The sequence below is a fragment of the Saccopteryx leptura genome, chromosome 5, assembly GCF_036850995.1.
Source record: "Saccopteryx leptura isolate mSacLep1 chromosome 5, mSacLep1_pri_phased_curated, whole genome shotgun sequence".
In the NCBI taxonomy this organism is placed as follows: Eukaryota; Metazoa; Chordata; class Mammalia; order Chiroptera; family Emballonuridae; genus Saccopteryx; species Saccopteryx leptura.
Genome location: NC_089507.1, coordinates 160169667 through 160746382, shown reverse-complemented (window position 1 = coordinate 160746382; position 576716 = coordinate 160169667). Strand labels below are relative to the sequence as shown.

Here is a 576716-nt window from a genome sequence, read left to right as displayed (position 1 = left end):
ATGACCTCTATAAACATTGTTCTTGGCTTTCAGGTTACTTACTATATTCCCCCTCACCCCACCCTCTGCCAAATAATACTGTGCCATCAAAATAAAGTAATTGAGAGTGTACCCATAACATGAGATATAAAGATTTAAATAAAAAGCAGCGTCATCTCTTCCAAAGGAAAATTTAGGGGGTAAACTCAAAAGCTTTTGAAACATTCAGAACCATAGTGTTTGATCCAAGAAAACTGGGTTATGTCAAGGAAATACAAATTTTTCAAAAGTATCTCATATGATTTTGATTCAGCCATCCCAAAACAGGTGTTCAGGAGCATATGTGTGTGTGTGTGTTTTGGGGTATGGGATGGCAGTATTTCTCCCAATACCAATTCCTCTCATCTTTTCCAAGGTAAGCAGTGTTAATAATTTTGCATAAGTACCTCCATACATTACACCATGCTTGCACAAATATAGATATACTTGTTTGGAGTTATTTTTAATATAATGGAATATTATAAATTAGTCTGTAACTTTTTATTACTGTTTTCACAGGGATTCACCTTCAGTACACACACACACACACACACACACACACACACACACACACACTTTCCTCAACTTCAGTATTGTTGATATTTGGGGCCAGGTTATTATTTGTTTAGGGTGGCTGTTCAGTAAGCTATAAGATGTTTAGTGAAATTCCTGGCCTCTACCACTGGATGCCAGTGGCCTGCAGCCCTCAGCTGTGACAATCAAAAATACCTCCAGATATTGCCAAATATCTCTTGGGATGCATAATCACTTCTGGTTGAGAAGCAGTGATATAATTTATTCAACCAATTCCTGTTAATGGGGATTCAAGACATTTTCTGGTGTTTTTTTTTTTGTCCCACTCTGAAGTAAAAATATCCATACATGTATCTTTAAACAACATTGCTTCTGTTTCTATAGGACAGGTTCACACTCGTAAGGTTGCTAGGAAGTTGCTAGGCATTGACAGGTTACTTTCCCAAGAGCTTGCAGCAATTCACATTCCCACAGTGTCTGAAAGTGGCCCTCTACTCTCACCATCACTGGATAGTAACCACCCCCTTTATTTCCTATTTGCTAGTTGGATGCATTAAAAAAGTTGTGTCCCAATGTTGTTTTGATCTTTAATTTTCCTGACCATTTGTGAGAATATCAGCACTTATTTATTGGTCATTTGCTTTCCACGTTCTGTGAAACATTTCATGTTCTTTGCCTATTTATTATCTGTATTTTTTATTTTCACCAATTTGTAAGAGCTGTTTGTTAGATAATCTTTTTTTTTTATAAGTATTGCAAATAATCTGAGTGTTGGGTTTTGTTTTGTTTTTGCAGTCAATCATTTATCTTTTGAATTTGTGTTTTGATGCTATAATTTTTCTCCCATTTTATGAGGTTAATCTGTGGGATTGTGTTTCCTTCTTAATATAGGAAAGTGCAAGGGGGAGTGACTTGCTCAAAGCTGTACTTCAGTTAAGGGTAGAGTAGAGACAGGACATAGATTCACACTAGGCATCTCCTTCACAATGCTGCATTCAGGAGCTGTTCTTCCTACTCTGCCCTTGCCCTGATACACTCACTCTGTGCACATTTGCAACTAGGAGAATGGGTTTGAAAATGCAGGACAGCAAAGTATAATAAAATATTATAACACCGTAACAGCTCACGTGCCTTGAGCACATAATAATTATTTTTATGTTGCCCCTTTGTCATCTGAACATCTAAGCAGTATTTGGGGAGAAATTTCCATACTCCTGGTTCATAAGGCTGGGTACCAGGGAGAGAGTAGATGGCTGTGGGCATTCCTGGCTGGGAATTCTGCCAGCAAACATTCAGTAAGGAGGTGCATGGAGAGTCTGGGTGAAACAGCCAAGAGGCTAATATGCTCAAATCACATAATGCCTTTACACAAATAGCAGAGCTGTTTATCTACAGCAGAAGGAAGTCAGGCTTTAGAAGTTCTGCCTAATACCTTAAGCATCATATTCCACTGGAAATCCCTTTTCTGTAAAAGAACAAATGTATTAGAAAAACATTCCCTGAAACACTATCACATGTGCTAAAATTGTGTAATTTTGAAAACAAAATAAACATCCAAATCTTTATTCTCTGTATTGAGGCACTGAGCCCATTAATTTCTCTATGCACAATTTGCCATACTGTTCAATACTTACCTGCAACTGGATACCCAAAGAAAGGCAATGTCATGACCAAGAGCTCAAGTGTTCAATAGCACACTGAGAAAAATGAAAGTCAGATGGCCCATCCTTGCTGCATCAGTCCATTAGGCTTCTGTATGGCTCTGGGGAAGCTAATAAAAGTATTAATGCTTGTTCATGCCTGACCATTTCAAACGTGTGTGGATACAAAATAAACAATAAACATCGGGAAATTTTAGCTTACATGAGAAGTCCTTTCCAGAAGTTTGACTGTATGATTAAAGCAGTGATTTTCAACCAGGATGGTGGGATGTGGGTGTAGAAGGAATTTTAAAACTACACACTTCACCCAGTGTTCTGGTACATCCTTTTATAAGGTATCCCAACCACCCTCACCCAAGGTACAATTAGGGAAGCCCATGAGACTATGACAGTTATAAATGATGATGACATCAGGTGATTGGGGCATGGAAAAAGAGTTAGAAGTCCTGATCTAAATATTTAAAGAAATTTCTTTCAGTAGAAATCAGCCTGGCAAATTCTAGTCTCTCTCTCTCTCTCTCTCTCTCTCTCTCACACACACACACACACACACACACACTCCTATACTACTAAAAGGAAGCTGTAGGTGGCACTGTGCTAGGTGCAGTGAAGAGTACAAATGAAAAAAATATTATGTTACTTTTATCCAACTTCCAGTCAAACCTGGCACTATACTATTCATAATACAAATAATTATTGAAGGTCTATTAGGTAGAAAACTGTGGGCTAAAATGTCTGAGATATGATCCCTTACAGCCTAGTTGATGCACTTAGGCCAGAACAGAGAGAGAGCAATGAGACAAAGCATCCACTTCTGCTGTATCCTCCCAGCAAAAATACACAGCAATCCTGGCTAATGTTACAATAGTCTTTTAAACACAGTGGAATCCAAAATAAATAAAGAGAAATCTCTGGTGAACAAGTAAAGAAAGACCCTAAAGCTGGGGGGCAGAATTTTGGACCTGGACAAATGCCCTGACATCTGGGGCTGGGGTGAGGACAGGGATTAACAGGTTCATGGGTACAAAAGAGTGAACTTGGGCCCGCTTTAGTATAAAACTAGAGTCAACACCACTTTCAGAAAGCTAGGACCTTGGATAGTATCTCCCTCAATGATGAAAAAGAAAAAAAAATCTGTTCACCAACTCAGAGAAAAGATAAGTGTTTTCTTTATTAGGGCTTTTGGAGGAGAAATGGGGTTTTATGAGAAATCAAAACATCAGTCTGTACCACTAAAAACAAACAAATAAAGAAAGAAGCGAAATCTAGCTCTAGATAGGTAAAACCTTCTGTAGCACTCCGCAGAATCATATCAAAGCAAAAATTACTAAGTGGAAATTTTTTCATAACTGAGAGCAAATTAGAATCATAAAAGAAAAGGGGAAAACAACAAAAAGTGGACCCCTAAACCCAAATTACAAACCACACAAAGGAATGACCCATCATAAATGAGACCCAGCAGAAACAAGAGATCCAGGCAGCAAGCTGGTGGCAATCACAGGGCTCATTACATTGTTTTTGTCTACCAAGATCACTCTCCTTCAGTGCCTAATGTTCACAGCTTGAAAACTGTTCTTTCATGTATTTTGATTGGAGTTTCTTTTTTGTTGTCGTTGTTGTTTCTGATGAAAGGGTAAATCCAATTCCTGTTGTGTTATTTTGGCTAGAAGTGAAAGTCCATAATATTTTTTAAGGATGGTATTTGTTTATTAAACATTATCTGGACTGTTGGCTAATTAAGCAATGTAGAGATAAACCAAAAATAATTGGCAATATGCCTTTATTTATAAAGTCATGTTGGTAGAGTAACCATGGCATGTTACTGGGGCCTTTTTACAACACAAATGAAAGTTCCTTCTGCTGTTCACATTGCAAATCAAGATAAGTTTAGCTCTAGCATCTAATGATCAAGGTCCACGTAGTCATGGTTCAGTCCTACTTCTAAACATACATGTGCATTTTTCAGACAATAAATTGTAGGATATGGGCATCTGAAAAGGTTCTAGGTGATTCCAATGATGGACCTGTCTGAATGAATTGATATAGTGCAAATCAGGGTTTCTCAACCCCAGTACGATTGACATTTTAGGGTAGGTCATTTTTTATTCAGCTGGGGAGAAAATTGTCCTGTGCATTTTTGGATGGATAGCAGCTCTTGGCCTCTACTCACTAGCTGCCACCCCTACTCCCAGTTGTGACAACCAAAAATGTTTCCAGAAACTATCAAATGTCCCCTGGGGGACAATGTTGCCTCCAACTGAGAAAATGATTAAATGTAGATTTTATTTATTTATTTATTTTTTATAATAAATTTTTATTAATGGTAATGGGATGACATTAATAAATCAGGGTACATATATTCAAAGAAAACATGTCTAGGTTATTTTGTCATCAAATTATGTTGCAAACCCCTCGCCCAAAGTCAGATTGTCCTCCGTCACCCTCTATCTAGTTCTCTGTGCCCCTCCCCCTCCCCCTAACTCTCTCCCTCCCTCCCTCCCATGTCCTCCCTGCCCCCACCCTTGGTAACCACCACACTCTTGTCCATGTATCTTAGTCTCCTTTTTATGTTCCACCAATGTATGGAATCATGTAGTTCTTGTTTTTTCCTGATTTACTTATTTCACTCCTTATAATGTTATCAAGATCCCACCATTTTTCTGTAAATGATCTGATGTCATCATTTCTTATGGCTGAGTAGTATTCCATAGTGTATATGTGCCACATCTTCTTTATCCAGTCTTCTATTGAAGGGCTTTTTGGTTGTTTCCATGTCTTGGCCACTGTGAACAGTGCTGCAATGAACATGGGGCTACATGTGTCTTCACGTATCAATGTTTCTGAGGTTTTGGGGTATATACCCAGTAGAGGGATTGCTGGGTCATAAGGTAGTTCTATTTGCAGTTTTTTGAGGAACCACCATACTTTCCTCCATAATGGTTGTACTACTTTACAGTCCCACCAACAGTGAATGAGGGTTCCTTTTTCTCCACAGCCTCTCCAACATTTGCTATTACCCGTCTTGTTGATAATGGCTAATCTAACAGGGGTGAGGTGGTATCTCATTGTAGTTTTGATTTGCATTTCCCTAATAACTAATGAAGCTGAGCATCTTTTCATATATCTGTTGGCCATTTGTATCTCTTCCTGGGAGAAGTGTCTATTCATGTCCTCTTCCCATTTTTTTATTGGATTGTTTGTTTGTTTGTTGTTGAGTTTTATGAGTTCTTTGTAAATTTTGGATATTAGGCCCTTATCTGAGCTGTTGTTTGAAAATATCATTTCCCATTTAGTTGGCTGTCTGTTTATTTATATATCAGTTTCTCTTGCTGAGCAAAAACTTTTTATTCTGATGTAGTCCCATTCATTTATCTTTGCCTTCACTTCTCTTGCCATTGGAGTCAAGTTCATAAAATGTTCTTTAAAACCTAGGTCCATGATTTTAGTACCTATGTCTTCTTCTATGTACTTTATTGTTTCAGGTCTTATATTTAGGTCTTTGATCCATTTTGAATTAATTTTAGTACACGGGGACAGGCTGTAGTCGAGTTTCATTCTTTTGCATGTGGCTTTCCAGTTTTCCCAACACCATTTGTTGAAGAGGCTTTCTTTTCTCCATTGTGTGTTGTTGGGCCCTTTATCAAAGATTATTTGACCATATATATGTGGTTTTATTTCTGGGCTTTCTATTCTGTTCCATTGGTCTGAGTGTCTATTTTTCTGCCAATACCATGCTGTTTTGATTATCGTGGCCCTATAATATAGTTTAAAGTCAGGTATTGTAATGCCCCCAGCTTCATTCTTTTTCCTTAGGATTGTTTTGGCTATTCGGGGTTTTTTATAGTTCCATATAAATCTGATGATTTTTTGTTCCATTTCTTTAAAAAATCTCATAGGGATTTTGATGGGAATTTCATTAAGTTTGTATATTGCTTTGGGTAATATAGCCATTTTGATTATATTTATTCTTCCTATCCAAGAACAAGGAATATTTTTCCATCTCATTGTATCTTTTTTGATTTCTCTTAACAATGCTTTGTAATTTTCATTATATAGGTCCTTTACGTTCTTTGTTATGTTTATTCCTAGGTATTTTATTTTTTTTTGTTGCAATCGTGAAGGGAATTGTTTTTTTGAGTTCGTTTTCTAATATTTCATTGTTGGCATATAGAAAGGCTATGGACTTTTGTATGTTAATTTTGTATCCTGCGACCTTACTGTATTGGTTTATTGTTTCTAATAATCTTTTTGTGGAGTCCTTCGGGTTTTCGATGTATAGGATCATATCATCAGCAAAAAGTGATACCTTTACTTCTTCTTTTCCGATATGGATGCCTTTTATTTCTTTGTCTTGTCTGATTGCTCTGGCCAGAACTTCTAGCACCACATTAAATAAGAGTGGAGAGAGTGGACAACCCTGTCTTGTTCCTGATTTAAGGTAGAAAGTCCTCAGTTTTATGCCGTTTAATAGGATGTTGGCTGATGGTTTATCATATATGGCCTTTATCATGTTGAGATATTTTCCTTCTATACCCATTTTGTTGAGAGTCTTAAACATAAAATTGTGTTGTATTTTATCAAAAGCCTTTTCTGCATCTATTGATAAGATCATGTGGTTTTTGTTCTTTGTTTTGTTGATATGGTGTATTACGTTAACCGTTTTGCGTATGTTGAACCATCCTTGAGATTCTGGGATGAATCCCACTTGATCATGATGTATTATTTTTTTAATATGTTGTTGTATTCGGTTTGCCAGTATTTTGTTTAGTATTTTAGCATCTGTATTCATTAGAGATATTGGTCTGTAGTTTTCTTTCTTTGTGCCATCCTTGCCAGGTTTTGGTATGAGGGTTATGTTGGCCTCATAAAATGTGTTTGGAAGTATTGCTTCTTCTTCAATTTTTTGGAAGACTTTGAGTAGAATAGGAACCAAGTCGTCTTTGAATGTTTGATAGAATTCACTAGTATAACCGTCTGGGCCTAAACTTTTATTTTTGGGGAGGTTTTTAATAGTTTTTTCTATTTCCTCCCTGCTGATTGGTCTGTTTAGGCTTTCTGCTTCTTCATGACTCAGTCTAGGAAGGTTGTATTGTTCTAGGAATTTATCCATTTCTTCTAGATTGTTGTATTTGGTGGCATATAATTTTTCATAGTATTCTACAATAATTCTTTGTATATCTATGATGTCTGTGGTGATCTCTCCTCTTTCATTTTGGATTTTATTTATTTGAGTCCTGTGACTTTTTCCTTGGTGAGTCTTGCCAAGGGTTTGTCAATTTTGTTTATCTTTTCAAAGAACCAGCTCCTTGTTTTATTGATTTTTTCTATAGTTTTTCTGTTCTCTATTTCATTTCTTTCTGCTCTGATTTTTATTATCTCCTTTCTTCGGCTGGTTTTGGGTTGTCTTTGTTCTTCTTTTTCTAGTTCCTTAAGGTGTGAAGTTAAGTGGTTTACTTCGGCTCTCTCTTGTTTGTTCATATAGGCCTGAAGTGATATGAACTTTCCTCTTATTACTGCTTTTCCTGCATCCCAGAGATTCTGATATGTCGTATTTTCATTTTCATTTGTCTGTATATATCTTTTGATCTCTGCGCTTATTTCTTCTTTGACCCATTCATTTTTTAGAAGTATGTTGTTTAGTTTCCACATTTTTGTGGGTTTTTCCCCCTCTTTTTTGCAGTTGAATTCTAGTTTCAAGGCTTTATGATCAGAAAATATGCTTGGTACAATTTCAATTTTTCTAAATTTGCTGATATTGTCTTTGTGGCCCAACATATGGTCAATTCTTGAGAATGTTCCATGTACACTAGAGAAAAATGTATACTCTGTCGCTTTGGGATGAAGTGTCCTGTAGATGTCTATCATACCCGGGTGTTCTAGTATTTCGTTTAAGGCCACTATGTCTTTGTTGATTCTCTGTTTGGATGACCAATCTAGAGCCGTCAGCGGTGTATTGAGGTCTCCAAGTATGATTGTATTTTTGTTAGTTTTTGTTTTAAGGTCAATAAGTAGCTGTCTTATATATTTTGGTGCTCCTTGGTTTGATGCATATATATTAAGGATTGTTATGTCTTCTTGATTCAACTTCCCCTTAATCATTATGAAATGACCATTTTTGTCTCTGAGTACTTTTTCTGTCTTGTAGTCAGCATTATTAGATATGAGTATTGCTACACCTGTTTTTTTTTGGGTGTTGTTTGCTTGGAGTATTGTTTTCCAGCCTTTCACTTGGAATTTGTTTTTATCCTTGTTGCTTAGATGTGTTTCTTGTAGGCAGCATATAGTTGGATTTTCTTTTTTAATCCATTCTGCTACTCTGTGTCTTTTTATTGGTAAGTTTAATCCATTTACATTTAGTGTAATTATTGACACTTGTGGGTTCCCTACTGCCATTTTATAAATTGCTTTCTGTTAGTTTTGTATCTAGTTTGATTCTTCTCTTTTGTTTTTCTATCATTTGTTTTTGTTTGTTTGTGTTCCATACTTCTTTCCTCTGTTGCTACCTTTTTTAAGTCAAGTGTTTTTGTGGTGGTTTTTTCAAGGGTGGTTACCATTAAGTAATGAAAAGGGTACCTACCATATTCATTGTAGTACCCTATCTTATAAGTATTTCTGCAGTTCATCGTCCTTTGCTACTGTTAATCTCCATCCTCTCCCCCCTTTTTTTTCTTTGTTGTCACAGTTTAAGTTTGGTTTTATTGTGTTCTTGGTGGAGCTGTTACTTGTGGTGTTGTTTTCTTTTGTTCTTTGAATCTGGTTGGAAAACCCCCTTTAGTATTTCCTGGAGTGGGGGCTTTCTGTTGATAAATTCTCTCATCTTTTCTGAATTTGTGAATGTTTTTATATCTCCTTCATACTTGAAGGATAGCTTTGATGGGTATAGTATTCTTGGCTGAAAGTTCCTCTCTTTCAGGGCTTTAAATATTGGGGTCCACTCTCTTCTAGCTTGTAGAGTTTCTGCTGAGAAATCTGATGATAATCTAATAGGCCTTCCTTTATATGTTGTACTCTTCTTTTCCCTGGCTGCCTTGAGAATTTTTTATTTGTCATTGGTTTGTGTCATCTTTATTATGATGTGCCTTGGAGTGGGTTTGTTGGGGTTAAGAAAACTCGGTGGTCTGTTTGCTTCTTGAATTTGAGGCTTTAGTTCTTTCCACAGGCTTGGGAAGTTCTCGTCTATTATTTGTTTGAGTATATTCTCCATTCCATTTTCTTTCTCTTCTGCCTCTGATATACCTATTATTCTTATGTTATTCTTTCTGATGGAGTCAGACAATTCCTGTAGGGCTTTCTCGTTTTTTATTATTTTTGAGTCTCTTTCTTCTTCTCTCTGTTGTGCCTCAAGTTGTTTGTCTTCTGTTTCACTAATCCTATCTTCAATCTGGGCTGTTCTGCTAGCTAAGCTTGTTACCTCGTTTTTCAGCTCGTGAATTGAGTTTTTCATTTCTGTTTGATTTGTTTTTATAGTTTCAATTTCCTTGGTAATATATTCTTTGTGTTCATTGAGTTGTTTTCTGATCTCCCTATATTGCCTTTCTGTGTTTTCTTGTATATCTCTGAGTATTTTTAAGATTTCTATTTTAAATTCTCTGTCATTTAGCTCCAAGGCTTCCAATATGTTAAGTCTTTTCTCCATAGATTTTTCCACATCTATTTGTGTTACCTCTCTTTCTTTTGTATCCATAATATTCGATTTCCTCTTTCTTATCGGCATCTGAGGGTGGTCTTGTTGATAGCACTAATTAGAATTAATAAAGAGTAAAAAGTAAAAAAAAAAAAAAAAAAAAAAAGGTAAAACACCCCACAAAAAAAAAAACAGTAATAATTTATTATTTCCCCCTTTTTTCTTTCTTCTCTTTCCCTCCTCTCCCCTCCTCAGGGAAATATCGTGCCTATAATGGATGGCCTGGTTTGGGGTGAAGAGTTCAAGGGGCAAAAAAAGGGAGTAGGGACCTACTAAATGCAAAAAAAAAAAAAAAAAAAAAAAAAAAGGAAGAAAATCTTAGACAAGCATAAGATAATTTGCTTGTAAGTGATGGTCAACTAAGAGATATAATGAGAGGGATAAGAGGGAAGCAGAAAAAAGGACCAAAAAAGAATAATACAGAAGAAAAAAAATAAAAATAATAAGTAAAAATGTTGTATTAAGTGGAGCGAAGACTAAATACAATGGAGACCTTGGGTTGGGAGGACCCAAAATGCCACAAAAATAAACAAATAAGAAAAAAAATAAAAACAAATCAAAAAAGAAAAATAAAGCCAAAAAAAAGCCTTGAGTCCCAAATTAACTAATTTGTTCGTGATTGAGGATTGAATGGGAGGAAAGTAAAATGAGAAAAGAAAAAACGAATAGAATGGAAAAAATAAGAAAAAGAGAAAAACAAAGGAAGAAATAAAATTGGAAGAGAAAAAAAACAAAATAAAGCAAGACAAAAAAAAAACAAAAGAGGAGAGAGTGAGAGTTAAGTGTTTTGGAGTATAACCTTAAAGGAGGGTGAGGATGAAGAAGAGAAATAAAATGTAACACTCATGGGTAGTGTAGTTCAAGAAAAGGGAAGCATAAGATGGGCAGAGAATAGAAGGACCGAGGTGGAGGAAATAAAGGCAATAAGATAGAAGAAACAAACAACAACAACAACAAAAGAATTAGTGGAACAAGTTGTAAAGTCTGTGGATTTTTCTTGATTTTGAGAGGTTAACTTCTTCCTTTTTCTTTTCTCTCCCTCTTCCTGGTCGGTGACTCTGTACCCCAGGCTCTGCCCCTGTGTCACACTTAGGTAGGGATTTGCAGTTGATGGTATTCTATGGCAATGTCATATAATTGGCTTTAGTCTTGCTGGTAGTCAAGGCTTGTTGGCGTTTGCAGGGTCCAACGATGAGAGAGTTTGCTTTCCTGGATTCTCTCTCCTAGTCCCCCCTTTCTGAATTAGCAGCCTGATGATCCAGCTATAAGGCTGCAACTGCTTCTGCCTGGGGAGTAAGAGGCTCAAAGAGCTGGGAAATCCCCACTCTATCCCCACTCAGTGCAAGGCTTTGGGAGAGGCTCTGGCAGTCAGGGCCTCCAGTGTAATCAGGCGGGGGTGGGAGTCAATTGTTGTCAAGGTGACTGTTCAGCGCCTAGCATTCAGTTGGACCTCTCAACCCAGGCTTTCCACACTTTGTAGCCTGTTTTTGCTGGGAAGAAGAGGCACTAGTCTCTGCTTGCGACTAGTGTAGTATAGATCTTATTATCTGCCAAGTCCTTCTTGTTAGCGTTTATCCCTGAATATGGAGGCTCTATCCATCAGAAGTTGCCCCCGCCCCTTTAGCGAGAGGCACTGAAAAATATCACGCCTCTTGTCTTGGATCGCTGAACTGAGAGAGATCTTATCAATTAGAACCGAGGGTGCGCAGATTTCATGGGTTAAGCTAATTTCAGTGATTGGGTCGCAGCTGTGCTCCCGAAGGTATTTTAGGCTGCCTGCGCGCGCCCCTCCCCCAACGCTTGATTGTTAGCTTGAATGGCTGGGTGAGGTGCCCCGCCCACGGAGAGAATCTCCCAAGTAGGGAATACCGCCCTGGGGCCTCTCCCGCTCGCCCTGCCGCTGGCGGCTGGATCGCACCAGGCGCAGGATAATGGAGCACCCTGGGTGTGCGGGCCAGTAGGGCGCTCTGGACGCGTGGAATGCCCAGGGCACGCGCGCGAATGGGGTGCTCCGGGCACCGGTGGCTGGCAACTCTCACTCGCAGTGCGCGGGCCGCTGGGAACATAAGCGGTGCTAGCTCCGCGACCGGACCGGGCGCGCGCGCGGCTGCTCGCGGCTGCTCGCGGCTCCCGAGTGTGGGCTGACTCACCACAGGCGCACTTCCTCGCGGCTTGAATGAACGTCCCTGCGGTAGCTTCCTCCACACCCTCGTCTCTCAGATTCAAGTGATAACAGTCCTTTCGCTATCAGTTTGTGTGGAATTCCGGAATGCTCCGAGGATAAATTTTTCTGTTTCTAGTTGATAAAATTGTTGTGATTTAGGGGAGAGCTGTCAGACGCGCTGCTCACGGCGCCATTTCCGTGATGTCACTCCTAAATGTAGATTTTAATCATATTTCCAGCTCTCAGGAGAATGCACTCAATAAATGACTGTGGAATTAACAAATGAATGTGTGAATGAATGAATAAATAAATGAGATAAATGAATGTCATCAGTTCTTGTCTTATAGAATAAGTATTCACAGATCTCACTGCTCTTAATAATAATTACTGTTGAAATTCAGAATCTACAACCCCAACCCAAGAGAGTCATTTAATAGATATGAGGAGGGGCACTGGAATTTGCATTTTAACAAGCATTGTGGTGATTTCCCAACCAGAGTCTGAGAAAGCCCTAAGTCCAACTACAATGCTGAGAAAAATATGTGCACCAATTATGAAGACTCTAGCCACTTTTATCCACCCTATTCAGTAAGTATATGCAATGTCAGAGACAAATAAATGAATATTTGGCTCCTATACAGGTCCAGAAAAAATTTGCTTTAAAAAAATATTAAGCTTAACCTACAACTGTCCATTACAATGCCAGTTATCCTGTGATGTTTTCTTTGGGATAAATATCAGAATGTCATCTTAGAATTCAATCTGGCATCTTTTAACTAGAGCTCTGAGTAGAACCATCAACCAGAGTCTATAATCAGAACAAGTTCTTGAAGTGTTTTCAGTCTCTGTCTCAGCAGCTTCTTTCAGGGAAATAATTTTAAATGAAAGATTTTATTGACGACCTACTTTTTAAAAAAAATTCCAGTAAATTCTGAGTAAAAAGAGCTTTATTTCTCAATATTTTCAACTGTCAAAAGACTCTAGATAGGAAAGAATATTTACTTATCTTTGCTTTGGTTTAATGATTTTTCTGTAAAACAGATTGCTTAGGTCAGAGACTTGCTTTCTTATTTTTGGAAAAGTTTCCATCCTATTTGTCTAAGTAGTAGGAATTATGTGCCCACCCACCCAAGAGCTTTTGGAAAAAGAGTGGGCTTTGGAGCCCATCAAAGACACACTGGCCATAGAGCATTCTAGCAGTGATGGATCAAAGATTTCATAGTAAAGGATCGAGAATTCAATAATGAAGGGGAGCCCTAGGTATAAGTACTGCTGATTTGCTCTAACAATGATGTAACATGCGTTAAGAAAGGATGTGTTCTTGATACGTACATGGTGCAGAGCTATTGCTCTGCACATTTCTAGGAGGCACACTGCGTGTGGTTGGCAGTACTATTCTGATTGGCTCCATCAGAGCAGTCTAGCTTAGAAATGTGCCTCCTTGGAGTGGAGATAGCCACTGGACCTTCTGCTAGCTCCCATCTGGGATCTACCATGGGTGAAATTCAAAATACTTCACAATACTTCACAATCAGCATGGTATTATAAATTAACATATAAATCAAACATTTAAATTTTTTTCCATTTTCTAAGTCAACTAAACGAGATAGCATCCACTTGCTCACCAATCACTATAAGTTGTGAAAAATATTCATTAAATCATTCCAATATTTTTGAAATGATTTGTTGAATTTTAAAAATTGCAGGTGCGGCCATTTGTCTAACCTACTGTCACAGGCTAAATGATGCTCCTGTTTGAGCTACCATTTGGTGAAGGGATTGCACCAAACTCTTCTCATACCTTCCCCATTAAATCAATCATCTTTTGATCCTTGCCTCCTGGGCTCTCTTGCAGTTGCTGGGCATATTGTCTATTCATCCCAGCTAGGTACACACATGATGTCAATGCTTTTCACACAAACAGACCCTGCCAATAATGGCACCCCATTTTCCCTGTCACAACCCCTTTGACTTATGCCACCCAGCAATGCTGGCTATTTCTAGAGCAGCCACCTTGCACTCTCCTCTATTGCCATTGTCCCCTTGATCCCCCCTGTGTCTTTCAGGGGCTACTCAAGGACCCAGTGATCTGACTGAAGTTGGGTAGCACCATTGGGCTCTTACTTGTAGTTTCAGTAAGACAATAAAGAAAATTGCACTTCTCTTTCAAGGTGTTGAATGCTCTCCAAGCATCAGCTGATCAAATAATAATTGCATGCCAAAATTGTCTAACCTATAAAAGACTGCCTGAGCTGTTAAATATTCAATATCTCTATTATTTCCTAAATCACACTATGATAAAAGACCCGTTTGTTAATGGTCAGGGTGACATTCTGTAATAATCAGCTTGAATTAATGAGTTGACATTAGAAATTACATTATTAATTGCACCTATTTCTCAGTTTAGCTACTGTTATACTCTTTTTTTTAATAGTTTTATTTAGACAATTAATTATAATAGGGTGACATTGGTCAACTAGAGCACATAGATTTAGAGAAAACATCTCCAGATCATTTTGACATTCGATTATGTTGTATACCCATCACCCAAAGTCAAATCATCCTCCATCACCCTTCATTTGGTTTTCTTTATGCCTCTCCCCTCCCACCACTCCTCCCTCTACTCTCTTTCCCTCTCCCTGGTAAACACTGTACTCCTATCTATGTCCAGCAGTCTAACTTTTCTGTCCCACCTATGTATGGAATCATACAGTTCTTATAATTTACTTATTTACTTATAGTTTCTTCTGATTTACTTATTTCGCTCAGTATAATGTTATAAAGGTACATCCATGTTTTTGTAAATGATACTATGTCATCATTTCTTATAGCTGAGTAGTATTCCATAGTATATATGAACCACATATTCTTTATCCAATCATCTATTGAAGGGCTTTTTGGTTGTTTCAATGTCTTGGCCACTGTGAACCATGCTGCAATGAACATGCGGCTGCATGTGTCTTTATGTACCAGTGTGTTTGAGTTTTGGGGGTATATACCCAGTAGAAAAATTGCTGGGTCATATGGTAGTTCTATTTTTAATTTTTTGAGGATCCACCATACTTTCTTCCATAATGGCTGTATTACTTTACATTCCCACCAACAGTGAATGAGAATTCCTTTTCTCCACAGCCTCTCCAACACTTGTTGTTACCTGTCTTGTTGATAATAGCTAATCTGACAGGTGTGAAGTAATATCTCATTGTAGTTTTGATTTGCATTTCTCTAATAACTAATAAAGATGAGCATCTTTTCATATGTCTATTGGCCATTTGTATTTCTTCTTGAGAGAAGTGTCTGTTCATGTCCTCTTTTCATTTTTTTATTGGATTGTTTGCTTCTTTGTTGTTGAGTTTTGTGAGTTCTTTGTATATTTTGGGTATTAGGCCCTTATCTGAGCTGTTTTTTGAAAATATCATCTCCCATTTGGTTGGCTGTCTATTTGTTCTGTTGTCAGTTTCTTTTGCTTGTAAAACTTCTTAGTCTGATGTAGTCCCATTCATTTATCTTTGCCTCACTTCCCTTGCCTTTGGGGTAAAATTCATAAAATATTCTCTATGGCTAAGGTCCATGAGTTTAGTACCTATGTTTAATTCTATGTATTTTATTGTTTCAGATTTTATACTTAGGTCTTTAATCCATTTAGAATTAATTTTGTACAAAAAGACAAACCATAGTCGAGTTTCATTCTTTTGCATGAGACTTTGAAGAGGCTTTCTTTTCTCCATTGTGTGTTTTTGGCTTCTTTATCAAAGATGACTTGCCCATATATGTGTGGTTTTATTTCTGGGCTCTCTATTCTGTTCCATTGGTCTGAGTGTCTATTTTTCTGCCAATACCATGCTGTTTTGGTTATTGTGGCTCTGTAGTATAATTTGAAGTCAAGTATTGTAATGCCATGAGCTTCATTTTTTTTTCCTTAGGATTACTTTGGCTATTTGGGATTTTTTATGGTTCCATATAAACTTAATGATTTTTTGTTCCATTTCTTTAAAAAATGACATTGGAATTTTGATTGGAATTGCATTAGATTTGTATATTGCTTTGGGTAATATGGTCATTTTACTATATTTATTCTTCCTATCCAAGAACAAGAAATATTTTTGCATTTCATTGTCTTTTTCAATTTCCTTTAACAATACTTTGTAGTTTTTATTGTATAGATACTTTACATTATTTGTTATGTTTATTCCTAGGTATTTTATTTATTTATTTATTTTTGTTGCAACTCTAAAAGGGATTATTATTTTTTAGTTTATTTTCTGAAGTTTCATTGTTAGCATATAGGAAAGCAATTGACTTCTGCATGTTAATTTTGTATTCTGAGACCTTAATGTATTGGTTTATTGTTTCTAATAGTCTCTCTGGGAGTCATTGGGGTTTTCTATATACAGGATTATATCATCTGCAAAAAGTGAAACCTTTACTTCTTCTTCCCCAATATGAATGCCTTTTATTTCTTTCTCTTGTAGTATGTTTTGAGGTGGGTCTCTTGTAGACAGTATATGTACGAGACTTGTTTTCTTATCCACACAGCTCCCCTATGACTTTTGATTGAAGCATTTAATCCATTTACATTTAAGGTTATTATTGATATGTAGTTGTTTATTGCCATTTTATTCTTTATATCTACATTCCTCTTTTTCTAAATTTTTTTATTTGCTCTGTTTAAAACAGGCTCCTTAACATTTCTTGCAGAATTGGTTTGGTTGTAATGAATTCCTTGAGTTTTTTTGTTTTGTTTTTGTCTTGGAACAAAAACAAAGCTTTTTATTTCTCCTTCAATTTTAAATGATAGCCTTCTTGGATAAAGAAGTCTTGGTTGTACGTTCTTGTTTTTCATTTCTCTGAATATTCCTTGCCAATCCCTTCTGTCCTCAAGTGTTTCTGTTAAGAAATCAGATGTGATTCTTATGGGGGCTCCTCTGTATGTAATTAACTGTTTTTCTATTGCAGTTTTTAGTACTCCTCCTTTGTCTCTTTAACTTTGGTAATTTAATTATGATCTATCTTGGTGTAGGCCTCCTTGGGTTCTTCTTTAATGGGACTCTCTGTTCTTCTGAAACTTGTGTGATTTTTTTTCTTTATCAATTTATGAAAGTTTTCAGCTATAATTTTTTCCAAATAGGTTCTCTATCTCTTTTCTATTTTTTCTCCTCAGGAACCCCTATGATGTGGATGTGGTTTCTCCTTATGTTGTCACAGAACTCTCTTAGAGTTTCCTCCAACTTTTTGAGACTCTTTTCATTTTGCTGCCCTCCCTCTGTGCTTTCGCTTATCTTTTTCTCTACGTCTCTGATTTGGTCCTCTGCTTCATCCAGTCTGCTGTTAATTCCTCCTAGTGCAGTCTTCATTTATGATAATTGTATTGGTCATTTCTAATTGATTTTTTATTATGATTTCAATGTTTGTTTGTTTGTTTTGATGCTTACTATCTCTTTATTTAGTTGCTCATTATGTCATTCATTGTTGCTCTAAGATCCTTGAGCATCCTGAAAATCATTGATTAAACTTTGCATCTGGTGGTTTGGTTACTTCCATCTCATTCAGTTTTTTTTTTTCTGGGGATTTCTCTTGTTGACTCATTTTGATTGTATTTCTTTGTCTTCCCATTTTGTCTTTGTATAGACTTTTCCTATGGGTGTGTTTTTGTGTAGCTAGCTGAGTCTAGATTTGGTGTTTTCTGCCTTTAGTTTCTAGTTGTGTTGTTTCTAGATCTTCTTGAGTTGGCATCAGCTGTTGTTTGTAATCCACTGTGAGCTACTTGTCTACAGCTACTGTTTTTTTGCTGTTTGTGTCGGCATTTTCTGTGCCTTAGCTGGGTCAGGTGTGAGGAGCTCTTTCCTAAGATTCCACCCTAACAAGGGTTGTTAAGTCCTGAACTAATGCTCTCTGCATATGACTGCTGGATATTCCTGCCTTGGACCTCCCTTGCAGGAACCTGGTGCAGACCAGTGAGGGTCACTGCCTGTGACTGACCCTTAGCAACCTTCTTGGGAGACACAAGTGTTCCAGAGTTTATGGCTTCCTCTTCTGGGCCCAGGTGCCATTATAAATATCAGCTGCAGTCCTACGCTGGCTTTTATCTACTCTTGGCCTAGGGGAAGCTACTTAAAAGTTGAAGTTCCCCCAAGTCCTGTTTTCTGTCACCTCTTATTGCTGGCTGCTTGTTGGGCTCAGCACAGTAATTCAGGGTTTAGAAAAGGTATTGGGTGTGGCTTGCCCCTTGGTCTCAGGTATCATTCTATCTAGACTTTTTATTTCAGCCCTCAGTAGGGTGTGGCCACAGGAGTCCAGTGGGTGTGGCCTCAGATTCAGAGGTGTGGTCTGCCGACAGGCATGCTGCTGCATTGCCAGTGGCCCTGCCCACCCTCCAGCGAGTACTCAGCACACTGGGGGGCAATTTAGCTCAGACTTCGGCACCCAAAACCTGTGTCCCTGATGCACCCTCTGCTTCTGAGTGACCCTTTACCCTGACTGGAGCAGGTTAGACTCTGTAGGTGGGGTAATTGCTTCCCTTTGCTGGTGCCACTGAAAGGTGTTGCTTCTCCCCGGAAAAATGGCCACTTTAGAATTGGGGAATGACGCAGCATAGGGGTGGCCTTTCCCCACAGTGCCTCTCCCTCGGCCTCCAAGTTTATATTCTCCTCTTGCAACTCCAGTCCTTTCAGCTCTCCCCATCACTGGAGCCTGGGGTAAGTGGCTGTGAAAGAGGTTTTATGTGTAGGCTCTTTAAGACAGAGATTTAGTCTAAGTGTTCTGTCTCTTTCTCACAAACAATAACCTGGGCTCTTTTCTCAGCTAAATACTGTCTGGGCACCTTTTCTAGGCTCTTCGGCTATAGGCTGGGACTCCAGTCCTGGGGCTGAGGACTCACCACTCTCAGGGCAACCCACTCCACCATGAGAGTCTCTGTGGGCTGCCTCTTGCTCCTGGGAGTGGGGCACCTCTTTCCACATCTCCACCCTTCCTACCAGTCTCTGTGTGGCTTCTTCAGTGATCCTTGGTTATACATTCCTCTTAGTTTAGTCCAAAGTTGGTTTTTCAAGATGATTGTTCCTAAATTAAGTTGTAATCCAATTTGTTCCTGGGTGGTAGCAGTTGGAACGTCTGCCTACTCCATTGCCATCTTCTGGATCCCCTCTGCTCTACTTTTTATTTCTTTGCTTCTTCTGGTTTTGATTTGCCTTTGTTCTTTTTCTAGTTACTTAAGATGTGATGTTAAGTTGTTTGCTTGGGCTCTTTCTTGTTTGTTCATATAAGCCTCTAATGATATAAACTTCCCTCTTATTACTGCTTTTGCTGCATCCCAGAGATTGTGATGTGTCGTGATGTTATTTTTGTTTGTCTGTATATATCTTCTGATTTCTGGTTTTATTTCTTCTTTGATCTAGTTGTTTTTTAGAAGCATGTTGTTTAATTTCTACATTTTTGTTGGTTTGTTTACTTCTTTTTTGAAGTTGAATTCTAGTTTCAAAAATTTATGGTCAGAAAATATGCTTGCTATAATTTCAATCTTTCTGAATTTGTTGATGTTAGTTTTGTGTCTCACTATATGGTCAATTCTTGAGAATGTACCATGTACACTGGAGAAAAATGTATATTCTCATGTTTGGGGATGAAATGAAATGTCTTGTAGATGTCTATCATATCCAATTTTTCTAGTGTTTCATTTAAGGCAAATATTTCTTTATTAATTTTCTGTTTGGATGAATGACCTAGAGCCATCAGTGGTGTATTGAGGTCTCCAAGTATGATTGTATTGTTATTGGTTTTTATTTTTAGATAAGTTAGTAGATATCTTATACATTTTGGTGCTTCTTGGTTTGGTGAATATACATATGTGTGTGTGTGTGTGTGTGTGTGTGTTATGTCTTCTTGATTCAATGTCCCTTTTATCATTATGAAATTACCATCTTTGTCTCTGATTACCTCTGTTGTCTTGTAGTCAGCATTGTTAGATATGAGTATAGCTGCATCTGCTTTTCTTTGGATATTATTTGCTGGTAGAATCATTTTCCAGCCTTTCACTTTGAGTCTGTTTTTATCCTTGTAGCTTAGATGTGTTTCTTGAAGGCGGAATGCAGTTGGATTTTATTTTTTGATCTACTCTGTATCTTTTTATTGGTGAGTTCAATCCATTTTATTTAATGTAATTATTGACACTTGAGGATTTCCTATTGCCATTTTCTATAATGCTTTCTAATAGCTGTATTTTTTGTTTGGTTCTTTTCTTTTGTTTTTCTGTCATTTGGTTTTTTGGTTGTATTCCATACTACTTTCCATACATCTTTCCTCTGTTTCTTATTTTTTAAGCCATGTGTTTCAGTAGTGGTATTTTCAGGGGTGGTTATCATTAGGTAATTAAAAGAATATATATTATATTCATTGTAGTTCATTATCTCATGAGTGCTTCTGCACTCCATCCTCCTTTGTTACTGCTAATTTTTGTACTCTCCCCTTTTTTGTTTTTGTTGTCACTGATTATACTTGTTTTTATTGTGCTCTTCTTGGAATTTTTTGTTGTTGTTCTTTATATCTTGTTGGATAACACCCTCAAGTATTTCCTGAAATGGGGGTTTTCTGGTGATAAATTTCCTCATTTCTTCTATATCTGTGAATGTTTTTATTTCTCCTTCATATTTGAAGAAAAGCTTTGATGGATATAGTATTATTTCCTGTAAGTTCCTCTCTTTCAGTACTTTAAATATTAGGGTCCACTATCTTCTGGATTGCAGAGTTTCTGCTGAGAAATCTGAAGATAACCTAATGAGTCTTCCTTTATATGTTGTAGTCTTCTTTTCCATGGCTGTCTTGAGAATTTTTTCTTTGTCATTTATTTTTGATAATTTTATTATGATGTGCTTTGAAGTACATCTGTTTGGGTTCAGGTAACTCAGTGTTCTGTTTGCCTCTTGGATTCAAGGCTCTAATTCTTTGCACAGGCTTGGGAAAATCTCATGAATTATTTGTTTGAATATTTTCTCCATTCTTTTTTCTCTCTCTTCTTCTGATATACCCATTATTCTTATATTGCTCTTTCTGATGGAGTCAGACAATTCTTGTAGGGCTTTCTCATTTTTTAAAACTTATGAGTCTGTCTCTTCTTCTTTCTGTCTCTTCTATCTTTGTAGTATAATTGCCTGTCTTCTATGTCAATAATTATCTCTTCTATCTGGCTTATCTATTAGCTAAGTTTTTCACCTCATTTTCAGTTCATGTATTGAGCTTTTCTTTTCTGTTTGGTTCCTTTTTATAGTTTCAATTTCCTTGATAAAGTAGTCTTTTAGTTAATAAATTGTTTTTTGAGCTCACTAAATTGCCTTTTAGAGCTTTCTTGTGTTTCACTGAGTATTTTTAGTACTTCAATTTTGAATTCAATTCATTTAACTTTAAGTTTTCCATGTAATTGAATTTTTTTTCTAGAGATTTTCATCATCAATCTAAGCTACGTTTCTGTCTTTTGTATCCGTGATATTTGATTTTTGTTTTCTCAATAGCATTTTAAAGTGGTATTGTTAATAACACTAATAACAGTGAAAAAATGAAAATTCTATAATGATAAATGGAACAAAAACAACAGAGAACAGGGAGCAGGAACTGAGGAGATATGACAAAATAGAGAAACAATGAAGTAAAAAACAAGCAAAATGCCACAAATAAAAATATGAGTCCAAAATATAATAATTTGATGACAATCAGATGAGAGCAAAAAAGAAAGAAGAAGAATAAAGAAAGATAAAGGAGAAGAAAGGATAAGGAAGAATAAGAGAAAGAAAGAACAAAAAACAAAATAGAAAACAAAGAGAAAGAAAGAAAAAAGAAAAAAACAGAAGTAAAGGTTTCTGAAATGAAACCCTCACAAAAGACAACAATGAAATATGTAACAACTATGTATAATGTTGTTTAAAAGATTAACAATAAAAAAGAAAGAAGAAAAAGGAAAGAAGTAAAAATGACAAACGGTGTTAAAAAATGTAATTTTTTTCTGTTTTGGGGAAGTAGCTTCTTTGTTTTCAGCAGGTGGTGCTGTACTATGAGTTTTGCCTCTGTGGGACTCTTGGGAAGAGGTCTGCTGGTGTGTCTCTGTGGCAATGACATAGGCTGGGCCTCAGTCCCATTGGGAGGTGGGGTATGTTAGGGCTTTGCTATTATATGGCTCTAGTAATGGCTATCTCACTTTTCCAGGCTCCTGTCCATATGTCCCTCCCACTGGATCTAGAAGCCTGGAGACTAAGCTGTGGGCTCCATCTCAGCTTATTGTCCTGCAGCAAAGGAATCTATGCACAGCCAGGTCTCCCCTCCAGCGCCGCTCAAAGCACAGTTCTGGGGAATGCAGTGGGAACCAGAGCAGACAGCATGAGCAAGCAGGGCAGGGCACAAACCAAGGGCCAAGTTCCTTTCTGTTACACACAGGCAAAATTCTGTGGGCTGGCAGGCATATCTGGCATGCCTCAGTGTGCCATGGTTTTAATCTCTATGGGTTTTCCCACTTGCTCTGCTTGGTAGCCCGTGACAGGCCACGTGTGTGTCCAGCTCACACAACTCCTGTAATGCACACAGACAGTTGCAGCTGCCATTCAGGTGCCCAGCACAGGCATTCTCAGGCAAAGGGTCTTGGCCCATGCATGTGCCCAGCGCTGGAGATCATGGAGCCAAGAATGCCCAAAGATGCTGGTGCCTTTGCAGGTGCCCAGCACTGACAATCTCGAGCTAAACACCCCAGTCCCTGTGTGCATGCTGTGCTGAGGATCATGGAGCTGGGAGTGCCCAAAAGCGCTGGTGCTCACGCAGGTGCCCAACATTGTTAATCTTGAGCTAAGCACTTCGGCCTGCATGCACACCCACTTGCTCCCCATGTGATGCTAGGTGGAGCTGCTAGCACTGCACCTGTGATCATGGAGCTGGGAATGCACAAAGATGCTGGTGCCAGCCCACACAGGCACCCTGTGCTGGTAGTTTTAGGTGGATCCCACTGCCTGTGTACACACACAGTGTCCGCAATCTCAGGCAGAGCAGGTGTTTTCTTTTCTTTGTTTGGGTGCCTACTGTAACTCAGCTCCTTCCCCACTAGCTCAGTCTCTCCTCTTCACCTGGCTCCAAACAAAAGTGTCCCTACCTCAGATCGCACAGAAAGCGAAATGCGCCGTCCTCCATCTTATGTATGCAGCCACTTTTTCACCCAATCATATCTTTGTTTGGTGTGTGTAAATTTTGGGTGCTCCTAAGGTTTGTTTTCTCTGTGTTTAGTTGTTGAATTTGCTGAAATTTCAATGGGAGAGATTGGGAGTATCTCTCATGCCGTGATTTCTTTCCCAATTTCTGTTATATTCTTCACAGCAGGTATAGAAGTTTTTCAAGAGTTTAGCAATTTACTCAGGGCCTTTCCAAAATATGTAATTTTCATCCTCCCAAAAGCTGATTGTCCAGAATTTTCCAAGGTGATCTATGTCCCAATCCTTATAACCCAGCCTGAGAAAAGTAAAAGGTAGTTTGGTCATCAGCTTACAAGACCCAAACCAAATGTAGTGAAATAGGAAGTCTCTTCTAGATATATGCTTCTGTTTTAGAAAGGAATCTTCTAAAATCTTTCCTTTGGAATGAGATTAAATAAAATATATATTATTAAGCAATATAATTAATTGTGAATATTCAAATAGCACAGCTATTTTATTATTATTGATTAACTGATGCATGGAAGAAAATAATGTGACTTTTGTAGAGGCAGGGACCATATCTTATAATTTATTCCTCTTCTCACACTGTGTATAGGACCCAGTACACTAAATGTGCAAACTAAATGCTTGAATTAATAAATGAATGAATGGCTCTTTTTAAAGCTGGAGGTGGAGAATTGAGGTTTGGGGAGAAGTGCTCTAGAGTGGAAAGCTAGATTTTGGAGCCAGGCAGGTTTTGGCCACACCTGTAGCACTTACCTGTGATGTAGCCTTGGGCTTGTCACTTAATTTCTATGAACCTCAGTTTCAAAATCTGGAAAAATGAGAATTGTGTGGTAGTAATAATATTTATACTGCAGAGTTGTCATATAAATTATAAATAAGGCAATAAAGCTCCAGGTAGATAGTAAGTGATAAAAACATGAAAACTTTATTACATTAATGGTCACTCACATCATCTACTGAAAATATTCATCCTAAAGAGCAATCAAACCTATCTTAGTATACATAGAAAGGAAACTTATTATCAATACACTCTGATCTGATAGCAGCAAAAAGTAAAATGGAAATTAAACCCACTTATATTTTGCATAATTTTTTAATAGCTTGTAAAATATCTCTGAGCAAATTAATGCTCTCTGCAAGGATGCTCAGACTACATCTATCATCACCCTTGCGTATGAGTGAAGAAATCTGTAAGAGTTCAGAAATATTGCATAATCAAATCAGTATGTAGCTGTACTTTGTAAATGCTCAGATAAGCACATGAGAAACTTCAATTAGGTCTCCTTTTCTTCCAGGAGAAACAGCAGCACGGTGTGTTATACTATACAAAGCCCCATTCCTCAAGAGCTCATTCCTCATCTTAGTGTCTCAAAGTTGATAGTGACCTTCTTTTTAGCAACTGCTTTCCATAAGCCTAGCCATTCAGGTCACCAGAAGCAATGGACACACCCTGGAGAAAGAAATGGGACTAATGAGACCCCCAGTCTACTACACAGGCATGATCATCACAGCTTCCTGCCCTACCCCTTACTTCTTGATTAACCTTCAACAATGGTGACTGGTTGGTGCCTGTGACACAGCTCAGTTCTGGAGGTCGCTGTTTCAAAGCTGGAGATGTAGCTTGTGTCTCCTTCCGGGAAAGGTGAATCTCCTGGACCATAGCAGATGACCTAGCAGGAAAACAGAGGTCATCTAATTTGCATGCAGTTTATTACCTTTAGTTGGTTAAGTTTCAGTACACGAAATAGAAAATATTAAAATGAGAAAATATTTTAACAAGTCCAACATCCTTATGTCAGTGGTAAGAAGTACAACCAGTACCACTGCCATGTCACATGGATGTCTGTCCACTTGTCTATAGACTGTGATGGACTCTGAAAAAGAAAAAATGGGTATCACTGTTCAGTTCATCACTACCAACATGTAAACTAAATATTCCCATAAGTTAATAATGGAATATATGCATAAGTACATCCTTAATAGGTATGCATGTACTTATAAATTTATTTACTTATAGTAAGCTGTATACATATGCCTGCTTCTAAAAAAAGAATGAACTCTTTTGACTTTAACTTTTAACCATAAAACATAGAACACATATACACTATGATAGTTAAAAATAAAGGTGAAACAAGTGAGACTAAGGAACACAAGAGGTAACTGAATAATTATTATAATAATTTAACTCTGAGACTCTTAGCAGTCAATGCAGAGGAAAAATAATGGATTGAAAAGTTAACTGTTATCTGTCTAAAGGAATCGCTCTAGTTCTTCCAGTCAAACAGTTTCCTGACACTGAATTATAAGACAAATTTATTGCATGAAATTTTATTCAAAGGATACTGAGTAATGCAACAGAAAATGCCTCTAATAGCATCAAATAGAAGATGCAGAAATGGTCTTCATGTGCCAAATTCACTTGAATAGAAGTACAATATTAAGTTCTATGAAGACTTTTTGAATTACATTTGCAGGCTGGTATAAGGGTATTGACACAAAGAAAGTAACCTGGGAGATAACATTTCAAATCCTGGATACTTCTTTCAAAGTGAATGGGTTAAATATGCACACTGGCACACACTGAGTGCAGAAGCCAGGTCTCCCTCAACCTCTGGTAAATGCTCTAGGAGTGTGTGGGGAGAATAGCTGAGCCCTCACAGCTGTCGCCCTGTATTGCTGCTACTTTGAGTGGTCACGGATTTTGAATGCTCCCCTTCTTGACATGCTTTCAAACTGAGAAACTAGGGATACAGCACAGTTGAACCCCATTTGCTTCAGGAACAGGGGAAGGCGTGGCAGCACATCTCAGTGAAATAGGCAAAAAACCGTTTATCTCCAGGCACATGGTAAAGTCTGGGGAATGGAGTTCAGGGTCCTATGAGTTGAGCTGGCTAGGAAGAGCAGAGGAGAGAGAGCATGTCTAATAAATAGCCTCTCCAGCTTGAGCCAGGTTCAGGATTCACAGGCCCATTACTGCCGCATTTAGGCAAGAATGCAAATAGCAGTCTATGCTCTGTACATCTAAATAGTTCAAGTTATAGATAAACTAACTAATGCTAAAAAAAAAAAAAAGTACTCCATCCTCCTATCTTCATAAATATGCTTTCAGAATGAACTGGAAAGCTATATTTAAATTTAGAACCTCATATTTTGTGAGTTCTGCCCCAGTCCTCAGTCAGACTCCTTCTCTTCCCACCTCCAGATTTCTTCCTCATGTCAAAGGGTCTTGTGAACATATGTATAGACATGCTGACCTACATATTCAAGCTCCTTTTATACCCCCTTATCTGGCTACACAGCCATTCCCTGAGCCACCCATCAGCCCTAGAGGTGTGCAGAGCAGTGGCAGAGTTCACTGTAAGGAAGAAGGAGGTCTGTGGAAACCCTGGAAACAAGCTCGGAACATCTAGGCAAGGAATTATGGATTTCCAAGTATTTAGAGATGGAAAATGGGTTCCATGTAGGCATCCCCTCTGTCTGACTAGCCCCTCATCTCATGAAGAGGGATGCAACCAGAGAAGGGCCATAGTAGAGCCCTCTAGCTTTGGTCTAAGGGTGGGGATGATTGATTAAACACTGATTATAAGCGCAATCTGAATGCAATATTTGTAACCAACTCTTGCCTCCTGACTGCCATTGGACACCAGAGTTGATTTAGCTGATGGATCTTGTCATTACCACAAGTTATTTCTAAAGCTGCACCATTAATCAAAGAAGACAACATTCACAGATGGAGAAGGTTCTAGGGCTTTCCTCTACAAGAACACCCCCCAAATCTAGATGACTTCCCCTGCTTTGTTGTCTCAGCTAGGACAACTTGTCTGGTTATGTCTTCCAGCTCTCTCTGCCCATATTTACATAGGCTTCCCTGTTCCAACTTGTAACCTTGGGTAGGCTGCACACCCAGTGCAATTTACAGCCCATCCATTCACAGCAGCTCCTGGCTCTGTCCAGGGTGCTGCTCATGTGGTCTGGTTACCCTGGATTACTTAATCAGCCCCTTGGGTCCATGTGGTTCAGGTACTTCTTTTTTTTTTTTTTTTTATATAATTTTATTTTTTTAATGGGGTGACATCAATAAATCAGGATACATATATTCAAAGATAACAAGTCCAGGTTATCTTGTCATTCAATTATGTTGCATACCCATCACCCAAAGTCAGATTGTCGTCTGTCACCTTCTATCTAGTTTTCTTTGTGCCCCTCCCACTCCCCCTTTCCCTCTCCCATTCCCCCCTCCCTCCTGTAACCACCACACTCTTATCAATGTCTCTTAGTTTCACTTTTATGTCCCACCTACGTATGGAATAATGCAGTTCCTAGTTTTTTCTGATTTACATATTTGACTTGGTATCATGTTATCAAGATCCCACCATTTTGCTGTAAATGTTCCGATGTCATCATTTCTTCCCATCCAAGTACTAACCAGGCCCGACCCTGCTTAGCTTCCGAGATCAAACGAGATCGGGCGCGTTCAGGGTGGTATGGCCGTAGACCGATGTCATCATTTCTTATGGCTGAGTAGTATTCCATAGTGTATATGTGCCACATCTTCTTTATCCAGTCATCTATTGATGGGATTTTTGGTTGTTTCCATGTCCTGGCCACTGTGAACAATGCTGCAATAAACCTGGAGCTGCATGTGTCTTTACGTATCAATGTTTCTGAGGTTTTGCGGTATATACCCAGTAGAGGGATTACTGGGTCATAAGGTAGTTCTGTTTTCAGTTCTTTGAGGAACCACCATACTTTCTTCCATAATGGTTGTACTACTTTACATTCCCACCAACAGTGGATGAGGGTTCCTTTTTCTCCACAGCCTCTCCAACATTTGCTAGTACCTGTCTTGCTAATAATAGCTAATCGAACAGGTGTGAGGTGGTATCTCATTGCAGTTTTGATTTGCATTTCTCTAATAGCTAAAGAAGATGAGCATCTTTTCATATATCTGTTGGCCATTTGTATTTCTTCCTGGGAGAAGTGTCTGTTCATATCCTCTTCCCATTTTTTTATTGGATTGTTTGTTTGTTTGTTGTTGAGTTTTATGAGTTCTTTGTATATTTTGGATATTAGGCCCTTATCTGAGCTGTTGTTTGAAAATATCATTTCCCATTTAGTTGGCTTTCTGTTTATTTTGTTATCAGTTTCTCTTGCTGAGCAAAAACTTCTTAGTCTGATGTAGTCCCATTCATTAATTTTTGCCTTCACTTCTCTTACCTGTGGAGTCAAATTCATAAAATGCTCTTTAAAACCCAGGTCCATGAGTTTAGTACCTATGTCTTCTTCGATGTACTTAATTGTTTCAGGTCTTATGTTTAGATCTTTGATCCATTTTGAGTTAATTTTAGTACAGGGGGACAAACTGTAGTCCAGTTTCATTCTTTTACATGTGGCTTTCCAGTTTTCCCAGCACGATTTATTGAAGAGGCTTTCTTTTCTCCATTGTGTGTTGTTGGCCCCTTAATAAAAATTATTTGACTATATATATGTGGTTTTATTTCTGGACTTTCTATTCTGTTCCATTGGTTCTGAGTGTCTATTTTTTCTGCCAATACCATGCCGTTTTGATTGTCGTGGCCCTATAATATAGTTTGAAATCAGGTATTGTAATGCCCCCAGCTTCATTCTTTTTCTTTAGGATTGCTTTGACTATTTGGGTTTTTTTATAGTTCCATATAAATCTGATGATTTTTTGCTCTATTACTTTAAAAAATGTCATTGGAAGTTTGATGGGAATTGCATTAAATTTGTATATTGCTTTGGGTAATATAGCCATCTTGATTATATTTATTCTTCCTAGCCAAGAACAAGGTATATTCTTCCATCTCATTATATCTTTTTCGATTTCCCTTAACAATGGTTTATACTTTTCATTATATAAGTCCTTTACATTCTTTGTTATGTTTATTCCTAAGTATTTTATTTTTTTTTTTGTTGCAATCATGAAGGGGATTATTCTTTTGAGTTCATTCTCAGTTGTTTCATTGTTGGCATATAGAAAGGCTATTGACTTCTGTATGTTAATTTTGTATCCTGCGACCTTACTGTATTGGCTTATTGTTTCTAGTAGTCTTTTTGTGGATTCTTTGGGGTTTTCGATGTATAGGATCATATCATCTGCAAAAAGTGATACCTTTACTTCTTCTTTTCCGATATGGATGCCTTTTATATCTTTGTCTTGTCTGATTGCTCTGGCTAGAACCTCTAGTACCACATTAAATAAGAGTGGAGAGAGTGGACAACCCTGTCTTGTTCCTGATTTAAGGGGGAAAGCCTTCAGTTTAGTGCCATTTAATATGATGTTAGCTGATGGTTTATCATATATGGCCTTTATCATGTTGAGATATTTTCCTTCTATACCCATTTTGTTGAGAGTCTTAAACAAAAAATTGTGTTGTATTTTATCGAAAGCCTTTTCTGCGTCTATTGATAAGATCATGTGGTTTTTGTTCTTTGTTTTGTTGATATGGTGTATTATGTTAACCGTTTTATGTATGTTGAACCATCCTTGAGATACTAGGATGAATCCCACTTGATCATGATGTATTATTTTTTTAATATGTTGTTGTATTCGATTTGCTAGTATTTTGTTTAGTATTTTAGCATCTGTATTCATTAGAGATATTGGTCCGTAGTTTTCTTTTTTTGTGCCATCCTTGCCTGGTTTTGGTATGAGGGTTACGTTGGCCTCATAAAATGTGTTTGCAAGTATTGCTTCTTCTTCAATTTTTTTGAAGACGTTGAGTAGAATAGGAACCAAGTCTTCTTTGAATGTTTGATAAAATTCGCTGGTATAGCCGTCAGGGCCTGGACTTTTATTTTGGGGGAGGTTTTTAATGGTTTTTTCTATTTCTTCTCTACTAATAGGTCTGTTTAGGCTTTCTGCTTCTTCTTGACTCAGTCTAGGAAGGTTGTATTGTTCTAGGAATTTATCCATTTCTTCTAGGTTGTTGAATTTAGTGGCATAAAGTTTTCATAGTATTCTACAATAATTCTTTGTATATCTATGGTGTCCGTGGTGATTTCTCCTCTTTCATTTTGGATTTTGTTTATATGAGTTCTTTCGCTTTTTTCCTTGGCAAGTCTTGCCAAGGGTTTGTCAATTTTGTTGATCTTTTCAAAGAACCAGCTCCTTGTTCTATTAATTTTTTCTATAGTTTTTCTGTTCTCTAATTCATTTATTTCTGCTCTGATTTTATTATCTGCTTTCTTTGGCTCGTTTTGGGTTTTCTTTGTTCTTCTTTTTCTAGTTCCTTAAGGTGTGAAGTTAAGTGGTTCACTTGGGCTCTCTCTTGTTTGTTCATATATGCCTGAAGTGATATGAACTTCCCTCTTATCACTGCTTTTGCTGCATCCCATAGATTCTGATATGTCGTATTGTCATTTTCTTTAGTCTGTATATATCTTTTGATCTCTGCACTTATTTCTTCTTTGACCCAATCATTTTTTAAAAGTATGTTGTTTAGTTTCCACATTTTTGTGGTATTTTTTTCCTCTTTTTTGCAGTTGAATTCTAGTTTCAAGGCTTTATGATCAGAAAATATGCTTGGTACAACTTCGATTTTTCTGAATTTGCTGATGTTGTTTTTGTGGCCCAACATATGGTCAATTCTTGAGAATGATCCATGTACACTGGAGAAAAATGTATACTCAGTCACTTTGGGATGAAATGTCCTGTAGATGTCTATCATATCCAGGTGCTCTAGTGTTTTGTTTAAGGCCACTATGTCTTTGTTGATTCTATGTTTGGATGACCGATCTAGAGCCGTCAGCGGTGTATTGAGGTCCAAGTATGATTGTATTTTTGTCAGTTTTTGTTTTAAGATCAATAAGTAGCTGTCTTAAATATTTTGGTGCTCCTTGGTATGGTGCATATATATTAAGAATTGTTATGTCTTCTTGATTCAGAGTCCCCTTAGCCATTATGAAATGGCCATTTTTGTCTCTGAGTACTTTTGCTGTCTTGTATTCAGCATTATTAGATATAAGTATTGCTACACCTGCTTTTTTTTTGGATGTTATTTGCTTGGAGTATTGTTTTCCAGCCTTTCACTTTGAATTTGTTTTTATCCTTGTTACTTAGATGAGTTTCCTGTAGGCAGAATACAGTTGGATTTTCTTTTTTAATCCATTCTGCTACTGTGTGCCTTTTTATTGGTGAGTTTAATCCGTTTACATTTAGTGTAATTATTGATACTTGTGAGTTCCCTATTGCCATTTTATATCTTGCTTTCTGTTAGTTTTGTGTCTTCTTTGATCCTTCTCTTTCGTTTTTCTATCTTTCATTTTTATTTGGTTGTATTCCATACATCTTTCCTCTGTTGCTATCTTTATCTTTATGAGATAAATCATGTGCTTCTGTGGTGGTTTTTTCAATGGTGGTTACCTTTGAGTAATGAAAAGGGTCCCTACCCTGTTCATTGTAGCGAACTATTTTGTGAGTACTTTTGCACTCCATCGTCCTTTGCTACTGTTAATCTCCATCTTCTCCCCCCCCCCCTTTCTTTTTGTTGTTGTCACAGTTTAAATTTGGTTTTATTGTGTTCTTCTTGGAGCTTTTACTTGTGGCTCTGTTTTTTTTTTGTTCTTTGTATCTGATTGGAGAACCCCCTTTAGTAATTCCTGGAGTGGGGGTTTTCTGATGATAAATTCCCTCATCTTTTCTGTATCTGTGAATGTTTTTATTTCTCCTTCATATTTGAAGGATAGCTTTGATGGGTATAGTATTCGTGGCTGAAAGTTCCTCTCTTTCAGGACTTTAAATATTGGGGTCCACTCTCTTCTAGCTTGTAGAGTTTCTGCTGAGAAATCTGATGATAATCTAATGGGCCTTCCTTTATATGTTGTATTCTTCTTTTCCCTGGCTGCCTTGAGAATTTTTTCTTTGCTGTTGGTTTGTGTCAATTTCATTATGATGTGCCTTGGAGTAGGTTTGTTGGGGTTAAGAAAACTCGGAGTTCTGTTTGCTTCTTGAACTTGAGGCTTTAGTTCTTTCCACAGGCTTGGGAAGTTCTCATCTATTATTTGTTTGAGTATGTTCTCCATTCCATTTTCTCTCTCTTCTCCCTCTGATATACCTATAATTCTTATGTTAGTCTTTTTGATGGAGTCAGATAATTCTTGTAGGGCTATCTCATTTTGTTTAATTTTTGAGTCTCTTTCTTCTTCTCTTCGTTGTGCCTCAAGTTGCTTGTCTTCTATTTCACTAATCCTCTCTTCTATCTGACCTGTTCTATTAGCTAAGCTTGTTACTTCGTTTTTCAGCTCGTGAATTGAGTTTTTCATTTCTGTTTGATTTGTTTTTATAGTTTCAATTTCCTTGGACATATATTCTTTGTGTTCATTGAGTTGTTTTCTGAGCTCCCTAAATTGCCTTTCTGTGTTTTCTTGTATATCTCGGAGGATTTTTAGAATTTCTATCTTAAATTCTCTGTCATTTAGCTTAAAGGTTCCCAATATATTAAATTTTTTCTCCATAGATTTTTCCTCATCTAGCTGTGTTACCTCTCTTTCTTTTGTATCCATGATATTCAATTTTCTCTTCCTTAATGGCATCTGAGGGTGGTTTTGTTGATAGTATTAATGAGATTTAATAAAGAATAAAAAGTAATAAAAATAAAAAAATCAAAAAGAGTTGTTTTTTAAAAAAATTAATAATGAAATAAATAAAAATAAAATAAAATAAAAATTTTTTAAAGAAGGAAATTATTACCCCCCTCCTTTTTTCCTCTCCTCTCCTCTCCCCTCTTTCTTGAGAAAATCTTGTGGTGAACTGTGAATTATAACAAACAATGCGTGTAATGGAGGGCCTGAATTGGGGAAAAGTAATAAAGGGGCCAAAAAAAAAGAAAAAAAAAGAAAAAAGAAGGGGGTATGGACCCACAAAAAGCAAATAAGGAAAAAATTTGGGTCAAGAATAAAATGATTTGCTTTTAGGTGTTGGTTGACTAAGAGTTATGATGAGAGGAATAAGAGGAAAACAGAAAAATGGGGGGACAAATTAAAAAATTACTATTGTATTTAGTGGAAAAAGAACTCGATAAAATGGAGAGCCAGGGATGGGAGCACTGCTAGTGAGTTAAAAAGGTGAAGTAAAAACCCCCCAAAATGCCACAAACATAAGTTTGAGTCCCAGATAAGATAATTTGTTTGTTATTGAGGTTTGAATGAGAGGAGATGTAAAGGAGAAAGGAAGAAACTAATATAGAGGGAGAAAAGAAAGAGAGAGAGAGAAAAAGAGGGAACCACTAAATGAAGAAAAAAGAAAAAAGAGGAGAGAGAGAGAGAGAGAGAAAGTTAAGGGTTTTGGAGTGCAACCCTCATAGAGAGAAAGGAAGAGGAGAGAAAAGATAATGGGAGATGTAACACTTATGGGTAGTGTAGTTTAAGGAGAGGAGAGAGTAAGACCAGCAGAGAGTTAGTTGGCCAAATTGGAGTAGGAAAAAAAATATCAAGAATGAAGATAAGAGAAACAAATGAACAAATATAATAAAATGGGATAGGTTATAAAGTCTGCAGATTATTCTTGATTTTGAGAGGTTATCTTCTTGCTTTTTCTTTTCTCTCCCTCTTCCCGGTCGGTGACTCTGTACCCTGGGTTCTGCCCCTTTGGCATGCTCAGGTAGAGGTTTGCAGTTGATAAGTCTCTATGGCGATGTCATGTATTGTGCTTTAGTCTCGTTGCCAGTCGAGGCTCATTAGCATTTATAGGCTCCGACAATGAGAGAGTCTGTGTTCCTGGAGCCTTTCTCCTAGTCTTTCCTTCCTCAATTAGTAGCCTGATAATCCAGCTATGGGGTTGCTGCTCCCTCTGCCTGGATAGTAAGAGGCTCAAAGAGCTGGAAACTCCCCATTCTATTTCCACTCAGCACAGGGCTGTGGGTAAGGCTCAGTCAGTCAGAGCTGCTAGCATAATCAGGTGGGGTTTCCGCCCACTCAAAGACCTCTGGCTCTGCCACTCTGTCCGGTAACACAGGCAGGCGCCCACTTCCGGGGCGCTTGGAGGAAACTCTCGCTCACTATCTGCGCGCGCAGACCAGGATATCCGGCCAGCAGTCTCACGCTCTGAGTGAAACCCCCAACCGCATGGAAAAGTTGCAGCATTGGAATTGGCTCTCGCTCCATCCCTGTGCGCGGCTTTTGCAAGGCGCTGGGGCGGCCCGAGATTCTGCTTTGGCCCACACAAAGGCCCCTGACTCTGCCCCTCTGTGCGATAACACGGGCGTGCACTGCCGAGGCACTCGGAGGAATCTCTCGCTCACTATCTGCGCGCGCAGACCAGGATATGAGGCCGGCCACGTTTCCCTCTAAGTGAATCCCCTACCAGTACGTAAAAGTTCCACCGTTGGAATTAGTTCTCACTCCCTCCCGTGCGCGGCTTTCCCAGAGCACTGGGGCTGCCCAGAGATTCTGCTTTCAGCCCACAGAAAGGCCTCTGACTCTGCCTCTCTGTGGGGTAATACGGGCACCCACTTCCGGGGCTTAGGAAGAAATCTCTCGCCCACTAACTGCGCACTGACCAGGAGATCGGGTAAAATGGCTGCCCCGCTTGTCTTTCTTTGTTTGGGTTTGGCACTAGTGTTAGCTTGTATTGCCCAGGTTGCCACAGGATCAGTTTTTCCTTGGCTTGGATCTCCATGTCACAGCCTGGTTCGGCCGTTTGTGCCGCGGCCTGGATCTATTCACCCCCTTTGCCCGCCTCAGTTTCTATATTCACGGATCCCAGAGAAAGCCGCCCCGTTCAGGTTAGTGAGGAAGGCAGAGTATTTCTTACTCCCTATTTCCTTCGGGGTTTGGTTATATATTTAGCCAATTTTTCGCTCGACCATACCTTCGGGTGTATTGCGAAACATTTGGAGGCTCCAAGGATAGGTTTTTCTGTTTCTGGTTGAAGATCTTGTTGAGTTTTGGGGGAGATTTATCGGTTTCGCTTCCTACCCCGCCATTACTCTGACGTCATCCTGATTTACTTCTTTTGCTCAGTATAATGTTATCAAGGCCCATCCATGTTGTTGTAAAAGATCCTATGTCATCATTTCTTATGGCTGAGTAGTATTCCATAGTATATATATGCCAAAGCTTTTTAATCCACTTATCCTCTGCCGGACACTTGGGCTGTTTCCAGATCTTTGCTATTGTGAATAATGTTGCCATAGACATGGGGGTGCATTTCTTCTCTTCAAACAGTGCTATGGTGTTCTTGGGGTATATTCCTAACAGTGGTATAGCTGGGTCAAAAGGCTGTTCGATTTTTAATTTCTTGAGGAATCTCCATACTGTTTTCCACAGTGGCTGCACCAGTCTACATTCCCACCAGCAGTGCAGGAGGGTTCCCTTTTCTCCACATCCTCGCCGGCACTTATTCTGTGTTGTTTTATTGATGAGTGCCATTCTGACTGGTGTGAGGTGATATCTCATTGTAGTTTTAATTTGCATTTCTCTAATCATTAGTGATGTTGAACATTGTTTCATATGCCTATTGGCCATCTGTGTGTCCTCTTTGGAGAAGTGTCTATTCATTTCTTTTGCCCATTTTGGATTGGATTGTTTGTCTTCCTGGTATTAAGTTTTACAAGTTCTTTATAAATTTTGGTTATTAACCCCTTATCAGACGCAATGTCAAATATGTTCTCCCATTGTGTAGTTTGTCTTTTTATTCTGTTCTTATTGTCTTTAGCTGTGCCGAAGCGTTTTAGTTTGATAAAGTCCCATTTGTTTATCCTGTCTTTTATTTCACTTGCCTGTGGAGACAAATCAGCAAAAATATTGCTGCGAGAGATGTCAGAGAGCTTACTGCCTATGTTTTCTTCTAAGATGCTTATGGTTTCATGACTTACATTTAAGTCTTTTATCCATTTTGAGTTTATTTTTGTGAGTGGTGTAAGTTGGTGGTCTAGTTTCATTTTTTTGCAGGTAGCTGTCCAATTTTCCCAACACCATTTGTTGAAGAGGCTGTCTTTACTCCATTGTATTTCCTTACCTCCCTTGTCAAATATTAGTTGTCCATAGAACTGTGGGTTTGTTTCTGGGTTCTCTGTTCTATTCCATTGATCTATGTGCCTGTTCTTATGCCAGTACCATGCTGTTTTGAGTACAATGGCCTTATAATATAACTTGATATCCGGAAGTGTGATACCTCCCACTTTATTCCTCCTTTTCAAGATTGCTGAGGCTATTCGTGTTCTCTTTTGGTTCCATATAAATTTTTGGAATATGTGTTCTATATCTTTGAAGTAAGTCATTGGTATTTTAATCGGTATTGCATTGAATTTATAAATTGCTTTGGGTAATATAGACATTTTAATGATGTTTATTCTTCCTAACCATGAGCACGGTATATGCCTCCACTTATTCGTGTCTTCCCTGATTTCTTTTATCAATGTTTTATAATTTTCTGAGTACAAGTCTTTAATCTCCTTGGTTAGATTTATTCCTAGGTACTTTATTTTTTTGGTTGCAATGGTAAAGGGGATTGATTCCTTGATTTCTCTTTCTGACAGTTCATTATTAGTGTATAAAAATGCCTCTGATTTCTGACTATTGATTTTATATCCGAATTCATTTATCAGGTCTAGTAGTTTTTTGACTGAGACTTTAGGGTTTTCTATATACAATATCATATCATCTGCAAATAATGGTAGTTTTACTTCTTCTTTTCCAATTCGGATGCCTTTTATTTCTTTTTCTTGTCTGATTGCTGTGGCTAGGACTTCCAGAACTATGTTGAATAAGAGTGGTGAAAGGGGGCACCTCTGCCTTGTTCCTGATCTTAAGGGGATTGCTTTTAATTTTTGCCCATTGAGTATGATGTTGGCTGTGGGTTTGGCCTTTATCATGTTGAGTTTTTTCCCTGTATTCCCACTTTGCTGAGAGTTTTGATCATGAATGGGTGCTGGATTTTATCAAATGCTTTTTCTGCATCTATTGAAATTATCATGTGGTTTTTCTCCTTCCTTTTGTTTATGTGATGAATCACATTGATTGATTTGCGAATATTGTACCAGCCTTGCCTCCCAAGAATAAATCCCACTTGATCATGGTGTATGATTTCTTTCATATATTGCTGGATCCGGTTTGCTAATATTTTGTTGAGGATTTTTGCATCTAAGTTCATCAGGGATATTGGCGTATAATTTTCTTTTTTTGCATTCTCTTTGCCTGGTATTGGAATCAGAATTATACTCACCTCATAAAAGGAGTTTGGAAGTCTTCCTTCCTCTTGAATTTTTTGAAATAGCTTGAGAAGTATAGGAATTAGTTCTTCTTTGAATATTTGGTAGAATTCACTTGTGAAGCCATCAGGCCCAGGACTTTTCTTTTTTGGGAGTGTTTTGATAGCTGTTTCTATCTCATTTGTTGTAATTTGTCTGTTTAGGTTTTCTGATTCTTCCAGATTGATTTTTGGAAGATTATATGATTCAAGGAATTTGTCCATTTCATCTAGGTTGTCTAGTTTTTTGGCATACAGTTCTTCATAGTATTTTCTTACAATATTTTGTATTTCTGTTGTGTCAGTTGTTATTTCTCTACTCTTGTTTCTAATTTTATTTATTTGAGTCCTCTCTCTTTTTTTCTTGGTGAGTCTTGTTAAAGGTTCATCGATCTTGTTTACCTTTTCAAAGAACCAGCTCCTGGTTTCATTGATCCTCTGTATTGTTTCTTTAGCCTCTATTTAATTTATTTCTGCTCTGATCTTTATTATTTTCTTCCTTCTACTAGCTCTGGGCTTTACTTGCTGTTCTTTTTCTAGTTCTTTTAGATGCAGGGTTAGGTTGTTTATTTGAGCTTTTTCTAGCTTCTTGAGATATGCCTGTAATGCTATAAACTTCCCTCTCAGGACTGCTTTTGCTGTCCCATAAATTTTGAGTTGATTCATGCTCATTATCATTTGTTTCTAGGAATTTTTTAATTTCTTCTTTGATCTCAATGTTAACCCATTCGTTATTTAATAACATGCTATTTAGTTTCCAAGTGTTTGAATGTTTTTCAATTTTTCTATTGTGGTTGATTTCTAGTTTAAGCCATTGTGATTAGAGAAAGTGCTCGATATGATTTCAATCTTCTTAAATTTGTTGAGACCGCTTTTGTGCCCTAACATGTGGTCTATTCTAGAGAATGTACCATGAGCACTTGAAAAGAATGTATATTCTGCTGTTTTAGGGTGAAAGGTTCTGAAGATATCTATTAAATCAAGTTGATCTAATATGCCCTTTAAGTCTGCTGTTTTCTTGTTAATATTCTTTCTTGAGGATCTATCTAATGATGTTAATGGGGTATTGAAATCCCCTACTATTATAGTATTGCTGTTGATCTCACCCTTTAAGTCCATAAAATTCTGCTTTATATATTTAGGTGCTGCTATATTAGGTGCATAGATATTTATAATGGTTATATCTTCCTTTTGGATTGCTCCCTTTATCATTATGTAGTGACCTTCTTTATCTCTAACTATGGTCTTGGTTTTAAAGTCCATTTTGTCTGATATAAGTATTGCTACCCCAGCTTTTTTTTCATTTCCATTTGCATGAAATATTTTTTCCATCCTTTTATCTTCAGTCTGTGTGCATCTTTTGATTTAAGGTGTGTCTCTTGTAGACAGAATATGTATGGGTCCTGTTTTCTTATCCACGCAGCTACCCTATGTCTCTTGATCAATCATTTAATCCATTAATGTTTAAGGTTATTACTGATATGTAATTGTTTATTGCCATTTTTTTCTTTAAAACTGTATTTCTCTTTTGCTATATTCTTTTTTTCCTTTGATCTGTTTATAACAGGTCCCTTAGCATTTCTTGCAGCCTTGGTTTGGTTGCAGTGAATTCCTTGAGTTTTTTTGTTTTTTGTTTTTTTTTTGTCTGTAAAGCTTTTCATTTCTCCTTCAATTTTAAATGATAGCCTTGCTGGATAAAGTAGTCTTGGTTGTAGGTTCTTGTTCTGCATTATTTTGAATATTTCTTGCCATTCCCTTCTGGCCTCAAGTGTTTCTGTTGAGAAGTCAGAAGTCATCCTTATGGCGGCTCCTTTGTAGGTGATAGTCTTTTTTTCTCTAGCAGCTTTTAATATTTTCTCTTTATCATTTAGCTTTGGTATTTTAATTATGATGTGTCTTGGTGTTGGTTTCTTTGTGTTTCTTTTTAATGGAGTTCTCTGTGCTTCCTGAACATGTGAAATGTTTTCCTGCCTTAATTGGGGGAAGTTTTCTGCTATGATATGTTTGAAGAAAGTCTCTATCCCTTGTTCTTTCTCTTCTTCTTCAGGAACCCCTATGATGCAGATGTTATTTCTCTTCATGTTGTCACAGAGCTCTCTTAGAGTTTCCTCAGACTTTTTGCGTCTCTTTTCTTTTTTCTGCTCTGCTTCCGTGCCTTTATTTATCATGTCCTCTATCTCGCTGATTCGATTCTCTGCTTCATCCATCCTGCTTTTAATTCCTTCCATTGTATTCTTTATTTCAGATATTGTATTTGTCATTTCTGACTGATTCTTTTTTTATTATTTCAATGTCCTTTTTATATTTGTTATCTCTTTATTTAGGTTTTGGTAATGGCCATCTATGGTTGTTCTAATATCTTTGAGCATCCTACCATTTGTTATTTTAAACTCTGCATCTGGTAATTTGGTTATATCTGATTCACTTAGGTCCTTTTCTGGGGATTTCTCTTGGTTTATTTGTGTTGTATTTCTCTGCCTCTGCATTTTCTCTTCATGGGAGTGGCTGTGATCATGCACTCAGGTGCACAAGCGTTGGTGGCCTTGGCCTTTGCCCTGCCCCCATGTGTGACGTTATGCTCGGTCCTGAGGGCACTGGCGAGCACCTTTGCTCAGCTGCGGGTCTCTGCCTGTTTCTGGGCTTTTGCCCTGCCCTTGTAGGAGGAGCCCGCTCGAGGAACTGCTGCTAGCCTTGGCTCTACCGCCGGGCAGGACTGCATGCCCAAGCTCAGCTCAGTAGCGGAACTCCGCCTCTTCTGGGCTTTTGGCTCCACCCCTGCGGGAGGTGCCAGCTCCCAAGTCAGACCGCAAGCCTGGGTTGCACGGGGGGGGGGGCAAGGCTGTGCTCCTGTGCCCTTGGTCAGGGGCTGGTCTCCACCCTTTCCGGGTTCCTGCCCTTCTCCCGCAGGCTGGATTACAGGCTGCCAGCAGCTGAGCTTGACCGCTTTTGCATGCCCCCTTCTCCCAAGCCGGGCAAGATTGGGCTCACACCTGAGCCCAGTGGTGGCCAGCTGGCTTCCGCCCCTGCCAGCAGAACCGCGCTTTTGTCTCCTGCTGCTACCCACCCTCCGGCGAGCCCTCTGCCCAGTGGGTGGGGGCGTTGCAGCTCGGACCCTAAGACTCACTACGGTAGACCCAAAAGCTCCCTCCTTCTATGTGACTCTTCTCTGAGTGCCGCGGGGGAGCTTGTTTGGCTGCTCTCCTGCTTCCCTTTGCTGGTATTTCTGTTTCCGGGGAAAATATTCACTTCAGCTTTGGGGAGTGACTCATCCCAGCGGTTAGGGTGTCTATCTCTCAAAATGTTTCTCCCTGTGCCTCCTAGATTACACTCTGTTCCTGTTACTCTGGTCCTCTCCTCTCTCCCCATCCCCAGGAGCCCTGGGTGAGTGGTTGTGAGAGAGATATTCTGCGCAGTCCCTTTAAGAAGGATCCTGGGTCTGAGAAATCAGACTGTTTCTCACAAACAGTATCCTGACTTGTTTCCAGCTAAATACTATCCTTATGCCTCTTCTAGGCTCTGGGGCTGTAGGCTGGGTCTTTGTTCCTGGGGCTCAGGACCCTTCCCCCTCTGCTAAACTCAGTTCCTGCCACGCGAGTCTCTCCCTGCTGCTGTTTGCTCTAGGGAGCTGGGCAGCCCTCTCCGCATTTCTGCTTTTCCTACCAGTCTTGGTGTGGCTTCTTCAGTGTTCCTTGGTTGAAGAGTCGTCTTAGTTTAGTCCAAAGTTGGTTTTTCCAGATGATAGTTCTTAAAATTAGTTTGTAATCCACTTTGGTTCTGGGAGGTAGATGTTGGTACGTCCGCCTACTCCAGCACCATCTTGTCTCTCATACCACTGCTTTTTAATTCACTCATCTACTGATGGACATTTGGATTATTTTCAGATCTTGGCTATTGCAAACAATGCTGCAATAAACTTTTTTTTTGTATTTTTTCAAAGTTAGAAGCAGGGAGGCAGTCAGACAGACTCCTGCATGCACCCGGCCAGGATCCACCCATCATGCCCACAGGGGGGCGATGCTCTGCCCATCTGAGATGTTGCTCTGTGTGGCTGGAGCCATTTCTTGTGCCTGATGTGGAGGCCATGGAGCCATCCTTAGTGCCCGGGCCAACTTTGCTCCAAAGGAGCCTTGGCTGTCTCAGAAGAAGAGAGAGATAGAGAGGAAGGAGAGAGGGAAGGGTGTAGAAGCAGATTGGCACTTCTCCTGTGTGCCCTGAATGGGAATCGAACCTGGGACTTACACACACTAGGCCAATGCTCTACCACTGAGCTAACCAGCCAGAGCCAAATTTTGGTTATTAACCCCTTATCAGATGAATTGGCAAATATTTTCTTCCATTGTGTGGGTTGTCTTTTTATTTTGTTCATGGTGTCTTTTGCTGTGAAAAATCTTTTTAGTTTGATATAGTTCCATTTGTTTACTTTGTTTTTTATTCCACTTCCCCGTGGAGATAAATTGGCAAAAATATTGCTACAAGAGATATCAGAGAGCTTGCTGCCTATGTTTTCTTCTAAGATGCTTATGGTTTTATGGCTTACATTTAAGTCTTTTATCCATTTTGAGTTTGTTTTTGTGAATGCTATAAGTTGATGGTTTACTTTTATATTTTTGCATATACCTGTCTAATTTTCCCAACACCATTTATTAAAGAGATTGTCTTTACTTCACTGTATGCTCTTACCTCCTTTGTCAAATATCAATTGTCTATATAGGTGGGGGTTTATTTCTGGGTTCTCTATTCTTTTCCATTGATCTATATGCCTGTTCTTATGCCAGTACCAAGCTGTTTTGATTACAATGACCTTGTAGTATAATTTGTTATCAGGAAATGTGATACCTCCCACTTTATTCTTCATTTTCAAGATTGCTAAAGCTATTTTTGTTCTTTTTGGTTCCATATAAATTTTTGGAATATTTGTTCTATATCTTTGAGGTATGCCATTAGTATTTTAATAGGAAATGCATTGAATTTATAAATTGCTTTGTGTAATATAGTGTTTTAATGATGTTTCTTCTTTCTATCCATGATCACCGTATATGCTTTCACTTGTTTGTATCTTTCTTGATTTCTTTTTCAATGTTTTATAATTTTCTGAGTACAAATCTTTTACCTCATTGTTTAAATTTACTCCTAGGTACTTTATTTTTGTTGTTGTTGCAATAGTGAAGGGATTCTTTCCTTATTTTCTCTTTCTGACAGTTCATTTTTGGTGTATAAAAATAACACTGATTTCTGAATATAAATTTTATATTCTGCCACATTGCCAAATTCATTTGTCAGGTATAGTAGTTTTTTGACTGAGACTTTAGGGTTTTCTATTACAGTATCATATCATCAGCAAGTAATGATAGTTTTACTTCTTCTTTTCCCATTTGGATGCCTTTTATTTCTTCTTCTTGTCTAATTGCTGTGGCTAGGACTTCCAGAACTATGTTGAATAGATTTGGTGAAAAAGGGCACCCCTTCCTTGTTTCTTATATTAAGGGGATTTGTCACGAACCAGCATGCCTAGTACTTTTACATCTTTTTGGTGGGAACAGTGGAGGATTAGAAAATAAACATAAAAAGGAAAAGGATAGAATCAGGAAGTCTTCTGGTGACTGATGACCTACTAAAAGCTCCTGCACTCCCAAAAGCTTTATTTTTTTAGTGTAAAGCAAAGTCATTTTTAAAACAAAGAGAGCTCTGATACAAAGTCACATTTCTGAGGCAAAGCAAGAAATGATGCAGAAAACCCCCACCATGCATAACATCTTATCTTCACAAAAGAAAGGGTAAAAAGAAAACTGCCTCCAGTCTCCTCCAGGGACATGGGGGATGGGATGAGTAGAAACCATCAGCATCATATTTAATATGGAGATGTGGGGAAGGTCATGTAAATTGTATTTACCAACTTAATCAAATAATCAGAGGTTGTGGGTAAGAGGCTTAGCCAATTAATCAAGCAAGTGAGGTGTTGGGATGGGCTGCAAGGACTCTGTCAGCTTACTGCCAGTCCCCCACACCTCTGTTGCCCAGAAATATAAACTGCAAGGACTCTGTCAGCTTGCAGTCTCCTACAAGATTGCTTTTAATTTTTGCCCATTGAGTATGATGTTGGTTGTCAGTTTGTCATAGATGGCCTTTATTATGCTTAGGTATGTTTTCTGTATTTCCACTTTGCTGAGAGTTTTGATAATACATAGGTGCTGAATTTTATAAAATGCTTTTTTATTTTTGCATCTACTGATATCATCACATGATTTTAATACTTTTGTTTATATAATGAATCAGATTTATTGATTTGTAAATATTGTACCAGCCTTGCCTCCCTGGAATAAATCCCACTTGATCATGATGTATGATTTTTTAAATGTGTTGCTGGATCCAGTTTGCTAATATTTTGTTGAAAATTTTAGCATCTATGCTCATCAGGGATACTGTCCTATAGTTTTCTTTCTTTGTAGTGTTTTTACCTTGTTTTGGAATAAGGATAATACTTGCATCATAAAAAAAGCTTGGAAGTCTTTCCCCCTTTTGAATTTTTTGAAATACCTTCAGAAGGATTTGTGTTAGTTCTTCTTTGAATATTTGGTAAAATTCGCCTGGGAAGCCATCGGGTCCAAGACTTTGTTTGCTTGGAGTTTTTTGATAACTGTTTCAATTTCATTTGTTGTAAATAGTTTGGTTAGGTTTTATGATTCTTCCAGATTAAGTTTTGGAAGATTGTATGTTTCTAGAATTTATCCACTTCATATAGGTTGTCCAATATTTTGGCATATAGATCTTTATACTATATATTTTTTACAATCCTTTGTATTTCTGCAATGTCAGCTGTTACTTCTCCACTCTCATTTTTAATTTTACTTATTTAAGTTCTCTTTTTTTCATGATGAGTCTGGTTAAAGGTTCATCAATCTTGTTTACCTTTTCAAAGAACCAGTTCTTGGTTTTATTGATCTTTTTTATTTATTTTTTATCTTCTATGTCATTTATTTCCTCTCTGATCTCTATTATTTTCTTCCTTCTACTTCCTTTGGGCTTTACTTGTTATTTTTCTAGTTCTTTTAAGTGCAGGGTCAAGTTGTTTATTTGAGCTTTTTCTAATTTTTAAGGTATGCCTATAGTGCTATGAACTTCCCTTTCAGGAATGCTTTTGCTGTGTCTCTTAAATCTTGAGTTTTTGTATGCTCATTATCATTCATTTCTAGTAATTTTTAAAATTTTTCTTTGATCTCATTGTTAACCCATTCATTGTTCAATAACATGCTATTTAGTTTCCAGGTGTTTGAGTATTTTTCAGTTTTTCTGTTGTCGTTGATTTCTAGTTTCATGCCATTGTGATCAGAGAAGATGCTTGCTATAATTTTAATCTTCTTAAATTTATTGAGACTTGTTTATTTTCTTAACTTGTGGTCTATCCTAGAGAATGAACCATAAGGACTTAAAAAGAATGTATATTCTGCTGCTTTGGGGTGAAAGGTTCTGAAGATATCTATTAAATTCAGTTGATCTAGTGTGTCATTTAAGGGTGCTATTTCTTTGTTAATTTTCTGTCTGGAGGATCTATCCATTGGGGTATTAAAATCCCCTACTATTAGTATTGCATTTGATCTCACCCTTTATGTTTATCATAATCTGCTTTACATATTTACGTGCTCCTATATTAGGTGCATAAATATTTACAGTGGTTATATCCTCCTGTTAAATTGCTCCCTTTATCTTTATGTAGTGACCTTTTTATCCTTTATTTTAAAGGCTATTTTGTCAGCTATAAGTATTGCAACATCACCTTTTTATTCTCTTCATTTCCATTTGTGTGAAATTTTTTTTTCCATCCCTTCACTTTTAGTCTATGTGTATCTTTTGTTCTGAGGTGAGTCTCTTGTAGACAGCATATGTACAGGTCCTATTTTATGATACAGCTACCTATATCTTTTTTTTGTGTGTATTTTTCTGAAGCTAGAAACCAGGAGAGACAGTCAGACAGACTCCCGCATGCGCCCGACCGGGATCCACCTGGCACGCCTACCAGGGGGTGACGCTCTGCCCACCAGGGGGCGATGCTCTTGCCCCTCCAGGGCGTCGCTCTGCCGTGACCAGAGCCACTCTAGCGCCTGGGGCAGAGGCCAAGGAGCCATCCTCAGTGCCCAGGTCATCTTTGCTCCAGTGGAGCCTCGGCTGTGGGAGGGGAAGAGAGAGACAGAGAGGAAAGAGAGGGGGAGGGGTGAAGAAGCAAATGGGCGCTTCTCCTATGTGCCCTGGCTGGGAATCGAACCCGGGACTTCCACACGCCAGGCTGACGCTCTACCACTGAGCCAACAGGCCAAGGCCCAGCTACCTATATCTTTTGATTGGAGCATTTAATTCATTTACATTTAAGGTTATTACTGACATGTATTTATGCATTGCCATTATATCCTTTAAATCTAAATCATCTTTTCTAGATTTTTTTTTCCTTTGCTCTTTTTAGAGCAGGCCCCGTAACATTTCTTGCTGTACTGGTTTGGTTGTAATGAATTCCTTGAGGTTTTTTGTTTTTGTTTTTTGTCTTGAAAGCTCCTTTAATTTTAAATGATAGCCTTGCTAAATAAAAAGTCTTGGTTGTAGGTTCTTGTTTTGCCTCACTTTAAATATTTCTTGTCAATCCCTTCTGGCCTCAAGTGTTTCTCTTGAGGAATTGAATGTCATCCTTATGAGGGCTCCTCTGCAGGTAATTAACTGCTCTTCTTTTGCAGCTTTTAGTATTCTTTCTTTGTCTCTTAACTTTGGTTCTTTAATTATGATGTGTCTTGAAGTAGGCCTCCTTGAGTTTCTCTTTAATGCAACTCTCTTTGGGTTTCTCTTTAGTGCAACTCTCTATGCTTCTTGAACTTGTGTGACTTTTTTCTTCAGCAATTTAGGAAAAATTTGATCTATAATTTTTTCAAACACATTCTCTATCCCTTGTTTGTTCTTTTTTTCCTTCAGGAACCCCTTTGATGTGAATATTGTTTCTCTTCATGTTGTCACAGAGCTCTCTTAGAGTTTCTTCAGCCGTTTTGCAACTCTTTTCTTTTTGTTGCTCTGCTTTTGTGGTTCTACTTATCTTGTGTTCTCAATTGCTGTTTTGATCTTCTGCTTCATCCATCCTGTTATTGATTCTTTCTAGTGCAGCCTTCATTTCTGATCTTGTATTTGTCATTTCTGACTGGTTCCTTTTTATGATTTTAATGACCTTTTTGATGCTTGCTATCTCTTTATTTAGCTGCTCATTATGTCAATCCATTGTTGCTCTAAGATCCTTAAGCATCCTAAAAATGCTTATTTTAAACTCTGCATCTAGTAATTTGGTTACTTCTATTTTATTTAGTTCTTTTTCTGAGGATTTCTCTTGTCAATTCATTTGGGTCACATTTCTTTCTCTGCCCATTTTTTCCCTGTGTACTGTATTAGGTAGTGCAGTCTGACTTTCAGATATTTGTGGTTCTTTATGAAGAAGATGAGCTCAGTGGTAACAACTTCCAGGTCACATCTTTTGCTTGTTCTAAAAATCCTTCTTGAGGGTACTATTTCTCCTCCTGTTATATGTGAATATTGAATGCAGCTAGTCTTTTTGTAGGTACAATTATACCTTCAGGCTTCTTGGTTTTAAGAGTCAACCTTGATCATGTGTATTACACACTGTGCAATGTCTGTCCTGTTGGGCATATTTATTCTCCACAGTGTCTGGTTCCTGCTAAACTTCTCCTTTGGACATTCCACTTGTGTAGATAGCTGAATCTAGGGTAGATGCTGTCTGTCACTCACTACCAGTTGTGTTGGTTCTAGATCATCTTGGGTTGGCATCAGTTGTTTGTAACCTGGTGTTGGTTATTTGTCTGTAGCTACTGCTTTTTTTGCTTTTTGTACCTGAATTTTCTTTGCCTGGGTTGTGTGGGAGGGGCCAATTTGTGTATAAGGATCAGCTTTCTCCTGCTTAGAGATGACAGCAGCTCCATAAAAGCCCCAGGAAAAGCCCCATAAAAGCTCTGTAAGATTTGCCTCCACTTTTCAGCTGCTCTTCTTGCAGCTGCCTGGTCTTCCCACAGTCTTCTGTAAGAAGACTGTAGTATGAGCTCAGATTTCCTTCACCCAACCAACCCCTCTACAGGTTGCAAGTTTGTTGGGTTAAGGCAGCTGAGCTTGGGAATACAATGTTAGTGGAACCTCCTACTTCAGGGGTCTCTTGGTCATGAGCTTTGTACAGGGAATGTGGACCCTACTCCAGAGCCTAATCCCTCAGCCTTTGCTGGGCACTTATATTTTATTTCTCCCCAACAAGGTGATCAGCAGATTCAGATTTAGTGGGACCAACAGTCTCCTCTGCAGCAGTTTTTTATAGCTGATGAGACCCTGGTCTCATTGAGGAAGACTGAGACAGTCCTCTCCTGGGGCTGACTGTGCCCCCCTCAGAAGGTGGCTTAGCCCCTCAACCAGCTCCAACAATAAGCTCACAAGGACCCACACTTTAAATGTCTAGGCTTCAAGCTTCTCTCCCTTCTCCTTATGGAATCTAGCTCAGCAGGGCAGAATATTTAGCACCCAGGCCAGCTTCTTGAGGGTACTATTCCACCCTATCCAATGCACATTAACCCTTATTTCAGTGTTGATCACAGAGACCAGAAATTGCCTAAGTTGGGCCAGGTGTGAGGAGCCTTTCCTTGGGATACCACTCTAACAGGTTGTTAGGTCCTGAAACAATGCTTTCAGCAGCTGGCCACTGTATGTGCCAGCCCTGAAATTCCTTGGCAGGAACCCAGCACAGACCAGTGGGAGACATTCCTGTGACTTGCTCTCAGCAAACTTCTTGGAGTTACAAGCAATCCAGAATTGGGACTGCCTCTGCTGGGCCCAGGTGCACATGGAAATACAAAGTTGCACACCTAGACTGGCTTTTAGCCATACTGGGCCTGGGGAAAGTCTGCTTAAAAGGTCATGGTTCCCTGAGTTCTGCCTCCTAAAGCCTCTGTCTGCTGGCTGTTTATTGGGCTCAACCACTGGAAAAGCCTCTGCTAGAGTCTAGAGCTTAAGGTAATTTAGTGTTTAAAAAAGGTGGTGTGTGTGACTCTGCCCCTCAGCCTATGTGGCCACAGGCATCTGGTGAGTGTGACTTCTGAGACCCAGAGGTGTGGTCTTCCTGCACTCTGAACAGTTTCTACTGAGTCTACCATTAGGTGAAATTATCAGTCTCAGACTCAGGAGCGTGTTGGGGAAAGCTCTTGCCTCAATGCTAGAAAAATTGAGCAAGTGATGTGACCCCTGCTTCCTGGCTTCTCAGCACAACCCAGTTGCCATGACTGGAGCAGGAAAGACTCCTGAAGGCTGAACAGTTGCTTGTCCCAAGCTGATGCAGCTCAGAGGGGACTGTTCTGCACAAGAAAAATAGTGACTGCAGTATTAGAGAATGACTCAGCATAGGGTTTCCGGTGACTGTTTCCCACAGTGTCTTTCCCTGGGCCTTCAACTTTACAATCTCTTCATGCAACTCTAGTCCTCTCAGTTCTCCTTCCACCAGAGCCCCAGGTGAATGGCTATGAATGAGATTTTCTGTGCAGGCCCTTTACAACAGAGCCTGCATCTCCAAGAGCTCTGTCTCTTTCTCACTGACAGAAACCTGATTCTTTTCACCTCTAAATGCTGTGTGGGCATCTCTTCTAGGCTCTGGGGCTCTAGACTGGGGCTTTGGGCCTGAGAATGATGACCCACACCTCTCAGGGTGACCCTCTCTGCAGGGAGAGTCTCTCTGGACCCTCAGCCACTGTTTGCTCCTGGGAGTGGCACAGTCCTTTGTGCATCTCCACCCTTCCTACCAGTCTTGTTGTGGCTTCGTCTGTGATCCTTGGTTATATACACCTCTTCATTTAGTCCAAAGTTGGTTTTTCAAGATGATTGTTCTTAAATTAAGTTGTAATCCAATTTGGTCCTAGGAGGTGGCAATTGGAACATCCACTTACTCTTTTGCCATCTTGGAATCCCCTTAATTTCAGTTTTAGTTCTCCCAGAAGTGAAATCCTAAACCATTCAGTCAGGAATTTCCTTGTAGAGAGCCACAGCATCTGATGGCATCCAGCCTATACGTAACTGAGAGCAGAAGAAGGGCCCTCCTTGGTCTTGAGTGACCAAGGCAAGGTAACTCTCTGAAACAACTTCAAGGCTATTCATGGTATTGATGCTAAAAGCAGGGCCTGCAGTGACACAATGGATTGAGTGTTGGACTGGGATAACAAAGAACTTAGGTTTGAAACCCCAAGAGATCTCAAGCCTGAAAACAGGATTGGAGTCATTGTGTCTATCAGAGCACAATGTGCCACCTGGCCCAAACTTGATCTATGTCTCTGTGTTTTCCTCCATCCTTTGTTGCCCCCACTCAAGTCTTCACCTCCCCATGCTGGTCATGGCATTGCCTGCTCAGAATTTTCAGGTTTTTTTGATAGGCTCCTGCCATCCCCTAAAAGAAAGTAACTTTGCAATAACTCATCTGCCTTTTGCCTGGTATAAGGTCTTTGTCCTGATTCTTTCTGTCTACATAAGTCTCATTTTGTACAGCTCCTTGGGAATCCTTTCTATCTGCTAGATTGGATGCTGACTAATATGAATCCATTTTTATTCAAATAAACTTTCATACACTTTAATATGCTTAAGCTTGTCTTTTAACACCACCTTCAGCAGCAATTTTACTAACAAGTGAGCTTATATCAATGCAGACGTTCTATCAAGGGCTGATGATGGTTGGCAGGACTATTGTAAAAGGAATTACTGTAGTGGTTGGGAGGCAGGTATAACTAGACAAGCCCAATTCTTAGTTACTAAGATTTTATATAACAGTTTGTAACCACACAAGTACAACAGTCCCCTTCTTATTCACATTTTTACATTCTTTGGTTTTAATTATCTGCAGTTGATTGATCTGAAACATTAAATGGAAAATTCCAGAAATAAACAATATATGTTTTAAATTGCAAGGTGTTCTGAGTAGCATGATGAAATCCACACTGTCTTGCTCTGTCCTGATTTGTCCTGCTTGGAATATGACTCATCCCTGTGTCTAGTGTATTCATTCTGTCTGTGCTCCCTTCCTGTTAGTTACTCAAGAGCCATCACAGTTATCAGACAGCAGTGTTTGTGTTCAAGTACACTTCGCTTTACTTATAATAGCCTCAAAGCCATTCACATAACTTCTATTAGATTGTATTGTTATAAGTGTTTTATTATTGTTGTTAACCTCTTACTGTGCCTAGTTTATAAACTAATCTTTATCATAGGTATGTAATACCTATAGTACATATAGAGTTTAGTACTATCCATGGTGTCAGGCATCTGCTGGGGGATTTGAAGTGTATCTCTCATGGATAAGGGGGACAACTGTAATGTCATAAATACAAAGAGCAGAAATTTGGGAGCCAGCCAGTGCAAGTTGATTCTTGCTGTGTTCATCATTTTTTAACTGCATAACTTTGGACCATTTATCCAACTTTGTTCCTCACCTGCAAAATTTGGCTGATAATGGTACATACAGTCATCCCTCACCATATCATGGTTCACTTTTTGCAGTTTCACTGTATTGCAATTTTTAAAATTGTGTATATCTAATTTTGTATCGCGAATGTTTCACTATATCATGGGATTTTGCAGTATATTTATATATTTATTATTTTAATTATTTTTGTGGTAAAATAAGCAAAATAACTGTGGGAAAGGTTAATAACAGTGTGGGAAAGGTTTATAAGACTGTGAGGAGTGTTTATAATGCCTTAAAATATAAATAAATAATAAAACAAATATAACATTGCTACTTCAGATTTTCGCCTATCGCAGGGGGTTCTGGAACCTAACCCCAGTAATAGATGAGGGACCTCTGTACCTCATAAAGTCATTGTAGAGATTAATATATGTAAGGCACTTAAAATAATGCCTGTCATAGCAAGTGCATGATTAATATTTGCTCTTGTTGTAAGTATGTCACCCATAATATAAATGTTGGTTAAGTACTGCTCAACTTATTCAATTAAAATTTATAAAAATGTTTAAGGTTGAAGAGATGCTCTAAGTGGTTTAGTGGTTTATTTACCTGGTTTCAACACAGGACATGTAGCATAAAGTTCCTTTTCTTCTATGACTAAACTTCTGTCACTTTGAAATATTCTAATAATATTTATCTTTAAAGTTAGAGAGGTTAGAAATGAAAAATATGCAAATAAAATAGGAAGCCATCACTAGCAAGCAGGAGACAGAATATACAGAAAAACTCTAAAGTATCTTGTAGCAAAATCCAGGGATCCTGAATTGATGACTCAGGTAATAATGGAGTTTGCCCACAGGGGTTGGAGAACACTGACATTTGCATTGCAAAGGGAATCTGCTTTCATTCATTTGTTCATTAACCATTCATCCATTCCTTTTTTCCTCATTTTATTCCATGTAAAAAATTTACCACTTCAGTATTCCTTCCCCAATTCCTGATCAAAATCCTCCAGAGCATTTAAAACAATAGCATTTAAATCTGTTCCCAACCCCTTGTTATCATACATGGCTTTTTATCTGTATTCACTAGAGTAAAGCATCAAAAGATAGTGTTCTGTGCCTTGAATCCAAGAAGCAAACAGAACACCAAGTTACCTTAATCCAAACAAACCTACTCCAAGGCACATCATAATAAAATTATCACAAACCAATGACAAAAAAAAAAATCCTCAAGGCAGCCAGAAAAATAATAGAACATATAAAGAAAGGTCCATTAAGCTTTCATCATATTTCTCAACAGAAACACTACAAGCCAGAAAAGAGTGGACCCCAATATTTAAATTACTGAAAGAGAGTAACTTCCAGCAAAGAATACTATATCCATCAAAACTATCTTTCAAATATGAACAGGAAATAAAAAACATTCACAGATATTAAAAAGCTGAGGAAATTTATCACCAGAAAATCTCCACTTCAGGAAATTTTAAAGGGGGTTATCAGACAAGATACAAAGAACAACAAAAAAAAATTACAAGTAAAAGTCCAACAAGATCACAATAAAAACAAGAATAATCTGTGACAACAAAAACAAAAAAAGGAAAAAGGACAAATATTAACAGTAGCAAAGGGGGAGGGAGTACAGAAGCATTCATGAGATAATGTACTACAATGAATACAATATATATCCTTTTTATTACCTAATGATAACCACCCCTGAAAATACTACTACAGAAACACATGGCTTAAAAAAGAAGAAACAGAAGAAAAAAGTATGAAATACATACACACACACACACACACACACACAAAATGACAGAAAAACAAATAAGAAGAACCAAACAAGAAATAAAACTATTAGAAAGCATTATATAAAATGGCAATAGGAAATCCTCAAGTGTCAATAATTACACTAAATGTAAATGGATTGAACTCACCAATAAAAAGACACAGAGAAGTACAATGGATCAAAAAAGAAAATCTAACTGTATGCTGCCTTAAGAAACACATCCAAGCTACAAGAATAAAAACAAATTCAAAGTTTTTAATATATATGCACCAAACCAAGGAGCATCAAAGTGTATAAGATATCTACTTACTAATCTAAAAACAAAAACCGACTAAAATACAATCATACTTGGAGACCTCAATATACCACTGATGGCTCTAGATTGTTCATCCAAACAGAAAATCAATAAAGAAATATGAACCTTAAACAAAACACAAGAACAATTGGATATGATAGACATCTACAGGACATTTCATCCCAAACACCAGAGTATACATTTTTCTCCAGTGTACATGGAACATTCTCAAGAATTGAACATATGTGGGACACAAAACTAATATCAACAAATTCAGAGATATTAAAATTATACCAAGCATATGCTCTGATCATAAAGCTTTGAAACTAGAATTTAACTGCAAAAAAGAAAGTAAACAAACCCACAAAAACGTGGAAATTAAACAATGCACTTCTAAAAAATGAGTGGGTCAAAGAAGAAATAAAAGCAGAGATCAAAAGATATATACAGACAAATGAATATGACAATACAAAATATCAGAATCTCTGGGATGCAGCAAAAGAAGGAAGTTTATTTTACTACAGGCTTATATGAACAAACGAGAGAGCCCAAGTAAACAACTTAGCATCATGATGTCAGGAGCCGATCAACAACTGCTGGCTGACAAGGTCACAGCAGAAGATCAAAAACTGCTGATTGACAAAGTCACAGCAGAGAAGACCAATGGCTGTGGGTTGACAAAGTCACCCAAAGGAGAGACACAACGATACTTCCTCCTTTTGACTTTTTGAATTAATATGGCCTTATATCCCCCCTTTTCTGGGTGTGTGCTATTATTTATGGGATAATAGTACCGTGCTTTCCCTGTAGATTCGTAGTGATTTCTTTAGAAATGAGACAGAGGGTGTGAGTTCCACAGAAAAGCCTGTGGGCCCCTTGAGCTGGGCTCATAGACATAAGAGGCTGGCTATGATATCCCTCGTAAAGGGTTAAGTCTGTAGGAGAATTCCTTCTTAATCATGTTAGAAAGAATAGATTGTGACTTGTGAATGGGTAGGAGGCAGTGGCTGTGCACAGAGCGCCTTTCAGCCTTCACTTAATTCAACATTTTTCATCCCTAGCCTTTTCATGTAATAGAGTAAAGAAACATTCCTTTCTTCTTGCTTATTTGATCTGCAGATAGTGGTACACTCTGAGAAGAATAGAGTCAGAACTTAACTAGTGTTTAAATATAATAAATAAGTAATATTTGACTAGACAATAGTATCTTAGGTAAGGTATAGTAGAATGGCCCATTGTGTGGCCTAGGATGAGAGCGCAGTCAGCAAGAAAAGAATGTTTTACTAAGAGAATTGTTTTTTGACTAAAGGCAGTTACTGGGCTTTCTCAATGAGATGTTCTCATGAGATTTATATACTTTCCAAGATTTTTTGATAATGAGAGGAATGTAGGGGAATCCATAGAAGTAATAACAGTTAATGTCTTCTGAAATTATGTTGCTACTAGGCGATCTTGCAAGTGCACTCTGTATAACTTTGGGTGAAAGCTACTCTTAATGTTATATCAATTTCTTTATAGGCAAGCCTTTTAGAATCTTGTGAGAAAAAGTAGGACACTGCATAAACTCAAAGCCATTTACCTGAGCAAGCGGTGGTCCATTGTTAGTCCTTAATGATTTCGTCTGCTAATCTCTCTCTGCCCCTTGACTCACAACAGCAGTAAAGTTAGTTAACTATTACTACTAATACCTTAAAAGCTTTTACCAATGTTGTTATCGCTATTCAAGTTATTTTGTACTTTGAATGACTTGCTACCTGGTTTGTGATTTATAGATATAAATTAACTGTTATCCGGAAACATGTAAACATAGTGAAACAGAAGCAATGATTAATACCATGTAATTGTAACTCAGTGTGTGTGTATAAAAAGGGAGCTATACTAGCATTTGGCAGAGATGCCTGGCAGTAAATGCTAACCAGAGAATAAAGAGAAAGAAAAGAATTCGGCTCTCTCACTCGATTTTGCCGATGCTGTCTCTTCCTGTGGGACCCCTGGATTCCCCCCGGGGCTGGATCCCGGCATCATATATTAAGGAACTAGAAAAGAACAAAGGCAACTCAAAACCAGCAGAAGAAAAAAAATAATAAAAATCAGAGCTGAAATTAAAAAATAGAGAACAGAAAAATTATAGAAAAAATCAATAAAACAAGGAGCTGGTTCTTTGAAAAGATCAAAAAAATTGACAAACCCTTGGCTAGACTCACTAGGGAAAAAAAAGAAAGGACTCATATAAACAATATCCAAAATGAAAGAGGAGAAACCACCACAGATATCATAGATATACAAAGAATTATTGTAGAATACTATGGAAAATTATATGCTACCAAATTTAACAATCTAAAAGAAACGGATAAATTTCTAGAACAATACAATCTTTCTAAGCCGAATCATGAAGAATTAGATAGCCTAAACAGACCCATAAGCAGGGATGAAATAGAAACAACTATCAAAAACCTCCCAAAAAATAAAAGTCCAGGGCTAGATGGCTATACTAGTGAATTCAAAAAGACTTGGTTTCTATTTTACTCAAAGTCTTCCAAAAAAATTGAAGAAGAAGCAATACTTCCAAACACATTTTATGAGGCCAACATAACCCTCATACCAAAACATGACAAGGACAACACAAAGAAAGAAAACTACAGACCAATATCTATAATAAATACAGATGTTAAAATCCTAAACAATATAATAGCAAATAGAACCCACAACACATTAAAAAAATAATTCATTATGACTAAGTAGGATTCATCCCAGAATCCCAAGGATGGTTCAATGTACATAAAACAGTTAACATAATACATCATATCAACAAAACAAAAAACAGAAACCGGATAATCTTATCAATAAATGCATAAAAGGCATTTGATAAAATACATCATTTTATGTTTAAAACACTCAACAAAATGGGTATAGAAGGAAAATATCTCAACATAATAAAGGCCATTCATGACAAACCATCAGCTAATATCATATTAAATGACAAAAAATTGAAAACTTTTTCTCTAAAATCAGGAACAAGACAAAGTTGCCCAATCTTTCTACTCTTTTTCAACGTAGTTCTGGAAGTTCTAGCCAGAGCAATCAAACAAGAGAAAGAAATAAAAGGCATTTATATTGGGAAAGAATAAGTAAAGGTTTCACTTCTCACAGATGATATGATTCTGTACATCGAAAACCGGAAAGACTCCACAAAAAGACTATTAAAAATAATAAACCAATACAGTAAGGTCACAGGATACAAAATTAATGTACAGAAGCCTATTGCCTTCCTATATGCCAACAATAAAACATCAGAAAATGAACTAAAAATAATAATCTTTTTTACAGTTGCAACAAAATAAAATAAAATACCTAGGAATAAACATAACAAGGAACATAAAGGACCTATATAATAAAAACTACAAAACATTGTTAAGAAAAATCAAAAAAGATACACTGAAATGGAAAAATATTCTTCAGATAGGAAGAATAAATATACTCAAAATGACCATATTATCCAAAGTAATATAACAATTTAATGCAGTTTCTATCAAAATTTTAATGACAATTTTTAAATAAATGGAAAAAAATAATCAGGTTTATATGGAACTATAAAAAACCCTAAATAACCAAAGTAATCCTAAGGAAAAAGAACAAAGCTGGGGACATTGCAATACCTGACTTCAAATTATATTATAGAGCCACAATAATCAAAACAGCATGGTATTGGCAGAAAAATAGGCACTTGGACCAATGGAACAAAGTAGAGAACCTAGAAATAAAACTTAATATATATGGTCAAATAATCTTTGATAATAAAGCCAAAAACACACAATGGAGGGGAAAAAAAGCCTCTTTAATAAATGGTGCTAAAAAAAACTGAAGAGTCACATGCAAAAAAATGAAACTCGACTGCAGTTTGTCCCCTTGCACCAAAATTAATTCTAAATGGATTAAAGACCTTAATATAAAATATAAAAATAAATTCCTTAGAGAAAAGATAAGTACTAAACTCATGGGCCTTGGCCATAAACAACATTTTATAAATTTGACTCCAAAAGCAAGGGAAGTAAAGGCAAAGATAAATGGATGGGAATACATCAGATTAAGAAGCTTTTGCAAAGCAAGAGAAACTGACAACAAAATAGAAAGCCAACTAAATGGGAGATGATATTTTCAAAAAACAGCACAGATAATGGCCTAATATCCAAAATATACAAAGTACTCATAAAACTCAGCAACAAACAAGCAAACAATCCAATTCAAAAATGGGATAAAGACATGAATAGACACTTCTCCCAGGAAGAAATACAAATGGCCAACAGATATATGAAAAGATGCTCATCTTCACTAGCTACTAGAGAAATGCAAATCAAAACTACAACGAGATACCACCTCACACCTGTTAGATTAGCTATTATCAATAAGACAGGTAATAACAAGTGTTGGAGAGGCTGTGGAGAAAAAGGAACCCTCATTCACTGTTGGTAGGAATGTAAAGTAGTACAACCATTATGGAAGAAAGTATGGTGGTTCCTCAATAAATTAAAAATAAAACTACCATATGACCCAGCAGTCCCTCTACTGGGTATACCCCCAAAACTCAAAAACACTGGTATGTAAAGACACATGCAGCCCCATGTTCATTGCAGCATTGTTCACAGTAGCCAAGACATGAAAACAGCTAAAAAAAAAGCCCTTCAATAGCCTGACCAGGCAGTGGCACAGTGGATAGAGCATTGGATTGGGATGCAGAGGACCCAGATTCGAGACCCCGAGGTCGCCAGCTTGAGTGCGGGCTCATCTGGTGTGAGCAAAGCTCACCAGCTTGGACCCAAGGTCGCTGGCTCGAGCAAGGGGTTACACAGTCTGCTGAAGGCCCGCGGTCAAGGCACATATGAGAAAGCAATCAATGAACAATTAAGGTGTTGCAATGAAAAACTAATGATTGATGCTTCTCATCTCTCTCCTTTCCTGTCTGTCTGTCCCTATCTATCCCCCTCTCTGACTCTCTCTGTCTCTATAAAAAAAAAAGCCCTTCAATAGATGATTGGATAAAGAAGATGTGGTACATATATACTATGGAATACTATTCAGCCATAAGAAATGATGACATAGTATCATTTACAACAACATGGATGGACCTTGATAACATTATACTGAGTGAAATAAGTAAATCAGAAAAAACTAAGAACTTTATGATTTCATACATAGGTGGGACACAAACTTGAGACTCATAAACATGGAGAAGAGTGTGGTGGTTACCAGAGAGGGAAAGGGGGGAGAGGGAGGGGATTGATGGAGGGGAGGTGTATAAAGAAAACCAAATATGAGGTGGTGGAAGACAATTTTCTTTGGGTGATGGGTATACAACATATCAAATGTCAAAGTGATTTGGAGATGTTTTCTCTGAATCTATATACTATAATTGATCAATGTTAAAATTAATTGTCCAAACAAAAAAAAAAGATAGTGCTCTGCAACAATTCAGAATTGTACCAAGTAATAGCGTAAAATAAGGATGAATCATACAGTTGGAAATATATGATTTTCTTTCTGCTCATAAAATTTAGATATGTTACTTCTCTAAGAGAAAGTCACAAGAAGAAAGCATTTCAATGTCCCTGTTACTTGCCTAGATAAGAAGAAGAAGAGAAAGAGGAAGAGGAAGAAGAAGAAGAAGAAGAAAAAGAAGAAGAAGAAGAAGAAGAAGAAGAAGAAGAAGAAGAAAAGGAAGAAAGGAAGGAGGGAAGGAAGGAAGGAAGGAAGGAAGGAAGGAAGGAAGGAAGGAAGGAAGGAAGGAAGAAGAAAAGAAAGAAGGAAGGAATAGGAGGAGGAGGAGAAATAGGAGGATGAGGAGAAGCAACAAGCCAGTTTAGAAAGTAAAGCATAACTACATTGACTACGTGAAAATTTAAAATGTTTGTAATTTTCAAATTAAAATCATAATTAACACAAAGGTAAACAATGGAGATTTCTGACAAATGTAACAAAAAAATAATCTTATGACATCAGAGAAATGGCGCCGTAAGGAGTGATATCGATAAAACTCCTCCAAAATTCAACAAGATCTACAACCAGAGACAGAAAAATCTATCCTTGGAGCCTCCAGAAGTTCCACACGAAACGCGAAGGCAGAGGCAGCAGCAACCACATAGCTGGAAAATCAGGCTATTAATTCAGGAAGGAAAGACTAGGAGAGAGGCTCCGGAAATACGGACTCTCTCATTGGTGGAGCCTGCAAATGATAATGAGCCTCGACTGCCAACAAGACTGAAGCCCAATATATGACATTGCCATAGAATCTTATCAACTGCAAACCTCTACTAAGGGTCCACAGGGGCAGAACCCAGGGTACAAAGTCACCAACCAGGAAGAGGGAGAGAAAAGAAAAAGCAAGAAGATAACCTCTCAAAATCAAAAATAATCCACAGGCCCTGGCCGGTTGGCTCAGTGGTAGAGCGTTGGCCTGGCGTGCGGGGGACCTGGGTTCGATTCCCAGCCAGGGCACATAGGAGAAGCGCCCATTTGCTTCTCCACCCCCCTCCTTCCTCTCTGTCTCTCTCTTCCCCTCCCGCAGCGAGGTTCCATTGGAGCAAAGATGGCCCAGGCACTGGGGATGGCTCCTTGGCCTCTGCCCCAGGCGCTAGAGTGGCTCTGGTCACGGTAGAGTGACGCCCCAGAGGGGCAGAGCATCGCCCCCTGGTGGGCAGAGCGTCGCCCCTGGTGGGCGTGCCGGGTGGATCCCGGTCGGGCGCATGCGGGAGTCTGTCTGAATGTCTCTCCCGGTTTCCAGCTTCAGAAAAATACAAAAATAATAATAATAATAATAATACACAGACTTTATAACCTATCCCATTTTACCATATTTGTTCAATTGTTTCTCTTATCTTCTTGTTTTGATTATTTTCTTCCTCTTCCAATTTTGGTCGTTTAATTCTCTGCTGGTCTTACTCTCTCCTCTCCTTGAACTACACTACCCATAGTGTTACATCTCCCATTATCTTTTCTTTTTTCTTCCTTTCTCTCTATGAGGGTTGCACTTCAAAACCCTTAGTTCTCTCTCTCTCTCTCTCTCTCCTTTTATTCTTTTTTCTTCTTTTTGTGTTTTCCTCTTTCTTTTTTTTCTCCCTCTATATTAGTTTCTACCTTTCCTCTCATTCAATCCTCAATCGTGAACAAATTACTTTATCTGGGACTCAAATTTTTCTTTGTGGCACTTTGGGTTTTTTTTACTTTGCTTTTTTAACTCACTAAGCAGTACTCACAACCTTGGTTCTCCATTTTATCTAGTTCTTGCTTCACTAAATACAATAGTAATTTTTTAATTTTTTCCCCTTTTTCCTGTTTCCCTCTTATTCCTCTTATCATCTCTTAGTCAACCATCACCTTGCTCCATTAAATACAATAGTAATTTTTTAATTTTTTCCCCTTTTTGCTGTTTCCCTCTTATTCCTCTTATCATATCTCTTAGTCAACCATCACCTAAAATCATTTTATTCTTGACCCAAATTTTTTTCTTTTTGCACTTTGTGGGTCCATACCTCCTTTTTTTGCCCCTTTATCAATTCTCCCCAACTCAGGCCCTCCATTATAGGTAGTTTATGTTCTATTTAGCACAATATAATTAACAGTTCACCACAAGATTTTATCAAGAAGGAGGGAAGAGGAGAGCAGAGGAAAAAAAAGGGGGGGGAAATAATAATTTTTTTTTATTCTTTTTTGTTTTTTTAACTTTTTATTCTTTATTAATTTTCATCAATATATCAACAAAACCACCCTCAGATGCCATTCAGAAAAAAAGAAATTGAATATCATGAATACAAAAGACAGAGAGGTAGCACAGATAGATGAAGAAAAATCTATGGAGAAAAAATTTAATATATTGAAAACCTTGGAGCTAAATGACAGAGAATTTAAAATAGAAGACCTAAAAATACTCAGAGGTATACTAGAAAACACAGAAAGGCAATTTAGGGAGCACAGAAAACAACTCAATGAACACAAAGAATATATTACCAAGGAAATTGAAACTATAAAAACAAATCAAACAGAGATGAAAATCTCAATTTACGAGCTGAAAAACAAGGTACAAGCTTAGCTAATAGAGCAGGCCAGATAGAAGGTAGGATTAGTGAAATAGAAGACAAGCAAATTGAGGCACAACAGAGGGAAGAAGAAAGAGACTCAAAAATTTAAAAAAATGAGAAAGCCCTACAGGAATTGTCTGACTCCATCAAAAAGAATAACATAAGAATTATAGGTATATCAGAGAAAGAAGAGAGAGAAAATAAAATGGAAAACATATTCAAACAAATAATAGATGAGAACTTGCCAAGCCTGTGGAAAGAACTAAAGCCTCAAATTCAAGAAGCAAACAACACTGAGTTTTCTTAACCTCAACAAACCTACTGCAAGGCACATCATAATGAAATTGGCACAAACCAACAACAAAGAAAAAATTCTCAAGGCAGCCAGGGAGAAGAAGAATACAACATATAAATGAAGGCTGATTAGATTATCATCAGATTTCTCAACAGTAACTCTACAAGCTAGAAGGAAATGGACCCCAATATTTAAAGTCCTGAAAGAGAGGAACTTTTAGCCAAGAATACTATACCCATCAAAGCTATCCTTCAAATATGAAGGAGAAATAAAAACATTTACAGATACTGAAAAGATGAGGGAATTTATCATCAGAAAACCACCACTCCAGGAATTACTAAAGGGGGTTTTCCAAACAGATACAAAAAACAAAACAAATCCACAACTAAAAGCATCACCAAGAACACAATAAAACCAAATTTAAACTGTGACAACAACAACAAAAAAGGGGGGGAGAGGACGGAGATTAACAGTAGCAAAGGACAATGAAGTGCAAAAGTACCCACAAGATAGTGCACTACAATGAACAGGGTAGGAACTATTTTCATTACTCAATGGTAACCACAATTGAAAAAAACACCAGAGAAGCACATGATTTAAAAAAGATAGCAACAGAGGAAAGACGTATGGAATACAACCAAACAAAAACAAAAGATAGAAAAATGAAAAAGAAGGATCAAACAAGACACAAAACTAACAAAAAGCAAAGTAAAAAATGGCAATAGGGAACTCACAAGTGTCAATAATTACACTAAATGTAAATGGATTAAACTCACCAATAAAAAGGCACAGAGTAGCAGAATGGATTAGAAAAGAAAATCCAACTGTATGCTGTCTACAAGAAACTCATCTAAGTAACAAGGATAAAAACAAATTCAAAGTGAAAGGCTGGAAAACAATACTCCAAGCAAATAACATCCAAAAAAAGCAGGCGTAGCAATACTCATATCTGATAATGCTGACTACAAGACAGCAAAAGTACTCAGAGACAAAAATGGTCATTTCATAATGATTAAGGGGATGCTGAATCAAGAAGACATAACAATTCTTAATATATATGCACCAAACCAAGGAGCACCAAAATATATAAGACAGCTACTTATTGACCTTAAAACAAAAACTGACAAAAATACAATCATACTTGGACCTTAATATACTGCTCTCTGACGGCTCTAGATCGGTCATGCAAATAGAGAATCAATAAAGATATATTGGCCTTAAACAAAACACTAGAGCACCTGGATATGATGGACATCTACAGGACATTTCATCCCAATGTGAGGGTATACATTATTCTCCAGTGTACATAGATCATTCTCAAGAATTGACCATATGTTGAGCCACAAAAAACATCAGCAAATTCAGAAAAATCGAAGTTGTACCAAGCATATTTTCTGATCATAAACCCTTCAAACTAGAATTCAACTGCAAAAAAGAGGGAAAAAACCCCACAAACATGTGGAAACTAAACAACATACTTTTAAAAAATGAACGGGTTGCCTGACCTGTGGTGGCGCAGTGGATAAAGCGTCGACCTGGAATGCTGAGGTCGCCAGTTCAAAACCCTGGGATTACCTGGTCAAGGCACATATGGGAGTTGATGCTTCCTGCTCCTCCCTTCTTCTCTCTCTCTCTCTCTCTTTCTCTCCTCCTTCTCTCCTCTCTAAAATGAATAAAGTCTTTAAAAAAATAAATAAATAAATAATATATTAAAAAAAAAATAAAAAATGAACGGGTCAAAAAAGAAATAAGCGCAGAGATCAAAAGATATATATACACAGGCCCTGGCCAGTTGGGTCAGTGGTAGAGCATCGGCCTGGCATGTGGAAGTCCTGGGTTTGATTCCCGGCCAGGGCACACAGGAGAAGCACCCATCAGCTTCACCACCCCTTCCCCTCTCCTTCCTCTCTGTCTCTCTCTTCCCCTCCCGCAGCGAGGTTCCATTGAAGCAAAGATGGCCCAGGCACTGGGGATGGCTTCTTGGCCTCTGCCCCAGGCGCTAGAATTGCTCTGGTCGTGACAGAGCGATGCCCCGGAGGGGCAGAGCATCGCCCCCTGGTGGGCAGAGCATCGCCCCTGGTGGGCGTGCTGGGTGGATCCCGGTAGGGCGCATGTGGGAGTCTGTCTGACTGTCTCTCCCGGTTTCCAGCTTCAGAAAAATACAAAAAAAAAAAAAGATATATACAGACAAATGAAAATGGACATATAAGAATCTATGGGATGCAGCAAAAGCAGTGATAAGAGGAAAGTTCATGTCACTTTAGGCCTATATGAACAAACAAGAGAGAGCCCAAGTGAACCACTTAACTTCACAAATTAAGGAACTGGAAAAAGAAGAACAAAGACAACCCAAAACCAGCCAAGGAAAGGAGATAATAAAAATCAAAGCAGAAATAAATGAAATAGAGAACAGAAAAATTATAGGAAAAATTAATAGATTAAGGAGCTGATTCTTTGAAAAGATCAACAAAATTGACAAACCATTGGCAAGACTTACCAAGAAAAAAAGAGAAAGAACTCATATAAACAAAATCCAAAATGAAAGAGGTGAAATCACCACGGACATCATAAATATACAAATAATTTTTGTAGAATACTATGAAAAACTTTATGCCACTAAATTCAGCAATCTAGAAGAAATGGATAAATTCTTAGAACAATACAACCTTCCTAGACTGAGTCAAGAAGAAGCTGAAAGCCTAAACAGACCCATAAGCAGGGAGGAAATAGAAACAACTATTAAAAACGTCCCCAAAAATAAAAGTCCAGGCCCAGACAGTTATACTATCGAATCCTATCATACATTCAAAGAAGACTTGGTTCCTATTCTACTCAAAGTCTTCAAAAAAATTGAAGAAGAAGCAATACTTCCAAACACATTTTATGAGGCCAACATAACCCTCATACCAAAACCTGGCAAGGATGGCACAAAGAAAGAAAACTACAGACCAATATCTCTAATGAATACAGATGCTAAAATACTAGCAAATCGAATACAACAACATATTAAAAAAATAATACATCATGATCAAGTGGGATTCATCCCAGAATCTCAAGGATGGTGCAACATATGTAAAACTGTTCACGTAATACACCATATCAACAAAACAAAGAACAAAAACCACATGATTTTATCAATAAATGCAGAAAAGGCATTCGATAAAATACAACACAATTTTATGTTTAAGACTCTCAACAAAATGGGTATAGAAGAAAAATATCTCAACATGATAATGGCCATATATGATAAACCATCAGCTAACATCATATTAAATGGCACAAAACTGAAGGCTTTCCCCCTTAAATCAGGAACAAGACAGGGTTGTCCACTTTCTCCACTCTTATTTAATGTGATGCTAGAGATTCTAGCCAGAGCAATCAGAAAAGACAAAGAAATTAAAGGCATCCATATCGGAAAAGAAGAAGTAAAGGTATCACTTTTTGCAGATGATATGATCCTATACATCGAAAACCCCAAAGAATCTACAAAAAGACTACTAGAAACAATAAGCCAATACAGTAAGGTTGCAGGATACAAAATTAACATACAAAAGTCAATAGCCTTTCTATATGCCAACAATAAAACATTTGAGAACAAACTCAAAAAATTAATCCCCTTCACAATTGCAAAAAAAATAAAATAAAATACCTAGGAATAAACATAATAAAGAATGTAAAGGACTTATATAATGAAAACTACAAACCATTGTTAAGGGAAATCGAAAAAGATACAGTGAGATGGAAGAATATTCCTTGTTCTTGGATAGGAAGAATAAATATGATCAAGATGGCCATATTACTCAAAGCAATATACAAATTTAATGCAATTCCCATCAAAATTCCAATGACATTTTTTAAAGAAATGGAACAAAAAATCATCAGATTTATATGGAACTATAAAAAACCCCGAATAGCCAAAGCAATCCTAAACAAAAAGAATGAAGCTGGTTCATTACAATACCTGACTTCAAACTATATTATAGAGCCACGACAATCAAGACAGCATGGTATTGGCAGAAAAATAGACAGACCAATGGAACAGAATAGAAATTCCAGAAATAAAACCACATATATATGGTCAAATGATTTTTGATAAAGTGGCCAACAACACAAAATGGAGAAGAGAAAGTCTCTTCAACAAATGGTGCTTGGAAAACTGGAAAGCCACATGCAAAAGAATGAAACTCAACTACAGCTTTTCCCCTTGTACTAAAATTAATTTAAAATGGATCAAAGACCTAAATATAAGACCTGAAACAATAAAGTACATAGAAGAAGACATAGGTACTAAACTCATGGACCTTGGTTTTAAAGAGCATTTTATGAATTTGACTCCAAAGGCAAGGGAAGTGAAGGCAAAAATAAATGAATGGGACTACATCAGACTAAGAACTTTTTGCTCAGCATGAGAAACTGACAACAAAATAAACAGACAACCAACTAAATGGGAAATGATATTTTCAAACAATAGCTCAGATAAGGGCCTAATATCCAAAATATACAAAGAACTCATAAAACTCAACAACAAACAAACAATCCAATAAAAAAATGGGAAGAGGGCATGAACAGACACTTCTCTCAGGAAGAAATACAAATGGCCAACAGATATTTGAAAAGATGTTCATCTTCATTAGTTATTAGAGAAATGCAAATCAAAACTGCAATGAGATACCACCTCACACCTGTTAGGTTAGCTATTATTAACAAGACAGGTACTAGCAAATGTTGGAGAGGCTGTGGAGAAAAAGGAACCCTCATTCACTGTTGGTGGGAATGTAAAGTAGTACAACCATTATGGAAGAAAGTATGGTGGTTCCTCAAAAAACTAAAAATAGAACTACCTTATGACCCAGCAATCCCTCTACTGGGTATATACCCCCAAAACTCAGAAACATTGATACGTAAAGACACATGCAGCCCCATGTTCATTGTAGCATTGTTCACAGTGGCCAAGACATGGAAACAACCAAAAAGCCCGTCAATAGAAGACTGGATTAAGAAGATGTGGTACATATACAGTATGGAATACTACTACTCAGCCATAAGAAATGATGACATCAGATCATTTACAACAAAATGGTGGGATCTTGCTAACATTATACAAAGTGAAATAAGTAAATCAGAAAAAACCAAGAACTGTATTATTCTATACGTAGGTGGAACATAAAAACGAGACTAAGAGACATTGATAGGAGTGTGGTGGTTAGGGGGGAGGAAAGGGGGAGGGGGAGGGGCACAAAGAAAACTAGATAGAAGGTGATGGAGGACAATCTGACTTTGGGTGATGAGTATGCAACATAATTAATTGACAAAATAACCTGGACATGTTTTTTTTGAACATATATACCCTGATTTATTGATGTCACCCTAGTAAAATTAATAAAAAAAAAAGAAGGCAAAAGATCAGATGCAAAAGAATATATACTGTATAATTTAGTTTATATGAAATGTCCAGAAAAGACAAAAGTCCAGATGCAGAAAGTATATTACTGGTTACCTAGCAGTGAGGGTGGGGACAGAAACTAATTATAAATGGGCACAAGGGACCTTTTGCGGATGAAAGAAATGTTTGAAAACTGAATTGTGATCAGTGTTATAGAACTTGTAAATTTACTAAAAATCATTGAATTACTTAAAATGGGTAAATTCTGTGGTGATATAAATGTTACTTGTATAAAACTGGTTTAAAAAAATTATAATCTTTATAAAATATTCCCACACATCATTAAGAAAACATGTAGACTTTAATACTCTATATGAGTAAGCAATTCACAGAAGACGTCATATAACTGCTTAGCTAATATACCCCAAAAATGTTCAACCACACTAGCTATAAAGAAATGCCAATAAAACAGTTCTCTATCAAATCATCCAATATTAAATGATAATCCACAGAGCTATTGAAGATGGAGGTAGTCAAGTTGTCAGTGGGAGACCAAAAATACCTTAATTTCTAATTTTTTAATATGGGCCAAAAAAAAAAAAAAAAGAGTGGAACACTCAAGAATTCGAATAACAACTCTGTATTCTAAAACCTATAACAAGCATCTATGCCTGAAGAAAGCTTCCCTTTTTGTCTCAGGTGTCATTTGTCTTTTAAGCTTAACATTTCAGGTCATAACTCTGTCACATTGCTCAAGTAAAGTTGACGATTGATGCAAACTCTGTGATACATTGCTAGTCTCTGTAATTGAAATGAGAAATATATTTTTAGTCTAGGTGTACCAGCCATCAGATCCAATAGCAGATATTTTGACTCTTAGTTCAGAGGTGACATATCATTCAGCTTTTAGTCATGGACTAGAAGAATGCTGATCTGTCTTATCTGAACTAAACTAGTCAAAGGTCAAGTGTGACATTTTCATTGTTTGATATTTTTTACTGGAAATAATTTTACAATGGCTTTGTCTTTTATGATCTAAGAAAAGTGGTTTCTACCACTTATTCTGGTCTGAAAATATCCTTTTGTCTAATATCCACAGTATTTTCTGTTTAGTGGTTTGGTTTTAAGGCAATTCGCTTGTGCTTTTTTAATATCCATTCTCTGTTTGTTTTGAGATATGCCTCAAAGAGGCAGCATGTGTTATGAAAAAAATTAATGGACTGTGGGTCCAGCTTTGTGACTCTGACAAGTCAAAACTTCTGAGGTTCAATTTCCCTTGTCTATGAAAATAAAATCTCACAACCTGCCATAAAATCTCATAGGGTATAGTAAAAATTAAACATAATATTACATGTCAAGGTACTATATATGGAATACTGTACTATAGATGAAACATGCTAATAACCATTAATGAGAAGCAAAATGGTTAAAGGTATTTTTATATAAAATTGTTTTTCTAGTATAACCAGAGTTACAGTTCCTTACTCATATGCTAAATGCAGTAGGTTTGAATTTAGATTCTGCTGCTAACTAGATATGTGTGCTTGGACAAACTAATCTTTCAAACTCAATTTCTTTACCTGTAATGCATATCAGTACATATTACTTAGAGGTTTTTGAGTATTAGGGACTATAATTTATGTAAAAGTATAGGTCAATGAGACTGGTTGCAATTATATTATTATAATAATTATTATTATTATTTTGGTTTAAGTTCTCACCAATTGATATGATACTTTTGGCCATTCTGGAAAATCATGGCAAACAAAAAAATTTGTTTTTAAAGCAGAGCTAATGTTTATGAGTAATTTGAATTATACAGTAATATTTCTGCTGTATCTTTTATTTGTCTTGAAAAGTGCTCTATATGAATTATTTAATGTTCACATCTTTATTTTAGAGGGAACATTTTTTAGGTATGATTAAAATTTGTTCCACATAGAGGTGCCATTATGATGTGTTTAATTTCTCCTCCTATTTACATTTTTTTTATAACTCTAGTAGGAGTCAGAGATTCCATCTAAATTAATTCCAGGGGTGCAGGTGCAGACATTAAATTGGCTAAGGTGGAGAAAAGGTACCAAGGAGAGTCCTGAAACTCTCTCTGTGCCTGAGCTCAATTGACATGACCATGAATAACTCAGCCATGGTTTGGGTATAATGTGAGAATTATGCCATGTTCCAAGAAAAGCCATTTTTAGCTCTTTGATCTAGCCTAGGGTGCATCAAATCCCCCCTATTATCCCCTACCTTGTTTCAACACTTGGATGTTCTAGCCAAAACAACCAAACCTAATCATCTATTCAATCCTGACTTACTAATGTGAAGAAACCAGCCCAGAACAAAATCAGCTTTATTTGTTCCAACTGTCATGACTGATTAAATTCTCATTTCTGTAGAGCAACAGCTGAAAGTGAAGAGAAATAAATGTTGGCAAAGACATACTTTTAAGTGCTTTTTAGAATATGGACACAGACTTGGAACTTCCTATGAGCTGAAAAATATTCCAGCAAGTGCTGAACATTCTATTTTTTCATTACTACAAAATTTAGAACAAAGTACATTGGAGTATAACTAAAAGTTGAAATTAGAAATTAGTATTACAAAGCAAATCTAATCATTATTTAAAATATAAATAAGAATATTTCAAAATCATTTCAGAATAGTAAATAAATACATGTAGATTTTTTTTTTTTAAATAAATTTTTATTAATGGTAATGGGATGACATTAATAAATCAGGGTACATATATTCAAAGAAAACATGTCCAGGTTATCTTGTCATTAAACTATGTTGCATACCCCTCGCCCAAAGTCAGATTGTCCTTCGCCACCCTCCATCTAGTTCTCTGTGCCCCTCCCCCTCCCCCCAACCCTCCCCCTGTCCCCCCTCCCCCCACCCCTGGTAACCACCACACTCTTGTCCATGTCTCTTAGTCTCATTTTTATGTTCCACCAATGTATGGAATCATGTAGTTCTTGTTTTTTTCTGATTTACTTATTTCACTCCTTATAATGTTGTCAAGATCCCACCATTTTGCTGTAAATGATCTGATGTCATCGTTTCTTATGGCTGAGTAGTATTCCATAGTGTATATGTGCCACATCTTCTTTATCCAGTCTTCTATTGAAGGGCTTTTTGGTTGTTTCCATGTCTTGGCCACTGTGAACAGTGCTGCAATGAACATGGGGCTACATGTGTCTTCACGTATCAATGTTTCTGAGGTTTTGGGGTATATACCCAGTAGAGGGATTGCTGGGTCATAAGGTAGTTCTATTTGCAGTTTTTTGAGGAACCACCATACTTTCCTCCATAATGGTTGTACTACTTTACAGTCCCACCAACAGTGAATGAGGGTTCCTTTTTCTCCACAGCCTCTCCAACATTTGCTATTACCCGTCTTGTTGATCATAGCTAATCTAACAGGGGTGAGGTGGTATCTCATTGTAGTTTTGATTTGCATTTCCCTAATAACTAATGAAGCTGAGCATTTTTTCATATATCTGTTGGCCATTTGTATCTCTTCCTGGGAGAAGTGTCTATTCAAAATACATGTAGATTTTATACAACTCTATTTTAATACTCTTTTATAATATTTTACCATGATCTTAGACATCTATTCAAATTTTTCATGCCTTTCAAATTTCCATAGTTCTGTAAGAGATCACAAATATTCTGACATGATAAAGAATGGAGAATTAGGTTATTTTTTATAATATCAAAAACAAATAGCTATAATTGTTTTCTCATATTATTTTTAATAATTTCTTAAAGACTAGACTTGCCATCTGTATTATATCAAGGGACCTAATTTGGTACAGGAGATAGCCATGTAAGAAAAAATGAAATGAAATTCAGCTCTCCCTCCCACTACAAATTGTATTCTGAGTAGGTGTTATATCTAACTGTGTAAAAGAACAGAACACATCTTCTCCTCTCTATACTCTTATTTTTAGGATAGAGACTCACATATCATTTTTTACCAGCTAATATGTGTTGAGGCCCTGTTGCATGAAGGATTATAAAGAAAACAGAGAGGCATAAAAACCTGCCTCCTAAATTTTATACTACTCTGTTTATTTACTAGAAACTTTCTAAAATGGACATTTTGAGATAAACATACAGAAAAAGAATTGTGCAAAGGGATCAAGTAATCTACAAAATAATATTTGTGTCAAATGCAAACAAAAAATATTTTCTTTATAGGGAGTTGTATAGAGTTTTGTTCATTTGTTATCTTTTTAGTATAAAAAAAAAACAATGAATGTTGAACTGAAATAGTTCAAATATTCCTGAATTTCCTTTATCCCTGAGGTTAGTAGCTTAGTGGCTTCTAAAATATTTATAAAACTGCATCATCTTTTCTAATAAAAACCAGGTATGTTTTTTTATTTCATGCAGTTTTGAGGGTATGGGAAGAGGACAATTAGGGAGAAGTCTGATAGATAATTATGTGAATTTGGGTATCAGGGTTTTATTGTACCTGAAAAAAAAGCACTAGTAATTTTCCTATGTTCAATTTCTATTAGTGCTTTATAGTTCTCTACTTTGGTGGGAAAAAGTTCTGAGAAGAAAGAAAGGCTCTTAATTGAGGACCATACCATATGCTTGGATCAATTTAAAGATGAAAGTACCAAAAGTAATATCACATTGCTTACCATGGCAGTCAGCCAACTCACTCCAGTGCTTTTAATTAAACCAAAATAAGCTGTTAAAAATATACAAAGAACAAAGCAGTATGTATTTTGAATCACATTTAGAAAGGAGAAATGAGAAGAATGCAGGAGGAGGGCCTGCAATGTCTGTGATCTTATACCCAAGTCAGTGACCTCGGCATTATGGACTGAGGGAGGAAGGGCTGGCAAGGAAAGTTTGAAAAGTAACAAATCACAGCTATGGTTCATGTTATCAGTTCTCTGAAATAAACTTGCAGCACCAGCAAGAAGAATAAATAATATGAATATTCAAGGACAAACAGTTCAAACCTCCTCTCATTTGTGAAATTTTCTTGTTTTTTTACTTCATATTTTTTCTATTTTGTCATCTCTCCTCAGTTTCTACTCCTTGTTCTCTGTAGATTTTGTTCCAATTATCATTATAGAATTTTCATTTTTTCACTGTATTTTTTCAACTTTCATTTTACTTTCTTAATTACTACTTATTAGTGTTATTAACAATACCACTCTCAAATGCCATTAAAGAAAACAGAAATCAAATATCACATATACAAAAGACAAAGACATAGCTCAGATAAATCATAAAAGATCTCTAGAAAAATAATTCAATTATATGGAAACCTTGGAGTTCAATGACTTGGAATTCAAAATTGAAGTCCTAAAAATACTCAGTGAAATACAAGAAAGCTCTAAAAGGCATTTTAGTAATCTCAAAAAACAATTTAATGAACAAAAAGAATACTTCATCAAGGAAATTGAAACTATAAAAAGGAACCAAACAGAGATGGAAATCTCAATACATGAACTGAAAAATGAGGTGACAAGCTTAGCTAATAGAACAGGCCAGATAGAGGAGAGGATTAGTGACATAGAAGACAGGCAACTAGAGATACTACAGAAAGAAGAAGAGAGATTCATGAATTTTAAAAAATGAGAAACCTCTACAAGAATTGTCTGACTTCATCAGGAAGAGCAATATAAGAATAATGGGATAATAAGAAGGAGAAGAGAGAGGAAAAAAATGGAGAACATAGTCAAACAAATAATTGATAAGAATTTTCCAAGCCTGTGGAAAGAATTAGAACCTCGAATTTAAGAAGCAAACTTAACACCAAGTTATCTTAACCCAAAAAGACCTACTCCAAGGCACTTTGTAATGAAACTATCACAAATCAATGATAAAGAAAAAATTCTTAAGGCATCCAGGGAAAAGAAGACTACAATATATAAAGAAAAGCCCATTAAGTTATCATCAGATTTCTCAGCAAAAAATCTGCAAACCAAAAGAGAGTGGACCCCAATATTTAAAGTACTGAAAGAGAGGAACTTCTAGCAAAGAATACTATATGCATCAAAGCTTTCCTTCAAAAACAAAGAGAAAATAAAAACATTCACAGATATAAAAAAGATGAGAAATTTTATTACCAAAAAACTCCCACTTCAGGGAATACTAAAGAGGGTTATCCAACCAGATACAAAGAATAAAACAAAACAAAATCAAGAGTAAAAGCTCCAACAAGAACACAATAAAAACAAAAATAATCTGTGACAATAAAAACAAAAATGGGGAGAAGACAAAAATTAGCAGTAACAAAGGAGGATAAAGTGCAGAGACACTCATAAGATAATAACCTACAATGAATATGATATATATTCTTTTAATTACCTAATGGTTACCACCCCTGAAAATACCACTACTAAAACACATGGCTTAAAAAAAAAAGAAACAGAGGAAAAAAGTATGCAATACAACCAAATAAAAACAAGTACAGAAAAACAAAAGAGAAGAACAAAACAAAAAATACAGCTATTAGAAAGCATTATATAAAATGGCAATAGGACCTGAAGATGGCAGCAGAGTAGGCAGACGCACAGACTCCCAGCTCACACCACCAAACTGGATTATAAACTAATTTATAAATAATCAGCATAAAAAACCAAATCTGGACTACAAGAACAGCTCTCAAGAACCAAGGAGCAAAGATGAAGCCACAATAAACCTGGTAGGGAGTACCTGAATCTCCCCTGTGTATATGACCGGGGGGGGGGTGAGGCTGGGCTCTCACTCCAAGGAAAAGAGCAGTAAATACTGCACACAGCCACTTGCCTGGTGACCAGGAAATGAGGTGTGTTGAAAGGGCCTGCTTTTTTTCCAAAAAGAATGGAGAGAGAGAGAGATGGATGGTGAGGGGGAGAGGAATGCAGGTGATGACCTGAAGGGCTGACTCATTAAGTGCTGAAGCAACCATAACTGGGGGAGGGGCTGATCCTTCCACAAAGCAAAATACAAAAGCACTTCCAGGTCACAGAGATACAGACATCTATCCAGCTCCAATCAGCGCAACAAGACAGCTGAAAACAAGAAGTGGGGAGGAGGGGCAGTAAATCAGTTCTCCATGGAAATATGAGATACACCTCCCCCTACTGAAGCTGAGAAAGCAACCCACCCCCAGAGAGATTAACTGGCAGAAGAGGAATTCAGAGCCTCAGGTCACACCCACTGCATTCCTGAATACAGTTTCAAATAAGCCCCCTGCTGAGATCAGCAAACAAGAAAATCACCTGTTAAGAAAACAAACAAACTAAGACTTCAAAGTGGCCCAAATTCAAAAGTGATTACAAATAATAGCTGATGGCAACTCAAGAAGACCTAGAAATAACACCATTGAAAACTGGAGGCAGACAACACCAAGCCTAGACTCAACCAGCTCTACAAACAAAACACCCAAATACACAGATACAATGAGAAGACAGAGAAGTGCAATCCAAATAAAACCACAAGAGAAACAACCAGAAAATGAACAGAGTGAAAAGGAAATAACCAAACTGCTGGATGCAGAGTACAAAATAATGATGTAAGGATGCTTAGGGATCTTAGAACAACAATGGGTGGTCATTATGAACACCTAAATAAAGAAATAGAAAGTATAAAAAAAGGATATTGAAATATTAAAAAAGAATCACTTGGAGATGACAAATACAATAACAGAAATGAAGACCACAATGAAAGGCATTAAAAACAGGATGAATAGAGCTGAGGATCAAATCAGCAAGTTGGAGAAAAACTGGAATGAAGACATGAAAGCAGAGAAGAAGAAAAAAAAGACTCAAAAAGTCTGAGGAAACTCTTAGAGAGCTCTGTGACAACATGAAGAGAAATAACATCCGCATTATAGGGGTTCCTGAAGAAGAAGAGAAAGAACAAGGAATAAAGACTTTGTTCAAACATATCATAGCTGAAAACTTCCCTAACTTAATGCAGGAGTAACTCTCACAAGTTTAAGAAGCACAGAGAACTCCATTAAAGAGAAACCCAAAGAAACCTACACCAAGGGACATCATAATTAAAATACCAAAGCTAACCCATAGACAGAAAATATTAAATGCTGCTAGAGAAAAAGAGTCTATCACATACAAAGGAGCCCCCATAAGGATGACATTAGACTTCTCAACAGAAACACTTGAGGCCAGAATGGAATGGCAAGAAATATTCAAAGTAATGTAGAACAAGAACCTACAACCAAGACTACTTTATCCAGCAAGGCTATCATTTAAAATTGAAGGAGAAATAAAAAGTTTTCCAGACCAAAAAAAAACTCAAGAAATTCATTACAACCAAATTAATGCTGCAGGAAACGTTAAAGGGCATGGTGTAAACAGATCAAAGTGGGAAAAGAATATTGCAAAAAAGGAATAGAGCTTTAAAGAATAAAATGGCAATAAACAACTACATATCAATAATAACCTAAAATGTAAATGGTTTAAATGATCCAATCAAAAGACATAGGGTACCTGCATGGATAAAAAAAATAGGACCCGTATATATGCTGTCTACAAGAGACACACCTTAAAACAAAAGATGCACATAGGCTGAAGGTAAAAGGATGGAAAAAAATATTTTATGCAAATAGAAATGAAAAAAGCTGGGGTAGCAATACATATATCAGAAAAATGGACTTTAAAACAAAGAATATAGTAAGAGATAAAGAAGGCCACTACATAATGATAAAGGGAGCAGTCCAACAGGAAGATATAACTATTATAAATATCTACACACCTAATATAGGAGCACCTAAATATATAAAGCAGACCTTGATGCATATAAAGAGTGAGAACAACAGTAGTACTATAATAGTGGGGGATTTTAATACCCCACTAACATCACTAGGTAGATCCTCAAGAAAGAAAATTAACAAAGAAACAGCAAACTTAAAGGACACACTAGATCAACTGGATTTATAATAATAGATATCTTCAGAACCTTTCACCCTAAAGCAGCAGAATATACATTCTTTTCAAGTGCTCATGGTACATTCTCTAGGATAGACCACATGTTAGGGCACAAAAGTGGTCTCAACAAATTTAAGAAGATTGAAATCATATCAAGTACTTTCTCTGATCACAATGGCATGAAACTAGAAATCAACCACAACAGAAAAACTCAAAAATTCTCAAATACATGGAAACTAAATAGCAGGTTGTTAAATAACGAATGAATTAAGAATGAGATCAAAGCAGAAATGAAAAAATTCCTAGAAACAAATGATAATGAGCATACAACAACTCAAAATTTATGGTACACAGCGAAAGCAGTACGTAGAGGGAAGGTCATAGAACTACAGGCACACTTTAAGAACCTAGATAAAGCTCAAATAAACAACTTAATCCTGCATCTAAAAGAACTAGAAAAAGAACAGCAAGTAAAGCCAAATCTAGTAGAAGAAAGGAAATAGTAAAGATCAGTGCAGAAATAAATGACATAGAGACTAAAGAAACTATACAGAGGATCAATGAATCTAGGAGCTGGTTCTTTGAAAAGGTAAACAAGATTGATGAACCTTTAGACTCACTGAGAGAGAGGACTCAAATAAATAAAATTAGTAATGAGAGGGGAGAAATAGCAACTGACACAACAGAAATACAAAGGATTGTAAGAAAATACTATGAAAAACTGTATGCCAAAAAACTAGACAACCTAGATGAAATGTACAAATTCCTTGAAACATAAAATCTTCCAAATATCAATCTGGAAGAATCAGAAAACCTAAACAGACCGATTACAGCAAATGAGATCAAAACAGTTATAAAAAACTCTCAACAAAGAAAATTCCTGGTCCAGATGGCTTCACAAGTGAATTCTACCAAATATTCAAAGAATAAGTAACTCCTATCCTTCTCAAGCTATTTCGAAAAATTCAAAAGAAAGGAAGACTTCCAAGCGCCTTTTATGAGGTGAGCATAATTCTGATTCCAAAACCAGGCAAAGTCAACACAAAGAAAGGAAATTATAGGCCAATATCCCTGATGAATATAGGTGCTAAAATCCTCAACAAAATAGTAGCAAACTGGATCCAACAATATATGGGAAAAATCATACAGCATGATCAAGTGGGATTTATTCTTGGCAGGCAAGGTTGGTACAATATTCACAAATTAATCAATGTGATTCATCACATAAACAAAAGGAGGGAGAAAAACTACATGATAATTTTATTAGATGCAGAAAAAGCATTTCATAAAATCCAGCACCCATTCATGATCAAAACTCTCAAAAAAGTGGAGATACAGGGAACATACCTCAACATGGTAAAAGCTATCTTTGACAAACCCACAGCCAACATCATAGTCAATGGACAAAAATTAAAAGAAATCCCCTTAAGATCAAGAACAAGGCAGGGGTGCCCCCTTTCACCACTCTTATTCAACATAGTCCTGGAAGTCCTAGCCACAGCAATCAGACAAGAAGAAGAAATAAAAGCACTAAAGTTGGGAAAGAAGAAGTAAAACTATCATTATTTGCAGATGATATGATATTGTATATAGAAAACCCTAAAGTCTCAGTCAAAAAACTACTGGACCTGATAAATGAACTCAGCAAAGTGGCAGGATGTAAAATTAATACTCAGAAATCAGAAGTATTTTTAAACACCAACAATTAACAGTCAGAAAGAGAAATTAAGAAAACAATCCCATTCACTATTACAACCAAAAAAATAAAGTATCTAGGAGTACATTTAACCAAGGAGACTAAAGACTTGTACTCAGAAAATTATAAAATATTTATAAAAGAAATCAAGGAAGATACAAACAACTGGAAGCATATACCATGCTCATGGTTAGGAAGAATAAACATCATTAAAATGTATATATTACCCAAAGCAATTTATAAATTCAATGCAATACCAATTAAAATACCAATGACATACTTTAAAGATATAGATCACATATTGCAAAAATTTATATGGAACCAAAAGAGAACATGAATAGCCTCAGCAATCTTAAAAAAGAAGTACAAAGGGGGAGGTATCACACTTCCTGATATCAAGCTATACTACAAGGCCATTGTTCTTAAAACAGTGTGGTACTTGCATAAAAACAGGCACATAGATCAATGGAACAGAATGGAGAACCCAGAAATAAACACACAACTCAATGGACAACTGATATTTGACAAAGGAGGTAAGGAAATACAATGGAGTAAAGACAGCCTCTTCAACAAATGGTGTTGGGAAAATTGGACAACAACCTGCAAAAAAATGAAACTAGACCATCAACTTACACCATTCACAAAAATAAACTCAAAATGGATAAAAGACTTAAATGTAAGCCATGAAACCATAGCATCTTAAAAGATAACATAGGCAGTAAGCTCTTCGACATCTCTTGAGAAATATATTTGCAGATATATCTTCATGGGCAAGTTAAATAAAAGACAGGATAAACAAATGGGACTATATCAAACTAAAAAGCTTTTGCACAGCCAAAGACAATAAGAACAGAATAAAAAGACAAACTACACAATGTTAGAACATATTTGATAGTACGTCTGATAAGGGGTTAATAACCAAAATTTATAAAGAACTTGTAAATCTCAACACCAGAAAGACAAACAGTCCAATCAAAAAATGGGCAAAAGAGATGAATAGACATTTCTCCAAAGAGGACATACAGATGGCCAATAGGCATATAAAAAAATGCTGAACACCAATTATTAGAGAAATGAAAATTAAAACCACAATGAGCTATCATCTCTCACAGATCAGAATGGCGCTTATCAACAAAACAACACAGAATAAGTGCTGGCAAGGATGTGGAGAAAAGGGAACCCTCCTGCACTGCTGGTGGGAATGCAGACCAGTGCAGCGTCTGTGGAAAACAGTATGGGGATTCCTCAAAAAATTGAAAATCGAACTGCCTTTTGACCCAGCCATCCCACTTTTAGGAATATGCCCCAAGGACACCACAGAACGATTCCAGAAGGAGAAATGCACCCCCATGTTTATAGCAGCATTGTTCAGAATAGCGAAGATCTGGAAACAGCCCAAGTGTCCATCAGAGGATGAGTGGATTAAAAAGCTTTGGTACATATATACTATGGAATACTACTCAGCCATAAGAAATGATGACATCAGATTATTTACAATAGCACAGATGGACCTTTATAACATTATATGGAGTGAAGTAAGTGAATCAGAAAAACTAAGAACTATATGAACCCATACATAGATGGTACATAAAAATGAGACTCAGAGACATGGACAAGAATGTGGTGGTAAAAGAAGGTGGGGTGGATGGGTGGGGAGGGGTCAAGGAAGGAGAGGGAGGGGGTAGGGGGAGGGGAAGGGCACAAAGAAAACCAGATAGAAGGTAACAGAAGACAATTTGACTTTGGGTGAGGGGTATGCAGCATAATCAAATGTCAAAATAATCTGGAGATGTTTTCTCAGAACATATGTACCCTGATTTATCAATGTTACTGCATTAAAATTAATGAAAATAAGATTAAAAATGGCAATAAAAACCCTAAAGTGTCATTAATTATATTAAATGTAAATGGATTAAACTTACCAATATAAAGACAAAGAGTAGAAGAATGGATCAAAAAATAAAATCCAAGTGCATTCAGCCTTCAAGAAACACATTTAAGCTACAAAAATAAATATAGACTTAAAGTGAAAGCCTGGAAAACAATTTTTCATGCAAATAATATATAAAGAAAATTAGGTGTAGCCATACTCATATCTAACAATGCTGACTACAAGACAACAAAGGTAATCAGAGACAAAGATGATCATTTCATAATGATAAAAGGAACATTGAATCAAGAAGATATAACACTTCTTAATATATATGCACCAAAGCAAGGAGCACCAAAGTATATAAGACATCTACTTACTGATGTAAAAATAAATACTAATAAAAATACAATCATACTTGGAGACCTCAATACACCACTGATGGCTCTAGATAGTTCATCCAAACAGAAACCTAATAAAGAAATATTGGCCTTAAAGGAAACACTAGAACAATTATATATGATAGACATCTATAGCACAGTTCATCCCAAAACATGAGAGTATACATTTTTCTGCAGTGTACATTAAACATTCTCAAGAATTGACCATATATTAGAACACAAAACTAACAACAACAAATTTAGAAAGATGGAAATTATACCAAGCATATTCTCTGACCATAAAGTTTTAAAATTAGAATTCAACATCAAAAAAAAAGTAAACAAACCCACAAAAAATGTGAAAATAAAACAACATACTTCTAAATAATGAGTGGGTCAAAGAGGAAATAAAAGCAAGGATCAGGCCCTGGCCGGTTTGCTCAGTGGTAGAGTGTCGGCCTGGCATGCAGAAGTCCCAGGTTTGATTCCCGGCCAGGGCACACAGGAGAAGCGTCCATCTACTTCTCCTCCCCTTCTCCTTCCTCTCTGTCTCTCTCTTCCCCTCCCGCAGAGAGGCTCCATTGGAGCAAAGATGGCCTGGATGCTGGGGATGGCTCCTTGGCCTCTGCCCCAGGCGCTAGAGTGGCTCTGGTTGCAACAGAGTGACGCCCCAGAGGGGCAGAGCATCGCCTCCTGGTGGGCAGAGCATTGCCCCCTGGTGGGCGTGCCAGGTGGATCCCGGTCGGGTGCATGCGGGAGTCTGTCTGACTGTCTCTCCCCATTTCCAGCTTCAGAAAAACACAAAAAAAAAGAAAGAAAGAAAGAAAGAAAGAAAGAAAGAAAGAAAGAAAGAAAGGATCAAAAGATATATACAGACAAACGAAAATGACATGATATATCAGAATATCTGGGATGCAGCAAAAGCAGTAATAAAAGGAAAGTCCATAACATTATAGGATTATATAAACAAACAAGAGAGAGCCCAAGTAAACAACTTAACATCACATGATAATGAACTAGAAAAAGAACAAAGGCGATCCAAAACCAGCAAAAGAAAGGAAATAATAAAAATCGAAGCAGAAATACATAAAATAGAGAACAGAAAAAGTATACAAAAGATCAATAAAACAAGGAGCTGGTTCTTTGAAAGGATCAACAAAATTGACAAACCTTTGTCAAGACTCACTAGGAAAAAAGAGAAAGGACTCATATAAACAAAATTCAAAATGAAAGAGGAGAAATCACCACAGATATCATAGATAGAAAAAGGATTATTGTAGAATACTATACAAAACTCTATTCCACCAAATTAACTATCTAGAAAAAAATGGATAATTTCCTAGAAAAATATAATCTCCCTAGACTGAATCATGAGAAAGTAGAAAACCTAAACAGACCAATAAGCAGGGAGGAAATAGAAACAACTATCAAAAACCTCCCAAAAAATAAAAGTCCAGGGCCAGACAGCTATACTAGCAAATTATATTAAACATTCAAAGAAAATTTGGCTCCTATCCTATTCAAAGTCTTCCAAAAAAATTAAAGAAGATGTAATACTTTCAAACACATATTATGAAGCCAACATAGCCCTCATTCCAAAACCTGGTAAGGACAACATAAATAAAAAAAACTACAGATCAATATCTCCAATGAATACAGATGCAAAAATACTTAACAAAATACTAGCAAATTGAATACAACAATACATTAAAAAATTAATTCACTGTGATCAAGTGGGATTCATCCCAGAATCACAATGATGGTTCAACACACATAAAACGGTTAACATAATACACCATATCAACAAAACAAAGAGCAAAAAGCATATGGTCCTATCAATAGATGCAGAAAAGGCATTTGATAAAATACAATGTCTTTTTATGTTAAAACATTCAACTAAATGGATATAGAAGGAAAATATCTCAACATAATAAAGGCCATTTATGAGAAACCATCAGCTAACATCATATTAAACGGCAAAAAACTGAAAAGTTTTTCCTAAAATCAGGAATAATACAAGGCTGCCCATTCTCTCCACGCTTATTCAACATAGTGCTGGAAGTTCTAGCCAGAGCAATCAGACAGGAGAAAAAAATAAAAGGCATTCTTATTGGAAAAGAATAAGTAAAGGTTTCACTTTTTGCAGATGATATGATCCTATACATCGAAAATCCCAAAGGCTCCACAAAAAGAATATTAGAAACAATAAACCAATACGGTAAGGTCGCAGGATACAAAATTAACATATAAAAGTCAATTGCTTTCTTATATGCCAAAAATGAAACTTCAGAAAATGAACTAAAAAATATAATCCTTTTTACTGTTGCAACAACAAAAAAATACCTAAGAATAAACATAACAAGAATGGAAAGGACCTATATAATGAGAACAAAAAGCATTGTTAAAGGAAATAAAAAAAGACACAATGAAATGGAAAAATATTTTATGTTCTTAGATAGGCAGAATAACTATAGTTAAAATGACCATTTTCCCAAAGCAATAATACAAATTTAATGTAATTGCCATCAATATTCCAATGTCATTTTTTAAAGAAATGGAACAGAGAGATGACGTCAGAGTGATGGTGCAGTAGGAAGCGATACCGATAAATCTCCCCCAGAATGCAACAAGATCTTCAACCAGAAACAAAAAAACCTATCCTTGGAGCCTCCAAGATGTTTCGCAATACACCCGAAGGTATGGTCGAGCGAAAAATTGGCTAAATATATAATCAAACCCCGAAGGAAATAGAGAGTAAAAAATGCTCCGCCTTCCTCACTAACCTAAACAGGGCGGCTTTCACTGGGAACTGAGAATATAGAAACTAAGGCGGGCAAAGGGGGTGAATAGATTCAGGCCGTGGCACAAACGGCCGAACCAGGCTGTGGCACGGAGATCCAAGTCGAGGAAAAACTGTTCCTGTGGCAACCCGGGCAATACAAGCTAACACTCGTGCCAAACACAGACAAAGAAAGACAAGAGGGGCAGCCATTTTCCCCAATCTCCTGGTTGGTGCACGCAGATAGTGGGCGAGAGATTCCTTCCAAAGCCCCGGGAGTTGGCACCGTGTTGTCCCACAGAGAGGCAGAGTCAGAGGCCTTTGTGTGGGCCAAAGGCAGAATCTCCAGACCGCCCCAGTGCCCTGGGAAAGCCACGCACGGGGAGGGAGAACTAATTCCAATGCTGGAACTTTTCTGTGCGGGTGGGGGTTTCACTCAGAGTGTGAGGCGGCCGGCCTGATATCCTGGACTGTGCGCAGATAGTGAGCGAGAGATTCCTCCGAGTGCCTCAGCAGTGTGTGCCTGTGTTATCCCACAGAGGGGCAGAGTCAGGGGCCTTTGTGTGGGCCAAAAGTGGAATCTTGGGCCGCCCCAGTTCCTTGAAAAAGTCACGCACGGGGAAGGAGCGAGAGCCGATTCCAACGCTGGAACTTTTCTGTGCGGGTGGGGGTTTCACTCAGAAGGTGAGACTGCTGGCCTGATATCCTGGTCTGTGCACAGATAGTGAGTGAGAGTTTCCTCCAACCACCTGTGTTACCAGACAGAGTGGCAGAGCCAGAGGTCTTTGAGTGTGCAGAAGCCCCGCCTGATTATGCTAGCAGCTCCGACTGACTGAGCCTTACCCAGAGCCATGTGCTGAGTGGGAATAGAGTGGGGAGTTGCCAGCTCTTTGAGCCTCTTACTATCCAGGCAGAAGCAGCAGCAACCCCATAGCTGGATTATCAGGCTACTAATTGAGGAAGGAAAGACTAGGAGAAAGGCTCAAGGAACATGGACTCTCTCACTGGTGGAGCCTATAAATGCTAATGAGCCTCGACTGTCAACGAGACTAAAGCACAATGCATGACATCGCCATAGAGACTTATCAACTGCAAACCTCTACCTGAGCATGCCAAAGGGGCAGAACCCAGGGTACAGAGTCACTGACCAGGAAGAGGGAGAGAAAAGTAAAAGCAAGAAGATAACCTCTCAAGATCAAGAATAATACGCACACTTTATAACCTATCCCATTTTACTATATTTGTTCGTTTGTTTCTTTTATCTTCATTCTTGATATATTTTTTTTCCTCCTCCAATTTGGTCGTTTAACTCTCTGCTGGTCTTACTCCCTCATCTCCTTGAACTACACTACCCATAAGTGTTACATCTCCCATTATCTTTTCTTTCCTCTTCCTTTCTCTCTATGAGGGTTGCACTCCAAAACCCTTAACTCTCCCTCTCTCTCTCCTCTTTTTTCTTTGTTTAGTGGTTCCCTCTTATTTTCTCTCTCTCTCTCTTTCTTTTCTCCCTCTATATTAATTACTTCCTTTTTCCTTTACGTCTCTTCTCGTTCAAACCTCAATAACGAACAATATCTTATCTGGGACTCAAACTTATGTTTGTGGCATTTTGGGTTTTTTTTTACTTCACCTTTTTAACACACTAGCAGTGCTCCCATCCCTGGCTCTCCATTTTATCTAGTTCTTGTTCCACTAAATACAATAGTAATTTTTTAATTTGTCCCCCCATTTTTCTATTTCCCTCTTATTCCTCTCATCATAACTCTTAGTCAACCAACACCTAAAAGTAAATCATTTTATTCTTGACCCAAATTTTTTTCTTATTTGCTTTTTGTGGGTCCATAACCCCTTTTTTTCCCTCTTTATTACTTCTCCCAAATTCAGGAACTCCATTACAAGCATTGTTTGTTCTATTTAGTACAATATAATTCACAGTTCACCACAAGATTTTCTCAAGAGAGAGGGGAGAGGAGAAAAGAGAAAAAGGAGGGGGAGAATAATTTCCTTTTTTAAAATTTTTATTTAATTTTATTTTTCTTTATTTCATTATTAATTTTTTTTTAAAAAAACAACTCTTTTCAATTTTTAATTTCTTTTATCTTTTTATTCTTTATTAAATCTCATTAATACTATCAACAAAACCACCCTCAGATGCCATTAAGGAAGAGAAAATCAAATATCATGGATACAAAAGAAAGAGAGATAACACAGCTAGATCAGGAAAAATCTATGAAGAAAAAATTTAATATATTGGAAACCTTGGAGCTAAATGACAGAGAATTTAAGATAGATATCCTAAAAATCCTCCGAGATATACAAGAAAACACAGAAAGGCAATTTAGGGAGCTCAGAAAACAACACAATGAACACAAAGAATATATTTCCAAGGAAATTGAAACTATAAAAACAAATCATACAGAGATGAAAAACTCAATTCACGAGCTGAAAAACGAGGTAACAAGCTGAGCTAATAGAACAGGCCAAGTAGAAGAGAGGATTAGTGAAATAGAAGACAAGCAACTTGAGGCACAACAGAGAGAAGAAGAAAGAGACTCAAAAATTTAAAAAAATGATATAGCTCTACAAGAATTATCTGACTCCATCAAAAAGACTAACATAAGAATAATAGGTATATCAGAGGGAGAAGAGAGAGAAAATGGAATGGAGAACATAGTCAAACAAATAAGAGATGAGAACTTCCCAAGCCTGAGGAAAGAACTAAAGCCTCAAATTCAAGAAGCAAACAGAATTCCGAGTTTTCTTAACCCCAACAAACCTACTCCAAGGCAGATCATAATGAAATTGGCACAAACCAATGGTAAAGAAAAAATTCTCAAGGCAGCCAGGGAAAAGAAGAATATAACATATAAAAGAAAGCCCATTAGATCATCATCAGATTTCTCAGCAGAAACTCTACAAGCTAGAAGAGAGTGGACCCCAATATTTAAAGTCCTGAAAGAGAGGAACTTTCAGCCACGAATACTATACCCATCAAAGCTATCCTTCAAATATGAAGGAGAAATAAAAACATTCACAGATACAGAAAAGATGAGGGAATTTTTCATCAGAAAACCCCCACTCCAGGAACTACTAAAGGGGGTTCTCCAATCATATACAAAGAACAAAAAAAAACAAAGCCACAAGTAAAAGCTCCAAGAAGAACACAATAAAACCAAATTTAAACTGTGACAACAACAAAAAGAAAGGGGGGGAGAGGATGGAGATTAACAGTAGCAAAGGACGATGGAGTGCAAAAGTACTCACAAAATAGTTCACTACAATGAACATGGTAGGAACCCTTTTCATTACTTAAAGGTAACCACCATTGAAAAAACCACCACAGAAGCATATGAGATAAAAAAGATAGCAACAGAGGAAAGATGTATGGATTACAACCAAATAAAAACAAAAGATAGAAAAACGAAAGAGAAGGATCAAACCAGACACAAAATTAACAGAAAGCAATGTATAAAATGGCAATAGGGAACTCACAAGTGTCAATAATTACACTAAATGTAAACAGATTAAACTCACCAATAAAAAGGCACAGAGTAGCAGAATGGATTACAAAAGAAAATCCAACTGTATGCTGCCTACAGGAAACTCATTTAAGTAACAAGGATAAAAACAAATTCAAAGTGAAAGGCTGGAAAACAATACTCCAAGCAAATAACATCCAAAAAAAGCAGGCGTAGCAATACTCATATCTGATAATGCTGACTACAAGACAGCAAAAGTACTCAGAGACAAAAATGGCCATTTCATAATGGCTAAGGGGACACTGAATCAAGAAGACATAACAAGTCTTAATATATATGCACCAAACCAAGGAGCACCAAAATATTTAAGACAGCTACTTATTGACCTTAAAACAAAAACTGACAAAAATACAATCATACTTGGAGACCTCAATACACTGCTGACGGCTCTAGATCGGTCATCCAAACAGAGAATCAACAAAGATATAGTGGCCTTAAACAAAACACTAGAGCACCTGGATATGATGGACATCTACAGGACATTTCATCCCAAAGTGACTGAGTATACATTTTTCTCCAGTGTACATGGATCATTCTCAAGAATTGACCATATGTTGGGCCACAAAAACAACATCAGCAAATTCAGAAAAATTGAAGTTGTACCAAGCATATTTTCTGATCATAAAGCCTTGAAACTAGAATTCAACTGCAAAAAAGAGGGAAAAAATCCCACAAAAATGTGGAAACTAAACAACATACTTTTAAAAAATAAATGGGTCAAAGAAGAAATAAGTGCAGAGATCAAAGATATATACAGACTAATGAAAATGACAATACGACATATCAGAATCTATGGGATGCAGCAAAAGCAGTGATAAGAGGAAAGTTCATATCACTTCAGGCATATATGAACAAACAAGAGAGAGCCCAAGTAAACCACTTAACTTCACACCTTAAGGAACCAGAAAAAGAAGAACAAAGACAACCCAAAACCAGCCAAAGAAAGGAGATAATAAAAATCAGAGCAGAAATAAATGATATAGAGAACAGAAAAACTATAGAAAAAATTAATAGAACAAGGAGCTGGTTCTTTGAAAAGATCAACAAAATTGACAAACCCTTGGCAAGACTTGCCAAGGAAAAAAGTGAAAGAACTCATATAAACAAAATTCAAAATGAAAGAGGGGAAATCACCATGGACACCGTAGATAAACAAAGAATTATTGTAGAATACTATGAAAACTTTATGCCACTAAATTCAACAACCTAAAAGAAATGGATAAATTTCTAGAACAATACAACCTTCCTAGACTGAGTCAAGAAGAAGCAGAAAGCCTAAACAGACCTATTAGTAGAGAAGAAATAGAAAAAAAGCATTAAAAACCTCCCCAAAAATAAAAGTCCAGGCCCTGATTGCTATACCAGCGAATTTTATCAAACATTCAAAGAAGAGTTGGTTCCTATTCTACTGAAAGTCTTCCAAAAAATTGAAGAAGAAGCAATATTTGCAAACACATTTTATGAGGCCAACATAACCCTCATACCAAAACCAGGCAAGGATGGCACAAAAAAAGAAAACTACAGACCAATATCTCTAATGAATACAGATGCTAAAATACTAAACAAAATACTAGCAAATCGAATACAACAACATATTAAAAAAAATAATACATCATGATCAAGTGGGATTCATCCCAGAATCTCAAGGATGGTTCAACATACGTAAAACGGTTAATGTAATACACCATATCAACAAAACAAAGAACAATAACCACATGATCTTATCAATAGACGCAGAAAAGGCTTTCGATAAAATACAACACAATTTTATGTTTAAGACTCTCAACAAAATGGGTATAGAAGGAAAATATCTCAACATGATAAAGGCCATATATGATAAACCATCAGCTAACATCATATTAAATGGCACAAAACTGAAGGCTTTCCCCCTTAAATCAGGAACAAGACAGGGTTGTCCACTCTCTCCACTCTTATTTAATGTGGTACTAGAGGTTCTAGCCAGAGCAATCAGACAAGACAAAGAAATAAATGCATCCATATTGGAAAAGAAGAAGTAAAGGCATCACTTTTTGCAGATGATATGATCCTATACATCAAAAACCCCAAAGAATCCACAAAAAGACTACTAGAAACAATAAGCCAATACAGTAAGGTCGCAGGATACAAAATTAACATACAGAAGTCAATAGCCTTTCTATATGCCAATAATGAAACATATGAGAATGAACTCAAAAAAATAATCCCCTTCATGATTGTAACAAAAAAAAAAATAAAATACTTAGGAATAAACATAACAAAGAATGTAAAGGATTTATATAAAAAAACAACAAACCATTGTTAAGGGAAATCGAAAAAGATATAATGAGATGGAAGAATATACCTTGTTCTTGATTAGGAAGAATAAATATAATCAAGATGGCCATATTACCCAAAGCAATATACAAATTTAATGCAATTCCCATCAAAATTCCAATGACATTTTTTAAAGAAATAAAGCAAAAAAGCATCAGATTTATATAGAACTATACAAAACCCCAAATAGCCAAAGCAATCCTAAAGAAAAAGAATGAAGCTGGTTCATTACAATACCTGACTTCAAACTATATTATAGGGCCACGACAATCAAAACAGCATGGTATTGGCAGAAAAATAGACACTCAGACCAATGGAACAGAATAGAAATTCCAGAAATAAAACCACATATATATAGTCAAATAATTTTTGATAAAGGGGCCAACAACACACAATGGAGAAAAGAAAGCCTCTTCAATAAATGGTGCTGGGAAAACTGGGAAGCCACATGCAAAAGAATGAAACTGGACTATAGTTTGTCCCCCTGTACTAAAATTAACTCAAAATGGATCAAAGATCTAAACATAAGACCTGAAACAATTAAGTACATAGAAGAAGACATAGGTACTAACTCATGGACCTGGGTTTTAAAGAGCATTTTATGAATTTGACTCCAAAGGCAAGAGAAGTGAAAGTAAAAATTAATGAATGGGACTACATCAGACTAAAAAGTTTTTGCTCAGCAAGAGAAACTGATAACAAAATAAACAGACAGCCAACTAAATGGGAAATAATATTTTTAAACAACAGCTCAGATAAGGGCCTAATATCCAAAATATACAAAGAACTCATAAAACTCAACAACAAACAAACAAACAATTCAATAAAAAATGGGAAGAGGACATGAAAAGACACTTCTCCCAGGAAGAAATACAAATGGCCAACAGATATATGAAAAGATACTCATCTTCTTTAGTTATTAGAGAAATGCAAATCAAAACTGCAATGAGATACCACCTCACACCTGTTAGATTAGCTATTATTAACAAGACAGGTAATAGCAAATGTTGGAGAGGCTGTGGAGAAAAAGGAACCCTCATACACTGTTGGTGGTAATGTAAAGTAGTACAACCATTATGGAAGAATGTATGGTGGTTCCTCAAAAAACTGAATATAGAACTACCTTATGACCCAGCAATCCCTCTACTGAGTATATACCCCCAAAACTCAGAAACATGCAGCCCCATGTTCATTGCAGTATTTTCACAGTGGCCAGGACATGGAAACAACCAAAAAGCCCATCAATAGATGACTGGATAAAGAAGATGTGGCACATATACACTATGGAATACTACTCAGCCATAAGAAATGATGACATCAGATCATTTAAAGCCAAATGGTGGGATCTTGATAACATTATACGAAGTGAAATAAGTAATTCAGAAAAAACCAGGAACTGCATTATTCCATACGTAGGTGGGACATAAAAGTGAAACTAAGAGACATTGATAAGAGTGTGGTGGTTACGGGGAGAGGGAGGAGAGGCAGAGGGAAATGAGGAGGGGGAGGGGCACAAAGAAAACTAGATAGAAGGTGACAGAGGACAATCTGACTTTGGGTGATGGGTATGCAACACAAGTGAATGACAAGATAACCTGGACTTGTTATCCTTGAATATATGTATCCTGATTTATTGATGTCACCCCATTAAAAAAATAAAATTATTTAAAATTAAAAAAATAAATAAAGAAAGAAATGGAACAAAAAATCATCTGGTTTATATAGAATCATAAAAAATTCCAAATAGCCAAAGTAATCCTAAGGAAAAAAAAATCAAGCTGGGAGATTTACAATACCTGATTTCAAATTATACTACCGAGCCACAATAATCAAAACAACATGGTATTGGCAGAAAAATAGACACTGAGACCAATGAAACAGAATAGAGAGCCCAGAAATAAAACCACATATATATGGGCAAATCATCTTTGATAATGTTGCCAAAAACACACAATGATGAAAAGAAAGCCCCTTCAACAAATGGTGCTGGGAAAACTGGAGAGCCACGTGCAAAAGAATAATACTTGACTACAGTTTTTCCCCTTGTACCAAGATTAATTCCAAATTGATCAAAGACCTAAATATAAGACCTGAAACAATAAATAACATAGAAGAAAACATAGGTGCTAAACTCATGGACCTTGGCCATAGAGAACATTTTATGCATTTGACTCGAAAGGCAAGGGAAGTGAAGGCAAAGATAAATGAATGGAACTACATCAGACTAAGAAGCTTTTGCACAGCAAAAAAAACACAAAACTGTCAACAAAACAGACAAACAGCCAACTTATTGTGAGGTGATATTTTTTAACAACAGCTCAGATAAGGGGCTAATATCTAAAATATATTAAGAACTCACAAACCTCAACAACAAACAAGCAAACAATCCAATAAAAAAATTGGGAAGAGGACATGAACAGACACTTCTCCCAGGAAGAAATACAAATGGCCAACAGATATATGAAAAGATGCTCATCTTCACTAGCTACTAGAGAAATGCTAATCAAAACTACAATGAGTTACCACCTTACACCTGTTAGATTAGCTATTATCAACAGGACAGGTAATAACAACTGTTGGAGAGGCTGTAGAGAAAAAGGAACCCTCATTCACTGTTGTTGAGAATGTAAAGTAGTGCAGTCGTTATGGAAGAAAGTGTTGGGGACCAAAAATCAACAGTGTTTTTAGAATTATTTCTGGTGCACAGAGGTGTGGGGAACTGGCTGCTGCCAAACCCCCTGCCCCCATCATGCTTGCAAAAAACTAAGGCTTTTCCCACACCTCCATGTTAGCTGTGATGCTTGTCCTTCCCCCTATGTTCCTAGGAAGGAAAGACTGACTTATTTTTGTATGTTTATGTAATGGTGGGTGTTTTTCTGCACTCGGTGGAATTCTTGAGTGTCCTTAGAAACTGTAATCAGAAAAGTTATTGAGTGCTAATGGCCCACTTTGCCCTATAATAAAGTAGGATGCCTTTTCTGGTGGCAGCCATATTTTTCTCTTTGTTAGGGCTGTATTTCTGCTAGCAGTAATTGCAAAGCCCTCCAGAACCCATCCTGTATATTTTTTAATTCTTTAAGTCTATTTTCTTAATTCTGTACCATTCCCACTTGGGACCTGAATATACTCATCACAGCCGGCCCACGACAGAAGAAAGTATGGTGGTTCCTCAAAAAATTAAGAATAAGACTCCCTTATGATCTAGCAATCCCTCTACTGGGTATATACCCCCAAAACTCAAAGTCATTGGTATGTAAAGACACATGCAGCCTCATGTTCATTGCAGCATTGTTCACGGTGGCCAAGATATGGAGACAGCTAAAAAGCCCTTCAATAGAAGATTAGATAAAGAAGATGTGGTACATATATACTATGGACTACTAGTCAGCCATAAGAAATGATGACATAGTATTATTTACGACAATGTAGATGGTACTTGATAACATTATAATGAGTGAAATAAGTAAATCATAAAAAACTAAGAACTGTATGATTCCATACATAGGTGGGACACAAAATTGAGACTCATGAACATAGATGGAGTGCAGTGGTTACCAGGGAAGGGAGGAGAGGCCAGGGGTGGTGGAAGGGGAGGAGCATAAAGAAAACCAAATGAAGGGTGATAGAGGATGATTTGACTTTGGGTGATGGGTATATAACATAATCAAATGTCAAAATGACTGAAGATGTTTTCTCTAAATCTGTGTTCTAGTTGACCAATGTCACCACGTTAAAATTAATTGTCTCAATAAAACTATTTAAAAAACAAACAAAAAAAACCTCCTCTCATACTCTTCCCCTCCAGAGACAGAAAAGTAATGTAGGTTTGCAAACAAATTAGTCAAAGAAATCAGGTATTTGTCATGTGAAAGCTAAAGCTGTAAAGGTATATGAGATATAAGAAATATAACCTCAGGGAACTTGTGTTTTTGGTGCTACTAGGTCCACGTACTCCTCTGACTACTGATAAATCTTTCTTCCTCCTTTTCTCGGTGTCCATTATTCTCAGTTTGTGGCTAATTTCTGAAACAGCATGGGCTTTTCTGACCATGAAGCAAGCAAGCATTTAGATTTGTACGCTCTGGAGAAACATGGGGGTTATTCCACTTACCCACCATGTTGCCCTGCCTTCTGGTATGGTAAGCACTTCCTGCATACTAGATAGTTACTTAACTCTCTGAACACCCTCCCCAGCCCATTAAAATGATCTGCTTTACACTGATGATGAAATTAGTCCATGTATCATCAAATGTGATTGCTTTTATCTAATCAGAAAGTGATTAGGACCCCTCCCTTTCTGGGAGCTGATGAATTGTTTACCCCCAGTGAATTGTCTTGCTCTGTTATCCTATGTGTTTGTGAGATGTCCTACTTATCATGTTCCCCCTTGCTAGGCAGAAGCTAGAAACCTTCTCCCAGCTTCCCCTGCAGCAAACACACAGATATGTGTCCTAATGTCTGCCAGTCCTAGGACATCTTTGTGAAAGGCTTTATCTGGAAGAAAAGAATGTGGAAAAGACTAAAAGACTAATCACAGTCATTTCCTAGCAGAGACAGTGGTGACCATATCTAGCTTTTGAGGGAAGTGGTGATGAAGGAGCTGGCCCTCCACTAGTGTGGAGTTATGGTGTCAGTGGCCAGCACTGAGGACCCTGGACTCCTTGATGTAGCGTCCCCTAGTGTGGCTCAGACACTAGGACACTAGCTTTCACTGTGTAGGCTCTAAGACTGCCCTTTGGTCCCCTCAGGGGTCCAGTGAGCTACTTAATAGAGTCCTTTTCTGATTGAATTGTCTCATATTCTTTTGTTTTCAATAAAGAACTCAGAGGTGCACAAACAGAGAATTTTTATAGAAAACTTTGTATTCAAAACTACAATTTTGTGACCTTGCCTTTATAAGAGATTTTCATTTAATTCTTAAAGAACTTATTGATATTTTAAACTGATATTTTAAACCCTATGTCTAAAACATATTTGAAGTGATATAAACAACTTTTAAACAGTTTTATGTGATATTCTTAGAGTGATTCAGAAAAACAGACATACCCTGGATGCCTATGAGAATTGTTAATCAAACATACATTAAAAAAAGAATAAGAGAAATGGTGACAATAAAGGAGTGGAAGGACAGGGAAGAAAATAACAGAATAGCATGAAGATTGTAGCAGCATACGGGACTACACTCTTACTCTACACCAATGTTTTGTGTACTGCATAATAAGCCCAAAATGGTGCTAAATGTGGAGGGGAGATTAAAGCTGGCACTAGACTTTAATAGGAGGAGCATCTGAAATAGAAATCTGAGAAAGAACCGGAAGAGCAAGCAGGTTGCAAATCTTAAGGTACCGGCCTTCTTTAGAGAAGCAATGGAGCTCAGGCCCTGGGCATGAGAGTAGGAGGCATCGTTCCTTCACAGGGCTCCTCCCAGCATGCAGGAGCCTTCCTTAAAGTGTAATCTTGGCAACAACAAATTCAACAACACACACACAAAGGCAGCAACATGTCCATTATTATATCTATTCTGTAAGTAGTTGTTTCTATTTGGGATGAGTCCCTTGGCTCAAGGATCTCTGTTTTTGTTTTGTGTTATCACTTATTCCATTCTCATTCCTGAAATCATGTACTCCTCTCCATGAGGTATTGTGCTAGGTCCTACTTGAAGCAAATCAAGAAGAAGTTGTTCCTCCCTACTAGGAGTATATAGCTCAGACCACTAGGAAGACCCCAATTAGTCTTCTCCTTCCTCTCCTTCTCCTGATCACTTGTAATTGAAACTCAGTTTATATCTTGGCAGCAGCTGCATTGAAATGGTCAGAATCTGGCCTGGAGTAGCACAGTGGATAAAGTGTTGACCTGGAACACTGAGGTCTGCCGCTTGAAACCCGGGCTTGCCCAGTCAAGGCACATACGAGTGTTGATGCTTCCTGCTCTTCCCCCTGTCCTTCTCTCTCTTCCTCTCTCTCTCTCCTCTCTAAAATGAATAAATAAAATATTTTTTAAAAGAGAGAGAAAAATGGTCAGAAGGGTAAAATCCATTTTCCCCTAAGCTTTTCTCTCTTAAATACCAGTGTCTGAGGACATCAAAATGCTTTATTAACTGTTAATATTTTCTTGTTAATGTGATTTTAAGATCAAACACACCAAAATGCTAACAATGATAGACTTACGAACAATTAAAGGAACAACATGGAAAATTATTTTCATCTCTTCCTTTTTCTCATAAGTATCAAATATAAAAGAAACAAAAAGGAAAATAAAGCTGTCTTTGATAAGCATTAGGTTGGTTTTGATGTTAATAGGTCTTTCTTAATGTCAAACTTTAAATTCACTGGAAAAAGTTTCTCTGTTTTGGTCCCCCAGAATTATTCCATATAACGTAAAATCAAAATTTCAAGGAAAAATGAAAGATTAATCTCAATCTTTAGTGTGTAAAGTTTCAGCAAATGGGAACATTTATGATTTTAAAAATATAATATTATCACTTGCCTTATAATATTTTAATGTATATTACACAACATAAAACTGTGAATAAAATATTAAATAAAATATGATTTGTAAAATATTTATCTTTAAATGCTCTGTATCAAAATTTGCAGGCCAGAGAATTAAATATCTCTAAGAAGGCAGCAAACTAGAGATCTTAAAATCAAAGACTTATGAAAAAACACTTGTCCTATTAGTTCTTACATGTGGAGATTGAAAGGTATTGAGGTGGATATAGTAGGCACAATTATTACATCTATTTAATAAACCATCTGTCTTCCATGAATTTTAAAATGTATTATTTCTGAATTTAAAAAATTGCCTCTTATTTTTATGAATAGAAGCAATGTTAACATTTTGAATATTTCCTTCCTGCGGTTCTATTAGACATAGTACAGTGTGTTCATAAAGTCATGGTGCACTTTTGATCGGTCACAGGAAAGCAACAAAAGATAATAGAAATGTGAAATCTGTACCTATTCAGTGCAGTTCAATGTGGGCTCATGCACAGATTTTTTAGGGCTCCTTAGGTAGCTATCCTGTATAGCCTCTACAGACTTGTCACTGACTGATGGCCTACCAGAATGGGGTTTCTCCACCAAACTGCCGGTTTCCTTCAACTGCTTCTCCCACAGAGTAATGTTATTCCTATGTGGTGGCACTTTGTTATAAACGCGACGATATTCATGTTGCACTTTGGTCATGGATTCAAATTTAGTAAGCCACAGAACACACTGAACTTTCCTCTGTACCATCCACATCTTGATTGGCATGGCCGTGGGCTGCTCCGCTGTATACATGGTGTTACGTCATCATCTGCACATGCACACATGCTGCCACATCATCCTACAGAAACTGGGAGGGTTTTCCTTTTATTTGGTGCAGATTTCACACTTCTATCATCTTTTGTTGCTTTCCTGTGACCGGTCAAAAGTGCACCGTGACTTTACGGACACACTGTATATGTAGTTGAGATCATACTGCATATAGAATTTTATGGCCCGTGTTTTTTTCTTAATATTGTTAAATAATTCCCCAATGTTGTTAGAACCTGTTCATTAATATTTAAATGGTCACATAATATTTTGTAATGAATTGTATGTTGTACAAAGGTACATAATAACATGCTAAGACAGTCTTCTATTGTTATTTAGGTTGTGTCCAGTTTTGTGCTCTTATAGACCATACCACATTTGACAGCTTTGTCGATAAGGTTTTCTGTTTTTAGGGCTGCATCTTAAGATAGGGGATTCTGAAAAGGGATCCCTGCATATTATAACAGAAATGGTTTTAGAGCTCTTGGCATGTATTGAAAATTGTTTCCTTAAACCCTCAACTAGCTGCACCAATTTAAACTGTCATCAGGAATCTGTCAGAAAGGTCAGTTCTATAATCAGTGTTCTGTGTCATCTCATTTCATGTGCTCTTCCCACTTTTAAAAAAATTACTAAATTGAGAAAAAAATAAACAGCAATCTTTGTACAAGTGTTGTTGAAAATATGATCTGTCACTTACTGACCTCTTAGGAAAATGTAGGAGAGAAACTGCTCTTAGAGATCATTGCCAAAAAAGAACTGTGCCCCTAAGAAACAACTGGCCACTATGGTCAAATGAAGACTTACAGTTGCATGGGTTTCCTTCTCCATTTGGCCAGTATGAAAGCCAGACTGTGGCTCATTTTTCAGCATTATGAAAGTCTTATTGTTTGACTTTATTTAGGTTTTCATTTGGTTTTATTAACTTCAAAATAATTTTTGTTATTAATTGTATTTTTAGTTTCTTAAAGAATACAAATGTGATCTAAGTTAATTGATAAGTAATTGTCACTTAAAATTTTTTTGATGATCAACAATATATTATTGCTTTAAATTATGTTTTATTGAGTACCTGTGAAATGGAATATTTTAACAATTTTTAGTTCCTCCTGGGAAATTTCCATTTTATTTCTTTTGCCTATTTATCTAGTGAGTCTTTCTTTTTTCTTTAATAATTTTTTTAATAATGAGTGTTTCATATATTAAGGCTATCAATCTCTTTCATATTTGTTGCAAATATACACTAGCTTTTTTTCTGATTTTGTGTTAATTATAACTTTAAAAATGTCCAAATGTCCCTTGTTATGTAATCAAATTCTCCACAGCACACTTTGGAAGCATTCAGTTAGTGAATTGTTAGTAGTAGTAGTAGTTATTTCTTTCATTGTTTTTGAACTTATAAATTCTTCACTTATCTAGAAGTTTGACAAATACTATCTGCAATTTTTATCCAGTATTTAACTGCCTTAATAATTTTATTATAAACTCTTCACCTGAAGCTTGATTTGTCAAAGTTCATGAAGTAATGATCTAAACCCATGTAATTCCCAAATGATTAACCAATGAGTCTTTCCTTATTTGACCGTTTCACCATTTTAAAATGTTTATATGACAGTCTGTTTTGGCCATCTGTAATATTCCATTAACTTTACAAGCAAGTGACAAACTAAATTAATTATTATACCTTATTATTTTGGATGAATGGGTGCTCAGGGTTATTCTTTTATCAAAATTGCTTAGGCAATTCTTGTCTACTTTATTTGTCAAAGAACTCTTAAAATTATTTTGATAACATCCCACAAAACTCCTTAAGGTTTTGTATTTTAGAAAATCTATAAATTGGCTTTGGGAAACATAAATTTTTACATCATTCAGACTTTCCATTCAAGAATGTAATGTGTGTCCCTATGTATTCAATTTTTAAATATTTTAGTAATACTTTGTGGTTTTATTTATGTAGTTCCCAAAATTTTCTTAGTAAATTTATCCTTGGATATTTTACATTTTTTCTTACTTATGTGATAAGAAACTTTTCCCATTAGACTTTGTAATAGTTTTTACAAATATGTAGAGTAGCTATGGATTTTTGGACATTTATCTATATTCAGGCATTATGCTTAATCGTGTTTTTTTTTTTTCTTGATGTTTATACATGCACAGTCTTTCCAACTACTTTTAAAGATAGATCCTTCTACCTTTTTTTATGGTTATATTCCAAATTTCTTGTCCATATTTTATTCCACTGGCTAGTGCTTGTGAAAACCTAGATAAATGATGCTGATGTTAATAAGCCTCTTTATTTCATTCCTGATTTTAATGGGAATGCTGCTAGTGTTTTCCTAATAATAATGTGACTATCAGATTGATGCAAATATATTTTAAGAATGTATACCTATATTTCTAATGAGTCAAGAGTGGGTATGAGATTTAAGGATTAATATTTCAACATAAATTGAGATATAATCATAGAATTTTTTGTGTGACAATAATTTTAATACATTTCTTAATACTAGACTATACTTTTATCCTGATAAAACCAATGAGGTCATGCTTTATTCTTTTTTTTTACCCCATCATGCCAAATTCAATTTGTTGCCTTTTTTTTTTTTCCTGAAGTTGGAAACGGGGAGGCAGTCAAACAGACTCCTGCATGCGCCCGACTGGGATCCACCTGGCATGCCCACCAGGGGGACGATGCTGTGCCCATCCAGGGCATTGCTCTGTTGCAACCAGAACCATTCTAGTGCCTGAGGCAGAGGCCATAGAGTCATCCCCAGTGCCCAGGCCAACTTTGCTCCAATGGACCCTTGGGTATGGGAGGGGAAGAGAAGGACAGAGAGGAAGGAGAGGGGGAGGGGTGGAGAAGCAGATGGGCGCTTCTCCTGTGTGCCCTGGCTGGGAATCAAACCCGGGACTCTGCATGCCAGGCCGATGCTCTACCACTGAGCCAACTGGCCAGGGCTTAATTTGTTGCCATTTTATTCAGGATTTTTGTATCCATATTCATGATTGAGATTGGTCTATTGTTTTTGTTCTTTTGTATTATTGCTGTGAAATTTTTTATATCATGGTTTTCTAGTTTCTTAATTAATTGGATAGCTTCTGATGTTTTATTTACTATTCAAAATAGTTAACATAGTGGCAATAATCTGAAAAGACCGAAAAAATAATTTTGTCTAGATTCTTATTTATTTCTATCTTAAAACACTCCAAGTAGAACTGGGAAGTTTTTACCAAAGCCTATAAAAAGGATAAAGTAAAACTTTTGCATAGAAGCATCATAGCTTTTACTGATACTAAGAATTTAGGTGTGGGGGGGGGAAATGCCTTGGGTTTACTTACAGTCTATGCTACTTGATCTAGAGACCAAAGTCTTCACCACCACCTGCATAGTAATGAGGCTGTTTCTTAGAATAGCCTGATATTCAGACTGATGACATAATATCAAAGTACAATTAATAAAATTGACAGTGCAAAATAAAAAGTGAAGTGCACAAAAAATATAGTAAAATCACCTAAAGTATGTAGTTCTCGCAGATAGTCTGATGTGTTATAGGCATAACATTCAAAGTATCAAATGGATGCATTGCCTGCTCTTTAAGTCCTTCATCAATATTCTTTTCAGTCAGACTGAGCTTTTGCTAATAAATTAGCAGTAGAAGGTTTGAAGTTACAATCACACTCTGCCATGGATGTAAGGTACGCATTTCCTGTTTTGACATCATATGCAATGAGACTCAACCAAGGAAGAAAGGGTTGACGTCCTCTTACTGGCCATCTGTCCAACTTGATGGCTGCTCCAGGTGCCTGAGCAGCTCCGCTCATCACTTTGTCCTCCTGCTGGGCTGGGGTTGTGATGATGCTGTACAATGACCTCTGCCTGAGGGTGGCTCTCCTGGTGGAGCTGTCTTCCTGCCTCATAGGTCTTTGGCATCCCTGATTGTCATTCAGCTGCTCTGAAGTGGATGACTTTGTGTTGTCCTGTACAGGTCCTCCTGCTCTCTTTCTCCTGGGAGCCATATCCTACTTTCCCTTTGCCTGATGGCCCCTTCTGACACTCTCTGTGGTCCTGGTGGGTGTGTCCATCAGGGTGCCCTTGGTTCCCCCTTCCACTTGTCGTCCATTCAGACTCTCCTGAAAATCCCAGGCTAGTTACACAAGGATGAATGGCAGAAGCAGCTGAATCACTATAAAAACAGCCTTAAATGAGGCTTCTCAGAGTTCAGAGTTCTGGCTTTTTTCTTTTCCAGATCTGACTCTTCAGTTCTTCCTGTGATTCTGTGACTGACTCACTTTTCTTCCAGTCTCTCAGGGTTTTTTGGCCCAAATTAGCCTCGGTTTCATTTTCTGCTGTCTACAGACTATATACTGTCACAGGCCTCATATCTGGATTCTAGCTCTCTGTAGCCCCTTTGGGTTGTTGCCTCAGTTGTACTGTCTGTTGGCTTGTTACTTTGGCTGTCTTCCTGGAAGCTGTTTCTTAGATCACCCCCCTTGCTCTGCAGCTTGGAATCCAATCCTTCCCTACATACAAGACCAGCCCCACTGCACAGGGCCTAGCCCACCCTCAGAATACTGGACTTCTCTCATCCTAGCAGAGAAGACCAGGCAAAGTGTCCCAAGTTCCTGGGGGATATCACCTGCCTGAACTATTATCAGAGGCTTCCCACCTGCCCATATTCTGAACAGAGTTCTGCCAACTCAGTAGCCTTGCTCTTAGGATCCTCAAAAGTACCTTGTTTTGCACAGGTATTTCCAGGTAAGAGGAAGAGGAGGTATTCTCACCTCCCACCTCAGTGACAACTGTGCCTTTGGTCTCATGCCTAGACTTTCTTTTACCAGGCAAGTGTCTATCATCCCCGAAGTCAAGGCCCTCTGTAAGGATACAGATGGCTACTTGTGATGGTAAGACTTTAGCCTCTTCTTCTCCCCTGGCAGGAATTCTGATGTTTTTTGTACATAAGACTATGGAACCCTGGCTTCTCCCCTCAAGGCCACTGCCCATTCCCACTGATCTCTGAGCTCTTTTCCCAGGGCATCTGGATCTTGTCTTCTTCTGGAGAGTAAAGCATGGAAGGCAGCTTTGGAAACTGTATTTTACCAGATGATATTTGGCTTTGCGTTAAACTGTAGCCATCTTCTGATACTTCATAAAAACTGTGCTCTGTGACCTCTTGGTCTTGACCCTCTAGAAAATATGCTAAGGAAATATCTTCACTGAGCATTCTAAGATCCAATGATCTGGAATTTTCTCTGCCCACTGTACCATTTCTGCGTTACCTCTGGGACCAACTGAATAAGGGTGTTTTTGAGATCTTTTTGATAGAAATCTTAAACCAACTTCTGTTTTTCCAAGGAGTCTCCCCACTGACATTCCCAGAGAGCCTTCAGAGGTGAGCTACCTCTTTTGGAAACAGAAATTATACAACATTAAGGTGACATTTGAGATAGTGAGTCAGAAAGACATAGTGGAACCCATCATATTTTGAAAGCATCCACTAGTAACCTGAGTCTACCTGTTGTGGAATAAATGAGAAAGAGATATAAATAAGGTAAGAAGCTTCTTTTCCTGCACTTCAGAGAGCAGGCGAGTGCTCTGTAATCCCAAGCACAAAACTTTTGGTAACCTGATTACAAAACGAGACTTTCTATTTCCTCCATTACAATTGACAAGATGAGCTTGATTTGACTTTACATCAGTCATAAAGGTGAGAAGCTACCTTCTTGGGATTTGCAGAGAACCCCTGGCAAGTGTGTATGGAAGAGGCTCTAAGCTTCACTTTCTCTCTCAGGCCTCCAGTTCTAGGTTGTCAATGAAGATAGAGACAGAGTTCAAGTTGCATCATGGGAAATTTAATGTCCATACTGGATGCATCATTATGCAGGAAATGGTTAATAATGAACCCAGAGAATTCTTAGTGAAGCTGGGAGTGGAGCCAAAGGGTGAGTAGTTTTAAAAAATATTTTTATCAGCAGGAGATGACTTTAGTCTAAGTATAGAGGAAGAGCAAAACATGAATTAGACAAACTAGATATTAATCAAATGTTTCCATCATTAACATTCATGATGCAGCTACCTCTTAAAATAAAAAGCCATTTGTGACCCAAAAGGTCATAAGCACCAATAGCTATGGCTCATGCATAATATAGAAGCAAACCTAACTTCCTGAGAGATTACTACATGCATTTTTAATGGCTAGATCAAATGGGGGAAATCAGCATGTCTATTCTTAAATAGAAAAGCTGAATATTAGAACACTAATTTGGAGCAGAAAGATTATTCAAGGCAAATTCAAAACATGGAAATGATCATTTTCCCTTGAGCAGGAAAATAACTTAATAGAATTCAATGTATTAGCAAACCCATGCTAGAACTTTAAAAAGAAAAATCCAGCCAGTGATAATGTAGAAGACCCAATGGGAATATTTAGGGTTGAGCTATAAATCGTCTGGATCCATAACACTTGCTACAGAGCTTAGAGCTGCAGCAGAAGTCACTAAAAGAAAAAGAGAAGAAAATATTCAGAGAGCTGACTCTTGTAACAAAATGAGTAGCAATTTTTTTTAATTTATTTTTATTTCCCCCATCTCCTTTTTTAAAAAACTAAATCAAACTAAAATTATAGAAATGCTGGCGGTTTCTCTGGATATTGTTGTGCTATCACCCTTCAAAAAAGGCCATGCAAAAGCTGAAGAGGTTAGGTCCCTCATGTGGAAAGACCTTTGATAAGTCTCAATTTAGAAAAAGAAGTTAAAGAAGGAAGGTAGAAGGTTAATTAAATTTTTGAGCAATCATTCAAACTATATTTAGTATTTCTCATATAGAAGTCACTGTGCTAGGAGTCTGTGAGCCTTCAAACAGCTGTTGCACTACAGGAAAAGAGGCAGAAGTATTTATAACCAAACTGGTCAGTGCTGAGGGCCATATATGCATTTGAACTTAAGAGCTATTAAAACATGACTGCTGGGAAGAACACTTTTGCCTAGACTCGTTGGCAAAGGTATAGTAGAGAAAGTGGCATTTGGTATTCCAGATAGTAACTGGTGTAACAGCTTTACACAGTGGTAGAGAAACTTGGGGACCCTTTAGAACAGGGGTCGGGTACCTATGGCTCGCGAGTCAGATGTAGCTCTTTTAATGGCTGCATCTGGCTTGCAGACAAATCTTTAATAAAAAAAAATAACATTAAAAATATAAAACATTCTCGTGTATTACAATCCATTCATTTCCTACTGCTCATGATCATGGTTGTGGGTGGCTGGAGCCAATCACAGCTGTCCTCCAGGACAACACCAAGTTTTTATTGGATAATGCGTAATGTACACGGGTTGTTGTATGGCTCTCATGGAATTACATTTTAAAATATGTGGCATTCATGGCTCTCTCAGCCAAAAAGTTTCCTGACCCCTGCTTTAGAAGATGAAAATTATTCCAGACTGTAAGATTCAAATTATCAATAGTGGGGGAAAGAGCTGGAAAGAAAGACTAGTACCAATTACAGATGGCTTTCCACAACAGGTTCTCATTTGGGTTTAGGGTTTGAGTATATATCATTTACTGGAGAAGTGATCCTGTAAAGCACAGGTGGCAGGTGGAGAAGTGAGACAAGAAAGGGAAGTAAGTTTGTGAATTGCTGATTGATGAGCTGCTTACCGCTATGGGCAACTGTGTGCTATCCCATTAGAAACCCTCTGAGTGACTGTGTAGAACATGCCTCAGAATTGCCCTTCTGTGTAATAAGAACTTCCATCCCTCATTGGTTGAGCTGAGGGTTCACTAGCTGTGTGCAAGCACCAGAGTGGCTGAAGTTAGAGACTGTCTCAGTCATCCTGACCCTCTCATCATTCAGTTCTTCCTTTGTGCTGAAGGCTCTGTGGTGGGCACTGACAGGAGATTCCAACAGGCCAGGGAGTGTACACTTCATTGGGAGGTGCTGTGTGGTCACTGAGAGAGTCGGGGCAGGCCAGTTGCCTGCTCACAGCAGTACTTCCTGGCATCTTCAGAAAAATGGCTGGGACCCTACAATGTGATTGAGGTGGCTCCAGTCTTCTCCACCACCAATCAGGTATCAAAGGCTTCTTTTCATGGGACTGAGGCCTCTGGAACACAACCACCCCCTTGTATCTCATCAGTAGCCTCATTTGCACTGAGGCTAGACATTCTCTGAGTGACAAACCTGCTTTACTATAGACATGCAAATACATATGGAAACTACATAAAGGGGACAATTATGGGCCCATGGAATATACAGACAGTGCATCCCTGAGTAGCTTAGAGTTTCCCTTAGCTAGTCTCTCTCTTTCTAAACAAAAATTTCCAGACACCAAATTATGCCTCTTTTCCTAAGGAATTTGTCTTGTGGCGATTCTTCCACTTCCCAAGCCCATCTCCACCCCAGCGCAGACTCCTGAGTGGCACACCACCTTCCACTCTAAGCCACCAGAGGCAGCTAGAGCCCTATTGGGGTTCTCTGTCCCCAACCTTGCCTAGGCCAGCTTCTTCCCTGGCAATTTGAGAAGAAAGATTCTTCCAGAATCTGAGTTTTCACTGAACTATTTTTTTTTTCAGCCTCCCATCTGGAGTACTAAATTTTCCCTTTTGCTTGTTAAAATCCAGAAGCTATTTTGGCTTTAAGCAAATATTTGCCCAACACCTTCTATGATCTGGGAACCAACAGATGGTCCTGTTTTCTCAACAGTAATGAATTCAATGCACAGCTTAGTTTAAGTCAGTGGACATATGAGGAGAATCTACCCTGTGCCAGATACTCCTTTAGAGTTGGGGCAGGGGAGAACAGGTTGAAGAATGCTTTTAGCTGTGAGTTAAATAAACACTCTAAGTGGCTTTTTTACAAATAAAACCCCTTACTACATAAACAGAAGCAGGACTGTTCCAGGTGTAGTTGGGGCTGTGGCTCTAGGTCTCTGAAATTTAGTTGGCTTTTATATCCTTTATAGGTTTTGTAATAGGCTACATAATTACAGGATATTTGCAGTTCTATATGTCACATTCAGACATGATAAGGTTTAAAAACAGAAATGGGACTTTTTTTTTCTTTGTCATTCATATTTTTAGAAGTGAGGAAGCCTTTCCAAAAGCTTTCTAGAAGCATTCCCTTCACTTGTCATTGGACAGAATTATGTAATATGTGCATGTCCAAGCCAATCTCTGGAAAGCATAACGGGATTACATGACTGATTTGAACCAATCAAGATGTAATGAGGCCAATTGCCAAAGCATGTGGCCATGTGAAAAATGGTTGATTCAGGCTCACTTGGGGCTTGGAAGTCAGAGCAAGATTCACAGGCAGTTGGAGGAAGATGGCAGTGAGAAGGTGCCCAGAAGCAGACATGCTGGCGGCTGCTGCTGTGGGTCTTCACCACCAACAATGGCCACCACCTCCAACTGGACTGGACAAATTTTCCTGCTGCCCCATCCCACAGTTGCAGATCTACACAGGAATGAATGCAACCTTAGAAAAGGTAACTAGTTTAGTAAAATAAGTCTATTCAGAAGCTGGAAAGAAAGGTATGCATTTCATTTTTGTAATTATATTTTTTTACAGATCTTAAAAAAAACAAAGTATAGTAGATTGACAGACTGATGACCTTGCAGTCATAGACGTTCCAAATAAGCAGTTATTTGAATGTAGCCAAAACTCCTCCACATCAGGCATCACCTCCTGCAGGGCACATAAGACCATCTTAGAGTTTACTTACTATCTATTCTATTTATTTTTGTCAGTTATGTAAAATAAACTTACACGTATTCACCCCTAATAATTCCAGTAAGGCTTTAAAGTCTAACCCAACTGTAATTCAACCATTTAAAGTTTCTGTGAATATTAATAGAAGATCCATATTATTTCAAGCCCTTCTGTAAAATATGAAAACAAGCACTCTTAGCAATCTGTGTGAAACTATAGTATTAAATATACATTGCAATTTTTTTTTTATATAATTTTATTTTTTTAATGGGGTGACATCAATAAATCAGGATACATATATTCAAAGATAACAAGTCCAGGTTATCTTGTCGTTCAATTATGTTGCATACCCACCACCCAAAGTCAGATTGTCCTCTGTCACCTTCTATATTGTTTTCTTTGTGCCCCTCCCCACCCCCTATCCCTCTCCCATTCCCCCCTCCCCCCCGTAACCACCACACTCTTGTAAATGTCTCTTAGTTTCACTATTATGTCCCACCTACGTATGGAATAATACAGTTCCTGTTTTTTTCTGATTTACTTATTTCGCTTCGTATCATGTTATCAAGATCCCACCATTTTGCTGTAAATGTTCCGATGTCATCATTTCTTATGGCTGAGTAGTATTCCATAGTGTATATGTGCCACATCTTCTTTATCCAGTCATCTATTGATGGGCTTTTTGGTTGTTTCCATGTCCTGGCCACTGTGAACAATGCTGCAATAAACATGGGGCTGCATGTGTCTTTATGTATCAATGTTTCTGAGTTTTTGGGATATATACCCAGTAGAGGGATTGCTGGGTCATAAGGTAGTTCTATTTTCAGTTTTTTGAGGAACCACCATACTTTCTTCCATAATGGTTGTACTACTTTACATTCCCACCAACAGTGTATGAGGGTTCCTTTTTCTCCACAGCCTCTCCAACATTTGCTGTTACCTGACTTGCTAATAACAGCTAATCGAACAGGTGTGAGGTGGTATCTCATTGCCGTTTTGATTTGCATTTCTCTAATAGCTAAAGAAGATGAGCATCTTTTCATATATCTGTTGGCCATTTGTATTTCTTCCTGGGAGAAGTGTCTATTCATATCCTCTTCCCATTTTTTTATTGGATTGTTTGTTTGTTTGTTGTTGAGTTTTATGAGTTCTTTGTATATTTTGGATATTAGGCCCTTATCTGAGCTGTCGTTTGAAAAAATCATTTCCCATTTAGTTGGCTTTCTGTTTATTTTGTTATCAGTTTCTCTTGCTGAGCAAAAACTTCTTAGTCTGATGTAGTCCCATTCATTAATTTTTGCCTTCACTTCTCTTGCCATTGGAGTCAAATTCATAAAATGCTCTTTAAAACCCAGGTCCCTGAGTTGAGTACCTATGTCTTCTTCTATGTACTTAATTGTTTCAGGTCTTATGTTTAGATCTTTGATCCATTTTGAGTTAATTTTTGTACAGGGGGAGAGACTGTAGTCCAGTTTCATTCTTTTGCATGTGGCTTTCCAGTTTTCCCAGCACCATTTATTGAAGAGGCTTTCTTTTCTCCATTGTGTGTTGTTGGCCCCTTTATCAAAAATTATTTGACTATATATATGTGGTTTTATTTCTGGACTTTCTATTCTGTTCCATTGGTCTGAGTGTCTATTTTTCTGCCAATACCATGCTGTTTTGATTGTCGTGGCCCTATAATAGAGTTTGAAGTCAGGTATTGAAATGCCCCCAGCTTCATTCTTTTTCTTTAGGGTTGCTTTGGCTATTCGGGGTTTTTTATAGTTCCATATAAATCTGATGATTTTTTGCTCTATTTCTTTAAAAAATGTCATTGGAAGTTTGATGGGAATTGCATTAAATTTGTATATTGCTTTGGGTAATATAGCCATCTTGATTATATTTATTCTTCCTAGCCAAGAACAAGGTATATTCTTCCATCTCATTATATCTTTTTCGATTTCCCTTAACAATGGTTTATAGTTTTCATTATATAAGTCCTTTACATTCTTTGTTATGTTTATTCCTAAGTATTTTATTTTTTTTGTTGCAATCGTGAAGGGGATTGTTCTTTTGAGTTCCTTCTCAGTTGTTTCACTGTTGGCATATAGAAAGGCTATTGACTTCTGTATGTTAATTTTGTATCCTGCGACCTTACTGTATTGGCTTATTGTTTCTAGTAGTCTTTTTGTGGATTCTTTGGGGTTTTCGATGTATAGTATCATATCATCTGCAAAAAGTGATACCTTTACTTCTTCTTTTCTGATATGGATGCCTTTTATTTCTTTGTCTTGTCTGATTGCTCTGGCTAGAACCTCTAGTACCACATTAAATAAGAGTGGAGAGAGTGGACAACCCTGTCTTTTTCCTGATTTAAGGGGGAAAGCCTTCAGTTTTGTGCCATTTAATATGATGTTAGCTGATGGTTTATCATATATGGCCTTTATCATGTTGAGATATTTTCCTTCTATACCCATTTTGTTGAGAGTCTTAAACATAAAATTGTGTTGTATTTTATCGAAAGCCTTTTCTGCGTCTATTGATAAGATCATGTGGTTTTTGTTCTTTGTTTTGTTGATATGGTGTATTACATTAACCGTTTTACGTATGTTGAACCATCCTTGAGATTCTGGGATGAATCCCACTTGATCATGATGTATTATTTTTTTAATATGTTGTTGTATTCGATTTGCTAGTATTTTGTTTAGTATTTTAGCATCTGTATTCATTAGAGATATTGGTCTGTAGTTTTCTTTTTTTGTGCCATCCTTGCCTGGTTTTGGTATGAGGGTTATGTTGGCTTCGTAAAATGTGTTTGGAAGTATTGCTTCTTCTTCAATTTTTTGGAAGACTTTGAGTAGAATAGGAACCAAGTCTTCTTTGAATGTTTGATAAAATTCGCTGGTATAGCCGTCAGGGCCTGGACTTTTATTTTTGGGGAGGTTTTTAATGGTTTTTTCTATTTCTTCTCTACTGATAGGTCTGTTTAGGCTTTCTGCTTCTTCTTGACTCAGTCTAGGAAGGTTGTATTTTTCTAGGAATTTATCCATTTCTTCTAGGTTGTTGAATTTAGTGGCATAAAGTTTTTCATAGTATTCTACAATAATTCTTTGTATATCTACAGTGTCCGTGGTGATTTCTCCTCTTTCATTTTGGATTTTGTTTATATGAGTTCTTTCTCTTTTTTCCTTGGTAAGTCTTGCCAAGGGTTTGTCAATTTTGTTGATCTTTTCAAAGAACCAGCTCCTTGTTCTATTAATTTTTTCTATAGTTTTTCTGTTCTCTAATTCATTTATTTCTGCTCTGATTTTTATTATCTCCTTTCTTCGGCTGGTTTTGGGTTGTCTTTGTTCTTCTTTTTCTAGTTCCTTAAGGTGGGAAGTTAAGTGGTTCACTTGGGCTCTCTCTTGTTTGTTCATATATGCCTGAAGTGATATGAACTTTCCTCTTATCACTGCTTTTGCTGCATCCCATAGATTCTTGATATGTCGTATTGTCATTTTCATTAGTCTGTATATATCTTTTGATCTCTGCACTTATTTCTTCTTTGACCCATTCATTTTTTAAAAGTATGTTGTTTAGTTTCCACATTTTTGTGGGATTTTTTCCCTCTTTTTTGCAGTTGAATTCTAGTTTCAAGGCTTTATGATCAGAAAATATGCTTGGTACAACTTCAATTTTTCTGAATTTGCTGATGTTGTTTTTGTGGCCCAACATATGGTCAATTCTTGAGAATGATCCATGTACACTGGAGAAAAATGTATACTCAGTCACTTTGGGATGAAATGTCCTGTAGATGTCTATCATATCCAGGTGCTCTAGTGTTTTGTTTAAGGCCACTATGTCTTTGTTGATTCTCTGTTTGGATGACCGATCTAGAGCCGTCAGCGGTGTATTGAGGTCTCCAAGTATGACTGTGTTTTTGTCAGTTTTTGTTTTAAGATCAATAAGTAGCTGTCTTATATATTTTGGTGCTCCTTGGTTTGGTGCATATATATTAAGAATTGTTATGTCTTCTTGATTCAGTGTCCCCTTAGCCATTATGAAATGGCCATTTTTGTCTCTGAGTACTTTTCCTGTCTTGTAGTCAGCATTATCCGATATGAGTATTGCTACACCTGCTTTTTTTTGGATGTTATTTGCTTGAAGTATTGTTTTCCAGCCTTTCACTTTGAATTTGTTTTTATCCTTGTTACTTAGATGAGTTTCCTGTAGGCAGCATACAGTTGGATTTTCTTTTTTAATCCATTCTGCTACTCTGTGCCTTTTTATTGGTGAGTTTAATCCGTTTACATTTAGTGTAATTATTGATACTTGTGGGTTCCCTATTGCCATTTTATATCTTGCTTTCTGTTAGTTTTGTGTCTTGTTTGATCCTTCTCTTTTGTTTTTCTATCTTTTGTTTTTATTTGGTTGTATTCCATACATCTTTCCACTGTTGCTATCTTTTTTATCTCATGTGCTTCTGTGGTGGTTTTTTCAATGGTGGTTACCTTTGAATAATGAAAAGGGTCCCTACCCTGTTCATTGTAGCAAACTATTTTGTGAGTACTTTTGCACTGCATCGTCCTTTGCTACTGTTAATCTCCATCTTCTCCCCCTCTTTCTTTTTGTTGTTGTCACAGTTTAAATTTGGTTTTATTGTGTTCTTCTTGGAGCTTTTACTTGTGGCTGGAAGCTCCAAGTATAGGTTTTTCTGTTTCTGGTTGAAAATCTTGTTGAGTTTTGGGGGAGATTTATCGGTATCGCTTCCTACCCCGCCATTACTCTGACGTCATCCTGCAATTTTTAAAAATGGTATATTCCTAAATAAAATCAAGGGTCTTTAAGGAGGGACCAAGACATTTGTATGTGTGTGTATAGAAGTTGGATTGGATGATGGCAAGGCAACAAGCAGAGTTGGATAAAAGTTTGGTTTGGTGCCTTTAAAATTATGATTGGTCATTCCTTTTCTTTCTTTTACTTTTTTTTTTTTTTGCATTTTTCTGAAGCTGGAAACGGGGAGAGACAGTCAGACAGACTCCCACATGTGCCAGACCGGGATCCACCCGGCACGCCCACCAGGGGGCGACGCTCTGCCCACCAGGGGGCGATGCTCTGCCCATCCTGGGCATCACTATGTTGCGACCAGAGCCACTCTAGCGCCTGAGGCAGAGGCCACAAAGCCATCCCCAGCGCCCGGGCCATCTTTGCTCCAATGAAGCCTCGGCTGCCGGAGGGGAAGAGAGAGACAGAGGAAGGAGGGGGGGAGGGGTGGAGAAGCAGATGGGCGCTTCTCCTGTGTGCCCTGGCCAGGAATCGAACCTGGGACTTCTGCACGTCAGGCTGACGCTCTACCACTGAGCCAGCCGGCCAGGGCTTTCATTCCTTTTCTTATCCTAACTATTTTTAAGCTTGTCTTTTATTTTTCTTCAAGTATAACAAGAATCATGACCAATAATTCCAACATCTGAAGTCTTTGCATTAGTTGAATGGACATTTCTTCTGTTTCTCTGCAGGCTCCCCTTCCTGGTGCCATCCCTTGTGTGCTCTGTTGTTCTGTTTGCTTCCTTACTGTCTAACTTCATTAAAAAGTTTTTTTATTTTTGAAATCAGATGAAGGAGAGCTCCTCCAGAAAAGATTTGCAATTTCTTCTGCCAGGGCACTGGGAAATTACCAGCCCAACATTAAATTGAATTAATAGTTTAATGAAAATTTGGGTCTACAAATCCAGTCACCAGAGAGATATTTTTTTTAATTAATTTTAATGCAGTGACGTTGATAAATCAGGGTATATATGTTCCGAGAAAACATCTCCAGATTATTTTGACATTTGATTATGTTGGATACCCCTCACCCAAAGTCAAATTGTCTTCTGTCACCTTCTATCTGGTTTTCTTTGTGCCCCCTCCCCTCCCCCCACCCCCTCTCTCCTTCCTCATGCCCCCAATCCCCCATTACCATCACATTCTTGTCCATGTCTCTGAGTCTCATTTTTATGTCCCTTCTATGTATGGATTCATATAGTTCTTAGTTTTTTCTGATTTACTTATTTTACTCAATATACTGTTATCAAGGTCCATCCATGTTCTTGTAAATGATCTGATGTCATCATTTCTTATGGCTGAGTAATATTCTATAGTATATATGTACCAAAGCTTTTTGATCCACTCGTCCACTGACGGACACTTGGGCTGTTTCTAGAATTCACTATTGTGAACAATGCTTCCATAAACATGGGGGTGCATTTCTCCTTTTGGAACAGTTCTATGGTATTCTTAGGGTATATTCCTAAAAGTGGGATAACTGGGTCAAAAGGCAGTTTGATTTTTAGATTTTTGAGGAATCTCCATACTGTTTTCCGCAGTGGCTGCACCAGTCTGCATTCCCACCAGCAGTGCAGGAGAGTTTCCTTTTCTCCACATCCTCGCCAGCACTTATTCTGTGTTGTTTTGTTGATGAGTGCCATTCACATTGGTGTGAGGTAATATCTCATTGTGGTTTTAATTTGCATTTCTCTAATGATTAGTGAGGTTGAGCACTTTTTCATATGCCTATTGGCCATTTGTATGTCCTCTTTGGAAAAAATGTCTATTCATTTCTTTTCCCCATTTTTTGATTGGACCGTTTGTCTTTCTGGTGTTGAGATTTACAAGTTCTTTATAAATTTTGGTTATTAACCCCTTATCAGATGTATTGTCAAATATGTTCTCCCAATGTGTTGTCTTTTTATTCTGTTCTTATTGTCTTTTGCTGTGCAAATGCTTTTTAGTTTGATATAGTCCCATTTGCTTATCCTGTCTTTTATTTCACTTACCCGTGGAGATAAATCAGTAAATATATCTCTACGAGAGATGTCGGAGAACTTACTGCCTATGTTTTCTTCTAAGATGCTTATGGTTTCACGGCTTACATTTAAGTCTTTTATCATTTTCAGTTTATTTTTGTGAATGGTGTAAGTTGGTGGTCTAGTTTCATTCTTTTGCAGGTAGCTGTCCAATTTTCCCAACACCATTTATTAAAGAGGCTGTCTTTACTCCATTGTATGCCCTTACTTCCTTTGTCAAATATCAGTTGTCCATAGAGCTGTGTGTTTATTTCTGGGTTCTCCATTCTGTTCCATTGATATATGCCTGTTCTTATGCCAATACCAGGGTGTTTTGAGTACAATGGCCTTGTAGTATAACTTGATATCAGGAAGTGTGATACCTCCCACTTTCTTCTTCATTTTTAAGATTGCTGAGGATATTCGTGTTCTTTTTTGGTTCCATATAAATTTTTGGAATATGTGATCTATATCTTTAAAGTATATCATTGGTATTTTAATTGGTATTGCTTTGTCTATATTTAAAATATAGACATTTTAATGATGTTTATTCTTCCTAACCATGAGCACAGTATATGCTTCTACTTGTTTGTATCTTCCTTGATTTCTTTTATCAATGTTTTATAATTTTCTGAGTACAAGTCTTTAGTCTCCTTGGTTAAATTTACTCCTAGTTACTTTATTTTTTTGGTTGTAATAGTGAAGAGGATTGCTTCCTTATTTTCTCTTTCTGACTGTTCATTGTTGGTGTATAAAAATGCCTCTTGGCCCTGGCCGGTTGGCTCAGTGGTAGAGCGTTGGCCTGGCGTGCAGAGGTCCCAGATTCGATTCCCGGCCAGGGCACACAGGAGGAGTGCCCATCTGCTTCTCCACCCTCCCCCTCTCCTTCCTCTCTGTCTCTCTTTTCCCCTCCTGCAGCGAGGCTCCATTGGAGCAAAGATGGCCTGGGTGCTGGGGATGGCTCCTTGGCCTCTGCCCCAGGCACTAGAGTGGCTCTGGTCGCGACAGAGCAACGCCCCGGAGGGGCAGAGCATCACCCCCTGGTGGGCAGAGTGTCACCCCCTGGTGGGCGTGCCGGGTGGATCCCAGTCGGGCGCATGCGGGAGTCTGTCTGACTGTCTCTCCCCGTTTCCAGCTTCAGAAAAATACAAAAAAAAATTTTTTTTTAAATGCCTCTGATTTCTGAGTATTAATTTTATATCCTGCCACTTTGCTGAATTCCTTTATCAAGTCCAGTAGTTTTTTGACTGAGACTTTAGGGTTTTCTATATACAATATCATATCATCTGCAAATAATGATAGTTTCATTTCTTCTTTTCCAACTTGAATGCCTTTTCTTTTTTCTTCTTGTCTGATTGCTGTGGCTAGGACTTCCAGGACTATGTTGAATAAGAGTGGTGAAAGGGGGCACCCCTGCCTTTTTCCTGATCTTAAAGGGATTGCTTTTAATTTTTGCCCATTGAGTATGATGTTGGCTGTGGGTTTGTCATAGATGGCTTTTATCATGTTGAGATATGTTTCCTGTATTCCCTCACTTTGCTGAGATTTTTTATCCTGAATAGGTGCTGGATTTTATCAAATGTTTTTTATGCATCTTTTGAAATTATCATGTGGTTTTTCTCCTTCCTTTTGTTTATGTGATGAATCACATTGATTGATTTGCGAATATTGTACCAGCCTTGCCTCCCCAGAATAAATCCCACTTGATCATGGTGTATGATTTTTTCCATGTATTGTTGGATCCGGTTTGCTAATATTTTGTTGAGGATTTTAGCAGCTATATTCATCAGGGATATTGGCCTGTAATTTTCTTTCTTTGTGTTGACTTTGCTTGGTTTTGGAATCAAAATTATACTCGCCTCATAAAAGGAGCTTGGAAGTCTTTCTTTCTTTTGAATTTTTTGAAATAGCTTGAGAAGAATAGAAGTTAGTTCTTGTTTGAATATTTGGTAGAATTCAATTGTGAAGCCATAAGGCCCAGGACTTTTCTTTGTTGGGAGTTTTTTGATAACTGTTTTGATCTCATTTGATGTGATCGGTCTGTTTAGGTTTTCTGACTCTTCCAGATTGATTTTTGGAAGATTGTATGTTTCAAGGAATTTGTCCATTTCATCTAGGTTGTCAAGTTTTTGGCATACAGTTCTTCATAGTATTTTCTTACAATATTTTGTATTTCTGTTGTGTCAGTTGTTATTTCTCCACTCTCATTTCTAATTTCATTTATTTGAGTCCTCTCTCTTTTTTTCTTGGTGAGTCTAGTTAAAGGTTCATCGAAATTGTTTACTTTTTCAAAGAACCAGCTCCTAGTTTCATTGATCCTCTGTATTGTTCCTTTAGCCTCTATGTCATTTATTTCTGCTAAATCTTTATTATTTCCTTCCTTCTACTACATTTGGGCTTTACTTGCTGTTCTTTTTCTAGATCTTTTAGATGCAGGGTTAAGTTGTTTATTTGAGCTTTTTCTAGCTTCTTAAAGTGTGCCTATAATGCTATGAACTTCTTTTTCAGTACTGCTTTTGCTGTGTCCCATAAATTTTGAGTTGTTGTATCCTCATTATCATTCATTTCTAGAAAGTTTTTTATTTCTTCTTTGATCTCATTCTTAATAAATTCGTTATTTAACAACCTGCTATTTAGTTTCTATGTATTTGAGAATTTTTGAGTTTTTCTGTTGTGGTTGATTTCTAGTTTCATGCCATTGTGATCAGTGAAAGTGCTTGATATGATTTCAATCTTCTTAAATTTGTTGAGACCACTTTTGTGTCCTAACATGTGGTCTATCCTAGAGAATGTACCATGAGCACTTGAAAAGAATGTATATTCTGCTGCTTTAGGGTGAAAGGTTCTGAAGATATTTATTAAATCCAGTTGATCTACTGTGTCCTTTAAGTTTGCTGTTTCTTTGTTAATTTTCTTTCTTGAGGCTCTATCTAGTGATGTCAGTGGGTTATTGAAATCCTCTAGTATTATAGTATTGGTGTTGATCTTGCCCTTTATATCCATCAAAGTCTGCTTTATATATTTAGGTGCTCCTATAATAGGTGTGTAAATATTTATAATGGTTATATCTTCCTGTTGGATTGCTCCCTTTATCATTATGTAGTGGCTTTCGTTATCTCTTACTATATCCTTTGTTTTAAAGTCCATTTTGTCTGATATAAATATTGCTACCCCAGCTTTTTTTTTATTTCCATTTGTATGAAATGGTTTCTTCTATCCTTTTACCTTCAGTCTATGTGCATTTTTTTTTTGTTGTTTTAAGGTGTGTCTCTTGTAGACAGCATATGTACAGGTCCTGTTTTCTTATTCTTGCAGCTACCCTATGTCTTTTAATTGGATCATTTAATCCATTTACATTTAAAGTTATTATTGATATGTACTTTTTTTGCCATTTTATTCTTTAAAGCTGTATTCCTTTTTTGCTATATTCTTTTCCCACTTTGATCTGTTTACAACAGGCCCTTTAACATTTCCTGCAGCATTAGTTTGGTTGTAATGAATTCCTTGAGTGTTTTTTTTTGGTCTGGGAAGCTTTTTATTTCTCCTTCAATTTTAAATAATAGCCTTGCTGGATAAAGTAGTCTTGGTTGTAGGTTCTTTTTCTGCATTGCTTTGAATATTTCTTGCCATTCCCTTCTGGCCTCGAGTGTTTCTGTTGAGACGTTTGATGTCATCCTTATGGAGGCTCCTTTGTATGTGATAGCTTTTTTTTCTCTAGCAGCTTTTAATATTTTCTCTTTATTGCTTAGCTTTGATATTTTAATTATAATGATGTGTCTTGGTGTAGGTTTCTTTGGGTTTCTCTTTAATGGAGTTCTCTGTGCTTCTTGAACTTGTGAGAGTTTCTCCTGCATTAAGTTAGGAAATTTTTCAACTATGATATGATTGAACAAAGTCTCTATCCCTTGTTCTTTCTCTTCTTCTTCAGGAACCCCTATAATGTGGATGTTATTTCTCTTCATGTTGTCACAGAGCTCTCTAAGAGTTTCCTCAGACTTTTTGAGTCTCTCTTTTTTTCTTCTCTGCTTCCATGCCTTCATTCCACTTGTCCTCCAACTCACTGATTCAATCCTCAGCTCCATCCATCCTGTTTTTAATTCCTTCCATTGTAGTCTTCATTTCTGATATTGTATTTGCCATTTCCGACTGGTTCTTTTTTAATATTTCAATATCCTTTTTTATACTTGCTATTTCTTTATTTAGGTGTTTGTAATTACCATCCATTGTTGTTCTAAGATCCCTAAGCATCTTTACAATCATTATTTCGAACTCCGCATCCAGAAGTTTGGTTATTTACATATCACTCAGTTCATTTCCTGGGTGTTGCTCTTGTGGTTTCATTTGGATTGCACTTTTGTGTCTTCTTATTATGTCTGTGTGTTTGGGTGTTTTGTTTGTAGAGCTGGTTGAGTCTAGCCTTTGTGTTGTCTGCCTCCAGTTTTCAAGTGTGTTATTTCTAGGTCTTCTTGGGTTGCCATCAGCTATTATTTGTAATCCACTTTCTGATTTGGGTTGCTTTGAAGTCTTGATTTGTTTGTTTTATTAACAGGTGATAGTCTTGTTTACTGGTCTCAGCAGGGGGTTTATTTGAAACTGTATCCTGAGACTCTGAAAACTTCTTCTGCTAGTTACTCTCTCTGGGGGTAGGGTGTTTTTTCAGCTTCAGTACAGGGAGGTATATCTCAGATCTCCATGGAGACCTGAGTTACTGCCCCTCCTCCACACTTTTTTTCAGCTGTGTCTTGTTGCACTGATTGGAACTGGAGATCTGTGACCCAGAAGCACTTTATTTTTTTGTTTTGTGAAAGGATCAGCCCCTCCCCCAGCTATGGCGCCTCCAGCACTGGATGAGTCAGCTTCTCAGGTTGTCCCCTTCATTCCTCTGCCTCTCACCATCTGTCTCTCTCTCTCCCCCCACCTCTTTTTTTTGGAAGACAAGCCGGCCCTTTCAACACACCTCATTCCCTGGTCACCAGGCAAGTGTCTTTGAGCAGTATTTTCTGCTTTTTTTCCTTGGAGTGAGATCCCTTCTTGGCTCTGAGCCTCACCCCCTCTGTTTCTGTAAGCAGAGGAGATTCAGGCGCTCCCTACTAGGTTTTTTGTGGCTTCTTCTTTGCTATTGTTTTTTGAGAGCTGTTCTTGTAGCCCAGAGTTGATTTTTCATGCTGATTGTTCCTAAATTAGTTTGTAATCCAGTTCGGTGGTATGAGCTGGGAGTCTGTGCATCTGCCTACTCTGCTGCCTTTTTCAGGTCTTCCACCAGAGAGAGATTTAACATTTTTAAGTAAGGCATTCTAAAGCACAAGCCCACTCAGGTACAAGGGAGGTGAGTGGGGGACAGGGCTTGCTTACTCCAGGCTAAGGGTGTGCTGGTTAGAATGAACATCTCTACATACATTAAATTTGCAAGGATTAAGGCAGGATTCATGTTTACGGAGTGAACTGCAGTCAGGAGAAGTACAGAGTGACTTAAGAAGTCTGATTATGACAGCAACATTTAAAAGTAGTAGGTGAAATAATCCAGTAAGGTAAGATTTCAAGCCATAGGTATCATGGAGAAAGAACAAAAAAAATGTTCTGAAAGCAGCAATGAGAAACAAGAAAGACATCACTCTCCTACCTCCAAACATGGTGATACAAGAGCTGGAGAAGAAATAGATAGGCATCACTTGAGAGTGTTCTGAGGGAGCAGCCTCTTTGTATGGAGGAGGCTTTCATTAGTGCAGAAAGGAAAGGAACCATTAGGAGAAGTGGCTGAGCATTTAGGGCATTTTTTAATGGTGGATTGACCTATTCAAAGGGTTTCAGTAGTTGGATAGGGAGAAAAAGACAGAATATAGCATGTGTTGAACCTTATGAGCATTAGGATATAGGAAATAAGAAATGAACTTGAGATTCTGTGGCTGCTTATATAATTGATATAAACAGGCATGAAGGGCTTAATGAGATTAACACTGATAGACTCAAAACATAAAATGTTGAGGAAACTGTGAGTATTGGAATGAGAGGGTGGTGTCTATGCCTTGCTATTGACCCTTGGTGATGAAGGTGGAGACAATGGGAGAGGTGTGGCCTTGGTCTAAAAGTGTGAGGCTCTCTCTAGACCCCTGTTATGGAAGCTATGAGTTACTCTGAGCTTGCAGGAGCATCTTATAGGACTAGCTCTCCATATCACAGCCTTTGGAAAATCTCGTTCTAGCTACTGAAAGGGGATTAGAGACTAAAGTATTTGATGCCCACTATGTGCTCCTTGCATATGTTATCAAATTTAATCACCACAGCATCTGTACTTAGTGCAATTATTTTTATTGAAACCACTTTGCAGGTGTGAAGACAGATCTTTGATGCTCCTTGGTTGTTTATGGTTTGCTGTCTAATATCATGAGCAGACACTTCACAGAAGAGTAAATACTGATTTATCAGAGGGTACTGACTTTAGAAAAACTAGGATTTTTTTGTGAGAACAGGGCAGGTGTTCTCTTTAACATCCATCAACTCCTATAAGACAAGTGTTTTTAGGAGAGAAGGCAGCCTTATAATGAACGTGTGGAGAAAACTATTCTGAATGCTAGACCCTACAGGCCTGAGGTCAAAGGGTGCCCTCGAATTAGGGACCCAAGAGTAAGCAGTTCTGGAGGGAAGGCCAAGGACCTATGCAGACCATCATCATGAGAAACTGTTTGCTGTGCTTCAAAGACACAACATTAAAACACCCTTCTGTGACACAACCTAGTCTTAAATCAGACATTTTCTTCAAACAGAATTGGGGATTTTCCTGTAGGAGCTATTATCTTCACATGCATCAAGACGTGAAAACTCAGCAGCTAGAAAAAAATTTATACACTTTAAAAATATATTCCATGGGGAGCACAGAGAAAGGTCACTTGGAGAAACAATCTATTATTCTGTGACATTTGGGGGAGGTTGTCAGAAGGCATCCACTTGAGAACTGAATGAATTCCCAGCACGTTTTGCAGTTGATGGCTCAGAATTTTTATATTTAATATTTAGGCAAACTGTATGCAATCGGGATAAGAGTTATGATTTTTTAAATTTCACAATTTTATTTTCAATGTTGGATTTATAGGCACTCCTATGGGGTGTATTTTTTTTCTTATGGTAACAATACAATTTCACACTAAGTAATTATTTAATTTAAATAATTCATTTATGTAGAAGGACCATGAAAAGCAAATGAACATGTTCCCTAATTACTATTTCACCTGACCACCTTACAGCACCATTCATGGTTGCAAACTGCAAAGCCTTTAACCAAAACAAGACCAAGGCAGGCTTTCAAAGACCAGTGTAACAAGTGTGGGCTCAGTGAGACAAGACAATCATCACTTAATTCTGGAGTGCCTGAACCAGAGGCAGGAAAGTTACAGGCCCATGGATTATCTCTATTTTCTCCTCTCCACCGCTTTGTATCATGCACAGTGGGAGGGGCCTTTTCTTCCCGGTACATGTACAGGTAATATTTATATTTATATCCACACACCCAGCCATGCAATCATCCAGGCATATTTACACACATAGAACACATTGACGCACAGACTATGTGTGAGTTCCACCCCCTGCAGCCTGCAAGGGCGCTGTGCTCTGTCTCTCTTGGGGTCACCCATCTTTCAAGTAGCGACCATGAGAAAGGCATCTGCCCTCGCGGCTGCTTCCCACTCGGCAGAGGTTCTATGTGAGCACGGATCTAGCAGCGTCAGGGACTTGCGGAAGCCCAGTTTCTAGGTGGCAGCGCCGAAGGTGGGGGTATAGGGGTCGAGAAAGGAAGGGGCGGTGGCCCGAGGTCCGCGGAGGGCAACGCCCTCTTATGCGGCTGGCTGGTGGCCAAACCAGCCTTGGGTGTGGCCTTCAGGGGGGCAGGGTTATCTAGAGCAGCCAGGCCCCGCCTCTCTGAAATGGGAAACCTTGAGTTGGGGGTCTCCAACACACCAAGGGGTGAAATGTTTCTGAGAATGCAAGCAAAATTCCTCTTTATTTCCTCCTTTCAATGTTCAGTTGGTTTTTCTAAAGGGCCGCTTCCAATATCTGCCTGTGCGTCCAGCTCTCTGGCCCTACCCAGACATCCGGCCAAGTTTCCTCCTGTTTGCCAGGGTGGAGGTATGGAGGGAGGGGAGGAGGATGGTCAATCTAGCCCTGCCGGATAACTTCCTGGAAGCCGAGTCAAAGCTAACAGGTCGGTCCCAGGCCCAGAAATAGGAAGCAAACTCTCCTCTGGCACCAGCCAGGTACAGCACGCGCAACGCAGTCACACTCAGTGACTAATTAAGGACCGATGCCCCTTAACTCTACCTCGGACTCAGACCCCTGACTTCTCCGAAAGTATCTGCCACTTAAAGGCGGCCCCGCGGCGCAGCGGCATCTCTGCACCTTGACTTCGCGGAGTGTTCCAGCCCGCCGGCAACAGAGGTGTGCGCGGCTCCCGCCTCCCCCGCGCGCTGTGACTCCCGCCCTGCGCCAGTCGAGTACTCCAGCCACGCCACCGCCCGGCACTGCAGCACCCGGGAAGGAGGCGCAGGAGGAGGAGGAGCGCAGCATTCAAGCCTGGAACCGCTTTCCCGCCCCTCCTCTCGTCGTTGACACGCTCGGAGGAGTCACCACTCCTTTCGCTGCAGGAGAGAGTGGCAGACGGAGGCGGCCCGGGGGAGCGAGCTGGAGCAAAGCCCGCGCGGCGGCGGCTGCAGCGCTGACAGCACCCAAGGCAGGGGGTCCCCGGAGGCTGGAGTGGTGAGTGAGGGACCCTGACAGCCGTGGCGGGATTTCCCGCCGCAGATTAATTTTCCTTCCGGCCCAGCGGCCAGAGGCTGCAGCCTAGGGAACTTTTTGTAGCCTTGTAGAAGCGCAACTTTGCCCCGCCTGCCCCGGGGGAAGCGTTTGCCTGCTCCAGGTGCAGCCGGGCCAGACGCCTTTGCTGGGGCGTGACGCAGGTGGAGTGACCCTCAGTTGCCCGGAATCGGTCAGGGAATGTGGGCTGACTTTATCTCGGATTCCCGGGGGAGGCGGGTGGGCAGCAGCGGGGATGCGGGGGCCGCGCCCTCCTTCTGCGGGGACCTACATGATGCTCCGCTTGTCTGGTTCGACGGGCAGGGGGAGGTTGATTCCAAACAACCAGCTCTGAGCCCTGGTCGGATGTCTGTCCAGTAGCTCCATTCAAGCCCTGGGCTCAACTTTTAGACGGGGATCCCTCTGCAGACGTGAGGGTGGCGGGAGAGCAGAGGCCGCTGCAGTGGGCGCTGCAGGAGCCTACACACACACACACACACACACACACACACACACACACACACACGAGATTTAAAACTATTCCACTTAAGTCTCCGATACTCATTTCTAGTGTCTACTACACGAGAACAAGGGAGGGATGGAGAGAGGGAAACCACAGGCTGTGTCTGTAGGCGCCTGCACTTCGCTACACTGCGCCTACACGTAGCAGAACCCCACCGAGCACCCCCTGTGCCCCAGATGCGGCTCCAGAGAAGGATTGGCGTGAGGTGCCGTAGGGGAGAAGGACCATCACCTGTAAACAAACTGCCGAGATCATTTCAGTCTGTGTGGAGGGCTGTGGGGCTATCACCCAATCCACTGGCCCTGTCTCTTAGAAGGCTCTTTCCCCTCAGCCTGGGCTGGAGAACTGGGGAGACTTTTCTCCAGCGTGTTGTGGGGAACGGCCCTAGCCAGGCCCACGAGGACTGCGGTATACGGTGATGAACTTGGCACGGGGCGGTGGGCACCCACCACAGATACACACCCGGACCGTTTCTGTGGGCATGCGGGGACTCAGCACCCGGCACGCGGGGGCGGAAGGAGTGGGGCTGAGTCACAGAGACCAGAGGTGCCGCCTGGATGGCCCGAGCCGGGGGCGCTCACGTCACCCGCTACGTGAGCGAATGATGCAAATGAAGACCCACGGGGGCGGGCGGCGCTGGGAGGCGAGGGTGGCGGAGTCTCCGTCTGAGAGCGCCTGTGTGTGCGTCAGACGCTCTCCCGTGAAGGATGCCCGGCTGAACACTGCGGGGACTCCGCGGGAAGGCAGGGGAGGACTGCCTGCAGCGGGGCCGCCTCGGCGACGCGGGCGGCCTGGAAAGCTCCGCAGTGCGCCGCAGTGCCAGGAAGGCGCCCCAGGGGCCGGGCGCTCCCCAGGGTACCGGCGAGATGGGGCCGGGACGAGAACCTGTTGGGCTCCTCTCTCGCTGGACCTCCTTCCTGCCTACTTAGCTGACTGACAATGCGAGAAAGTTATTTAAATTAATTCCTATTCTCAATACTGGAGGAGAATTTGGCTTTATTTAATCAACTAAGCGTCCACTCATTTGCAGTGGCGAGTTCCGAAATCCCTCGTGCTCGCCCCAAGTTTTCATGTGAAGGCTTCGAGGTTGAGGCTCATGGGATGCAGTAAAGCTGACCCATTCCTTCACCATTTCTTAGGAGTTTTGTCAGGGGGCCTGGCCTCTAAGAGGAACTGAGAACGGCTTACAAAACATTGTACCTCATTCTTTCTTTACCACGTAAAAATGTGCGTTAAAAACAGTACTACGAATCCATTCCCTGGTAGGAAATATGACCCCAATCCACGTTTCATTCTATCTATTATTAATGTTATTACTATAATTATTTTTTTAAAGACCCCACTTTCTGAAAACCTAATGGCAAAAGATTTTCTACTTGCTTTACTGAGACCAAATCTGCAGTATGCGTGGTGATGGGAATGAAGGGGAGAGGGGGGAGAATGGGGCAAGGAAAAAAAGCGATTGTCACAGAGCCCAGAGACAAAGATCCCAGTTCCCACTCTCCCGAGTATTATGTTATGTCACCTTGGACAAGTGACTTACCCTCTCAGGTTCATGCTGCACATCTGAGAACTGAAAAATAGCTCAGACTAGCTCTTATTACAGAGATGTTTTGAGGACAAAAGAGAAGGTCTCAGAGAACTTGGAACGTGCAGAATCTTTATGAATGAAAAATATTATGAAACAAAGTCCCTTAAAGGGAAAAGAAAACAATTTTATCTCTTAAAAAATTCTGGAGACTTGCCCCAGCACTGTTCCTTTAATGAAATTTGGTCTTCAGACTCAGCAAATGTAGACAATAGACTTTTCCTAACAGTCTAATATAAAATAAAATGCCATTAGCTGCTGTCTGGAGAAGGGAAGGAAAAAAGAAAGAAAAAAAGCAAAAGCTCTGGACTACATCTGAATGTTTTGGTGAGGTAGAAGAGAAATCAAGTTTATTTTTGATGACCTAGTGACAGTAAAAGTAGCTTCTCTGGTCTGAACAGCAGACTAGCTAGGAGCTTTTAGAGGAAAATCCTACTCATTATTAACTCCGTAATATCTCTTAAGTTAGAAGGTGCCTCGGAGAGCAGGATGCAGTTTCTGCCTTCAAGGATATTACTGCAAAGGCCATCATAATGTGCAGCATATCACATGACCGCAAGTACCAGAAAATCCATTTTCTATAATTAGGAATATTCACTCTTACTCTGAGGTAAGAGCTTGTTGTTTACATGGAGCTTGTTGACATATTTCATAAATAAAAACATCTGATTTGTCAAAATGCCTTCCTAACCAGTTCACTATGTTGTTACTCATGTTATCCATACATAAAGATCAATTTCTGTGAATAGTGACCCTACAATGCCCTTTTTATTGTATGAGGCTGGATCAGGGGAGAACCTGATGGACCACTGTGCTTCATTCTCCTATGTTGCTAAAACTGTCTGACCCATGTTTTAGAACATGTATATCATGGCTAAGTAATTTCACACAAAGGTATCATTTTGAAAAAGTCTGTAAACCTAGGGGAGGCAGCTCCCAGCGGTGTGCAGTTTTGGTACAGCATTGCTAAATTGTTTTGCTTTGCTTTTTCAATTCCAGCCCTATTGAACAAGCAGTGTAAAATGTTTATTTGAGACAGCTGAGAGTATCAATGGGGGAAAATTACTATTTTAATTTTTTCTGGAAATACTATGTCTTAATGAGATACAGAGACACCATTTATTTAGTTTTATCCTGGATAACCCTTTTAGGGACAGTCAGTAGTAATTACATACTTCCTGTTGGGAAGAATTGAACAAAATAAAATAAATGAAGAGGAGTGGATTTGGGTAGTTTGGTCTTTTCTTGTCCTAATGTTCTTTCCCTCCATGAAATGCTGAAATATATGATGAGTTATGTTTTAAATTCAAATTTTGCTTATGAGTGGAAAATAGGAAGTGATTTTGACTAACTCATTAAAAACTTACATGGAGGTATGGACTCTTTCTGTAGTGGACATGGTCTGTTATATTTTGTATTATGCCTTTGGGAACATTAATTAAAACACTTTTAAAAGGTCAGATTTGAAAAATAGTCTCAATTTAATATAGAGCAGATATTTAGATCAATTTAACGTGACAACATTGAAATGTTTTCTGTTGACCACCTAATGCACACTATGCCTGCTATGTCTTTTCCCATGGGCAGTATGTAATACAAATGATTAAGACCAGACACTAAGAACTATATTGATGGGCTTCTATCTTCTCATAGCACTTGAGCCCTTGTACAATTCAAGAATACAGTGAGATTTATGACAAATTAGAACAAATGCTTCCCTTGTCATTTGCCACTATTTGAAAATCCTATGAATTGGAATCCTAGAATAACTAAATAGACCAGTGCTTCTCAAATAGTTATGTATTTCATACCTTCCTGATAAGCTTGTTAAAATGGGGATTTCTGAGCCCTATTGAACACATTCTAAATGAATGGCTTTGTGGGTAGGCCCAGAATATGCTGTTTATCAGATTCTTCCAAGTGAAGTGGTTAGATGTCATCATTAGGGGATCACACTTGCAGGAACCCTTGAACTAGGCCATGTGGTAGAGACCCAGAACACATGGACTTTCTAAGCTATGTTGTTCTTTTCAATATTATCTACTTGAAAACTTTAGAGAAGTCACATTTTAGTTGGCAAGAAAGATGTAAAGATGGCTAAATTCTTTGGTAAGAGTCAGAAAGAGGCAGGTGATTGGGAAGGACTCTGTAGAGATAGTTGTGCAGAAGATATCAAAGAAGGGAGAGCATAGGCAGAGGGAACATCGTGTATGGCTGTCAGGCTGGTAGAATAAAGACCGAAAACCCTTAAGGCCTGCAAGGCTCTGGATAGTATGTCCCCTGCTCACTTCCATAACCTCATTTAGCATAGCCAAACCTTTCCCATTCTAGCAACCTTCAAACGTCAGCCTTTTCCTGCTATGGCAACTGTATCACCTGCTCCAACCTACCTTCACCATATTAACTTGTATGTTCTTCAGATTTGAGGATAATATTTCCTTTCTGGGGAAGCCTCCCAAACCTTCTAAGTAAGCTTGTCAGAGAAAAACAGGATACTCAGTTAAATTTGAATTCAGATTAACAAAAAACATTTTTTAATATAAATATATCTCAGATATTACATACTTATTTTAAAATATTATTTGTTGTTTATATGAAGTTTAAGTTTATCTGGGAAGTTTGTATTCTTACTTGCTGAATCTGGCAACTGTTTCTAAAGCTCATTAATTTTACCATTTCCTTTTTTATTTTCTTAATGAGAGTCTTTCATTTTTTTTTTATGTTTATCTCTCCTGACTAAATTCTATATACTGTACTCCAAGAGGCCAAGGATGAGATTAATGATAGGTTGTTGTTTTGTTTTGCTCTTTTGTCCCTAGTGTCTAAAAAGGTATCTGGAATATAGCAGGAACTCAGTAAATATTATAAGATGAATTGAGCTGTTTGGGGAAAATGGACAAGTTCCTTAACCTCTCTGAATGTTAATTTTTCAGCTGTGAAAAGATGATTTTGTTTTTATAGAGGCAGGAAGAGAGAGAAATAGGAACATCCAGCTGCTCCTGTCTGTGCCCTCACCCAGGAACAAACTGACAACCTCTTCGCTCTGGGATGATGCTCCAACCAACCCAGCTACTGGCCAGGGCTTAATTTTTTTATTGACTTTTAAAAAGGCAGAAGAAGGGAGAGAGAAGGGAGGGGGAAGGAAAGCATTTGTTGTTCCACTCAGTTATGCATTTTTTTGGTTGCTTCTTGTGTATGCCCTGACTGGAATCGAACCTACAACCTTGTTGTTTCGGGACGATGCTCTTAGCCAGCTGAGCTAACCGGCCAGGGCCAAAAGATGATTTTAATATGTACTTTTTAGGATTGTATATGAAGATTAAATAAGAAAATATGCATAAATTGCTTAGCATATTACCTTGTAGACCCTGTACTTTAAAAGTGTCTTTTCTTTTCTTTCAATGTTTGTCTTATGAAATGAAAGGATTGCTGTTTAAGGTATGAAATCCTACTTCCTTTTTATTATAATGCAGTCTTGTAAGCAGTGAGATGTTTCCTGAACATTTACCAAATACAGGGTGCTCTGGAGATTCACTAGGCAGTTCTCAGGGAGGACCCATCTGCAGAATGGTAGCACCTGGGGCTGGCTTCATGGGCTTTTGTTACTGTGCAGTCACATAGAACCTCACATTTAGAAGGACCCTTTGTTTGATTTATATTCTGCCATTGTGGCCGGAAATTCATGGAACAAGGCCAGGTGGTTTTCTTTTGCTTTGAGCTCTGCCAGTTATGTCGCTGGTCCTGGTAACCAGTACATAGCCCATGCACTGGGAGCACTATATAGTCTTCCTAATGATCCCAGGCTTTTCATCACTCCAAGAACTTGTGATTTTCCCCTAATAGGGCTTAGAATTGACTGAACCAAATTCAATATCCATTGCACTGCACCATTACTGTCCTCACCTGATTACAACCACCTAGTAAACCTAGACCTTTGAGCATCAGGGACTTCTAAAGAACTAGCCTCAGGTCTCCTACTTTTAGGTCACTCCCTTTCCTCCTCATTACTGCTCCTAAAGTTGCTGACTGATTGGAGCTTGAAGTTCAAGGTTGGCCTTTGGGGGAGAAACAAAGCACCTGCTGTGTGTTTTAGAGGCAATTGCCTCCAGTGTGCAGATTCTAAAATATGCAGATTACCTAAGATAAATAGTGATCATGAGGGATTGGACTTTTCTAAGAGAAATATGAGATGTTTGTTCTTTGCTTTAAATCACCCCGCTGAGTCATGTGGCACAGGAGCCTCTGCAGCAAGGACAGCCATGCTTTTTGTCAATGCATACAGAAGGTGACCCACTTTATCACTTCAAGCTTTGACTAGCTTGTTTTAAATATACTCATTTAAATATTTCTTAGTAGAATTAAGTAAAACATTTTTATTTCTCCCATTGTGCACTTATGTGTGTTTGTATTTAAAAAGTGATGTTCTAATAATTCCATGGGACCATTCTCACATTTGCCCTCATACTATTATTATTTTTAAATTTTAACAGCATGCTCCAGTTTGTGCACATTAGACATATTATAAGCTGCATTGAAAACAAAAGTAACTTCAGTATAAAGTTTATATTTGACACTGTTTTGAAGTATCCAGTTAGATCTGCAGCCTGGTTTTCCTGTCTGCCTCATCAGTGTAGAGGTAGAATTAATAGAACCACAGTAGCATCCACAGCCATTTCTGTGCTTCTCGTCTTATCCCAGTTGTGGATTCCCAGGCTGCAGCAAAGGTTCCTAAGGAGTTCTCTGACTCCTCACCAGAGCATCCTGCAGTCCCTGCACTGGTGCCCTGCAGTGTGGCTGAGCCTGCTATCACTGCCCAGGGTACCTCAGCTCCATGTTGTAAAAACTGTTGATGCGACTGTGTGCTCTTCTTGAACCTGGGGAACTTACAGGATATGTGACTGCATGGAGGCTGGTGAGAGGACACTAAGAGTGACACAGCCTCCTGTAGTTTTAATTATTTCTTCCTCTGGCCATCATCCTAGAACCATAAATAGTGGGTCTCAAATTGCAGTTCACTTGGGATGAGCCCAGGAGACTTCTTAGTCCCTCCCCTCCAGACATGTTCAGAGATATCAGTATTAAGATAAATTATCAGAATTGTGTACAGAATGTTTATTGCATTATTATGTGTGATAGTAAAAAGTTGATAACATCCTAAATGTCCATCAGAGGGTGATCAGTTTAATAATGTTTCATCTAAATAATGAAATACTACACAGCCATTGAAATGAATGAAGTGAACCTATATGTAATTAATACAAAAATATTTTGAAGATATGTAGCAATTTATTGACTAGAATATGTGGTATGTCTACATTTTTAAAAATTAAGATATATTTAAAATTCTGGAAGGATAAAGACCAAACTGTTATCTTTTGGGAGCAAGATAGAGAGAACCTTACCCTTCATTCTTTATATATTTCTGAAATGTTTGAGTTTTTGACAATAAGCGTATATTACTTTTGTATTTAGATAATCAGTAAAGGTGGTAAAAATTAATTTCAAGATGCTCCTATGAAGCTATTTTTCAAATATGTCTAAATATCAATGTTTTAGTGGCTAAAAAGCAGTGCTAGTTTTTCCCCTGGATACTTTTATAGTCCATAATATAGGTAAGGTAATCGAAGTCATGAGAACATAAATTACCTTGGTACTCAATAAAGCTATTTTCATTTTGAATGAAAAAAGAACCCACATATAACCATTGAGTACAAGGGCCCCTGGGAAACATAGCTCATTGCTGATTTAGGATATTAAAGCTGAAGAGTTTCTCCCCTTCCCCCACTCTGTTCTCAATAAATCTTATGTATTCGATAGCTGTCAAAAGCCTGTATTACTACTAAGAATATTTTGCTTTTAGGGACATTTTTTATTCTGCTATGTCTATGTGTACAAGTAAGATTATTTTACTTATGAAAATTATTTATTAAGGTGTTGCAAATTATATTTTTTTAGTAGGTGTTGTTGGGCCACTCTAAATTCTCCATATTTTAGCTGCATGTGTAGTGAGCTGATTTATATTTGAGGGTGAAAAGGGGCAGATTGTAACACAGGGAGGGCTCTTCTGTCTTAGCATTGTGTCGGAAGCATGCTCCTTCTGTGCAGATCACCACATGCTCTCCCTGCAGTGGTTGTGAAGGGAGGTGGAGTGTGAGCCAGGTCTACTACAGAAGTGCTTTGTCTGTAGAGAAGATACAAGCCTTTATCACACTTCTTTGGAGACTCGCCGCAAATGCATGCAGTCTGGGGATTTGGATTGTGAAGGCACTGAGTTTTTACTATGCTACTTGAATCTTGATTAGTGATGGGTAGAAACAGGGTAGCCAGTTATTCCAAGTAGAATTAGAAACCTGAACCTAATGTGCAACTTGGGAAAACCCAGAAGAGAAAGGAAACAAACTGATGTGCTCAAAGATGGCTGCTCCAGCAACTGAGGGAGATGCCCAGCAACTGAGGGAATTTGGTGGTTTCTTTTCTAACTATTTTTAAAACCCTGGTATTCTCTATTCTAAATCCTATTATTCTCTCTGCCAGACAGTGCTTTCTGTGGGATTCTCCCACCATAGTTTTCTCTGTGTGAGGGTGAGAGCCCTCTGAATTGCTTCTAGAAGAGACTGACAAAAGACAAGTGAAACCTTGGCGACCTATCTTGGTACATAGTTCAAGGATATGAATATTTTCCTATCAACTGAAAGTGCTGTGAGGGCAATTCAGAAGAAATAAATCAGAAGACTGTGAAGAGTGACCCAGGACTGAATAATACATGTTTCTCTGTGTGCCTTTTAATCTAAAGTTGGAAGACTGATAAGGGCACACAATCTTTATGTGGAGCAGAGGACATGGTTGGAGCAGGGCTCACTTCATTTATTGCTAAATACATTACAGCTAATTGTTTGCCCAAACATTCATTACTGTGAAGCTGTATATGTAATAATTATGCCTACCTTTTGGGATACAGTTGTATGTGAACAGGAAGGTTTGATCATACTCAAAGATGGCAAATAAAAAAAAATTTAAACCAATAAAAGTTCACATTCACTTCCCAGCAAGCCCAAGGAGAAAGGCTGGTGATTAATATAATTGAATGTGTGACTTAGGAATATAGCCCATCTTATATCTACAACTTGATCTAACATTAGGAGAAAGACATGATTCTTCTTAAGCGCAGACAACAACAAAACCTGCTAGACCTGGAAAATTTGAAGACATTTGAGCTCTACCCACATTGTACACAGATGGAGTCTGAGCCAAGATTAAAGGGATATTTTGTGATAGAGATTTAATTCAGTTTAGTCCCAATTTTTTTGGCGTTTTACACTCCCTAATTATTACCATATTTCATAGTTGCTATGCTGATTACCACATCAGACATTTGGTATGTAAGATCATATTCACTTAATAAAGCTCCTAAATAAAGTGGAACTTAACAGATTGTGCTATATGCAATTGCTGGCTTAGAAAATTTTCATTTACTAGATCATTTTGAAATTAGGTACTACAAAAAGTCAGATGATGAACTATCTTTGCCCAAAATTAAATTGCATAAAGTGTGTGTACCTGAGTTTTGGGGGCTCCCAGTGATGTTCCTGAACTTACTTCTACCAACCTCCTGCTGGCAATATTAGTGCTTTCTTTTGCTGGTATATGTGTGTCTTTTGGGAGAGTGTATGTGTGTGTGTGTGGTCATCATTTCCTCTTGCTGGTATTGATGGGTTGTGACAGCTTCATATGGGAAACCATGACAGTGTTAAGTGGCTTCCCAAGGTCTTCTGATTACATTATACCATTCTGCTTGTAAGGGTTTGCTCCTTCCCTCAAAGGATACCTGACCGCTGATTTTCGGTCTAGCTGACATATGACAACACAAAACTCTCTTTTAAAGGTTATCACTGTCTCTTTGACTGACAGCCTTGCAAATTTGGATATGTAGCTTCTCAGTGTAACAGGCGGCTACTGTGCTTGTCCTCAGCCTGAAGGCCATTTGGGTTTATATTCGAGAGAGTTCAGCTTACCTTCTGGTAATGGTGAGAGCAATTTGGTGACCTTTTCTGATCATATCAGATTTGCCTTCTTTTTATCCAAGCTGTATTTTTCATTCAAAATTCCATAGTTAATTCTAAAAGCTAGCATATGTCTTTGTGTACATTCTTTAGACTGATAGATTTCTCATGTCTCAGGAGAGGAAAATAGGGGAGTTGGTGGTCAGATGTAAATTCTGGCTCTTAGTTGAATTTTTAAAATGTCTCAAAAGCTTAGAAATGTACAGCTCTGTTAGCAAATTGGCCATAATATTTTATTTGTAAAATACTTTGAAAATATTTATAATGCAATGAACTGTAAAATTAGCAAATTAATTTATTAACTTTGTTAATATTAGGGTAATTAGAAAAGGAGGAGCTCTAACTAAATTATAGCATTTATTATTTAGTCCTGATTCAACTGCCTTTTAACTCAACTGGAGGGTTAAGGATGGCTATTTATTTATTTTTTGGTTTATTAGCTCAAAAGCTACAGATATGATAAATGAAATAAATGCAGCTTCATTACATGTAATGAAAACTAGTATCAAAATTACTTTCATCCAATTTAGCTCAGTTGTTGCCCGTAAAGGGCACACTTTCCTGTGGGACCATAAAAGGTACTTGCATTTATCTGGAAATAAGAAGACAGATAAGTTATTTAATAACAACAGTTAAATATTTAAAAGTTAAATGCACAAACAATGATACCTACCTTTTCTTTCTTTTCTTAGAATTTCTGGACATATAGAAATTCAACACAAAGAAGTCAGGAGTCTGTATTTCCTCATAGAGCTAAAGTAGATTAATGACCTGTCCTACATTGATTTATTGTATGCATTCTTCAAATTGTTGTCCCCTTTTTATCAGTTTTAAACACATGCAGGTATACACTAAGGACTTACTGGTTCTGTTTTGCTATCTGGTTTAGACACATTAACTGGTTAATTTCTGAGAAAGTCATGGATGTCAAATAAATACCAAGTAACAGTGATAGACAGTGAGGTTTTTTTTCTCCAAATTGTATTTTCAGTGTTTTAGTTTCTTATTAGCTTATACATTTGTTGAATACTGTCACTTTTCTGGGAAAAATGCAAACCCTTTTATAGAGCAAAAAAGTAATAATTTATATATTAGAGTAAAATACTCAGCCAATTTCTACTCTCAAAATTCATAGTAATTGCATAATAACACTAATAACCATAATGCCAGTTTTAGCATTAAGTAATACTAGTCAAAAGCTGACAATTTTTTGAGATCTTTTATGCCAGCTTCCTAATTAATACCTAAAGAAAAACAGACCAAAAGCTATTAAACACTTGCCTAACTGTAACTAGTTAGTGACAAAGGTAGTCTTGGAATCCATCCTTTTGCATCCATTGCATCCATAATTCAATGCTGTTTTTATATTTTCTCTTTTTGTTTTCATTTGTATTATGTATTTTTTAAATGTTCAGGATTTCAGCATATTTTATAAATTTTAATTTGAAGAAGAGCAGAAAATATCCACAGAAAGCATCAAGGGTGCATCTAGGTCTCTAAAATGCACGTTGAGTTTGCTCCAGATTTGCCAAAACAATTTCTAGTACTTTTACCTGCTTCTGTCACTCTCACATGAAATAGACAAAGAGAGCATGAGCATCTGTTTTCAATGATCCCAGGACTTCTTACTAAAATTAAGTAAGAAACATCAAAGTAAAAATTCAGCATAGGGGAGTGACAGGTTATACAGTGCTATGGGTAGCACTATGAGTATTTTGTATTTGGCCACAGGTATATAATGGCTATTAACTGGGTTTTTTAATATTTAAATGGGCCGCTTATAAAATTTTATAGGTTTTAAATGTATGTTCCAATGATATACACAATCTGCATATTACATTTGTGCCTTCCACCCAAAGTCAAATCATCTCCCATCGTCACCATGTATTTGACCCTTTTTAGCCTTTATGACTCCCAGCCCCCTTTAAAATGGGCCTCTTTTTTATTGTAATTTATTGTGTTTATATAGATGCTAGTGTTGCCCTGAATGCGTCATCCCTCCCCATAGCGCCCTCCCCCCTTCCCTTCAGGTTTATCGCATCCTATCATCCCCTTTCCCTCTCTTCTCTTTTTCTCTGGTCCCTTTGATCTCTCCTCTGTCTCAATTCCATTCATCAGTTCACATTGTTTTTTGGATTCCTCAAATGAGTGAGGTTATACGATATTTTTCTTTTTCTGCCTGGCTTATTTCACTTAACAAAATAGTTTCCAGGTCCATCCATGTTCTCGCAAAAAGGTAACATTTACTTCTTTTTCATAGCCCCATAGTATTCCATTGTATATATGTATCATTGCTTTTTAATCCACTCGTCCACTGACAGGCACTTGGGATGTTTCCAGATCTTCACTATTGTGAACAATGCTGCCATAAACATGGGGGTGCATTTCTCCTTTTGAAACAGTGATATGGTGTTCTTGGGGTATATTCCTAAAAGTGGGATAGCTGGGTCAAAAGGTGATTCAATTTTTAATTTTTTTGAGGAATCTCCATACTGTTTTCCACAGTGGCTGCACCAGTCTGCATTCCCACCAGCAGTGCAGGAGGGTTTCCTTTTCTCCACACCCTCGCCAGCATTTATTATGTGTTGTTTTGGATTGTTTATCTTCCTGCTATTGAGTTTTACAAGTTCTTTATAAATGTTTGTTATTAACCCCTTATCAGAAGTACTGTTGAATATGTTTTCCCATTGTGTAGTTTGTCTTTTTATTCTGTTCTTATTGTCTTTAGCTGTGCATAAGCTTTTTAGTTTGATATAGTCCCATTTGTTTATCCTGTCTTTTATTTCACTTGCCCGTGGAGATAAATCAGCAAATATATTGCTGCAAGAGATGTCAGAAAGCTTATTGCTTATGTTTTCTTCTAAGATGTTTATGGTTTCACAGTTTACATTTAAGTCTTTTATCCATTTTGAGTTTATTTTTGTGAATGGTGTAAGTTGGTGGTTTAGTTTCATTTTTTTGCAGGTAGCTGTCCAATTTTCCCAACATCATTTGTTAAAGAGACTGTCTTTACTCCAATGTATGCTCTTACCTCCTTTGTCAAATATCAATTGTCCATAAAGACGTGGGTTTATTTCTAGGTTGTTTTGTTCCATTGATCTGTATGCCTGTTCTTATGCCAGTATCAATCTATTTTGAGTACAATGGCTTTGTAGAATAACTTGATATCAGGAAATGTGATACCTCCCACTTTATTCTTCATTTTCAAGATTGCTGAGGCTATTTGTGTTCTTCTTTGGTTCCATATAAATTTTTGGAATATTTGTTCTATACCTTTGAAGTATGCCATTGGTCTTTTAATAGGAATTGCATTGAATTTATAAATTGCTTTGGGTAATATAGACATTTTAATGATGCTTATTCTTCCTATCCATGAAAACAGTATATGCTTCCACTTGTTTGTATCTTTCTTGATTTCTCTTATCAATGTTTTATAATTTTCCGAGTACAAGTCTTTAATCTCCTTGGCTAAATTTACTCCTGGGTACCTTATTTTTTGTTGTTGCAGTAATAAAGGGGATTGTTTCCTTAATTTCTCTTTCAGAAAGTTTATTGTTGGTATATAAAAATGCCACTGGACAGAGAGAAAATAGTAACACATTAGGCGGACATTGCAACTCCCACTGCCTGTTACCAACGTGGATTACAACTTAACTTAGGAACAATCATCTTGAAAATCAACTTTGGACTAAACTAAGAGGAATCTATAACCAAGTATCACCGAAGAAACCACACTGAGCTAATAGGAAGGACAGAGATAAGGAAAGGGCTGCCTGCTCCCAGGAGCAGGAGGTGGCCTGGAAGGTCTCTCACTGTGGGGTGGGTTGCCTGAAGAGCTGTGGGTCCTCAGCCCCAGGACCGGAACCCCAGCCTGGAGCCGCAGAGACTAGAAGAGGTGTACGGACAATATTTAGCAGAAAGAAATGCCAGGTTACTGTTTGCAAGAGGGAGACAGAACTCTCATACCTGGGCTCTGTCTTCAAGGGACCCTGCATAAAACTTTGTTTACAGACACATACCGAGGGCTCTGGGGGCGGGGAGCACCTAGAGGACTGGAGTAGTGAGAAGAGAGTATTGTCTCAGAAGAACAGGAAGAGACTGTAGGGGAAAGCCACCCTGACCCCTGTACTGGGTCATTTCCCAAACCTAAAGTGATTGTTTTTCCTGGGAGAACTAAGCCAGCAGAGGGAAGCAATTACCCACCCACCAGAGGCTCTCCTGCTCCAGTCAGTGCAGGGAGACACTTAGAAGCCAGGGGCACATCAGGGACACAGGTTCTGAGTGCTGATATCTGGCCTACACACACCCCCCCAAGCTGCTGAGTACCTTCCAAAAGGTGGGAGGTCCCAGTCACAGCAGAGGCCATGGCACTTGGCTTGTGCAGCTGCAAAGCGTGGAGACCAGTGAGGCAGCTGGAGTGGCAGCAGCAGGGGGCACAGCCCAACAGCTCACATGGTGACTGTGAGGGGCAGATCCTGGAGAGGCATCCCATGCAACCATGGGGGGGGTGGAACCAGAAGAGGCAGCCCATGTGCCCACTGGGGGGCAGAACGCAGTGAGGCAAGGAGTCCTCGCACCTGCAGAGCAGTCTAAACTGTGAACCACAAGCATAGACAGTGGGATCCAGCAGAAACACCACACCTCGGGAATAGAGAGGCCACACACACTGGCCAAGAGTAGATAAAAGCCAGCCTAGGAGTGCAGCTGATATTTACAACAGCATCAGGACCCAGCAGAGGCAGCCACAAATTCTGGATTTCCTGTAGCTCCATGAAGGTTGCTAAGGGCCAATCATAAGCAGTGACTCCCACTGGTCTGTGCCAGGTTCTGGCCAAGGAGGTCCAGGGCTGGTACATCTTGTGGCCAGATACAGAGAGAAATAGTGCAGGACCTAACAACCCTTGTTAGAGTGGTATCTTAAGGAAAGGCTTCTCACACCTGACCCAGCTAAGGCATAGAAAATGCTGACACAATAGCAAAAAGAGAGTAGCAGCAAACAAGTGGCCCACAGCGGATTAAAAACAACAACTGAAGCCAACCCAAGAAGATTTAGAAAAAACACAACTGAAAACTGGAAGCAGACAACATCAACCCTATACTCAGCTAGCTACACAAACAACACATCCAAAGGAGCAGTCTATACACAGACAAAATAGAAGACAGAGAAATGCAATCCAAATGAATCAACAAGAGAAATCTCCCCCAATCAGCAGTAGAGTGTCGGCCTGGCGTGCGGGGGACCCGGGTTTGATTCCCGGCCAGGGCACATAGGAGAAGCACCCATTTGCTTCTCCATCCCCTCCCTCCTTCCTCTCTGTCTCACTCTTCCCCTCCCACAGCCAAGGCTCCATTGGAGCAAAGATGGCCCGGGCGCTGGGAATAGCTCCTTGGCCTCTGCCCCAGGCGCTAGAGTGGCTCTGGTTGCGGCAGAGCGATGCCCCGGAGGGGCAGAGCGTCGCCCCTGGTGGGCATGCCGGGTGGATCGCGGTCGGGCGCATGTGGGAGTCTGTCTGACTGTCTCTCCCCATTTCCAGCTTCAGAAAAATACAAAAAAAAAAAAAAAAAGAAAGAAAGAAATCCCCCCCAAAAAAAGAACTTAATGAGATGGAAATAACCAAGATATCGGATGCAGAGTTTAGAATAATGATTGTTAGGATGCTCAAGGATCTTAGAGCAACAATAGATGGACATAATGAGCACCTAAACAAAGAGATAACAAGCATCAAAAAGAACATGGAAATAATAAAAAGGAATCAGACAGAAATGACAAATACAATATCAGAAATGAACTACATTAGAAGGAACTAAAAGCAGGCTGAATGAAGCAGATAATTGAATCAGCAATTTAAAGTACAAGATAAGTGAAAGCACAGAAGCTGAATAGCAAAAAGAAAAGAGGCTCAAAAAGTCTGAGGAAAATCTGAGAGAGCTCTATGACAATATGAAGAGACACAACATCCTCATAATAGGGGTTACTAAAAGAGAAGAGAAAGAACAAAGGATAGAGAACCTGATTGAAGAAATCATAGCTAAAATCTTCCCTAAATTGATGAAGGAAAAATTCACACAAGTTCAAGAAGCACAGAGAATCCCATTAAAGAGAAACCCAGAGACATACAACAAGACATATCATAATTAAAATACGAAAGCTAAGAGATAAAGAGAGAATACTAAAATCTGCATGAGAAAAGCAGTCAATCACCTACAAAGGAGCCTCCATAAGGATGCCATCCAACTTTTCAACAGAAATACTTGAGGTCAGAAGGGAATGGCAAGAAATATTCAAAGTACTGCAAAACAAGAGCCTAGAACCAAGACTTCTTTATCCAGGAAGGCTATCCTTTAAAATTGAAGGAGAAATAAAAGCTTCCTAGACACACAGACGCACACACACACACACACACACACACACACAATCCTCAAGAATTCACTACAACAAAACCAATGCTTCAAGAAATATTAAGGGGCCTGTTGTAAACAGAACAAAAGGGGGAAATCTAGTAAAAGAGGAATGTAGATTTAAAGAATAAAATGGCAATAAATAAACTACATATCAATAATAACCTTAAATGTAAATGGAATCTTCTGACTCATAGTCAGACACATTAACCATTGCGCCACTGACCCACATGTAAATGTAAATGGATTAAATGATCCAATCAAAAGACATAGGGTAGCTGCATGAATAAGAAAACAGGACCCGTACATATGCTGTCTACAAGAGACACACCTCAAAACAAAAATACACATAGACTGAAAGCAAAGGGATGAAAAAAAAAATATTTTATGCAAATGAAAATAAAAAAAAGCTGGGTACCAATACTTATATCTGACAAAATAAACTCTAAAACAAAGGGATAAAAAAGGTCACTACAGCCTGACCTGTGGTGGCGCAGTGGATAAAACGTCGACCTGGAAATGCTGAGGTCGCCAGTTCGAAACCCTGGGCTTGCCTGGTCAAGGCACATATGGGAGTTGATGCTTCCAGCTCCTCCCCCCTTCTCTCTCTGTCTTTCCTCTCTCTCTCTCTCTCTGTCTCTCCCTCTCCTCTCTAAAAAATGAATAAATAAAAAAAAAGAAACAAAGATTAAAAAAAAATGTTAAAATAAATAAATAAATAAATAAATTTTAAAAAAAGGTCACTACATAAAGGGAGCAGTTCAATAGGAAGATATAACCATTATAAATATCTATGCACTTAATACAGCAGCACCTAAATATATAAAGCAGATTTTGATAGACATAAAGGGTGAGATCAACATCAATACCATAATAGCAGGAGATTTCAATGCTCCACTAACATCACTGGATAGATCTTCCACACAGAAAATTAACAAAGAAACAGCAGCCTTAAAAGACACACTAGATTAACTTGATTTCATAGATATCTTCAGAACCTTTCACCTGAAAGCAAAAGAACATACCCTCTGTTCAAGTGCCCATGGTACATTCTCTAGGATAGTCCACCTGTTAAGACACAAAACAAGTCTCAATACATTTAAGAAGATGGAAATCATATTAAGCATCTTCTTTGATCACAATGGCATAAAATTAGAATCAACTACAATAGAAAAACTTAAAAACATTCATACACTTGAAAACATGCTATACACTAAATAGCATGTTACTAAATAATGAATGGGTTAACAATGACATCAAGGAAGAAATGAAAAATCTTATTGAAACAAATGAAAATGAACATACAACAACTCAAAATTTATGGGACACAGTACTGAGAGGGAAGTTCATAGCACTACAGGCATAACTTGAGAAGCAAGAAAAAGCTCAAATAAACAACTTAACCCTGCATCTAAAAGAACTAGAAAAAGAACAGCAAGTAAAGCCCAGAGGAAGTAGAAAGAAGAAAATAATAAAGATCAGAGCAGAAATAAATGAAATAGTGGCTAAAAAAAAAAAAGAAGATCAATGAAACCAAGATCTGATTCTTTGAAAAGGTAAATAAGATTGATGAACCTTTAACCAGACTCACCAAGACATGTGTTTGTTGGGACACTTGAATTTGTAAACACAATAAATTAAAATCAATTAAAAATGCCACTGATTTCTGAATATTAATTTTATATTCTGCTACCATGCTGAATTTATTTATCAGGTCATATAGCTTTTTGACTGAGACTTTAGGGTTCTCAAATACAGTATCATGTCATCAGCAAATAATGATAGTTTTACTTCTTTTCAAATTTGAATGCCTTTTATTTCTTCTTCTTTTCTGATTGCTGTGGTTAGGACTTCCAGAACTATGTTGAATAAGAGTGGTGAAAGAGGTCACCCCTGCCTTGTTCCTGATCTTAAGGGTATTGCTTTTAATTTTTGCCCATTGAGTATATATGTTAGCCATGGGTTTGTCATAGATGGCCTTTATTATGTTGAGGTATGCTCCCTGTATTCCCACTTTACTGAGAGTTTTGATCATAAATGGGTGCTGGATTTTATCAAGTGCTTTTTCTGCATTCATTGGTATTATCATGTAATTTTTATCCTTTGTTTTGTTTATATGATGAATCATATTTATTGATTTGCAAATATTGTTCCAGCCTGCCTCCCCAAAATAAATTGCACTTCATAATGATGTATGATTTTCTTCTTCTATAACTAGATCTAGTTTGCTAATATTTTGTTGAGAATTTTAGCATCTGAGTTCATCAGGGATATTGGCCTATAATTTTTTCTTTGTTGTGTCTTTGCCTGGTTTTGGAATGAGGATAATGCTTGCCTCATAAAAGGAACGTGTAAGTCTTCTCTTCTCTTGAGTTTTTAAAATAGTTTGAGAAGGATAAGTGTGAGTCCTTCTTTGAATATTTGGTAAAATTTGCCTGTGAAGCCATCTGGCCCAGGACTTTTGTTTGCTGGGAGTTTTTTGATAATTGTTTAGATTTCATTTGTTGTAATCAGTCTGTTTAGGTTTTCTGATTCTTCCAGATTGAGTTTTGGAAGATTATGTGTTTCAATGAATTTATCCACTTCACCTAGGTTGTCCAATTTTTGGCATACTTCCTAGTATTCCAATCCTTTGTATTTCTGCTGTTTCAATTATTACTATTCTACTTTCATTTCTAATTTTATTTGAGTCCTCTCTCTCTCTCTCTCTCTCTCTCTCTCTCTCTCTTTTTGATGGGTCTGGTTAAAGGTTTATCAATCTTGTTTACCTTTTCAAAGACCAGCTCTTGGTTTCATTAATATTTTTTATTTATTTCTTATCCTCTATGTTATTTCCACTGTGATTTTTATTATTTTCTAACTTCTACTTCCTCAGGGCTTTATTTGTTGTTCTTTTTCTAGTTCTTTTAGATGCAGGGTTAAGTTTTTTGAGTTTTTTCTTGCTTCTTTTTTTTTCATATTTGGAGATGAGAGAGAGAGACAGAGAGAGAGAAGGGGGGAGGAGCTGGAAGCACCAACTCCCATATGTGCCTTGACCAGGCAAGCCCAGGGTTTCGAACCGGCAACCTCAGCATTTCCAGGTCGACGCTTTATCCACTGTGCCACCACAGGTCAGGCTTTTCTTGCTTCTTAAGGTTTGCTTGTAATGCTATAAAATCCCCTCTCATGACTGCTTTTGCAGTCCCATAAATTTTTAATTGTTGTATATGTTCATTTTTATTTGTTTCAATGAAATTTTTTATTTCTTCATTGATCTTGTTAACCCATTCATTATTTAATAACATGCTATTTAGCATCCAAGTGTTTAATATTTTTCACTTTTTCTATTGTAATTGATTTCTAATTTTATGCCATTGTGATCAGAGAAGATGCTTGATATGATTTTAATCCTCTTAAATTTATTGAGACTCATTTTGTGTCCTAACATGTGATCTATCCCAGAGAATGTACACAAGCACTTGAATAAAATGTATATTCTGCTGCTTTGGAGTGAAAGGTTCTGAAGATATCTTTTAAATCCAGTTGATCTAGTGTGTCATTTAAGGCCACTGTTTCTTTCTTAATTTTCTGTGTGGAGGATCTATCCATTGATGTTAGCAGGATATTAAAATCACCTACTATTATAGTGTTGCTGTTGATCTTGCCCTTTATGTCCATCAAAATCTGCTTTATATATTTAGGTGTTCCTGTGGTAAGCACATAGTTATTTACAATGGTTATATCCTCCTGTTGGATTGATTCTTTTATCCTTATGTAGCAACATTTTTTATTCCTTACTTTAACCTTTGTTTTAAAGTCTATTTTGTAAGATATAAGTATTGCTACCCCAGCTTTTTTTGTTTTCATTTCCATTAGTGTGAAATGCTTTTTTCCATCTCTTCACTTTTAGTCTATGTGTATCTTTTGTTCTGAGATGGGTCTCTTGTAGAAAGCATATGTACTGGTCCTGTTTTCTTATCCATGCAGCTATCCTATCCTATGTATTTTGATTGGATCATTTAATCCATTTACATTTAAGGTTATTAATAATATGTAGTTGTTTATTGCCATTTTATTCTTTAAATCTACAGTCCTTTTTTCTCAAAATTTTTTTCCTTTACTCTTTTTACAGTAGGCCTCTTAACATTTCTTGCAGTACTGATTTGGTTGTAATAAATTCCTTGAGGTATTTTTTGTTTGTTTGTTTGTTTTGTCTGGGATCTTTTTTATTTCTCCTTCAATGTTAAATGATAGCCTTGCTGGACAAAGAAGTCTTTGTTGTAGGTTCTTCTTCACATCACTTTGAATATTTCTTGCCAATCCCTTCTGGCCTCAAATGTTTGTGTTGAGAAGATGGATGTCATCCTTATGGGGGCTCTTCTGTAGGTAATTAACTGTTTTTCTCTTGTAGCTTTTGGAATTCTTTCTTTTTTCTTTTAACTTTGGTTCTTTAGTTATGATGTGTCCTGGTGTAGGCCTCCTTGAGTTCCTCTTTAATGGAACTCTCTGTGCTTCTTGAACTTGTGTGACTTTTTCATTCATCAATTTAAGAAAATTATCAGCTATGATTTATTCAAACAGGTTCTGTATTTTTTGTTCATTCTCTTCTCCTTCAGGAACCCCTATGATGCAGATGTTATTTCTCTTCATGTTGTCACAGAGCTCTCTTAGAGTTTCCTCAGACTTTTTGAGCCTCTTTTTTTTTTTTTTTTTTTTTTGCTGCTCTGCTTCCATGCTTTCGTTTATCATGTCCTCTAAATTGCTGATTCTATTCTCTGCTTCATCCAGCCCGCTGTTAATTCCTTCTAGTGTAGTCTTAATTTCTGATATTGTGTTGTCATTTCTGACTAGTTGTTTTTTATTATTTCAATGTTCTTTTTGATGCTTGCTATCTCTTTATTTAGGTGCTCTTTATGTTCATCCATTGTTGCTCTAAGATCCCTGAGCATCCTAAAAGTCATTGTTTTAAACTCTGCATCTGGTATTTTGGTTACTTCCATCTTATTCAGTTCTTTTTCTGGGGATTTCTCTTGTTACTTCATTTGGGTTGTATATCTCTGTCTGACCATTTTGTCTGTGTATTAGGTAGCGCTGTCTGACTTTGAAATTTTTGTGTGATCCTTATAAAGAAGATGGGCTCAGGGATACTGTCCTTCAGGCCACTTGTTTTCTTTGTTCTAGGAATGTTTCTTGAGGGTACTATTTTCCCTTTTGTTGTAGATGCAATTGGTTCTTTTGTGGGTACAGTTATCCCTTCAGCCTGGCTTGGTCTAAGGGTCAACCTTGATCATTTGTATTACACACTGTGCAATATTTGTCCTGTTTGATGTTCTCCACAGTGTCTGGTGCCTGCTAGGGTCCACCTTTGGGTGTGCTGCTTGTGTAGGTAGTTCAGTCTAGGTTTGGTGCTTTCTGCCACCCACTACCAGTAGTGTTGGCTCTAGTTCCTCTTGGGTGGTGTCCGCTGTTGTTTGTAACTCACTGTGGGCTACCAGTTTGCAGCTACTGCACTTTTCACTGTTTGTGTCTGTGTTTTCTTTGTACTGGGTACTGTGGGAGGGACCAACCTTTGTATAAGTATCAGCTTCCTTCTGCTTAAAGATGACAGCAGCTCCATAAAATCCCAAGCTCTGTAAGGTTTGTCTCCACTTTTCAGCTGCTCCTCCTCCTCTTGTAGCTGCCTGGTCTTCCCACAAAGTCTTCTGTAGTAAGATTGTAGTGTGAGCTCAGACTAGCCTCACCCAACCAACCCCTCTACAGGTTGCACACTTAGTGGGTTAGGGCAGCTGAGGTTGTGAATACAATGTTTGTGGGACCTCCTACTTCAGGAGTCCCTTTGTCAGGAACTCAGTACAGGAATGTGATTTCTACTCCAAAGCTTGATCCCTTAGCCACTGCTGGATACTCAAAATTTATTTCTTTCTAACAAGGTGAGCAGGAGGTTCAGACTGAGTGTGGCCAACAGGCCCCTCTGTGGAAGTTCTTTTAGCTACTGAGACCCCAATCTCAGGGAGGAAGACTGAGAGAGTCCTTTCCTGGGGCTGACTGTTCCCCTCCCAAAGGTGGCTAAGCCCTTCAACTAGATCCAACAATAGACTCACAGGGGCCCACACTTTAAATGTCCATGCTCCTAGCCTCTCTCTCTTCCTCCTGTGGAATCTAGCCTAGCAGGACAGAATATCCAGAGCCCAGGCTAGCTGACTGTGAAGCTCCATCCTATCCAATGCACTTGAGCTGCTGTGCCAGTGCTGATCAGAGAGAGTAGAACTCGCCTCAGCTGAGCCTAGTGTGATGAGTTTGCCTTAGGATACCACTCTAGCAAGGGTCATTAGGTCCTGAACCGATGCTTTCTGAAGCTGGCCCCTGGATGTTCCAGCCCCGGGCCTCCCAAGCATGAACCCAGCACAGACTATTGGAAGACACTGCCTGTGACTGGCCCTCAGCAACCTTCTTGAAGCTACAAGCAATTCAGAGTTTATTACTGCCTCTGCTGGGCCCAGGTGTACATGGAAATGCCAAGCTGAACTCCTAGGCTAGCTTCTACCCACACTGGGCATGGGGGAAAGTATGCTCAAATGGCCAAGTTTCCCTGAGTCTCACCTCCTGCAGCCTGTCTGCTGGCTGGCTGGCTCAGCTGCTGACAAAACCTCTGCTACAGTCTAGAGCAGGGGTCCCCAAACTACAGCCCGTGGGCCACATGTGGCCCCCGCCGCACTTCTGGGAAGGGGCACCTCTTTCATTGGTGGTCAGTGAGAGAAGTATAGTTCCCATTGAAATACTGGTCAGTTTGTTGATTTAAATTTACTTGTTCTTTATTTTAAATATTGTATTTGTTCCCGTTTTGTTTTTTTACTCTAAAATAAGATATGTGCAGTGTGCATAGGGATTTGTTCATAGTTTTTTTTTTATAGTCTGGCTCTCCAACAGTCTGAAGGACAGTGAACTGGCCCCCTGTGTAAAAAGTTTGGGGACCCCTGGTCTAGAGCCTGCAGCAATTCAGTGATTAGGAAGAGTGGTGGGTGTTGCTCCGCCCCTCAGCCCCAGGTGATAGTCTGTCTAGACTTTTTTCACAGACCTCAGTAGGGTGAGGCCCCAGGAGTCTGTTGGATGTGGCTTCTGAGACCTAGAGGTGTTGTCTGCCCACCCACAGTTTCAACTGAGTCTCTTATGAGGTGGAAGCACCAGTCACAGTCTCGGGAGAGTGTTGGGGGGGGGGAGGGAAGCTCCGGTGTCAACACAAGAAAACTGAGTCAGTGACAGGTCCCCTGCTTCCTGGCCTCTCAGAATGACCCGTCGCCATGTCTGGGGTAGGAGAGACTTTCAAGGGCAGAGCAGCTGCTTTTTTCCAGGCTTATGCCACTCAGAGGGGATTGCTCCACCCAAGAAAGATGATGACTGCAGTACTGGAGAATGATTCAGCACAGGGGTTTCGTTGGCTGTCCCTCACAGTGTCTCTCCCTGGACCTCCAGCTTTACACTCTCCTCCTGCTCTCCCCTGCCAAAGCCCAGGGTAAGTGGCTGTGAACAAGGTTTTCTGCGTGAGCCCTTTAAAATGGAGTCTGAATCTGAGAGCTCTGTGTCTTTCTCACAGACAGAAACCCAGCTCTTTTCACAGCTAAATGCTATCTGGGCGCCTCTTCTAGGCTCAGGAGCTCTAGGCTGGGGCTCCGGGCCTGGGGCTGAGGACTCACACCTCTCAGGGCAACCCACCCTGCAGCCCTTCCGGTTCTTCAGCCACCACTCGCTCTCGCGGCACAGCCCTTTCCACATCCCGCCCTTCCTACCAGTCTCGGTGTGGCTTCTTCGGTGATCCGTGGTTATAGACTCCACTTGGTTTAGTCCAAAGTTGGTTTTTCAAGATGATTGTTCTCAAATTAAGTTGTAATCCAATTGGTCCTGGGAGGTGGCAGTTGGAACGTCCACCTACTCCACCACCATCTTTCTTCCCCTGACAGCCTCCTTTAAGAAAAGGATTTTCAGACCAACAACATCCCTCTTTGAGCTCAGAAACACCAACACCAGCTGAGCAGCACCTGCTGCTCAGGAGTCTGAGCTAATCATCTTCCTCTAAGCTTATTTAATATTCTCTCAGCCTGAAAGGTGCTTGTTTTTATCTTGCAGTTGCTGCCTTTGTAATGCATTAGAGTTCTCTTTTCACTCTTTCATTATCTGGTTAACAACTGCGTATTTAATAATTATTTACATTAAATTCTCTTAATTCAGTTTCCTAACTTGATTCTCACTGATACACATCACCCTGATGCCCTCATTGTGAACTCCCAGTGAAATTCTATTCTTCTGGGCTTCCTCTTGCCAATATATCATACTTCAATCTGTTCTGCTGGTTTATTCTCTTCTCTCTAAACTCTTAACTTTTCTGTGATCCTGGGTGCAACCCTCATCTCCCCTACTCTACCCTTTACCTACACTCACTCTCATGGTAAGCTTGTTCATTCATATGGCCTTAAAACCCATCTATATTCTACTGACCCCAAAATCTATGTAACTGACCCAGACCTCTCTCCCCAAAACTTCAACTGTCTACTCAGCATCTCCCTTGGATGTCTAATCAATACCTTAAATTTAATATGTCCAAAAATTGGACTCCTGATGTTGTCTCTCCACCCTCACCCAAAGCTGCTGGTTCTACACCCTGTCTCATCACAGTTGACTGAAAAATCTATCCTTCCCCTTTCTCACTTTCTTCTTACAGTCCACATCAAGAAGTCTTTTTGCCTCTACCTTCAAATTATACCCAGAATCTGATTGCTTCCTACTCCCTCCATTGTTGCTCCTTACCCCTGTCTGAACCATCTGAATTACTGAAGTAGCCTCTAACCTGGTCTCTGTTTTTTCTCTCAAGCTCTAGAGTCCATCTTCAGCATAACAGCCAGAGTAATCTGTTTAAAAGAAGTCAGATCATGTCCCTTCTGTGCTCACATCCCTGCACTGGCTTTCATCATACTCAGAGTAAAAGCCAAAGTCTTTACAATTGTCTACAAGGCTTTACATTATCTGACTGTTTACCTTTCTGAGTTTGTCTCCTACTTTCCCCTTTTATCACTTCGTTTCTACCACACTGGCCTCCTTGCTGTTTCTCTAATATGTCATGCATGACTCTCACTTCCTTTAAGTCGTTGCTCAAACTTATCTCAGTAAAGCCTATCCCATATTCCCTATACTACAACCTACCTCCTCCCCACTCTCAATTCCCCTTGGTTTGCTTTTTATTTTTCATAACATAAATTATCTTCTAATAAATTGTGATTTATTTTAGTATGTTTATTGTGTTTCTCCCAATGCTTGCATGAAAAATCCACAAGGCAGGGATCTTGCTTGTTATCCCGAGTGACTCAAATAGTGCCTGACACATAGTAGAAAGACAATAAAAATTTGTTGAATGTTGAAAGAATGAAAGTATGATATATGCAGATCATCAACAGAAGTTCAAGGAATGGACTACACAGCAGGGATAAAGTAGGCCACAAAATGAATACACAAAGGAATTAAATACTTCCATAAGTGGCCAAATAATTCAATGGAAAAATAAAATCTCTCTACATTAGAGGACTCAAAAGAGGAATTTGTATTTGAGAACTAATTTATAAATCTAATAACTTGAAGATGTGTGTAGGCTACAATGAAAAAGAGTAAAAAAAAGAGAGAAAAGTGACAAGAGTGTTCCATATGTGTATATAAATACTCTATTTTTCTTCTATCCTAATATCAGAGGAGACGTAAAAGGCTAAACCTCTTGAGGTTACAAGAATTGTGCTATTTACTAGGTCAAATGGATCATATCTCTTTGAGACTTGAAGTATCAGCAAACCTATTTTGGAGATCTGAGGGGGAATGACTACAGGAAAACACTAATGAAATGCATTCTCATTCCTAAGTAGACTTACATGTGGGTTCATGTCACGTACAGCCAGTTTTCTAATAGCGTGGGTGTTAGGGATTGAATTGCATCCCCCTAAAAGATATGTTGAGTTCCTCACCTCTGTTACCTGTGAATGTGACTTTATCTGGAAAAGGTCTTTGCTGATGTAATTAAGTTAAGGTCATTAGAGTGGGCTCTAATATGACTTGTATCCTTATGAGAAGAGAGACATTTGAACATAGAACATAGAGAGAATGCCAGGTGATGATGGGCAGACTGGAATGGTGCAGCTGCTGGTCAAGGAATGTTAAGGATTGATGGCCACCATGAGAAGCAAGAAAGAGGCAAGGAAGGATTCTTTTCTATAGATTTTAGAGGCAACATGGCTATGCTGACACCTTGATTTCACACTGTTAGCTTCTAGAGCTGTGACACTATATCTGTTGTTTGATGCCACCTGATTTGTAGAACTTTGTTCCAGCAGCGCTAGGAAACTAATATACTTCTGAACTTTGCTTATTAGTTCCAGTTGTTTTTTTAGTGGAGTCCTAAGAAGTTTCTACATGAATTGTACATATATATATACACACACACACACACACACACACACACACACACATTGGAAACTAATACAATGGTTTGTACCTAGAAAATAGATATTTTAAGACACAATGACTTAAGTCAACTCTGATTTTCCATAGAAATAGAATAATAGTTAGGGTTTATATCTTGTTACCAACTGCTCTTTGGAGGAATGATGGCCCACAGTGTGTTCAATCACCCAACAACTGTAAGTGGTGTCTCTCTGAACCAAATAGCAAAACATTTTCTAGCATGCATGTCACAAAGAACTTACTTTTATGTTTTATGAAATCTTTAGAATAGAATACTACTGAATAGAAGGAAAGCTATGGGAGTTCTTTGAAACCGCTAGAAAGGCTAGCTAGCTGGGAGTGGAGAAGGGAGGTCCCCTCTGCTCAAAATTAAGGGTGCAGAGTATCTTTGGTGGGCCTCCTCTTTGGCTGCAGGAACTGGGGGAATGAGTCTCCTCTCCGATGCAGCATCAGTAGAAATGCACTTTGGTAGAAGCTCTGTGTTTGCATGTAAAGTTAGTAAGCAGGACACTCTCTCAAGCAAAGGCATGTTCCTGAAGAACCTATTAATCTAATTCAGCAGACCCTTAGGGATTGTGGAGTTAATATTGGCCATCAACAGTCAAGCACCATCTCATAAGCCTCTCTGACTTATAGTAACTATGCTGATGGGTTCCCGGGCTGCGAGGTTGGTGTGCAGAAGTGAGCAATCGGGAAGGGAGCCAGCCTAACAGTCTGCCAACACAGACCTCACCATGGAGTTCTGCTGCTCTGTTTGCCTCCCTCTGTACACTTTATGGAGAAATTAGAAACTTCTGGAAGCCAGGATGGGATGAAACATCAGGAAGCAGGCACAGTGTTGCCTACTTGCCATCTTGCCATAAAGATGCTAGGAACATAAATGAAGTTTAGCATGGCTTGGCAGCTGAAAAACAGCATTCAGAGCCAGAGTCTTGGAGTTGGATTCACATTTCTTAGAACAGGCCCTTTGTGACTCTGGGCCATAGCCCTTACACCTCTCAACTTCTGTTTCTTTATACATAAAATCCATTCTAAATACAAATGAGGATTAAATGAGATAATGTGTGTCAAATTAATTTATAATTGTTAGTGTGCTGTACAGATGACACACCATAAATATATATCCCTGGACACCGAGGGCTAGGAGTTGAATATTGCCTGTACTACAGTTTCTGTTTTGTGGACTAAATGAGGACACATTTGGGGGAGGGGGAAAGAGACCACATAAACCTGATTGAGTCTGCTTACATTTAGAGAACCTTTTAGGATATTTTAAATCACTTTGACCAAAAGCTCTCACTTAAGTAAAAAAAATCAATTGAGAACAGATGAAACCATTCCCATCCAGGAGGAAAAACAATCTACTTACTGCACTGGTTTCTTTTGTCCTTCCAGACATGTTGGTTCAGTCCTCAAAGCCCATATGTCCCAAATTCTCTGGGAAAGCTCAAGTCACTGGTCACTTTCATAATGAGTCTTTCAAAATCTGGTTCATACAACTACTGGCAGTGCTTTCAAATAGAATCAAGTGTAAGGCGGTGTCCATGCTGAGCCCGTAGACCTTTCTGCCTTCTAGCAGGCTGGTGGAATGGACCTTCCCTGCTCCTCCAGGCTGGCCCTTTATGTGGACAGCCTTTCCCGCAGCATGCATTCAGATGTAATGTGGTTGGAGTCCCACTGGAGAGTGACTTCAGAGGGAATAGACTGCGCCTACTTCTTACTGGTCTCCTACCATCCATGCAGTCACCACTCAGCTTCTGCATTATTCTGCAGGCAGGCACTTGTAAATATATACTGCATTAAATGTTACCATGGCCTGGGAGCTATTTTTCTAATGGACCTTTGAATAATAAACTCCTTTACTGACTTTTTTATTTAGACCTGCCTTAAAGAATTTAGACCTATCTTTCTCAAACAATCACGTATGACTTTCTTATGACAATAGCAAAGGTGAATATGCATGATGAGTGCTTACAGTGACTACTTGTGAATCGTGTGGGATGGAACGAGGATAAAGAAAGGCACTTTTCCAGAAAGGAAATGAGTGTTGTCCTTTTCCCTGCCCTGTCATAATGTCCGGCGGTCACATTTCCCAGCAGTGTATTTCCATTTGCAGGGTGACCTCTGGGAGTATTATTATTAGATTCCAGAGCTGCTGATGGAGACTGGAAGATAAAGGCAAGCCTCTTCCTGTAGACCATGGTGGCCAAGGCAGAAACAGTGATGGCAGCACACTAATTTGCCTCCTAGAGATTAGACCGAGAAACATCAAAATTAATTTGCATTCTGGGATCATGCTAAGAGGCAGTGGTATTTATCCTGCCCCTGTATTGCGGGAAATGCGTGGATAGCAGGTGAAGGCCTCTCTCTTTCTTAGGGGAGCCTTCTTCTCCTTGTTGCCAGCCCCAATAAACATGTTTTCACTCAATGTGTCTCACCCCTGACCTTATCACTAATGTTCCCCAACACTAATCCTGAGAATGCTTATTTTGGAAGATATTTTGGAACACAGGATAGAATAAGATTCCCCCCTCTAGGAAGAAAGATGCACACAAAGAACGTGGCCATATTACAGGGTATTACAAGCCTTGTAAAAACAACAACAGAAACTTCAGTTTTGCTTAATTTAGTGTTCCACTCATTGATTTAACAAATAATTTTAGACCATGTCAGGCATTCCACTAGGTGCTGGTAATTAATTTAGCCAAGAACAAAACAGAAGTTTCTTTTCTCATGGAGTTTATAATTTGTAAAGTCAGACAATAAACAAATAAAAACTATATAAAGTGTCAGATGATAAGAAAGGTACTATGGGAACACTGCCTCAGATAATGTGATTTGGGGGGGCCTACATGGAAGTGATATTTGAGGAGAGACTGGAAGGAAGTGAAGGAGGAAGGCCAGCAGTTATCTGGGGAAAGAGCATTCCAAGCAGAGAGGATAGCAAGTGCAAAGGCCCTGAGGCAGAAGAGTGTTTGGAACATTGGAGTAGGCTGGGGTGTGGTAGAAATGAGACCAGAGAACAGGTGGGCCAGGCCATGTAGGGACTAAGGGAGTGGAAAGGAAGCCCATGGGAGGTTCTCAGCATGGGAGTGGTACTTTCTGCCCTACCTTGGGGAAACACTTCTCCAGTTGCTATTTGGAAAAGAGCCTCTAAGGAGCAATGCAGAGCCAGGAAGACCAGCGAGGGGGCCATTGCAGTATTCAGGTGAGACAGGATATTGGAGGGACCTGGTGCTTGACAGTGAAGGTGGTGAGAAAGTGACAAATGTATCCCATCTTATTTTTCCATAAACTCTTCTTTTGAGACACACATTTTAAATATCTTTTGGAATGCATTTTAGGAAACACTGTTGTGTATAATCAGATGTTGATCTTGTATTTCCATCAGTTATGAAAGTGCTTTCATACTTTCATTCCTGTGCTAACTTGTAGTGGATAACAATGTCACAGAGGTGAGACACCACAAAGCTAATGGAAGAAACTAAACATTGTAATTTTAACAAGTATGGTTTGGGTTGAGTTTGACTGTTGGTCCCAGAGGTGTGAGAGTCAGAGAAGGCATTGGAAATTCTTTCTTTTTCTTTTGTTCTGTATCTGACATAGATTTTTAAAATTATTTCACCATGTACTGAGTTCTTTTGATGACCTTTAATAAGCTAAGTCCTTGGTCTGTGAATGTTTACTTGCTTACCTTTTGCCTGGTAAACACAATTTAGACCCCACTCTATCCCATAATATCATAGGACCATGTGGCAGCACATATCTTTGATCACATTGTAAGATAATTAATTATCTGTTTAGTTGTTGGTGGTTCCACTAAATGGAAGATTCCCTGGTGACGAGGACCTATTCCTTTAATTTATGTATGCATAGAGTCTGAGGAGAGTCTAGTAGACCCTACTGTTGCATGGGTGAAAAGTAGCTGTTGGTAAAATGAGTGAATGAATGAGTGTCCAGGATAGCCTGGGGTGCCAAGAATATGAGATGAACCAAAACAAGGTCTCTTTCTCTAAAGAACTAGTCTGGTAGGTGGATGGATGACTCCTAATTTCCCTCGTGACCATGGCTTTCAGCCCAGGTCTGTTCTCATACACTGGTGGATTATTCAGTAGTGCACATGGGAGTAATAAAATCAAGAAGTACTTCCTGTCCCCTAATATCTAACTTATCAACCCAATTCCACAATTTACATGTTTTCTCGGACTAAGGAATTAAAAAAGAAAAACGGCAGGGAAGGGCAGAGCCCCTTAGCCATCCATTTGTCTGTTGTGTGCAAATTAGTTGAGGAGCTCTTTTCAACAATGACAGTAAAAAGGGAGGTTTTGTTGGAAAAGAGACAAAGGTGAGATGAGGGCATCCATTCACCCCTCAGCTCCCTTGATCATGCCACAGTATCTATTTCTAAAAAAACCCTGGGCAGAACATGGAACATGAAGTCAATGAACACTGCAGTTATCTTGCTTTGTGGGTCATGCTGTGGGTACCTGAGCACCCCTAAAACACTTTGTTCTTCAAGATGCACCCGCATTTAGTCACAGAATGCTGATGGAGGCATGAAGGAGGTCTCTGATACTTCCCTCCTAGAGGTGCAAGTAATGGGAATGAGCAGAGCATCCCTTGGGTATATCCTCTGGGCACTTTCTCATGAGCTTGCAGTTGCCACAGTAAACAAAGGCAGCTGCTTTTGTAGCCATCTCCCCAGGAACCTTGCAAAATGCAATATTTACTAAGGCAAACATGGACAAAGCAGAAGAGAAAATATGTCGTTTTCAGACATTAAAGGGAGTGCAGTACAAGCCTGGCGGGACGTGGGGGCATAGATCCTGTTGACGTCTGAGGGAGTTCATTAGCTGAGGTCCAGGAGAAAGTGTGTCACTGTTATCAATGTAATACGAGCCAGGCAGACTTGACAAATCTGGCTCTGCCTTTAAATTGCACTTAAACTCTGCAAATATGTTAATCACATTGCCTGATTTGCTCAGTAAAAGCAAGCTGAAACATAGGCCTGCTTCCTGGTGCTTTCCTTACATCTAAACCCCAGAACGTGTATCTCAGCAACAGCTCCCACTCAGGGTGCATCTTTTCTGAAAGAGGCTGCTGCTCCCCAGCCTGGGCTCCTAGCTGGAGAAGAGCATAGTCAACCTAGGTTTAATAGTCATTTTTCCTTTCAGAAAGGGACTGGCCAACATTATTGCCACTGGACAATGAATTTTATTTAAATACATTCTTCTAGTCCGCTTTAATTTCAAGTAAACTAGCACTTACTGGGTTAGAGAACAGGTACCAAGCTTTGCCTTTTGCTGTGATTTTATTTAATCTTCCCAAGAGCATTTTTATTTCCTATTTTTACAGACAATTCAATTGAGTAATGAAGACCATAAATAACTTGCCTGGTGTCACAAATCTAGTAAGTAGCAAAAGCAGTATTGGGACCCAAGTATGTGTCTCACTAACAAGATCACTGTTTATGTCTAATCATTTCGGTCATTATTACATGTCTAAGACAGCTGTTTGCTCGAGGGATGCTGTGATATTTTTACATGAATTTAGGAACAACCATGTTCTTTGTTCCCCTGAGATGGAGAATGGATTGTATGATTCTTTTAGTGTCCCTTCTTTGGGTCTAAACAATTGCCTGACACCAGTATTTCCCTAGCTCCATGGTTAACTTTTAAATATGCAAGATACAACTATCTCAGTTATAATTGTCTGGGTCTGTTTCCTTTTCCTCTGTTTCCAGTGATGGGCAAGCAGAGAAACTGAAACTAGTCTCACTTTGAAATAGCTCTGATGAGAGAGAGAGTGAATGTGGAGAAGGATAAATGACCACAGGTCTTATTAAGCACCTACCACATTTAACTGTGGAGTTGCAATTTGATTACTTGGTCTATACTGCGGAACTCTTTAATTTTTTTCAGCTATCCTTCTCCATCCTCAAACCTTTCTTTAAAGACATTCCATAAATACTGCCTGTATTTTGAAGTTGTCATATTATCAGATGATTGTAGTCAGAATAAAGATAATAATGGATGTGAAGGAGCAGGGCTCATGAGAGTTAAAGAGGAGGTATCTCCAGTGTTCAGGTAGATCGGGTGTTATTAAGCTACTTTCTTTTAGATCCCTTACTGTAAACCCCCCACTTAGAGTAAAACCAAGGGCCCTTACTGTGGCCCTCAAAGCTATTTATGATCTGTTCCCAGCCACTTCCTTCATCATCCCTCCCTGACTGCTCAGCCACCTGGTATCCTTGCCTTTCTCCATCTGAGGTCTTTGTTCTGGCTGTTCTGCGTCAGGAAAGCTCTGAGTCCTTCGGAAGCAGCATGGCTTATGGCCTGGCCTTCATCAGGCTTCTACTCAAAGGTTCCTGCCTTGATTGCTTCTCTTAGAATAATAGCATCGGCACTCTCTAACCCTGCGCTGGCCAATGTGTTAGAGATTAGCCAGGCATGGTTATGTAAATGTAAGTTTTTGGCTTACTTTTATTGGACAGAACAGATATAGAGTGTTTCCACCACCACCAGAAGTCCTGTGGGACAGTACTGCTCTAAACTCTTACCCTATTTATTTTTATCTGTAGCACTTACCATTACATGAAACTATGGATTTACTTGTTTTGTTGCCTGTCTTGTCACTGGAAAGAAAGCTCCCTTCAACCAGAAGCTGTGTGTGTTTTGTTGAACCTCTTGTTTTCAGCTCCTTGAAGAGTGTGTGGCATATAATAGGAGCTTAATAAATACATGATGAATGAATGGTTGCATCTTTTGGAGGTCATATTTTAATTGCAGGGAAGATAAAGAAAGTTATTAAGGGAGGTCACTCTCCTACTCTTCCTGTCTTTGAAAAGCCATTGTGTTAACCCATGTGCTTCCAAGAAGGAATTCAGTTCCTAGTTTTATTTCTCTGAGTTTCCCTCACCTGATTCACAGGTACCCAGTGAAAGAAACAGAACTGACCACATTCACACTGAGTGGTTATTACTGCAGTCATAGATGGTCAGTCTCTGTGTAATGCCAGGGAAAGCTTCTGCCAGGATGTCTTTGGTCATTTCAGGGAAGAGAATATCTTGCTATAACTTACAGGTAAGAATTGTGAACAACAGTTTTGTTACTGATTATGCTTAATAATGCAAATTGCTTTGACACTCCTCAGGCATCTGGTTTCCCCAGAGGCTAACAGGATCCTGGCAGCTACTTAGGGACTAGAATCCATGAGCACTGCATTCTTTCAGGCTACACTGAAGACACCCCAAGTCTCTTGCCAGCTTTGCCAAGTTGCTTCTTTTAATACTTTACCAGAGAAGGGCCCAGTTGTATAGAAGGGTCTAGAGAGGAAAGCTGGCTAGGGCTGTCAGCACGGTTCAGAGCTTTCTCTATATGAATTCTCCTCAATCAAGCTAACTCAGCACTCGTAGCTCACATTATAGTCCATGGTCAGAATTGAGCACCTCTGTTCCCCACTGAGAAGGATGTGTTACCATAAGAAAGGGCATGCTTCCCAGCCCACTGAATGGATCTGACAGAAACTGAAGTTTGTGGCCAAAATATGCATCATGGTTCTAAGAAGCCAATAAACAAATATACTATTAAATTTTATAAACTTTAAATATGTATATATTTATATCTGTAAATACATCGTCTTTATAAAATAATTTGAGTATTCAGAAGAAAATGTCAGTTACATAAAAGACTTGAATAAATACATATTTTTGGGTGAAATGACTATTTTAAGACTTTTGATTCCCTTAAAAATAATTTGAAATCAGTATAATTCTGTTAAAATTTAAATGAAAATTTTAACATAAATTCTTAGCATAATTTTAATTCAAATTTGGAAGAGAAAGTAGATGAGATGCAAATATGTAAATATTTGCAAGGGATGAGTCATGAGGGCCACAGGCACTGATAGATATTAAATTTATAACAAAGTGATAAAAATCAAAGCTAAATAGTAGGAGGGCAACAGTAGATAAATATATTGGACAGAATTAAAAACTGAGGTACTGATACATATAGGAATTTTGTCTTTTATAAAAGGAGCATTTACATAAGTGTTTCTGAGATATTTGATTACTCAGTATTAAAAATTCATTTTTCACACAATATAGCAAAATAAATTCCAGAATTAAATATTAAACAATGAAACCAAAGTGAATTAGAATAAATATAGATGAATATTTTGGAAATTTAGGATGGCATTAATAAATGACTAAGGCAGAAAACATGAATGAAGAACCTTTTAATGGACTCTATAAATAGTTTAATAGCTTTACACGGCAAAAACACCATAGACAAGACCATCTGAGAAAAGTATTTACAACATATATGACAAAATAGTTTAGAGCCTTATTAGATAAATAACTCTTAAAATTCAATAAAAAAAGACTGTGTATTAGTTTCCTAATTCCTTTGCTGTTGCTTAACAAATTACTACACTGAGTGGCTTAAAACACAGAATTTTCTTCTCTCACAGTTCAAGACGATGCATGGCTGCACTCACTTCTTAGCCTCTTCCAGTTTCTAGTGGCTCCAGGTATTCCTTGGCTATGACTGTATAACTCTAATGTCTATGCCTTCATCCTCATATGGCCTTCCCTTCTATGTTTGTGTCTTCTCTCCTCTGTTATAATAACACTTGCATTGGATTTAGGGTCCATCCAGGGTGATATCAACTCAAGATCTTCAACTTAATTACACTTTTTTACAAATAAGGTCACATTCATAAGTTCTGGAGGTTAGGAGGCATGGATGTATCTTTCTTGGGGCCATCATTAAACCCACTATAAAACTCAATACAAAAATGGGCAAAGGATAAAAGATTTCACAAAGAAAGAGATGCTTGATTTTACTAGTAATCAAATCAAACTTAAAATGATAAAACAACACTTTTCTTTAATTTACCAGAAATTTCAACTACTAATTTCCAGTATAGGTGAGAACACAGAAAATAGGGGCTGTTCTACATGCTTCTGGAAGTTATAAGTTGCCACAACCTTTCTGAGGGACAATGATTTCTATATAGAAATCTCTGCCTCCAGGAATTCTCAGCACACACAGAGGTGTGCATCACTACATTATTAACAAGACTAAAATAGTGTAAACAACCTAAATGCACAGTGATAGGAGACATGTTAAGTGCATTATAAAGTATACCACAAAAATAGTAGAAGAAAATGTACAAGCATTAGAAATTTTTCAATATAAAATATATAATTGAAGCAAGTTGTAACAGTGCCAACCTCTAGGTCAAGATGGTGGATTCAGCATATTTTAAAACCTATTCCACATACATGGCTGATATATCAAAGTATTATTTAGGTAATAGCTTACTGTAAAACAAAAAGAAATTCTCAAGTGCCAGAAAGTAGCATGTAGGAGCTGGCACTGTTCCTTCCAAGTTGTGACCAGGATATGGTTAGCAGGCAAGCTTGGACCCAGGAACACACAGCCCATTCCCACTTGGAAGAAAGGACAGTCCATAACTGTCCATTATAGACATGGCTGAAAAAATATCACCCACCTGTGATGGAAATTCTGAGCCTACCAGTATCTTTGTAAGTAGCTGAGCTACTGATGGAAAAACTAGTTCAGATCTTTGTGAAACCTGTGAGGATCTAGCAGGGCAAACTCAAAACCCTGTCGGAAACACAGAAACCAACTCAAAGGAAAGTCCTACACTGACAGGCCCAAGCAAGAGGATCCCTATAGAACTGTAGTTCTGAATTCTTGATCTGGCCTCAGGACCCATTGTCCACTCTTAAAAATTATTAAGGACAAAAAGAGCTTTCATCTTTGTAGGTTATATCTATTGATATTTACTATATTAGACACTAAAACTGAGAAACTTTTCAAAGACAAGAAATTGCAACTATCCATTCCATTAACCATCAGAGCAATGTCACCACACATCATTCAGCCTCTAGGAAATGCCGCTATACACTCATGGAAAAAATGAGTGAAAAAGTCAAATAGCATCTTTTTATTGTTATCAAAATTATTTTGAACTTGCAGATTCTTTAAAAGGTCTTGGGTTTCTTGGAATCTCCAGACCACACCTTGAGAACCACTGCTATGGAAGATGTGTTCACAGCCAAGAATTACTAAGCATGTAATGAAGTTCTGTTCTATTTGAGATAGTCTACTAACCCAGTGAGTAGGGAAATTCACACCTGAAGAGGTAGAGATAATAGAATAGCCTAGAAGGACTTCAAATCTAAATTACAGTATGATCTAAATTAATCACATGTTCATGTCTCTGCATAACCTGAAGACTGGAAATATAATTGCTAATTGTTAAGAATGGGAATCTCTGAGTGGCAGAAATACATACTTTTAAAAAATTCTTTGTGACTTTCTGAATATTTCAATTATTAAGTGTATTTTAGTTTTGTAATCAGAAAAAACATTGCTGTACTAGGTTGACTTCAGATAGTTCTTCAAGAAAATATTGATCAGTTTGACTCAACTGAGAATATTCCTTCTAGCAAGAGGTCTAAGACCTTCAGAAAAGTTTACATACATGAACAGGCTTGTTATTTGGAGCAGGCTTTTAGATTTCACTAATGTGGAATTTGTAGAGGTTTAGACAACTGCTGAGGCCATGTTACCCTGGGTTAGAAGAGCAGTTCTTCATAAAGAAAATTAATTGTGTCAAAATTGCATAAAGAGTAGGTTAATATAATTAAAATTTATATTTTTCAGGCTCTGGAATGACTTATTACTTGAAAAGATGCAGATATGCTAAATACTCTTTATTTTCATAGCAAGTCTGTTTAAAATCATGAAGTTACATTTTGAAAACTTACCAGTTTTTGATAGACTTGAAAGAAATACTGTATTTCATTTTAGAAATATTATTTAATGTAGACTTTCTGCCTTTCATCTTGCTTCCCTCAATTAATTCTAATTAGTAAGTTTTGTGGTGTTTTATAATAGAGACAGTCAAATTGTAAAGGGTCTTGGTGTTTATCTTTATACAACTCTTCCCTGAGTGTGTAATGAGAAGTGCTCAGTGGTGTCATGTTGAGGGCAGGGTTAGGAAACTGGGGAGACAGTTGGGTGACACATTTAAACAGGTTCTTTATAACAAACTTTGTGTTGTGACTCTCCTCGAGAAGGATAGATGAACTGTAAGATAGAAATGTCCCCAATTTATTTTCCTATAGCACCTTCTTCTCTCAGAGCACCTTGCAGAACCACAGGCTGCAGATTGCACTGTGAGGAAATACTGACCTGTGAGTTGGCCCTCTATGGTGCTGGTGTCCTTGTTTCATAACATTGCTCTTCAGTGTTTTATTTTGCCAGCTTCCCGTTTCAGAGAGCTTATGTTCTAATAGGGAATACCATAGTATTCATGGGTAAACCATAAATGAGACATGACTGAATGCCAGGGGGAAACTAACCATGCTTAACTGGGAAGGTGTGATTAGGTTGAGCAGTAATGAAAGGAAATTACCTCATGAAAATGTGGCTTTAGAACTGCACTTTGAAGAATGGGAATTTACACAAAAGTTTAAAGGATTGGAGGACAAGAGGCATCCTTCAATGATAAGTGTGATGTCCAAGATTTGGACAGACTGGGATGATAGATCAGTATCTATTCCCTCATCTCAAAATGTGCTCTTCTCCCTCCCAAAAGCTTCTTTTAAGAATACTGTCTTACTGCAGATACAGGGTACTGCATTTTAACTCTGGTCTTTCAATACCCTCTGGTATTCAAATTCCCTCACTATTACACAAAGTTAGACTGCATACAGTAGTGATGTGAATGTTTTTATAGGGTACTTAAAGCTCCTACAAGGCCTTCTCATCTTTCTGCTGCCTGCAGGCCACCTGTCTCCAGGCCACCAACATGCATATGCTGACCTTTTTCATGGAATTAATATATATAATGTCCAGAGGTTTCAAACCTGTGCTAAATAAGTACTTCAATAAGCGTTTCCTGCTAGAATAAGCGTATTCATAATCTAGAGGGTGTACGGCCCCAAGTCTCTTGGACTATGTTCTTCTAATAATCACTGGAGCATTTTATTGAATGTAAAGTATACCTCAGTGCAATAAATTTAAGCATTTTTTTAAATCACCATTTTTGGTTACATATGAATCAACTTAAAGGTATCTAGTTATTTGCAATCAACCCTACTTACAATGTGGGTGGGGAATATTATATATATGTTGCCTTTCTTTATGATATTAATCATAGATAAAAGTATATATCAGTTTGGAGTGATGCATTATAGTGTCCCTCAAATTATTTCTGGACTTATTTCAAATTTGGGATAGTCACTTCCTTGTCCTTTTATTTTAATGAAGCCTTGTTTTATGACATTATCATAATTTCATCACATGTGATTATTTTTATGTTATATCTTATAAAATATGGAAAGTGATATGGCCCTTATTGGGGCGGCTGGTGTGCTCTGCTATAGTCTTGGCCAAAATGATACAGCACTGAGTTTAGGTGGAACTTTATTTCCACTTCTCAGGTTTCCACTGAGGTCAGGAGTTTTCACTGTTCCCCGGGAGAGACAAATGTGGGAAACACACTTGCAGATTCTCCCTGACCCACCCATACACGTCCCCACAGGTAAGACAAAGTGATTTCTCTGGTGAATTTGGGGAAAGACCTTGGCCTGCTGGCCTCAAACCTAAGGGAGATCCACTACGTGCGGTGTGGACAGTTCCCTGGATAGCCTCTCCCACCCACCTCAAGAAGGAGTCCTGCGTGGTCCAGCATGCCTGGACTGGGAAGAAGGTATGGAATCAGGGATGAAGTGTGGACATAATTCTCCAGCAGCCAGCATTCTATTGCCATTTGTCTTCTGGGTTGAATGTCTCCAACAGATCTGAATTAGCAAGAAAAGAGGGTTGTAATTTCATGAGCCCCTCTCCCCAATTCCAACACACTAGAATATGCAAGTACTTTAGAGCAGTGGTCCCCAACCCCCGGGCCGCAGACCAGTACCGGTCCGTGGGCCATTTGGTACCAGTCCACAGGGAAGAATAAATAACTTACATTATTTCTGTTTTATTTATATTTAAGTCTGAACGATGTTTTATTTTTAAAAAAGACCAGATTCCTTCTGTTACATCTTTCTAAGACTCACTCTTGACGCTTGTCTCAGTCACGTGATACATTTATCTGTCCCACCCCAAAGGCCGGTCTGTGAAAATATTTTCTGACATTAAACTGATCCATGGCCCAAAAAAGGTTGGGGACCACTGCTTTAGAGGATCCTATAGCCAGGTGTGGAAGTGGGGGCCGTCTTTAACTACAGCTCTGCTGTTTCCCATCTCTAGTTCCATCACATGCTCCCGTTGTCACTAAGAGTAGATGTAGTGGGTACTCAGAGTAGGGTTGTCTGAGTTTGAATTCTTACTGAGCAGGTTCATGTTTCCTCATCTGTAATATGGGGGTTTTAAAAGTACCCACCACATAGGACTGTTGAGTGGGTTATTTTTGTGCATTAATACCTCTGAAGTGCTTAGCACATGGACAACATAATAATAGAGGATCTATTATTGTTGTTATAATTGCTTCATGAGGATACAATGTTATTAAAGCTGCTTAAATATAATTACTAGAAGGATGGACTTTCTCTGAATCCAGAAGATTCTAGAATGATTTGGAGAAGGAGATGTATCCAAGATCTCCTTCTGGCATTGGTGGTTATGAGGGAGAAAGCTGAAGGAAGGACTGGGATCTGGGCACAGAGTGGGGCAGCTAAAAGAAACACCTGTGTGCACGTGGGCTGTGCATGACGGGAACATGTGTGGGGCAGTTTTGAAATAGCATTGGTGTTATGGGTAAAGACTGTTTGGCATAAACCATGAAAGAAAAAAGGAATTAAAACCTGTCTTGTCAGAATGACTCTCATTTATGTGTATAACTTACAATTTGTGCAAAGAGACTGACACACAATGATTGTGCAGATCATTAAATATACCAGATAAACTTTGCTGTAAATATTTTTGGGTGGTGATGGCCACTTCTGTAAAATGTTGGGGTTTTTTTGTTTTTTTTGGGTTTTTGTTTGTTTGTTTTTTTCTGAAGCTGGAAACGGGGAGAGACAGTCAGACAGACTCCCGCATGCGCCCGACCGGGATCCACCCGGCACGCCCACCAGGGGCGAAGCTCTGCCCACCAGGGGGCGATGCTCCGCCCCTCCGGGGTGTCGCTCTGCCGCGACCAGAGCCACTCCAGCGCCTGGGGCAGAGGCCAAGGAGCCATCCCCAGCGCCCGGGCCATCTTTGCTCCAGTGGAGCCTTGGCTGCGGGAGGGGAAGAGAGAGACAGAGAGGAAGGAGGGGGTGGGGGTGGAGAAGCAAATGGGCGCTTCTCCTATGTGCCCTGGCCGGGAATCGAACCCGGGTCCCCCGCACGCCAGGCCGATGCTCTACCGCTGAGCTAACCGGCCAGGGCCTGTAAAATGTTTTTAATCAGCTGTGGACCCTACCATTAATTTGGTTTGTAGGGCATCTAAACAAGTTTTATTAAATGTCTATTGTAAGAGATACTATTAATGTTCTGCCCAGATAGAGCCTCTTGGATCCCTTTCCTTCGTTGTTGTCTCTGAGCTCTCCTCTCCTGGCTGCAGCATGCCTTTGCTTCTACCAGCCAGTGGGCCACCTCTTTAGAGGACTGCCCATGGTTCTACTGGGACTGCTTTTGGTGTAGAGAGCTGGAAGTGCCTATAGTCCATCTTCACCTTTGAGTGGCCCTTAGTCAATAGTGGGTAGTGTCGGAAAATGAAAGCTCTAAGGTATAACTATGCTCCTGAGTTATTCAGAATGATAACTGAGGATCAGGCTGAAGCTCACTCCATGGGACTCTGCCTAACATAGAAGCCCTGCTTCAACTGTCCCCTCCCTTACCACCTTTCTCCATTGCCTCACCAGTTCTTTTTTAATAAATGATTTATGCCTGATTTCTCATCACTCGGTCTCCTTCTGGGAAACTTGAAATAAACACATTTTATATATGTCAAATTCTGTCCTGAACACAATATACACATCAACTCGTTTGATCCTCACTATGCTGACGGTAATTACCATCACTGTTATTCCCTGGAGAAGTGCACTGACTGGAGTGAAAGAGAAGGGGCAGCATGGACTTCTCTGAGGTTGTTAGACGTTTGTCACTTTGCCTTCTCTCCTGTCCTCCTGGCCCACTGATATCTCATGTAACGTGACTATGTTGTCTTCTGAAGTACAGCCACCATCCTAGGATAGTTTGTTTGAACATACAAGACCATATTTTGGAATTAGTATTCATATAAATCCCACCACTGATGAAACATATCACAATAATTCTCCTTTTAATTTTTTCATTAAAATGGTGCATAGAACATATTATTCAGTTCATATTATTCAGAACCTTCAAGTTAGCAAAGAGACTATAAAATCATTTTTGTACTCGAAAAACAAGTGCCCAGAAAGACTAGGAAGGATGCTACTATATTTATTGATAATAAGACCCAGCCAAAGCCCCGTGAGGGGCAGATGGGAATTAGAGGCAAGCCTTTGGGGTCAGATGCACCTGAGCATGAGTCCCAGCATCTCTCTGACAAGCTTTGTAACCTTAGGCTAATTAATTTTCTCACCTGTAGAATGGAGACTATAATATTCATTCTGTAGTATTAAAGTAAGAATTAAATAAAGGAATAAAAGAATATATATAAAGTTCTAAGCATAATGCCTGACATAGAGTAAGTATGAAACCAAACCTTTATAATTTTTTCATTAAAATGGTGCATAGAACATATTATTCAGTGACTCACCCCAAAACAGAGGTATATTGTTTGCAGACACTGATGATACAATATGCAACTACTCCTGAACATCCTCGTAGGCCGCAGCTGCTGTGCATGCCACACTTTGAGCTATTGCTTTAATGCAGCCATGACCTTCCATCTCAGATACCAATTTGCCATGTTCCTGGTGATCTCTGGAATGAGCCAGGCTTTTTTTCACTGTTGCATTTACCAGAGGTAAGAATAGCCATAGACTACAACTCTGCCCCTGAATTCTCTGCCCCCTAGGCAGGCAACTTACTAAGATTGCTTAGTAAGGATGGTACAAACTTGTTCTCTTGTTTGACATTTTATTTGGGTAACATTGTTGATCACATGCAGTTGTAAGAAATAACACACAGAGATCTCCTATACCCTTCTACCCTTCACCCAGTTTTCTCCAGTGGCAACATCTACAACCCTCTGATTTTACACAGAATTTTAAAATAAGTATTTATATCTGCCCTTATTTATACAAAAGTATGGAATACTCTTCTTTGCTTTGATAAGACTACAGACTGCAGGACCCAGTCTCTTCCATCAAGCATCTGAGAGTCATCAGAGCCTGGATTTGGGGCATGAGGCGCAAAGAAAACTTACACACACATTCTTTGTTTTGTGCCAGAGTAAGATTTTTACAAAAAGCTGTTTTCAAATCTGAAGTGTGTGTGTGTGTGTGTGTGTGTGTGTGTGTGTGTGTGTGATAGAGACAGAGAGAGAGACAGAGACAGAGAGAGAGGAGGGACAGATAGGGACAGACAGGCAGGAAAAGAGAGAGAGTCTCACCACCTCCTGGTCAGGCAAAAACTGAAATGTTGAGTTGTAAAATTCTTTTTATTTTTTCATTGCTCACATGACTGGATTATTTAGGGTGTTAGAATTATGTACTTCTCTAACATAAATATGATGTTCTAGACATCATGCCTGTCTTCTATCTAGAGTGGCTCCACCACAAGGACTTTTGGGGGGGTAAGAGCCCCTCAAAGCATGTTATAAGAATATTTATGTCTGAGAGCAAAAGCAGAAAAACCAAATGCAGTGAGTGTATTTACTATTAATTTTTTTTTAAAAGCGATTGCAGAAGCTTTCCATCACTGGCAGGCACTGCCATTCTGCGTGTGGATCCGGGGGTGTTTCTGGCCGCTCAGGCTCCACTCTCACACTCTCAGGCTTTGGATCTGGCTTCCCGGTGTGTAAGGTGCTGTTGTGCAGGGGAAGCTGCTGGTGTGCAGTGTCAGACATGATCACCGATTCATGTGTTACAGAGCAGTTGGCTTCACTTACTGTGTGAAATGTTTTCATTTTGCTTTCGCTTTTTACAGTAGGAAATGTCTCTTCTTCTCCATCATTGCTTATTTTCATTCTCCCTTCCCTTTTTTCTTGCCTCCTTCTTGAATTTATGAGCACTCCATCCTCAACCTCTTGTCTTACTGCCTTCCCTTTGTATTTATCTTTTGACTCTCATGAATCACTCCCTTCCCCTGACTCTGAGCTCTGCAAAAAGAAAGAAAAAGGAAAACAAACAGAAAAATCCTTTATTAAGACATTAGGCAAAAAAAAAATCTTGTAGTCATATGTTTATTTTAATTTTATTTTGTCATCTTCCAAAACACAGGTCTGTGCAGAGCTATGCCTCTGTTTTGCCTATAAGGTATTTGTTGGTATTCAGTGGTAATGATGCACAGTCCCTTTATAAACAAACATCTTTTTGTCTTTATTGTTTGGTTTGTTTGTGATGTTTGAGCAGTTTAAATGTATGTTTGTAATAGCCACTTACCAAGAATTTCATACTCGATGCAAAAGGAAGAAGTAGCAATGACGATCACATAAGTCAGTGTTGGAATGCTGCCTCAGCATAGGGCTTAGGGATTAATGATGGGGGAAAATGAGTTTTTCACCTTTATATAAATCTAAGTACAAGGGTAAACCTAACATTGGTTCACTTGGGCCACCAAAAGAAATAGCTCAGTGGACAAGTAAAAGATGAGTTACACTGAGATCAGCCCAAATGTAATAAGCCAAAACCTAGGAGGAGACTGTCAGTGAGAAAGGAAACCCAATGATTGGTCAGGACAAAGTGGGAGGGAGGGTATGTGCATGTGAACATGTGTGTGTGTGGTGGGGGGGGCAGGGTGTCCAGAGATGAAGAAGGTAGAGACAGAGCCTAGACTATTTATAGTGTGGGGTTGTGAAGGGACATTGCATGTAGCTTACCTGATCCTACTGTCTTGGGGGTGCTTTCTGAAAAGGCATACCACCTAGTGAACAAGCCAAATGTTCTTATTCAGTGATTATCAAAGGCATCTGTGAAATCATGTGATGAACTCTGCCAATTTACTACTGACACTACTGCTATTGTAGGGGAAAATACTCATTGTCAGTTTTGGGTCCCCTGTGAGTCTTTGTTTCATTTATAGGAAGGAAATACAATAAAAGTAGAGGGGAAATACAGTTCACAAATATACAAATGATTTGATAGCACTGTATATAGGGCTGTCAATATTTTGTTGTTGTTGTTCTTGTTCTTTTCTATGTGAGGCAATAAAGCCAGATAGGATTGTTCTCATATTCCGGTATTGCCTTTGTAGTGTGTGTATATGTGTGTGCACAATATTATTTTTCTCAGTTAGGGTGTATCTTTGTAGCACTTTCAAAATATGTTGGATATACTTTGGAAGGTGACAAATATCTTGTTTTATTATCAGAGGAATGCCTGTGCATTCAATGCAAAGTTACATAGGGATCCTTAAAGACAAAACAATAGTAATAACAGTCAAGACTTCCAGTGCTGATCACACTTGAGCAGAGAACCAGCATCTACTGTGCATGTGTATGGTGATACCAAAGAAAAGAAATGCTAAGAATGTGTTTTAGTCTGAGGGGGCAGTGCAAAGACATCATGAAATAGATGGTGAAAAAGACACAGAATGGAATAATAAATATCTCCTGTGGTTTTTCTTTTTTTGCAGTTCCTTTTAAACCCAAAGTGGATGATGCTGTCAGGGCTGAACCACTGAACAGTCTGTGAACAATTCCTATCTTCTCACTGGCCATAAGTTGAGATAAGATGGAAGACTCTTACAAGGATAGGACTTCACTGGTGAAGGGTGCCAAGGACATTGCCAAAGAGGTGAAGAAACAAACAGTAAAGAAGGTGACTCAAGCAGTGGACCGGGCCCAGAATGAATACACCCAGAGGTCCTACAGTCGATTCCAGGATGAAGAAGAGGACAATGACTATTACACACATGGAGAAACCTATAATGAGGAGGCCAATGATGATGAAGGCTCCAGTGAAGCGACTGAGGGTCATGATGAAGATGATGAAATCTATGAAGGGGAGTATCAGGGAATCCCCACTATGAACCAAGAGAAAAACAGTATGGTGTCGATAGGGCAGCCCAAGGGCGATGAGTACAAGGATCGACAGGAGCTGGAGTCAGAGAGGAAAGCTGATGAGGAAGAACTAGCTCAACAGTATGAGCTGATAATCCAAGAGTGTGGTCATGGCCGTTTTCAGTGGGCCCTTTTCTTTGTCCTGGGCATGGCCCTCATGGCAGATGGTGTGGAGGTGTTTGTTGTTGGCTTTGTGTTGCCCAGTGCTGAAACAGACTTATGCATACCAAATTCAGGATCCGGATGGCTGGGTAAGTGCATCAAGTCAGAGAGACAAATTCTGAAACTAGTTTATTTGTTGGACACAGTTAACAAATAGAATAAATACATTTTATCTAGAGCAATGTATTTTTTTCTGACAGCATTGTGAAAAATTTTAAACATACAAAGGAATCATCAAAAGACTTATCCATATATCCACCACTTATATTCTATAGTTAACATTTATTATATTTTCTTTATCAGCTCTATTTATATCTACCCATCAATCTGACTTATACTTTCATACACTTCAATGTAAGTTAAATATATATATTTTAACATATGCTATGATAAATGTTACATTGGTTTATCTTTTATTAACTTCCAAAGGTATGCCCTTGGAAGTTGATAAAACTGTTATATGAAACTTATTTGACATGTTTCTAAATATAGAGGTTAATTATATGAAATTCTGACAAGTGTGATTTCAAATTCCAAATTTTAAGTTTTATGTGTAATCATATGGTTTAAATACTTTGAGACTCTGCTAATTTTTATTTTTCTACTAACCTATGTGTATGTTTTCTTGTTAATTTTTTTCAATTAGTCGTATTCATAGATTTTTCTTTGCATGACTTTTTCTATCTTTTTTAGAGTTCATACCTTTGTGCCTAAACTAGAAAAACTTTATATTCTCATAGGATTTAAAAATCTATTTCAAATCATATTAATATTTCAATGATATGTATTAAAATAATATGGCCTCCCTATAAAATATCTAGATAGCAGATTTGTAATTTGTTATAAAGTTGCCATGCACTCAAGATTCCTATTGTTGCAAATCTGTCATTAATACACCCACTTATTTCCCTTGTGCAGTGACTGTAAGAAGGCAGAGAAACATGTACGCAGCAGACTATCCCCAACAACTTATGAGTCTATTTCAAACGCTTGGTGCCTTTTGCTAAGCATACCTCAGAGAAAACGTTTATGTGCATATTAAATCTTTATGTGTTTCAGAGTCTGTGCAAGAGAATAAGAATAACTGTTATCTCACTTTCCAAGGGACTTTTTAAAACTGAAACTTGCAAAACCAAAATATACAACTCTTTTTTGTAGAAGCCTTGTCACTTCATTAAGAAATGTTATACTCATAAGTGACATCAGAGATATGGTGCCGTGAGGGGTGCTCCTGATATCTCCCTGAAATTTTAACAAATTCAACAACTAGAGACAAAAAAAAACAATCTCAGAAGCATCTGAAATACACATACAACAAACAAGGGTACAATTGGGCGAAAAGGTGGCTGAATATACAATCTACTCTGAAGGAAATAAGATGGAGAACAGAGTATACCATTTTCCTCACTGATCTAAGGAAGGGTTACTTTCACGGACCTGAGAGGAAAGGAGGGCTGGGGGAGAGGGAAGAAGCTGGACTAGGGCAGACGATCAAGCTGGGGAGAGAGCGCACTGGCAGCTCAGCCTGAGATTGCAGATGTGGAGCTAGTGCAAGAGGCAGACTCTGGCAGAGGTGGGCAAGCGGGTTGCCTGTGGAGACCAGGACCAGAATGGCTTTGGGCTTTGTTCACTCCTGGTCTGCAATTACTGGCAGTGTGCAAGTGGCTCCACCTGGCACTTCTGGCATGGATGTGTACGTTCACGAAGGGAGGGGCTAGGCCGGAAACTCTCAGCAGTGGACTTTTGCATGGGCTGTAGCCAGAGTTTCTGTGTGGTCCTCACACAGGAAGTGAGCAAGGACAGATCACTAGGCCTGGACCTGTCCGGGCGAGGTGCTTCCACCAGCCGATACAGGTTACAAAGCACATTCTTGCGGAGCAGACCTGAGGAAGTGGTGGGGGCTGGGTGCTGGGCAGGGCTCGCAAGCAACTTGCTACAGGCTACCAAACAAGGCACTAGGGAGAAGCCTATGGAGATAAAACCCATGGATCACTGAGGCAAAGTAGACATACCCAGGGACCCTTAGAAAGGAACCTGACCCACAGTCAGCTCACTGCCCTGCCTGCTTATGCTGGCGGCTCTGGTTGAAAAACCCTTACCCAAAACTGTCCTTTGAGTGGACCTGGAGGAGAGACTTGGCAGCTCTTAGGGCCTTTTGCTCTGTAGGCAGTGGCTGGGGCATCTTCCCACCAGCCAATACAGGTTGCAAAGTGCATTCCCATAGAGCAGACCTCAGAGAGCACTGCGGAAGTGGTTCAGACTGGGCTGTATGATTCCTAAACAGGGCACAAGGGAAAAAACCCCGGGGAGAGTAGACCTGTGGAGCACTGAGGCATACCAGACATGCCCAGAGGCTCTTAGAAAGACACCTGAAAAGCAATCAGCTTCCAGCCCTACCTGCTTATGCTGGTGGCTCTGGCTGGCAAAGCCTTACCCAGAACTGTGCTTTGAGCAGTGCTGAAGAGAGGACTTTGCAGCTCTTAGAGCCTCTTTCTCTCCAAATAGTAGCTGGGGCAACTTCACAGCTGGGTCCCCAGGCTGCTGGCTCAGGAAGGAGAGACATAGGGAAAGGCACTGGGAAACCTGACTCTCCCATTGTCAGAGCCTGCAAACCCTAACAAGCCCCACCTACCAATAGGACTGAGGTCTAGTTTATGTCATCACTATAGTGACACATCAACTACAAATCTCTACTCAAGAGTGCCACAGGGGCAAAACCTGGGGTACAGCGCCACCAGCCAAAAAGAGAAAGAAGAAAGAAAAAAGAAGATAACCACTCAAAACCAGGAAAGAATCACATTTTTTATAATTTTTTTCTGTATTTTTCTTTTTTTTTTTTTTCCACCTTGGTCACTTTATCCTCTTTCCATTTTATTCTTTCCTTTTCATTTTAAACTTCATTACCCATAGGTGTTACATTTTCCATTCTTGTTTTTTTTCTATGCAGGTTACATTCCAAAAACCTTAACTCTTTTTTTTCTTTTTGTTTCTTTTTATCTCTTTCACTTTCTCTCATTCAATCGTCATTCACAAACAAATTATTGTGGGGGGATTCAAATATTTTCTTTGTAGCATTTGAGTGCTTTTTACTTTGTTTTTTTTATCTCTTTATCATTTCCCCCAACTTCAGCTCTCCATTCTATGTAGTTTTTGTTCCAAGTAATACAATAGAATTTTAATTTTTCACTGAATTTTTTCAATTATTTCTTTTTTTCTTTCTCTTTCACTTTTTTTCTTATTTGATCATTATTTACAAACAAATCATTTTATCCTTGATTCAAATTTTTTATTTGTGGCATTTTGTGTGTTTTTACTTCATTTTTATCTCTTTGTAATTTCCCCCCAACTCTGGCTCTCTGTTCCATGTAATTTTGATTCCACTTAACACAATAGAATTTTCATGTTCTCATTTTATTTTATCATCTCTTATTAGTGTTATTAACAATACCACTCTCAAATGCCATTAAGGAAAAATCAAATATCATGGATATTGACAAAACACAGAGATGTAGCTCAGATAGATAAGAAACAATTATAGAAAAATACTTCAATTGCTTGGAAATCTTGGAGTTAAATGACAGAGAATTTAAAATTGAAGCCCTAAAAATACTCAGGGAAATACAAAAAAATAAAGAAAGGCAATTTAAGGAGCTCAAAAAAAATTCAATGAACAAAAAGAATACATCACCAATGAAATTGAAACTTTGAAAATGAATCAAACAGATATGAAAACCTCAACTCATGAACTGAAAAATGAGGTAACAAACTTAGCTAACACAACAGGCCAAATAGAGGAGAGAATTAGTGACATAAAGACAGGCAACTAGAAACACTACAGAGAGAAGAGGAACTCATGAATTTAAAAAAAAAAAATGAGAAAGCCCTACAGGAATAGTCTGACTCCATCAGAAAGAGCAACATAAGAATAATGGGGGAGAAAAAGATGGCAGCGGAGTAGGCGGATGCACAGACGCCCAGCTCTCACCACCAAACTGGAATACAAATCAATTTAGGAAATATCAGCATGAAAAACCAACTTGAACTGCAAGAACAGCTCTCAAAAACTAAGAGCAAAGAAGCCACAACAAACCGAGTAGGGAGCACCTGAATCTCCTCTGCTTACAGGAACTGAGGGGGGGGGCGGTGAGGCTGAGAGCCCAGAGGGGATCTCACACGGGGAAAAGAGCAGAAACTACTGCTCACAGCCACTTGCCTGGTGACCAGGCAGCGAGGTGTGTTGAAAAGACCAGCTTATCTCCCAAGTAGAAAGGACAGGGAGAGGGACAGACTGTAAGGGGCTAAGAAATGCAGGAAATGAACTAAAAAAGCTGACTCATTCATGGTGGAGGCAGCCATAGCTGGGGGAGGGACTGAACCTTTCAGAAAACAGAGATGAAGTTCTTCCAGATCAGAGATCTCCGGACATCTATCCAGCTCCAATCAGCGCAACAAGACACAGCTGAAAACAAGAAGTAGGGAGGAGGGGCAGTAACTCAGGTCTCCATGGAGATCTGAGATACACCTCCCCCTACTGAAGCTGAGAAAACACCCTGCCCCCAGTGAGATTAGCTGGCTAGAGAGGCCTTCAGAGTCTCAGGTTACACCCATCACATTCCTGGATACAGTTTCAAGGAAGCCCCCTGCTGAGATCAGTAAACAAGACTATCACCTGTTAAAAAAACAAACAAATCAAGACTTCAAACCTGCCCAAATCCGAAAGTGGATTACAGATAACAGCTGATACCAACCCAAGAAGACCTAGAAATAACACAACTGAAAACTGGAGGCAGACAACACCAAGCCTAGACTCAACCAACTCTACAAATAAAACACCCAAAAAAGATAATGAGAAGACAAAGAAGTGCAATCCAAATGAAACCACAAGAGACACCTTCAGGAGATGAACTGAGTGATATGGAAATAATCAAACTTCCAGATGCAGAGTTCAAAATAATGATTGTAAGGATGCTTAGGGATCTTAGAACAACAATGCATGGTCATTATGAACACCTAAATAAAGAAATAGCAAGTATAAAAAAGAATCAGTCGGAGATGACAAATACAATATCAGAAATAAAGACCACAATGGAAGGAATTAAAAACAGGATAGATAGAGCTGAGGATCGAATCAGCAAGTTAGAGGACAACTGGAATGAAGGCATGAAAGCAGAGAAGAAAAGAGAAAAGAGACTCAAAAAGTCAGAGGAAACTCTTAGAGAGCTCTGTGACAACATGAAGAGAAATAACATCCGCATCATAGGGGTTCCTGAAGAAGAAAAAGAACAAGGGATAGAGACTTTGTTCAATCATATCATAGCTGAAAACTTCCCTAAATTAATGCAAGAGAAACTCTCACAAGTCCAAGAAGCACAGAGGACTCCATTAAAGAGAAACCCAAAGAAACCTACACCAAGACACATCATAATTAAAATACCAAAGCTAAGCGATAAAGAGAAAATATTAAAAGCTGCTAGAGAAAAAAAGTTATCACCTACAAAGGAGCCCCCATAAGGATGACATCCGACTTCTCAACAGAAACACTTGAGGCCAGAAGGGAATGGCAAGAAATATTCAAAGTAATGAAGAACAAGATCCTACAACCAAGACTACTTTATCCAGCAAGGCTATCATTTACAATCGAAGGAGAGCCTGACCTGTGGTGGCGCAGTGGATAAAGTGTTGACCTGGAATGCTGAGGTCACTGGTTCAAAACCCTGGGCTTGCTTGGGAAAGGCACATATGGGAGTTGATGCTTCCTGCTCCTCCCCCTGTTCTCTCTCTCTCTCTCCCTCTCTCTCCCTCTCTTTCTCTCTCTCTCCCCTGTCTCTCTAATAAAAATAAATAAATAAAATCTAAAAAAAAAATTATTAAAAAAATAAAAATAAAAAATAAAATAAAATCGAAGGAGAAATAAAAAGCTTCCCAGACAAAAAACAACTCAAGGAATTCATTACAATCAAACCAATGCTGCAGGAAATGTTAAGGGGCCTGTTGTAAACAGATCAAAGTGGGAAAAGAATATAGCAAAAAAGGAATACACCTTTAAAGAAGAAAATGGCAATAAACAACTACATATCAATAATAACCTTAAATGTAAATGGATTAAATGATCCAATCAAAAGACATAGGGTAGCTGTGTGGATAAGAAAACAGGACCCATACATATGTTGTCTACAAGAGACACATCTTAGAACAAAAGACACACATAGATTGAAGGTAAAAGGATGGAAAAAAACATTTCTTGCAAACAGAAATGAAAAAAAAGCTGAGGTAGCAATACTTATATCAGACAAATTGGACTTTAAAACAAAGGATATAGTAAGAGATAAAGAAGGCCACTACATAATGATAAAGGGAGTAATCCAACAGGAAGATATAACTATTATAAATATTTATGCACCTAATATAGGAGCACCCAAATATATAAAGCAGACATTGATAGATTTAAAGGGTGATATCAACAGCAATACTGTAATAGTAGAGGACTTCAATACCCCACTAACATCACTAGATAGATCCTCAACAAAGAAAATTAACAAAGAAACAGCAGACTTATTGGAAACACTAGATCAACTCGATTTAATAGATATCTTCAGAACCTTTCACCCTAAAGCAGGAGAATATACATTCTTTTCAAGTGCTCATGGTACATTCTCTAGGATAGAACACATGTTAGGGCACAAAAGTGCTCTCAACAAATTTAAGAAGATTGAATCATAGCAAGCACTTTCTCTGATCACAACGGCATGAGACTAGAAATGAATCACAATAGAAAAGCTCAAAAATTCTCAAATACATGGAAACTAAATAGCAGGTTGTTAAATAATGAATGGATTAAGAATGAGATCAAAGAAGAAATAAAGGCCTTGGCCAGTTGGTTCAGTGGTAGAGTGCTGGCGTGCAGGGGACATAGGAGAAGTGCCCATTTGCTTCTCCATCCACCCTTCCTTCCTCTCTGTTTCTCTCTTCCCCTCCCACAGCCAAGGCTCCATTGGAGCAAAGATGGCCCGGGCGCTGGGGATGGCTCCTTGTCCTCTGCCCCAGGCGCTAGAGTGGCTCTGGTCACGGCAGAGTGACGCCCTGGAGGGGCAGAGCATCGCCCCCTGGTGGGCAGAGCGTCGCCCCTGGTGGGCGTGCCGGGTGGATCCCAGTCGGGCGCATGCGGGAGTCTGTTTGACTGTCTCTCCCCATTTCCAGCTTCAGAAAAATACAAAAAAAAAAAAAAAAAAAAGAAGAAATAAAAAAATTCCTAGAAACGAATGACAATGAGCATAAAACAACTCAAAATTTATGGGACACAGCTAAAGCAGTGCTGAGAGAGAAGTTCATAGCACTACAGGCATACTTTCAGAAGCTAGAAAAAGCTCAAATAAACAACTTAACCCTGCAGCTAAAAGAATTAGAAAAAGAAGAGGAAATAAAGCCCAAATGTAGTAGAAGGAAGGAAATAATAAAGATCAGAGCAGAAATAAATGACATAGAGGCTAAATAAACAATACAGAAAATCAATGAAACTAGGAGCTGGTTCTTTGAAAAGGTAAACAAGATTGATGAACCTTTAAGTAGACTCACCAAGAAAAAGAGAGAGAGGACTCAAATAAATAAAATTAGAAATGAATGAGGAGAAATAACAACTGACACAACAGAAATACAAAATATTGTAAGAAACTACTATGAAGAACTGTATGCCAAAAAACTAGATGAAATGGACAAATTCCTTGAAACATACAATCTTCCAAAAATCAATCTGGAAGCATCAGAAAACCTAAACAGACCGATTACAACAAATGAGATCGAAACAGTTATCAAAAAATTCCCAACAAAGAAAAGTCCAGGGCCCGATGGCTTCACAACGGAATTCTACCAAATATTCAAAAAACTAACTCCTATCCTTCTCAAACTATTTCAAAAAATTCAAGAGGAAGGAAGACTTCCAAGCTCCTTTTATGAGGCAAGCATAATTCTGATTCCAAAACCAGGCAAGGACAACACAAAGAAAGAAAATTATAGGCCAATATCTCTGATGAATATAGATGCTAAATTCCTCAACAAAATATTAGCAAACCGGATCCAACAATATATGGAAAAAAATCATACACCATGATCAAGTGGGATTTATTCTGGGGAGGGAAGGCTGGTACAATATTCGTAAGTCAATCAATGTGATTCATCACATAAACAAAAAGAAGGAGAAAAACCATATGATAATTTCAGTAGATGCAGAAAAAGCATTTGATAAAATCCAGCACCCATTCATGATCAAAACTCTCAGCAAAGTGGGAATACAGAGAACACACCTCAACATGATAAAAGCCATCTATGAGAAACCCACAGCCAACATCATACTCAATGGGCAAAAATTAAAAGCAATACCCTTAAGATCAGGAACAAGGTAGGGGTACCCCCTTTCACCACTCTTATTTAACATGGTCCTCGAAGTCCTAGCCACAGCAATCAGCCAAGAAGAAGAAATAAAGGCATTCAAGTTGGAAAAGAAGAATTAAAACTATCATTATTTGCAGATGATATGATATTGTATATAGAAAACCCTAAAGTCTCAGTCAAAAAACTATTGGACCTGATAAATGAATTCAGCAAAGTGGCAGGATATAAAATCAATACTCAGAAATCAGAGGCATTTTTATACACCAACAATGAACAGTCAGAAAGAGAAACTAAGGAAACAATCCCCTTCACAATTACAACCAAAAAAATAAAGTACCTAGGAGTAAACTTAACCAAGGAGACTAAAGACTTGTACTTGGAAAATTACAAAACATTGATAAAAGAAATCAAGGAAGATACAAACAAGTGGAAGCATATACCGTGCTCATGGTTAGGAAGAATAAACATCATTAAAATGTCTATATTACCCAAAGCAATCTATAAATTCAATGCAATACCAATGACATACTTCAAAGATATAGACCACATATTCCAAAAATTTATATGGAACCAAAAGAGAACACGAATAGGCTCAGCAATCTTAAAAAAGAAGAATAAAGTGGGAGGTATCACACTTCCTGATATCAAGTTATACTACAAGGTCATTGTACTCAAAACAGCCTGGTACTGGCATAAGAACAGGCATATAGATCAATGGAACAGAACAGAGAACCCAGAAATAAACCGACAGTTCTATGGACAACTGATATTTGACAAAGGAGGTAAGGAAATACAATGGAGTAAAGACAGCCTCTTTAACAAATGGTGGGAAAATTGGACAGCTACCTGCAAAAGAATGAAACTAGATCACCAGCTTACACCACTCACAAAAATAAACTTAAAATGGATAAAAGACTTAAATGTAGGCCGTGAAACCATAAGCATCTTAGAAGAAAACATAGGCAGTAAGCTCTCGGACATCTCTCGGAGCAATATATTTGCTGATTTATCCCCATGGGGAAGTGAAATAAAAGACAGGATAAACAAATGGGACTATATCAAACTAAAAAGCTTTTACACAGCTAAAGACAACAAGAACAGAATAAAAAGACAAACTACACAATGGGAGAACATATTTGACAATATGTCAGATAAGGGGTTAATAACCAAAATTTATAAAGAACTTGTAAATCTCAACACCAAGAAGACAAACAATCCAATCCAAAAATGGGCAAAAGAGATGAATAGACACTTCTCCAAAGAGGACATACAGATGGCCAATAGGCATATGAAAAAATGCTCAACATCACTAATCATTAGAGAAATGCAAATTAAAAACCACAGTAAGGCCCTGGCCAGTTGGCTCAGCGGTAGAGCGTCAGCCTGGCGTGCGGGAGACCTGGGTTCGATTCCCGGCCAGGGCACATAGGAGAAGCACCCATTTGCTTCTCCACCCCTCCGCCACACTTTCCTCTCTGTCTCTCTCTTCCCCTCCCGCAGCCAAGGCTCCACTAGAGCAAAGATGGCCTGGGCGCTGGGGATGGCTCCTTGGCCTCTGCCCCAGGCGATAGAGTGGCTCTGGTCGCGGCAGAGCGACGCCGCAGCGGGGCAGAGCATCGCCCCCTGGTGGGCAGAGCGTCACCCCTGGTGGGCATGCTGGGTGGATCCCGGCGGGCGCATGTGGGAGTCTGTCTGACTGTCTCTCCCCGTTTCCAGCTTCAGAAAAATACAAAAAAAAAATTAAAAAAAACAAACCACAATGAGATATCACCTCACACCAGTCAGAATGGCGCTCATCAACAAAACAACACAGAATAAGTGCTGGCGAGGATGTGGAGAAAAGAGAACCCTTCTGCACTGCTGGTGGGAATGCAGACTGGTGCAGCCACTGTGGAAAACAGTATGGAGATTCTTCAAAAAACTGAAAATCGAACTGCCTTTTGACCCAGCTATCCCACTTTTAGGAATATACCCCAAGGACACCATAGAACGGCTCCAAAAGGAGAAATGCACCCCCATGTTTGTGGCAGCATTGTTCACAATAGCGAAGATCTGGAAACAGCCCAAGTGTCCATCAGAGGACGAGTGGATTAAAAAGCTTTGGTACATATATACTATGGAATACTACTCAGCCATAAGAAATGATGACATCGGATCATTTACAATAACATGGATGGACCTTGATAACATTATACGGAGTGAAATAAGTAAATCAGAAAAAAAACGAAGAACTATATAAATCCATACATAAAAGGGACATAAAAATGAGACTCAGAGACATGAACAAGAATGTGATGGCAACAGGGGTGGGGGGAGGGGGGATGGGGTGAAGAAGGAGAGAGGGGTTGGGGAGGGGAGGGGCACAAAGAAAACCAAATAGAAGGTGACAGAAGACAATTTAACTTTGGGGGAGGGGTATACAGCACAATCAAATGTCATGATAATCTAGAGATGTTTTTTCTCAACATATGTACCCTGATTTATCAATGTCACTGCATTAAATTTAATAAATAAATTTTAAAAAAAGAATAATGGGTACATCAGAAAGAGAAGAGAGAGAAAATGAAATGGAGAATATATTCAAACAAATAATAGATGAGAATTTTTCAAGCCTGTTGAAAGAATGAGCCTCGAATTCAAGAAGCAAAAGGAACACCAAGTTATCTTAACCTTAACAAACCTACTCCAAGGCACATCATAATGAAATTATCACAAAGAAAAAATTCTCAAGGAAGCCAGGGAAAAGAATAATACAAAATATATAGAAAGGCCCATTAAATTATCATCAGATTTCTCAGCAGAAACTCTACAAGCCAGAGAGTGGACCCCAATATTTAAAGTTCTGAAAGATGGGAACTTCCAGCCAAAAATATTATATCCATCAAAGCTACCCTTCAAATATGAAGGAAAAATAAAAACATTCACAGATACAGAAAAGATAAGGGATTTTATCACCAGAAAACCCCCACTTCAGGAAATACTAATGGGGATTTTCTGACTAGATACAAAGAACAAAACAAAACTACAAGAAAAAGTTCCATCAAGATTGCAATACATACAAGGTTAATCAGTGACAACAATAACAAAAAAAGGGGGGAGAGGACGGAGATTAACAGTAGCAAAGGACAATGGAGTGCAGAAGCACTGATAAGATAGTGTACTACAATGAACATGATATATATCCTTTCTATTACTTAATGGTAAACACTCCTGAAAAAAATCACCACAGAAACACATAGCTTAAAAAAGAAGTAATAGAGGAAAGAAGTGTGGAGTTTAACCAAACAAAAACAAATGATAGAAAAACAAAAAAGAAGAATGAAACAAGATACAAAGCTCTCAGAAAGTAATATATAGAATGGCAATAGAAAACCCTCAAGTATCAATAATTACACTAAATGTAAATGGATAAATTCTCCAATAAAAAGACATGGAGTAGCAGAATGGATTAAAAAAGAAAACCCGACTGTATGCTGCCTTCAAGAAACACATCTAAGCTACAAGGATATAAACAAAGTTAAAGTGAAAGGTTGGAAAATGATTCTTCAAGCAAATAACATCCAAAGAAAAGCAGATGTAACCATACTCATATCTAACAATGCTAACTACAGGACAGCAAAGGTAATCAAGACAAAGATGGTCATTTCATAATGATAAAGGGGATATCGAAACAAGAAGTCATAACACTTCTTAATATATATGCACCAAACCAAGGAGCACCAAAATATATAAGACAGCTACTGACTAACCTAAAAATAAAAACCGACAAAAATACAATCATATTTGGAGACCTCAATATACCACTGACGGCTCTAGATCATTCTTCCAAACAGAAAATCAATAAAGAAATATTGGCCTTAAAAAAACACTAGAACAATTGGATATCAGAGACATCTAGAGGAAATTTTATCCCAAAGCGCCAGAGTATACATTTTTCTTCAGTGTACATGGAACATTATCAAGAATTGACTATATGTTGGGCCACAAAAATAACATCTACAAATTCAGGAACATTGAAATTATACCAAGCATATTCTCTAACCATAAAGTTTTGAAACTAAAATTCAACAGCAAAAAAGAAGTAAATAAGCCCACAAAAATGTGGAAATTAAACAACATACTTTTAAAAAATGAGTGGGTAATAGAAGAAATAAAAGCAGAGATCAAAAGATACATACAGACTAACAAAAATGACAGTATAACATATCAGAATCTCTGGAACGCAGCAAAGGCAGTAATAAGAGGGACGTTCATATCACTACAGGCTTATATGAACAAACAAGAGAGAGCCCAAGTAAAAAACTTAACTTTACATCTTAAAGAACTAGAAAAAAGTAGAACAAAGGCAACTCAAAACCAGCAAAAGAAAGGAAATAATAAAAATCAGAGCAGAAATAACTGAAATATAGAACAGAAAAACTATAGAAAAAATCAATAAAACAAGGAGCTGGTTCTTTGAAAAGATCAATAAAATTGACAAACCCTTGGCAAGACTCACTAAGGAAAAAAGAGAAAGGACTCATATAAACAAAATCCAAAATGAAAAAGGAGAAATCACCACAGATAGCATAGATATACAAAGAATGATTGTAGAATACTATGAAAAACTATATGCCACAAAATTTAACAATCTAGAAGAAATGGATAAATTCCTATAACAATACAATCTTCCTAGACTGAGTCATGAAGAAGTAGAAAGCCTAAATAGACCCATAAGCAGGGAGGAAATAGAAACAACTATCAAAAACCTCCCAAAAAATAAAAGTCCAGTGCCAGACGGCTATACTAGTGAATTCTATCAAACATTCAAAGAAGACTTGGTTCCTATTCTACTCAAAGTCTTCCAAAAAATTGAAGAAGCAATACTTCCAAACACATTTTATAAGGCCAACATAACCCTTATACCAAAACCTGGCAAGGACAACACAAAGAAAAAAAACTACAGACCAATATCTCTAATGAATACAGATGCTAAAATACTAAACAAAATACTAGCAAATCGAATACAACAACACATAAAAAAATAATTCATCCTGATCAACTGGGATTCATCCCAGAATCACATGTATGGTTCAACATAGGTAAAATGGTTAACGTAATACACTATATCAACAAAACAAAGAACAAAAACCTGACCTTATTAATAGATTCAGAAAAGGCATTCAAAAATATACACTATTTTATATTTAAAACACTAAACAAAATGGGTATAGAAGGAAAATATCTCAACATAATAAAGGCCATTTAAGATAATCCATCAACTAACATCATATTTAATGGCAAAAACTGAAGACTTTTCCTCTAAAATCAGGAAAAAGACAAGATTGTCCACTCTCTCAACTCTTATTGAATGTAGTGCTGGAAGTTCTAGCCAGAGCAATCAGACCAGAGAAAGAAATAAAAGGCATTCATATTAGGAAAGAATAAGTAAAGGTTTCACTTTTTGTAGATGATTTGATCCTATACATCGAAAACCCCAAAGACTTCACAAAAAGACTAATATAAACAATAAACCAATACAGTAATGTCACAGGATAAAAATTAATATACAAAAATCTATTGCTTTCCTATAGCCAACAATGAAACATCAGAAAATGAACTCAAAAAAATAATTCCCTTCATGGTTGCAACAAAAAAAATATCTTGGAATTAACATAACAAAGAATGTAAAGGACCTATATAATGAAAACTACAAAGCAGTGTTAAGCGAAATCAAAAAAGATACAATGAAATGGAAAAATATTCTTTGGATAGGAATAATAAATATAGTCAAAATGACTATATCACCCAAAGTGATATACAAATTTAATGCAATTCCCTTCAAAATTCCAATGTCATTTTTTTTAAAGAAATAGAAAAAAAATTCATCAAGTTTATATGGAAGTATAAAAAACCCCGAATAGCCAAAGTAATCTTAAGGAAAAAGAATGAAGCTGGGGGCATTACAATACCTGACTTCAAATTATATTATAGAGCCATGATAATCAAAACAACATGGTATTGGCAGAAAAATAGACACTCAGACCAATGGAACAGAATAGAGAGCCCAGAAGTAAAACCATGTATATATGGTCAAATAATCTTTGATAAAGGGGCCAACAACACACAGTGGAGAAAAGAAAGCCTCTTCAACAAATGCTGCTGGGAAAACTGGAAAGCCACATGCAAAAGAATGAAACTCAATTACAATTTGTCCCTTTGTACTAAAATTAATTCAAAATTGATTAAAGACCTAAATACATATAAGACCTGAAACAATAAGTTACATAGAAGAAAACATAGGTACTAAACTCATGGACCTTGTCCATAAAGAGCACTTTATGAATTTGACTCCAAAGGCAAGGGAAGTGAAGGCAAAAATAAATGAATGGGACTACATCAGACTAAGAAGCTTTAGCACAGCAAGAGAAACTGACAACAAAATAAACACACAGCCAACTAAATGGGAGATGATATTTTCATACAACAGCACAGATAAGGGCCTAATATCCAAAATATATAAGGAATTCATAAAACTCAACAACAATCAAGCAAACAATCCAATTAAAAAATAGGAAGAGGACTTGAACAGACACTTCTCTCAGGAAGAAATACAAATGGCCAACAGATATATGAAAAGATGCTCATCTTCATTAGCTATTAGAGAAATGCAAATCAAAACTACAATGAGATACCACCTCACACCTGTTAGATTAGCTATTATCAACAAGACAGGTAATAACAAGTGCTGGAGAAGCTGTGGAGAAAAAGGAACCCTTATCCACTGTTGGTGGGAATGTAAAGTAGTACAGCCATTATGAAAGAAAGTATGGTGGTTCCTCAAAAAATTTAAAATAGAACTACCATATGACCCAGCAATCCCTCTACTTGGTATATAACCCCAAAACTGAAAAACACTGGTATGTCAAGACACATGCAGCCCCGCATTCATTGCAGCATTGTTCACTGTGGCCAAGACATGGGAACAACCAAAAAGCCCTTCAATAGAAGATTGGATAAAGAAGATGTGATACATATATACTATGGTATACTACTCAGCCATAAGAAATGACATCGGATCATTTATGACAACATGGATGGACCTTGATAACATTATACTGAGTGAAATAAGTAAATCAGAAAAAACTAAGAACTTTATGATTCCATACATAGGCGGGACACGAAATTGATACTCAGGGATATGGACAAGAGTGTGGTGGTACCAGGGAGGGAAAGAAAAGAGAAGGAGGTGGAGGGGAGGTGAGGGTCATAAAAAGCCAAATTGAAGGTGACAGAAGACAATTAGACTTTGGGTGATGGGTATACAACATAATCAAATGTCAAAATAACCTGGAGATGTTTTCTCTGAATCTATGTACCCTAATTAATCAATGTCACCCCATTAAAATTAATAATAAATGTTATACTTGTGGATGCTGAGAAATTAATTTTCTGTGTAAAAAACAATTAAAGACCATTTTAACCTACTCGGTAACAACACAAGAGAGAGAGAGAGAGAGTCATGAATGAGAAAAGGATTTATATCTTATTCCTTTAACACTTATTTCTTTGATGTGTACCATTTTTAGCATTTGTTTCTTTGAAATAGGTGGGCCCATGAAAGGAGACTGTGAAAAGGGAGGGGGAGAGTAAGGGGACATATTTTGCATGATTTTTGCTGGTAGGTACATTTGGGTGTTCAACCATCAAAATGCAGAGCATGGTTCAAAGGAGGGTCCTTAGTCATTTTTCAAATTGATATTTCAGCATATCCAGTTTGGACTTTTCATTGTATTTTTTTTTTCCTTTGGAGAGCAAGTATACCCACTGTAAGCCTGGACATCAGTATAATTATTAATTTTTCGTTAAAGGAATATATCTGCAGAATGTTTTAAAAAGATACATCATTAGAAATACATCCACACAAATATTTAATAATCACAGGCTTAAATTTAGAATACATAATCTTTTCATGTTATGATCCTACCTTTTATGTTGGAAATATTTTAATAACAAATAGATGTCTCTCTCTCTCTTTCTCTCTCTCTCTCTCTCTCTCTCTCTCTCTAGCTTTCTCTCTATCCCCCAGTCTCTTCTTCTCTTCCCTCCAAAATCAATAAATACTTTTTTTTTTAATTTAAGCTGAACTTGTCTTTGTACCTCTGTCTTCTCAGTGCTGAATGGAAACACAGTATGGTACATGGTTCTTATTTGACTAGCCCATAAACCTATCAACCCTGATGAGCTTATACACCCTTAAGTGGTATTCCGAAGTGTAGATACAGCTGTGAAACAATTGGAGCACAGATACTTTCACTTTTCCATAGATGATGTCAGCTTCAGTGAATTAAAAATGTGTCCCTAGGAGTGTACAGTTTCACTCAGTGTTGCCAGGAGACTGACTTAAAGTCCACAGCATAAAACCTTAATGGTTTTGCCTGACCAGGTGGTGGCGCAGTGGATAGAGCATCGGACTGGGATGCAGAAGACCCAGGTTCGAGACCCCAAGGTCGCCAGCTTGAGTGTGGGCTCATCTGGTTTGAGCAAAAATTCACCAGCTTGGACCCAAGGTCGCTGGCTCAAGCAAGGGGTTGCTCAGTCTGCTGAAGGCCCATGGTCAAGGCACATATGAGAAAGCAATCAATGAACAACTAAGGTATCGCAATGCGCAATGAAAAACTAATGATTGATGCTTCTCATCTCTCCGTTCCTGTCTGTCTGTCCCTGTCTATCCCTCACTCTGACTCTCTCTCTGTCTCTGTGAAAAAATAAATAAATAAATAAATAAATAAATAAAAATTTAAAAAAAAACCTTAATGGTTTCATAATTGTGTCTTCCACACTTACGTTTCAATTACTTTGCCATTGTAATTTCACAAATAATTTCATACTGAGTCCTTTTTAAACAAGCACTTAAATTGTTTTGTCATTTTCATTTCATCAAATAATAGTTTTGTAATATAATTACCACACTAAGTCATAGCAAGGGGATCAAAATACAGGATGAAAAATATATGCCCTATGTTTGGTGGATATGGTTTGCAAAATAATTTCTTATTTGTTATTGAGCATTGTATCATTTTTCTCAAGGCAGGCCAGGAACAAAAAATAACAACCAATTATTGCTTTCATTATTTAGCAGATAGATCTTTTTCTATTTGCCAGGAGATTTACTTAAAGGCAGCTAAGGGCATATCATGTGTGCATATGTCTGTTTGTATGGTCTGTCTACATCTATAACATTCTTAACGGGGCTAGGGAAAGAGTAAATATTTAATTGTCTAATGAGCTGTTCTTTGGGGGAATATGTGCATAAGCCCTTAAGAGAATGCATTCTCTATTGCTAAAGTCTATTTATTAAGTACTTATTATGTGCAAAGCACAGTGTTCTTACAGAGGATAATAGGACAAAAGAGACAGGGTTTCCATATCCAAAGAAGTTATGGTCAGGTATGAAGAAATCATAAATGTCTGCGGATTACTAGTACAAAGAAGCAAGCAAAAAAAAAAAAAAAGCATTAATAAGGAAACCTCAGGCGGGAAAGCATAGACAGAGAAGGCCTGACTGAGTCAGTGGGGAGGGCATGGATCAGAGAACTGTTCCAGGGACATAGTCCACAAGAATTAGGTCATCCATGGCTTTGGAAAGGAGAGGAAGGGGGTGGTTGGTGAGAGGAAGGGGGTGGTTAGTGAAAGGAAGGCAATTCATTAATTAGGTCATGTGGAGTAGAGGTTTTAGTATGAGGAAAAAAGATAGAAAGTTTAGTTTTAGACTCTTACTTTGAGATCCAAGGGAGCATCTGAAGAGGAATGCCCAAGGGGCTACTTCCCATTTGGGTGAAGCAGCCAACATTTGGGAGTGCTCTCATTTAAGATGAACCTGCCAGTGAGCCTAACCAGGGAGAGAGGGTAGTTTCCTGCTGAACACTATTTAGGGACTGGTGGTGAGGAAGATCTCATTAAGGAGACTGAGGAGGAGAAGCCAGAGAAAGAGGAGCATCTGGGAGAGAGGTGAGGTCTGGAAGTTGCTGGAGGAAGGAAGGGATGTATAACTCTTAGGTGCCACAGAGTCTTCTAGTTAAGGGTGCAATGCCTCTCAGGTATGGCATTTATGAAATTATTGACTACTGCAAACGGCTCTTAAGACAAACACAATGATTAAGGCTGGGAAGTTAGTAAAGGGAGAACAGAGTTTGTTCATGCAGTGAAGTGACACCATGACCTCTGATTCCCAGCCCCCATCACCTAGCAGGGTTTCCTCAGTCCTCAGGCAGTCTCCTGACTGCTGTAACCTTATAGCGCTGCGTGACCATGTGTAAGCGAGTCCCCTCAGACTACATCCAAGGGTTGTTGGGGTGGGGTGGGGGGCAGGTGGAATTCTGAAGCAGGAAGGATGCCATGACCATTTTAGCCTAAAGCCACTTTCAGGTTCAGCCCCCCCTTCCCCCCCCCCCCCGAGCTCTCGCCCATCAGAGCAGAATCAGCACCTCACTAGCTACTCTTCCCCAGTGTAGAGTTAGAGGACTGGCTTTTCCCTCAGTGCCCTCTTTCTTCTCCAGATCCACCTAGTGAAGCAGAGAACCTAATCATCATTGGTTCAAATGCTTTCTCACTGCCAGTTACAAAGCTTTAGTAACATTGAGAACCTGAAACATTATCGTAGCCAAGTGTTGACAGGTACCAAAGAGACAGGAAACAATGTATTCTAAACCAAACTATACTTGATAACTAAGCCTGAACTAAATAATAACTAAATATCCTCTATGTGTTTCTGTTATCCTTTTCAAGGCAAATATCAACTGTAACAACTAATTTCCACATGCCTAGTAATTTTCAGGACAGGAGGTTTAGTAGTATATTTGGGACAAAGCTAGATTACTGCAGGATAAAACATGAATGGTATTAAGAAAAAAGAAGGTGGCAAGGGCATTTCATTTCAGAAGCTTTAATTGAGCCCCAACTATGAGCCAAATACCTGCCAAAGTGCATTAGGAAATATTCTGATGAATATGTCATGATCTTTGTTACCCAGGAACTTTTTTTTAGTAGGACAAGTGCATTATGTTTTTTTTCCTATGACAGAGATATTGAACTCAATGCTCTATTCATAGAAAAAGGAACCACTAGAATTGCCTTTGGGAACTGGTAAAAATTTTATCTGGGAAGTGATTTTTTTTTTTTTTTTTTTGTATTTTTCTGAAGTTGGAAACAGGGAGGCAGTCAGACAGACTCCCGATTGCACCCAACCGGGATCCACCGGCATGCCCACCAGGGGGCGATGCTCTGCCCATCTGGGGCGTCGCTCTGTTGCAAACAGAGCCATTCTAGCGCCTGAAGCAGAGGCCATAGCGGAAGCCATAGAGCCATCCTCAGTGCCCAGGCCAACTTTGCTCCAATGGAGCCTTGGCTGCGGGAGGGGAAGAGAGAGACAGAGAGGAGGAGAGGGGGAGGGGTGGAGAAGCAGATGGGCGCTTCTCCTGTGTGCCCTGGCCAGGAATCGAACCTGGGACTCCTGCACGCCAGGCGGACGCTCTACCACTGAGCCAACCAGCCAGGGCTGGAAAGTGATTTTTAAATAGGGTTTTGAAGGATGGATGAGTTCCCCGGTCAGATTAGAGGGAGAATGCCATTCTAAGAAGATGTTAAAGTTGTCAGAGGACCTGTACTTTGTAAGGAATAATGGGAAGTTCACTGTGGCTGGGGAGAGTTTTGGGGCAGACAACTCAAGTAGTGGACAAATTATCAAAGACCCTAATATCAGTATTGGGGGTTTTGGTTTTTTCCTGTAATGTGCAAGAATGGCATTATCAGATCTGTATTTTAAAAAGCTACCACCTCTGGCAGTAGTGTGGGAACAGAATTAAATGGGAGAGAGACTTAAAAACTCAAATGAACATGGAGTCTGCATCTTTGCAACTGCTTGGTGTATGAGGATTTGCAAGAGATTGAAATTTCTGTGTGTCTGTTTTCATAGCTATGCATTGGAAATAAGAATACTCAGACTGAGAAGATTAAATGAGAGGAGCTTTGCATAGTTTTATCAAAGTCTCTAATATAGAAAGAACCCTAATAAATGATTACTGCTATAATAGTTATTAGAGGTGTAAAGATCAATTAGGAGGCTAATGCAACAGCCCAGGCCAAAAAAAAAAAAAAAAAAAAATGATGGACTCCTGAAGGAAATCAGTTAACAGCATGAGAATTGGGAAACATTTCTAAAAGAGAAATGGTGAAATTTGGTGAATGAGAAAGATAATTTAGTAGGAGTTGAGGCTGACATCCAGGGGCAGAGTTTGAGCAGCTGCACGGGTGTTGGTATGAGTAGCTAAGATTGAAAACCGAAGAGGCAGAGATGCTGGGAAGACAGATGAAATCCATGTGGAGGGCACTGGTCTGATAGATAGGAGAACGGTCAGGACCAGAAGACAGATGTGGGATCTGGAAAGGGAGGTTTAGCCTAACAGAGGACACCACTAAACGGAAGGCAAAATGAAGGTATCTGTCAGCTTAGCAAGGTGTTGGAGAATCTTTTGGCCCCAAATATCTATAAGCCATAAATAAATTCACCTGCATGACGACACTTTTAAAATTTGGTGCATATGTTTATCTAAACATGGTTTCCATGGAGCCCATTTTGGAGGTAGGTAGGAGTAGGAGAGGGGTAATGGGACCACCTCTGGCCTCCCTTGTCCCTGCTTCATCAGAGCAGATGTACATTCATCTCTTGCAGAATTCGAGCTGTGTGAGTAAAGCCTTCTGTAAAGTAAACGACAAGACCATTTTTAAACATCTTTTCTGGAATATCAGTGACTTCAGCTGCCACACTGGTGTTACAACAGGTTCATTGTTTGATAAAACAGTATTTGTGGAGTGACCGTGATGTGTGGGGCATGATCCAAGGCCCTCATAAGTGAGAATAAGATGAAGGAGGCTTGGTTCCTATTTTCAGAGGAATTGTGGTATTTTCCAGTTGTTGATATCTTACTGATTAAGACAAACCTGTCTGGACTGCAGACTTCCTAGTGAGTTTCCTGAGGAATATTTGAGAATAGTGGGAGAGATTTGGGTGTGGACAAAATATGCTACTTAAAAATCAGAGGGGAACAAACATATGTTTGTTAGCAATTTTTAGTTCACTTGGAGGCAGAAATTATTAGATTAAAAAGTATAACTTCACTTATGTGATGTTTAAATGCTTCCTAATGACTCAGGGTATCCATTTTGATTCTATATATAACATTTTGTTTTTTCTTTACCCCGTTCCATCATCTGGTCACTGCTGCCATCTTAACGGTTCTGCACTGTGGTTTAAGAAACTAGACAACTAAGATTGTAAGAATTATGTTAAATAAGAGCAAATAGACAATAAGAAGGAACTGAGAGCTACTTGATTTTACAACTGGGGCTTTGTACGAGATATTTGGGATGTCCAAAAACCAAGTTCAAAGTGCTGGAAGAGTAACAGGTATTGAAATGACATTGGAAGTGGGGCTTTGGTGTGTTACTACAATATATATCTTTTTTCTTCAATTGCCAATAACTTTGTAAATAAAGCATGGACTCAGCTGTGCCCTTTTTTCACTTAGTCATTAAAAAAGAAAAGTCAAGTAGCTGGCTTAAATTATTTTATTACTCAGAGTGTGATATAAATAAGTGGCTTAAGAGTTTAGAATTAATACAAAATAAAGTTAAGGTTTTGAAATTGTAATTGACCATGACTATGATCCTTTCATCCTCTGGGCTCCCTTCCTCGAGGCTCTTTGATGGAGACTCTTGTCCTGCAGCCTACTTGCCATCGCTCTTTTGATCATCCCTGGGGGGAAGGGGTGGAGGGCATGGGTCACATTATGTCCCTCTTCAAAACATTTGCTAGTTAGTATACAAATTACTTTAAACTCCTTACAATGGTATTCAAAACTCACCTCAATTCAAGCCGGATCTATTTTCCCAGTCTGATCTGCTACCCACTCTTCTCCCCAGATATTCCAAAATCAGGGTAGTTAGAGTTGTCAGATAAAATACAGGATGCCTAATTAAACTTGAATTTGAGATAAACAATAAATGAATAATATTTTAATATGTCTTGAAATATTTGGAATATACTTATATTAAAATATTATTTATTAATCTGAAATTCTATTTAACTGGGCATATATGTTTTTATTTGCTAAATCTGGCCACTCTACTAGTAGTGGTAATGACAGCAGGAGGGACATTTCTTTGTCTTCTATGTGTCAGGTATCATAGCAATCATATTAATTTCATTATCTCATATAATCAAAATCACATCCAGTTCAGACTTTCTGAATGAGGATGGGCCTGGAAAACTGTACATATGTTTTATAAAGATCCCAAGTGATTCTTTCTCAAAGCTTTTTTAAAATTTTATTTTTATTGATTTTAGAGAGAGAGAGGAAAGGGAAGACAGAGAGAAAGATAGATCAACTTGTTGTTTCACTTGTGTATGCATTTATTGGTTAATACTTGTACATGTGCTGACAGGAAACAAACCTGCAACGTTGGTGTATTAGAATGATGCTCTAACCAACTGAGCTCTCTGGCTAGGGCCCGAGTGATTTTTATTCAAAAGGAAATTTCAGAAACACCGTGATCTAGACCAGTGTTTCTCAGACATAAATGTGCCATCCAGTCACCTGAGGATGCAAGTTTTGATACAGCAGACCTGGAATGTCAGGAGAGCCTTCATCTGACAAGCTCCCAGGCAATGCGGACACTGGTGGCTATGAAACCACTTTGAATGACACTGTCTTGGGCCCCTTTAACCAAAAGCAGCAGCATGCCCGAAAATTGTGACAGTGAAGGCTGTAAATTATATTATGATTTTAAACAAGGGGGGGAGGGGTTATAATGTAAGTAGCATTGTTTTCCTTATTCACCGACATATAGTAATGTGCATTCCAAGGGAGTTTTTTGCTCTGTTTTTGAGGAAAGGTCTTCTTTCCAAAAAGTAGCTCTCTTGTTGACAGCTGAGGGATGCACATTTGGTATTTTTTCTGCAATTAAATAGGCATTGGCTTCTTTACACTGGTCTTTCTCCTACACAGTAAGGGGATCACAGTCTCTGACCACATTTAAAGCTACACATCCTAGAATGGACCTCAAATGTGCAAGGCACAGTGTGACTCTGCTTAGTGGTAATAGTTTCTCAGTGCCATCACTGTGATCATAAAATTATAATTGGACTCCTTTGGGTTTTTTTCTTTCTATCTACATGAAGTTAAATGGCTTTTCTGAAAATAGCTTAGTGTTCTCAGGAGAATCTAGTTAAATCAGAAATATTACAAGTACCACTGTGTCAAAAGAACTGATTGAAAACTGAAAGAGTTAACCCAACTGCTCCCTGGATGGAAGGCCTGCTGTGGCAATCAGTTCAGCTGTAAACATATCCTCCCAAATGGAGGCAGATTACCATATGTTTTGCTCCATTAGACACACCTGACCATAGACACATCTAGGGTTTTAAAGAAGAAAATAAGAAAAAAAAAATTCTGAACCAGATGGTGTGTTAAAATATTTAATAAAATACTGTATTTTTTTTGCTCCATAAGACACATGGGCACTTTCCCCTTCACTTTTGGGGGGAAAAAGTGTGTCTTATGGAGCGAAAAATACAGTATATATGTGAGAGATGGTTGGCTTCTTCGTGCCCTCTGTTTATTTCATTATCCATTTATTTTTCTAATTAATAGGTTATAGATGTCTTTGTGGAATGCCACCTTTCTAATTTAGCAGTTCTCCAGTCGGAGGAATACCAGCAGGGAGGGACTCAGCCATCTCCCTATTTCTTACCGAGTTGGTGCAGGACACTGACCTCTGTTTTGTGAGAGATAAAAAGATCAGCCAGACAACAGCCTGTGCAACAAGATGCTTGTTGTTAAAATGGTATGGGAATCAAAGGACTGAGATTAATTCTGTTTGAGGGTGGTGTGGATTTAGAAAGTGTTCAGAAGACTGTGGTATTTGAGCCAGGCTTTGAATTGTGGGTTGAATTTGGACTTGCCAAGCTAGGGGTGGAGAAAGGGCATTTCTGGGAGAGAGAACAGACTGAGCCAAGGCACAAAAGCATGGAAATCTTGGATTGAGTATTGTGAGTAGACTGTGGTTCAGTTCTGCTCAAATGAAACATACATGGTGGGGAGCAATTGGAAAGGTGGGTGGGGACCTACCTGTTCATGGAGAGCTTTCAGTGAGCTTACTCTGGAGCATGTGGGGAGCAGTTGTCTAGTAAGCAGAGAAGTGATGTGGTGAGAACACTCTGCTGCATTTGGAATGGATTGGAGAGACGCAAGCTTGCCAGCAGGTAAAGTTCATTTGCATTTGAATGGCCCAGCCTATAGGTGGTGGGATCCTGACTGGGGCTGGTGGCAGAGGGACTGGAAAGGAGAGAAAAGAATATTGGGCCTTCACTCATGGATCAGCTGTGGGAGCAGGCAAGAAGAAGGTAAATGGCACTGAGGCTTCATGCCCAGGTGTTGTATTAGGTAGCAGTACCTAATGTAGAAATTGGAGTGCTAAGATTGGTCAGGAGGTGCGGAAAGCTGGTGCACAGGAAGGAAGCTGAGTTTAGTTACCCCAGACTATAAGGCAATTACTGAGTGTTTTATTCAGAGACTAACCTTAGTACGTAGTGCAAAGCCTGGGTGGTAAATGGTGCACAATGCATTTGTGTTGTGTTTGAGGTGCCAGACAATATGTTCAGGGGAAATAATCCAAGAGAGAATTTGGAAATGGGTTCTGGGCTTGATGGGGAAACTCGTCCTGGAGGAGGGCTTTGGAGAGATCTTTGAACAGAGATTTAACACCCACAGGAGAGGATGGTGTGTGGATGGGGGAGAACATAGGAAGGGGAGGGTGGCTAATGCAGATCTTTAATGACTGCTTTAAGAGGTGAGAGTAGAAAAGTCACAACAAAAATGATTGGAAAAGCAGAAAAAGTTTCAGCTGCCTGGAGGCCAAGAACAGAGAGAGTTTTGGGACAGAGGAAGAGGTCATAAATGCTGAGTGCTTTAGAGGCATGACTGAGAAAAAGAGATTGGCCTTGGCAAAGAAAAAACTATTCCAGAGAGTGGAAAAAAACAGATGTCAGATTAACTGCCAAATTGAATTTTAATATATATTTGTAAAGGAAAGGAAACAAATCTTTTTTAAAAAATTGGTTTTAAGATAGTGTGGTATATATGTTTGGGATACTACTTCTAATAACATAATTATACCATACACTGGAGCAGCTGGGAAAAAAACATTATCTTCTGCAAGGGATAAACTGCAGATTTTGAGCCATTATCTAGTACTTCTATGTCATCTGGAGTAAATACGGAGATAAATTGGCAAACCAAGAAAAGACTGGGTTAGCTGCTACTATCTCATTTTATCTGTATTTTCCAAATTGTCATTTACAGTGTCATTTACAGGTACCGCTGAATTTAACAATAAAATAAACTTTGTTGAAATGTACGCATTTAAACATTCAAATAGCAATGATAAATAGTACAGAACTGCCCAGGGCAGGTGTGCAGAGGGAGAAAAACAGCTCTCAGTTGACTACTCCCTAGAGTGAACTGAGTGTCTCCTATGACCACGCACTACAACTTCGTCCCCTTGATTTTTGCTGGATCAGGAAGGAGGGCTCCCATACCCTGCCCCCCTCACCACACTGGGGACACTGAATTTATACTGTAGGGACTCAAGCATGTGATGGTGGCTCCAGCAGTTTCCTACTATACATCACATAGTGTGTGGGATTCCAGATCATGTTTTCTCAGTCATGACACAATGCATTGTATGTATATATCACATTTTAAAAATTTATTCATCTGCCAGTGGACATTTAGATTGTTTCTATGTCTTTGATGCTGTGAATAATGCTTCAGTGAACATGGGAATGCAGCTACCTTTCAGAGATACTGATTTTTTTTTTTTTTATTTCTTTTTTTTTTTTTTTTGTATTCTTCCGAAGCTGGAAACGGGGAGAGACAGCCAGACAGACTCCCGCATGCGCCCGACCGGGATCCACCCGGCACGCCCACCAGGGGCGACGCTCCACCCACCAGGGGGCATCGCTCTGCCGCAACCAGAGCCACTCCAGCACCTGGGGCAGAGGCCAAGGAGCCATCCCCAACGCCCGGGCCATCCCCGCTCCAATGGAGCCCCAGCTGCGGGAGGGGAAGAGAGAGACAGAGAGGAAGGAGGGGGGTGGGGGTGGAGAAGCAAATGGGCGCTTCTCCCATGCGCCCTGGCCGGGAATCGAACCCGGGTCCCCCGCACGCCAGGCCGACGCTCTACCGCTGAGCCAACCGGCCAGGGCCTAGAGATACTGATTTTAATTCTCTGGGGTATATACCCAGAAGTGGGATTGTTGGATCATTTGGTAGTTCTGTTTTTAAGTGTTTAAGGAACTTCCTCACAAGGTCAGAAATAAAATTCAAAGCGCATGAATAAACACCTAAGATTATTTCAACAAGGGTGCCAAGACTACCCAATGTGAAAAGAATAATCTTTTCAACAAATGGTGCAGGATAACTATATTGCTTACAAAAATTAGGGAATATTTCAAAATGAATATGAAGTGATTAAAAAAAGCATTTGATATTTTTTTATTACAAGAACATCAGAAAAGCAAATGACAAGTCAAAGAAAGTTGTTCAATTATACAAATGAGATGCAAAACCAACTTTTATTCTATTGATGAAAATACACTGTACAAAAGGTTGAAAGTACTGGAGTATCTGTACGTTCCCTGATGCCCTAGTTTTGGTGAGCAGTGTAGATAGCTACATGCAAAAGAATAAAGTTAGACCTTTTCCTCACACCATATATAAAAATTAACTCAAAATAGATCAAAGACAAATACAAGAGCTAAAACTACAGAACTCTTTGAAGAAAAAGAAACATTTAGGACCTCTGATTTGACAAAGGGTTTTTAGATATTACACCAAACAAGAGAAACAAAAGAAAAATTTATCAAAATTAAAAAGGTTTGTGCATCAAAGCACACCATCACAAAAGTGAAAAGATAACCCATAAGATGGGAGAAAATATTTTCAAATCATGTATCTGATAAGGGACTTGTGTCCAGCATAAAAAAAGAACTCTAAAAAGACAATCCAATTAAAAAATGGGCAAATTATTTAGACATTTCTCCTAAGAAGATTTCCAAATGATCAATAGGCACATGAAAATATTTTCAATATTAATAGTTCTAAGGACTGCAAATTAAAACCAGATGAGACATTGTTTCATACTCACTTGGATGGCTAGACTCAAAGTCAAGTAATAATGTGTTGACAAGGGTTTGGAAAAATGGGAACCCTGATACATTGCTAGTGGGAATATAAGATGGTACAGCCACTTTGGGAAAAAGTCTCGCAGTTCCTCACATGGCTAGTCATAGACATCATATGATCCAGCAGTTCTCCTTCTGAGTACACACTCAAAAGAACTGAAAACCAAAGTCCACACAAAAACTTACACACGAATGTTTATAGCAACATTATTGATAATAGCTAAAAGGAGGCAAGAACCTAAATGTCTATAAACTGATGAATGGATAAATAAAATTTGAGGTATGCAATAATGGAATATTACTTGGCCATGAAAAGAAATGAGAAATCAGAAAGATGAGTTAATTTTTTATGGAAACAACATTGAACTTATATGAAATACAGCTGCTTTGATTCAGCAAGCCACAACAGTTAAAAACAAGGATAGCTGAACGTTTTTGGATGGTATCTATGTTTCTGAAAAAGGAACAGTTCAGCAGACTGATTAATAAAATCTAAGTTATCCAACTATAGAAACAGCATGATGCTGAATGATTCTTCAGACTTATTTGTAGTATTTCAAAGATGCAATAAAAGCTGTGTATTGGGGGGGGGGGAGGAATGAAGTACATGCTACAACCTGAATGGGCCATGAAAATATTATGCTAAATGAAATAAGCCAGTCACAAAAGGTCACAATTATACTGTCCATATATATGAAATGCCCAGAAAAGACAAATCTATAGAGACTGTAGGTTATTTGTTGCTTAGGCTGATGAGAGGATGGGAGGGATAATAGGTAAAAGGTATGGAGTTTCCTGTTGAGGTGATGAAATGTTATAAAATGGGTATTGCAGTTGCACATATCTGTGACTATACTACAAATGCATTGAATTTTATATTTTAAATGGGAGAATTGGGTAGCATGTGAATTCTATCCCAATAAAGCTGTTTTTTAAAAAGAATAGACATGTATGGTTGCTTGGGACATTGACTGGCTTGCTTTGTAAAGTTAGGCCAAGTATATTTGTATATATTCCTTGTATGCAGTGCCATCTTAATGACTATAAAATCCAGGATAGAAACAAGAAAGTAGTGGGATCTTATTACCTGGTTCTTCAATTTTAAATAAAACCTGTTATTCTTTTCTGTTTACTGTAGTCCACATTTTTATGTCACTGATCACTTTACTTGGGCTATTTATAGTCTTTAGAATGATAATCTTGAATACATTTGGCTTAGAAGAAAGGAAAAAAAAAGCTGTTTTCAGAGTAATAATCTCTATGAGCCATTAGCTTAATAAGATTATAGCAGCACTGAAGATATATGTATATATCATTGACATAGTGATGGGAGAAGTTACTGTCAGATAATGATATTCTCGAAGCCATGCTAGTGCTTGCCCTAGTACACCTTTATTGTTTTCCCTGAAATATTCCATGAATGCTTCCAAAGAGATGGCTGTATATTTTAATATTGTTCTTATTTTTATAGTGTGATGTTAGAAATGTTATATTTGGCTTTAATAATTTAGTAATTGTCATTTAGCACCCACATACACTAAAGGCTGTATAGAGCACATAACAGACAAATATCTGCTCTGAAGGACCTTTGGGCCGGGAACAGAGCCCAGGGTTTCTTCAGAGTCAGGATGATGATTAGCTTTGTCCAGGCTCATCTGTAGAATGAAAAGATATATCGGAAGTTTCCCAATAATCTTGTCAGTTCCAGCCCTTTATGATACTGAAATTCTACGAAAGATGAATTATCTATATATGTCTTAAGCAGAAGAAAGTTGGTTAAAAAAAAAAAAAAGATAACTCCATACATATCACATGGCATCCTATCAGATAATTAGATTACAATGACATTTCTAGAGAAGAAACAGGCTTACATGGATTGAGCCCTGGAACCCTGAAATGTTTCATGGGACATGAAGTATGATTTGCTTGATCCTGTGTGTTCACTGGGGATGCCTGTGTTCCTTCTCACCAGTCTGTAGTCCTGAGAGCTGTGTTGCTCAAACTGGTCCTGTGAGGTATTAAAATCTTTACTGTGGGTATTCTCAAAGACTAAAATATGCAAAACTGAGATGATCAATACAATATTTCAAAAGTGATTTGACTGTGAAACCCTTTGTTTCATAGAGCATGTATTAATACTTCACTAAGTGAGTATGAATAGTTTGCTGACCTAGGAATTCAGTTTAAAGGCCTCTGCCCTGGACACTGCTGAACAGGTATCAAAATCCAGGGCTCCAGGAAACGTCCTTTCTATGTTTCTGCATCCTTGGGTTGCCAGTGCATGGAACATAGCTATTATTCAAGAAATGTTTGTGGAATTAATGACTAAATGAACAAATGAATGTGTAGTACATGGTGAACTGTAGCCAGCTAGTCTCTCTTCTAATCAATATTTATGCATTAAGCTTGCATAATGTAAATGAGCTCTGATTATTAATGATTTTCCCATGTGTTTCAGGCCTAAAGGGCACTGTCACCCCAGCTAGTTTATAGCCCTCTTTAATGGTACCATGCACTTTATTAGTGTGTTTGGCCTGCCCCTGCTCCAAGTCCATCTTGGCTCACCATTAGCCCTGCAGTCCAGCCTCACAGGCAGATAGATTGCCTTCTTCTCTTCAAGCTCCTTCTCTCACATGGATCAAACAGTAAGAGTTTTCATAGTAAAAGCCAAATTCAACCTATGATGACCATCATTATAAACGGTCTACGGCAAAGCTAGCACCTTCTTTGGACTCTTGAACCTCATGCTTTCCTCCCTGTTGGAGAAGGAAGAATGAACTCTTCTGTATTCATTTTGATTTTCTATAAACTTATTCTCAGTACACAGAAAAGGAACCTCTTCAAGTGCAAAGAAAAATGTCTCCAAAGCCTTGGGTACAGTAGGGCAGACACTGATGTTAGAAAGTTTCCCGACTAGTACTAATCCCTCCCACAGTCTTCTCATCCAGTAGGTATGCCACCAGTCCTGTTACTGTGCTGTCTTCTGAGAACTAGGGAGATGTGTTCACCCATATTTGCCTTTCCCTCAGCTGACAGAAATGGGGATTATCTACACCTTAACTCAATTGCTAAATCAAAGTAATGATCCAACCACCTCCTTTTTTAAAGGAAGAGAATGGTTTATTTCTTAAAATGTCATATTTTCTTTAAATACTCTAATATTGTTTAGAAATATTAAGAGTTCATTTACTGGCTTCTGATTCTTTTCAGGAACTGGTGAGTTGTTAGAGAATGACCCTATTCCCTTTCTAGATACTCTCAAGAGCATTTTCCATACAACATTTATGTACATTAGGGACTGTTATTCATATCAGGAAGAAATTTATAATCCATACTGTAGATTAAGAACTATCTGGTAGAAAACAATTGTCAGAGTCAAAGCCAGCCCGATTTGAGTGATGTGACACATCTGAGTGTCATCTCTATTTTGCATTCCTACTGTTTGAGTTCTGCCAACTGAAGAGATATCACAGGTTTTATCATGTGACTTACCCAGTTTTATTTTGTTGGTTTTTTTAATACCAAGTCATTTTCAACTTGACCCTAAATTCTGTATATTTGTATTAAGAGTGCCATGCAAATGAGTTATCGTTTAGGCATTCAAGTTCAGTTTGCGATATTTTGTTCTTTCTTGGGATGTACTGCTGCTGGGGATGGCATTCACAGCCTTATTATTGAAAATCTAGGTACTTTAAGACCTGCAAGAAATTGCAAAAATAATAAAAAGAGTTCCTGTTTACCCTTCACTCAGCTTCTCCCAATGATATCTTTCAAAACCTTAGTATATTCTCAAGCCAGGAAATTGACATTGGTATAATACTTTTAATTCAAATACAGACCTTATTTAAATTTCATCAGGTTTATTTTATTTTATTTTTTGCATTCACTCTTTTAGGGGATGGGTGTAGTTCCAAGAAATTTTATTACATATATAGATTTGTATCACCTCACCACACAATCCCGGTCCAGAATCTCTGTTCCATCACCATAAAGAAACTTCCTCATGGTTCCTCTTGTGGTCATACTATCACTCAACCCTAACTTCTGGAATCTTCATCTCTATAATTTCCATTTTGAGAATGTTATAGAAATGAAATAATACAGTTTGTAGCCTTTGGTGATTGTCTCCCTCCCCCCCACCCCCACTCAGCATAATGCCCTTGACATCCATCAGTGATTGTGTGTTTCAGTCATTTGTACCTATTGCTGAGTGGTATAAGTACTGTTTATTGAGCATGGGTTTTTTGTTTAGTTTTTGTTAGGTTAAGATTAAAGTCAAAAAGATCAAGCTAGTAGCTGAGTAGATTTTGGAACTGGAAAGCAAGTAAGGTGAGGCGAGGAAGGCAGCAGGACAGATGGGTAGAAAGCAGGGACAGAATCAAACCCAGACCTGGAAGGTGATAGCTGCAGAAGGTGTATGTCAGGATCAAGCTCACAGTCTAGAACTGGGTGAGGCCAGAAGGAAAAATTAGCAGTGGTGGGGGGGGGGGGGAGATAAATACCTAATGTCTCCTTCACCTGTCCCTGACTAACCCCAAGGCCTCAAGCTCGATTCCCCTGAGTCTTCTGATATTGTTTCTGTCCTGCGGTATCTCCTGTTAACATCATGCCCAGAATAGAAATGAAGACGAGGAATATGGGTTCGGTTTTAGACATTTTTTCAAAGTTGAAGGAAATTCCCATCAGTTGACCCAGTACATAATGACACAGCAGCATTCCACATCCCTACAGTGTGGAATCTGAGGTGATTTGGCTGAAATTCCAAAGCGTTTTAAAGGCACAGAGAGGAACGGGGTAGAAATTGGACTCCTTAATCCCAAGTTTATAATTAGAACTAACAAACCCCTACTTGAGTAGTTGAAGAAATGTCTTTGCTTAGCCCGAATTCAACTGTAAAATGATAGAAGGAATGAGACTTGCAACAGAATAAAATAAAAGAACCTTTGTAGAAGTCATCTTTGATATTATGGTAAATAAATCCTGCAAATATTTATGAGCTAGGGTCAAGCCAATAGACAGCTGTACCTATTAAATGCTGCCTCAGCAAATGTTTCATTGAGTTATTGTACTTTCAAGTTTGGAAATATAGCAATGTGTGGGCCTCTATGTATGCTCCTTCCACAAAATGACAGAAATTATTTGAGTGATGTTAATAACAGAGTCCTTGTTTAGGCATCCACAAACTTCAGTCTCTTTAACACTATAGACCCAAGCTTTCTGCAGCACTCAGTGTTCAAGGTCAAATTTGCCAGTGTAAAGGGTTCTTCTTCTAAGAGGAAATGCTTGGGCATGGGGTTCTATGACATAGAAGGTCCTCTCTCTCTCTACTTGATATATAGCATGTAGAATTAGAATATCTAAAGGGAATATTTTATGAAGTATATGATTATCTAACCATTATGCTATGCACCTGAAACTAATACAAAATAATATTGAATATAAATTGTAACTGAGAAATAAATTTTTAAAAAGAATATTGAAAGGAAGTCAAACCATGTTGATTTTATTTCAGTAAGTCGTGCATCATGGTCATGCCCCGCTCTTAGAGTAAAAAGATTCTGCATAATTATATAGTGACCCTCTTCTGCAGAGCTTAAGACATTCTCAAATTTGATCATGCTCCTGAAAAGGAAAACAGATTAGGCTGATATTAAACAGTGATAGTACTAACCTGACAGACACCTGATATTAGCTGTAAGCCTATACCTTCAGACACTGACAAATGTTTTAATGGCTTCTATTCCTGGTGTGTTGTCAAACTAACTTCAAGACCATAGCAAATTTTGGCATTAAGATTTCACCTGTAAAATGTGTAATCTGACTCAATATCTCATGTCCCTTCTAGTTTTATATCTTCCTAGGCTTTGTGTCTTGGTGGCCTTGAATGTGCCTGCTTGGTATGAGGGGAAAAGACCCAAGTGGCCATGAATTTCAGAGTTAAGTATATATATATATTCCTATTATTTTTGTGAGCTAGAAGGAGTTTGTCACTATAAATGGGGAAACCTAGGATAATAATAGTGGCAAATAGTTATATAGGTTTTAGTATCCTCCACAAACAGTTCTGAGCACTTTATGAGATTTAACTTGTTTTATCTTCATAATAACCCTATGAGGAAGATATTATTTTATTCCTGTTTTACAGATGATGAAACTGATGCCAGATAGGTTAATGAGTTTTATACAGGGTCACATGGCTAGTTAGTGTCAGAATCTGGATAGAAGCCAGGCAGTCCCTGTTCTGCTGAGTGGCTACTGCTGAAGGGTCCTCAGACCCAGACATTGGAATCTTTATCAGCTGAGTTATTCCTAGGCTCTTCCATAAATCCATATCTAAAGGATGCATTTTACACCTTTTTTTTTTTTTTGGTCCTCAAATGTTATAGAAGAGACCGAAGCTCAGTGTGTGGGACAGAGAAAACTGCTTCTGATTTTGAGACAGCATTCATGACAATCATACCCATGAAATATGTATGCCTATTAGAGCCTCTAATTGCTTTCTTTTTAGCAATGAAAGGTGATCATTTGTGAGTCCTGGCTAGTACATATTGGTGAAAGGGGTCCTTGAGTTTTCTGCAAAAATGTTCAAGTGTCCAAATACTCCTGGGTCTCTAGATCCTGCACATAAACTGTGGACCTCTTCTAGGTAAGGTCAAAATCCATGCTCCCAGAATCACCTACTCCCAGTCTTGACTGGCCTTTCCTGGAGGATTCCTGCCTCACTGGTGCCCCTGAACTCCAAGACCCTGCATCCCTAACTGACATTCCCGCTTTAGCCAGACTACTCCTGCCCAGCGGAACTGCTCACCCTGGATCCCATCCTTACCTGGGATCCAGGTCAGACAATAATGGTAAAACTACTTTACTACTTTAACCATACTGGCCAAAAAAACAAAGGTAGGCAAGCAAAAAAGCATAAAGCATAAGAAGATTCTATAAATTATTTTTTTTTTTACGATTCTATAAAATTTTAGAAACGTTCACATGTGGTAGATCCATAAAGAGTAATTAAGTGAAAAAGTAAAAGTATTCACTAGCTTCTTAATCTCCTTTTGGAGATGGAGTCATGAAGGGTAGTGGTGCTCTTCAATCTGCTGCCCCATCAACAGGTCTGTCCTGGTGGGGGTTCTGTTCACACTGAATTTTTTGCACTGCCTGGCCCCTCACACCACTCAGCTCTCATGATGCCCTCGGGTGAATATCTCTTCCCCTTCTTGTCAGCCCTCCCCTCTCCACCTAAATCACATTCTAACAAGTGCACATTGTAAAATTCCAAAACAAAGATTCTAACCAGATTTTCTCATAAAATATAAAACAACCCCTCTTTCCTGAAAATAGGCAGGCCCCGAGAGTTTTCACAGCTCTGCCATGATGTTCCAGGGACGCTCTAGTAACAAATTGAACACAGAAGAGGAACACCCGGCTCTGCCTCTTTGTTGTTCCCTAAGGTTGCCCTGCAGACACCATTGCTTAATTAATTCTTCTGATGTGACATTAATCTTGAGGAACTAATTTGATGCTAACGTAGCTGTGGTGAGTAGTACTCGAGCAAGCCTCCCTCTATTTTTCACCATTAATTAATGAACTGTTGTTTAAAGTTTTCTGAATTAACTGAGTTCCTGTGTCAGGCAGTTCTGACTGAGCATGAAAAAAAAAAAAACAAAACAAAATAAGACATAAAATACATTTTATTGGACAAAGTAGAGGAAGAATGAACAATTGTTTCACCAACCTCTTTGGGGCAGAGTTCTGAATGTATGTTAAAAATGAATGAATTGGCTGGTTAGTAATTGGTGAAAGTCAGTTAGTGATTCCATTTAGAAACATGCCGGTCCCCAGAACCACTGTGGCAATATGATGACTATCATTTCAATTCACTGGTGTGACAAGATTAGCTCAGATCTCTGTAACTACTATACTGTACTTAGCATGTAAACTTGACATTATATTCAGAGGAACCTTCTTAGTTGTGGCTAAAAACTGTGGCAGGGTGGTGAAAAGGGAATTAGGGGTATTACAAAGGCTTAAGTAGATATATTTTATCTCACACTTGTCAGCTAGAATTTTGTTTCTAAAGTTGAGAGAACTGCTGGATCAAAGAAGACAGAACAAAACCAGTAAGTTCCCCAGCAGCACCAGGGAAATCCACCAACTATATTAAACCATTACCTGATTAGCAAAGGTTTGAGTCAGTCCTGTGTCTACTGCAAGTTGATGATAATAATTAATGTTCTAATCTGGTTCCTTTATGTGGAACCAGTTAACAGACCTACCAGACACTGCAGATGCTGCTTGGAAACCTGTCTTAGCAACAATAGTGCCTGGAATGTGAGAGGCTGGAGAATCAGTTTACTAGATAGCGAGATAATTTGGCTGACTGCAAAAACTGTGCTGGTGCAAGTGATGTTGATTTGTGGAGAAATATTGTGGTTGGTAGAATAGAAGTGATTTCCCAAAAGGTCAGCAATGTCTTCTGGAGGGCTAGGGAGCAGCTGTTGGAAATCTCACAGTTCTTGAGAAAATCTGGAGGGAGAGAGAGGAGAAGGAAGGGGTGTAGGAGCAGATGATACACTGAGAAAACACTACATGGAAAAGAAATGTTAAAAATGTAGACATCATTTTCTGCCTCAACTATGCTGACCTCATTTTTAAGTCTCTGAAGTTTCTGTTTTGCTCTTCACAGATTCAGAGCTCTTCTTCCTTGCTGGATGAAATGAGGGGGAGTCTTTGGCTCCCCCTAGAGGCTAAATCTGCCAACAACAGTTAATGTACCTGAAATAAATAGTCCTCTCTTAACCACTCTTTATTGTAAAACAAAAGGAAATCTGACCATGGCTAGATTTTACTCACATGCCGTAAGGATGAGGTATAATTTAATTAAAAAGGGAATTTGTTCTTTAAAGTAGGAGAATATATATAGTTTTAATTAAGAAGAAAAACTGACACAATAGAATTGTGAATTTTTACACATTAGTGATAGTTATAGTTGTAGAAGTAGAGAAAGCAAACTGGATCTAAGAACGGTTAAATAGTGTTAAGTCTTCTTATATTCCAGACAACTTCGTGTGTGAGGCTTCATTTGCTGATGGGATTACTCTTAACTCTAATCCTGGATGAGCTTAACTTTAGAAAAATTATCTATAATTGTATTTTTTTATTAATTTATTGTGTTTACATAGATTCTAATGTCACCCATGTTCTCCAGTACATCCCCCCTGTCTCCATCCCCATAACGCCCTCCCCCCTTCCCTCCAGGATTTGCTTTTCTGCTCTCGTCCCATCCTATCACACTATCATCCCCTTTCCCCTGTCTGCTTTCCTTCTGGATCCTTTGACCCGCCTCTGTCTCTATTCCGCTCCTCAGTTCATATTGTTCGTCAGACTCCTCATATGAGTGAGGTCATATATTTTTCTTTCTCTGCCTGGCTTACTTCACTTAACATAATAGTTTCCAGTTCCATCCATGTTGTCGCAAAAAATAATATTTCCTTCTTTTCCATGGCCCCATAGTATTCCGTTGTGTATATGTACCACTGCTTTTTAATCGACTCGTCCACTGACGTGCATTTGGGCTGTTTGCAGATCTTAGCTATTGTGAACAATGCTGCCATAAACATAGAGGTGAATTTCTCCTTTTGAAACAGTGATATGGTATTCTTGGGGTATATTCCTAAAAGTGGGATAGCTGAGTTAAAAGGTTCCATTTTTAAGTTTTTGAGGAATCTCGATACTGTTTTTCACAGTGGCTGCACCAGTCTGCATTGTCACCAGCAGTGCAGGAGGGTTCTCTTTTCTCCACATCCTTGCCAGTACTTATTCTGTGTTGTTTTGTTGATGAGCACCATTCTGACTGGTGTGAGGTGGTATCTCATTGTGGTTTTAATTTCCATTTCCTTAATGATTAGTGATGTTGAGCATTTCTTCATATGCCTATTGGCCATCTGTATGTCCTCTTTGGAGAAGTGTCTATTTATCTCTTGTGTTCATTTTTTGATTGGGCTGTTTATCTTCCTGGTGTTGAGTTTTACAAGTTCTTTATAAATTTTGTTTATTAACCCCTTATCAGATGTATTGTTGAATATGTTCTCCCATTATGCAGTTTGTCTTTTTATTCTGTTCTTATTGTCTTTAGCTGTGCAAAAGCTTTTTAGTTTGATATAGTCCCATTTGTTTATCTTGTCCTTTTATTTCCCTTGCACAAGGAGATAAATCAGCAAATATATTTCTGCGAGTGATGTCAGGGAGCTTATTGCCTATGTTTTCCTCTAGGATCAGGGGTCGGGAAACTTTTTGGCTTAGAGAGCCATGAACACCAAATATTTTAAAATGTAATTTTGTGATAGCCATACAACACTCATGTAAAAATTTGGTGTTGTCCCAGAGGATAGCCGTGATTGGCTCCAGCCACCCACAACCATGAACATGAGCGGTAGGAAATGAATGGATTGTAATACATGAGAATGTTTTATATTTTTAACGTTATTATTTTTTTATTAAATATTTGTCTGTGAGCCAGATGCAGCCATCAAAAGAGCCACATCTGGCTTGCAAGTCATAGGTTCCTGACCCCTGCTCTAGGATGCTTATGGTTTCCTGACTGACATTCAAGTCTTCTATCCATTTTGAGTCTATTTTTGTGAATGGTGTGAGTTGGTGATCTAGTTTCATTTTTTTGCAGGTAGCTGACCAATTTACCCAAAACCATTTGTTAAAGAGACTGTCTTTACTCCATTGTATGCTATTACCACCCTTGTCAAATATCAATTGTTCATAAAGGTGCGGGTTTATTTCTGGGATCTCTATTCTGTTCCATTGAACTATACGCCAGTTCTTATGCCAGTACCAAGCTGTTTTGAGTACAATGGCCTTGTAGTATAAGTTGATGTCTGGAAGTGTGATACCACCCACTTTATTCTTCTTTTTCAAGATTGCTGAGGCTATTCGTGTTCTTTTTTGGTTCCATATGAATTTTTGGAATATTTGTTCTATATCTTTGAGGTATGCCCTTGGTATTTTGATAGGAATTGCATTTAATTTATATATTGCTTTGGGTAATATGGACATTTTAATGATGTTTATTCTTCCTAGCCATGAACAAAGTATATGCTCCCACTTGTTTGTATCTTCCATGATTTCTTTTATCAATGTTTTATAATTTATTGGTACAAGTCTTTAACCTCCTTGGTTAAATTTAATCCTAGGTATTTTATTTTTTTGTTGTTGCAATAGTGAAGATGATTGTTTTCTCAATTTCTCTTTCAGACAGATCATTGTTGGTGTATAAAAATGCCTCTGATTTCTGAGTATTATTTTTATATCCTACTACCTTGCTGAATTCATTTATCAGGTCCAGTAGTTTTTTTACTGCAACTTTAGGGTTTTCTAGGTACAGTATCATATCATCAGCAAATAATGATAGTTTTACTTCTTCTTTTTCAATTTAGATGCCTTTTATTTCTTCTTCTTGTCTGGTTGCTATGGCTAGGACTTCTAAAACTATATTGAATCAAGAGTGGTGAAAGGGGTCAGCCCTGCCTTGTTCCTGATCTTAAGAGGATTACTTTTAACTTTTGCCCATTGAGTATGATGTTGGCTATGGACCTGTCATAGATGGCCTTTATCATGTTGAGGTATAGTCTGTGTATTCCCACTTTGCTGAGAGTTTTTATCATAAGTGGGTGCTGGATTTTATCATAATGCTTTTTTTGCACCTATTGATATTATCATGTGGTTTTTCTCCTTCCTTTTGTTTATGTGATGAATCACATTAATTGATTTGCAAATAATGTACCAACCTTGCCTCCCCAAAATAAATCCCACTTGATCATGCTGTATGATTTTTCTCATGTATTGCTGGATCCAGTTTGCTAATATTTTGTTGAGAATTTTAGCATCTAAATTCATCAGGGATATTGGCCTATAGTTTTCTTTCTTTGTGTTGTGTTTGCCTGGTTTTGGAATCAGAATTATGCTTGCCTCAGAAAAGGAGCTTAGAAGTCTTCCCTCCTCTTGAATTTTTTGAAATAGCTTGAGACAGATAGCAGTTAGTTCTTCTTTGAATGTTTGGTAGAATTCACCTGTGAAGCCATCTGGCCTAGGGCTTTTGTTTGTTGGGAGTTTATTGATAACTGTTTCGATCTCATTTGTTGTAATCGGTCTATTTAGGTTTTCTGATTCTTCTAGATTGATTTTTAAAAGATTACATTTTTTAAGGAATTTGTCCATTTCACCTAGGTTGTCTAATTTTTTGGCATACACTTCTTCATAGTATTTTCTTACAATATTTTGTATTTCTGCTGTGTCTGTTGTTACTTCTCCACCCTCATTTCTAATTTTATTTTAGTTCTTTCTCCTTTTTTCTTGGTGAGTCTGGCTAAGGGTTCATCGATCTTGTTTACTTTTTCAGAGAAACAGATATTGGTTTCATTGATCCTCTGTATTTTTTTTTTGTCTCTATGTCATTTATTTCTGCTCTGATCTTTATTATTTCCTTCCTTCTACTTCCTCTAGGCTTTACTTGCTGTTCTTTTTCTAGTTCTTTTAGTTGCAGAATTAAGTTGTTGTTTTTATTGAGCTTCTTCTAGCTTTTTCAGGTATGCCTGTAATGCTATGAACTTCCCCCTCAGGAATGCTTTTGCTGTGTCCCACAGATTTTGAGTTGTTTTATGCTCATTTTCATTTGTTTCAAGGAAATTTTTTATTTCTTCCTTGATCTCACTGTTGACCTAGTCGTTGTTTAATAACATGCTGTATAGTTTCCAAGTGTTTGAGTGTTTTTTAGTTTTCCTGTTGTAGTTGATTTTTAGTTTTATGCCATTGTATTCAAAGAAGATGCTTGATATGATTTCAATCTTCTTAAATTTGTTGAGACTTGTTTTATGCCCTAATATGTGGTCTATCCTAGAGAATGTACCATGAACACTTGAAAAGAATGTATATTCTGCTGCTTTAAGGTGGAAGGTTCTGAAGATATCTATTAAATCCAGTTGATCTAGTGTATCCCTTAATTCTGTTGTTTCTTTGTTAATTTTTTTCCTTGAGGATCAATCCATTGATGTTAGTGGGCATTAAAATCCCCTACTACTTTAGTATTGCTGTTGATCTCTCCCTTTATGTCCATCAAAATCTGCTGTGGATAAGTCCTGCCGGGAGTGAGGACAATGGAGATGCAAAGACTTGACTCTGGGGACCAGGTTCAGTGACGCAGATCCACTTTATTTAGGAAGTAAACTAGCTTACATGCATGGGTTCAGCCAATAGGATGTTACAGCATGTCCTTCATAGCCAATGGCTGAATAGATCAGGGAGCTACGTGGTTGGTGCTAAGTCACTTCCTTATTGTGGGTGAGCTTCCTTCCTGGGTATGCCCAGGAGGCTTCTGGGAGCTGAAGTATTCTCACAGCATTGCATCAGCCACAGCTGTTAGGAATGTGCTCTGTGCTCCACCCACAATCTGCTTTATATATAAATATTTAGGTGCTCCTATATTAGGTGAATAGATATTTGTAATGGTTATCTCTTCCTGTTGGATTGCTCCCTTTATCATTATGTAGTGACCTTTTTTATCCCTTACTATATAGTCTTTGTTTTAAAGTCTATTTTGTCAGATATAAGTATTGCTGCCCCAGCTTTTTTTTATTTCCATTGGCATGAAATATTTTTTTCCATCCTTTTACTTTCAGTCTATGTGTATATTTTGTTTTGAGGTGCATCTCCTGTAGAAAGCATATGTATGAGTCCTGTTTTCTTATACATTTAGCTATCCTATGTCTTTTGATTGGAGTATTTAATATATTTACATTTAATGTTATTATTGATATGTAGTTGTTTATTGCCATTTTATTTAAAGTTATATTCCTCTTTTACTATATTCTTTTCCCCCTTTGTTCTGTTTAGAACAGGCCCCTTAACATTTCTTGCAGCATTGGTTTTGTTGTAATGAATTCCTTGACTTTTTTTTTTTTTTTTGTCTAGGAAGCTTATTTCTCCTTCAATTTTAAACAATAGCCTTGCTGGATAAAGAAGTCTTGGTTGTAGGCTCTTCTGCATTACTTTGACTATTTCTTGCCATTCCCTTCTGGCCTCAAGTGTTTCTGTTGAGAAGTTGGATGTCATCCTTATGGGGGCTCCTTTGTAGGTGATAGCCTTTTTTTCTCTAGCAGCTTTTAATATTTTCTCTTTATCTCTTAGCTTTGGTGTTTTAATTATGATGTGTCTTGGTGTAGATTTTTTGGAGTTTTCTCTTTAATGGAATTCTCTGTGTTTCTTGAACTTGTGTGACTTTTTTCTGCATCAATTTAGGTAAGTTTTCAGCGATGATTTTACTGAACAAAGTCACTAACCCTGTTTTTTTCTCTTTTTCTTCAGGAACCCCTATGATATGGATATTATTTCTCTTTAGGTTGTTACAGAGTTTTTTTAAAGTTTCCTCAGATATTTTCTGTGTCTTTTCTTTTGCTGCTTCGCTTCTATGTTTTCACTTATCTTGTTCTCTAAGTCACTTATTCGATCTGCTTCATCTAGCTGCTTTTAATTTCTTCAAGTGTAGCCTTCATTTTTGATATTGTGTTTAACATTTCTGTCTGGTTCTTCTTTATGATTTCTGTGTTCTTTTTTTTTTACAGAGACAGAGCAAGAGTCAGAGAGGGATAGATAGGGACAGACAGACAAGAATGCAGAGAGATGAGAAGCATCAATCATCAGTTTTTTGTTGTGGCACTTAGTTTTTCATTGATTACTTTCTCATATGTGCCTTGACCATGGGGCTACAGCAGGCTGACTAACCCCTTGCTCAAGCCAGTGACCCTGGGTCCTAGCTGGTGAGCTTTGCTCAAACTAGTTGAGCCTGTGCTCAAGCTGGAGACCTTGGAGTCTTGAACCTGGGTCCTCTGCATACCTGTCCGACACTCTATCTACTGCACCACTGCCTGATCAGGCCCATGTCCTTTTTGTTGTTTTCAATTTCTTTATTGAAGTGTTCATTAAGTCCATCCATTGTAGCTCTGAGATCTTTAAGCATCCTAAAAATCATTATTTTATACTCTGCATCTGGTAATTTGATTACTTCTGATTCGTCCAAGACTTTATCAGAGGATTTATCTTGTTGAAGCATATGACTTATGCTTCTCTGCCTACCCATTATTCTGTATGACTTGTAGGTTTCTTCCAGCTGTGATCTCCTTACCTGGTAGAGCCTCTTTGAAGTCTTGATTTGTTTGTTTTCTTAACTCAGTGGTAGTCTTGTTTACTGATGTCAGCAGGGGGCTTATTTGAAGTTGTATCCAGGAATGCGGTGGGTGTAACCTGAGACTCTGAAGGCCCTATCTGCCAGCTTCTCTCCAGGGCTGGGGTGCATTTCTTTATTTCAGTAGGGGCACGTGTATCTCAGATCTCCATGGAGACCTGAGTTACTGCTCCTCCTCCCCACTTTCTGTTTTCAGCTGTGTCTTGTTGTTCTGATTGGAGCTGGAGAGCTTTCTGGAGGTAGGTCACCCAGAACCACTTTAGGCTTGTGCTTTGTTGAGGGTTCAACCCCTCCCCCACTTATGGCCACCTCTGCACTGGATTAGTCAGCTTCTCAGTTTATCCTATGCATTCCTCTGCCTGTCACCATCTGTCTCTCTCTCCCCACTTTCCTTTTGGAAGACAAATGAGCCCTCTCAGCACACCTCATTTCCAGGTCCCCGGGCAAGTGGCTGTGAGTGATATTTTCTGCTCTTCTCCTTGTAATGAGAGCCCTTCTGGGCTCTCAGTCTCACCCCACCTTTACTCCTGGAAGCAGGGGAACCCCCCCCCCCACTGCAGCTCAGAGCTCTCTACCAGGCTCAGTGTGGCTTCTTCTTTGCTGCTTAGTTTTTGAAACCTGTTCTTTTAATCCAAAGTTGGTTTATCACACTGATTGTTCCTAAATTAATTTGTAACCCAGTTTGGTAGTGTGAGCTGGGAGTCTGTGTGTCGTGTCTGCCTACTCCACTGCCATCTTGGTTCTCCCTATAATTGTATTTTAAATTGCTAAACAATTAAGGCATAAGATCTAGAAAACTACATACAATTTATTATTTCTAAAGGCTGAAATTGGAACTTTTGAAATGAAAATTAGCTGTACAACCTGGAAGTTTAATGAGTCTGATCTCATTGGGAAAGTCGGCATGTGAGCCACTGGGATAGAGGGTAATACAGGCATAGTCAACCCTGTCAGAACCCCTCCCCTCACCCCCACACACATACCCCTGCACCTCTGTCATTATCTCTTCTTTGGGATGGAACAAGTTGCAGGTGGGCAGGGGATGGTGTGGTATCATTCTAAGGTGTGAATGATAATGTGAATGTATCACCAAGATTTCTAATCCCTACAGGTGACACTGCTCTGCTTATCTGCACACACAGATGTGAGACTTCCCTAGCCAAAATGGGTAGTTTGTTATTTGTGACATCCCTGTGTGCACTGTGTTTTCTACCCTCATCCCCTCTCCTACTGACAGTGAGTCCAAGTTTAATACATTTAGTCTAATTTGTGAGATAAATGATCAATGATCTACCCCATTGGGGAGATAGAAGATGAGAAAAATGGGAGGGTCCAGAGGTTCTCAGCTTGGGGGAGGGAGGTTTTGCAGGAAAAGCCATGATAGTGAATTTGCTACCCAGTGTTCTAGAAGAGCTTTGGTTCTGGTTCATCTGCCTCCTAACTATTAATCAGCCATGTTGGACAGATAAAATATATTATGCTCACTTTGTTAAAGATGGCACTGCCCACGTGAAGCCCATCACTCAGGTGATAATATTAGTTTCCCTACTTGCTTGGGATGGGCATGATTATGTTAATATGTGTTGGAGGAGGGCTTTTGTGCCAAAAGGTTTTAAAATGAAGAGAGATCATGTTGTTCCAGGAAAGAGTGATTACATTCTAGGAGGAGCCCATGCTGTAGGAGAGCAGAGAAGGTCCACGTGGAGGAGAGGAAAGGCAGCCAAGATGGTGGAGTGCTGAAGGAGAAGCCAGTTTATGCAGAGTTTGTGAATAGAGAACAAGATGAGGAACAGAGGTGAATAAGGCTGGTGAGCTAGAAACCTTTGATTCTAGGAAACTAGAATAAGTCAGTGGCTTTGAGAGCCCTGAATGGAAAGGGAAGTGTTTTTCCACTGTGTGTATTTTTTGCCCACCAGGCGCAAGCCAGGATTAAAGCTAATGGCTCACCAGTTTTTGGCTCTGTTGTTTCATTACCATCTGTCTGAATCAAATGCAAACCTGCATGGGCCAGGCAGCTGTGATGGTGGCTGTGGCTACTGGTTTTACAAGCCACATTGCATTGGCATGCTCCTGAGCACACAGAACTTATGTTCTCCTGATCTTCCCTCTAGGAGCTAATTAATACATTTTGTTGGGGAAAAGTGCTCTCTATACATATTTCTCCTCCTTGCAGTCATGACCAAGACTCCCATCTTAAAACCAATCACCCGCTACTACCTCCACCCATAAAATTCAGTCCTGGTCCCATATACTTAATTTCTCTTTTCCCCCTATATTTAAAATCCTCCCATTAAAGCAAGGCAAAACAAAGCCCAGGAAATTTTCCTGGGATTTCCTGTGAAAAGACTTGACAGGAGCCAGAGGGAGAGCTTTCTAGCTTCATTTTTGCCCCCCCCCCCCACTCACTGTTTAGTTTATGAGTAGAATTAAGGGAGTGGGGAGTGCTTGTAGTGGATTTGCTTATTATGTTTTCCAGTACTAAAAGTAATAGTATAAATTAAACCATGTTAATCTTCCTTTAAACTGAAAGTGAAAAAATATATGTGAATCTTAATATTGTATTCCTTATAGTCTAGGTATGCTGGAGAATGAAATATTTTAAGGAACATGTTTTTCCAGATATGTGTTATTGCATAACAACTAGTCAAAACCCTAGTGGCTTTAAACAATACCCATTTTATAAGATCTCATGTTTTGTGGGTTAGAAATTTGGACAAGGCTTGGCTGGATGATCCTTCTTTATGACACCAACAAAGGTCACTCAATGGTGTCTAGCTGACAGATAGAGTTTTCTGGAGGGTCAGATGGCAGACATTTTGACAAGGATTGCTGAAAGGGTAGGATGGGCTGGGAATATAGAGGATGGAGCCTACCTGTGAGCCCCCCAGCATTGCACTCTCAGGATAGTCAGACAGCCTCGATGGTGGTGCAAGGATCCAAGAACCAGTGTTCTGGTGAGCAAGATGAAGCCACATGGCCTTTTATGACTCAGTCCTACAAGTCACATAGCATCACTCTGTCATACTCTGTTGATCAAGCAACTACCTCTAATCAAGAAAGGAAACATAGACTCCACCTCTTGATAAGAGTGTCATGTTTTGTAATCATCATTCATGCATGAAAGAGACATTTCTATTGTTTTACTTGTTTTATGAGCCATGGTTTAAGAAAATTTTTCCTTTGCTCTTTTTAGAATGCAGTTTCACCATTTGGTGTTTTGAGAGTTTTTAGTTGTTTTGGTTTTGTTTTTTAGTGAAAAAGGCAGGGAGAGAAAGAGGAACATGAATCTGTTCCTGTATATGCTGTAACCAGGAATCAAATCAGCAACCTCTGTGCTTCATGATGATGCTCTAACCAATTAAGCTATCTGGCCACTGACACCATTTGTTATTTTATATCAGTGGCTTCCAATCTTCTAGACTTTAAAGTACAATTTAAAAAAAAAATGAGCCTGACTAGGTGGTGGCGCAGTGGATAGAGCATCAAACTGGAATGTGGAGGACCCAGGTTTGAGACCCCGAGGTCGCCAGTTGGGTGCAAGCTCATCTGGTTTGAACAACAACAACAAAAAAAGCTCACCAGCTTGAGCCCAGGGTCACTGGCTCAAACAAGGGGTTACTCGGTCAGCTGTAGCCCCATGGTCAAGGCACATATGAGAAAGTAATCAATGAACAACTAAGGTGTCACAATGAAAAACTGATGATTGATGCTTCTCATCTCTCTCCATTCCTGTCTGTCTGTCCCTATCTATCCCTCTCTCTGACTCTCTATCTGACTGTCTCTCTGTCTCTGTAAAAAAAATTTAATTAAATTGAAAAAAAAGAATGAGGAGGATTGAGGTAAGAGCATACAGAGGAGTAAATATAGTCTCTTTAACAAATGGTGTTGGGAAAACTGGACAGCTATCTGCAAAAAAAATGAAACTAGACTTTCACCATGTGCAAAAATAAACTCAAAATGAATAAAGGACTTAAATGTAAATTGTGAAACCATAAGCATACTGGAAGAAAACTTAGGCAGTAAGCTCACAGACATCTATTGCAGCAATATCTTTGCTGATTTATCTCCACAGGCAAATGAAGTAAAAGACAAAATAAAAAAAATGGGACTATATCAAACTAAAAAGCTTTTGCACAGCTAAAGACAATATGAACAGAATAAAAAGAAAAACCACTCAATGGGAGAACATATTCGACAATACATCTGATAAGGGCTTTTTAAAAAAATTATTAATTTTAATAGGGTGACATCAATAAATCAGGGTACATATGTTCAAAGAAAACAAGTCCAGGTTATCTTGTCAATCAATTATGTTCCATACCCATCACCCAAAGTCAGATTGTCCTCCTTCACCTTCTATCTAGTTTTCTTTGTGCCCCTCCCACTCCCCCATCCCCTGTCCCTTCCTCTCCTCCCCACCCCTCCATAATCACCACACTCTTTTCCATGTCTCTTAGTCTTGCTTTTATATCCCACCTATGTATGGAATCATGAAGTTCTTAGTTTTTTCTGATTTACTTATTTCACTCCGTATAATGTTATGAATATCCAACCATTTTGTTGTAAATGATCCGATGTCAATCATTTCTTATTGTTGAGTAGTATTCCATAGTGTATATGTGCCACATATTCTTTATCCAGTCATCTATTGAAGGGCTTTTTGGTTATTTCCATGTCTTGGCCATTGTGAACAATGCTGCAATGAACATGGGGTATATGTGTCTTTACGTACCAATGTTTTTGAGTTTTGGGGGTATATACCCAGTAGAGGGATTGCTTTGTCATATGGTAGTTCTATTTCTAGTTTTTTGAGGTACCACCATACTTTCTTCCATAATGGCTGTATTACTTAACATTCTCACCAACAGTGAATGAGGGTTCCTTTTTCTCTGCAGACTCTCCAACACTTCTTGTTACCTGTCTTGTTGATAATAGCTAATCAAACAGGTGTGATGTGGTATCTCATTGTAGTTTTGATTGCATATCTCTAATAACTAATGAAGATGAGCATCTCTTCATATATCTGTTGGCCATTTGTATTTCTTCCTGGGAGAAGTGTCTGTTCATGTCCTCTTCCCATTTTTTTATTGTAGGGTTGTTTGTTTGTTGTTGAGTTTTATGAGTTCTTTGTATTTTGGATATTAGGCCCTTATCTGAGCTGTTGTTTGAAAACATTATTTCCCATTTAGTTGGCTGTCTGTTTATTTTGTTGTCAGTTTCTCTTGCTGAGCAAAAACTTTTTAGTCTGATGTAGTCCTATTCATTTATCTTTGCCTTCACTTCTCTTGCCTTTGGAGTCAAATTTATAAAATGCTCTTTAAAACTAAGGTCCATGGTTTAGTATCTATGTTTTCTTCTATGTACTTAATTGTTTCAGGTCTTATATTTAGGTCTTTGATCCATTTTGAATTAATTTTAGTACAAGGGGACAAACTGTAGTCGAGTTTCATTCTTTTGCATGAGGGCTTTCCAGTTTTCCCAGCACCATTTATTGAAGAGGCTTTCTTTTCTCCATTGTGTGTTGCTGGCCTCTTTATCGAAAATTATTTGACCATATATATGTGGTTTTATTTCTGGACATTCTATTCTGTACCATTGGTGTGAGTGTCTATATTTCTGCCTGTACCATGCTGTTTTGATTGTCGTGACTCTAGAATATAGTTGAAGTCGGGTATTATAATGCCCCCAGCTTCATTCTTTTTTCTTAGGATTGCTTTGGTATTCGGGGTTTTTTATACTTCCATATAAATCTGATGATTTTTTGTTCCATTTCTTTAAAAAAAGTCATTGGAATTTTTATGGGAATTGCATTAAATTTGTATATTGCTTTGGGTAATATGTGCATTTTCATTATATTTATTCTTCCTATCCAAAAACAAGGAATATTTTTCCATTTCATGTATCTTTTTTGATTTCGCTTAACAATGCTTTGTAGTTTTTATTATATAGGTCCTTTATATTCTTTGTTCTCTTTATTCCTAAGTATTTTATTTTTTTGTTGCAATCATGATGGGGATCATTTTTTTAGTTCATTTTTAATGTTTCGTTGTTGGCATATAGAAAGGCTATGAACTTTTGTATATTAATTTTGTATCCTGCGACCTTACTGTATTGGATCATTGTTTCTAGTAATCTTTTTGTGGAGTCTTTGGGCTTTTTCATGTATAGGATCATATCATCTGCAAAAAGTGATACCTTTACTTCTTCTTTGTCAATATGGATGCCTTTTATTTCTTTATGTTGTCTGATTACTCTGGCAAGAACTTCTACCACCACGTTAAATAAGAGTGGAGACAGTGGACAACCTTGTCTTGTTCCTGATTTAAGGGAGAAACTCCTCAGTTTTTTGCCATTTAATATGTTAGTTGATGGTTTGTCATATATGGCCTTTATCATGTTGATATATTTTTTTTCTATACCCATTTTGTTAAGTGTCTTAAACATAAAGTTGTGTTGTATTTTATCAAATGCCTTTTCTGCATCTATTGATAAGATCATGTGGTGTTTATTCTTTGTTTTGTTGATATGGTATATTACGTTAACCGTTTTACATATGTTGAACCATCCTTGAGATTCTGGGATTAATCCCGCTTGATCATGATGTATTATTTTTTAATATGTTGTTGTATTTGATTTGCTAGTATTTTGTTTAGTATTTTAGTATCTGTATTCATTAGAGATATTGGTCTGTAGTTTTCTTTTTTGGTGCCATCCTTGACAAATTTTGGTATGAGGGTTATGTTGGCCTCATAAAATGTGTTTGGAAGTATTGCTTCTTCAAGTTTTTGGAAGACTTTGAGTAGTATAGGAACCAAGTCTTCTTTGAATGTTTGATAGAATTCACTAGTGTAACCATCTGGGCCTGGACTTTTATTTTTGGTGAGGTTTTTAATAGTTTTTTTCTATTTCCTTCCTGCTAATTTGTCTGTTTAGACCTTTTGCTTTTTCATGACTCAGTCTAGAAAGGTTGTATTGTTCTAGGAATTTATCCATTTCTTCTAGATTGTTGAATTTGGTGGCATATAGTTTTTCGTAGTATTCTACAATAATTCTTTGTATATCTATGATATTTGTGGTGATTTCTCCTCTTTCATTTTGGATTTTGTTTATATGAGTCCTTTCTCTTTTTTCCTTGGTGAGTCTTGCCAAGGGTTTGTCAATTTTGTTGATCTTTTCAAAGAACCAGCTCCTTGTTCTATTAATTTTTCCTATAGTTTTTCTGTCCTCTATTTCATTTATTTCTGCTCTGATTTTTATTATTTTCTTTCTTTGGATGGTTTTGGGTTGTCTTTGTTCTTCACATTAAGGAGTGAAGTTAAGTGGTTCACTTGGGCTCTCTCTTGTTTGTTTGTATAGGCCTGATGTGATATGAACTTCCCTCTTATTACTGCTTTTGCTGCATTCCAGAGATTCTGATATGTTGTATTGTCATTTTCATTTTTCTGTATGTATCTTTTGATCTCTGCACTTACTTCTTCTTTGATCCATTCGTTTTTTAAAAGTATGTTGTTTAGTTTTCACATTTTTGTGGGCTTTTTTTCCTCTTTTTTCAGTTGAATTCTGATTTCAAGGCTTTATAATCAGAAAATATGCTTGGTACAATTTCAATTTTTCTGAATTTGCTGCTGTTATTTTTGTGGCCCAACATATGGTCAATTCTTGAGAATGTTCCATGTACACTAGAGAAAAATGTATACTCTGTTGCTTTGGGATGAAATGTCCTGCAGACGTCTATCATATCCAGGTGCTCTAGTGTTTTGTTTAAGGTCAATATATCTTTATTGATTTTCTGTTTGAATGAACAATCTAGAGCCGTCAGCGGTGTATTGAGGTCTCCAAGTATGATTGAATTTTTGTCAGTTTTTGTTTTTAGGTCAATAAGTAGCTGTCTTATATATTTTGGTACTCCTTGGTTTGTTGCATATATATTAAGAATTGTTATGTCTTCTTGATTCAGTCTCCATTTAATCATTATGAAATGACTATTTTTTTCTCTGATTATATTTTTGGTGTTTTGTAGATAGCATTATTAGATATGAGTATTGCTACAACTGGTTTTTTTGGATTGTATTTGCTTGGAGTATTGTTTTATAGCCTTTCACTTTAAATTTGTTTTTATCCTTGTTGCTTAGATGTGTTTCTTGTATGCAGCATATAGTTGGATTTTCTTTTTTAATCCATTCTGCTCCTCTGTGTCTTTTTATTGGTGAGTTTAACCCATTTACATTTAGTGTAATTATTGACACTTGTGGGTTCAAAAAGACTAACATAAGAATAATAGCTATATCAGAAGAAGAAGAGAGAGAAAATGGAACGGAGAACATATTCAAACAAATAATAGACGAGAACTTCCCAAGCCTGTGGAAAAAACTAAAGCCTCAAATTCAAGAAGCAAACAGAACACCGAGTTTTATTAACCCCAACAAACCTACTCCAAGGCACATCATAGTGAAACTGGAACAAACCAATGACAAAGAAAAAATAAATAAATAAATTGCTTTCTGTTATATTTGTATCTTGTTTGATTCTTCTCTTTTGTTTTTTTATCATTTGTTTTTGTTTGGTTGTATTCCATACTTCTTTCCTCTGTTGCTACCTTTTTTAAGTCATGTGCTTCTGTGGTGGTTTCTTCAAGGGTGGTTACCATTAAGTAATAAACAGGGTACCTACCATATTCATTGTAGTACTCTATCTTATGAGTGCTTCTGCACTCCATCGTGCTTTGCTACTATGAATTTTTATCCTCTTCCTCCCCTTTTTTTTTGTTTTTTGTTGTCACAGTTTAAATTTGGTTTTACTGTGTTCTTGGTGGAGCTTTTACTTGTGATTTTGTTTTGTTTTGTTCTTTGTATCTGGTTGGAAAAGCCCCTTTAGTATTTCCTGGAGTGGGGGTTTTCTGATGATAAATTCCCTCATCTTTTCTGTATCTGAATGTTTTTATTTCTCCTTCATATTTGAAGGATAGGGTTTTTTTTGTTTTGTTTTTTGGGGTTTTTTTCTGAAGTTGGAAACGGAGAGGCAGTCAGACAGAATCCCGCATGCGCCCGACCGGGATCCACCCAGCATGCCCACCAGGGGGCAATGCTCTGCCCATCTGGGGTGTCGCTATGTTGCAACCAGAGCCATTCTAGCAACTGAGGCAGAGGCCACAGAGCCATCCTCAGCACCCGGGCCAACTTTGCTCCAATGGAACCCTGGCTGCGGGAGGTGAAGAGAGAAACAGAGAGGAAGAAGAGGAGGAGGGGTAGAAAAGCAGATGGGTGCTTCTCCTGTGTGCCCTGGCTGGGAATCAAACCTGGGACTTTTGCACACCAGGCCGACTCTCTACCACTGAGCCAACCGGCCAGGGCCTGAAGGATAGTTTTGATGGGTATAGTATTCTTGGCTGAAAGTTCCTCTCTTTCAGGACTTTAAATATTGGGGTCCACTCTCTTCTAGCTTGTAGAGTTTCTGCTGAGAAATCTGATGATAATCTAATGGGCCTTCCTTTATACGTTGTATTCTTCTTTTCCCTGGCTGCCTTGGGAATTTTTTCTTTGTCATTGTTTTGTGCCAATTTCACAAAACCTGCATTGGAGTAGGTTTGTTGGGGTTAAGAAAACTCGGTGTTCTGTTTCCTTTTTGAATTTGAGGCTTTAGTTCTTTCCACAGGCTTGGGAAGTTCTCGTCTATTGTTTGTTTGAATATGTTCTCCATTCCATTTTCTCTTCTTCTTCTGATATAGCTATTATTCTTATGTTAGTCTTTTTGATGGAGTCAGACAATTCCTGTAGGGCTTTTTCCTTTTTTTAAATTTTTGAGTCTCTCTCTTATTCTCTCTCTGTTGTGCCTCAAGTTGCTTGTCTTCTATGTCACTAATCCTACCTTCTATCTGGCCTGTTCTATTAGCTAAGCTTGTTACCTCATTTTTCAGTTCATGAATTGAGTTTTTTATCTCTGTTTGATTTGTTTTTATAGTTTCAATTTCATTGGTAATATATTCTTTGTGTTCATTGAGTTGTTTTCTGAGCTGCCTAAATTGCCTTTCTGTGTTTTCTTGTATATCTCTGTTTATTTTTAGGATTTCTATTTTAAATTCTCTGTCATTTAGCTCCAAGTTTTCCAATATATTAAATTTTTTCTCAATAGATTTTTCCTCATCTATCTGTGCTACATCTCTGTCTTTTGTATCCATGATAGTCATTTTCCTTTTCCTTAATGGCATCTGAGAGTGGTTTTGTTGATAGCACTAATGAGAATTAATATAGAATAAAAAGTAAAAAAAAGAAAAAAATGGAAGAGAAAATTTATTATTTTTTTCCTCCTCTCCCCTCCTCCTTAAGAAAATATCGTGATGAACTGTGAATTATATTGTGCTAAATAGAACAAAATCTACTTATAATGGAGGGCCTGAGTTGGGGAGAAGTGATAAAGGGGCAAAAAAGAGGTAGGGCCCCACAAAATGCTAAAAAGGATAAAATTTGGGTCAAGAATAAAATGATTTGCTTGTAAGTGATGGTCGACTGAGAGATATAATGAGAGGGATTAGAGGGAAATGGAAAAGAAAAAAATAATTACTATTGTATTAAGTGGAGCAAAAACTAGATAGAATGGAGAGCCGGGGCTGGGGGAAATGTTAATGAATTAAAAAGCAAAGTAAAAAGCACCCAAAATGCCACAAAGAAAAAATTTGAGTCCCAAATAAAATAATTTGTGATTGAGGATGAATGAGAGGAAAAGTAAAGTAAAAAAGAAGAAACTAATAGAGAGGGTGAAAAAAGAAAAGAAGAAAAAAGCAAAATAGAGAAAGAGAAAGTTAAGGGTTTTGCAGTGTAATCCTCATAGAGAGAAAGGAAGGAAAAAAGAGAGAAAATGGGAAATGTAATACTTATGGGTAGTGTAGTACAAGAAGAGGAAAGAATAAGATGGGCAGAGAATAAAAGGACCAAGGTGGAAGAAAAATAATAGTAAAGACAAGAAGATGAAAGAAACAAAAAAAGTGGAAAAAGTTATAAAGTCTGTGGATTTTTCTTGATTTTGAGAGGTTATCTTCTTTTTCTTTCCTCTCCCTCTTCCTGGTCGATGACTCTGTACTGCAGGCTCTGCCCCTGTGGCATGTTTAGGTAGATATTTGCAGTTGATAAGTCTCTATGGTGATTTCATATATTAAGCTTCAGTCTCGTTGGTAGTCGAGGCTTGTTAGCATTTTCAGGCTCTGACAATGAGAGAGTCCGTTTTCCCGGAGCCTCTCTTCTAGTCTCTCCTTGCTGAATTAGCACCCTAATGATCCAGCTATGAAGTTGCCGCTGCCTCTGCCTGGAGAGTAAGAGACTCAAAGAGCTGGCAAATCCCCACTCCACTCTATCCCCACTCAGTGCAGGGCTCTAGGTAAGGCTATGTCAGTCAGAGCCGCCAGCGTAATCAGGAAGGGCTGGGAGCCAATTGCTCTCAAAGTGACTTTCTATGAGCCTCCAGGCATGTCCAGTATGCCTCAGCACAAGTCCCTCTTTTTAGTGCACAGCCCTGAGTATGAAAGCTCTGCCAATCAGAGCCACCAGCTTAATCAGATAGGGGGGCGTGTTGACTTCTGTTCGGTTCCCCAAGTATATCTAGTTAAATTTGCCTTGGCGTTTCGTGGTATTGCTTTCTGCAGGCTTCTTCCTTTTTAAAAAGCCTATAGACTAGCCTAGCTACTGCAGTGTTCTCTGAGGTTTGTTCTGCGGGAATGTGTTTTTCACCCTGTATCAGCTGACAGAAAGTTGCCCCTGCCCCTACGTGCATAGCAAGAGGCACTAAAAAATATTACGCCTCTTGTCTTAGATCACTGAACTGAGATAGATCTTGTCAGTTAGAGCTGGGTAAGTCAGTTGGGAGGTGAGCAGACTGTGGGTTAAGCCAATTTCAGCGATTGTATCCACAGATCTGCTCCAGAGACAGACTGCAAGCTGCTTGCATGCCCCTCCCCCTAACGCTTTTGTATTTTTTCTTCCCTGAGATGTTAGCCTGAATGGCTGGGTGAACTACTCACCCGGAGAAGTTCGGGCATAGGGAAGTTTGCTTTTGCGCACTCCCTGCGTGCCACTGTTCAGGGTGCAGGGGCTACATGGAGACTCTTGTCACTGCCCATGCAAAGGCCTCTGACCCTGCCCCTCTGTCCGGGAATATGGGCTCCCACTCCCAGGGTGCTAGGAGGAAGCTCTCGCACACTATCTAGCTCACCGATCAGGATGTCAGGGCTAATGGCAGCTGTTGCCCGTCTTTGCTGGGGTCCGGCGCCAGCGTTAGCTTGCGTGGGCTGAGTCACCACAGGCACACTCTTTCCTCAACTTGGACATCTGTGCCACAGCCTGGCTTCCTCCACACCCTCAGTCCTCACTCTATCTCAGGTTCCAAGTGAAAGCAGCCTTTGCTCAGGTTAGTGAGGAAGGCAGAGTGTTCCTTTTTCCATTTTATTTCCTACAGGGTTGATTATATATTTAGTCAACTTTTTGCTCTATCATACCTTCATGTTCAGTGTGTGGGACTTCCAGAAGCTCCAAAGATAGATTTTTCTGTCACTGGTTGAAGAACTTGTTGAAATTTTTGGGAGAGTTATTGGTAGCACTCCTCATGGCGCCATTTCTGATAAGGGATTAATAACCAAAATTTATAAAGAACTTGTAAAACTCAACACCAGGAAGACAAACAATTCAATCAAAATATGGTCACAAGAAATGAGTAAACGCTTCTCCAAAGAGGACATACAGATGGCCAATAGACAAATAAAAAAATGTTTAACATCACTAATCATTAGAAAAATGCAAATTAAAACCCCAATGAGATACCACCTCACACCAGTCAGAATGGCGCTCATTAACTAAACACAGGATAGGTGCTGGCGAGGATATGGAGAAAAGGGAACCCTCCTGCATTGCTGGTGGGAATGCAGACTGGTGCAGCCACTGTGGAAAACAGTATGAAGATTCCTCAAAAAATTAAAAATGAAACTGCCCTTTGACCCAGCCATCCCACTTACAGGAATATATCCCAAGGACACCATATCATTGACTGAAAAAAAGAAGTTTGCCCCCATGTTTATGGCAGCTTTGTTCACAATAGCGAAGATCTGGAAACAGCCCAAGTGTCTATCAGTGGAAGAGTGGATTAAAAAGCAGTGGTACATATATACAATGGAATACTATGGGGCTATGTATAGGAAGGAAATATTAGCTTTTGCAACAATATGGAGGGACCTAGAAACTATTATGTTGAGTAAAATAAGCCAGGCAGAGAAAGAAAAATATCATATGACTTCACTCGTTTGAGGAATCCAAGGAATAATGAGAACTAAGGAATGGAATTGAGACAGAGTAGAGATCAAAGGGACCAGAGGAAAAGAGGACAGAGGAAAAGAGGATGATAGGATGGGATAAACCTGAAGGGAAGGGGGGAGGGCGCTGTAAGGAGGGGGGCAAGGGAGATGTTGAGAGGAACACAGGAGAAGGGGGATGCATTTCGGGTGACCCTAGAATTTATGTAAACACAATTAATTCAATAAAATAAAATAAAATGTGCCTATAATATAGTCTATTATTCTATTATATAGCATTATCTAGTCTCATGGAATTTCAGAATAAGGTGCCATTAGCAGAGGTCATATTGCCATGTGGTTGTAGAGATAAGACTGACAAATAATACAAGTCAGAATATGGGTGAGAATACGTAGAAGTTTCACATGAAAACTAGAGCAGTCTTGGGTGTTGTCACAAAGAATGTAAATGTGGGGGAGATGACATCAGCGTAATGGAGCAGTAGGAAGCGATACCGATAAATCTCCCCCAAAACTCAACAAGATCTTCAACCAGAAAGAGAAAAACCTATCATTGGAGCCTCCAGATGTTTCGCAATACACCCGAAGGTATGGTCGAGCAAAAAATTGGCTAAATATATAATCAAACCCTGAAGGAAATAGGGAGTAAGAAATGCTCCGCTTTCCTCACTAACCAAAACAGGGCGGCTTTCACTGGGAACTGAGAATATAGAAATTGAGGCAGGCAAAGGGGGTGAATAGATCCAGGCCGTGGCACAAACGGCCGAACCAGGCCTTGGCACGGAGATCCAAGCCGAGGAAAAACTGTGCCTGTGGCAACCCAGTCAATACAAACTAAGACTCACGCCAAACCCAGACAAAGAAAGACAGCGGGGCAGCCATTTTCCCCGATCTCCGGGTCAGCGCACGCAAATAGTGGGCAAGAGATTCCTCCGACTGCCTCGGCAGTGGGCGCTTGTGTTACCCCACAGAGAGGCAGAGTCAGGGGCCTTTGTGTGGGCCAAAAGCAAAATCTCCAGGCCGCCCCAGGGCCCTGAGGGAGCCGCGCACGGGGAGGGAGCTAGAACTAATTCCAATGCTGGAACTTTTTCGTGAGGGGGGGGTTTCACTCAGAGGGTGAGATGGCCAGCTGATATCCTGGTCGGCGCACATGGAGAGAGGGCAAGAGATTCCTCCCAGCACCTCAGGAGTGGGACCCCGTGTTATCCCACAGAGGGGCAGAGTCAGGGGCTTTTGTGTGGGCCAAAAGCAGAATCTCGGCCGCCCCAGGGCCCTGAGGGAGCCGCGCACAGGGAGGGAGTGAGAGCCAATTCCAATGCTGCAACTTTTCCGTGCGGGCGGGGGTTACACTCAGAGGGTGAGGCGGCTGGCCTGATATCCTGGTCTGCACACGCAGATAGTGAGCAAGAGTTTCCTCCGAGTGCCTTGGCAGTGCACGCCTGTGTTATCCCACAGAGGGGCAGAGTCAGGGACCTTTGTGTAGGCCAAAAGCAGAATCTCCAGGCCGCCCCAGCGCCCTAAAAAAGCCACGCATGGGGAGGGAGCGAGTGCCAATTCCAACGCTGAAACTTTTCCGTACGGGCGGGGGTTTCACTCAAAGTGTGAGACTTCCGGCCTGATATCCTGGTCTGTGCACAGATAGTGAGCGAGAGTTTCCTCCAAGCGCCCCAACAGTGGGTACCCACCCATGTTACCGGACAGAGTGGAAGAGCCAGAAGTCTTTGAGTGGGCGGAAGCCCCGCCTGATTATGCTAGCAGCTCTGACTGACTGAGCCTTACCCAGAGCCCTGTGTTGAGTGGGAATAGAGTGGGGAGTGGCCAGCTCTTTGAGCCTCTAACTATCCAGGCAGAGGCAGCAGCAACCCCACAGCTGGATTATCAGGCTACTAATTGAGGAAGGAAAGACTAGGAGAGAGGCTCCAGGAACACGGACTCTCTCACTGTGAGAGCCTGTAAATGCTAATGAGCCTCAACTGCCAACAAGACTAAAGCACAATACATGACATCGCCATAGAGACTTATCAACTGCAAACCTCTACCTGAGCGTGCCAAAGGGGCAGAACCCGGGGTACAGAGTCACCGACCAGGAAGAGGGAGAGAAAAGAAAAAGCAAGAAGATAACCTCTCAAAATCAAGAATAATCCGCAGACTTTATAACCTATCCAATTTTATTATATTTGTTCATTTCTTTCTTATCTTCATTCTTGATTTTTTTTTTCCTCCTCCAATTTGGCCGATTAACTCTCTGCCGGTCTTACTCTCTCCTCTCCTTCAACTACACTACCCATAAGTGTTACATCTCCCCATTATCTTTTCTCTCCTTTTCCTTTCTCTCTGTGAGGGTTGCACTCCAAAACCCTTAACTCTCTCTCTCTCTCTCCCCTCTTTTTTCTTTTTTCTTCTTTTAGTGGTTCCCTCTTTTTTTCTCTCTCTTTCTTTTCTCCCTCTATATTAGTTTCTTCCTTTCTCCTTTACATCTCCTCTCATTCAAACCTCAATAACAAACAAATTATCTTATCTGGGACTCAAACTTATGTTTGTGGCATTTGGGGGGGGGGGGGTTTACTTCACCTTTTTAACTCACTAGCAGTGCTCCCATCCCTGACTCTCCATTTTAACTAGTTCTTGTTCCACTAAATACAATAGTAATTTTTTAATTTGTCCCCCCATTTTCCTGTTTCCCTCTTATTCCTCTCATCATAACTCTTAGTCAACCAACACCTAAAAGCAAATCATTTTATTTTTGACCCAAATTTTTTCCTTATTTACTTTTTTTGGGTCCATACCCCCTTTTTTTTCTGTTTCTTTTTTTTTTCTTTTTTTTTTTTTTTTTGCCCCTTTATTACTTCTCCCCAATTCAGGCCCTCCAGTACAGGCATTGTTTGTTCTGTTTAGTACAATATAATTCATAGTTCACCACAAGATTTTCTCAAGAAAGAAGGGAGAGGAGAGGAAAGGAAAAAAGGAGGGGAGGGAATAATTTCCTTTTTTTTCATTTTATTTTCTTTTTCTTTATTTAATTATTATTTTTTTAAAAAAAACTTCGATTTTTTATTTTTTCAACTTTTTATTCTTTATTAAATCTCATTAATGCTATCAACAAAACCACCCTCAGATGCCATTAAGGAAGAGAAAATCAAATATCATGGATACAAAAGAAAGAGAGGTAACACAAATAGATGAGGAAAAATCTATGGAGAAAAAAATTTAATATATTGGAAACCTTGGAGTTAAATAACAGAGAATTTAAAATAGAAATCCTACAAATAGCCCTGGCCGGTTGGCTCAGCGGTAGAGCGTCGGCCTAGCGTGGGGAGGACCCGGGTTCGATTCCCGGCCAGGGCACACAGGAGAAGCGCCCATTTGCTTCTCCACCCCTCCGCCGCGCTTTCCTCTCTGTCTCTCTCTTCCCCTCCCGCAGCCAAGGCTCCATTGGAGCAAAGATGGCCCGGGTGCTGGGGATGGCTCTGTGGCCTCTGCCTCAGGCGCTAGAATGGCTCTGGTCGCAACATGGCGACGCCCAGGATGGGCAGAGCATCGCCCCCTGGTGGGCGTGCCGGGTGGATCCTGGTCGGGCGCATGCGGGAGTCTGTCTGACTGTCTCTCCCCGTTTCCAGCTTCAGAAAAATGGAAAAAAATAAAAAATTAAAAAAAAGAAGAAATCCTACAAATACTCACAGACATACAAGAAAACACAGAAAGGCAATTTAGGGAGCTCAGAAAACAACTCAATGAACACCAAGAATATATTTCCAAGGAAATTGAAACTATAAAAACAAATCAAACAGAGATGAAAAACTCAATTCACTAGCTGAAAAACGAGGTAACAAGCTTAGCTAATAGAACAGGCCAGATAGAAGGTAGGATTAGTGAAATAGAAGACAAGCAACTTGAGGCACAACAGAGAGAAAAAAGAGACTCAAAAATTTAAAAAAATGAGGTAGCCCTACAGGAACTGTTTGACTCCATCAAAAGGAATAACATAAGAATAATAAGTATATCAGAGGGAGAAGAGAGAGAAAATGGAATGGAGAACATACTCAAACAAATAATAGATGAGAACTTCCCAAGCCTGTGGAAAGAACTGAAGCCTCAAATTCAAGAAGCAAACAGAACTCCTAGTTTTCTTAACCCCAAGAAACCTACTCCAAGGCACATCATAATGAAATTGGCACAAACCAATGGCAACGAAAAAATTCTCAAGGCAGCCAGGGAAAAGAAGAATACAACATATAAAGGAAGGCCCATTAGATTATCATTCGATTTCTCAACAGAAACTGTACAAGCTAGAAGAGAGTGGACCCCAATATTTAAAGTCCTGAAAGAGAGGAACTTTCAGCCACGAATACTATACCCATCAAAGCTATCCCTCAAATATGAAGGAGAAATAAAAACATTCACAGATACAGAAAAGATGAGGGAATTTATCATCAGAAAACCCCCACTCCAGGAATTACTAAAGGGGGTTCTCCAATCAGATACAAAGAACAAAAAAAAAAAAACAAAGCCACAGGTAAAAGCTCGAAGAACAACACAATAAAACCAAATTTAAACTGTGACAACAAAAAGAAAGGGGGAGGAGAGGATGGAGATTAACAGTAGCAAATGACAATGGAGTGCAAAAGTACTCACAAAATAGTGCACTACAATGAACAGGGTAGGAACCCTTTTCATTACTTAAAGGTAACCACCATTGAAAAAACCACCACGGAAGCACATGATTTAAAAAAGATAGCAACAGAGGAAAGATGTATGGAATACAACCAAATAAAAACAAAAGATAGAAAGATGAAAGAGAAGGATCAAACAAGACACAATACTAACAGAAAGCAATCTATAAAATGGCAATAGGGAACTCACAAGTGTCAATAATTACATTAATGTAAACAGATTAAACTCACCAATAAAAAGGCACAGAGTAGCAGAATGGATTAAAAAAGAAAATCCAACTGTATGCTGCCTACAAGAAACTCATCTAAGTAACAAGGATAAAAACAAATTCAAAGTGAAAGGCTGGAAAACAATACTCCAAGCAAATAACATCCAAAAAAAAGCAGGCGTAGCTATACTCATATCTGATAATGCTGATTACAAGACAGCAAAAGTACTCAGAGACAAAAATGGCCATTTCATAATGGCTAAGGGGACACTGAATCAAGAAGACATAACAATTCTTAATATATATGCACCAAACCAAGGAGCACCAAAATATATAAGACAGCTACTTATTGACCTTAAAACAAAAACTGACAAAAATACAATCATACTTGGAGACCTCAATACACCGCTGACGACTCTAGATCAGTCATCCAAACAGAAAATCAACACAGATATAGTGGCCTTAAACAAAACACTAGAGCACCTGGATATGATAGACATCTACAGGACATTTCATCCCAAAGTGACTGAGTATACATTTTCCTCCACTGTACATGGATCATTCTCAAGAATTGACCAAAAATAAAAATTAAAATTAAAAAAAATAAAAAATAAAAAGAATTGTCCATATGTTGGGCCACAAAAACAACATCAGCAAATTCAGAAAACTCAAAGTTGTACCAAGCATATTTTCTGATCATAAAGCCTTGAAACTAGAATTCAAATGCAAAAAAGAGGAAAAAAATCCCACAAAAATGTGGAAACTAAACTACATACTTGTAAAAAATGAATGGGTCAAAGAAGAAATAAGTGCATAGATCAAAAGATATATACAGACTAATGAAAATCACAATACGACATATCAGAATCTATGGGATGCAGCAAATGCAGTGATAAGAGGGAAGTTCATATCGCTTCAGGCATATATGAACCAACAAGAGAGAGCCCAAGTGAACCACTTAACTTCACACCTTAAGGAACTAGAAAAAGAAGAACAAAGACAACACAAAACCAGCCAAAGAAAGGAGATAATAAAAATCAGAGCAGAAATAAATGAAATAGAGAACAGAAAAAGTATAGAAAAAATTAATAGAACAAGGAGCTGGTTCTTTGAAAAGATCAACAAAATTGACAAACCCTTGGCAAAACTTACCAAGGAAAAAAGAGAAAGAACTCATATAAACAAAATCCAAAATGAAAGAGGAGAAATCACCACGGACACTGTAGATATACAAAGAATTATTGTAGAATACTATGAAAAACTTTATGCCACTAAATTCAACAACCTAGAAGAAATGGATAAATTCCTAGAACAATACAACCTTCCTAGACTGAGTCAAGAAGAAGCAGAAAGCCTATACAGGCCTATTAGGTGAGAAGAAATAGAATAAACCATTAAAAACATCCCCAAAAATAAAAGTCCAGGCCCAGACAGCTATACCAGCGAATTTTATCAAACATTCAAAGAAGACTTGGTTCCTATTCTACTGAAAGTCTTCCAAAAAATTGAAGAAGAAGCAATACTACCAAACACATTCTATGAGGCCAACATAATCCTCATACCAAAACCAGGCAAGGATGGCACCAAAAAAGAAAACTACAGACCAATATCTCTAATGAATACAGATGCTAAAATACTAAACAAAATACTAGCAAATCGAATACAACAATATATTTAAAAAATAATACATCATGATCAAGTGGGATTCATCCCAGTATCTCAAGGATGGTTCAACATACATAAAACGGTTAACGTAATACAGCATATCAACAAAACAAAGAACAATAACCACATGATCTTATCAATAGACACAGAAAAGGCTTTCAATAAAATACAACACAATTTTATGTTTAAGACTCTCAACAAAATGGGTATAGAAGGAAAATATCTCAACATGATAAAGGCCATATATGATAAACCATCAGCTAACATCATATTAAATGGCACAAAACTGAAGGCTTTCTCCCTTAAATCAGGAACAAGACAGGGTTGTCCACTCTCTCCACTCTTATTTAATGTGGTACTAGAGGTTCTAGCCAGAGCAATCAGAGAAGACAAAGAAATAAAAGGCATCCATATTGGAGAAGAAGATGTAAAGGTATCACTTTTTGCAGATGATATGATCCTATACATCGAAAACCCCAAAGAATCCACAAAAAGACTACTAGAAACAATAAGCCAATACAGTAAAGTCGCAGGATACAAAATTAACATACAGAATTCAATAGCCTTTCTATATGCCAACAATGAAACATTTGAGAACGAACTCAAAAGAATAATCCCCTTCACGATTGCAACAAAAAAAATAAAATACCTAGGAATAAACATAACAAAGAATGTAAAGGACTTATATAATGAAAACTGTAAACCATTGTTAAGGGAAATCAAAAAAGATATAATGAGATGGAAGAATATTCCTTGTTCTTGGTTAGGAAGAATAAATATAATCAAGATGGCCATATTACCCAAAGCAATATACAAATTTAATGCAATTCCCATCAAAATTCCAACGACATTTTTTAAAGAAATGGAGCAAGAAATCATCAGATTTATATGGAACTATAAAAAACCCCAAATAGCCAAAGCAATCCTAAAGAAAAAGAATGAAGCTGGGGGCATTACAATACCTGACTTCAAACTATATTATAGGGCCACGACAATCAAAACAGCATGGTATTGGCAGAAAAATAGACACTCAGACCAATGGAACAGAATAGAAAGTCTAGAAATAAAACCACATATATATAGTCAAATAATTTTTGATAAAGGGGCCAACAACACACAATGGAGAAAAGAAAGCCTCTTCAATAAATGGTGCTGGGAAAACTGGAAAGCCACATGCAAAAGAATGAAACTGGACTATATTTTGTCCCCTTGTACTAAAATTAACTCAAAATGGATCAAAGATCTAAACATAAGACCTGAAACAATTAAGTACATAGAAGAAGACATAGGTACTAAACTCAGGGACCTGGGTTTTAAAGAGCATTTTATGAATTTGACTCCAAAGGCAAGAGAAGTGAAGGCAAAAATTAATGAATGGGACTACATCAGACTAAGAAGTTTTTGCTCAGCAAGAGAAACTGATAACACAATAAACAGACAGCCAATTAAATGGGAAATGATATTTTCAAACAACAGCTCAGATAAGGGCGTAATATCCAAAATATACAAAGAACTCATAAAACTCAACAACATACAAACAAACAATCCAATAAAAAATGGGAAGAGGACATGAACAGACACTTCTCCCAGGAAGAAATATAAATGGCCAACAGATATATGAAAAGATGCTCATCTTCTTTAGTTATTAGAGAAATGCAAATCAAAACGGCAATGAGATACCACCTCAAACCTGTTAGATTAGCTATTATTAACAAGACCGGTAATAGCAAATGTTGGAGAGGCTGTGGAGAAAAAGGAACCCTCATATACTGTTGGTGGGAATGTAAAGTAGTACAACCATTATGGAAGAAAATGGTTCCTCAAAAAACTGAAAATAGAACTACCATATGACCCAGCAGTCCCTCTACTGGGTATATACCCCAAAAACTCAGAAACATTGATACGTAAAGACACATGCAGCCCCATATTCGTTGCAGCATTGTTCACAGTGGCCAGGACATGGAAACAACCAAAAGCCCATCAATAGATGACTGGATAAATAAGATGTGGCACATATACACTGTGGAATACTACTCAGCCATAAGAAATGATGACATCAGATCATTTACAGCAAAATGGTGGGATCTTGATAACATTATACAAAGTGAAATAAGTAAATCAGAAAAAACCAGGAACTGCATTATTCCATACGTAGGTGGGACATAAAAGTGAGACTAAGAGACATTGATAAGAGTGTGGTGGTTACGCGGGGAGGGGGGAGAGGGAGAGGGAAATGGGGTGGGGGAGGGGCACAAAGAAAACTAGATAGAAGCTGACAGAGGACAATCTGACTTTGGGTGATGGGTATGCAACATAATTGAACAACAAGATAACCTGGACATGTTATCTTTGAATATATGTATCCTGATTTATTGATGTCACCCCATTAAAAAAATAAAATTATTAAAAAAAAAGAATGTAAATGTGAAATTTAAGGTTCAAGATTTCGATGAAAGGCTAAAAACATGCTTTAGGAAAGGTTAATTGGATAAGGGTTCAAAAAGAATGACTAGTGCAGTGATTCTCAAAGTGTGTGCCAGGGTCCACTGGTGCACCCTAGAAGATTTCCAGGTGCACCCTATGGTATTCCAGAGAAATATGAGCCTGTTGGGGACAAAAAAACAACAGGGTATTTGGAGCTCAGATTTTTGGGGGATAGCTGACAGTCTGCCCAACCTCCCACCTCACTTGCCTGATTAGATTGCAAAAGGCTGTTAAGCTGTGGTGCTGGATTGTTTACCCACTATGTTCCCCAAAAAGACTGGAGGCAAGTTTCTTTTGTCCTTTGTTTGGTGTCAAGTTAAGATGATATGTATAGTGGGGTTTTTGGATTGACAATTAAACTTAAGGAATTGTCTCTTGAAGCCTTTTGGATTTCTATAAAAGAAGGATATGTGGCAATATCTAAGAAAGCTTTGAACATTTTACTACAATTTTCAACATCCTATTTATGTGAATTAGGATTTTCTACCCTCAACACAATTAAGAGCAAAAAGAGAGGAATTCTTCAATGTATTGATGAGGAAATGAGTGTTTGTCTTTCAAATATAAGCCCAAACATTGAAGAAATTGCTAGGACACGTCAGGCTTTTGTTTCTCATAAACACAGGAATGAAAAAACTTAACACATTTGTGCCAGGACCTGCCGAATTTACTAAATCTTACTAAGTGTAAGGTATTTTTCCCCACTGAGGAAGAAGGAAGGGGCATAGACACAAAATGTGGATAAGCAAAAGCTTTATTGAGTACAGAGCGCTTCTCGCCCAACGAGGTTCCCTGGTCCCGAGGACAAAGGCCAGGGAAGTCGCAAGGGGTGACCCACGTGAGGGATATTTAAAGGGTCTCTAGGCTGGTTAAGCTAATATGATGTGGTAAAATCTCACTAGCTGGCAGACGGTTGCTCTTTTCCAAGGATTCCTGGGAAGTTTCTTTTGGCGCGCATGACTGTGGGCGGTTCTAGCCAAAGTTTCCGGGTCTGGTGTCTCATGTGACCTTTCCCTTTGCCCACCACACTACACTAAGAATGTATCTATATATATATATATATAAAGATAACTTTTTTGTCATTTTTAACCCTCTTTTTTATGAATTCTAAAAAGCATAACTCAAAAAATGTAACATAAAACTGTTTTTTAATGTCAGAATAAATTTAATTTTGTTGTATTTATTTCATTTAACTACCATAAAAGCAGGCTTGGACTTTATTTTTTTCTTTAATATTTGACTTATTATAACATATTTCTCAGAAATTTGTATATAGTGCACCTACAAATATTTGTAGCATTTTAAATGCGCCCCAACTTCAAAAAGTTTGAGAACCACTGGACTAGTGTGTTTAAGGAACATCAATATATTTTTGGGAGGGTTGAAATTTAACATGTCTTGGATTTTTGAAGAGAAAACAAAATGTTTTTTTCTTTGTTTTGTTTTTGAGCCATAATATTAAAATTAATTAAAATTCCTACTTTTTATTACTCTCAAAGTGATCACTTTTTCTTCCTAATCTGAAAAGCAGATGGCTAACTGCTCATTCTAGACACAAATCACTTATAATCACAGCAAAAATAATCAGCCACCAAATAACAGATTCAGTTTGGGTCTGTACTTGAATATTAGGTGGCCTCTGAAATCAGGGATTTCAGAGTATCTAAACTTTGGGATTTCAGAGTATCTAAACTTTGACAGTTTAGGTTTGAGGAGCCCTAGCACTGTTTCATCACTAATGACAAAATAAATCTCAAGTGTCAAGAAGTGCTGCCCTACACTCACCTTGGCTTCACCAGCTGGAAACAATAGGACCAACATCCATTAGGCCACAGCCTATCGCTGTGTTGACTCATTCGTGGCTCTGGGTTGGCATCTTAGGTACCTGCCTACTTAGGGAAACAAAAGGTCATGTTGGAACATCAGAAATGGACTACTAAATTTTCCTTTAGATATTTACTGGAAGCTGTTATACTCTAATCTGGTTTACACATAGTTTTCCAAGAAAGGAGTCTTGGAGGACTTGTGTAATCATCTTCCCACCAATACTGATCAAGCACAATGTGATCTTTGAGTCCGTTTGCAGACCTACTTCCCTGCCACACACAGAGTCACATCCCCAGTGTCTGGAAATGGCTTGAGTGAAGCTTAGGAATCCAGATAAGCAGAGCATCGCCCCTTGTTGGGCATGCTGGGTGGATCCCGGTTGGGCTCATGAGGGAGTCTGTCTGACTGTCTCCCCACTACTAACTTTGGAAAAATACAGAAATACAGGGAAAAAAAAAGATTTGGAGGTGTTTCAGATACACAGCACACTAAAGTAACTCTAAGTCACTCAAGGTGGGTGGAATGTAGAGGTCATTGGTGGGGGCAGTGAGAGTGACAAGAGATGAGGCTAGCAGGTAAGTTGAAGTCAACCCAAGGGGTTGGACTTTATCCTCTGGGAAACTAATAATCAGACTGGATGTCATTCAACACTGAAAAGATCATCTCAGCAACCAGTGGAGGATGAACAGCAAGGGAAAGAGAGGGGAAGGCAGTCAGGGCTTGGATCAAGGTTAGGCAATGGAGGCTTCAGGTTTTGGATGCACAAAATTTAAGGAAGCACCTGCTTCAGGTGCCAGCTCTGAATTTGCTGGACCCTGTGAGTGAGTGCTTCCTTAAATTTTGTGCTTTAGGCACCTCCCGCTCCTCATTCTAGTCTGTTGTAAAGTGACCAGCGAGTTCCACAAAGATACCAAGTCCAGATGAATTTTTGAGGAGTTTATTGGCTGGCAACTACAAGGGGCTAGAGAAGGTCTGGAGAAGGATTTAGTGTCCAGGTGGACTTAGATAACAAGTAGTAATATTACTTGATATGGCATTACCTACCTGAATAAGCAGCTCCATCAGCCTCTGCCTAAGCCAACTGAACTTAAATGTCAGACTTTCCAAATGTAACATTCAAGAGTGTGCTATGGACTGCCTCTGATATTTATAGTTCTTCCCAGTGAAGGTGAGCTGACTTTTGTTGCCAATGTTCTCCATTGCAAATAGGAAAGGGATTTTTTTTTATTTGTATATATGCTTTTGATATTATTACTTTTTTTACTTTTATTTGATTTTTGTGAAAGTCCACAGATGTATTTGAACATATAATGTGGCTACTAAAAATAATAGTTGGAAAAATTGGGGACTTGGTTTTAGCAAAAGCCTATTAATTACTTATTTAAATAATTTCAAGTTGCAAAGAAAACCAAGTCTTTGAGATTTAAAACATTAGATGGCTCTTCCAGTGCTGTTTCTGGTGGTCTCTTTTCAGAAGCTGAGCTGAGAGAGGCGTATCTGTACTTTCACTTTGTGGACCATCCCAGAGCCTACTCCCTTTCTTCCTGTTGTCTCTTTTTCTCACCATTTGTTTTCTCCTTTTCTCTTTTTCCCTAACATCAATAGTTATGTTAGTTATTTTTTAATTGAACAGCTATGTTTCACAGTGCTACATGGTTTCTCCCATTTAATCCCTCAAAAGCCCTGTGAGATAAGTTACTATTATTAACCCCATTATACAGAGGAGAGAATTGAGGCACAAAAAATTAAGCAGTTTAACCAAGATCAAACAGCTAGTAAATGGTAAAGTAAGGATTCAGATCTAGGCCATGTGTTTCAAGAGCCTAGGCTCTTAACTGTTTCCTCCCACTGCAAAATCCAGAGTGTTCGATGGTATAGAATGACAATTTTCCTTCTTCTCCTACCTCAACCTCCAGTGCTTTAGTAATGAATCTACTTCTCAGCATATTCAGTGAAAGAATCCAATAGAACAAGTACCAAACTTGATATTTTATGTTATTTTTTAAAATTCAAGCACAGAATTTGAAGCCAGTACTGATGAGAAATAGCATATTGTAGATGAAGAGGAAGACATTGTATCCTTCTTTGCTTTTGGGTCTGTGCAGGGGCAGCTGGGAAGAGACCGTGTCCCCTGGAATCAGCCTTTACAGAGTGCAGTGGGGTCTTGCCAAAGGATGGCCACACTCAGCCCCAAAAGGCCATGGAAAGTTCTGGCCTGGATGCCCTCTCTTTAGTGGCCACAATCAGATAGGGTTGTTGGGAAGGTTACATGAAATAATGGGTGTGAAGCTGTCTCCCTCTCCTGATGTAAAGTAGGCACCGGATGAACATTGGCTGGTCTACGGTCAGGGATCATGACTTAGAAATTCTAAAAGTCGTATAAAGTGGATGCTTTAAACAAATTCTTTAAAATTAAATTTAATATCTTCTATTTCAAGGTGATTGGGCATATTTATTCTAGGCAGTGTAATAGTACAAGATGGAGAAAGAACTGTTTGATTTTCCCTTAATAGCTGATAGTGAATGTGCTTCTGAGATGTATTTTGAAGTAGTTATTAAAATTCTGACAGAGATTTATTTCTTGTATGCTTAGTTTAGAAATCCTAAATACAAGAGGAGAAAATATAAATAACACACAAGAAAAAAACTGTACTTAATAAGCAGTTCCTATAGGATATTCATTTTTATATAATTATATGTAAAACGTTTCTGGGGAAAAATATGAAAAATGATAATAGTTACCTCTGTGAAGAGGGTCAAGGGTATAAGAGCAGGAAAGTTTTTATTTTATACATTTCTATATGGTTTGAATTTCTGGCCATGTAAGCATATTTGTTTGTTTGTTTAAATATATGTTAATAGAGATATCTGGGGGAATTGAAGGATGGGCCATTTTTATCTTACTCTTTTATATATTAAAACCCATAATACATGTAATTTTAAAGTTTTATTTTAAAGTGGTCTAAGTGCAGGGTGCTAGTGAGAAGTGAGGGTTTTTGCCCGTTGCCAAGTCCCTAAGCTGTCTCCATTACAGAAGTCCAGGGTGAGCTCAGTCTGCTTAGCCTTGGCCATCTCTGAGCTTTTGGAAGGTCCTGGGTGGGGGCTCTGTCCTCACACTACTGCTGGGTGGGGGAGACCTCACACCCAGTTATGAGCCCTTAGAGTACTGGAATCACCACTTCATAAAGCCATGCTCCACTTAGCAAAGACAAGGCATGAGAGGGTCTGGAGGACAGACCAGCAGAACCATCATCCCTCCTACACCTGAAAGATAAGGGAGTTACCATCCTTGGACTGTAGAGCAGGAGCTGGTTCTTTTTAGGAAGAGATTAGATTTTCACTCTCCCCCTGGCACATCTGAGTTGTTTTCAGCATTGACCCCCTAACCCCCACTAGGTTGGGGATGTGTCCCTTTGAAATGGCTCAGAAGGGGCAGTGCAACACCCTTGCACTGTGCTAGGGTGGAGCAAAGCAGCATTTCCCCCTGGCTCCTGTCTATCATTTTCTGTTACCCCTGACTTAACTAATTCTCTGAAGGTGGTGCCCAGGGAGAAGGTACCAAGAAATGTTTGAGGCACTGCTTTCAGTTCTAGGTGGTGCCACCACACAGGGGCCTGGACAAACTGGTATGTTTTCACAGGAGGGCAGCCAGGGTTGTTAAAGGAATCATGGTACCTTATACTATGACTGCTGACAGCCTGAAAGGTAGCCAGCATTCACTTCTATGGGCAAATACTGTAATTAACTTCTTTGTACCTCAGATTCCTCACCAATGACCTGGGGTTCCATAGTGTTCAACTCCAAGGGTTATCCTGAGGGCTAAGTGAGTTAACTTACACAAACACCTAGAAATGCTAAGGGTTTAGCAAGATCTAGTGACTATCTTTTGTTTCTGAGGCTGGAGCTCCAAGAAGGACTCCCAGTTCTTCAGGCTGCAGCAGCCACAGGTCACTACTGACCTACAGAAGCTCACTGTCTGATCCGTAGGCATTTTAAAGATACGGACATTATTAAGAATAAGCTTAGCCACTTCTCTCACCTACTCTTCTGAGAGACATGAGTGGCAAGCAAGAGCCTCTTCTGCTATAAATAAGACAGGTTCTGCATATGCATTTCCCTGGGTGAATCTGTCTGCTTTTGGAATTTCTTCATCTTGTGCTGATACATTCTTTACATTGTCTCTGGACATGCATTGGGCCTCATGATATGTATACAGTGGTTCTTCACCATATTGCAGTTCACTTTTTGTGGTCTCACTGAATCATGGATTTTTACATTGTATACAGTATATCTAATTTTGTATCATGCGTTTTTTGCTATATCATGGGATCTTGTGGTATATAGCTATTTTTATATATTTATTATTTTAATTATTTTTGCAATAAAATAAGCATTTTCTAGCCTAGAAATTTGAACACAATATAAAAATATAAAATACATTAATTAAAACATATTAAAAGAATATCAAATTATCATCTCCATCATTCAAATTATAGTATATTCACTGGTGAGTACCCATATAGAATTTTATATGTTGTTAAAATTACATAGGTTTAAGAGTGTGGAAAGTATTTAAGAGCATATGAAGTGTTTATAAGAGTGTGGAAAAGGTTTATAAAAGTGTGGGGAGGGTTTATAAAATCTTAAAATATATATAAATAATAAAATAAATATAAGGTTGCTACTTCACAAATTTTCACCTATTGTGGGGGAGGGCGGGTTCTGGAACCTAATCCCACGGTAGACGAGGGACCACTGCAGTCCCTTAATTGAGAAGGATGTTCTATGTATGATCAGCCCTGTAGGACAGAGAATAATATGCCATCCCCACCCAGGCAAAGCTGACCAGCCACCTCTTTGCAGTACCCCAGTCTTATTCTAAAATTGCTTCAACATTGGCCATTCACTGTAGCTGTCTGTACTAGGCCATCTGCAAAGCAGCATCCACACGTCATTGATGTGATGCCAAATCTTCTCTTCCTGGGTCTCGTTTTGATCCATTAACTGGGTGTTAAGCAAACAAATCAAGGTGAGTGTTTAAGTAGGCTATTTCCCAAACAAATCTAAAGCAATAAATCAGCCAGTGCAATGTTTTTAGTTTAATACTAAGATGCCGCTGAATAGCTTGAATGTGCCTTTGAAAATGGGCTATTCAAATGGTGTTTTCATGAAGTGAGGGAAAAAGCAGAAATAAATTAAAAGTATAGTAGCAGCTTTTCTAACACCACATTCAGATATAACAAACTTTCATTATTAATGATGCTATTTCCCTTAGATACGGCACACCCTTTTGGAAACCTGCCTGAAGTAACATTTGCCACACCTAATGCTATTTGATCCTGAGAAAGATTCTGGCCATCATTTACAGGGGCCTGGTTTTTGAGAAACAAGTGAATTAGAAAATTCAAGTGTATACTTACAATGACTCAAGAGGAATAGCCATCTAGCTCTTGATTTTACATTTGTTTCCCTTATGGAAGCAAAGCCAACCATGATAAGTTTCTAATTCCCAAACTATTAACAGCTATTTCCTGTTTCTTTAGGCTCCTTAAACTCCAACTCTAAGAGAAAGCATTCTGTTATGAATGGAGTTTGAGGCTATTTTTAGTTTAATTCTTGTAACCTCTAAACTCATCTTCCCTAGCTTTCTTTCCTTCCCAAGAAGGGCCAGGGCTTTCAGAAGGGAATAGAAAAAACCCATAGAATCTTCTTTTTTCAATTGAATTTATTGGGGTGATGTTGGTTAATAAAATTATGTAGGTTTCAGATGTACTATTCCATAATACATCATCTGTAGAGTGCACCACGCCTTCACCGCCCCAAGCCAAGTCTCCTTCCATCACCATCATCACTATTTATTTCCCCTTTACCCTCTTCTACCTCCCCCACCCCCCTTTCCTTCCCATAATCAATCCTCACACTGTTGTCTGTATATATGAGCGTTTTTCCCTTTACTTAATCCCTTCACCTTTTTCACCTAGCTTCCAACCCTTTTGCTCTCTGACAGCTGTCAGTCTGTTCTCTGTATCTATGAGTCTGTTTCTATTTTGTTTGTTAGTTGATTTTGTTCATTAGGTTCCACATATAAGTAAAGTTACATGGTACTTGTCTTTCTCTGACTGGCTTATTTCACTTAGCATGATAGTGTCCAGGTTCATCTATGCTGTCACGAAAAATAAGACTTCTTTCTTTTTTGTAGCTGAGTAGTATTTCAGAACCCATAGAATCTTCTAAAGGGTTCCTAATGGTCTGACCTTGGCCCATGTCATGTGCTACAAGCAGAGACTGAAAGCAGGCTGGGGAATCCACTTTGACCTGGGGTCCCGTCACTCAGTCCCTCATCTTGGTCTTGTCATCGTGACAAATTAGGCATTCATACCAAAGGTGACATGACCATGAGTCAAACTTCAGGATTGTTCTGTATGGAGACTCCTTATGCCTGCCCATTCTGTACCCATCTGCACAAGGCTAGTGGGAATGTGACTGCCATTGCCATTGTCAGAGCAGCCAAGGGTAGCCCATGAAGCTTACTTTTCACCTTGAAAGCTGATTTGTGTGTCCTAAAGGAAATATTTTTATGAACTATAGAAATGATTCCTGAAAGTATAGTCTTAAGGATATATTTTTAAAGGAAACTTTTCCCATGCAAAATGCTGGAATGTACTTTGTCTCTTGTTCATTTGCTGTTACCTGTGTCATTTACTCCCAATCTCTGACGTGTTCCTTTGTCTTCTATGTGTTTCAGGCAGCATAGTCTACCTCGGCATGATGGTGGGGGCGTTCTTCTGGGGAGGACTGGCAGACAAGGTGGGAAGGAAGCAGTCTCTTCTGATTTGCATGTCTGTCAACGGAATTTTTGCCTTTCTTTCGTCATTTGTCCAAGGTTATGGCTTCTTTCTCTTCTGTCGCTTACTTTCTGGATTCGGGTAAGGTTTTCTCCTTCATATTTTATAATAATGTGTTTCTTCTTCATAATTGTGCATATTATCCACTCTAGAGGAACTCATTACCAAGAAATTATCCCTTAACACATCTCCTTTCCTTTCTCCGTGTCAGCCTTAGGTTCTGTAATGCTGGTTCTTAGAAATATAATTATCAGCCTTTCAATCTTGAAGAGAAGGGAGCACATGTCTGTGTACTCGTGGCTGATCCTTTCAGTGTTTTAATTCCAGGAAATGGGTACTGTTTTCAATGGAAAGCTGTTTCTATGGCAGAGCACATTCAGAGATCTACTTTTCTTCTAAAAATTTAATTTAAGCAAGAAATAACACTGGTCCTACATTATGAAATAATTAAAGACCTGAACCATTCAGATATTCTCTTAAATCCAGGATGAGAGTGTCTCCAGTAAATGTTATTTTATTGATCTATATTAACAGCATATTTAACTATGTAGAAATCTTGCTTCCTGAGATGAAATTGTTCTTTCTGTAAGTTCCTGACTTCTGTTGGATTAATGGAAGGTATACTGTTAGCCGAGAGTGATGGCATATCTAGCCAATGGTATAGTCATTTTCTTTAAATAGTTTGAAGCACTTACTACACTAAGACAACCCACAGCTTGAGAAAACCTTGTAGCTCAATTAGGAGAGTCCAGGAAACTCTGCTTTGATAATAAAAAAATGGTAAAAATAGAAAATTTCTTATTTGTGTTTCAAAACTTTATTTTCATTAGAGACATTCTTTCTGAGGTGTCTGGCATAAGATGATTCTATAGGAACCATATAAAATAAAAGTAATTAAATTAAGAAAGGGAGAGAGACAGTGCTAGGTTATGAATTTAAGAAGCATTTCAGTTGTGGTTGATGATAGAGGAACCCACACAGCAAAACACAGTTTTTCCAAAAGAGAAATTAGAATATTACCATGTTTTTAAAATTATATAAGTTGTACTTTAAAGTCAGAGCTAAGAATAATAGGAATAAAGCATCAATGAGAAAGACTGGATAAGTGGGTTCCTTCAAGAGTGCCAAGATTTCCCCGTGCAGACTAATGGGTCACTTTAATAATTTATTCAAGATAATTTAAATTTTTATATCATTTTCTGCCACAGTATTTGTGTACCCATTGAGACTGGTGTATTATTCACAAGTTTTTCTGATGTTCTTTTTTGATTTTATAGCCCCTCATATGCTATATTCTGCACACAATGGCCACTTTGCAAATCTGAGACTAAACTACACACATTTCAGGACATTTCTGCAGAGTGAATGCATTCCAGTAAACCTAGTGTGTTGGAAAGTTTGAGAAAATGTAAAAATATTTTTCCTTTGGGAAAAAAATTATTAAAATCAGTAATTTGCTGTGTAATGATGGAGGAAGGGGGCTTATCCTCCGTCCAGGGGCCCTTTGCTGCTGAGAACTCAGTTTGACATCAGCTTTCACACACTGCTGACTTGGGGAAGTAACTTAGCTCATGAATTCAAGGGCTGTAGCATCCCTAATTCTGAGTGAATTGAGATATCCAAGGGGGAACAGGTGTTATTTGAGGCTACTTGTTAAAGGACATTCTCAGGGTCCTTAGGATAAGACATTCTTGCCCCCAGGAAAGGCCAAGGTTTCCTTCTGCTTTCTGTTACTTATGTAATACTGTTAGCCTGCCAAGGAAAGGCTAACAGCCTAAGTTCTGAACTTTCCAGTGCTTTTCATTTGCAGTATTATCCAGAAAATTTCAGCCATATCCTCAAACTCAAAAGTACCCAACTGTAGTCAAATTGTTAAACAACTTTAATTGCCGTTCTGGATTGTAATATGGTCAACCCAGTTGACTGCAGAGAAAAGAGCCATTATGGTGGCTGCAAAATACTAAAAACTAATGGTTGTTCAGAAGCTAATTCAAGGTCAGTACAGAAGCAGAGACTGCCTGGGTATATTCATGACATCATCTTCCCTGGAGCAGGTAAATTGTTCTTCAGCTAGCAGCTTAGGGCTGCTGACCTCCAAATAACATAATTTCCCTGGCAAAGCACAGACTGTGCATTGCTAACTCAGCTAGGCTCTCTGAATTGTGACACTAAAGGGAACACACTGTGCCTTTGCAAAGTTGGCACAGGACCAGAAGTCAAGAAATCCAAGTCCATCTACTCCTGCCCTTTACTGTGAGATTTTGGGAAAGTCACTCAGGATCTCTGGTCTGATTGTCTTTTGAAAAGGGAGATAATAATACTTTATCTTGAAGTGTGAGTATCAAGTGAGATAATGCATTAAAAGTACATGGTAGAAGAGGAACTGTAGGATAATGTTTAAGAACACTCCCCCATGGTTTGGCACTTCCTGTCTCTCTTTGTTCTTCACCATTCCTTCAGCTCAGCTGCCTGTACACATTGCCTCAGCATGACAACAGAGAAAGAGGAATAGAGAGTCCTCCTTCTGGCTTTGAAATCTTAAGTCTTGCACATGAAAGAAACAGAAGGAATGCACCATAGGCAAAAGACTTGGGAGAACCAGGGCTTTTTCCCTGGTAAGATGGACCCTCTCTTCTCCCCAGAATAGATGGAGATTCCCTAGGCTGGGAGTAGAGCTGCGAAGAGCCACATGAACTTACTCACCTGGCCCAGGTAACCAAACATCCAGAGTTTTGTGAGATCCAGTTGAGGGGACCTAATAAATGAAGTTAAAGAAAATGAAGAAAATTATTCTTCTTCAGGCGAGTTTATGGGCTCTGTTACCTACATGTAACATGTGAACTGCCACCTTGATGACAGAGGGGTTTTTTTTACAAGTTTTTAAAATTTAAGTATAGTTGGGTTTCAATATTATATTGATTGTATGTATTTGCTTCTGATATACAATATAGTGATATATAATGATTTGACATTTTTATACCTTACAATGTGACCACCCCACTAATTCTAGTAATCATATGTTGCCATGCAAATTTATCATATTATTGACTATATTCTCCTACTCCTTTTCACCCATCCCCCTAACTTCTTTCTTCTTGTTACTTTCCCTTTGGTCTCTATTTCTATGAGTCTGTTTTTGTTTTGTTTGTTCATTTGGGGTTTTTTTAGATTCCACATATAGTGAAACCATACAGTATTTGTCTTTCTCTGCTTTACTTATTTCGCTTAGCACAGTACATTCTAGATCACAAAAAAGACTTCATTCTTTTTTATTGCTTTGTAATATTCCATTGTGTATGTCTACCACATCGTCTTTATCTATTTTTTTTTTTTTTTGTATTTTTCTGAAGCTGGAAACAGGGAGGCAGTCAGACAGACTCCCACATGCGCCTGACCGGGATCCACCCGGCGTGCCCACCAGGGGGCGATGCTCTGCCTAGCTGGGACGTCGCTCTGTTGAGACCAGAGCCATTCTAGCGCCTGAGGCAGAGGCCACAGAGCCATCTCCAGTGCCCGGGCCATCTTTGCTCCAATGGAGCCTTGGCTGTGGGAGGGGAAGAAAAAGGCAGAGAGGAAGGAGAGGGGGAGGGGTGGAGAAGCAGATGGGCGCTTCTCCTGTGTGCCCTGGCCGGGAATCGAACCCGGGACTTCTGCACACCAGGCCGACGCTCTACCACTGAGCCAACCGGCCAGGGTGTCTTTATCTATTTATCTGTTGACAGACACCTACGTTTTTCTCAACTTCTCTAGAATTCTTCTGGACACCTTGTCTTGAATTGCTGGGTGGCCTCAGCCAAGTTTCTGTTTTCTCCAATTCCCCTCCAGTTCACCTAAAATAAACAAACAACAACAAAACAACAACACTGTAGCACCTGCTCTACCCTTGAAACAATGCTGGACCTTTTCACTGATATAGGTGAGCCCTGGCCCCAAGATGCTTTCAGCCCAGTTATAAAAGGAAGACAAATTAACAGCTCTCTCCTCCACCTGCTAAGAACTAGTCAGTTCCTGAACAGAGATAACAAGGGGCATGGGAGGACGGTGAAAACAATGATAAAACTGAATGAAAGACTACATTTCCACATAAAGGCTCTTATTTTTAAAAGCATATATTACTTAACCCCTTTCATTCCCATCACTTGTGAGCTCAGTACATAAGCAGCTGAAGTGTTGATGAATTTACTTTTTATTTAAACTTATCTTATTAAAAGTTAAACCAGTTAAGATTTTCATCCTGGAGACCTTAAATAAGAGATCTTGTTTTATCTACTTAGTTAAGCAGCTCCCTCCATTCATATCTGATTTGGTTTTTAAATTGAGGAAAACTAGATGACCAAGGCAATGAGGTTTTAGAATGTGGGAAATTTTTCTGTCATGGGCCTTTGGTGCTCAGAGCCTCCAATGCTCTATATATTTCCAGGAAAATGACTCTTGCCATCCTTTCTACTTTAAAGATTCTTCTCTCAGACCCCTCAGCACAACCTCAGAGAGGCTATCCTGAGACCAAACTCCTAGTCTCAACACAGAATGACACTGAAAGTTTTGTTTTGTCTTCTTGGTAGCACTTAACAATGCCTAAAAATACTCACTTTCTACTTGTTTTTTCCCTCCTCCACCAGCATGAAAATTCCAAGAGGGTAGGGATTCGCAAGATAAGTATTGTCGCAGACCAGCACGAAAAATGATTTTGCAAGTCTCGGGTGGGAACAGTGGAGGATTAGAAAATAAACACAGAAAGAAAAATGGATGGGATCAGGAGGTCTTATGGTGGCTGATGACCTACCAAAAATGCCTGCACTCCTAAAAGCTTTATTTTTATAGTGTAAAGCAAAGTCATTTGCAAATCAAAGAGAGCTCAAGTACAAAGTCACATTTCCAAGGCACACCAAGAATTCTCCCAAGTGCTGGAAACCCCTCACCATGTAAAACATCTTAAATTTACAAAACAAAGGGTAAAAAGAAACCTGCCTCCAGTCTCTTTGAGGGACATGGGAGATAGGACAAGTAGAAACAATTTACATCACAACAAACATTGAGGTGTGGGGAAGGGCATGCAAATTGCCTTTACCAACTTAAACAATCAGTCAGAGGTTGTGGAGAAGACCTTAGCCTTTAGAAATTTAATCAAGCAGGTGAGGTAGGGGGATGGGCAGCAAGGACCCTGTCAGTTTACTGCCAGTCCCCAACACCTCTTTATCCCCCACAAATCTAAATTTCAAAGACCCTGTCAGCTTGCAGTCTCCAATAAAGTATGTCTACTCTTTACTGCTTAACTGCCAGGCTGGCTGTGGTCACTGTAAGAGACAAAGTCAGAGCATCACCTGGAATCACCTGCCTGCACAGACCTATGTGGATGATGCTCCTAGAAGTAAAGTAAATACAAAGTTTACTGATTCTTACTCAATCTGTAAAAGCAGGAGAGTTCTTGGTTAAGTGAACAAAAGTTTAATTTGAATCATAAAAACAGAGAATCTTGCCCCTGAATCAATTCCCAGACTTGAGCCAGTTTACAGATAAGGACCCCTTGAATGAAGAAGAGACTGGGTCCTCTTGAGAAAGGATCGTCATACACTACTAAAACTTATACTGTTAATCTTTCTCCCAGCCTTCCCCAAGTAACCTATGGCCATGACCAGGATAACTGTGCATAAGGAAAAATAAAATTATCAGACTTTTCAGGACTTATTTATTAGGCACTAGCTCTAAACTGACACTAATTCCAGGAGACTTGAAATGTTACTGTGGTCCATTAGTCAGGGTAGGGACTTATGGAGGTCAGATAATCAATGGGATTTGAGCTTAAGTTTAGCTCAAAATGGGATCAATGTATCCTTGAATCCATCCTATGGTTATTTCCCAAGTCTCATTCTGTCATAACTGACAGAATCTTCACATTGGTACAGCACCTGTCTACTGGTTCCACACACCGGGAACCTCAGAGGATGAAGAGAACTTCTTAGTGCCAGTCCAAATCATCAGGCACTGGAACCAGGAATGACACAGTTAGGACTTAAGTTGAACTAGCAACTCTGTGAACCATGGGCATTCTAAATCCAAGGTGCCTTTGTGTTAATTTTATTGAAAATGCCATTGGTTTCCTTATCTTACTTCATTGTTGAAGTATCATTAGTAGTACTAGGTTATATTCCCGTTTCTGCACATAATGGAAAGTGGAAGGAGCTTTGAGGACTGAGCTTATAATTTCCTTGCCTCTAAATGTGCTTTCTACTTAATTCACTGCACCAAGTCATGAGTATATTTTCTTAGTAATATAAATATGCCCAGCTGCCATATTCTGTATGACTTTAAGTATGTATTCAGTGCCAAGAATAATTTTCCCACCAGGACAGCAGTGTTTTATGGGAATGAGGAATAGGGCATCATAGATTATTCAGCCATCTCTCACTTTTATAAGTGAACCTCACTCCAGGGAACAGATACTTCCCTCTTCACTTTTGCTACAGAAAACTAGAAAGATGGGAAATGGAATTGACACCACTGATTCATTTTCATTTGCCCAGGGTTAAATTATTTGTTTCCAGTCACTGTTAATTATGGGAATAACACCTTGGATGCTGGGCAATGTCAGACTTGGGAGCTGCTTACGGAGGGCCTGGCATTGCTATGCAGGAAGGTCAGGGGAAAATATAGAAGCAACAGAAATTAAGATAAAATTTCAATGTGACTGTCTGTCATAAGTGAATGGAAAGTCACTTCTCCCTCTCCTCACTGATACTTACTTCCTAGCTCTTTGCAATATCCATCCATTAGCTAGCTATATTAAGTTATATTAACCAGAATGTCTTTGTTTTGCAGAAATGATCACAATTAACTGGAGTTCTTCAGTGTTCTATGTATAGCATCTCATTTATTTCCACAACATTTTTTAAACAATTAAGAATGCAAAAATATTATGCCTTTTTTAAATTAGAAAATTGAGGCACATAGATTGACTTTCAAATAGACACCCCACTTCAGTATTCTGCATTTTAGTATAATTCTAAATGAAAAAGTTTCCTTCAAAGTAGTCTTTGTCTTAAGATATGTCCACTTTCTTATCATATTGGGAAAATAAATATCCATTTAAAATTTTCAAATCTTTAAAGTATGTTGTATCAAACACATATATAGTGTTTACACTGTGAGAGATGCTGTTAAGAACTTTATAAATATTGCCTCATTTAGTGCTTAGAGTGGTATCAGAGGAGGGACAGGACTGTGTCACACCAGCCTCCTGGTTCCACACTGCAACCCTTACTGTGCAAACAGTGGCAGTGGCGGAGGCCCCTCAGCAGAGTCTTCAGGCTGCTTTATCCTGTGAGAGGTGGGGGTGCCCGGACACTTGATCCCCTGCTGTGTTGGGATGAGAGGGAGGGCCCCAGAGGACCCCTGGTCTGCCATTTCTAGAGCCATGAAATTTCAAAGCCCTAATAACAAGCCCCTTCTATTAATGCAATGGCTCTGCCTGCATCATTACGACAGCAACACCTCAGCTGAACTCCACCCAAGAATCTTGCAGAGGCAAATCTTGTAGTGCAGTGCCTCCTACCAGAAAAAAAATAATTATCTCACTAGGGTTATTAACAATACCACTCACAAATGCCATCAAGGAAAAAGAAATCAAATATGGACATACAAGATAGAGACATAGCTCAGATAGATGGTGAAATATATCCAGGAAAAAATCTCAGTTACATGGAAACTTTGGAGCTTAATGACAGAGAATTCAGAATTAAAGTTCTAAGAATACTCAATAAGATACAAAAGAACACTAAAAGCTCAAAAAACAACTTAATGAACAAAAAAAGTACTTCACCAAGGAAATTGATACTATAAAAAAAGAACCAAACAGAGATGAAAAACTCAATACATGAACTGAACAATGAGGTAACAACCTTACCTAATAGACCAGGCCAGATTGAGGAGAGAATCAGTGACACTGAAGACAAGCAACTAGAGATACTACAGAGAGAAGAGAGACTCACGAATTTAAAAAAATGAGAAAGCCCTACAAGAATTGTCTGACTTCATCAGAAAAAGCAACATAAAAATAATGGGTATATTAGAAGAAGAAGAGAGGGAAAAGGGAATGAAGAACATATTGAAACAAATAATTGATGAGAACTTCCCAAGCCTGTGGAAAGAATTAGAGCATTGAATCCACAAAACAATGAGTTACCTAACCCCAACAGACCTACTCCAAGGCACATTGTAATGAAATTATCAAAAATCAATGGCAAAGAATCCTCAAGGCAGCTAGGGAGAACAAGAATATAACATATAAAGAAAGACCCCTTAGGCTACCATCAGATATCTCAGCAGAAATTCTACAAGCCAGAAGAGAGTGGACTCCAACATTTAAAGTACTGAAAGAGAGTAACTACCAGCCTAGAGCACTATATCCATCAAAGCTATCCTTCAAATATGAAAGAGAAATGAAAACATTTACAGACATACAGAAGCTGAAGTAATTTATCACCAGAAAACTCCCACTACAGGAAAGATTAAAGGGGGTTATCCAACCAGATACAAAGAACAAAACAAGACAAAATTACAAGTAAAAATTTCAACTAAACTACAATAATAACAAGGATAATCTGTGACAACAGTAACATGAAAGGGGAGTAGATAAAGATCAGCAGTAGCAAAGGAGGATGGAGTGCAGCAGCACTCATGAAATACTGAACTCTAATAGATATGATAATATTTCTTTTAACAACCTAATGGTAACTACCCCTGAAAATGCCACTAATGAAACACATAGCTTAAAAAAAGAAGAAACAGAAGATAGAAGTATGGAACACCACCAAACTAAAACAAACTACAGAAAAACATAAAAGAAGAACTAAACAAGACACAAAGCTATCAGAAAGCAGTATAGAAAATAGCAATAGGAAATCCTCAAGTGTCAATAATTATACTAAATGTAAATGGATTGAATTCACCAATAAAGAGGAACAGAGCAGCAGATTGGATTAAGAAACAAAACGCAACAGTATGGTGCCTTCAAGATACACATCTGAGCTACAAGGATAAAAATAAATTCAGAGTGAAATGTTGGAAAATGATTCTCCAAGTATATAATATCCAAATAAAAACAGATGTAGCCATACTCATATCTGAATGCTGACTACAAGAAAATAAAGGTAACCAGAGACAAAGATGGACATTTCATAATGATAAAGGGGACATTGCATCAAGAAAACATAACACTTTTTAATATATATGCACCAAACCAGAAAGCACCAAAATATATAAGACATCTACGAACTGATCTAAAAGTACAAACCAAAAAATATATAATCATACTTGGAGACCTAAATACACCATTGGTGGCTTTAGATTGTTCATCAAAATAGAAAATCAATAAAGAAATATTGTCCTTAAATTAAACACTAGAATAAATGGACATCATAGACATCTATAGGACATTTCATTCCAAAATGTTAGCTATACATTTTTCTCCAGTGTACATGAAATATTCTCAAGAATAGGCCATACATATACTGGGCCACAAAACTAACATCAACAAATTGAGAAAGATTGAAATTATACCAAGCATTATTTGACTATAAGGCTTTGAAACTAGAATTCAACTGCAAAAAAGAAGTAAACACACCCATAAAAATGTGGAAATTAAACAATATACTACTAAAAAATGAATGGGTCAAAGAAGAAATAAAAGGAGAGATCAAAAGATATATACAGAAATATAATCTAGGACAATACAATCTCTCTATACTGAATCATGAAGAAACAGAAAGCTAAGTAGACCTATAAGCCAGGAGGAAATATAAACAACTATCAAAAACCTCCCAAAAAATAAAAGACAGGGCCAGATGGCTATACTAGTGAATTCTAAAAAAAAAACAAAACAAACAAAAAAACATTCAAAGAAGGTTTGGTTCCTATCTTTCTCAAAGTCTTCAAAAAATCTGTAGAAGAAGCAATACTTCCAAACACATTTTATAAGGCCAACATAACCCTCATACCAAAACGTGGCAAGGACAACACAAAAAAAGAAACTACAAACCAATATCACTAATAAATACAAATGCTAAAATCCTAAACAAAATACTAGCAAATCAAATACAACAACACATTTAAAAAATAATTCGTCATGATCAGGTGGGATGTATTCCAGAAACATAAGAATGGTTCAATATACATAAAACAATTAATATAATACACAACATCAACAAAACAAAGAACAAAAACCATATGATCCTATCAATAGATGCAGAAAAGGCATTCGATAAAATACAACATCCTTTTATGTTTAAAACACCCAAAAAATGGGTATAGAAGGAAAATGCCTCAATACAATAAAGGCCATTTACAACAAATCACCAGCTAACATCATACTAAATGGTAAAAAACTGAAAACTTTTCCTCTAAAATTAGGAACAAGACAAGGTTGCCTACTCTCTCCATTCCTACTCAACATAGTATTGGAAGTTTTAGCCAGAGCAATCAGACAAGAGAAAGAAATAAAGGCATTCATATTGGGAAAGAAGAAGTAAAAGTTTCACTTTTTATAGATGATATGATCCTGAATATAGAAATCCCCAAAGACTACACAGAAAGACTATTAGAAACAATAAACAAATACAGTAAGGTCGCAGGATACAATATTAATCTACAGAAGTCTATTACTTTCGTATATGCCAACAATGAAACTTAGGGAAAAGAATTCAAAAAAATAATCCCTTTTACAGTTGCAACAACAGTAAAAATACCTAGGAAAAAAACATAATAAAGAATGTAAAGGAGCTATATACAGAAAACTACAAAGCATTGTTAAAGGAAATGAAAAAAGACACAATGAAATGGAAAAATATTCCTTGTTCATGGATAGGAAGAATAAATATAGTTAAAATGACCATATTACCTGAAGCAATATACAAATCTAATGCAATTATAATAAAAAATTCCAATGTCATTTTTTAAAGAAATGGAACAAAATATCATCAGATTTATATGGAACCATAAAAAACCCCGAATAACCAAAGTAATCCTAAGGGGAAAAAAAAGCCAGAGGCATTACAATACCTAACTTCAAGGTATACTACAGAGCCATGATAATCCAAACAGCATGATACTGGCAGAAAAATAGACACACAGACCAATGGAACAGAATAGAGAGCCCAGAAATAAAACCAAGTACATATGGTCAAATCATCTTTGATGAAGGAGCCAAAAACACGCAATAGAGAAAAGAAATCCTCTTCAATAAATGGCACTGGGAAAATTGGAAAGCCACATGCAAAAGAATAAAACTTGACTACAGTTTGTCTCCTTGCACAAAATTTAATTCAAAATGGATCAAAGACCTAAATATAAGATTTGAAACAATAAATTACACAGAAGAAAACATACTAAACTCATGGGCCTTGGCAGTAGAGAACATTTTATGAATTTGACCCCAAAGGCAAGGGAAGTAAGGGCAAAGATAAATGAATAGGACTACATCAAACTAAGAAGCTTCTGCACAGCAAAAGAAACTGACAACAAAACAGATAGCCAACTAAATGGGAGATAATATTTTCAAACAACAGCTCAGATAAGGGGCTAATATCCAAAATATATAAAGAACTCACAAAACTCAACAACAAACAAGCACACAATCCAATAAAAAAATGGAAAGAGGACATGAACAGACACTACTGCCAAGAATAAATACAAATGGCCAACAGATATATGAAAAAATGCTCGTCACTAGCTATTAGAGAAATGCAAATCAAAACTATGAGAAACATTTGGTTTTTGTCCCAGTTGTTTGGAGTAGGCACAGCTTGGCAGTGAAAAGGAATAGTCAAAAGGAGAAATGGTCCTGGCTTTCCTGTCTGTGCTGCAGCTGAATCCCTTGTTTTGAAGGAGGCACTTGTATGTATTTGGTTGTAGAAGCTCAAGATGTCCTAAAAGTTTCTGGCTAAGGGGGTGTCAAGATGGCGATGTAGTATATGGATGTTCCAACTTCACCCTCCCAGGACCAAAGTGGATTACAACTTAATTTTAAGAACAGTCATCTGGAAAAACCAACTTGGCCTAAACCAAGAGAAATTTATAACCAAAGAACACCAGAGAAGCTACAGTGAGACTGGTAGGAAAAGCAGAAACACGAAAAAGCTGCCCAGGTCCCGAGAGCAAACGGCGGCCCAGAGGGACTTGCGTTGTGGTGGGGTTTTACTGGAAAAGAGAGGGTCCTGGGTCCCAGGACCAAAGCCCCAACCTGCAGCCCCAGAGCCTAAAAGAGGTGTACGAATAGTGTTTAGCTACAAAACAAGTCAGCATACTGTTTGCAAGAGAGAAACAGATTTCTCAGACCCAGGATTCATCTTAAAGGGACTGCGCAGAAAACCTCTTTCACAACCACTCACCCAGGGCGCTGGGGGATGGGGAGAGCTGAGAGGACCAGAGTAACTGGAAGAGAGTGTAATCTAGGAGGCATAGAGAGAAACACTTTGAGGGACAGCCACCATAACGCCTGGGCTGAGTCACTACCCAAATCTAAAGTGAATTTTTTTTTCCTGGAACCAGCAATACCGGCAAAGGAAAGCAGGTCACCAGCCAAACAGAAGCTCTCCTGCTATGCTCAGAGCAGAGTTGCTTAGAAGCAGAAAGCCCATCAGGGAGACAGTATTGGGTGCTGAGGTCTAAGCTACAATGCCACCCTCATGCTGCTGAGTGCTGCCCAAAGGGTAGGTGGCAGCAGGACACGGGAGAGTGGTCCCATCCACAGAGGCCAGAAGCTGGAAGCCAGCCATGGCTGCAGTCGAAGCACTTGAATGCAGTCCCGCCCGTGGGGGCAGGGTGGAAGCCAGGGAATCTGCCCAGGCTCAACAAAGGAGGCCACAGGGGGGTGAGTCAGATGCCAGGGAAGTGGCCAGGCTTGTGACTCAGGCGCGAGAAAGCAGTCCTGCCCCCAGGGGCCAGGCAAAAGCCAGGGTGCCAGCCAAAGCTTGCAGGACAGATGTGTGAATCGGTCTGGCCCATGGCAATGGGGTGGAAGCTGAGGCCGGCCAAGGCTTGCAGAACGGGCACGCATGCACAGTCCCAACCGCGGAAAGAAAGCAAAAGCTTGAGTGACTGCAGTGGTGGGCTGGCACCAGCAACACCCATGCAGAGCATGGGAGGCAGCAGCAGCGGTGAGGATGGGGCTGTGGACAAAACACACCTTGGGAACACAGAGGCCACACTCATTGGACTCCTGTGGCCACACCCTTCTGAGGTCTGAAAAGAAAAAAATATATAAAATAAAATAAAAATGAAGGTTGGATAGAATGACACGTGAGGCAAAGGATCAAGCCACATCCAATACCTTACCTAACCCCTTATTTATAGTACTGAGCCCAACAAGTAGCCACCAATAAGAGGCTGCAGAAAGCAGATCTCATGAGAACCTGAACATTTAAATGAACATCCACCAGGACAGAAGTAGATAAAAGCCAGCCTAAGTAGATATTAACATCAGTACCTAGGTTCAGCAGGGGAAGCCACAGGATCTGGATCACCTTTTGATCCAAAAAGATAGATAAGGGCCAGTCATAGACCAGCGACCCCCCACTGGTCTGCGCCAGGCTTCAGCCAAGAAAGTCCAGGGAGGGTACACATCCAGAGGCCAGATACAGAGAGCATCAGTTCAGGACCTAACAACCCTTGTTAGAGTGATATATTAAAATAGGGCTCCTCACACTTGACTCAGTTAAGATACAGAAAACAAAAAAGTGGCTCTACTAGTTAAGGAGATCACAACTCAAACAAGCCTGCAAACCACAAACAGAAACAATGAGAAGGCAGAGGAATGTAAGCCATATGACTCAACAAGAAAAATCCCCCAAAAAGATCTGGATGAAATGGAAGTAATCAAATTACCAGATGCAGAGTTTAAAATAATGATTGTTAGGATGCTTAAGGATCTCAAAGCTACAATGGATGGACTTACTAAGCACCTAAATAAAGAAATTGTAAGCACCAAAAAGGATATTGAAATCATTTAAAAAACCAGACAAAAATGACAAACACAATATCAGAAATGAAGACTACACTAGAAGGAATTAAAAGCAGACTAGATGAAGCAGAGAAATGAATCAGCAACTTAGAGGACAAGATAAGCAAAAGCATGGAAGCAGAACAGTGAAAAGAAAAGAGGCTCAAAAAGTCTGAGGAAACTCTAAAAGAGCTCTGTGACAACATGCAGAGAAACAACATCCACATCATAGGGGTTAGTGAAGGAAAAAAAAAAAGAACAAGGGATAGAGAACTGGTTTGAAAAATTTATAGCTGAAAATTTCCCTAAATTGATGCAAGAAAGAGTCATACAAGTTTAAGAGCTGAAAGAACCCCATTACAAAAGAACCCAAAGAGACCTACACCAAGACACATCATAATCAAAATACCAAAGCTAAGAGATAAAGAAAGAGTACTAAAAGCTGCAGGAGAAAAAGAGTCAATCACCTACAAAGGAGCCCACATAAGAATGATATCCAACTTTTCAGCAGAAACACTTGAGTCCAGAAGGAAATGGCAGGACATATTCAAAGTAATGCAGAATGAGAGCCTACAAACAAGACTTTTTTATCCAGCAAGGCTATCATTTAAAATTGAAGAAGAATAAAAAGCTTTCCAGACAAACAAACAAAAAAAAAAACTCAAGGAATTCATCACAACCAAACAAATGCTACAAGAAATGTTAAGGGGCCTGTTGTAAACAGATCAAAGTGGAGAAAAAATTGAATAAAAGAGAAATGTAGATTTAAAGAAAAAAATGGCAATAAACAACTACATATCAATAATAACCTTAAATGTAAATGGATTAAATGCTCCAATCAAAAGACATAGAGTAGCAGAATGGATAAGAAAAGAGGACCTGTACATATGCTTTCCTCAAGAGACCCAACTCAAAACAAAAGATACACATAGACTGAAAGTAAAAGGATGGAAAAAAATATTTCATGCAAATGGAATGAAAAAAAAAAAACCAAACTGAGGTAGCAATACTTATACCTGACAAAATAAACTTTAAAAAAAGGCTATAGTAAAGAATAAAGAAGGTCACTACATAATGATAAAGGGAGCAATACAACAGGAAGAGATAACCATTATAAATATCTATGCACCTAATATAGGAGCACCTAAATATATAAAGCAGACTGTGATGGACATAAAGGTGAGATCAAAAGCAACACCATAGTAGGAGGGGAATTCAATATCCCACTAACATCACTAGCTAGATCCTCAAGAAAGAAAATTAACAAAGAAACAACAGAACTAAAGGACACACTAAATCAACTGGATTTAATAGATATGCTCAGAACCTTTCACCCTAAAGCAGCAGAACATACATTCTATTCAAGTGCCCATGGTACATTCTCTAGGATAGATTATATGTTAGGGCATAAAATGAGCCTCAACAAATTTAAAAACATTGAGATCATATCAAGCATCTTCTCTGACCACAATGGCATAAAACTAGAAATCAACTATAATAGAAAAACTGAAAAAACACTCTAACAGTTGAAAACTAAATAGCATGTTATTAAATAACAAATGGGTTAACAATGAGATCAAGAAAGAAATTTTAAAAATTCCTAGAAATGAATGATAATGAGCATACAACAACTCAAAATTTATAAGACACAGAAAAAGCAGTACTGAGAGGGAAGTTCATAGTATTACAAGCATACCTTAAGAAGCTAGAAAAAGCTCAAATAAACAACTTAACCCTGCATCTAAAAGAACTAGGAAAAGAACAGCAATTAAAGCCCAGAGGAAGTAGAAGGAAGGAAATAATAAAATCAGAGCAAATATAAATGACATAGAGGCTAAAAAATCAATACAGAGGATCAATAAAACCAAGAGCTGATTCTTTGAAAAGGTAAACAAGATCAATGAACCTTTAACCAGACTCACCAAGAAAAAAAAGAGAGAACTCAAATAAATAAAATTAGAAATGAGAGAGAAGAAGTAACAACTGACACAGCAAAAATACAAAGGATCGTAAGAAAATACTATTAAGAACTATATGCCAAAAAATTAGACAACCTAGGTGAAATGGACAAATTCCTTGAAAAATAAAATCTTTCAAAAATCAATCTGGAAGAATCAGAAAACCTAAATAGATCAATTACAATAAATGAGGTCAAAACACTTATTTAAAAACTCTCAACAAACAAAAGACCTGGGCCAGATGGCTTCACAGGTGAATTCTACCAAACATTCAAAGAAGAACTAACTCCTATCCTTCTCAAGCTATTTTAAAATTCAAGAGGAAGAAAGACTTCTAAGCTCCTTTAATGAGGCAAGCATAATTCTGATTCCAAAACCAGGCAAAGACAAAACAAAGAAAAAAAACTATAAGCCAAATTCCCTGATGAATTTAGATGCTAAAATTTTTAACAAAATATTAGCAAACCAGATCCAACAATACATAAAAAAATCATAATCAAGTGGGATTTATTCTAGGGAGACAAGACTGGTACAATATACGCAAATCAATCAATGTGATTCATCAGATAAACAGCAGGAAGGAGAAAAATCACATGTTAATATCAATAGATGCAGAAAAAGCATTTGATGAAATCCAGCACCCATTTATGATCAAAATTCTCAGCAAAGTGGGAATACAGGGAACATACCTCCACATGATAAAGGCCATCTATGTCAAACCCACAGCCAACATCAAAATCAATGGGCAAAAATTAAAAGCAATCCCCTTAAGATCAAGAACAAAGCAGGGGTGCCCCCTTTCACCACTCTTATCTAGCATAGTTCTGGAAGTCCTAGCTATAGCAATCAGACAAGAAGAAGAAATAAAAGAAATCCAAATTGGAAAAGAAGAAGTAAAACTATCACTATTTGCTGATGATATGATACTGTACATAGAAAACCCTAAAGTCACAGTCAAGAAACTCCTGGACCTGAAAAATGAATTCAGCAAGGTGGCATGATATAAAATCAATACTCAGAAATCAGAGGCATTTTTATACACCAACAATGATCTATCTGAAAGAGAAATTAAGAAAACAATCCCCTTCACTATTGCAACAAAAAAAATAAAGTATTAGGAATAAATTTAACCAAGGAGGTTAAGACTTGTACTCAGAAAATTATAAAATATTGATAAAAGAAATCAAGGAAGATACAAAGAAGTGGAAGCATATACCGTGTTCATTGATAGGAAGAATAAACATCATTAAAATGTCTATATTACCCAAAGCAATTTATAAATTCAATGCAATTCCTACTAAAATACCAATGACATACTTCAAAGATATAGAACAAATATTCCAAAAATTCATATGGAACCAAAAAAGAACACAAAAAGCCTTAGCAATCTTGAAAATGAAGAGTGAAGTGAGTAGTATCACACTTCCTGATATCAAATTATACTACAAGGCCATTGTACTCAAAACAGTTTGGTACTGGGATAAGAACAGGCATACAGACATATAGATCAATGTAACAGAACAGAGAACCCAGAAATAAACCCACACCTTTATGGGCAACTGATATTTGACAAAGGAGGTAAGAGCATACAATGGAGTAAAGACAGCCTCTTTAATAAATGATGTTGGGAAAATTGGACAGCTACCTGCAAAGTAATGAAACTAGAACACCAACTTACACCATTCACAAAATTAAACACAAAATGGATTAAAAACTTAACTGTAAGTCATGAGACCATAAGCATCCTAGAGGAAAACAGGCAATAAGCTCTCCGACATCACTCGCAGCAATATATTTGCTGATTTATCTCCACGGGCAAGTGAAATAAAAGACAGGATAAACAAATGGGACTATATCAAACTAAAAAGTTTTGCACAGCTAAAGACAATATGAACAGAATAAAAAGACAAACCACACAATGGGAGAACATATTCGACAATACGTCTGATAAGGGATTAGTAAACAAAATTTATAAAGAACTTCTAACATTCAATACCAGGAAGATAAACAATCCAATTCAAAAATGGACAAAAGAAATGAATAGACACTTCTCCAAAGAGGACATACAAATGGCCAATAAGCAGATGAAAAAATGCTCAACATCATTAATCATTAGAGAAATGTAAATTCAAACCACAATGAGATACCACCTTACACCAGTCAGAATGGCGCTCATCAACAAAACAACACAGAATAAGTGCTGGCGAGGATGTGGAGAAAGGGGAACCCTCCTGCACTGCTGATGGAAATGCAGACTGGTGCAGCCATTGTGGAAAACAGTATGGAGGTTCCTCAATATATTAAAAGTAGAACTGCCTTTTGACCCCGCTATCCCACTTTTAGGAATATATCCCCAGAACACCACATCAACGAGTCAAAAGAAGAAGTGCACCCCCATGTCTATAGCAGCATTGTTTACAATAGCCAAGATCTGGAAACAGCCCAAGTGTCCATCAGTGGATGAGTGGATTAAAAAACAATGTTACATATACACAATTGAATAATATAAAGCCATGAAAAAGAAAGAAATCTTACCTTTTGCGACAACATGGATGGACCTGGAAACTATTATGTTAAATGAAATAAGCCAGGCAGAGAAAGAAAAGTATCATATGACTTTACTCATTTGAGAAATTTAATGAATAATATGAACTGAAGAATAGAATAGAGACAGAGGTGGGATCAAAGAGGGTCCAGAGGGAAAACGGACAGAGGGAAAGGGGATGATAGGAAGGGATCAGAAAAGGGAAAAAAAATAGTGAAATTATACACACATAACACGGCTTAAGAGAGCAGAAAAGCTAATCCTGGAGGGAAAGGGGGAGGGTGTTGCAGGGAGGGGGGAAAGGAGGATGTTGAGGGGAATATGGGGGAGGGATGCATTCGGAGGGACACTAGAATCTATGCAAACACAATAAATTAAAATAAAATAAAAACTACAATGGAACACCACATCACACCTGTTAAGACAGGTAATAACAAGTGTTGGAGAGGCTGTGGAGAAAAAGGAACCCTCATTTACTGTTGATGGGAATGTAAAGTAGTACAACCATTATGGAAGAAAGTATAGTGGTTCCTCAAAAAATTAAGAATAGAACTGCCATATGACCCAGAAATCCTTCTATTGGGTATATACCCCCAAAACTTGAAAACATGGGTATGTAAAGGCACATGCACCCCATGTTCATTGCAGCATTGTTTACAGTGTCCAAGATATGGAAACAGCTGAAATGCCCTTCAATAGAGGATTGAATAAAGAAGATGTGGTACGTATATTCTATGGAATACTACTCAGCCATAAGAAATGATGACATCGGATCATTTAAAACAACATGGATGGATCTTGATAACAGTATACGGAGTGAAATAAGTAAATCAGAGAAAGCTAAGAACTGTATGATTCCATACATAGGTGAGACACAAAATTGAGACTCATGGACATAGATAAAAGTTCAGTGGTTACCAGGAAAGGGGAAGGGAGGAGGCGGGGAGGAGTTTAAAGAAAAACAAAATATAAGGTGACAGAGGATGATTTGACTTTGGGTGATGAGTATACAGCATAATTGACTATCCAAATGATGTGGAGATGTTTTCTCTAAATCTATGTACCAATGTCACCCTATTAAATTTAATTGTCTAGATAAAAAAATAAATTTTAAAAAATAACAGAAAAAAAATATTGCCTAATTTAAACCTTATGGTACCTCCTTCCAAAGTGGAAGATATTATTTATTCTACTCACTTTCCAGATGAGAAAATTGAGGCACAGAGCAGTTAAGTAACTGTCCAGGGACACACAGTAAGTGGTGTAATCATACCCAGGCAGTCTAGCTCCAGAGCCCATGCTCATAATCACCAGGTTGTGCTGTCTCAGATTCAAGAAGAAATGTCTGATTTCATAGCACAATGCTTGATACAAGATAGGCACTAAATAAATGTTTTGAACAGGGCAGTTCAGGAAGATTTCTGATTTAAAGGATCAAACTGGATAGACCTCTGCCAATACAGATGAGGCAACAGATTAAATTAGCTTTAATCCAAAAATAATCAGAAACCCAAACTCTAAACAGTGGATTAGTGTTTTCTTAGGCCTATGTTATTCACCAGGCCACACATAGCTGCCAAGCACTTGAAATACGGCCAAGTTAAGATGTCCTCAATATACAGCATTAAATTTCAAAAACTGAGCACATAAGAAACTGCAGAATATTTGATTAATTTGTAATTTTTATATTGATCACATTTCAAAATGATAATACTTAGATATATTGGGATAAATGAATATCTGTTAAAGTAAACTTCACCTGATTTTTTTTGCTGCATTTTAATATCTTTTCTAGAAAATTAAAAAATATATGTGGTTTGCATAATATCTCTATTGAAAAGCAGTGTTTTAGACAATGCCTTTTATGAGAATTTCCCACATGTAAGGTTGACCTTTTGGACACACTCCATTTCCAGGTGTATATACCCTTTAGCAAAGGTGCTGTTGCTGTTGAGAGAAGTAACAGAGCAAAAGATCTTCTAGACTCACAGTGTGTAATTGTGAAACATTAGCCATGTGCCCTCTTGAGACTCAACTCTGAGCAACTTGAGGGCAGGAACTTGTGGTCTTCGTGCCTGTACCTCCAGCAACTAGTGATGTGCCTGGCTCAGAGTTTGGCTGGGTTAAGGAGTGGTTGGGGAGATGATAGATGGATGGCTAAATGGCAGGTGAGTAGAGGACTGGATGAGTGGTTATATACAGGCTGGAAAAGTCTGCATATTTTTATCATCATTTCTTACAGTTCATCATAATGATCATTTTTATTGATGACACCATTTAGATGCTCTGGGAATGAATGCATTCTTCCAGCTCTCTTAGTACCTAGATTGATATTTTTTTTCCAGGCAACATTAGAATCCTGATCTATGACTATAACTTTCTGCCCAGTGGCACCAGGTCTGCTGCTGGGAACACACAGACTTCTGTAAGTTTGGAGGCTCAGGCACTAATGTGATGGCAAAACAGGGCTAGGGGTTGGATTGAAGTTATGTTTTCTTAAAAACACACGTTATATTTTTGCATCTCAATTTTTTTTAAGTAGCTGTTTTCTACCAATTATTCTATTCATAGTTTATATAATTTTTAAAAATAGCAACTTCCCATATCAAAGAATATTGTTCTTTAAACGGTGGCTTTGGAGATTGGAAGACTAAAGCTATCCAAACCATCCATCAGGTTAGCACGACCACTGGGCACAACAGATTCTCATCCTTGATTTGATGAGTAGTTTTATTACTAGTAAGTGTCCTATTTCTATCTTGGTTACTCACAATAAACATGTGCCTACTAATCAATATTGCAATCTCATTTCCTATGCAAACTCAGCTCATTCAGAGACCATTAGATTTGTGTTCTTTCATCTAAGCCTCTGAACAACTTCCTCTGTGATAGTCTATTTACTTTCATGAAGAGGAAACTGCTGAAAAGTACATCTTTGGAGCTGCTGCTTTAACTGTTTATTTCTTTGTCCAATTATAAAACATAATTAATTGGTTCTGAATTGTTATGCAACTTTCCAGGTAGTTCAGTGTCTTCCTTTTTTTTCCTTTTGCTTCTGAGTAAGGCTTAAAAGGAAATTTTTCATGCACATTTTTGTAATTGTGATTCCTGATACAGGATATACAATTCACTATTCTTCTTATAAACCCATAATACTTGTCTTAATAAAAGTTGCTAGAGTCAGTTTTTGGTGGATTTTGCCCTTTGTGTATAATACTTATGAACATGTGACTTAATAACAGTTACTCAGCTTCCTCCTTAATTATGTCCTCCCATTATGCCCTATTTCCTAATGGAAATGGAAAGAGAAAGATTGAGGTAAAAGACTGTTTGACAATCGCATAGTGAAATAAGTTAGAATGAAGTTATTCTTCATTACGTGCTCACTGGAGAATGAAAGCAGAGCAGAATCACTATGTAGAATCCCTCCTCAGGACAAAAAATCATTAGACATTCTGTAACTTCTCCCCTAACATGTCACACTTCAAGCCATTTTAATCCTTTGAGTAGTAGGGATGTTCATGTACATCCTCATGCCTCCTGACCATCCAGAGTACAATTGATTTATTTTTTAAATGTTGTAAGACAACATTTAAAAAAGGCAAATGTATGTTCTTCTTGTTTTCATTAATTGATTATCAAACAAACATGATTTTAAGTTAATAAAACTGGAACTGGAACTAATTTTATTTTTTGAAAAAATAACTCACTTCCAGGGGTCAGCAAGCATGAAAAACTCACTACTCAAGGGGTTAAGTACAATTACTCTTCATTATCTACATCCCCTTCTTCCAGAGCGGAAACCTGACTGTCCCCATCTCAGTAGCCAGCACACATCAGTGTGATGTGGTACAGGGACAAACAAGCCCCTACTGAGGTACGTTCTGAACTGCAGCCCTAGAAGGGGTGGCTGCGAGGCTGCAGGCCTTCGGGCAGTCGGCCTCCTGGTTTCTTCTCCAGGTTTGTGCACACAGTAATTCTGGCCTTCTCCTTCATCTTGCTGTGATAAACTGATTCAACTTATGTGAATCATTCTCCCAACAAAGGAGAAATCCTGTCTGTAAAGCTAATAAACCCTTTGCCTTACACAATATCGCCCTCATGAATTTGTCTTAAACGACTGAGGAAAATAAATATTTCATGGCATTCACCAGAAGCCTTGTATTGAGTGACATACAGACCTTCTTGAGGGACTGTTTGTGTCTGTGTTCATGCACACGCATAGAATGGGGTGGGAGAGAGCTCCCAAATTATTCTAGGGATGTCTTTTAATAGTTTGAATTTTTTTTTTTAGTTTCTTTATATTCTTATAACAAAGTTGTACAAGCCTAAACTAATATTATTAGGGAATAATTTTAACTTTGAAATTCCAAATATCAATGTTCTATTTTATTTGTGTCAATGCAGTTTATTTTGAATCCACTTATATAGAGTATGGATTTTAATTATTTCTTCTGTGCCTCCTATTACCAAGGATAATTAAGATTTGACCCCTTGACAGCTAATAAAATAGACTTAGTAACCAATCCTGAGAAAAATTCTTTATTAACCACCATGACCTGATTTCTTCATCTATGTAAACATAAATAATGTAAACAATGTATAAGCATCTGATGGAATATGAAATACTAGTAATAGTTAACATTACAGCACACTGTGTTTTTTCTCGCTTAACGGACATCACAGTAAGACCAGGAGCAATGTTTTCCCCAAGATAGATTGTCACCCACAATAAGAAATGTGAATGCTTGGATTGTTTTGTAGGTCTTTGAATCTGCAGAACTTTGCAAAGGACTTAAATAGACTCCTTCTGTCATTCTTCAGACTCATTAATCCACTGATATTAGAGTTCCTTGCTGTCTGCCTTACAAACATTGAGAGACATCCATGCAAAAATAATTACCTTAAAAAGGAGGCATTGAATCAAAACCAACTAGATTGCTTATCTGCCCTTAAAAGTTGGTATTCTCTTTTTACGCAGCAGTGATTTGTTTAGAACTAACAGGTGAGCCTGCAGTCTTCCACTTGCCATTAGTCACCCTGGAGTACATTCATCCCATTCAGAGCAGCCTGGCATATCTCGACATGCAACTGTGCCTTCAGGAAGTATGGGTTATTGCTCTTACACAAAATGTCCAGAATCCTGATGAAACATTAATTAGAATGTGAAAAGTCAATAAAAACTGGGACTCCTTTTATGCATTGAGAAGTGAGGCCACAGATTAGGGACCTGGGACTTCATGACGCAATCAAACAGATGCTTCACATCAAGTGAGAAAAAGGAGTAGCTTTAAATGATTTACGACACAGACATCTTATTTTCCATTAAAACTCTGTGTTGTAATAAAACCATTTTATTTTATTTTTATTTATTGGTTTTAGTGAGAGAGAAAGGGAGAGAGGAAGAAAGAGAGAGAGACAAGAACATCAATTTGTTCCTGTATGTGCCCTGATCTGAAATCGAACTGGCAACCTCTGTGCTATAGGACAATGCTCTAACCAACCAAGCTATCTGGCCAGGGCCTAATGAAACCATTTAAAATATGTTCAAAACTTTGTTGAATTTTTAAATTCAACTAGATGTCCATGGTTTGAGGTCCTCAAGGAGCCAGACAAAGGACTGTGTGTGCCTGATGTGATGTGATACAGAGCCAGCTCTGACACCTGCCACACACACTTGTTTGGGGGCCTGATTGATGGACTGGAACCTGGCTGGCCACCCCTGGTGTGATGGCATTAAATTGTACTGCATCTGAAGTCATGTGGAGTCATACTTCTAGAAATTTTAGATACAACTGCCACATTCATCATCCAAGAAAACAGATATAGGTGCTTTAAGTTAGTGATTTTAAACTCTTTGAAAAGCAACTCTCATTAAGAAACACATTGGGACTCATTATACATTTTCATATATGTGTATATGCATATGTACATGAAACATTATAAATATGTTTATAACGGAGACAAAAGTTTCATGAAATGATACTCATTACTTGAGCAACACTCTATTTGATTTTTAAAATGCTTCTTACAGCTACTAAGTTAATTTTTGTAGCCCACAGATTGAAAAATATTGGCCCCCGTGGTCTGCCCATATCCAGAAGCACACAACTCCTTCATCACTCTAAGCAGGGTAGCCTCATGAAAAGCAGCCATGTTTTGACCTACCAGTTGAGGTAGAGTGACATTATGAATCCTGCAGTTCATTTAGTACATCCAGTTTCCTACAGACATGACTTTTCTTCAGATTACATTTGCTAAGGCCACTGCCAACACCATGTCAAAGGCTCTAGAGAAATCAGTTATTGCTAAATGGATAAACCCATATTTTATTCCATGACATCACATTTATATAAAATATTAATGTCAATTCATCTTACAGAAATCTGAACATAAAGGAACTAGCACATATTTTTTTAAACTATATCACTAGGTGTTGTCTCTACAACTTGCTTACATTGTTCATATCTTTAAAAAATATTTAAGGATTCATATATTATTTGGAATGATAGAAAGTAATGTTTTCTTATACCACCTAACTTTCAAGGGCAACAGTTGTTAAAATTTGAGGATCAAGACCTATTTGAAATTCTGATGAAATCTGTGGCTCATCCCCCTGGAATGAACAAAAATCATCATTTTTATTCCGTAGGCCCACATAAGGAAACCCTTAAACTGAGTAGAAGTCACGGATCATGTCTTTTCTCTAGAACTCAGTCAGATCTCTTATAATTACCCTGACTGAAAGGAAGAATTGTACCTCATTCTGTTGGTATCTAAACCAGTAGCTTGTTATTTGATTCTACCAGGGCCCCTTGCACATGTGCTCATTTTGCAATGAATCTACTGGATTGGGACAAGACTCATTCTAGGAAACAACCTGGTTTGTCAACACATCAGCCTGACTGGGAGCAGTTACTATAGAACAGCCATACGTATAGGTGGAGACAGCCTCCTGGAAGTGTTTGAAGCAGCTTCCAAAGTCACCATGTCATGGGTGGCACTTATCATACTATTTCTTTTTAAAAATGCATTATTAAAATATTCACTAGAATATATCAAATATTATAAATTTTGAAAGATATATAGAACATTCAACACTGAGCTGGAAGCCCATCAGAATCTTAAGACAAGATCTGTAAACCACAAATAAGATACCACTGCCACCTTTTGGTAACATAGCTTAATTGCAGGTTCAAGGTTTTAGAGGGATAATAAAGCTATTATTACATGTAGAGATTATGATATTATAGTTATAAAATGATAGAAAATATACATTCTTCTATATTCTGGGATAGAGAGAGAGCTTGTGTTGTTAACACATGCTTTGGTTCTGCCCTTTGTGTCTCACATAACCATGTGAACCCTGTTTTCATGGATTCTCTGTACCTCTTGGCAGGATTGGAGGAGCCATTCCAATAGTGTTCTCCTACTTTGCTGAGGTCCTGGCCCGAGAGAAGCGGGGCGAGCATCTGAGCTGGCTCTGCATGTTCTGGATGATTGGTGGCATCTACGCCTCTGCCATGGCCTGGGCCATCATCCCGCACTACGGTAAGAGGCTGGCCTTGCACCAGCCTTGCAGTCACCTTGTTTTAAATCAGCCTCCATTACCATCCCTCTTCTCTCTTATACATGCTGGTTGAGAACAATGCTGTTATTGTCATGTTTCTCCCTTTGGTAATGTCTAGGATTTACTCCCTCCCCCCATACAGAGAGCTGGAGAAGGTAAGGCTGTGCCAGTGGTTGTGTAGGAATACTGCCACATTTTTGCCGTTTTTTGAACCACTACTTTTATTTGTTTCTTATCTGCCATCAACTCTGGGGTACTTGCCAAGGGGACATGAGAGGATGCACAGAGCATAATCAGCATAAAAGGCAACAAGACTTACAGTTGTTTGGGAAACTGTCATATACATAAGGCACACACAGTACCTTTATTGACCCCCTTTGCACTCAAGTCACAGCCCGTGTCAGCCTCACCTCTCTAGCAGCTCAGGACTGAGATGGCAGCAGGAAGGATCCTGAGCCCTTCCTCACGGGTGGTCTTCTCTTGGACCACCAGTTTTCAGAACTGACATTGTAGTTAACAACAACAAAACATACTTAAGGAATTGGTTACTTGGCCTGAAGAGACCTTTCTTTGCCAGACATTTGAGTGGGGTGCCAAGCTCAAGTGATGGGCTTACCTTTTTCTAGACTGTTCAGAGATGCCCTCTTACAGGCAGTTACCCATATCCATCATGAGATACTCATCTTCTGCCACCACCTCAGGACCTAGAGGAGTTTCTTTTTCTTCATCTGGGACCTCAAGACCCCAGCCACTCTCAGAAACTTCCTCTGTGGGGCTACCTCTAACTCCTACCCCACTCAGCCGGCTGTTGTGAATGGAAAAGTCACGTTGCCACATGTAAGGAATTGCTTCCTAGGAAGTGTGTAGTGGGCGAAGGAGATGCAGAGCCTGTGCCAAGAGTCCAGCTGTTCCCAGCATTGCTCCCAAAGCCACCACTAGTCCATACCCAGCCTTTGTGCAAATTAAAATAAGGGGCATCTTTCAGGTGGACACAGTTGTAGCCCACTGGCCATCTCTGCCAGGTAGTTTGCACAGGGCAAAACCTGGCAGCTGGATTCCCTCTGAGGCCAACATGGTTCTGTGTCTCAGCCTCTGAAGACAGCACAGCTCCTTGACTCTGGCCACTCTTAGTCTCTGGAGCAGCTTGACTCCTGAGTTCAGTTCTGTCACCTCCCTCATCTTCCCTTGTCATCATATCTCAGAATTTCTCCTGCTGGCCTTCCTGAACTCAGAGCTCAGGTTGTCTCTGGCAGTCTGTACACCTACCCCAGGCCTGTGCATGGTTGCTCTTGTTTTGTTTTCTGTTTTCCGTCACAAGGCCTTCATTCCTCATCCTGCCTTTCACACATCCCTGCCTGCAAACCATCGGGGCTCCAGACTTAGTCTCTGGCCTGGCCAACCATTAGTCAGTGGCTGACCCACCAAAATTTAACATGATCTCCACCTTTATTTTTCTTAATCACATATAAGATACTCTTTTTTATGGAAAAAAGGGCTGAGTAATCCATATGAAACTGGAAAGAGGGAAGCTGGTGAATCATAAACAATGCATGGAAAGTTACAAAAACAATTGCAATACAACAAAATCAAATGTATCTGAGGCTGCCATTAATTTAGAAATAATGTCCTGGTTAAGAAATCAGTAACAGAATATTAAAACTTTATGCCCACGCTTTATTAAAGGCTTTCTATGGCCCAAAGTGTGTGTGTGTGTGGGGGGGGGGGGGGCGAGGGGATGGAACAAATTATTACAATCAATTCTGTATATATATTAGAATCAACAGAAGAGATTTTTAAAATACCCATGCTGATTGCATTGTTAATATCCTTGCAACTTAAAGAGTTTTAATTTTTTCAAAATAAAAGAGTTTAAGTTTAAAAATCTTGTGCTGAGGCTTCTGGGAGATGATGATGTTTTGTAACTGGATGGGGGTGGTTTTCAGAGGTATTCATATATAAAACTCAGTAAGATGGGTACTTAAGATTTGTGCATGTCACTATATAGATGTTATACTTTTTCATGAACAGTTTTTTTTAGTGGTGGAGATAAAACTTTTTATGTTTTTTAATTAAAGTATTTAATTACAATTATATTATATTATAATTGTATTAATTATTAATAAATATTAATACAATATTAATTATATTATATTAATTTTAGGTTTACAGCATAGTGTTTAGACCAGGGGTCTCAAACTCAACTCAGCATGTGGGCCGCAGAGCAAGATCACAGCCGTTCGGCGGGCCGCACTAGGTCTACAAAAGGCAACTGTTATGCAACACTTTTCTCACTGCAGTTGAAAACAAAAAAAATTCAGTACAACAAGCACAATCGTACATGCAGTTTACTCAGTGTCACAAAACGACCAGAAACTGTAGTTCACATCACAACTGCTGTTAACTAAGCTAATATCTAGCTAGGATGCTAGAGAAATGAAAAATACAAGTAGGCCCCTAGGCTTACTTAATTTTATCCAAAATATTTTGAACTTCGTGGATTAGTCTGTGGGCCGCACAAAATTGTTCGGCGGACCGCATGCGGCCCACGGGCCGCGAGTTTGAGACCCCTGGTTTAGACACTTCTGTAACTTACAGAGTGATCCCCCAATAAGTCTAGTACCCACCTGGCACCATACATAGTTATTACAATATTATTGACTGCATTCCCTGTGCTCTACTTTACATTCCTGGACTATTATGTCACTGCCATTTGTACTTCTTAATCCCTTCACTTTTTTCACCCAGCCTACCCCTCCACCCTCCGATCTGGCAACCATCAGTTTGCTCTGTGTATCTATGAGTTTGTTTCTGCTTTTTCATAAACACTTTTTAATAAGTGTCTACCATTTCCTCCACCCCATGAAAATACCCAGGCTACCTATGCTAGATCAACTGAATCAGTTTCTCTAGGCTGGGGATAGATTTGAAGCCCCCCCCCCCAGGTGGTTCTCCCATGCAGCCTGGCTTGAGATAATTAAACTCCCTGCCTCTCCCTGTGGGTGATCACTATGACACTGAGTCTTCATGAAGGACATACAGGGAGAGCTGTGAACAGGAAAAGAGAAAAGCAGCTTGACTCAGTTGGTATCGACATGTCAGTTTTGTTGTTTTCATACAGGCTGAAGGGCTTTTCTGTTCATCAGGTTTAAAATCCTACTTTAAAAGTAACTTTGACATTCAGATATCTTTTTTTCTATGACACATCTTTTTACTTTACATAAAATAGTCAAGGGGTTAAAAAGTCTATCCACGAGAGATGACATCAGAGTAATGGCAGGGTAGGAAGCGATACCGATAAATCTCCCCCAAAACTCAACAAGATCTTCAACCAGAAACAGAAAAACCTGTCCTTGGAGCCTCCAGATGTTTCGCAATACACCCGAAGGTATGGTCGAGCGAAAAATTGGCTAAATATATAACCAAACCCCGAAGGAAATAGGGAGTAAGAAATGCTCCGCCTTCCTCACTAACCTAAACAGGGCGGCTTTCTCTGGGATCCGTGAATATAGAAACTGAGGCGGGCAAAGGGGATGAATAGATCCAGGCCACGGCACAAACGGCCAAACCAAGCTGTGGCATGGAGATCCAAGCCGAGGAAAAACTGATCCTGTGGCAACCCAGGAAATACAAGCTAACACTCGCACCAAACCCAAACAAAGACAGACAAGCGGGGCAGCCATTTTACCCGATCTCCTGGTCGGCGCATGCAGATAGTGGGCGAGAGATTTCTTCCTAAGCCCCGGGAGTGGGTGCCCGTGTTACCCCACAGAGAGGCAGAATCAGAGGCCTTTGTGTGAGCCGAAAGTGGAATCTCTGGGCAGCCCCAGTGCCCTGGGAAAGCTGCGCACGGGAGGGAGCGAGAACTAATTCCAACGGTGGAACTTTTCCGTGCTGGTGGGGATTTCACTCAGAGGGAAACGCGGCGGCCGGGCTGATATCCTGGTCTGCGCGTGCAGATAGCAAGAGATTCCTCCGAGTGCCTCGGCAGTGCGCGCCCGTGTTATTGCACAGAGGGGCAGAGTCAGGGGCCTTTGTGTGGGCCAAAGCGGAATCTCAGGCCACACCAGCGCCTTGCAAAAGCCGCGCACGGGGACGGAGCGAGAGCCAATTCCAACACAGGAACTTTTCCATGCGGTTGGGGGTTTCACTCAGAGTGTGAGACTGCTGGCCAGATATCCTGGTCTGTGCGTGCAGATAGCGAGAGTTTCCTCCAAGCACTCCGGAAGTGGGCGCCCACCTGTGTTACTGGACAGAGTGGCAGAGCCAGAGGTCTTTGAGTGGGTGGAAACCCCGCCTGATTATGCTAGCAGCTCTGACTGACTGAGCCTTACCCAGAGCCCTGTGCTGAGTGGAAATAGAGTGGGGAGTTGCCAGCTCTTTGAGCCTCTTACTATCCAGGCAGAGGCAGCAGCAACCCCATAGCTGGATTATCAGGCTACTAATTGAGGAAGGAAAGACTAGGAGAAAGGCTCCAGGAACACGGACTCTCTCACTGTCGGAGCCTATAAATGCTAATGAGCCTGGACTGCCAACGAGACTAAAGCACAATACATGATATCACCATAGAGACTTATCAACTGCAAACCTCTACCTGAGCGTGCCAAAGGGGCAGAACCTGGGGTACAGAGTCACCGACCAGGAAGAGGGAGAGAAAAGAAAAAGCAAGAAGATAACCTCTCAAAATCAAGAATAATCTGCAGACTTTATAACCTATCCCATTTTATTATAATTGTTCATTCGTTTCTCTTATCTTCATTCTTGATATTTTTTTTTCCTCCTCCAATTTGGCCGATTAACTCTCTGCCGGTCTTACTCTCTCCTCTCCTTCAACTACACTACCCATAAGTGTTACATCTCCTCATTATCTTTTCTCTCCTTTTCCTTTCTTTCTGTGAGGGTTGCACTCCAAAACCCTTAACTCTCTCTCTCTCTCTCCCCTCTTTTTTCTTTTTTCTTCTTTTAGTGGTTCCCTCTTTTTTTCTCTCTCTCTCTTTCTTTTCTCCCTCTATATTAGTTTCTTCCTTTCTCCTTTACATCTCCTCTCATTCAAACCTCAATAACAAACAAATTATCTTATCTGGGACTCAAACTTATGTTTGTGGCATTTTGGGGGGTTTTTACTTCACCTTTTTAACTCACTAGCAGTGCTCCCATTCCTGGCTCTCCATTTTATCTAGTTCTTGTTCCACTAAATACAATAGTAATTTTTTAATTTGTTCCCCCATTTTTCTGTTTTCCTCTTATTCCTCTCATCATAACTCTTAGTCAACCAACACCTATAAGCAAATCATTTTATTCTTGACCCAAATTTTTTCCTTATTTGCTTTTTGTGGGGCCATACCCCCTTCTTTTTTTTTTTTTCTTTTTTTTTTGCCCCTTTATTATTTTTCCCCAATTCAGGCCCTCCATTACAGGCATTGTTTGTTATAATTCACAGTTCACCACAAGATTTCCTCAAAAAAGAGGGGAGAGGAGAGGAGAGGAAAAAAGGAGGGGGGAATAATTTCCCTTTTTTAAAATTTTTATTTTATTTTATTTTTCTTTATTTCATTATTAATTTTTTTAAAAGAAAACAACTCTTTTCAATATTTTATTTTTTTAACTTTTTATTCTTTATTAAATCTCATTAATGCTATCAACAAAACCACCCTCAGATGCCATTAAGGAAGAGAAAATCGAATATCATGGATACAAAAGAAAGAGAGGTAACACAGCTAGATGAGTAAAAATCTATGGAGAAAGAATTTAATATATTGGAAAGCTTGGAGCTAAATGACAGAGAATTCAAGATAGATATCCTAAAAATCCTCCGAGATATACAAGAAAACACAGAAAGGCAATTTAGGGAGCTCAGAAAACAACTCAATGAACACAAAGAATATATGTCCAAGGAAATTGAAACTATAAAAACAAATCAAACAGAGATGAAAAACTCAATTCACGAGCTGAAAAACGAAGTAACAAGCTTAGCTAATAGAACAGGTCAGATAGAAGAGAGGATTAGTGAAATAGAAGACAAGCAACTTGAGGCACAACAGAGAGAAGAAGAAAGAGACTCAAAAATTAAAAAAAAATGAGATAGCCCTACAAGAATTATCTGACTCCATCAAAAAGAATAACATAAGAATTATAGGTATATCAGAGGGAGAAGAGAGAGAAAATGGAATGGAGAACATACTCAAACAAATAATAGATGAGAACTTCCCAAGCCTGTGGAAAGAACTAAAGCCTCAAGTTCAAGAAGGAAAGAGAACTCCGAGTTTTCTTAACCCCAACAAACCTACTCCAAGGCATATCATAATGAAATTGACAGAAACCAACAGCAAAGAAAAAATTCTCAAGGCAGCCAGGGAAAAGAAGAATACAACATATAAAGGAAGGCCCATTAGATCATCATCAGATTTCTCAGCAGAAACTCTACAAGCTAGAAGAGAGTGGACCCCAATATTTAAAGTCCTGAAAGAGAGGAACTTTCAGCCACGAATACTATACCCATCAAAGCTATCCTTCAAATATGAAGGAGAAATAAAAACATTCACAGATACAGAAAAGATGAGGGAATTTATCATCAGAAAACCCCCACTCCAGGAATCACTAAAGGGGGTTCTCCAATCAGATACAAAGAACAAAAAAAAAACAGAGCCACAAGTAAAAGCTCCAAGAAGAACACAATAAAACCAAATTTAAACTGTGACAACAACAAAAAGAAAGGGGGGGGGGAGAAGATGGAGATTAACAGTAGCAAAGGACGATGGAGTGCAAAAGTACTCACAAAATAGTTTGCTATAATGAACAGGGTAGGGACCCTTTTCATCACTCATAGGTAACCACCATTGAAAAAACCCACCACAAAAGCACATGAAATAAAAAAGATAGCAACAGAGGAAAGATGTATGGAATACAACCAAATAAAAACAAAAGATAGAAAAACGAAAGAGAAGGATCAAACAAGACACAAAACTAACAGAAAGCAAGATATAAAATGGCAATAGGGAACTCACAAGTGTCAATAATTACACTAAATGTAAACGGATTAAACTCACCAATAAAAAGGCACAGAGTAGCAGAATGGATTAAAAAAGAAAATCCAACTGTATGCTGCCTACAGGAAACACATCTAAGTAACAAGGATAAAAACAAATTCAAAGTGAAAGGCTGGAAAACAATACTCCAAGCAAATAACATCCAAAAAAAAGCAGGTGTAGCAATACTCATATCGGATAATGCTGACTACAAGACAGGAAAAGTACTCAGAGACAAAAATGGCCATTTCATAATGGCTAAGGGGACACTGAATCAAGAAGACATAACAATTCTTAATATATATGCACCAAACCAAGGAGCACCAAAATATTTAAGACAGCTACTTATTGATCTTAAAACAAAAACTGACAAAAATACAATCATACTTGGACCTCAATACACCGCTGATGGCTCTAGATCGGTCATCCAAACAGAGAATCAACAAAGACATAGTGGCCTTAAACAAAACACTAGAGCACCTGGATATGATAGACATCTACAGGACATTTCATCCCAAAGTGACTGAGTATACATTTTTCTCCAGTGTACATGGATCATCCTCAAGAATTGACTATATGTTGGGCCACAAAAACAACATCAGCAAATTCAGAAAAATCGAAGTTGTACCAAGCATATTTTCTGATCATAAAGCCTTGAAACTAGAATTCAAATGCAAAAAAGAGGAAAAAAATCCCACAAAAATGTGGAAACTAAACAACATACTTTTAAAAAATGAATGGGTCAAAGAAGAAATAAGTGCAGAGATCAAAAGATATATACAGAAAAATGAAAATGACAATACAACATATCAGAATCTATGGGATGCAGCAAAAGCAGTGATAAGAAGGAAGTTCATATCACTTCAGGCATATATGAACCAACAAGAGAGAGCCCAAGTGAACCACTTAACTTCACACCTTCAGGAACTAGAAAAAGAAGAACAAAGAAAACCCAAAACCAGCCGAAGAAAGGAGATAATAAAAATTAGAGCAGAAATAAATGAATTAGAGAACAGAAAAACTAGAAAAAATCAATAGAACGAGGAGCTGGTTCTTTGAAAAGATCAACAAAATTGACAAACCCTTGGCAAGACATTCCAAGGAAAAAAGAGAAAGAACTCATATAAACAAAATCCAAAATGAAAAAGGAGAAATCACCATGGACACCGTAGATATACAAAGAATTATTGTAGAATACTATGAAAAACTTTATGCCACTAAATTCAACAACCTAGAAGAAATGGATAAATTCCTAGAACAATACAACCTTCCTAGACTGAGTCAAGAAGAAGCAGAAAGCCTAAACAGACCTATTAGTAGAGAAGAAATAGAAAAAACCATTAAAAACTTCCCCAAAAATAAAAGTCCAGGCCCTGACGGCTATTCCAGTGAATTTTATCAAACATTCAACGAAGACTTGGTTCCTATTCTACTGAAAGGCTTCCAAAAATTGAAGAAGAAGCAATACTTCCAAACACATTTTATGAGGCCAACATAACCCTCATACCAAAACCAGGCAAGAATGGCACAAAAAAAGAAAACTACAGACCAATATCTCTAATGAATACAGATGCTAAAATACTAAACAAAATACTAGCAAATCGAATACAACAACATATTAAAAAAATAATACATCATGATCAAATGGGATTCATCCCAGAATCTCAAGGATGGTTCAACATACGTAAAACCGTTAACGTAATACACCATATCAACAAAACAAAGAACAAAAACCACATGATCTTATCAATAGACGCAGAAAAGGCTTGTGATAAAATACAACACAATTTTATGTTTAAGACTCTCAACAAAATGGGTATAGAAGGAAAATATCTCAACATGATAAAGGCCATATATGATAAACCATCAGCTAACATCATATTAAATGGCACTAAACTGAAGGTTTTCCCTCTTAAATCAGGAACAAGACAGGGTTGTCCACTCTCTCCACTCTTATTTAATGTGGTACTAGAGGTTCTAGCCAGAGCAATCAGACAAGACAAAGAAATAAAAGGCATCCATATCGGAAAAGAAGAAGTAAAGGTATCACTTTTTGCAGATGATATGATCCTATACATCGAAAACCCCAAAGAATCCACAAAAAGACTACTAGAAACAATAAGCCAATACAGTAAGGTCGCAGGATACAAAATTAACATACAGAAGTCAATAGCCTTTCTATATGCCAACAATGAAACAATTGAGAACGAATTCAAAAGAATAATCCCCTTCACTATTGCAACAAAAAAAATAAAATACTTATGAATAAACATAACAAAGAATGTAAAGGACTTATATAATGAAAACTATAAACCATTGTTAAGGTAAATCGAAAAAGATATAATGAGATGGAAGAATATACCTTGTTCTTGGCTAGGAAGAATAAATATAATCAAGAGGCCATATTACCCAAAGCAATATACAAATTTAATGCAATTCCCATCAAACTTCCAATGACATTTTTTAAAGAAATAGAGCAAAAAATCATCAGATTTATATGGAACTATAAAAAACCCCGAATAGCCAAAGCAATCCTAAAGAAAAAGAATGAAGCTGGGGGCATTACAATACCTGACTTCAAACTGTATTACAGGGCCACGACAATCAAAACAACATGGTATTGGCAGAAAAATAGACACTCAGACTAATGGAACAGAATAGAAAGTCTAGAAATAAAACCACATATATATAGTCAAATAATTTTTGATAAAGGGGCCAACAACACACAATGGAGAAAAGAAAGCCTCTTCAATAAATGGTGCTGGGAAAACTGGAAAGCCACATGCAAAAGAATGAAACTGGACTACAGTTTGTCCCCCTGTACTAAAATTAACTCAAAATGGATCAAAGATCTAAACATAAGACCTGAAACAATTAAGTACATAGAAGAAGACATAGGTACTCAACTCATGGACCTGGGTTTTAAAGAGCATTTTATGAATTTGACTCCAATGGCAAGAGAAGTGAAGGCAAAAATTAATGAATGGGACTACATCAGACTAAGAAGTTTTTGCTCAGCAAGAGAAACTGGTAACAAAATAAACAGAAAGCCAACTAAATGGGAAATGATATTTTCAAACAACAGCTCAGATAAGGGCCTAATGTCCAAAATATACAAAGAACTCATAAAACTCAACAACAAACAAACAAACAATCCAATAAAAAAATGGGAAGAGGATATGAACAGACACTTCTCCCAGGAAGAAATACAAATGGCCAACAGATATATGAAAAGATGCTCATCTTCTTTAGCTACTAGGGAAATGCAAATCAAAACTGCAATGAGATACCACCTCACACTGTTTGATTAGCAAGACAGGTAATAGCAAATGTCGGAGAGGCTGTGCAGAAAAAGGAACCCTCATCCACTGTTGGTGGGAATGTAAAGTAGTACAACCATTATGGAAGAAAGTATGGTGGTTCCTCAAAAAACTGAAAATAGAACTACCTTATGACCCAGCAATCCCTCTACTGGGTATATACCCCAAAAACTCACAAACATTGATATGTAAAGACACATGCAGCCCCATGTTTATTACAGCATTGTTCACAGTGGCCAGGACATGGAAACAACCAAAAAGCCCATCAATAGATGACTGGATAAAGAAGATGTGGCACATATACACTATGGAATACTACTCAGCCATAAGAAATGATGACATCGGAACATTTACAGCAAAATGGTGGGATCTTGATAACATGATACGAAGCGAAATAAGTAAATCAGAAAAAAACAGGAACTGCATTATTCCATACGTAGGTGGGACATAAAAGTGAAACTAAGAGACATTGATAAGAGTGTGGTGGTTACGGGGGGTGGGGGGGGGGGAGGAGGGAAAGGGAGAGGGAAAGGGGGAGGGGGAGGGGCACAAAGAAAACAAGATAGAAGGTGACAGGACAATCTGACTTTGGGTGATGGGTATGCAACATAATTGAACGACAAGATAACCTGGACTTGTTATCTTTGAATATATGTATCCTGATTTATTGATGTCACCCCATTAAAAAAATAAAATTATTTAATAAAAAAAAAAGTCTATCCACTTCCCTGTAGCCTCTGAAAAAATAAAGGCTTTCTAAAAGCCATTATCGCTGTCAGTTTCATATTCTACATCCAATACCAAGACTTTCAGCACAGCCTAATGTGAGCTTAAAGCTCCAGAAAAGAGAGAGGGTGAGCTGAAATGTGTAAAATGTGTAAACCTCGCCTAGAGGGTAAGAACACCAGGGGAGTCAGAGGAAAAACAAAAGGGGATAAAAGTTAATGCCCTGACCAGATAACTCGGTTGATCGGAGTGTTGTCCCCAGGCACAGGAGTTGCTGGTTCAATCCCAGTCGGGGCACATGTAGGAGCAGATTGATGTTCCTGTCTCTCTCTCTTCCTTTCCCTCTAAAATCAATAAAATAAACATTTAAAAAAAATTTTTAAGTTAAAATAATGAGAGACAATCATGGAAAAAATAATACTGTAAGACCTTGATTACCTAGAGGCCGACGAATCAGAATCACTCATTCATTTATTTGTTGGATGACTTAGTATTCATTCAAAGGGTACATCCTTTATAAAGACCCATGCTAAAGGCCATAGTGCCACTCTCCCCAGCTCGGAAGACACCCTAACCTGCTGGCTTATATCACCAGGCAACTCTGAAGGGTGCGTGGACAGCACCACACAGAGCTGAGCTCTTTCTCAGCAGCAAGGTGTTCTAAATTCTGAACTCAGGCAGTTGTTAACTGCACGGACTTAGAAGGAAGACAGGCCCAGGTTCCAAGCCAGTTCTGCCAGCTCTGCCATTTTCTAGGTTTATCACACTTAGGATAGTTACTTGGGCTCTCTGGTCCTCAGTTTTATCATCTATTAAAGGGGCACAATGCAGAGTTGCTGTATTAAAGGACTATATACAAAAAGTAGTAACTTCACACAATGCCTGACACAACGTTCAGTACGTGTACTCTTTTCTTTCCACAAACAGGGCTGAAATTGAGGTAAGGGGAGAAAGATGGAATTGTACTATTAAAAAGACTTTGCTCACCTTTTCCTAACCATGTTTTCTCAACTTTTGCTTATCATTTAAAGGTTGTAGAGATGGATAAAAAGAGAAAAGTACAAGAACAGAACTTGTAAGGCATACCAAAGTAGTCTGCACCCACAGCAGTGTGACAGAGGAAGCCAAAGCGAGAGCTGAGGTTCCACTCACCAGCCTAGCTAGGAAGGCAGGTGCCAGATGGCCCTGAGCCCTACTGCCCAGCTTCGCCATATTTTCCTGAATGTCACAGCCCTGAAGATTTTTGTGTTCAAGTGTCTCAGTAAGACATTGCAAAGTGAGTCAGTTTGGTACATCAGCATACGCCAGTGTGATTTCTTGATTTGTCCATTTCAGGATCAAACTGATCTTTCATATGAACAAAATGATCTTTGTCTCAGGTAGCTTTCACTCAATGATTCATCTTACTCTATGATGTAATTATATACTTCAGCCATGAAAAACAATGATGACAAGGTCTTCAAGGATTTAAGAAATGGACATGAGGTAAAAAAGGCATTACCACAGTATAAGTATATGGCTGTTTTTTTCAGTGACTATGTTGCATTGTTCATGGTACCCAGAAACAAGTGTTTTGAAAGTCTCTAATTCTTAAACACAGCCATAAGCCAGCTTCCTCAGCCCTCCTGTCTCTCTCCTCATCTGAAGTGCATCAACTGTGGAAAATATGTTTATCAGCTACGGTACAGATAGCTCCCCCTTCTCCCCTCCCAAAAGACACATCTACTTCTCTTTTAGGGATCAAGAGTTCTACACAGTTCTGGGAAGTTCTTATTAACATTCTCACCCTGAACTTTGAAGTCTGGGAAGTGAACTCAGAGGATCTGCCTCCTTTATTGTACATTAAGCCCGTTACCACAGGGTTTAGGTCTTAACTTCTCCTGTCAAGGTCCCAAGAAAAGGAAGGAGTGTTGGTCTTTGTGGAGAGCCTCTATATCCCAGACAATGTACCAGGCACAGTGCCTTAGGCACATGATCTTAAAATGAAGACATGGGCTATAAAAATATAGCAATTCTCCTGCTCATGTGCTGATGTGAAGGAACTGTCTGCTGCTAAGGCAACACTGCAGAGCTGGGGTTTGTGATCCATCACCCTCAAGTCTGTAGGTGAAGCCTACATACCTCCTTTCAGAATAATGTTTTTAAATGAAGAAAATGTAATAAATAGAATTATAAATTAAACCAATTGTTTCAAAATACAGTTGTCAAAATGTGTTCGCATATTATATAACAACATCTAATAACAACAGCTTCTGTGGTCATCTGGTAGCTACCATAATTTTGAAGTAGATATGAGTGTAGAAGTGAGAAATTAATACATTTTTTAATCCTAAAAAACTGCTGGATTCTAGGTTCTTCCCAGACTCCCACATTCCATTTCTTCACCATCTGTATGACTTGACATAAAATAATTAAAAAAAAAAAAAAAAACTAACAAGCATAAATAAGATATAAACTTGTTTTATATAACATAAAAGAAACCTGGATGGAAGCAGGCAGGGCTGGGATGGTAGCTCCAGTCATCACCAAATTCCCCAATTCCTTTTATCTCACAGTCCCACCATTCTAAGCACATTCTAATCGGTAGGTTCCCATTCCAGGCAGTACAAAGCAGGAAGTATGAGGGTATGTCTATGCCCACATGAAGAATCTTCCCCAAAATCCCACACACATCCTTTTAAGTTTCATTGGCCAAAACTTCAACACATGACCATACTTAGCTGCAAAGAAGTCTTGGAAATACATAATATGTATCTGTCCCAATGATCACAAAATGGTTAGGAGATCTGGGAAATCAGACTTTAACAATGGCAGGAAACAAGGAAATCCTTCCTTATATGTCTGTCTTGGCCCATCAGCAAACTCAAAATTCTCACATCTAGACCCAAAGAAAACACATTCTAAGAAAGATTAGTTCAAATTACACAGTTTTAGTTTCCAGTTCACCATGGAACTTGGAACTTTGATATTGGCTTGGTTATTCTTCAAAGGTCTTAGAGAGAATTATTTTCTATGCAAGCTGCAATTCTTAGGACACCATCTGCTGTTAGTAAACAATAATTACCAATCATTTTTTAGTCAAAGTATCCATCTCAGTGTTCTCATTCAGATAAGGTGCTTAGACACAATAATGTATGTCAGAGAGGAGACCCTGGGCCTCTATGAAGGTGGGTATAGTTTGGACTAGTGTGGCTTGTCCATGTTGGTTTTAGAAAATGTAGGTACGAGGCTCTAGAAAGCCACTCTGAATCCTCTACAATATTTCAGTGACCAGACTTCTGTAGTTCTCAGATCACAGTTGACTATATCCAGGGTCCTCTCCAAAACAATGTGAATCCCAACTTGACTAGCAAACTAGGTCTTCCATGAATCCTGAAGAACTTGCTCTCTAGTAGAGAGAGTAGGCACTCATATCTACAATAAATAAAATCAGAAAATTTGCTTCATTTACTACAGGTATATGTGCCTACTCCAAGAGCTTTCCTTGAACACAAATGATAAATACATTTTATAAAGGAACTAGTTTTAAAAAATTAGTGGCAATACTAAATGCTGATAAGAATGCAGAGAAATTCCATGTCTTATGCATAGCAGTTGGAAACGCAAAATAGTGACGCCACTCTGAAAAAGAGCTTGACAGTTTCTTTTTTTTTCTTTTATTTAGACAATTAAATTTAACAGGGTGATATTGGCAAATCAGAGGACAGTTTCTTTTAAAAAGCTAAACATGGCCCTGGCCGGTTGGCTCAGTGGTAGAGCGTCAGCCTGGCGTGCAGGAGTCCCGGGTTCAATTCCCAGCCAGGGCACACAGGAGAGGCGCCCATCTACTTCTCCACACCCCCCCCCTCCTTCCTCTCTGTCTCTCTCTTCCCCTCCCTCAGCCAAGGCTCCATTGGAGCAAAGTTGGCCCGGCCACTGAGGATGGCTCCATGGCCTCTGCCTCAGGCACTAGAATGGCTCTGGTTGCAACAGAGCCACACCCCAGATGGGCAGAGCATCACCCCCTGGTGGGCATGCTGGGTGGATCCCGGTCAGGTGCTTGCAGGAGTCTGTCTGACTGCCTCCCTGTTTCCAACCTCAGAAAAATACAAAAAAAAAAAAGCTAAACACATCTGACATATGACCCACAATTGCCCTTTTGGGCATTTATCCAAGAGAAATGAAAATTTATGTCCACATGAATATGTGTTTTTTATTGTTCATAACAGCTTTGTTCATAATATTCCCAAAAAGGAAATGACCACCATGTCCTACAATACCATAAAATGCTACTCAGAAATAAAAGGAAGTGAGCAATTGATACGATAGCTTGTATAGACCTCGAGGGCATTTTGCTGAGGGAACCAGCCAGTTTCAAAATGTATGCTTATATTAACATTGTGGAAATGACAGATATCATAATGGAGAACCAATTAATGGTTGGCAGAGGTTAAGAATGGTGATGAGGCCTGACCAGGCAGTGGTGCAATGGATAGAGCATCGGACTGGGATGTGGAGGACTCAGGTTCGAGACCCTGAAGTCGCCAGCTTCAGTGCGGGCTCATCAGGTTTGAGCAGAGCTCACCAGCTTGAGCCCAAGATCACTGGTTCGAGCAGGGGATTTACTCAGTCTGCTCTAGCCTCCCGGTCAGGCACATATGAGAAGGCAATCAATGAACAACTAAGGAACCACAATGAAGAATTGATGTTTCTCATCTCTCTCCCTTCCTGCCTGTCTATCCCTATCTATCCCTCTCTCTGACTCTCTGTCTCTGCCACAAAATAAATAAATAAATAAATAAATAATAAATAAATAAAAATTAAAAAAAAAAAGAATGGTATGAGAAGGGAAGCAGGTCTGACTGTAGTGGGGTGGCCCCCAGGAGAGGGAATAGTCTCTTAGTTGTAGAGATGGTTATATAAATCCACAACTGTAATAAAATGATGTAGAACTATACCCACACATTGCACTAACATCAGTTTCCTACTTTTGATATTGTGTAATTATGTAACATCTGACCACTTCTAACCATTGAGGGAAACTGGGTAAAGGGTACACGGGAACTCTGTGCTATCTTTGCAACTTCCTGTGAATCTAGAACTATTTCGAAATTAAAAGTGGGAAAAAATGTCTAATCATTTTGAAGGGCATTTTTACATATATTTCTTATTTATTCTCATAATCTTGGGAGCAAAAGCAACAGGAAGTGGTAATCCCATTTTTCAAATGGAGAACTTGTTGCCTGGAAAGTTTGTCATTTCCCAAAGTGACACAAAGAGGAGGAAGATTAGAAATTAGAGCCAGTTTTCTTATCTTCATTTCTTCAAAATGTTCTCCAGACATGACAAAGCTAAGAAATTTTCTCAGAGAGCAACCCAAAAGGTTGTGGTTGTTTGGATCCATTTTAACATTCTGTGTCGTATATGTGGCAACAAGGCAACCATCCATCCCCTCATCTGTGTGATATTGTCACAGACTCTTGCCAAAATAATGGCTAAGCCTCCATTATTTGCATAAGAAAAACCAGCTGCTTGCAGTTATTTAAAAAATTTATTTTACTGAAAATGACATAAGAGACAAGAGATTTTTATATCACATGCCTTATAAGCCACAACTTAATAAATTTTCATTTGACATTTGTGTTTCCTTCAAAGGTTACATACATTTGACCTTTGTATGTACATTAGGTTTCTCTGTCCCCTGCCCCACACAGCATGTGTCTTCACTGGTACCTCCTTCCTCCAGGAATCTGACTGCTTTGCCTTCCCCACTCTCCTGCATAAGAATTCAGAGAAATTGAGTTCTGCCAGGCTTCTAGCTTCAAACTCACATACCCCACCTATATTAGTCTGCTTGGCATGCCATAACAAAATACAGAAATCTATTTTCTCACAGTTCTCAAGGCTAGGAAGACCAAGATCAGGTTTCCAATCCAGTTTCTGGTTAACGGCTCTCTTGCTGGCCATCTTGCTACATCCTAACATGGAGAGAGCCACACAGAGGAGACCGATTCCTGCTTCCATATCTGATTAGAGCTCACCCTTATGACCTCATTTAACCATATTACTTCCAAAAGACCCTGTCTTCAGATACAGCCACACTGGGGGTTATGGCTTCAACATAAGAATTCTGGGACGATATAGTTCCGTTCCTGGCACCGCCCTTTGTGGTTTTAGCAAACAGAAGGCCCTTCAGTCATTTAAAGTGCCCTACATCCACCCACCCACTCCACCCTTTGATGGTAGCATTGGAAGTTACTAATTTTTTCTGTTTGTCTTGTTAGATATCTATACAAACCAAACTTTGAAGCACTGATCTTTGTTTTCTCTTAAATAAGGTTTCATGATATCCTTAGGGTTCTGTAAGAACACCCCATCTCATTTCTCTGAACAGTTCTGTAAATTTCTGTATTCTGAACTAGACAAAATGCACATCTGTGTATGTTTCTTTCAAAATAACTATTCTGAAAATACCCCTGCTGGGCTGAATTTATTGTTGACCTAATTAGGTCCTTTATCCAAGGCTTACAGTGAGCACTATTACCAAGTCTTGATAACTAACAACCATGCTTCTAAACTAACTTTCACCTGAGGGGACACAAAAAATTGTCATCTCTAAAATGTTCCTTGTTTGAGCATATGATCATTCACCAGATTTCCATCAATAATACTGAACTAACTTAGCAAGCAAGAGATATTTACAATTTTGTGGAAAGGTAAATAGAGAAGGCTTGATATCTTAGCTACTGCCTGTTGTACCTGGAATCATTCTTCTTTCATATGCATATGGGGTTCCCAAAAGCAGCACCTTCTTCACTTATCTCGGTTGTTAAGGTGAAAGATTGTAGATCTACCTGTTGTATTTTTGTGACCGAGACAGAGAGAGAGAGGGACAGATAGGGACAGACAGACAGGAAGGGAGAGAGATGAGAAGCATCAATTCTTCATTGCAGCACTTAGTTGTTCATTGATTGCTTTCTCATATGTGCCTTGACCGTGGGCCTTCAGCAGACCGAGTAACCCCTTGCTCAAGCAGTAGCCTTGGGCTCAAGCTAGTGAGCTTTGCTCAAACCAGATGAGCCCGCACTCAAGCTGGTGACCTCAGGGTTTCGAACCCAGGCCCTCCACATCCCAGTCCGACGTTCTATCCACTGCACCACTGCCTGGTCAAACTGCTGTTTTGTTTTGTTTTTTTTAACAAGTGCAATATTCTTTTATTTGTAAAGAATAAGCCAAACTTTAATTCTTACATACCTTACCAGCAGAGAGGCATTGGTGCTGAATGATCTGGAAGTTTCTATTTTTTTATGTGCTGCTCTTCTTGTTGCTGAGCAGTGTTCCACTGTATGGATGGAATAGTTTGTTGACACATTCACCTGCTGATAGACGTTTTTAGTTCTTTATAGTCTGGGCTATTACTGCTGTGTACTTTTATGTACAAGTCACTGGGTGAACAAAGTTTTCATTTCTCTTGGGTAAAACCCAGGAGGCGTTGGCTGGATTGTGGGGAAACAGTGTATGTTTATGTTGATGAGAAACTGCTAAACTGTTTTTCTAGGTGGCTCTATCATAATCCTAATTTTTTCAAAACACCATAGGACCAAACAGAACACACTCTTCGGTCAGGTGCCAAACTGGGCCCAGGAGCTGCCAGGCTTAAGACAGAGAGAGGTGAGCTGGCCTGGAGGGCAGCAAAGGTGGGATCAGCTCATGTGGATGGAGACAAGGTGCCCTTGGGAGCCTCACTAGGGGGAACATTTCACAATGAGGAGAATTAGGAGCAAGGCAGATGGGACTCCCAGTCATCAGGTACTTGTGGGACAACTGTGCCCTCAAACCAAAAGGGATGGAGCTGGGACCCCAGGGGAAGAGTTCCAGTGACCAGACAGAGCAAGAGTTTAGTTTTCATCAAAGGTTGTAAGTGAGTTAGTGACCTCTAAAGAGCGGAGACTGAGTATGGCTGCAGAGTATGGGAAGAAAGGACCACAGGGACCTTTTGAGGGGATGGTGGGATGCAAAATGGTTACTGGCCGTTGTCGTCATTTCACATGAGAGTTACCCTTGGTGGTTTGTGAGGGCTTTCAGAAACACTATCTCATGACATAGATCAGTGGTGGGGTTCAAATAATTTAACAACTGGTTCTCTGCCCTAAGGACCATTTTAAATATTTAAAAATGCTACACTAAAAGGTAGATCATTATTCCATGCATTTAATACTTAAATAAGAACAATAAAAGAAGTACACAAAACTAAATTATGTTATAAGAAAGAATTTTAAAATATTAATGAAAAAATATTAAATAATACCTGACCAAAAAACAATAAAACTATTATTTAAAATATTTGCAATGACAGCTTGTCACCCCCTGGTTGTTTGGCACTTTTTCTCTTTACATTATACAGGGGTCCTCAGGTTATGACAGCCTCGACATACGATGTTTCGAGTTTACCATATTCACTCCCAGAAAAGCTTTAAAAAATTGAGACATGAGTGTTTTGGCTTAGGCCATTCGCATCGTACTTACAGACTATGTGGGTGAACTACAGTAGTTTGGTTGCGCACAGCAGAAGAATACATAGTAAGGTGGTGTATGAGGGAGTTAGTGTCCCCTAGTATGCTCACCTACACTATTTTGGACTGTTAAAAGTGCAAGTGTTCCATTTGTGTTAGAGTACACCAAAATTCAGGTTACATCACTGTAGTCAGAACAGAACTGTGTCGTAACTCAAGGACCCCTGTATGTTTGTTTACTAAAGTAACAAACACAAGGGAAATAAGATGTAGTAATTCATCAAAAGTATAATGAGTTTTATGAAATGAATAAATAAATCATACAAGCATAGTTTTATCAAATTTTTTTCACCTATAGATAGAATGAACAGGCACTTAGAATATACTGTTGCGCAGATGAATGTTAAAAGAGTAAGGAATATAAATGTGTGATTTCCACATTGAGCAGCTGCCCAGGTGCCCACCTTAGAGAGAACCCTAATTACAAGTGCCACTTAACAATCGGTTTACCAAATCAACAAAAAATTAGGTATCAGTTCTGCTGAACTGGTGTGAACTGGCTGAATTCCACCACTGATACAAGTGAAAGTCAAATTATGTGACAAAGTGTTGTGCAGAGGGGCTGGCCCAGCACAAGGGCTGCTCAGGGTAAACCAGCTGCAGCGTCAGCCCCTCCTGTGACCACCTTCACTCTGCTGTGTGTGGTTAGTGGTCAGGGATGCCCTGGGCCAGTGGAGAAGTTTGTTCCTTGTGGTGGACTGAAGAAAGAGTACCATGAGCAAGAGAAAGGAGAGACTGTGGAAGGGGCATTTTCCCTTTTCTGAGCCAAAAGTGTGCTATTGGACTCGAGTAAGAGGAACTGTTAGCCTAAGCTTTGTTGAGGCATCCTCTCACACCCTTCTTGTGTTAGATGCACAACTCTGCCTTATTTGAGGACCAGAATTTTTAGATTTTCTTTATAGCATCAATTAAAAATAGACTTTAAATAATTTTTGCATTCTGCAAAGCCAGAGATCAAGTCTTAGTCATCTTTTAACCTCCACGGTACCAAGCACAATGCCTGACCCAGACGACCCCATGATGAGTGTTTTGTTGAATTGAGCCACAAAACCATGTGATAAGTGACCTGGCCAGGTTGCTTAGACCCTCCACACATCTGATCCCAGTTTTAATTAGTTTTTACTAAATAAGTTTGTACTGTGAGTTTATTTTTTTCTTTGCAGATCAGCATCTTTAGGAATGAGTTCCTATCCTGATGATGGTTGTGGCTAATGGAATTTCATGGGGAGAAACTTTTGTCCCATCACATTCCACTTGGCTCAAACCTCTGTAGGAACTTAGATTGCAGAGTTGTACATAGCTCTTCCAATGCTTGAGATTTTGCCATTGCTAAACTACTGCAAGATTATTGTAATTGAAAGTGTTCTCAAGCTTCTGGGTTTAATTTCTTTCTCTCTTTTTCTCTCTCTCTTCCCCTTTCCCTCTCCCCCACCCCTCTTTATTCCTGGCCTGGGATTCACATTTCAATTCTAAAGCATTGTGTCAATGGCCTTTACTGACTGCTGGAGATAGCCAGGCTGTTGCATTTATTTATAATGCATCAGGCACTCATTAGGCACTGCACCATCAGGGAGCCTTCCCCTGCTGTTAAGAATCATTTCCAGCCAAATCAGATCCACTTGGGTGTTTCTCAAAGAAATGCCTCTCACCCTAGCTGGTTAGCTCAGTGGTAGAGCGTCAGGCCCACATGTGGATGTCCCGGGTTTAATTCTCAGTCAGGGCACACAGGAGAAGCACCCATCTGCTTCTCCACCCCTCCTCCTCTCCTTACTCTCTATCTCTCTCTTCCTCTCCCGCAGCCAAGGCTCCATTGGAGCAAAATTGGCCTGGGTGCTGAGGATGGCTCCATGGCCTCTGCCTCAGGTGCTAGAATGGCTCCAGTTGTAACAAATGGCCCATGTGGGCAGAGCATCGATCCCTAGTGGGATTGCCGGGTGGATCCTGGTCTGGCGCATGTGAGAGTCTGTCTCTCTACCTCCCCGCTTCTCACTTCAGAAAAAAAAAAGAAGAAGAAGAAGAAAAACCTGTCAATATGGTAATAGTTTGAAAAGCACCAAAGCACCTGATTAAAAGTGACAGGGCAGAAGCTGTGGTGACCTGAGAGTGTGTGGACTTGGAATGCAAGTTCTCCAGGAGGGTCAGTTACTAGGAGCCATGTCAGCTGACCCTCACATTTACCTGTATGTAAGTCTCTTCTTCTTCAGGTCTAAGTCTTCAATTTCCAAGTTAATGCATAGTTAGCCCTTACCTTATCCTGTTTAGAGAGGACAAGACAGTGCCCAGCATAGGAGGGAGGTTGCCTATCAAGTAGTGACATGCAGAGTCAAATGGCAGGAGACAAAGCCCTCTGTCCTTTTAAAAACCATGCTAAGGCTAGGAAACTTCATGACTAAAAACTAAAAGTGAGGGAGAGGATGAGGCTTGGGCTGAGGGTACAGTGGCTTGAATTGGCATTCTTCTAAAGTATGTAATGGAGTCATTCCAGAGAAAATTAGATGATGCTTGACAAAATGTGTAACTATGTACACTCTGACCTAGCATGCTCCATCCCTGCTATATATACAGAGAAATTCATATGTTGGCCTATAGGTGTTATATCTGAGGATGTTCTCAGCAGAAAGGAGAAGATTGGAGCAATCTGTCTGTCTATCACCAGGGGAGTGGGCTTGCAAAAACTGGTGGAATACTTTGTATGCATTATAAACAATAATGGTAACAAAATAAACCATAAAATCAATGCTGAGTGAAAAGAGTAAGAAAATGAGGACTCTCTAGCGTGTTGCCACTCTGAAAGTAAAAGGGCACACTACTTATTTTAAAAGGGTTTTATTCAAATTCAAATCTACAGTCGAAACACATTGACAGTGCAGATGGAAGAAAATGTTGGTAAAAGAGGAAAATAAAGATGTACATTGATTGCATGAAGCTGCTAATAGTGAGGTGGTGGGGAGGGTAATCAATTCTGTCTTCTGCACATAAGATTGAGAACAAAATGTCAAGAGTTTTATTATAGTTTATGTCCATTATCTATTTGCTAAATATTTTCTGAGCATGCGCTATATGAGGAGCAGAGAAAGGAGCACGAAGAGTCTTGTCCTGAGATTCAGAGGCCATCTTACTTACGCCACCATACTTACTTACCCTGGGGTTCTCCCAGGCTCAGTCGCTGACACACTTGCACTGAAAAATGCTGCTACTCCTTTCATTCCAACTTAACATTCTGCTGTCCAATGTCAAGTAACTTGTGATGGCTGAGGAATGAAACTCTCTGAATGAAATTTCTGTCCAATGCAGGAATCTGCAGGGTTAATTAGCACCTTGTAAACATAGTACAATCCGTCATTGCCAAGGTTCCCAAACATCTGCCCTCTGTGCAGGTATTGTTCTTTTGGTTTTCAAAGGCTCAGGTGTTAATGTATTGATGCAGCTGCACCTCAGAGCTATTTTTTTTTTCCTTTGGTGTTGGGAAGTTTGTTATTGAAATAGTTTTTATGTCAAAACAATGAAACTGCATTAATTCACATTATGGAGGGATAAGTTCTATTAGGAAGGCTTCTGTATATATAATTCTTTTAAATGAATGTTGTTTTATTTCTTTAAAATGTTGTTCATTGTTATAAGCCAGGATGTAAATGGGCATGTTGGTTTGATTTGTATGACTGTAATATGTTATTCAATAAATATTTAAATGTAGTGGAGCCAGTAAACTAGAAGCCCCTAGTATATGTTTCTAGAGTGGCCTAGCCATGGTAATTTAATATTTGCCCTTTTCACCTCCCAAAAAATTAAGTGTGTGTATCAAAAATTCACACTAATACAGCCCCTATTATACCAGTCTATGCATGTTTCTGAAGAAAATGACCATTCAAATTCTAAAGGACAATTCCAAATAACATACCCACACAGGACAGCATATTCAAGGTTTGCCTGCAATGGCCTTATTGGAAAAGTACAATAAATTTTTAGAGGGAAAGTTTTTTGGAGAGGTGCAACACAAAAAGGATCAAATGCTCTTTGTGTGTGGTACTGTGATTTTCAAATTGGAGGGGTCCAAAGACATGAAGTTTTATTCTAATAGATTGTGCTGTTCACTTACTAAAGCAGTGCTGGAGCAGCAAATAAGCTGATTTCAGGCTTCAGTTTCTACTGGTTGCCGCAGCATCACAGCTGCCGTTCTGGAAAACATACATCCAGGCCCTCCGTAAGAGCATTATAAATCATAATTTCATTTTAGGGAAAATGTTATCGATTGCTGACTCTTTTCTCTTCTCCCTCTGATGCAGACTGTAGTGGGAAATTGAAGCTTCCTTTCTGTAGTTTGTTATAGTCAACCCAGAGGGCAGCCTGTGCTTACATGATTTATAATGGAAGGTGATAGGGGTGAGTGGTTTCACACTGCTCAACCTGCAGTGACTGTAATCAAGAGATAATAGCTACAGCCACTACACACACTGGCCAGACTTAATCAGCATTGTTTACCACATTTCTAAGACCAGGATGTTCCAGCAGTATAGCTGCAAGGACTAATATATGTAAATGTCAATGTATTCATGTTGCATTTTACTTTTAAATCCAGCTAACATTCAATTTTTTTGTGGTTATTAATTTGGCCTTTCAGGATGAAAGCACCTAAGTGTTATTTGATTTAAGTAGTATTTTTCCATAAAAGAATCAGAAAAAAGACAAAACAGAGATTTATCCATGGAGAAAAAGGCAAAAAAGAAAAGTAAATAAAATGGTAATTAGAGGCCCTGGCTAGTTGGCGCAGTGGTAGAGCATCGGCCTGGCGTGTGGAAGTTCCAGGTTCAATTCCCAGTCAGGGCACACAGGAGAAGCACCCATCTGCTTCTCCACCCTTCTCCCTCTCCTTTCTCTCTATCTCTCTTTTCCTCTCCCACAGCCAACGCTCCATTGGAGCAAAGTTGGCCCAGGTGCTGAGGAAGCTCCATCGTCTCCGCCTCAGGTGCTTGTATGGCTCCCATCACAATGGAGCAATGCCCCAGATGGGCAGAGCATCTCCCCTGGTGGGCATGCTGGGTGGATCCCAGTTGGGCGCATGTGGGAGTCTGTCTGACTACCTCCCCGCTTCTAACTTTGGAAAAATAAAAAAATAGTAATGAGACATTTTATGATCTCTTAAAAGACACAACACACAACATCAAGGAATAAAAGCTTCAGTAAAATGCAGAGATGCTGTGATACATCTTGGCAAAGTAAACCAGACTTCGTTAGCTTTTTCTTCTGTTATATTAGGGATTTTTTTAAGACATGATGTACATTAGTTGGTAAAGAGAAACACAGCAAAGCTTTCTATCTCACAATGCTTAGAGAAACATTTCTCATTTGGGATAGTTGTAATATGATGCTAAATACATTTATAGAGGGAGAAATTGAAATTATAAAAAATAATAAAAATCTATTTAAATATGAAAATTTTAATGCAAACAGTATTACAATGTGACTGCAACATGGCAGAAACTCAGGACACAAAATCATGTCACTGAGGTGTCTTGTGAATGCTTCTATCAAAAATCTCCAGTTATCAATTTCACATGGCTTTTGCTTAGTGTAAAGGATGAATTAAGTTTATACACACAAACACACACACACATACACATAATAAAACATCTTTGAACCCATTTTCTGATTCAGAGAAAAACGTCATGATTTAACAAATCCACATTTGTTTCTTTTTTATTTAGTTCACAGATACATTCAGTATATTTCATTAATTGTTTCCTATAGATGAGCATGTCTCCTCTTGTATCTAAATTATTAAAGTGGAGAAGAAGCAGTTGGTGATATGAGCTGTCTTCATACCCCATTCTGTAAGAAATAAAAGGATTTCTGTATATTAGAAGACAATAATCTTAATGTAGAAATCGCATGCTGCAGAGTTCATTGGTGAGACCTATGTTTTTTTACAGAGAAATAAATCCTTCATCTGAGCCATTTTTCCTCTGGGGTGAAATTAGGTCACTTTTTTTTTAATGGCAGTTGCTCCACTCAACATATCAATAGCATGCAAAAAACAATATACCTCCTTAATTATCAAACAAAACGGGCTCTGTGGCACAATGGATAGCACACAAAAGTTACTTCTGAGCTTCAGAATACATTTTATATTTTTCAGTTAATTTTTAAGAATCAAAGTAACATTTGCCCATAGCCCTAAAAATCAAACACGTCTAAAAGATTATAACAATAACTGGCAGTTCTCTGTCCTGCCCTTCCCCACCCTCCGTTCCTTCTCAGAGACACTACTTTCACTCGTAGCGTTGTTCTATATGTGCCCTGTTTTTTTCTAAATTATATAGATATACTACTTTTCCCTTGACATGTCTGTGTTATACATTATTTGAGTAGCTTGGAAACTGAGAGTTAGTATTCTTATACCTCCACCCTACCCCCAAATTCTCTTTCTCTTATATTCTTGGTATAGTTAACTTAATGTTTAGTTAAAACAGCAACCAGAATTAACATCTGACTCCTGCTGAGCCAAGTAGTGTTTTGTATAATTTCTTTCATATATATGATAACTTTTGCCTTTCCTAGAGTTAGTAATTATATTATATTTTTACTTACCTGGCTTTGTATATGTATTTTAAAAATTCTTTCCATATGGCCCTGGCCGGTTGGCTCAGCGGTAGAGCGTCGGCCTAGCGTGCGGAGGACCCGGGTTCGATTCCCGGCCAGGGCACACAGGAGAAGCGCCCATTTGCTTCTCCACCCCTCCGCCGCACTTTCCTCTCTGTCTCTCTCTTCCCCTCCCGCAGCCAAGGCTCCATTGGAGCAAAGATGGCCCGGGCGCTGGGGATGGCTCTGTGGCCTCTGCCCCAGGCGCTAGAGTGGCTCTGGTCACAATATGGCGACGCCCAGGATGGGCAGAGCATCGCCCCCTGGTGGGCAGAGCGTCGCCCCATGGTGGGCGTGCCAGGTGGATCCCGGTCGGGCGCATGCGGGAGTCTGTCTGACTGTCTCTCCCCGTTTCCAGCTTCAGAAAAATGAAAAAAAAAAAACAAACAAACAAAAAAAAAATTCTTTCCATATCAACAGCATTTTGATATAGTTGTCAACATAATGAAATGTAAATGACCTATTGTTTCAACTACTTTTTACTGGAAACATTTCTCCTAGAGCAGGGGCCAGGAACTTTTTGGCTGAGAGAGCCATGAATGCCACATATTTTAAAATGTAATTCCGTGAGAGCCATACAATATGTTTAACACTAAATACAAGTAAATGTGTGCATTTTATATAATACCAACACTTTTAAAGTACAATAAGTCTCTGAATTCTTTTTAATAACATTGTTATGCTGTTGCTAACCAATGATGAATAAAGTACTTCTTACCATTAATGTGACTTCTGGTGCTGCATGGTTTTGCTGATGGCTTTGTAGTCTGGTTGATACATGGTGAGGTTAAGCTTGATGCAGGTGTTGAGACTTCCATCCGCTAAACATGATCGCAGGTTGGTCTTAACGTTCTTTAGATGTGAGAAAGACTGCTCACGTGCATACGTAGAGCCAAACATTGTCAGCACAGCAATACTCACATGCTGCAATGTGTGGTATGTAACAGGAAGCGCATTCCAAGTTTTGACAATCAGCTGGTCTGCAGGTTGAAGTTTTTTCATTTCTCTCCACTTGTGTTTGCTTGCCAACTCTGCTTGCTGTCGTGCAAGTCTTTCTAAATCTTTATTCAGTGACTTGAACTTATTCATGCACGTGTCTGAGGCCTTCAGGTCAGCAGCTCGTAGCTCAAAATCTCTGACGGAGACACCGGGGATGTAAGTCAGGTCAGCGCTGTGCACTGCACACTCGTGTGGATGGGTGATGAACTTAAAAAGACGAGTGCGTTCACAAAATTTTCCAAAGCGTGCTTTGAATGACTTCAGGAGATTAGATGTGAAGCCTGCTAGCTGCTGAAGATCAAGATGTTGCTTGCTGTGCATGCATCTTTAAACTCTCCCAGTTTTTCAAAGTGTAGTAAATGACCTGTTTCAGTGTTGGCAATGAAGAGTTCCAGCTTCTTTTCAAATGTACACACTGCTTGTTGAAGGAATAAGACTGTATTTCCAACACCTTGCATTTTCACATTGAGCTGGTTCAAATGTTCAGTCATGTCTACAAGATAGTAGAACTTCAGGAGCCACTCAGTGTTAGCTAACTCAGGCTGCTCAATGTTTTTCATTTCAAGAAAAGTCTGGATTTTGCTCAGACAAGCCACAAAACAGCTGAGCACCTTCCCTCTTGACAACCAACACACATTGCTGTGCAGAAGCAGACCAGGATAATTATTCCCAACTTCATCCAGCAGTGTTTTAACCTGGCAATCATTTAAAGCTTGGGCAACAATAAAGTTGACCACCTGAATGACCAGCAACATCACCTCACCAAGCTGCTCACCACATATCTGAGCACAAAGTGCCTCCTGATGTAGGATGCAGTGAAAACTTAGAATGAATCTCTTTTCACGTTCACGAAGAAGCACTACAAATCCTCTGTTTTTCCCCATCATGCACAGAGCACCATCAGTACACACCGAAATGTTTATCCATTGGTAGATTTTTTTCTTTAGCGAATTCAGTGAAAGACTTGAATAAATCCTCCCCTCTTATTGTCTCTTTCATAGGTAAAATAGCAAGACTTTCCTCACATAGTGTTTCACCAACAGCATACCTTGCAATCACGCTGAACTGGGATAAATGGCTTACATCTGTTGACTCATCCAAAGCAAAAGAAAAGAATGGTGCTGCATTTATGTCCTTCACTTGTGTAGCCTCAATTTGATTTGCCATCATGATGGTACGATTGTGAATAGTTCTTGCTGACAGAGGCATGTCTTTTATTCTTTTGATTATCTTGTCTTTATTCGAAAAGTCATCAAAAAGTTCATTGCCAACATCAAGCATGAATGTTTTGGCATAATCCCCATCAGTGAATGGCTTTCCATTTCTCACAATTGCTAAAGCACCAGCAAAGCTAGCCAAATTCCAGTCACCTTGTTGGACCCAAACATAGAGTTGCTGCTGACTAGCTTGCACTCTGCACAGTAGCTCTTGACATGCTTTCTTCCTGCTGTCCCCCGCTGGATATTTCAATGCAAATGTAGTATGGCGTGTGTTGAAGACTGTTTTATAGTTGACCATTTCATCGATGCAATTTTATCATTGCATATTAGACACACTGCAGAACCTGCTCTCTCCACAAAGGCGAATTCCTCTGTCCATTCCTGCTGAAAAGTACGATACTCCTCATCTTTTTTTTCTTTTAGCCATCTTCTTCGTCAAAAGGGTTTCTGCAATTAGCTAGCAGACTACTTGATTAAAAGGAGGGAAGTTTACTTCCTGACCTCACAATGATTCATGTACATTATGCATTATTCAATAAAAATTTGGTGTTGTCCAAATTTTGGACAACTGTGATTGGCAGCTGCAGAGGACAGCTGTGATTGGCTCCAGCCACCCGCAACTGTGAACATGAGCGGTAGGAAATGAATGGATTTTAATACATGAGAATGTTTTAACATTATTTTTTTTTAAGGATTTGTCTGCGAGCCAGATGCAGCCATCAAAGGAGCCACATGTGGCTCCTGGGCCATAGGTTTCTGACTCCTGTCCTAGAATCTTTGGTCATTCTATTTCTTGTGTCTGCTGCATATTTGGACTTTCACTGCTTTCATGAGTTGATTTTCTGTTTTTAGAACTCATACACCTTTTGACTTATACCTCCTTCTTTCTCCTTATCAGACCATGTATTAGCTTGGTAGTAAAGCTGGGTATAGCATTCTTAGTTGAAAATTATTTTGCCTTAGAATGTTTGAAGATACTGCTCCAAAATCATCCAGTGTTGTTGATAAATCTGATGCCTTTCTGATTCCCTTTGCTTTACATACAACCTATATTTTCTGTCAGTTTGTATCCTCTCTTTATCTGTGATGTCATGATTACAATATGCCTTCATGTGATCACCCTTTAAGAAACACTGGCCTTGTGGCTTCAAGTTGGACACACTTAGTTTTGTTGATGAAGAAACAAAATGCTTTGAGGCCATGCAGTTATTAGGTACAGAACCGGAATTCAAACCCAGGTGTGACTGTTAAAGCCACATTCTGCACAGACCATCTGCATTACCTTGGAACATTTTGTTTCTTCATAAAGAAAATGAAAATAGTGTCATCTACTGGTTGGGTTGTTACTAGAATTAATAAGAGACCCATTTAAAGTGCTTGGTGCAGACTGAGGCAACCTAGCAAATGATCCATAAATGGTGGCTGTGTTTAGGTGTAATACATTTGCACTGTAGAAACACACTGAATTGAGAAAATGTATGTTTTCTAAAGCCATAATAAGTCTGTCAGCTCCTGCAGTGAAGGATTCTAATAGGGCTCCCTCCAGTCAACAAGTACTTACTGAAGGGATTTTATTGCCTGTTGTAGCTGAAAGACTTCCCTCTAAGACTAGACAAGGACAAGGAGCGAAGAGACAGTCCTGCAGGAACACATTGTGGATCTCTGTAATGCTTTTGATTGTCATGTGATCTGTTAGAAAGATTACTTTAAAATTTTTTCATTAAATTTACTGGGGTAACATTAGTGAATGAGATTATGTAAGTTTTAAGTGTACAGTTCTATACCATATCATCTGTGTATTGCATTATGTGTTCACCACCCAAAGTCAGGTTGCCTTTTTTAACCATATATTTGACTCCTTTACCCTCTTCTACCTCCCTTCCCACCTCCTTCCCCTCTGGAAACCACCATATTGTTGTCTGTGTCTGTGAGTTTTTTCTTCATCTTGTTTGCTTGTTGCTTTCTGTTTTACATGAGTGAAACCATATGGTTCTTGATTCAAAGGTGATTAATTTAAATTTGTAGTATATTGCACAGCAGGGTTCCAGATTTATCTTGGCCTTGTTTCCTGCTGCTCATACTCTGCAGTGTTCAGTGAATTGCTATTGACTAGCACCAAAGCCTCCTAACCGGTCTCCCTGATTCCCCTTTCTGCCTCCAGTCTGTTCTCAATGAGGTGACCAGTGATCCTACAAGTATATGTTCATCTCGCCATTTTCTATTGTTGGCCTGGTCTCCCTGGCCCTACCTGATCAGGCCCCTGCTCACCTCACATTCTACTACTCTCTCCTCCATGTGCTCCAGCGACACTGGCCTTGCTCTACTGTGTACATACTGAGCACATTTCCCTCTCAGAGTGTTTTGCATGTGAGGCCCCCTCTTCTGGGATATTTCTCCCTCAGACAGGGACTGACTGCTCACCAAATTTAGGTCTCCTTCACCACTAACCTAAAGTAGCAAACCCATTCCCAACTCATGCCTCTGTCCCCTTACACTGATTTATAATGTGCGTTAATCATGGTGTCTCAGTTAGAATGAAACTCCATTAGGGCAGGAGCTCTGTCTCATGCTGCTGTGTCCCTCTGCACCTAGAACAGGTAGGCCCTTCTAAAACAGTACTAAATTATCTTTGTCAGGAAGCCTTTCCCAGTACCCTCAAATTGAATTATAAGCCCCCTACTGTAAGCTCTCAGGGCAGTCTGTATGTCTTCTATCTTTGGTTTGTTGCGCTATGTTCTAAGTGTTACCAATATGACTATATTTGTATCCAATTAGTTTGTAAGTTCTATGTGTCCAGAAAGCTGTCATTATTGACTCCACAGTCACTAGCCCTCAATATATATTTGTGAAATGAATAAATTAATTATGATTGAATTAATTGAACAGCCAAACCTTGGAGGAAAAGGAAGAAAGACTAACCCTGTTAGAACAGAGAAGCCAGGGTGTGAGGGGGAACCAGGATAGCGTGATGATAGAAGAAAGAGACAGAGCATGGCTCATGTGGGAGGCTGAGCCACTGTACCAGATGCTTTGGGGGATTAGGGAGAGGAGAACTAAGAAAAGTTATTAGGTTTGGTAACCAGGAGACCATTTTTATGGGAGTCCACAGAGACAGTCAGATTAAACTAAGCTCAACACTTTTTCGTAAATTCACTGTCATCCCTGATTTAAGAGTGGTAGATATTTTAAATGTGAGTAGATTGGGTTCTAGGGCCATATCCAAGTCTTAAATATTTGGTCAGCTGAGATCCTTCCCGTTACTGCAGTGCCCACTAATGACAGCTGTTAAATCTGTATACTAATTGAAATTGTGAGGGACTTACAGCTGGCTTGGGGTGCTGTGTGATTTATGGGCATCTGATCTAAAGATACTTAAAGCGTGGGATTAGTGGAGCCAGGAAGGGAGATGTGATTAATCAAAGAAGACAAATTACTAAATGGCCCACTAAAAGCACTGCAGTAAAAACTGAAAAAGAAGGACTCTAGTTCCAACCATGAGACAAAGTGTGTGTGTGTGTGTGTGTGTGTCTGTGTGTGTGTGTCTGTGTGTGTGTGTGTGTTTAAGATAAAGTATACACACAGGATGTAACAGGATGTTTTTCCAGCATACAGAGATTGCGGTTGGAGATTTTCAAGGGTATATAGTTATCTTTTAAGTTTATTTACGCTGTAACCATCACTATCAGCAAATATCAAGTTCCTAATTCCATGTCTGCATCAAAGGAGCTCTAGAGTGTTGGGAAATAGCTGCAAAAAAAAAAAAGAGAAGGAGGCCCTGGCCGGTTGGCTCAGCGGTAGAGCGTCGGCCTGGCGGGCAGGGGACCCGGGTTCGATTCCTGGCCAGGGCACATAGGAGAAGCGCCCATTTGCTTCTCCACCCCCCTCCCCTCCTTCCTTTCTGTCTTTCTCTTCCCCTCATGCAGCCAAGGCTCCATTGGAGCAAAGATGGCCCGGGCGCTGGGGATGGCTCCTTGGCCCCTGCCCCAGGCGCTAGAGTGGCTCTGGTCGCGGTAGAGCAACGCCCCGGAGGGGCAGAGCATCACCCCCTGGTGGGCAGAGCGTCGCCCCTGGTGGGCGTGCTGGGTGGATCCCGGTCGGGCGCATGCGGGAGTCTGTCTGACTGTCTCTCCCCGTTTCCAGCTTCAGAAAAATACAAAAAAAAAAAGAGAGAGAGAAGGAAAGAAAGCCAATTCCTTTTATCTATAGTTAAGGCCCAGGATGAGTCTAAACCTTTCAATTTCCCTTAGTATTTCTTTACATTAGTCATACTATAAGGCCTGTGCTTCCCTTTGCCAAAATCACTGGCACTGAGAAACCAGGATGCAAGTAAAAACTCTCTAATATTTATCTAAATAGAAAAATGACAAGAACATAGAAGTGGTTGTCTAGAATACCTGCTGATGGTGTGTGCCATCAGGGTTAGGCGATCTGTTTCTGCTTCCAGGGCACTGTCTGATTTTGTTGGAAAGCTCACTCTGACAGTCACCTCAACATATTTTTTTCAGTTGCTATAGACTGTCAAAATAATTGGTCAAGTCTAGTACTTTCCGGATAAAAAATTTGTCAGATTTGTTGTTTGAGACTGTAAAACGCATCTTCTAGGTACATGTTCATAATTGCTAAACAGCAGCAGCATACTTACACACACAAACACACACCTTTCTTCTGCACTTTAAGTGCAACTGGGGCAGAGTGAAAAGAGTTCCAACTGCAGAAAGGACACTGCCTGGAAAATCAGGATTAAAGAGCATGGCCAAGGGAGTGCTTTGAAGTACTTTGTATTGACCCAAATTATGCTGAATACCAACTAAGCAGGACATAGTGGTGCTGCTCCCCCCTCACACTTCCCCACCCCAGAATACACATGAACACAGACACACACACTCACGTATTTTTTTACACTAACACTACCTACTTATGCCAGCAAAGTGGTTTTAAAAATTGGATCCTGAATTAGTGAAACACCCACAGAACTAGGACCTGTGAACGGATACTAGAGGAAAAGGCTCCAAAGAGAATCAAGTGGCATTTCCAATGTTCCATCGAAACCACCTAGCTAGGAAATTATTAGAAATGAGTTATTGGCTGAGAGGTATACTGATGACCTTTACAGAATGGAAATTGAAGAACTAGACCTTAAAAAATCATAAACTCAGGATTTTCCAAGTACCTGTGTCCCGAGTTCCTCCATGTTAAGACAGGAGCCTGTGATGCTGCCACACCTGGGAAAGGATTCACTAGTAATCAGTGCTGAGTACGCTAAGGAAAAGCTAAAAACAAGAGGAAATAACCAAGTAAGAGCAACCGCTATGTCAGTGACCCGCTGTTTGCAACAGATGGGACTCTAAAATTCTGCAGGTAAACATTGTAATGGAGTAACATTTTCCATGGCCTATGCTGCAATTATTAATATGCTCTTTATCCACTCCCCCTATTTACTTCTCTTCAATCTGTAACTGTTACTCACTTAAAACCAACTTTCCTTCCCACATCTAGGGATGAGAATGGATACTGGGAATGGTGGGAGAGAAGTAGGAAAAAAATATTACCGGTAGTAAGGACAGCTCATTTTTTCCTTTCAGGTGATTATTTAATATCGGCATGCTCATTACAGATGATGAGTCAGTACTCTGCTAATTTCTGCTCTCTTCCACTTGCTGTACCCTGGCACACAGGAGCTGACATAAAACATGCCACACACCAAGGGGAGGGCAGCAACAACACCTGGGAACTAGGTCCATTCTGAAAATCTGCTAAATAGTTGATCTGTACACTTGAATTTTGAATTTAGCTCAGAAATTTTTAAAATTGTGCAACAGAAGTAGTTTTTCTTTTTCTGTAAAAATGGAAAACACTGAAACCACCCAAAGTCCCCACATACCATTATCAATTAGCTTCTAAGATTAAACTGGAAAATCAAAGATGACAGGCATGTTGGTACTTTATAAATAAGTGAATAGGAGAGCAAGAAATTCCAGGTCTCACACAGTCCCTCCCCACCTGGTAGGGCAGTTGATGGAGTGACTGTGAAGTGTCTGGGGGAAGAGACACAAGGCCACATTGAAGGGAGATTAATTGCTCAAAGACAGGAGGGCTCTTGATGTAGAGCTGCTGATGGCAAAATTATGTTCATGATCTGTTTGCCTTCAAAATGCTGCAGAACTGGTAATATTCTTTTTTTTTTAACAGTAAAAGAAACATTTTATTTATTTGTATTTAAATTTATAAACCAACCAGCCAAACTGGTATTATTATCATGCTATAGCAAAATACAAAACATCTTTTACAAATACTTGAGTAACAAACAAATTAGGAGTTGTAGTAACAGCAGAAGGGGCGGAGGAAATCAGTGAGCATATTCTAGCTTAACATTCACCCGAACTGAGGTTTGTAAAAGCTTCCCAATTTTAGAAAATGTGAATAATCTCTTATCACACATTTTTGTACTTCTACTTTCTGTTCTTGAGGTTAAAATCCTAGAGTTATTCAAAATAGTATTATAACTAATTATCTACAGCCAGAGACATCTTCTATCATCTGTCCATAGCAGCAAGACTACAGAAACCGCTGGGATTAGACTCCAGTCATACCCTGCCTCCACCCCCTAAATTGGCACAGTAGGCATAATGAGAAGAGCATACCAAGGCCTAAATACATAGAAAAATTCTAGGAGATATAATACAACCCTTGCCCAAATCGAGAGTGAATAATATACTGATCATCACCCTGTGTTTCCATGGCTGTATGTTTAAGCAGGCTGTATGTCCGTGGAGTAATCTGGGAATAAACCCATGGTTTGCCAGGTTCTACAATACTTAAGGGTTTGCTGAATTGCATCATGGCTTTCCCCAGCGGTTTCCAAGGTGGCCTCCAAATCACTGACAGGATTTTGCTGGTGCAGGATCTGGGGCTGCAAGGATTCCACACCACTGTTATAGAACTGATTGTTTCAGGCCTGGTTGTTCCAAATCTGGTTATTCCAGGCTTGGGAGCACCAGGTCTCACTATACCAGGAATGGTAGGTAGTTCCAAGATGGGCTGTGCTAAGAAAGGTTGTTCCATGTTGGGTTACTGCAGGTGTGCTTGTTCCACACTGAAAGGCATCCCTGGTGATAGGAACAGAGGCCCAGCCACCCTATAGTTGCTGAGCTCACCTGAGTCACACGGTTGCTATTCTTTGGCCAGTTGTATTTCTGCCTGCTCTTACATTTCATTGTCTGGTTCTGGAACCCGGTCTTCATCTGTTTGTGGCTAAGGTTCAGAATGTTGGAAAGCTCTTGCCTCTGCGGGACACTGAGCTATTTCCATCTCTAAAATCTCGTATTGAGTACACAGAGCTGGGTCTGGGAGAAGACGGTCTGGTCTTCAGTTTCTCAACCTGGACTTCCTCCTCCTTCACTGTACTGTTCTCTATAGCAGTGGGTAGTAGTATGTTGGAACTGGTGGAAGGGCTAGGGCTGTTCTGTGTGAGCAGACCATAGAGGGAGGAAGAGGAGAGACAGGCTGTGTGTTGGAGTGTCTCAGCAGATGACATTTGCAAGAATACATGATTTTCTTAAGACTCATAAATCTCAGGCACTGGTGAAGTCTTCCTAGAAGTGGGTGCTTTGGGGCAAGGTAGACTCTGGGGACAAGCTGAATCCATACTCACTTTGATTTGCAGTAGCAGGAACCAAACAGCCCAGTCTAGCCAGAACTGGTAATAGTCTTATGGGAAGAACACATTGTGGACTTTGGCCTTCCACACATATATTATCAGTCATTCAAATGGATAACATACACGCATATAAGGCAGTTGTATTTGCTTTCTAGGGCTGCCATAACAAAGTACCAGAGACTGGGTGGCTTAAATAACAGAAATTTATTTTCTCACAATTCTGGAGGCTAGAAATTTGAGATCAAGACTTTGGCAAGTTGATTTTTTCTGAGGCCTTTCTCCTTGGCTTATAAACGGCCACCTTTCACTGTTTCCTAACATGGTCATATCTCTGTGTTGTCTGTACTTAAATGTACTCTATTTTGTTTTTTATGACACCAGTCATATTGGACTACGAACCACACTAGAGACCCCATTTTAACTTAATTACCTCTTTAAAATCTCCATCTCCAAACACAGTTACATTCTGGAGTCCTGGACATTAGTGCTTCAACCCTTAAATTTTGGGGGGACATAATTCAGCCTGTAACATCAGCCATCTTTCCAGTCCTGTACCCTGCACATATGAGGTGTTTGGTAAATAACTGTAGAATGACACAGTGAAGACGTGTTAACCAGAAGTTCTGTGCTGAAGGAGGGAGAAGGTATTAGGAGCAGAAGTATGATGACACTGCTGCTGTGACACTGGAACGGGACTTAGCCCAGAACAGATCTGCCTTGGGCTGGCTGTAGATGTGTGAGTTCTTGACTTCATGCAGGAAAGATTTCACAACACAAGTCCAGGTGATTTTGAAAGTATGTTTACCTTTTATTTATTTATTTGTTTGTTTGTTTGTTTTAAATGAGAGGAGGGGAGATAGAGAGACAGACTCCCACATGAGCCCTGACCGGGATCCACCCATCAACCCACATCTGGAGCTGATGCACAAATCAGCCAAGCTATTTTTAGTCCCGAGACTGACGCTTGAACCAATCGAGCCACTGGCTACAGAAGGGGAGGAGGGGGAGAAGGAGACAGGGAAGGAAAGAGAGGCAGATGTTTGTTTCTCATATGTATCTTGACTGGGTTTTGAACCCACGACCGTCTGCATGCTGGACCGATGCTCTATCCACTAAGCCACTGAGCCAACCAGCCAGGGCCTCAGAGGAGGGTCCTTTTTTTTCCTTAAGAGGTGGGGAGGCAGAGAGACAGACTTCCACATGCTCCCAGACCGAGATCCACCCGGTAAACCCTCTACTGGGGTGATGCTCTGCCCATCTGGGGCCGCTGCTCCATTGTTTGGCAACCAAGCTATTTTAGCACCTGAGGTGAGGCCATGGAGCCATCCATCCTCAGTGCCTGGGTCTAACTTTGCTAGAACCATTTGAGCCATGGCTGTGAGAAAGGGAAAGAGAGAGAGGGAGAAGGAGAGAGAAGGGGAGGGGTAGAGAAGCAGATGGTTACGTCTCCTGTATGCCCTGACCTGGCATCGAACCTGGGACTTCCACATGCTGGGCCAATACTCTACTGCTGAGTCAACTAGCTGGGGCAAAGGAGGATCTTAACAAAATATTCATTAGTTTTCCAGGTATGTCCTTCAATATGTTGATTCATCAAAGTGTGTGTAAGGAGAGGTCAGGTTACTTTCTGGTTAGTTTTATTTATTATTTTTTAAATTTTTCCATTGATTTGAGAGAGAGACAGAAGAAGGGAGTGGAGGAAGGGAGAGGGAAAGAGAGAGAAAGAAGCATCAAATCATTGTTCCCTTTTGTTATTCCATTTAGTTGTGCACTCATTGATTGCTTCTCCTCTGTGCTCTGACCAGAATCACACCCACAACCTTGGTGCACTGTGATGATACTCTATCTACTGAGGCACCTGGACAGTGCCCAGTTAGTTTTTTATTTATTTATTTATTTATTTATTTATTTATTTATTTTGCAAGAGAGACATAGACAGCGAGAGGGACAGATAGAAACAGACAGGAAGGGAGAGAGATGAGAAGCATCAATTCTTTGTTGTGGCACATTAGTTCATTGATTGTTTTCTCATATGTGCCTTGACCAGGGGCTACAGCAGAGCAAGTGATCTCTTGCTCAAGCCAGTGATCATGAGATCTTGTCAATGATCCCACATTAAAGCTAGTGACCCTGTGCTCAAGTTGGTGAGCTTATGCTCAAGCCAGATGAGCCTTCGGTCAAGTCTGTGACCTCGGGGTTTCAAACCTGGGCCCTCTGTGTCCTAAGTCGATGCTCTATCCACTGCACCACCACCTAGTCAGGCAGTTTAATTTTTTTTTCACACTTTTTTATTTTTTATTTTTTAATTAATTTAAATGCAGTGACATTGATAAATCAGGGTATATATGTTCAGAGAAAACATCTCCAGATTATTTTGACATTTGATTATGTTGATACCCTTCACCAAGAGTCAAATTGTCTTCTGTCACCTTCTATGGTTTTCTTTGTGACGCTCCCCTCCCCCACCCCCTCTCTCTTCTTCTTCGCCCCCCCACTGCCCCCTTACCATCACATTCTTGTCCATGTCTCTGAGTCTCATTGTTATGTCCCATCTATGTATGGATTCATATAGTTCTTAGTTTTTTCTAATTTACTTATTTCACTCCATGTTATTGTAAATGATCTGATGTCATCATTTCTTATGGCTGAGTAATATTTTATAGTATATATGTACCAAAGCTTTTTAATCCACTCATCCACTGACGAACACTTGGGCTGTTTCCAGATCTTCGCTATTGTGAACAATGCTGCCATAAACATGGGGGTGCATTTCTCCTTTTTGAACAGTTCTATGCTGTTCTTAGGGTATATGCCTAAAAGTAGGATAGCTGGGTCAAAAAGCAGTTCAATTTTTAATTAATTTATTTATTTATTCATTTTTAGAGAGGAGAGAGAGAGGGAGACAGAGAGAGAGAGAGAGAGAGAGAGAGGAGAGAGAGAGAGAGAGAGAGAGAGAAGGGGGGAGGAGCTGTAAGCATCAACTCCCATATGTGCCTTGACCAGGCAAGCCAGGGTTTCGAACCAGCGACCTCAGCATTTCCAGGTCGACGCTTTATCCACTGCGCGACCACAGGTCAGGCCCAATTTTTAATTTTTTTTTAATAAATTTTTATTTTAATGGGGTGCCATCAATAAATCAGGGTACATATATTCAAAGAAAACATGTCCAGGTTATCTTGTCATTCAATTCTGTTGCATACCCATCACCCAAGGTCCTCCGTCACCTTCTATCTAGTTTTCATTGTGCCCCTCCCCCCTCTCCGATTTTTAATTTTTTGAGGAATCTCCATACTGTTTTCCACAGAGGCTGCACCAGTCTGCATTCCCACAGCAGTGCAGGAGGGTTCCCTTTTCTCCACATCCTCACCAGCACTTATTCTGTATTGTTTTGTTGATGAGCGCCATTCTGACTGGTGTGAGGTGATATCTCATTCTGGTTTTATTTTGCATTTCTCTAATGATTAGTGATGTTGAGCACTTTTTCATATGCCTATTGGCCATCTGTATGTCCTCTTTGGAGAAGTGTCTATTCAATTCTTTTGCCCATTTTTTGATTGGATTGTTTGTCTTCCTGATGTAGAGATTTACAAGTTCTTTATAAATTTTGGTTATTAACCCCTTATCAGCCGTATGTCAAATATGTTCTCCCATTGTGTAGTTTGTCTTTTTATTCTGTTTTTATTGTCTTTAACCGTGCAAACGCTTTTTAGTTTGATATAGTCCCATTTGTTTATCCTGTCTTTTATTTCACTTGCTCATGGAGATAAATCAGCCAATTTATTGCTGCAAGAGATGTTGGAGAGCTTACTGCCTATGTTTTCTTCTAAGATGCTTATGGTTTCACGGCTTACATTTAAGTCTTTTATTCATTTTGAGTTTATATTTGTGAATGGTGTAAGTTGGTGATCTAGTTTCATATTTTTCCACGTAGCTGTCCAATTTCCCAACACCATTTATTAAAAAGGCTATCTTTACTCCATTGTATGCCCTTACATCCTTTGTCAAATATCAGTTGTCCATAGAGCTGTGGGTTTATTTCTGGGTTCTCTCTTCTGTTCAATTGATCTATATGCTTGTTCTTATGCCAGTACCAGGCTGTTTTGAGTATGGTTTGTCGTAGATGGCCTTGTAGTATAACTTGATATCAGAAGTGTGATACCTCCCACCTTATTCTTCTATTTTAAGATTGCTGAGGCTATTCGTGTTCATTTTGGTTCCACATAAATTTTTGGAATATGTGATCTATATCTTTAAAGTATGTCATTGGTATTTTAATTGGTATTGCACTGAATTTATAAATTGCTTTGGGTAATATAGATATTTTATTGATGTTCATTCTTCCTAACCATGAGCATGGTATATGCTTCCACTTGTTTGTATCTTCCTTGATTTCTTTTATCAATGTTTTATAATTTTTTGAGTACAAATCTTTAGTCTCCTTGGTTAAATTTACTCCTAGTTACTTTATTTTTTTGGTTGCAATAGTGAAGGGACTGTTTCCTTAATTTCTTTTTCTGACTGTTCATTGTTGGTGTATAAAAATGCCTCTGATTTCTGAGTATTAATTTTATAACCTGCCACTTTGCTAAATTCATTTATCATGTCCAGTAGTTTTTTGACTGAGACTTTAGGGTTTTCTATATACAATATCATATCATCTGCAAATAATGATAGTTTTACTTCTTCTTTTCCAACTTGAATGCATTTTATTTCTTCTTCTTGTCTGATTGCTGTGGCTAGGACTTCCAGGACTCTGTTGAATAAGAGTGGTGAAAGGGGGCACCCCTGCCTTGTTCCTGATCTTAAGGGGATTGCTTTTAAATTTTGCCCATTGAGTATGATCTTGGCTGTGGGTTTGTCATAGCTGGCTTTTATCATATTGAGGTATGTTCCTTGTATTCCCACTTTGCTGAGAGTTTTGATCATGAATGGGTCCGGGGCCTGACAGCTTCACAAGTGAATTTTCATAAATATTCAAAAAAGAATTAACTCCTATCCATTTCAAGCTATTTCAAAAAATTCAAGAGGAAGGAAGACTTCCAAGCTTCTCTTATGAAACGAGCATGATTCTGATTCCAAAACCAGGCAAAGACAACACAAAGAAAAAAAATTATAGGCCAATATCCCTGATGAATATAGATGCTAAAATCCTCAACACAATATTAGCAAACTGGCTCCAACAATATATGGAAAAAAATCATACACCATGATCAAGTGGGGTTTATTCTGGGAAGGAAAGACTGGTACAATATTCGCAAATCAATCAATGTGATTCATCACATAAACAAAAGGAAGGAGAAAAACCACATGATAATTTCAATAAATGCAGAAAAAGCATTTGATAAAATCCAGCACCCATTCATGATTAAAACTCTCAGCAAAGTGGGAATATAGGGAACATACCTCAACACGATAAAAGCCAGCTATGACAAACCCACAGCCAAGATCATACTCAATGGGCAAAAGTTAAAAGCAATCCCCTTAAGATGAGGAATAAGGCAGGGGTGCCTCCTTTCACCACTCTTATTCAACAGAGTCCTGGAAATCCTAGCCACAGCAATCAGACAAGAAGAAGAAATAAAAAGCATTCAAGTTGGAAAAGAAGAAGTAAAACTATCATTATTTGCAGATGATATTATATTGTATATAGAAAACCCTAAAGTCTCAGTCAAAAACTACTGGACCTGATAAGGGAATTCAGCAAAGTGACAGGATATAAAATTAATACTTAGAAATCAGAGGCATTTTTATACACCAACAATTAACAGTCAGAAAGAGAAATTAAGGAAACAATCCTCTTCACTATTACAACCAAAAAAATAAAGTAACTAGGAGTATATTTAACCAAGGAGACTAAAGACTTGTACTCAGAAAATTATAAAACATTGATAAAAGAAATCAAGGAAGATACAAACAAGTGGAAGCATATACCGTGCTCATGCTTAGGAAGAATAAACATCATTAAAATATCTATATTACCCAAAGCAATCTATAAATTCAATGCAATTAAAATACCAATGACATACTTCAAAGATATAGAACACATATTCCAAAAATTTATATGGAACCAAAAGAGAACACGAATAGCCTCAGCAATCTTAAAAAAGAAGAATAAAGTGGGAGGTATCACACTTCCTGATATCAAGTTATACTACAAGGCCATTTACTCAAAACAGCCCGGTACTGGCATAAGAACAGGGATATAGATCAATGGAACAGAACAGAGATCCTAGAAATAAACCCACAGCTCTATGGACAACTGATATTTGACAAAGGATGTAAGGGCATACAATGGAGTAAAGACAGCCTCTTTAATAAATGGTGTTGGGAAAATTGGACAGCTACCTGCAAAAAATGAAACTAGCCCACCAACTTACACCATTCATAAAAATAAACTCAAAATGGATAAAAGACTTAAATATAAGTCGTGAAACCATAAGCATCTTAGAAGAAGACATAGGCAATAAGCTCTCGCAGTGATATATTTGCCAATTTATCTCCACGGGGAAATGAAATAAAAGACAGGATAAACAAATGGGACTATATCAAACTAAAAAGCTTTTGCACAGCTAAAGACAATAAGAACAGAATAAAAAGACAAACTACACAATGGGAGAGCATATTTGACAATATATCACATAAGGGGTTAATAACCAAAATTTATAAAGAACTTGTAAATCTCAACACCAGGAAGACAAACAATCCAATCAAAAAATGGGCAAAAGAAATGAATAGACACTTCTTCAAAGAGGACATACAGATGGCCAATAGGCATATGAAAAAATGCTCAATACCGCTAATCATTAGAGAAATGCAAATTAAAACCACAATGAGATGTCACCTCACACCAATCAGAATGGCGCTCATCAACAAAACAATACAGAATAAGTGCTGGTGAGGATGTGGAGAAAAGGGAACCCTCCTGCACTGCTGGTGGGAATGCAGACTGGTGCAGCCTCTGTGGAAAACAGTATAGAGATTCCTCAAAAAAATGAAAACCGAACTGCCTTTGACCCAGCTATCCTACTTTTAAGAATATACCTTAAGAACACCATAGAACTGTTCCAAAAGGAGAAATGCACTCCCATGTTTATGTTAGCGTTATTCACAATGGTGAAGATTTCGAAACAACCCAAGTGTCTGTCAGAGGATGAGTGGATTAAAAAGCTTTGGTACATATATACTATGGAATACTACTCAGCCATACGAAATGATGACATCGGATCATTTACAATAACATGGATGGACCTTGATAACATTATATGGAGTGAAATAAGTAAATCAGAAAAAACTAAGAACTATATGAATCCATACATAGATGGGACATAAAAATGAGACTCAGAGACATTGTCAAGAATTGTCACTGCATTAAATTTAATAATAATTTTTTTAAAAAGTAAATATCACTAGGCATTAGGGAAGTGCAGATTAAAACTATGATGAGATACCACTACAAACCTTTTAGAATAGCCAAAAAATTTTAAAATGATGTAACATCCCTAACCCTAATACACACACACACACACACACATACAAGCACATAGATTGTCATGAGTTGAACTGTATGCTCCCCCAAAAATTCATATGTTGATGTGCCAACATCCCCCATACCTAAAATAAATAAATAAATAAAATAACAACTAAAGGGAAGTATGTAATGCTGCTGGAACTCTCACACACTACTGGTGGAGAGGGGAGATATTGTCAGTTTCTCATGAAGCTAAACAAATAATCACACTGGGGAATATAATTTTTGTTGCATCCACAAAAACACTTGTTCTTACCTAATTTGAGTGTGTTGATCTCAAATGTGACATTAGTTTTTCTCTGTAAGCTACAGTTTTTTTGCAATTCAAGATTTTAAGTTTTCATCTTATTGTAAAATTTTTAACATTTAGTTTAACATAATGATGTAGAATGTCTTCTTGAGCATCATCTTTGTGAAAATAAAATATATATAATGCAGTAAATACACTAATACTCTAAAAGATATGATTGCATCAGAATTTGTCTATAATTTTGAAATAGAACATATTAAAACACTTATTTTAATCATAAAATTTGCACAAAACTTATTTAAATTCTATTCAGGCAAAAATCTTGCATTTGTGTACTTGTTGAGGACAATCTCATTTGATGCTCCAGCAGTAGTCTGCTCATCACTAACAGCTCCAAGATTTTTGGGAAACTTATCAAGGTGACTGTTCAGGAAGTGAATCGTAACGCTCATGTTACATCAATTGTCACGAAAAGCCAACAGCATCCTTTGAATCAGAAGTTCATAGTTTTCTGCTTTTTTGTTGCCAGGGAAGTTCTTGTAACTGCCACAAAAGATTGCCATGCTGCTTTCTCCTCCTTATTCATCTTCCTGGAAAATTCTTCATCACGTATGAGGGTTCGAATTTGAGGTCCATGGAATACACCTGCTTTTATCTTCTTGAAAGTCAAGGCAGGAAAAGCAGAAATAATATGTTGAAATCATTCACTTTCTCTATTCAAAGCCTGAACAACTGCTTCATTAAGCCAAGTTTCATGTGAAGTGGGGGGAAAATGATCCTGTCTTGATTAACTACAAGTTCATTCACAATATTTTGCATCCCTACTTCCAGAGCTTCACGTTTTGGCCACTCCTTTTGTGTCCAGTGTTTCTCCTGAGCTTGCTTGTCCCACAAACACAGAAAGCAAGGATACTTCGTGAAACCTCTGTGTTGTCCTAGCAGGAAATTTACCATTTTAAGATCCACACAAATGACCCAGTTATGCTCCTCATACTTCTGTAAGTCGAGAACAATTTTTATGTCATTATAATCTTCTCACAGATGAGTTGAATAACCAATTGGAACCGCTAATAAACATTACCATTGTGTAGGAGAACACATTTCAGACTCCGTTTAGAGCTGTCAAGAAATAGCCACCATTCTGTTGGACTGTAAGTGGTAACACCTAGCTGGCTGAGAAGACTACTGATATCATGACAGTAAACAAAGTGTTTGTCTTCAGAAAAAAAGTCTACAAAAATTTGTTCATGCTTTAGCTGACTGGTGAAGTACATTCTTTCTTGAAGCCTGGAGGCTAATAACTCAGCTACTTTCTTCGATAGGCCCAAATCTCTTACTAAGTCATTCAATTCGGTTTGGCTAAACTGCTTAGGGGTTAATGACTGCTTGGCATCAGAAGAAAACCCTTCAGATTCTACAACCATTTCTTCATGCATCTTATCAAAATACACTTGATCACCATGTTCACTTTCTTCATCCTTAGAAGAAATAAAACCATTGCAAACTGGAACCGGGAGTGTCTCAGAGTGTGGGATAGGTCGTATTGCTGAAGGAATATTAGGATATGTGATCATAGGCCGTTTTCTTGCCGACACCCTTTGTATGGATCAGACAGAAATAACAGTCACTGCTGTGATCCTTAGGTTCATGCCAAACTATGGGAATACCAAAAGGCATTCCTTTGCGTTTTCCTTTTGTCCAGTCACGAAGAATTTCCTCACAATGATGACACACAATATGAGGAGACCAATTCTTGTCTTGATCACCAAGGGGAACTTAAAAATAGGCAATATATGCACGTGTCACAAATAATAAAATATTGCACCTTTGACGTTGAAGTGTGTAACAGCCACATATACAGTGTGTCCGTAAAGTCATGGTGCACTTTTGACCGGTCACAGGAAAGCAACAAAAGACAATAGAAATGTGAAATCTGCACCAAATAAAAGGAAAACTCTCCCAGTTTTATACCTATTCAGTGCAGTTTTATGTGGGCTCCCACACAGACTTTTTAGAGCTCCTTAGGTAGCTATCCCGTATAGCCTCTACAGACCCGTCACTGACTGATGGCCTACCAGAATGGGATTTCTCCACCAAACTGCTGGTTTCCTTCAACTGCTTATCCCACCGAGTAATGTTATTCCTATGTGGTGGTGCTTCATTATAAATGCACCGATATTCATGTTGCACTTTGGTCATGGATTCAAATTTAGCAAGCCACAGAACACACCAAACTTTCCTCTGTACCATCTACATCTCGGCTGGCATGGCTGGGGCTGCTCCACTGTATACACGGTGTTACATCATCATCTGTGCATGTGCACATGGTGCCACATCATCCTACAGAAACTGGTAGGGCTTTCCTTTTATTTGGTGCAGATTTTACATTTCTATCATCTTCTGTGGCTTTCCTGTGACTGGTCAAAAGTGCACCATGACTTTATGGACACACTGTATAACAGAAGGTGTCAGGACTATTCTTACATTTACGCCTACTTGAAGAAGCCAAGATTCAATCTTAAAACAAAATAAGAGGGTATTTTTATCAGATAATAATTTTTTACATTTAAAAACAACTACATTTATGTAAAAGTGATGTTTTTAAAACATTAATTGCCTTATGGTTATGTTCAATCCAAGAATTGTTGCCCTTTAACTTCAATTTAAAAACCAATGCATGCCATTAACTAACAGAAAGAAATTAAAAATGCATAAAAACTAGAGCATGCACCAAAAAATGGATTTCAGATTTGGAATCAGTGATGCAGAAATATATAGAAAAAGTTCTAAAATCTCATGCAACAAAAAATGAAAAAAGTTGTTCCCCAGTGATATCATATGACTAAACTGACCCACTCCTAGGTATTTACCCAAAAGAGTACAAAAACTTTGGGACACACAAATACCTATCTGAAATGTTCACAATAGCTTTATTTATACTCCTAAAACTAAAAACAACCCAAAGGTCGTTCAGCTGGTGGGCAGGTAAACAAAGAGTGATAGAGTCACACAATAGACTCTATAGTACTACGCAGCAATGAAAAGGAACAAACCATTGATATGTGTCACAATATACATGAATATATTCTGCTAACAAGCCAGACTTAAAAATCTGTGTACAGTATGATTCCATTTATAACATTCTGGAAAGAAAAGCTATAGGTACAGAGAAAGACCAGGGAGTGCCAGGGCTCGGGAATAGAGGACAGACTGACTCCAAATGGGCAGCAGGAAGGATTGAGTCCCAATTATGATGGTGGTTACGTGACTCTGTGCATTTATTAAATTTATAGAACTATATAACTAAACAATATAACTGTAAGTTACTAATTTAATGTAAAAGTGCCTGACCAGGCAGTGGCACAGTGGATAGAGCATTGGACTGGGATGCGGAGGATCCAGGTTCGAGACCGTGAGGTTGCCAGCTTGAGCGCGGGCTCATCTGCTTTGAGCAAAGCTCACCAGCTTGTTCCCAAGGTCGCTGGCTCGAGCAAGGGGTTACTCGGTCTGCTGAAGGCCCCCCGGTCAAGGCACATATGAGAAAGCTATCAATGAACAACGAAGGTGTCACAACGAAACACTGATGATTGATGCTTCTCACCTCTCTCCATTTCTGTCTGTCTGTCCCTATCTATCCCTCTCTCTGACTCTCTCTGTCTCTGTAAAAAAAAAAAAAAATTAATGTATAAAAGTAAATCAAGGTTGTTTTTGCTGTTTAGTGTGAATTCAGAAAAGAAAGATCTGAAGAAACACTGAGTACCTACTGTCTTAGCCTGCAATGTCTTTGCACATGTTCCTGCATACACGAACAGATAGTGTGGGTGTGTGTCTTCATTTAACAAGTATTTAAAGAACACTCGCTGTGGATCAGTACTTGCTATAGGAACTGGGGATATATTGGTGGGTAACAAAAGCAGAGTTCCTGCTTTCATGGTGGAGAGAGGGACAGACAGTAAATATGTAAATAATTCAATGACTCTCACAGTTTTAGACAGTGGTCAGTGCTTGGGAAACAATAAAACAGACCTTGGTGATAAAGAATGGGATTGAGTGTTTGGGCCTTTCTGAGCAGATAACCTTAAACTGAGACCTAGAAGGTGTGAAAAAGGCATCCACTTATGAAACATTCAGGCAGAAAAAGTTCAGGCAGGGAAAATAGCAAATGCAGAGCCCTGGGGGCACTACATTGAGGACAAGATACCTTGAAAAACCATCCCACTTCAAAACTCATAGAAGGATGGAATAAAATACAACAAATATCCTTCAAATCCTAGGCTTCCAAAGAGCTATGGCAAACTGCTAAGAAAGAATTAAGCTTTATATATTCAAAGAACTGACAAGTCAATGGAACAGGCTCAAGCCAAGCAAGGTGACCAGTAGTTGATGAGCTCAGATGCAGTGGTAGCGGTCAGTTTCTGTCAGCCCTAGAGGCCAAGGTAAGACACTGGGATTGATTCCAAACCTATTAGGAGCTGTTGGAGGCTTTCAAGCAGCAGAGTAAAGTGCTCCTGTTGACACTTTGAAAGGACAAGTCTGGCTGCTGTCAGGAAGGTAGACTGTGGAGAACCTGGAGAGGCAGTAAAAGGAGAGTCAGGTCCTACTGAGGGTCAGAGGGAGGTTTGCCAGCCAAAAGCTTTGCTGACCTGTGGAAGTTGGGAGAAATGGGTGGCTTGAAGATGGATCTTGGAAATGGAACTTGCTGAGAGATTGGACATTGAGGGTCGTGAGGGGGAAAAAGAGGAATCAAGGATGAAGTCATAGTTTTGGGCATGAATGTCTATGTGGCTAGCAGTATATTATTTTATGAAATAGGAAAGGTGAGGGGAAAGTAAGACTTTTCTTTGGTAGTGGGGAAAGAAATCAAAAATTCCATTTTGGACACTGTAAGTGAGATGCCCCTTAGGCATCTTTGTGAAGAAGTAAATAGGATGCTGGAGTTTGGGAAATAAATAGGCTGTGTTTCAGAGACAGTGGCAGGTAGATGCCACTTAAAGTCATGGAGACACATGAATCCATCTAGAAAGAACCTGTAGGTAGAGAAGAGGACTGATGACTAAGATTTTGGGTGTGCCAACTTTTAGGGGCCAGAGGAAGAGCCAACTAAAAAAACTGAAGAATACCGGTGAGGTAAGGAAGAAGCTAGCACTGTAGGGATGATTGTCAGGAAAAGAAAAACTGTTCAAAGAGAAGAGAGTAGTCAACTCCATGGAATGATTCAGAGAGTTAGAATAAGATGAGGGCAGACAGTGAATATTCAGTTTGGCCAGGTGACCTTGATGAGTATAGTTTCTGTGGAATTATGGGACAGAAACCTGTTTGGGGTGAAAGTATTGGGTAAGAAAGTGGAGAGAGTTGCTGTAGACCATTCTTTTGGAAGTGTTGCTGTTTTGGGAACAGAGAAATAGCGGTGCAACTGGAATGGCAAGTGGGGGTCAAGGAAAGGTTTGTCTTAGATGGTGGAGATAGATGTGCGATGGGATGACCTATCAAATACGCTGAGAGACCATGATGATAAGGGCTGGACAGGAGGGATGATCACAGAAGTTCTGTCCATGAGGGAACAAGATGTTTGGGCTCCAGAGGCCATGGGGACAGGTTAGCCTAAGAAAGGAGCATGGACAGCTCATCCATTGTAACCAAAAGGAAGGCAGAGAGATAGAGACAGGTCCAGTTAAGTGGGAAGATTTAGGAATGAGAAGATGAGATGTATATAATCCCCTCTGTGTTTATTTCCTCAAAGGAACAGAAGGTAAGGTCAAGTTCCAGGAGTGAGGTGGGCTGCTAGAATTTGAAAAGAGACTGGAAATGGGTACATTAGTTTTGGAAAATCAGGGAAAAACACATTATAAATAAATGGAGAGTGAAATTGGTGGGTGATAAACCCTTTACGTAGAGTGAGATCACCACACTGCATGACTGTATGCGTATATATATGCACACATAGCCCCCAAGAAAGTGACCAGAAGACAGATTTCACATTTTGTAAAGTGAAGAAAGATCTGAACAGAAGAGAATGGGCTAAACTTCAGCTGGTGTATAGAGGAATCTCCACCTGAAGAAACTGCATTCTAAACTGGAGAGTGTTGTACTCTGGACCAGCTACTGTATTTTTCACTCCATCAGATGCACCTGACCATAAGACACACCTAGGGTTTTAAGGAGGAAAATTTAAAAAAAAATTCTGAACCAATCCACTGCACCACTGCCTAGTCAGGCAGAACTAACTTATTTTAACCGAGGCACCTGTTGGGCAGATAAAATGTATTATGCTCACTTTGTTAAAGAGGCCATTGCCCAGGTGGTATTAATGTGTGTTGGGGTGGGCTAAAGGCAGGCAGAATCCTTGTAGCCTGGGGCTTGGTTTTGGGATTAAGCCTTTCCTACCCTTTTTGGTGTAAGGTGGTACAATCCTATCATGCCTCAGAGAAGTGACTTTGTATTAGAGACTTCCCTATTATGTATATTGGATTAAGGGTTTGGATTTCTACACTATAAAATGGGAACGGAGCGGGAGTTTGGCCCTTGGTTCCTGAGGTTAGCATGAGAGAGCGGAGAGAGTAGAGCCAGCAGCTAAAGGAGGCCACGTGGAGGAGGCCAGGAGAAGCAGCCAAGATGGCGGAGTGCTGAGTGAGATGCCAGTTTGTGTAGAGTTTGTATCTGGGATAAGGATGCAGATGGGGAACTGAGGAGAAGAAGGCTGGTGAGCTAGAAACCTTTGATTCTAGGAAACTCGGATAAGTCAGTGGCTTTGTGAGCACTGAGTGTGACTGGGTTTTGGAGCCCAGTGTGTATTTTTACTTGCCCGCCGGGTGCAAGGTAGGATTAAAGGCTATGGCCCATCAGTTTTTGGCTCCTTTGTTTCTTTACCGACTGTCCGAATCCAATGCGAACCTGCATGGGCCGGGCTGCTGTGATAGTGGCCCTGGCCACGGCTGCTGGCTTTACAGCACCAGAGCCCTTTCCCTCTCGTCTTTACTCTTTCTCCATGTACTGGGCCGTAGCATAAAATTAAAACTCTGCATTTGCCTAAATCAGCCATCTAAAACTTTTCTTTTCTATCTAATGTGTAAAATAATAGGATCTAGAGATTTCTACAAATAAATTCTTTATATGAAAGTCTCATATCAAATGTAAAGAGGGTATGTTTTCTCTGTTTCATCATCATAGAATTTCTTCTGCGTTTTAGATAATTAAGACTTGAACTTCTGCTGCATAAAACATTGAGAGTAGACATTTCTTTCTAAAGTTTACGATGTAGTTAATTTAGCAATTCACATTATCCTCATGTATTCCCAGAAAATGTTGATTAATCTAAGAGTGATGTAGTATGTTTACATCACTTGTCAACACTCTTTGTGTTTAAGAGTGCGTATGCACAGACATGAGGCTGTGTGTGCTGTAAGATTCTGCCTCGGATCCTGGTCGGGAAGATCCTAATGTGTAACTTCAGCTTTGTGGCTTTGAGAAAGTTATGTCACTTCCAGAATGGCACTTGGCTCCTGTGTAAACAATGACTAATGCTGCTTTCCAAGGTATGGGGTGTAGACTACCCTACTTCTGTTCACAAAAAGCCTTATAAGAAATACCAAGCATTGCTGAAAATTAAAATTTTGCTCACATAATTTATCTATGCTTAGATGAATTTCCTCTCTGTTTTCAATTAGATTTAATGTGCCTCATTATTTCTCATTTAGACTCATATCTGAATGTTGCTTTTAATCATTTTATATTCATTAAATATAAGACCATCTTTTAGTTTGTGAAGAGATTTCTGTTTGTATCTCATTATGCTTGTTCTTATTATAATAAAAATACTATTTGGAAATAAAAAATTCTCTTGCTCTTTTAGATGACAGGTGCATGTGGAGAGCTACCCCACTGCCCATTCTTAATAAGCTACTGGTCAGTGATGATACCCTCATACGGGCCATTAAAAAAGAGTTATGTGGGAACGGTGCAGAGAAAACAAAAAGGAACAATAAAACACCTGGAAGCTGATGGCAGAGGGCTTCCTGTATCCACATGTGCCTCAGAGGGCAAGAGGAGAGAGGGGTTGTCGGAACCTAACAGGAGTCAAACCTCCACCCAGCCAGGGGAAGGGAGAAGGGATGCAAGGGAAATTGATGTCCTGAACCTTCCCGCACTCCCTGTTCTCCTGCCAGTGCTTCCTTTATTCAGATCCAGGTGGAAGCAGTGGGCACAGGAGCCAGCTGACACAGCCCATACAGGTCCATTGCCTGGCACACAGCATGGTGGCATATGGAGAGGGATCTGCAGGAGCAAATAGAAGATACCCAGCATAGTATTCCATTGTGTATAAGTACCACAGCTTTTTAATCCACTCGTCCACTGATGGACACTTGGGCTGTTTCCAGACCTTGGCTATTGTAAACAATGCTGCCACAAACATGGGGGTGCATTTCTTCTTTAGAATCAGTGATTTGTTATTCTTAGGATATATTCCTAGAAGTGGGATAGCTAGGTCAAAAGGCGGTTTTATTTTTAATTTTTTGAGGAATCTCCATACTATTTTCCACAGTGGCTGCACCAGTCTGCATTCCCACCAGCAGTGCAGGAGGGTTTCCTTGTCTGCACACCCTCTCCAGCACTTATAGTATGTTGATTTGTTAATGAGCGCCATTCTGACAGGTGTGAGGTGGTATCTCATTGTGGTTTTAATTTGCATTTCTCTGATTAGTGACATTGAACATTTTTTCATATGCCTATTGGCCATTTGTATGTCCTCTTTGGAGAAGTGTCTATTCAGTTCTTTTGCTCATTTTTTAATTGGATTGTATACCTTCCTGGTGTTGAGTTTTAGAAGTTCTTTATATTGCCTGACCTGGTGGTGGCGCAGTGGATGGAGCGTTGGACTGGAATGCGGAAGGAACCGGGTTCAAGACCCCGAGGTCGCCAGCTTGAGTGCGGGCTCATCTGGTTTGAGCGAGGCTCACCAGCTTGGACCCAAGGTCGCTGGCTCCAGCAAGGGGTTGCTCGGTCTGCTGAAGGCCCGCGGTCAAGGCACATGTGAGAAAGCAATCAATGAACAACTAAGGTGTTGCAACGCGCAATGAAAAACTAATGATTGATGCTTCTCATCTCTTTCCGTTCCTGTCTTTCTGTCCCTGTCTATCCCTCTCTCTGACTCACTCTCTGTCTCTGTAAAAAAATTAAATAATAATAAAAAAAAGAAGAAGTTCTTTATAAATTTTGGTTATTAACCACTTATCAGATTTATTGGTGAATATGTTCTCCCAATGTGTGTGTTGTCTTTTATTTTGTTCATGATGTCTTTTGCTGTACAAAAGCTTTTTAGTTTGATATAATCTCATTTGTTCATCCTATCCTTTATTTCACTTGCCTGTGGAGATAAATCAGCAAAAATATTGCTATGAGAGATATTGGAGACTTTACTGCCTATGTTTTCTTCCAAGATGTTTATGCTTTCGTGACTTACATTTAAGTCTTTTATTCATTTTGAGTTTATTTTTGGGAATGGTGTAAGTTGGTGGTCTCATTTTATTTTTTTGCATGTATCTGTCCAATTTTCCCAACACCACTTATTAAAGAGAGTGTTCTTACTCCATTGTATGCTCTTACCTCCTTTGTCAACTATCAATTGACCATAAAGACGTGGGTTTATTTCTGGGATCTCTGTTCTGTTCCATTGATCTGTATGCCTGTTCTTATGACATATACACAATAGAATACTATGCTTCTGTGAGAAAGAAGGAAATCTTACCTTTTGTGGTAGCATGATGGACCTGGAGATTATTATACTAAGTAAAATTAGCCAGGCAGAGAAAGACAAATATCATATTATCTCACTTATATGTAAAATCTAATAAACAAAGTGAACTGAGGAATGGAATAGAGGCAAAGGCAGAGTCACAGGGACCAAAGGGACAGCTGTCAGAGGGAATGGGGATGAGGGGATGGGATCAGAGAAGGTAAAGGGATTAGTGAAACTATATATACAAAACGCAGAGATATAGTTAACAGGACAGCAAATTCTAGAGTGAAGAGGGGAGGGAGTTATGGGGAGGGGGATGCAAAAGGGGTATAAAAGGGACACAGGGGTGGGGGTGAGGGAGTTATATTCAGTGGAACACTTTAATCCATGTAAATACAATAAATTAAAATTTAAAAAAAAAAAAGATACCCAGCAGAGCAATCTATTAGGGAAAATACCATTCCAAATGAATCTATCTTGGCCTTCAAATTCTGGTTGTACATAAACATACGCGCACCCCACTCTTAGCCCTGACCCCTTTGATTTCACACGTCTTTCTTCTTAGCATGGCTGTTGGTGGTGGTCTTGCTGCCCTTGGTGGTGCTCTTGGTGGTATTGAGCCAGGCAGCCCAGACCAGTTCATTTGTCTGTGGGTAGAGAGTTTGACTAATGAATTCAAGGTGTAGGCCACCATGACTGTGGAGTCCCTGCTTTCCCAGGAGGTGGCTGAGAGACACTCCCTCACTCTTCCTGTCCTCCTTTTCCAGGGTGGAGCTTCAGCATGGGGTCGGCCTACCAGTTTCACAGCTGGCGTGTGTTTGTGATCGTCTGTGCCCTCCCCTGTGTCTCCTCAGTGGTGGCTCTCACATTCATGCCTGAAAGCCCGCGGTTCTTATTGGAGGTAACACTTGTTATTACCAACACTCAAGAAAGCCACATACAGTGGAAAGCATTACTAGTTAATTCTGGAAAGTATGTTTGCCTCTTTGGGAGGTATGCTTTTCCTTCCTACTGTGGTGGTTTTGGTGTCACGGAGACATGCTCTCAACAACCAGCCTGTGGACAAGCTGCTTTGTGACCAGAAAGCACTACTGTTCCTCCTTAAGCAAGTAACTTTTTGCTCAATAAAGAGAACACGGCCTGACCTGTGGTGGCACAGTGGATAAAGTGTCAACCTGGAAACACTGAGGTTGCCGGTTCAAAACCCTGGCTTGCCTGGTCAAGGCACATATGAGAGTTGATGCTTCCTGCTCCTCCCCCTTCTCTCTCTCTCTCTCTCTCTCTCTCTCTCTCTCTCTCTCTCTCTCCTCCCCCTCCTCTCTAAAATGAATTTTTAAAAAAATTTAAAAAAAAAACACCACATGTATAGCCTGACCTGTGATGTCACAGTGGATAAAATGTCAACCTGGAACCCTGAGGTTGCTGGTTCGAAACCCTGGGCTTGCCCGGTCAAGGCACATATGGGAGTTTATGCTTTCTGCTCCTCCCCCTCCCCTTCTCTCTCTCTCTCTCCCCCCTCTCTAAAATGAATAAATAAAATTTAAAAAAATAAATAAATAAATAAAAAAGAGAACATGGCCTATGTTTTATAAATGAAATTTTACCACCCAGGAGTGCTATTTCTTGTTATAGGCACAGCCACTGAACTGCTGAGGTATCCAAGGATATCCAAGTAGTCTGTATGTTCCAATGGGACATAACTAAATGCATTTGTGCAATTACACCCAACTTGATCTGACAATTCAAACTGGTTATTGAAAAATCAGGGAGTGTAAGTGTGTCACCTACTGTCCACTCACATTTTTTAGATTGGAAAACATGATGAAGCTTGGATGATTCTGAAGTTAATTCATGACACAAACATGAGAGCACGGGGGCAGCCTGAGAAGGTCTTCACGGTGAGTGCTGCTCCTCAGTGAATTGTCTGTGCCAGGGATTGGGAATCCTCCCTCTCTGTCCCAGCTCCACTTGTCCTTCCATTACTCATACTTTTGCCATTTTCCATAAGCCTGCCACTTTGCTGTTGTAGGTGCTGTCTCCTCTGCATGAATTTTCTTCAATTTTCTTGTTACAAAGTTTGTCCTGAGTGGGAAAACTTGTCAAAATTAATGAAAATTAGGTACATGGAACATTTTTTAGAAGGAACATGGTTTTTAAATCTTTTGCTATATACACCATATAGTTAGATGAAACATGTTTTGTCTAAAATTGTTTTCAGACATACAGTAAGACATAGTGGGAAAAAAGTAAGATCTCCAATGTCTTATAAAAATATCAATTATAGTTCTTCAAATATGAAATAGTTTCTGATTAAACAGTCCTCTGACATCTAATTTACTTATTTTTATTTTTATTTAGAAAAGACATTTTTTATAATGTAAAGAAAGACTATAGTCTGGTCTCTATCCAAATTATCACAGATTCTTCATTAGCAAAATCTCTTATGCAGTGTAATGGAGAAATTAAGACCAGTAATAGAGGACCAGGAAGCCTTTGAGTAGGCCATTGTTTTGAGTAGATGTACAATAAAGGAAAACTATCTTTATATTAAAGGATCATGAAGCTGGAGAAATCTTAAAACATTATCTAGATACTCAATATCACTTAACCCTCGTCAGCCAAGTGAGGGTAAACCCTTTACCAAAGACTTCTGAGAAGGTGTCTCTGTAGGGCTTCATTGCCCTGCTTACCTGCTTTTCTTCCAGAATGTTAGAGTGACCAAGTCCACTCGTGGTCATCCCTGTTAATAGTTATGTAAGGCAGGAATAAGGTGGGAACAATCCAAAAGAATGAATATCATTTATGTAACTTTCAAAGTCATTATATGCCTCCACCATGACAAATTTGTCTTTTTTCTTGTTATAGCTACAATACGGTGAGTTTGCATGTATTCCTTCAAGGTCTCCTTTTTAAACCCTTTTTCCTATGCCCCACCTTAAATATTCTCTTCTGAGGCTTTATTTTCAGTTAATTTCTCTTTTAACTCTACATGCTTTCCTTGGCAAACCTCATCTTCTTCTGCATCTCTGTCACCTAAAGGAGCTCCAGATGTGCATGCTGAAGGTCTCTGGCCATTACTCAATGTTCTGTAGACCCTTTCAATTTGGAATTCCTAAATCTGAACTTACCACTTTAAGAGTCTCCAAGCCTCTTCCTTGTTGTAAATTCTATCAGGTACCACTAGCACTACCCAAACTGAAACCCTGAAACTATCCTATTTCATCTTTCCTTTATCTTCATTATGGAAGGAAGGGAGGGTCATAGTGATGTTCCAAGAATAAAAGTTTGATGGGAAAGCTTTATGAACTATGGTTAGGGGCAAATTCAGCAAATAAGTAGGTTCCTCAAAAAAAGTATACACACACACACACACACACACACACACACACACACACACATGTATTTCTCTGTTATATTATTCTCCATCCAAAATGTCATGCATTATTGTTCCTTACTTTTCACCCTCACTGCCACTGATTTAGTTTACCCCTCATTACTCGCTGCCTTTTGTTCTTTGACTGTTTTTCAGCAACGCTGAAGACTTTGTAGTTGCTCAGTACACTGTTTCTTCTCACACCTCTGGATGCTTGCACATGGTATTTCTCACACTTGGAATGGCCTCCAAACCGTTTACACAAATGGAAAATGACATAATCTCCAGCTCAAATTTCACAGTCCATGAAGCCTTCTCTCTTCTCTCTCCCAGGTCACCTTGGGTGTTCTATATCATATGTCTCTCCCATCTGATATAGACCTCTGTCAGAGTACTTTGTATGCTAATTGCTTGGAGGATGTGATGTTTGATATTCGCACCTCCAGGGCCCAGTGTCGGGCCTGGCACTCCCATGGGTACCAATGAATTAATGAACAAACAGACATTGATGATTAGATAAGAGAAAACCTCCCAGTAGTAATATATTGAGTGATAAGAAAGCCCTTGTAACTAAAAAAATATCTAGATAAGAATATCACAAAATAATGTCTACATGAATTATTTTGAGCTGACTCTATTGAGAATCCCATACTTAACTCAGACACTATTATTGTCAAATACAGACATCTTTGTTTATGTAGTTAGGAAGAAGCTACTGCCTACATGATATAATTTGAAAGATAACAAGCTTCCCCATATCACATCCATCAAAAGCCAACCTTAGTACCTGATTCTCACAATAGAAGTGCTGCTTTGGATGTTGGCAGAATCTCCAGGGGAAAAAATAATAATCTGTTCAAAAGTTATCACTAGCAGGGGTAACGTGTGTGCACATTTCTCTGCCTCTCTCAGATTTATCATAATCAGGGAAATGTGGACTAATAGGATAAGAAGGGACAGATCCACAAGGAACCATTCTCCCTTTCTCTCTCTGTCTCTCTTTTCAGGCTTCATTCTCAGTTTTGAAAGCATTACTTCCCCTGACTCTTGATTCTTTTCCTTAGCAAAAGGAGGCTAACTTAAATCATTGCTGCTTTTCATGCTGAACCTCCATTATTCATTCCCCTCCATGGCTGAAGAATCGGGTTGCCACTGACACTCACTCACTTGACCTTGCACCATGGTCACCTGCAGGTATTTGCTGACTGGTCATTGTGGGTTAGCTAGGCTGTGGGAGAAGGAAGAGAGGGTCATAGTGATGTTTCAAGAATAAAAGTTTGATGGGAAAGCTTTATGAACTATGGTTAGGGCCAAATTCAGCAAATAAGTAGGTTCCTCCCAAAAAGTATACAATCACTTTAATCCAAGCAAAATAATTCTTAATCCAGAAGCTATCTGGATGTTCTATCTGCTAATAATGTATGTCTTTTGTAGTAGTAATTCAGAGAAGGGCATTTTGGTTTCACACTATTCTATTACTATTTGCCCTTCCCCCCATTTCTCTATAATATTCCTCTTATTCATTCTTTATTCAGTTCGTTTAGGTGCAGCTTGGGTCTGTATACTTATACCAGCAGCCTGACATGTGTGTAGAGGAATTATCAAATACCTGCTTTTTTGTTGGAGTCAGCTTTTGCTTTTTTAAAAACAAACTGTAAGCCTAAACCGAGCAACTTCAGAAAAGAGAACTCATCACTTTGCCTTCTGTTGTTTCTTGCAGGTAAACAGAATTAAAACCCCCAAACAAATAGATGAGCTGATTGAAATTGAGAGTGACACAGGAACATGGTACAGGAGGTGTTTCGTTAGGGTTCACACAGAACTATATGGAGTAAGTAAAAAGCCTGTCCTGAATTGTTGTCCAACTTGCTGCGTTTGAGGTTAGTCAGAAGCAGGGTTGACTAGACCAGCTCCATGAATGGGGTTCTTCCCAGTTCTGCCCAGGACACCTGACTCCTGGAGTAGGACCAGGTAATAGGATCCCCTTGGGAATCACTGAGGTAACTAAGACATTCTGTCTTTGGGAAGGGATGGTGTTCAGCAAGGATTCCCAGCAGTGATGAGTGCATTGAAGGCTTGAGTTACTTTGCCCATTGTCCTCCAGGAAGCTAATAAATGAAAAATTTGGTTTCTTAAAGCCTTTAAATTTTACATTTTAAGTTCAAATGAACCCAGTGCAAAGAAAACTCAATATTTTAATAATTTGTTGGAGGGAGTAGAGTATGTGTTGACTAGATAATTGTATAAGTAAACTCACTCTCTGATACCTCACAGATTTGGTTGACTTTTATGAGATGTTTCAACTACCCAGTCAAGGAAAATACAATAAAGCTTATAATTGTTTGGTTCACCCTATCCTTTGGGTAAGTGATGATTAAATTCTTGGTGAGTGAAATTGTTAAATTTCCACACTGTAATTCCCAGTCATGCTGCTTTCTTGTCTTATACTGTTTGATGCTGTTAATATTTAGGAAAGAATTTTTCCAGCTTACAGTTGCTAACAACAATGGTTTTATAACCTGGTCATTTTACTTATCATAAAGCAGAACCAACAGTATTTGGAAAGTCTGATAAGACCCTGAGTGATTTGTCCCCCATGACTTCTCTACCCTCCTCTCCTCATGTGCTTGGCCCCACTATTTTCTCTTCCTTGAACACATAAGAAGAGTAATAAACACATTCAGGTCAAGGGATCTTCATGTCTAGTGGAGCCCCACATTTATGCCGCAAGTTCCATGCCTTCGCGTCCTTAAATTAAAACAGGTGGGTCATCAGATATGATTGATCTTTCCCAGTGCTGTGAGTTGTAATAAAGGGACAAACAAGGAAAGTGGTGGTCAAAGACCTAGCATCTTGTTCTGCATTTGACTTGGAGGCATTTCTAAGCTTTAGTTCCTCATTTCTAAGTTGAGAAGGTTGATTTAGAATATATAAAGTAACTCTCACCCAAGTTCTAAAAATCCTATTAATCTATGAAGAGAAAGATGAAAATTAACATGTATTAAGTGCCTGCTATGTGCCAAACACCACGCTAGACCAAAGTTCTACTCTCAAGATGTAAAGAGTTACATTATAATAATTACCTGGTTTGTTTAATAATTTATTATTGATCACACTTTAAGCTGTATGGCTTTCTTACTGATATCCCCAAGATTTCAAACAGTGTGTAGCATTTAGTGCAGCGGTTCTCAACCTGTGGGTCGCGACCCCGGCAGGGTCAAACAACCAAAACACAGGGGTCGCCTAAAGCCATCAGAAATACATATTTTGGCTTTAGGCGACCCCTGTGTTTTGGTCGTTCAACCCCCACCGGGGTCGCGACCCACAGGTTGAGAACCGCTGATTTAGTGGATATTTAGTAAATGTTTGCTGAATAACTGAAAACTGAGCTGAAACTCCTCCATGTCATTGATTATGGACGTTCCAGAGTAGTGTGCTTCCTCATGGTTGCTATTTGTAAGATTTTTTTGTCCTATGTATAGGACTAGAAAGAATTGCCATAGATGTTGCATCTCTGACTCATTTATTACTCGGTGGTCATATGTTCACAGTGATTTAATTCACAACCTATGAAGAGAAGGGTTTGGAATATATGAATTCCTGAACCAGAGATGTTTCCAGAATGATGTCAATGATGATAAAACTGTACATACTGAATTTTCTATGTGCTAGGGACTTTGTGTCCCATTTAATCTGACTAACCACTCAGGAAGGTGGATACTATCATCAGCCTGGTATTAGAGATGGGGAAACTGAGGCTTAGATAACTGACTGAAGATCACACAGCTGGTAAGTGGCAAGGCCAGGATTGGAACCTAGCATATCTACCTGCAACAGGAGACACTAGAGCAATGGCTCTCAAACTTGAGTATACATCAGACCCCAGAGTTTCTGATTCAACAGGTCAGAATGGGGCCTGAGAATTTGCATTTCTAACAAGTTCCCAGGTAATGCTGATGCTGCCAGACCAGGGACCCCACTTTGAGAACCACTGCTTTAGAGCAGTGTTGTACAACAGATATATAACGTGAGCCACATGTGTCATTATAAATTCTCTGGCAGCCACACTAAAAAAAGATAAAAGGAAACAGATAAACCTAATTTGAACAATATATTTTACTTGGCTCATTATGTCTAAAATATTATCATTTTAATGTAACAATAATTAATGACTTACTTATTTTACATTCTTTTTTTATTAGTCTTCAAATGTGATATTTTATACTTATAGCACATCTCACTCTGGAGTAGCCACATCTCAGTCACTCAGTAACCACAGGTGGTGAGAGGGTGCTGTATGGAAGAGCACAGCAGCAGGACTCAGCTGTTCCCTGTTAGAACAGCACATGAGCGGCCAGGAGGCAGGAAGTGGAAATAGCCTGAATTTTCATATAATTGCCTAAACGGCCCTTTTCCCAGCCTTGAAGTACTTTGAGAAATGGGGCTCTATACCTAGGCTAGTGGTAGAGGAATAGAGTAAGAACCTAGAAAGATTTTCCATTTGTAAAAGAGGTCATTCTTCAAGGGCTCTCATGGTTTTTGGACACCAGGAGTTTCTACTGCCAGACTAGGAAATGGGGTTCCTCGATGCAGCCTGGTTAATAAACAGAATGCCATATATGGGTACAAGGTAGGATTCTTATGCATGTCTCCTCCCAAAGTAAGGCTTCAGGAATGGTAAACCTGGGATTCTCCAGGTATCCCCAGACCATATCTCTCCCTTGATTTTTACGGACGTAATCGTGATGGGGAGAGAGCAGCTTGGATTACTGCTCCATGATTCATAGAGATTCAGGGAGCCCATCATCTGGGAGTACTGCTCTCGGAACCACTATTCTCTGAACGTGTCAGGGGGGCATGCATTGCCTCAGGTGTGCTGACATCTTTACAAACTCACATTTCTTTGTCTTTGCAGGTACTATGGATTATCTGTTTGGTTTCCTGATGTCATTAAACATCTACAGTCGGATGAATATGCATCACGAATTAGAAATTTGCCAAAAGACAAATATGCAAATTTCAGTATTAACTTTACAATGGAAAATCAGATTCATAGGGGAATGGAATACTACAATGGCAGGTCCAAAAACTTTGAAATAACTTAATATGCTACCTGTTCACAAAAACTTGTTTCTTACTAACCTTCACTGCACTGAAATATGAATAGTTGGGGGGTTTTATTTATTTATTTTAGTTTGTACATTGTATTATTTTCTTTTTGTGTGTGTGTGACAGAGAGAGACAGAGAGAGGGACAGATAGAGACAGACAGACAGGAAGGGAGAGAGATGAGAAGTATCAGTTTTTCGTTGCAGTTCCTTAGTTGTTCATTGATTTCTTTCTCATATGTGCCTTGACCAGGGGGCTACAGCAGACCAAGTGACCCCTTGCTCAAGCCAGTGATCTTGAGCTCAAGCTGGTGAGCCTTGCTCAAACCAGATGAGCCTGTGGTCAAGCTGGTGACCTCAGGGTTTCGAACCTGGGTCCTCCGCATCCCAGCCCGATGCTCTATCCACTGCGCCACCACCTGGTCAGGCTAGTCATTTTCTTGCTGAGTATGAATTTTTCCAAATGAAAGAAAAAGGATCAATTACTTCACCTAAAACTACTTCTGAAACTGAGCTGCTTTGTATTTATTAAGTGATAGAATTGACTGATAGGAAATGAAATTTTACATCACTTCTTGGCCTTTTGGCTAAGATCAAGTGTAAAATGAAAATTTACAGAGACCCTGGAAAGAAACAGAAATAACTTAGAGAAGAAAAGAATGAAGAGTATGTATGAGAAAATAAAATGGTTATTTAGTTCAGAAAAGAAATTTGAAATGTAATTTGTTACCTGTCTTCTATTCCTGAAAAGGGGTATCATTTTTCAGAATTCCTTCCTTCTCCACAATGCTGAATCAAAAATCAGGGTTACCTGGCCGGTTGGCTCAGCGGTAGAGCGTCGGCCTGGCGTGCGGGGGACCCGGGTTCGATTCCCGGCCAGGGCACATAGGAGAAGCGCCCATTTGCTTCTCCACCCCCCCTCCTTCCTCTCTGTCTCTCTCTTCCCCTCCCGCAGCCAAGGCTCCATTGGAGCAAAAATGGCCCGGGCGCTGGGGATGGCTCCTTGGCCGCTGCCCCAGGCGCTAGAGTGGCTCTGGCTCTGGTCGTGGCAGAGCGACGCCCCGGAGGGGCAGAGCATCGCCCCCTGGTGGGCGTACCGGGTGGATCCCGGTCGGGCGCATGCGGGAGTCTGTCTGACTGTCTCTCCCCGTTTCCAGCTTCAGAAAAATACAAAAAAAAAAAAAAAAGGGTTAAATTGTATCAGTAAAAGTTTCAATTAGAGAAGAAGAAGAATTCCCCAAAGTTAAGGACTCTGAAAATCAGGAATAAGTTAGCAAAGGTTGTTTTTGAGTATAGAATCTGGAATGCCCACTGCTGAGGATGGAGAACTGCTCAGAAAGCTGATTTTAGTTTGTTCTTTAAGAAAGGCAAAAGGATGGACAATGTCATTATTTACATCCATTATTTGTTGTCTGAGCAAATAATTGCTGCTGTGAGCTCCTGATGGTTTACAGTCATTTTTGGGAAATTGTCCCAGTTTCAAAAGTGATAAAAGTAAAAATTTAAAATAATCAAACAGTCTCCCAGGGCAAAACCCAGTTTGGAAAGATGAAAACGAATTCTGTGGGATGTTTATGGTTTGTAACAAAAAGGAGAATTACCAGCAAGGAGGTAATTGTTTGAATTGATAATTCAGTAAGGGGCCTGCCTAATCCTAATTCTAATCCTAATCCCAATCCCAGCTGTATAAAACCACCAGTACTCTCCACATTAAGTCTGGATTCACATCTGAATTTGTTTTTTTTAAAATCATTACATTGGCCCTGGCCGGTTGGCTCAGCGGTAGAGCGTCGGCCTGGTGTGCAGGGGACCCGGGTTCGATTCCCAGCCAGGGCACATAGGAGAAGCGCCCATTTGCTTCTCCACCCCCCCCCTCCTTCCTCTCTGTCTCTCTCTTCCCCTCCCGCAGCCAAGGCTCCATTGGAGCAAAGATGGCCCAGGCGCTGGGGATGGCTCCTTGGCCTCTGCCCTAGGCGCTAGAGTGGCTCTGGTCTTGGCAGAGCGACGCCCCGGAGGGGCAGAGCTTTGCCCCCTGGTGGGCAGAGCATCGCCCCTGGTGGGCGTACCGGGTGGATCCCGGTCGGGTGCATGCGGGAGTCTGTCTGACTATCTCTCCCCATTTCCAGCTTCAGAAAAATACAAAAAAAAAAAAAATCATTACAGTTGAGTGCTCTGTAATTCTAGGTTGAAAATTTTCTCCCTTTATTTAAAAAAATATTGTTACTCCATTAATTAAAAAAAGAAATTTCTAACATATGTTTGTATTTCTAACAGTCATATTTTTAGTAATATCTGTTAAAATTCTAAGATGGCTATTCAATCATGACTAAGAAATATATATTTTACATTAGCAATGTAGTGATTGATATTTTAATGCTATTAAAATCCTTATGAACTATACATCGGTTTTAGAAGTGATAGAATTTTTTTTTACTTTCAAGGAAATTTGAAATACTACTAACTAACTCATATTTAAAAACATAGCTTTCCTGTTCAACACATAAAATAACAACAACTCCTTATTTACTGATATGGAACAACATCCAGGATAAACTGTCAGGAGACAAAGCTAGTTGTAGGATAGTGTGTCTCATTTGCTAGCACTCTCTATACAGAATGCTTCTTGAGAAGCACACAGAAACTGACAACAGTGAGTATCTCTGGGAAAAAGAACTGGGTGTCTTGAGAAACTTACTTTTTCCTTTTTCAACGTTTTGAATTTTGTATGATGTGTACTGTGTGTGTGTGTGTGTGTGTATTATCCATTCAAAAAAATTGTTTGCCCTTTCTAAATTTAGTTCCATTCCAGAATATAATCTTAACATGTGCTGTTACCCTCCTTTAGTAGGCAAATGCACAGATGGTTTCTCTCTGGACCCTAGAGCAGGAGGTTGATGTAAGGTTATTTTTTAAGCTGGTTGGTCTGTTAGGCTACAGTGCACAGTCAGTCCTTAAGGGGAGAACAATTTTGAAAGCACTAATCAATAACTAATGAATTGCTTTTAAGTGAGTCAGCTCACTTGCCTAGAAGAATCAGTCCCTTTCTCCCCTACTTAGAGTGTCACTTGACATCAAAAGTTTTTTTCACAGTTTAACAAGTATTTTCCTCCCAGTGACTGTGTAAATATATATTCATAGTCTCTTAATAAATTACCGAGATTCATTGTTGAGTATTTATCCATGTCTCCTAGGAGTTCTTATCAACACAGACACATCTGAATCATAGACTATTCTAAAATGTTAGGAGCATTATGACTGTTATTACTTTTACCTCCTAGAGTCCCCCCTTGCAGCACCCACAACTGTGCATGAGCAGGTGTCATCATTCTACACATTTCCAAAAATAAGCAGAGCCCTCATTATTCCACTTGGTTCAAGGAATATTCTTGGCTCTCAGAAAAAAAAAATATTCTTGGAATGAATGTGACCTATGAGTTTCTTGACCCCTGAGTCAATCATTCCTTATGTAAACGAAGGATTCCCATGTCCTCTCTTCAGGTGAATCCCTACACTAGAATGGGGAAGGAAACGTTGGGTTTTCAGTTTAGAGAACAGACTTCCATGAAAGTGTGTAACATCTTCAAGTTAGAGCTTTTAACCCCAAATAGAGACTTTTCAAATAAAGGCATATGAGAAGGAACAAGAAAATAGGACTGAAAAATAATGAGTTAATAGCCACAAGTAATCTGCAAATTTTTTATCCGCAGTTGCAAACCCCAAAAAACATTTTACCAACATTGCAAAAAGCTAAATGAAATTGCCTTGAATGCCATCTCTTCTCCTGGTAGAAAATAATTCTGGCACACTGTGGAGAGCCAAAGGACAGTCTGCATGAGTGAAAACAGGGAAAGCTAAGAGCTCAGAAAACTCAGAAACCAATGTCCTTTATAATTAAGGAAGTTCGTAGACGGACATTTCATCTCCAAACCTGTTTGACTTAGCTTTAAACCCTGATGAACAATCATTGATATAAACTTTTTGTGTCTGTTGAACAGATTCCTAGGGGTAAAATTCAAATCTGTAACTTTCAAGGATTCAATTTTTAAGGCCTGCACCTTCGAGGATGTGACTTCAGTCAACACCTACTTCAAGAACTGCACATTTATTGATACTGTTTTTGACAACACAGGTAGGTGTGCTATCTAGCCCTCTTGTGGCTTCTCCAGAGAGCCTGGCACTTGGCAAAAATGTGATATCCATGTGACAGTGTGGGCAGGGATTTATGGGGAAAATGGAGAATTAAAGTATAAATTAACAGTTTCCCTAAACCAGATTGAATCAAAGTTAAGTGTGTATGATTTGTTTTTGTCAAATTTAATACAAATGAGACTTGTTGAAGTTGCAAGTTGAAAAAATAAATGGTTTGGTGAAAACTTTTTTTTAAAGAGAGAGAGACAAACAGACAAAAAGGGAGAGAGTTGAGAAGCATCATCTTGTAGTTGTGTCACTTTATTCGTTGATTGCTTCTCATATGTGCCTTGACTGGGGGGCTCAAGTTGAGCCAGTGACCCGTTGCTCAAGCCAGCGACCTTGGGATCATGTCAATGATCCTATGTTCAATCTGGTGAGCCTGTACTCAAGCCAGATGAGCCCATGCTCAAGCCAGTGACCTTGGGGTTTTAAACCTGGGACCTCAGTGTACCAGGTTAACATTCTATTCACTGCACCACCACCAGTAAGGTGGCGAATAACTTTTAAAGCAAAGAATTAACTTGCAGTTTATTTGTTTTGATAATTTTGGTTTCTAAATCTAGTGTTTGTTTAAGTCAGCATGCCTGAACTATAGTCAGCAGAGATGGTGAACATATGGCTGACTCATGTATAATGTGGAAAAAACTATAATGAGAGTCCTTATATAACATGACAATTAGAATAAACTAACATCATGAGGGAGTAAACAAGTAATAAAATTAGCAATGACCAATCAAAAGAAATCAGAAGGAACTAGATTCTTTAACTTAGTTTATTCCTTTTTTCAACAAAGGTATTTTTTCATTCAGCTGTAGTCAGGCCTCGGTATTGGGGGATTGGTTTCAAGATCTCCATGGATACCAATATCCATGAATGCTCAAGCCCATTATATAAAATAGTGTAGTATTTGTATAATCTACGCACATCTTCTCATAGACTTTAATCATCTCTAGATTATTTATAATACCAAATACAATGTAAATACTATATAAATCATTGTTATACTGTATTGTTAAGGAATCAAGACAAGAAGAAAGGTCTGTACATATTCAGTATGGATGCATCCACAATGGACCTAACTTCATAGTACACATCAGCTATAGCATAACTTGTTACCAATCCACAGATGTGGAATCTGTGAATATAGAGGGCCAACCATACTTTGTAATGCAAAGTCCTAGACTTTGGCCAGGCAAAGATATTAAAAGTCAAACCAGCTCAGGCCTTGAAGCACTCAAGAACTTTATAATGTCATGATTCCTATCAGAATTCTCAATAGGCTTTCTTATACTGGTATAGAACTATTAAGAGTTTGATGAATTATCTTTATGTTCACAGATTTTGAGCCATATAAATTCATTGACAGTGAATTTCAAAACTGCTCATTTTTTCACAATAAAACGGGTTGCCAGATTACCTTTGATGATGACTATAGTGCCTACTGGATTTATTTTGTCAACTTCCTGGGAACATTGGCAGTGTTACCAGGAAACATTGTGTCTGCTCTTCTGATGGACAGAATCGGGCGCTTAACGATGCTAGGTATGTGCTTATTTTCATGTAAAATAAAGGAGCTGCCCTTGCAATCTAGAGGGAACCCATTTTCCACTATACCCCCTACCCCTTTAGGGATTTACATGCCATAGAGATGAAAGAAATCCCTTAAGACCTTTATTAAGACTAAGTTTTAGTGAAAATTATGTCTCAGTACATTTCATTTGAGCAGCTTCCACAAATTCACAGACTGGAAAACTAATTCTGTGTGACTAATGCATATTTTTCAACTTAAGTAGCTGAGTAATGATGATGTGCATTTCATGCTTGCTATGTTCAGAAGGCAGTTAGAGAAGCAAACCTTTCATTCAGGTGTGCACACCTGCCAGTCTGCAGCTTCCCCTTGGGATTTGTGTTGCTGTGAGACCTTGAAGAACCAAGGGTCTTTGCTCTACCAAGATGACAGGAAACATCCCAGCCTCTGTCTGTTTTGTTGGCAGGTGGATCTATGGTGCTTTCAGGGATCAGCTGTTTCTTTCTTTGGTTTGGCACCAGCGAATCCATGATGATAGGTATGCTGTGTCTGTACAATGGGTTGACCATCTCTGCCTGGAACTCTCTTGATGTAGTCACTGTGGAAATGTACCCCACAGATCGGAGGTATGTTGAAATGGGCCTCTAGGCAGAGGCACTCTGAGCCTCACAGGGCCACTGAAAAGTCATAGAAAATAAATTGTCATGTTTGTAAGAAAGTAAAAATCCAGAAATATCTGGCTATGGGTTTCACTTGTATATTTTAGAAGGAAAATGTTGGGGGGTATAGTTGCTAGCAGGAGTTACTACGACAATTGTTACCAGCAATGTGGGCTCTCGGTTCTTGACTTTGTGCAGGAAAGATTTCACAACATAGGTCTAGGTCAGTGGTTCTCAACCTTTCTAATGCCTTGACCCTGCAATACATTTCCTCATGTTGTGGCGACCCCAAACCAAAAAATAATTTTGGTGGCTACTTCATAACTGTAATTTTGCTACAGTTATGATTCGGAATGTAAATACCTGATATGCATTATGTATTTTCCGATGGCTTTAGGCGACCCCGCCAGGGTCGTGACCCACAGATTGAGAACCGCTGGTCTAGGTGATTTTGAGTATGTTTATTAAAACTGGGGACAGTGATACAAAGGAAGAGCTTAAGTTAGAAGAGACAAGGTCATAGCAACAGGAGTGAGCCTAGGCAGAGCTACCTTGTCTCTGTAGAAAAATCACAGAGGCAGAGTGAGCCAGCTGGGCTGCATGAAGACAAGTGACCAAGGCATAAGAAGGGCCCTTGAAGAAAGAAAACAAAGATATGTGCCTGAAGAAAAAAGCAAGGAGTGTGTGTGAGGTAAGACATAGGCATGCTCTAGAGCAGGGGTCCCCAAACTATGGCCCGCGGGCCGCATGCGGCCCCCTGAGGCCATTTATCCGGCCCCTGCCGCACTTCCGGAAGGGGCACCTCTTTCATTGGTGGTCGGTGAGAGGAGCACATTGACCATCTCATTAGCCAAAAGCAGGCCCATAGTTCCCATTGAAATACTGGTCAGTTTGTTGATTTAAATTTACTTTTCTTTATTGTAAATATTGTATTTGTTCCCGTTTTGTTTTTTTACTTTAAAATAAGATATGTGCAGGGTGCATAGGGATTTGTTCATAGTTTTTTTTTATAGTCCGGCCCTCCAACGGTCTGAGGGACAGTGAACTGGCCCCCTGTGTAAAAAGTTTGGGGACCCCTGCTCTAGAGAAAGAGAGTAAGCATGCTGGTTTCTTTGTCTTAAAGGTTCTTATCTGTTTTCTAAAGGCAGGAATTTCAGGAGAGGTCTCAGGGGAGAATCTCAATAGAATATTCATCAGCTTTCCAGGTGTGTCCTTTTAGGGTTACAGTCTCTACTGATTGGTTGGTGCATGCGGCCCCCTGAGGCCATTTATCCAGCCCCCGCCGCACTTCTGGAAGGGGCACCTCTTTCACTGGTGGTCAGTGAGAGGAGCACTGTATGTGGCAGCCCTCCAATGGTCTGAAGGACAGTGAGCTGGCCCCCTGTATAAAAAGTTTGGGGACCCCTGTATGTGGTTGCTTAACAAAGAGCTCATGCAGACACGTGCAATGTAAGGTAAGAACCCTCTTAAAACTAATTAGTGGCTCAAAATATGGGCCAAGACAGGCTGTTAGATCCAACTCCTCACTGCCTCATCACAGCTAATGATGAGGGGAACTCAGTAATTTAAATTTTATCTTGAATAATGGTGGCTTTGGTTATGGTCAGGGGGCATACTGGTTAATGCAAGTACAGGGGGTCCTCGGGTTATGACAGTCTCTACATACAATAGTTTTGAGTTTACAATGCTCACTTCCATAAAAACTTTAAAAAATTGAGACGAGTGTTCTGGTTTATGCTGCTAGCATTGTACTTTTTATACACTCATTTTTTTATATCACTTTTTCTGTTACTACAGTACAGTGTACAGTACAGTATATTTATGTCCTTTTCCTTTATCTGTGGCTTATTTGTGCTTTTATGTTTTAGATTATGATTTTATAAATGTGTTAGGAAAGGTAAGTGAGTTAGGGTACGGTGTGTTTCAACTTACACCAAAATTCAGGTTACATGTCACTATCATAGGAATGGAACTGTGTTGTAGCCCGAGGACCTCCTGTAAAAGCTTTGCTCCAGGAACTGGGATACCTGAACAGGCTGATATGGCTTAATAAGATTTGTGAGTGATCTACCTTTGTCAGTCCTACAAGGATTTACCAAGATCTGCAACTGATCCACTTTTTTGCCCCAGATGACTGCAAGCAAAGCCTCTGCACTCCTAGGTTCAACTCTCCCTGACTATGATCCAGTTAATTGACTATGATCTGATTAACTCTCCCTTGAAATCCTCAGACCCTTACATGTCAAAGGTTGTCTGGGGACAGAGGTTTGAGATTACAGGTATTTAGGAATGTAATCCACAATTCCCCAGATTGCTGGTCATCGGAATAAAGCACCCATAAAAATTTAATCTCTATCTCTGAATTGGGGACAGGCAGCATGAACTCCGAAATATTTTCAGTTTCACTTTCTCTCACTGTCAGCAAACTAAGTCATGGACACATCCTAATAAGTGGGGAGAGTAGAGGATTGTTAGCTAAGGTTACTAATTAAACATTCTTCGAAAACCAGTTTTCTAACTATTCAATTTTTTTTTCTCTGTACAAACTTCCTACAACCTGCACAAACCTTCTACAACTTACATAAACCCTCAGCTTTCATGAACTTTCTTATCCAGAAATAACTGGCTTTCATAACAACTTGCCTTTTTCTTTTTCTTTCTCTTTCAAAAGTATTTCCATGCCTTATACTTTCTATTATCAAAACCATACAATTCCTTTCTAGTCAGAACTCTTGATTTAAAAATCTTTAACCTTTAGTGACAATTAAGTTGACTTTCTTTTTTACCCTACTTCCCTTTTCTCAAAGTCTGATTAAAAGAGTCCTTAGTTTCTTCATATATTCACCATACATAGACAAACCAGTTTGTGGTTGGAGTAAGGCATGCTGTTTTTCTACCTTAGCAGCAGTGGGAGTTGCCAGGATTATGGTGTGTGGACCTGTCCACATAAAAGTCAGTCCTTGGGTGATTTACTGCTGGAAGCACCTCAATGACAGTCTTTGAACAGTTTGCTGAGTAACCTGTAAATCCTGCAAGCACTTAGGGAGAGGGTGGTTACATTTCTACACTTTGCAACTAGAGTTTAAGTCCTAGTGACCACTGTTTCTAGCTGGAATTAGCAGCAGGTCCCAGCCTACAATAGGCATGGGACATTGAGATAAGAGGAATAAAGGTGACACTATACATTAAATAAAGCAACAAAATCAGACTGTCAACCCCCACAGTAGAGATCTTCGAGGGATAAATAAAACTCAAATATTCAGGTAAGGCATAGTAGATGGCCCTTGTGTTTACAAAAAATGAGATTCGTTTATCTACTACTTGGAAAAAATACCTTAGGCTCGTGAACAATGTCCTTGGTCCTTCAGTGGCAATTCCCAACATGCTGGGCAAGGTCAGGTCACAGGTAGTTGGAGCAGGGCTAGAAGAGACTGAACCCTCCTTCCATGGAGCAAGGGAGTAGCTTACCTTCTCGTGTCCCTCTTTCCACAGCAAAGATGTGTCCCTTGGTGGGGCCAGGAAGCCTGGCAGGCTTCATTTAGTTGAATGACCTTTCTTTCCACTCCTGAAGCAGGGCCCTGATGGAATTCTATGAAGCCCTTTAGGTTGCTAGAGCCTTTAAGAGCATATGCTAAAAGCTGCTGTTTCCTGACCTCTTTTGGGCCTTATTTGCCTTTTCTGTTACTCCCTTGGCCATTATAGACCTTAAAAGCCATGATCAGAAGATCTCACTGAAGGGCTTGACTAAGAGAGCAAAATTGGGAATCCAGTGTCTAAAAAAGTCTATTAGACTGAGGAAAGAAAGGATTTGATCTGTGGTGGTAGGTGGTTGGAGACTGCAGAGGGTCTGAGTTCGATCTAAGATGAGACCTCAGGTGGTGGGGTTAAGGTGATTTCCAGATAGGCTATGGACTAAGAGTGAAGTTGAGCCTTAGCAGAGAAGATGCGATATCCCTTCATGGTGAGGAAGTTAAGAAGGGTGGTGGTGTGTCTCCTTGAGGCAGGCAGGGACAGGCTGCAGAGGAGTAGGTTATTTACATATTGTAAGAGTACTAGTTTCAAGATTGCATGCTGCTAAATTCTGAGCTAGTGCCTGCCCAAACAAGTGTGGGCTGTTTCTGAACCCCTGGGGTAGGACAGTCCACGTAAGTTGATGGGCTGCATTAGTGTCTGGGTCAGTCCAAAAAAAAGCAAACAGAAAGTAAAAGTCAGGGTGTAGAGGAATGGTAAAGAAGGCATTCTTGAGGTCTTGGACCATGAAGTGAGTGGTGTTTGAGGGACTGTGTGACAGGAACCTGTAGAGATTAGGGACTACTGGATGGAGGGGAACTACCACCTCATTGATTAGGTGTAAATCTTGTACGAGGCGATAAGCCACTGAAGGTTTTCAAGCAGGAAGGATGGGGTATTGCAGGGAGGGAGAGTCTGTGGGGATGAGTAAGCCTTGATTTAAGAGGTGGGTAATTATTGCTTTAAGGTCTTAGAAACAGACACAGACAAAGAGACAAAACAGATTACTTACACAGCTTAATAGACAACTCTGCCTTTTTAAGTTTTTTGAGATGGTAGGGAGTTGTCAGCATAGAAGGGAAGAAGAGAGGAAGCGGACGGATGGACAGTGTAAAGCCAGGAGCCAAGGCCAGGGCCACCATCAGAGCAGCCCAGCCCATGCAGGTTCGCATTGGATTCGGACAGTCGGTAAAGAAACAGCGGAGCCAAAATCTGATGGGCCATAGTCTTTAATTCTAGCTTGCACCTGGCGGGCAAGTAAAAATACACACTGGGCTCCAAAACCCAGTCACATTCAGTGCTCACAAAGCCACTGATTTATCCGAGTTTCCTAGAATCAAAGGTTTCTAGCTCACCAGACTTATTCACCTCTGTTCCCCATCTCCTTCCTTACCCCAAATACAAACTCTACACAAACTGGCATCTCACTCAGCACTCCACCATCTTGGCTGCTTCTCCTGGCCTCCTCCAGGTGGCCTTTCTCTGCTCTCCTCTGCTCTCTCTTCTAATGATAATCTCAGGAACCAAAAGCGACAAACTCGCGCTCCATTCCCATTTTATAGTGTAGAAATCCAAACCCTTAATCCAATATACATAATAGGGAAGTCTCTAATACAAAGTCACTTCTCTGAGGCATGATAGGATTGTACCACCTCACACCAAAAAGGGTGGGACAGGCCCAATCCCAAAACCAAGCCTCAGGCTACAACAATTCTCAACACACATTAATATCACCTGGGCAATGGCCTCTTTAACAAAGTGAGCATAACACATTTTATCTGCCCAACAGACAGCGTGAACAGCTGGATGGAAAGGAGGGTCAGAATCTGCAGGAGGAGGGGGAGGAGGTTGAAGTGCTGGTGGTGGCGCCACGTGGTCAGAGGAGTTAAAAAGATTAGAGCCTGTAAGGAGAAGGGAGGGGATGAGGGGAAGAAAGGCACCCTGCTGCAGCCTGTAAGTAGGGAGGAGGGGTAGAATAAGAGAGAGGCAGAGCTTGTGAGAAGGGGGGTTGGGGAGAGGTAGAGACAGGCACTGCCGCCAGAGCCACAGCTTCTAAGGAGGGGGGAGGGGACAAAGAAGAGAGAGGTATTTGCAAGTGAATGAGAAACAGGATTTGCGAAGAGAGAGGGCTTTATGGAGGGAAGAGACTGGAAGCTGGAAGAGCAGAGATCTGCAGAGGGACCAGAGAGGGGTCCAAGAGAGGGGTGCCCCTGGGGGTCAGGCAGGAGGAGGAGAGAGTTGGGAGTTTGCAGAGAAGGAAAGATTAGGAGCAGAGGTTTTAGGTGAGATTTCTTTGGCCAAAAATGGCCTGCGTGTAGAACAGGTGGCACAGAGATTAAGGACAGGAGCGAAGGTAAAAGGAAGCCTGCATGTAAGGAATTTCTGAGGCTTTCCCAGTCCGGTGGTAGAAATTATTGAGATTTTTGAGTGTACTGTAATTGAAAGTAGTGTTTATATTGAGGTCACACTGTCCAAGATGCCAAGTTTGACGAGATTTTTTTAAGAGGCATCCAAAAGGAGTAGTCTCTGAGGCCTGAGATTGGGAGGAGCCCATGTGGGTGGAGAATAGAGAAAGAAGAGCGTCCTCTGACTCTTTCAACTATTCTGAGTAGAGTAGAGTGTGTGGGATGTGAGGAAACCGATTGTCACCAGAGACCTCAGTTCCAGAGTAGTAGTAGAAAGCAACCTGGCTAGGCGCCTAGACTTTCGAGAAAGTCCGTAGAAGCAGGCTGCTCAGAGTAGAAGCCTTCCAAACTGTGAACCTCAGGTTGTAGAGTGAGGGTGAGGGATGAATAGGGGCCTACTGGAGATGGGAAAGAGCAGAAATTCCTTACCTTCTGGTCCAGCAGGGGTTCGAGACAGAGTCGGGTAGCCGGCCAATCAACCTACATTCACACAGCCAAACAGAATCAGAGAGTAAGCCCAGGGTGAGCTGCTGCTGCCCACTGCTTCCCTAATAGTAAGTTTGGCTGGTGAAGGGGATTGTCCAGGCGTCCAATACTCTCTCCCGGGCTTCAGCACCAAATGTTAGAATCCATTGGAGTCCGAAAAGACCAGTGTAACAGGCATTGAAAGGAAGAAATGAACCCTGCCGGGCTGACTTGCACACCAGGCACAGCCTAGGACTGGGTTTTAAGGGTTTTGGGGGAGGGGGAATGAGAAGGATCGTGGGGTTTTCAATCATCCAGGACTTCTCAGCTTGTGACGTCAGACATTCCTCTGTGGTTGGTCATCTGCTGCAAGCCCTGAAACAGACTTCTGGCAGGGTTAAATAAATGAAACCTAAGAACCATAAATTTAGATAAAAACAGAAATTGCTGTTTATGTTGATTTAGGTCTTTCTAGAAATAGAGGTCAAGATGGGATTAAACATGCACAGATTTGATTATGGAACATGCCAGTGTGAGAGAAAATGGGGGTGATGAAGTCTGGGACAACTGCAATGCAAATGTGAGTCCCAGTTGAGGGAGCGAGCATGAGGGATGGCTAGAGGATCCCAGACCAGCAATCCAGGAAGGTTTGACAAGGCTGCTGCAGGGAGAGAGAGATGACGTCAGCTTCAGAGGAGTCCTGTGGGTCCCAGGAACCCGCCTGTCATGGTATTCCTGTCGTGTTCAGGTATGGGAACAGCAAAGCGTGGTGCCGGGTTTTAGAGCACAGCAGTCAGGGCAGTGACTGGGCGGTCTGCAGGGTGCATTCCCATACACTCACGCTGCTTCTGGCTGACATTCTCCAGCACTTGAGCAGCTGTTATCAGGTCGCATGCAGGTCAGCACTTCTTTCAATGATTCAGAGATAGTTGTCCTCCAGAACAGCACTGCTAAGGCCCCCGTGAATTAGCTAGTGCCACCTACTCTATTTCAGACTAAAACCTTCACTTCCATCTCTGCGTGTTGCTCTGGGTCAGGTTAGGAAGCCTCTGCTAACCTCTGACTCTGCAGTTAAAGGAAACTCTTCATGATTTTGTGTGCAAATGCCCTATAGTTTCTGTGTAGAGACAGAATAGAAGATGTCTTGATAAGAATTCTGGCTAGAGGCTGTAATTTTTTATAACAGAACTTTAGTACTGCCAACTCCATACCCAGTTTCTAGGATCTTCCTCAATAATCAGAATAGGACACTCTGATACTAGGTCCCAAGTTAAAAAGTAGCCTCTTGCACCATTTTACAGCCAAGTCCCATCAAGATCCCAGTCAGAAAGATTACATTTGAGGAACATATATAGTTCAAGGCAGTGTTTTTCAATCACCAGTCTGCGGACCATTAGCGGTCCGCCAGAAATTTCGTGCTGGTCCACAAAAGAATTAACCACCCTGATGTTCTGGCAAACCAGCACCAGCCTGTGGACCGATGGTTAAAAACCACTGGTTTAAGGTATAATCTAAGTGCTACAAAAGTTGTAACACTTGAAAGCCACATTTGTCAACCACATTACAGATTTTACCTTTAATGTTATACCTTTGACTTTTACTAGGAGTTTACCTTTTCATTTCTTGTGAAAACACCAATGAGGACAGGACATTGCCCATAACAATGCACCTTTTCATCTTTGCAGAATCCACTCCTCTCCCCCACTGCAGAATGCAGGGGCTTTTAGGACCCCCTCAGAGAAGCTGCTCTGCTTCCTCACTTTATATTGTTCACCTAAAAATTAAAGACCAAAGTGAAAGGCAACAGGCATTTATTTGAAATAAAAAAGAATAGCTATTCCGAAAGCACTGATTCAAGCAGAAATGCAAATAGTGTTCCATTGGGAGACAAGGTAAGGAGTGTTTAAGAGAAAGGGAAGAGGAGCAACTACATCAATAGAACCAGGCATTTTTATAAGGACAGCAAAGCTAGCATAGTGAAACTAATTCCAAACAATGTTTCTCATTTCAGTCCAGTAGTCATTAATCTGTTAGCCACGTCTGCTTTCTTGTAATCTTTGCAAACAGTTTTGTGATAGTGTTGCTTTAGGCCCAGTCCAAAGGTTATTTTACCCTGTTGTAACATTTCAAAGGTTTGAGGCATAAGGCAATTCTTCTGAGGTGGCAACTCCAACTTGGTTTAAAAGTGGCTCCATATATATATGCAGGGGCTTCTTGGACACACACATATATGTATTTACAATATAATAAAAATTTGTTAAACCTTCACATTTTCTTCTCTGTTGAGAAATCAGGAGGCCAGAGCCTCTGTCTCTGCTAAATCTGCATGGTCCAAATGTTTGCTTTGCTCCCCCCAGCCCTATTTTCCCTCTTTTATTTTAATTTTATTAATTTTGTATCTTTTATAAGCTATCCTAAATCATTTCAAAAACAGCAGGTAAATTTGAAATTAAAGTTATATTGTAAAATACCCATATCTCAATTCTGCAGGTTTACATAGAGACACCAAGTCCAGATGAATTTTGAAGGGTTTTATTAATAAGGAGGAAATTTATTTAAATATGCCAGCTGCATATGGCTGACACAGGGCAGTTTCAAACCCAAATCATGTGCGCCAAATACATCTCAGTCTGGTTATATACCCTTGATCACACACGGGCAGGGAAGAACATGACATCATGGCACAAGCTTACGTTTGTTAGGGAATATACAGAAACATTAAGACTTTCAAGGTAACACAATCAAAGATGTTTACAAATTTTTTAGGGTTCATCTTTTCTCCTTTGCCTAGAGGTATGTTATTCTCAAGATTCCAGGAGGGGGGATGAACTTCAATCAATGTAGGGTGGTATGTAAGTTCTGTCTCCCATTGAAAGAGAAGAAGTTTCTCGGTTAACCATTATTTTAGATTTAAAATTAAATGACTCATTGTTCTTGCAAGCCAGAAATGTCTACATTCTTCTCCACCCTCTCCCAAAGGAAGGACAGGACAGGGAAAGCCTGACCTTTCCTCCTAAAATATCACTATTAATTTTGCAGCTTTTTGGTACCTTACTACATTCCTCACTGGTTTTATCTCCTAAGTCAGTGGTCCCCAACCTTTTTTGGGCCACGGACTGGTTTAATGTCAGAAAATATTTTCACGGACCGGCCTTTAGGGTGGGATGGATAAATGTATCACATGATCCGAGACAAGTATCAAGAGTGAGTCTTAGATGGATGTAACAGAGGGAATCTGGTCATTTTTTTAAAAATAAAACATAGTTCAGACTTAAATATAAATAAAATGGAAATAATGTAAGTTATTTTTTCTTTCTCTGCGGACCAATACCAAATGGCCCACAGAGCAGTACAGGTTCGTGGCCCAGGGGTTGGGGACCACTGTCCTAAGTCAAATCCTTGACTTAATTTACTGAAAAGCATGAGACTGTTGTTTAGGAATATTAACTTATAACATGTAACAAATATTTAACAGAGAGCATTAATAGCAATACGGTCATTAAAGAAACAAATGTTACTGATCAATTTCTTATAAACTGCACAAACCTTTTTGCAACTTATATAAAACTAATTGGCTTTTATAACAATTTTACTTTTAGTCAGAACTCTTAATTTTAAAACTTTTAAACTTTAGTGACAATTAAGCTGGCTTTCGTTTTACCCTGGTTTTCCTTTTCCCCAAAGTCTGATCAAAAAGGGAGTCTGTTGGTCAAATAAGTTTGTAAATATGATATATATGTTTGCTCGCTTATACTTTGCATTGGGTATGAGGGACAGGCTGTAAGCAGGCAGGGTGGTTATAGCCTAAGGCTTAGTTTTAAAACTAAGCTTTTCCCCATACCTTTTACTGGTTGCATGATGTGGGGTGGTGCACTCTCATGAGGAATCCCATCAAGCCTCAGATAAGTGACTTTGTATTAGAGACTTTCCTATTTGTATATTGGATTAAAGGTTTTGATTTCTACACTATAAAGTGGGGCAGACCAGGAGCTTGCTCTCTCTCAATTCCTGAGGAGAGCAGAGAAAGGCCAAGTAGAGGAGAGGAGAGGTAGCCAAGATGATGGAGTGCTGAAGGAGAAGCCAGTTTGTGCAGAGAGAAGGAGAAGGGAAACAGAAGTGAATAAGGCTGGTGAGGTAGATACTTTTGACTCTAGGAAACTTGGATAAGTCAGTAACTTTGTGAGCACTGAATGAGTGGGTTTTGGAGCCCAATGTGTGTTTTTACTTGCCTACCGGGTGCAAGCTAGGATTAAAGGTGATAGCTCACCAGTTTTTGGCTCCGTTGTTTCATTACCATCTGTCGAATCTAATGCAAACCTGCATGGGCCAGTTGGCTGTGATGGTGGCCGTGGCTACTGGCTTTACAGAGTCTTTAGTGAGTTTCTTTATGCATTCGCCATACATAGACCAATCAGCTTTCAGTTTGTGGTTGGAGCAGGGCATGCCATCCTTCTCAGGGTTAACTTACAAGGGTTGGTGGAGTCGGTCTCCACTGTCGACGAGGGTGTCTTTGCTGGGACTGCAGGCTTCAACCAGCTATAGTGGACCCAAGCAGGCATACCTTCTACCTTGGCAACAGTGGGACTGGTGTGTGGACCCGTCCACGTGAGAGTCAGTCCTTGGGTGATGTACTGGATCTCCTGGCAATGTTGGAAGCACCTCTTGGACAGTCTTTTGAACAGTTTGCTGTGTAACCTGTAAATCCTGCAACTACTTAAAGAAGGGGTGGTTACATTTCCTCTATGATTTGATTCATGCAATTTACTTGTCCTGAACCTTTTGGGGTCTGTGGACACAATGTAACTTCAAATTAGCTTCTAATTAATATGTGATTCCTTTCTCACTAGTTGTGAGACTTTAGATATAAATGCAGGCCCAACACTAGAATGGACAAGCTAAATCTGGTAAGAATTTTATAAAGCAACTTCCTAACAACTGTCACTGTGGCCCTACTTTTAGAAGGAAAAGCTTATATTTACTTGTCAATTATTTTATTAAAGTCTATTTCTAAGTGTTTACTTAAGAAAGCCCTTTTCTCCCTGTTTCTTTATGTAATTTTCTTATTTTTCTTAGTATTCACTTGGACACAAACTAAATACTCAGATATTATGCCTTCTGTAATAGATTCTAAGTCCAGCTTTTCTAATTATTCCTTTCCTGTTGGCAAAATCTTTTTCTAATTGGTTTTAAATAAACCTTTTAGCAATAAGGATCCTAAAAACCCCACTAGTTTTGGGTGGCATCTTTCTATTCATTTGAATTCCTAATTCCTATGTTCTGATATTAGGCACACTAGAAAAATATAAAATAAACAATAAGATTTAAACAGCTAATATTAACAAATACTATAACAAGTGTCCTAATACAATAAAGTGATCAAAGTCTACTACATTATCAAACAAAGTTCTAACCAATATAACAGGATTCAAAATAAAATACTTAAGTTTTAAATGTCCTTAACGTGTTAACATAATTTCACTAAGTCTATGTTGAAACCATCACTGCTTTATATTATTTGCAAATGTAACCCAATTCCCACTTTGGTCTGAGAAATGTCCCAAAGAGCAGGAGTCACATATATTCAGGAAAAATCCATAAGGCACTGGAGTTGTGGCCACATTCCACCCTCTACAGCTAGAGTCCAAGTCCTAATGACTATTGCTTCTAGCTGGAATTAGGAGCAGGTCTCAGCCTAAAATAGGCATGGGGGCATTGAGACAAGAGAAATAAAAGAGACACTATACATTAAACAAAGCAACAGAAATAAGAAATACCCACAATAGAGATCTTTGAGAGATAAATAAAACTCGAATATTAGGCAAGGTATAGTAAGTGGCCCTTGTGTTTACAAGAAATGAGATAATTTTACCTGCTACTTGGAAGAAATACCCTAGGCTCGTTCACAGTGACGTTGAAATGAGATGGAGCTAACAGTCATGGGCACTTTTAACCTTCTCTGGCAAGTTCCAGCAGGCTGGGCAAGGTCGGGTCACAGGTAGCTGGAGCAGAGCTGGAAGAGACTGAACCCTCCCTCCGTGGATTGAAGGGGCAGCTTACCTTCTTGTGTCCCTTTTTCCCACAACAAAGGCATATCGCCTGGTGGGGGCCAAGAAGCCTGGCAGGCTTTAGCTCAATGACCTTTCCACTCTTGAAGCAGGACCCTGATGGAATCCTATGAAGCCCCTTTGGGACACTGGAGCCTTTAAGGGTGTATACCAAGAGCTAGTATTTTTCTTGATCTCTTTTGGGCTCTGTTTGCCTTTTCTGTCTCTTTCTTGGTCATTACAGGCCTTAAAAACCATGCTCAGAAGATCTCGCTGAGGGGCTTGAGGGACCTTTTCTGTCTATATAAACTCTTGGAAAAAGACAAAAACAGTGTTATTAGCTGGATCAAATAAAAGAGATTAGAGGTTTGCAAGAGAAACAGGCTTGGCATCTCCTTTAGGATTCCAGAGTCTCTCCACTGCTGAATAACTCAATACATTAGCATATAAAAGAAAATTTTAACAATATTGTTTCAAAATGATAATAAACTAAATGTTACATAAAAGATTATTAACAATTATTACATATTTCTTAATATCTAAACCAAAATTTCAATATAAAACAGCAAATAAAAAGGAGAATTAACAAAAGGCCTTTGAAATAATATATACATTTCTAACATGGAAAATATTTTTTTACACAATAAGGGATTTTTGGTACAAACTACTCAGCTGGCAAAGAGATACTAATCCTCTTTTGACCCACAGTAATTTATACTATTAAGTCAATATGAGGGGTGGGGTGCTAAGGGGGAAGCAGACTCCAGGAACTGGGAGAAGAACCTGCTACTTTTACCTTTTTTTCCCCGCCATTTGTCCTGTATAATCCAATCCACTACTTGTAACTAACTGCCTTGATTTGAGCAGCTAATTAAAATACAAATTTTACAAAATTACTTTCCCAATAGTGGGTTGCTTTAGCCTATATGAGGTTTCCAATTTTCCCAAAATTCTCTGAAAATTCTTCTTACAATTTTTACTATTATGGCTAATGCAACAGGTCTTCCCCATGAACTCCATGCCTCCCTCATCAGATAACAATTATGCCACACGAAGGAACTAGGAAACTTGGAGAGGACCTAACACCCACCTTGGCCCCACGGGAGAGTGTTGGAATCTTTCTCTAACTTTTACACCAGTGGAGGGCCTGTCTCTGATAATTTCTATTTCTTATAATCCTATTATTCATGATTCCATTACTCATTTTGGAGTTGCAATTTATTTCAAGGAACTAATAACTAGCAAGGTCCACACTCGTGGTTTGTTAATTTCTAAAACTTTTTTTTCTAGAATTTTTCAAAGCAAAGTTCTAATTTTTAATGCTATTCCTACCCTGTATTTTCCAAATGGGCAAAACCTTTTCTGGTCAGTAAGTGGATATCCGATTATTTGAAACTAGTTTCTATTCTATATTTCCTCTAGTCACCTCACCCTTGCTCTAGCGCCCTTCCCCTCCACCATTCCACACACAGCACATCCTGGCCCTGCCTTCCACTCTTCTCTCACCCAAGTTGCTTACTTGCCAGCTCTTTCCCTAGAGGCTGGAGAAACACTTTCCCAGGCGTATTCCCTATTGCAATACACACAATGATTTTTCCTAGCAGAATTTTCTTTCTCTCAAATCCCCTTTCTTTTTTTTTTTTTTTTTTTCTTTTTTTTTACAGAGGCAGAGATAGACAGGGACAGACAGACAGGAATGGAGAGAGATGAGAAGCATCAATCATCAGTTTCTCATTGCGCATTGCGACTTCTTAGTTGTTCATTGATTGCTTTCTCACATGTGCCTTAACCGCAGGCCTTCAGCAGACCGAGTAACCCCCTGCTGGAGCCAGCGACCTTGGGTCTAAGCTGGTGAGCTCTTTGCTCAAGCCAGATGAGCCCGTGCTCAAGCTGGCGAACTCGGGGTCTCGAACCTGTGTCCTTCCGCATCCCAGTCCGACGCTTTATCCACTGCACCACCACCTGGTCAGGCTCAAATCCCCTTTCTGTATTGAACAAGCCTCTAGCCATTGTGGTGGATTCATTGTTAAATTCAGCCATTGATCAATGTATGGAAACTGATCAGGACAGCCTGGGTTCCCAGTCACAATATTCTAAACTGCCCTTACTATCTGGGGATTAAAAGTCCCGGTCACTGCCACCTATTACAAAATTGAAATTGTTCCAGGAAAATCCAAGAATTAGTGCACTAATAAAATCAAGAAAGATAAGACATATAATTAATTAGCACCAAGAATAAAGGGTGTTTACACAAGACAAGGAGAAGGAGCCAACAGAAGAGAATAATTTCTTCAAGGGAGAAGTCTAACAGGGCTCCCTGAAGCTAAAGATCTTAGATCCAAGAAAAAAGAGAATAAACAATTTACCATTTAAAATTGCCTTCTAGTCAGAAACCTCTAATTTTTGACACAAAAACTCAAGCCAGGTCTTAAAAACAGACACATTTAGACATTAAACAAAGACTTCACATACACAAATAATGAACGTACTTTATTTATTTTAACTTTTCTGACAAACAAAGACAAAACTCCATAGACAAGAGAAGGTTTCCCCCTATTGGCCTCTCAGGTACTTGCAGGCTGCGTCCCCAGAAGGACTTTAGACTCAAGCTCAGAGGTTTCAGACAGAAACAATGAAAGCAAAGAACAAGATCTCAACAAATACAAAGGTGTCCCTGAAAGTCCTGAGACAGAACTGATCAGCTCAGTATTAACTCAGTCCCTACTCAGATTTCTTCCTGAGAGCACCACAAAATGTGGCATCACCAAATGTCCCCATTCAGGTCTTTCTCTGAGACCATAACACAACTAGATGCCTCTGGAAGTTCGGGTTCTCTACTCAGTCCCCCTTAATTGTCTTCCTAGAGCATAAACAATATACAAATGTGCAAACACAAATGAACATCTCCGGAAGTCCGCTTTCCACAGTACAACCAGATGCATCCCAGATAATCCTAAGGCAGGACCAACAAACTCTCCACCGACATCTCGGTTTTGGAGAGTCCAATCCAGACAGACTCAGCAAAGCAGAAGATTAGCCCTACTTGCACACCTCTAAAGTTTCAACTCAGCGAAGCAGATTTGTCCTACCTACACACCTCTGGAATTACAACTTAGTAAAGCAAAGGATTTGCTTTACCTACAAATTTCCAGAGTTACAACTAAGTAAAACAAAAGATTTACCTCACCTTCATATTTCCGGAGTTACAACTCAGCAAAGCCACAAATCTACCTTACCTACATCCTAGTCCCAAACAAATTTGACCAGTACTAGTCCCAAACAGAAAAGCAAAATCAAGAATTCAGAGGAAAGCCAGAATTCAGTAAAGCAAAAGAGTTGCTTTACCTACCTCTTTGATTTCTCTGCCAAATTGTCCAAATTGTTGAATTTGGGAACCGGGAGGCATCTACCAAAGAACTGTTCGGACCCACAGGAAAACTGGGAGCCCTGAAAACGTCTCAGGTGGCACCTCTACTCGAGCTTCAGGTAGGATCAAGCAGTTCCCCAGAGAGATCGTTCAATTTGGGGTGTCTCTACCTGGTGAAGCAAAACACCACAGCCCCACATTGGGCACCAAGTGTTTTAAAGTACCCGTACCTCAATTCCACAGGTTTACATAGAGACAACAAGTCCAGATTAATTTTGAAGGGTTTTATTAAAGGAGGAAATTTATTAAATATGCCAGCCACACATGACTGACAAGGGGCAGTTACAAACCCAAATCATGTGTGCCAAATACATCTCAGGGGCTGGTTATATACCCTTTATCACACACAGGCAAGGGAGAGCATGACATCATGGCACAAACTTACAATATTTGTTTAGGGGATACACAGTGTTTGTCAAATAAGTTTGTAAATATGATATATATGTTTGCTCCTTATAGCTTGAATTGGGTGTTGGGGACAGGCTGTAAGCAGGCAGGATCACTATAGCCTAAGGCAGGGGTCCCCAAACTACAGCCCGCGGGCCGCATGCGGCCCCCTGAGGCCATTTATCCAGCCCCCGCCGCACTTCTGGAAGAAGCACCTCTTTCATTGGTGGTCATTGAGAGGAGCACATTGACCATCTCATTAGCCAAAAGCAAACCCATAGTTCCCATTGAAATACTGGTCAGTTTGTTGATTTAAATTTACTTTTCTTTATTTTAAATATTGTATTTGTTCCCGTTTTGTTTTTTTACTTTAAAATAAGATATGTGCAGTATGCATAGGGATTTGTTCATAGTTTTTTTATAGTCTGGCCCTCCAACGGTCTGAGGGACAGTGAACTGGCCCCCTGTGTAAAAAGTTTGGGGACCCCTGGCCTAAGGCTTAGTTTAAAGACTAAGCTTTTCCTCACACCCTGTTGCATGATAAGGGGTGGTGCACTCTTATGAGGAATCCCATTATGCCTCAGATAAGTGACTTTGTATCAGAGACTTTCTTGTTTGTATATTGGATTAAAGGTTTTGATTTCTACACTATAAAATGGGACAGACCGAGCGCTTGCTCTCTCTCTCTGTTCCTGAGATTAGCATTAGAGAGAAGAGCAGAGAAAGGCCACGTGGAGGAGAGAAGAAGCAGCCAAGATGGTGGAGTGCTGAAGGAGAAACCAGTTTGTGCAGAGTTTGTGCAGAGAGAAGGAGATGGGGAACAGAGGTGAATAAGGCTGGTGAGCTAGAAACCTTTGATCCTAGGAAAACTCGGATAAGTCAGTGGCTTTGGGAGCCCTGAATGGAAAGGGAAGTGTTTTCCCACTGTGTGTATTTCTTGTCCGCCGGGTGCAAGCTATGATTAAAGCTAATGGCTCACCAGTTCCTGGCTCCATTGTTTCATTACCATCTGTCTGAATCAAATGTGAACCTGCATGGGCCAGGCAGCTGTGATGGTGGCCGTGGCTACTGGCTTTACACACAGAAACATTAAGACTTTCAAGGTAACACAATCAAAGATGTTTACAAATCATTTACGGTTCATCCTTCCCTTCTTTGCCTAGAGGTATGTGTAAAGCCAGTGGCCAGGGCCACCATCACAGCAGCCTGGCCCATGCAGATTTGCATTAGATTCGAACAGTTGGTAAAGAAACAACGGAGCCAATAACTGGTGGGCCATTATCTTTAATCCTAGCTTGCACCCGGTGGGCAAGTAAAAACACACAATGGGCTCCAAAACCCACTCATATTCAGTGCTCACAAAGCTACTGACTTATCCAAGTTTCCTAGAATTAAAGGTTCCTAGCTCACCAGACTTATTCACCTCTGTTCCCCATCTCCTTCCTTCTCCCTGCACAAACTCTGCATAAACTGGCTTCTCACTCATCACTCCACCATTTTGGCTGCTTCTCCTGGCCTCCTCCAGGTGGCCTTTCTCTGCTCTCTTCTCTAATGCTAATCTCAGGAATTGAGAGAGCAAGCTGCCCATTTTATAGTGTGGAAATCAAAACCTTTAATCCAATATACAAAATAGGGAAGTCTCTGATACAAAGTCACTTATCTGAGGCATGCTGGGATTGCACCACCCCATATCAAAAAGGGTGGGAAAGGCTTAGTCCTAAAACCAAGCCCGAGGCTACAAGGATCCTGCCTGCCCTCAACCCACCCCCAACACATATTAATATCACCTGGGCGACAGGCTTCCATGTGGACAGCACCATCTTTAACAGAGTGAGCATAATATATTTTATCTGCCCAACAGTATGTTATTCTTAAGATTACAGGAGGGGAGATGAACTTCAATCAGTGTAGGGTGGTATGTAAATTGTCTCCCATTGAAAGAGAAGAAGTTTCTCGGTTAACCTTTATTTTAGATTTAAAAATAAATGACTCATTGTTCTTGCAAGCCAGAAACTTCTACATTCTTCTCCCTCCCCTCCCCAAAGGAAGGATGGGACAGGAAAGCCTGACCTTTCCTCCTAAAATATCACTATTAATTTGCAGCTTTCTGGTACCTCACTACAATATGTACTTTTTGAGTGTATGGCCAGTGGCCTCAGCCGTTGTGGCCATGCAGGTTCTCATTGGATTCAGGCAGATGGTAAAAAAAACAGTGGAGTCAAAAAATGGAAGTCCATTCCATTTATTGAAGTCTCATACCGCAGACAAGCAAACAGGCAGGGAAGACCACTTTTCTGTCATTCAGAGCTCCCAAAGCCCCAATGCATTCTCCTGTTCCACAACCCAGAAAATTTTCTCTGGTTCCTCCTGGAATCAAAGGCCCCCACCAGCTTCAGCAGAGAAGCCAAAGCCCCTCAGCTCCGGTTCCACATCTTTACTCCTCTTCCTGCAAAACTCAGGCTGAGAAAAAAAATCCCTTCTCCAGAAAACATTAGCAATACAACGACCCCTCTCAAGCAGGAAGGTAATCCACAGTTTACAGTCTGCTGTCCTGAGGGCAAGCACCTCAGCCTTTCACAGACTACATACACATGGAGCTGCCCAGACCAATTTAACTTAATTTGGACACTGTCTCCCTGGAGACAGCATCAGATTCTACATGTGAAGGGCTCAGCCCCACAAGACTGCCCCCACTTCAGACTCCGGTAATAATCAGATTATCACCTGTACTTCTGACCAACCAGCTATAAATTAGAGTTTCCATGACCCCCTCCTCAGGTTCAGTAATGGCTCACAGAACACAAGGAAATATTTATTTATGTTTACCAATTTATTTAAAAGACTGAAGCTCAGAGACAGCTAAATGGAAGAGAGGCATAGAGCGAGGCATGGAAGCAAGGGGCACGGAGCTCCCAATCCTGTCCAGGTGTCACCTTTGTGTATTCATCACCCTGGAAGTTCATCAACTCTCATTATTCAGGAGTTTTTATAAAGCTTAATTTCCTGCCCCACCCCACCCCCTTCCAGAGATCTGTGGTTGAAAGTTGTAGAGGTCGAGAAAGTTCCAGTCGTGGTCTCTCTGGTGATCAGCCCCATCCTGAGGCTATCAAAGAGTCACGCCCTAAATCACCTCATTAGCATGAACTGGATGTGCTCAGAAGGAGCCCCTTATGAACAATAAGACTCTTCTATCACAAAGGAAATTCTGGTGGTTTTATGCTTTATGCCAAGAACTGGGGACAAAAACCAAATATATATGTATTTATTTATATGGTAGCACTTTTCCACTGTGTAAATGCCACTACCATTTATTTATTTATTTATTTATTTTACAAAGACAGAGAGTCAGAGAGAGGGACAGATAGGGACAGACAGATAGGAAGGAAGAGAGATGAGAAGCATCAATTCTTCGTCGCAGTTCCTTAGTTGTTCAGTGATTGCTTTCTCATACATGCCTTGACAGGGGCAGGGAGGGGGGATACAGCTGAATGAGTGACCCCTTGCTCAAGCTAGTGACCTTCGGGCTCAAGCCAGCGACCATGGGGTCATGTTTATGATCCCATGCTCAAGCCGACAACCCCTCGCTCAGGCTGGTGAGCCCATGCTCAAGCCAGATGAACCTGCATTCAAGCCGGCAACCTTGGGGTTTCAAGGACTGGGGTACTCCACGCCCCAGTCTAACACCCTATCTATCCACTGCGCCACAGCCTTTTCAGGCTCACTACCATTCTTCTATGCCAGGGGTCCCCAAACTTTTTACACAGGGGGCCAGTTCACTGTCCCTCAGACCACTGGAGGGCCAGACTATAAAAAAACTATGAACAAATCCTTATGCACACTGCACATATCTTATTTTAAAGTAAGAAAACAAAATGGGAACAAATACAATATTTAAAATAAAGAACAAGTAAATTTAAATCAACAAGCTGACCAGTATTTCAATGGGAACTATGCTCCTGTCACTGACCACCAATGAAAGAGGTGCCCCTTCCGGAAGTGTAGCGGGGGCCGGATAAATGGCCTCAGGGGGCCGCATGTGGCCCGCGGGGCCATAGTTTGGGGACCCCTGTTCTATGTACTACAACTCAGCATCAAAAAGATAAGCATAACATAACGCTTGCAGAGTTTAAACAGATGACCAGTGACATTTCAGCCCCACCCCCAAGTTAGAAAGATCATGGACAGTGACTGGCGGAAGATTTGAGGGACACAGAAAGACTCTAATGCCCTGTAAGAAATGTCCAAACCATTTTTAAAAAGAGTTTGTATGCGAGTTTATTTAAAATTTTTTATACGTGTTTATTTGAGCCCAAACTAATGACAATTGCCAGGAAGAAAGATCTCTCTCAGATGCTTGGGAGATTAACTGTTCAGTTTCTTTTATGCATTTGGAGTTAAGGAGGGACTTTAAGGAAGATTAGATGGAGTTGGGAGAAAGCAAGCAGGAATTACAGGTTGGTTAACAAAACAGGTTGCTCTCTTGAGGGTGGTTATTTCAAAGATGTGTTAGCATAAGTGCACAAAAACAATGGACAGAGCTTGCTTAAGGCAAAGATAACCTTTTATTAAAGAAGTTGTATGCCTGGGGTGTGTCTACCTGCCACGACCTGCCCAGGAGTTTATGATCAGGTCCGCCATATGGTTACTTTTGGTGGAACAACTTTTTTGTCCACCAAGGCATGATGAATTAAATCATTAGCTATTGGCAATTAAACTCAGTCTCCAGTACCTCTCCCCTTCCCTCCTCTGGGGAAAAAGCTAAAAGTTCCACTGTCCTTTTTCCATCATTTCTCCACTCCCAGGCACGACCATCACCTAAATTTCTTCCAGCCTTCTTTGGGAATAGGACTGGGAGATGCCAACAGAAGATACATTTTATTTATTGGTTTCAGTCAGGCTGGTTGGAGCCCTACATTTTAACTGGGAAAAAAATAATAACAAATTTTCCCTCAGCTCTTGGAATTTCCAAAGAGTAAAGAGTATATAATGATAGGTTGACCTGGATTTACCCACTATTTATGGACTCTATCCTTCACCAGCTTTCTATTTTTTCCCCTCTTGGTCAAGATTTTAAAAGCCCTGAAAGTCACAAACATACCACACCTTTTGTAATAGACCCTGTACTCCTGCTCATTTTGGTTCTCAGTTTTGGCCTGCAGTCCTACATCTGGGCAGTGACTTCCTGCTGCCACCCTGTGGGCGTGAGAGAGCTCCACTGCTCACACTTCCTGTGTCCTTACTCCCTGGTGGCCATTTCTGCCCCTCCCCCATGGAGCTCCCACCTTGTAAGTGATGACACCCAGGCTCTCCCTGCTGGCCTCCAACTCTGCACAGATCCCATCAGACCAGTAAGTCTGTCTGATAGTCTTCCAGCAGCATTTCCTGCCTTTCTCTGGGCATTAGCCTCCTCTGTCCACAATTTCTAGACATGACCTCAGAAAAGATTTGAAAGTAAAACTATGATTGTTTCTATCTCTTGTGCTGGGCAGCTGCTGCTGTCACCCAGCACTATGGGTTCTCCTAATCAATGAGCTAAAATCAAAATGTCTACCAGAATTAAGCAACCTAAGCCCTCTCCTTAGGGCTGTTCTTGTTTAGACAGAGAAGTTCCCATTGCTTGCCTATGCTTGACCCTGAAGGTGTATGATCCATAATCTCTTACTGACTAGCTGTATGACATCAGGGAGACCAGTCAGCTAACTGTGCCTCAGTTGCTTGAAGTATCAAGTGAGAAGATGGAAACAGATTGTATCTCAGGTCCTTCCTAGTCCTAGAATTTGCCTCTTCGCCATCATCATCTGGTATTCCATAACAATTGCGTTTATTCTTTCTTGAATATATTCTATGTATATAGTCATGAAGGTAAAGACCATACTTATTATTTTCACGAATTTGTAATGAGGAAACTTCCTGTCCCCTTACCTGCTTTGTTTTACTATATAGGCTTTATCATGACATTATGTTTATATATTTTTAATTAATTTTAATGGGGTGTCATTGATAAATCAGGGTACATATATTCAGACAAAACATCTCTAGGTTATTTTGACATTTGATTATGCTGCATTCCCATCACCCAAAGTCCAATTGTCTTCCGTCACCTCCTAACTGGTTTTTTTGTGCCCCACCCCTCCACCAACACCCTCCCTTCTCCTCCACCCCACCCTATAACCCCCACACTCTTGTCCATGTCTCTGAGTCTCATTTTTATGTCCCAACTATGTATGGAATCATAGTTCTTAGTTTTTTCTGATTTACTTCTTTCGCTCAGTATGTTATCAAGGTCCATCCATGTTATTGTAAATGATTCGATGTCATCATTTCTTATGGCTGAGTAGAATTCCATAGTATATATGTACCAACACTTTTTAATCCACTCGTCCTCTGACAGACACTTGGGCTGTTTCCAGATCTTCCCTATTGTGAACAATGCTGCCATAAACATGGGGGTGCATTTCTCCTTTTGAAACAGTGCTATAGTGTTCTTGGGATATATTCCTAAAAGTGGGATAGCTGGGTCAAAAGGCAGTTCGATTTTTAATTTTTTTAGGAACTCCATACAGTTTTCCACAGTGGCTGCATCAGTCTGCATTCCCACCAGCAGTGAGGAGGGTTCCCTTTTCTCCACATCCTCGCCAGCACTTATTCTGTGTTGTTTGTTGATGAGTGCCATTCTGACTGGTGTGAGGTGATATATCATTGTGGTTTTAACTTGCATTTCTCTAATGATTAGTGATGGTGAGCATTTTTTCATATGCCTATTGGCCATCTGTATGTCCTCTTTGGAGAAGTGTCTATTCATTTCTTTCGGCCATTTTTTGATGGGATTGTTTGTCTTCCTGGTATTAAGTTTTACAAGTTCTTTATAAATTTTGGTTATTAACCCCTTATCAGACGTATTGTCAAATATATTCTCCCGTTGTGTAGTTTGTCTTTTTATTCTGTTCTTATTATCTTTAGCTGTGCAAAAGCTTTTTAGTTTGATATAGCCCCATTTGTTTATCCTGTCTTTTATTTAACTTGCCTGTGGAGATAAACCATCAAATATATTGCTGCAAGAGATGTCAAACAACTTACTGCCTATGTTTCCTTCTAAGATGCTTATGGTTTTACGGCTTACATTTAAGTCTTTTATCCATTTTGAGTTTATTTTTGTCAATGGTGTAAGTTGGTGGTCTAGTTTCCTTTTTTGCGGTAGCTGTCCAATTTTCCCAACACCATTTGTTGAAGAGGCTGTCTTTACTTCATTGTATGATCTTACCTTCTTTCTCTAATATCAGTTGTTCATAAAGGTATGGGTTTTTTTTGGGTTCTCTGTTCTGTTCCGTTGACCTACATGCCTGTTCTTATGCCAGTACCAGGCTGTTTTGAGTACAATGGCCTTGTAGTAAAACTTGATACCCGGAAGTGTGATACCTCCCACTTTATTCTTCATTTTCAAGATTGCTGGGGCTATTCGTGTTTTCTTTTGGTTCAATATAAAGTTTTGGAATATGTGTTCTATATCTTTAAAGTAAGTCATTGGTATTTTAATCAGTATTGCATTGAATTTATAAATTGCTTTGGGTAATATAGACATTTTAATGATGTTTATTCTTCCTAACCATGAGCACGGTATATGCTTCCACTTGTTTGTATCTTCCTTGACTTCTTTCATCGATTTTTTATAATTATCTGAGTATAAGTCTTTAATCTCCCTGGTTAAATTTATTCCTAGGTACTTTTTTTCTTCTTTTTTGGTTGCACTGGTTAAGGGAATTGATTCCTTAATTTATCTTTCTGACAGTCCATTGTTAGTCTATAAAAATGCCTCTGATTTCTGAGTATTAATTTTATATCCTGCCACTTTGTGATTTCATTTATCAAGTCCAGTAGTTTCTTGACTGAGACTTCAGGGTTTTCTATATACAATATCATATCATCTGCAAATAATGATAGTTTTACTTCTTCTTTTCCAATTTGGATGCCTTTTATTTCTTCTTGTTGTTTGATTGCTGTGGCTAGGACTTCCAGAACTATGTTGAATAAGAGTGGTGAAAGGGGGCACCCCTGCCTTGTTCCTGATCTTAAGGAGATTGCTTTTAATATTTTCCCATTGAGTATGATGTTGACTGTGGGTTTGTCATAGATGGCCTTTATCATGTTGAGGTATTCCCACTTTGCTGAGAGTTTTGATCATGAATGGGTGCTGGATTTTATCAAATGCTTTTTCTGCTTCTATTGAAATTATTATGTGGTTTTTCTCCTTCCTTTTGTTTATGTGATGAATCACATTGATTGGTTTGCAAATATTGTATCAGCCTTACCTATCAAGAATAAAATCCACTTGATCATGGTGTATAATTTTTTTCATATATTGCTGATCCCATTTGCTAATATTTTGTTGAGGATTTTAGCATCTAAATTCATCAGGCATAATGGCCTATAATTTTCTTTCTTTGTGTTGTGTTCGCCTGGTTTTGGAATCAGAATTATACTCGCCTCATAAGAGAAGCTTGGAAGTCTTCCTTCCTCTTGAATTTTTTGAAATAGCTTGAGAAGGATAGGAGTTAGTTCTTCTTTGAATGTTTGGTAGAATTCACTTGTGAAGCCATCAGGCCCAGGACTTTTCTTTTTGGGGAGTTTTTTGATAACTGTTTCAATCTCCTTTGTTGTAATTGGTCTGTTTAGGTTTTCTGATTCTTCCAGATTAATTTTTGGAAGATTATCTGTTTCAAGGAATTTGTCCATTTCATCTAGGTTGTCTAGTTTTTTGGACTACAGTTCTTCATAGTATTTTCTTACAATATTTTGTATTTCTGTTGTGTCAGTTGTTATTTCTCCACTCGCATTTCTAATTTTATTTATTTGAGTCCTCTCTTTTTTTTCTTGGTGAGTCTGGTTAAAGGTTCATTGATCTTGTTTACCTTTTCAAAGAACCAGCTCCTGGTTTCATTGAACCTCTGTATTGTTTCTTTAGCCTCTATGTCATTTATTTCTGCTCTGATCTTTATTATTTTCTTCCTTCTACTACCTCTGGGCTTTACTTACTGTTCTTTTTCTAGTTCTTTTAGATTCAGGGTGAAGGTATTTATTTGAGCTTTTTCTAGCTTCTTGAGGTATGCCTGTAATGCTATGAACTTCCCTCTCAGGACTGCTTTTGCTGTGTCCCATAAATTTTGAGTTGTTGTATGCTCATTATCATTCATTTCTAGGAATTTTTTTATTTCTTCTTTGATCTCATTGTTAACCCATTCCTTATTTAATAACATGCTATTTAGTTTCCAAGTGTTTGAGTATTTTTCAGTTTTTCTGTTGTGGTTGATTTCTAGTTTCATGCTATTGTGATCAGAGAAAGTGCTCAATATGATTTCAATCTTTTAAATTTGTTGAGATTGCTTTTGTGCCTTAACATGTGGTCTATCCTAGAGAATGTACCATGAGCACTTGAAAAGAATGTATATTCTGCTCCTTTAGGGTAAAAGGTTCTGAACATATCTATTAAATCCAGTTGATCTAGTGTGTCCTTTAAGTCTGCTGTTTCTTTGTTAATTTTTTTCTTGAGGATCAATCTAGTGATGTTAGTGGATTATTGAAATCCCTTACTATTATAGTATTTCTGTTGATCTCACCCTTTAAATCCATCAAAGTCTGCTTTATATATTTAGATGCTCCTATATTAGGTGTGTAGATATTTATAACGGTTATATCTTTTTGTTGGATTGCTCCCTTTATCATTATGTAGTGACCTTCTTTATCTCTTAATATAGCCTTTGTTTTAAAGTCCATTTTGTCTGATATAAGTATTGCTACTCCAGCCTTTTTTTCATTTCCATTTGCATGAAATATTTTTTTTCCATCCTTTCATCTTAAGTCTATGTGCATCTTTTGTTTTAATGTGTGTCTCTTGTAGACAGCATATGTATGGGTCCTGTTTTCTTAACCACACAGCTACCCTATGTCTTTTGATTGCATCATTTAATCCATTTACATTTAAGGTTATTAATTATATGTAGTTGCTTATTGCCATTTTATTCTTTAAAACTGTATTCCTCTTTTGCTATATTCTTTTTCCCCTTTGATCTGTTTACAGCAGGCCCCTTAGAATTTTTTGCAGCATTGGTTTGTTTGTAGTGAATTCCTTCATTTTTTTTCTGGAAAGCTTTTTATTTCTCTTTCAATTTTAAACGATAGCCTGGCTAGATAAAGTAGTCTTTGTTGTAGGCTCTTCTTCTGCATTACTTTGAATATTTCTTGCCATTCTCTTCTGGCCTCAAGTGTTTCTGTTGAGAAGTCAGAAGTCATCCTTATGGGGGCTCCTTTGTAGATGATAACCTGTTTTCTCTAGCAGCTTTTAATATTTTCTCTTTATCACTTACCTTTGGTATTTTAATTATGATGTATCTTGGTGTAGATTTTTGGGGGGTTTTCTTTACTGTAGTTCTCTGTGCTTCTTGAACTTGTGAGATGTTTTCCTGCCTTAATTTAGGATAGTTTTCAGCTATGATATATTTGAACGAAGTCTCTATCCCTTGTTCTTTCTCTTCTTCTTCAGGAACCCCTATGATACAGATGTTATTTTTCTTTATGTTGTCAAAGAGCTCTCTTAGAGTTTTCTCAGACTTTTTGAGTCTCTTTTCTTTTTTCTGCTCTGCTTCCATGCCTTCATCTATCTTGTCCTCTTTACTCACTGATTCGATTTTCAGCTTCACTCATCTTGCTTTTAATTCCTTCCATTGTGTTCTTTATTTCTGATATTGTATTTGTCATTTCTGACTGATTCTTTTTTATTATTTCAATGTCCTTTTTTATATTTGCTATCTCTTTATTTATGTGTTCGTAATGACCATCTATTGCTATTCGAAGATCTTTGAGCATCCTAACAGTCATTATTTTAAACTCTGCATCTGGTAATTTGGTTATATCTGACTCATTCAGGTTCTTTTCTGGGGATTTCTCTTGATTCATTTGTGTTGCATTTCTCTGCCTTCTCATTTTGCCTGAGTAAAAAAAGTTTGGCCACTGGAGTCCACTGGGTGTCTCCTCTGTGTTCCCTAGGTGTGGTCTGTCTGCAGGCCTGCCACCCCTTCTGCTGCCTATGGCATTTGGGTATGGGCGTTGGTGATGCCAGCCCACTGGGGCTGTTGCTGTGGTTTCTGTCTCTCCTTCACAGGAGTGGCTGTGATCATGTGCTCGAGTATACAAGCCTCGGTGGCCTTGGCCTTCACCCAGCCCCTGCAGGTGGGGTTATGCTCAGCCCTGAGGACAGGGGTGAGCACCTTTACTTAGCTGTGGGTCTCCTCCTGATTCTGGGCTTTCGCTTCGCCCCTGCAAGAGGAGCCCACTATGGGACGGCTTCAAGCCTTGGCTCCACTGGCCAGGCGGGGCTGTGTGCCCACGCTCAGTTGCGGGACTCTGCCTGTTTTTGGCTTTCGCTCTACCCATGTGGGAGTAGCTGGCTCCTGCGTCAGGCCACAAGTCTCGGTTCCACAGATGGGGCAAGGCTGTGCTCCTGTGCCCTTGCTCAAGGGCAGGTCTCTGCCCCTTCTGGAGCTTCTGCCTTTCCCCCGCAGGCTGGATTGTAGGCAGCCCACAGCTGGGCTTGACCACTTTCGCACGTCCCCTCCTCCCCAGCTGGGCAAGACCAAGCTCACACCTGGGCCTCAGTTGTGGCCAGCTGCTTCTGCCCTTGCCAACAGAACCATGCTTCCATGTCCTGCCACCACCCGCCCCCCTGGCAAGCCCTCAGCCATGTGGTTGGGGGCACTGCAGCTCTGACCCTAAGACTCACTACTGTAGTCCCAAAAGCTCCCTCCTTCTAAGTGACTCTGCTCTAAGTACCATGAGAGAGCTTGTTTGGCTGGTGTCCTGCTTCCCTTTGCTGGTATTGCTGTTTCCAGGGGAAATATTCACTTCATATTTGAGAGGTGACTTGTCCCAGGGGTTAGGGTGACTGTCTCTCAAAGTGTTTCTCCCTGTGCCTCCTAGATTACACTCTCTTCCTGCTACTGCAGTCCTCTTCTCTCTCCCCATCCCCCTGGAGCCCTGGGTGAGTGGTTGTGAGAGAGGTTTTCTGCGCAGTCCCTTTAAGAATAATCCTGGGTCTGAGAAATCAATCTCTTTTTCACAAACAGTATCCTGACTTGTTTCCAGCTAAATACTGTCCATATGCCTCTTCTAGGTTCTGGGGCTGCAGGCTGGGGCTTTGTTCCTGAGACTCAGGACCCTCCCCTCTCTGCTAAACTCACTTCCCACCACACAAGTCTCTCCCAGCTGCTGTTTGCTCCAGGGAGCTGGGCAGCCCTCTCCGCGTTTCTGCTTTTCCTACCAGTTTCAGTGTGGCTTCTTCAGTGTTCCTTGATTGTAGAGTCCTCTTAGTGTAATCCAAATTTGGTTTTTCCAGATGATGGTTCTTAAAATTAGTTTGTAATCCACTTTGGTTCTGGGAGGTGGAAGTTGGTACCTCTGCCTACTCCATCACCATCTTGTCTCTCTATGTTTATATTTTGTGTGACCCGAGTCACTTTGGCCATTCAACAAATGTTTGATCCTTTTTATTTCTGGCAATTAGAAATGGAGGGGTGAGGGGGTGAGGAGTATATAGGGTTGGGCAAAAGTAGGTTTATCGTTGTTTATATAGAAAATAATATAATAATTAATAAGTAATAATACAAGAACAAATTCTCTGTCTTGTATATTCACAACAATTTTACTTTTGACCCACTCTGTATGTCCCCTTCACCCACCGTCTTGCCCCCTAGATGTATTACTTGCTATATGACAATGAAAGCAATCCTGCCAAATATGCAAACAGGCACAAAAACAGTCACTTATCCTGTTCTTAACTCCAGGAAAGTCTATCTCTCTACCCTTGGGTATTAATCAAGCCCTTTTATAACAAGGACATGGACTTCATGATATGCTGACAGCAGGACCACCAGACTAGGGTACCATTTCACCAATTTGATGTTCCTTGGCTTGGAGGATACTTGACTGTTCATTGTGCTAAGGACAGAACACTCTTTCCAATCAACTACATATCTTACCACCACCCCCCAGTGATGTAGCCATTTATTATTGATATCAGGTATTATGTACTATATAGAATTATATGTGCTATATTTTTTTCACTACCCCCCCCCTTTGGCAACCATCAGCTTGTTCTCTATATCTATGAGTCTGTTTGTTTTGTTTCATTTATTAATTTCTTTGGGTTTGTTTGGGTTTTTTTTAAGAGTCTATATACAAGTGAAGTCATGTGATATTTGTCTTCTTTGTCTGACTTATTTTATTTAGCATAATATCCTCTAGATCCATCCATGTTGTTGTAAATGGCAAGCTTTTATTCTTTTTTTATTGCTAAATAATATTCATATATATATAATATCTTCTTTATTTGTCTATTGATGGACATCTAGTTTGTTTCCATATCTTGGCTATTACTAGTAATGGTGCAATGAATGTATGGATGCATGTATTTTTTTGAATTAATGTTTTAGTTTTCTTTGGATAAATACCCAGAAGTGAGATTGCTATATCATATGGCAACTCTGTTTTAATTTTTTGAGGAATCTCCATACTATTTTTCATAATGGCTGCACTGATTTATAACCTCACCAACATTGCATGAAAACTCCCTTTTCTCTACATCCTCAATAACACTTTTTTTTTTTTAATTTATTTTTCTGAAGCTGGAAACAGGGAGAGACAGTCAAACAGACTCCCACATGCGCCCGACCGGGATCCACCCAGCACGCCCACCAGGGGGTGATGCTCTGCCCCTCTGGGGCATTGCTCTGTTGCGACCAGAGCCACTCTAGCGCCTGGGGCAGAGGCCAAGGAGCCATCCCCAGCGCCTGGGCCATCTTTGCTCCAATGGAGCCTCGCTGCAGGAGAGGAAGAGAGAGACAGAGAGAAAGGAGAGGGGGAGGGATGGAGAAGCAGATGGGTGCTTCTCCTGTGTGCCCTGGCCGGGAATCGAACCCAGGACTTCTGCACGCCAGGCCAATGCTCTACCACTAAGCCAACCGGCCAGGGCCTCAATAACACTTAATGTATGTTGATAGCCATCCTGACAGGTGTGAGGTGACATCTCATTGTGATTTTAATTTATATTTCCCTGATAATTAGTTATGTTGAGCATCTTTTCATATATCTATTGTCCATGTCTTTGTCTTCTAGGGAGAAACGTCTATTCAGGTTCTTCGCTCATTTTTTACTTGGATTGTCTGGGGAGGGGGGGTTGTTAAGTTGTATGGGTTCTTTTTATGTTTTATATATTAACCCCTTATTCAATGTATAAGTTTTTTGTGATAGAACTTTTAAGATCTACTCACTTAGCTACTTTCAACAAAGCAATACAGTATGTTAACCATGGTTGCCATGCTGTACACTACATTCCCATGCCTTATTTATTTTATAACTGGAAGTTTGTACCTTCTGACACCTTCACTTGTTCTACCCAACCAACCCCAGCCTCTGGAAATCACCCAGCTGTTTTCTGTATCTATGGGCTCCTTTTTTAAAATTCCATACATAAATGAGATCATACAGTATTTTTCCTCTATCTCACTTATTTTACTTATCTCTTGCCCTTCTGTGTTCTTTCACTTTTGCCCTCCATAGACCCCCTTTCCTTCAACTGTCAACTCCCTTCCCCATGTAGCAGAGCCTATTAGAAGATGTCTTCCTCCTCTTCCCCACCTTCTCCATCAACCGTGTGGAGATCAGAATGCAGGTGCTGGTGCTGCCAGAAAATAGCTCGGTAACTTTAAATTAGTCCTGTCAACTTTCTGAGCTCAGTCTCCTCATCTGAGGAATGGAGGGTGGTCAGGTGCTGTGCTGAGTATTTAGATGACCTCATTTAACCTAATTTCATCCTTACTGTAACCCTACAAGAGTAGGAAGTTTTATTCCATTTTTCAGGTGAGGAAAACAAGGAACAGAGAGGGGTAGTACCTTGCCCTGGACTACATAGCCTCACATCCAGGTTTGTGATTCTGTGATGCTGCTTCCAATACAGATACATCTAACCCCTCCTGGTGGGTGGGGTGAAGATCTAGGAGTCTGTTTCTAGGAAGCCCAGCTGGCGACTGAGATATACAGCTATGTTTGTGAACTTGGCTTTAGATGAACTTCAGGTTGCTTTACAGTGCTCCCTTTCATTCCATCATTACTTACCTTGGCCCAGACCCTGACTTCCTAGCTAAGTTTACCAGATAAAGGATAAGACACAAAGACTGTCATTGTCACCTGTCCATAAATGTTTGCATTTCAACAGGAATAAGCTCTGGGATGACCCATGATGGCAGTGGGGATGGGAGGGAGACAGAGGGATGCTTTGGGTCCAGAGGTTCCTCCCAACTGACAGGTAAGTCCTTCTCCACTTAGGGATGAGTGAGGAGCCCTGCTTATAGTGGTGTAGATGCCACCTTCCCAGGTTAAGAAGGACACACACAGTCCTCACACATACCATACAGCCATTACTTGCCCAGTTGAGACAAACTTCCCCTTTCTTTGAGGATCAGAAAGCAGTTTAGTCTTTTCTGACTTATGAATGTGAAATTAAAGTTTTTTTTCTCCTCTAAAAAAGCAAGATGATAGTCTGTCAACAATAAACAAATATGGCCCAACTAATGCCCATTAAAATGTCCATTACAGATATCTACTTCCAACCTGTTTTAGAGATATCAGGAAATTCCTTAGTTCATTGCACAAGTGACATATGCACCCTGCACCAGTCCTGACAGGGGTTGTGCTGAGTGAATGTAAAACCTACATGGCCTTAAGCCCAATGACATGGTGGGAACCTAACTAAGACCAACTCCAGAAGTGGCACTTGCCAAAGGAGCCTCCAAGGGAGCAGCAACGGGGGGCTTACCCAGCAGTGGAGGCTCCATGGCTTCCCTAGTCCAACCTGCAGAGACTGAGGAAGAGTTGGAAGAGAAGGAAAGATTTCAGGTTAGGTGAGAAACTGATTGCCTGTGGTGCGAATGAGTTGTGAAAGCAAGATCCACTAGAGAGGTGAGAGCAGGAGCAGGGGGAGAAGAAGAGCAGAAGGGCTGGTGAGGCCTTCGCATTGATCCCTCTCCTGCAGCCCCAGCAGCCCAGTGCACACAGTTCCCTGGCTGTGGGACACGGCCGGATTCTGACAAACAGCCCAACGGGCGGGGTCTTATCTGTGAAGGTGTTCACTGTGACATCATCCATGTTCCCCCAAATTTGGAAAACTCCTCATTACCCAATGGTGTGGTTACAGAAATAATAGTTATATGTTAAATCACTTCATTTCAAACAACATCAATGACACAGGACAGTTATATGACTGATTGGGAAAAGCAGAAAGCAAAATTCTATAAATTCTGAGATTTGTAAAAATGCAAATTAGCGTACCAAGGGGAATTAAAAAATGAAAACCATTTGTTGGAGGAGTGGAGTGGATGTTGTGCATTTGTAATTTCCTGTAGCATGTAACAGCAAATCCAAATCAATTCAAAAATGCAGATATCTCTGGGAGACTGCAGGGCTCTCAGCTCTGAATTTACCTTAAAATCACATGGGTTTCCAAAACTTTCAATGCCTAGGCCTTCAGTGCAGCAGTAAAATCAGAGTTCCTGTGGGCATGGCCCCGAGTATTGGTGTTGCCACATCGCCATGTTTTAGAAGCTCGATGGATAAACTGCACCCAGGTCTGAGCAATACTGGGTGAGGTTATGCTATAGTGTGCATGTGTCCTGGTTCAGCCAGATTGCTGTCCTCACTCCAAGCTGAGAACAGCTGTAGGAAGAAGTGAAAGACTAATTTGGAGACCAGAGGGAGGGAAGCCATTTGGCACTTGAGAAGCCATTGGAGGGGGTGTCTAAGGCAGACCTGAGTGGGGTACCACAGAGTAAGTTAGGAAGATGTGAGGATATTTTGTGAGGCAGAGAACACCGCTGCCCACATTCCATCCTTCACCTGGCGAGCTCCTCCTAGTCCTTCAAACCAATTCTCTTTTCATTCATCCCCTCTGAGAAGCCTTCCCAGCCAGAGATCACTTCCCATCCTCTATATCCCCACAATACCCTGGGGTGTTTTTATCACCACACTTAATAGTTTGTGCTATTATCAACTCTTTGCATTTATCTAGTGCAAATAAGCATTCATCTTGTTCATACTGGGGTCCCCAGTGCCTAGTGCAGTGCTTACCACATAAGAGATGCTTAATGAATGATTGTTGAATGAATAAATGCATAGAAGAATATGTAAATTAGGAGTATATTAAGGACAAATTTGCTTATTAGACAAATATTAAAGAGATGTCCACTGTTCTTAGCATTGTAGTCCAACAGCTCACATGGATTCAGTATTAAAATAACTTTTTTAGGTTAACCCAGAAACCTAGTCACCATTTGTAATATTGTTTCTGTGAGAGAAATGAAATTTATTTTGTGTTTCAAATAGCCAACTTCTAAATGAGTCTTTTTTTTTAATTATTTTTATTTATTTATTTATTTATTTTTTTTTTTTTTTACAGAGACAGAGAGAGAGTCAGAGTGAGGGATAGACAGGGACAGACAGAAAGAAACAGAGAGATGAGAAGCATCAATCATTAGTTTTTCATTGTATATTGCGACACCTTAGTTGTTCATTGATTGCTTTCTCATATGTGCCTTGACCATAGGCCTTCAGCAGACCGAGTAACCCCTTGCTTGAGCCAGCGACCTTGGGTCCAAGCTGGTGATTATTTGCTCAAACCAGATGAGCCTACGCTCAAGCTGGCGACCTCGGGGTCTCAAGCCTGGGTCTTCCGCATTCCAGTCTGACGCTCTATCCGCTGCGCCACCATCTGGTCAGGCCTAGATGAGTCTTGAGATCACGATGTAGTCCTGACTTAAGGATTGCCTATGCTTTCCAAAATTCACCATACTAAGAAACTTCCACCAATGATTGAAACACAGGTTGTCCAGGGAGAGTTCCTTTCTAAAATTTTAGACTAAAAAGGAGAATGCTCACATTTTACCCTTCAGCAGATAAATTCCATGAGCTCAGTCAGGACCTACAACATTTCAGTCCTTTTCAAAATATAGCATTCAATTTTTTTTTCTAACTATTTCATCAGTTGATGGAGCAGATATTTCAGCCAGTGTTTAAAACAATGGCTGACACTCCATGGTGCCTGGCGATGTCAACACCGCCCAAGTGCTGTCATTATTCAGTGACCCTTTCTTCCTCCCAGGTGCCTCAAAAAAAAAACAAAAAAAAAAAAAACAAAACAAAACAAAACAAAAAAAAAAAAACAAAAACTCAAGCTGATCGTGCCCTGTGCCCTGAAGTCAGAAAAACCACAAAGAAAGAGTCTGAATGGGAGGGAAAATCTACCCTCATTCTATCCAGAATGGAGCCAGCAGTTTCCTCTTCTCAGTCGCCAATTAGCATGTAAAATTATACACATGAACTAGTACTTGGTAAATTGTGAAGGCCCTGAAGAAGTAGCCACAGTCCAGCTGAAACAAGGGGATGCTCTGGTGGCCATGCCTTCCATCAGCTGAGCCTAAGCCAGTTGCCACCCCCAGCACCGGGTTCTCAGACGGGATTAATGTTGCAGGGCTACCTTGTAGAATGAGGAACAAATGGGGCTGCTGCCATCACAGAGTACTGTTTGAGGATGGGGGGAGGGGATGTCCACTAAAAATTTTTGAATAAATAGTTGAGCCATAATTTAAAACGAAGGAGTCCATCCAGCTGGAGAAATGGTAGGACATGGGATAGAGTTTATAGAAAGGTAATAGCTCACTTCATTCTTTCTCTTGAATGCTGGTTGGTTAAAAGAAGGCATGGGACATCATTTAACCATCTTAACCATGGGCTGGTCAAGAATGCAGTAGCTTGCCCAGGTGCTAAGTTAGCAAGTGGGGCCCTGCAAGCTCTGAGCTCCCCACCCTCAAAAGACTTTAGGAGTGTAAGGTGACTTGGGTTTTGTGTGTCTGTAGAAGCCAATGCCCTTCTTTTAGGAACATGGGGAATATGTAAACTGATAGCTTCTTTACTTTGTAAACAATTAACCCCCAAGGGAGAGCCACTTTGAGAATGTCTTTCTAAGACAGCTGTGCCTCCGAAGCATAGAAAATCACACCCTCCAGCTACAAGTATATGAAGAAATAATTCACTTATGCGAGGAAAGGACAGTCACATTTTCTTAAATGCCAACATTAATTTAAGGAGGCTGTATGCTTTGCACCCACACCAGATTTTTATATGAAGAACCGCCTCTGCTTGGTAAATAAGAAAGGAGAGTCTTAGGAAGTAAGGATTTGATCATCTTTTTTAGAAGCTTCAGATGCCCCTGGTGCAGCTCTCTTGGTCCTGCATAGAAGTCTCAGAAAGCCACCCTTTCCACCATTACAGCTTCAGTGGCATAAGGAAATACCGCCTGCACTTCATACCCCATTCTCTATGCCAGCAGTTTATAGCTTGGGGAGAATACGGTTATTTTAACACAGATGTAAATTCTTCATGGGTTACTCTGTAGTCTCAGTGTTGACAGTCTTCTTCATACAAAAAAAAATGTTGTTCTGTCTTATCATCAACATACTTACTACCCATTTTTTTCCAGAACAACACAGCTTATCTTACTGCCATTTCACTTATGAAATGAAAATATAGTCTTAAAAAAGTGAAAGCCAACCTGAAACGGCTCCATACTGTATGATTTCAAATATATGACATTTTGGACAAGGCAAAAAACTATGGAAACAGTAAGAAGATTAGCTGCTGCCAGGGACTGGGGGGGGCGGTAGGGATGAGTAGGGGGAAGCACAGGGGCAGTAAAACTATTATTTTGTATGATGCTATAATGGTGGATATATGCCATTATACATTTGTCAAAGCCCACAAGACATAACAGTGAACTCTAATATATATACTCTGAACTCTAGTGAATAATAATGTATCAATACTGGCTCATCAATTATAACAAATGTACCATACTAAAAGGTTAATAATAGGGAAAATTAGGAAAGGGTGAGTAAGGAGGATATTGGAACTCTCTTTACTTTTCACTAAGTTTTTTTGTAAACCTAAAACTCAAAAAAGTCTATTTTTTTTTTAGAATAGTGCCTTTCACATAGCACTATCAAATAATTTATTAAATACATACATACAGTTTTCCTGATGGGATGTCAAAAATCACAGCTAATGGAAGCAAAAAAAAAAAAAGCCTATTAATTTATTAAAAAGTCAGCCTAATGGTATTATCTTCACGGAAATGGAGGTGCTGAATGATGTCCTTCTACTCAAGCCTTTGGTACCCAACACGTAGCCTCAAGCAATTTCATTTGAAAAAAAGTTATCAGTATAGAAAATCTCCTTATCTCCTGGTGGTTGCTATTACTAGTCTCTTTCTTTAAATTAAAAACAAGCCAAAATGAAGAGAAGAATAGAAAATAAATTTAACCCTCTAAAAAAATAAAATAAATAAAAATTAGCTTAACCCTCTTCTCAAGAAGTTCCTGTTTCTTTCAGTTAGAGACTCTATTACACCCCTTCCTCCCTCCCTTTCTAGGTGTCTTGGCCGAAAAGGAAGTCAGTGCCTGCTGCCTTCCCCAGGTCTGTCTGTTCTAATCACTGAGGTCACTGGCCCTGCACTGACCCTCAGGCTGTGTGCCTGCAGCACAATAGGAGGGCTGATGTTTTCCCATGACATGGGAAGAAGGAGGGTTGGATAATAACCTCAATAAACATCTACACATCATAGTAAATATCACTAGGAATAGTACAAGTAGTGACGAGTAGTGGCTATGGCTGGCCAAAGGAAAACCCACCCTTACGAAGTTACAAATCAATCAAAGAAAACTGTACTAATACTGCATTTTGCAGCATATAAAATGCATTACACTCTGGAGAGTGAAAAAATGTATCCAACAATTACCCTGCATTCAATACTTCTTTAATGCATGTGTCCCCAGTGACAGACAAAAACCTGAACTGGCATAAAGGCAGAGGAAATTCCTAGTATCTCATGATGTCAGTGATATCATTTCTCACATGAACAAAATTAAGTTTCTTCCCCAGAAGACTACAGGAAAATCACACTCAACACATGTAAAGTAGTAAAAAGTAGTAAAGGGTTTCCTTCCCAAAGAATGTCTTAAGGAAGGGAATGTGTCTTACTGACATTTCACCTGCACATTTTAAATGCCAGCAGGGTAAGCAAAACCCAGGCCGACAATCTGATTCTCCTCCATAATCAATCTCTTCTTGGACTTGACTTCCTACCTGGAACTCAGATGAGGAAGTAAGAAATATGTAACTAGCCTGACCAGGTGGTGGCACAGTGGACAGAGCGTCAGACTGGGACTCAGAGGACCTGAGTTTGAAGCCCCGAGGTCGCCAGCTTGAGCGTGGAATCATCTGGTTTGAGCAAGGCTCACCAGCTTGAGCCCAAGGGGTCACTTGGTCTGCTGTAGCCCCCCCAGTACATATGAGAAAAGCAATCGATGAACAACTAAGGTGCTGCAATGAGGAATTGATACTTCTCATCTCTCTCCATTCCTGTCTGTCTGTCCCTCTTTCTGTATCTCTCTGTCTCTGTCACAAGAAAAAGGGAATGTGTCACTAGCTCACTGATGGACTGCCAGTGTATGGCCAGTAGTTGCAACTGCCGTGGCCGTGCACATGCAGGTTCACATTGGATTCGGGCAGACAGTAAAGAAACAATGGAGCCAAAAAATGGTGGGCCATTTCATTTATTAAAGTCTCACACCGGCCAATGAGCAAACACACAGGAAAAACACTTCCCTCTTTATTCAGAGCTCACAAAGCCCTGACACATTATCCGGTTTCATACCCAGGAGATTCTTCTCCAATTCCTCCTCAAATCCAAGACCTCACCAGTCTCAGTAGGGCTCCAAAAGCCCCGCAGCTCTGGATCCCTGTCTGCACACCTTCTCTTTCCCTGCCAACATGGCTTCTTCCTCATCACCCTGCATTCTCTCTGCTCTCACTCTGCAAACATGGCTTCTCTCTGCCTCTTCTCCTTCTCTTCTTTTCTCTTCTCTTCTCTCTATTCTCTTCTTTTCAAAACTTTCTGGCACAAAAACCTCTCCTCCAGCAAACATTAGCAAAACAACAGCCCTTCCCAAGCAGGAAGGTAATTTTCAATTTCACAGACCCACATATACCTAGCACTGCCCAGCCCCCAATGCAAACTATAAGCGAGCAAACATAAAAATCATATTTTACAAACTATTTAACCGACAGCCAGGATTCAATTTCTGCCTGCCACAAAAACATTTGGGAAGAGAGCAAGATAGTTCACCTTCAGGGTACCAGAAAGGTGAGGAATACAAGCCAGTCATTCCTGGCCTGCGCAGACAATAAGCTCTAGTTGTTTCAAACCTCACACATTAATCAAGTAAGCTAAGACAAAATAGGAGGGGAAACTGAGAAATACATTGTCATACATTTTCATTTAACTCTGGAAGAGAAAAGAAACTTTTCTCACTCCCTGAAATTTTCTCTCAAAACATTTGAACTCATAGACGGAATAAAAATCAGTAGAGGTGGGGAGAAAGTCAACAAAGGGCTGAAGGAACGTTACCAACAGCTGGGGTTCTACATCTCCAGATGTGCTGACAAGCATTTGGTTACTTGCTGTAATGATACACAGAACTTGGAGATCATTAGACAGTACTACCCTGTGAGACATTTGCATCTAATGTCAGAATCCTGGAAGTCACTTTCTCAACTTTGTCCATATCTCCTTCCTTGCAGGGCAACAGGCTTTGGCTTCTTGAATGCACTCTGCAAAGCTGCCGCTGTCCTTGGGAACTTAATATTCGGCTCCCTGGTTGGCATCACCAAAGCAATCCCCATCCTGCTGGCCTCCACTGTGCTCGTGTGCGGAGGACTGGTGGGGTTGCGCCTGCCTGACACACAAACCCAGGTCCTGATGTAACTGTAACAGGAAACAAGCCATCTGCCCTGTGTTTCTTTCTCTGGCCCTGTGTCAACTCTCCTGCCTGGCCGACTGACTTCAGACTTCTCAGCTATAGAAATGCAGTCAAATCTCAGAACATTAACTCTTGCTGTGACTAAAATTTAGATGCAAACCATCTTGCCCCTTAACATGTGATTTTGCAGAGGTTGTTTTTTTTATTTCATGCATTGTTATCTTTCTTAACTGTGACCCTATTGCCTCCCCAAAATCAGTGGAAGCATTTTTTTAAGTGTCTTAGTCAGCCACACCTCCCTGAAATTCTGCTCACTGAAGGTCTGAAAGCTGACAAGGGAACTGTGCTGCTATGAGAAATAGGTCCTGCTCCTAGCTCAACATTCACAGGAAATATACATTGGCATATTATTGCATTTGTGCTGAGGAGAGGGATTCTTCTCTCTCTCTCTCTCTCTCTCTCTCTCCTCTCTCTCTTTCAAACAGAGTGACATTTTCTGTTTACTTAGAAAAGGACGCCCAGCAATTCTAGCTGTAACAGCAGAGCCCTTCAAAGAAAATCATGTGATACAAAGCCAAGCTAGGTGGAGCTCTTTCACTTATGATTCTTAAGGTGACTGACTGACAAGAACAATAAGGGCTCTGCAGTTAGCAGCAAAGGTCTTAGTGGGCTGCTTCAGCAGGACTTCTGCCAGAAAGCCCAGGTGAAACGTCTGAAAACTACGAGGAAATAGTGTCCGCAACTGTGGCACATGGTTCATAACACGAGAAAATCAGAGATCAAAGAGAGGTATTTGGTCTCCATTCAGCACCCCACCCCCACCTCTAGCTGCCACTGATCTCACCAAACAGCATATTCAGGGAAATGAAAGCCACTTTCTAAAACTTGGGTCTGCCTACTTGATTCTGCCAGTCATCCAAACTGCAACTAGACTGAAGACTCAGTCCTCTGAGTTGTTGTAAATTGCGAATTAAGGAGCCATTTACACCTAAAGCCATTTGGAAATGCAAAATGATACCCTAAGGGTATCACTTTCCTAAGGGACAGTGACCCCGGTGTTGGGACTTGATTGCTGGTATCCCTGAAGTAGCTCCTGTTCTATCTTCCTCGGGACTGGGTCACTGGTCAGGGTGTTCTGTGTGCCTGCAGCCCACCATGCTCCAGGGGTCCCTCCAGCACACAAGGCGGCCTCTCCTGGTGGTTCTTGGCTGCTCATTTTCTCTGTGGAATCTGGGCCTGGAAGAGAGAGGTCAGTGAGACATTCCCATGGGCTGTCAGCTAGGTGACCTCCCCACCCCTCCGGCCTGCCCCTCCTCCAAGCTCATCCTTTTTACTCATCTTGTTGGAAATCTGAAGCCTTCTTGGTGACTTGCCACAATGACCAGTAGCCAGGAATAAATCTGGTATTAAAACAATATTCCTTTCTCAACTCTCTGTCTTGTCAGAGGGTTCCCTTTTACTTCGCATAGGCATTTCCAGCAGGCCTCAGCCCTGGGGCCTGGCAAAGGAGAGCCTGTTTCCAATAGTCATTGCATTCAAAGATGTCTTAACCCCTTGGGCCCCTCTGCCTCCCTCCCCCTTTCCTAGTGATCCTCCTAGAGCTCCAGACTGCAGAGCTCAGACCCTGTGAAAAGCTTCTGTCATTAACATAAGCCATTAATCGACTCCCCCTTGAAGTAATTCAGGTCTGCAGAGGGGGAGCAACCAGGGTTTGGGGGAGGACAGGAAGAGGATGGTTCCCTGAGGACTCCGGCTAGGGGGAGAACATCAGGAAAACTCAAACCAAAAACTGCGAAGGTGGTAGGCAGAAGGAAAATCAATCAAGACCAGATGAGATGTCTTAGACCGATATCAGCAATCAAGGAAAGAAACAACGCACTCGCAACTTCTGCCTGTTGTACGATTGTGGGGGGACCAAGACAGCAGTCAAAGCCGGGAAGGAGCCCCGTATGCTACTCCTCTTCCACCTGAACTTATTTCTCCACTTCTCCACCCCTGGATCTTCTTTAAAAAGCACGTTCAGAGACCTGAGCAGGGTTGTTTAGTTGAATGTAGCATGTGCAGTAATAACTGCCAAAGTAAGATGTGTGTCCCCAGTGACCCATTCAAAAGAAAACTAGAAGCCTGCGTGGATGTCACTCTCTCGTCTTCCCTGATAGCTAACTTTGTTTACCGGAATCTCTTCACTTTTAGAAAGGTCTCCAATGTCTGCTCTCACTCTCAACGTGTAAACCATTTCCCAAGCTGCAGAATTTTATTTGAACCCTGGGTTGGATCAGAACAGGATGAACCAGCAGAACCCCACTTCATGAGACCAACCACCATGCATCCCCTTCACAAGGGCCTTTCTTTGCTTTCTTGTCACCTAATCCAAGCCTCTCAGGTGGTCCAAGAGGGATCTATTCTAATCTCCTGGACAGTCTGTGGTCACAAACCTTCTTGGTCACCACCTTTTCCACCTTGCGTGCAGTTTTCTCTGCCTCCCTCCTGTTGTTCCCATCACCTGGATTTCTATGGAGCTCAAGTTCGGCCCCCAGGACCATATGCCCATGAGTAAGATGCTCTCATGTATACGATGCACCTTAATTTTGGGGCCCAAAAATTGAAAAAAAGACAACAAGCACGAAAAAGCAGGAAATGCAAGTAAAAATAAATCTACAACCACTGTATAAGATGCACCCAGTTTTTAGACCCCAAATTTTCCAATAAAGGGTGCATCTTATCCATGGGGAAATACAGTATGTGGTGTGGCCTATCTGGCTTGTTCCATGGTTCGCTGGATTAAGATACCATGTAGCCATGCAATGGAGCAGAAACTCGCAGTCTGCTGGTGTAGGAGCTGCTGGCACAGCCTCTTGCACCCAGCATCTCATCTCAGCGACAGCAGGAAAATGAGAGTGTGCACAAGTGAAAGCCTAGGAAACAGTCCCACATGCTCTTATATTTCTAACTTCTTTTCTATCTAAAATTTCCTCGTAGCTGTTTGGAATCAATCTAGAATGTGCCTGAATCCTATTATTATCACTAGCTCCTCTCGGTAAGAAAGAAAACCCACCTGCTCCAAACTGTAAATTCTGTAGCACGTTACACCCCAAGTAATGGTCCTATAGCCCCAGCTCCCAGCAGTCCTGTGCCTTGGAAGCCAAACTCAGCAGCTAGGGATCATCTCAAATCCAGAGTGCTGGCCCTGGGAGATAAGGTAGCTAGGTCCTCGCCCAAGCTCCACCACTGACCAGCTGTGAGATCCAGATCTTGCTGGGGAGAATGTTGGTCATTGACCATCCCTAATCTTCAGTTCCCCTGTCTATAGAGTAAAGGTTGGCAACTGGGACTAGTTTAGGATTCTAGAGGATCTTCATAAAAGTAGCTTTATCTGACCATCTACCTTTCAATGCTAAACTCATCTTTACAAGAACCAAGTAGGTTTAGTTTTGAAACTGAAAAATTAGGAAATAGGCATGCATACAAGAACTCATAATTGTTGTTTGGGAAGCCCCAATGAAATAGCCCAGAGAGCATAGTTCTCATATTGTTTGTGCTTCCAGCTTAATGGGATTCAGAGCACCAGCTCGATTCCATGCTGGTTTGAGTTACCATTGCCTGCCCAGGAAAGGGACCCACCCTCCAGACAGAAGACTCTGATAACAATACTACCAAAAGGCAGTATCCTGTAGTTAGCTCTCCTGCCTGGAGACTCCATTTTATCCTTTATCCTTTTTTTATATACAGATATATAAATGATCTTTTTTTTTTTTTTTTTTTTTGAACATTTATTGATTGATTTTAGAAAGAGAGGAAGGAAGAGAGAGAAACATAGATTTGTTGTTCCACTTATTTATGCATTCACTGATTGGTTTTTATATGTGCCCTGACCAGGGGTTGAACCCACAACCTTGGCATATCAGGACAATGCTCTATCCAACTGACTACCTAGCTAGGGCCTCCACTTTATTCTTGAAACATGGTCTTATGTAGATCTAGGCCTTCAGAAACAGAGTTTTTAAGTGAGTTCACCTAAGTTGGCAAATGTACCTTCATTTGCAAATCTCACCAAATCAAGAGTTCAGGTTTATACCAAAAACTACTGAGCTGTTTTTCTGAATTTCTTGAATTATCAGGGGAGAATTGGGAAAAGAAATGTAGTCACAGAAGGGAGCATCCAAGAATATCATAAAGTTCCAGTGAAGAGATTAGGGAAGAGTTGAGATTTTCTAAATCCTAGGATCATTTCAAAAGCATTTCATGGGAATACCTTCTGAATCCCTCTAACAATCAAAACAAAATATGATATTCTCCAGTATTTTTCTGTTCAATACAAATCGACCTTTACTTAGCTCTTCAATAAAACACCTCACCTGTTCGTGCACTAAAGGCTCTGAAGCCAGTAATGTCTGAATTTGGCCTTTACCTATCATCACAGAAAGACAACTGGTTGGTTGTTTAGGTACATATTGGCTATAGATTTGGTTTTCCTTTAACCTTCACATTATGCTGAACTTAGTCCAGTTACCAAAGTTACAGAAACACCAGTCGTGTTGCAAAGGCAAAAATTCCATCTACACAGTAAGGCACTCTTACATGGACTATGTATTTTTTAGTTTTTATTTCTGCCAATCAAATATGTTTTGAGTGAAACTTCTCTCATACTCTGTGTAATGTAGACAAAAGAAAATTGTCAATATCTGCTAGGTGTTTTGTGTGTCTCTTCATTGTTTCAGGTGTGGAGTGACAGTTCTCCATGTTATGTCCTTTTGCTATAAATATTGACAGTGTCTTGCCAACCAGGGCTTCCTGCGGTCTTTCTCAAACAATATCTAGATCTAGTTTATATAGTTCATGGATCTGTTAGGCCCTTGTTGAAGGCTAGCAGGGCTAGGTGGGGGAAAGAGCTGGACACAGCATTCACTGATCTCTTGTCATCTCTTGTGATTACTCAGTGAGTATTTGCTGAGCGAGGTTGAAGCACTGTGCTATGTGCGGAGAGCTAACCCTTTGCAGGACTTAAATGAGACCAGAGGGAAAGGAGGAGTAAAGGGAGAACATCTGGAATGGGAGTCTGGTATTAACCCATTACTTGTTAAAAACCCCTCCCCATAAACGCAAAGCGTTTTTTGTGGGTTTTTTTTTCAAATTTAAAAGAAGTCATTGCCTATGGTGATGGTTACCAGTGCAGGAAGACCTTGGAATTCAGAATATCTCTGAGAGGAGGAGAAAGCCCTCATTGCCTGGACTTTGTTGAAGGAACTACTGACTAATACTTGAGAAACAGAGCCACACTTGTGCTACTTCTTTAAATGTCTCAACAGGAAATCGCAGTAAGATATTATCCAAGAAAAAGAATCAGCAGCAAAGATCACCCCATCTGTGTAACAATGTTCATTTTCGAAGTCTCAGTGTCTTCTGAGGTACTCTTTTCAAGGCCTGAAATTAGCGGTGGGGACAGGGCGGTCTGTTTCAAAAGCAGGCAGTGCTGAAGTTTTCTCTCTGAGCCAAGTCAGCAGGTCCCTTCGCTGCTGCCCAGTCCCCTGCCCTCAGCTTCCCACGGTGTTTCCTTTCTGATTTTGAAGACTTGTGACTGAGCGATGTGTCTTTGCAGCTATCCTATGCTCAGCAGATAAGCACGCAGAAAACAAGTTCTGACAGTCAGTGGCCGAAGTTTGTCAGATTTCAGTTTAAAACCAGTACATGGTGTGGCAAAGTGTCTTAAAGCTGCAAAGGACCTTCGGGATTCTGAGGGGAGGCAGAGCAGAGAGAGGGTGGTTGTCAAGGACCCTCACTTCTCCCGAGAGCTCTGCTTTCTTTTTTTACCGAACAGCTCTGTCCTCTTCCTGCCCTTGGCAGCGCACACTTGCTTCCTTTCTTCTCTTCTCTTCTTCTTTCTTCATTCCTCCTCTTGTCACCTCTCGACTTTGGCAGTGTATAAAAGCAAGGCCAAGCATTCCTGGGGCCCTGGAACTAAAGAATGTGCCAATTGGTAGAGGCCTAAGAACAGTATATGAAGAACGTCAGTAGGTGCAGGGGTGTGAGATCTAGACTGTTGGTCTTGACCAGCTCACTGTGCTGAGCTAGATTTCCAACTGCTTCTCAACTCCTGTGGGTGATCAGGAGATGGCACCACTGGCATAAATCACAAAGAGGCCCATCTCTCAGAATTCATGGGTCTGTAGAAGGTAAACCCATCTCTCTGTGCCCACAGAGGGTGTTCCTTGGTGCAGAAGGCTGGTGCTTTTTATTCAGACATAAAAGATGAAACTGCACAGGTTGCTCCTTCTCAGCCTCCCTACTCTGTTCATGCCCCTGTTACAGCCAAGAGTGCCCCAAACTGGGAAGAAGAGAAAGCAGCCCGAAGCCCTCTTTTCAGACTCAGACAGGCTTTACCACTGAGCTAGCAGCCTACTCCAGAAGCAGGGGCACAGAGTCCTAAGCAGCTTCCAGGGGCCTGGAGAGACTGGCTGAGCCTGCTCACAGGGGCCAAAGACATGTGTGGCCACCCACCACACAGGCACAAGCCACACCAAATTGAGCCCCATGGGTTTGCGGGGTCAGCACTGCCTGAGGGAAGAAAAGACTTAGCAAGGTCAACCTCCTATCAGTACACAAAGGGTTTCCTCTATATTTGTATTGGCTCAGAATAGGACCCACAGTGCATAGAATTCACCCTTTTTATGGGTATTGTTACTTCAGGGGAATGCACAAAAAAATTGGCTATTTTATTATGTGCAAATAAAAATAAACTTGTTTGAAGTTACAGAGTATCTCCCTTCTCACACCCAAGTGGACATTAAAGAAGGAAATTCCTTTCTTGCCTTTGACATACACCAGGCCTGACTAGATAGAACAGGACAGATTAATGACTTAATCTCATTTCCACCACTGTTGTTATACATTTATTTTAGCAAAACTATGACCTAAACTGAATGGAAGGAAAAAGAAATGTTAGTTCTTGATATGTGCTTTCACGGCCTCCAAATGCAGCTGTGTATCCTCACCCTGGCTCAGAAACATACTGAGCAGATTCCGTCCTTCACTAATGTCCAGATCCTGTAAATAAAGTCCTGAGGGAGCTTGTCTTTCAAGTGAGCCTCCATCTCCACAGGCTACACTTACAATCCACTCTCCTTCACAGTGAAACCTTGGCAGTGGTCCTGTCCTTGGTTTTGGTGTTTGAGTGTCTTGTTTGGTCTTGTCTTGTTTCTTTTCTGTTTTTACTGCTCTGTGAGACCTCCTGCTATGAATGTTCTGCTTACCCCACTTGTGCTGTATATATGTGCTGCATGTATGAACCCCAATAAATTCTGTTTCAGGATTCTAGGGTCTTCATCTTAAGTACAGCTGGTCCTATTGAGAGGGCAGAAACCAGAAGAATGTAGGAGAAGGGGCCTGCAGGAATGATTGACTCGGCCAGTTAAAGATTATTCATATTCTATAGATCTCTAACTGATCTCCCAAAGACTTTTACATTACTCACGAGAAAAACAGGATCTGTAAATAGATAGGACCAGGGGTCCAAAACCCTCTTCCCCTTGCTGTCCCACTGCAACTCCTCCACCCCACCTTGAGTCATGAGGTGCACGTAGGACCTCAGACAAAGGAATCATGCGCCCTTGCATGGGCACTGTGAAAGGTATATGAGATGTAAGAAATCTAACTTCAAGAGCTCGTGTTTGGTGCTACCAGCCCCACGTGCTCCGCTGGCTACTAATAAATTCTCCTTGCTCTATTAATTAAGTTGTCTGAGTGTCATTTCCTGCAACAGATTTCTGGTGTGTTGGCTGGGAAGCGAGGAGGAAAGATGCCCGCAATTGGCGAACTTTGGACACCTCGTTGGGGAGCCCCCAAGCCACCCTGCAGATACACCTGCTGAGCGGATGCCAGGGATCTTCCCTTATGAATGCCTCTGTAGGACGGAAAGGGGGGGTCCCCTTCACCGGTCCAGCAAGGATCAGACAACGGAGGAACAGGCTAACAAGGGCACACCAGAATCACAGTTAATATAACAGGCACGGGGTAGCTAGCTGAGGTCCTGCCCCACTGGGCAGAAAGGAAGCCTGATCACCCTCTGAAGTGGTAACTCATCACCCTCCACAGGTGTAGGAAGCAGGCCCCACAGATTAGGAATGGTGACTTGTCACCCTCCACAGGTTGTGGGAGGTTGTGTGAAAAACAGTGAGTGTGGAGTGAACAAGACGGACACCAGGGAGGAGTTCTGACTCCTTCCCACAGGGATGAAGTGAGTGTTGAGTTCTGAATCACAGTTCCATAGGGTGCCTCCTGTGGCTAAGAGGCAGAATTGCATGCTGATGGTTTATATCACCTGCCATAAGCCAAGAGGACCTACCTGCTATCTCTGCAAGGAGAGCAGCTGGTGATGGACAAAGCAAGTGGAGTCCCCTCTAAGTTTCTCTTACCCTCCCCCATTCCTTCTCATGGCGTGACTGGGTTTTGTAGTGGGAGGTATGGGGCATTCACAAGGAAAACCTACTCCCCTGGCCACGAGGATCAAAAACTTTAAGAAAGGGTTCTCAGAGGACTACAAGGTTACCATGTCCTCAGGGAAATTGAGGACCTTGTATGAACTAGAATGACCCACGTTTGGGGTGGGGTAGCCAGCAGAAGGAAGCTTAGACAGGTCCATTATGCAGAGGTTGCGGCAGGTAGTCACTAGGTATCCAGGCCACCCGACCAGTTTCCCTACACAGACAGTTGGCTCATGCTAGTTTTGCACCGTACCCCTTGGCTCAGGGTTCAGGCATCCATTGTACTGGTAGTAAAGGCAGAGAAGCATTCCACCAAACCTGGAGAGCCGCTGCTGCTGCCAGTGCCAGTAATTTGAACTCCTAGTGAGCCAGAAGAAGCAGAAACTTTGGCCCCTTCACCATGCATAGCAGCAAGGTTTTACCCTTCCACCACACCTGGCTCCCCGTCCACCCCAGAGACTGCTACTGATTCAGGCTCATCATCGCCAGATCTATCAAGTCCCAGCATAAGCTTGCCTGAGCCAGAGGCGCCTCCCACTGCCCCACCAGAATGAGGTCCAGGCTCTCCTCCCCTAGCTGGGGGGGTTGTGCTCAAAGACAGTGCCCAGAGTGCAGATGCCTCTGAGGGAAATGAGAAACACAGTGATAAATGAACAGGAGGGCATGGTAGAAGAGCAGGTGCTAGTGTACCAACTTTTCACCACCACAAACCTCCTTAATTGGAAGCACCACACTCCCTCTTATGCCAAGAAGCCTCAGGCCTTAATAGAGCTCATGCAATCCATATTCCAGATACACAATTCCATGTGGGCAGATTGCCATCAATTGCTCCTCTTTCTGTTCAACATGAAAGAAAGATACCGAATAACACAGGCAGCAATTAAATGGCTAGAGAGTACCCATGAGGAACACCAGAACCCCCAAGAATATGTGAGGGTCCAGATGTCAGGAGAGGATCCTAAGTGGGACCCAAATGTAGAAGAAGGCCTGAGATGGCTTAGGAGATACAAGGCCTCCAGAAGGGAAGCCAGAAGGCCACTAATTTCAACAAAGTGGCAGATGCTTTGCAAAAGAAGGATGAAAGTTCAGGTGACATTTATAAATGGTTATGTGAGACCCACAGGATCTGTATTCTTTTTGATACAGAAAGTCCAGAAAACCAGAGAATGGTTAATATGGCCTTTGTCAGCCAGAGTACAGGAGATATAAAAAAGAAGCTCCAGAAATTAGAAGGCTTCACAGGGATGAACATTTCCCAACTCCTGGAAGTAGCCAATAAGGTCTATGTCAAACAGAGAGGCTGTGAGTAGGCAAGAGGATGAGCGCCAAATGAAGAAGGCTGAGTTCATAGCTCTGCCCTTCAGCACAAGATCAAAGGAAACATCCACCATTTGAAAACAGAAAGGGAAAGAAAGGACTGTCAGGCAGGACCCCCTTGTGGCGTGATCAGTGTGCCATCTGCCAAGGAACCAGTCACTGGAAAAATGAATGTTTCAGTCGGGACAAGGGGGAGGCGTGCTTGCCAGCTTCCTCCACAGGGAAAGACACACTGTTCAATGTAGCTGAGGGCTACTTTAGACTGAGGGCGACCGGACTCAGGGGCCCCCAATGAGTCTGTGGTCCCTGTGATTGTAGGGGGCCAACAGATGGACTTCCTGGTTGATACAGGAGCTGAACACTCAGTGGTGACCCAGCCAGTGGTGCTGCTCTCCACCTGTAGGGTGGACATTGTAGGAGCCGCAGGAAGACAGGCAGAACAGGCATCCTGCCTGCCCTGTAAATGGACTACAGGAGGTCATGAGGTTATGCATCAGTTCTGTACATGCCTGACTGCCCAGTATCCTTGTCAGGGTGCAATTCTTAGGTTTCATTTCTTTAACCCTGCCGGCTTGAGTTTCATTTCAGGGCTTACGGCAGGTGACCAACCACAAAGGAATGTCACAATTTTAAGAAGTCATGGACAGTTGAAACTGCTGATGATTGAAAATGTACAGCCTGACCAGGTGGTGGTGCAGTGGATAGAGCGACGGACTGGGATGTGGAAGACCTAGGTTCGAGACCCCGAGCTTGCTAGCTTGAGCGGGGGCTCATTTGGTTTAAGCAAAGCTCACCAGCTTGGATCCAAGGTCACTGGCTCGAGCAAGGGGTTACTTGGTCTGCTGAAGGCAACGGTCAAGGCACATATGAGAAAGCAATCAATGAACTAAGGTGTCACAACAAAAAACTGATGATTGATGCTTCTCATCTTTCTCCGTTCCTGTCTGTCTGTCCCTGTCTATCCCTCTCTCTGACTCTCTCTCTCTGTAAAAAAAAAAAGGAAAGAAAGAAAAAAGAAAAGAAAATGTACAAACATCCATAATTAGTGGAAAGCACCCCTGTGCCCAGCGATAGCAGCAATCAGCAAATGCCCCGCCACCCTTCCTACTTCCCTAATCTAACCCTTAAAATGTGGCTTGAGACTGTGGCCGGGGCTGCTCTCATTTTTTAAGACAGCCCGGCAGGTTTTCTTTCTAATAAAGCCTAATTCTCTAAATCTTTCGGTTGCCAGTCTTCTTTTCAGTCTAATATTTGGTGCCGAAACCCAGGAGAGGGTACTGGCTGCCTGGATGATCCCCTTTTGCTGGCCAAGCTTACAACCAGGGAAGCGGTAGACAGCAGCAGCTCATGCTTGGATGAGCTTGATTCTGCTTGGACGTGTGATTGTGGGTTGATTGGCCGGCAGGCCAACCCTATCCCAAACCACTGCCGACCCAGAGGCAAGGATCCCTTCGCTTCTCCAGTATCCGATAGGCTCCCTTTATTCCTCCCAACTAACCCCCTTAATTCTCACGGGCCGAGATTAGGGAGGACACTACTCCAGTGACTTGCCCCTACAGATTACTTAACAAGTCCAGGCGCCTGGCCAAGTTGCCCTTCTCTTCTCTGGAACCGGGGATCCCGGTGATGACTGGCCTCCTCCCGTTCTACCATCTATGAAACAAATAGTGAAAAGAGTTTGAGGACGCTCTTCTCTTTTCCTATTTTATTTCCACCATGGGCTCCTCCCTATCTCGACCCTCAAAAGCTACTCCTTTAGGTTGCCTCCTAAAAAAGTCTCGTCAAACTCAGCCTTGCGGATCTTAAATCAAGAAAATTAATCTTTTGTAATACAGCCTGGCCCCGATATAAATTAGATAATGGTTCCCATTGGCCTGAAAATGGAACCTTTGACATTAACATCCTCCAAGACCTGGATAATTTCTGCCACCGGACTGGGAAGGCCTCAGAGATCCCTTACGTTCAGGCTTTCTTCTACCTTCACTCTCATCCTTCGCTCTGTACTACTTGTTTCACTTACCAGGTTCTTTTTGCCAAAACGCCCGATCCCCTAACCCCTTCTCTCTCTCCTGATTTATTTGACCCAGCAGACCACTCGAGCCCTGGAACCTCCCGTCCTACCTCCTCCTTATAATCCATCCCATGTTCCACCTCCTCCCTCCTCCCTCGATCCGCTGGTGCCTGCAGACCAACCCCTCTCCCTCCTTCTCCTCTCCCCCTATTTCTCCTCCCCATCTTCATCCCTGCTATCGGGATCCTCCTGTCTCTTCCTGACCCAGTATGTACCCCCTCCGGGAGGTGGCGGGAGCCGAGGGAATTGTCCGAGTTGCTATCCCCTTCTCCCTCTCTGATTTATCCCAAATCGAGCACTGTCTCGGCTCCTTCTCCTCTGATCCTGATACATATATGAAAGAATTTAAATACCCCACCCAGTCCTATAATCTAAGCTGGCACAACCTTCATATTATCCTCACCTCCTCCTTTTCCCCCTCAGACAAAGACAGGGTCTGGACCACTGCCCAACAAATTCCAGATAAGGCCCACACTTGAAACAACGCTAATCCAATAGGCACTACGGTGGTCCCCACCGCTGACCCTAACTGGACTTACCAAGCAGGCCATCAGAACCAGGCAGCCCAAGATCAGATGATAGATTATTTACAACAAGCCCTAAATAAATTGGCTAACAAGGCTGTCAATTATGACAAAATCAATGAAATCATTCAAAGACCACAAGAAAACCCAGGAGAATTCTTCCGAATGGACCCCACCACCCCAGCAGGGACTATTCTCCTCCATTCACATTTCATCTCCCAATCGGCTCCTGACATCAGAAAAAAAAAAACAAGAAAACAAAAAAAGCTAGAAAACAGGCCCAAGACTCCACAAAGAGATCTCTTAAACTGGCCTTTAAGGGTTTTCACAATAGGGAGGAACAAGAGAAGGAGGACCAATGGAAGAGGGACCAGGATAATTATCTCATGCTCGCTAAGGCCCTGCAAGGGAACTCACTAGCTGGCTCTAAAACAAAAACCCCAAAAGGACATTCCCATCTTCCAGGCCACCAGGACCCTGTTTTAAATGCAAGCAGATAGGACACTGGGCTAAACAACGCCCTAATCCTCATCCACTGCCGGGTCCATGCCCTCACTGATGCCAAGATGGACACTGGGGGGGGGGGTGTTGATTGTCCCAACCGCCAGAGAGGGACTGGGCTAATCACTCCCATTACTAATAACCCCTCTATACCTGTGGCTGACTTTCTTGGCCTAGCAACGGAAGACTGAGGAAGCCTTGGGTCACAGGCCCCAGTAGGAATTACCAACGGTAAGCCCAGGGTAAAGCTTCCCATAGCAGGTAAGGTAATCTCCTTCCTCATAGACACCAGGGCCACCTTCTTTACCCTTCCTGAATTTGCTGGCCCCCTTTCACCCTCTAACACTTCCATAGTGGGAGTTTCGGGCATCAAGAGTAACCCCCTAATCACACCTCCCCTCACCTGTACCCTAGACAAAACACAATTTACACACCAATTCTTGGTTATACCACAATGTCCCACCCCCTTACTAGGAAGAGACATTCTTGCCAAGTTTGGCTCCACCCTTCACCTTTTCCCAAAATCCTCAACACCAACTTCCAATATTCTCCTTTTGTTGGTCAGTGATCCGGACCCATTCCTCTCCAATCCCTCATTCCTCTCTTCTGCTCTTTCCCCAAACCAAATGGATCCCATTATCTGGAATATGGATCAGCTCTCTATCGCAACACACTACACCGCCATTATTATCTCTCTAAAAGACCCCTCCAAATATCCATAAATCCCTCAATACCCCATCTCCCAAACACATCTACATGGTCTTAAGCCCCTCATCACTAAATTCATTCAGGCCAGTATCCTTACCACTACCCATTCCCCTTACAACACTCCCATCCTACCAGTAGTCAAACCCAATGGTACCTAATGCCTAGTTCAGAACATGTGGGCTATTAATGCCCATTACCCCAGTGGTACCAAACCCCTATGCCATTCTCTCCACTATTCCTTCAAATACCACCTTCTTCACGGTCTTAGACCTTAAAAACGCCTTCTTTACCATCCCCCTCCATCCGGAATGCCAAAACCTCTTTGCCTTTACTTTGCCTTTACTTGGTAGACTCTGACAATGGCCCTGCTTTTGTGGCTAAGGTGGTACGAGAAACAGCACAAGCCTTAGGCATCACCTGGGAGCTTCATGCGGCATACAAAGCACAGAGTTTGGGAAATGTGGAATGCATGAATAGGACTCTAAAGTTAGGGCTTAGCAAGTTATGTGAGGAGACCAATCTTAAATGGGTGCAAGCTTTACCTTTAATTCTGTTTAAAATTTGTTGTATCCCATCCAAGAACATTAGTTACTTGCCTTATGAGCTATTATACAATAGGCTTCCTCCAATATTATGCAGTTTTCCAGGGACTCCCCAAGAACTAGGAGAAACAGAACTACACAGACAACTAGAGGCTTTAGGCACGGTGCACCATATCCAAGTGGGTGCTGGTTAGGGCTCCAATCAGTGTGTTTGCTCCTGTTCATCCTTTTCCCCCAGCTAACCAGGTATGTGTCAAAGATTAGAATCCAGCACCCCTCCATCCCAAGTGGAGAGAACCCTACATTGTGATCCTGACCACTCCAACAGCTGCCAAAGTAGAAGGAATACCTGCCTGGGTTCACAACAGAAGACTGAAGCTGGCAGATCCTGCAGAGACCCCTTTGTGAATGGTGCAGATGGATCCCACCAACCACTTTAAGTTGACCCTGCAAAAGACAACATACCCTGCTCCAGCCACAAACTGGAAGCTGGCAGGTCCGTGCACAGCCAAAGTCTAAGGAACCTTGCTGTGGGGATCTTTATAATTGAACTCTGGGGACGAGGGGAACAAGGGCAGAGAATGGATCTTGGGGATACCATACCCCCATTGACATGTTAAATCAGATTACCCAACTGCAGGCAGTTTTAGAAATCATTACCAATGAGACTGGGAGAACCCTAACCCTCCTTGCACATCAACAGACTCAGATGAGAAATGCCATTTACCAAAACAGGTTGGTGATAGACTGTCTGTTAGCAGCAGAAGGAGGAATTTGTGAGAAATTCAATCTCACCAATTGTTGCCTGCAGATAGATGACCAGGGCCAGGCAGTTGAGGACCTTGTCAAAAAGATGACAAGACTGGCACATGTACCCGTGCAAGTTTGGCACTTACGGGACCCAAATAGCATTTGGGGGGATGGTTCTCAGCCTTTGGTGGGTTTAAAACTTTAATAAGAGTAGTTTTATTATTCCTAGGAATCTTCCTGTTAAGTCTGTGTTTGTTTCCACTGTTAATAAACAGCTTAAAGAGTATGATAAAAGCCATGGTACAGCAATGAACTACAGCCCATGTATACTTTACCCACTACTATCATGAAATTCCCCAGGAGTTAGACAAAGAATGTGAGCATAAAAAAGGAATGTCTAGAGTCTCAAAAGGGGGACTGAGAGGGGAGAAACCAGAATAATGCAGAAGGGGCCTGCAGGAATGACTGACTCAGCCAGTTAAAGATTATCCACATACTATAGATCTCTAACTGATCTCCCAGAGACTTTTTCATTACTCACAAGAAAAACAGTATCTGTAGATAGCACCAGACATCTGGAAACCCCTTCCCCCTTGCTGCCTTGCTGAAACTGCCCCATCCCACCTTGAGTCATGAAGTGCACATAGGACCTCAGACAAAGGAATCATGTGCCCCTTGCATGGGCAATGGGCAAAGAATATGATATGCCTGTTATCACATGGGAGAGTATATTGTCAGAGTAAGAATGTCTAAACCTCTAAACCTGTAGAAAATTTTTATAAGTGTTTATTAGAGTCAAACAGAGGACATATCTAAAAGCATTATTATAACACACTGAGAAGAATGCTTCTGAGAATGGCAGTTTGCAGATTTTAAAAATATATACACTTGGAAATAAACAGAGAATTTAAGGACAATTACATGAAGGTGGGAGAGAGCAAGTCAGAGAAATCTCTATGATTGAGTTACAGGATATTAATAAGATTTTATGCTCTAAAAAAAGGCATTTCAAAGGTGTGTTAATGTAGAGGCGCAAAAACAATGGCCAGGGCTTGCAGTAGGCAAAGATAACCTTTTACCAGGAAAGTGACAGGCTGGAGGCATGACTATCTACCATGACCTCCTTGGTTAGGAATTTTTGATCAGATCACCCTATGCAGTTACTTTTGGTTAGATTTATCCCAGAGCCCACTTTTCATCCACAGTAAGTGTTCATTCTTGTGTGTGGTATTTATTCAGAGGGGGACATAAAGAGGTTGAAGAATAATTCTATGTCCCTGAACTCATAAACCAGAAACAGAAACCTCTAGGGCAGTGGCCCCCAACCTTTTTTTGGCCACGGGCCAGTTTAATGTCAGAAAATATTTTCACAGACTGGCCTTTAGGGTGTGATGGATAAATGTATCATATGACCAAGACAAGCATCAAGAGTGAGTCTTAGACGGATGTAACAGAGGGAATCTAGTCATTTTTTAAAAATAAAATATTGTTCAGACTTAAATATAAATAAAACGGAAATAATATAAGTTATTTATTCTTTCTCTGCGGACTGGTACCAAATGGCCCATGGACCGGTATCGGTCCATAGCCCGGGTTTGGGGACCACTGCTTTAGGAGACACCCCAGGTAGGCTAGCCAGGATATGAGGTCTCTTCTTAGACCAGTGACTCTTCACCTTTTTCAGCCTCTCTGCTTCTTAGAATTCCAAATAAGACTATGCTCTTCCTATACAATAATTTTTTAAATCTTGGAGTTGATGGGTGCATTGTTCACTACCATGAACCACAGCCTCTGAGAAAAGCAGCTCTTCTGTGGGTCTGTCCCTAGTAAAGTTTCCTCCAGGACTAGGACCAGCTTGTACCTTGGTTGGCTACAAGCAGAGCCAGGAGGAAGCACATTCCTGGAGCTTGGTAGACAGTGTCAGCCTGTTACTACCACTGTCCCATTATTAAATGAGGAGAACAGATGTGTCATCTCTTGCAATTTGCAGTTCAGACACCAGGATGAGAAGTGAAAACCACAAAGGAGACAAATTCCAGCCATGCAACCACCTTAATTCCCCAGGGCCAGAATGAATGAGGCAATGTAGTCTGGGATCCTGGAGGACACAGTAAGCTCCAACCCAACTCTAGTGCACCAGAAGCCACCTGCCTTCAGTTCTGTTTCAGAGTCTACTGCCCAAAAGCCCATGGGAGACATAACAGATCATGAGTGTACCAAATGCCCTTTGGACTGAGATATCCAAGGAAATATCAGCAAATTTCAGTGTGAATGGGCCTATAAGGAAAGCTACTGCATATCTCAAAAGGCTAGGCGACTTGTAAGTTGCCCCCACCTCTCCTGGGATTTGAAAACATTGGACATATCCAACCTCGGGCGCAGAGCTTTGCTGTGATGTTGTACCCTTTTTAGCCTCTTACCTCCATGAGAGAATGTCCACAGTCTCCCCTCTGCATTAGAGTATACCTGTAGCTCTTTCTACAGTGCAGGAAGCACAGCCTTTTCCAGATCTCTGTCCACACTGGGGAAAAGTGAACTTTCCAATGCAAGGAGTGGAATATCATGGTTGCTAAGGGCATGACTTTGGACAGAGTCAGTTCCAGGTTTTGGGGGGGAGAAGACATCCTTAAGAAAAATGATACAGAGGATTCCAAGATGGCAGCAAGTAAGCAGACATACAAACTGTCACTGCATGGGACCAAACTGACTACAAATTAATTTAAGAACAATCACTGTGAAAAACCAACTTTGGTCTAAAAGAAAAGGACTCAAAAACTAAGGAGCACAGAAGAAACCACACTGAACCTGGTGAAGTGTGGGGACATGGTGGGGGCTCCCTTGCTCCCAGGAGCAATGGGTGACTGAGGGACCAGAGGGTTTCTCATTGCAGGAGGAGAGACCCTGAGAGGTGGGGGTCCTCAGTTCCAGGACTGAAGCCCCAGCCTAGAGTCCCAGAAACTAGAGGAGGCAGCCTGACAGCATTGATTGGAGAGAAGAGCAGGATTTCTCTCTGTGGGAAACAGCTGGCAAAGAAGTTGCAGCCTTAAAGGGCCAACATAGAAATATCACTCACAGCCACTTTCCCGGGGTTCCAGGGGTGAGGAAGGATGAGAGAACTGGTCTTGCATGAGGAGAGTGGGGAGATCGAGGCACGGAGACACAAACAATGACAGGGAGAAGAATACCTAAGCTGAGTCATTCTCTAATGCAGAGGCAGCCATAGCTGAGAGGAGAATCACCACCTCTGTCCAGCACAAGCCTAGAGTAAAGCCAATTGACCCACCTCCAAAAACCTATCCAGCTTCAATCAGCGTGAGAGGCTGTTCAGAAAGAAGAAAGTAGAGGATGGGCAGTGACTCAGGTTTCTGAGGAGACCTGAGCTACACCTCCCCTTTCTGATATGGAGAACGCACCCCACCCCCAGAGATTAACTGGGCAGACCACACTTTCTGGTTCCCAGAGGTCAAACCCACTGCATTTCTGGATAGAGTTTCAACTGGGGCCAAAAAGCAAGATAGGCCCATTTACCCCATCCTAAACAGAGAAGTTTCCTGCTGAGCTCAGCAAACAAACAACAGGAAAGTTAAGACTTTTAAGTGGCACAAAATGTTAAGGAGACTTAAAATCTGAGCAAACAGCAAAGATTGAAGGATAAAGCACTGGAGGAGGGGCCACATTCCATAGACCAACCTCAGATGTACAACCCCAACAAACTTACAAACTGCACACAGAAAAAATGGAAAGACAGAGGAATGTAATTCGTATGAATCAACAAGAGAAACCCCCAGAAAAAAAAACTGAATAAGATGAAAATAACCAAATTACCAGATGCAGAGTTTAAAATAATGATTGTTAGGACACTTAAGGATCTCAGAGCTACAATGAATGGACTTTATCAGCACCTAAATAAAGAAATTGCAAGCATTAAAAAGGACACTGAAATCATAAAAAAGAATCAATCAGAAATGACAATTACAATATCAGAAATAAAGACTACACTAGAAGGAATCAACAGCAGGCTGGATGAAGCAGAGGATCGAAACAGCAAATGAGAATACAAGATAGATAAAAACACAGAAACAGAGCAACAAAAAAAAGAGGCTACAAAAGTCTGAGGAAACTATAAAAGAACTCTGTGACAATATGAAGAGAAATAACATTTGCATCATAGCAGTTCCTGAAGAAGAAAAGAAAGAACAAAGGATAGAGAACCTGTTTGAAGAAAGCATAGCTGAAAACTTTTCTAAATTGATGAAGGAAAAAGTCACACAAGTTCAGAAGCACAAAGAGTTCCAGTAAAAAGAAACCCAAAGAGGCCTTTACCAAGACATATCATAATTAAAATATCAAAGTTAAGAGAAAAAGCAAAAATACTAAAAGCAGCAAGAGAAATATTTAAAGTAATGCAGAACAAGGACCTACAAGCAAGTCTACTTTATCCAGTAAGGCTATCATTTAAAATTGAAGGATAAATTAAAAGCTTCCCAGACCAAAAAAAAAAAAAAACTGAAGGAATTAATTACAACCAAGCCAATGCTGCAAAAAATGTTAAAGGGTCTGTTGTAAACAGAACAAAAGGGGAAAAGAACATAGTTAAAGAGAAATGTAGTTTTAAAGAATAAAATGGCAATAAACTACTACATATTAATAATAACTTTAAATATACACAGATTAAATGCTCCAATCAAAAGACATAAGGTAGCTGCATGAATAAGAAAACAGGACCTGTACATATGCTGTCTACAAGAGACCCACCTTAGAACAAAAGATATAATATTTCATGCAAATGGAAAGGAAAAAAAGCTGGGGTAGCAATACTTATATCAGACAAAATGAACTTTAAAAGAAAGGCTATAATAAGAGATAAAGAAAGTCACTACATAATGACAAAAGGAGCATTACAAGAGGAATATTTAACTATTATAAATATATATATGCCTAATTTAGGAGCATCTAAATATATAAAACAAAATTTGATTTACAAAAATGGCAAGATCAACAGCAATATTATAATAGGGGATTTTAATACCCCACTAATATCACTGGGTAGATCCTCTAGACAGAAAATTAACAAAGAAACAGCAGTCTTAAATGACACATTAAATCAACTGAATTTAATAGATATCCTCAGAATCTTTAACCCTAAAGAAGCAGAATATACATTCTTTTCAAGTGCTCATGGTACATACTCTAAAATAGAGCACATGTTAGGACACAAAATAAGTCTTAATAAATTTTAAAAGATTGAAATCATATCAAGCACCTTCTCTGATCACAACAGCATGAAATTAGAAGTCAACTACAATAGAAAAACTGAAAAACAAGTGACGTCAGAGAAATGGCACTGTGACGGGTGCTCCCAATATCTCCCTCTGAAATTTCAACAAATTTAACAACTGAAGATGGAGAAGAAATCGTAGGAGTATCTGAAATATACACACACCAGAAAAACATATGATTAAGCAAAAAGGTGGCTGAATATATAACACTGGAAAACAAAATTCTTGCTGCATTCACAAAAACACTTGTTCTTACCTAATTTAAGTGTGCTGATCTCAAATCTGACATTAGTTTTTCTCTGTAAGCTACAGGGGGTTTTATGCAAATCAAGATTTTAAATTTTTATCTTGTAAAACTTTCAATATTTATATAGTTTAACATAATGAACTAGAATGTCTTCTTGAACATCGTCTATGTGAAAATATAATAATTTATATAGTGTAGTAAATACACTAAAAGATATGATTGCAGGCCCTGGCCAGTTGGCTCAGTGGTAGAGCATCGGCCTGGCGTGCGGAAGTCCCGGGTTCGATTCCCGGCCAGGGCACACAGGAGAAAAGCCCATCTTCTTCTCCACCCTTCCCCCTTTCCTTCCTCTCTCTCTCTCTCTTCCCCTCCCGCAGCCAAGGCTCCATTGGAGCAAAGTTTGCCCAGGCGCTGAGAATGGCTCTGTGGCCTCTGCCTCAGGCACTAGAATGGCTCTGATTACAGCAGAGCGACACCCCAGATGGGCAGAGCATCGCCCCTGGTGGGCATGCCAGGTGGATCCCAGTAGGGCACATGCGGGAATCTGTCTGACTGCCTCCCCATTTCCAGCTTCAGAAAAATAAAATAAATAAATAAATAAAAAAGATATGATTGCATAAAAATTTGTCTACAATTTCAAAATAGAACATATTAAAACACTTATTTTAATTATAAAATTTGCATAAAACTTATTTAAATTCTATTCAAACAAAAATTTGCATCTGTACCTCTTGTGTTTCTGTGCTTGTTGAGGACAATCTCATCTGATGCTTCACCAGTAGTCTGCTCATCACTAACAGCTCCAAGATTTTTGGGAAACTTATCAAGGTGACCGTTCAGGAAGTGAATCTTAATGCTCATGTTACATCCAATGTTGCAGAAAGCCAACAGCATTCTTTGAACCAGAAAGAAGTTCATAGTTTTCTGCTTTTTTGTTGCCGAGAAAGTTCTTTGTAACTGCCACAAAAGACTGCCATGCTGCTCTCTCCTCCTTATTCATCTTCCTGGCAAATTCTTCATCGTGTATGAGGGTTCAAATTTGAGGTCCATTGAATACAGCTGCTTTTATCTTCTCAAAAGACAAGGCAGGAAAAGCAGAAATAATATGTTGAAAGCATTCACTTTCTCTATTTAAAGCCTGAACAAACTGCTTCATTAAGCCAAGTTTGATGTGAGGTGCGGGAAAAATGATCCTGTCTTGATCAACTACAGGTTCATTCACAATATTTTGCAACCTGACTTCCAGAGCTTCACGTTTCGGCCACTTCTGTGTCCAGTGTTTCTCCCAAGCTCGGCTGTCCCACAAACACAGAAAGCGAGGATACTTCGTGAAACCTCTCTGTTGTCCTACCATCAAATTTACCATTTTAAGATCCACACAAATGATCCAGTTATGCTCTTCATATTTCAGAAAGTCAAGGACAATTTTTATGTCGTTCTTACTAAGTCATTCGATGCGAGTTGGCTAAACTGCTGAGGCGTTAATGACTGCTTGGCATCAGAAGAAGACTCTTCAGATTCTACAACCATTTCCTCATGCATCTTATCAAAATACACTTGATCACCATGTTCACTTTCTTCATCCTTAGAAGAAATAAAACCATTGGAAACTGGAACCAGGAGTGTCTCAGAGTGTGGGATAGGTCATATTGTTGAAGAAATATAAAGATATGCGATCATACACCATTTTTCTTGCCGATGCTCTTTGTATGGATCAGACAGAAATAACAGTCACTGCTGTGGTTCTTAGGTTCACACCAAAGCATGGGAATACCAAAAGGCATTTCTTTGCATTTTCTTTTTGTCCAGTCATGAAGCATTTCCTCACAATTATAACAGACAATATGAGGAGCCCAATTCTTGTCTTGATCACCAAAAGGAACTTGAAAATAGGCAATATATGCACATGTCACAAATGTTGAAATATTGCCCCTTTGACATTGAAGTGTGTAACAGCCACATATATAACAGAAGGTGTCAGGACTATTCTTACATTTATGCCTACTTGAAGAAGCCATGATTCAATTTTAAAACAAAATAAGAGGGTGTTTTTATCAGAAAATAATTTTTTACATTTTTAAAACAACTACAATTATATAAAAGTGATGTTTGTAAAACATTAATTGCCTTGTGGTATGTTGAATCCAAGAGTCATTTCCCTTTAACTCCAATTTAAAAATGAATGCATGCCATTAACTGTAACAAAAAGAAATTAAAATTGCATAAAAACTAGAGCATGCACCAAAAAACGGATTTCAGACATGAAATCAGTGATGCAGAAATATATAGAAACAGTTCTAAAACCTCATGCAACAAAAAATGAAAAAAAAATTGTTCCCCAGTGTAATCTACTCTGAAGGAATTAAGACAGAGAATGGAGCATTCCGCTTTTCTCACCGATCTGAGGAAAGGTCGCATTCATCTGGAACTGAGAGAAATGGAGGATCTGTGGTACAGGGAAAAAGCTCGGATAGGATGGATGATCAAGCAGAGAAGAGAGCATGCTGGCTCAGCCTGAGATCTCTGATGCGAGGATGGCACAGGTGGCAGGCTCCAACAGAGGTTGTGGTGTGGGTTGCCCACAAAGGCCAGTGCCAGAGTGGCTTTATACATTTCCAGTTCACAAGCATGAACAGTGTGAGAGTGGCTCCACTTGGCGCCTCTGGCAAGGGCGAATGCACTCACGGGCAGAAGGGCTAAGCCCAAGATTGTCAGCGGTGGACTTCTGCATGGGTTGTAGCCAGTGTTTCTGTGTGGTCTCGACTCCCAGAAAGTGCACAAGGGCCAGGATCACTAGGCCTGGACCTGTCCAGGCGGGGCGCTTCTGTGAGCCAATACAAGTCTCAATGTGCTTTTCTGCATTCCCAGCACTGACTGAGATCACAGGCATTGTGCGCCTAAGTGGGCAGCATCAGATCTCCATGTGCACTGCAGAAGTCTTGGAAGCTGGGCGCACCACAGCTTTCTGCAGGCAACCAAACAGGGCACAAGAGAGAAAAGCCTGTGGAGATTAGACCCACGAAGAGCTGAGGCATACAAGACATGCCCAGGGACCCATAGAAGCAGCCTAATCTGCAATTGGCTCCCAGGCTGCAGCACATTGAGTTGTGCTAGACCTGTAAACCGGCACTTAGAAAGAAGCTAGACCTGCAATTGGCTCCCAGCCCTGCCTGCTTTTGCTGGCAGCTCTGGTTGGGAAGGCCTTACCCAGAACTGTGCTTTGAGCATGGCTGAGGGAAGGACCTGGCTGCTCTTAGAGTCGCTTACTATGCAAGCAGTGGCTGGGACAACATCACAGCTAAGTTCCCAGGCTGCTAGCTCAGGAAGAAGAGCTGAAGGGAGAGACACCTGGGAAACTAGCTGTTTCCCATTGTGGAAGCCTGAAAATTCTAACAAACCTCTATACCAATGGGACTGAGGTCCAGCCGACATCATTGACTTAGCAACACAACTACAAATCTCTGCTCAAGAGCCCCACAGTAGCAAAATCTGTAGTACAGCACCACCTGCCCCAAAAAAAGAAGCTAACTTTCAAAACCAGGAAAAAATTACATTTTTATAACTTCTTTTTTTTCTACTTTTGTTATTTTATCTTCTTTTTGTTTTATTCTTTTCTTTTCCTTTTGAACTTCATTATCCATAGTTGTTACATTTTTCATTCTTGTTTTTTTAACTTTTACTCCTTTTATTTCTTTTCTTTTTCTTTTTTATCATGCAATTGTCATTTATAAACAAATTATTTTATTTTACTTCATATTTTTCTTTGTGGCATTTTCTGTGTTTTTTACTTCATTTTTTATCTCTTTATCATTTTCTCTCAGTTCTGACTTTCTCTCTGTAGTTTATGTTCCACTTATCACAATAATATTTTCATTTTTTCACTGTATCTTTTCAATTTTTATTTTATTATTATTTTTCATTATTAATTTTAATTGGGTCACATTAATAAATCAGGGTACATATGTTCAGAGAAAACATCTCCAGGTTATTTTGACATTTAATTATGTTGCATATCCATCACCCAAAGTCAAATTGTCTTCCATCACCTTCTATCTGGTTTTCTTTGTGCCCAGCCCCTCCCCTCTCTCCCTCCCTCTCTTCTTTACTTCTCCCCCCCAGTAACAACCACACTCTTGTCCATGTCTCTTAGTCTTGTTTTTATGTCCCACCTATGTATGGAATCATGCAGTTCTTAGTTTTTTCAAATTTACTTATTTCACTCGTATAATGTTGTGAAGATCGATTCATGTTATTGTAAATGATCCGATGTCATCATTTCTTATGGCTGAGTAGTATTCCATAGTATATATGTACCACATCTTCTTTATCCAATTATCTATTAAAAAGCTTTTTGGTTGTTTCCATGTCTTGATCACTGTGAACAATGCTGCAATGAACATATGGCTTCATCTGTCTTTACATACCAATGTTTTTGAGTTTTGGGGATATATACACAGTAAAGGGATTGCTGGGTCATATGGTAGTTCTATTTCTAGTTTTTTGAGGTACCACCATACTTTCTTCCATAATGGTTGTATTACTTAACATTCCCATCAACAGTGGATGAGGGTTCCTTTTTCTCCACAGCCTCTCCTACACTTGCTATTACCTGTCTTATTTTTTTCTTTTTTAATTTTATTTATTTATTTATTTATTTATTTATTTTACAGAGACAGAGAGAGAGTCAGAGAGAGGGATAGACAGGGACAGACAGACAGGAACGGAGAAAGATGAGAAGCATCAATCATTAGTTTTTCATTGTGCGTTGCAACACCTTAGTTGTTCATTGATTGCTTTCTCATATGTGCCTTGACCATGGGCCTTCAGCAGACCGAGTAACCCCTTGTTGGACCCAGAGACCTTGGGTCCAAGCTGGCGAGCTTTTGCTCAAACCAGTTGAGCCCGCGCTCAAGCTGGCGACCTCAGGGTCTCGAACCTTGGTCCTCTGCATCCCAGTCCGACGCTCTATCCACTGCGCCATTGCCTGGTCAGGCTACCTGTCTTATTGATAATAGCTAATCTAACAAGTATGAGGTGGTATCTCATTGTAGTTTTGATTTGCATTTCTCTAATAACTAATAAAAATGAACATCTTTTCATATATCTGTTGGCCTTTTATATTTCTTCCTGGGAGAAATGTCTGTTCATATCCTCTTCCCATTTTTTTATTGGATTGTTTGTTTGTTTGTTGTTGTTTTATGAGTTCTTTGTATATTTTAGATATTAGGCCCTTATCTGAGCTGCTGTTTAAAACCATCATCTCCCATTTAGTTGGCTGTCTCTTTGTTTTGTTGTCAGTTTCTCTTGCTGAGCAAAAACTTCTTAGTCTGATGTAGTCCCAATCATTTATCTTTACCTTTACTTTCCTTGCCTTTGGAGTCAAATTCACAAAATGCACTTTATAACTAAGGTCCATAGTTTAGTACCTATGTTTTCTTCTATGTACTTTATTGTTTCAGGTCTTATATTTAGATCTTTGATCCATTTTGAATTAATTTTAGTGCAAGGGGACAAACTGTAGTTGAGTTTTATTCTTTTGCATGTGGCTTTCCAGTTTTCCAGCACCATTTGTTGAAGAGGCTTTCTTTTCTTCATTGTGTTGTTGGCCCCTTTATCGAAAATTATTTGACCATATATATGTGGTTTTATTTCTGGGTTTTCTGTTCTGTTCCATTGGTGTGAGTGTCTATTTTTCTGCCAATACCATGCGAATTTGATTGTCATGGCTCTATAATATAATTTGAAGTCAGGCATTGTAATGCCCCCAGCTTCTTTCTTTTTCCTTAGGATTGCTTTGGCTATTCAGGGTTTTTTATAGTTCCATATAAATCTGATGATTTTTTCTTTCATTTCTTTAAAAAATGTCATTGGAATGTTGATGGGAATTGCATTAAATTTGTATATTGCTTTGGGTAATATGGTCATTTTGATTATATTTATTCTTCCTATCCAAGAACAAGAAATATTTTTACATTTTATTGTATCTTTTTTGATTTCCTTTAACAATACTTTGTAGTTTTCATTATATAAGTCCTTTATATTCTTTGTTATGTTTATTTCGAGGTATTTTTGTTGTAGTGCAACCATGAAGGGGATTATTTTTTTTAGTTTCTTTTCTCATGTTTCTTTGTTGGCATATAGGAAGGCAATGGAATTTTGTATATTAATTTTGTATCCTGTGACCTTACTGTATTGGTTTATTGTTTCTAGTAATCTTTTTGTGGAGTCTTTGGGGTTTTCGATGTATAGGATCATATCATCTGCAAAAAGTGAAACCTGTACTTCTTCTTTTCCAATATAAATGCCTTTTATTTCTTTCTCTTGTCTGATTGCTCTGGCAAGAACCTCTACCACCACATTAAATAAGAGTGGAGAGAGTGGACAACCCTGTCTTGTTCCTGATTTAAGGGAGGAAAGTCCTCAGTTTTTTGCCATTTAATGTGATATTAGCTGATGGTTCATCATAAATGGCCTTTATCATGTTGAGATATTTTCCTTCTATACCCATTTTGTTGAGTGTTTTAAACATAAAATTGTGTTGTGTTTTATCGAATGCCTTTTCTGCATCTGCTGATAAGATCATGTGGTTTTTGTTCTTTGCTTTGTTGATACGGTGTATTACGTTAACCGCTTTACATATGTTGAACCATCCTTGAGATTCTGGGATAAATCCCACTTGTTCATGATGTATTATTTTTTTAATATGTAGTTGTATTCCATTTGCTAATATTTTGTTTAGTATTTTAGCATCTGTATTCATTAGAGATATTGGTCTGTAGTTGTTTTGTTGTTGTTGTTGTTTTTGGTTTTATTGGTGCCGTCCTTGCCAAATTTCAATATGAGGGTTATAGGCCTCATAAAATATGTTTGGAAGTATTGCTTCTTCTTCAATTTTTTGGAATACTTTGAGTAGAATAGAAACCAAGACTTCTTTGAATATTTGATAAAATTCACTAGTATAGCCATCTGGCCCTGGACTTTTATTTTGGGGGAGATATTTAATAGTTTTTTCTATTTCCTCCCTGCTTATGGGTCTGTTTAGGCTTTCTGCTTCTTCATGACACAGTCTAGGAAGATTGTATTGTTCTAGGAACTTATCCATTTCTTCTAGATTGTTGAATTTGGTGGCATATAGTTTTTTGTAGTATTCTACAGTAATTCTTTGTATATCTATAATATCTGTGGTGATTTCTCATCTTTCATTTTGGATTTTGTTTATATCAGTTCTTTCTCTTTTTTCTTGGTGAGTTTTGCCTAGGGTTTGTCAATTTTGTTGACTTTTTTAAAGAACCAGCTTCTTGTTTTACTAATTTTTACTACAGTTTTTCTGTTCTCTATTTCATTTATTTCTGCTCTGATTTTTATTATTTTCTTTTTTTCTGCTGGTTTGGGATTGTCTTTGTTCTTCTTTTTCTATTTCCTTAAAATGTGAAGTTATGTGGTTTACTTGGGCTCTCTCTTATTTGTTCATATAGGCTTGTAGTGATATGAACTTCCCTGTTATTACTGCTTTTGCTGCATCCCACAGATTCTGATATGTCGTATTGTTATTTTCATTTGTCTGTATGTATCTTTTGATCTCTGCACTTATTTCTTCTTTGACTACTCACTTTTTACAAGTATGTTGTTTAGTTTCTACATTTTTATGGGGTTTTTAATCTTTTTTTTTGCAGTTGAATTCTAGTTTTAAGGCTTTATGATCAGAAAATATGCTTGGTATAATTTCAATTTCTCTAAATTTGCTGATGTTATTTTTGTGGTGCAACATATGATTATTTCTTCAGAATGTTTGGACTACAATAAATATGATATATATTATTTTTATTACCTAATGGTTATCACATCTGAAAAAAACACTACAGAAACACATAACTTAAAAAAAAGAAGAAACAGAGGAAAGAAGTATGGTATGCAACAAAAAAAAAAAAACAAATGACAGAAAAACAAAAGAGAAAAACCAAACATGATACAGAGCTATCAGAAAACAATATATAAAATGGCAATAGAAAACCCTCAAATGTTGATAATTACATTAAATATAAATGTATTAAACTCACCAATAAAAAGACACAGAGTAGCAGAGTGAATCAAAATAGGAAGTCCAACTGTATGCTGCCTTCAAGAAACACATCTAAGCTACAAGGATAAAACCAAATTCAAAATGAAAGGTTGGAAAATGATTCTACAAGAAAATAGAATCCAAAGAAAAGCAGGTGTAAACATACTCCTATCTAACAATGCTGAATACAAGACAGCAAAGGTAATCAGAGACAAAGATGGCCATTTAATAATGATAAAAGAAACATTAAATCAAGAAGACATAAAATTTCTTAATATATATGCCCCAAAGTATATAAAACAACTACTAACTGATCTAAAACTAAATATCGAAAAAAATACAATCATACTTGAAGACCTGAATACACTGCTGATGGCTCTAGATCATTCATCCAAACAGAAAATCAATAAAGAAATATAGGCCTTAAAAAAAAACACAAGAACAATTGGATATGATAGACATCTACAGGACATTTCATCCCAAAACGCAGGGTATACATTTTTCTCCAGTGTACATGAAACATTCTCAAGAATTGACCATATGTTGGGCCACAAAACTAACATCAACAAATTCAGAAAGATTGAAATTATACAAAGAGTATTCTCTGACCATAAGGCTTTGAAACTAGAATTCAACTGCAAAAAAAATGTAAACAAACCCACAAAATTGTGAAAATTAAACAACATACTTCTAAAAAATAAGTGGGTCAAAGAAGAAATAAAAGCAAATATCAAAAGATACATACAGACAAACAAAAATGGGATGCAGCAAAAGCAGTAATACGAGAGACATTCATATTACTACAGGTTTATATGAACAAATAAGAGAGAACCCAAGTAAACAATTTAACATCACACCTTAAGGAACTAGAAAAAGAAGAACAAAGGCAACTCAAAACCAGCAGAAGAAAAGAAATAATAAAAATCAGAGCAGAAAATAGAGAACAGAAAAACTAAAGAAAAAATCAATAAAACAAGGAGCTAATTCTTTGAAAAGATCAACAAAATTGACAAACCTTTGGCAAGACTCACTAAGGAAAAAAAAGAAAATACTCATATAAACAAAGTCCAAAGTGAAAGAGAAGAAATCACCACAGATACCATAGATATACAGAGAATTATTGTAGAATACTATAAAAAACCGTATTCACCAAATTTAACAATCTAGAAAAAATGGATAAATTCTTAGAACAATACAACCTTCCTAGACTGAGTCATGAAGAAGTAGCCTAAATAGACCCATAAGCAGGGAGGAACTAGAAACAACTATCAGAAACCTCTCAAAAAAATAAAAGTCCAGTTACAGAAGGCTATACTAGTGAATTCTATCAAACATTCAAAGACCTGGTTCCTATTCTACCCAAAGTTTTCCCAAAAACTGAAGAAGAAGCAATACTTCCAAACACATTTATTGAGGTCAACATAACCCTCATACCAAAACCTGGCGAGGTCAACACAAATAAAGAAAACTACATACAAATATCTCTGTTAAATACAGATCCAAAAATTCTAATACTAGAATTAGTATTAGAATTACCTTTGCTGTCTTGTATCTAATCCAGAATACTAGCACATAAAATACAACAGCACATTAAAAATATAATTCATCATGACCAAGTGGGATTCATCCCAGAATCACAAGGATGGTTCAACATGCTTAAAACAGTTCACATAGTACATCATATAAACAAAACAAAGAACAAAATCCATATGGTCCTAACAACAGATGTAGAAAAGGCATTTGATAAAATACAAAATCATTTTATGTTTAAAACAGTCAACAAAGTGGGTAGAGAAGGAAAATATCTCAACATAATAAAGGCCATTTATGACAAACCATCAGCTAACATCATATTAAATGGCAAAAAATTGAAGACTTTTCCTCTAAAATCAGGAACAATACAAGGTAGCCCATTCTCTCCACTCTTATTCAACGTAGTGCAAAAGTTCTAGCCAGAGCAATCAGACAAAAGAAAGAAATAAAAGGCATTCATATTGGGAAAAAGGAAGTAAAGGTTTCACTTTTTGCAGATGATATGATCCTGTACATCGCAAACACTCCACAAACTATTAGAACAATAAACCAATACAGTAAGGTTGCAGGATACAAAATTAATATATGAAAGTCTATTATCTTCCTATATGCCAACAATGAAATATCAGAAAAAGAACTCAAAGAAATAATTCCTTTTATGATTGCAACAAAAAAAAACAAAATGCGTAAGAATAAACATAACAAAGAATGTAAAAGACCTATATAATAAGAATGACAAAGCACTGTTAAAAGAAATCAAGAAAGATACAATGAATGAAAAAATATTCCTTGTTCTTGAATAGGAAGAATAAATATAGTCAAAATGATCATATTACCCAAAGTAATATACAAACTTAATGCAATTCCCATCAAAATTCCAATGACATTTTTTAATGATTTAGAACAAAAAATCATCAGGTTTATATGAAACTATAAAAACCCTGATTGGCCAAAGTAATCCTAAGGAAAGAGAACAAAGCTGGGGGCATTGAAATACCTGACTTTAAATTATATTATAGAGTCACAATAATCAAAACAGCATGGTATTGGCAAAAAAAAAAAAAATAGACACTCAGACCAATGGAACAGAATAGAAAGCCCAGAAATAAAACCACATGTCTATGGTCAAATCATCTTTGACAAAGGGGCCAACAACACACAATGGAGAAAAGAAAACCTCTTCCATAAATGGTGCTGGGAAAACTGGAAAGCCACATGCAAAAGAATGAGACTCCACTACAGTTTGTCTGCTTGTAACAAAATTAATTCAAAATGGATCAAAGACCTAAATATAAAACCTGAAAGAATAAATTACATAGAAAAAAAGCATAGGTACTAAACTCATGGACCTTGGCCATGAAGAGCATTTTATGAATTTGACTCCAAAGGCAAGGGAAGTGAAGACAAAGATAAATGAAGGAACTACATCAGACTAAAGAAGCTTTTGCACAGCAACAGAAATTGACAAAAAAACAAACAGCCAACTAAATGGGAAATAATATTTTCAAACAGCACAGATAAGGGCCTAATATGCAAAATATACAAAGAACTCACAAAACTCAACAACAAACAAGCAAACAATGCAATAAAAAAAATGGGAAGAGGACATGAACAGACACTTCTCCCAAGAAGAAATACAAATGGTCAATAGATATATGAAAAGATGCTCATCTTTACTAGCTGTTAGAGAAATGCAAATTAAAACTACAATGAGATACCACCTCACACCTGTTAGATTGCATATTATCAACAAGACAGGTAATAAGAAGTATTGGAAAAGCTGAGGAGAAAATGAACCCTCATTCACTGTTGGTGGGAATGTAAAGTAGTAAAACCATTACGGAAAAATTATGGTGGTTCCTCAAAAAATTAAGAATAAAACTACCATATGACCCAGTAATCTCTCTACTGGGTATATACTCTGTTGGGCAGATAAAATATATTTTGCTCACTTTGTTAAAGATGGCGCTGCCCACGTGCAGGCCATTACCCAGGTGATATTAATGTGTGTTGGGGGCAGGCTGTGGGCAGGCAGGATTCTTGTAGCCTGGGGATTGGTTTTGGGATTAAGCCTTTCCCACCCCTTCTGATGTGGGGTGGTACAATCCTATCATGCCTCAGAAAGTGACTTTATATTAGAGACTTCCCTATTTTGTATATTGGATTAAAGGTTTGGATTTCTACACTAAAATAGGGGTAGAATGGGAGCTTGCTCTTGGTTCCTGAGATTAATATTAGAGGAGAGAGCAGAGAAGAGAGCAGAAGGAGGCCACGTGGAGGAGGCCAGGAGAAGCAGCCAAGATGGCAGAGTGTTGAGTGAGAGGCCAGTTTGTGCAGGGAGAAGGAAGGAGATGGGGAACAGAGGTGAATAAGTCTGGTGAGCTAGAAACCTTTGATTCTAGGAAACTTGGATAAGTCAGTAGCTTAGTGAGCACTGAATGAGAGTGGGTTTTGGAGCTCAGTGTGTATTTTTTACTTGCCCGCCGGGTGCAAACTAGGATTAAAGACTATGGCCCATCAGTTTTTGACTCCGTTTTTTCTTTACCGACTGTCCGAATCCAATGTGAACCTGCATGGGCCAGATGGCTGAGATGGTGGCCCTGGCCGTGACTACTGCTTTACATACTCCCAAAACTCAAAAACATTGGTATGTAGACACATGCAGCCCCCATGTTCATCACAACATTGTTCAGTGGCCAAAACATAGAAACAATCAAAAAATCTTTCAATAGATGATTGGATAAAGAAGATGTGGTACATATATACTATGGAATACTATTCAGCCATAAGAATTGATGACACAGGGTCATTTATGACAACATGGATGGACCCTGATAACATTATACTGCGTATAATTGTTGTAAAGTACCATACCTCACTTCTGTGGGTTTACCTAGAGACAACAAATCCAAATGAATTTTGAATTGTTTTGTTAAAAGGAGGAGGTTTCTTAATACACCAGCCGCATATGACTAAAACAGGGCATTGAAGCCAAATTGTGCACGTCAAATACATCTCAGAGGCTGGTTATATTGTTGTAAAGTACTACTCCCCAGATTCTGAAAGGCACTGTATCTCACTTCATCGAGTCCACTTAGAGACACCCAGTCCAGATGAATTTTGAAGAGTTTTATTAAAGGAGGAGATTTATTAATATGCTGGCCGCGTATGACTGATGTGGGGCATCAGGCCCAAATCGTGTAGTTACAAGTATATTATACCCTTTGATTACATACAGGTTGGGGGGTGCATGACAGCATGACATAATCATCAACAAGATTAACATTTAACAAGATTTACGTTACATTAACAAGCTTAACAGTTGTCTAGGGGATTTACAGAAAATATTAAAACTTTCAAGGTAATACAATCAAAGACATTTACAAATCCTTTTAGTATCTATCACTTCTCCTTTGCCTAGAGGTACACATTAATCTCAGGATTCCAGGAAGGGAGGGAGAGCTAAGATCTGTGTAGGGAGGTAGAGAAAGGGAGTTCTTCAGATAACCTTAATCCTTTCAGAGAACTTAAAACCAAATGATCCTAGTTGTCCTTGTAAGTCAGAAGACATCTATATTCTTTTTTCTCCATTTTCCAAAGAAAGGATAAGAAAGCCTGACCTTTTCTCCCAGAATATTAATATTAATTTGCAGTTTTTTGGTACCTTACATTACAACATTCCCCACGGGCTTTATGTCCTAAGTCAAATCTTTGACTTCACTTACTGAAAAGCATGAGGCTGTTGTATAGGAATATTAACTTATAACATGTAACAAATATTTAACAGACAGCATTAATAGCAATATAGTTCACTAGAGAAACAAATGTTGCTAACTGATTCCCTGTAAATTGTACAAACCTTTTGCAACTTATATAAAACTAATTGGCTGTTGGGCAGATAAAATATATTAGGCTCACTTTGTTAAAGATGGCGCTGCCTACATGGAGGCCCATCGCCCAGGTGATATTAATGTGTGTTGAGGACAGGCTGTGGGCAGGCAGGATCTTTGTAGCCTGGGGCTTGATTTTAGGACTAACTCTTTCCCACCCTTTTTGATGTGAGGTTGTACAATCCCATCATGCCATAGATAAGTGACTTTAGAGTGTATTAGAGACTTCCCTATTTTTTATATTGGATTAAAGGTTTTGATTTCTACACTATAAAATGGGGGCAGAATGGGAGCTTGCTCTCTTGGTTCCTGAGATTGGCATTAGAGGAGACAGCAGAGAGCAGAGAAAGGCCACGTGGAGGAGGCCAGGAGAAGCAGCCAAGATGGCAGAATGCTGAAGGAAAAGCCAGTTTGTGCAGAGTTTGTGCAGGGAGAAGGAAGAAGATGGGGAACAGAGGTGAATAAGTCTGGTGAGCTAGAGACCTTTGATTCTAGAAAACTCAGATAAGTCAGTAGCTTTGTGAGCACTGAATGAGTGGGTTTTGGAGCCCAGTGTGTGTTTTTACTTGCCCGCCAGGTGCAGGCTAGGATTAAAGGTAATGGCCCACCAGTTTTTGGCTCCATTGTTTCAGTACCATCTGATCGAATCCAATGTGAACCTGCTTGGGCCAGGTGGCTGTGATGGTGGCCATGGCTACTGGCCCTACTGACTTTACATTGGCCTTTATAACAATTTACTTTTAGTCAGAACTTTTAATTTTAAAACTTTTAACCTTTAGTGACAATTAAGTTGGTTTTCTTTTTATCCTAGTTTTTTCTTTCCCCAAAGTCAGATTAAAAGAGAGTCCTTAGTTTGTTTTTTCTACATTCGCCGTACGTAGACCAACCAGCTTCTGGTTTGTGGTTGGAGTAGGGCATGCCAATTTTCTACCTTGGCAGCAATGGGAGTTGTCAGGATCATGGTGTGTGGACCCATCCACGTGAGAGTCATTCCTTGGGTGATGTACTGGATCTCCTGGTAATGTTGGAAGCACCTCTTGGACAGTCTTTTGAACAGTTTGCTGAGTAACCTGTAAATCTTGCAAGTATTTAGGAAAGGAGTGGTTACATTTCTTTTACTATTTGATTCATGTAATTTACTTGCCCTGAACTTTTGGGTACTTGTGGGTATAATGTAACTTCAAATTAGTTTCTAATTACTATTGGGTTCCTTTTCTACTAGCTTTGAGACTGTGGACAAAAATGCAGGTCTAATACTTAGAATGGGCAAGTTAAACCTAGAAAGAATTCCATACAGCAATTTCCTTACTTTGCCCAGTATTCACTTAGACACAAACTGAACACTCAGATATTATGCCTTCTGCAATAGATTCTAAGTTTGGCTTTTCCAATTACCCCTTTCCCGTTGGCAAAATCTTTCTCTAATTGGCTTCAAATAAACCTTTGGCAATAAAGGTCCCAAAACCCCACTGGCTTTTGGTGGCATCTATTCATTTGAATTACTATGTTTTGATTTAGAAGCGGATTAGAAAAATATAAAATAAACAATAAAATTCAAACACCTAATGTTAACAAATACTATAACAAGTGTCCTAATACAATAAAATGACTAAAGCCTATTAGATTATTAAACAGAGCAAAGTTCTAACTAATATAACAGGATCCAGAATAAAATTCTTACAGTCACAAATGTTCTTTATATGTTAACATAATTTCACTAAGTCCATGTTGACAGTATTATTGCTTTATATCATTTGCAAATGTAATTCAATTTTACTTCAGTCTGAGAAATGTCCCAATGAGCAGGAGTTAGACATATTTAGGAAAGGTCTACAAGGCATTGTTGGGGCATTGGAGTTGTGGTCACATTCTACACTTTACAGTTAGAGTCCAAGTTCTAGTAACCACTGCTTCTAGCTGGAATTAGGAGCAGATCCCAGACTAAAATAGGCATGGGGCATTGAGACAAGAGGAATAAAGGAGACACTATACATTAAATAAAGCAACAAAATTCAGACTGTCATTACCCCCAGTAAAGATATTCAAGGGATAAATAAAACTCAAATATTTAGGCAAGGCATAGTAAATGGTCCTCGTCTTTATAAGAAATCAGATCAGTTTTACCTGCTACTTGGAAGAAATACCTCAGGCTCTTAAACGGGGTCATGAGATGGGGCCCATGGCCTTGGGCCCCTTTTAGCCTTCAGTGGAAAGTCCCAGCATGCTGGGCAAGGTCAGGTCACAGGTAGCTGGAGCAGGGCTGGAAGAGATTGAACCCTCCCTCCATGGAGCAAGGGGGCATCTTACCTTCTCATGTCCCTTTTTTCCACAGCAAAGGCATGTCCCCTGATGAGGCCGAGAAGCCTGGCAGGCTTCAGCTTAAATGACCTTTTGTTTCCACTCTTGAAGCAAAGCCTTGATAAAATCCTATGAAGCTCCTTTGAGGCGTTGGAGACTTTTAAGCATATATGCCCAAAAGCTGGTATTTCCCTGATCTCTTTTGGGCCTTATTTGCCTTTTCTGTTTCTATTTTGGTCATTATAGACCTTAAAAGCCATAGGGGCCTGAGAGCCCTTTTCTGTCTATATAAACTCTTAGAAAAAGACAAAAGCATCGTTATTAGCTGGATTAAATTAAGAAAAAACAGGTTTTGGTGTTCCCTTTAGAATTCCTGAGTCTTTTTGCTGCTGAATAACTCAGTACCTTAGCATTCAAAAGAAATTTTAAGCCTGACCTCTGGTGGCGCAGTGGATAAAGTGTCGACCTGGAATGCTGAGGTCGCCGGTTCGGAGCCCTGGGCTTGCCTGGCCAAGGCACATATGGGAATTGATGCTTCCTGCTCCTCCCCCCCTTCTCTCTCTCTCTCTTCTCAAACATGAATAAATAATAAAAAAAAATAAAAAATAAAAAAAAGAAATTTTAACAATACTGTTTCAAAATGATAATAAACTGAACATTACATAAAAAGACATTATTAATAATTATTATATATTTCCTAATATTTAAACAAGATTTTTAATATTATAGGGCCATGAAACAGTAAATAAGAATTAACAAAAGACTTTTGATATTATAATATATATATAATATATATATATATTAACATGGAAAATACTTTCTGCACAATAAGGGATTCTTGGTACAAACTACCCAGCTGGCAAAGACATATTAATGTGTTTTTTTTAACCTACAGTAATTTACACTATTATGTCAACATGAGAGGCAGGATAGCTGGGATTCTTGCAGCAGGCTCTGGGAGCTGTGAGAAGAAAAAAGCCTGTCGCTTTTACCTTTTTTTTTTTTTCTATCATTTGTCCTGTAGCCAAGTTCTTTGGCAGGATAATGGGGCTTTTCCCAAACAGGACTTGAATCAATCTGCCACCTGCAAACTAACTGCCTCGCATTGAGCAGCTAATTAAAATACAAATTTTTACAAAATTACTTTCCCAATAGTAGGTTGCTTTAGCCTATATGAGGTTCCTAATTTCCCCGCAATTCCCTTCTATAACTTCCTATACACCAGTGGAGGACAATAAACCATTAATCCCAATCTATGGAGGGTTCATGCGACCCCTATGTCCTAGGGAAGGAAAGGGGAGAGGCAGCTGGAGGGCCTGTCTCTGATTATCCCATTCCCTATAATCCTGTTACTCATGATCCCAGTACTCATTCTGGACTGTTCTGGTCAGCCCATTTTTATAATCCTATTACTCATGATCTCATCACTCATTCTGGAATTGCAATTCATTTCAAAGAACTGATAACCAGCAAGGTCCACACCGTGGTTTGTTAATTTCTAAATTCTTTTTACCTGGTCTTGTTTTTTTTCTAAGATTTTTCTAAAGCAAATTTCCAATATTAATACTATTTCTGTATTTCCAAATGGGTAAAACTTCTTTTGGTCAGTAGGTGGATATCTGAAACTAGTTTCTATTCTATCCTTTCTCTAGTAACTTTACCCTTAGTTGTCCCTGCCAATTTACTCTAGTGCCCTTCTGTTGGGCAGATAAAATGTATTATGCTCACTTTTTAAAGATGACACTGCCCATGTGGAGGCCATTACCCAGGTGATATTAATGTGTGTTGGGGGCGGGCTGTGGGCAGGCCGAATCCCTGTAGCCTGGGGCTTGGTTTTGGGATTAAGCCTTTCCCACCCTTTTTGATGTAGAGCAGTACAATCCAATCATGCCTCAGAGAAGTGACTTTGTGTTAGAGACTTCCCTGTTTTGTATATTGGATTAGAGGTTGTGAAGCTGCAATATAAAATGGGGGCAGAACGAGAGTTTGCTCTCTTGGTTTCTGGGATGATTAGCATGAGAGAACAGAGGGAGCAGAGCAGAGAGCAGAAAGAGGCCATGTGGCCAGGAGAAGCAGCCAAGATGGCAGAGTGCTGAGTGAGATGCCAGTTTGTGCAGTCTGTATCTGGGAGAAGGAAGGAGATGGGGAACTGAGGAGAATAAGGCGGGTGAGCTAGAAACCTTTGATTCTAGGAAACTCGGATAAGTCCATGGCTTTGTGAGCACTGAATGTGAGTGGGTTTTGGGGCCCAGTGTGTGTTTTTACTTGCCCGCCGGGTGCAAGCTAGAATGAAAGAAAATGGCCTATCAGTTTTTGGCTCCATTGTTTCTTTACCAACTGTCCGAATCCAATGCAAACCTGCATGAGCCAGGCTGCTGTGATAGTGGCAGCCATGGCCACTGGCTTTACACCTTCCCCCACTGCTTCGCCCACAGCATGTCCCGGCCCTGCTTTTCTCTCACCCAAACCACTTACTTGTCAGCCCTTCACCCCAGAGGCTGGGGAAACACTTCAAACTGTCCAGAGAAAAGGCAGGAATTATAGCCAAGCAAGAAAGATAAGACAGGCAATAACTAGCACCCGGAATAAAGGGTGTTTGACTATAGAGGACACAAGACAAGAGGTAGAAACCAACAGAAGAGAATAATTTCTTCAAGGGAGAAATCAGACAGAGTGCCCTGAAGCTAAAGAAAGGTCTTGGATCCAAGAAAAGAGATTTTATATTTTTGGGGCTTGTTTTACAAATTTCCTTTTACTTTTGCCCAGAAAATTTTAATTTAACATGCAAAAATTCAAATGGACACAGTTACACATTAAACAACAGATTTCACATATATAAATTATAAAGCAAGAAATTTAAATAAGTGCACTTTACTTATTTCAATTAAAATCATACTAGAGATATTTTTGGACAAACAAAGATGTTAGTCAAATGAGTTTGTAAATATGATATATGTGTTTGCTCGCTTGTGGTTTGTGTTGGGTGTGGGGGATGGACTGTGGGCAGACAGGGTCGTTGTAGCCTGGGGTTTAGTTTTAAAACTGGGCTTTTCCCCACACCCTTGACTGATTGTATGATCTGGGTGGTGCACTCTCATGAGGAATCCAATTATGCCTCGGATAAGTGGCTTTGTATCAGAGACTTCCTTGTTTGTATATTGGATTAGGGGTTTTTGGTTTTCTACACTATAAAGTGGGACAGACCAGGAGCTGGCTCACACAATTCCTGCTATCACAATTGCAGGGGCTTCCCTGATCCCTTGCCCTTCATGGGAAAAGCTGGTCTTCTGCTTTTCCCTTGTCTTCTTTTGTGGTTTGCCTGTCTTGGTGAGACACCAATAAATAGGATGGCCCACCATCCTCTGACTCCACCATTTCTTTATCGTCTGCCCGAATCCAATGGGAACCTGCATGTGAATGGCCACGATGGTGGCTCCTGGCCTTACAAAAGACAAAACACATAACCACACAGCTCAATAGACAAGGGAAGGGTTCCACTTTGAGGGGCTTCTCCGGTGTTGTCCTAGCCACGTTCTTGGAACTTCAGCTCAGGCACCAGAGATTCCCACTCACACACCAATCACTCAGAAGCCTCTCAGGTGTTCACAGGCTTCGTCACTGCAAGGACTTTAAACTTAAACTCAGGAATTTTAGACAAAAGGAAGAAAAAGAATGAGATGTCGACATACACAGAGAAGTTTCTGGCAGTCCGAGGCAAGATTAATCAATCCAGGCTAGCTCAGCCTCTACTGGTGTCCTTCTAAAGTATGAACAGATATCCCTGAGAGCCTCAAGACCCAATCCCACTAGTACCTCTCATAGAGAAACTGACATCTCTGAAGGCCTGAGACAGACTAATCCTGGACTGATTTAATCCCCATTCCTCTCAGACCAGAAACAATTGTCCCCACGAAATGGCATTTTACAAAGAGCCTCATCTAGATACCTCTGGAAGTCCTGGGCAGGATGAAGTCTCCACTAGTACCTACCTCTCATAGAGAAACAGATATCTCTGAGAGCCTCAAGAAGAACCCAATCCCACCAGTCGTCCTTCCAGAGTATATCCAGAAGTCCCTTTCCTAGCAAAACCTGGGCAGGACCACTAAAACTCCCCACCAACATCTCAGCCTTGGAGAGCCTGTGCGAACATACGACCACGTCTGATCTGTTTTGTGGCAGATCAAAACATAAAGACTATAGACTAGTTACAATCAGCAAAGTAGTTTTGAAGGCCCTACCTACTCCACTGGGGTTCTATATCCCCGGAGTCCCAAATCAGCAAAGCCCCCAAATCTGCCCTACCTACATTCTAGTCCCAAACACATTTGACCAGTACCAGTCCTAAACAGAAAAGCGAAAGCAAGAATTCAGAGGAAAGCTAGAATTCAGTAAAGCAAAAGAATTGCTTTACCTACCTCCTTGATTTTTCTGCCGGACTGTCCAAATTTTCGAATTTGGGAACCAGAGGTGTCTGCCAAATAACTGTCCGGACCCCATAGGAAGACTGGGATCCCTGAAACAACTCAGGGGGCACCTCTCCTCAAGATTTGAACAGGGTCGGGCAGCTCCCCAGAGAGACCAGCCCATTCTAGGTGTCTCTATCCAGTGACGAGAAACACTGAATCCTGGATAAGCCCTCAAATGTTATAAAGTACTGCATCCCAGATTCTGAAAGGCACTTGTTGGGCAGATAAAATCTATTATACTCACTTTGTTAAAGATGGCGTTGCCCATGTAGAAGCCCATTTGCCAGGTGATATTAATATGTGTTGGGGGCAGGCTGTGGGCAGGCAGGATCCTTGTAGCCTGGGGTGCAGTTTTAGGACTAAGCCTTTCCCACCCTTTTTGATGTGGGTTGGTACAATTTCATCATGCCTAAGATAAGTGACTTTGTGTAACATCCACCGGGTACAAGAACAAACGTCAGAGACTTTCAGGAGTATAGATGTAACTTTATTGGCCAGTTTTACCTGCGCAGGGGCAAATTCCCGAGGTGTCCGGAGACACTGTGCTCACAAGGAGCTGCAGATGGGAATCGCACCTAGCGCTCACAGCTAAATCTTTTTATAAGCTAAGCAAGCAAGCATTATACAGAAGCAGATGTGGCGGTAACCTATTTGCTAAGGGGCTGCACATAGCATAGCAACAGGGGCTGGGGTCTAGCTCATTGGCGAATTCCAAACATAAACTTCTGATAAGGGTCTTTTAACCAATAGAATGCAAACGTTTGTCTTTTTTTTTTTTCCTCAGCCTCACAGGGTCCCTATCTGTCTCTGCTTCTTGAACGACCTTGGGCATGTTACTCCTAACAGAACAGGAGCAGGACCTGCCTGTAACCCTTAAGTTCCCTGTTCCATTAGTGTCCTGCCTATTTTCTGATCTTCTCTTGGTCCTTACACTTTGTATCACTTTCTTGTTTTTATATTGGATTAAAGGTTTTGATTTCTACACTATAAAGTGGTACACTACCAAGAGCTTGCTCTCACTCAATTCTTGAGATTAGCATTAGAGCAGAGAGCAGGTTGGAGAGCAGAGTAAGGCCACGTGGAGGAGCAGAGAGGCAGCCAAGATGGCAGAGTGCTGAAAGAGAAGCCGGTTTGTGCAGAGTTTGTGCAGGGAGAAGGAAGGAGATGGGGAACAGAAGTGAATAAGTCTGGTGAGCTAGAAACCTTTGATTCTAGGAAACTCAAATAAGTCAGTAGCTTTGTGAGCACTGAATGAGTGGGTTTTGTAGCCCAGTGTGTGTTTTTACTTGCCCACTGGGTGCAAGCTAGAATTAAAACTAATGGCCCACCAGTTCTTGGCTCCATTGTTTCATTACTGTCTGTTTGAAACCAATGCAAACCTGCATGGGCCAGGCTGCTGTGATGGTGGCCCTGGCTACTGGCTTTACATTTGGTTTAGTCTGTGGCAGGATTCGGAGATTGGTATGAAGCCATCACCCTTGATGTGCATGTGTAAAGCCAGTATCCATGACCAACATCATAGCAGCCTGGCCCATGCAGGTTTGCATTAGATTCAGACAGTCGGTAAAGAAACAATGGAGCCAAAAACTGATGGGCCATCTTCTTTAATCCTAGCTTGCACCCAGTGGGCAAGTAAAAACACACACTGGGCTCCAAAACCCAATCACATTCAGTGCTCACAAAGCCACTGACTTATCCGAATTTCCTAGCTCACCAGTCTTATTCACCTCTGTTCCCCATCTCCTTCCTTCTCCCAGATACAAACTCTGCACAAACTGGCCTCTCACTCAACACTCCACCATCTTGGCTGCTTCTCCTGGCCTCTTCCACATGGCCTTTCTCTGCTCTCCTCTCTGCTCTCTTCTCTAATGTCAATCTCAGGAACCCAGAGAGCAAGCTCCCATTCTGTCCCCATTTTATAGTGCAGAAATCAAAACCTTTATCCAATATACAAAATATGGAAGTCTCTAATACAAAGTCATTTATCAGAGACATGATGAGATTGCACCACCCCACATCAAAAGGGTGGGAAAGGCTTAATCCCAAAACCAAGCCCCAGGCTACAAGGATCCTGCCTACCCACAGCCCGCCCCCCAACAGACATTAATATCACCTGGGTGATGACCTCCAAGTGGGCAGCACCATCTTTAACTAAGTGAGCATAATATATTTTATCTGCCCAACAGCATGGTAGAGGACTGGTTGCTGTTATTGTTCCCCATGGCTCTCCTTTTGGGGACCATAGACTGGCTGACTTTTACAGCCATGTGTGAGGAAACCAAGAGCTCTGTGGACGAGGCTGCCTGGGACCTGGAAACCAAGCAGTGGAAGGAGCTGGAGCAAATGTGAAAGAAAGAGATGCCAACCCTGGAGCTGAAGCAAGCACCAGAGGAGGCCAACCAGGTTCGCGAGATTTGTTTGGAAATGGAGCAGACGCTGGAGAAGGAATCACAGGTTCGTGAGCTGGAGATTGCCCTGGACATTGTGGAGAGCTAGCAGCAGCAGGAGGCTAGAGCTGAGGCTGAGGCCTGGCCCAGGGCTGCAAAGTCGGCAGCAGGAGCTGATGTTTTCAGTTCCTCTTTGGAGGATGAGGAGATTGGGCTGGAGTTGCAATCTGCAGTATCAAGAAGATGAGAGCCTAGCTAAAAGGAGCACCTACTACAGCCCAGGCAGGTCTGCGCTTTTGGGACATAGGGGTGAATGCCATCTTGCTCCCCGGAGCAGAGATGGAAATGCTGACTGCCATTGCCATGTGCTCCTCCTTGGGACAGTGTAAGACCTGCCAGGATGACAGGAATAAGGGGGGTGGATGATGCCCATGTGTATGGACTGATTTCCTGGACTACAACCGGAGTGAGCACTGGCTCCTTTGTTGGATGGACTTATGGATTTTGAACAATGTGAAATACCCTGATGGGGGTGGGGGGCAGCATTGCTGGAAGCACTCCCCTGCCCCAGGAAGTTTTTCCCATGGCTAGAAAAAAGGCCGAGGACATTTTACACTTTTGGCAAAGTGCTCAGAGACTTGTGAAATGTACCTTTGTAATTGTTGAAATTGTATAATTTGTCGTGTATTTGTATTTTGTGAAATGTGCCTAATTTCCTTGCACAGGGATGCTGGTGCTGTAGATTGTGAGTAGTAAAGTAGTGAGCATAGGGGTGGATTGTTGGGCAGATAAAATATATTATGCTCACTTTGTTAAAGATGGCGCTGCCCATGTGGAAGCCCGTCGCCCAGGTGATATTAATGTGTGTTGGAATCCATGGGAGTCCGAAAGACCAGAATAACAGGCTTTATTGAAAGGAAGAAAGGTACCCTGCTGGCACTTCCCCCAGGGAGAAGAGCGCTGGTTACAGACTAGGGGTGAGTTATATAGTGTTTGGGAGAGCCTGAGGGGATACTGAGGCAAAAGTCCTGGTATGTCCGGAGCCCCTCCTTGGGGCGGCTTGTCAGCTTTTGGGAATTCCTCTGTCTCAGGGGCGATAGTCCAGTAAGGGTGAGGTCTGACAGATAAGCAGAACATCAAGAGGGCAGTTTGGAATACACATATCTATCATTTCTCAGCTCTGTGGTTACATATAAAAGAAAGGCAGTTATTAATTTTATAATATATGGTAAGGGGTGATGAGGAGAAAGGGGAGAAAAAATTGGAAAATTATTGCTTCTTCTAGAGAGAACTCAAGAAGGGAACCTTGCCAAGCCAAATCCCTCATCCAGTTAAGGAGGTCATCAATTTCCATGCTGTAAGGTCTGAACCAGGCGATGTCTCTGAGAACCTGAGTGAGGAAGTAAAAAAACTTTGCGAGGTAATAGTTGTTAGTTGCTTGCTGTGAGTGCCAAGTGAACAGAGTGACATGGTGATACATGGTATCCTGAATGAGCCTCATGAGACGTGCTGGTCTGGTTCCTCTCGAATGGGAGGACATATGGAGATTTTAGGAGACAAGGAACCTGTTGGTGTAAGTTTTTAGAAGGACTGAATATGTGTGGTTTAAAAGGAAGGGGGGTTTGGAGAACATTCAGGAGGGAACTTCTCAAGCTGAAGGGTGGCTTCTTCCTGCTGTCATCCCTACCTATTTAATATTTCCCTCGTGAAGTTCTCCTTGGGGTATTGGGGAATAGGAGTGTAGGAGCATTTGATTGTACATAATCCTAGAGATTTCTCTCATCCTGGCCTGTAGGAACTTGATAAAGAAGGGGGCAAGTGTTTGGAGATCAGGAATGCAGAGATAAGGAGGGTTGTATAGCAGGGGGTGAAAGTTCTTCCATGGTAAAGTTAGAGATACTTTTTCCTGTAAGCCCTGGAGAGAGCAGTTAGCTTGAGCTAAAAGAAATGTTTCATGTTTGTTTGTAGGCTCTGCTTTGGCCAAGAAGAACCAGCGATCTTGTCCCCTTACTATGTGAAGGGTAAAAAGACTGAGAAGCATTAAGAGGTGAATGCTATTTATTCTCCTAGTTCTTCAGGGATATGGAAGAGCTTTAGGGTTAGGGGACCTGTAGGGTCCTGTAGGGGACCTGTAGGGTCATGGATTAGTCTGCGGGCCGCACAAAATTGTTCAGCGGGCCACATGTGGCCCACGGGCCGCGAGTTTGAGACCCCTGCTGTAGGGGTTGAAAGATAGGATTTAGGAGGTTTGGTGATATAGGGTTTCAGATTTTTCTGTTTCGCGAGGGCAGGTTTCAGGGTTGATGTGTAGGGTTAGGTAGATTTTTCCAATTTTCTGATTGGCAAAGGTCTGCATGTGGTTCTATAAGAAACTAGTGAACTAATGTAAGAGGCAGGATCTAAGTGTTGGAAAAATAAATAGGAGAGTGAGTGGATCAATGAAAGGCAATAGTCAAGACACCCAGTTTATGTGAAACCACTGATTCCATGTTTACGAATTCGCTGGGCTTCAGAGAGAGAGAGAGTGAGTGAATAAGAATAAGACAGGGGCCCTGGCCGGTTGGCTCAGCGGTAGAGCGTCGGCCTGGCGTGCGGGGGACCCGGGTTCGATTCCCGGCCAGGGCACATAGGAGAAGCACCCATTTGCTTCTCAACCCCCCCCCCCTCCTTCCTCTCTGTCTCTCTCTTCCCCTCCTGCAGCCAAGGCTCCATTGGAGCAAAGATGGCCCAGGTGCTGGGGATGGCTCCTTGGCCTCTGCCCCAGGTGCTAGAGTGGCTCTGGTCGTGGCAGAGCGATGCCCCAGAGGGGCAGAGCATCGCCCCCTGGTGGGCAGAGCGATGCCCCTGGTGGGCGTGCCAGGTGGATCCCAGTCGGGCGCATGTGGGAGTCTGTCTGACTGTCTCTCCCCGTTTCCAGCTTCAGAAAAATACAAAAAAAAAAAAAAAAAGAATAAGACAGGGAAGTAGCAAGTCCCCCTGCCCCTAGACCTACTTTTATAGAAATTTCTAAAGCAATAAGAAGAGGGATTACTTGTACAGCTCGTTTGGTTCTTAGATTGATGGGTAGTGTACTAGGAATTGAAAGAGGCTCGTGGGGTGGGATTAGGTTAATATTTGGGGTGAGATAGACTAGAGTACAGGTTTCTGTCCAATTAGTAGGGAGATACATATACTCATGGTCCCACATGAGCAGAAAGCACCTGATTGGGTGAGGCAGGCTGAGAGGTGGATAGAAAATAGAAGGACAAGGGGTCAGTTTTGTTTCTCTGTTTCTGAGCTCCAGAAGGTCAGGGTGGAGGAAAGAGTCATCCCAATAAGTGAGAAGAGTAGAGGATTATTAGCTAGGGTGACTGATTAAACATTCTTTGAAAACCAGTTTTCTGACTGTACAAATTCTTTTTTCTCAGTACAAATCTCCTACAACCTGCACAAACCTTCTACAACTTACATAAACCTTTGGCTTTCATGCACTTTCTTATCCAGAAATAACTGGCCTTCATAACAACTTGCTTTTCCTTTTTCTTTCAAAAGTATTTCCATACCTTATACCTTCTACTATCAAAACCATACAGTTCCTTTCTAGTCAGAACTCTTGATTTAAAAATCTTTAACCTTTAGTGACAATTAAATTGACTTTCTTTTTATCCTAGTTTCCCTTTTCCCAAAGTCTGATTAAGAGAGTCCTTAGTTTTTTTACATATTTGCCATACGTAGACCAACCAGCTTCAGGTTTGTGGTTGGAGTAAGGCATGCCATTTTTCTATTTTAGCAGCAGTGGGAGTTATCAGGATCACAGTGTGTGGACCTGTCCATGTGAAAGTCAGTCCTTGGGTGATGTAATGCTGGAAGTTCCTCTTGGACAGTCTTTGAACAGTTTGATGAGTAACCTATAAATCCTGCAAGTACTTAGGGAAAGGGTGGTTACATTTCTACACTTTGCAGTTAGAGTTTAAGTCCTAATGATCACTGCTTCTAGTTGGAATTAGCAACAGTCCCAGCCTATAAGCATGGTAGATGGCCCTTGTGTTTACAAGAAATGAGATTAGATTATCTGCTATTTGGAAGAAATACCTTGCACTCATGAACGATGTCCTTGGGCCTTCAGTGGCAATTCCCAGCACGCTGGGAAAGGTCAGGTCACAGGTAGCTGGAGCAGGGCTAGAAGAGACTGAACCCTCCCTCCATGAAGCAAGGGGGCAGCTTACCTTCTCATGTTTCTCTTTCCACAGCAGAGGTGTGTCCCTTGATGGGGCCAGGAAGCCTGGTAGGCTTCAATTCAATGACCTTTTTTCCACTCTTGAAGTAGGGCCCTGATGAAATTCTATGAAGCCCTTTAGGGCACTGGAGCTAAAAGCTGGTATTTTCTGACTTCTTTTGGGCCTTATTTGCCTTTTCTGTTACTTCCTTGGTCATTATAAACCTTAAAAGCCATGCTCAGAAGATCTCACTGAGGGGCTTGACTAAGAGCAAAATTGGGAATTCAGTGTTTACAGAAGCCTATTAGACTGAGAAAAGAAAAGATTTTATCTGTGGTGGTAGGTGGTTAGAGACTGTGGAAGGTCTGAGTTTGATCTAGGGTGAGACTTTAGGTGGTGGGGATTAAGGCAATGCCTAGATAGACTAGAGACTGAGAATAAAGTTGAGCTTTAGCAGAGAGGACACGATATCACTTCATAGCGAGGAAGTCAAGAAGGGTGGTAATGTGTCTCCTTGAGGCAGGCAGGGAGGGACTGCAGAGGAGTAGATCATCTACATATTGTAAGAGAGTACTAGTTTTGAGATTGCATGCTGTTAAATCCTGAGCTAGTGCCTGCCGAAACAGGTGTGGGCTATTTCTGATCCCCTGGGGTAAAATAGTCCGTGTAAGTTGCTGGGCTGCATTAGTGTCCAGGTCAGTTTAAATACAGGGAAACAGAAAGTAAGAGTCAGGGTGTAGTGGAATGGTAAAGAAGGCATTCTTGAGGTCTAGAACCCTGAAGTGAGTGGTGTTTGAGAAAATGTGTGACAGTAACTTACAGAGATTAGGGACTACTGGATGGAGGGGAATTACTGCCTCATTGATTAGGTGTAAGGCTTGTATGAGGTGATAAGCCCCCGAAGGTTTTTGAACAGGAAGGGTGGGGATATTGCAGGGAGATTCCGTGGGGATGAGTAAACCTGGTTTAAGAGGTAGGTAATTATTGGTTTAAGGCCGACACAGTTACACATTAAACAAAGACTTCAGATAGATACACATTATGAATTAATGAATTTAAATGTGCATGCTTTACTAGTTCCAATTCAAATTATACTAGAGATATTTTCTGACAAACAAAGAGACAAGACAGATTACTTACTCACATAGCTTAAAATGATTCTGCTTTTTAAGTTTTTCGAGATGGCAGGGAGTTGCCAGCATAGTGAGGAGGAAGAGAGAAAGCAGACAGATGGACAGTGTGAGCAGCTGGATGGAAAGAAGGAGGGTCAGAATCTGCAGGAGGAGGAGGAGGAGATTAAAGTATTGGTGTGGCACCACGTGGTCATAGGAGTCAAAAGGATTTAGAGTTCTGAGGAGAGGGGAGAGGACGAGGGGTATTGGAAGGCATAGTCAGTCTCTGAGGAGGGGTAAGGATGCGTTGAAGAAGAAAAAAAGACAGCCGGAGCCAGCGGGGTGGGGGAATGGGTCAAAGAAGAAAAAGGGACAGAGCTGTCCATCTGTAAGGAGGGAGGAGGGGTTTAAGAACACTGTGGAGAAGGGAGAGGCCCCTGGCCAGCAGAAGAGGAGAAAGAGAGAGTGTGGTATTGCAGGTGAATGAGGTGAGGTTTTTTTGACCAAAAACGGCCTGCATGTAGAACAGAAGGCACAGAAATTAAGGACAGGAGAGAAGGGAGAAGAAAGCCTGCACAAAAGGAATTTCTGATGCCCTCCCCATCCAGTGGCAGAAATTGTCAAGATCTCTTAGGATACTATAATCAAATGTCCCTTTTTCAGGCCAATGGGAGTCATTGTCTAGTCCAATGATTTTCAACCTTTTTTGAGCCGCGGCACATTTTTTACATTTACAAAATCCTGGGGCACACCACCTACCAAAATGACACAAAATGACACTCTAACATAATACATATTATACATATAGTTAATAATATAGTTTCTAAATGTATTTATACTCACTTAGTGTGAAACCTGGGCCTGTTTCGATGAACACAAAAGGGATATCCTGGCAGGAATGGTAGAAAGACACACATGAAGCTCTTACTCAACAGTTCTCAGTCTCTCTCTGTTTTTAGTTTTTATCGCAGTCAAGCTTGAGAAGCTCAGTTCACATAGATATGTGGTTGAAAACAGGAGCAATGTCAAAATAGCTTTGTTAGCCAGAATGGGGAACTCCTTGGCAACAGATAACCAAAAACTCAGCAAACTTTAGCTTTAAAGTTAGATAACTCTGTGATGCATTGTGATGCATTGTATATCACCCTCTGTGGGGGCCTCTTTTAAAAAGAAAAAGGTCAAATATCTATATACACCATCAGGATAGACATAACCAGCTGAGGCTGAGGCTTCATCTAGTGGTGGCAACATTTACCTCCAGACCTGACCAGGATTAGAAATCGGGACCATGGGGAGGAGTAGCAGCTTCAACTACTCGCCACGGCCACACAATGACAAGTGCGTGGCAGCCCGAGCAGGGACCTTCCTGGGTGTGGATGAGAGGTGGCCTACTATTGGTTCATCGCTAGTGGTCGGGATGAATGCTAGAAGGTGATTGGTCAGTGAGTGTTCCCTGTGCCCCCACTCTTCCTGTTGCTGATAGCTGGAAGGATTGTGAGGGGAATGTTTATGTTCAGATGGAGGCGGCTGGCGGCAGGCCGGATAAATAGCCTCCACGGGCCGTATCCAGCATGCAGGCCGTAGTTTGGGGACCCATGTTTAATTTCCCCACGGCACACCTAACCATGTCTCATGGCACACTAGTGTGCCATGGCACACTGGTTGAAAAACACTGGCTAGTCTGTACTGAGGCCATGCATGTTACAGAAGAAGATTAATTTCTTTGGTTTGAAGTCTGAGAGACCGAGTTTGGTGAGGTTTTTTGTGAGACATCCTAGAGGAATCTGGTCAAAAGGCTTAGACTCTGAAGAGCCCATAGTGGAGACAGGTGAGCAAGAGTGGGCATCCCCGCCTTTTGTCACTGTCCCAAGAGGAGAGAATCTCCATGTGGGGGAGTCATCCCTGATAGAGGTCGTCAACACCTGTCTGGGAGCTCTGAGGATGAGAAGTCCGAGAGAGTAGAGAGGTTTGGCTAGGCGCCTAGTCTTCCGTGCAGTCCACTGAGACTGAAAGTCAATCCTCTCAAAACGTGAGGCGGGTCAGAGAAAACCGTCCGACCAGGAAGGGGTGTTTTTAGAGAGAAATTTGGAGGCCAACCAGGGAAGGAGAAGGGAGAAACTCCTTACCTTTCTGGTCCAGCAGGGGTTCAGGACAGGGTTAGACACTGCCAGCCAATCGACCTACAATTACGCATCCAAACAGAATCAGGGAGTAAGCACAGGATGAGCTGCTGCTGCCCATTGCTTCACTGGTTGTAAGTTTGGATGGCAAAGAGGGATCGCCAGGCAGTTAGTACCCTGTCCCAGGTTTCAGCACCAAATGTTGGAATCCATGGGAGTCCGAAAGACCAGAGTAACAGGCTTTATTGAAAGGAAGAAAGAAACCCTGCTGGGCACTCCTCCTGGGGGAGAAGAGCACCGGTTACAGACTAGGGGCAAGTTATATAGTGTTTGGGAGAGCCTGAGGGGATACTGAGGCAAAAGTCCTGGTATGTCCGGAGCCCCTCCTTGGGGCAACTTGTCAGCTTTTTGGAATTCCTCTGTCTCAGGGGCGATAGTCCAGTAAGGGTAAGGTCTGACAGATAAGCGGAACATCAAGAGGGCAGTTTGAAATACACATATCTATCAGGGTGCAGGCTGTGGGCAGGCAGGATCCTTGTAGCCTGAAGCTTGGTTTTAGGACTAAGCCTTTCCCACCCTTTTTGATGTGGTTTGGTACAATCCCATCATGCCTCAGATAAGTGACTTTGTATCAGAGACTTCCTTGTTTATATATTGGATTAAAGGTTTTGATTTCTACACTATAAAGTGAGGGTAGACCAAGAGCTTGCTCTCTCTTGGTTTCTGAGATTAGCATTAGAATTGAGAGCAGATAGCAGAGAAAGGCTATGTGGAGGAGGCCAGGAGAAGCCTGTTTGTGCAGAGTGTGAGCAGAGAGGAGATGAGGAACAGAGGTGATGACACTGGTGAGGTTAGAAACCTTTGATTCTAGGAAACTTGGATAAGTCAGTGGCTTTGTGAGCACTGAATGAGTGGGTTTTGGAGCCCAGTGTGTGTTTTTACTTGCCAGCTGGGTGCAAGCTAGGATTAAAGCTAATGGCCCACCAGTTCTTGACTTCATTGTTTCATTACCATCTGTCCAAATCCAATGCGAACCTGCATGGACCAGGTGGCTGTGATGGTGGCGTGGCCACTGGCCTTACAGCACTGTACCTCACTTCATCGAGCCCACATAGAGACACCCAGTCCAGATGAATTTTGAAGAGTTTTATTAAAGGAGGAGATTTAATAATATGCCAGGGCATACAGCTGACACAGGGCATCAGGCCCTAATCATGCAGTTCTGAGTATATTTCAGAGGCTGGTTATATACCCTTTGACTACATACAGGTTGGGGGGGGAGCATGACAGCATGACATAATCATTAACAAGATTAACATTTAACAAGATTTACATTACATTAACAAGATTAACAGTTGTCTAGAACAGTGGTCCCCAACCCCTGGGCCACAGACCAGTACCAGTCCATGGGCCATTTGGTACCGGTCCACAGAGAAAAAATAAATAACTTACATTATTTCTGTTTTATTTACATTTAAGTCTGAATGATGTTTTATTTTTAAAAAATGACGAGATTCCCTCTGTAAAGCCAGGAGCCACCATTGTGGTCATTCACATGCAGGTTCGCATTGGATTCGGACAGTCGGGAAAGAAACAGCGGAGCCAAAAACTGATGGGCCATAGTCTTTAATTCTAGCTTGCACCCGGCAGGCAAGTAAAAATACACACTGGGCTCCAAAACCCAGCCACATTCAGTGCTCACAAAGCTACTGACTTATCCGAGTTTCCTAGAATCAAAGGTTTCTAGCTCACCAGACTTATTCACCTCTGTTCCCCATCTCCTTCCTTATCCCAAATGCAAACTCTACACAAACTGGCATCTCACTCAGCACTCCACCATCTTGGCTGCTTCTCCTGGCCTCCTCCACGTGGCCTTTCTCTGCTCTCCTCTGCTCTCTCTTCTAATGATAATCTCAGGAACCAAGAGCGCAAACTCTTGTTCCGCCCCCATTTTATATTGTAGCTTCACAACCTCTAATCCAATATACAAAATAGGGAAGTCTCCAATACAAAGTCACTTTCTGAGGCATGATTGGATTGTACCACCCCACATCAAAAAGGGTGGGAAAGGCTTAATCCCAAAACCAAGCCCCAGGCTACAAGGATTCTCAACACACATTAATATCACCTGGGCGACAGCCTCCATCTTTAACAAAGTGAGCATAATACATTTTATCTGCCCAACACCCTCTGTTACATCCGTCTAAGACTCACTCACTCTTAATGCTTGTCTCGTAAGTTCAACAATTATATTTTAAAATACCACAGTTTTACGCTGGTTGCATAATTTTATTTTATGCATTTATCCATCCCACCCTAAAGGCCAGTCCATGAAAATATTTTCTGACATTAAATCGGTCAGTGGCCCAAAAAAGGTTGGGGACCACTGGTCTAGGGGATTTACAGAAAACATTAAAACTTTCAAGGTAATACAATCAAAGACATTCACAAATCCTTTTAGTATCTATCTCTCCTCCTTTGCCTAGAGGTACACTTTAATCTCAGAATTCCAGGAAGGGAGGGAGAGCTAAAATCAATGTAGGGTGGTACGTTAATTTAATTTTTTCTCTTATTGAAAGAGAAAGGAAGTTCTTCAGATAACCTTAATCCTTTCAGAGAATTTAAAACCACATGACCCTAGTTGTCCTTGTAAGTCAGGATACTTCTATATTCTTTTTCCTCCATTTTCCAAAGAAAGGACAGGAAAGCCTGACCTTTTCTCCCAGAATATTAATATTAATTTGCAGCTTTTTGGTACCTTACAACAATATACCTTTGACCACATACAGGTTGGGGGGAGCATGACATCATGACACAATTATTAACAAGCCTATAACATTTGTCTAGGGGATCCACAAAAACATTAAAACTTTCAAGGTAATACAATCAAGGACATTTACAAATCTTTAGTGTGTATGTTCCCTCCTTTGCCTAGAAATATGTTACTCTTAGGATTCCAGGAAGGGTGGAAAACCCAAAATCAATGTAGGGTGGTATGTAAATTCTGTCTCCCATTATAAGAGAAAAAAAGTTCCTCAGACAACCTTTATTCTATAGTTAAAACTAAATGACTCATAGTCTTTGTAAGTCAGGAAGCTTCTACATTTTTTTCCCTCCTCTCCCCAAGGAAAGGATGAGGCAGAAAGCCTGACTTTTCCTCCTAAAATATTGTAAGGCCAGGAGCCGCCATCGTGGCCATTCACATGCAGGTTCCCATTGGATTCGGGCAGACGATAAAGAAATGGCGGAGTCAGAGGATGGGGGGCCATCCTATTTATTGGTGTCTCACCAAGACAGGCAAACCACAAAAGAAGACAAGGGAAAAGCAGAAAACCAGCTCTTCCCATGAAGGGCCAGGGATCAGGGAAGCCCCTGCAATTGTGATAGCAGGAACTGTGTGTCCAAGCTCCTGGTCTGTCCCACTTTATAGTGTAGAAAACCAAAATCCCTTAATCCAATATACAAACAAGGAAGTCTCTGATACAAAGCCACTTATCCAAGGCATAATTGGATTCCTCATGAGAGTGCACCACCCAGATCATACAATCAGTCAAGGGTGTGGGGAAAAGCTTAGTCCCAAAACCAAACCTTAGGCTACAACGACCTGGCCTGCTTACAGCCTGTCCCCCACACCCAATATAAGTCACAAGCAAGCAAACATATATATCATATTTACAAACTTATTTGACCAACAAATATCAATATTAATTTTGCAACTTTTTGGTACCTTACCACATAATAGGTAAATCAAAAAAAAGCTAAGAACTGTATGATTTCATATATAGATGGGACACAAAATTGAGACTCATAGACATGGACAAGAGTGCGATGATGTAAAGCCAGAAGCCACCATCATGGCCATTCACATGCAGGTTTGCATTGGATTCAGACAGTCGGTAAAGAAACAATGGAGCCAACTGATGGGCCATCATGTTTAATCCTAGCTTGCACCTGGCGGGCAAGTAAAAACACACACTGGGCTCCAAAACCCACTCATTCAGTGCTCACAACGCCAATGACTTATCTGAGTTTCCTAGAATCAAAGGTTTCTAGCTCACCAGACTTATTCACCTCTGTTCCCCATCTCCTTCCTTCTCCCTGCACAAACTGGCTTTTCCTTCAGCACTCTGCCATCCTAGCTGCTTCTCCAGGCCTCCTCCATGTGGCCTTTCTCTGCTCTCTGCTGTCTAATGGCAATCTCAGGAACCGAGAGACCAAGCTCCCATTCTGCCCCCATTTTATAGTATAGAAATCAAAACCTTTAATCCAATATACAAAACAGGGAAGTCTCTAATACAAAGTCACTTATCTGAGGCATGATGGAATTGTACCACCTCACATCAAAAAGGGTGGGAAAGGCTTAGTCCTAAAACCAAGCCCCAGGCTACAAGGATCCTGCCTGCCCACAGCCCGCCCCCAACACACATTAATATCACCTGGGCAACAGGCTTCCATGTGGGCAGTGCCATCTTTAACATAGTGAGCATAATATATTTTATCTGCCCAATAGTTGGAGGGAAAGGGAAGATAAAGAATGGGTGGGGGGGGGCATAAAGAAAACCAAATAAGAGGTGACAGAAGACAATTTGACTTTGGGTGATGGGTATACAACATAATCAAATGTCAAAATGACCTGGAGATGTTGTCTCTGAATCTATGTACTATAATTGATCAATTTCACCCTGTTAAAATTAATTATCTAAATAAAATTTAAAAAATATATAAACTGAAAAACATTCAAACACTTGAAGACTAAATAGCATGCTATTAAATTATGAATGAGTTAATAATGAGATCAAGGAAGAAATCAAAAACTTCCTTGAAATAAATGAAAATGAACATACAAGAACTCAAAATTTATGGGACACAGAAAAAGCAGTCCTGAGAGGGAAGTTCATAGCATTACAGGCATACCTTAAGAAGTAAGAAAAAGCTTAAATTAACAACTCAACCCTTGTAAAGCCAGTAGCCACGGCCACCATAACAGCCACCTGGACCATGCAGGTTCGCGTTAGATTCAGACAAACGGTAATGAAACATGAAGCCAAGAACTGGTCGGCCATTAGCTTTAATCCTAATTTGCACTTGGCAGGGAAGCAAAAACACACACTGGGCTCCAAAACCCACTCATTCAGTGCTCACAAAACTACTGACTTATCCAAGTTTCCTAGTGCCTTATTCACCTCTGTTCCCCATCTCTTTCTCTCTGTACAAACTCTGCACAAACTGGCTTTTCCTTCAACACTTTGCCATTTTGGCTACTTCTCCTGGCCTCCTCCATGTGGCCTTTCTCTGCTCTCTCCTCTAAAACTAATCTCAGGAACCGAGAGGGCAAGCTCCTAGTCTGACCCACTTTATAGTGCAGAAATCAAAACCTTTAATCCAATATACAAACAAGGAAGTCTCTGATGCACAGTCACTTATCTGAGGCATTAATGGGATTCCTCATGAGAATGCACCACCCCACATCAAAAAGGGTGGGAAAGGCTTAGTCCTAAAACCAAGCCCCAGGCTACAAGGATCCTGCCTGCCCACAGCCCACCCCAACACACATTAATATAATTACTCCCATTCCAAGCAAGAAGGGCTAATATCACCTGGGCAATGGGTTTCCACATGGGCAGCGCCATCTTTAACAAAGTGAGCATAATATATTTTATTTGCCCAACACCCTATACCTAAAAAAACTAGAAAAAGAATAGCAAATGAAGCTCAGAGGAAGTAGAAGGAAGGAAACAATAAAGATCAGAGCAGAGGTAAATAATATAGAGGCAAAGGAAACAATACAAAAGATCAATGAAACAAAAGATCAAAGAGCTGGTTCTTTGAAAAGGTGAACAAAATTGATGAACCTATAACCAGACTCACCAAGAAAAAAAGAAAGAGGCCTCAAATAAATAAAATTAGAAATAAGTGGAGAAGTAACAACTGATACATCAGAGAGTGAAAAGATTGTAAGAAAATACTATGCAGAACTGTAATGCCCCAAAATGGGACAACCTAGATGAAATGGATAAATTTCTTGAAAAATATAATCTTTCAAAAATCAATATGGAAGAACCAGAAAACCTAAACAAACTAATTACAACAAAAGAAGTTGAAACAGTTATCAAAAAACTCCCGCCCTGGCCGGTTGGCTCAGTGGTAGAGCGTCGGCCTGGTGTGCGGAAGTCCCGGGTTCGATTCCTGGCCAGGGCACACAAGAGAGGCGCCCATCTGCTTCTCCACCCCTCCCTCTCTCCTTCCTCTCTGTCTCTCTCTTCCCCTCCCGCAGCCGAGGCTCCATTGGAGCAAAAAGATGGCCCGGGCGCTGGGGATGGCTCCTCGGCCTCTGCCCCAGGCGCTAGAGTGGCTCTGGTCACGACAGAGCAATGCCCCGGATGGGCAGAGCATCGCCCCTTGATGGGCGTGCCGGGTGGATCCCAGTCAGGCACATGCGGGAGTCTGTCTGACTGCCTCCCCGTTTCCAGCTTCGGAAAAATACCAAAAAAAAAAAAAAACTCCCAACAAACTAAAGTCCTGGGCCTGGTGGCTTCACAGGTGAATTTCAACAAATATTCAAAGAACTAATTCTATCCTTCTGAAGCTATTTCAAAAAATTAAAGAGAAGGGAAAACTTCAAAACTCCTTTTATGAGAGGAACATAATTCTCATTCCAAAACCAGGCAAAGACACTACAAAGAAAGAAAATTATAGGCCAATATCCCTGATGAATTTAGATGCTAAAATTCTCAACAAAATATTAGCAAATTGGATCCAGCAATACATGAAAAAAATCATACATCATGATCAAGTGGAATTTATTCTGGGGAGACAAGGCTGGTACAATATTTGCAAATCAATCAATGTGATTCATCACATAAACAAAAGGAAGGATAAAAACCACATGATAATATCAATAGGTCCAAAAAAGCATTTGATAAAATCCAGCACCCATTCATGATCAAAATTCTCAGCAAAGTGAAAATACAGGAAACATACCTCAACATGATAAAGGCCATCTATGACAAACCCACAGCCAACATCATACTCAATGGGCAAAAATTAAAAGCAACCCCCTTAAGAAAAGAAACAAAGCAGAGGTGCCCTTTTCACCACTCTTATTCAACATAGTCCTGGAAGTCCTAGCCACAGCAATCAGACAAGAAGAAGAAATAAAAGGCATCCAAATTGGAAAGGAAGAAGTAAAACTTTCATTATGTGCTGATGACTTGATACTGTACATAGAAAACCCTAAAGCAGGCATCCCAAATTACAGCCCGCAGGCCGCATGTGGCCCCCTGAGGCCATTTATATAGCCCCCTGCTGCACATTCAGAAGGGGCACCTCTTTCATGGGTGGTCAGTGAGAGGAGCACTGTATGTGGCAGCCCTCCAACGGTCTGAGGGACAGTGAACTGGCCCCCGTGTAAAAAGTTTCAGGACCCCTGTCCTAAAGTTTCAGTCAAAACTACTGGAACTGATAAATGAATTCAGCAAGGTGGCAGGATATAAAATTAATACTCAGAAATCAGAAGCATTTTTATACACCAGCAATGAACTGTCAGAAAGAGAAATTAAAGAAACAATCCCCACCACTATTGCAACCAAAATAATAAAGTACCTAGGAATAAATTTAACCAAGGAGGTTAAAGACTTGTACTCGGAAAATTATAAAACATTGATAAAAGAAATCAAGAAAGATACAAACAAGTGAAAGCATATAGCATGTTCATGGATAGGAAGAATAAATATCATTAAAATGTTGATACTACCCAAAGCAATATATAAATTCAAAGCAATTCCTATTAAAATACCAATGTCATACTTCAAAGATATAGAACACATATTCCAAAAATTTATATGGAACCAAAAAAGAACATGAATAGCCTCAGCAATCTTGAAAAAGAAAAATAAAGCAGGGGATATCACACTCCTAATATCAAGTTATATTACAAGGCCATTTTACTCAAAACAGCTTGGTACTCACATAAGAACAGGCATACAGATCAATGGGACAGGACAAAGAACCCAGAAATAAACCCACAGCTCTGGGGAATTGATATATGACAAAGGAGATAAGAGCATACAATGGAGTAAAGACAGTCTCTTTAACAAATGGTGCTGGAATAATTGAACAAATACATGCAAAAAAATGAAACAAGGCCACCAACTTACACCATGCACAAAAATAAACTCAGAATAGATAAAAGACTTGAATGTAAGCTGTGAAACCATGATCATCTTGGAAGAAAACATAGGCAGTAAGCTCTCTGACATCTCTCACAGCAATATATTTGCTGATTTACTTTCACGGGCAAGTGAAATAAAGGACAGGATGAAGAAATGGGATTATATCAAACTAAAAAGCTTTTGCACAGCGTAAGACAACATGAACAAAATAAAAAGACAACCCACACAATGGGAGAACATATTCGCCAACACATTCAATAAGGGGTTAATAACCAAAATCTATAAAGAACTTGTAAAACTCAACACCAGGAAAGTAAACAATTCAATAAAAAATTGGGCAAAAGAACTGAATAGACACTTCTCCAAAGAGGACATACAGATGGCCAATAGGCATATGAAAAAATGTTCAATGTCACTAATTCATTAGAGAAATGCAAATTAAAATCACAATGAGATACCACCTCACACCTATCAGAATGGTGCTTATTAACAAAACAACACATAACAAATGCTGGCAAGGATGTGGAGAAAAGGGAACCCTCCTGCACTGCTGGTGGGAATGCAGACTGGTGCAGCCACAGTGGAAAACAATATAAAGATTCCTCAAAAAATTGAAAATGGAACTGCCTTTTGACCCAGCTCTCCCACTTCTAGGAATTTATTCTAAGAATAACAAATCATTGATTCTAAAGAAGAAATGCACCCCCATGTTTATTGCAGCATTGTTTACAATATCCTAGATCTGGAAACATTCCAAGTGTTCATCAGTGGACGAGTGGATTAAAAAGCAGTGGTACTTATACACAATGCAATACGACATGGCTATGAAAAAGAAGGAAATCTTACCCTTTCAGACAACATGGATAGACTTGGAGTCTATTATGCTAAACTAAATAAGCCAGGTAGAGAAAGGAAAATATCATATGGCCTCACTCCTATGAGGAATCCAATGAACAATGTGAACTGAGGAATGAAAGAGGGGCAGAGAAGGGGTTAAAGAGTCCAGAGGGAAAATGATCAGAGGGAAAGGGGATGAGCAGAGGGCATCAAAGAAAGGAAAGACATTAGTGAAGGTATATGCACGTAACACAGAGAGATAGAGGGCAGGATAGGAAATCATGGAGGGAAAGGGGAAAGTGGAGCGGGGAGGGGGCAAAGGGAGTATCAAGGAGAACATGAGGTGGAGGCAGGAAGAAATATTCAGGCGAACACTTGTAACTATGTAAACACAACAAATTAAAGTCAATAAAAAATAAAAATATAAAAAGAAAAAAAAGAAAAAGAATACATACCTGATCTGTGGTGGGTCAGTGGATGGAGCGTCAGCATTGAGTGCTAAGGTCACCAGTTTGAAACCTTGGAGTTGCCTGTTCAAGGCACATATGAGAAGCAACTATTACTGTGAGTTGATGCTTATTGCTCCTCCCCTCTTTCTCTCACTCTCTAAAAATGAATAAATAAAATCTTTAAAAGAGAAGAAAAATGATACGAAAGTATCTATTTAAATGAGAAAAGAAAGCACTATATTTTATCAATTTTTAAAAGCTGACAAATATTGCCCCAACCAATTGGCTCAGTGTTAGAGCATCAGCCCAGCGTGTAGAAGTCCCTGGTTCGATTCCTGGTCAGGGAATACAGGAGAAGCACCCATCTGCTTCCCTACCTCTCCCCCTCTTGCTTTTCTCTTTTTTTGTCTCGTCCTTCCTGCAATTGGAGCGAGTTGGCCCCCGGCACTGACGTTGGTTCCATGGCCTCTGCCACAGGAGCTAAGAATAACTTGGTTCAGAACAACACTTCAGATGGGCAGAGCATCGCCCCCTAGTGGGCTTGATGGGTGTATCCCAGTCATGTCACATGCAGGAGTTTGTCTTTCTGCCTCCCCTCCTCTCACTGAATTAAAAAACAAAACTGACCAATATCACAAACCATAACAAAATTTAGAAAAATAATATACTAATTTTTATTAATTAACTGCCTAACACACTTGTCTATTTTTTTAATATATATTTTTTGGCTTCATACTCTTTGATGGCCTCTTCCTGTGACAACAATTTTGTGATCTCATTGTCTATTGCAGTGGTTCTCAAAGTGTGTGCCAGGGCACACTAGTGTGCCCTAGAAGATTTCCAGGTGCGCCCTATGGTATTCCAGAGAAATATGTGCCTGTTGGGAACCAGAAAACCAACAGGGTTTTTAGAGCTTAGATTTTTGGGGTACAGAGGTATGGAGAATTAGCTGTAAGCTGACAGTCTGCCCAACCTCCTACCTCACTTGCCTGATTAGGTTGCAAAGGCTGTTAAGCTGTGGTGCTGGATTGTTTACACTACCCCCCATGTTCCCCAGAAAGACTGGAGGCAAGTTTCTTCTATCCTTTGTTTGGTGTAAAGTTAAGATGATATGTATGGTAGAGGTTTTCTGCACTCAACACAAGAGTAAAAAGAGAGGAATTCTTCATTGTATTGACAAGGAAATAAAAGTTTACCTATCAAATATATGCCCAAACATTGAAGAAATTGCTAGGACACATGAGGCCCATGTTTCTCATAAACACAAAAATGAAAAAACTTAACACATTCATGCTGGGACCTGCCGAATTTACTAACTTTTACTAAGAATGTATCTATATATATAAAAAGATAACTTTCTTGTTGTTTTTTTATTTTTTAAGTCCTCTTTTTTACCAATTCTATAAAGCATAACTCAAAAACATTTTTTTTGTTTTTTTTTTTTGGAATAAAAAAATTTTAATTCAATCATAATTCAACGTTTTAAATTCAGGGATTCTTAGACCTAAGCTAATATTTACAATGATGTTAACTTTTTAAAATAAATTTGTTTAATAGGCAATGCAGGCACCTAAACAACCCTTGATTTATTTAGTTCATATTATAGCATAAGAAAATAAATTGATTCACAAAGACTGTGTTATGAGACCATGTGGTTTACAATGCCTTTCGGTGACCACAAATCCCTCTCCCATCAGATTGCTTACTTGTAAGGCTCTGCATGAGTAACTGCAATAAGTCTTCAGTTGGGTGAATGACAGGCCTCTCTGACTTTTTGTCTGGGTTAACAATATCTTCCCTTTTTTTTTTTTTTTTTTTTTTTTTAATAATTTTATTTTTTTAATGGGGTGACATCAATAAATCAGGATACATATATTCAAAGATAACAAGTCCAGGTTATCTTGTCGTTCAATTATGTTGCATACCCATCACCCAAAGTCAGATTATCCTCTGTCACCTTCTATCTTGTTTTCTTTGTGCCCCTCCCCACCCCCTATCCCTCTCCAATTCCCCCCTCCCCCCCGTAACCACCACACTCTTATCAATGTCTCTTAGTTTCACTATTATGTCCCACCTACGTATGGAATAATACAGTTCCTGTTTTTTTCTGATTTACTTATTTCACTTCGTATCATGTTATCAAGATCCCACCATTTTGCTGTAAATGTTCCGATGTCATCATTTCTTATGGCTGAGTAGTATTCCATAGTGTATATGTGCCACATCTTCTTTATCCAGTCATCTATTGATGGGCTTTTTGGTTGTTTCCATGTCCTGGCCACTGTGAACAATGCTGCAATAAACATGGGGCTGCATGTGTCTTTACGTATCAATGTTTCTGAGTTTTTGGGATATATACCCAGTAGAGGGATTGCTGGGTCATAAGGTAGTTCTATTTTCAGTTTTTTGAGGAACCACCATACTTTCTTCCATAATGGTTGTACTACTTTACATTCCCACCAACAGTGTATGAGGGTTCCTTCTTCTCCACAGCCTCTCCAACATTTGCTATTACCTGACTTGCTAATAACAGCTAATCGAACAGGTGTGAGGTGGTATCTCATTGCCGTTTTGATTTGCATTTCTCTAATAGCTAAAGAAGATGAGCATCTTTTCATATATCTGTTGGCCATTTGTATTTCTTCCTGGGAGAAGTGTCTATTCATATCCTCTTCCCATTTTTTTATTGGATTGTTTGTTTGTTTGTTGTTGAGTTTTATGAGTTCTTTGTATATTTTGGATATTAGGCCCTTATCTGAGCTGTTGTTTGAAAAAATCATTTCCCATTTAGTTGGCTTTCTGTTTATTTTGTTATCAGTTTCTCTTGCTGAGCAAAAACTTCTTAGTCTAATGTAGTCCCATTCATTAATTTTTGCCTTCACTTCTCTTGCCATTGGAGTCAAATTCATAAAATGCTCTTTAAAACCCAGGTCCCTGAGTTGAGTACCTATGTCTTCTTCTATGTACTTAATTGTTTCAGGTGTTATGTTTAGATCTTTGATCCATTTTGAGTTAATTTTTGTACAGGGGGAGAGACTGTAGTCCAGTTTCATTCTTTTGCATGTGGCTTTCCAGTTTTCCAAGCACCATTTATTGAAGAGGCTTTCTTTTCTCCATTGTGTGTTGTTGGCCCCTTTATCAAAAATTATTTGACTATATATATGTGGTTTTATTTCTGGACTTTCTATTCTGTTCCATTGGTCTGAGTGTCTATTTTTCTGCCAATACCATGCTGTTTTGATTGTCGTGGCCCTATAATAGAGTTTGAAGTCAGGTATTGAAATGCCCCAGCTTCATTCTTTTTCTTTAGGATTGCTTTGGCTATTCGGGGTTTTTTATAGTTCCATATAAATCTGATGATTTTTTGCTCTATTTCTTTAAAAAATGTCATTGGAAGTTTGATGGGAATTGCATTAAATTTGTATATTGCTTTGGGTAATATAGCCATCTTGATTATATTTATTCTTCCTAGCCAAGAACAAGGTATATTCTTCCATCTCATTATATCTTTTTCGATTTCCCTTAACAATGGTTTATAGTTTTCATTATATAAGTCCTTTACATTCTTTGTTATGTTTATTCCTAAGTATTTTATTTTTTTGGTTGCAATCGTGAAGGGGATTATTCTTTTGAGTTCCTTCTCAGTTGTTTCATTGTTGGCATATAGAAAGGCTATTGACTTCTGTATGTTAATTTTGTATCCTGCGACCTTACTGTATTGGCTTATTGTTTCTAGTAGTCTTTTTGTGGATTCTTTGGGGTTTTCGATGTATAGTATCATATCATCTGCAAAAAGTGATACCTTTACTTCTTCTTTTCCGATATGGATGCCTTTTATTTCTTTGTCTTGTCTGATTGCTCTGGCTAGAACCTCTAGTACCACATTAAATAAGAGTGGAGAGAGTGGACAACCCTGTCTTGTTCCTGATTTAAGGGCGAAAGCCTTCAGTTTAGTGCCATTTAATATGATGTTAGCTGATGGTTTATCATATATGGCCTTTATCATGTTGAGATATTTTCCTTCTATACCCATTTTGTTGAGAGTCTTAAACATAAAATTGTGTTGTATTTTATCGAAAGCCTTTTCTGCGTCTATTGATAAGATCATGTGGTTTTTGTTCTTTGTTTTGTTGATATGGTGTATTACATTAACCGTTTTACGTATGTTGAACCATCCTTGAGATTCTGAGATGAATCCCACTTGATCATGATGTATTATTTTTTTAATATGTTGTTGTATTCGATTTGCTAGTATTTTGTTTAGTATTTTAGCATCTGTATTCATTAGAGATATTGGTCTGTAGTTTTCTTTTTTTGTGCCATCCTTGCCTGGTTTTGGTATGAGGGTTATGTTGGCCTCATAAAATGTGTTTGGAAGTATTGCTTCTTCTTCAATTTTTTGGAAGACTTTCAGTAGAATAGGAACCAAGTCTTCTTTGAATGTTTGATAAAATTCGCTGGTATAGCCGTCAGGGCCTGGACTTTTATTTTTGGGGAGGTTTTTAATGGTTTTTTCTATTTCTTCTCTACTGATAGGTCTGTTTAGGCTTTCTGCTTCTTCGTGACTCAGTCTAGGAAGGTTGTATTTTTCTAGGAATTTATCCATTTCTTCTAGGTTGTTGAATTTAGTGGCATAAAGTTTTTCATAGTATTCTACAATAATTCTTTGTATATCTACGGTGTCCGTGGTGATTTCTCCTCTTTCATTTTGGATTTTGTTTATATGAGTATTTTCTCTTTTTTCCTTGGTAAGTCTTGCCAAGAGTTTGTCAATTTTGTTGATATTTTCAAAGAACCAGCTCCTTGTTCTATTAATTTTTTCTATAGTTTTTCTGTTCTCTAATTCATTTATTTCTGCTCTGATTTTTATTATCTCCTTTCTTCGGCTGGTTTTGGGTTGTCTTTGTTCTTCTTTTTCTAGTTCCTTAAGGTGGGAAGTTAAGTGGTTCACTTGGGCTCTCTCTTGTTTGTTCATATATGCCTGAAGTGATATGAACTTCCCTCTTATCACTGCTTTTGCTGCATCCCATAGATTCTGATATGTCGTATTGTCATTTTCATTAGTCTGTATATATCTTTTGATCTCTGCACTTATTTCTTCTTTGATCCATTCATTTTTTAAAAGTATGTTGTTTAGTTTCCACATTTTTGTGGGATTTTTTTCCTCTTTTTTGCAGTTGAATTCTAGTTTCAAGGCTTTATGATCAGAAAATATGCTTGGTACAACTTCAATTTTTCTGAATTTGCTGATGTTGTTTTTTTGGCCCAACATATGGTCAATTCTTGAGAATGATCCATGTACATTGGAGAAAAATGTATACTCAGTCACTTTGGGATGAAATGTCCTGTAGATGTCTATCATATCCAGGTGCTCTAGTGTTTTGTTTAAGGCCACTATGTCTTTGTTGATTCTCTGTTTGGATGACCGATCTAGAGCCGTCAGCGGTGTATTGAGGTCTCCAAGTATGATTGTATTTTTGTCAGTTTTTGTTTTAAGATCAATATGTAGCTGTCTTATATATTTTGGTGCTCCTTGGTTTGGTGCATATATATTAAGAATTGTTATGTCTTCTTGATTCAGTGTCCCCTTAGCCATTATGAAATGGCCATTTTTGTCTCTGAGTACTTTTCCTGTCTTGTAGTCAGCATTATCCGATATGAGTATTGCTACACCTGCTTTTTTTTGAATGTTATTTGCTTGGAGTATTGTTTTCCAGCCTTTCACTTTGAATTTGTTTTTATCCTTGTTACTTAGATGAGTTTCCTGTAGGCAGCATACAGTTGGATTTTCTTTTTTAATCCATTCTGCTACTCTGTGCCTTTTTATTGGTGAGTTTAATCTGTTTACATTTAGTGTAATTATTGATACTTGTGAGTTCCCTATTGCCATTTTATATCTTGCTTTCTGTTAGTTTTGTGTCTTGTTGGATCCTTCTCTTTTGTTTTTCTATCTTTTGTTTTTATTTGGTTGTATTCCATACATCTTTCCTCTGTTGCTATCTTTTTTAAGTCATGTGCTTCTGTGGTGGTTTTTTCAATGGTGGTTACCTTTGAGTAATGAAAAGGGTCCCTACCCTGTTCATTGTAGCGAACTATTTTGTGAGTACTTTTGCACTCCATCGTCCTTTGCTACTGTTAATCTCCATCTTCTCCCCCTCTTTCTTTTTGTTGTTGTTACAGTTTAAATTTGGTTTTATTGTGTTCTTCTTGGAGCTTTTACTTGTGGCTCTGTTTTTTTTTGTTCTTTGTATCTGATTGGAGAACCCCCTTTAGTAATTCCTGGAGTGGGGGTTTTCTGATGATAAATTCCCTCATCTTTTCTGTATCTGTGAATGTTTTTATTTCTCCTTCATATTTGAAGGATAGCTTTGATGGGTATAGTATTCGTGGCTGAAAGTTCCTCTCTTTCAGGACTTTAAATATTGGGGTCCACTCTCTTCTAGCTTGTAGAGTTTCTGCTGAGAAATCTGATGATAATCTAATGGGCCTTCCTTTATATGTTGTATTCTTCTTTTCCCTGGCTGCCTTAAGAATTTTTTCTTTGCTGTTGGTTTGTGTCAATTTCATTATGATATGCCTTGGAGTAGGTTTGTTGGGGTTAAGAAAACTTGGAGTTCTGTTTGCTTCTTGAACTTGAGGCTTTAGTTCTTTCCACAGGCTTGGGAAGTTCTCATCTATTATTTGTTTGAGTATGTTCTCCATTCCATTTTCTCTCTCTTCTCCCTCTGATATACCTATTATTCTTATGTTATTCTTTTTGATGGAGTCAGATAATTCTTGTAGGGCTATCTCATTTTTTTTAATTTTTGAGTCTCTTTCTTCTTCTCTCTGTTGTGCCTCAAGTTGCTTGTCTTCTATTTCACTAATCCTCTCTTCTATCTGACCTGTTCTATTAGCTAAGCTTGTTACTTCGTTTTTCAGCTCGTGAATTGAGTTTTTCATCTCTGTTTGATTTGTTTTTATAGTTTCAATTTCCTTGGACATATATTCTTTGTGTTCATTGAGTTGTTTTCTGAGCTCCCTAAATTGTCTTTCTGTGTTTTCTTGTATATCTCGGAGGATTTTTAGGATTTCTATCTTGAATTCTCTGTCATTTAGCTCCAAGGTTTCCAATATATTAAATTTTTTCTCCATAGATTTTTCCTCATCTAGCTGTGTCACCTCTCTTTCTTTTGTATCCATGATATTCGATTTTCTCTTCCTTAATGGCATCTGAGGGTGGTTTTGTTGATAGTATTAATGAGATTTAATAAAGAATAAAAAGTTTAAGAAAATAATAAAAAAATTAAAAATCGAAAAGAGTTATTTTTTTAAAAAAATTAATAATGAAATAAAGAAAAATAAAATAAAATAAAAATTTTAAAAAAAAGGAAATTATTCCCCCCCTCCTTTTTTCCTCTCCTCTCCTCTCCCCTCTTTCTTGAGAAAATCTTGTGGTGTACTGTGAATTATAACAAACAATGCCTGTGATGGAGGGCCTGAATTGGGAAAAAGTAATAAAGGGGCAAAAAAAAAAAAAAAAAAAAAAAGCGTATGGACCCACAAAAAGCAAATAAGGAAAAAATTTGGGTCAAAAATAAAATGATTTGCTTTTAGGTGTTGGTTGTCTAAGAGTTATGATGAGAGGATTAAGAGGAAAACAGAAAAATGGGGGGACAAATTAAAAAATTACTATTGTATTTAGTGGAACAAGAACTAGATAATATGGAGAGCCAGGGATGGGAGCACTGCTAGTGAGTTTAAAAGGTGAAGTAAAAACCCCCCAAAATGCCACAAACATAAGTTTGAGTCCCAGATAAGATAATTTGTTTGTTATTGAGGTTTGAATGAGAGGAGATGTAAAGGAGAAAGGAAGAAACTAATATAGAGGGAGAAAAGAAAGAGAGAGAGAGAAAAAAAGAGGGAACCACTAAAAGAAGAAAAAAGAAAGGAGAGAGAGAGAGAGAGTTAAGGGTTTTGGAGTGCAACCCTCATAGAGAGAAAGGAAGAGAAGAGAAAAGATAATGGGAGATGTAACACTTATGGGTAGTGTAGTTCAAGGAGAGGAGAGAGTAAGACCGGTAGAGAGTTAATCGGCCAAATTGGAGGAGGAAAAAAAATGTATCAAGAATGAAGATAAGAGAAACAAACGAACAAATATAATAAAATAGGATAGGTTATAAAGTCTGCAGATTATTCTTGATTTTGAGAGGTTATCTTCTTGCTTTTTCTTTTCTCTCCCTCTTCCTGGTCGGTGACTCTGTACCCCGGGTTTTGCCCCTTTGGCATGCTCAGGTGGAGGTTTGCAGTTGATAAGTCTCTATGGCAATGTCATGTATTGTGCTTTAGTCTCGTTGGCAGTCGAAGCTCATTAGCATTTATAGGCTCCGACAGTGAGAGAGTCCGTGTTCCTGGAGCCTTTCTCCTAGTCTTTCCTTCCTCAATTAGTAGCCTGATAATCCAGCTATGGGGTTGCTGCTGCCTCTGCCTGGATAGTAAGAGGCTCAAAGAGCTGGCAACTCCCCACTCTATTTCCACTCAGCACAGGGCTCTGGGTAAGGCTCAGTCAGTCAGAGCTGCTAGCATAATCAGGCGGGCTTTCCGCCCACTCAAAGACCTCTGGCTCTGCCACTCTGTCCGGTAACACAAGCTGGCGCCCACTTCCGGGGCGCTTGGAGGAAACTCTCACTCACTGTCTGCGACCAGGATATCCGGCCAGCAGTCTCACGCTCTGAGTGAAACCCCCAACCGCAGGGAAAAGTTGCAGCGTTGGAATTGAGTCTCGCTCCGTCCCCATGCGCGGCTTTTGCAAGGCGCTGGGGCGGCCCGAGATTCTGCTTCGGCCCACACAAAGGCCCCTGACTCTGCCCCTCTGTACGATAACACGGGCGCGCACTGCCGAGGCACTCGGAGGAATCGCTCACTCCTTATCTGCGCGCGCAGACCAGGATATGAGGCCGGCCGTGTTTCCCTCTGAGTGAAACACCCTCCAGCACGGAAAATCTCCACCGTTGGAATTAGTTCTCACTCCCTCCCATGCGTGGCTTTCCCAGGGCGCTGGGGCTGCCCAGAGACTCTGCCCTCGGCCCACAGAAAGGCCTCTGACCCTGCCTTTCCGTGGGGCAACACGGGCACCCACTCTCGGGGCCTAGGAAGAAATTCTCGCCCACTAACTGCGCACCGACCAGGAGACCGGGTAAAATGGCCGCGCCGCTTGTCTTTCTTTGTTTGGGTTTGGCGCGAGTGTTAGCTTGTATTGCCCGGGTTGCCACAGGATCAGATTTTCCTCGGCTTGGATCTCCGTGCCACAGCCTGGTTCGGCCGTTTGTGTCGCGGCCTGGATGTATTCACCCCCTTTGCCCGCCTCAGTTTCTATATTCACAGTTACCAGAGAAAGCCGCCCTGTTTAGGTTAGTGAGGAAGGCGGAGCATTTCTTACTCCCTATTTCCTTCGGGGTTTGGTTATATATTTAGCCAATTTTTCACTCAATCATACCTTTGGGTGTATTGCGAAGCATCTGGAAGCTCCAAGTATAGGTTTTTCTGTTTCTGGTTGAAGATCTTGTTGAGTTTTGGGGGAGATTTATCGGTATCGCTTCCTACCCCGCCATTACTCTGACGTCATCTCCTCAAAAACATTTTTTAACAATGTCAGAATAAATTTAATTTTGTCACATTTATTTCACTTAATTACCATAAAAGCATGCTTGGACTTTATTTTTTTTTTCTTTAATATTTGACTTAATTATTATAACATATTTCTCAGAAATTTGTATATAGTGCGCCTACAATTACTTGTAGGATTTTAAATGCACCTCAACTTCAAAAAGTTTGAGAACTACTGGTCTATAGAGAGAATGGAAATAGAAAATTAATTTCGATTACTAGTAGTTTTTTTGTTTTTGTTTTTGTTTTTTTTTATTTTCTTGTTTCTCCTCCACTTGCTACATACTTCCTGTGTTGAAGTCACAGACCACATTCACATTTTGCAACCTAATCTCTAACTTTCTGCATAGAGACACGAGGTCATGTGAGTGGGCACAGTGGGCAGCACAAGTGTTCCTGGAAGCCCTTTTTTCAGTGGGGCATCACAGACGTGATTGCGAACCACATCAATATATCCCACCAAAACCTAACAGAATATACCCCCAACTCGAATTCTTCTTAGCCAGAACCACAATCCCCAACCTCACCCCAAAACTTTGCAAAAAAGGAAGACATGGTTGAAAGAGCCAACAGTTTTAACTGACTCAGAAATCAATCTATTAATTTTGAAAATTTTATTTTAGTTTTGCAAGTTTTTTTAATTTATTGTGTTGGCATGCCCACAAGTATTGCCATGCTTTAAAGGGAACACCTCAGCTAAGCATTACTGAATGGAAAGAATAAGGGCATCTACCTCAGTGTCATCCTTAGCATTGTCCCCTAGCACAGGTGCCTTTACCACGGGGAGTGGGGACCTGAGAGCCCCTGCAAAAGCAAGGGGCTAGACTGGCATTCAGTCTTGTGCTGTCCAGCACCTTTATTGAAGAGGCCAGATGGCCCTTCTGTCATCTTAGCTGATAGCAAGCTAAGAGAGCAGGACTCAGCCATACAGCAGGGCTTCCTGGCCACGCAGAACAGCACAGAGACAGGAGAGCAGCTCTGCTAGCCCACAGCAGCTCTCGTGTTTCAACTGCAGTGTTCAGTCATTCTCTGGGGTTGTCAGACCAGAGAATGTCTCCTCCATGGCGATGACTCAGCTTTTCTCTATCTCTACTTCCATTACTTTTGTCCCTGCTAATTCTCTCTGCTCGCTTCCCCTCTGCCTCCAGCTCCAGCTGCTTTATCTCTGTGGCCCCTTTCCTTATTCTCACCCTAATGTCAGCTCCCCTCCTGGTGTCTCACACCCTCCCCAACAGTGGGCCCAGTGGGTTCAGCCTGTGACCATGACAAAGTTCTCTGTCAGGCCCCCCTTGTAGGCTGTTGCTCAAGCAATGGGAGGCTGACTCTTGCTTAGGGGCCAATTCCTGGTTTATCAATTGTAACCGAAGCCACACATTCAGAGTCACATGGTATAAACCATTCATTCATTGGACAAATAGAGCCCCTCATATGCAGGGCTCTGTCCTAGCAAAGAGAGTACAACAGTGAAATAAAAAGAACACAAGCCTCTGCCTTCATGAACTATGTGTTTTATTGGAGGTGGTGAGGACTGACAAGAAACAAAAAGGAAAATAGGACAGATGATTAATGTTATGGAGAAAAGCAAAGCTGAACTGGTATACAGAGAGTGCCTGTAGCAGGGGTGTGTGCGTCAATTTCAAACAAGGTGGTTAGGAAAATCCATATGAGACACTGACACTTGTGTCGCTAAGGACATAATGAAGGTGAGAAGGCAAAGAGGGAACCCTTGCAAGACTCTAGCATGGTAGACATGGCAATGCTTCTGGGCACATGGCCTTGTTACTTGATACTGGCCTGGTCAACACCAGGAATCAGCCCTGGCCGGTTGGCTCAGCAGTAGAGCGTTGGCCTGGCGTGCAGAAGTCCCGGGTTTGATTCCCGGCCAGGGCACACAGGAGAAGTGCCCATTTGCTTCTCCACCCCCGCCCCCTCCTTCCTCTCTGTCTCTCTCTTCCCCTCCCGCAGCCAAGGCTCCATTGGAGCAAAGATGGCCCGGGCGCTGGGGATGGCTCCTTGGCCTCTCCCCCAGGCGCTAGAGTGGCTCTGGTCGCGGCAGAGCGACGCCCCAGAGGGGCAGAGCATCGCCCCCTGGTGGGCAGAGCATCGCCCCTGGTGGGCGTGCCGGGTGGATCCCGGTCGGGCGCATGCGGGAGTCTGTCTGACTGTCTCTCCCCGTTTCCAGCTTCAGAAAAATACAAAAAAAAAACAAACCACCAGGAATCATGGGGAAGCCCTGCCCTCTAGGGCCTCACAGATAAGATAAAGATGCCTTCATAAGGAACATAGTGCAGCATGTGATGCTTGGTTAAGTTCAAGAAGGACCAGAGCCCAAGAGGTGTTTCAGAAGGGAACCAGAGTGCAGCCACCCAGTCTCTGTCTGCACCTGTCCCTGTTGTCCCAAAGTCTTACCATGGAAAAGGTTGCCGTGAACTTCCAATTAGGAACAAGCTGATTCAGTGGGCCTTAAGTGGCATCGGAAACACTGGGGAGGAAGGCTTGTTCCAGCAGATTGCAGGGCCCATCCTCAGCAGTTCTGATGCAGCATGTCTGGGATAGGGCAACAGTGAGCAGTTCTAACATTTCCCCAAGTGCTGCTGCTACTGCTTTTCACAAATCACACTGAGAAGCAACACTCTGGGTGCCTCCCTCATTACTCCCAGCCCCTCCCATGCTGCCCTGGCGCCACCCTCCTCTGAAAAGGCCAGCTTCCTCCGCCATGTTCCATCCAAAGCCCAGCTGGGAGCCAGTTTCTCTGGAAATCTTCACTGACTCTCCAAGACAAAATCTTTGGTGCTCTCCTCTGAGTATTTCTCCCTTAGATTGTCATTGCATCTACTTCCTGAACTAAGTCTGCCTTCCTGGATTGTAAGCCCTTGAGGACAATTTCTCCAGGTCCTGCTCTCTGCTATGTGTTCAACAAAACTTTTTGAAGCCCACCGTGCTTTCCCTGATGTCTGTGAGAGGAGGGCCCTGCTGGGAAAGAGTTCCGACCTGCTCCTCCCCGGGCCTTCCTCACCACCCAAACCCATCTCATCTCATGCTCCCTGGCTCCCCTGAACTTCCTGGGTCCAGCAGGTCCAGGCACATTGTTTTGACATCTGGCCATCAAGGAAGTTGAATTTTTTCTCTGACAAAGCAATATCCACTATGAAGTTTTAAAAGGGCCATTTTACTAAGAGGCTCAAATAAGCAAAATCAAGCCCCAGAATGGCACGTGTGCATACATTGGTCAGAGAGTCAGGAGATCAAACGTTTTAACTCTGCCTTTGCCACTAGCTGAGTGACATTGAGCAAGTCACTGGTTCCTTCATGTGTCAAGGGACAGAACTGGTCCACTGATTTCCTTTCCAGCTCTCAGATCCCAAGCTTATATAATCTAAGTTCATCTAGATGCCAAACTAAAATAACCCAGACTTCTAGCATGAGACTGCCAGTTCTGGTGGAAAATTTCCTCTTCCTATGAGCTGTTTCCTAGTTTTATCTCTGCATGTGGAGTCATAGGCAACTCCCTAAGGACTCTAGGTAAGTCAAGTGATCAAGATAGATGCAGAAGGAAATTGTGGAACTAAACTAACACAGAGAAAGGTGTAAGGATAAGAGTTTGGATCCTAGCATCACCACTGTGTGACTTTCAGCAAATTATTTCACTTCTCTGAGCCTAAGTAGTTTCTTCATCTGTAAAATGAGAGCAAAACAAAAAAACAAAACAAAACAAAAATAAACAGTATCTACTTTATAGGATTACTATGAGAATTAACAGGAAATAATTACCAGCAAGTAACTAGCACAGCACAGATGTTCAACAAGCGTTGCCTCTCAGGGATTCCCTCTGGACCCTTTCAGTCCATCTCTGCTGTCAGGTTGCCCTACATGAGGAAGATATTTTGAACTCTGAACCCTAAAGTTCTTCTTGGGAGCTTCTGGTCACTCCTATGGCCTTGCTAGTCACTCATTCATTAACCTGTGTTTGTTGAGCTCTTACTGAGTGTCAGATATGGGGAAAAGAATAAGTACAGGTAATTAATACACAGCTGTGTCCTCAAGGAACAGGAGCTATGCTTTAGTTAGGAATATAGATAAATCAACAACTATAACATAATGGAATAAATGCTACCAGGGATACTGGGTCTAAGCACATAGGAGAGGTTAGTGGTGACTTCCTGGGGCAAACTGATTTTGTAAGGGTGAGGAGATTGGCCTGGCTGGGTGGTGACAGTAAAGAGAATTCTGGAAAGAAGGGGAAATGAATCTGGAGAGGTGACCAGGATCATATCACCAACAGTCTATGTCCCACAATATTGAGTTTAGTCTTTAACTTAGGAGCAATGCAGAAACACTACAGGGTTTTAAGTATCTACCTTAGGAGCAATGCAGAGACACTACAGGGAGTAGCAGCGTCAGCTTTGTATTTATAAAGACCACTCTTGCTGTTGTACAGAGAACTGATAAATGAGAGGCAGGGGTGGCTGGCAAAACTAGAATAGAGGGTAGTCCAGACAGTACTCAGCTGATCCAAAATGATGACAGCTGAAAGTTGTGACAATGGAGAGAAGTGAAGGAATTTGAGAGTCAGGTGCAAGATATCATCTACAAGACTCAGCAATGAGTTGGATGACAAAAATGACAGAGTGGGAGGAATCAAGAATGATGAGATTTCTGGCCTGGTCACACAAATAAATAGTGATGATAGTGATATCATAACTGAGATGGAGAACACAGGAGAGAAGGGCAGACTGCGGGGGGCGATGCTGAGGGATGAAATTGATTTTAGGGGAGATAGGGCACGTAAGCTTGGGGGGAAGAATTGTTAAAGGTGAGGGATACTTGACCCTATTCATAGATTACTGAGAAAGAACCAATAGAGGAAGAAGGATAGATAAGAAAAGGGAGCCAATAACCGGTGGCATGAAGGCTCAGGGTGAGACTGAGAGCATGTGACCCAAAGCACGGTGATAGGATGATAGAAGTGAGGCCATCTTGGCTCTTCCATGGAAGGAAGGAGGCAGCCACACATGTGCAAACACCTCAGGGTTTTCTTGCCCCAGGAGTCATGCCCTTCTCCTCACCCACTGGTCTCTGATCCATGCAGTTGGTCCATATTGTGTCCCTCAGCCAGTTGGTATGTTCTTCCATTTAGTGAGACCACCTTGAACAATCAATGGGCTTTGGATAATTGACTGTGCCTCAGGTTTCTCATCTGTAAAACAGAAATCGACAACCTTAAAGGGTGGTTGTAAGGATTTAGTGAAACCATGTCTGAACATGCTCAGAACAGTGCCTAGCACACAAGACACTGACTACCCTGCGAACTCGTCTCCTCCTGAGTCTCTGGGTTCTGTGGGCAGACAGTGTGTTCACCTGGGCTGCTCCCGAGGCTCTTCCTAATCAGAGCAGTCTTCCTGTTTTTCATCCCCTTTCAAAGCCAGAACTCCTTTTTCAGCTCTCCATTAAATTTCTATTTCCAATTTTCTGTTCATTTGCAAATTCATTTCCACAGTACATGATACCCATTGGTAGCCTCTTTGAACTCAAATTCTATCATTCTCAAATATGTTCTTATTTTGGTGTTGAATCCTTTTACTGCAATAATCCAGAGGTTCAAAAGCTAAATGCAGTGGCTTCTTACAGAGAGAAGGACTCTACTGTGCCCTCAATGAGCTCTTAAGTTCTTAGGGTGTCTCTGTTTCTCCTTCACACACTCTTATCTCCCATTGCTTCCCTGCAGCCTGACTTTGATATCATGAGTATTAGCAGAATGAACAATTGTTGGTTAAATCAATTTGATTCATAGGTTTGTACTCCCCAGGCACAGAGCCCTCTTTATTTATCTTCATTTTTATGTTCTTAAAATGATAGTAAGAGTTTAGCTTTCAGACTCTCCTCAGCAGGAGGTCTGGCCACTCTGTCTTGTGCCTGTGTCACTTGCTCTAGGCCAACAGTTCTATCAGCCACCGTTGCACCCAGTGCCCAGCTCCAGCCCCATGGAGGGTGGGCAGTTAAGGTTGGAGAGAGTCCTTGGAAACTCCAGGCCTTCTGAAGGCCCTCATGGGCCTTCAGGAGCCAATGGAAAGCAGGAAGTAGAAGAATGTTCCAGTGGTGTGGGAAGAACTGTCCTCATTTAATATTTAGATGTTAAATTTAATAACTTTTTAAATATTTATTTGCTGAGAGGCCATTTCGATTCAAGGGCAACCACTATTAACTTGGATCTTTGATGAGTGATGAAATCGAAAGGGTCTGACCTCTCAGCTCCCCGGCAAGTGGGGTGGCCAGAGAATGTCATTCCTGACTTAAAACTCCTCTGTGGCTTCCCATCTCCTTTGGAAGGAAATCCAGAGTCCTGCACATGCTGCCCTGCCTCCAGCCGCAGACTCCCTGGCTGGGCAGACTCCAGCCACGCCCGCCTCAGGCTTCTGCATTCTCTGGGGGCCCGGCCTGGGCAGCTTTCCCTTGTTGGGGAAAGTGTGTGTGAAGCAGAACATCCTACCAGTTCTGTTTCTCTGGAGAACCCCAAACAATACATTTGCTGTGCAGGATTTTATAAGACTCATTATTACTAATAATTGCTGCTATTTACCTTGCTAAGAGTTTACCACACATTCTCCCACTTAATCCTCACCATGACTTTAGGAGCTGGTACTATTATTATTCCCTGTGTATAGTGAGAAAGCAGATACTTAGAATCACTCATACTTAGTAAAGTAGAACCACAATTTGAATTTTAACCACCACCCTCACTACCACTCAACGGAGTGCCTAACAGTTGCTCTTCTTGCCTAATAACTATTCTGTTCCTCCCCGACCCCCAGAACTGAGGCATGTTCATTCAGGTATTTCAGTTTTAAGCAGAATGTTTTTATTTTGTTTTCATCATCTGGTTCCACATTGCCCAGGAGCTTCCAGGAGAGGAATTTGAGACAGAGGGATGTGACATTCCTCAGACCACCTCACATAGACTTTCCCTGAGACCTGTGTCTGTATGCCCAGCAGAAATCTCCCACCTCCTGCCTCCATCTGCAAGGCCACGTGGCAGCCCTGCATCTCAAGCTGGTAGGGCATCCTGGAAATCAAGCTCTCCTGGTGCCCCAAGGGAACACTGTCATCTTTGTTGCTACAGAATTTCTAGGTCCTCCAGCTTCATGGGGGAGCCAACAGGCTTGACGGTGGAGTTCACAGAGGAGAGAGATGTGTGCGTGACCAATTACCCAGACTTTGTACAGTCCCCTTTTGAACCTGTTTCAAGAAGAAATCACTTCTTGATGAGCTCAGACACTAAAACAAGCCGCCTGAACAGCGTGCTTCCAGCAAAGCAGAAGGTAGGGGAGAACTGTGAATTGCAGGGTGCTATGGCTTGTGGGACAAATGCCAGAGAAAGGCCACTCAACATTCACTATGCAGTTTATTCCTACCTGCCCCAGTATTGCCATGTGGCGGGGGCACTTGACCTGCCCCAGGGAGCAAGAGCCCCTCTGTGAGGCCAACAGTCCTTCTGTAATGGTTCTCCTGGCGCCTTGTGCTAATGCTAATGCATGTTTACCCAGAAATTTGCTTTACCCATGAACAAACTCTTTTATTAAGTTAGAAAAGGAAAGACCAAATTGATGTTTTAAATCAGTAAAGCTTTTTAGGGCAGGTAAATGTGTGATTTTCCTCTGTGCAAATTAGAATGAGTTGTACAAAAGCAGGTTCCATTTAGCACCTGGCTAAGAGCTTTGCCTCCACTATCCGCTTTGACATTTCCACTGTCCCATGAAGCCGGTTGTGTTTGACAGATGATGGCACAATGGCTTGAGAGATGCAGGGACTTCCCTGGGGTCACATAGCTATAAGCTGCATAACTGCTACTGTCAATTTGAGCTGGCAAAGGCGTCTCACTAAGAGTGATGTCTTGGCAGATCTGGGGAGAGCTTGTGCTGAAAAACATCAGCTTCTGCTGGGAAGTGTGCCTGAAAGGAATGCTTAAAACAGTGAAACCTGTCTGCTATTTTTATCTGAAGTCATTTTTTCAGTCACACATCATTCATTCATTCATTCATTCATTCATTCAATAAACACACACACTTACACTATGTCAGCATGCTCTAGAATGCTAGAAATAAGACATAATTCCTGTCTGACCAAATAATGGGCTGTCATTGTGTAGAAGGTAAAAAATTGTAAATGCCGACCCTGGCCGGTTGGATCAGCAGTAGAGCGTCGGCCTGGCGTGCAGAAGTCCCGGGTTTGATTCCCGGCCAGGGCACACAGGAGAAGCGCCCATCTGCTTCTCCACCCCTCCCCCTCTCCTTCCTCTCTGCCTCTCTCTTCCCCTCCCGCAGCCGAGGCTCCATTGGAGCAAAGATGGCCCGGGCGCTGGGGATGGCTCCTTGGCCTCTGCCCCAGGCACTAGAGTGGCTCTGGTCGCAACAGAGCGACGCCCCGGAAGGGCAGAGCATCGCCCCCTGGTGGGCAGAGCGTCGCCCCTGGTGGGCGTGCCGAGTGGATCCTGGTCGGGCGCATGTGGGAGTCTGTCTGACTGTCTCTCCCAGTTTCCAGCTTCAGAAAAATACAAAAAAAAATAATTGTAAATGCCAAATTCAGCAAAACTTTCCTTGATGGATCTAACTTCTCCTTTATCCTAAAAACTCATACCACTGGGTTTTACTTTAAAAATATCTTTATTCTTATGGCCTCTGACTTTGACTGGCAAATGTTTATTCTGTTACTAATCCTTTCCATGCCTCCTTAACCCATGTAGACTGCAAACATCTTGAGAGTAGGGGTTCTGCACTCGTCAGCCACTCAGTAAACATGCTCTGATGTCAGGCAAATCATTTCTGATACCCAATAATTTCCCTATAGAAGCAACATGTTCACACTTCAGCAAAGCATCAGTTTCATTTTTAGTCATTGAGGTGCATGCTCTCAGTTTTCCTATCGCTTTTTTTTCCTCTTGAATCTAAATCCAGACTGTGAATTTCTGTGTGTAGAGTGATAATATATAAGATAACTTGAAATTAATTAAACTCTTTAAATTCTCCTGTTCCTGCAAACCTAGAGAAGTTAGAAGTGTTTTTCAGAGATACATTAGCTTTAAGAACTTGTTTCCAAATTCTGTGTGTTCTCTCTTTTTACAACCCCTACTCCCTATTTCTCTTGCAGTCTCTCCGATCACAGTATGAATTTTCCAAATTCATAAAGTCCCTCTGAGCTGTGAATGAAAGCTAGGGGACTATGAAAAAGATCACTGCCCGTGTCTATTGTTCCTTAGGGTTCCCAGGCCCTTGCCATGCTCTCGTTTAAACTCGAGACATGTTAAGTGCTTCCTAAAGCTAGAGGTTTGGAGGAGAAGAAAAAGCTGGAGGAACTAAACCAGCTGCCAGTCTGATCATAGTACAGAACCAATATAGGGCCAGACATGGGGGCAGGGAAAGGCAGAGGTGAAATTGCAAGCCAAAGAGCTCCCTTCCTCCTGGACTGCGGGAACCGTGCCTGTCCTGGCTGCCCTCCAGCCTGGGGTGACCTTAAAGCTGTACCTGCCGGGCCACGTTCTCCCTCAGCGGTGCCTGGTACCTTGCCAGGAAGCCCAGCACTCCCACTGGCATCACAAGTGGCTCTGATGGGCTGCTCACACACTTGAATCCTGGTCAGGCGTGGCCCCTGGGAGCAGTTCCTCGGAGGGAATCTCTGGAGATGGATGCAGGGCTGGGGAAGCCTTCACTTCTTTCCCAGGCTGGCTTTCAGGAGAGTTGTAATCGCTCCACCACCCTACCACCTAGTTACAGTGCTCATAGACCACTCTGAAGAAGGGACAGCACACCCCCAGACTGGCACAACAGGCAGTTCACCAGTACCAAAGTCCCTCTCCACTGTCCTGCTGCCTGGTGTAAAATTCATACCCCCATCCGCTTTCTGGTCCACAAAGCCCCTGTGAGGAGGGACAAGTGTCCTTTGAGATGGTAAGATTTAAGCCTGTAGAACTATCCAGTGTGCAGATGCCACCTAGAAGACAGCAGAACGGAAGGCAGAAGAAACTGAGCAGGTCTCAGCAGGGGTACATCAAAATGCACAGGTGGCTTAGAAGAACCTGCAGCACCGGGTGCTCCCCAGACATTGAAGCAGGTTAAAGTCAAGGAGAAAGAAGTTTGTGAGGCAGGACGAGGCAGGGCATGCAGCCCAGGGCAGCAGGGCCTAGGGGCTCAGGCTGCACTGGGGGTTTGTGTCCCATGTAAACAGGCAGTCACTGATCCCCTCCCAGCCCACTGTGGCTGCACAGAAGGTGGGCCCACCTGCCAAGGTTTTGTTGTCTGTTTGTTTAACTTTTTTTTCTTTTTTGGAGAAGGAAGAAACCAATCAACTTTTAACCATGTTGACAACTAATTTAATTATTTTAAACACTGTGTGGCCCGGCAGTGTACAAGCTAAGTAAAATACCTGTGAACCCCATTTGATTACTAGGGAATAGTGAAGAGTCTACCCAAGCCTATGTCTGCTTGCAGGAGCAGCTCAAACACCACTCTTCCTTCCAGCTCTACCACATCAAATTATTTAACCAGCACGAGGCCCTTCTTAACAATCAATCAAGCCAAGAGCCAAGTGCAATATTTATACCTCAGATTCACATCCTGACTCTAAACACAACTCAAGCCATTCTTTTCTCTTTTTTCTCTTCTATCAGCAAAAACAACAACAAAACCTAAAACAGCAAAGCTTTCTCAGGAACGTTTCTCTGGAGAGGCAGACTTATTCTAAAAGAGGCCTTTGCTTCCAGGTCATTAGTCAGGAATGTTCCAGGTGGATCCCCAAGCCAACTCTGTTTTGAACTTGGACCAAAGCCCTAAATGACCTTGGGCAGGGTACTTAGCCTATCTGATATCCTTCTTTTGCTCGCTAGGGAAAACTATTGTAGTGGGGGGAAAGCATAAAACCAAGAATGTGATCATTCATCCCCTTATGCCTCAGTTTCCTCCTACAAAAAAATAATGGAACAGGTCGAAGGCCCTTGGGGGCCAAGGGTCTCTTGAGCTCCCCTACTCAAAGCACTTTCCTCTGTGAAACTCAGGAACACCCCCCGCCCCGGGCAAATTCTTGATGTTCCAGGGGCACTTAATTGAATAAAAAGGCTGGTTATTTTACTAAATGATATAGCAAGGTATATACATACACATAGATAAAGAAACTATTATATACATATGAATATTACTTGTACCAAAAACTACATAACAAATTTGTGCCCCATTTTTTTGTTTTATTTTTTTTATAAATTTTTATTAATTTTAATGGGGTGACATCAATAAATCAGGGTACATATGTTCAAAGAAAACATATCCAGGTTATCTTGTCATTCAATTATGTTGCATACCCACCATCACCCAAAGTCAGATTGTCCTCCGTCACCTTCTATCTAGTTTTCTTTGTGCCCCTCCCCCTCCCCCTCCCTTTCCTTCCCCCCCCCCACCCCCCTTAACCACCACACTCTTGTCCATGTCTCTTAGTCTCGTTTTTATGAACCACCTATGTATGGAATCATGCAGTTCTTGGTTTTTTCTGAATTACTTATTTCACTCCGTATAATGTTATGAAGATCCAACCATTTTGTTGTAAATGATATGATGTCATCATTTCTTATGGCTGAGTAGTATTCCATAGTGTATATGTGCCACATCTTCTTTATCCAGTCATCTATTGAAGGGCTTTTTGGTTGTTTCCATGCCTTGGCCACTGTGAACAATGCTACAATGAACATGGGGCTGCATGTGTCTTTACATATCAATGTGTCTGAGTTTTGGGGATATATACCCAGTAGAAGGATTGCTGGGTTATAAGGTAGTTCTATTTTCAGTTTTTTGAGGAACCACCATACTTTCTTCCATAATGGTTGTACTACTTTACATTCCCACCAACAGTGAATGAGGGTTCCTTTTTCTTCACAGCCTCTCCAACATTTCCTATTACCTGTCTTGTTAATAATAGCTAATCTAACAGGTGTAAAGTGATATCTCATTGTAGTTTTGATTTGCATTTCTCTAATAACTAATAAAGATGAGCATCTATTCATATATCTGTTGGCCTTTTGTATTTCTTCCTGGGAGAAGTGTTTGTTCATGTCCTCTTCCCATTTTTTTTATTGGGTTTTTTGTTTGTTTCTTGTTGAGTTTTATGAGTTCTTTGTATATTTTGGATATTAGGCCCTTATCTGAGCTGTTGTTTAAAACCATCATTGGCTGTCTCTTTGTTTTGTTGTCAGTTTCTCTTGCTGAGCAAAAACTTCTTAGTCTTTTGTAGTCCCATTCATTTATCTTTGCCTTCACTTCTCTTGCCTTTGGAGTCAAATTCATAAAATGCTCTTTAAAACCAAGGTTCATGAGTTTAGTTCCTATGTCTAATTCTATGTACTTTATTGTTTCAGGTCTTATATTTAGGTCTTTGATCCATTTTGAATTAATTTTAGTACAAGGGGACAAACTGTAGTCGAGTTTCATTCCTTTGCATGTGGCTTTCAAGTTTTCCCAGCACCATTTGTTGAAGAGGATTTCTTTTCTCCATTGTGTGTTGTTGACCCCTTTATTGAAAATTATTTGACCATATATATGTGGTTTTATTTCTGGACTTTCTATTCTGTTCCATTGGTGGGAGTGTCTATTTTTCTGCCAATATCATGCTGTTTTGATTGTTGTGGCCCTATAATATAGTTTGAAGTCAGGTATTGTAATGCCCCCAGCTTTGTTCTTTTTCCTTAGTATTGCTTTTGCTATTCGGGGTTTTTATAGTTCCACATAAATCTAATGATTTTTTGTTTCATTTCTTTAAAAAATGTCATTGGAATTTTGATGGGAATTGCATTATATTTGTATATTGCCTTGAGTAGTATGGCCATTTTGATTATATTTATTCTTCCAATCCAAGAACAAGGAATATTCTTCCATCTCATTGTATCTTTTTCGATTTTCCTTAACAATGCTTTGTAGTTTTCATTATATATGTCCTTTACATTCTTTGTTCTGTTTATTCCTAGGTATTTTATTTCTTTGTTGCAATCGTGAAGGGCATTATTTTTTTGAGTTCAGTTTCTAATGTTTCATTGTTGGCATATAGAAAGGCTATGGACTTTCGTATATTAATTTTTATCCTGCGACCTTATTATATTGGTTTATTGTTTCTAGTGGTCTTTTTGTGGAGTCTTTGGGGTTTTCGATGTATAGGATCATATTATCTGCAAAAATGAAACCTTTACTTCTTCCTTTCCGATATGGATGCCTTTTATTTCTTATCTTGTCTGATTGCTCTGGCTAGAACTTCTAGAGCCACGTTAAATAAGAGTGGAGAGAGTGGACAACCCTGGTTGTTTCTGATTTAAGAAACAAAGTCCTCAGTTTTATGCCATTTAATATGATGTTAGCTGATGGTTTATCATATATGGCCTTTATCATGTTGAGATATTTTCCTTCTATACCCATTTTGTTGAGTGCCTTAAACATAAAGCTGTGTTGTATTTTATCAAATGCCTTTTCTGCATCTGTTGATAAGATCATGTGGTTTTTGTTCTTCGTTTTGTTGATATGGTGTATTACGTTAACCGTTTTACATATGTTGAACCATCCTTGAGATTCTGGGATGAATCCCACTTGATCATGATGTATTATTTTTTAATATGTTGTTGTATTCGATTTGCAAGTATTTTGTTTAGTATTTTAGCATCTGTATTCATTAGAGATATTGGTCTGTAGTTTTCTTTTTTTGTGTCGTCCTTGCCTAGTTTCGGTATAAGGGTTATGTTGGCCTCATAAAATGTGTTTGGAAGGTTTGCTTCTTCTTTAAATTAATTATTTTTATTTTTATTTTATTTTTTTTTTTTTTACAGAGACAGAGAGAGAGTCAGAGTGAGGGATAGACAGGAACAGACAGGAACGGAGAGATGAGAAGCATCAATCATTAGTTTTTTCCTTGTGCATTGTGACACCTTAGTTGTTCATTGATTGCTTTCTCATATGTGCCTTGACCGTGGGCCTTCAGCAGACCAAGCAACCCCTTGCTGGAGCCAGCGACCTTGGGTCCAAGCTGGTGAAGTTTTGCTCAAACCAGATGAGCCCGCACTCAAGCTGGCGACCTCGGGGTCTTGAACCTGGGTCTTCCGCATCCCAGTCTGACGCTCTATCCACTGCGCCACTGCCTGGTCAGGCAGGTTTGCTTCTTCTTTAATTTTTTGAAAGACTTTGAGTAGAATAGGAACCAAGTCTTCTTTGAATGTTTGATAGAATTCACTAGTATAACCGTCTGGGCCTGGACTTTTATTTTTGGGAAGGTTTTTAATAGTTTTTTCTATTTCCTCCCTGCTTATGGGTCTGTTTAGGCTTTCTGCTTCTTCATGACTCAGTCTAGGAAGGTTGTATTGTTCTAAGAATTTATCCATTTTTTCTAGATTGTTTAATTTGGTGGCATATAGTTTTTTGTAGTATTCTACAATAATTCTTTGTATATCTATATCTGTGGTGATTTCTCCTCTTTCATTTTGGATTTTGTTTATATGAGTCTTTTCTCTTTTTTCCTTGGTAAGTCTTGCCAAGGGTTTGTCAATTTTGTTGATCTTTTCAAAGAACCAGCTCCTTGTTTCATTAATTTTTTCTATAGTTTTTCTGTTCTCTATTTCATTTATTTCTGCTCTGATTTTTATTATTTCCATTCTTCGGCTGGTTTTGAGTTGTCTTTGTTCTTCTTTTTCTAGTTCCTTAAGGTGTGAAGTTAAGTGGTTTACTTGGGCTCTCTCTTATTTGTTCATATAGGCCTGTAGTGATATGAACTTCCCTGTTATTACTGCTTTTGCTGCATCCAGAGATTCTGATATGTCGTATTGTCATTTACAATTGTCTGTATATATCTTTTGATCTCTGAGCTTATTTCTTCTTTGACCTATTCATTTTTTAAAAGTATGTTGTTTAGTTTCCACATTTTTGTGGGCTTTTTTACCTCTTTTTTGCAGTTGAATTCTAGTTTCAAGGCTTTATAATCTGAAAATATGCTTGGCACAATTTCGATTTTTCTGAATTTGCTGATGTTATTTTTGTGGCCCAACATATGTTCAATTCTTGAGAATGTTGCATGTACACTAGAGAAAAATGTATACTCTGTCGCTTTGGGATGAAATGTGCTGTAGATGTCTATCATATCCAGGTGCTCTAGTGTTTCGCTTAAGGCCAATATAACTTTATTGATTTTCTGTTTGGATAAACGATCTAGAGCCATCAGCAGTGTATGATTGTATTTTTGTCAGTTTTTGTTTTTAGGTCAATAAGTAGCTGTCTTATATATTTTGGTGCTCCTGGTTTGGTGCATATATATTAAGAATTATTATGTCTTCTTGATTCAGTGTCCCCTTAATCATTATGAAATGACCATTTTTGTCTCTGAGTACTTTTGCTGTCTTGTAGTCAGCATTATTAGATATGAGTATTGCTACAACTGGGGTTTTTTGGATGTTATTTGCTTGGAGTATTGTTTTCCATCTTCTCATTTTGAATTTGTTTTTATCCTTGCTGCTTAGATGTGTTTCTTCTAGGCAGCATACAGTTGGATTTTCTTTTTTAATTCATTCTACTACTCTGTGACTTTTTATTTGTGATATTAATTCATTTACATTTAGTGTAATTATTGACACTTGTGGGTTCCCTATTGCCATTTTATAAATTGCTTTCTGTTAGTTTTGTATCTTGTTTGATTCTTCTCTTTTGTTTTTCTATCATTTTTTTTTTTTGTTTGGTTGTATTCCATACTTCTTTCCTCTGTTGCTACCTTTTTTAAGTCATGTGCTTCTGTGGTGGTTTTTTCAAAGGTGGTTACCATTAAGTAATGAAAGGGGTACCTACCATGTTCATTGTAATATACTATCTCATGAGTGCTTCTGCACTCCATTGTCCTTTGCTACTGTTAATCTTCGTCCTCTCCCCCCTTTTTTTTGTTTTTGTTGTCACAATTTAAATTTGGTTTTATTGTGTTCTTGGTAGAGCTTTTACTTGTGGTTTTGTTTTGTTTTGTTCTTTGTATCTGGTTGGAAAACCCCCTTTAGTATTTCCTAGAGTGGGGGTTTTCTGATGATAAATTTCCTCATCTTTTCTGTATCTGTGAATGTTTTTATTTCTCCTTCATATTTGAAGGATAGCTTTGATGGGTATAGTATTCTTGGCTGAAAGTTCCTCTCTTTCAGGACTTTAGATATTGGGGTTCACTCTCTTCTAGCTTGTAGAGTTTCTGCTGAGAAATCTGATGATAATCTAATAGGCCTTCCTTTATATGTTATATTCTTCTTTTCCCTGGCTGCCTTGAGAATTTTTTCTTTGCTGTTGGTTTGTGCCAATTTCATTATGATGTACAATTCGGTGTTCAGTTTGCTTCTTAAATTTGAGGCTTTAGTTCTTTCCATAGGCTTGGGAAGTTCTCATCTATTATTTGTTTGAATATATTCTTTATTCCATTTTCTCTCTCTTCTCCCTCTAATATGCCTATTATTCTTATGTTAGTCTTTTTGATGGAGTCAGACAATTCCTTTAGGGTTTTCTCATTTTTATGAATTTTTGAGTCTCTCTCTTCTTCTCTCTGTTATGCCTCAAGTTGCTTGTCTTCTATTTCACTAATCCTACCTTCTATCTGGCCTCTTCTATTAGCTAAGCTTGTTACCTCGTTTTTCAGTTTGTGAATTGAGTTTTTCATCCCTGTTTGATTTGTTTTTTTGTTGTTGTTTTTTTTTTTTTGTATTTTTCTGAAGCTGGAAACGGGGAGAGACAGTCAGACAGACTCCCGCATGTGCCCGACCAGGATCCACCTGGCACGCCCACCAGGGGGCGACGCTCTGCCCACCAGGGGGCAATGCTCTGCCCCTCCAGGGCGTCGCTCTGTTGCAATCAGAGCCACTATAGCACCTGGGCAGAGGCCGAGGAGCCATCCCCAGTGCCCGGGCCATCTTTGCTTCAATGGAGCCTCAGCTGCAGGAGGGGAAGAGAGAGACAGAGAGGAAGGAGAGGGGGAGGAGTGGAGAAGCAAATGGGCACTTCTCCTGTGTGCCCTGGCAGGGAATCAAACCCAGGACTTCTGCACACCAGGCTGATGCTCTACCACTGAGCCAACCGGCCAGGGCCTGATTTGTTTTTATAGTTTCAGTTTCCTTGGTAATATATTTTTTGTGTTCATTGAGTTGTTTTCTGAGCTCCCTAAATTGCCTTTCTGTGTTTTCTTGTATATCTCTGAGTATTTTTAGGATTTCTGTTTTAAATTCTCTGTCATTTAGCTCCAAGGTTTCCAATATATTAAATTTTTTCTCCATAGATTTTTCCTCATCTATCTGTGCTACATCTCTGTCTTTGTATCCATGATACATGATTTCCTTTTCCATAATGACATCTGAGGGTGATTTTGTTGATAGCACTAATGAGAATTAATAAAGAATAAAAAGTTAAAAAAAGAAAAAAATGAAAAGAAAATTTATTATTTCCCTCTTTTTTTCTTCTCTTCTCCCCTCCTCCTTGAGAAAATATTGTGATGAACTGTGAATTATTTTGTGCTAAATGGAACAAGAACTACCTATAATGGAGGGCCTGAGTTGGGGAGAAGTGATAAAGGGGCAAAAATGGAGGTAGGGACCCACAAAATGCAAAAAAGAAAAAAAATTGGGTCAAGAATAAAATGATTTGCTTGGAAGTGATGGTCGACTAAGAGATATAATGAGAGGGAGAAGAGGGAAACAGGAAAAAAATTACTATTGTATTAAGTGGAGCAAAAACTAGGTAGAATAGAGAGCCAGGATTGGGGGGAATGCTAATGAGTTAAAAAGCGAAGTCAAAAGCACCCAAAATACCACAAAGAAAAAAAAATTGAGTCCCAAATAAAATAATTTGTTCGTGATTGAGGTTTGAATGAGAGGAAAAGTAAAGGAGAAAAGAAGAAACTAATAGAAAGGGAGAAAAAGGAAAAGAAGAAAAAAGAACAAAGAGAGAAAGAGAGAGTTAAGGGTTTTGGAGTGTAACCCTTATAGAGAGAAAGGAAGAAGAAAAGAAAGAAAATGGGAAATGTAACACTTATGGGTAGTATAGTTCAAGAAGGGGAAAAAATAAGACAGGCAGAGAATAAACAGACCAAGGTGGAGAAGAAAAAAATAATAATAAAGACAAGAAGATGAAAGAAACAAAAAAAAAATGGAAAAAGTTATAAAGTCTGTGATTTTTCTTGATTTTGGGAGACTATCTTCTTACTTTTTCTTTCCTCTCCCTCTTCCTGGTCGGTGACTCTGTACCCCAGGCTCTGCCCTGTGGCATGCTTAGGTAGAGATTTGCAGTCGATAAGTCTCTATGGCAATATCATATATTAGGCTTCAGTCTTGTTGGTAGTTGAGGCTTGTTAGCATTTGCAGGCTCCGACAATGAGAAAGTCCATTTTCCCGGAGCCTCTCTCCTATTCTCTCCTTCCTGAATTAGCAGCCTGATGATTCAGCTATGAGGTTGCCGCTGCCTCTGCCTGGAGTGTAAGAGGCTCAAAGAGCTGGCAAATCCCCACTCAGTGCAGGGCTCTGGGTAAGGCTCTCTCAGTCAGAGCCACCAGCGTAATCAGGCGGGGCTGGGAGCCAATTGCTCTCAAGGTGCCTTTTTATGAGCCTCCAGGCATGTCTGGTATGCCTCAGCACTCTGTGGGACCCCTCTCCCCAGGCTTTTTGCACTTTGTAACCTGTTTTGGCCAGGAAGAAGATGCCCTAGTCACTGCCTGTAGAACAGGAGGTCTTAAAAGCTGCCAAGTCCCTCTTTTTAACATATAGCCCTGAGTATGAAAGCTCTGACAATCAGAAGTTGCTCCCACCCTTACATGCATAGCAAGAGGCACTCAAACATATCATGCCTCTTATCTTAGATCGCTGAACTGAGAGAGATCTTGTCCATTAGAGCCGCGTAGGTCAGTTGGGAGGTGAGCAGACTGTGGGTTAAGCTAATTTCAGCGATTGGATCCGCAGATCTCCTGAGACAGATTGCAAGCTGCTTGCGCACCCCTCCCCCTAACGATTTTGTATTTTTTCTTCCCCAGATGTTAGCCAGAATGGCTAGATGAGGCACCTTTGCCTGCCCAGAGAAGTTTGGGTGTAGGGAAGTTCGCTTTCGCGCACTCCCCACGTACCGCTGTTCAGGGTGCATGGACCACACCGAGACTCTGGTCACAGCCCATGCAAAGGCCTCTGACCCTGCCCCTCTGTATGGGAACATGGGTGCCCACTCCCGGGGTGCTAGAAGAAACCTCTCGCACACTATCTGCGCTCGCTGACCAGGATATCCGGGCTAATGGTGGCTTCTGCTCACCCATCTTTGCCGGGGTCTGGCACGGGCATTAGCTTGCATTGGCTGAGTCGCCACAGGCACACTCTTTCCTCAGCTTGGACGTCTGTGCCACAGCCTGGCTCCCTCCACACCCTTAGCCCTCTATCTCAGCTCCAAGTGAAAGCAGCCCTTGCTCAGGTTAGTGAGGAAAAAGGAGTGTTTCTTTCTCCATCTTATTTCCTACAGGGTTGATTATATATTTAGTCATTTTTTCACTGGATCATACCTTTGTTTTCAGTGTATGAGATTTCCAGACACTCCAAGGATACATTTTTCTGTCTCTGGTTGAAGAACTTGTTGAAATTTGGGGGAGATTTATCGGCAACACTCCTCACAATGCCATTTCTCTGACGTCACTCTTTTTTTAATTTAATTAATTGTGTTTACATAGATTGTAGAGTCACCCCATATGCCTCCCCACTCCCCCCTATTCCCCTCAACATGTCCCTTGCCTCCCTCCCTATAACGCCCTCACTCCTTCCCTTCAGGTTTATCCCATCCTATCATCCCCTTTCCCTCTGTCCTCTTTTCCTCTGGTCCCTTTGAACCCTCCTCTGTCTCAATTCTGTTCCTCAGTTCTCATTATTCCTTGGATTCCTCAAATGAGTGAGGTCATATGATATTTTCTTTCTCTACCTGGCTTATTTCACTCAACATAATAGTTTCCAGGTCCCTCCATATTGTTGCAAAAGGTAATATTTCCTTCTTTTTCATAGCCCCATAGTATTCCATTGTATATATGTACCACAGCTTTTTAATCTACTCGTCCACTGACAGGTACTTGGGCTGTTTCCAGATCTTCGCTATTGTGAACAATGCTGCCATAAGCATGGGGGTGCATTTCTTTTTTCTTTTTTTTTTTTTCAGTTGGTGATATAGTATCCTTGGGATATATTCCTATAAGTGGGATGGCTGGGTCAAAGTGTGCCCCATTATTTTAAAGATTCAGAATGTACTAACGACAGGTTTTAGAGACCACATCCAGGACTTTCATCCTGAATGCCATGAAGTGTTTAGTGTTTGAAACTATACTAAGTCAGGGAAACACCTATAATGAGGATGAAGGGCGGGCCTATAAGCACAAGTAGAGAAGTGGGTAAATAGAAAGCTACCATCAGAGATATAGAAGCCTAGATCTCGAAGGCGGAGTATTTCTGGCTAGTGATAAGGTCCAAGGTATGGTGGGGCTCGTGTGTGGCTGACATGGTGACCCCTTCAGATAGAGAAGAAATTCTTTAAGCTGCAACTTTGGGTGTTCCCAAGGTCATCTACATTGTTGAACCCTCCAAACAGAGGTTGGGATGGGAGGAGCTTAGTGATTATGGCAAGAAAGGAGAGTCCTGGAGGTCTGGAAAAGAGTGACACGGTTGGCGTGAGACAGGAGTGAGGTGGGGGTAGCGGTTTTAGATGTCTGAGAACAGAGGTGATAGGACATGGCCTGGAAGGAAGTTCAACTAGAGTGGTCCTAACCCTACCTTCTTTGGTCTGCAAGTTGAGGAAATTTAGGGAACGACCACCCCTGTTTTATGAGAGGTGGTATGATGAAGGAAAAGCCAGATTTCCATTAAGACAAGTAGGTGAGGAAAGTGTAAAATAAAGTTATGAACATAGGAGAATTACATTTTACACAGGTCGAGCATTCCAGAGGCACAGTGGGAGACATTGGCAGTTTTGGAGTATGTCTAAAGAGGAGTGAGACAAATGACTGTTTTCAAGAGTGTTTATGGGTCAGCCCTTCTATCAGAATTCAGCAGGAGACTGAAACCATTGCAAAAACAAGTTTAGATTTATTTAACCCTGGTAGGGACCCATTAGAGATCTTCTGTTACTGATTTGTTACAAATACATTAGCTATGTTGTACACTTTAAGCCCTTGTGACCCAGAGTGAAACAGTTTTATATCATGTTCTCAGCTATGCGGTAATGAGTAAAAGTGTGCATGTGTGTCTAACCAGACAAAAGCGATTCACAAAACAGCACCTCAGTGTTACTAAGTGCAGCGCACTCTGATATTTACTGCTCTGTTTTAATTCAATTTCTTGGAAAATGCTAGTTGTTATCCACAGTGTTGCTTTCATGAAGCATGCGAGGTTCAGCCTGCCGCTAGACAAACATGCTGACACTATTATGACCTGCCTTGGTAACAAACTAGGTGCCGTTTCCTGGTCATCTCTTGGATGAAGAACGTTAATTTTCTGTATCTAGGTCATACTTGAGGCTTATTGTATGGTCAGGCAGAAGCTAGGCAGTCCTGTTTGATCAAGTCTTTTCTGCTTAAAATTTATACTGGCTTGACATTGCCAACAGGATCGAGTGGCACCTCCTTAGCCTGGCACCGCAGCCCATACTTGCCTTACTCTTCTGAAGTCTTCCTATGGTTAATCGTTTCCTTCTCGGTTTTGCCTGGGGCCCTTATCCTGCCACTATTGCACTTACTTCAGTGTATGATAACTTCTACATGTCGTTCTTTCCTAGCTGTTAGGGAGCTCCTTGAGGAAGACGTTCTGACTCTCATTACCCCCAGGGCCTGGCACACAGCGGGGATAGGTTGATTTGCCTAAGTAAATGGTGTAGTGATCTCAGAAGTCCTGCTTGAGGTTTCTTGTCCAGCATGGATTGGCCTCGAGGGGCCTTGTGGGGGGCACTGATTCTCCATTGAATATTGATCATTGATGATTTTCACTTTTGAATTGCATGGGTCCTTTTGGGGAACACAGACCAACTGACAATGTTTATGCATTTAATTGTGGAAATGGTGGCCCTAAAATAGTTGAATCTAGCATTTCTTAGATCCTCAGTGGGCTATGTGCCAAGTGCCGCACCCCTCACAGGTTTAAACATTTTGTAAGTGGTGCTGCCCACTCTCCCGTTACAGTGGGGCAGTTTGTCTAGCAGCTTCCCTATATTCATGACATTATGAAATGTGAGTTTTAAAGGACCTTTGTGCAAATAAAGCCCCGCATCCCTGACAATGCATTCTGTACAACTGGATTTAAATAGGCTTTATGTGGGTCAGAACTGCCTGCAATCTAAAGCATACCAACAAGAAGACTCAAGGATGAATTAGCAAAGCTACAGCAAACTTCAGTGATAAATGGGGATGGTCAGAAATCCAGCAGCTAAGCCAGACAGTAAAATAAATTCATTTATGTAGTGTAACCTATGTTTGTTGATTTTGAGCAACTGATAGACAAAATAAGGAGCCACTATTTTCCTGTTCCGGATATGCCGCCCAGGCTGGATGAGGACAGAGAACAAAGGGCAAGCAGTCAGGCTCAGTCAGGGAGGGCAGGAGTGACATGGTTTCTAGTAGCAACATTAAAAAAAAAACAGAAGCAGGTGAAAATAATTTTAATATATTTTATTTAAACCAGTATAACCAAGATAACATTTCAGTATATAATCAATGCACAAAACTTGAATGAGATATGCCACTGTCTCTTTCCCCCAAGGGAAATGGTACATCCCGATTCAGAAGGCTATTATTAGTGTTAGGTTTATTGTTACGTTACTGTTAGGGATAGGGTTAGGGTTAGGGTTAGGGAGAGGTATAGGGGTTTGGGTTAGGGTAATTATTAGGTTTAGGGTTATGGTTATTGTTAGTGTTAGGTTACAATTATTGTTAGGGTTAAAGTAAGGTTTAGGCTTTAGGCTTAGGGTTAGGGTTAGGTTTAGAATTATTGTTAGAATCAGGGTTAGGGTTATGTGTAATGGTTAGGGATATTGTTAGGATTAGGGCTATTATAAGGGTTAGAGTTATTTTTAGGGTTAGGCATAGGCAGGGTTAGGGTTAGGGTTATTGTTACGGTTAATGCTATTATTAAGGTTAGTGTTAATATTAGGGTTAGGGTTAGGGGTTAGATTAGGGTTAGGATTAGGGTTTAGTGTTAGTGTTAGTATTAGGGTTATTTTTAGGGATAGGGTTAGGGTTTGTTAGGGTTACGGTCATTTTTAGGATTAGGGTTAGTGTTTGTTAGGGTTAGGGTTATTATTTGTGTTAGGGTTAAAGTTAGGGTTAGGTTAGGTTTATTTTTAGGATTATGATTAGGGTTAGGGTTAGGGTTAGTTTAGGGTTATTTTTAGGGTTATGGTTAGGGTTTGTTAGGGTTAGGGTTATTATTAGGTTTAGGGTTAGAGTTAGAAGTAGGGGTAGGCTTAGGGTTAGAGTTAGTGATAAGTTCAGGGTAGGGTTAGAAATAGGGTTATGGTTAGGCTTAGGGTTATGCTTAGGTTTAGTGTTATTGTTAGCCTTAAGATTATTATTGGGGTTAGGGTTATTGTTTTGTTTAGGGTTAGGGTTAATGTTAATGTTAGGATATTTGGTAAGGATTATTATTATAATTAGGGTTACTGTTAGGGATAGGCTTAAGGTTAGGGTTAGGGTTATGGCTAGGGTTATGATTAGGGTTATTGTTAGGGTTACGGTTATGATTATTTTTAGGGTTAGGTTTATTATTAGGATTAGAGTTAGGGTTATGGTCAAGGTTATTGTTAGGGTTAGAGTTATTGTTATGGTTAGGGTTATTGTTAGGGTTAGGATTAGGGTTATGTTTAGGGTTAGGGTTATGGTTAAGGTTAGTGTTAGGGTTAGTGGTTAGGATTATTATTAGGATTAAGGTTAGGGTTAGTGTTACTGTTAGGGTTAGGTTTATTGTTAGTGCTAGGTTAGGCTTATGGTTAGGGTTAGGGTTATTGTTAGGCTTAGGGTTATTATTAAGTTTAAAGTTAGGGTTAGTGTTAAGGTTATTGTTAGGGTTGTGCTTAGTGTTAGGTTTAGGTTTAGTGTTATTGTTATTGATAGGGTTAAGGTTATTGTTAAGGTTTGTGCTATGGTTTTTGTTAAGATTAAGGTTTTCATTAAGGTTAGAGTTATTGTTAAGTTTAAGCATAGTGTTAGGGTTAGGGTTATTGTTATTGTTAGGGTTAGGGTTCAGTTTTGTTAGGGTTGGGTTTATTATTAGGGTTAGGGTTAGAGTTAGGGTTATTTTTAAAATTAGGGTTATTTTTAGTGTTAGGGTTATTCTTAGAGTTAGGGTTGTTTTTAGTTTTAGCAATAGAGTTAGAGTAATTGTTTAGGGTTAGGGTTAGGGTTATGTTTAGTGTTAGTGGATAGGTTTAGGGTTAGTGAAAGGGTTAGAGATTAGGGATAGGGTCATGGTTATTTTTAGGGTTAGGGTTAGTGATAGAGTTATGGATTAGAGTTATGGTTAGGGTTAGAGTTATTGTTAGGGTTAAGGTTAGTGTTAGGGTTAGGCTTATAGTTAGGGTTAAGGTTAGGCTTAGGGTTATTGTTATGGTTAAGGTTTGCATTAGGCTTTAGGTTTAGCGATCAAGTTACTGGTTAGGATTAGGTTAAGGGTTATTGTTAGGTTTAGGGGATCGACTAGATTTTAGCATTAGGGTTAGGTCTTAGTGTTAGGTGTTAGGATTAGGGTTAGAGTTATTGTTAGGGTTAGGGTTATAATTAGGGTTATGGTAAGGCTTAGGGGTTATTGTTATGGTTAAGGTTAGCATTAGGCTTTAGGTTTAGGGATTTGGTTACTGGTTAAGGTTAAGTTAAAGGTTATTGTTAGGGTAATTAAAGGATCAGTTAGATTTTAGTGTTAAGGTTAGATCTTAGAGTTAGGTGTTAGGGTTAAGTTTAGGGTTAGGATTAGTTTTAGGATTATTGTTAGGGTTAGGGTTAAAGTTATGGTAAGAGTTAGGAGTTTGGGTAGGGTTAGTTTTAGGCTTAGTTGTAGTGTTAAGGTTAGGGGTTAGGGTCAGAATTAGGGTTAGATTTAAGGTTAGTGGTTAGGGTTAGGGTTAAGGTTAGGGGTAGGGTTATTTTTTTGGGTATTGATAGGGGTAATGGTGTGGATAGGGATAAGGAAAGGGGTCCAGGTTAAAGTAGGGGATGGGGTAGGAGAAATGGTAGTGTAAAGATAGGGGTAAAATTTGGGGTAGTGGTAATGTTAGGGTTAGAATTAAGGGTAGGTTTAGTTTTACTGGTCAAGTTGGGATAAGGTTAAGGTTAGGGTTAGGGTTAAGGTTAGGAATAAAGGTTAGAGATCAGGTTAGGGTTAGGGTTTAGGGTTAGGAATCTGTTTAGGGTTAGAGTTATGGGTAGGGTTAAGGATACACGAAAAATAGAGATAGGTGTAGTGGTAGTTCTGGTGATTGCTTTAAGTTTAGGGTTACTGTTTCAGTTGGATTTCAGTGTACGTGTAGGATTTGTGTTATGGATAAGGTTAGGGTTAGGGTGAACGTTATGTCTAGGAATTGAGGAAACTCTAGGGGTAACTGTAGTGTTTGGGATTTGTGTAGGCGTAGGGTTAGTTTTAGTGTTAGGTGTAGGGTTATCTTTGTGGGTTGGATTACGAATAGAAGTAGGGTTGGACATAGGGTATGAGTTAAGTTTAGGGAAAGCATTAAGGTTAAGGCTAGGTGTAGGTTCATGGAAATGGTTAGGGTTGAGTAGGGATAAATATAAGAATATTGGTAGATGTAAGGATAGGGTTTCATTTAGTGGTAGGTTTAGGATTAGGGTTAGGGGTAGGGTTAGGTTTAATTTAAGGTTTTGGGAAGGGTTTGTGTTAGAGGGAGGGTTAGGGGTAGGGTTAAGGATTGATTTAGGAATTGGATTAGGGGTAGGTTTAGGTGTAGGGTTAGGGTTTGCTTTAGGGTTCAGTGTAGGCATTGGCATAGGGTTAGAGTTTGAGCTAGGGTTAAATGTAAGTTTAAGGGTAGGGTTAGTGGGTACGGTTAGTGGGAGGGTGGTGTAGGGTTAGTGGTAAGTGTAGGGGTTAGGGTAGGTGTAGTGGCTGGGTTTGTGTTGATTTAGGGGTAGGAGTAGGAAAATTGGTAGATTTAGGGGTAAGCATAGGGTATTGTTAGGGGTAAGGGTATGGGTAGGGATAAGGTAAGGTTAAAATAGGGATAGATGTAGAAGCAATGATAGTGGTAGTGTTGGGTTAAAGTTAGGGGTAAATTTTGGTGTAGTGGTAGTGTTAGCATTAGGATTAAAGGTAGGTTAAGTTTTATTGGTAGAATTGGGGTAAGCTTAGGGTTACAGTTAGTGTTATTTTTAGGGGTAGGGTTAGAGGTAGGGGCAAGATTAGAGGTAGGGTTAGAGCAGGGGTCCCCAAACTTTTTACACAGGGGGCCAGTTCACTGTCCCTCAGACTGTTGGAGGGCTGGACTATAAAAAAACTATGAACAAATCCCTATGCACACTACACATATCTTATTTTAAAGTAAAAAAACAAAATGGGAACAAATACAATATTTAAAATAGAGAACAAGTAAATTTAAATCAATAAACTGACCAGTATTTCAATGGGAACTATGCTCCTCTCACTGACCACCAATGAAAGAGGTGTCCCTTCCGGGTGTGCGGCAGGGGCCGGATAAATGGCCTCAGGGGGCCACATGCGGCCCGCGGGCTGTAGTTTGGGGACCCCTTGTTTAGAGGTTTGTGTAGTATTATGGATTTGAGTAGGCATAGGTTTAGGGTAGGGTGAGGGGTAGGATTAGGATTAGAGGTATGGTTGTAAAAGTAGGGTTATGGGTAGAATTAGTGTTAGAATTAGGGTTAAGGTTATGGGTAGTGGTAAGGATATGGGTAAGTTTGGGGGTAGGGGTAGGGATAGGTTTAACATTAGGGTTATAGGTAGTGGTAGGGTTATTGTGAGGGTTAGGTTTAGGGGTAGGGATATGGTTGTGGTAAAAGTAGGGTTAGGGGTAGAGTTAGGGTTAGGGTTATGGGTAGTGGTAAGGATATGGGTAAGTTTGGGGGTAGGGGTAGGGATAGGTTTAACATTAGGGTTATAGGTAGTGGTAGGGTTATTGTGAGGGTTAGGTTTAGGGGTAGGGATATGGTTGTGGTAAAAGTAGGGTTAGGGGTAGAGTTAGGGTTAGAATTAGGATTAGAATTATGGGTAGGGATATATGTTGGGGTAGGATTTGGTGTAAGGTTTGTTTTAGGAGTAAGATAATGGGTAGGGTGGTGTAGGGTTAGTGGTAAGTGTAAGGGTTAGGTGTAGGCTTTGTGTTAGGAGTAGGAATAGGGTTAGATGTTGTGTTAGGGGTAGTGTTAGGTAGAAAGTAGGGATTGGGTTAAGGATAAGAGTAAGTATAGTGCTAGTGGTAAGGGTAGACTTACGGGTAGGAGCAGATTGAAGGGTAAATGTAGGATTAGAGTTAGGGATAGAGTTAGGTTACTGGTAGGAGTAGGGATTGAGGTAGGTTTAGTGTTAGAATTAATGGTAGGGATAGAGGTTGGGATCAGGTTAGGCATACCAGGAGGTGTAGGGTTAGGTTGAAGGGTAGGGTTAGGGTTTGGTTTACTGGTAGTTTTGAGTTAGAGTTAGGGGTAGGGGTAGAGTTAGGGGCAGATGTAGGTTTAGGAATAGGGGTATGGTTTAATGTGGGGTTACAGGTAGGGGTAGGTTTGGGGTTAGGGTTAGAGATACGAGTAGGAATAGGGGTAGGGGTAGGTGTAGGGGCTGAGTTTGTGTTGATTTAGGAGTAGGGGTAGGAAAATGGGTAGATTTAGGGGTAGGCATAGGGTTTAGGGTAGGTTTAGGTGTAGGGTTAGTGGTAGGGTTAGAGTTAGGTGTAGGGTTAGTGTTTGGGTTAGGGTTAGGATCAGGAGTAGAGGTAGTGGTAGGGTTAGATGTAGGGTTAGGCATAGTGTTAGGGGTAGCTTTAGGGTTAGACTTAAGGGTAGGATTTGGGTTAGAAGTATGGGTATGTGTACTGGTAGGGTTAGGGGTAAGGGTTAGGGTAGGGGTAGGGGTAGTCATAGGATTAGGGTTAAAGTTAGGGGAAGGGGTAAGGTTAAGGGTCAGTTTAGGGGTAAAGGTATCTGTAGGGTTAGCTGTATGTGTATGGTTAGGGTTTGGGTTATGGTTAAGGGTAGGGATAGGTTTAGGTGTAGAAGTTGGTTTAGGTTTACAGGTAAGGTTTTGGTTTGAGGTAGAAGTAAGGGTAGGTTTAGGGCCATGTGTAGGTTTAGGAATAGGGGTATGATTAGAGGTAGGGCTAGGGGTAAAGTTAGGTTTAAGAGTAGTGTTATGGTTAGGGATAATGAGTGGTTGGTATAGGAGTAGGTGTAGGGACAGGTTTAGAGGTTTGTGTAGGGTTAGGTTTAAGGGGTAAGGTTAGTAGTAGATTAACTGTAGGAATAGGGGTCAGTTTGGGGATTGGTTTAAGGATATTAATAAGGTTTGGATTAGAGTTAGGCATTGTGGTAGGACTATGGGTAGAATTAGAGTTGGGGGGAGGATTAGGAGTAGGGGTAGGTGTTGGATTTGGTTTAGGTTTAGGGGTAGAATTAGGAGTTGATATAGGGGTAGGAATATGGGTAAGAGTAGAATTTGGGGTAGGGTTATGTGTAGGGGTAGAGCTAAGGTGTAGGTTAGGAGTAGCAGTAGGTGTAGAGGTAGGGTTAGGGGTAAGATTAGGGTTAGGTTTAGGGTTATGATAAGGGTTGGGGTTTGTGGTATGTTTAAGACTAGGGGAGGTGTAGGGTTAGGATAGGGTTAGGGGAAGGATTATGTGTAGGGGTAGTGTTTGGGGTAGAGATAGGTTACAGGTTAGGTGTAGCAGTATAGTAGAGTTAGGAATAGGGTAGGATTAGGGGTTGTGTTAAGGGTAGGTTAACGATTACAGTTAATTGTAAGGGTAGGTTAAGAGGTATGAGTATGGGTAGAGGTAGGAGTAGGGATAGGAGAACAGTTGGGGGTAGGAGTAGTGCTTGGGTTAGTGTTAGGGTTAAGTGTAGGGGTAGGTGTAGGGGTAACTTTGGAATAGAATTTAGGTTTAGATTAGGTTTAGAGGTAGGAGTATGGTTTGGGATAGGTTTAGGGTTTGAGTTAGGGTTAGGGTTAGGGTTAGGTGTAAGGGTAATTTATGTTTATGGTTAGGTTTAGGGTTTTGTGTAGGGGTAGGGATATGGTTAAGATTAGGGTTAGAATTTTGGGTAGGAGTAGGGGTAGATGTTGGTGTAGGGGTAATGTTAGATGTTGGGTAGGGTAGGGTTATGGATAGAGGTAAAGGTAGGGTAAGTTTATAGGTAGGGATAAGAGTAGGTTTAACGCTGGGGTTAAAGGTAGTAGTAGGATCATTATGAGGGTTAGTTTTAAAGGTAGGTGTAGGGTTGTGGTAAAAGTAGGGTTGGGTAGATTTAGGGTTAGAATTAGGGTTAGGGTTATGGGTAGGGGTATAGGTAGGGGTAGGGTTTGGTGTAAAGGTTGGTTTAGGAGTAGGGTAAGAAGTAGGGTTAGTGGGAGGGAGGGGTAGGGTTAAGGGTAAGTGTAGGGGTTAGGTGTAGGCTTTGGGTTAGGGTTCGACTTAGGGTTAGAAGTAGGGATAGTGTTAGGTGTTTGGGTAAGGGTTGGTGTAGAAATAGGGTTAGAGGTAGGGTTAAGTAGAGAAGTAGGGGTAGGGTTTCGTATAGGAATAGGTGTAGTGCTAGTGGTAGGGGTAGAGTTATGGTTAGGGGTAGATTAAATGGTAGGTGTAGGGTTAGAGTTAGGAATAGAGTTAGATTAGTGATAGGGTAGGGTTTGAGGTAAGATTAGTGTCCAGGATAGTGGTAGGGATAGAGGTTGGGATCAGGCTAGCAGTAGCAGGAGGTTTAGGGGTAGGGTAAAGGTTAGGGTTAGAGGTAGGGCTAGGGGTAGAGTTAAAGGTAGAGATAGGGGTAGGGGTAGGGATATGGTTAGGGTTAGGGGTAGGGTCAGAGTTAGGGATAAATGTAGGGGAAAGTATAAGGGTAGGGGAAGGGGTTAGTGAATGGGTAGGGATAAGTGTAGGCATAGAGACAGGGTTAGGTTAGGAGTAGGTTTAGAGGTAGGGTTCGGTGTAGGGTTAGAGTTATGGGTAGAAGTAAGGGTAGGGTTAGTGTTAGAAATAGGAGTAGGTTTAAATATAGGGTTAGGTTTAGGCATAGGAGAAGGGGTAAGTGTAGGCGAAGGAGTTGGGGTAGGTGTAGGTGAAGGGGTAGAGGTAGGGTTAGGGTTATGGGTAGGTTTAGCATTAGGGGTAGGGTTAGAAGTAGGGTTAGAGTTAGGATTAGCAGTAGTGTTATAATTAGGGTTAGGGATAGGGTTAACATTAGGTGTAGGGTTCGGTTTAGTTGTAGCGGTTTGTGTAGAAGTAGAGTTAGGGTTATGGTAGAGGTAGGGTAAGTTTGCATAGGGTAAGTTTTAGGGGTAAGGGTAGGGTTGGAGTTAGGGGTACCGATAGGGATGGGGTAGGGTAAGGGTTAGGCTTATGGATAAGAGTAGGTGTAAGGGTAGGGGTAGGGTTTGTGTTAGGGTTAGATGTTTTCATGAAGTTTAGGATTTGTGGTAGGGTTATGGTTAGGTGTAGGTGTAGTTGTAGGGTAGGTGTAGGTTTAGGTGTAGGAGTAGGGTAGAGTTAGGGTTAAGGTTAGGGATAGTGGTACAGTTAGGGTGATTAGGTTTAGGGTAGATGTAAGGTTGGGGTACATGTTGGTTTAGGGGTAGAATTAGGGTTAGAATTAAGGGTAGGGTTGGGATGGACATAATGGTTGGAGTTGTGCAAGGATAGGGTTTTGGGTAAGGTTAGGGGTAGGGTTATGGTTTTGTGTAGGGGCAAGTGTAGGTGTAAGGGTAGAGGTATGGGTAGGAGTAGTGGTAGGGTTAAGGTTATTGTTAGGGGTAGGGGTATTAATAGGGGTAAGATTATGGGTAGGGGAGGGGTAGGGTTAAAATGGGGTTAGAGGTAGGTTTAGCAGTGTAGGGCTAAATATAGCAGAGTATGGGTAGATATATGGATTTTGATAAGGGCAGGGTTATTGTTAGGTGTAGGGTTAGGTGTAAGGGTAGCGTTAGGGCTAAAGGTAGGGTTAGGAGTAGGATTTGGGTAGGGGAAGGCTTAGTGTTATGATTAGTGTTAGGGGAAGTTTTAGGGGTGGTGTAGATATAGTGGTACATGTAGGTTAGGGGTATGTTTAGGATTCAGGTTATGAGTAGGGTTTGGGGTAGGAGTAGGGGTAAGGGAAGGGTTATGGGAAAAGGTAGATTTAGGGGTAGGTTTACAGTTATGGTTAGGGATAGAGTTAGTGTTAGGGGTATGGTTAAGGGTAGAGGTAGAGTTAGGGTTAGGGTTAGGGTTAGGGATAGTGTAAGAGATATATGTAGGGGTAGGGATAAAAATCTCATAGGGTTAGGGGTAGTGTTATGGGTAGTCTTAGGAGAAGGAGTAGGGGTAGGGATAAGGGTAGGGTATGGAGTAGTGTTAGGGGTAGGATTCGGTGTACATTTAGGGTTAGGGTTAGGGTTAGGTTTAAGATTGGGGGTTGGTATAGGGTTAGTTGTAGGATTTGTGGTAGGGTTAGGGTTAGTGTTAGGGTTAGAATTAGGGGTAGGTGTAGTGGTGGGGGTAGGTGTAGGGTTAGGTTTATGATTTGGGTTAGGGTTAGAGTTAGGGGTATGGTTAGGGTAGGGTTAGGTGTAGCTTTAAGTGTAGGATGAGGATTAGGTTTTAGGAGTAGGGGTAGGTTTAAGGGTAAGGATAGAGTTAAGAGTAGGGTTAGGAGTAGGGGTAGGTGTAGGGGTAGTAATAGGATTAAAGTTTGTGTACAGTTTGGGGTAGAGGCAAGGGATAGGTGTAGGAGTAGTTTTAGTGGTAAGATTAGGTCAGGGGTAATGGTAGGTGTAGGGTTAGGGGTAAGGTTAGTTGTAGGGGTAGGCTTAGTTTTAGGGTGAGGGTATGGTTATGGTAGGGATGTGTTAGTGGTAGGGAATGGGTAGGGTTAGTGGTAGGATTAGGGGTAGGGACAAAGTTCGGGTAATTTGTAGGGGTAGGGGTAGGCATAGAGACAGGTTGAGGGGTAGGATTTCAGATAGCGTTAGGGTTATGGTTAGGGGTAGGCTTAGTTTTATGTTTACGGTTAGGTTAAGAGTTTGGGTTATGGTTTGGGATAGGGTTAGGTGTAGGGGTAGGGTAGGTTTAGAGGTAGGGGTAGGGATAGGGTTTGGATTAGGGTTGGGGTTGGACTTCAGGTTGTGTTAGTTTTAGGGATAGGAATAGAGGTAGGTGTAGAATTAGATGTAGGTGTAGTGGTAGGGTTACGGGTAGGGTTAGAGATAGGGTTAGGTGTTAGATTAGTGGTAGGTATATGGGTAGGTTTATGGTTAGAGTTAGGGTTAGATTTAGAGGTTGGCACAGGTTAACATGTACTTTTAGGGTAGGGTTAAGAGTAGGGTTAGAGTTAGGCATAGGGGAAGGGGTAAGGGTAGGGGTTAATATAAGGTTATAAGTAGGGATAGGGATAGAAGTTGGGGTAGGAATAGGGTTTGAGTTATTGTTAGGGTTAGAGTAGGCTAAGAGTTGAATTAAGGTTAGGGGAAGGGTTAGAGATAGGGTTAAGGTTAGTTATAGGAGAAAGTGTAGGGTTAAGGCAAGGAGTTGTGGTAGGGGTAGGTGTAGGGTTAGAGGTAGGGTTGCTTCATTTTAACCATTATTTTTTGTTTGTTTAGTGCCTGAGTTGGAGACCATGGCGCCATTCTCAGTGCCCAGGGGCAACTCATTCAAATCAAGCCATGGCTATAGAAAGGGAAGAGAGAGAGATAGAGAGATATGTGTGGGGGTGGGGTGGACAAGCAGATAGTTGCTTCTCCTGTGTTCTCTGGTGCAGAATCAAATCCGAGCCATCCACATGCTGACCAATACTCTACTACTGAGCCAACCAGCCAGAGCCCGGTATTTTTTATTCTTGTTCTTTTATTGGATGTTCGTATGACTTTGTATTTATGTTTATATGAATTAGGAAAAAATAGCTACCCTCCCAACCTTGAAAACATGACCATCTGTGTAGAAGCAGGCTTTGTATAGGCTGTGTATGCAGGCTAGTGGGAGCCAAATGGGTGCCTAAGGGCACTGGCCTACAATGCCAAATGGCTCTCCTGCTTCCACCCTTTGTTTTGGGCCAAAATGGGTTCTGGGGATGTTTCTGGGACCGTGCTATAGTGAACTTGAAGGGAGATCTGAGCACCCACCCTGTGTAGGTGGATGGGGACATAAACAATGGCACTAGCTCCTCCAACCTTGGGAATTTCTTCAGTCTTAGGAGAACTTGCATAGTAATGTAAGTTCTTCATCTTGTAATGTCTTCATCTTGCTTGTTGTGTAGAAAGCAGCCTTGTGTAGAAATGTGTTCTGTGTGAGCTCCACAGGCTGGTTATTTTGGGGGAAGCGGGTTGGATCTGGGCAGGCACTTATAGCGCCTGAGGCTTGCTGGGCTGGAGTGGCCAGGTGAGGCAGGGAGGCCAGTTGCATGTAAAGATGCCCTGTTGTTCCTACTTGCTCCCTTTGTTCAGAGGCAGCACCTGTGGTGATCTTGCAGGAAGGTGTATAGGTGGAGAGGCCATAAACACTGTTGCTCACAGGTTTCTCTAGAGCAGGGGTCCCCAAACTACGGCCTGTGGGCCGCATGCGGGCCCCTGAGGCCATTTATCCGGCCCCCACCACACTTCCAGAGGGGGCACCTCTTTCTTTGGAGGTTAGTGAGAGGAGCATAGTTCCCATTGAAATACTGGTCAGTTTGTTGATTTAAACTTACTTATTCTTTATTTTAAATATTGTATTTGTTCCTGTTTTGTATTTTTACTTTAAAATAAGATATGTACAGTGTGCATAGGGATTTGTTCATAGTTTTTTTATAGTCCAGCCCTCTAACGGTCTGAGGGACAGTGAACTGGTCCCCTGTGTAAAAAGTTTGGGGACCCCTGCTCTAGAGCTTTTCCAGCCTTGTCTGTGCAGTTTGTGTTCTTGTTTGTTGTTCAGAAGTTGTTTGGCATGAGTACTTGCTCTCCCTATATGTATATATTTGAGTATTTTCATGGGAGGGGGTGAGGTCAGCATCTTCTTCCCCCACTGCCACCTTTGACCTCCTCAGCTTTATAATTTATAACAAGAACATAACTCTAGATTATGTTATTCCCTCATAGCCAGAAGCAGAAGTTTCATAAAATAATTTGAGGTAGGTTCAAAGGTATTACTGCCCACTAAGAGTTTAGAGAGATGAATGATGAGGAAAAAGGATAAAAGGAAATATTGAAGTATAGAACTAAACAGTAAAGTCAGACATGATATCAACACATGAAGTGCACGTTCTTTGTACCTTTGTTAACAGTAAAGGTCTCCCATTAATTTGGTTTTGACCTTCTCAGAAGCCAGAGTACAGACAGAAAGATTATCAGTTATGAGGTTTATAACATCTATAAACAGTAGGACAAACATGATGCTTCGGAGAGACACAGCTTTTTATGGTACTAAGATGTGTGGATGAACATTTTTTAGACATTTTTAAAAAGGAACACTATGTTATATGGGATCAATGGTCCCAGAAATGACTTCCCTGTCTTACAGTATCCAGAAAGTTTTTTAGAAAGCCCAGACACAGAGGTGAAGAATCAGCATCTTAATGGTTGGGACCTTGAAATCTGTGTTTTTAAAAGGCTCATAAGTAATTTTAAAATTAATGCTAGCCTAGGAGTGTCAAACATCCAGAAATGGCAAAATTAAAACTACAAATTCAATAGACAGTATTAGGTAAGGGTTTGTTGTGTATATAAGAACAGTTTACAACAGGGAACTTTCAGTTTTAAATACCAGTAGCTCAGGGCATTATATTAGAGGGTGGCTTATAAAGTCAAAATGAGAAAGTTGTTTAACCTTTACAGTGTTTGGTTATTACAACAAGGGCTTCCAGCCCACAAAGGATTAGTTAATGGTGATTATTGTATATCAAATGGTTTAAGTTTTTAAATGATTATCAGAGACTGTTACAAGAAGCACCCAAGTTAACAAGTTCACTTGTTTTGCAGAGTAAGCTAAATTTTTATTTATGTGGCTTAAATCGTTTGGTGTGCTCAAGTCCAATTTTCAAGTCCAATCTTCATTTTGTACTTAATTTTAACAGGAACCATGGATAATTTTAAATTGTATTTTCAGACACTCTCCACAATAAATAAAATAGCAAATTTTCCATGACTGTTTTGTAATGCAAGCTTCGTTCAGCCTGTTTCCAAATCCCAACTTAATAAAGATAATTCAAGTGTGCATAGTTCTGATGGCTACCTGTATCCAGGGATAAAAGTGAGACTAATCAGAGAGTTGAACAGATTGTATAGTTTCCTGACAATTCACTGTACATATACTATTAACGATGCATAGCGCGTATCTTCCAGCTACAGCTTGGTGCAAGTAGCAGCAGACCTCTACGTTATATTCCCATAGTCAAACATTGGTTTTGTGAATTAGTAAATTTGTGTTAATTTGGACACAGCTGAAAGAGAGGGAAAATTTTTAAAAAGTGCTTATTCAAGAAGGCCACCCACTTCTCACTGATAAATAAGTACAGAAATGAGTGGCACAGGCAGTGAGTGAGTTCAGAGAGGAGAGAGATTGTGTTTACTGAGACACTTAGAATTTGAAGCTCAAATTGAGCCTTAAAGTTACCTTGAAGGTTTGTAGAGAAAAAGCTGATTGAGAAGGGTATTCTTTCCTGCAGTCATGATAGGGGCAAAAATTTTAAGAACTTTATTTTAGAAAGCTTGACTAGTTGGAATGAAGGCTTGACCTTTTAGGAAGAAGTGAAGCATGATTAGAAAGATATTTTTCATCCAGTTCATCAACTCCCTGAAGTACCTGAATACCAGAATGTATTTGAGCCCTTTTTAAACATGGTTAGAGTGTCCTCCCATTATGCTAAGGTTGTGGGTTTGATTCCCAGTGAGGGCACATATGAGAATCACCCAGTGGATGCACAAAGAAGTGTAACAACAGATCGATATTTCTCTCTCTCTCTCTCTCTCTCTCTCTCTCTCTCCCTCTTTCTTTCCCTTACTCTCTCTCTAAAATCAATTAATTAAAAAAAAAATTAAAAGCCCTAGCCAGCTGGCTCAGTGGTAGAGTGTCAGCCTGGCATGTGGAAGTTCCAGGTTCAATTCCTGGCCAGGGTATACAGAAGAAGCACATATCTGATTCTCCACCTCTCCCCCTTTCTTTTCTCTCTCTCTCTCTCTTCCCCTCCCACAGCCAAGCCTCCATTGGAAAAAAGTTGGCCAGGGCACTGAGGATGACCCCATGGCCTCTACCTCAGATGATACATTGGCTCTAGTAGCAATGGAGCAATGACCCAGATGGACAAAGCATCACCCCCTATTGGGAATGCTGGGTGGATCCCAGTGGGGTGCATGTGGGAGTCTGTCTGACTCCCTGTTCCTCACTTCAGAAAAACACACACACACACACACACACACACAAATTAAAGACAGTAGGGAATATCAATGTATCTGTGTAATATATCAAGATAATTAGAATGGAATATATATATATATATATGTATATATATATATATATATATATTTTTTTTTTTAGTGAGAGAGATAGGGACAGAGAGAGGGACAGACAGGCAGGAAGGGAGAAAGATGAGAAGCATCAATTCTTCTTTGCAGCACCTTAGTTGTTCATTGATTGCTTTCTCATATGTACCTTAATCAGGGAGCTACAGAAGAGTGAGTGTCCCCTTGTTCAAGCCAACAACCCTGGGCTCAAGCCAGCAACTTTGAGCTTCAAGGCAGTGCCCATGGGATCGTGTCTATGATCCCATGCTCAAGCCAGCAGCGCTGCACTCAAGTTGGTGAGCCCGCATTCAATCCAGATGAGCCCATGTTCACACCTGAAAACTTGGGGTTTGAGCCTGGGTCCTCTGTGTCCCAGTCCAGTGCTCTATCCACTGCACTACCACCTGGCCAGGCTGGGGTAGAATCTTGAAATCTAGCCACCAGCCTCATGGCAACAAAGGCCTTGGGAGTCAGGACTAAGAAGTTGTGGTGGAGTAGAAAGAAGGAGGCATGAAGACAATGTTTCATACAAATAAAATAACTGGTTGGGGTCTGGCCAGTTGGCTCAGTGGTAGAGCATTGGCCTGGCATGTGGATGTTCCAGGTTTGATTCCTGGTCAGGGCACATAAGAGAGGCGACCATCTGCTTCTCTACCACTCCTCTTTCTTTCTCTCTCTCTCTTCCTCTCCAGCTGCCATGGTTTGATTGGTTTGAGCACGTTGGTTCCAGGCACTTAGGATGGCTCTGTGGAGCCTCTACCTCAAGTGCTAAAAATAACTCAGTTGTGAGTATGACTCCAAATGGGCAGATAATTAACCCCAGATGGAGGGTTGCCAGGTGGATCCTGGTTGGGGTGCATGTGGGAGTCTTTCTTTCTATTTTCCTTCCTCTCACTTGGAAAAGAAAAAAAAATGGTTGGCTCAATCTGCTCAATGAATTAGGAATGCCATTCTTAATCTTAAACCCCTAAGACATCTGACCACAGTGTAACTTTTCAACTTAATTCTCATTACTTTCTCACAGGAAAAGAGGGATATTCATTTTTCCTGAGACATGATTTAACTGTGTATTTCATCTGCTGCTCTTCTTCTTTTCATGCCTGTCCTCCCACTCTATGCTGACCTTTGAAATCCTTTCTAATCTTAAATGTTTCTTGTGCTATGAAAATGTTTCTGTCCCATGAAAACTGTATATAACCTTTAATTCACGTGAATCCCTAGAGCCTGCTGTATTTCTTTCTTAACATTATATTTTGCTTTACATGATTGAGTCAGCACCTAGTTTCATTCTGTATATTCTTTGAGTTCAGGGACTGACTATATCTTGTTTATTTTGGAGCACTTAACAAAGGCTCCATTTGTAATTTGAGCTTTATAAAATGCTTTAGAGACCTGGGTAAATAGCTATCAGAAAATAACTAAATAGATTTATCATAAAAAGGCATAGTTAAGATATATTTTTAAAATACACCTGTTCATATTTACTGAGTAATACAATTTGTATGTGTGGATTTAACTACATAGAGTTAATCATTGCTTCTAAGATCTTTTAGCAGCATGGTTACACAGTGCTCGTATAACTGGTCTGAATGAGGCACTCTTCTGGAAAAAACAAGAGAGTAAATCTTCATGACTTCCATGTGGTCTTTATCCTATATTCTTTGTTTATTTTACAATAGACTGTAGCTAGGCCTGCTGGTTGTGGATGGGTACCTGGGACATAGACAGGGAATCCCCTTGTTCCTTACCTCCGTTAGCCTAAAAGTTTTTTGTTTTCCTTATATTTCAGTTTGTTCCTTGGTGAAATATTATTCACTGACAGTATCTTCAAAACAATTAGTATCACAAAAATAGGCAACCAAGTATGTATGTGCCTCTGATATGATACAAATGGAAATATACAGCACCTGTTCTGAGGCATTTCTTAAAGTCTTTATCTTTTAAATATACTATAGTATACACCTTTATTTCAGAGATACAGGCTGGGGCACAATCAGGTTTACAGTTGTGAGTATGCTAAACACAGCTTATTCTTTTATTATTATTATTATTATTATTTTTAATTTATTAATTTTAATGCAGTGACATTGATAAATCAGGGTACATATGTTCAAACAAAACATCTCCAGATTATTTTGACATCTGATTATGTTGCATACCCCTCACCCAAAGTCAAATTGTCTTCCGTCACCTTATATCTGGTTTTCTTTGTACACCTCCCCTTCCCCCACCTCCTCTCTCCTTCCTCCCCACTCCCGCCCCCCCCTTACCATCACATTTTTGTCCATGTCTCTGAGTCTCATTTTTATGTCCCATCTATGTATGGATTCATATAGTTCTTAGTTTTTTCTTATTTACTTCTTTCACTCAGTATAATGTTATCAAGGTCCATCCATGTTATTGTAAATGATCCGATGTCATCATTTCTTATGGCTGAGTAGTATTCCATAATATATATGTACCAAGCTTTTTAATCCAATCGTCCACGGACGGACACTTGGGCTGTTTCCAGATCTTCGCTATTGTGAACAATGCTGCCATAAACATGGGGGTGCATTTCTCCTTTGGGAACAGTTCTATGGTGTTCTTAGGGTATATTCCTAAAAGTGAGATAGCTGGTTTGATTTTTAATTTTTTGAGGAATCTCCATACCATTTTTCACAGTGGCTGCACCAGTCTGCATACCCACCAGCAGTGCAGAAGGGTTCCCTTTTCTCCACATCCTCGCCAGCACTTACTCTGCTCCTTGGAACATTGCTCACAGGCTGCAAGTACCTCTGCATAGGACACAGGCAAGTTCCAAGCCTTAACCATAGCCCACATAGTTTTCTGTCCCACATGGAGCAGGCGCTGGTGGAGCCACTGCGCCACATCAACTGCAGATGCAGTCTCCAACCATCGCTCCTTGCCAACGTATCTGCCTCATCATTCCCAAGATGGGCTAGAGGGGCATGCCCCATGACATGATATACTGTCACCTGCTTCTGGTGTCCTGTTTCCCATAAGTCCTGCCACATGGCCTGACCCCATAGTGGACAGTACATTACCATCCACTGGTTAATGTGCCAAGTAGCAATCCAAAGGGTCAGTTCACGATAGACAGCCCAGCTGTCAGTACAGATCACCGGAGGTGAAGGTTCATTATGGGCAACTAGCCAAACAGCTCTTAATTCTGCCCATTGGCTGCTTTGGCCTATACCTGTGTCCATCCAAATAGTCTTAGTGGCTGGATGGAAGGCGATAGCCATCCATTTGGCAGGTTGGCCCCTGCTGGAACCATTAGTATACCAGGCATCCTTGGGGATGGGCACCCACCCCTCCTGGTAGGGACTGACTTTAGGTTCTGCCTCCTGAGCCCCAGTTGCACCTGACTCTAAGGTCACATAGGTGACTGGACCCAAGACTTCCTGCAGTTCTGCCCTCAATGGGCTGGTGCTAAGAGCACAGCGTTGTTGCCGACAGGCACCCCACTTGGCCAGGGTGGACATTTGGGCCATACCACTACGTGGTTTGGTTGCCCAATCTCTCACCCATCCAGCTATAGGGTATGTTGTCTTGACTGTAACTGGTGTTGTGGTTGTAATACTCTCAGTGGCCAGGAGGGCAACATACACAGCTGCCAGCTGCTTCTCCACTAATGAGTAACGAACTTCAGCACCTTTCCACAATTGGGACCAAAACCCAATAGGTTGCCGTAAGCACTCTGTCCGCTGCCACAAGCCCCATCCAAACCCCTCCGAGGTTACATGAACATCCAGCTCACAGGGTCTGGCAGGATCAAACACATTCAAGGCCTGTGCCACCTTGACAGCTCTCTTAGCTACTGCAAATGAACCTTGCGCCTGCTCAGTCCAATCCCAACAAACCTCCTTTCGAATAAGGTTGTACAATGGGCATAGTAACTGAGCCAAATGGGGTATAAATGCTCGCCAATACCCCAACAAACCTAAGAATTCCTGTAACTGTTTTACCGTAGTGGGCACGGGGTATGCTTGGATCTTATCTATAACTGCGTCAGGGATAACTTTTGTCTTACCTGACCAGACAACTCCCAAGAATTTAACAGATAACCCATGTCCTTGTAATTTGTTCTCATTGACTGCCCAGCCACATGCTTTCAAATGGGATAGCAGGGTAGGGACTGCTTGTTCCAATTCTGGAAGAGAATCACTAGTTAGCATAATATCATCAATATAATGGTACATGCGAACTGCCTCTGGCTGTTTCCATTTAGCCAGGTCAGCAGCCACCAGCCCATGGCACAAGGTGGGGCTATGCAAATAGCCCTGGGGTAACACTGTAAAGGTCTTTTGTCTCCCTTCCCAACTGAAGGCAAATTGGTCTTGACTCTCTGCAGCTATATCAATAGAGAAAAAAGTATTGGCCAAGTTTGCCACAAAGTGGTATGTCCCCAACTCATGGCTTAGCCAAGCCATCATGTTAGCTATCGAGGGAACAGCAGCATTCAAAGGGGGAACAACTTTATTAAGTTCTCTGAAATCTACTGTCATTCTCCAGGCTCCATCTGGTTTACACACAGGCCATACTGGGGAGTTGTAAGGGCTGTGTGCTGGCCAGATGATCACCACCTTTTCTAGTTCAAGGACTGTCCCTGTGACTTCTTCATAACCACCTGGCAGGCGGTACTGCTTGGTATTAGTCACTCGCTTGGTGTTAGTCACTCGCCGAGGGATGGTTAATTGCAAAGGGGAATGTGATGCGTGTCCCCGCAATACTGCGTTCACAACCCTGATCTGCGGCTGAACTCCCCGGCTGTAGTTTCCAACCACAGTCCTTGCAAGACATCTAGCCCCTAAATATATACAGGAATAGGAGATACATACACCTTATATGGCTTAGGAGGCAGTCTTCCTATCCCCAATGAAATAGTTATTGGCTTCACTTGAACAGTTTGGCCCCCATAACCGTCAATGGCCACTAGGGTCCCAGCAAACCACTCTGGGTTCCCATAGAGAAGGGAACATTCTGCACCTGTATCCACCAAGGCCAACACCCATTGTACATTGGAAGGGGACCAGTGGATAGCCAGTTCCACGTGTGGCCTCCGGTCCCCGCCCATACCCGTTAGATGGGTTCCTCGGCCCTTTTCCTATTCAAACTGGTACAATGGGTCTTGGGAGTTCTCCTCTCCCTCAGCCATCTCTATTATATAATCTTGTAACCAAGCTGCCCACACACCAAACGTTTTATTGGTAGCTGCTGGGGCCTTTCATTTCAGTGGCTGGAACTTCTGTTCTGGTTCAAGCTGCCACCAAAACTTCAAAAGAATTTTATTAGACTGGCCATCCAATTTCCCCTTATCTGCTCCAGCCGCAATCAAATCTACCCACATCTGCGTTCGGGTAACCTTTATAGGCCCGTTTCCCTTGTTAGTTGGGGGGGGGCAACATATGCAGCAGCCCTCACTGCTTTTGATCCCGAGTGGCCTCCAGCTCTCCCAAATCTGCTACCATCTGTGTAACTGCATTGATGGGCTGCCCCACATAGGGGCCCAAGATAGCCACAAGTGACCCAAAAAGGGTTGATGGGGTGCTAGCAAGGACAAATTTCCTCATTTTTGCCGTAAACACTTCCTCATCTGGCCCACAGAACCCAGGGTTGAAAACAGCATTATTCCTACCTAGTTCTCGAAGGACCTTTACTAACTCACTGTAGCACTGCCACTGACTCATTGCCCCTGGCAATTCTCCAGCGTTCTGCCAGACCATATCAACGGCGGCCATCACCGATTCTAATAGGGTATGGTCTCCTGGGTTGCCTTGGCAGTTCTGAAGACGCTGCCTCAAGGAGGAGTGTGTGGTAATGGCAGCCAATTTCTCCATCTCTGTTCCAGAGAGCATGATGCCATCCACCCCTATGTCCCATAATCGTAGTAACCAGGCTACCAGGGATTCAGTAGGTTTCTGCCTAAATTGTGCCCCCAACTCCATCAGCTCTGCCTGGGTATAGGGCCGGACCACAGAGTGTTCCATTACCTGGGCAGGAGGCTGTGGCTGCCCCTGAGGTACTCTTTGTTGCTGGGTTTTTACCTTCTTGGCGACCACTGATTGGGCTCTCAGTGTGTGTATGGCAGCTTCAGCCTGAGCCTTCTCATCCTCAGAAGAGGAGTTGCAAGCGCCTGCTCCCACTGACTCAAAGCCAATCCACCGGCACAGATGCTGCTGCTCCTTTGGCGACCATTTAGGCTCCTGTGGCTGCTGGCTTTTGGCCAGAAGTTGAGACTAGAGCTCTTGAATCTGCCGGTGCAAACGTTCAGCTTCCAGGGCAAACTGCAACTCATGAACCCGTGATTTCTTCTCCAGTGCTCGCTCCAATTCCATTCTTTTCTGCCATTCTATTTGCAATTCATACTGAAGCTTTTGACCTCGGGCTGCTTCTCGCAGAGAACTCCTGGTTTCCTCTTGAGTAAAAAACACGTAGCCCACAGCCCCTAAAAGGACAGCCATGGGGAGTCAGAGCAGCAACCAGTACTCTACCCCACCCACCAAGGGTGGCAGCCCCATACCGATCGCCGAATCCTGCCGTAAACTACACCAGTTGTAAGGCCAGGAGCCGCCATCGTGGCCATTCACATGGAGGTTCCCATTGGATTTGAGCAGATGGTTAAGAAATGGCGGAGTCAGAAGATGGTGGGCCATCCTGTTTATTGGTGTCTCACCAAGACAGGCAAACCACAAAAGAAGACAAAGGAAAAGCAGAAAACCAGCTTTTCCCATGAAGGGCAAGGGATTAGGGAAGCCCCTGCAATCCTGATAGCAGGAACTGTGTGAGCCAGCTCCTGGTCTGTCCCACTTTATAGTGTAGAAACCAAAACCCTTAATCTAATATACAAATAAGGAAGTCTCTGATACAAAGTCACTTATCTGAGGCATAATTAGATTCCTCATGAGAGTGCACCACCCAGATCATGCAATCAGTCAAGGGTGTGGGGAAAAGCTTAGTCTTAAAACTAAGCCTTAGGCTACAATGGCCTGGCCTGCTTACAGCCTGCCCCCACACCCAATACAAATCACAAGTGAGCAAACATATGTATCATATTTACAAACTTATTTGACCAACACACCCCTAACACTCCCCCTCCCCCTAACCCTACCCCTACCATTTTCCCTTCCCCAACCACTAACACTACCACTCAACCTGCCCCTGCCAAGCCCCCTACTACACCCCCATCCCCTACATTTACCACTCTCCTACTTCTAAACCTATGCCTACCACTCCCCCTACCACTACCCTTACCACTAAAAATCCCCATTCCCCTACTACTGCCACTACCTGGACGCCTACCATGCCCCCTACCACTACCACTTTTCCTACCCCTATCACTCCCCCTACCTCTAATGCTCCCCTAACCCTACCCCTACCCCTACCACTCTGTTGGGCAGATAAAATATATTATGCTCACTTTGTTAAAAATAGCGCTGCCCACGTGAGGCCGTCGCCCAGGTGATATTAATGTGTGTTGAGAATCCTTGTAGCCTGGGGCTTGATTTTGGGATTAAGCCTTTCCCACCCTTTTTGATATGGTGTGGTACAATCCAATCATGCCTCAGAGAAGTGACTTTGTATTAGAGACTTCCCTATTTTGTATATTGGATTGAAGGTTTTGAATCTACACTATAAAATGGGGGCAGAACGAGAGCTTGCGCTCTTGGTTCCTGGGATGATTAGCATGAGAGAGCAGAGGGAGCAGAGCAGAGAGCAGAAAGAGGCCATGTGGCCAGGAGAAGCAGCCAAGATGGCGGAGTGCTGAGTGAGATGCCAGCTTGTGTAGAGTTTGTATCTGGGATAAGGAAGGAGATGGGGAACTGAGGAGAATAAGGCTAGTGAGCTAGAAACCTTTGATTCTAGGAAACTCGGATAAGTCAGTGGCTTCGTGAGCAATGAATGTGAGTGGGTTTTGGAGCCCAGTGTGTGTTTTTACTTGCCCTCCGGGCGCAAGCTAGAATTAAAGAAAATGGCCTATCAGTTTTTGGCTCCGTTGTTTCTTTACAGACTGTCCGAATCCAATGCGAACCTGCATGGGCCGGGCTGCTGTGATGGTGGCCCTGGCCTTTGATACTGGCTTTACACACTCCTTATACACCTACCACTCCCACTACACTTACTCCTACCACTCCCCCTACCCCTACCTCAAACCCTACCACTCCCCCTACCCCTTCCATTCCCATTCCCCTACCACTACTACTCACCTCACTCCTACACCTACCGCTAGGACTCCCCCTGAACTTACCTCTCCCTCTACTCCTATTGCTTTCCCCCTACTGCTGCCAGTACCAATCCCTTTGTCCAGACCCTTACCCCTGTCCCTCCCCATCCCTACTACTATAGCACGCCCTCTACCCCTCCCCTTATCCCTAACATTCCCCTACCTGTACCACTCCCCCTCCCCCTACTCATTTCCTCAAACCTACCACTCCAACACACCCCCTACCAATTCCACAACCCCTATCCTTACTCCTACCCCTATACACCCCTACACATACCATTCACCCTACCCCAGCCCTACCCCTATTTCTATTACTTCCCCTACATGTAACCCTACCCTACCACTTCCCCTATCCCTACCTCTCCTCCCAGAACTCCCCGTACCCCTACCACTCCTTAGACCTCTACCACTCCCCTACCCCTAATACTCCCCCTGACCCTAACAATCCCCCTACCTCTACTCCTAACCCTACAGTTCCCTCTACACCTACCACGCCCCCACCCTGCCCCTACCACTCACCCTGCCCCTACCACTTTTCTTGCCCCTACCACTCCCCCTTCACACACCCCTACCACTCCCCTTACAGCTACCATTTTCTGTAGCCCTATCACTACCCTATACCTAACCTTAACACTCCCTGTGCCCCTACCACTCCCTCTTCCCTCACACCTAAGCCTACACACCTCCTACCCCTACCACTCCCTCTACCTCTACAACTCCTCCTACCTCTCCCCTACAGGTACCACTACACCTACAACTACCCCTACCCCTACTACCTCCCTAGACCTAACCCAGCTGCTACCCTACCCCTACCCTTACTCCTACCGCTCCCCTTACCACTAGCAGTCCCCCCAGCCTTACATCTACCGGTACCCCTACCTCTACCCTTGACTATCTCACTCCCCCTACCCCTACTTCTACCCCTACCACTAAGCCTGCCCATATCACTCCGCCTACCTCTACCCCCACCAATCCCCTTATCCCTATGCACCTCCTACCCCAACGACTCCCCTTACCCCTAGTTAGAATCAGAGTTGGGTTTATGGTATAAAGGAGAGTTAGAGGTTGCTTTGTGAGTGAGAGCTTGTCTGGAGAGTCAAGGAAAGTTTCCTTGAGGAAGAAACGGCATTTGAAGTGAGGTTTGCAGGCTGATGAGGAAGCAGCCAGTGAAGCGAAGTCTGAGGAACAGCACCTGCGAAGGCCTGGAAACAAGAAGTCACGTGCCCCAGAGAGCTGGAGGTTTTTGTTTTGTTTTTTTGTATTTTATTTGTTTTTGTTTTTTAGCAAGAAAGAGAGGAAGTAAGGGAGAGAGATGAGAAACATGAACTCATAGTTGTTGCACTTTAGTTGTTCATTGATTGCTTCTCATACATGCCTTGACTGGGGGACTGCAGCCAAGCCAGTGACCCCTCACTTAAGCCAATGACCTTTAAGTTCAAGCCAGTGACCTCAGGGTTCCAAACCTGGGACTTCAGCATCCCAGGTCAATTCTCTATCCACTGTACCACCACCAGTCAGTGAATCAATGTTCTTTAGTTATCATAAATATTGTATTAGGATTATGTTAGCTGATAAACTGGTAAGCAATTTAAATCAGCCTTGGGCTCCAGGAAGAACATGAACTTAGCTTTGAGGTCCTCACTTGGAAACTCTGCCAGCCACTATCTGAGGTCTATCCCATTACTCTCTCCAGCCAGAAAAACAGGCTTGCATATATTTTACACAGTATCTGTTGTAGTTGGTGACAATATTAAGAACATTCAAGAAAAATAAATTTGTACGGTAACAATTTGTAATTGAGACAATGGACCTAAGAGACTGCTCTTAGGTCCATTATCTCATGTAATCCTCTGCAGTCCTTTAAGAAAGTTCTTGTAAAAAAGAAAACTCTAAAACAGCGGTTCTCAACCTGTGGGTCACGACCCCGGCGGGGGTCGAAAGACCAAAACACAGGGGTCGCCTAACCATTGGAAAAACACATATTTATTATACAATACATTTTTAAATAAAATATGTATTTCTGATGGCTTTAGGTGACCCCTGTGTTTTGGTCGTTTGACCCCCACCGGGGTCGTGACCCACAGGTTGAGAACCGCTGCTCTAAAAGGTTATCTATTTCCAAAGCCTGGATTCATTATCCTGGGTAATTATGATGTAGGACTAATTCAGAGTCTGACTCTCATTGTGTGATCTTAGACAATTTTCTTTTTATGCAGATTTTGGAAAGAGGAATGAGAAACCCAGGACTGAGGAGAGAGGGCCTGGCCCCTTCTCTGGAGGCAGTCCGAGCCTACCCCTTGGAGGCCTAGCTGGGGGTCCACAAGGTGTCCCACTGCGATTTGGGGAGAGTCATTCTCTCTCTTCATACCTAAATAAGAAGTAAAAAAGGGGCTCCGTGAAGCTGCAGTGTCATCCCTTAGCTTAAAAGAATTTAGGAAAAGATGGGCTCCTTGTGGGGCAGGTGTAAAATGATTGACCAGATGCTTTTTGTGAAGCAGAAAATTTGGTTTCTTGAATCTGATCATAGAAGCATTTGCTTTGGCTCGTGTGTGTGTGTGTGTGTGTGTGTGTGTGTGTGTGTGTGTGTGTGTGTGTGTGTGTGTGTCAGTGACAGGGAGAGTTAGAGAGAGGGACAGACAGGAAGGGAGAGAAATGAGAAACATCAATTCTTCATTGCAGCTCCTTAGTTGTTCATTGATTGCTTTCTCATATGTGCCTTGACCCTGAGGGCTACAGCAGACAGTGACCCCTTGCTCAAGCCAGGGACCTTGGACTCAGGCAGGCGAGCTTTGCCCAAACCAGATGAGCCCGCACTCAAGCTGGCAACCTCGCGGTCTCCAATCTGGGTCCTCTGCATTCCAGTCTGAAGCTCTATCTACTGCACCACCACCTGGTCAGGCCACTTTGGCTCTTAATCCTTGGGCAGACAAAGAATTTTTATCCTACACTTATACTGGATTTGGGCTCTGGTCTAATCATTTCTGCTTGTCTCAGACCTTTGGTAGTTTGTGCCACCAACAGAACCAAGCAATGCCCACAGGTATGCATAGCAAACCTGAGACATTGGCTTGAGGAAAAAATGAATTATAATTAAAATTTTAAAAGGAAATCTATTCCACCAGGATTTCCCACCACTCTGAAGCCCAGAGGACCTACAATACAGAATAAAAAACAAACCATTTGAGCAAGGTTTTGGTGTTTCTTACATTTCCAGGCACTGTGATGGGAAGTGTGGTAAGTACCAATGCTTGCCTGAGGCTGCTTGCTTTCTAACACTGGAGTCTTCTACATTAGTTAAGGAATACTATTCTTTCTAATCCACCAATATGCTAGGCTAATAATCTTAGTTTGTACAGGACTTTCACATACAATATGCCATTTGAGCTTCAAAATCCTATGAAGCAATTAGAGTTGGCCATGGCCTTATTTTACAGATAGTGACACTGAAGCTCAGATTTCTGGCCAGGTGGCTAGGAAGTGCTAGACCTTAGAGTCAGTCCTTGGTTTTGGGGATGAAACCCACCATTGCTTCCACTGTGCAATACAACTATTAGAGATAAAAGCACCATGAGACAATGACACGTAAAGACACGTAAAAAAAATAAGTTAAAATTTGTTCTCTGGAATTCAAATTTATTAGAAGTTTGGCAGGGTTTTCATTTTTTTTTTTTTCCTAAAGCTGGAAACGGGGAAGCAGTCAGACAGACTCCCGGATGCGCCCGACCGGGATCCACCTGGCATGTTCACCAGGGGGCGATGCTCTGCCCATCTGGGGCATTGCTCTGTTGCAACCAGGGCCATTCTAGCACCTGAAGCAGAGGCCATGGAGCCATCCTCAGCGCCCAGGCCAACTTGGCTCCAGTGGAGCCTTGGCTGCAGGAGAGGAAGAGAGAGAGAGGAAGGAGAGGGAGAGGGGTGGAGAAGCAGATGGGCGCTTCTCCTGTGTGCCCTGGCCGGGAATTGAACCCGGGACTCCTGCACGCCAGGCCGATGCTCTACCACTGAGCCAACCAGCCAGGGCCGGCAGGGTTTTCATTTTGAAAATAAACTGGACACTAACTTTGGGCTTGCTAAAAGTACTAATTCTTTTTTTATGTTTTAAATTTGCACGCAGGTAATATTTCTGAAGCAAGTCGCCGTACGCCCTTTTTCCTTTTCCCTGGGACTCAGTGCCACTTACATTTGTATGCATCTTAAATTCACTCTTCTACCTAGGATGTCTCTCAAAATCTAGTCTTAGATTTCCACCTGGTGAACATTAGCACATTGATGGATCCCCACTCTCCAGCACCTCAACCTTAAATCCCAAGCCAAATAACGTCCCCACAAATAAGCACTTGTGTTTCTTATTTGAGTTAATTGCATCATCATTCTGTTGATAGTCAATTTCAACAACCTCCTCCCCCTCATCTCACCAAATTTTAAAAAGTTATACTTCATAGCTCTCTTCTCCTTTCTGACCCTATTAATTACAGACCAAATTCGGGACTTATCTTTCTTTGGATGCTGACAGTAACCACCTTCATGCCCCTTATATTCATCCTTCAGTCATCAGAGAAAGCTAAATATCACTCTCAGAGTCCATTAGTGACTACTTCTTGTCAACAGTTAATCTGAAATCACTCTTGCCTTTCAAGCATCATAACCTTTATTCTCTAAACAAACGGTCTTTATTATTGAATTTAATATGTTCTCACTTCCATGGCCATATTCATTCTTTCCTTAGCCTATAATGCTGTGCCTTTCTCCTTCCTGCTCATCTTCAAGGCTTCAGTTTAGATACCCTTTCCAAGAAGTTTTTACTAGTCCCCATGCTTAGAATAGTCCCCTCTTCTGCGCTTAAACTTGACCTTGGATTAGAGCTAAAACTTGTGAAGCAATGGTAGCCACAGGGAGTGGTTCTCAGCCATTTTTCCACACTAACGTCAATAACAATGATTCACTGTTGCCAGGATTCTCAACTAGGGAGCACAAGACACACCCCAAGGAATGAATGTAGGGAAGATTTATGTCGATCATTAAATGACACTAAAATGTGCTTTTAATATGCACCTCTAGGGGAGCCCTCTGCATTCTGTCAGCCCCATGAGAAGCAATGACCTAGACACTAAACCTCAGCTTTGTAAGTTCAGAAACTCAATTTTGTCAGTTCATCCAGTGATAATTGGGCCCTAGGGTATTGAGTCATACAACTCACAGTCATCTGGATGATTTATCATCCAAAACGATGTAAAATGGAAGACACAGCTTCCCAATGCTTGGAACTGTTCATGACCACCCTCTAGTATCTAAATGGCTGAAAACCATATAGGCAACCCACTGTAAGAGGTTAAGAGAAACTTAGACTAACAAGCTGGTTTTCAATCTGTGTCCTGCCACTGACTGATCTTGGACAAGTCACAGCCTTTCTGAATCTGTAGACTTAAGACAAGACCACCTGCATCATAAAATTGTCAGGCTTGGTTAGCACGCATGAACACACTTGTTAATTATAAAATGATTTTACACATAAGAAACTTATAAAGCATAGGAGATTCTTGTCAAGGACTTAGCACCTACTGTAGGGCTTGCAGCACAACTTTTGCTGTATTAAAGAATTCATCACGCCCTGGTCGGTTGGCTCAGTGGTAAAGCATCGGCCTGGCGTGCAGAAGTCCCGGGTTCAATTCCTGGCCAGGGCACACAGGAGAAGCACCCATCTGCTTCTCCACCCCCCCCCCCCCTCCTTCCTCTCTGTCTCTCTCTTCCCCTCCCACAGCCGAGGCTCCATTGGAGCAAAGATGGCCCGGGCGCTGGGGATGGCTCCTTGGCCTCTGCCCCAGGCGCTAGAGTGGCTCTGGTCGCAACAGAGCGACGCCCCCAGAGGGGCAGAGCATTGTCCCCTGGTGGGCAGAGCGTCCCCCCCTGGTGGGCGTGCCAGGTGGATCCTGGTCCGGTGCATGCGGGAGTCTGTCTGACTGTTTCTCCCCGTTTCCAGCTTCAGAAAAATACAAAAAAAAAAAAAAAGAATGTATCATTCTTTGGGTAAACTTTATAGGCAGGGCCAGATATATTTAGTGCCAGATTCTTGCTCTCCATCTTGGCACCTTCCTGTAAGCACATTATACATTGTTACAATGTGTTCACTGTAAATCACACATATTTATTATTCACCTGTTAGGTTGGCTGCCTCCTGGGACCAAGCTGCTTCTAGATAACAAGAGAGTTTTTGATTCAGTAGGTCTGGAGTAGGGACCAAGAATTTGTATTGTATTTCTAACAAGTACCCAAGTGATGATCTAGGGACTATACTTTGAGAAACACGAATCTAGTTCAAATGATAATGGTCTTGCTCTCACCCTGGGTCAGCACAAGTGCCTGTCCTTCCCCCATTTTATGCTTTTGTGCTAGGATCGCTGCTTCGGGGATTGGCCTGAGCTGTTAATTCCCAGGTGTGTAGACTTACATCTCTTTCTGGCTTTATCATTATATCTTACTGTAGAATTCAGAATTTAAAAAAAAATTAAGATGTAGTATCATTTGGAAACATTTTCCTAACTATCTTTTTTTAAATGTTTATTTTATTAATTTTAGAGAGAGGAAAGGAGATAGAGGGAAAGACAGGAACATCAATCTCTTCCTGTATGTGCCCTGACCAGGAATCCAACCAGCAACCTCTGTGCTTCAGAACGGTGCTCTCATCAACCAAGCTATCTGGCCAGGGCTTTCCTAATTGTCTTGAATGAAAATAGCAGTGAGTGCTTGAAGATTCTTGGATGGCATTACTCCTTAGCAGAAAAGGAATCACATAACTGGCTGACTTGACTGAAAGCTCTTTGAAGACAGTTCTTTCAGGGCTTTGTCCCAGGGGTCCCCAAACTTTTTACACAGGGGGCCAGTTCACTGTCCCTCAGACCGTTGGAGGGCCACCACATACAGTGCTCTTCTCACTGATCACCAGTGAAAGAGGTGCTCCTTCCGGAAGTGCGGTGGGGGCCAGATAAATGGCCTCAGAGGGAAGTATGTGGCCCGCGGCCGTAGTTTGGGGACGCCTGTGACTTAAACTAAATTTTTATTTGTAGGTTCTAGCACCAAGTGCCCAGGCACTGTCCTAAGGGATTTGTACCAACTAACACATTTAGTCCACATAGGACCCCTATAAAATCCCTGTTTTACAGAAGAAGGTACTGGAGCTCAGGAAAGTTGAGTGCCTTGCCCAAATTCACACAACTTGAATGTTATGAGAGCCAGTATTTGGACTCAGGCCATTTGACACTAACCAGAGCCTGAACTCTTAACCACCATGCTATACCATATAATACAGTGCTCAGTAAGCTTGGTCAGTGCTATGGAAAGCTTTATGCTTCCTACTTCATAGAATAAAATTAAGTCAACAGGTACAGTCAGTTTCAACTTTCTTCCTTTTTCCCTACTTCCTCCCCTGCAGTCTCAGAAAAGGTTTCGCTCTCACTAGTCAAGGCTAGTCTTTCCTTATGCCTTTGACCCCATCTCTTCTCTTTTTTTTCTGGACTTCTTTTATCAGTTATTCTATCTACTAACTTTTCTCTCTCTTCCTTTTTTTTTTGTATTTTTCTGAAGTGGGGGGGGCAGACATTAAGACTCCCGCACACGCCCAACCAGTATCCACCCGGCATGCCCACCAGGGAGCAATGCTCGGCCCCCCTGGGGCATTGCTCAGCTGCAACTGGAGCCATTCTAGCGCCTGAGGTGGAGGTCATAGAGCAGCGGTTCTCAACCTGTGGGTCATGACCCCGGCGGAGGTCGAATGACCAAAACACAGGGGTCGCCTAAAGCCATCAGAATTTCCCGCCGGGGTCGCGACCCACAGGTTGAGAACCGCTGCCATAGAGCCATCCTTACTGCCAGGGTCAACTTTGCTCCAGTGGAGCCTTGACTGTGGGAGGGGAAGAGAAAGATAAGGAGAGCCCTAGCCAGTTGGCTCAGCAGTAGAGCATTGGCCAGGCATGTGGAAGTCCTGGGTTCGATTCCCAGCCAGGGCACACAGCAGAAGCATCCATCTGCTTCTCCACCTTTCCCCCTCTTCTTCCTCTCTATTTCTCTCTTCCCCTCCCGCAGTCAAAGCTCCATTGGAGCAGTTGGCTGGGTGCTGAGGATGGCTCCACTGCCTCCACCTCAGGCGTTAGAATGGCTCCACCACAAAGGGGCAACGCCCCAGATGAGCAACGCATTGCCCCCTGGTGGGCATGCTCGGTGGACCCCAGTCAGGCACATGTGGGAGTCTGTCTGACTGCCTTCCGCTTCTAACTTCTGAAAAATTACAAAAGAAAAGAGAGAGAGAGAGAAGAGAGGGAAAAGGGTGGAGAAGCAAAGGGGCACTTCTGCTGTGTGCCCTGGCCAGTAATTGAACCTGGGAATTCCACATGCCGGGTCGATGCTCTACCACTGAGCCAACTGGCCAGGGCCTGCTCTCTCTTCTTAACCTCCTCACCCATCAACTTGCTCAGGTATCTAAGAAAATTCTCTGTATAGGACCCAGCATTCACCTTTTCAGCCCCGGTTCAATCATTATCCTCTCCTCCCATTCAAGCTTCTTGAAAGAAGAGTCCCCATCTCTTCCTCTCTTCCTATGATTGTCTCAGTAGCCTCCAGTCTGATTTCCACCCTCATATGCTATTTAAACTGCTTTCACCAAGTTAACCAGTACGTTCCCATTTGCTAAATGTTTTCAGTTCTTATTTATTGAAATTCCATGCTGCAGTTGATTGTTCTCTCCCTCTTGAAACTCTGTTCATTTGGCTTCCGGGGTTGGTTCTGCCCTCAGCACTTGATTAAATTCTCCCCACTCACTCTCCTAGTTTCAAGTGACCATCTCTTATACTGGAAAATCATCATACCTAGTATCTGAGTAGTCTTGGTATCTAGAGGATTTGGGGAGGAAAGTATATTGGTTATTACCCGGTATATTTCTCTGTCTGTTAATTATTTTTATGTGTGTCACTAGATTCTTAGCTACCTGAGAGTGAAAACTTTTATCTTTATATCCTCAGCTCTTCATATAGCCTGCCACAGTAGACATGGAACAGATATTTTTTGAACATATTGCCTTTTATAAACTTTGCTTCACAGATAGACAAGCAATCTCAGTAGATGTCTTCAAATGTTTATAGAAATACTTTAAATGTTGTACAATATTATAGACATTCAGAGAAAGTAACTATTATTTTTGGCTAAGACTTGTGAAGGTATAGCACTTGAACCAGAAATAGTTTAAGTAAAGTAAGAGGCAGGAACAGGAGGGGAAGAATACAGACATTCAACTCCCAGGCCAGAGACTCTGATGGACAGTGAGAGCCTAATACAAGGGGGCATCGCCAGCAACTACAAGGAAGTAGAGGTCATACTTGACAGATTTCATCAAATCTAAGAAATGTGTATATTTTAACATATTTAAAATTAAAATACATCTTATAGTTAATTGCATGTCCTTAATTGGCAGTATTTCTTTTTTACACATAAAATAATGGTGTATCTTAAAGTTGAAGTCTTAGATTCAATGACAACTGAATGTGAATAAGAAATAAGCAATTCAGAAAGTGAAGTTTTAAACCTGGGTTATTGGAAGAACTCTATTATTACTAACAAAAATGGAAAGGCATTTCCTTGACCCCTGAATAGGAGTCTAACCGAATTGTCTATTTGAACAATGACCCATAAACAATATTGCTGCTCACCTACTTTCCCCATCTGAACTTACTAATAATTAAAAATAAGAGGAAGTATTTATTCATGATGACTTTAATGTAAACAGGAGTTTGATCCTCAAGAACCTGTCATAACTTAAAAGGAACAGGAAGTTGCCATTGAAAGGAGTACATGACACTTAGGGATGGATGGCATGCAGTTTCTAGACCCAGCTGATATTCAAATATATCAAAGCAATTCACAACATCAGTCATTTGAACAATCGGAACTTCTTCAAATACTGATTCACTTCTTCCTTGGGGTAGGGACGGAGCGCAATGCAAGTGGCGAAATTCTCTGGCTGCTCCAGCCATAGCATGTGGTCAATGTTCTTCTGTTGCAACATCTTGGCCAGCTCCTGTAGGGTGTTCTCATCCGGAGCCTATAGGAAGAAGAACACAGAACACAGATTAACAGCCCATTTAGGAAGTGTCAAATCAATGGGGAAAATGTATGGTGAGGGCGGTTTCCTCTTAACTGAGAGACTTAATATTCCTGTTTATAAAATAGAGATTTATTTTTCTTCTTGAAAAATACTGTCTGCATTGTCAGTAATTATGCTCTATGCATTTCGTAGTTCTCCTGTGGCTGGTGTCCAAATAGCTATCCCTAATTCTTCAGCCAGCTCTGAGTTTGAGTTGACTGCTACTGGAAGGATTTCTGAAATCACACCACTGCCACTTCCCTCCTCCACTCCCACCCTACCCCATCCAAACCTAGAATTTTCCTTCTGGGATAGTTCCCATTAGTTAACTGAAGGGAGGGCAAACTATTCTCTAACATCCTTCAGAAATTATTTCTCACTATCCTTATCACCCATGCTGAATCCCATTACCGTAAGTGTTAAAACTATCATTCTGGAAACAAGTTAGTGTGTTATGTTGCATTACGTATATTTTTTCTGTATGAAGATAGAAGCCACTATAATAACAGGGATGATAATGCTTCCTAGTAATAGTAAGGTTTCAATGAAATTAGACTCAGACCTATACCTGGCACACTATAATCTTGGCATTATATTTTTATAGGTCTTTACAGCTACAGCAGAACCTTAATCAATGATGACTCCTAAGTCCCTTTCTTGAGTCATGGTTAACAACTAGGAATCATCAGAGGTCTTTTAAACTCAAGGGATAATCTGTGGGCTTCATAGGTCTCATCTGAGGACAAAAAAGAAAATATGTCATCTGCATGAGAGGGATGGGGAGGGGGGCGTCTGAACCAGATGATTTCTTGAGGCCCTCTTCCTATAAAAAGTATCTAAATGAAAAGCTCTCTGCTTCTTTTCTGACTACAGATTCTCAAGAATTTTTTCTACAGGTTACTGTTTGATATTTCACTACCCAACAGCAATTTTTCTCTTGTAAAATAATCTGTTTTTGCCATCTAGCCTTGAAGGGGTTACCTCACCCCACCACCCCAGGGTTCTGGTTTGCTTAGTTATTAAAATAAATATATTCTATGAGGAAAAAAAGCTTTAAAATAAAAGCAGTATTTTTCTCATTATAAAATATGTGCTTAATGTAGAAAAAGAAAATAGAAGCACTGGGAAACAATCAAAATCCCACCACTCTCTTCTTAATATCCAGATGTTATATCTTTAGTTTTTCCTTTCAAAATTTGTACATAGAATTTAATCAGCATCAAATCATGAGCACTCTTCCATCCAACTAAATGTGCTCCAAAAACACGATTTACGCTGGTTTTGTTATAAAGTACTGTAATTCACGGGTTACATAGAGACACCAAGGCAGGTTACAGAAGAAATTTGAGGAGTTTATTAATTTGCCAGCTAGCTACATGGGGCACGGTCCCAAATCATGTAGGCTTTCATACAGTTCTCAGCCTTCTTTTATACAAAATCAAGTACTAGTTGGGGTGGCTAAGGAGGAGATGGATGGTACAATAGTCAATTACTATCAAGCTTTCAACATTTATCTATAGGATCTATTTAAAAGAAAAAAGCATTCCCACACATCAAGACCACAAGATAACACAGTAGTGATAAATGTTTTACATACCCAGCAAAGACATTCCCAAATCTTCTAGGGTCTACCACCCATCCCTGTCACCACAATAATGGGAAATGAAATGTTTAGCTTAGGATAAGGAGAGAAGCTAAATGAAATTACCTTTGCTAAAGGTGTCGGAGCTAAGTCCCGGCTTGCTTAGTTCACAAGTTTTATACATATAAAGAATCTCAAAAAGGATGATTATTAGAAAGCATATAAAATGTTACAGAATGCAGGGTTTTCAAGCAAGGGGAGTGGGCTCGTGATCCCTTTGTCTAGAGGTATACGTCACTCTCAGGACTCCAGGAGGGGAGGAAGAGTTAGAATTAGTGTAGGAATTTTTAATTAAGATATGTAAACCTTGTCTCCTAAAGGCTCTTAAGGAAGGGGAAGAGGAAGTTTTCAGATAAGTTTTACCTTCTTTGTTGTCTAGCAAGTAGTGGCCTCAGTCCTTCCAAAGAACTTTAGTTAAACTATGATTAGTTACTAACTTTTGCCCCTTTAATCTCTCTCTTTAGGGTTCTTTTCTCTTCAGAAAGGAGAGGTAAGGGGGCTTGACTCTTCCTTTTAAAATACTAATGTTAACAATTTTTGCAATTCCTTGGCACCTTATCACAGTTTCATAATTCAGTATAATGATATAACCAATCTCTACTATTGGAAATTTAGTAATTTTCACATTTTTACTAAGATAAAGCGCTCCTATGAATACCCCTGTACAATGTTCTTTGGATGCATCTGATTATCTCCTTAGGATAAATTTTAGAGCAGAGATTACGAAGAGGTAAGCCTAAGATCTGTTTGGCTATCTACTAAAAGGACCTTACCGCTATTTCACACCCCTGGTGTGTGTGATGCTAGGTTCAATTTACACATTAATTTGGCATCATGCCCAGGTAAACGCTTCAGTCTGACTTCACTAGCAAGAAGGAATGTGGACTGGATTTGCAGAAGTGGAGGGTAAAAATACTTCGCCGTACGGCATTAAAAGGCTAGACCCGTGCATAGGTGGAAAGGCGGGTCTCGTTCCACCAGCCTCCTCCTGCACAGATACCTTCTAAGAGGGATGAGGTGAGACCGGAGGGTACGGAAAGCATTATAACGGACCCAATGTCCACTGGTGACAGTCAGGCCCTCTTCCGCCAAGGAAAGGCTCTCGGCAGGAGCTCAGGTCTCTCCAGGACCCTTTACACAATTTAGATGTTAAAGACTCCTCCCGGCCCTGGCCGGTTGGCTCAGCAGTAGAGCGTCGGCCTGGCGTGCGGGGGACCCGGGTTCGATTCCCGGCCAGGGCACATAGGAGAAGCGCCCATTTGCTTCTCCACCCCCCCCCCTCCTTCCTCTCTGTCTCTCTCTTCCCCTCCCGCAGCCAAGGCTCCATTGGAGCAAAGATGGCCCGGATGCTGGGGATGGCTCCTTGGCCTCTGCCCCAGGCGCTAGAATGGCTCTGGTCGCCGCAGAGCGACACCCCGGGGGGGGGGGGGGGGGGGGGGGGCAGAGCATCGCCCCCTGGTAGGCAGAGCTTCGCCCCTGGTGGGCATGCCGGGTGGATCCCGGTCGGGCGCATGCGGGAGTCTGTCTGACTGTCTCTCCCCGTTTCCAGCTTCAGAAAAATACAAAAAAAAAAAAAAATTAAAAAAAAAAAAAAAAAAAAAAGACTCCTCCCCGCTAACGTCCTGCCCACGCCACGAAGTTGGGCCCACATACTCAAGACCACACCCACTTCCGGTGCGACGTCCTCAGCGCCCCTCCCCTTTAGTCCTGTGCCTCACCTCTAGGACCACCTTGCGCATGCGCTCCAGCTCCCGGAGATAAGCAACAGTGTGAGGGTGGTCGCGGTGAATGTGCAAGGCCGCAGTGGCTGCGTGACAAGCCTGCGCTACCAATGCGCCCGCTGGCCAGGAGAATGGAGCCTGCGATAGATCCTTTCGTAAAACCAAGTACTGTATCAAGACCTGAGGCTCTGCGCCAGGTGCCGCCATGTTCCTGCAGATCTGTAAGGCCTGGCCTATTCCCCGGTGCATGCCGGGATCAGGGAGGGGCCCTGAGCGCTGCCATGGTTTTGTACGGTAAGTGCGCAAAGCATGCTGGGTCCGATTGGCTTGGTTTTGAAGGTGAGGACGGCGGGAACTCTGGTCCCAGGACTGAGTGAGCCAGAGGAGAGCAGGTAAGGGAAAATAAGGCCGAGGGAGAGACGGGACGGTGACCAGGGTGGAAGGCTAAGCGGCCTCTTACAGCTTCCGTAGGGAAGGCAGCCAGGCTGAACCAGAGGGGCAGTGCGCTCGGGAGCGCGCAGGGCGGCCAGGTGGACGTAGACCGTCCGACTCGCACCCGGGGCGGGGACAGGGCGGGTCGGAGAAGGGAGGTCCTGGCAGTGACACTTGTGGTGTTGAGTTGTGTGTACCCTACCATCTGAGTGTGTCTATTTTGTGTCTTCCTTGCCATTTCTCTTGTCAGCGAGGAAATCTAGGTCCTTGTTAGCGGTGTCTGGACAGCTTCCTGGAAAGGCTTTGGAAATCTGCGGAGTAGATGGACCTGGCGAATATTTTAGATCAAGAGGGCGAGTCCAAAGGAGGTATTCAAACCGTTGCCTTTAGCCCCCCCAACTGCTGCCCAAAGACAAGCCCCGGGTTGAACGATGAGCCCTGTCCTGGTTGGGAGCAGAGTAGTGAAGAGAACTAATAAGGCGGACTCTCTATTGCGCCTCACAGGTGTGGCGGTTTTTCTAAATTGAAGGCAAAACCCTCCCCACCTGCAAAGAGATTAGGGCTTGCTTTATTGCAGTGATCTGGAACCGAACCCCCAAATTCTGGAGGCATGCCTGTATTGAAGACTTAGGTGACGTGACAGGCAGCTAAGATTATTAGACAGGTTAAAATTTCCTCATAAGTTTCTATTCTCCAGTCCATTTTTAAGCCTATAGTTTGCACTTGTCTTTATGCTCAGTGTTTATTCAGAGGTACAGTTCTAGCCAGTGAGGTCTCTCTTCCCAGGACTTTGGGGGACCATGGATGCATTAGTCCTGCGGAGTAGCAGTGCCAGGCAATGGCTTTGGCATTAGTTAGATCTGGATTTTAGTCCTGATTCTGCCATAAAAATACTGTGGTCTTGGGCGACTTATTTTATGTATGCTTACTTCCATTTTTTTTTTTCCACCTGGAAAGTGGAAGCGAATAACAACAGCATTGTGATGGTGGTTGTGGAAATTAGATAAGCAGTTATTTTCCTACTTCCCAAGGAAAGCATATAACATGTGCCTTCTGTATAGGAAACATTTAATAAATGCTTTAATTTTTTTGCCCTGGCCGGGTAACTCAGTTAATTAGAGTGTCATCCTGATACACCAGGGTTGCAGATTCGATCCCTTGTGGGGGTACATATAAGAGTCAACCTAATGAATGCATAAACAAGTGGAACAACAAATTAATGCTTCTCTCCCTCTCAAAATCAAATTTTTAAGATGCTTTAATTTTTTTACAGCCTTCAGTCTATTTAAAAAAATAAAAAGGCAACATCTGTGAAACACAGTAAAGCAAAGCTCTATAAAATGAGGTACACCTGTGTTGGTCCTTAGTCAATTTCTAGGGCATTGATATTTGGCTGTGAGTTTCTGTGTAGTGGTAAGCTTGTCTTCCTTTCTAATACCCAGTAATATCTGTAGACAGTTCTTTTTAGTTTGTGTTGTTATAGTCTTGTATTAATATTTTTTTAGAGCTCCAAAGAATTATGCATTAGCACTTGGGGAAAACATACATAAAACCCAATTTAAGAAACTATTTTACGTTTTAAAAAATAGTTTTTGGTGACTGATCTCCTCTAGGTTATTATTATCATGGGTAACTGAGATTAGCCATATAAAGATAATGCTCTTTTTGGACATTGTCCTTGTTAGGAATTGTTTTTACTAAAGTGTTCAGGCTGAGAGGTTGCTGATCTTTGATTTCTGTTGTCACTTTTTCTGGCTTATAAAGTGGGACCAATGTCTAACAAATAACTGGACACAAATTTCTAAAACAAGGTTCACCCTCTGTTCTTTCCAAAAATGCTTCCTGCTGCCAGAGTTAGAAATCCTTGGCTTCTTGAGAATTTCCCTTTTTACTTTCTTCAGGTATTCTAGCTCACTTGGAAAAACTAGAGACTAGAACCCGTAAAAAACTGGAAGAGCTGCAGGGGGCACAGGCAGCCGAAATCGCTCTTGGTAGGAGGATTTATAAACTGAGAAGTCTGCGAGATGAACTGAAGGCTGAACTGAAACAACGTCAAGCCAGAGTGAGTAGAAGGCTGGTTGCTGGCAGGCTTTCCTAGGGTGTAAAGAATGTGATCTGGGAATTTGCAGATTTGTTTAATGTGTCTTGCCTGTGATTTTACTGGGTTTAGTCCTCGATCCTTCATCAAACCTGTAGAGTCTTCAGTATCAACAAACAATTGTCAGGCATTGCTGGTGGCCCACTTTCTATATTAGGTAGGGATTGGGGGGAATTGCTGGGTCACAGGGTATGCATATTAGCTTCAGTAAATACTGCCAAATAGTTTTTGAAAGTAATTACACCAATTTTTCATTCTCAGGAACAGTGTATAAGATTTACACTGTTTTGCATCTTTGTCCATATTTGATATTGTCTTAAAAATCTGACATTCTGGCCTGACCAGGCAGGCAGTGGTGCAGTGGATAGAACGTGGGACTGGGACATGGAGGACCCAGGTTCAAAACCCCGAGGTCGCCAGCTTGAGCGCTGGCTTATCTGGTTTGAGCAAAGCACACCAGCTTGAACCCAAGGTCGCTGGCTTGAGCAAGGGGTCACTCGGTCTGCTGTAGCCCCCCAGTTAAGGCACATATGAGAAAGCAATCAATGAACAACTAAAGTGCCACAACAAAGAATTGATGCTTCTCTCATCTCTCCCTGTCTGTCCCTCTCTCTGTCACAAAAATAAAAATAAAAAAATTAAAATCTGACATTCTGGGGACAGCGTAATAGTATCTCATTGTGGATTAATTTGTATTTGTCTAATCAGCAATGATGTTAAGTACTTGGATTGGACACTTCAAGGGCTCCATTGTAAAGTATGCGTTTCAAGGCTTTTGCAAAAATTTTATTTGGTTGTCTATCTCCTATTGTAGAATTCTGTGTATATTTTGGATGTGAGTTTTTTGTAGGGTATATGTATTACAAATCTTTTACACTGTGGCTTGCCTTTTCACTCTGATGGTGTCAATGATGAAAAGAAAGTCTTCCTTTTTTTTTTTTTCTTTTTTTTTTCTTTTCATTTTTCTGAAGCTGGAAACAGGGAGAGACAGTCAGACAGACTCCCGCATGCGCCCGACCGGGATCCACCCGGCACGCCCACCATGGGGCAACGCTCTGCCCACCAGGGGGCGATGCTCTGCCCATCCTGGGTGTCACCATGTTGCGACCAGAGCTACTCCAGTGCCTGAGGCAGAGGCCACAGAGCCATCCCCAGCGCCCCCGGGCCATCTTTGCTCCAATGGAGCCTTGGCTGCGGGAGGGGAAGAGAGAGACAGAGAGGAAAGCGCGGCAGAGGGGTGGAGAAGCAAATGGGCGCTTCTCCTGTGTGCCCTGGCCGGGAATTGAACCCGGGTCCTCTGCACGCTAGGCCGACACTCTACCGCTGAGCCAACCGGCCAGGGCTTTTTTTTTTTTTTGTATTTTTTCAGAAGCTGGAAACGGCGGGGAGGCAGTCAGACAGACTCCCGCATGTGCCCAACCAGAATCCACCCAGCATGCCCACCAGGGGGCAATGCTCTGCCCATCTTGGGGCATTGCTCTGCTGCAATCAGAGCCATTCTAGCGCCTGAGGCAGAGGCCACAGAGCCATCCTCAGTGCCCGGGCAAACCCTGCTCCAGCGGAGCCTTGGCTGCGGGAGGGGAAGAGAGAGAGAGAGAGGAAGGAGAGGGGGAGGGGTGGAGAGGCAGATGGGCGCCTCTCCTGTGTGCCCTGGCCAGGAATCGAACCCGGGACTCCCGCACGCCAGGCCGACGCTCTACCACTGAGCCAACCTGCCAGGGTGAAAGTCTTCCTTTTAATGAAGTTTGATTTTGGAATCTTAATTTTATGCTTCCCACTCTTGTTTCCTTATAATAAATCTTTGCCTAACCTAAGATGATGAAGATATTTTGTGTTATTTTCTAACAGGTTTATTGTTTTTTTCTTTCTACTTTCAGAATTATAGTCCATCTGGAATTGATTTTATGTATAATGTGAAATAGATGATTTTGTATTTGTTGGATATTGTGTAGTATATATGTCAAATAGGCCAAAGGTGTTTGTCATGGGGTTCAGATGTTTTATATCTTACTGACTGACTTGCCTAGTCATGAACGCTTAAAGGTGGGGATATGTTGTTAGGAGATTTCATTGTTGTGTGGAAATTTATAGAGGCAACAACAAACCTAGCTGGCGTAGCTCAGTGTTTGCAACAGCCGGTCCGCCAGAAATTTCATGGACCACACGAACTTTCTGGTGGACCCATGGTTGAAAACCACTGGTGTAGCCTCTTGCTCCTAGGCTACAAACCTGTACAGCATGTTATTGTACTGCATACTCTGGGTATTTGTAATGTAGTGGTGATTATTTGTGTATATAAACATAGCTAAACATAGAAAAGGTACAGTAAAAATATGGCTTAATAGATGAATAAATGGTACACTTGTGTAGGGTACTTACCATGAATGGAGTTTGTAGAACTGGAAGTTGCTCTGGGTGAGTTAGCAGTGAGTGAGTGTGAAGGCCTAGGACATGATTGAACGATACTGTAGACTTTGTAAACTGCACCTAGCCTACACTGCGTTCATAAAACAACATGAGATTAAGTCAAACACAAGAGAAATGCAAGCAAGAGATGTGGTCTGTGATATATTCATACGATGGAATGTAATTTGTCAGTAAAGAATGAAGTATTGAGACCTGCTGTAACATGGATAAACTTTGAACACATTATGTTAAGTAACAGAAGCCAGTCACAAAGGAGTTCCTTGTATGATTTTTTTTCAGTTACCTATGTCTTTACTATTTTGCTCTCTTAGATTAATCTGAATATGAAAATATGTATTTCCTACTTTTGTGGTTAGTTAGCTTTTAAACTTGTTAAATTTTTGGTTCTAAGGTTTCCATCTGATTCATTTTTATAGATTCTGGCTCTTTGGTGTGAGTTCTCTATCATTTAATCTATTTCCACTTGCCTGATAACTCAGATGACTGAATCTTGTCTTTTTTTGGTTTTTAGTCATCCGTTCCTCTTTATATGTCTGGTAAAAAAAATTTTGATTCAATGATAAGTATTATATATGAAAAAATATAGGGATTCTGTCCTGTGTTCTCTTCCTCCAGGGGGAATTTCAGGTTTTTTCTGACAGGCAAAGAGTGTATGGGCAAATCACCATAATCCAGTTGAGATGGTCTAGTTTTGGTTTGCCCTCACTCCTAGCATGTAGTCTTTTTTTGTAGGGCCCTCAGTTGAAGGTTTGGGTGTGTGCTGGGGACAGGTTTATTGACGCACCTCTTCTTAGGCCGTGAACTCCAATTTCTTTTTGTCCCACAATCTCTGCTTAGCTTATTAAACTTTAGCAGTTTCTTTTTGTTTGGTATCTCAGTGCCCGCTAATACATGTGCAGTTTAGGAATTGGCCAATGCCTGAAGGGTACACTGCCTACAGAATGTTAGCTTCCCTTTTCTGTGGGATCTTGGAGCCAAAGGTTGCTTTGGTAACCTTGGCCTCCAGTTTTTGTTTCAGTGGGACTGCTACAAAGTCTAGCCTGCAGCTTTCTCTGTTTGGCCCATATGCCTTGTGCTGCAGATCAAGTGCTCAGAGGGGGAAAGCTGCAGGGAAGCCCAGCTAAGCTCAGAGCATTCATCTTGAACCTTCAGTCTGGCTGTTTTGGTGGTTCCTCGATGCCTTCAGACCATTTTCTTGGCTTACCTAGTTTTAGAATTTCATCCAGCTTGTATAGTTCTCAGAGGGAGAGTCTGTCTGAGACCATCTATTGGGCTGTATCCCTAAGTGTACATATTAGAGTATTTCTTGCCCTGGCACTAAAAGCCTGCACAGTCTGACCCACAGCAACTTTCTAGTCTAGTCTCTTCACAGCTGATTTGCTCACCCTGTGCTCATACTAGACTTTCTTCACACCCTTTTTTTGCGCCTCTCGCAGTACTCTTGAGGCCAGCACAACTTCCACTTCTGGTCCCTAGCACTCTGACCCACGGGATTCTTCCTCTACTATGAATCTGTAGCCCTGGTAGACCCCTGTAGCATTTCTTCATTTGCTATGTAATGAATACTCTGCTCAGCTTTATTCCAGCTAGGTTCAGGCAGAGACTTAAGTGTTATGCCCCTTTGTACTCAGTTTGATTTGCTACGTATCTTTCAGGTTGAAGCCAATGTAGACCTGGCCCAAACATTTGAGGTCAGAGAGCAAGACGTTTTGGAAAGAAAACAGGAAACTCTGAAAGCCATTCTGCAAGCATATCGTTTTACAGGTATCCTTTTTTCTGACCTGTTTTAGTCTGGGTCTCATCTCTACTTCGTTTGTTAGATGTATTGTTAGTTCCAGACTTATTTCTTTTCTTTTCTTTTTTTTTTTTTTGTATTTTTCTGAAGCTGGAAACGGGGATAGACAGTCAGACAGACTCCCGCATGCGCCCGACCGGGATCCACCCGGCACGCCCACCAGGGGGCGATGCTCTGCCCCTCCGGGGCATCGCTCTGTCGCGACCAGAGCCACTCTAGCTCCTGGAGTAGAGGCCAAGGAGCCATCCCCAGCACCCGGGCCATCTTTGCTCCAATGGAGCCTCGCTGCGGGAGGGGAAGAGAGAGACAGAGAGTAAGGAAGGGGGGGGGTGGAGAAGCAGATGGGCGCTTCTCCTGTGTGCCCTGGCCGGGAATCGAACCCGGGACTTCTGCAGGCCAGGCCGACGCTCTACCACTGAGCCAACCGGCCAGGGCCCAGACTTATTTCTTGAGCATTGGTTTTGCCCCCCAATATACACACAAAGCTGGCATGTTTGTAGGCATCTTTACCTATGATATTGGCCTCTTTGTGAGGCAGGTTGATTGGTGGATTGTTTAGACTGTTTATTTAGCTGTGCCACTGGTTTGAACCCCTCAAGTCTGTTTTACCATTAAAATAGGGGTTTATTCTCCCCATTATCTGTGTCACAAGAAGATTATGGGAAGAACTGGGAACTATCATAAATTATTTGATACTCAGAAAAAACGTGGGTAAGTTGAAAATTTTCAAATCTCTTCCTCAATAATGAGATATTTAAGATTTTTTCTTTTCCACTATTCCATGATTTTTTTGTGTTTTTTTTTTTTAGAGAGGAGAGAGAAAGGGGGAGAGAGAGACAGAGAGAGAAGGTGGGGAGGAGCTGGAAGCATCAACTCCCATATGTGCCTTGACCAGGCAAGCCCAGGGTTTTGAACCGGCAACCTCAGCGTTTCCAGGTCGATGCTTATCCACTGCGCCACCACAGGTCAGGCCCACTATTCCATGGTTTTAACAGCTCAGGACTCCAAGTGAGCCAGAGTTATCAAGAGGAAAGAGTCTTGGGTATTCACTCACGCTGTGAACACTGGAGCACATACTGTGTGTTCCGGAGCAGCTAGGATGCACAGATCAGTGAGATACTAGCATTGCCTGACATCTGTTAAGATGTTGTCTTGTCTGCCTCAGGGCTCAGTGGAAAACTGACCAGCCGAGGAGTCTGTGTTTGTATCAATACTGCTTTCGAGGGAAACCTGCTGGATTCCTATTTTGTGGACCTTGTCATACAGAAACCACTTCGGATACATCGCCATTCGATTCCAGTCTTCATTCCCCTGGAGGAGATAGCTGCAAAATACTTACAGACTGATATTCAGCACTTCCTCTTCAGTCTCTGCGAGTACCTAAATGCTTACTCCGGGAGGAAGTACCAAGCAGATCGACTTCAGGTATCTATCTGGAATCTTATATAGCATTTGATGAGCCCAGGGTGCGCTTAAAGGGGAAAAGAAAGGGTCAAGTTTTCTTTTGTATTTTAAAATGTTTCATAACTGAGTCAGAAGTTTGACTATTATCCTTCTAATACTTGTTCATTATTTATGTACAAGCTATTTTCTACTCTTTCTTCCCTATTGAAACTGTGGATGATACTGAAAACATGAATACTGGTTAAGGGGTTCTTCACTCCCCAATGGTAGTTCCTCAGGCTTTTATATTTGACCCTTTCTTCCACTCACAGAGTAGTCAAGTCCAGTTGCTGTACTTTTAATTCAATAGGGATTAATGTGTACCTACTGTGCGCCAGGTGCCTAGCTGAACCTGGGCTGTAGCTGCAAAGCGGAATATCACAGAGGAGTACTCTCCATCTTTGCTTAAATTCGGCCCTACCATCTTAGTTGCAATTGAACTAGGGTTGGAGTAAAAAAAAGAAAAAAGAATGAATGCATAAAGGAATGACTCTTAAAAGCTTAGCATTTCCCCCTGTGTGTTTTGTGCATTTTGAATGACATTGAAGCTCCTGGTTGTCTTTTAGATAATTGATGGGTGTATACAGGCACAAAGCATCTTAGCCCTGTATATGATAGCAATGAAAGTCTTGATAAATATTATCTTCCCTGTACCCTCAGCCTCTGACCATTTACTTAATGCTTCCTGCAGGCCTTCCTAGGCTGCCAGTGACTTGGAGTTATCTTATAAATCTCTATCATTAGTCCTTTTTTCAGGGCTTTGTCTTTTATTTCTCTGAACTTTAATTAATGGGGCCCTCTTTGAGAGAGTAAAAGAGGGAAGGGGGGGTAAGAAGCATCAACTTGTTCCTTCACTTTAGCTGTGCATTGATTGAATGTTTCTGATAGTGTATCAAGTGTCACAGCTACTTACTGCCTTTGGAATGTAATTGCCTATACTTTGTGTCTGTCTTGATACCCACCTTCATTAGCGTGACTTTGCAGCCTTTCTGGCTGGGCCCTTGCAGAGAAATTCACTGTGTAACCTGCTGTCATTTACTTACAACGTGGAGCTGAGTGGCCAGTCCTTCTCCTTTTCTGCTAGACTGCTGTACAAGGACCTGACAGTAACCCTTCCAACTGACGTCACTGTCACTTATGAAGGTAAGAAGGATGCCTCAGTGGAGAAACTATTTAATCTCTGGGTTATTCAGGTTGAAACGATAAAATAGGTAGAATACATCAGTTGGACCTCTTGAGACACTTTCATCTGTTTATGTACTATAAGCAGAAAAATACAAAGACTATTTTCTTTGTTTCTACCAATTTTTCCTCTTCTCTTTGTAAGTAGTAAGTAAACACAATCATCAGTTTTCCCTCCTCCTCTGCTCCTTCCACCTCAACCCATGGTCTTACAACTCATGTTTTCATTGGAGACTGCTCCTTCTGAAGAGAAGGCTAACGTGGCCCGAGCCCCAGAGTCACAGTGGGGGAGAGCCAGAAGGCTTACTTCCCTCTGAGCCAGTGGACAAGCGAGGCAGCACAGAGCCCTCTCGAGACTGTTCTCCAAAGGGGAGGTTTTCAGAGCTGGCTGAGACTTGTGTGTGACCTGTTTCAGTGTAGTGTACCATAGTAATGTGACATGGGCAGTAATGAAAACCAGGATAAAGTGTTTTTAGAGGAGGGATTTTGAAGCTGCCACACATTTCATACTGGACGTTATTTTTCTGGGCAGAGGCTTAAGTTCCCAGTCTCAAAATTATATTGGTCTAATCGGGCCAGCCTCTCAGCTCCAGACCAAAAAATACCTGGGTCCAGAATATCGCTGACCCAGGCTCTCCCAGTTGCACTGGATGAGATTGATAGGATCTTTCTTTTTTTAGGGATAGACCCATTATCTGCCTCATGGGAAGAACAGCGAGCCTCCCATGAAAACTTACTCTGTACGAAGCCCCTACATCAAGTGTTTGCTTCATTTTCAAGAAGAGAAGACATGTTGGATATGAGCCTGGTCTGCTAGATATTCCTTTCATTGCGAACACATCAGACGTGAGTGAACAACTACTACGCAGTCCCAGGCAGGTCCTGGCACTGAAGCCTTTGCAAGGCTCCTCAGACTCCCTGCCTGGGGCTGTCCTTACAATGGAGGCATGCCCACCTCATCAGGACGATGGAGAGCAAGCTTGGGGCCACAGACCCGTGTGGGCATTTTTGGACAATTCTCTGTGGTCACCTAGTCACTTTTGGGAGGGGGGCAGAGACAGAGAGAGACAGACAGACAGACAGGAAGGGAGAGAGATGAGAAACCAATTCTTCATAGCAACACCTTAGTTGTTCATTGATTGCTTTCTCGTATGTGTCTTGACCAGGGGACTACAGCAGACCAAGTGATCCCTTGCTCGAGCCAGCGACCTTGGGCTCAAACTGGTGAGCCTTGCTCAAACCAGATGAGCCCACACTCAAGCTGGCGACCTCGGGGTCTTGAACCTGGGTCCTCTACATCCCAGTCTGACACTGCCCACTGAGCCACCACCTGGTCAGGCTAGTCACTTGTTAAATGCTAAAGATCATCTGTTCTTGTAGGTAATGCTTTGATGATATATTTTAGTTGAAAATCACCATAGGTTGTGGGGCAGTGAAGGCATTTTGTGAAGGAGGAGTATATACCATTCAACTAAAGAGTTCTAGCTTTTATAAAAGCTTTAATTTCATCTCATTTTCCTATCTGAGCTATTTGAAAAGAAAGTTCTTAGAACACTTTTGGATCATATGAGATGAACTGTTTAGTTAAAAGGGGAAGTGTGTTTAATCTTTGGTTTGAGCAGTGTATTCTAAACCACTGCTTTTGAAGAATGTGTTGTGAGAAAGTACTATGGATAAAACAATCAAGGCTCTGTGTCTAATATTTTGTTTCCTAAACTATCTTAGTAGAGAGCTGAGTGATGGTCAGTAGTCTGCTCGTAACTGTCCTTGCAAAGGAAAGCAGACTTTCCCTCCTTCAGCTGCAAGCTCTAGGCCGTGGTGGGCACTGTTTCTTACAGCCGTGGCCTGGATCTACTGGCTCGAGTTGGTTTAAGGGAGTATGTGTAGGGCCGTTCACAGGTATGTCTAGACCTGGTGACCAGCAAGTAAGCTTACAAGTGCGGGAGCTGCAGCTAACTTGGGGGGAGCACCGGGGTCAGGTCAGCCAGGACCACACTTAGCTCAAGCTCTGTGCCTTCAGGCATGCGGTGGGGATGTGGTGAGCTGGCAGAGCACCGCTCAGAGGAGACGTCGTAACAGAACGGTCACATTCAGGTTGAAGAAAGCTTTTAATAAAACAGTCTTGTTCTTTATCAGTACCTGTAAATTCTCTTTAAAGCAGTAGCAAAGGCGACGTAGCAAGAGCTCAAAAGGCAAGGCCATATCGGAAAGTTTTTACACAGAAAGTTAAAAATATAAATGTAGAAGATCTGTTGATATATTTTTCTTTCAGAAATAAATTCCTTTTCCCTCCCTCCCATCAGGTAAAAGGAAATATTGCACTTTCTGCTCTTGTGACTAAGGTGATGGGGGGTTCCAGAGAACCTTTCAAGATTATCAGGACAAGGGCCCTTCCCCTACTGGGTCAGGTGGGGACGAGCAGGTCTCCGGCCTGAGCTCTCTTCTGCACAGAAAGCACTGCCTGCAGCTCGCAGCCGGAAGCAGCCCTCTGCCTGCACAGGGGCCCGCCCTGCCAAGCTCGCCCTTTACCCTGAGCTTCCCCGCCTGTGCTCCCAGCTGCAAAGGCAAGCTGATCCCATCCCTGGTCCCTGCCTGCTCACAGCCCACGGCCCTGTGGGGGAAGAAGGGCTGGTCAGAACTAGGGCTCTGGAAGGCTTGTTCAGTACTATGCCTACCACCCTTCCTCTGGGGAAGCTACAGGCACGCTGAGGAAGAGTGTGGCCCCCCCAGGGCTCACGTGTTCACAAACAGATGAAGGCTTGAGATTTGAAGTCTAAGTCTATGTGAGTGTGCACTTGAACAATTTGGGAATGTTGGGACTTGGTCATTTGTCCTTTCCCAAGGCATTTGAGTCCAAAAAAGACATTCTCCCTTCCCATGGACTATGGGGCTAGAGGCCACTCAGGAGTTGTCTACTACCTGGTGGGGCAGCGTCACAGAGGAGCCGTTCGGGAAGGTGGCCAGTTTATCGCGCCCCTTCAAGAAGAAGGTTAGCAGCTCCCCCTTCCCTTTCACAAAGATGGGCCCTCGCCTCACAAAGCGGAAGCCGTATTCTCGAAGGATGCCTTGTGTTTCTTCTACCACCTGTAGTGAGAGAGCTTGGTGTTAGCCAGCCTAGACCAGAGCCACCCAATGGCTCTGAGGTATGATCCACAGGTTCCAGACCTCCCCGGGCTGAGCCCCCCCCCCCCCCCCAGTGCACCAGCACACGGGGCGCTGTGTCTGGGGCCCACCCCTCCCAGACAGCCAGTGTGGCAGCATTGCTTGCGAACTCTTCCCTGCTCTTGTTCCTTCTGCCCCTTTTGTGGAGCTGTCCTGCCAGGCCAGCTGGTACAGAGCAGGGTGCTTCAGGGGAGATCAGCTCAAGGCGTGAGACGCCAGAAAGTTCCCACCAAGACATAGATCTTATTACCCAGAACTCATACCGAAGTTTGGCACAGGGAGCTTAAGTACTCTCTCCTGCTGCCGCTAGCCGTGGAGGCGTGCTGCCCACTCCTGCCCACTCTCGGCACTGCCGCCTTAGTGCTCTGGGCCAATGACAAGGAGCCCATGCCCGGCAGAACATGCTCCTCCCATTTTGTCCCGGCTCCCTGCATCTGAGCACAGGTTCAGCTCAGCTGCTAGACAGACCTGAATGTTGCCCATGACCCCTGTGGACTCCATCCTGCTGGCTACGTTGACGGTATTGCCCCAGATGTCATAGTGTGGTTTCCGGGCTCCAATGACCCCAGCCAGGACCCCTCCTTTGTTCATGCCTAGGGTAGAGGCGCCAAGTTCAGCACAGCCACACACCAAACCTCTCAGAAGCTACCAACTCCTCTCTTACAGAATTCACCACCTGACCCCCCAAATATAAAACACTCTTTCACCGTGTGCTTGGAATATTGTCTGCTACCCCCAATGTGCTGGCTGAGTTGGTGCGAAAGGGTCGTTTCTAGCACACTCCTAGTCCCTTTGGGAGCCCGGAGGCTTACCGATGCGCAGCATGAAGTTGTTGAAGGACTGATTGTTGATGTTTGTGAGTGTGTCCTTCATGGCCAGTGCGAAGTCGGCCAGGTCAGCCAGGTGCTGCCAGCGCTCCATGTCCGACCTCTCCTGCATAAGAGCAGCATGAGAGCCAGGCACCAGCCAGGCCATGGCCACAGCGGCCTGCTCACTTCCCTCCCTCCACATACTGAGCTCAGTCTCTCTGCCTGCTGGCTGTAGGCCCCTCCACCTGCTTCCACAAAGGACTCAGTGCCGCCTTTAGCACCACTTGTCATTGTAAGAGACTTAGCAGTAGTCGTGAGTGAGGCAGATCCTACCCAGTCATTCACCTCCTGTCTGCCAAGTATCTGCTCAGAAGTCACGTCTTACCACCTTGTCTGACCCTGGTCTTCAAACTTGGGATAGTTGTCCTTGTTTTGATTCCTCAATTAGATGATAGGTGCTTGAGGGTTATGTTTCTTTAACTTCGCCCACAAAAATGGAGATGGTGGTGTAAGGTAAAATAGGGTGATAATGTTTTAAGAGCCCTTGAGGCTGGCCCCCACAGCTCATTTCCTCCCCTTTTCGTAGCTATATGTAGCTGGCCCCACTGGTCTGATGTAACAAAATAGGCTGATGTCAGCCAGCGGGCTCTGCAGAAGCCCCTTTTCTAATAAAACCACCTCCCCAATCTCTCCATTTCACTTTGCTGTACTTGTGTAGATGGTTCATGCTGCTCAGTCCTTATGAAAATAGAAGGGCATGGCCACAGTTACACACAGCTTCTCATGCCTGCCCTAGCCATGGGACAAAAGTGGGCTGCTGTGTGCGTTCTGTTCTCTCTGCTCATTCCCCTTTCTCAGTAAGCCTGACTTGAACATAAGTTGCTCAGTCCTAGTGGTGTGCATCCACGCTAGTGCACAGGGCCCTTGTAGAGCAGTGCTCAGGGTCAGCTACTCTCTCCCATCTGGTTTCCCACGTGTTAGGCGTGGGCTGCCTCTCCTTTGCCTCAGGAGGAAGAGCCTCATCTCCTCTCTAGCCACTGAGGTGGTGGGTACCTTGTTGGAGCTGGTAAAGCCATTAGTGTTGACATCTGGGGTGACTCCTGAAGCTGCCATGTAGGTACTGCCAATGGTTTTTATCTTGGTGATGACCCGGAACTTGGGGTTGTCGAGAAGCTAAGGTCAGTGTTGAGGAAGAGTAAACTGTCATCAGACAACTGCAGTGAATGAGCCACCTACATGACAGATTTGCCTGTTTACAAGGATCCCACAGAACAAAGATGCTTTCCTGGGAAAGCCTTATTCTGCCACCTGCCTGCCATGTGATCATGGGCAAACTCCCTGATTATCTGAGCTTCAGTTTCTACAACCTAACTTTGGGATAAAACTGCCAGTCTCCTGGATGGTCGACCATGTATGTAAAAGTTACCTGATAAGCTTAACGCATCTGAATTTGACGGCAGGGGAACCTAAGGGGCCTCAGGGTCTCAGCCAGTCTTGACCCTACAGCCTGGTAGGTGATTTCCCAGCCCGTCTCCCACAGGGCTGCAGAAGTGCCGCCGTTACAGGGAGGGGCATGGATGGGACAAGGTAGCCAGCTAGTGTGCCCCAGCTTCTCTCTGACTTCTGCAGCCTGTCCTGAGGTACAATCTGGACGAGCTGGCTTTGTGGCAGGAGGAGGGGGCAGGACAGGCACTCACAGAGTCAAAATCTGAGATGATCTCATTGAGGAAGCGCAGACACTCAATGCCGCCATTGTTGATGCTCTCCTCTGTATAGAAGTCAGCGAAGTTGGGCAGGGAGGCAAACATGACTCCAATCTCGTCGTAAGACTGGCTATACAGTTCCTAAAGAGGGAGGGCCAAAAGTATTCAGAGAAACGGGTAAAACTGTGCCACAGAAAGGAACGGATCTTCCACACTCACAACAGGTACACTCAGCTTTGTGAGCACACAGCTCCCAGATTATCCCAACTTTGAATTAGAAAACTGCTCTCATCACCCCTCTGACTAAACAGTTTCTCTAGTCCTGAAAGAGCCCTAGTTTTCGGGAAGGAGCAAGTGGCATTGGGAGGTGAGACACAAGCAGCGTTCTCTTTCAGATCAGCTGACAAAGCCTCCAGCCAAGGCTTTGTCTTCACAACTGGGGCTTCCCCGAGATGTGTCCCCAGAAACAAGACTGTAGCAGGCCCCACATGTCATGAGAAGACCTGGGGTAAGAGCTGCTCCCTGGCAGAAAGCCAGATGCAGACACAGCCTCATGGCTTCAGGCCACAGTATGAGGTCACCCCTGACCTCATCTCTCTTCTTGGAGCCCAGGAAATGCCGTGCCACGTGCTCAGGCAACATGTTGGTGACCAAGGCCTCATTCCAGCGTCGCATCTCGTAGACACGTTCCTTCTGGTCATGCACCTCGATCTTCCACAAAAACAGGGTCCGAGCCAGTTTCTCCACCTACAGACACAGCAGGGTGCACGCTCTAAGCCGGCTGTTCGATGGCAGATGAAAAATGGGAACCTGAATGGAGGGCTTCCACGTGGAAGAACTGAGATGAAGGTGGCTGCGTGGCAAGAGCAAGATGACCCAGAAGGCTCACCCCCTAATCAGACAGTCCGCCCACAGCCTGTGGGGTCCCATTCTATGGTTACGGTAAAAAGCAGAGGGGCCTCTGGACATGTGGAGCCTCCTGAGACCAAACTATAGCTACAGGTTGACTTCTGGATGGTGGTGGCGCTGGGGAGCTCCTAGCCCAGGGAGCTGACCCATCTCTTTGCCGCAGGGCCCATCTGGCCAAGCAGTGTCTTACAAAGGCTGTCCTTTCCCTGGCAAACCACTGGGTGTCCCCTGAGCTAACATGGAACTGGGAGTTTTTGCATGGGCACTTCCCTGCCCTCCCTGCCTAGTCTTTTCTTCCTTTTAACCAAAAACCTCATCAGCCTCTTTCCCTTTCTCTTCTTGCTCCATGGTCAGTGTGGAAAGTGGAGAAGGTGGTGGCCTGACAGGATCACGTGTCCTTTTGGGTAAAGGAGACCAGCCTTCCTCAGGAGCTCGGGTTCTCAGACCCTGGGCCTGCTCCTTAGGAGGCCCTGACAGGTGGAGAGAGGAGAGAAGAGGCGTGCAGGCACTCACGTGGCGGGAGAAGTAGTAGAAGCTCAGCACCATAATGAAGATCATCGCTGTCATCGAGTACTTCGAGGGCACCAGGCGCAGCCTGCAGGATAGAGACACTTGGCTGAGAGCGCACTGCGCTGCCCGCGTGACGGGTGTGTGATTCCAACTGGGCGTGCTCTGTCCTGTCCCCTAGGCCCAGAGACTTCGCCCAGCTCCTAAGTGCCTTCACATCAAGTCCAGATTCTCACTGGGCTCCTGAAAGCCAACCAACCTCACTGTGCTTGGAGTCCACATCAGGGCTGCTCCCATGTTTAATAAACACTGTACCCCTGACTGATCCCAGAAGTAGCTGCAGCCATGTAGGAATTTGGAGAAATGACACTACCATCAGTGACGGGATTAGGGCAGTTTGCCATGCTTTTTCATAACGATTTTTGCGTGGAGCGTATTTTCATTACGGTATAGGATTGCATGAATATACCACAATTTATATACCCAGTCACTGTTTATGTAACTTGGATTGTTTTGTTCTGGATGTTTGTACGTTATGTGTGGCTATTATGAATTGTACACACATCTGAGACATATACACACACACATGGATTTTTCTGAGGTGTGTGGGTTAGCAGTGGAATTGCTGGATCATGGGTCTATTTTAAGTAATTCCAAATGGTTTTCTAAAGTGGTTGTACCCATATATGCTCAGATTAGGGGTGTATATGAGTTACCATTGTACTGATATTACCAAACTCACACAATTCTTGCCAAACTGGTAGATGTGCAGCAGTCTTGTCTTGTGGTCTTAACTTGGATTTCCTGATTACTTAAACGCCTTTCATTTGTTAGTGGCCATTTAGATTGAGGTTTCTTTTGTGAAAGCCTATTCAAGTCTTTTACCCATTTTCTGTTAATTAACCTTTTGTTATTAAAACTTACTTGATTCTAGTCAAGTCACTGAATCATAGAACTCCAAAACTTCAGAGCTAGACAGGGCCTTATAGCACTAGGCCCACATCCTCTTCAGAGATGGAACCGACTCAGGAAAACGGGGCTGCCTGCAGCCCCACAGAATTACTGCAGCTGATTGAGAACTCAGGTCTTCTGTTCTGGGTTCTGTTCTCTTTGTTCTGCGGTGTCCTGCCTGCCAGCTAAATGCAGCACCGCCCATCTGACATCTCCCCTTCCCTTCCTCCTCCTAGCCTCTTCTCCCCTCTCTAACCATACTCTGCTGCTCTCCAAGCTTGACTGACTCGGGGTGAGCAGGTCCACACCAAAATCACTCTACCTCTGCTCCAGCCCTTCCGCAGAAATAAACGCTAACTTCTCTACTGAACATCCCTGTCACATGCCTTTGGAAGGGTGAGGTACTGGAGCTCTGGCCTGTCGTATTCCATCTCCAGAGGAAAGGGACCGAATGTGACATGCAGACCAGCAGGGGAAACGGTGACCTTACCTGTCGGTGCCATTGAGCCCAGGGGTGGAGAGTATCTGCATCTTCTCTAAGGCGACCACAGGAAAGCTGTGGGACACATAGCACACTCAGGCCCCATGTGGATACAGGAGGCTGGGACCCAGCCGAACACAGGCAACCCAGAGCTTCCACTCCTCAAGAATGGGACACACTATCCCAGTTCACAGCCAGTCAGCACACCTGTGAGCAGCCATGAACCCTGATTCCCACACCCCCAGGCAGATCCATGGCTTTGAAATGGGGACTTGGTGGGTGGAAAGGAGAAAGTCGATTCCCAAACAAGTTCCATCTTACTTATGTCCCTGGAGACGTCTGCGGTCATATTCGTCAAAGATGGGGCACCAGACATAGATGTTGATGACAGCCACTGTGCCCGTGATGAGCAGCATGAGTGTGAGCTTCACCATGTGGCTGACCTGCACCAGCATGATGGTGGCGATGAGGGACAGCACGGCCATGTAGCTGTAATACTTGGGGTTCCCCACGCAGCCGTCCTCCGTCTTCAACCCTGCAGTACCGTTACTGGGTCCCATGTAGTACTGGAGGCAGCTCAGCTGGAGGCCAGGACCGTGGGGAGAACACAGGGTCAAGGGCACAGCAGACACTGGTCAGAAGGCTGTCACGGCAGTGTGCACTCAGCTGCCACCTCTGGTGGCTCCCCCAGGAACACCGAGAAGGATGGGAAATGTACCAAGGAACAGTGATACAAATGTAATTCCTACTCTGAGCTTGACCATCATCCCTTTCGATGCTCACAAAAATTCCCTGAGTGTTTTTAGTGTCGCCATCCTGTGGAGAAAACTCAGAGAGGCTGGACTGGCCCAATGCACCCATTAGTATGTGGTAAAGCCAGTTAGGAGTCCAGTCTTCAGGCTTCAAATCCAACATGCTCTTGTGCACACTGCACTTTAGAGAGGAGCCACGGGGCGGGCCAACTGGCCACGCCTGCTCCCACTGAGAGGCAGGTGTGGTCAGGAGAAAGTGCATCCATAAACAATCAAACCTGCTTTTCGTAACTGTCTCTCACTGCGGCTTGGCTGGCTCTGGGGAAGTTCTCAGCACGGGATTCTAGCATGTGGGAAGTTTTCATACCGCCCTGGCTCTTCGCCCTCCACCAGCACCAGGATCTCCAGGGATCCTGCACAGTGCCCATGACCTTGGTAAACAGTGGTCCCGGATCCGAGCACCAGCCTTCGGCTGTGCTCTAACATGCAAAGGGCGCAGGGCTCTGCTTCCCTGCACTGCGGGCACCATGCAACCCAGAAGCATGTCAGGTTCTGGAGCTCCTAACTCCATTCCCGTTCGAGTTTTGATCAACTGACCCTAGAAATGTGTCACCTACCGCTGCCACAAAAAGTCTCCATGCTGGGTTTTATCCTGTGCTTAAATTGTTAAAGAAAAAGCAAGTGTGGTTATATTTGAAAAAAAAGGACTTTATTTTTAAGTATCTATACTACTACCAAAATTGGCAGGAGCTGTGACAACTGACTAGAGTATTAACAACAGGTCCCAGCACCCCATACTCTAAAATCGGTGGCTCTGAAGCAACAGATCTCAGCTTCCAACTGCTCCCCCTCAGCCCAAGGAAGCACACCACTCCCTCATGAGACCTGCAGCTTCTCCACATATTAAGGACAGTGGAGAAGAGGATTTGGTCGACTTCTAGCCATCTGTGCTCCATGCAGCTGCTTCCCAGTGACCCAGCTCTGGGAAGGTCTGGCCATGTTCACACAGACGAAGGCCAATGGGACTGTTCCTTTAGGGCAGGGGTTGGGAACATTTTTGGCTGAGAGCGCCATGAATGCCACATATTTTAATATATAATTCCACGAGAGCCATACAACAACCCGTGGACTACGCATTATCCAATAAAAATTTGTTGTCCTGGAAGACAGCTGTGATGGGCTCCAGCCACCCGCAACCATGAACATGAGTGGTAGGAAATGAATGGATTGTAATACATGAGAATGTTTTATATTTTTAACTTTTTTGTTAAAGATTTGTCTGCGAGCCAGATGCAGCCATCAAAAGAGCCACAACTGGCTCACGAGCCATAGGTTCCCAACCCCTGCTTTAGGGGAAGAGGTTTACCTCCCTTGCTCCTGACGGAGACCTGACACAAGCCACACTGTAGGAAATACTTAAAATGTGCAGACCATTTCAAGTATTCTACCCCTTGAGCAGTGAGATATGGAGACAGAAAACACGAGTGGGATTTAGACCTGCTTCAGTTCCTGTCACTTATTGACTGTGTGACTTAAAACAAGTGACTTAACCTCTCTGAACAGTAGGTTCTTCATATGAAACTAGAGCTAATAATACTGGCCTCTTGCGATTGTTATAAAGATTAAAGATAACTATAAACTGAGTTTGAAAAAAAATTTAAATAAAAATTGAGTCGTATGTAAAGCACCTAATGGTTCTGAACTCTGGGGGAGCAAGGAGCTGGGGAAAGAAGTCCGTCCCAGAGGTTTCCTGAGGAGAAGACCCCTTGGTTTGGCCAGGTGATCTGTTTAGGAACCTAATACCACTCCAAACCTGCGTCTCATGGTGAAGGAATGGTCTGACAAGCTGCCCATGCCACCCAATATGGAGGTCTTTTTCCACTAAGAGTGACAGTGCCCCTTCAGCAAGGACAGCAGGAACTCACCATGTCCACGACATTTGCCATAACCAGAATGAAGATGGCTAACATGGCCCAGGTGTTCCTGGCCCAGCGTGTCTGGTCAATCCACGTTGAGAAGGCCACAAGCTTCTTAGGAAAGGCCTAGAAGGAATGGAGTTTCAAGGGACATGAGCCTTTTCTTCTGTAAACATGACTGCTAACAACTCTGGGCGCTCCCACACTTCCCAGGAGCCCAGTTAGTAGCGCTTTACAGGCGAGTCAACCAGAACTCGGCAGAGCGGAGAAGGGAGCACGGAAATCCTGGTGCCGTGCATCACTCCGCGTGACGTATTTATGAAACAGCACAGCTTCTGGATAGCAGAACTCTTTCCACAGGAGACACAGGGTCCAGCCCAGGAGGCGGTGGGCAGCACCAGCCAGCAGTAGCCCACTCCTCATCTCCAAGTGGCAAGGCCAAGATGGAAGAATTTTGAGGGCCAGCCATCTTTGCCTGGCTATCCCTGCCTTTCCCAAGTCAGTGTACCTCAATCCTCCATTACCTGGCGTGCCACCAGCCGGATTAATTTTCCTAAAATACTACTTCTGCCTAATCATTCTGATCAAAAACTGCACGGCATCCCAGTGCTTACAGAAGTATTGTAAGTCTCAATCCTTTTGTCCGAGTTGCAGATGCCCCCACACACGGTCCATCTCTCTGGACCCCAGCTTACCCACACATACTCCAGTGTCCGAGCCCCCAGGAGCCGGCCTAAGTGTCTATGAGTGACCAATGCGGAATACCTGAATGGGTGATCTTGAACTGTCCTAACCGAAGACCTGTCATCTCTCTGTAAGGATCCGAGAGGACGCACAATTCCACCAGCACCCGCGATTCCGGGAGTGACGCACTCTGGAGGGCCACTGAGCCAAAACGAGGGTGCTGCTTACCCGGGGGAAGATGGCGGCCAGCGAGCAGATCGTCAGGACCAGCAACAGAAGCTCCCCCACCACAAAAGTCACGTAGTTTGTCATTAGCCTGTAACAGGGAGAAGGCAATGAGAGAGGGGACCAGACGGAGCGGTGAGATGGGTGAGGGGCCAGGAAAGAAAAGGGACAGGGGACAGAAGGCAGGCCCTGGAGGTAAGGCACAAGCCTGTACCTGAAAAGTTCTGTGTGATGCCAGGGGCCTGCCAGCTGGGCGCAGGGCCTAGGGACCTGCACCCTCCCCAGCTGTAACTGCTGGCCGGGACATTGCCCAGAGGAGGGCAGGCTCGCAGACGCCCCGGGCAGAGCTCAGTAGACACACTGGAAGGGGTTCTCAGAAATGTGCGTGCCACCATGTAGCTGTGGTAGGAGGGAGGAAGAACAGCTCCTTCCCTGCCCAGAGCTGCTCAGGTTTTATAGTGGACAGGGCCCTTCCACATCCACTTTCTCTTATGAACTCCGACACACTGTCGCCAAATCCCTTCCTCACACCCACTCCCCTGTGGTTCCACTCTCCGTAGTGTTCTTGCCAAGAGCCCTGCAAACCTCTGTGTTGCTAATTCAGTGCCTGATTCTCAGTCACCTCTTACCCCCTCCATTAGCTCTTCCCTGAAATACTCTGTCAGTGAGGCCTGCTCTGAGTATCCTATAAAGGTGCAAACACCCCAAACCCAGCTCTGGTGGGCAGCCCCAGTGCCTTCCTCATTGACTTTTATCCCTGTCTGCAGGGGCCCTCTGACTGCTTATTTATCTTCCCCTTCCAGAACCTAAGTTCCACTGGGGCAGGAGTTTTTATGTTTACTGCTACATCCCGAAACCTTAGCCCCAGGCACAAACTAGACAGGAAGTACCGTATTTCCCCATGTATAAGACACACTATTTTCAAAAAATTTGGAGTCTAAAAACTGGGTGCTGCTTATACAGTAGTTGCAGATTTTTTTACTTGCACTTTCCGCTTTTTTGCACTTTTTTTTACACTCATTGAAGACAGTGATCCGTCATCAGACACAGATGAGGACAAGCTAATGGATGGGAGTTTTGACAGTGATGAGAAGTTGTATGAATTTTATGATGAATAAAACTTGAGTTCAATAACTTTATGTAGTACCTTTTTTTCAAATTTCAGGCCCCAAAATTAAGGTGTGTCTTATACACAGAGTTGTCATACACACGGGGAAATACGATACTTATGAAGTGAATGAGTGAATTTGACCTTCACCCTGAGAGTTCTCTAGGGCTGGTACAGGTGTCCTCAGGTTAGCAGCTGCAGCAGCAGCTTTGGCTCTACAGATGAGTCAACTGACGCTCCAGGAACCTTCAGTGACCCATGTATGGCCATATAACAGTGAAGTGTGTTCAGAACCTAGGACCTTGTGACTGAGTCCAAGGCTCTTCAGAGTCCCCCAGACTCAGTGCTAGAGCAGCTCCACAGCGGCTCCTCCTAGATGCAGGGGCACTGCTGACCAGCGGGCAGGGACAGGAGACCAGCTGTCCAGAGCCCCACCCTGCCCTGAGGACCTGTGCTGTTAGAGCCTTCAGTCTGTGCCCTGCGTCTACAATCTGTCTTCACGAAGATGAACCAGGAAAGAAGCAGAGCGGCCTCTGTGACTGAAGCTGAAGTCCCCAGCCCATCTCCGCACCCCAGAGCCACTCAGGCCCAGCTGGCCAACGTCTCCCACCCTGTGGATCCCTGTCCCTCGGCCTCCTCAGCCCTGATCTGTTCCCCATTTTGATGCTAGTGCTATTCTAGAGCCCGAGGGGCAGAGAGAAGGATGGGGTCCTATTATTCCCTGGCCTGAGGTCAGTTGGCACTGTTCCAGGGGGAAACAAGGAACAAAGACGGTCTGCACCCGACATCAGGCTCCAGCTGGGGCACCCCAGCACCCACACGTCTGACCTAGGAAGCTCACGGCCTGCCGCCCTCCAGCCGCTGGGCTCCGGCAGCGCTGTGTCCTCACCAGGGGTCCACGAGGATCTCGACCAGGGCTGTGCAGAGCAGGACAACGCAGGAGCAGCTGAAGGCGGCCCCGCTCTGCTTCTCCTTCTCCACCGAGTAGCGGGTTTCCATCTCGGGGTCCATGAACCGCATCGACAGCAGGAAGGTGTTTCTCTTCTTCACGCTACGGCAGAAACAAGCCCCGTGACACAGGAATGGCATATCTGCCTCGGCCACCGTTAAGACGACTAACATCCCGAAGCCGAGCTAGGGCCTGATGAGAGCGGGTGCGGACCACTTACACCTGGGCGGACTCCCGCTCGAGCAGGGCCTCGTTGAGAAGCTGATTGAGCTCGTGCTCATCCTCGGAGGCGTCCACCACCCGGTCGGCCAGGTCCTGCAGGCACAGCCTCCGGCGAGGGTTGGGGAAGGAGGGGTTGTCCGCCTACAAGGCAGTGTGACAGAGTTGGGGGGCAGGTGCGAGGGGCTTGGAGAAAGATGTGGGGTTGCCACGCTCTTGGGGACTAACCCCTTGGCTCTAGAAACCACTTCCCAGGAGAGTGTCCCCAGGGCACTTGGGTCTGGACCAAGAGCCACGGTCCTTTCTGGTTTCCCTGGGACACCAGGCCCCGTGGCCTCTAACAGGAACTCTGCAGTGGTCACCCACTAACAGGCTTGTAGGGGAGTGGTCACTGGCTCCTGCTGGAGACCTGAGATTTGAGACCACTGCTGGCCAGCGCAGTCATGGCACAACCTGCTACGAGGATGGGGTGTCACAGCCACACAAATCAATCGGCATCCTCGGAGATACAAGTAACCCCCAAGCCTAGGACTTAATGGAGCTCTTGAAGGAGATCACATCTGGTTCGTTTTGGAGAGGAAGTAATGGGCCAGAAGGGGACATCCTTGTGGGGTTGGGTACCCACTGCCATTTTTATTCACAGTCACAAAGAAAAAGCATCAACTCCAAAACAACGAATCCAGTCATTATGCGGCCATTACTACAAATAAGAATCGAGACTGGGCACATGCTGGCACGTCAGAGCTGTCTGCAGGGCCCAGTGTGCTCCTGGGAGCCAGAACCAGGACACCCTACCCTCAAGCTCAGGGGCCACTGGTTGACAGTTCGACCCCACACAATTCAGTTTTCCAGCCTCAATTTTCTTCTGTAAAATGAAGCGGATGGTCTGTCCCAGCACCCAAGATCTCTGCCCCTGAGGCACATCCTGGAGCAGTGCGACACAGGCTAATTGTGAGGACACGAGAAATCACAGGCTGCTAACAGTCTGTCCTTGTGAGGGAATTACATCTAGTGTGACCACTTTCCATCAAGAAAATCACAGCAGGCAACAGCAACAGAACACTGTGGGCTCAAGAAAAAGTCCCCTTTCTGCCCTTTCTCCTCTTTTCTCCAGCACCTGGTCTCAAGGTGCCGGTCAGCTCAGCGGCCCCCTCAAAGGAACATAGGGCATGCTGCCCACCAGCTCCCAGCAGCCATGGCGAGGCAACCCCCATCTCAGCAGCTGCCCCAGTCAGTGCCCACTCAGGAAGCTTAGTACTGGCCCGATTTTGGACGTTCTCCCATAACAGATCCCGTCCTTGGGGACACAGCATGTTAATTCCTTTAGAAATTCTGCATCTGGGCATGGGACTGGGCAGTCTGGACCTAGCCAGAGAGGTGAGCTCAGCCCTGAAGTCTCACTTCCAAAACAGTCTTGGACCCCGGAAGATTTTCCATGGGTGTCCTCACTGACTTCCTGTCTGCAGACTCGGGGACATCAGAGACAGGCAAGGCTCCGAGATGAGCACCACTTCCACTATCACCCATCCCCACCCCACAGAAATGACAAGGAGACCAGGACTGGGGCTTGGGGGCAGGTGACATGCCAGGGTAACACTGCTACAAGGAGCAGAGCCTGGCCAGGGGCCAGCTCTCCCACTCTGAGCACAGAACCACCTCAGCAATACCTGCCTGCCTGCCATCCCAGCCTCCACCCTGGCCTGGACTGTGCCCACTACCTGGGTGTCGTGCTCCTCCGATGTGGACCCGCTGGTGTGAAGGCTCCCGTTGGGCTCCTTGGTCTCGATGAGGGCAGGGGAGATGGGCTTTGAGGAAGCTGGTGCTCCATTGGGCAGGGCCTGCAGTGGGAAGCAGCCGCCATCAGGGACACCAGGCACCGCCCGCTGCCCACCCGTCCTGTGGTTCGTCCACCAGCAGTCTAACGTCTTCACTAGAGTGAAAAGCCTTATAGACTTAGAAATGTCACTACTCAATTCCTCCTTTAGAACATTAGTTTTTAAATGCTATCATTTTCTAGTATTAATTTCTACTATTAAAACTTGCCCTACTATTCCCAATCCTATTTCTATAACAGTAACTGAATGACATAGTGATTCAGAGGTCTTTTTTTATGGAGAGCCCTGTCAAATGCCTTCCTAAAGTCGGCATACTGTATCCCATAAACCAATATCCCCCATGATTCAAGTTAAATACTATCACAGAGAAAAATCATTCATTCATTCAAGAAGCGTTAAATGAGTGCCTGCTGTGACAGGAACTGATCTAACTCCTGGGGATACAGACAAAATGTCCTGACTTTGAGAGCTCACATTCCACAGAGGAAAGGCAGTTAAAGAACAAGGAAAGTTGTCACAGTATGTAAGGAGAGAGAAAGTGCTCTGGAGAAAGAAGAAGTCGGCAAGGGAACACAGGGACTGTTGGGGAGTGTGACTATATAAAGAGCAGGTCAGTGGAGGTGTCACCGTGAAGATGACATTTCAGTAAAGACCTGAAGGAACAAATCGTGCAGCTCTCTGAGGATGGGGGTCACAGGAAGAGAGAGAGGCTGGTGCAAAGGCCCTGGAAGGCCCTGGAACAGGCGCGCACCTGCAGTATCCGAGCAACAGCCTGGAGACCAGTGTTGCAGAGAGGGAGGGGGACCAGGCGGTGAGGGCCTGACCCGGCAGGTCTTCCTGACCTCTGTAGCACTTTGGCTGTTCCTCTGAGCAACACAAGGACCAACAGAGGGTTGAGCAGGGGAGTAACACGGTTTCACCTAACATTTTAGCAGGACTGCTCTGACTGCTATGTTGAGAAAGAAAATGGAGGGCAAGGACAGAGCAGAGTGACTGGCTGGGACACTACTGCAGTGATCCTATATGCGATGATGGTGGCGCAGATGGGGATGACTGCTGGCGGCTGTGAGGTGTGGGGTCAGAGCTCTATCCTGAAAGAAGGGCCAACAGGACTCGCTTGTGGATGGTAAAGAGGAGGGTCAAGGATGTCTTCAGAGCTCTCAGTCTGAGCAGCCGAAGAGACAGAGCAGCTGAAGGGACAGAGCAGTGGACCAGGAGGGAGACAGGAAGAGCGGTTCTCGTGTGGAGGGAGGGTCGGGGCTCAGCTTTGCTCCGGCCGACACCGAGATGCCTGTGATACACACGGGAGGTTTGCCAGCAGCTGGCGGCTGCGTGCAGGGAAGCGGGCTGGGGCCAGGAGCTCAGTCTGGGAGCTGTCGGAGATGGCAGCTCAGATGAGACTGGATGAGACTGAGAAGGTAGGCAGAGGTGGGAGGTGTCTGCTCACACCCTCCTCCCCATCACCTCACTCAGCTGACCCGCAGGGAGAGAGTTCTGCAAAATGGAATCATGCAGATCGGTGACTTCCAGAGAGGCCACTGTCATCACTTTCCTTAACTCAGAGGTCGGGAACCTTTTTCGCTGAGAGCCATGAACGCCACATATTTTAAAATGTAATCCCGTGAGAGCCCTACGACCCGTGTACTTTACGCATTATCCAATAAAATTTTGGTGTTGTCCCAGAGGACAGCTGTGATTGGCTCCAGCCACAAGCAACCATGAACATGAGCGGTAGGAAATGAATGAATTGTAACACATGAGAATGTTTTACATTTTTAACATTACTATTTTTTTTTATTAAAGATTTGTCTGCAAGCCAGATGCAGCCATCAAAAGAGCCACATCTGGCTCGCGAGCCATAGGTTCCCGACCCCTGCCTTAACTCCTCTCATGGCCCTCCCTACACAGTTCCCGCGTGGTCACCCCTGACTCCGCAACTAGGCTAGGGGATCTGTGAACATTGCCTCCTCCGAGTTCATCTTGAGTGGGACTTCCTAAACAACTGTGATGCTAATCACACGAGCTCACGACCTTGACAGGCCACCTCCTTCCCCAGGCACATGCGCAGCCCCAGGGTGAAGCCACTGGAACCACGGTCCCAGAGACGATGCCCCAGAGTGCTGGCGGGGAGGGACACCTGATAACTATCTGACGAATGTCATGTAACAACAGGCTTGTTTCACTCAAAAACAGAGCTCCTAGAACGAAGCTCTCCTAGCTCAAAGACGGGGAGCCCTGGAAGGGTGGAGATGAACATGCAATCGTCAGGAAATAATCATCCGGCTACCAACCACACTCAGTGTGCCCAACCTCACTGATGACTAAGACACTAGCGTAAATGTGGGACATCGGGCTTCCTCTTGGAGTGAACGAAGGCAGCAAGGGAGTGAAGAGCCGGACGGGCACGGGAAGGCGGCCGAGGTGAGGAGCAGACACGGTCCTCCTCTGCTCCACGACCAGTCCCACCCACACCCGCCCTGTGCTCTCTACCCTGGCGTCCATGTCACACTGTGGCTTCCACTGCTTCCTCCAGGCAAGGGCCCTTACAGCAACCCGGCTGCTCCTCTGAGCACTGCTTATACACTCCCAGTGACAGGTCATAGCAGTCCCCTTACTTCTGACTTGCCACGAATGGCATCTACCGTCCCCCCAGACACCAGCCTGCCCTCTGAGAGGAGGCCTCTAGTGACCTGCTCCCTGGGACTCCGTCACTGCCACACCAGCCTGCACCTCACGTCTCACATTCCACCACCTTCAAGTCCTGCTGACCCCTCTGCAGCCTCCTTCTATCCCCTCCTCTCCATCCCCCTGGTCCCAGAGGTGGGGCCGGGGTCTCACCGAGCCGTTGAGGCCATTCTGGGTGGCGGTCTTCTTCACCTCTGGCCTGGACGCAATGATGAGGTAGGTTTCAATGCCCTTCTCCTCAAGGTAATCGCAGCGGCTGCCCCCATCGCCAGGCTCCACGTCGAACTCCCCCTTCAGGCAGTCCATGGTGCTCTGGGAGATGTGCACGCGCCTGCGCCACAGCGGAGGCCCTCAGCGGGGACCCCGGGGACGGCGGGGACGGCTGCTGGGGACAGTGGGCCCAGGGACACAGCTGCTGCTCGGGCCAGCGTGTCGGGGCGTGTGGGACGCAGGACCATACAGAGCAGAGACAGGGACTCCTGTGGGGCAGGGTGGCACCTGCCCCTCTCTCTCAGCCTCAGTGTTAAATCCATGACAGGAATGAAATTTTGCCCTCACAGGCTGCTCAGAGTATCCAATGAGAAAAGGAAATTTAGAAGTCTGCTCGGAATTCTAGAGTCGTAAGGTTTGATTATTACCCACCTTTCAGGATCCTTGGTTGCAACACCTGCTTTCAGGGGGCAATGGACTCACTTCTGGGGAGTCACCACTGAGGAAGAGACTTGCGGCAGCCCCGAGAGGAGCGCCCCAAGCCCAGTGGGTAAGGTTTCACCGTGTCCTCAGTCTGTCCACCCCAGGGGCAGGTCCTGGCCTGGCCGATTCGGTGACAGAGCTCAGACATGCGGCTAGACCGTGACTGCTGCCTCCAGAATGTCACCTGTAACAACGCCCTTTGGGGCTGGGCATACTGCCTAAGGTAGCTGCGACTGCTGACGTCAGAGCCCAGGCAGCCCCACCAGCGGGTCAGGGGATGAGCGGACAGACAGCTGCCGAGGTCCAGGCAGGTGAGGCCACAGCCAACCTCAGCCCAAGGAGGAATGCCACTCCACAGCCCGCAGGATAGGTGGGACGTGCCCTCCCTGGGCCCTCACAGCAGCCCACTGGGGAGGAACACGCACTCACCCGGGGATGCCACCAGCCTCCATCTTGTTGGCCACAGTGACATCAGTCGACCACACGTCATACTGCCAACGCTTCTGGCCTAGGACGCCCCCCAGCACCGTGCCCGTGTGCACCCCCACACGCATGTCCACCCCAGTCTTCGTCTTCTCCCGCACGTACCTGCCAGGTACACACAGAAAGGGGGAGGGTCCAGCATGCCTGCAGCATGATGGCAGCCCCTCGCCCTGTGGAGGGATCCCACACAGGCTTCTGCCCTCTGAGCCAAGGGTGCCCAGCTTTCTGCCTGTCTGTGAGCTAAGCATGCAGGGTGACTGCCCCCGGCCCCTTTCCCTTGAGGGCTGCACGTGTGGAGGGTAAGCTCCCTGGCTGAGACCTCTGGGAAGACACAACACAAATTCGGAACTCTGCCCGACGGTGAGGGGTGGAGGTGATCTGTAATCCTGGGCCACTGCCCCTGGGGAAAGGCCCCTGTTTCCAGGCAGCACTGGAGGGGACACCCACCAGAGGCGTTGAGGGGACAGGCGAGACCACAGTGGGCTGGGGTCTGCAAGCCCACCTGATTAGAGCCGCAATGGGGAAGAGCAAGGGGGGTGGAGTTCCCCATCCTCCTGGCTCATGGAGGTGAGGCAGGGGCCTGGCTGGCTCAGATGCCAGGGTTCCACCCTGTCTCTGCCACCCCATACGCCTGGTGACCTCAGCAGTCCCTTCTCTGCTGTACAAGGACTTGCTAATCTGAGAGACTGGCACAGTGATCCCTGAGGCAATGTGCCTTGGAGGGACGTGGGGAAGAAACACCCTGAGAAGAGATGGGGACTGCCCAGGGAGGAGCCAGCAATGTGAGGTGGTACGTGACTGTCACTACCACGGCAACTTCCAGGAGAAAAGAGCAGTGCAGACTAAGGCAGAGAAGCCCCTCTCAGAGGCTGCAGCGTCCCCCAGTTCCCCTCAGCTGTTAGGAAAACAAGTCACAACCCACCTTCTCAGAGTGGGAACCGGGGACAGGGGGACCTGCCAAATCATCCCACATGACATCGCTACCTCCCACATTCTGCATCTGAACAGGTCTGAAGGGGGTCTGGGCCACCACAACAGATCTGCACAGAAGCCTGCTTCTCCCACGGGTCCAGGCGTCCCCTCTCTCGCAGGGGCGCCCCACGTACGAGATGGCCTCCACCATGGCAAGCCCCATGAGGATGGAGCAGACGGCGTGGTCCTCCCGGTAGTCAGGCAGGCCACAGATGCAGTAGTAACAGTCGCCCAGGATCTTAATCCGCAGCTGGTGGTATTTCTGAAAGGGCAGGGCATAGGCATGACCATGGGTTCCCCCTCGGCACAGGAGAGACCAGCGGCAGGGGCCCATGGCGCCAGGCCGCCCGGGCGTACTCACAGCCGCCAGCTTGTCGAAACGGGCAAAGAGCTCGTTGAGCAGCTTCACAAGCTCCTGAGCGCTGCAGGTGGAAGACAGCTGGGTGAAGCCCACGATGTCCGCGAAGAGGATGCTGTGCAGGGGGGGGGGGACCGGCAGTGAGGTGCAGCCGCACACCTGATGCCACTGCCAGCCGCACTCCTGATGCCACTGCCAGCCGCACACCTGATGCCACTGCCAGCCGCACTCCTGATGCCACTGCCAACCCCCAGCCACCAGGACCACAGGGGAAGCAGGTCCTTGCTCAAGCCCCAAGGCTGAGACCCTGTTGCTCTGAGGGTGACTTTGGGGCGCGGGCACAGCTTATCCTTGTGGACTTCCCTGTATGGTCCCTCCCACACTGCCTCCCTCCTGCCCCAGAATGAAGGTGCCAGGAGTCTGGCTCTGACCTCAGTGCTGGCCCTGAATGCCCGGCAGCCTCACGGACGTAACCTCCGAGCTCTGGGGGATGCTGGGACAACTACAGGGCTGGACCACACGGCCTAAGCACATCTCAGCCCTGCTTTCCTTCAGCCAGGCTGCTCTGCAGCGGGGCTCCCCTGGCTCCTGGTCCCGGGGCGGGGGAAGACCTCAGATCTGTGGGCCTTGGCTGGCCCCAGAGTCCCACCCACCCTGCACCTGGAGCCCAGCCCGAGGCTGGCGCACCTGACGTTCTCGTGGCGGTACATGTACATGGTGTTGAACTGCTGCTGGTCCTTCTGGCTCTCGTCCTTCTTCATGTCCTTTAGCATCTCGTCGGCCACGTGCTTAGGCAGGATGGAGAGCATAAGGTTCTCCTGCCAGGGGGAGCACAGGGTGAGTGGGGGGTGCAGGATATAACCTGTGTTCTTCCAGGGAAGGGGGCAGTGGGAGGCAGCAGTGAGCACAGGGGCTGGGGTGGAAATTTAGGGTCCCAATCCAGTCCTCTGAGGTGCTCCAGCCCCCAGCCATAGTCCCAACTTCCCTGAAAGCAAGCCAGGCCTCCTCAGGGGCAGTCTGCCTGACTCCTAGCAGGGCCCAGGCTCCAGGACTGCCAGCTGGGGCAGGAGGAAGGTAGCAGCAAAGCATTCCATACAGCCCTGAAGCCCACGACACGGGGCCTCCAGAGCCACTGCAGTAGGAGGCTGAGAACTTGCCCCTGGGGCCAGGGTGTGGGGAACTGTCACTTTTTGCATTATGTGTATTTCCATAACTTTTTTCCAGAGCGTAACAAGATAGCAGCTGTGGCTGTAATCAAGGCCACCTCAGAACATTAAGCAGACAGAGTCCACCTGAAATTGCCCTGATAAAATGGGTTTTAAACAAGCAGGAGGAGGACATAGAAGAACGAACAAATAATGACTGATGAAAAAAGAGCAAAACAGGTAACTGCCAAGGAACTCAACAGCAAAGAACATTTTAGTAGGCAGAGCCAAAGGGAGGAGAGTGGCCACGCGGCAGTGAAGGACGGGCTGCGCTCCGCTGCCAACTTCCCTCCTGGCCCAGGACCCTGTCACCACCACCCTGGGATTTCTGTGTCAGCCACACTCTGCTCCTCCTCAATCCACCGTTTTCTTTTTTTTTTTTTTTTAATTAAGTAAAGATGGGGAGGCAGAAACTAGACTCCCCATGTGCCTGACAACAGGATCCTCCCTGCAAGCTCACTAGGGGGCAATGCTCTGCCTGTCTGGGCCGCTGCTCTGCAACCAAGCTATTTTAGTGCCCGAGGCAGAGGCCATGGAGCCATCCTCAGTGCCTGGGGCCAACTTTTGCTTGAACCATTCAAGCCATGGCTGTGGAAGGAGAAGAGAGTAAGAGAGAGAGAGAGACAGAAAGACGGGAGGAGGGGAGGAGGGGAGAGAAGGAGATGGTCGCTTCTGTGTGCCTTGAGCAGGGGAATCGATCCCGGGACTGCCATACATCAGGCCGACGCTCTACCGCTGAGCCAACTGGCCACGACCCTCAATCCACCTTCTTCACAACCTTTGAACTTCCCCTGAGCTGTCATGCCTGTGGCCAGCACTCCAAGGTGGTCTCTAGCCACCACACTTCTCCAGAGTACCCAGGCCCTCCTGACTGCAGCAGGCCCCGATTCCCTTGCTCTCCTCGCAGCCCCTCCAGTGTCGGCCGGCCCCTCCTTACCACCTGCATCCACACCCTCAGTCCCCCCTCACATGCCACCCCGGCGCGGCTCCGCTGTGTGCTGGTGCCTCTATCAGTACAGACATTGTCTGCCTTTCTATTTCAGAGGTTCCAAACCCCTCCTGGACCCCTTTTAGGAATGTGTGATATCAGCTGTGGTTCTCCTAGAAGAGTGCTCACACACACATGCAGGATCCCTGACACCCATTCTCAGGGTCCAGGCCAAAGGCTCAACATCTCAGACGTGTTCTTGGAGGAAGGAGGCGGCTGGGGTCCAGGCACGCTGTGTGGTGAGCCAGCATGGGGACACGTGGCGTGGCCTCCCCAGCACACAGGCAGAGCCCACTCTTCCCAAAATAGCAGTTGCTGTGTGTTTCAGGAGTCACAAGAATGTTCCAAGCCTCTGACCCATTAATGACTCTTTTGGGAATTTACCCAACAAAAATAGTCCAAAAGCAGAAAAAAAAGATACACGTCAAGAGGAACTTCTCTGCAGCATCACTTACACGAATAGGAAAAACTGCGAGTGGACCAAGTGCCTAGCACACGGTGAATTAAATCGTGACACCGTTTGGATGGAAGACTGCACCCTGAAAACCGATCTTGATAAAAACTATGCCACAAGAAAACGACAACAGAGAAAAGCAGGACACAGAACTGGATTCTGTGAAGTGACTCAAGACCAGTGTGCACCTAAGTAAAGGCACGAGGTGGGAGCAGAAGGGAAAAGGGCACTTTAACTGGGGGGATGCGATTCTGAGAAAACTGTAAATGTTTTTCAAAATGCTTACGGTTGTTCCACTGCTACTGCTTTTTAAAAATACCATGTTTCCCCATGTATTAGACACTCCCATGTATAAGACGCACCTTAATTTGGGGGCCTGAAATTTGAAAAAAAAAATGTATAACATAAAGTTATTGAACTCAAGTTTTATTCATCATAAAATTCATACAACTCCTCATCACTGTCAGAACTCCCATCCATTAGCTTGTCCTCATCTGTGTCTGATGACGAATCACTGCTTTCAACAATGAGTGCAAAAACAAGCGCGAAAAAGCAGGAAATGCAAGTGAAAAATCTACAACCACTGTATAAGACGCACCCAGTTTTTAGACCTCAAAATTTTTCAGGAAAGGATGCATCTTATACATGGGGGAATATGGTACTTTTTAAACTGGAAATAAACACAAGACTTCCTGTTGCCTCCATCAGTGACCCTGACCGTCCCTTGTCTGTAACAACCAGCTTTCTTAGAAAGGGGAGGTCCCTGCAAGGCCGCTGGGCTGGCTCCAGACTCCCCCTTGGCAGCTCCTGGGAAAGGAGGCCAGCGGCCAGGTATGAAGCAAGGACGAGACCCCAGCCCCACAGCGAAACAGGGAGCCAAGTGGCAGCAGTCTCCCTGACTGCCTCGTTCTGCCTTTCTCATGAAACACAGCAACTCACCAAATGAACACTACTGACAATATCAAAATTGTCTATCTTTGCTAAAACGTTCTCATCAACCCTGTATTTTCACACATGTGCAACACGCCTCTGTTTTGTAGGTGACCAAACCGAGGCTTGGAGGAGTGGAGTGGCCTGTCCCAGCTTCCTCGGAGTTAGTGGCAGACCCAGACCTACAATGAGGACCCAGGGCTCTTCGACCACTGGAACACGCGGTTTTCCACACACCAGCTCTCTCACCTGCATCGGACGCTGTTCTGCTATGAATGTGAAGGAACAAGAAGTGCCCAACCCTTGTCTAGTACGGACCCAACAATACTGCTCTAGAAACCCGTATCAGGACTCTTCTGGGGAAGCCCACTGGAACCCTCACGGGGTAGCGCTGGGAGACCAGTCACCTAGTCCTGAGATGAGTCCTTGCCGAAGAGGACCCAGTGGAGACCTGTGTGGTGCCTTGGCGTGGTAGCCCAGGCGGCAAGCCAGGCCACCTCTGGGCGCCGGGAGAGCAGGCTGAGCTGGAGGCAGCTGCTGGAATGCCTCCCCACCCTGGGAAGCCCAGCAGGGAGGAGGGGGCGGGTGCTGCTGGGGAGACCCAAGGCAGGGGCTGGGGCTTTACCTGGCTCCACAAAGCAGACTCACAAAGCACATCTCCCTGAGCCTCGCCCCCTCCCCACCAGGCTGATGCTGGAACAGCCCCAGGACACTCAGGTGGCAGGAAGAGAAGGATGTGAAGGAGAGGCAGTGGGGAGGAAAGGCCTAGCTGATGCAGGGTGAGGGGAGGGGCAAACAGGTACACCTGGAGGAAGATGCTGCCTCCTGAGCTCCCGGCTGGACACTCGGAACTCTCAATGCCAGGTCTGAGCAGGAGGCAGCCTCTTGGCTGAGGACCTGGGATGACAAAGCAGCAGGAAACCTGAAACTCGAAGCCAGCAGACAGGACAGCAGTGGGATTTGCACCAACGTGGAAATGACCACACATCTCCAGAAACCTGGATGAAGACGACCAGATGCAGAGGTCCAGCGCTCACCAGGTTCCTCTGAGCAAAAACATCAGCTGCTGATCCTCACACCCCAACAGACCAGAAGTGGAGGAAGTGGAGGGAGAGGCGATCAAAGATTGTCACAAACAGAGGCAGGTGGGAGGGGGAGGGACAGAGGAATGGGCTCCTTGGTCTTTAACAAAAGTTAAGAATCTTGAATAAGGAGGCAGCAGACCCACTGGGTCCTCCCGCACAAGGAAATATCACCTGGGCCTTCACCAGGGACCGCCATGAAGCGAGGAGCCTGAGGCCGGGCACCTGAGGGGCTGGGAAGCAGCCTGAAGAAGCATTGCAGAGAACTCAGGTCTGAGGGCGACTGTATGGAAAAGGGGTGAGCCTTCCTCTGGAAGCCCTGCCCCCCACCGAAAGCTGCTGGGAAACACTGCTGCTTCCAGAGGAGGAACTTCCTACAAGTCAAAATGTTTCCAATAAAAACCGGGCTGCCCGAGAGGTGGTGACCCCTCCCGACACGGTGGGAGAGCCCAGGGGAGGTCAGCACAGGATGAGGCAGCCCGAGGATGGTCCAGCGGGGTTCTGGGGGCCCAGGGGCTGGGGCTGCAGAGCCTGGCTCCACCCAGCAAGGAAGGAGGATAGGCCACTTCACAGCCTCTGCCCAGCCCCACTGGGCTTTGACCCTTCTCCTAAAAACACACAGTAACCAGTGTCAAGGCCCTGGGAAAAGAACCAAACATGGTCTAAAAGTAAGAAGAAAAAGCCCTGAAAGTCTCTTGTGGGTTCTCTGGGTGGAGGAAAAACTGCCCCGATTCTAAGGAGATGCAGCCGAGGCCTTTTCCAGGCAGTGAGCAGACCCGGGGCGGGGTAGGGGACCAGCTGTGGGCAGGGAGATGGGGTCCCGCCTCCCAGGAGAAGTGGCCACAGTGGCCCTGGTCTGTGGCCTCACATGCTGTCAGCATGGCCTCTGCCAGGCTTTGGAAAGGACGCGATCAAGCCCCCTTCTCAGGGACAACTTAGGCTGCTGCACCTTTTCCCTGCCGTGGGGCTGGAACAAGGAAGGAGGCCAGCACTGCCTGCCCCAGGGCTTGAGCTGTCACAGCTGACACTTTGATGAGACATCCTGGAGTTAATTACAGCCAGCGGGCCAGCAGGGATTTGGACAAATGAGCTTGGCTGAACAGAAGCTAAGTTTCTACAATATCCTTGTAACGGGCAGCGGAGGACACCAGCAGTGCCCAGGTGGCTCTGTGTGTGTGTGTGTGTGTGTGTGTGTGTGTGTGTGTGTGTTCTGCCTGTCTAAGGATGTGCGGTACTACATATGTGTTGTATGTACACACACACAAGTGAATGTCACTACAGCCTATCACAGGCCGTGAGCAGACTCATGGCTGTCCACAAACATGTCCCTTCTGGTCCTGACTGATCCAGACTCTTGGAGCTTCAAGGCCACTTGAAAGCCATGAGGTCACTGGAACCTGCCCGGTGCCCACCCTGGCAGAGGAGGCAGCGGGGAAGGAGATGAAGAGGAAGAGCCAGAGCCCAAGCAGGCACGACACGGGAAACCTGGGAACTCCAGCGCTGCCCTGTGTCACAGGGCAGGCAGTCGCCATGTAGACTAGGGGGGCGCATAACCTGTCACTCAGAGAACAGTCATGGGTCATCTGTGCAAATCCTTGAGCTAAATGCTGGGAAGGTCACAGGTGGATAGTACTCCCAAGAGCTCAGATGGGTGGGGTAGGGAAGTCACAGGTAGTGACTGGTCTCAGGAGCAGGAGCGCTTTGCTGTCTTCAGCCAAAGGCTGCGGGAGTTCAGGGAGGCAAGGCTGCGAACCGGCCACCCGTAACCAAGGCCTTCAGGGCAAGACCAGCCTCCAGGCCAGGTCCCCAGAGTCTCCCAGGTGGACGGGTTCCAAGAGGAAAGCAGAGCCCCATTCAATCTCAGCGGTACCGGCCAGACTGACAGGTCACCACCAGGCCATGTCACCTTGAATGGCATGGAAATCACACAGACCCAGAGGCAGCCCTCTCCCTACTGGACACGGGGGCTCTGAGGACACGAGACTTCTCACCACTTGCCTGGACTCCTGTGCCATCAGCTGAGATGAGGCCACGGTGGGGCCAAGGGGACCGAATCTCAGGAGATAGCACTTTAAACCAGAAAGCCATGTGTGTGGCATCTGGAGCCGTCACCCTGAGTGAAGTGCGGGGCACAGAGCAGGTGCTCCTTAGTGGTCTGGCAAGTTAATGAGCTGTCAACTAGGAGACATGGCCCAGGGTGAGGCCCTCCCCCTCCAGGACAGCATTAACAGAACCTTCCACAGCCACAGAAATGTTCTAGAATCTGTGCTGTCCATATGCCAGTGACTGGCCACATGTAGGTACTGAGCTCAGGGAAAGCAGCTAGTGCGACAGAGGACGTGATGTTTAGTTTTTAGATATTAATTTAAATAGCCACATATGGCTGGTGGCTACCATAGCAGACAGCGCAGCTCCAGAACACCAGCAACTCAGTACAGCTTGAGTGCCCACACTAAGGGACAGCCAGCGGCTGCCCGGGGAGCACTGTGTTGAGAAGGGTGCTGAGGTCGCACCTGTGACCAGCGGAAGGGCAGGAATGTTACAATGTCACAGTGGAAGCACACACCTGCTTCTGTCCTTGCCTCGGAGCCAGCAGTCAGAGATACAAATCTTTACACAGAATGTCCAAATTTTTAAGCATCAGAAAATTTAAAAACTCTGGGCAAGTCGAACGAAACCAGACCAAGAGGCATTCAAGGCTAAAAACTAAAAATACTAGCCATACTTATGAAAGATACAGCAAGTATCTTTCAAGGCTGATGTTGGAAAAGGGAGGAGGTCCTCCTGTGGCTCCTGCCACATGGACAGTGGGTCTGCCTTCTGCACCAGGTCCTGGTAACATGACGGTGCATGCAGCCAAGGGCCACCATGCAACGGGTGAGAGGCAAGTACGACACAGCTGCTGCAGAGGGGACAGCACACTCCTCCCGCTCAGCCTCCTCTGCCCGCCTCACTGGCTCCCCAGGACAGCCCCAACCGCGGTCGCCAGGACAACAGCGGGCGCTCTGAGAGTTGACACTAGGAGACCAACCCCAGGCCAGAAGGAAGCTGGCTCCATTCTCTCTCTCCCTGAGTCCCCTCTCCCCTACCAACCTCCCAAGAAAACAGGGTTCAAGGTCAAGATTACTCCATGCCTTATCCTCACAGCAAAGGTCTTAAAGGGAACCGGGAATCAGGCTTGGACAGAGGTCAGTGAGGAGGGACATTCAGAAAGACAACAGCTAAAGCTAAGCTCATGAAACAGCAGCTTTCTCTTCCACGGAGGAGTAGGGACTGAGGTCGCCGCCTAGGCCCTGAATGAAGACAAGGCTGGCTGACCTCACCGAGTCCCATCATCCTTCCGCCCTCTCCCACATCCTCCTTCAATCACGTCCCACTCCCTGGAAGTAGCTCTGAGTATGCGATTCAGAAAGGCTCATAATTCTGTAGTTTGTACCTGGTGACAGGTGTGTACTGAATGGATTTCCCGGATGCCTACTGTTGCCAGGTGGCAAGTGAGGTGCTTAGCAACCCTCAAGGTCCCCAACTCAAACCTGAGTGTGGTCATATGGAGTAAAGGAAAACACTCTAGTGCCATCCTCTGGCCTCCTACTCCACCCTGACACCCCAGAGGAGCCACGGGGCACTGTAGGGCGTGGCCTGAAGTCCACCCTCAGCCCTGTGGCACAGGTAATGCCATCGGACTGCCTGGAGTGAGATGTGTGCTCAGCTGATGCAGAGAGAGCCCCTGCCACACTCGTGGATCTTTAACTCCACCAGGACCTCCACGTGGCCAGGCCCCCTGCCCCTGGTGGAGGAGGAGGCTGGAGCCAGCGGGGTTCAAGCAGCCAAGCCAGCTGGAATCCAAGACCCCATCCCGCCTCCGTTCACTACCTACCCGGTCCTTCCTCCCTGTTGACCCTTCCACAAGATGGACACACCGCCCTGCTGACAAAGCAGGGGAAGCCTGGGCACAAAGGCCCAGGGCTGCTTCCCACCTTCCCAGGGGACAGTGGCTGGCGGCCCACCCACCTGGAGTCGCCTGCTATTAGCAGCAGGTCGGTCACCCTCACAAAGGACAGTACAACCTCCCAGGCGGCAACAACAACAAAGAGAATGGAGTCAGGAACCAGGACGGGCCCCCTGACCCCAGCCTCACTGTCTAGCCGAGGGGGACGAGGCCCCGAGAGGAGCCTGTCCTGCCGGAGGCCGCACGGCCGCGTGGCAGACACTGGGCTTCATCCCAGGGCAGCTCAGAAAACAGGTAATACCCGGTGGGACGTGAACCCCAGAACTAAATTCTGAAAGGAGGCTTCTTCTGCAAAGGATATACTAAAAACATTTTTTTTAGTTGTGAATATTTTTAACAAGGCAGGTGAACGCTGTGAGTGCACAAAGGAGGGGGGGCTGGTGGGGCACCGGTGTCAACGGCTCCTCGAGGAGCTGTGTTCAAACCAGCTCTGTGTCCTCCCTCCCAGGACTTCCTGCAGCCCTTTCCAAAGTGTCTTCACAGCTGTTATCTCATTCTTTCTCCCACCCGGGGCGTGTTCCAGAGGAAAGTGAAATGGGACAGCATGGCCTCTGCCACCAGACTACCCCCAGCTCTGTAGACATATCAGGTGACGTTCCTGGGACGTAAAACTTCCCGGAACCCACGCCACTTGGGTGTCAGTCCTAGTGCCCAGGGAGGAGACAGCCTGTGTTTCAACTGGCCCCATAGAAAAAGGCACACCAGCCCCACCCGGCCCCCGGCCTACCTCTCGGCCCCTCCCATCAGCTAGTGTCCCTAAGGGCCAGTGTGACCACAGCTAATAGCACTAAAAGGCTTCATGGTTTCTAGACTCACATCATGTGATTCCCAAACAAAACTATGACAATGATAATATTTTCAATCCCAATTTTTCAGAATGTTAAAGGCTAGAATGGCAAAGTGCCAATGTCACACAGGAAAATGTTTAATATTTTCCAAAAATCAGATAAAAAAAATAGCAAATTTAGCCAGAAAACTGGAATTTTTTTGTTAAAATCAAACGATTAGTCTTGAACAACAGCAAAAATATATAACTAAAATTAAAGATTCAACTATTGACTTGAATTTGAACTCAACTATTGATTTGAATTTGAGCTAAACCATTGATGTGACAAAGCCAAGAAAGAGATGATTAGCATCTGACCAGATGGTGGCAGTGAATAGAGTGTCGACCTGGGATGCTGAAGACCCAGGTTCAAAACCCCAAGGTCGCCAGATTGAGCACGGACTCATCCAACTTGAGCACAGGCTCACCAGCTTGAGCGTGGGGTCATAGATATGACTCCATGGTCACCGGCTTGAGCCCAAAGGTCACTGGCTTGAAGCCCAAAGTTGCTGGCTTGAGCAGGGGGTCACTGGCTCAGCTGGACACCCCCAGTCAAGGCACATATAAGAAAGGCATCAATGAACAACTAAGGAGCCACAACTATGAGTTGATGTTTCTCATCTCTTTCCCTTCCTGTCTGTCCTTCCCTCCTCCTCTCTCTAAAAAAAGGAGAGGATTAGTAACCTTGAAGTTAAATCGATAAAAAGTATTCTGATGCTCAGAGAGGAAAAAAGGAAGATTCAGAGAAAAAACCCAAAAGACTGATGGAATATGGTAAAGATGTCAAATAAAGATATCTCGAGTCCTAGAAGAAAAGGAGAGAACAGGACAGAAGCAACAAAAAGCTACTGGCTGAAAAATTTCAAAACTGATGAAAGTCATCAAGCCATCAATTCAAGAAGCTCTTCAAACACTAAGCAGAGCAACTATAAAGAAAACTCGTAGGTTCATCACTGTAAAACTGCTAAAATCCAAAGACAAAGCGAAAATTGTGCAAGCAACCAGAGGAAAAAATATGAATTACTTTAAAAGGAGCAACAGTCTGTCTGACAGCTGGCACGTCAACAAAAATGGAAGCCAGGGGATAGTGGGTGACGCCACTAAGGGGCTAGAAGTACAAATCCAGCACCTAGAGCTCTGCAGCTGAGGAAATGGACAAGTTCCTGAAAACCCAACAACTTTCCAAAACTTAAAGAGAAATATAAAAAACTTGTATCAGTGAAGGAAACTGAATCTTCTCATAAAAAAAACTTCTAAACCTATAGGCTTTCACTAGAAATGCTTCTAACTATTTAAGAAATAATCCAAATCTTCCTCAAACTCTTCCAGGGATCAGAAAGAGGAAACACATGTCAAATTATTCCATAAGTCTAGCATAATAAGCATGGCACCCAAACCCATCCAGGTCATCAAAAGAAAGCTAAAATGGCAAGCGGTCTCTCTTGTGTGTGTCCTCACCAAGGTCCTAAGGAAAATATGAGTAAATTGAAACTGACAGGGTTGAGGGAGAACTCCAACAAGCTCCACAGGCTACAAAGCGCTTCTGCCTGTGACTCAGGGAACCCTGCCCGATGAGTATTAGTACTTCCACCTGGGCATATCAATATCCTCCGCTTTGGAGTGGCAGGCAAGAAAAGTGTGGCTCTAAGGGGCACATGAGTTGTCTAACATCTATTTAGAGAATAACAGATCCAGGATCAAATCCGGAGGGCTTCCTCACCACACCAGGAGGCCCCTCACCCAGCATTGTTCAATGTGATGGAAGACATCCTGAATTAAACTCTATGAGACAGACAAGACTGACACAGATAGGTATGCTGGAAACCACACAAAGATGGTATTAAAAAAAAAATTCTGGCTTAGTTAAGTAGTGACATGCATTATTTTTTTAACACAAAGAACCCAGAGAAATGTGTCCATGGTATGAGAGATGCTAACAAGAGACTAAAAGACAGTACGAAAAACAGAAACTAAGAATGCCTTTCAGGGGACACTATAAAGCAGGATTCTGTAAATACATTTAAGCCTCAGGAGCTACCTGGTAATGGCAGGACAGACACAGGGCCAAGGAGAAGTGGACAAATACGGTGAGCTGAGCCTGGCCCTCCTTCACAGTGGAGGGCAGGGAAGTCCCCTTCTAAAACCTGCCTTCTGGAAGAAATGAGCCTGACGCCCAGCTCGGAAGCTTCTAGATCTCATTGGTAAACAGAAAGAGAAAATACGTCCCCAGGACAGAAGACGCTGGGACCCATCAGCTAAATCAGGGGTCCCCAAACTTTTTACACAGAGGGTCAGTTCACTATCCCTCAGAGCGTTGGAGAGCCGGACTATAAAAAAAACTATGAACAAATCCCTATACACACTGCACATATCTTATTTTAAAGTAAAAAAACAAAACGGGAACAAATACAATATTTAAAATAAAGAACAAGTAAATTTAAATCAATAAACTGACCAGTATTTCAATGGGAACTATGCTCCTCTCACTGACCACCAATGAAAGAGGTGCCCCTTCCGGAAGTGCAGGGAGGGCCGGATAAATGGCCTCAGGGGGCCACATGCGGCCCACAGGCCATAGTTTGGGGACCCCTGAGCTAAATGAATCAGCGTGTGCCTTCAAATTGCACAGTCTAGGGAACGTGAGGCTCACCAACAGGCCCCCCACTGACAAGGGTTCCAGAGTGACCCCGAAACTACAGCCCTGTCCACCCCTGAACAGCAGAGTCTATGAAAACTGGGATTTGTGAGCCCAGAGCACCACATGAACGCAAAATGACATAGTTCCCAGGGCAGAGAATCACACATTTTCCACGTACTGAGTTTGTGTGTGAAGGAGAAATAACCTATGGATAACAGGAAATGGGTGGGTGTAGTTTCTGGGGACCTTCAAAAAGCATCTGAGATGAATCCAGACCAAAAACTATGCAAAAGACTGAGTCACATGAGAACTGGGCAGTTCTGCGGTGAAAAAGCCTGTAAACAAACAGCAGGCACCTCTTCCAACAGAAAAATGTCAACCGTGGGGTCCGGGGGATCAGGCGGGTTTTAGTCATTAAAGAGGACTTAGAGGGGGAAGAAGGGGGTGACGGCTCTAAGCATGAAGGAGACGGCACCCAGGCTGCTGGACCTCCCCCAGAAGGGCCCCGAGGCCGGGGACAGGTCCCCACCGCAGGGAGAGCAGTGCACCGAGTGTGAATCTGCCCGTGACCACGACAGCATGGCCAAGGGGAGCAGCGGACAGCCAACACCACAACACCACCAGCAAGCCCCTGGAGGAACAGCGTTCAAGTGCACAGACCCTTCTCACCTGGGAAAGGAACACAGGGAGACTGCAACAGGGCGATGTGTTTCTTTTTTTTTTTTTTTAACTTCACTCTGAAATGTTTCCTGGATTAATCTGAGGATTCGTAGGTTCTAGAACAGGGGTCGCAAACCTTTTTGGCTGAGAGTGCCATGAATACCACATATTTTAAAATGTAATTCTGTGAGAGCCATACAACGACCCGTGTACATTATGCATTATCCAATAAAAACTTGTTGTTGTCCCAGAGGACAGCTGTGATTGGCTCCAGCCACTCGCAACCATGAACATAAGTGGTAGGAAACGAATGGATTGTAATACATGAGAATGTTTTTATTTTTAATGTTATTATTTTTATTATTATTAAAGATTTGTCTGCAAGCCAGATGCAGCCATCAAAAGAGCCACATCTGGCTCGCGAGCCATAGGTTCCCGACTGTTGGTCAAATAAGTTTGTAAGAGTGACGTCACGGAAATGGCGCCATGAGCAGCGCGTCTGACAGATCTCCCCCAAATCTCAACAAATTTATCAACTAGAAACAGAAAAATCTATCCTCGGAGCATTCCGGAGTTCCACACACACTGAAGGCAAAAGGGCTGCTATCACTTGGAGCTAAGAGTTGGGAGGGAGCTGAGGGTGTGGAGGAAGCTAACTGCCACACAGACGTTCGCTCAAGCTGAGGAGGAGGGAGTGCGCCTGTGGTGAGTCAACCCACGCGAGCAACTGCCCGCCCACACTCGGGGAGCAACAGCCTGCGGCGCTGCGAGCAGCCACAGGCTTGCTGTGAGAAACAGCACGCACGCCCCTCGCCGCAGTCTGGGCGCACAGGGAGCTCCCCTGCCGTGAGCTACCCCAGAAGCCCCACACTGCGAGCGAGCGTCCCTAGCCGCCAGCGTGCCCAGAGTACCCCATTCGCCCGCGTGCCCAGAGAACCCCACTCACCCGCACACCCAGAGCACCCCATTCTCCCGCGCCCAGTGCACCCCAGCCGCCAGCGGCAAGTGGGAAGGGAGCGAAAGCGATCTTCCCTACGCCGGAGCTTCTCTCCCGCGATGTGTTTCTTTAAAAGAGAAGTTTTAGCCTGACCGGGCAGTGGCGCAGTGGATAGAGCGTCGGACCGGGATGCAGAGGACCCTGGTTCGAGACACTGAGGTCGCCAGCTTGAGTGTGGGCTCATCTGGTTTGAGCAAAGCTCACCAGCTTGGACCCAAGGTCGCTGGCTCGAGCGAGGGGTTACTTGGTCTACTGTAGCCCCACGGTCAAGGCACATATAAGAAAGTAGTCAATGAACAACTAAGGTGTCACAATGAAAAACTAATGATTGATGCTTCTCATCTCTCTCCATTCCTGTCTGTCTATCCCACTCTCTGACTCTCTCTCTGTCTCTGGGAAAAAAAAAGAGAGAGAAGTTTTAAATTACAGGATCCCTCCCCCAAATTATAAAGGGCAGAAAAGGGGGAAGAGGGAGCTTTGGGTCCAGCACAGAGAAGGAGGTTCAAGAGTGAGTTTCCAGCAGGAAAAGCCCCTGCAGTCAGGAGAAGCCCTCGGACAGCAAAGGGGTCCACGAGCAACACTAGGCAGCAAATACCCGACCCTGGTGGATGAACTCCGAGGCCCAGAGAGCTATGGCATCAAGTCCCTCCAGACAAGCCGCGCCCCGCACCAGGCCCCACGCCCGATCGCCCAGACGCCACCCGGGAGCCTCACCTGCTGCTGGCTCTGCTCTTCCAGGTTCATCTTCACCTCCAGAGACTGGCGGGCCTCCAGGAACGCCTTGCGGTGCTTGCGGTCTGCCATGTAGTAGGACATGATGCCCACGACTATGGCGCACAGGTAGAGGAAGACGTTGGCCAGGATCTGCACCCCGGGAAGGAAGAGAGAAAAGGACCATTGTGAAGACACGTCTTTGGAACGAGGCATGGAGGAGGTGGTGGCAGCGGTGACAAAAGTCAAACCCCAAGCTGCCCGGTGTCCACAGAGGGCCCCAGCAGGGCCTCTGACCTGGATGGGCTCTTCAGGACCCAGCAGCAGACCCTACCCCACGAGCCATGGCTGGCAGAGGCCCATCCGAGGGCGTGGCTCTAGGCATAGAGGACCCGTTGGGGAAGGGCTGCTCGCCCTTCCTGCTTCACCTGCAGCTGAGCTGGCCACTCACACCTACCTGCCTGGCCTGAGCAGTCCCTCTGCTGCCCATTCATTCATTCACCCATTTGGTCAACTGCCTCATACTGAGCGCTTCCTTACTAGGCGCATTTAGGTGCCAATTAGTTGGGGAGGAGAGTGAAGAAAGCCCAGATCCACCAGCTGTGGGTGTATCATCCTGAAAGCTGCAGGTTGTGGAAAATGTCAGAGGAGACCTGAAGAAGTGTGGGGCTGACTCAGGAGTCACAATGCTACCCTACACATTGCCACAGGTTTCTGGGTTTCTGGGGTTCACAGGCATGCTCAGTCAGCCTCCTGCCAGCAGGTGAGGGGTGGGCAGTACCACTATCTAAGCCCCATGAGGAACTAAAGCTACAGGTCTCTGACCTTGACCACAACTAGCCGGGGCTGTCACTTCTAACTGGGGCTGGAACTCGGACCTTGGGGGTCTTCCTGCCCTCCATAGAGAGGTCCTCACTGATCAATACATGGGACAGTTGGGACAGGCTCTGTGCAGTGCCTGAGCCTATGTTAGGAATGACTGCTGTCCACCTAAGATAGCCACACGTGCTGTGCAGACCAGCCGAGGGCAACCCAGAGCAGGAAGTTTCAAATCGAATACCACCTCGATTCTAACCCAAAAGAGTATAATTCGATTCAGGTTTGGTCCGTGCCTGGGGGTCATCTATGCAAGACAGCACTGCTTTTACTGAACTATACACATCTAAAACAAAACCCACTTCTGTGCTCCACTTGTAGCTACACAGTATAGAAAATAAATCAAGAGGGGCCCTGGACTGTGGCACTGCCCCTTGCTAGCAGGGTGACCTGCCAAGTCAAATAGCCTGAGTGCCAGTTTCATCATAGGTGAGCTGAGGGGTGAACTGACTCATCTCGAAGATCCCCACCTTCTTGACGTTGTCCGGTCATCAGACCTCACATCTGAAAGCAAAGGTTGGGGCTGGGGGTGACCTGGCACAGAGAGGCCGGGGGAAGAGGACTGGAGGGGAGGTGTGGCGGGCCAGCGTCCAGGCTGACCGGAGAGCCATGCTGCCTCCTGTCCCCTGAGCCCCTGAGCCACAGAGGCCCCCCCTCCCGACTTGCACTCTCAGCTGCAGGGATATGGAGGCAAAAGGCTGCATGTGGGCCACACTCTGGACAGTGACATGGGTCCCACAGGTCCCATCCACTCCAGAGCACTCCTTCCTGGCCTCCCAGGAAGCTCATCTGTTTCTAGACTTTTTCCCGGGGGCCCCAGACATTGGGTTTCTCAGAGCTCCCCAAACACCTACACTTGCCTCAGCTGAAAAAAGGACTCCGTGGGCACTGCTGCTCTGGTCCGCCCGGCCCCTGCCCCATACAGCCGTGGCCCAGGGCCAGGGAGGAGCTCGCAGGCCCCTGTGCAGGTGCCCCTGCCCCAGACAGCCGTGGCCCAGGGCCAGGGAGGAGCTCGCAGGCCCCTGTGCAGGTGCCCCTGCCCCAGACAGCCGTGGCCCAGGGCCAGGGAGGAGCTCGCAGGCCCCTGTGCAGGTGCCCCTGCCCCAGACAGCCGTGGCCCAGGGCCAGGGAGGAGCTCGCAGGCCCCTGTGTGGGTGCCCCTGCCCCAGACAGCCGTGGCCCCAGGGCCAGGGAGGAGCTCGCAGGCCCCTGTGTGGGTGCCCCTGCCCCAGACAGCCGTGGCCCCAGGGCCAGGGAGGAGCTCGCAGGCCCCTGTGCAGGTGCCCCTGCCCCAGACAGCCGTGGCCCCAGGGCCAGGGAGGAGCTCGCAGGCCCCTGTGCGGGTGCCCCTGCCCCAGACAGCCGTGGCCCAGGGCCAGGGAGGAGCTCGCAGGCCCCTGTGCGGGTGCCCCTGCCCCAGACAGCCGTGGCCCAGGGCCAGGGAGGAGCTTGCAGGCCCCTGTGCAGGTGCCCCTGCCCCAGACAGCCGTGGCCCCAGGGCCAGGGAGGAGCTTGCAGGCCCCTGTGCGGGTGCAGAGCAGCAGGCGGCTCAGCCAGGGCCGCCAGGCCATTCTCGGCCTCCAAGTCTAAAGCTCAAATCTCAGAGGGTGGTGCTGCCACGCCAAGGAGACCCCCAGCCTGGAGGGAGGCCTCGGCTATCTGGAGGAAGGTTCGGGAATGAGCAGGAGGAGCTGGGGGAACCCCTGGTGCCATCCCAGATCTCAGTCACGGGTGATCCCCCCACAGCTACGAGGCTGAAGCTCTGCTCTGGCGGGCCCTCAAGGTCACCTCTTCTCACCCCAGTGACCTCCTTTAGGCTGGACAGTACTGTTACTTTAAAAAAAAAAGTTTTTAACACAAGATTTTAAAAATAATGAATAAAATGAACAAATCTCCCAAGTGGGTCAACACGCGGACTCAAGCTTCACCTAACCTACGACTGCCAGAAAAGTATTTACAACACCCCGGGCTCAGAAGTGCAGCAGTGAGAAAATTCCTCCACAAAACCCTTCCTCTCAGAATCCGATGAATCACCATGTCCTGCCCGAGTTCTAACGGCCCACGGGGACACAGCTGCACTAAGCAGCACTTTAAAATGGAAGTCACCCCCTCAGAGGCAGGCTGGTGGCTCAAGGCCTAGGCTGACCTCTGTCCGTACAGGCTCCTTCCAGCCTGCAGATTCCAGAACACTCCAGAACCAGGGAGAAGGAACTGAGGGCGAGAGAGCCGCTCTGGCGTGTCAGTGTCCAGGATGGCCGCCCCCAGAGACGCTCCACTGCTGGGGGAAGGTCACGCTGACGTCTGTTCATTAAAACAAACCGAGATATTTTGGAAAAAATTCTCTGAGGAGCTAGCTGCATTGCAGGACACAGCAGAGAGGGCACCTCGGGCAAGCCGCCAGCCTCCCAGCCCACGGAAGCCCAGCCAGAGCCCCGGCGGCCACGACACGGTGCCCACTGAGCCCCACATGGAGCCATGGTCCCTGCAGTCCCTCAGTGGGGCCTCCAGTGCATGAACAGGTCACGGAAATAGGGCAGGTGGGGTAGAGCAGTGGTCCCCAACCTTTTTTGGGCCACGGACCGGTTTAATGTCAGAAAATATTTTCACGGACTGGCCTTTAGGGTGAGACGGATAAATGTATCACGTGACCGAGACAAGCATCAAGAGTGAGTCTAAGATGGATGTAACAGAGGGAATCTGGTCATTTTTTTAAAATAAAACATCGTTCAGACTTAAATATAAATAAAACGGAAATAATGTAAGTTATTTATTCTTTCTCTGTGGACCGGTACCAAATGGCCCACGGATCGGTACCGGTCCGCGGCCCGGGGGTTGGGGACCACTGGTATAGAGCATCAACTTCACATACCACCAGCAGGCTGTGTGGCCCGGAGCAAGTCACTTAACCTCTCTGAGCGGGGCTTCCACACCCTCACAGAAACCCTGAAGCCTGTTCCCATAAGATGAAAAGAGATTATGTATGTGTCACACCACCTAGCATAGGGCTTGGGCAAAATATGTTCTTAATGATTTTTTCTTTCTTGTCTTCCAGAGGGGAGAAGGCAAATTAGTATCAATATAAACTTTAATGAAGTTTTACAAGAGCCTTTGTATTTATTATCTCATTCGTCACAACAAGCGAAGTTTCCTTAGCGTCATCCTGCAGAAGAGACCCATGGCCCAGAGAAGTTAGGTTGTGAGCCCAGGGTTCCCGTAGCAGCACTGAGATCGGAACCAGGGTCTCCTTCCCCTTTTTACATCTCTCCCCCTACAAGCACAGAGTTTCAATTTCAAGACATTACAAAAAGAAACATCCATCCCAGCTCAGGGGGCTGACCATCAGAAGCCAGCCCGACCAGGCACGTGAGCCCTGGGCTTTCGTGCCCAGCTAGGAAGCACAGCGCCCAAGCACGCGTCCCGGCTCCCTTCCCTCCACTGCTGTCTCCTTCACCGAGCTGTGCTGACCGCGGGCAGAGGCTGGGCACAACCCGAGGTGGCGGTGGAGGGGAAACCACCTGAGCTTTGGGTTGGTACGCAGCAGCAGATGAGAACTGATTACTACAGCGGTTAGGACAGGTCTCCTTGAGGCAGTATCACTGGAACTGAGATATAAATGACCAAAAAGATGCAGCCACAGGAAGAATCCAAAGAGCATCCTGGATGGAGGTACGAAAGCACAGAGGCCTGAGGACACAGGCCTCTTGTCCATGAGATGACATCCCCTGCCCCCACCTCGTGACGCACCTCTCTCTCCCCCACTAGGACACAATCAGCACCTGAGGTCAGGTGTCTCTATCTCTCTCTTACTTTTGCAGCACCGGGGCCTGGCACAGGACAGTGCCCACAAAAAAGAACGATCAGTCCCAAATGTCAATAGGCCTGAGGCTGAGAAACCCTGGCCAAGAACAATGCCTTCTTCTTAAGCAGATTTATTTATTTTTCTATCAATTCTAGAGCTAGTTGGCTGAGGGGAGAATGGTACTAATATTTGCTGAGGGTAAGAAGGCACTGTCTTCAGGGTGAAGAGAAGGCCACCAAAAAATGACATGGTGGAGACAATTAAAACCAGAGAGGGTCCATTTCCTTGTAGGAGATGCAGGAATGAACAGCTCACATTTAGCATCATACACTGAGCAAGCCATTATTCACTAAAAGCCTGTGTGGGCTAGGTTAAGGGGAGTCAGTGAACGACTAAAATTAGGGGCAAAATTATGTTTCGCCATTTTCTGGGGAGCAAGTCCACTGCTTGCACCAGATTGTCAAAAGAATCTCTTAGCCTAGATGATTAATACCCACAAAACTGATCAAAATCCCCCCAATCTCCTCCAGCTTCCCAACAGAAAACATCAGGTTACAGCACTGTGTCTTCTCTTTCGGATGTTACCCCGTTAGCTAGTCACCTTGGCCTTTTTCTCCAGGCCAAATAATTCCAATTTTACTTCAAGGACTCTTTTAAAACCTTTAATCATATTTGGCTTCAGGTTATTTTTGCAAAACTCAACCTTACTGAGTTCTCAGTGAGTGGCATGGCCCATGCTGGGTCCTGAAGAGTAAACAGGGACCTCAAGGAGCTCAATCTACCCGGGACAAAGAAGTGACCAAAGACACAGGAAGCACGCATGACTTGTAGAGGCAGGGACAGGTGGCAAAGGCCCCTAAGAGGGAGAAAGCTTGGACTGCACACACTCAACTGTGAGTTTTTACACATACATTTTAATATATGGGTTCTGCACAGTAGGAAATTCAAGCCAACTTCTGATTGATGGCCAATGTTAAATGAAGGAAAGGCAAAAAATAATAAACTATATACTTATGGGAGTGGCCCAAATGACACCAGGGTCCCATGTTGCCTGCACAGGCATTCTCACCTCCAAGCAATACCAGTTGCCTTTGGTGCACAGATTCTGGAATTGTCTTTGAAATGGACCTGAGAACAAATGTACCAGCCTGGAGGAAGAAGAACATATTAATCTGGAGATACAAGCTCTTTAGAATTCCAGAAGTATTCTCACCACACAAACTTAGCAGGTGAAAATATGAAGGAAGATCGCTGATCACACTAAACCTCCAAAGCCCCTGAGCACGTATCCCCGGGACAGAGCAAACCTGAGGTCCCCGACGCCCCACCTCTCAGTTCCAAATGACTCAGACCCTGAGTGAAACTTCCAGCAGGCTCTCGCTGCAGACGCCAGTGGGCGTCACTCTGCTCCTGAACCCTGGCTGTCTCCTTGAGGAGTCCATCGATCCCCTTTCCTTCTTTCTCTCCCTTGTTGCTTCCAAGGGATGACTCAGCCGTCCATCCGTACTCTCTGCAGCCTCTCTGACCAGCCCAGGGACATCTGGGGGTTTTTTTCAGTCCTGGGTTCTGACTTGACCCTTAATGCTTAGTCCTTAGTTGCTGTTTCTCTAGCTCAGTGCTTCTGAGCCGGGTGCTTAGGGTCTCTGAGGGAAATGGTAAAGAATGGAGATTTCTGTGTCCCACCCTGGCCTGTAGAGACCTGGGAATCTGCATTTCCCAATCATTGTGCTAGGGGTTGTAATTAATATTAAGACAAAGCCGAGATCCTCCAACCTGCCTGGTTCTTTAAACCAAACTGTGAGCATGTGCGGTCGCTTTAGGTCATCTCTCTCTGCCTATCGCCTGTTTTTCTTGCCCATGTCTTCTCTTCCCTTTCCTAATAACCTTCTGGTCCTTGGGTGCAGCACACCTCCTTATTTCACTGTTTTCCCTTGCCTGGCTAGCATCTCTTCCACACATTCAAAGCCACATTCACCAGGAACGTTTTCCACCTGTTACTGTTGTTTCGTGTGTCCTGCATTTAATCCAGTTCCCTGGTTTTCAATTCAGATTTTAAGTCATTTTCCAAGTTTCCCTGTCACTGTCCCAACCCTTTCTCCTACTGCCCTCTGGCCCTCGGCAAAGCAAGCCCATTGTCCCAGTCAGAGAGATGGGCCAATGGACCAGTCCTCCTAAGGTATTACTGTGCTAGCCATGGGACACACAGATCTCCCAGGTCCAAAATTCAAAGTCCTAGCAACTACCCCCTCTCCTCAATTTCAGTTTTTCATCCACAGCTGCCTTGAATCAGTGCCATCTGGGTGTGCTCGCCTCACCCTTGTTCAGGGGTTCCCAAGCCGAGCTGCACCATAGAATCACCTGGGAGCTATGACCAGGCAGCACCCCAAAACAGCAAAACCAAAGGCCAGACATTAGCATTGTTTAAAAAGCTCCCCAGTGACTCCAAGGGGCAGCCAGGGGCCATCAGGGATACCCCAGCATGTCATAGTTTCCTCTAATCAGTCCTAATCTGATTAGCTGTCCGTTCTACCAGCGGACAGCTCACTAACTGTGCACCCCGGCTCACTGACTGTGCACCCCGGGTAACCAGAACAGCACCCACCACCGTGCACCTTCTCAGCAGACCTTTGCTGAACGCCGGAACCAGCGCCGGCCCGCCTTCCCTGTCTTACTGGTGTTCCTTCTGCAGCTCCAGCGGGTCACTCACTCCATCTAGTCTTTCCGGACAAATGCCACCCCGTCTTCTCCCTCATCACTCCTCCTCCGGCCACCTCCTGGCCCAGACCTCCCACCCACCCACCCCCACACACAGGGCTGGGCACAGACTTGTCTTCCTGGTCTCTCTCTGGTCCCACCAACCCACCCCCTGGTACCACATTAATCCTCCACAATTATCTTTTTGCAAGTACCACCTCCTGCTAAAAACCCCTCAATATCTGCTGACTGTCCAAAAGGTCAGGTTCAAATTCCTCTGGCACTCAAGGCCCTACACCTCTGCCCCTGAGAACTTTTCTAAACATCTCCCACAATTCACTGATGTCGATTCTGTTAGCCAAGCCGATGTCCCCAGTATGTCACCCAGCAGGCACTCCTGACCTCAGCACACCCCGCAGCCACACCTGAAGAGCAGTTTCCTCCCCTGAAGAACCCCCGGAGGAAGCCCTGCCTCTCGCCTCACCACTGCGCGTGGGTTTTGCATTCTATGCCATAAGCATCCATGTTTGCATTACTATTTTTAAACACTTAAAAATGTTTGCCTTTGAGCAGAACAGGTGTGTCTGTCTATTATATCATACGCTCCACTAGGGCAGGGATAAAATCTGTTCCAGTCACCACTGGGTTCCCAGCACTTGACAAACTCATGGGACATAAGAGGAGCCCAATGACTACTGAGTGAAGGAATGACTAAATGGAGGAAGGAGGAAGGAGGAAAGGAGAGAGAGATGGGAGGGAGGGTAAGAGGGAAAGCTTAAATGCCAACGCCATGGGTACTGAGGCTTCGACCGCACCAGGCAAACATCCCCCTGCATCCCCAATGTGAGAGGCACCCCCACCTGAAATACCCCCTTACACTCCACCCCCTGCCACCCTTCCCTCAAAACCTAGCTAACCTTGCCTCCTCCTCCGCCTTCCTTCCTTGATGCCCACTGGCCCAGTGATCGTACCCTCCTGTTTCTTGCAGAGGAGATACGGGCAAGACAAATCACCACAGGGTTAGATATGCAGCCACACTGTCCTCATTCTCACAGAAACAAAGCAGCCAGGGCAGGGGCAGAAACACCACAGGTCAACACTGGTTCTCTTCTGAGGGAGGGTTGAGGACCATTTGTTTTCTTCTTTTTGCCTTATAACCTTTCTGTAGTAAATCTCCTTAAAAGGAATCTGAAAGTTCCTATTGGTCCACTCACTTGGACCACCCTGACCATGAGCAGACCTAGGGACCCTCCACAGAGACTCCCTCCTTCCAGGTGGGCACCCCACCAGAGCCTTTCTGTCTAGTCCTTGAGTCCACTGAGAACCTCCTCTCTGGGCACTTGTTTCTGCGAAACACACCTTCCCTCCTCCTAGATCACTGGTTCTCAACCTTTCTAATGCCGTGACCCCGCAATACAGTTCCTCGTTGCGGTGACCCCAAACCAAAAAATAATTTTGATGGCTACTTCATAACTGTAATTTTGCTACAGTTATGATTCAGAATGTAAATACCTGATATGCATTATGTATTCTCATTGCTACAAATCAAACATAATTTAAACATAGTGATTAATCACAAAAACAATATTTAATTATATACTGAGAAATATTTATTACTAATGGACCTCCTCACCTAGTATATTGGGGCTACCATTCCATAAATAGCTGCTTAACTAATGGATCTGTTTTTTCCAAATTAGTGGCAAGTTTTCTATATAGAACAGTGTGAACTACTATGTCATAGGATACATTGCAGTTTCCACACAGCATGGTATCTTTCAGGGTTCTTTCACACTATAAAGCAGCAGTTTCTGCAGTGGAATCCACATCTCACTTACTTCAATGGGAGACCCGTGGATTCCGCAGAAGAGATCCCCTGTACGGCAGAAGTGCAGTTCCGACACATTTCTTCCTCTCCTATTCAAGTCAATGGGAGGCCGCAGCAGATTCCGCTCAAATATAGAGCACGTTGCTTTTTTCCACGCTAGAACTTTTCCTAGAGCAGGAAAATTCCAAAGGTGGAATCCGCCACCTCCAATAGACTTCTATAGGAGGCAGATCTTTTACACTGCAGAATCCACACAGCAGATTCCTCAGTGTGAGGCCTCTTTCAGTCTATTGGGGGTGGCGGATTCTACTTTTGGAATTTTCCTGCTCTAGGAAAAGTTCTAGCGTGGAAAAAATTAAGCAACATGCTCTATATTTGAGTGAAATCTGCTGCGGCCTCCCATTGACTTGAATAGGAGAGGAAGAAATGTGTCGGAACTGTCATTTCTCCGCCTCTTATTGAAATCAAAAGGAGGCTGCAGCGGATGGTGTGGTAACCCGAGATTCTCGGGAGCTCTCTTCCACAAAATCCGCCGCACTCCCAATGAAATCAATAGGAGGCGAATTCAATGCCCGAAACCGCTGATTTCAGCAGTTTCCTCATTCAGAATATGGGAAAATAGTGGGAGATATGGGAGATAATTATACATTGGGGAACAGTGTGAACTACATCTTATAGTGGTCTCTTATAGTATAAGACCGATGTAGTTCACACTGTGTAAATGTATGGTGCTTTGTGTAAGTGTAAGCTGCTTTGTGTACTGTGTAATGGTTACACACAAAGCACCTTACACTTACACAGTATTGTGTGTATGGTGTGTGTACTGTTTTTACATTATTAACCTTTTTTACACCAGCAGGCTGTCTCGCAGGCTCTCTTGGCTCTCCCCCTCTTGCCTCTCCACCTCCTAGGCTTCTGTGCTCCAGGGCTTGCTGCACCTGCCCACTGATGACGTCAGCAAGCGCCGGACACACGTAATGCGCTGCTATGGATGAGCAGCCGCGCTGCTATGGACTGTGAAGCACCCCCCCACCCCCCCCCCCCCGCCCCTTAGGCCCGGACAGATGATGCAATCACGTCTGCGCATGACCGCAGGCATTCAGTTTGGAAAGCACGTCCATAACTGCGTGCGTTCAAGCTGGATAGCGCGCTGCTGCAGACGGTAGCGCGGCTTCTCAGCGGCTAAAGCCATCGGAAACATGTATTTTCCGATGGCTTTAGGCGACTCCTGTGTTTTGGTCGTTCGACCCCCGCTGGGGTCACGACCCACGGGTTGAGAACCGCTGCCCTAGATCTTCCAAGGGACCTGCTGGGAAGGTAAACCTCCCTAAGGTCTTCCAACAAGCCCCGAGCTCACAATCCACCTGCCTCTGCCTCCCCGCCCTGCTTGATGACATGCAGGAATTTGAACCTCCAGGAGTGAAGGGAGAAGACCCCCCCCCCCCGCGCCATCCACTCCTTGACCTGTGCAATACTGTCAATCACTTGTCACTCATCATTTAGTGCCATCACTCGCAAAGAATGTCTGTCCTCTCTTTACCGACCGCAGTGGCTGTTACCCACAGACTCACCATCTCAATCACTCTGAGGAGCCTCCCCAGGGGAAGTAAGGGTGAGTCAGCTGGCAAGGTGACTGCAATCCATCCTGAGTGGTTCCAGGCTAGTCAGTGTGAGTATCATAAAAGGCCTCTTCTCAACCTGACCGTCCCTTACAAACAGTGCCACACGGCTCACTTGTTGTTCTAACTTCTCCTTGGCAGCCATCCTCTTTCTTCCTCGTCCCCTCAAATGCTACCCTCCCTTCCCCTATGAGAGCCACCTACTATCTTGTCCCTCTGAGACTGGACACAGACCATTAGAGGTTTTCTCATCCTGGAATCCTGGAAACACATACTTCCAGAGTTCTAAAACCACCCCCTGGCTTCCTGACTTAAAAAACTTCCTTTCCATTTTTGCCTGATTTCCGACTCACTGGACTTACACTTCTGACACACAAGAGTCCCATCTGGGTTTCTCTGCCCTTCTCCCCAGAGTGGGGGATGCATGCCTATTAGCAGCACTGCCAACGAGCAGTCTGCCCACAGTGGCACCTGCACCCCTCCCAGCTCACACCTGGCGCCATGCTTCCTCCCATGTTATCTTTCCTCAGTGGGTCCCAAAGACAATCTGTCCCAAGACAAATGACTACACACTCACACACACACCCCTTACCTCAGCGAGGTCAATGCTTGGGGCCAGTAAAACACAGCAGACAGAAACTGGGCTTGAATTCCAACTCCACCACCATCACCTATGGCCTTGGCAAGTCACGGCCACTCTAAGCCTGCTCCCTCCCTCCATGAAATGGGACTAAAACGGTTCCTGGCTCAGGGTGGGGTGTGAGAATTCACTAACACTGCGTGTGTGAAGGACCTGGCACAGTACTGTGCTGAACACACAGTCTGGCTCAATCAGTGTTAGCTATTATAATTAGGCATATTATAAAATCCTAATATTCCTACTGAACTCTATTCCCAAGTCGCCGGCTTTCCTAGCCTCCTTTAACACATCATTTCATCACCCAGGAAGGCGATGAGCATCAGTGGTTCCCAACCCTGTCCATATATTCTAAGATTCCGCCCTCACACTGTGCCAATACACCTGGAGCAGGGCCAGGAATCAGTACTCTAGACCAGTGGTCCCCAACCTTTTTTGGGCCACGGACCGGTTTAATGTCAAAATATCTTCACGGACCGGCCTTTAGGGTGGGATGGATAAATGTATCACGTGACCGAGACAAGCATCAAGAGTGAGTCTTAGACGAATGTAACAGAGGGGATCTGGTCATTTTTTAAAAATAAAACATCGTTCAGACTTAAATATAAATAAAATGAAAATAATGTAAGTTATTTATTCTTTCTCTGCGGACCAGTACCAAATGGCCCACGGACCGGTACTGGTCCGCAGCCCGGGGGGTTGGGGACCACTGCTCTAGATGGCCTATCTTTATTTTTCAGTTCTATTGTTATTCTATCTTTATTCTTCCTTGGATAATTTCTGACCGGATATCTGCCATCATTCGTTTACCTTGGTCACTACATAATATGTCTTTTTTTCTTTCTTTATTGTTGTTTTATGAGTTTCTCCTTATTACTAGTAGTAAGTTATCTAATTATGATGTGCCTTGATGTGATTCTTTTTATTTTATCTGAGTTATGAATTGAGCTTCTTGAACTGTGGGGTTTGTGATTTGCATAATGTCAGGGAATTTTCCCACCCTTATCACGTCAAATATTTTTCTGTGTTCTCTGTTCTTTGGGGACTCCACCAACCCCCACCAAAGCCTAAAAAATGTAGTCAAAACTATCTCCAAAAGGACTCAAGGTCCTCCACGTCAGATCCCAAACTGCCTTCCAGCCTTCTCTGTTACTGTCCCACATGTCCAATTCTCCCTTCTCGCCCAGCTCCATACTGCCTCCTCCAGACCTTTCCTACCTGAGTCAGAATGACACCTTTTCTCTGTAGTTCCACATGTCCTGTGTGTCACTGTGGCCCCCTGAGGGCTTGAGAATGTCCTTTCAGTCATCTGGGGATGAGCTCCACCCTCAGACCCAGAAGAGAGACATAGGACCCTAATTTTTCTGTGATGGGGCTATGAGTACTGATTATACCAAAATGTGCCTCTGTGACACTTTCTGGAAGAAGTTGAGCACACAGTATTTACGAAGGAGTGAGCCAAGCAGTGTCTCCCCTTTTTCCAAAGGGAAAAATGAGCCACAGAGCAGATTAAGTCAATTATTCTGAGCCAGAGGAAATGCCCTCTAAGGATCTACATTCTTAGATTAGTCTATCAATGTAGCCTCTTAGAGTTAGGGGGTGGGGGGGATCATTGGAGCCTCTGACTTCCTCCTTCCTTCCTTCCAAAGCCAGGGAGCAGGAGCAGGCAACCCGGTCCCAGGATACCGCACAGCTCCTGGCTTCAGGTCTCGGAGACCAGAACCCTTGCTGGTGAGGCCTGAGAGGCTCCAGGAAGCAAACAGAATTACCAACATTGGGAGAACAAAAGCAAAATTAACCCTGCAACCCAGAGCAGCTCACTAGCAGAAGACCTGACCGCCTGAGGCCACCCCGATTTCACCCTGGCACAGGGTAAATGTCTTCCCTTGGCACAGAACTGCTGACTATCCCACGACCATCCCATATCAGGTGCTTATCTCCACCTCCCCTTCCTGGCATCCTCCCATACAACCACACTCATCAGCCTCCTGCTTGAACAAGTTCCTCCCTCACCCATCATCCCATAACCCAATGTCACTCACCTCCAGTGCCCACTCACTCCTCCCACACCTCTCAGAGGCGCCCCATCTCCACGTAAGTTCACGAAGCAGAGCCACACAGGACAACCCTGAACAGACCCTCCGTCTCCGATTTGCTGCACCTGTCACAGGTCCCTGCCCCCACCACACACAGGCAGTGTCACAGAGTTCTCCAACTCTTTTTGGGGCCGGAAGAGCACTGGCCTGGGGGCCAGAAGACCAAGGAAATAGACTGAGGCTTTGACACTGTCTCACGCTGAGACCTTGGGCAAGTCACTTCCCCTGTGGGCCTCAGCACCCTCTCTGGAAACACTCGGAGCTCCAGGGTCATCCTTCCTGGCAGAAGCAGTGTGGGCAGCAGGGGACAGCAAGCAGCAGGAACAGGATCCTCTGGGATACAAACTGCAACTCATCTGATTTGTAAATTCCACTCAAGCAAAATGCAGTCTGGCACCAGCCAACAGACATTTTATGGGGGGGGGGGTTACATAGTAACAAATATAATAATAGTAACACTGGTACTCCAATAGAGCTCTGTGCTTTACTAGTGCTTTCACTCATTGTCCCATACAAACTTCACCACAACAGGGTAAGAATGGGCATGGTCACAGCTAACCGAGGAGGCTAACAACAGTCTAAGGCAGGGGTCTCAAACTCGCGGCCCGCCGAACAATTTTGTGCGGCCTGCAGACTAATCCACGAAGTTCAAAATATTTTGGATAAAATTAAGTAAGCCTAGGGGCCTACTTGTATTTTTCATTTCTCTAGCATCCTAGCTAGATATTAGCTTAGTTAACAGCAGTTGTGATGCGAACTACAGTTTCTGGTCGTTTTGTGACACTGAGTAAACTGCATGTACGATTGTGCTTGTTGTACTGATTTTTTTTTTTCAACTGCAGTGAGAAAAGTGTTGCGTAACAGTTGCCTTTTGTAGACCTAGTGCGGCCCGCCGAACGGCTGTGATCTTGCTCTGCAGCCCACATGCTGAGTTGAGTTTGAGACCCCTGGTCTAAGGGCTTGACCTACAGAGGTTCATTCAGGGTCTCAGTTAAGGAGGACAGAGAGGGCGAAGCACGCTGACCGAGATCGGAGCTGCAAACAGCCTTGGAGCCCCAGCATCTGACCCTGTGTCTGGCTCTTACTCGCTGGGCTACGTGACCTTATATCCTCCACACTTACAGGGAAAAAAAACCAAGCCTGGCAAGGTCAAATGTTTGCCTAGGACCCCAGCACCCACAGAAGAGCTGAGTTTGAACTCATTTCCTGTTCACTGACAAAAGGATGATGAAACAAGTAAAATCAGAAACGCAAAGGCCCTGGTCAGATAGCGCAGTTGGTTACAGCCTCTCACACAGAGGTTGCGGGTTCGATTCTGTCAGAGTACATACAGGAACAGACAGATGTTTCGGTCTTTCAAAGGGAAGGAGGGAAGGAGGAAGGACAGAGGCCCAGCAAGGTTCGCCGAGCTGCCCGGAGCCCTGAGCGACCGGCCCCTGGCAGGCCAGCTTTCCTCTTTACCAGAACCACCACCCTCTCTCTTCACCCTGCGAGCTCCCCTGTGTGATGCAGAGGCCTTTGAGAGCCCCAGGGAATAAACCACTCACTGGGGCCCATGGCTGCGGCAGGCGCCAGACCTAATGGCAGCACTCCGCTCCAGGCGGGGATGCGGCTGTCCTGTCGGCCCTGCCACCTCTGCCATCAGCCTGCCCTTCCTGCCCAGTGGGACTCAAAAGAGCAGCTCGCCACTAGCCTGGCTCAGCTCAAAAAGCAGCCGCAGTAGCACATGAGTGGCCACCAGTGTAGACCTAGAGCAGAACCTGCGGGCTGAGGGTGGAAAGGGCTGCAAGAGCTTTTCACCTTGGGAGGAAAACTGGCTTGTTTTGCTGATTTGCATAAACTTATATAAATCACTTCCCAATCCTAAATATGCATATATTCATATCAATATGCAAATTCATAGAGAGCTCTCTGGAAGTATACACGCCAAACACTTGGCAAGAGTTGCCTATGGGAAGGGGAGCAGGGGCGAGAAGCGGGACTTTCACTCAAATACCCCATACTCCTGCCTCAGTCGAATTATTTCTTACAACAAGCACAGGTATGACATAGAAGACACACCACTTTTCATATCCACCTATCTGTAGAAAGGGGTCCAATGTTAACAGTAAGTACCCTCAAGAGATAATATTGCAGTTAGTATTTTCCCATACAATTTAGTATGTTAAAGACTTTCCATAAGGAACACATCTGTTATTTTTATAACAGACTGAACCACCAGAAATGCGGCTGCCATTTTTTGCAGACTGAAAGTGGTTGAACATTGGCAATTTCACGTGCTCAACCCTATAATTTATGCATCAACATTCAACAAATTTCTACGGAGGGACTGCTCCGTGCCTGATCCATATCCTGGCCCAGATAATAGTAATTTTTTTTTTTTTAAAGAAAGGCCACAAATCAAGCTGGGTCTACCTTATAGGCAGGACCCCAGTTACTCATCTCCATATCCCCAACACCCAGCAACTTGCACAATATGTATTCAGAGTCATTTGTATTTGGCTGAATGGAAAAATAAATTAGTGGGTGGATGGAAACCAGAGGTCCAACAAGAGGCACACAATTGAAATTAGACATTCTAAGTCATCAACAAGAAATAAACTTTGGGTGATGGGTATGCAACATAATTGAATGACAAGATAACCTGGACATGTTTTCTTTGAACATATGTACCCTGATTTATTGATGTCACCCCATTAAAATTAATAAAAATTTATTTAAAAAAAAAAACAACAAATACCGCATCCTTGCAAGAAAAGAAGGCAGACAAAGAAGGGGATGTGTCAGACTCCAGTTACCTTGATGATCACACGGCTCTGGCATGGAGAGAGGAATGCAGAAGTAACGGGGAAGGGAGACAGCATAAGGGATGTGCAAGCTGCAGGGACATGGCGTGGTCTGCAGGCCACCCAGGGGCAAACACACCCTCCAGCCATGAGGGCCATGTCTGGCTGAACGGTCCCAGCGAAGGGCTCCCCTGCAGCACCCACTGCCTTAAGCAGCACATCCTGCCAGGTCAGGGAACATTCCATCAGTCCCCACAGAGCTGACCTGCCACCTAGGCAGTAGTGGGGTCCTCTGTATTAACCTGAGTTTTATGCACACTATAACTCTTTCGGGAAGGCCTAATATCTAAACTTTCCAGGAGTGGAAGCCACCCTCCCTACCAAATCTTAAATTATAGCACAGAATTTATACACTTAGTATTTCTGTCTGCAACATGGTCAGATGGACAGGGTTCTTAGGACAGAAGGGGGGGGGGGAGAGTGTATGCAAAGCAGGAAGAGAGGCTCCTGGGCACCACATGGCAGTGTGCAGCCAGCGGAAGGGCCCAAGGTGACGTGAGAGCCATAGACCATGTCACCTGAGGACTTCCTGAAAAAGTGAGGTGGTTCAGGCAGGTGGGTGTTACTTCCTCTGAATAAACTAGAACCCAGGATGGATGCCGAGAAGCAGGATGGAGCTCAAATAGAAGGGGGGGAGCACAGGTCAGTGCCAAAGCTCTTGGAACAGAAATTCCAGATTAGTCAAGACCTCTCTCCCTCTGTCAAACCTACAGACCGCACATGTGCAGCTGCCAGGGTCCTCTCTGAAACTCAGGTGAAACCCATATCTGCTTCAACTTTTAGAGTGTTTCCCAAGAGTCAGTGTGCTTAGTCCAACACCTGCTATATCAGTTGTGTGGTTTTTTGAGACTGCAAAATAAATATAATCTCAACAGATAAAATATGAGTGCAAAAGAACAACAGTTGTTATTTCTAAAAAAAAGTAAAATGTGGTTGGGGGGAAGGGTGTAAAGAGGGACAAATATAAAATGACAGAAAATGATCTGACTTTGTGTGATGGGTATACAACATAATTAACAGTTCAAATGCTATAGAAATGTTTACCTGAAACCTATGTACTCTTATTAATCAATGTCACCCTGTTAAATTTAATTTTCCAAATAAAATTTTTTTGAAAAAAGAAGAAAAGTAGTGAATATTTTGGAAATTTTTGATAAATATGAGTAGCTAAGAGAAACTACTATTGAATTAGAAGTGGGCAAGACATCAGCAAAAATAGAAAAGTCACAAAAACCTAGGATTCTATACCTAGATTATTTCCAAGTGACTTTTAATTCTCCCTCCACTTGAAGGAAACTGGAAATGACAGGCAACACATTCTAACTACAAAGGAGACCACAAGGAACACCAGGGCACCCAGACCGAAGCAAAGAGCTCTCCCTTCAACAAAAGGTTAGAAAGTGATGGTACATATAAACGTTTTCAATTAAAATAAGCTATCTGGCCTGACCAGGTGGTGGCGCAGTAGATAGAGCCTGGGACTGGGACACAGAGGACCCAGGTTCGAAACCCTGAGGGCACCAGCTTGAGCGCAGTCTCATCCAGCTTGGGCATGGGCTCACCAGCTTGAGCGTGGGGTCATAGACATGACCCCATGGTCTCTAGCTTGAAGCCCAAGGTTGTTGGCGTGAGCCCAAGGTTGCTGGCTAGAGCAAGGAGTCACTCGCTCTACTGTAGCCCCCCGGTCAAGGCCCATATGAGAAAGCAATCAATGAACAACTAAGGAGCTGCAGTGAAGACTTGATGCTTCTCATTTCTCTCCCTTCCTGTCTGTTTCTATCTGTCCCTCTGTCACAAAAAATAAAAATGAAATAAGCTATCTGAAATGCAAATTAATATATGTATGTGCAACTTTTTGTGTGATTCCTGGGTTTTTATTGACTTTTTAAAAAAATCTACTCTCTTGACTTTTAGTTTACATACAGTTTAAAGCACTCATTTACAGTATGTTTTGATGAGCAGTATTGACAAGTTTATACAGCTGTGTGACTACGTCTACTATGACGACATGGAACCCTCTCATCGCCTCAGTATGTTCCTTTGTGCCCCCCTCTAAGCGGCCTCCCACCCACAGCTCCATTAGAGCTCTTACCACATTTTGTTGAGGTCATTTGCTGACCATTACCTAGCACAGTGGTTTTCAACCTTTTACACTTGGGGACTGGTGAAAATAGAATCTTAGGAGACCACTAAGGCAGAAATCACCCTGAGCATAAGCAAATTCAACTAAGATCACTGGGTAATTTTCATACTTCAGGGTGGTGAACTCTCTCACAGACTGGCTCAACATCTCTAGTGGACCTGTCCACAGATCAGCAGTTGAAAAACACTGACCTAGTGTTTAGTTTTTATTCCCTTTCTCTCATAAACAGTAAAATTCACTCTTGGGGGTATAGAGTTCTACGCATTTTGACACAGTTGTGTGACCACTACCACAATAATTTAACTTTTTGCTTGAACCGACCAACTACCTTTCTCAGTCTCATCAGATAAGACTTTGACTGAACATGAACCTGGAAGACTTGGACCTGAGACCATCCTGCCTGCATCTGCACTGTGTCCCCCTGACATCTGTGTCCTCCTCCACGTGTCCCTCCTCCACGTCCTTGCCCACAAAATGCGTGAGACAAGAGCATCCACTCACAGAGTAGGTATGAGGACTACATGATGTAACAAAGATAAGAAGTACTTTAAAGACCTATGCCCATGTTATTTGTAACTGGTTTTAACAGTCTTCTTAACCAAGAAGGTTGTTCTGATGGAGAAAGTGAGTCCCCAACCCCTAGAGAAATAGAAGCAAAGACCAGAGCGCATCGGATCCCACCGCAGGGCTGTGGCACTGCCTACAAGGGCGACCGTGAGCGCCACGGTCCTTTCCACCCCCAAATCCAATATCGACGGTCATGAGGGGTGTGTCACTCAACCTGATGAAAAGTAACAGAAAGGAGGCCACTCAGGAGCAGGGGACACTTACCACAGCCCTGTGGTCCCCACGATTCACAATAAAGGAAACACGCTGCATACACAGCCCCATTATCTGCCCTCATGGAAGAACAAACACAACATTCCTCCAGTCCAATCATTCCAGAGACTTCCCTACCTGCTACCTAACTGTAATTCACTCCTCTAAAAATAAAGAATAAAAGAAAAAGGTTGAGAGGCCATTGCCATGATGAAAAAAAGGACAATCTGCATCAAAAGTATTCTTTGTCCTCACAGGGGGGACGTCATCTGGAAAGCACACTCTCCCTAACGTTTATAAGGCAAAGCAAAATGATGGCCCAGCAAAAAAATAAAAAGGAAGGGATGAGTGTGAGAGGACCCAACCAAGGGGCCCTCAGGCATTCGGGATGTGGAGCTGCTCTCCCTCCCTCGGGGCTGGCCCAGGCTTTTCTAAAATTCCTCCTCATCACAGCCAATAGTAACGACGACGGTGACCGCCAGAACAAGGGGCAGTTCTGGTGCCAGCTGCGTATCAGGCCCTGCCCTGTGAGGCCATACACACCTGTCCATGCGTCTCATCACTGCCATTAGACCATTCCACAGAGGTGGAAACTAGACCAAGAGATGCAAGAACATCCCCAGGATCTCACAGCTGGAAAGAGGGGAGCATTCAAGACGAGCAACCACGCAGTCGGCCCTGCTGCCAATTCCCGAAGCAGGAAGAACCCTTCATGAGTCTGCAACTGTAGAGGTCAGTGGGTCTGAGACAAGACCCTTGACTGAAATTAGGAGGCAGTGTTCCAAATACTGCCCAGAGATAGCAACATAATATTAACAACACAACCCCAATTTGGGCTTTCTCCAGAGTGCTTAATACCGCACCAATGACAGATAACTTGTAATCAAGGGTGGGAGTTTAGAAAAAAGAGTTGAAGAGTGAGAATTTGCACTTTTCTGACAATTGGGGGAGGCTGTGTCTAGTCTCCATCACTGGGAAATGAGCCACGGGGTGGTGGGTGGGCTCACCCAGCCTCGGCCTCAGCACCACGCAATGCCCTTGGCTCAGATTCCCTTTCAGGAAACCGCTGATTTGGTTCCTCAGGAACTTGTTGCAAATGTGCGCTCAAGAACAAACCTAGTATTTCCTCCCTGGGAGAGTGGTAAGGTCCATCTACCATCATCAGGTAGGCGAGCAAGCCTCAGGCTTATGGGTCAGTCTTCCCCAGGGCCCAAGCCCCTTGGGTGAAAAACTCAGCCTTCCAGGGGCCACCAAGGAGCTCACCAGTGAGCTGAGACAGGCCGTCTGTTGCCAGATCTGTCTCAGCTGACACCAAGTTCTATTCATGGGGCCCCATCTTGAAATGACGTGTGCACAATAATTTGAGCTACAAAACAAACAGTATTGAATTATAACTCAAAGGATAAACTAAACATTCTGAGTCCACTCTGAAATAAATGGTTGAATCAACCAATAAACAGTGAAGACTAAACAAAGCTCCAATGCAGAAGATTCCAAATAATTACATACATGCGCTGCCCTGAAGGAGGTGGAACACAGCACCCTAAGTGTGGGCTGCACACAGTGACTTCCAAAGAAGATAGTATGAAGACGAGGAAAAGAAAGTCACTTCGCAGAGAAACCTGACAAACATCACCTCAGCCAGCTGACCGTGAGTAACATCAACAGTGTTCATTCACGCTGATAACAAGTACCACACTGATCACATGTGATGAGAATGGTATTTCCTCTCTGTGGTCTTCGTCCCCAAATCCATCACCCCAGTTTAATCATGAGGAAAACATCAGGCCAGTATCAATGCAGGGATATTCTACAAAACACCTGGCTGGTGCTGCCATCCTCAGTCTAGAGGAGCCCAAGGAGGTATGACAACCAAATGGAATAAGGTATCCTGGACAAAATCCCAGAAGAGAAAAAGGACACTGGGTATAAACTGAGGAACTCTGAATAAAATATAGACTTTAATTAAAAAAAAAGTAGAAAGAAATAACATGTGAACAACAGACCACAACCATGGAAACCGTCATACCAAGTTGAAATCCAGTCCTCTTCCACTGAGGTTTCTAGTGGGGGCGAAGGGTGGGGTGGGACTTGTTCTGAAGCATGTCATTTTCTTTTTGTTTACAACAAAGAAAAATGTTCTCAAAGAGAGGAAAGGAAAAAGCAAAGAAAAGGTTTCATTACTATCAGAGCAAATTTCTTAGGAACCACAAAGAGGAATGTTGCTGGAAGAAACGGTCAAAAACACACACAGCGGGAGGAAGAAGCATCGGACATACAACAGCCAGGATAGAAACAAGGAGACGCAAGGCCCAGGGGGATTATATATAAATTAAACTATATATGATAAATTAATCAACTAGAAGCAATCAAATGTCCTATAGAAACAGAACAATTCATTATAGCACATGTAGCCAGTATCATATTCTGCAGCCAATAATAGTGGTGATTGTGAAGACCGATTTAAAATACAAAGTCTGATCTATATCTAAGAAACACAGGGGTAACACAAACACAGGGGTAACATGTACAGCGTTGTAAAAATTTTCACAGGAAAAACCAAAAAGAAATACACCAAAAAGAAAAAAACTAGTTATGGTAGGATTATAGTACATTTTTTCCTTGTCTCCAAAGTTTCTTTATAAAGCAATTTATAATTGAAAGCATTCTCTAATGAGGGGAATAAAGAGGCTTTCGAATGAGGAGAAAAAAGAGGCAGTTTGTTACACAGAAAAGAGGTGAGAAAAAAGAATAAATAAACTTGGTCTGATTCATTCACAGACCAAAGATCAGAGATGGTTTGTCAAGACAAAGGGCAATAAAGAAATAAATATCTAGCATTTGCCTAGTATTTTATAGTTTGTAAAATGTCTCTATATACGTTATCCACCCCTCCCCTACCAGGTAACAAAGTAACACTCCTGTGCCCTTGTTCACCTTCTAGAACAAGGAGCAGCCAGGCCCACACCTGAACCCCCAGCCCTTCACCTCCATTTGTCTTAAGTTTCCACAACTCAGAGAACCAGTAGCGCAAACACCATTAGACCAGGGCTGCGTACTGCTCCCAAATGGTCTGCCCCCTCACAAGCCACCTGGAACAAGCAAGAGCCCAGGTAAGATGCAGCAGAGCAATAGGGCTCAGGCACTCCATGCCGGGAACAGCACTCCATGCTGGGAACAGCACTCCATGCTGGGAACCCTGGAACCACGGGGCTGCTGCTCCCAGGTGCTGGGCCCTAAGCTCTATTTCCTCTCCCTGGGAAACCCCTCAACCCTTCTATGGGGTGGGGTGCCCAAAGAGCCTTTCTGCTATAAAGTTATACTTTTCAGGGGTGCCTTACCCCTAACTTGCCACATCCTCATTTCTTCAATGGTTCTGTGAGATGCTCACGGGTGTGTATGAGTACATGCAAGTGTCTCAGGAGCAACCACTGGCCACAAGGATGCTCCACACCATCTTGGCTGCATGGTTTCCCTACCCCCATCTTCACCTCCATCTTCACCCATCACCCACTGCCTGGTCCTGCTGCTCCATCACCTCGTCCCAGGGCAGTCTGGGCAGTAAAGAGCAAGCTGTGCCCTAACAGGCCTGGTGCCAGGACCCAGGCACAGGGACGGATGTAGGGACACCTCGCCAGCTGCAGCTCACCCCTCCTGTCCCCCAAACCCCACAGCACCCCAGCCCCAGGCCAAGCTCACCTCCCCCACAGTCTCTGACTGTCATTGACTGATCCCTGCAGTCCCAGACCCTGCAGACTGAGAGGTCTGATACCTGTTGCTCATTAATATTCACTCAGTCAGTAATAAATGAAGCCCCAGAAACACCCCATCCCTGACTACACCCGCTCTATTGGTACCCACCTGCCCACCTCCCATGAGGAGAGCCCAGGACAGGCTGTGTGCTTGCCTCTGACATGGCAGGCTGCCCTGAGGCCCGAGTCCCTCTCTCTCCCGCCCGGAGCCAAGTATGGGTTGGGTGAATGAAGAGTGCAGAGGAAGGTCACCTGGACACTAGAAATGCTCTTCAGTGCTGCAGGTGACTGTGGCAGGAAAAGGACACACAAACCTCCGAAATCTAGTGTCTGCTTCTAACTGTGAAATTGGGTTCATCCCTACTGACCCAGGAAGGACTCCCTGGCTGGAGCCAATAGGTGATGGGAGAAAAGAAAGATGACAGGAGTCCGGAAACAGGAGACAGGAGAGAAGGAAGATGCTGGCATCCGGAGAAAGTTCCTGGCATTACCCTGATGCGGGGAGGTCTGGCCACCCGTTCTCACATCCCTGTCTGCCAGCCCTGCCCCCTCCTATCCTTAATGGTGCCCCATCCCGCACCCCGGAGGAGAGCAGGCTAGGAGTGACACTTCCTTCCAGAGCTGAGGGAGGCGTGTCCAGGTGTTCTTCCCCCCAGCACACAGGGCCCCCGAGGGCTTCGTTCCTACTGTATTGAGAGACCCAATGAAGGGTCACCAACTTAAGGAAGGCTTTGGTGGGTGGGCCTGGGAACCCAGGCACCTTTTGAAAAGTCACATTAGTCCCAAACAAGTGACTCAGAAACTTCTGGAACGCAGCCCACTAAAAGCTGGGACCTCCTACATTCTGTATCTCAGGCTCCCAAACAGACCTTGAGAGTCCCCCCCCACCACCCTTTCCCAAGCCCACATCCAGGGCACGGCTTCCATGTCAAGGCCACGCTCTCCTGGGACGCTAACATGGCTATTCTGGATTTTTCTATCTTTTTTCTGTTTCTTCATCTGTTTGGGTTTTTATTTCTTGGCAACACTCAAAGGATACCAGTAATCATGGGTTCAGACTCTGGGCTCCAGTGGGAAGAATTTGTTTTGCTCCCTTAATGGCAGCAAAGTATATGGGAAATTCACGCAGCCCAGGGGCCCTGGCAGCGAGGAAAGGGCCCGAGCGGCTTCAGGACAAGGTAATGGTTCAGAGTCTGACCATCCAGAGTCACAGGAATGCCTCTCACCCCTCTCCCCAGACGGCTCCCACCAGCGGGCAGAGGCACCAACCCAGAAGTCATGACAGCAATGGCAGGTTGTCACCTTACATGAAAACACCACTGGGAGGAAAACAAAGGGACCCGTCAGTGTGCCTGCACAAATCCACATGCACCTGCAACACTGACACACACAAAGCTTCCACAAGCCATAATGGGAAAACGGGGAGAATCTTGGCCCAAAAACTATTAAAAAGTTAAAACAGAGAAAATCCTGTGTTTTCCTCTAACCGAGTAGGAGGCAATGGCATAGCCCCACAGGATCCTTGCATCAACCACCAACGGCACCGCTGGGCACCCATAGAATCAGCTCTGAACCCCAGGAGACAATGATAATGGCTTTGGCCAAGATGAGGCAGCAGGGTGACGTAGTAGGAAGAGCACTGAACTGCAATTGAGAAATGGACACTCCAGCCAGATGCCTGCCATGACTAGTTATGTGGCCTCAGGCAGGTCACTTTCCGTCCATGTATAAAATGAGATAGCAGACAGGACACAACTGTAGAATTCACTGACACCTATCCCTGTGGAGTCCCCCCAAGGGGTTACCAGATAATAAACTCAGAAGGTGAGAATTGTACCCGCCACTCTCTGCAGCTCCTCAGCACCCAGCTGGGCTCTTGGGACCTGCTTGAGCACAATACTGTTCATTAGTTAAGTTGAGGCTAAAACTCCAGTTCCAGCAGAAAGCATCCTCCACTGCCATGGCTGGCACCATTGTCCCTATTTGTGTCCCCACACCACACCTTCTTTGGGAGACAGATCCCATCACCTAACTGCTCAGGGCACCCAGACCTCCCAGAAGCAAACCTGGATCTGTGACAGTCACACCAACCCCCCACGGCCCTCAGGTTTTCCAGGACACTTTCACCCACATTTTCTGTGAACATTTTCTTAACATTGCGCAGGCAGATACCGCCCACTTGACGAGGGAGGGCTGAGTCCACACCAGTCAGTCACTTGCCAAAGCCAGCCAATGCCAGTCTAGAGACCAGAAGCCAGAGGAGCCTCTTTCCCCACAAGAGGTCTTCCTGGCAGAGGTCAATGGCAGGGAGTGGCCAGGACAATGCTGCCTTGAGACCAGGCCTAGGCGGGCCTTTCTGCCACCCACTTGAGCTGGACACAGGTGACAGAATGGCCTTGAGGCCCCATGTCCTGGCATCCTCCAGTCCCTACAGCCAAGGAGACACACTCTAGTGCAAAGTCAGGGCTTGAGAGAGAGGTGGTCCTTCCTGCAGAAGCAGCTGAGAGCCCCCAGGACACATTCTGACTGAAGGACAAAAATGATGATGCTGTCTCCACCTTCAAAACAGGCACCACCGTGGCTGCAAGCTGATGGGAGGGGAAGCCCAGGGTGACACTGAAGGCAAAGGCGGGACTTACCTCTCTCAGCAATTGCCTCCCCTTCAGCCAGTTCTGTTGCTGCTGCACCACAGTGACCCCCAGAACGAGCGTGTGCACAATACAGGAGACCACAGAGATGACGACAATGGGGCTGAGGCTGAGGGGCAGTGTGATGAAGAAGGAGAAGACAAAGAAGGCCAGCCAGCCCACTGTGTCGCTGGCTGCGTGGGCATGGGTGAAGTTCAGGCCCAGGTATGAGAAGATCTGGGCCGTTATGAGCAGCCACAGCAGGTAGGGTACCACTTTCCGGGTGACCCGGTCAGAGAGCAGCCCCTTTTTGCAGAGTAGAAAGACGATGATGTCCAACACCAGTCCGATCCCGGCCACCACGACCGGAGCCAGTTTGTCGCTGGAGAAGACCACAGTGCACATGACCACCACGTAGCAGTCGAAAAGGGCTGCGAAGACCACCAGCACCAGCAGGGTCTCATGGCGCTGCCTTTTGAAGTAGGTCTGGTACAGGTTCTCCAAGGACTCAGGCACGAAGGTCAGTCGCATAAAGCGAGGCAGGCAGAGGCAGGACCCCGAGTTCCGCACAGAGATTTCATGGGTCCGGCCCACCCTGCGGTCAGGGTCAGAAGGCAGGCTGACCGAGTACTCGGCCGAGTACTCAGCCGAGTACTCGGGGTCAGAGAAACCCTGATTCCTCGGCATCCTGGCTGCTGTCTGCTTCCACTAGCCCTGGAAAAGTGGGTCAGGAACTGAAGGGCTCTGGAATGGGCCACCAGCTACCAGGGCTCTCTGAGACCTGGGGAAGGCTGAGTGCTGGCCACGTTGGGCAGGAATGCAGAACGGCTCTCCAGGGCACAGGTAACGCTGATCATCTGGAACTTAAGGACACCTCTAAGTAGAAGCAGCTCCCACTGCCTACCTGTGCTTTCTCTATGACCCACCTTACCCCTCACAAAAAACCAATGCTACAAGAGGCTGTGGAACCGGGCCTTCTCCAGCCATCTCCCCGCTCTCACCACCACTGACCACACACACTTAGTTCTATGCACCCACTCAGTTTCCTGTCCTTGGCTTGCCGAGGGGCCTGGCCACCCCTCCGCCCCTCCCACCCCTCTTCTCTCCCAATCCCTGACTTCCTCGCCTGAATCTCCTCCAGGCCCCTGCCTTAGCTGCAACGTGCCAGAAAGAAGCCGGAGCCATCCCGGGGATTCCTGAATCTTCCTTCTGTTTACTTCCCTTTCCCACCCAGTCCCTGGCGACTCCGACTGCCTAACCTCCAGGCACTGCGCACTCCACAAAGCCGGCCCTACCCCTGCGCTTACCTGTTCAGGAACTCGGGAGTCGCGCGGTCCGAGCCGGTCCTCGCCAGGCTGCGGGGCTGGATCACGCGTGCGGCGGGCCGAGCAGCAGGCTCAGCGCGCCCGGGGGCTGCTCCCTGCGAAGTCGCGCCGCCCCGCCAGCGCCATGGTTCCCGGCCCCCGGGCGACTCCTCCGCCGTCAGGCCCGGGAGCCCGCCGGGAGACCCGCAGGGCTACCCCTCGACATCCACAGGCGCCTGGCCGCAGGAAGAAGGTGGCGACGGGGACTGGAAAATCCCGGCCGCCTCCCGCTGGGGTCGCAGCTCGCGGGGCCGGGCCGGCGTGCGCAGCCGGACGCCTCCCTCGTGCCCCCGGTGCGGTTGCGGCGGCACAGTTAGGGGCGCACCCGGGGCCCTCCCCGGCGGGAGCGCGGGCCGCGGCCAGGGAAGCCCGCCAGCATCCTCTGCCGCCCGCGCGCCGAACGGGGTCGGCCGACTCCGGGTGCGGCGCGCTGCACCGAGTCCCCGCGCGGCGCGGGCGGCTCCGGGGCCACGTGCGTCCCAGGCCCCCGGAGGCGGGCGGCGCCTTTCTTCCTTCGCTGCCCCCTCCCCCGGTCGCCGCCCTGGCGGCAAGTGTGTCCAGGAGTGGTGGGGGCGGGGAAGGCGCCCGTCTCCGGGCCTGGGACCCGTGAGGGGGTGGAGGAGAGCAGGAGGAGCGCGAGGCGAGAGTTGGAGGTGCCCGGGTGGCCCTGCGCTCCAGCACCCGGCGGCGGGCTCGCGGCGTCCGCTGCGTGGAAGCGCCGGGGTGGGCGGCGGGCAGGAAGGATGGACGAATCAGCACCCTTCCCCGCGGGCAGGCTCTCGGAGGACGAAAGCCCAGGGCGTGCCCTCCAGCAGGTGAGGCTATCTCGGGGCACCCCAGTAGCCCTCTCCGCCGCTACGGCTTCCTTCCGGCGGAGAGAGGCCGGGACTGAGGTTTCGGGACAGCTCCCCCGCCGGGCGTGCCAGGCCTGTGTCCCCGCCCACTCGTGCAGCCCAGACGCCAGAGCGCGGAGCCCCAGCTTTCTGCAGGAGGGCCCGCAGCTGAGCCCAGTTTTTGAAGCATGGGGATAGGAACGGCCCGGTAAACACGTAGAACTGGAAGAGGCCGGGCTTCAAAAAGGTCTTGCACACTTGACCTGTTTTCAGATGTGTCTGAATTTACAAATTCTCCTTAAAAACTCAAATGCTCCTTTGACTGGTTAAGCTTATCAGTCTCTTACACCATAGTATAAATTACTTTCTTTGGCTTTGACAGAACACTTTGCCAAACACAGGCTTTAGACATTAAGATAAAGGGAGAGGAAGGGGATGGATTGTATTGGCTTAAAAACATACTGATGGGGCAGGGGATTGCTGAGGACAGTTACACACATTAGGGGATGGGCTACCCTGTGGAGAGCTGAGGAAATGGGTCAGACAGGAGAGAAATGCAGCCCTCCAGGCTCTGGGTGGAGTTGCCGCCTGGAGCTCCTACGTGTCATCCGTGAGTGCCCTTTCCAGAACCTCGGACATCAGCTCCCATCCCTCAGGGAATGGATCCATCAGAGGATTGATCCTAGCACATCTGTTACCCTGTCCCTCATACTCATTATGAAAAGCTG

At 41.4% G+C, this 576716-nt stretch overlaps 4 protein-coding genes, 1 non-coding gene and 1 pseudogene across 9 annotated transcripts; 2 read left to right on the top strand and 4 right to left on the bottom strand.

The window, feature by feature from the left end:
* Positions 1–110495: 110495 nt before the first annotated feature.
* Positions 110496–110571, bottom strand: TRNAV-GAC (transfer RNA valine (anticodon GAC)). Its single transcript has one exon. It is a non-coding gene; the product is annotated as a tRNA-Val (tRNA).
* A 10055-nt stretch (positions 110572–120626) lies between these two features.
* On the top strand, positions 120627–382503 carry SV2C (synaptic vesicle glycoprotein 2C). 2 transcript variants are annotated; one of them, XM_066386344.1, is made up of 13 exons: positions 120627–120760; positions 166598–167275; positions 240986–241166; positions 266978–267129; positions 321559–321692; positions 322600–322689; positions 325885–325995; positions 326439–326527; positions 329080–329244; positions 333267–333400; positions 334801–335004; positions 335457–335616; positions 374619–382503. In XM_066386344.1, exons 2-13 carry the CDS (start codon positions 166696–166698, stop codon positions 374800–374802), a joined length of 2184 nt encoding a protein of 727 aa, XP_066242441.1. In that variant the 5' UTR covers positions 120627–120760; positions 166598–166695; the 3' UTR covers positions 374803–382503. The 2 variants fall into 2 exon arrangements, with proteins under 2 accessions (XP_066242441.1, XP_066242442.1); XM_066386345.1 differs by lacking the exon at positions 166598–167275.
* LOC136405634 (homeobox protein NANOG pseudogene) lies at positions 302372–313384 on the bottom strand (annotated as a pseudogene).
* Positions 382504–499026: 116523 nt separating the features above from the next.
* On the bottom strand, positions 499027–503065 carry PTRHD1 (peptidyl-tRNA hydrolase domain containing 1). The gene is made up of 2 exons (XM_066386338.1): positions 502775–503065; positions 499027–499372 (listed from the first exon to the last, which is right to left on the bottom strand). Exons 1-2 carry the CDS (start codon positions 503024–503026, stop codon positions 499202–499204), a joined length of 423 nt encoding a protein of 140 aa, XP_066242435.1. The 5' UTR covers positions 503027–503065; the 3' UTR covers positions 499027–499201.
* Positions 502933–515125, top strand: CENPO (centromere protein O). 3 transcript variants are annotated; one of them, XM_066386335.1, is made up of 7 exons: positions 502933–503071; positions 503460–503577; positions 505111–505271; positions 509390–509498; positions 510695–510954; positions 511944–512115; positions 512835–515125. In XM_066386335.1, the coding sequence occupies exons 2-7, from the start codon at positions 503532–503534 to the stop codon at positions 512969–512971; spliced, it is 885 nt and encodes a 294-aa protein (XP_066242432.1). In that variant the 5' UTR covers positions 502933–503071; positions 503460–503531; the 3' UTR covers positions 512972–515125. The 3 variants fall into 3 exon arrangements, with proteins under 3 accessions (XP_066242432.1, XP_066242434.1, XP_066242433.1); XM_066386337.1 differs by lacking the exon at positions 502933–503071 and adding an exon at positions 503076–503116; XM_066386336.1 differs by lacking the exon at positions 502933–503071 and adding an exon at positions 503108–503169.
* On the bottom strand, positions 515050–576150 carry ADCY3 (adenylate cyclase 3). Of its 2 annotated transcripts, none has more exons than XM_066386332.1 (22): positions 575099–576150; positions 573804–574654; positions 548059–548208; positions 534243–534373; positions 533559–533670; positions 533332–533459; positions 532172–532330; positions 531203–531248; positions 528248–528367; positions 526531–526673; positions 526251–526412; positions 524257–524344; positions 523354–523470; positions 520998–521257; positions 520686–520751; positions 519251–519332; positions 518417–518575; positions 517823–517969; positions 517179–517298; positions 516129–516249; positions 515785–515909; positions 515050–515238 (listed from the first exon to the last, which is right to left on the bottom strand). In XM_066386332.1, exons 2-22 carry the CDS (start codon positions 574476–574478, stop codon positions 515056–515058), a joined length of 3294 nt encoding a protein of 1097 aa, XP_066242429.1. In that variant the 5' UTR covers positions 574479–574654; positions 575099–576150; the 3' UTR covers positions 515050–515055. The 2 variants fall into 2 exon arrangements, with proteins under 2 accessions (XP_066242429.1, XP_066242428.1); XM_066386331.1 differs by having other exon boundaries at positions 531203–531380; positions 575099–576148.
* Between the last annotated feature and the right edge of the window lie 566 nt (positions 576151–576716).

Bases quoted from the DNA above. Each gene is read 5' to 3' on its own strand.
- SV2C (XM_066386344.1), top strand. From the start codon at position 166,696: ATGGAAGACTCTTACAAGGATAGGACTTCACTGGTGAAGGGTGCCAAG. The intron at 321,693-322,599 runs GTAACACTTGTT...CACATTTTTTAG, and splicing joins GCCCGCGGTTCTTATTGGAG to ATTGGAAAACATGATGAAGC. The intron at 326,528-329,079 runs GTAAGTGATGAT...TTGTCTTTGCAG, and splicing joins TGGTTCACCCTATCCTTTGG to GTACTATGGATTATCTGTTT.
- PTRHD1 (XM_066386338.1), bottom strand. From the start codon at position 503,026: ATGCACCGGGGAATAGGCCAGGCCTTACAGATCTGCAGGAACATGGCG. The intron at 499,373-502,774 runs GTGAGGCACAGG...TTCTTCCTATAG, and splicing joins TGCGCAAGGTGGTCCTAGAG to GCTCCGGATGAGAACACCCT.
- CENPO (XM_066386335.1), top strand. From the start codon at position 503,532: ATGGACCTGGCGAATATTTTAGATCAAGAGGGCGAGTCCAAAGGAG. The intron at 510,955-511,943 runs GTATCTATCTGG...CACCTTCATTAG, and splicing joins ACCAAGCAGATCGACTTCAG to CGTGACTTTGCAGCCTTTCT. The intron at 512,116-512,834 runs GTAAGAAGGATG...TTCTTTTTTTAG, and splicing joins CGTCACTGTCACTTATGAAG to GGATAGACCCATTATCTGCC.
- ADCY3 (XM_066386331.1), bottom strand. From the start codon at position 574,478: ATGCCGAGGAATCAGGGTTTCTCTGACCCCGAGTACTCGGCTGAGTAC. The intron at 520,752-520,997 runs GTAAGATGGAAC...TGTGTCCCACAG, and splicing joins AGACGTCTCCAGGGACATAA to CTTTCCTGTGGTCGCCTTAG. The intron at 515,910-516,128 runs GTAAGCCTCCGG...CCTCTACCCTAG, and splicing joins CAACTTCATGCTGCGCATCG to GCATGAACAAAGGAGGGGTC.